Source organism: Myxocyprinus asiaticus, chromosome 50, assembly GCF_019703515.2.
Source record: "Myxocyprinus asiaticus isolate MX2 ecotype Aquarium Trade chromosome 50, UBuf_Myxa_2, whole genome shotgun sequence".
NCBI classification, from domain to species: Eukaryota; Metazoa; Chordata; class Actinopteri; order Cypriniformes; family Catostomidae; genus Myxocyprinus; species Myxocyprinus asiaticus.
In genome coordinates, this window is record NC_059393.1 from 2,952,631 (window position 1) to 3,529,346 (window position 576,716).

The window sequence follows — 576,716 nt, forward strand, 5'->3', positions numbered from 1 at the left end:
GTAATCTTGTTTTTGTCACACACATTTGTTTTATTTTTTATTATATCAATATGTCAAATGTTAATATGAATAAGTTGTCTCTCTCCACATGGAATGTGAATGGGTTGGGGCACCCTATAAAAAGAAGGAAGGTTATTTATTTTCTTAAATGTAAGAAATATGATATTGTGATTCTTCAAGAAACACATCTTTCCCCACAGGAAACTGAAAAATTTGGTAAGATATGGGGTGGACATGTTTTCTTTAGTGCTGGTTCAAGTAAGAGCAGGGGAGTCATTACAATGATAAATAAGCATCTACAATTCAAATGTCTCAAACAGATTAAAGATAAATTAGGAAGAGTCATTATTGTTTTAGCTGAAATTCAAGGGCAAAAGTTGATTTTGGCTAATATTTACACACCTAACGTTGATGATCAGGGCTTTTTTATAGATCTTGATGGGATGTTGCAAGCTGCTGGCATCTCTCATGACATAATATTGGGAGGAAACTTTCATCTTTTGATGGACTCACTCCTTGATCATAGTGAAGCAAAAGTGTGTAAGTCCCCAAGAGCAACACTGATGCTTCACAGGATCTGTAAAAATCTTGGTCTTGCAGATATCTGGCAGATATTTTAGTCTCAGATCATGCCCTGGTGAACTTAGAGATCTTGCCACATACAGAGAAAAAGAAATCATATAGTTGGTGCTTTAATGTATCCCTTTTGCAGAATCCTGATTTCCAACAAATGTTGAAGACTGAGATCGGTGTTTATGTGGAGACCAACAGGTCCTCAGTATCCTCTGTGGGTGTGGCTTGGGAGGCACTTAAGGCGGTTCTTAGGGGTCGGATCATACAGTATGCCTCATTCACCAAAAAATCCAAAGCACGAGAACTCGTGGAGTTGGAAGGAAATATTAAAAGTGCCGAGGCAGAGCTGAAGTGCCGAATGTCGTCTGATGGTCTCAGAGAATTGACCTGATTGAAATATAGATATTATACTATTTTGTCGCATAAAGTGGAGTTTTGGTTATTCAGGGCAAGACAGTCATACTTTGAGTCAGGGGAAAAAGCAGGTAAGCTTTTGGCTAGATATATAAAGCATAGAGAGTCTTTTTCTACCATTCCTTCAGTGAAATCTGCTGGTGGTGAAATTTCTACCTCAGCCATTGATATTAATAATGCTTTTAAAGAATTCTATCTTGATCTCTATAGTTCCATGTCTTCGTCTACTGATGAAGATATTAGAAACTTTGTGGAACCATTAGAACAACCTAAACTGACGAATGAGCAAAAAAACTCTCTTGATTCTGAGATAACCCTGGAGGAACTTGACGAGGTAATTAAGTCCTTACTTACAGGCAAGGCTCAGACTCGGGCCAGATGGTTTTGCCACTGAATTTTTTAGATCCTATGCTACAGAACTGGCTCCACTTTTGTTAGACGTTTATACTGAATCATTAAAGAATAGAAAGCTTCCGCCAACCATGACACAAGCTCGGATCAGTCTGATTCTTAAAAAAGACAAAGATCCAAACAAGTGTAAAAGTTACCGTCCAATTTCCCTGATCCAGCTAGATGTAAAAATGTTGGCTAAAATTTTGGCTAACCGATTAAGTAAAGTTATGACATCTCTTATACATATAGATCAGGTGGGGTTTATTCAGGGTCATAGCATTCTGATAATATTAGGCGTCTCATCAATATCATGTTGTCAATGGTGAATGATCAGACTCCGGTCGCTGCCATCTCACTTGACGCCGAAAAGGCGTTTGATATGGTAGAATGGGATTATCTTTTTAAGATTTTGGAAATGTATGGGTTCGGGAGTATGTTTATTGGTTGGATCAAATTACTTTATAGACACCCTGTAGCAGCGGTACAGTCAAATGGATTAATTTCAGATTATTTTACTCTGGATAGGGGCACCCGTCAGGGTTGCCCTCTTTCCCCATTATTGTTCTGTCTTGCCCTGGAACCATTAGCAGCCGCGATAAGAATGGAGGATGATTTTCCAGGGGTGACGGCGGGAGGCGTGGCACATAAGCTTCTGCTTTATGCAAATTATATTTTATTATTCGTCTCTGACCCTACTAAATCTATGCCTTGCCTCCACAGAATTATTCATTCCTTTTCCAAATTCTCAGGATACAAAGTCAACTGGTCTAAATCCGAAGCTTTGGCTTTGACAGCGTACTGTCCAGTAATGGCTTTCCAGCCAGGCGCCTTCCAGTGGCCCAAACAGTGCATTAAGAATTTGGGCATTTTATTCCCAACAAATTTGTCTCATTTAGTCAGAGTTAATTCTGACCCTTTAATAAAATGGTTTTCGAGCGATGTAGACAGGTGGGCTTCATTACATTTATCGATGATTGGGAAGGTTAATGTTATTAAAATGAACTGTATTCCAAAATGTAACTACTTGCTACAGTCTCTCCCGGTAGATGTACCCCTGTCTTATTTCAAGCAATTTGAGAGCATAGCAAAGTCTTTCATTTGGAGTGGTTAGCGCCCCAGACTACATTTCAATAAGTTACATAGGCCTACCCAAGATTTTGTTTTATTATTATGCATTCGGTCTCAGACATTTGGCTCATTGGTCGCTTCCACCTGAAAGAGCCCCTCCCTGGTTCTGCATTGAACAAGAACTTCTTGCCCCTATTTGGCCATTGCAAAGCCTTTCCATCAAACTAAATAGAGAAGTTAAATCACACCCCGTTATTTCACATTTGCACTCAATATGGACAAAAGTGTCCAGAGTGTTTAATTCAGATATTTATCTAAATGTTGCCTCAAGCCTATGGCTAAACCCCAAACTATGCATTAATAAGTCCCCTTTTTGTTGGTCTGAGTGGATTGCGAGGTGATCTTTATGAGAACGGTGTGATGAGATCCTTTGAAAATCTGGTTCAATATTTTGGGATCGCCATATCTCAGTTTTTTAGGTATCTTCAGTTATGCCATTTGCTCTGTACTATTTTTGGGAATAGTATACACCCCCTTAAAACAGCAGATACTCTAGGATAGGTGATTTCTGCTTTTGGAAAGGGCCATGAGGCATCAGTGTATTATTCCTTATTAATTCAGAGTCTTGGGGACGGAGTCTCACCCACTCTCAAGAGAATATGGGAGAAAGATTTAAACCTGGAATTGGAGAGAGAATGGGCTAGGATTTTAAAAAACATAAATACTGCATCAAGAGATGCAAGGGTGCGCCTTATACAATTCAAGATTTTACATTGGTTCTATTGGACCCCCTCTAAATTGTATAGGCTTGGTCTTAAAGACACACCCACCTGCTGGCGATGCCAATCAGAGGATGGAGACATGGCCCATGTTTTTTGGTAGTGCGCTGAGATTCAGGAATTTTGGTTGAAGGTACAGAGTGTTCTGTGTGACATGTTGGGCATTCGGATTTCGTTTTGCCCCAGACTCTGTGTTTTGGGTGATGGGGCGGTCATCGACGTAGGTAACAAATACATAAACAACTGGGTCCTCACCAGTGCGATGATAGGCAGGCAGATTGTTTTAAGGGGTTGGAAGTCGGTGGGAGCACCCTCAATTCGGGAGTGGTGCGAGGAGATGGGAAGGGTGGCAGCCTTCAAAGAGGTAACATGTAGAAGGCTGGGGATATGGGATTCTTTTATTGGGAAATGGGGTAGATATTTGATGTTTTTGGGGGGCTTTCGGAGTGGGTCTGTGGAGAGAGAGGTATAGTTTAGAGTTGTATGTATGTATTTATGTATATGTGTATGTATGTATGTATGTGTGTGTGTATATATATATATATATATATATATATATATTATATATATATATATATATATATATATATATATATATATAATATATTTATTATTATTTTATTCTCTGTATGTGTGTGTACTTATGTAAGACCACTGGGATGTTCATTTGGGGTCGGGTGGGGTTCTTGATTGGGGAGGGGAAGTAGTGGGAGTTAATGCTGAGTCATTGTATATATGTTTTGTTTTTTTTTGTTTTGAAAAATTAATAAAAATGTTAATCACAAGAAGTGGAAAATTCTGGGATCACTTGATACCAAGCCAATGTCAGGTAGACCAAGAAAGATTTACCCACATCTGCCAGAAGAATTGTTCAGGATACAAAGAAAAACCCACAGGTAACTCAGGAGAAATACAGGCTGCTCTGGAAAAAGAGGGTGTGGTTGTTTCAAGGAGAACAATATGACGATACTTGAACAAAAATTTGCTGCATGGTCGAGTTGACAGAAAGAAGCCTTTACTGCGCCAATGCCACAAAAAAGCCCGGTTACAATATGCCCGACAACACTTTGACAAGCCTCACAGCTTCTGGCACACTGTAATTTGGAGTGACCAGACCAAAATAGAGCTTTATGGTCACAACCATAAGCGCTATGTTTGGAGAGGGATCAACAAGGCCTATAGTGAAAAGAATACTATCCACACTGTGAAGCATGGTGGTGGCTCACTGATGTTTTGGGGGTGTGCGAGCTCTAAAGGCATGGGAATCTTGTGAAAATTGATGGCAAGATGAATGCAGCATGTTATCAGAAAATACTGGCAGACAATTTGCATTCTTCTGCATGAAAGCTGCGCATGGGACGCCCTTGGACTTTCCAGCACGACAATGACCCTAAGCGCAAGGCCAAGTTGACCCTCCAGTGGTTACAGCAGAAAAAGGTGAAGGCTCTGGAGTGGCCATCACAGTCTCCTGACCTTAATATCATCGAGCCACTCTGGGGATATCTCAAACGTGCATTTCATGCAAGATGACAAAAGACTTTGCAATACCACCTGCAAGAATTTGGGGCCTCATAGACAGCTATTACAAAAGACTGCACGCTGTCATTGATACTAAAGGGGGCAATACACAGTATTAAGAACTAATGGTATGCAGACTTTTGAACAGGGGTCATTTCATTTTTTTATTTGTTGCCATTTTTTGTTTTATGATTGTGTCATTCTGTTATAACCTACAGTTGAATATGAATCCCATAAGAAATAAAAGAAATGTGTTTTGCCTGCTCACTCATGTTTTCTTTAAAAATGGTACATATATTACCAATTCTCCAAGGGTATGCAAACTTTTGAGCACAACTGTATATACACAGTGGCAGCAAAAAGTTTGGAATAATGTACAGATTTTGCTCTTACAGAAAGAAATTGTTATTTTTATTCACCAAAGTAACATTCAACTGATCACAATGTATAGTCAGGACATTAATAATGTGAAAATTACTATTACAATTTGAAAAACATGTTCAGAACGTTTTAAACTACTTCAAAGAGTTCTCATCAAAAAATCCTCCACATGCAGCAATGACAGCTTTGCAGATCCTTGGCATTCTAGCTGTCAGTTTGTCCAGATACTCAGGGGACATTTCACCCCATGCTTCCTGTAGCACTTGCCATAGATGTGGCTGTCACCTTACATTCTAGCTGATCCCACAAAAGCTCTTTTTTTAATGATCTGTTGTCCAATGTCTGTGTTTCTTTGCCCACTCTAACATTTTCTTTTTGTTTTTCTGTTTCAAAAGTGGCTTTTTCTTTGCAATTTATCCCATTAATTCAATGAAGCTGTCAGCTAAGGACATGTGAGGTGTCTATTTCTCAAACTAGAGACTCTGATGTTCTTATCCTCTTTTTTAGTTGTACATCTGGCCTTCCACATCTCTTTCTGTCCTTGCTAGAGCCAGTTGTCCTTTGTCTTCGAAGACTGTAGTGTATACCTTTGTATGAAATCTTCAGTTTTTTGGCAATTTCAAGCATTGTATAGCCTTCATTCCTCAAAACAATGATTGACTGATGAGTTTCTAGAGAAAGCTGTTTCTTTTTTGCCATTTTTGCCAGACAGGCTGGTTTGAGTATTTCTGTAAATGCTGATCTCTTGGGATTTTCACATACAACAGAGTCTCTAGAGTTTACTCAGAATGGTGCCAAAAACATCCAGTGAGCGGCAGTTCTGTGGACGGGAAATGCCTTGTTGATGTGAGAGGTCAACAGAGAATGGCCGGACTGGTGTAAGCTGACAAAGTCTATGGTAACTCAGATAACCGTCTGTACAATTGTGGTGAGAAAAATAGCATCTCAGAATACTATCCTGAGATGCGGTTTGGCACTGTTTATATATACACTACCAGTCAAAAGTTTTTAAACACTTACTCATTCTTTATTATAATTTTTTATTTTTTTTTTCACATTTTAGAATAATAGTAAAGTCATCAAAACTATGGAATAACATACATTTCCAATAACATAAATGGTCCATGTCATCAATTTCAAAACTTTAATTACATTTTAGTTTTATAATAAAATAAATTAATATGGTGGCACAATTATATTTTTGTCTACAAAACTAATTTCAAACATTTAAGCATACGCCTTCAGATAAAAAGATTTTTAAGATCATGAGAAACATTTCTGTCAAGTGATTCAAAATTTTTGACCGGTAGTGTGTATATATATATATATATATATATATATATATACACAGTGCATCCGGAAAGTATTCACAGTGCTTCACTTTTTCCACATTTTGTTATGTTACAGCCTTATTCCAAAATGGATTAAATTCATTATTTTCCTCAAAATTCTACAAACAATACCCCATAATGACAACGTGAAAGAAGTTTGTTTGAAATCTTTGCAAATTTATTAAAAATAAAAAAATAAAATAAATCACATGTACATAATTATTCACAGCCTTTGCTCAATACTTTGTTGAAGTACCTTTGGCACCAATTACAGCCTCAAGTCTTTTTGAGTATGATGCTACAAGCTTGGCACACATATTTTTGGGCAGTTTCTCCAATTCTTCTTTGCAGGACCTCTCAAACTCCATCAGGTTGGATGGGGAGCGTCGGTGCACACTCCTTTGTTATCTTGGCTGTGTGCTTAGGGTCGTTGTCCTGTTGGAAGATGAACCTTCGCCCCAGTCTGAGGTCCAGAGCGCTCTGGAGCAGGTTTTCATCAAGGATGTCTCTATACATTGCTGCATTCATCTTTCCCTCGATCCTGACTAGTCTCCCAGTTCCTGCCGCTGAAAAACATCCCCACAGCATGATGCTGCCACCTCCATGCTTCACTGTAGGTATGGTATTGGCCAGGTGATGAGCGGTGCCTGATTTCCTCCAGACATGACGCTTGCCATTCAGGCCAAAGAGTTCAATCTTTGTTTCTCATGGTCTGAGAGTCCTTCAGGTGCATTTTGGCAAACTCCAGGCGGGCTGACATGTGCCTTTTACTGAGGAGTGGCTTCCGTCTGGCCACTCTACCATACAGGCCTGTTTGGTGGAGTGCTGCAGAGATGGTTGTTCTTCTGGAAGGTTCTCCTCTCTCCACAGAGAAATGCTGGAGCTCTGTCAGAGTGACCATCGGGTTCTTGGTCACCTCCCTGACTAAGGCCCTTCTCCCCCGATCGCTCAGTTTGGCCGGGCAGCCAGCTCTAGGAAGAGTCCTGGTGGTTCCAAACTTCTTCCATTTATGGATGATGGAGGCCACTGTGCTCATTGGGACCTTCAATGCTGCAGAAATGTTTCTGTACCCTTCCCCAGATCTGTGCCTCGATACAATCTTGTCTCGGAGGTCTACAGGTAATTCCTTGGACTTCATGGCTTGGTTTGTGCTCTGACATGCACTGTTAACTGTGGGACCTTATATAGACAGGTGTGTGCCTTTCCAAATCATGTCCAATCAACTGAATTTACCACAGGTGGGCTCCAATCAAGTTGTAGAAACATCTCAAGGATGATCAGTGGAAACAGGATGCACCTGAGCTCAATTGTGAGTGTCATGGCAAAGGCTGTGAATACTTATGTACATGTGATTTTTTTCGTTTTTTATTTTTAATAAATTTGCAAAGATTTCAAACAAACTTCTTTCACGTTGTCATTATGGGGTATTGTTTGTAGAATTTTGAGGAAAATAATGAATTTAATCCATTTTGGAATAAGGCTGTAACATAACAAAATGTGGAAAAAGTGAAGCGCTGTGAATACTTTCCGGATGCACTGTATATGTGTGTGTGTGTGTGTGTGTGTGTGTGTGTGTGTGTGTGTTTGTGTGTGGCATGATGGAATTAGCCACAGAGAGGTAAAAGCCATTTTACCCCAGAGGGGATCGTTTATTTACAAAGTGAGTTAATCCAGGTGAATGTGGTGTGTCTCTGGGTGAATGGTTCAGTTGGAGTCCAGCTTCATCCGTTTCAGCAGTCTCATGAAGCTACTCCCTCCAATATGAGCACTTGTGGCTCATTGCTAAGGGCGATGCTGGTAAAGACATAGCTGGTTTATCATATATGTGAAGCTGCGGAGAGATAATAACGCAACTCCAGGACTGCCCACTTTATGGCAAGGGCTTCCCACTCCACAACAGCGTAGCTTGTTTCTGCTGGGGACTGCTTATGGCTTATAAAGGTCACTGGATGATCCTTACCTTGGAATTCCTGTGAAAGGACAGCCCCAATTGCTGTTTCTGATGCATCTGTTTGAAGGAGATATGGCTTGGTGAAGTCAGGTGCATAGAGAACTGGTTCGGACATCAGGTGATCTTTGAGTGTCCTGAAGGCCTCCTCAGATTCGTCTGACCTATGGGCCTTTTCAGGCTGTCCTTTCCTGGTCAGGTCTGAGAGGGGACAGACTAGAGAGGAGAAGTGGGGATGAAACATCAATAATAACCAGCCAACCCAAGAAAAGCACATACCAGGGACTTGCTGGTGGGTCTTGGAAAGTCCTTCACAGCATTTATCTTCCTCTCCTGTGGCATTATTAGACCCCGACCAATCTGGAATCCCAGGTACTGTGCTTCTGAAAGGCCTAAGTGGCACTTCCTTGGGTTGGCCTCCAGCCCTGCTGCTCTCAGTTCCGACAGCACCCTATGGAGATGGATCAGGTGGTCCTACCAACTCTCCGACTGGATGACAACATCATCGAGGTAGGCGGCAGTATAGGGTCGGTGATAGCGGAGCAGGAGGTCCATCATACTTCGGGAGGTCGCTGGGGCCCATGCAGGCCGAAGGGAAGGACCCAGAACTGCAAGTGCCCAGTAGGGTGCTGAAGGTATTTTTTTTCCTTAGCTACTGGAGTTAGGGGAACCTGTCAGTACCCCTTTATCTGATCGAGGGTGGAGATGAACTGAACCCTTCCCAACCTCTCTGAGTTCATCCACCTTGGGCATCTCATTTAGCTTTCAGATTTCATTTAAAAACATTAAGGTGCCGTCAGGTTTTGGGATGATGACTTTAGGGCTGCACCAAGGGCTAATGGATTCTTCAATCACTTCCATACTCAGCGTCTTCTGGATCTCTCCCTCAATAGCCTGTTGGCAAGTCTCCAGGACATGGTAGGGCCATTGCCTCACAACTACTTCTGAAGGGGTACGAATGTCACAGGAAAATATTTTTGTCCACCCCGGAGCCTCAGAAGACACGTCCGAAAACTCCTGAATGAGCTGCTGGAGATAAGCCTTTTGATTGGGGTCCAGCTGGTTGCCAAAATCTACGATTCGCTGTTGGGCACGCTGAGCCTCCAGGAGATTTTCCTTTACAACTGCCATTACTCTCTCAATCTTTTCCCGCATGTCCTGTACATGTTCAAGCAGCCCCCGAGGCTGGCGACCAAACAGGTACTTGAATGACGTGAATCCTGTTGATGCCTGGGGAACTTCCCTCACCCCAAACAGGACATACAGGATCATCAGGTCCCATTAGCGCCCATCCTCAGTGACCACCCGTCGGAATATCTGCTTGAGGGTTTGATTAAATCACTCAACAAGCCCATATATCTGGGAGTGATGCACTGAGGTGCGCAGATGGTGGATGCACAACAGCTTGCAGAGGTCCCCCATAAGCCGTGAGACGAATGGAGTTCCTTTGTCTGTAAGGATTTCTTTTGGTATGCTGACTTGTCTCATCAGGAAGAGCAGCTCTTTTGCGACATTCTTGGATGTGGCACAACGAACCAACTACCAACAGAATGTATTCATACCCTCGAGTGGATTTTGGCAACGGCCCCACAATATCCATGCTGATGCGTTCAAACGGAATCTTAATATCGGGCTGGGCAGAGGCCATTGGGGCGATGTACACTGACACACATCACAATGTTGACAGAATCTGTTCACCTCGCCACCTAACCCAGGCCAGTGGAACGATCTCTGATCCATTGTGTGGTGTTTTTGGCCCCCAGTTTTCCGGCAAGGGGGTGGGAGTATTCCAGAGTGATGATTGCCTCCATCTTTGTTTTGGGAGCCACCAACAGCTAATTCATTTCACCTCACCTGTCTGCTACACTGTACAGAATTCCATTTTCCATAGTGAAGTGAGGGGAAGGGAGAGGGCTTGATTGCTGGGTGACCCCTTCTATGACACGCACTTGGCTCCAACAGTGTTTAAGTCAGTCATCTTCTCTCTTTTCCTTTGCAAAGGATCCCCCGGCCATGACCTGTTGGAAAAGATCAGAGAACACAGTTGATCCGGCGGAGACTCATCTTCACTCCCACTGTCGGTTGCCAGTAGCACCATCCACACTACCATTTCCCTTTGGCACTTTTTGTTCCACTTCCTGGTGGCAGATGGTGCAGTGGTCCCCAAAAGGAGGTCAAACCCCATCCAATCTCGTCCCAGCAGCAGCGGAACTGGGAGGTCCTTCAGTTGGCTGATTTCCACAGTTCAGGACCCAGGCTTGTGGCAATATTGGCTGTGATGGCGGGAACATTTTTCGTATCATCATGCACACAAGTAATGGGAATATATGTCTTACCAGATTTTCTTCCAGGGAAGATATTGGGCTGAGTAAGACAGATAAAGCTGCCCGAATCCAACACGGCTTTAATGCACTGTCTATTGAACTGCACTTCCATGATGGGGCCCTGGAGGTGTGGTCTGGTGCATCACACATCCTGCAAACCAGGCAGGCACCTCTGGAGGAACAGGGTCCTACAGCATGGGTTCGTCACGTGGGGCCAGGAGCGTGGTACGGCGTTCTGCCCGTTGAGGTTTGTCCAGCAATCACCTCTCAGCTAAACACCCCCGGGGAAACTCAGGCACCCTCTCCCCCACATGCATAGCCTCTGCCAGCTCAGCTGCTTCCACCAAGTCCCCCAGGGTTGGACTAGTCATGCCAACAGCTTTCCGGTGTGGACGGGGTAACGCCTGTAGAAGTTCAACCATGACGACACTTTCGGCCACTTGGAGGGGGTCGGCATCTCCAGACAACAGCCACAGGTGAGACATACTGCATGAGAAAGGTGGGAAACCTGCACTTGGATGGGCACATGCGGCAAGTACACCCACTAACAGAACCACAGCCAAGACCTCGAATTTGTGAAGGAATGCCTCAACATAATCCTGCTCAGTGAGTTTCATCAGTATGGGTGGGGCAGACTGTCTCGGCTTGACCTGATGGACCCGGACTGCAGTTTCCTTGTGGAGCTGCACAAGCTCACGCTTAATCCTTTCCTGACTGGCAGCAAGCTTTTCCTGGCCACATGCCAACTGCTCTGTGATCATTTGTTGCCGTGTGGCCAGCTCTGCAAGGTGCCGATTGATGTCCTACATTTCGGGGTAAAGGGGATATTCTGTAACAGAAAGAGAAAAATATTTTATTATCTCATCTGGCCTCATCATGGTACCTGCATTCTCCACCACTGTGGCATGATGGAATGAGGCCAAAGAGGTAAGACGTGTTTTACCCCGGAGGAGAGTTTATTTACAAAGTGTGTTAAACCAGGTGAATGTGGAGTGTCTCTGGGTAAGGGGTTCCATTGGAGTCCGGACTTGGTGAGTGGGTGCAGGGGGAATTAGCAAGGTCTAGGCTCCAGTGAGGGTTGAGACACACGTGCTTGTGTGGTAAAAGGTGGTAGGCTGTAAGGGTGGCGAGGTAGACACAACTTCAGTCTGACATTAGGAGAGACAGAGAAAGACATATGAGTCTCAGGAGTCAGAGCTCAACTGGGCTCTGATGAAGCTGTGCTTTTGTACTCTGTTTAACGAGCTTGATCCGTTTCAGCTGTGACTCATGAAGCCACTCTCTACAATGTGAGCGCTTGTGGCTTGTTGCTAAGGGCGACACTGGTACAGACATGGCTGGCTCATCATAATATATACATGTACAGTTGAAGTCAGAAGTTTACATACACTTAGGCTGAAGTCATTAAAACTCATTTTTTTAACCACTCCACAGATTTAATATTAGCAAACTATAGTTTTGGCAAGTCATTTAGGACATCTCCTTTGTGCATGACACAAGTAGTTCCTCCAACAACTGTTTACAGACAGATTGTTTCACTTTTAATTTACTATATCACAATTCCAGTGGGTCAGAAGTTTACATACACTAACTTAACATACTTTTAAGCAGCTTGAAAAATTCCAGAAAATTATGTCAAGCCTTTAGACAATTAGCCAATAAGCTTCTGATAGGAGGTGTACAGAATTGGATGTATTTTAAGGCCTACCTTCAAACTCAGTGCCTCGTTGCTTGACTTAATGGGAAAATCAAAAGAAATCAGCCAAGACCTCAGAAAAAAAAATTGTGGACCTCCACAAGTCTGGTTCATCCTTGGGAGAAATTTCCAAACGCCTGAATGTACCACATTCATCTGTACAAACAATAGTACACAAGTATAAACACCATGGGACCACGCAGCCATCATACTGCTCAGGAAGGAGACGCATTCTGTCTCCTAGAGATGAATGTAGTTTAGTGCGAAAAGTGCAAATCAATGCCAGAACAACATCAAAGGACCTTGTGAAGATGCTGGAGGAAACAGGTAGACAAGTATCTACTGTATATCCACAGTAAAACAAGTCCTATATCGACATAACATGAAGGGCTGCTCAGCAAGAAGAAGCCAATGCTCCAAAACCACCATAAAAAAGCCAGACTACAGTTTGCAAGTGCACATGAAGACAAAGATCTTACTTTTTGGTCTGATGAAACAAAAATTGAACTTTTTGGCCATAATGACCATCGTTATGTTTGGAGGAAAAAGGGTGAGGCTTGCAAGCCGAAGAACACCATCCCAACCATGAAGCATAGGGGTGGCAGCATCATGTTGTGGGGGTGCTTTGCTGCAGGAGGGACTGGTGCACTTCTCAAAATAGATGGCATCATGAGGAAGGAAAATGATGTAGATATATTGAAGCAACATCTTGAGACATCAGCCAGCAAGTTAAAGTTCGGTCGAAAATGGGTCTTCCAAATGGACAATGACCCCAAGCGTACCTTCAAAGTTGTGGCAAAATGGCTTAAGGACAACAAAGTCAAGGTATTGGAGTAGCCATCACAAAGCTCTGACCTCAGTCTGATAGAAAATTTGTGGGCAGAACTGAAAAAGCATGTGCAAGCAAGGAGGCCTACAAACCTGACTCCGTTACACCAGTTCTGTCTGGAGGAATGGGCCAAAATTCCAGCAACTTATTGTGAGAAGCTTGTGGAAGGCTACCCAAAACGTTTGACCCAAGTTAAACAATTTAAAGGCAATGCTACCAAATATTAACAAATTGTATGTAAACTTCTGACCCACTGGGAATGTGATAAAAGTAATAAAAGCTGAAATAAATCATTCTCTTTACTATTATTCTGATATTTCACATTTTTAAAATAAAGTAGTGATCCTAACTGGCCTAAGACAGGGAATGTTTTCTACGATTAAATGTCAGGAATTGTGAAAAATTGAGTTGAAATGTATTTGGCTAAGGTGTATGTAAACTTCTGACTTCAACTGTATATAGTATGTATTTATTCCACGGGAAATGGTAGAATTCAAGTGATAATGCACCAATTACAACAAAGAATCTCCAGGGGCCAGTTGCACCAGCTACAGTGCATCTGGAAAGTATTCACAGTGCTTCACTTTTTTTCAAATTTTTTTATGTTACAGCCTTATTCCAAAATGGATTAAATTCATTATTTTCCTAAAAATTCTACTAACAATACCCCATAATGACAATGTGAAAGAAGTTTGTTTGAAATCTTTGCAAATTTATTAAAAATAAAAAAACGGAAAAAAAAAAAATCACGTCCATAAGTATTCACAGCCTTTGCCATGACACTCAAAATTGAGCTCAGGTGCATCCTATTTCCACTGATCATCCTTGAGATGTTTCTTCAACTTGAATGGAGTCCACCTGTGGTAAATTCAGTTGATTGGACATGATTTGGAAAGGCACACACCTGTCTATATAAGGTCCCACAGTTAACAGTGCATGTCAGAGCACAAACCAAGCCATGAAGTCCAAGGAATTGTCTGTAGATCTCCGAGACAGGATTGTATCGAGGCACAGATCTGGGGAAGGGTACAGAAAAATTTCTGCAGCATGGAAGGTCCCAATGAGCACAGTGGCCTACATCATCCGTAAATGGAAGAAGTTTGGAACCACCAGGACTCTTCCTAGAGCTGGCTGCCCGGCCAAACTGAGCGATCGGGGGAGAAGGGCCTTAGTCAGGGAGGTGACCAAGAACCCGATGGTCACTCTGACAGAGCTCCAGCATTTCTCTGTGGAGAGAGGAGAACCTTCCAAAAGAACAACCATCTCTGCAGCACTCCACCAATCAGGCCTGTATGGTAGAGTGGCCAGACGGAAGCCACTCCTCAGTAAAAGGCACATGACAGCCCGCCTGGAGTTTGCCAAAAGGCACCTGAAGGACTCTCAGACCATGAGAAACAAAGATTGAACTCTTTGGCCTGAATGGCAAGAGTCATGTCTGGAGGAAATCAGGCACCGCTCATCACCTGGCCAATACCATCCCTACAGTGAAGCATGGAGGTGGCAGCATCATGCTGTGGGGATGTTTTTCAGCGGCAGGAACTGGGAGACTAGTCAGGATCGAGGGAAAGATGAATGCAGCAATGTATAGAGACATCCTTGATGAAAACCTGCTCCAGAGCGCTCTGGACCTCAGACTGGGGCGAAGGTTCATCTTCCAACAGGACAACGACCCTAAGCACACAGCCAAGATAACAAAGGAGTGGCTCCGGGACAACTCTGTGAATGTCCTTGAGTGGCCCAGCCAGAGCCCAGACTTGAACCCGATTGAACATCTCTGGAGAGATCTGAAAATGGCTGTGCACCAACGCTCCCCATCCAACCTGATGGAGTTTGAGAGGTCCTGCAAAGAAGAATTGGAGAAACTGCCCAAAAATATGTGTGCCAAGCTTGTAGCATCATACTCAAAAAGAATTGAGGCTGTAATTGGTGCCAAAGGTACTTCAACGAAGTATTGAGCAAAGGCTGTGAATACTTATGTACATGTGATTTTTATTTATTTATTTTTTTTATTTTGTATTTTTTTTTTTTTTATAAATTTGCAAAGATTTCAAACAAACTTCTTTCACGTTGTCATTATGGGGTATTGTTTGTAGAATTTTGAGGAAAATAATGAATTTAATCCATTTTGGAATAAGGCTGTAACATAACAAAATGTGGAAAAAGTGAAGCGCTGTGAATACTTTCCGGATGCACTGTATACGTACGTTAGAACTTAGCCTAGTTGTGGCATAAATGGGCACTAAGTCACAATTTACGCACTAGTAAATATTTGAGCATTGCACCATTAAACTTAGGTAGGACGTAATCCTACGTATAAACTAAACATTTACGGAAGACTCCAACCAGGAGTAACTGATGGAATAAAAAAGCAGAATGATATTTAATGACATCAGTGAGCTCGTGTTTTGCATGACAGGCTTCAGTCCTTTCGACATATATGATGGTGTTGGCATTTACACTCGTTTACATTTACAAGAAAGAATTTTTTTTTTATTTTAACCGGCTCTTCAGTATGGAACCGATCCATGGTGCCGTTTTCAGGATGCGTCACCCGGTGTCAAGTTTCAACACATTCTAAATATATATAAGATATTAAAATGAATAAATGTCTATTTTTCCAGCCTGTTGTATTAGTATTTATTTATCACCCCTTATTTATTTTAGATAAGGTTCCTATATATTGTTATTTTCATAGGGCAAATATACTATTTATTAAATCTACTTTTATTACATATCCTATTTTAATGGGGATTTAAGTCATTACAGCTGACAGTTACATGAGCAAACAAGGTTTGAACATCAACCGTAGCGAGATAAACTGAAATGCATGGCTTTTTAGCACTTCTGTGTACACATTTGAAGGCTGCTTATTGGATCAATACAAGAAAACGTCATATTACGCGACTATGCATTACTTTACTGAGAGCTTACGACCTACTAGTTAAGTCATGCCTTAAGAACAAGTTGCAACCGAATTAAGCACTGACTCAGGGTACGTTTACACAACAACGATGTACTAAAAACGGAAAAGTTTTTCCTTTGCGTTTTTGAAAAGTTTCGCGTACAGACGACAACGTTGTCAAAACGATCCTCGTTAACACGAATCCGTGAAAACGACTGAAAACGCTGTATTACATTCCAGGCCAGTAGTTGGCGATGTCACTTTGTAAAGAAACACTACGCGCCTGCGCACATAAGCATTCTTCCACAGAGCGGGTGAATACAAACAATGAAGATGGCGATCGCTGGTCGTAGTTGTGATGCAGTAAATCTACACTTTGCTGGAGAAGCGTTAATAAACTCAAAATCTTGAGCAGCACAAACACAGTCCCGTAGTCTGCCATCGTAGTTTTGAATGTCTCGCGCGTTCTAACATTTCCTGTCCGTAAGTTTGCATTAAGTTATATTTACAAAGAAATCGAAAACAACACTTCGCTGCAACACTGGCGCACATAAGAGCCGCATTCCATCTGTTGACGTGCATAACAATTCCTTCCGCGAGGAAAGTTAGATCTCGAGACTTGATTTCCTTGTGGAAAAACAAGGGATAAAATAGCGATAAAAATGTAAATTTACATTGAACATTTGATGAAATTGCATATTAGATGCTGCTGATGTGAAGACGGGCGGAGGAGCTGAGGGAACATGAGTGTGATCCAGCGGAGGGTTACTTGAGTGCACAGCGGCGCAGTTGCGCAGAGTCACTAGAGAGAGCGACTCCACAGATCCTGCACTGCTTATACCTATCTTTTAATTTTTATTCCAAATAATCACACCAATCGCGATTATGCCGGGAATGATGGATAAAGGGTCGGAATATCTGGGGAAAGGTCGCTCAAATGGCACGAAAAGCCCGTCGAACGCCTCGAACGGACATTTTTCAGACGAGAGCGGCAGTGACGACGAGCACGGTATAGCCTCGAACACCCCTGCGGAGGTTTTTAACAAAGCTATGAAATATTATCAGATAAACAAGCTTTGATGGGAACACGTTTATTTTTATTTTTCAGATGTGGGCATGCGTGTGGGATCTGATTACCAAGCTAATATTCCAGAGTTTGATCCAGGTAGGAAATCGCGCTGTATGCCTGTTACAGTAACCTGACTGACTGTGGTAGCCTCGATACACCTATCGCGCCGATTTAACGCTACAAACCAAATGCAGTCGATATTATTATGTGTTTTTCAAATGTTTTGAGTGTCGGGTGATGTATATTATTAATTTAAATTGATCTCTAACATCACTGTATGTTTATTTAATCACGAAAATCGATTTGTGTAAAGCTATTAGCTTCTTCGCTTAGCCACCCATCAGCTAGTAAACAAACAACTTTATAACATGTAGTTTAAAGGAATATTACGGGTTCAATACAAGTTAAGCTCAATAGAAAGCATTTGTGGCATAATGTTGATTACCACAAAAGTTAATTTCGACTCGTCTCTCCTTTTATTAAAAAAAAAGCATAAATCGAGGTTACAATGAGACACTTTCAATGGAAGTGAATGGGGCCAATTTTTGGTTGGCTTAAACAGAAATGTGAAGCTTATAATTTTATAAAAGTACTTGCATTAATTCTTCTGTTAAAACTCATGTTTTATTTGAGCTGTAAAGTTGTTTAAATTGTAATTTTTACAGTCATTTTATGGTTTTAGGGTTTGTTGACATTACATCATCATGGTAACAAAGTTTTAAAATTAGCTATAACTTTACACTGATGCTGTGATAAGTGATTATATCACACTAAAATCATGTTTACGCGCATATCCTGTCTTGTGGCAATACTTTTGAAAGTGAGTATTTTAACGTTCAAAAATTGGCCCTGTTTCACTTCCATTGTAAGTGCCTCACTGGAAGCAAGTTTTTTGCTTTTTTTAAAGAAAAGGAGGGATGTGTCGAAATAAATTTGTCGTTATCAATATTATGTCACAAATGCTGCCGATTGAGCTTAACTTGTATTGAAAAGAATATTCTTTTAATATGAGAGACATTTTTTTGATATATGTTAATTTAGAAATACACAGTTTAATCGGGGAAAAAAAATACATAACGCATAAATGTTTTTCGGTTTACCAAAAAATTAAATATTTTTAACGACATTTTATGCAGCGTGTAATTAAAGTACTTTTGTCACTGTTGACCTTATTTGTCCACAAACAATGTCCAACAGTGAATATACATGCATCATTAGATAACTTCATCATTTTATCTGAGTCAAACATTTAAATTTCGCAACATAAGTTATGTAGTGTTTGATTAACGAATCGTGTGACATTAGATGCATGTATTTTGTCTTACGATGTAGCCTTTATAATAACTTGTAAATCTTTTTCTATTCTTGTTTTTATTGTATTGTGATTTTGCAGGTTCCGCAAAATACAGTGATAAAGACAGTGGTGGCATGCTCGTTTGGTCTCCACATCACACAATAGTTGACTCAAAATGTAAGTATGCAGTGACCAGTGTCATTTTTGTTTTTATTGTAAATATATCATGCTGTCTGTGTCACACTTATACTTAAAAAAAAAAAAAAAAAAATGTTTTTTTTTTTTTTAGTGGATGAGTACATTGCCATTGCAAAAGAAAAGCACGGGTACAATGTTGAACAGGTGAGTTGATGGAACATGCTCCTTAAAGATGCTTTTGCTGTTGGTAATCTCTGAATGGATGCCATCTTCCGTTCGGTGCTCAACAGGCTCTTGGCATGCTCTTCTGGCATAAACACAACATCGAGAAGTCCCTGGCTGATCTCCCAAACTTCACCCCTTTCCCTGATGAGTGGACGGTGGAGGACAAGGTGTTGTTTGAACAAGCGTTCAGTTTTCATGGAAAGAGCTTCCATAGGATCCAGCAGATGGTGAGTTCTTGCTGCCATAGTTTTTGCGGTAAAGCTCTATAATGACACATCTAGAAACTAAGAGGGTGAATGTTGTATAAAAAAGTCAGATTTCACCCCAATATCAAAACATAAAAATAGATTTAGCCTATTGAAGCCTGTTTTCTTCATTTTCTTCCTGCAAAATGTAATTTCTTAGTTAAAATATGAGAGTACTTTCAGCCCTGTGAATTTCTAGAGAGTAAAAACATTTTTCACACTCGCAAATGTTTTAAATTTATCTGCTAACAATGTCCAACAGTGTCTGTACATGCATCACAGGAGATTAATGTCTGTTTTTTGTTTTCTGAAAGTCATGGCAATTTGTACAACAGTAGACTTGCCACGATATCATAATTTTCACACCGGTGCGGTGTTCACGTTCAAACTGACTAAAACCGGTATTACCACTGGTTGGATGCTAAGTGGTACTATGGGGTGATTTTCATTAAGCAGTAGCCTACACAATAACGCAAGGCAGATTGACTTATTTATTTTAACTGTAAATTCAAATGAAACTGAAAAAATTAAGAGCAATTAAAATATGTTGTTCAACTTTTTGAAATATGGCTTTTCAACAGTTGTGAAGGGCAACATCTCTTTGGCAACTAACCTACTTCATTCGAGCATTCTCTCCATTATGGGCTGCCGGTCGGGTATTTCGTTGTCTGGGAAAATGCATCACTTTTTGGGTTGTTGCAGGTTTAATGTTGGTGTTTTATTACCTTTCATCCCAGGACCCAGTTTAGCCTCTTCCGGAGGGTAATGACTTTGAATGTGTGTGGATAAATTCATTTTGTTCCCTGCTAGGGCTGGGCGATATGCAAGAAATATGTTTATTAAAAAAAAAAACACTATCCAATTATACTATCAACCCCCCAGGTGATGAATCAGTGAATATTTTTCCTTTAGTGATTTTGCATTGAAAATGTAATTAATTTAAAACCAAAGACATTTCTAAATTCGAATTGCACTTCAAATGAAATGAAAAAGCAATTCAAATAACATTGTCAAAAAACAAAAACAAATCATATATAACCTTTCCATTTACCGTCATGCAAGTAAGACAACAGACTGAAAATGACTAATACAAATTAAGATCTAAAAACAAATATGAATGTAAACATAATAATTATAATGATGATAATAATCACTGAAATATAAATCATGGTTCAAGGTGAACATGTTTTTGTATTATTTTATGATTTAATCACAGACGTATAGTCTATATATAGAGTGACCCTGCAGAGTTGCGTTCACAATGAACTGCTCTATGGAAATAAAGAAAACTGAACTCAGAGAATCTCCTGAGCTGAGATGGTCTGAGGTCATTTGCATTATTCTCATAGACAATACTATTCTTGCAAAAGAATTTCAGAAGACTGAAACAAAGAAAGAGTGAGAACCCTTTACATATGCGTGTTCCACGGGACTGCGCGCCTCCCAACAAACAGCACATCAGACATGCATATTGATGGCTTTTCTGTCATCTGTTCTTAAAAATATAATAGTGTGTTTCTTCAAGCGCATGTCTGTGTGTCTAACTGCATTCCTTGTGTTATCCCGAATCCGAGACGTTTTACAGTTACCCACCATGCACATCATATTCACTACCTGCAATTAAACGTCTTCTGTCAGTGCGCATACTTTGCTGCCTGTGTAATTTGATATGTTGGTAAAGAACATCTGGCTTTCAATGCGTTATTTAGATTCATTTGTCATGGGTCGCTGCTGAGAGGTGGTGCAGGAAACACTGAGCCAGACATGTTCTTGACAGGTTTCGTGAGATTCACCTAGTTGAAGTCATCAGATTTGTCACTTCTTTGAAAGTGGCACACAGTAAATCATCATAATTTGCAGATTGTTTCTCAGCATTAATTACATAATTTGATCATTGATCGTAGTTGCCGGACAAATCCATATCCAGTCTTGTGAAGTACTACTACTCGTGGAAAAAAACGCGGTCCCGGACGAGCCTGATGGATCGGCAAGCACGAAAGCTGGCAAATCGGAGTAATCAAGATGAAAGGTAATTTATCCTTTCACAGGCTCTGGTATTAATCATTACTGAGCATTATTGATCATTACAGTCTGTATGTTTCTGTTGCTCACTATACTGTTGCATTTAATGTGTTAGTGAGGAGGAGATGGAAGAGGCCAACCCCATTGAGGCAAACGACAGCGATTATGACCCTACAAAAGAGGCAAAGAAGGAGGTAACGTGGTTTTACGTGCATTTAAGGGAAATGTGTACTTACATTTATGTAACTGACTCAACAGGGCTCCAGACTAAAAAAAATTACTTAGGAGCCATTGGCTCCTTAACTGAAACATTATGGAGCCAAATGGCTGTTTTTTAGTCACCAAATCATATAATTGCTTGAGAAACAAGATAGAAAGCAAAAGAAAAGGAAGACAGCTTATAACCCATTAATCAGAGGTTTAATAAACAGTATATATAGTTGAGAAGATACATTTATCAATGTTCACACCTCTTTCATAATTTACACAAATATAAGAGATAATTTTTATTTTATTTAGTACTGCCCTTCAGAATCTACATAAGCAGATATTTACATAAAGCATAGTATACATATAAGTTTGTTGCCTTCTTGAGCATCAGTGAATGTTTGCACCTTGTGTAATAGTTGTGTATGAGTCCCTCAATTGACCTAAGTGTCAAAAGCTGGATCTCATATAAATATAGATAGATATATACAGTATATACTGTATGGTGGAGCGGGACTTTTAATTATAAAGAAGCCCAAAATACACATGGGACTCTTATTTTGAAATGTCTGCACTCCCAGTTGTGAGCTCACTGACAACTGATTCGCTGAGAAAGTGACTCTGCTTCAAACTGCTAACCTGAGCTCCTGAGTTGAAACAAGCTCTTGTCGGGTGATTCATGAAACAGACCTGGTTCAAAGGAGTAATTTGTTCACGACTCTCTCGTGCTGGGTTTGTGTGCGGCGCAGTGAGCTCATCTCAACAGAATGGGTGAAAAGCAGCTCGAGACACACTGGTGCACCCTCAAAAGATGTATTCAGTAACTCACAAGATGATATCTGACGATACCGTATATGAACACAACCCGACTGTCGCCAGTGGTGACTAGATTTTAAATTATTGTCGCAATCAATTATTTTTGGTCGCATTTGCGACAATTTTAGTCACAGTCTGGAGCCCTGCGCAAGGGGTGTGGTGTCCATCTTCTGTAGCATGTTAAAGTCAACATGAAATGCCAATTGCAGTCTGTTTTACTTCATAATGTGACATATTTCTGCATAAAACAGAATTTTCAACGAGAACAAATGTAGGGCAGTATAATTGTATCCGTGGTGAACTGATTAGATGGCGAAAAGTGGTCTCTACACAAGGAGAGGGGTTGAAAAATAAGAGGGCTTGGTTTTAATTTCATGTTTCATGGTAAGCTACAAATTTTTTTTTTTTTTGATAGAGTCACACAGAGCCTCAGACAATGAGTTCCAAGATTGGAATGGGACGGCGAGACCATCAGACCCTACAGCACCGGCATCACTCCCAGCGGTCAAAGTGCCGCCCACCCAAAGGCATGTACCTCACACAGGAGGACGTGGTGGCCATCTCCTGCAGCTCCAGCGCAGCAAACACTGTCCTGCGTCAGCTAGACATGGAGCTGGTGTCTCTCAAACGGCAGGTATGCAATGTGAATTAATTGATTCTCAAAGTAAAGGTGCACACAGTCATTTTTCCCTTCATTAAAAAAAAAAAAAAAAAAAAAAAGAATGTTTTACCAGTATAGAAATGGTTAGTACTTCTCAAATTATGTGAATGTCCATAAGATAAGTGTTCTAGTCATATCAGTATTCTATGAAAAGCTGCTTTATTTTACATGGGCCCTCACGTTGAGATCACATGACCAGCCGAATACTACATGCTTCATCTCAGAAATCGCATTTAGGGATCGATGGCCGATATACACTATATTTCCAAAAGTATTCGCTCATCTGCCTTTATACGCATATGAACTTAAGTGACATCCCATTCTTAATCCATAGGGTTTAATATGACGTCGGCCCACCCTTTGCAGCTATAACAGCTTCAACTCTTCTGGGAAGGCTTTCCACAAGGTTTAGGAGTGTGTTTATGGGAATTTTTGACCATTCTTCCAGAAGCGCATTTGTGAGGTCAGACACTGATGTTGGACGAGAAGGCCTGGCTCGCAGTCTTAACTCTAATTCATCCCAAAGGTGCTCTATCGGGTTGAGGTCAGGACTCTGTGCAGGCCAGTCAAGTTCTTCCACACCAAACTCGCTCATCCATGTCTTTATGGACCTTGCTTTGTGCACTGGTGCGCAGTCATGTTGGAACAGGAAGGGGCCATCCCCAAACTGTTCCCACAAAGTTGGGAGCATGGAATTGTCCAAAATCTCTTGGTATGCTGAAGCATTCAGAGTTCCTTTCACTGGAACTAAGGGGCCAAGCCCAGCTCCTGAAAAACAACCCCACACCATAATCCCCCCTCCACCAAACTTCACAGTTGGCACACTGCAGTCAGACAAGTACCGTTCTCCTGGCAACCGCCAAACCCAGACTCGTCCATCAGATTGCCAGATGGAGAAGCGTGATTCGTCACTCCAGAGAACGCGTCTCCACTGCTCTAGAGTCCAGTGGCGGCGTGCTTTACACCACTACATCCGACGCTTTGCATTGCACTTGGTGATGTATGGCTTGGATGCAGCTGCTCGGCCATGGAAACCCATTCCACGAAGCTCTCTACGCACTGTTCTTGAGCTAATCTGAAGGCCACATTAACTTTGGAGGTCTGTAGCGATTGACTCTGCAGAAAGTTGGCGACCTCTGCGCACTATGCGCCTCAGCATCCGCTGACCCCGCTCTGTCATTTTACGTGGCCTACCACTTCGTGGCTGAGTTGTTGTAATTCCCAATCGCTTCCACTTTGTTATAATACCACTGACAGTTGACTGTGGAATATTTAGTAGCGAGGAAATTTCACGACTGGACTTGTTGCACAGGTGGCATCCTATCACAGTACCACGCTGGAATTCACTGAGCTCCTGAGAGCGGCCCATTCTTTCATAAATGTTTGTAGAAGCAGTCTGCATGCCTAGGTTCTTCATTTTATACACCTGTGGCCATGGAAGTGATTGGAACACCTGAATTCAATTATTTGGATGGGTGAGCGAATACTTTTGTCAATATAGTGTATTATTGGCCATTATCTGGGGAAATTAAAATATTATTAATGCACCGATAGTGGAATTACCACTGATATATGGGCCAATGACGTGATGCTAATTTCTTTGTTCACTTCCATTAAGTTGTTATACATTATAAAATACATTACAAATGCAATTTACACAAAGTTTAAAGTCATTTTGATATATATTTTTTTTTTCTGGGGCTTAAATTAAAACGTCATGTGGTGTAACCGTCCAGAGACGTTAAAAAAAAAAAAAATCTTGTCTCAGTAAAATCTGAAATTCAAATCAAAGTCATGACTTGTAACCAACATGTAGGTAGCTATTTTGTTGTCTTGTGAAAAAAAAACAAACAAAAAAAACAGATGGGTCCCCTGTGGACACTCAAGACTGTGATCACGTTTACATGCACTTAAGAAAATGGTTTATTTCAGGGGTTTTGCAGAAAGTGGCATTCTGAAACATCATGTAAATTAGAACACTGATTTCCTTGCACTGTTTAAGGGATTAAGAGAAAGCGGTTTAACACACCTAGGTTTCTCTCGGAGAACGCAGTTTAATGTGGCCATGTAAACGCATAAGCAGCATTCTGATGGGTGTTTGAAGAGTGCACGTGCGTGGAACAGAACGGGATTACAAACTTACATAGGATGAAGCCCAACAACATGTCAACACAGCGGAAAGAACTGAACACTTCTGCGAGTCCAGTGGAAAAAACACGCTGTAAACTATACCCTTTTATACACACCAATGTTAATGTCATTTGGTGTAACCCTAAGAAAACATTTTGATATTCTTGGCTCAAAAATCCATGATATATGTGAAGAAGAAAAAAAATTACCTTGAATAATATTTTTGAGAACGATTAAGTTGCGTATACTTGTGTATTCAAGGTGCAAGTATTTTAATACAAAAAAATAAAATAGTGTCATATTACGTTTTAAATTTGTGTAATCAGATTACAGTTCCTAACTTTCAAATACTGTAAGTGATAGTCCCCTTGAAGTGCCTTGAAAAACAGTTTTCTTTGGCCTTTTGATGTATTTCCTACTGAAACATGAAGTTTGGCCGGGACTTGTTGAACAGCCCATGCCGCCTCCTTTTTTTTTTTTTTTTCAGAATAGCATCTCAGAATGTACAACACGTCGAACCTTGAGGCGGATGGGCTACACCAGTAGAAGACCACGTCGGGTTACACTTCTATCAGCCAAGAACAGAAAGCTGAGGCTGCAGTGAGCACATGTCAAAAAACTGGACAGTTAAAGACTGGAAAAACAGAGCCTGGTCTGATGAATCTCGATTTCTGCTGCGACATGCAGATGGTAGACCCACTGCAGCCTCAGCTTTCTGTTTTTGGCTGACAGAAGTGCAACCCGACATGGTCTTCTACTGTTGTAGCCCATCTGCCTCAAGGTTTGACATGTTGTGCATTCTGAGATGCTAATCTGCTCACTACAATTGTACAGAGGTTTTATCTGAGTTACCGTAGCCTTTCCAGGGCTCTACAGTGCAACCATTTTGCCATTTTAAAAAATGTTGAAAAAATATTTAGGCGCACCGGTGCGAGTGACCCGATTGAAGTTGGGGTGGGAGAAAAAATCTATTCTCCGATGAATCGATTCTGAGAACGCAGCAGTGCAGTGGTGCTTTTGCACGCGCCAGAGACAGATGTTAGAAACGCACATATCCTAAAATCAAGTGCATCCTACAAAACTGATTGCAGACTGGATGTATCAACCACACACCATTCGTCTCATGAAACTACGATCCCAAAATTAATTCACAAACTCGCGCACATGGCAACAGGAGAGTTGATTTCGTGATGACATGTCAGCAGAGAACATGAAATACGAGCTTGCGCTCTTTATTGCACTAATTTGCACAACAAGGGAAAAAAAAAAACACCTGAAAATAATGATGAGACAGTGGTTCGGGAGATGTCGGTGATGTTTTTATTAGGGGCCAAACACCGAAGGTGCTGTGGCACCTATTGTTTTCATATTATTATTCTTCCCCAATGGGAGTCTATGGCAGCCACATGGGGAAATTATGAAATTTGGCATATTGATAGGGGTGGGCATAAATAGCCCCATACCAAATTTGGTGTCTTTAGGACGTACTCTATAGCGCCACCCCCATGTCAAATTCACTTTTCTTTTGGGCGTATCTTTTGAACCGTTTGTGCTGGAGAAATAATTCTTTTTTTGTCTGATTACTGTCCTCCTGATGATGCGAATGGAGCCCTTACATTAAAACTCTGCCTATTACAGTGGCTGCCATGTTGGATTATGATGTTTACAGTTTAAGCTTTTCACACCCTTCAAACTTGGTCTGATTTTCCCAAACAATGGCTCAAAATAATGTCCAGACTGAGCCACACAGAAATGAATGTTCAGAATTTAGATTTTCGCTTTTGTTTAAAAGTTAAAGCATCACAATTGTAACAACATCGATGTGAAAATTGATTTGAGCCTATATCTTGGCAACCCTTTGTCCTATCGAAACTAAACTTGGTACACTTAATGAAAACCATGGTCTGAGGGCACATGCAGAGTTTTGCGACAGCACCACCTATGGGTCAAAAGATCTGAAAAATTGCTATTTTTGCCTGTAACTCTTGAACCATATGTCCAAAAATCATTAGGTTGGTGTCTGTGGATTCTGTGGGTCATGAGGATTTACCAAATTTTCCCCTATCAACTATACTGTCCCTCCACCATTTTGAAATGTAAAAAAAAATTATATATCTTTTAAATACATTGCCGGATTTCAAAGAATATTGGTATGCATCATCAACATCATGTCTTGATGATACTTGAGCAGTTTGGAGACAGCGCCACCTATAGTTAAAAAGATAACCTACACTTGAGTACTGACTCTAACCTCAGGAAGTATCTTTGCCACTCAATGGACATGTCAACTGTGTGACTCAGTGTGTTAAAGCACTGATTTATAGTTTGAAAAGTCATGGGTTTGATTCCTAGGGCGACCAGTGTTAGAGTTGATGTTGTATTGTGTTTACCGAATAGTTGCAGGTTTTATCACAGATCATTTCTGTTTGCAGGTATACTTCTTGTTCTTTGTCTTAGTGTTGGTCTTCTGAGATATATGGGAGTGAAATAATTTGAAAGGATTGAGTAGTTTTGAGACAGCATCACATGTAGTTCAAAAGAACATGGTCTGTTTAGCATGGTTATCATGTTACATGCTATGATAGCTTAGTATGCTAATTGGTTAGCATGCTAACTGTTGGGTTTTCTGTCTTTTAAGGCTATTTGATCACAATGCTGTGCGTAGGTTAACATTAGCTTAGCATGCTAATCAGTTAGCATGCTAACCAACACATTTTTAAGGCTCTTTGATCATTATGCTATCCGTAGGCAACATTAGTTTAAAATGCTAATAAGCTAGCATGCTAATCAGTTAAATACATCATGACTGGTCTGTTCTTTCTTTCTACAATGTTTGATATTAGCCATTATGGCTCTCTTCCATTTTAAATACTTTTTATTTTTTATTAAAAACTTGCTGATTCTTAGCTTGGTATATTTCTTCAGCAACTGTAAAATATGTGGTCTAGTGGTATGGTGCACTATACTGGTGTGCTGTGGAGATCGAAAGGTTGTTGTTTTGAGACCAGTTTGGGTACGACAGGAAAAACTTGGATTGCAAAATGCCTTATCTATTTGTTCTTTCTTTCTGCTGTGTTTGATATCAGACATATCAGCACTCCATCCTTTTGAATACTTTTTACATTTAAATAAATACTGACCTGTAAAATCTGTGGCAATGTGGCCCAGCCCTCAGTGCACCATGCCTTTGTGCTCTGGAGATCAAAAGTTTGCCGGTTCAAGACCAGCTTGGGGCAACTTGAAAAATTATGAGTAATTGCAAAATACATAATGACTGGTTTGTTCTTTCTTTCTGTTGTGTTTGATATCAGCCATATAAGCACACCACCATTTAAAATGGATGTTTTGTTCAAAACCTGCTTGGTATGTCTCTTTAGCACCTGTGAAACCTTTCTGATTCTGTCACTTTTTTGGTGACTTGTGAAATAGTGTGGGCTTGCTTTGTATGTCATATTCATGCAATGTGTTCATACAAATGTGCTTACTATGGTGTAATGCTTGCCATATAGGAGATTTTTGAATTCTGTTTACTGAATGGTTGCTGGGCTTTTCCCCAAGCAAATTTATATTTTCCCATTTGTTGAAAAGTTACTTGAATATAAAGTTGATCATGGTAACAGCTGTGAAGCTTGTTATGTCCCTTTGTTGACTGGCAAATCTGTGGCTGTGTAGTGTAGTGGAAAGCACACTGAACTCTAGATCAAAAAGTAATGGGTTCAAATCCGTCCTAGGGCGATGTGATCTGTGTTTGTTCTGTGAGATCTTTGGGTTGTGTTTAGTGTTGTGCAGTGGTTGCCATGTTGGTGCTTGGCCCCGTAATGGCTGCTTGCAGGTATATTTTTTTCTTGTATTCCATTCAAATCGGATGTGGGATATTCCTACTTGATATCTCCGATCTCCAACCGTAAAGGCACTCCATTGCCAGATGATCGAAAGATGACGTTTAAGGAAATAAAACGGCAATGCTCCCGTTAGCTAAGCAGGTGTTCGACTGTCACCAGAGACGTCTCTTAGCAACCCAACTGATAAACAATGCTAGCATTTGTGCTGCAGGTATACGATTATCAAAAGGGAGTATAATATATCATGTTTTATACACTTATTTCTGCAGGCATTTGTTAAACAAACTTTAATATCATGTAATGTAGGAACTTTGACTCATTAATTAATGTTACTTAATAAAAGTGAATGTTTATCATTTACTACAGTGGTGTGAAAAATTGTTTGCCCCCTTCCTGATTTCTTATTTTTTTGCATGTTTGTCACACTTAAATGTTTCAGATCATCAAACAAGTTTAAATATTAGTCAAAGATAACACAAGTAAACACAAAATGCAGTTTTCAAATGAAGGTTGTTATTATTAAGGGAAAACAAAATCCAAACCTACATGGCCCTGTGTGAAAAAGTGATTGCCCCCTAAACCTAATAACTGGTTGGGCCACCCTTAGCAGCAACAACTGCAAACAGGCGTTTGCAATAACTTGCAATGAGTCTTTTACAGCGCTGTGGAGGAATTTTGGCCCACTCATCTTTGCAGAATTGTTGTAATTCAGCCACATTGGAGGGTTTTCGAGCATGAACTGCCTTTTTAAGGTCATGCCACAGCATCTCAATAGGATTCAGGTCAGGACTTTGACTAGGCCACTCCAAAGTCTTCATTTTGTTTTTCTTCAGCCATTCAGAAGTGGACTTACTGGTGTGTTTTGGATCATTGTCCTGTTGCAGAACCCAAGTTCGCTTCAGCTTGAGGTCACGAACAGATGGCCGGACATTCTCCTTCAGGATTGTTTGGTAGACAGCAGAATTCATGGTTCCATTTATCACAGCAAGTCTTCCAGGTCCTGACGCAGCAAAACAGCCCCAGACCATCACACTACCACCACCATATTTTACTGTTGGTATGATGTTCTTTTTCTGAAATGCGGTGTTACTTTTACGCCAGATGTAATGGGACACACACCTTCCAAAAAGTTCAACTTTTGTCTCGTCAGTCCACAGAGTATTTTCCCAAAAGTCTTGGGTATCATCAAGATGTTTTCTGGCAAAAATGAGATGAGCCTTAATGTTCTTTTTGCTCAGCAGTGGTTTTCGTCTTGGAACTCTGCCATGCAGGCCATTTTTGCCCAGTCTCTTTCTTATGGTGGAGTCATGAACACTGACCTTAACTGAGGCAAGTGAGGCCTGCAGTTCTTTGGATGTTGTTGTGGGGACTTTTGTGACCTCTTGGATGAGTCGTCGCTGCGCTCTTGGGGTAATTTTGGTCGGCCGGCCACTCCTGGGAAGGTTCACCACTGTTCCATGTTTTTGCCATTTGTGGATAATGGCTCTCACTGTGGTTCTCTGGAGTCCCAAAGCTTTAGAAATGGCTTTATAACTTTTCCAGACTGATAGATCTCAATTACTTTCTTTCTCATTTGTTCCTGAATTTCTTTGGATCTCGGCATGATGTCTAGCTTTTGAAGATCTTTTGGTCTACTTTGTCAGGCAGGTCCTATTTAAGTGATTTCTTGATTGAGAACAGGTGTGGCAGTAATCAGGCCTGGGTGTGGCTAGAGAAATTGAACTCCGGTGTGATAAACCACAGTTATGTTTTAACAGGTGGGGCAAACACTTTTTCACACAGGGCCATGTAGGTTTGGATTTAGTTTTCCCTTAATAATAACAACCTTCATTTAAAAACTACATTTTGTGTTTACTTGTGTTATCTTTGAATAATATTTAAACTTGTTTGATGATCTGAAACATTTGTGTGACAAACATGCAAAAAAATAAGAAATCAGGAAGGGGGCAAACACTTTTTCACACCACTGTATGTATATCTCCCTGAGTGCCAACATGTTTTTCTGTCATCATGCACCTGCATATTGGAGAAACCAGAGTTTCAAATTTCCGCACGATTTTCCCAGTTGGAATTCCAGCTTCAAGTGGGGTTCCATTGCACTTTTCCTAGTAGGAAGTTGGAAAATCCGACTTTACGAGTTGAACGGAACAGAGCATTACTTCTCTTGCGTTCTTTCATTTGCTCTTACACATTGCCGGTCTCTCGCTCATCGGGAAGAGTACACACACCTGACGGCTCTTTAGACAAAAGTTATACAGTTGAGACTTCTCACAGAGCAAACAGGTGGAACAGCGCATATGAGATACTTGATAGATTTTCTAAATAATAATCCCGCTATTTGTGCCGCTTTATCACCTGTGGTGAGGAAAGGAGAAGCTGACATCTGCACTTTCGCAGAAGCAGATATCTCATGTAATCAACCTGGAGCACCAACCTGTAGTTATAATTAAAATAAAAAATTTAAAGGTCTCGGATAGATTTATTCTATTTAAAAATGTAATACTATTAAATAAAAATTAACAATTGATTGATTAACAATGCTTTAAACACAAGTTATTTAACATAATCAATTGAATTATTTAATTTAATAATATTTTGTTTTGAAAACCAATATTTATTTTCTTTAATTTATTTTCTTGTGTAAAGACTTCTGTTGATCACTTTATGTTGACAATACTGCCATGCAAAGGCTGCACAGTACACCAACAAAACAGTTATTGATTTGAGTGTGGATTTTGTAGTTACTGCAATTTTCTCAAAGCCTGGTTATAGTTGAGCGAGACCTGTCTGTCACAGGGCAACTTACAGTCTGTGAACCCCAATTTTGGTCAAAATGTGAAGTTACTGTGCTTTGCATTTGCACAGCAGAATAATCAATAAGAACAAAATGTAGAGTATCAGGAATTGTTTTGAAATTGGATAGTGACTCCCAGAATTGGAATTGGATCGAATCATTAGGTGCCTAAAGATTCCCGACCCTAGATTGAAGCTAATGAAGTGTTGTATAGTACAATCGGAATAAAAATAACAACTCCCAAATGCATCTACACTGCACAATAGTTATGTTTCACACTGCGTTTGGCTGCTTTTCATCCCTTCAGTCAACCGAGCAAGTGCAAAAAAGTTGTGTGAGATGTTTTTAGTCAGCTTGAATGAAAAGTATCAAATTTTACTTTAAAAGTTAAAATTTTACAAAGCCTGTGCAGCATCTGATTGTTGTACATTGTGTGACGGGAACATTAATTGTGTTCTGCAGTGCATATGTCAATTTAGAGTTCTTAAGAGTTCAGGATGGCGCCGCGGATGGCAGTCTCGGTGTGGAGCTCTCCAGTTCTTTTGTTGTTTTTATTTGTTTGTTCTGTGTTTAGTAATTTTTTTTTCCCCAATTAGTTTTACCAGAGACGAACTGCTGAACATTCGGCAGCACATACCAGACAATCTTTTCCCAGTTTTGGCTTATTCGGATGCTTTGCTGGACATTTTAGTCAGAGGCGCAGCTGTGTTGTTCAAGCGTGCCTTGAAATGCAAGCAAGGGAAACGAGCCGGCGCGCTTGTCAAGCTCCATCAGTGCGGTTTTCAAACAGCGCTGCCGAGTATTCATCTAGCGAATCTCCACTCTCTCCCTAACAAAACGGACGAACTACATCTCTCCCATACAAACAAGGACTTTCAAACACTGCTGCCTTGTGCTTCACAGAAACATGGCTGAGTGAAGCCATTCTGGACAGCGCGTTACATCTGCCGGGCTTCAGCTGTTCAGAGCAGATCGCATTTTGGAGTTAATGGGGAAAACGAGGAACATGCTTTTATATCAGTGAAAGTTGGTGTACAGATGTAACAACGTTAAAGATGTGCTGTCCAAATCTGGAAGCACTCTATCAACTGTAAGCCTTTCTACTCGCCATGGGAGTTTTCCTAATTTATTCTGATGAGTGTTTATATTCCTCCACATGTGTACATGAATGCGGTGCTGCAACAGCTGGCTGATCACATCACAGACATGGAGCAACAACACCCGGACTCACTTATTATTATTCTGGGGGATTTTAATAAAGTTAACCTCACCTGTGAACTACCAAAATACAGACAGCACATTACATGCCCCACCAGAGTCAGAAATATACTGGATCACTGCTACACAACAATAAAGGATGCATATTGCCCTGTCCCTAGAGTAGCTTTGGGACTCTCTGATTACAGTCTGGTTCATCATCTTCCAACCTACAGGCAGAATCTAAAATCAGCTACACCTGTAGTAAAGACTGTAAAGAGATGGACCAATGAAGCAGAGCTGGAACTACAAGCCTGCTTTGACTGCACCAACTGGTGTGTATTTGAGGCAGCAGAAACCAATCTGGACGAGCTCACAGATACTGTTACATCATATATCAATTTCGGTTAAGACGTGCATTGCTACTAGGACTTTTATTTAACATACAACAATGACAAACCATGGTTTACAGCAAAACTCAGGCAGCTTCATCAGGCAAAAGAGGATGTTTACAGAAGTGGGGATAAAATCTTGTACAATCAGGCCAGGAACACAATAAGGAAATCAGAGTGGCTACAAGAAGCTACTCTGATAAGCTGAAAAACAAGTTTTCAGCTAACGAACCTGTATCAGTGTGGAGTGGCCTGAAATAATTTACTAACTTCAAGACCAACAACTGGCTGAAGACTTGAATGTGTTTTACTGTAGATTTGGAAAGCCCTGTCTCACCCTCTCTGACCTTCACTTCACACAAACATCAACACACTCCCCCCTCCTGCTACTCAACATGCACTTATGATCTGTGAAGAGGAGGTGTGCCGTGGCTTCCAGAAACAAAAGACAAGGAAAGCACAGAGCCCAGAAGGTGTTTCACCCACTTGTCTAAAATCCTGTGCCAACCAACTGGCCCCCATATTCACACTGATCTTCAATAGATCACTGGAGCAGTGTGAAGTTCCTTTTTTTTTTTTTTTTTTTTTTTTTTTTGGCATAATACCCTGCAACATCTGGACAGACCAGGGACATATGCAAGTATCCTTTTTGTGGACTTCAGTTTGGCTTTCAACACCATCACTCCAGCTATTCTCCGGACTAAATTACACCAACTGTCTGTTCCCACGTCTATCTGTCAGTGGATCACCGGCTTTCTGACGGACAGGCAGCGGCTAATGAGAAGGAAAATTCACTTCCAGGATATGCACAATCAGCACTGGGATGTGTGCTCTCCCCACTACTCTTCTCCCTGTATACCAATGACTGCACCGCCAAAGACTCCTCTGTCAAGCTCCTGAAGTTTGCAGACAACACTACTGTCATCGGCTTCATCCAAGATGACGATGAGTCTGTATACAGAAGGGAGGTTGAACGGCTGGCTCACTGGTGCAGTCAAAACAACCTGGAGCTTAACACACTCAAAACGGTGCAGATGGTTGTGGACTTTAGGAGGAACACCCCAACACTGACCCCCACTCACCATTCTAAACAGCACTGTGGCAGCAGTAGAGTCATTCAGGTTCCTGGGCACTACCATCTCACAGGACCTGAAGTGGGAGACCCACATTGACTCCAGCTGAGGAAGTTCAACCTGCCACAGGCACTGCTGATACAGTTCTACTCAGCAGTCATTGAGTCTGTCCTCTGCACTTCAGTAACTGTCTGGTTGGTGCAGCTATGAAATCGGACATCGGAAGACTACAAAGGACAGTTCGGGCTGCTGAGAGGATTATTGGTTGCCCCCTGCCCTCCCTTCAAGAACTGTACACTTGTGAGGAAAAGGGCTGGAAAAATCACTCTGGACCCCACTCACCCAGCCCAATGCCTTTTTGAACTGTTGCCTTCTGGACAGCGCTACAGAGCACTGAGCACCAGAACTGTCAAGCACAGGAACAGTTTTTTTTTTTTCCCTCAGGCTATCCATTTCATGAACAGTTAAAACTGCCCCATTGAGCAATAATTACAGTGCATCTGGAAAGTATTCACAGTGCTTCACTTTTTCCACATTTTGTTATGTTACAGCCTTATTCCAAAATGGATTAAATTCATTATTTTCCTCAAAATTCTACAAACAATACCCCATAATGACAACGTGAAAGAAGTTTGTTTGAAATCTGTGAATACTTTCTGGATGCACTGTATGTGCAATACACAGATTAGTCTATTTATATTTATCCAACATACCTTACCTCTTCTGCCATACATTCTCTTGCGTCTGTATATAACAGATTTGTATTTTTATATTGTAAATGCATATATATATTTGTCGTCTTGTGTATTTCTATAAATGCTTATATTTTCTATTCACTTTTTATTCTATTTTTGTATTATTATCTCTGTCCTGTTGCTGTATTGTTTGTACACTGGAAGTTTCTGTCACCAAGACAAATTCCTTGTATGTGTAAGCATACTTGACAATAAAGCTGATTCTGATTTAAAAACATTTAAGAGGACCACACTTCAAAGACTGAACATTGTGTTTTTATATATTTATTTTCACAAGGTGAAACAGGTTAACATAAGCTGCTGCTGTTGCTTTTTTACAAACAGCCTGCCAAATTATCTGAAAATATGAAATTTTGTTTATGAATTTAAACTCCTTTGTCATGACTCACACTTCTGAATTCTGAATTTTGTCATAATTGATGAGCTCAGTAAAAAAAAAAAAAAACATTCAAGCATAGAGCCCTGCTTTCTGTCAGCTTGATCCAGTCTGGTGATTCTCCGTTGACCTCTCTCATCAACAAGGCATTTTCATCCGCAGAACTGCCACTCACTGGATGTTTTTTGTTTTTCGCATCATTCTCTATACACTTTAGAGACTGTTGCATGTGAAAATCCCAGGAGATCAGCAGTTACAGAAGTCAAACCAGCCCATCTGGCAGCAACAATCATGCCACGGTCCAAATCACTGAGATCACATTTTATTTCCCCATTCTGATGGTTGATGTGAACATTAACTGAAGCTCCTGACCCGTATCCGCATGATTTTATGCACTGCTGCCAAATGATTGGCTGATTATATAATTGCATGGATGATTGTTGGTGCCAGACGGGCTGGTTTGAGTATTTCTGTAACTGCTGATCTCCTGGGATTTTCACACACAACAGTCTCTAGAATTTACTCAGAATGGTGCCAGAAAAAAAAAAAAACATCAAGTGAGGGGCAGTTCTGCAGATGAAATGCCTTGTTGATGAGAGAGGTCAACAGAGAATGGGCAGACAGGTTCGGACTGACGAAATCTACAGTAACTCAGATAACCACTCTGTACAGTTGTGGTGAGAAGGTTGGCACTGTTTTGGCGGAACTAGGGGGACCTACACAATATTAGGCAGGTGCTTTTAATGTTGTGGCTGATCGGTGTAGATCAGTGGTTCCCAAACTGGGTGCCGCCAGGACTGGCTAGGGGTGCTGCGAAATTTCTGCTCAGTTTAATATTTAAACAGCCACCAGTTAAAATACTGTCAAATCCGTACCCGCGCAGTATTTATCTACAGCCGGAAGCTTTTTAAACACACACATGCTTATGTGCGTGCACACTCTTTTCTCGTGGTGAACGCAGCTGTGTGCATGAACATTTAAATGCGCTTCTTGATGCGATATGAATGTAAACACAGACGTTAATGTATTACAGGATTGTTAACAGACGGGACAAAAATCTGCACCGTCTTGACGCGATATTAATGTAAGCTAATAATGTATTGCTGTATGTGATGTAAACAGGACAAATATCTCTAAATATACAATCTGTGCGATGTGTAAATTCAACCTAATAGACGTGCTGCAGCTGTTGTAAGCCTATCGTTAATATAAATTAAACAACAATATTGACAAGAAAAAGAGGAAAGCACATGCCGTCCTTGGCTGGATAACTTCAGAAGCTTTAAGCCCAATACATATCAATAAGTCAGCTTTTCAGTCAAACTCTGACTGTATTGAGTTTTTATTAATGTATATCTACACTTAAACACTTAGTAAATTTGTTCTATTTTTCATTGATTTACTTTTTAGTGTTTTTATATCACAATTTTTAAATGATTAATTGCTGCTGTTCCTAAAAAAAAACTTTAAGCACTGTTGATTCTGTTCTCTATTTTATTACTCTATTGCTAGATCTTGAATAAATACTTTAAAAACTTGAAGAAATGTTTAGGAGAAACACTTGATGGCTACATTATTTTAATAAAAAATTTTCAGATTTATACCAATATTAAACTTTTTAAATAAAGGGGTGTTTTCAATCGCATATTTGTTTATTTATTTTTTTTTAATGCCATGAAGGAAAAAAACACTACAAAGTGGTGCCACAGTTTAAAAAAGTTTGGGAACCACTGAAATAGATCACTAGGTGGCAGCACAACATACTTAGTGTAGCTTTAATGAATGACATAAGACAAGGCAATAAGCCTACAAAGAGGATTTTCAATGTTTTCTTCCCTTTTACCTTTTTACCTGGTCTTCTTTTAGGTTCAAAATGCCAAGCAGTTAAATAGTGGACTTAAACAGACAATTGAAGATGGAGTTGATGAATTCCGGCTGCCTGAGGTGAAGCAGAATTTTATCTGAAATTTCTTCATTTCTCTTCACATATTGCTGTCAGCTTTTTGTCAACTGTTTTGTTTTTGTTCCAGTGTACCCAAAAAATTAACGCCCGCTGGACAACGGATGAGCAGCTCCTGGCAGTACAAGGTAAATAGTAGACCACAGGTATTTCGCAACTGTTCATAACATTTAATTCAAATACACTACCAGGCAAAATTTTCAACACACCTGACTGAACACTTTATTTTATAATGCCTGTAAAACATATTACATGTTACTATTATTAATTCCTATAGTAGTAACAATAAAAATATGTGGGGCCCTATGAAATCCATTTTATTTTTCACAAATTCAGTTTTATTTTTTCACAAATTCTGTGTTCTGAATTCCGTGTTTTAAAGTTAAATAAAAATTGTATCATATAAAACTGTCTAATCGAGTACATTCATAGAACTTAAATCAAATGAAAACAAAACAATCTCTTTTCAACATACCATTGCACTATTTTTATCAAATGAAGTGCTTGCAGTTCTTCACAGCACAATCCAAAACACAACAATGGGACATTGTTTTTTTTTTTTTTATGTCTTCAAATACAATTCACAATAAAATCACAGTATTGACGAAAACATTGATGAACATTTTTATTCGGTTCAGCAGCACTCTTGCTTGTGAGATATTGCTTATATACAGTGTAATGTAATTAATGTTAATTCTCTTAATTTTATTATTACTACTATTATTTATTAATACTACATTATATTATTTTACTATACCATAGTAATATTTCTTACACAATTTATTCAATTTCACACTTGTAAAATTGAGCTTTTATTTTGGCAGCAAGCTGAATGAAGGACTTTTAGTTCGTATGTTTTGTTGTATGACTTCCCACTTCTGAAAAGCAGTTCACAATATGGCTTAATGTACTTATTAAACCGCTAAAGACTGCAATATAATTATATAAATAAATAGTCTGCATGTGCAGTGTGCTTTACAGTAAATGAGTGCTCTGCTGTTTGTCATCTATTACACACACGAGCATGTGATGATATTCAATGAATGAACGGCTGGCTTCACGCATTCATTTTGAAGCACGCACCACATGTAGACTTTATCTCAGCCTTATGTTCTTTAATCATTGTACTTGGGCATATCATGGTTTAACTTTAATTGTGCATTCAAACACTCATTTTATCCCAAATATTTAAAATCCTGTGAAATTCTGCATTTTATCATTAATTCGGATTTTGTAAATGGATTCCACGATTCCGTCCATATTTTCCACGTTGTGGAAATCTTATATCATAATATATAAGTACAAGCAGCTTTACTAATAATTACGCAATAATTTGTGTAAATGCATTTCTTTACAATCCTTGCCAAAAGTTGGAATGGATAGAGAGAAAAAAAAGCGGTCAACGAGGGTCCAGCATACATGGGAACTTCTTCAATAATGTTTAACCCTTGTTTGACCTTCGGGACATTTTATCTTTTTTATTTTAGTTTTTTCGATCATTTTGGCTGTGTTAATGCCAACGGCATAAAGTTTGCCGAAGGTGTGTATTTTTGGTGGAATTTTGATATTTCATCCTCAGTTCCTATAATACATCTATAATACACTGTGTACACAAAATAGTTACACTCGGGACCTTCTGGACAAAAACGTCCCTATTTAAACCTGTTAAAACTGCAATATTTGATCCCAGTGCCATTAAAGCATAAAATCATGAATTCTATGATATTATGCTTTCATTCCGGAGCCCTGGCTTCAAAATGTAAATTTTTTTATATTTTCCACCGGATGGCGGCATTTTCCTCATGTTTAGCCTATGGAGCAAATACATGGTTTTTTCCTATTTTCTGTTTGCTGTATTATAGAGCACTGCAGGCCAATTGAATAAATGATGCAGCTAAAATTGTGCGGGTGTGTTGGTATGGATGTCAGAGTCTGTTTTGTATGTGTGTATTGAGAAATATGTGTGTGTAAAAAAACAACAGTTACATTATGTAAGCAAACTGGCGTTTAAAGGGTTAAAATTCTGAAAACGAATGAATATTTGGTAGATATGATCAGGACTGATGTTGGTTAAAAAAAATCTAAGTCAGTGAAAGTGGAAAATAATATTAATATATAATATTTTTATGGCAGTTTTTTTACGTGGATATTTTTGTCTTCTAAGGTCCTTAGTGTGAGTTTTTTTTTTTTTTTTTCTGACACTGCACAAGAATAATAAATCATCAAAATCACTTGTTGTTGTTAATCATTTACATATCCCAGTCTGTGACAATCCCAAAAAAAAAAATCCCCTTAGCATTTAGTATATGGAAAATAATAAATGTTTTTTGTTTTTCAGGATTAAAACCCTGAAAATGAATGAATATTTGGTAGTTTTGATCAGGACTGATGTTGGTTAAAGTCAGCGAAAGTGGAAAATAATATTAATATGTAATATTATGGCAGTTTTTTGATACTGACATTTTTGTCCTCTAAGGACCTCTGAGTAACTTTGTTTTATTGACACACAAGGATTAAAAAAGCATCTCAGCTATCAGCTGATGTTGAATATATCCTTAAGGATGCTCATTTCTGTATATTTTCATATACAGATCATTTAGATTAGACAGTGCTGAACTCCAGATGATTAACTGAATGTTGTTGTTTTTTTTATTAAATACTGATGAATGATTTTCAAGTTCCGCAGAAATCTGTGGAACGCGTAAGTCAGATTCCTTGTAGTTCTAGCAATTGTTTTGGTCCCTTTCATTTAGGTGTACGGAAATACGGGAAGGATTTCCAGGCCATCGCTGATGTCATCGGGAATAAAACAGTAGGACAGGTGAAAAATTTTTTCGTGAACTATCGGCGGCGCTTTAACCTGGATGAGGTGCTTCAGGAGTGGGAGGCGGAACAGGGAACTCGAGCCCCCAATGGAGACGGTGCCAACTCTGGTGAGGACGGAAAGAACAGCAACACCTCCTCAGGAAAGAGCACGGATGAGGAAGAGGAGGAGGTAAGGAAAAAAGGTTCAAACTCACCAATGCTCCTCACAACATAAGATAACAGCAATACTTACATCAGAAGTGGGTAGTAACATGCTACATTTACTCCGTTACATTTACTTGAGTAACTTCTTGGAAAAATGTACTTTTATGAGTATGTTTTATGGTGGGTACTTGTCACGCTTACTCAAGTAAATTTCTGATGAAAAAAATGTACTTTTACTTCGTTACAATGGGCAGTGTTCCTGTTGTTACATTACTGGTTTTAATTTAATAAGTGTTACGACAGCAGAACTTCACAGCTGCATGCTGTCACTCGAGTCGCGTTTAACATTACAGCAGCAAGCATACAAAACAAACATTTCTTCACTCCACAAAATGCCTTCATTTTACACCAAGACAAGGATATATTTCAAGATTAAAACTGCAGCTCCAACTTAAGAAAACACATTGAGGTTACTTTTAGAGATTGTAATAATGTGGGCTTGTCTGTGGCATGGTGATATTCATTTTCAGCGTGAATCTGTAACTGGGGGCGCTTATGACCTCAGTTTCTAAGTTTGCATTTTTAGATCAGCGCTGCAACATATCAGTGCCTACTGTATAAATCCTTGTAAACTTCTGCGTTAAGTGCAAATGTTTTGCCCTGCCTATCACGATTGTGAGCATTTCTGTACATGAAAGGTTGGCGTGTGCACAGCGTTTGACAGATGTGGGCAGCTTTGTCTTATGGACAGCAAGCTTTCAGACACAGAGATAAAGTGCAATTTACCATTTAGACACTGAAAATTTTGGAACTACACTGAACTAAATTCACGCAGGACGTAAAAAGCTGTGAAATAACGACAGACGGCATGAATAAAGCATGATCTTGCTTCAGTGTATAATTAAACATTATATATAACTTTGGACTGTGTGACACTGTTCATGTTTTTTACCGTAATAATGACTAGAAAAAGGTTTACAAACTTCTGTTGTAATTGACAGATTCGCCCAATTCTGAGAAGCATCCTTAAAGTGATAGTTCAGACTTTAATATTATATCATAATTTCCCTGTCCTCGTGTTCTTCCAACCCCATGAAACTTTCTGTATTCTGTGGAACCCAAAAGATGGTAGACAGAATGTTAGGGAGTGACAGTCTCAGTCACCATTCCTTTTCAAAATATGGAGAAAAAAAAAAAACATGCAGTGAAAGTAAATGATGATTAATGTTAGGATTCTGTCTGACATCTCCTTAAAGGAATAATTTTTCCAAAATTGAAAATTCTCACATCATTTTCTCACCCTCATACCATCCCAGATGTTTTTTTTCTTCTTCTGCTAAACACAGATTTTTAGAAGAATATCTCAGCTTTGTTAGTTTATACTAGAATGCAAGTGAATTGGTACCAAAACTTTGAAGCTCAAAGCACATAAAGGCAGCATTAAATGAATTCAAATGACACTGGTTCAATCCAAGTCTTCAGAAGAGATCTGATAAGTGTGTGTGAGAAACAGATCAATATTTAAAACTTTTTTACTAATAAATCTCCACTTTCACGTTCTTGTGTTTTTGATGATTCAGTTCTTTGTGCATATCGCCACCTACTGGGCAGGGAGGAGAATTAATAGGGGGAAAAAAAGGACTTTATATATTAGAAAGTTATATATATTTATCTGTTTCTCACCCACACCCTATCCAGAGTAAAATAATCTGAAATTAATCCATTTGTTTGTACTGCCACTACCAGGTGTCTATAAAGTAACTTAATCCATCCAATAAAAGTATTCCCCCCGAACCCGTATATATTTCCTAAACCTTAAAAAGATATCCCATTCTACCATATCGAACACCTTTCGGCGTCAAGTGAGATGGCAGCGACCGGATTCTGATCATTCGCCACTGACCAAGTGATATTGATGAAAAGCCTAATGTTATCAGAAGAGCTACGGCCCCGAATAAACCCCACCTGATCTATATGTATAAGAGATGTCATAACTTTACTTAATCGGATAGACAACATTTTTGACAATATTTTTACGTCTAGCTGGATCAGGGAAATTGAACGGTAACTCTTAGACTCGCTTAAATCTTTGTCCTTTTTAAGAATCAGATTGATCCGGGCTTGTGTCATGGTTGGCAGAAGTTTTCCATTCTTTAATGATTCCGTATAAACTTCTAACAAAAGTGGAGCCAGTTCTGTAGCATAAGATCTAAAAAATTCAGTGGCAAAGCCATTTGGCCCCAGAGCCTTGCCTGTAGGCATGGCCTTAATTACCTCGCCAAGCTCCTCCAAGGTTATCTCAGAATCAAGATCATTTTTTTGCTCAGTTGTCAGTTTAGGGAGATCTGATGGTTCCACAAAATTTCTAATATCTTCATCAGTAGATGAAGATGTGGAACTTTAGAGATCAAGATAGAATTATTTAAAAGCATTATTAATATCAATGACAGAGGTATATATTTTACCACCAGCAGATTTCACTGAGGGAATTGTAGAAAAATACTCAATCTATTTTATGTATCTAACCAATAGCTTCCCTGCCTTGTCCCCTGACTGTCTTGCCCTGAATAGCCAAAACTCCACCTTCCGTGACAAAATAGTATTATATCTGTATTTCAGTCGGTTCAATTCTCTGAGGCAATCAGACAACATTCGGCACTTCAGCTCTGCCTCGGCACGTTTAATATTCCCTTCCGGTTCCACGAGTTCTCGTGCTTTTAATTTTTGGTGAATGAGGCATACTGTATGATCCGACCCCGAAGAACTGCCTTAAGTGCCTCCCAATCCACGCCCACAGAGGATACTGAGGACCAATTGGTTTCCATATAAACATTGGTTTCATCCTTTAACATTTGTTGGAATTCAGGGTTTTGTAAAAGGGATACATTAAAGCGGCAACTATATGATTTCTTTTTCTCCGTATGTGGCAACGAATCTAAACTCAACGGGGCGTGATCTGAGACAAAGATGTTTCAAATTGAGCAATCAACAACATGAAATGAGGGACTTAGATTAAAAAAAAAAAAAAAATCTGTTCTAGAATAAATCTTAAGAAATGATGAAAAAAAAATGTATAGTCCCTACCAGATGGTTTAAAAAGTCTCCAAATATCTGTAAGACCAAGATTTTTACACATCCTGTGAAGCGTCAGTGTTGCTCTAGGGGGCTTACACACATTTGCTTCACTATGATCAAGGACTGAGTCCATCAAAAGATGAAAGTCTCCTCCCAATATTACATCATGAGGGGTGCTAACAGCTTGCAACGTCCCTTCAAGATCTATAAAAAAGCCCTGATCTTCAACGTTAGGTGCGTAAATATTAGCCAAAATAAACCTTTGCCCCTGAATTTCTGCTAAAACAATAATGACTCTTCCTAATTTATCGTTAATCAGTTTGAGACATTTGAATTGTAGATGTTTACTTATCAATGTAACGTCTCCCCTGCCCTTACTTGAGCCAGCACTAAAAAAAACAGGTCCACCCCATATCTTCCCAAATTTTTCAGCTTCCTTAGAGGAAAGATGCATTTCTTAAAGAAACCCAATATCCTATTTCTTACGTTTAAGAAAAGAAATATCCTTCCTTTTTATGGGGTGCCTCAACCCATTCGCATTCCACGTGGAGAGAGACAATCTACTCATATTAATATTTGACATTTTGACATATTAGAAAAATAGATTGTGTGTCAAAAATAAAATAATAATGACCACATTCTAACATTAATGCAACAGTCACACCTCAGCTTCCCCCCGAACAAAAAACACAGAAAAAATAAAAACGTGTGCATTAACCCCACGCACGATGGCGCCAACCGGTGTCCATCCCTCTAAACTCAAATGGTCCATGTACGCCTACGAGAACACCCGCGACTATTTTGCCGTCGGATTGCTCAAGTCCAGTGCTTCTATACAAATTTTGTGAGACAGAATTACATAACAGAAAATAATCTATAAAACAAACCCAGCCAATAGGAGGCATAAGCACAAAGAACATGTGGATTCATCCACATAACTGTTCCGAAGGTGTGTTCCTCCACAAAACAGACTCCAGCCGCTAGGCTGAACCAGCACAAAAAGAAACAAAAAATGTGCCCAGTTTCCTCGGACAGTCAAGTGAGTCAGACCCACTCGGCTGCATAGAGAGTATCACACAATGACTTACTCGTTCCATTGACTTTATGAAGGACATCGCTTGCTGTGGGCATGTAAATATTTTGCGGCCATCCTTAGTATCTACTCTCAATTTGACTGGGAACATCAGTGCGAAAGCGACTTTCCATTGATGTAAGGGTTTCTTGCATTCCTTGAATCGATCACGTTTCTCTCTTGTCGAATTCGCAAAGTCTGGGAACAAGAAAATGTTGTGGTTCTTCCAAGAAAGCCTTCCTTTACTCCTTGCCTCGCGTAACGAGATCTTTATCGGATTATCTCTGAAATTTGGCCAGAATTGATTGGTCTCTCTCCGTGGATCTCTGAGCCGGAACTCTGTGAGCTCGCTCTATTTCCAGCTTATGGCCTGTTATGTCGAGCAGACTCGGGAAGAGCCCGTCTAGGAATTTCACCATATCTCGGCCTCCTTTGTCCTCAGGAATTCCAACAATTCGGACGTTGTTTCGCTTGTTACAATTCTCAAGGTCTTCCAACTTTTCCCAAACGTACGTCAAGTCTGTCTTGGTCACTAGCGGATTATCAGCTATTCCCTCTCTGATGACTCCAGATAATCAATCTGTTTCTCAACATCCGACAGTCTTGTAACCATCTCAGTGAATTTCGTCTCCATGGCAGTGATATATCAATGTATTACAGCAAGGTCCTCCAAGTCAACAGCGACCTTCGTCAGCATCACCGACATGCTCTATAGTTGATGCTGAAGCTCTTTCACCATACTGGCCAAATTGAGTCCCGGGCTTTCGGCCTGTTACTCAGGGGCTTCAGCTTGAGCACGTAAGTGTCTTTTTTAATGTCTCCCAGAGCCCGAGGATTTTGAATTCTTTGACATATTGTCTTCCTAGAACAGTGAAGAATCAGAGCGTATTGAATCTCATCAGTTTATGAGATAAAAATGATTAAAATTAGCGAACTGCGCAGAGCTCGCCGTTCAGACGTCCGACTATTTCCGTTATTAATAATATTAATAGTATTATTATTATTATTATTATTATTATTAATCATTCTGTAATGCATGTTAAATGTGTATCATGTACTGGAATATAGGAGAGTAAACATCCATTAAGTTATACATGAAAGTAACTAGTTACTCACTACTTGTGTTCTTTTTATTGGATTCTTTCTCTGAGTCATTTTTAACATTATTACTTTTACTACTTCTTGAGTAGTTTTTTTGGCTACTCTACCCACCTCTGACTTGCATTTATTTCTAATTTTATCTCAAAGGGTCAGGTGACTCCAGCGTCTGGACCATCTCCTGTAGCCACGTCATCAGCTTTAACACCTGCCACCAGCTCCACCTCTTTCAACCAGCCCCCGCCTCTTCTGCGCCCCTCCCTGCCTGCCACCCCTGCCCTACACCGCCAACCGCCACCACTGCAGCAACAAGCCCGCTTCCTCCAGCCGCGTCCCACCCTAAACCAGCCGCCGCCGCTCATTCGACCCTCTAACCCCCTCCCTCCGCGCCTCAACCCAAGGCCCACGGCGCTTGTCGCCAGCTCCGGCCCCACAGCCCCGGCCCAGCAGCCGCCCACTCTTGTGGGCATCCAGTCTGAAGCTGCATCCTTGTCTTCTCTGCACTGACAGCTTTATATTTGAAATCAGTTTGGTCATTGTGAATACTAGAATAAATAATAGTCTATTGTTACATTTTAAACTGTACATATTAGATATGTAACTGTTTCTATTTATTTGAAATACTTACAACAGATTTGTTTAACTTTACAATTTGTAATCATGTTTTAACTTTAAAGTCTTGAAAAACTGAAAAACAATATTGTGTGCTGTATTTCTGCACTTTTACCTGGTTGTTGTTTGACTCCAATGCATTTAAAGTACAGTGTACCATTATACCTCTTTGAAAAAGGGTTTGCTTGTTGTTTTGTTGATCTTGTGTGTTATCTGTGGTTGTTCACTTGTCCTGGTTACTCTGTGCTTATCACAAGCCCTTTTGACATTTAATCATGTGCGGGAAATGAATTGCAGATAGTAAATCAATTTTTACTTGTTAAAATGTTCATTCTTGATATCAGCGATGGAATTACTGATAGTGAAAATGCCAATTTTTTTATATTAAGAATTAACTTTTTTACTAGTCCAAATGTAATTGCTAATATGAAATGGCGCCATTGCTCACGTAAATACCCATTCTTCATATAAAAAATACAAAAGTAATTTGAGATATTTGTAACTGCATTTTCACTAGTAGAATTTCACAGTGATCTGTAATTTTCGCCTGTTCAAAATTTTAAAAAAATGACTTCTATAATTTCTTACTAGTTGATATTCCAATTACACATAGAAGCTATGCAGTTCTTACTAGTAAACAAATGTTTATATATATGTATGTATGTGTATATATATATATATATATATCAATAATTTCGTTGTTATTAATGCAAATGTCCATTCCCGATTTGAAAATTGTACTGGTAAAAATGTTAAATTATATCTAATTTGGTTTTCACTTGTGGCAGTGTTAATTTCGGATAACTGTAATATAATTGTAACTAGTAAGAAAGCCTGTTACGATGTCTTTAATTACTCTTTGATTTACTGATATCTGAAATTAACATTTCCATGGGTGAAAACAACATTACAGAAATCGAAAATTAGCATTTTCACTTGTAATTCAATTGTTGATATCAGGAATGGACATTTGCAGTAGTAATGAAATTATTGATACCAAAAGTATATGTTGAAATTTTTATTTGGAATTTGAACAATACATTAATTACAGATTTCTGTAAATACATTTTGAACAGGAATGGATAAGAGATCATTGTAAAATTTTGCAAGTGAAAATGTAATGTCACATATTTCAACTGATATGAAAAATTAAAATTTTTATATCAAGAATTAGCATATATTCCTTATATCAAGAATTAGCATTTGCATTAGTGTAAATTCAACTGTAGTTATCTATAATTCATATTCTACATGTGATTAAATGAGATGCTGTTCTTTTATATTTTGAATCTTGGTGCTATGAACTGACAGTAAACAAATGCCTGTCCAAATTCTCTTGCCATCAAAGTGCTCTTAACAAATAAGAGAAAATTATCTCAAATTTTACAATTACTTTTGAAAATCAAAGAACAAATCTTGGTTTGGTGTCATACATGGGTTGTTAAACTCATTTAATCAATTCTTTTTCCACTCAAAAATAATGTAAAAAAAAAAAAAAAAACATTATTAAAAACATTTTTAAATTATTATTATTCATGTATTATTTTATTTTTTTCTGACTGGTTACAGACACAAAATCTATTTGGTCCCTTTCACATATAAAACACTCATTTCATCCTCATTTTATTTTATTATTTATTTGGGTCCATTTAAGAATCTCTTTGAAGTTTAAAAGGTCCGGATTTTTTCAACCAGACATTAAGCTGTTGATGTGTTTCCACACTGAATTGTGGAATTCTGCAAAACTCATCTGCAGATGGAGATTTGAGTTGGAGATCACTGTGAACTTCAGTTGTCAGCTTGTACAGTTTTCTCATGACTCAATTTTCTCTTTTTTTAAAGTGTTTAATGACCTGATAATTTGTGATATTTCTTTTTAATCTTTCAGTTTTTGTGTAAATGTGCATATGTTTCTAATGTCTTTTTTGCTTGTGTGTAAATATTGGTTCTTAAAAACAATTTTAAGGCAAAAAATAAAGATTTCTGCTTATAACTTTTGTTTTTATTGTGCTGTTTGAATGCAGATTGGAAAGTGCTTGAAATGTCTCAAACAATATGAAACCGTTCAGTTGGACTATGTTAAGCATTATAGGTTTATCTTATGATGGATATTCCTGCTTTTGTTGTATTCCACTTAAAGTTTAGATTTTATTTAAACGGTATATGCTATAAGAGGTGTGGCGGTATTATAGTCTATGTGTACAGTAATGAAAAGTCTCTGAAGTTGTGTCTAAAGCATGATCATATGTAAAGTGTAATGTTGTCATGTGCTCGTCATATGGAAGTATTAAACACTTCCACTTTGATCACAGACTAGTTTCGCTTAATTCTGCATTTCATAAACGTTTAAAAATTTAAATCGGAGAGGAAACTTTTAAGATGCACTAAAATGTGTCTCGACCTCTTTTAAGCGTACTATGTTTCCGATTTGTTTTACTTGTTCAGTTAATAGAAACTTCCTTCAGTTCACTTTCCGTTCGCAAAACGAACAAACGTACTACAGCGAAGACTGCGCTCATGAATATTTATTAGGAGCGTCCTTCCTTTCAAGTTCTGTCATTAATATTCATGAGCCTAGTCTTTGCCTTTGCATGATTGGGCATGTGGTTTTCCGTTCTCAAAATTAGAGTGACGTAGGGAGTGCATCAGCAGTGCGCATTTAATAAGAGTGTTACAGAGCTGTCAAATCATGTTTCTCTGGATTAAATGCATTTATCGCTGAACCACTTGGATTGAAGTACATGAAATAAACCATTCGCGCCACCATCCATCAGGTATGCAGCTCCATGCATTTGAAAATAATATTTGTAGATATTATTGTTCACAGTGTAAAACGAAAGCAAATGTTATGATGGAATGCATAGATAATTGAGTTGTGAACTGTGTTTACACGATAATTCAACGCAAGTGTGGCGCAGGCGTCACGAATACACTGTAATAGTAAAATAGAATAGAAGCATGTAATAGTTCACTTGTTTAAGTATAAAGTGTCATATGTTCTTGAACTCGGGAATCCCCATGTTCTGCACACACACACACACACACACACACACACACGTGTTGTTGCGGCTATCCTTATGAGGACTCTCCATATGCATAATGATTTTTATACTATAGAATCTATCCCCTAATCCTACCCCTAAACCTAACCCTCACAAAAAAAAAACAAAAAAAAAAAAAACAATTCTGTATTTTTACATTTTCAAAAATCAGCATGTAATATGTTTTTTAAGCAATTTGAACTATGGGGACACTAGTAATGTCCTCATAAACCACATTTATAGCATAATACCCTTGTAATTATGACAACGTAAGTGTGGCGCAGGCGTCAGGAATGCACTGTAACAGTAAAATAGAATGGAAGCATGTAATAGTACTCTAGTTTAGGTATAAAGTGTCATATGCTCTTGAACTGGGGAATCCCCATGTTCTGCGCGCACACACACACACACACACACACACACACACACAGGAACAGCTCAGTATACATGCTCTCTCTTTACAATGCTGCTTCACGATCGTATTATTGTTCTTCTTAATTCATTTATTTATTTATTTACATTCATGTTTTAAAAAATGTACCAGCCACAAATAGCGCTGCATAATTTCGTCAAAAATCATGTAGCTATTATTTTAGAAAATATTGTTAGTTGAATCTGATTACTAGATATCAAGGATTAAAAATCAAATGCAATTGAACGATAAAACTACTGTATATATCTGTAACTGCAATTTTACTAGCAGAATTTCACAAAGATTTGTCTTTTAATCCTGTTCAAAACGATATACGGGATAATCTTTTTTAATAGTTTACATTCCTGTTACTAAAATAAAGAAATAAAATTAAAATAAACACACACACACACTTGTACAAATGTCCTTTCCTGATATCAACCACTGAATTACATGTAAAATGCTCATACAGCTAGTAAAATTGCTAATTTTTGACATCTGTGTTTTGGTTTTCACTAGTGGCAATGTTAATTTCATATATAAAATGTTATTGTAAGTAGTTAGAAAGCCTTTTAAGATATCTTTAATTATTCTTCAATTTATTGATATCTAAAATCCATTTCCGGATATCTGAAATAGCCTACCAAATCTAATATGTTGAAAAGTCAAAAATGTGCAGTTTCGCTAGTTGTAATTCAATCACAATTACTTGCATGCTATAATTTACCTTATTCAGCCCCGCCCCTTTTCCGCGCTATGCTCTTCCGAATTTTGTAATTTAACTTCCTGTTTGTATTGAAGCTACCGAGAAGAGTCGATCAAAATGGATTATGTGTGTGAGCACAGAAATTTTTTTTCACCAAGAGTTGATGGTGTGAGTCAACAGCACCCCTTTACTACGTGAAAATGCTAGTGAGGTGTTTTTTCTGTCACTCTTAAATGTTCGTTTTTCAACAACCGCGGAGGTAAATTGGACCTGCAGATCACATTCAGACAGATATAACACACAGCACTTTTTCATAATACAAGCGTTTAATTGTTATACGTGTAATTCTGTTTAATTTTTAGGTTTCAACTTGTCAATAATTTGTGTTAAAATGTGTAGTTGATCTGAAATTTCCAACAGTGACCGCTCATATTATTACACATGCAAGTTCAACATTAAAGAAAATTACAATTGTACTTTTTAAAATTAATTTGTCACCCTACATTTTTTAGAGGTTTAAATCTGATTAAAATAGTTGTAAATGGAATATAAAATAAAACATACACTTTCACGTGTGTGTGTGTGTGTGTGTGTGTGTGTGTGTGTGTGTGTGTGTGTGTGTTTGTGTGTTTGTGTGAATATAGTGTCACCCCTCCCCCATCCTAAGACTAAAAAAATCTGCTTACCTTAACTTTAACGCCATGGGTGAATGACATGATGGTCAGAGATGTCTTACCAGAGGCGCAAAAACCATAATGCAATGCATAGGGGCACCATGAAAAGGGAGGTGCCAGCGGCTCACTAAAGGTGGCGCAATCGGCCTCCTCAACCCCTCCAACATCCACCCCCCCACCCCCCGGTCAACGCTTATAATGGATGATGCCAAGATGACCCAAGATGCAGGAAGGCAATGAAAAGGTCCAGGGAAGAACCGGCGAACGGACCAGAATGGTGCCAGCAGGATGGGCCAGGGTCACGCCGGCGGGATGGACCAAGGTGGTGCCAACGGGACTGACCAGGGTATAGTAGCTTGATGGAGTTTGGTTGCTGGACTTGGCTTGGCTGCTGTAGTAGACTTGGCTGTTGGACTTGACTTGGCTGCTGGACTTGACTTGACCAGGTGGCTTGACTAGACTGGATGACTTGACTTGACATTGCAGCTTGACTAGGTGTGTCGGTTTGACTAGGCATGATGGCTTGTCTAGACTTGGCTGCTTGACTTGGTTTGGTGGCTTAACTTGGCTTGACAGTTTGAATTGATGAGATGACTTGGCATGGCAGTTTGACTTGGTGTGGTGACTTGATTAGGTGTGATGGTTTGGCTTGGTGTAATGCCTTGGCTTGCCTTGGCTTGATTATTTGACTAGGCTTGGCGACTTTACTTGGCTTGATAGTCTGAATATAGGTGAGATGACTTGACTTGGCATGACAGTGACAACTTGACTTGAAATGATGACTTGACTTGGTGGCATGACTTGACGTGTCGGTTTGACTTGACGTGGTGGCTTGATTTGGTGTGATGGTTTGGCTTGATGTAATGGCTTGGCTTGGTGGCTTGACTTGGCTTGATGACTTGATTAAACTTGGCTGCTTGACTTGGTTTGGCAGCTTGATTAGGTGTGATGTTTGATTGGAAGTGTCATCTTTACTGGAAGGGATGGCTTGACTGGACATGATGACTTGACTTGATGGGCCAGCTCGACTTGACAAGAGGACTTGACTGGAAACGGGGGCTTGAACAGGCTCAGTGACGGCCACAGGGAATAGAACAGGCTCATCAATGGCCTCAGGGAACTGGACAGACTCGTCGATAGCCACAGGGACCTGGACAGGCTCGTCAACAGTCTCAGGGAACTGGACAGACTCTTCGACAGTCTCAGGGAACTGAACAGACTCAGGGAACTGGGTGGACTCATCGACAGCCACAGGTAACTGGACAGGCGGCTCCAAGACGGGAGTGAGGACAGGCGGCTCCATGACGGGAGCAAGGACAGGCGGCTCCAAGACGGGAGCAAGGACAGGCGGCTCCAAGACGGGAGCAAGGACAGGCGGCTCCAAGACGGGAGCTAGGACAGGCGGATCCAAGATGGGAGTGAGGACAGGCAGCTCCAGGATGGGATCGAGGACAGACTTGATGACCACAGGGAACTGGACAGACTTTTCAACAGCCAAAGGGAACTGGACAGGCTGTACAGCAACCACTGTGGTTGAGAGCACTGGCTATGCTTATAGCTTGAGGACGGTCTCATCAATACCCCGCCCGGAGAGCGCTACGGAGCGAACTCCTCAGCATAAATTTTGATGGGGCGACTGTGCTGAAAGCAGACCTGGGGGTCAGGCAACCGGACGAGGTTCTGAGAGACCAATTCCCTTAGTGACTGGAGCTGAGTACATTAAAACAATCATCATGCCTCTGCTGGGTCCACAGTTGGCCAGATCGTTCTGTCACGGTTTTAGAGGAAGGGCCCAAGATGCAGGAAGGGAATGAAAAAGGTTTTATTGAAATAACAAAACACATAAAACAAAATACAAACAAAAACTCTCACAAGGGGGAAAACAAGTATAACAAGACAACAATAAAACTGAAAACAAACTGATTGGCAATGCTGACTGCGCTGCTGAGCAGCACCTGTGAGAAACACGAGGGAAAGAGAGAAACAAACAGCACTTGGGACAACCTGAGAGATGGGTGGAGGAAACTGTCACAATGCCACCAACACAAGAATAAAACAAGACCGAAGAGGCAGGATCATGACAGAAAGTGCTTCTCTTTAGGGTCTCAATCCACTTTTCATTCACACTGTTATTTTGGAACCTGGTCAACTTGAACATTATATTGTAATTTAACACTGATTTATTATTGCTGTTGTTGAATATATATTGACTAATATTCATTTAAAATAGCTATAAAAAATTATATATATAATATATTATTATTAGGACTGTCAATCCTAATCTAATATTGTAATATGTAATATATCAGATTAAAAAATATATTTTTAGAAGTCAATATATTGTTTGTTTTATTCCCATATCATTGAACATAAAGTCTATAGTTGATAGCAATACATTTAGCATCAAACTGGTCAATCTGTCCTGTTCTCGCAGCACGCGTTCTTGTGTTTCATCTGCGCTATTTGGTCTGTGTACATATCCGTCAGTCAAACATTTCAGCGTCGTAAACGGCATGTTTTTAGGACACTGTGTCAAGTTTAAAGTTGAAGTTTAACTGGAGCACTTTCAGAATGCATGTCGTAAGTGAACGCAACTCAGACTTAAAGCAAATTAAATTCAGACCCCCTGCAGGAAGTTCACAAAGCCCTCGGCTGCGTTTCCCAAAAGCATTGTACACCTAAGTAGATTGTAGAAACCATTGGCACCAATGGTCTCTATGATCAACTTAAGCTTGCAATGCTTTTGGGAAACGCAGCCCTGGTTAGTAATGATGGTCCTGTAGTTCAACTTGTAAAGCACTAGCAACACCAAGGTCATGGGTTCTATTCCCAGGATCACACATATTGATTAAATATATTCCTTGAATGCGCTGTAGGTCATTTTGGATAAAAGCGTCTGCCAAATGCAAAAAAAAAAAAAAAAAAAAAAAAAAACAATGGTGTGGGCAATTCAGAATAAAAACATCAAACAGCATTAAATTTGTCAATGTAATTTTCTTACATTCAATCTTACCTTGCAGTTATTTTGCCAGGTTTTCATGGCCACAGAGGAGAACAAGTGTCCTGGGTTCATTCGTCAGAACTCTGAGCCTGAGAGGTCATGGGAGCTGGAGTCAGTTCTGACCAATCGTAAGCTGCGCTTTGTGGCGAAGTTAGAGCAACAGTTTGTTTGTCCGTCATGCAGTGGGATTGTCCTAAACCCACACCAGACTGGCTGCGGGCACATCTTCTGTGCCCACTGCATCAGAGCATACATGTAAGAAAAATAATAAATTCAGTAATTCAATTAATTAAACAATTCTCAAACAACATCAGCAGAGATCAGCATGTTTTTCTGAGGTCATGAGAAAGTGCATTACATGTAAACATTTGTATATCTTTTCAGTGACAAGGGGGGAATTTCAAAATGTCCATTAGACAGCATTTCTATAAAACCAGAGGAGGTGAGATTATAAATATATTTTAAATGACTATTTATCTGCAGTTTTTAGCTCTATTTTCAATGTGATCTCATTAGTATTCAGGCGATTCTTACGAAACCTGTCAAGAAAATGCCTTGGTCATATTTAACCCTAAATCAAAACAAGTAAATATTACATTATGTTTTGCAAAAAAATGTACGTTTACTTCACATATGAATAGCCATGAATGACATGAATACATCTGCTATTTTCCATTATGTTCTACTGCTTGCAGATATTTCAAGACAACTGCTGTAAAAGGGAACTGTTAAACTTAGAGGTCTACTGCACCAACGCCCCAGACTGCACGCAGAAGGTTACTTTATGCAATCTGCAGGTAAGGAGAAAAATTTTACGCAATATGCTGTAAACTGAAACCAAGCATTAGAGAACAGTGATGATGATAAACTATACTAGCAGTCTATTTCCATTTTTTTTAGAGCTGGGTAATATCAGCACTCTCTCTCTCGCTCTGTTTTTCTCAGGATCATCTCAAAGCTTGTCAGTATGAACAACTTATATGTTCTAACTCAGGGTGTATTGAGATCTTATTACGCAAAAACCTTTCGGAACATCAGAGGAATGTCTGTTCTTTCAGACTGGAATCTTGCCAACACTGCAGGCAGTCCTATACCGTATCTCAACTACTGGTCAGGAACTTTCCGTAATATTCTCAATAGCGCATAAAGTAATCTGAAGTGTATTTAACTTAAATGTTCCTTGTAAACTGTAACAGGACCATCAGAAGACCTCATGCCCAGAAGTTGAAGTCCCATGTTCAAACAAGTGTCAGCAGATGATCAAAAGGCACAAGGTACTGCATGACTAAACACTTTCCTCCAGGGGTGTAGCAGCCATTATAACCTCCACACTTCCAGAAATGTTGAATTTCAGAGGCCTCTGCCAACCTGTCATGTCTAGATGGTAAAACTTGTTCTGTAAAACTCTCTCAAAATCCACAATTACTACTACCAAAATAAGGTTCGGGGTAGGGTAGGTTAGGATTGGTGTAGTGTTAGGAGTAGCACTGAGGTAGGGTTAGGGGTAATGTTGGGGTAGGGTTAAGGAAAGGATTGGCATAGGGCTGGGATAACGTATGGGGTATTGTTGGTGTAGGGTTTGTATTGGGTAAGGTTTAGGAGTAGGGTTGGGGCAGGGTTATGAGTAGGATTGGCATAGTATTAGGACTAGGGTTGAGGTAGGGGTGGAGGGGTGAGGTCCGACAGTAAGAGGCCCCACACATTTGTCATCGCCATTCATTTGAAAATACCATCTAAATTTTTCGACAGGTAAAATTCAGCCTGTTCTATTTCGCTTAACAAAATTCACTTCCTCAAATTCAGTGGTTCAAATTCAGTTGGAAATTCAACCTTCCACATCAGGAAACTGCAGGAAAAGCAGCGGAGTATTGATGCACAATCTCCATCTGATGCTATTCATTCTCACCAGTAGGTGGTGCAATGCAATCGGGTGTTGACTGCTGAAGACCAACGCTACAGGTAGAGAGAACAGCCATGTACGTTTTGGTCATTTGTTTTTCAGAATTGTTCATGGGTAGAAAATAGATATATATTTGATTTGAACATGTGGAACACACCTTTCCACTGATTGGTCAACCCGCGTCATCATCAGTTCCTCAATGCCATGCAACAGAATAATTATCCACCGCTGCTCAACTTTTATTGCATCTACATATTATCTCTCTCTCATTAAGCAACTGGACTAAGGAATGCCTGTGACATAAACCGTACTAGTCAGGGAAGGGTCTATAGACAGGGCTTCGTGCCAACTTTCTTCCGCGTAGGCATGGGTTCTGCAACCTACGTGTGCCAGAGAAATATCAGTTGTCTGTTTTAGAAATAGCCTATTGATGTCCTTCGCATCTGCACGCAAAATTACTTAGCCTACTTCTTAGATACACAGCCTGTTTTATTTAGCTGTCAGCTATCAAAATCTCTGTCAGAAGGTTTGGCGAAGCTGCTCACAGTGCGACCCACTGGACCGCGCATAGCGGATTCATTTATGTTGTAGTGAAGCGCAGACCAGTATGTGGAATGCATTGGCTTTTAAAAATATTTATAAAAAGATTGCCAATACATTGTCCAGGTTATTACATAACTTAGATGTTTGAAGAGCTGATTGTTGTGTAGGTAGGCATTACGTATAATGTAGTAGGATGACCAGTCCCTTTTTTGTCTCATTTAATTTATTTGTCCATGGCTGGGTTTCCAGAGGCACTAAGTAGAATATTAGCATCAAAGTAGTAAAGTAAAAACTTTAAAAAACTCTAAAGTCATAAGTGCAACTTAAATGTATCTTTCTCACATTTTTCACAGTTTATCAGAGTATAAGGAATGTTTAATAACTTGTACTGATATATATGGATCATTGGAAAGCCATAGCCAGAAACAAGACTTTGGGTGTGCCAAGGGAAAACTGTGTTCAAGAACTGAGCACAAAAAAGTGCCATTTTTTGTAATTTTAACAACAATTGCCATTCACAAATGTAGCAATTTCTTAGCGCTAAAGTTATTTTCTTAGCGCATTACATTATAATGAATTTATTAGCCTAAACAAATTAATGACACTTCTATCAATGGAGTTGGTAGGCCTGTTAATATATCCAAATAGTAGGCTTAATATTTAGTCATAAAATGTGATTACATTTTTAGAATGTTACATAATTATTTTCCAAAATCCAGAAGACAAATGCACAGGTAAATGAAGGGGCAATCTACACTAACTGACAAAAAGTACTACACCAGGTTTTACATTCACTGATTCAAAAACTTCATTTAGGAAAAGAAATAAATATGTGATGTATTTTATGAAATAGAAAAATTACAATATCAAATCAAATCAAATCACTTTATTGTGATATTGTGACACAATACCATGTGTTTTTAGTTTCCAGCAATAGAAACAAACTTTCGGCAACATTAGAGACCCTTATTATGATTCACATACATGCATTAATATCATTAATCTCTTTAAAGTTGAGCATCAATCTGAAACCCCATCTTACTAAAGTCATCATTATTTATTTAATTAAATGCTGTGATCGTCATTAACTTTCGGCGTCTCAACAAAGTTACATATCATTTCCATGCTTGTCGGTATTTCCACATTATTGTCATGTTGAGAAGACAAACTCCTGAACATATTGGGCAAGGTTTCAGCGTTGGACAGGACAGCTCTGTAACGAAGCTGCTTTGAAACGATGTGTGCTGTGAAAAGCGCTATACAAATAAAAATGACTTGACTTGACGAAGCATTTAAGTTCTACTTTATAACGAGCAATCTAAGGGCTGTTTTGGGAAATAGGCATTCTCTATTTAAAATAACGAGTGGCATTAATTAGGATGATCATAAAAGTTTAAGTTGCAGCCTATTATATATATATATATATATATATATATATATATATATATAATTATTTTTTTTAACTACACATTAATTTATTCCCACTTATCTTATATAAGGTCGCAAAGGTACTGGAGCCTGTCCCAGGAACATGTTTTTTTTTTTTTTTCATCTAACATTAGAAAAGCTGAAAGCTGAGCTTTGACTTTTACAAATGAAGATAGGCAGATATGTCTCTGCTAGAAATTAATATACTGTTAGCCTAGGAAAGATTATAATGTTTATAAAAACAATTGTGTCTGTCAATTACATTTCTGATTTTTAAAATCCTCGACTGTGTAGAAGTCCTTGGTTTTTGGAATTATTTACTTCAGCACTGGACATTAATACACAGATATTGATGTAGTTCAGGAAACAAAAATAAATAAAAAAACAAGGCTCAGTTTTCACCATGGTACAATGTTAAATAAAAAAATACATGTTCCAGCAAATCATATTATTGGAATAATTGTATCTTACATATTAATTTAATAAACTGTGGTCACCCTACTTCATTATGCCTATGTCTAACTACACAGCAATCAGTGATTCAGGGCCGGTTCATTGGAAGGCCCTAGGCAAAATTTATTTTGGAGGCACCCCGAATGTTTTTTGTTTGTTTGTTTTTTTACTTATTTTGAATGTGGCATGACATATAACAAAGTGGTAGCTCATTCAAATAATCACTTTAATAATTAACTGCTTTTTTTTCTTTCTTTCTTTTTTTTGCAAGCTTTGGCATATCTGATCAAAAGTCAATTATTTTTCGACTATAGTTCTTCCACAGAGGTGCTCATTGTTGTAGCCTGGTAACTTCTAAAAAACATTTTGCTATCTGATAAAGTGATAAAAATCTGTGCACCTCATAAGAGCTGCCAGCCAATCAGAATGGATTTTCTGACAGCTCTTGCAATTTATGCTGCAATTTAACTCATGCTTGCTGTGAATGGTCTGTGGCCATTTCCTGCTGACTGAGACTGAGACTAACCCTTAGCTTTGACCAAATTAAATTCACCTAAAAACATTCTTGACTTAATTGTTTAGTGTTTTACAAGTACAGAAACTAAAATATAGAGAGTGCAAAATAATCAATCCCATATCCATTCCACATTTTGAAATAATAATGACATACTTGTGTTACTATTAATATTCATGTTCAGATAAATTCTAGCCATTTCTGAAACTCCAACACATCAAAGAATATGCATTTTCCTATTTCCTGCTTTGTAGTAAATACTGCAAGAATAAATACAACCAGTTTAATAAATATTTTTATTAACATTCATTATACATCATATTCATTATAATGTTATTATATGAATTATAAATTTTATACTTTTACTAATATGAATAGTCTATTAGAGGAACACATGGCATGGTGTTTCTACAAGAAACATGTTGAATTCAGTGTTACTGTGTCAAAGTTCAACATCTTTAAGCTTGTTCTCTTCAAGTCACGCATCTAGATAAAGGACTCACATGCATGACTTGTTGGGTAAACAGAATAATATTTTGCATTTTATTTGATCACCTCTCAATTTCTCCTGCTCTTGGTTTTGCGTACAGCTCATTAAATGGTGGATTGCATCTCTTGAGCGCAGTTAATACAGCGCAGAGGGAACATTACCTCCACCCAGAAGACGCGTCCGAGATTTTGCTATTGCAAATTAGGCATCAGACGCATTTTACAAGTTTTTTTGTTGCAACGCTGTCAATATGCTACATTTGTGGATTTTCCAAGATAGAAAGAAAGCTTATCGCTCACATGTGAATGGGTTCAAATTTCTAATCGCAAGTTTTTAATTGCAGATGTGAGCGCACTGCGCAGCTCTGGGCCTCATTTCACAAAAGCATCGTAAGCCTAGATCGTAGAATACATCTTACAATTTATCGTAGTTTTGCTTCCTGTTTCCCAAAACCGTCATAACTTAAGTAGGACTTGAAAATGCTCATAGATTTACGAGTGATCTGGAGTAATCCTACAGATAAGAGCATCTTAATAGACAAGGGCTGGGTTTCCCGATACTTACCAAACTTAAGCTTTAACGATCATCTTAACTGATGTTGTTCGTTATTTTACAATAGAGTAATGCCTGTTTCCCAAACCAGCATGTAGATCGCTTGTTATAAAGTTGAACTTAAGTACTTCGTTACAGGAGCTGTCCAGTCCAAAGGAGCTGATCACTTTGGCCAGTATGTCCAGTTGTTTGTCTTCTCACTATGAAAATAAGGTGGAAATACTGACAAACATGGATGTTGTTTGTAACCTTGTCTAGGCGGCAAAATTTATTACTTAACTATTACAGAATTTAATTAAAGAAATTAGGCATCATTATGCATCATGCAATTTATTACTGTCTTGTAAAAAGACTATAGGCGAGCTGTTTTGAACCAGCCATTGGAGGAAGAAGAGGAGGAGGAAGAGAGAGAGGGAATTTCTCATTGCACACTCTCACTCTAATTTCCTTAACCATATTTTAATTATTTTTGTAATTAACATTTTTTATTGATTCCTTCAAAACATATATACAAGAGCAAAAATATATATATATATATAAAGATATATATCAGAATCAGAATGAGCTTTATTGCCAAGTATGCTTACACATACAAGGAATTTGTCTTGGTGACGGGAGCTTCCAGTACACAATACAAAAACAGCAAAAAAATAATTAAAATTGAATTAAAAATAGATAAATATTGAAAAGAAAAAAGTATATATAGAATACACAATAGACAATATATAGATATATATATATACATACATATATACATAGACACATACATATACACATACATATATATACACACACATACATATACATACATATACACATATATGAATATATATACATACATATACATACATACATACACACATACACATACGTAGTGCAAATCTAAATACAAATCGGTTATGTACAGTGCAAGGGAATGTAATGGCAGAAGAGGTAGGATGTGTTGGATATTATAAAAAGACTAAGCTGACTTCTGATGTCTGATTTCGTAGCTGAACCAAAACAGACCGTTATTGAAGTGCAGAGGACAGACTCAATGACCGCTGAGTTGAACTGTATCAGCAGTGACTGTGGCAGGTTAAATTTCCTCAACTGGTGAAGGAAGTACAACCTCTGCTTGGCCTTTTTCGCAATGGAGTCAATGTGGGTCTCCCACTTCAGGTCCTGTGAGATGGTAGTGCCCAGGAACCTGAATGACTCCACTGCTGCCACAGTGCTGTTTAGAATGGTGAGGGGGGGTACAGTGTTGGGGGGTTCTTCCTAAACTCCACAATCATTTCCACCGTTTTGAGCGTGTTCAGCTCAAGGTTGTTTTGACTGCACCAGACAGCCAGCTGTTCAACCTCCCTTCTGTATATGCAGACTCATCGTCATCTCGGATGAGGCCGATGACAGTGGTGTCATCTGCAAACTTCAGGAGCTTGACAGAGGGGTCCTTGGTGATGCAGTCATTGGTGTAGAGGGAGAAGAGTAGTGGGGAGAGCACACATCCCTGGAGGGCACCAGTGCTGATTGTACAGGTGCTGGAAGTGAATTTCCCCTGTCTCACAAACTGCTGCCTGTCTGTCAGAAAGCTGGTAATCCACTGACAGATAGACGTGGGAACAGAGAGTTGGTGTAATTTTGTCCGGAGGATAGCTGGGATGATGGTGTTGAAAGCCGAACTGAAGTCCACAAAAAAGATAATTGCATATGTCCCTGGTCTGCAGATGTTGCAGGATATGATGCAATCCCATGTTGACTGCATCATCCACAGACCTGTTTGCTCGATAAGCAAATTGAAGGGGATCTAGAAAGGGTCCAGTGATGTCCTTCAGGTGGGCCAACACCAGTCTCTCAAATGACTTCATGACCACAGACGTAAGGGCGACAGGTCTGTAGTCATTAAGTCCTGTGATTTTTGGTTTCTTTGGTATGGGGATGATAGTGGAACGTTTGAAGCAGCATGGGACTTCACACTGCTCCAGTGATTTATAGAAGATCTGTGTGAAGATGGGGGCCAGCTGGTTAGCACAGGATCTAAGACATGCAGGTGAAACGCCATCTGGGCCCTGTGCTTTCCTTATCCTTTGTTTTCGAAAGACTCACGGCTCACATCATCTTCATAGATCTTAAGTGCAGGTTGAGTAGTAGGAGGGGGGAGGAGGGGGGTTGCAGGAGGTGATGGTGTTTGTGTGAAGTGAAGGTCAGAGTGGGTGTGGGGTGTGAGATTGGGACTTTCAAATCTACAGTAGAACACATTCAGGTCGTCAGCCAGTTGTTGGTCCACCACAGGGTTGGGGGTAGGAGTCCTGTAATTCATAAGTTGTTTCATGCCACTCCACACTGATGCAGAGTCGTTAGCTGAAAACTTGTTTTTCAGCTTCTCAGAGTATCTTCTTTTAACCACTCTGATTCCCTTATTCAGTGTGTTCATGGCCTGATTGTACAAGACTTTATCCCCAACTCTGTAAGCATCCTCTTTGGCCTGATGAAGCTGCACGAGTTCCGCTGTAAACCATGGTTTGTCATTGCTAAATGTTAAATAAGTCCTAGTAGGAATGCACATATCCTCACAGAAACTGATATATGATGTAACAGTATCTGTGAGCTTGTCCAGGTCTGTGGCTGCAGCCTCAAAAACACTCCAATCAGTGCAGTCAAAGCAGGCTTATAAATATGGATCATTCAAACATTTAAACCCCACAACCACCCCTCCCAATCCCCAACCCCACTCTGACCCCCAACAAACATCCCTGTGGTCACATAAAATATATACACATGATTATAGACACACATAAAAAAAAAGATTAAAAAAAAAAAGAAAAAATATATATAATAATAACATGTCAAATAATGTCAGGTATTCGCCCCATGTCTCTATAAACAAATTCAATTTTTCTAGCCTTCTAAATGACCCTTCTACAAAGGCCGCCACCCTCCCTATCTCTGAGCAACACTCATGAAATGAGGGCACTCTAGCTGACCGCCAACCTCTTAAAAGGATCTGTCTGGCGTTCAAGATGCTAGTTAGGACCCAACTCATTATGTGCCTATTCTCAACGTCAATGACCACCCCATCGCCCCCAAAATACAGAGTCTGGGGAAAAATGAAAGCCAAGTGCCCAATACATCACATACAAGATTCTGAACCTTCAAACAAAGCTCCTGGATCTTAACAACCCCACCCAAAAGACATGTGTTATGTCTCCATCCTCTGATTGGCATTGCCAGCAGGTGAGTGTGTCTTTAAGACCAAGCCTATACAATCTAGAGGGGGTCCAATAAAATCGATGTAAAATCTTGAATTGCATAAGGCGCACCCTTGCATCCCTAGATGCAGACTTGATGTTTTTTAGAATCCTAGCCCACTCTCCCTCCTCTAATACCAAGTTTAAATCTTTCTCCCATAATCTCTTGAGAGAGGTTGAAGCTCTGTCCCCCAGTAATACATCAAAAGCAGTAATCACCACTCCCAGAGCATCTGCAACTTTAGGGGGGGTGTATGCTACTCCCAAAAACAGTACAGAGCAGGTGTCGCAACTGTAAATATCTAAAGAACTGAGATCTGGGAATCCCAAAATGTTGAACCAGATTTTCAAAGGATCTCAACACTCCACTCTCTTATAGGTCACCGAGTGTAGTAACCCCCCTCACAAGCCACTCTGACCAGCAAAAAGGGGACTTATTAATACATAATCTGGGGTTAAGCCATAAACTTGAGGCAACATTTAAATAAATGTCTGAATTAAACACTCTGAACACTTTTGTCCATACCGAGTGTAAATGCAAGATAATGGGGTGTAACTTAACTTCTCCGATTAGTTTGATAGAAAGGCTTTGCAATGGCAAAATAGGGGCAAGAACTTCCTGTTCAATACAAAACCAGGGAGGGGCTGTCTCAGGTGGAAGCAACCAATGAGCCAGATGTCTGAGGCCGAACGCATAATAATAAAACAAAATCTTGGGTAGGCCTAGCCCACCTTTATCAATCGGCCTATGCAGTTTACTGAAATGTAATCTGGGACGTATTCCATTCCAAATGAAGGACTTTGCTATGCTATTAAATTGCTTGAAATAAGAGAGGGGGACATCTATAGGGAGTGACTGTAGCAGGTAGTTGATTTTTGGAATACAATTCATTTTAATATCATTAACCTTCACAATCATCGATAAATGTAATGAGGCCCACCTATCCACACAGCTCGAAAACCTTTTTATTAATGGATCAAAATTAACTCTAACTAAATCGCACAAATTTGCTGAAAATAAAATACCCAAATATGTAATGCCCTGTTTGGGCCACTGGAAGGCACCTGGCTGAAAAGCCGTTATCGGGCAGTATGCTGTCAGAGCCAAAGCTTCAGATTTAGACCAATTAACTCTTTATCCCGAGAAATTAGAAAATGAATTAATAATTCTATAGAGGCAAGGCATAGATCTAGTAAGGTCAGAGACAAATAATAAAATATCATCTGCATAAAGCAGAAGCGCCACACCTCCCGCCATCACCCCTGGAAAATCATCCTCCTTACTTATCATGCTGCTAATAGTTCCAGGGCAAGACAGAACAATAATGGGGAAAGAGGGCAACCCTGCCGGGTGCCCCTGTCCAGAGTAAAATAATCTGAAATTAATCCATTTGTTTGTACCGCTACTACCGGGTGTCTATAAAGGAACTTAATCCATCCAATAAACGTACTCCCAAACCCGTACATTTCCAAAATCTTAAAAATGATAATCCCATTCTACCATATCAAACACATTTTCAGCATCAAATGAGATGGCCGCAACCGGAGTCTGATCATTCGCCACTGATCACAAGATATTGATTAAACGCCTAATATTTTCAGAAGAGCTGCGGCCCAGAATAAACCCCACCTGATCTGTATGTATAAGAGATGTCATAACTTTACTTAAGCGGTTAGCCAGAATTTTTCACAATATTTTTACATCTAGATGGATCAGGGAAATTGGACAGTAACTCTTACACACATGAATCTTTGTTCTTTTTAAGAATCAGACTAATCCAGGCTTGTGTCATGGTTGGCGGAAGCTTTCCATTCTTTAATGATTCCGTATAATCTTCTAACAAAAGTGGGGCCAGTTCTTTTTTTTTGTTTTGGATTTTTCCCCTTTTTCACCCAATTTGGAATGCCCAATTCCCTATGCACTTTTAAGTCCTCATGGTTGCGTAGTGATTCGCCTCAATCTGGGTGGTGGAGGACGAATCCCAGCTGCCTCCGCGTCTGAGACCACCAACCCACACATCTTATCACGTGGCTTGTTGAGCGCGTTGCCACGGAGACATAGCACGTGTGGAGGCTTGACGCCATCCACCGCGGCGTCCATGCTCAACTCGCCACGTGCCAGTGGGGCCAGTTCTGTAGCATAAGATCTAAAAAATTCAGCGGCAAAGCATTCTAGCTCCGGAGTCTTGCCTGTAGGCAAGGCCTTAATTACCTCGTCAAGCTCCTCCAAGGTTATCTCAGAATCAAGAGAATGTTTTTACTCAGTCGTCAGCTTAGGGAGTTTTAATGATTCCACAAAGTTTCTAATATCCTCATCGGTAGACGAAGATGTGGAACTTTAAATATCAAGATAGAATTCTTTAAAAGCATTATTAATATCAATGGCTGAGGTAAATATTTCACCACCAGCAGATTTCACTGTGGTAATGGTAGAAAAAGACTCTCTCTGTTTTATACATCTAGCCAAAAGCTTCCCTGCTTTATCCCCCAACTCAAAGTATGACTGCCTTGCCCTGAATAGCCAAAACTCCACCTTCCTCAATAAAATAGTATTATATCTGTATTTCATTCAGGTCAATTCTCTGAGGCCATCAGACAACATTCGGTGATCCAGCTCTGCCTCTGCACTTTCAATATTCCCTTCCAACTCCACGAGTTCTCGTGCTTTGGATTTTTTTATGAATGAAGCATATTGTATGATCTGGCCCCTAAGAACCGCCTTAAGTGCCTCCCAAGCTACGCCCACAGTGGATACTGAGGACCAGTTGGTCTCCATATAAACATTGATTTCAGCCTTTAACATTTGTTGGAAATCAGGATTTTGCAAAAGGGATACATTAAAGTGCTAACTATATGATTTCTTTTTCTCTGTATGTGGCAACACCTCTAAACTCACCAGGGCATGATCTGAGACTAAGATGTTTCCAATTGAGCAATCAACCACAGATGAAATGTGGGACTTAGATATTAAAAAAAAAAAATCTATTCTGGAATAAATCTTATGGACTGATGAAAAAAATGTTTAGTCCCTCCCAGATGGGTTTAAAAGTCTCCAAATATCTGTAAGACCAAGATTTTTAAACATCCTGTGAAGCATCAATGTTGCTCTAGGGGGCTTACACACTTTTGCTTCACTATGATCAAGGAGTGAGTTCTTCAAAAGATTAAAGTCTCCTTCCATTATTATATCATGAGGGGTGCCAGCAGCTTGCAACATCCATTCAAGATCTATAAAAAAACCCAATCATCAGTGTTAGGTGCGTAAATATTAGCCAAAATCAACCATTGCCTCTGAATTTCTGCTAAAACAATAATGACTCTTCCTAATTTATCTTTAATCTGTTTGAGACATTTGAATTGTAGATGTTTACTTATCAGTATAATGGCTCCCCTGCTCTTACTTGAGCCAGCACTAAAGAAAACATGCCCACCCCATATCTTCCCAAATTTTTCAGCTTCCTGCGGGGAAAGATGCGTTTCTTGAAGAAACAATATATCATATTTCTTATGTTTAAGAAAAGAAATAACCTTCCTTATTTTTGTGGGCTGCCCCAACCCATTTACATTCCATGTGGAGAGAGATAGTACACTCATATTAACATTTGACATTTTGACATGTTAGAAAAAATAGATTGTGTGTCAAAAATAAAATTATAAAGACCACATTCCACATTAGTGCAACAATCAAACCCCGAACTTCACCCCGAACTGAACAAACAGAAAAAAGAAAAACGTGCGCATTAACCCGGCGCGTGACAGTGCCAACCGGCGTCCATCCTTCTAAACTCAAACAGTCCATGTATGCCTACGAGAGTCCCTGCGACAACTTTGCCGTCGGATTGCTCAAGTTCGGTGTTTCTATACAAATTTTGTGAGACAGAATTACATAACAGAAAATAATCTATAAAACAAACTCCAGCCAATAGGCAGAATAAACACAAAAAACACAAAACTGTATTGAAGATGTGTTCCTCCACAAATCAAACTCCAGCCGCTAGCGGAACCAGCACGAAAAAAACAAAAACAAAAACGAACGTACAGTTTCCTCGGACAGTCAAACAAATGTTCAGTGAGCTGGCTGTTCATGAGTGCAGCAGATGACCTAATCCTTCCAATGTCCTGCAAAAAATACTCCACAAAACAAACCAGTCAATAGGAGGCATAAGCACAAAGAACGAGCAGATTCATCCTCAACTGTCCCGAAGAAGTGTTATTCCACAAAACCAACTCCAGCTGCTAGGCAGAACCAGCACAAAAAGGAACAAGGAAGGTGCCCAGCTTTCTCAGATGGTCAAGTGTATGTTCAGTGAGACAAGCTCACTTGGGAGCAACGTGAGAAACACACCATGACTTCCTCAGTCCATTGATTTTATGAAAGACATCGCTTGTTATGGGCATGTAAATACTTTGTGGCCATCCTTGGTATCTATTCTCAATTTGGCCGGAAACATCAGTGCAAAAGCGATCCTCAGACGATGCAAGAGTTTATTGAAGGAGTGTTACTACACAAAACAAACTCCAGCTGCTAGGTGGAACCAACACAAAAAGAAACAAAATGGCACCCAGCTTCCTCAGACAGTCAAGTGTATGCAAGCAGCGATGACGGGCCCAAGCACTACGGTGCCATTGCCACCTGGTGGCTCTAGGAAAACAAAGCATGGTGGGCTCATGCACTTGAGAGGGTAAATATAAGAGGACTATTTCAAAGTCATTTGAACATTGAAATATGTATCAATTTTGTTGACTGTAGGTGAAAATGGGGGTGCTACAGAGGACGTCTTACACACCCATTTTAAACCTGTTAATTATAGTGTGGCTATAAATCCTTTGTTTTATATCAAAAATGTCATCAATGTTCACAAACTTGGTATCAAATTAAAGCTTAAACACTCAACTTTCATCTTCTGCAGTGAAAACATATTTTAAATGTTAAAAGAGTGCATTTTTAAAACATGCAACATGTGAACGACAGTACTTATGTTTCATGTTCTGTGCTTATGATCCGATCCAATGACTGAAGAAAAAAAACGGCATGCATTTCATTGTGAGGGTCCACTGATGGAAATGCAAAAACCACATCAGATTGGTTAAGTAACATTATTACCTTCTAGTTGAAGTTCTATAATCTGGGATTATTTGGCAGCTTTAATCACCTGAAATGTCCACTAACATTATGCCAAATGTTTTTAACGGAAGTGTATTATACAGGATAAGCTTTTATGTATGTAAATATGTTTGATGCTATTTGTTCAAATAAATGTATACATAATATAATATAAATGTGAATCTATCTATCTATCTATCTATCTATCTATTTATATATATATATATATATATATATATATATATATATATATATATATATATATATATATATATATATATATACACTATATTGCCAAAAGTATTCGCTCACCCATCCAAATAATTGAATTCAGGTGTTCCAATCCCTTCCATGGCCACAGGTGTATAAAATGAAGCACCTAGGCATGCAGACTGCTTCTACAAACATTTGTGAAAGAATGGGCCGCTCTCAGGAGCTCAGTGAATTCCAGAATGGTACTGTGATAGGATGCCACCTGTGCAACAAGTCCAGTCGTGAAATTTCCTCGCTACTAAATATTCCACAGTCAACTGTCAGTGGTATTATAACAAAGTGGAAGCGATTGGGAATGACAGCAACTCAGCCACGAAGTGGTAGGCCACGTAAAATGACAGAGCGGGGTCAGCGGATGCTGAGGACAATAGTGCGCAGAGGTCGCCAACTTTCTGCAGAGTCAATCGCTACAGACCTCCAAAGTTCATGTGGCCTTCAGATTAGCTCAAGAACAGTGCGTAGAGAGCTTCATGGAATGGGTTTCCATGGCCGAGCAGCTGCATCCAAGCCATACATCACCAAGTGCAATGCAAAGCGTCAGATGCAGTGGTGTAAAGCACACCGCCACTGGACTCTAGAGCAGTGGAGACGCGTTCTCTGGAGTGACGAATCACGCTTCTCCATCTGGCAATCTGATGGACGAGTCTGGGTTTGGCGGTTGCCAGGAGAACGGTACTTGTCTGACTGCATTGTGCCAACTGTGAAGTTTGGTGGAGGGGGATTATGGTGTGGGGTTGTTTTTCAGGAGCTGGCCTTGGCCCCTTAGTTCCAGTGAAAGGAACTCTGAATGCTTCAGCATACCAAGAGATTTTGGACAATTCCATGCTCCCAACTTTGTGGGAACAGTTTGGGGATGGCCCCTTCCTGTTCCAACATGACTGCGCACCAGTGCACAAAGCAAGGTCCATAAAGACATGGATGAACGAGTTTGGTGTGGAAGAACTTGACTGGCCTGCACAGAGTCCTGACCTCAACCCGATAGAGCACCTTTGGGATGAATTAGAGTGAAGACTGTGAGCCAGGCCTTCTCGTCCAACATCAGTGTCTGACCTCACAAATGCGCTTCTGGAAGAATGGTCAAAAATTCCCATAAACACACTCCTAAACCTTGTGGAAAGCCTTCCCAGAAGAGTTGAAGCTGTTATAGCTGCAAAGGGTGGGCTGACGTCATATTAAACCCTATGGATTAAGAATGGGATGTCACTTAAGTTCATATGCGTCTAAAGGCAGATGAGTGAATACTTTTGGCAGTATAGTGTATATATATATATTGTGGTGAGCAGGGCGTGGCCGAGCGGCATCGGGGCACAGCGAGGCTGGAAAGATAAATGGTAAACGAGTTTCTCCTGCGCGCCACGCTGGTTTCACGTTCCAGGGAGGAGTGGCGGGAGTATATAAGGAGAGAAGACAGCGGCAGACGGGGAGAGAGAGAGAGAGAGATGCACGGAGCTGTGTGTGTGACTGTCACAGTGACTGCTGAAAAGCAAGGCTGTTGAGTGTTTGTATTTATGTACACTGAAAAGTGTGGCATTAAAATCTTAAATGGATTTTTCTCCCGGCTCTCGCTTCCTCCTTCATAGGAAAGGCAGAGGTCTGCCACATTTGGTGCCAAAACCCGGGATCTGGAGGAGGAAGGCGCTGTCATGGAGTCCTCGCCGCTGGCTGAAGATTGTGACACCAAGCAGAATCTGATCTGGTGGTGCTGGAGCAGTACAGCAGCCGGTGACCGAAAGGGATGGCTGAAGGGGGTCCAGTACCTTTGCCTGGCGTTACTGACGGAGGCAGTGCAGCTGGCTGAGGACTGTTTGGCAGCGTGTTCAGGGGCCGGCGTACCCATCTCTGTCCCCTCTCTCTCCTCTCTCTTTCTCCCTCTCCTCACTCCCCCTCTCCTTCCCCTCGTCCTGTTCTTATTCCCTGAAGCTATTCTGCAGCATGGTGGCCGAGGCACTGCACCAACACTCCCTCTCAAGAAATGGGGGAGGGGGGAGTCACAGGCCCGGGGACTCCCCAGCCTGAGTTTGGCAATGGGGGTATGTGGCGAGCATGCCGTGGCCAAGCGTCGTCGGAGCGAGGCCGGAGAGATAAATGGTAAACGAGTTCCACCTGTGCGCCACACCGGTCTCGCATTCCAGGGAGGAGTGGCGGGAGTATTTAAGTCAAGTCAAGTCATTATTTGTATAGTGCCTTTCACAACACACATCGTTTCAAAGCAGCTTTACAGAAGATCAGGCATTAACAGAAGATAAAACTGTAATATCTATAATGTCTTAGAGTCATCATTGTGTAGTTTGATAAAATACGATTGTGTATTGTTTAAAAATAAGTAATTAAATAATAATTGTATTTATAACCCCAGTGAGCCAGCCGAAGGCAGCTGTGGCAAGGAACACAAAACTCCATAAGATTTTGGTTAATGGAGAAAAATAACCTTGGGCGAAACCAGACTCACTGTGGGGGCCAGTTCCCCTCTGGCTAACATCATGAATATAATGCCAATATTTCTTATGTATAGTGCAAGTCATGGTTTAAAATTATTGAACTAAGTAAGTGTTAAGGGTCAGTGTTTAAAACAAAGATTTTGTAAGAACTGTATGATTAATGACTAATGTTTTTGAAGTTCATCCTGGATTAACTGCAGGAGTTCACATAGATGCAATTGCCCTTGTTAGTTGGCTGATGAAGGGTTTTGTTGGCAATTAAATGATAGTCTATGTATTCCATTTCAAGAGTGTAGTCCATCATTGCATATGAAGTATCCCATGTCTTATGGTTGGAGTTGGCATCAGTTCATCCTCTGAAGTCCATCATAATAGACTGAAGTGATGTTTGGCTGGCACCGGCTGCTATTAGTCATCATCACACAGCGACACGTAGCAGTGGAGTCCAACACCAAGCAGGAACGGAGCTGGATCTGGCCGGTTCTGGTGACCTCAGGATAGGAGTCCCGAGTTTGAGACAGGGAAACAAATAAAATAATATTAGCATAGATGCCATTCAATTTATTGCAGAGTTATAGATCATGATCATTGTTTCTGGTTCTGGCAGACCTAACTAAAGTAGCCTAATTGTGATTTGAAGGATAAATTAGGTGTATGCCTGGCTAAATAGACGAGTCTTTAGTCTAGACTTAAACTGAGTGAGTGTGTCTGCATCTCAAACAGTGTTAGGGAGACTGTTCCATAGTTTAGGAGCCAAATATGAAAAGGATCTACCTCCTTTTGTAGATTTGATATTCTAGAAACTATTAACAGGCCAGAATTTTGCGATCGTAATGAACGTTTTGGAATATAGCGTGGTAGAAGGTCACTTAAGTACTGCGGAGCTAGACCATTCAAAGCTTTGTATGTAGTTAAGAGAATTTTAAAATTAATACAAAATTTAACAGGTAGCCAATTTAACGATGATAAAAATGGGACTAATATGATCATATTTCTTGGTTCTAGTCAGCACTCTGGCTGCTGCATTTGGAACCAATTGAACTTTATTTATTGATCTTGCTGGACATCCTCCCAGTAATGCATTACAATAATCTAATCTTGAGATCATGAATGCTTGAATTAGTTTTTCGGCATCAGCAACAGAGAGCATGTGTCATAATTTAGCAATATTTCTTAGGTGGAAGAATGCTGTTCTACAAACATTTGTAATTTGATTTTCAAAGGACAGATTGGTATGAAATATAACACCTAAGTTCTTCGCTGTTGATGATGATATAACAGTACATCCATTGAGAGTCAAATTATATTTTAGCGGCTTATTTTTAGAGGTTTTTGGTCCAATAATTTGTACTACTGTTTTGTCGGAATTGAGTAGAAGGAAATTTCTGGCCATCCAATCTTTTATTTCATTGATACTCTGTGCTAATTTGGAGAATTGTGAAATCTCATCAGGTTTTGAAGAAATATATAGTTGGGTATCGTCGGCATAACAGTGGAAACTTACTCCACAATCCCTGATAATATCTCCCAGGGGAAGCATATACCAGGAGAAAATCAAAGGCCCTAAAACTGATCCCTGTGGCTCTCCATACTTTACTTTTGTTTGGTTTGACAATTCCTCATTTACATAGACAAAGTGGTAGCGGTCTGCTAAATAGGACCTAATCCATGCTAATGCAACTCCACAAATGCCAACATAATTCTCCAGCCTATTCAAGAGAATGTTGTGATCTATTATGTCGAATGCAGCACTAAGATCTAAAAGCACTAGAAGTGAAATGCAGCTGCGGTCAGATGATGAGCAAGTCATTTGTAACTCTGATAAGTGCAGTCTCTGTACTGTGATGAGGCCTAAATCCAGACTGAAATTGTTCATATATACTATTTCTCTGTAGAAGTGAACATATTTGGGAGGATACTACATTTTCTAGTATTTTCGACATAAATGGGAGATTTGAAATCAGTCTATAATTAGCCAGTTCTCCAGGATCAAGTTGTGGCTTCTTAATAAGCGGTTTGATAACTGCCATTTTAAAGTTTCTTGGGACATGTCCTAAGGATAGAGAGGAGTTAATAATATTAAGAAGAGGTTCTGAGATCACTGGGAATACTTCTTTTAAGAGCTTGGTTGGTATTTGATCTAACAAACATGTTGTGGCTTTTGATGTTTTGATAAGTTTTGTTAGCTCTTCATGACCTATGACAGCGAAAGATTGAAGTTGGAAAGAAAATTATGAGACACTGTTTTCTGAGGTACTGTGACAGATGATTGCATAATTCCAATTTTATTTCTGATTATTTCAATTTTATCAGTAAAGAAATTCATGAAGTCATTACTATTGTGCTGTGATGGAATATCTGGTTCAGTCGATGCTTTATTCCTAACCAATTTAGCCACAGTACTGAATAAACACCTAGGATTGTTGTGGTTATTTTCTATGAGTTTGCTCAAATATGCTGACCTGGCAGCTTTTAGTGCCTGTCTGTAGCTACAGACACTGTCCTTCCATGCACTGCGAAATACCTCTAATTTTGTACTCTTCCACTTGCGCTCCATTTTCCGAGCATGAGTGTGATCATTGTACCATGGTGCGGGGCTTTTTTCTTTAATTTTCTTTAATCGAAGGGGGGCAACCATATCAAGAGTGCTAGAGATGGCTGTATGTATATTTTCTGTTATTTCATCAAGTTCTTCTAGGCTTTGGGGTTTACTGAGTGTATGAGATAGATCTGGAAGATTATTAGTGAAGCTATCTTTAGTGGTCGAAAGAATAGTTCTACCTGAACGATAGCGTGGTGTAGATTGAGTAACATTAGCTGATCGCAGCATACAAGAGACGAGGTAATGATCCAAGATGTCATCGCTCTGCGGCAGAATTTCTATATTATCAATATCATTTCCATATGACAGAATTAAATCTAGCATATGATTATGGCAATGAGTTGGTCCTGTTACATTTTGTCTGACTCCAAGAGAGTTGAGAATATTGATCAATGTTAATCCCAATGTGTCATTTTCATTATCTATGTTAATGTTGAAGTCACCAACAATTAAAGCTCTATCTACAGTGACTACAAGATCTGATTAAAAAATTTGCAAATTCACCAAGGACATCAGAATAAGGCCCGGGTGATCTATATACTGTAGCAAGGTTTTTTTATTTATGTATATCTATATCTGATGGTGTCACATTAAGCATTATTAGTTCAAAAGAATTACATTTATATCCTGTCCACTGAGTAACACAAATACTTCACTGTAAATTGTAGCAACACCTTCTCCTCGACCCTTCTGACGAGGCTCATGTTTATAACAATAACCTGGGGGAGAAGATTCATTTAAACTAATATATTCATCCGGTTTAAGCCAGGTTTCACTCAAACAGAGCACATCCAAACAATGATCTGTAATAATTTCATTTACAATTAGCTTTGGCAGAAAGAGATCTAATGTTTAGTAGCCCTATATTTATATGGTGTTTATCTTTAATTTGTTTGTTTTGTTCAAGTTTGACCTTAATCAAATTTTTTCTAAATGATTTAATGAGAGTTTTGTGTTTGGTAGTTCGGGGAACAGACACAGTCTCTATGTGATATCTAGGTGATACAGTCTCTATGTGTTGTAGTTTATGTGACCTGTGTGACTTCTCAAGGCAGCTAGCAGACATTCGGATTTGCCAGTTTGTCTGCTTTTAAGGAGAGAAGACAGCGACAAAAGGGGAGAGAGACGCACAGAGCTGAAAAGCAAGGCTGTTGAGTGCTAAAAAGCATATTTATGTTTTGATGTACACTGAAAAGTGTGGCATTAAAGTCTTACAGGGATTGTTCACCCAGCTCCCGCTTCCTCCTTCATAGGATAGGTCTGCCACACACACACACACACACACACACACACACACACACACATATATATATTCATTTTACATTTTTAATTTTATTGCTAACTGATTCATTTTAAATTTTTGCAATAATTTAATATAATGATCTGAAGATTGTATTGTAATGAAGTCATTTACCATTTGTATATATTCTTAAACTTGCTTTAAATTAACAAATGTAATTCAATGCATTACAGTAGGTGTTAAGTTGGTCTAAGTAGAGTTTCATTGCAATTATGTGGCAATAGGTCTCAATTTATTTTATTGTTGCATTTTTTCTCTGTTCTCTTTCAAAATAAATGAATGACATTAACTTTTAGTCTGCATTGGTCATTCAAACGCACAACTGTTTAAATAGCCTTTAAATTATGTTGGGAAAAGAAGAACGTAAATTACGTTAGACTACTGCGTGTCCGCCTATAGAATAATCATTAAAAGCAAAAATTGCCAACTGGTAACCAGCAAACAACTATTGTTCATCGACGTTGCCACAACATCATCATGACGAACTGGCACCGTTCCAAAGTTACGTTGCGGCTACTTATCCAGGAATTTCACTTTTCCAGTTGTCACAAGGTAATCAGTTACGTTGCCATGACGAAAGTTTGGTAATCAAATTACGGTGCAGTTTGGTAATGCAAGAAAACGTACCTAAGGTTAAAATAGACGTAAAATAAATCTGTAAACTAAAAACACAAATGAGGATTAAATAATTAGGCCTGTTGCAATTATTACATTGTCTGATATTTAAATCTAGTATTTGGCCATATACGAACAAATACAATTAGAGTTCATATATTTGAACATTTATGTACACATTTAAATTCCACAAATGTTTAAAAAATGTTACATAAATGAAAATTTCCATTTTTGTCATATTGACATATACAGGTGCATCTCAATAAATTAGAATGTCGTGGAAAAGTTCATTTATTTCAGTAATTCAACTCAAATTGTGAAACTCGTGTATTCAATAAATTCAGTGCACACAGACTGAAGTAGTTTAAGTCTTTGGTTCTTTTAATTGTGATGATTTTGGTTCACATTTAACAAAAACCCACCAATTTACTATCTCAAAAAATTAGAATACATCATAAGACCAATAAAAAAAAACATTTTTAGTGAATTGTTGGCCTTCTGGAAAGTATGTTCATTTACTGTATATGTACTCAATACTTGGTAGGGGCTCCTTTTGCTTTAATTACTGCCTCAATTCGGCGTGGCATGGAGGTGATCAGTTTGTGGCACTGCCGAGGTGGTATGGAAGCCCAGGTTTCTTTGACAGTGGCCTTCAGCTCATCTGCATTTTTTGGTCTCTTGTTTCTCATTTTCCTCTTGACAATACCCCATAGATTCTCTATGGGGTTCAGGTCTGGTGAGTTTGCTGGCCAGTCAAGCACACCAACACCATGGTCATTTAACCAACTTTTGGTGCTTTTGGCAGTGTGGGCAGGTGCCAAATCCTGCTGGAAAATGAAATCAGCATCTTTAAAAAGCTGGTCAGCAGAAGGAAGCATGAAGTGCTCCAAAATGTCTTGGTAAACGGGTGCAGTGACTTTGGTTTTCAAAAAACACAATGGACCAACACCAGCAGATGACATTGCACCCCAAATCATCACAGACTGTGGAAACTTAACACTGGACTTCAAGCAACTTGGGCTATGAGCTTCTCCACCCTTCCTCCAGACTCTAGGACCTTGGTTTCCAAATGAAATACAAAACTTGCTCTCATCTGAAAAGAGGACTTTGGACCACTGGGCAACAGTCCAGTTCTTCTTCTCCTTAGCCCAGGTAAGACGCTTCTGACGTTGTCTGTGGTTCAGGAGTGGCTTAACAAGAGGAATACGACAACTGTAGCCAAATTCTTTGACATGTCTGTGTGTGGTGGCTCTTGATGCCTTGACCCCAGCCTCAGTCCATTCCTTGTGAAGTTCACCCAAATTCTTGAATCGATTTTGCTTGACAATCCTCATAAGGCTGCGGTTCTCTCGGTTGGTTGTGCATCTTTTTCTTCCACACTTTTTCCTTCCACTCAACTTTCTGTTAACATGCTTGGATACAGCACTCTGTGAACAGCCAGCTTCTTTGGCAATGAATGTTTGTGGCTTACCCTCCTTGTGAAGGGTGTCAATGATTGTCTTCTGGACAACTGTCAGATCAGCAGTCTTCCCCATGATTGTGTAGCCTAGTGAACCAAACTGAGAGACCATTTTGAAGGCTCAGGAAACCTTTGCAGGTGTTTTGAGTTGATTAGCTGATTGGCATGTCACCATATTCTAATTTTTTGAGATAGTAAATTGGTGGGTTTTTGTTAAATGTGAGCCAAAATCATCACAATTAAAAGAACCAAAGACTTAAACTACTTCAGTCTGTGTGCATTGAATTTATTTAATACACGAGTTTCACAATTTGAGTTGAATTACTGAAATAAATGAACTTTTCCATGACATTCTAATTTATTGAGATGCACCTGTACAGTACATTGCATATATCTATATAAGTGACCTTTTTATATCAGTAAAAACATTTACTTTCAACATACAAGTGTTCAGCATATATTGCCATTTTCAGATTCATAGCCTACTGTATTAATAGCACTTCAAATTCTAATCACATTTTATTGCACAACTGATGGGGGTTTTAAGTGAATGATAGGGATTCTTTGTATAAACGCAGGGTTTTGTGTCTCATTCGCAGCATGCAGGGTGAAGATTAAATGCTAGCTGTGATGTATGTGTGCTGTCTGCGGTCCCGTGAAAGTTTAAAAGGATTTTGATAGTGAATGCACAACATGGAGGAGGCGCTTACACTGTTACTATGGAGATGATATAATAGCTGCTGTGCATTTGGATATGTGGCAACTGCTTCAGGCTTTTCAAGCATTTGTTTTGCCGCTGTCAAACATGAAGGAAAGTGATGGGATTCCCTCAGATTTGCATTTTTTGCGGAAAATTTGCAGGAATTATTAAAAATGGCAAGCTACCACAAATAATGCGGAGATTGGTTGAATTTGCAAGATCGTAAAATCTGTCATGCCTAGAAGGAATCCCTCTCATCAACTTCTCGCACATGTGCAGTCTGTTATGTATAGTCTAAGTGTGTGTTACTGTGTTCATCAGTTAACTGTGTTTATCAAAAGAACAACATATAAAGTTAAAGATCAGTTTAAGATGGCTAGCAAAATAACGTCATGCTCATGAAACACCGTGTTTGAAGTTGCACAGCAACGATGAGCACTAGTAAAATATTATTTTAAATGGTCTGCTTTGATAAAAAGTAATTCTTGATGATCAATTCAAGCTCTAAAATAAATATTTAACATAATAAATTTGTTAACTTCATCTCTATGTGTGCTATTGTCACGGGGGTGGATTGGGAAGAAAATTCGGCTGGGATTTTACATAGAAACTGGGGGGGGGGGGGGCTGTCCTTTTCTGCATATCGCTGCCCCCTTCCGCATATTGCGGCACAGTTTTGTGGCGCGTTCTGCATAACACGGCGGCACATGCGGCCCCATTTCGCGTCCAGCCCACCGGGAAAAGTCCCGGTTCTCCCAATGGCCAGTCCACGCCTGCTATTGTCGGCCATGAGATATTGTAAGTCAGTGGAAAAGTACATCAATCAGCTCCAGTAAAAGGAGTCTGACTGGGTGGTCTAGTGATAATTAATTTGCTCATTTCATAAGAGATTAAAGGTTCTAATCCGCCCATATGAAACTATATATTTTAATTAACAAAGATTGCATCCGCACCTCAGTGGATGGATATCTTGAGTGGGGACACGTTTTTTTACATTTTTCTGTGGGATTTGATTGGAAAAGAGCGCAAACAGCAGAACTCGCAGCAACGAGGAGCACTCACCGCCCATTCTTGATTCCTCAAGTACATCACTGCGGCACATATGTTGCTATCTCCTTAATACTGTATAATTAATGCTTATGTTGTTTAAAATAAAAGGCAGTTCATGAGCATACCTTTGTTATTTTGCTAGTCATCTTAAACGGGTCTTTAACTTTATATGTTGTTCTTTTGATAAACATAATTATCTGATGAACGTAGTTACACAAACCAGACTGAACATAATGTACGAAAGAGGGATCCCTTCTAGACACGACCCACAAAATCCTGGAGGGACTGAGATGTGGATTTTGGGAATCATTAAACAATGGATCTTCTATTGGACATTTCTGGTACTGCGTTTGAGCAAGTTAATTGCCACTCAGAACTGGGTTAAACATATGGCTTTGATTTTCTAGTATTTTCACATTTCAGTTTATATTTTTATTATTTTTTATTTATATTTCATTACAATAAACTTAAACTTCAATAGCTTTTTTTATTTCACTTTAAAAACTGCTTTCCCTTGCACAATTAACTGCCATGGCAACAGTATTTAAGATATCAAATATACCTTTACAATTTTACATCAGCAGTGTCTTGACATTATTCTAAATAATTTTTAAGCAATTCACGTAAACACGAGGGCTATTTCAAAGTCTGTTAAAATTGCCTTACTTCCTGCTGCCAGTTGGTGGCGCCATGACCATGACCCATAATAGCCACAGAAGTGTGATCAGCCCCCAGTACAAAACATACAGCTGAATTTTCATCAAGATCATACAGTGCACACAGAAGTTATAAGGAACTTACTGTTTCACATTTTTGCCCTTAATTTATTGCATCGCCATGGCAACACCGTTCAAAATATTTATTCACATTTTAGCATCTTCAATGTCTTGGCATAATATTGCCTAAGTTTGGTGTTACTCACATGAATCCCCTAGGAAGAGTATTCAAAAGTTCAGGGCCTGCAATTAAAAGAAAAATGCACATTCAATCCAAAATAGCCTACTTCCTGTTGGGTGGAGCTAATGAGTGTAATTTTGAAAGTTGTCCGGCTTGATGAAAACAATATATGTAGCAAGTTTGGTGACCATAGAAGAAACTGACCCCACCACTTTTGTCAAAAGGTGGCACTGCAGAGCTCTCCAGCCATGCCCATGTGTTAACTTTTGACCAGGCCTAATGGCCGACAACTCTGATGTGTGTGCAAAATATCATGAAAATTCAAGCATGCCAAGTACCTCAAAAACATGTGAATATACATAAAAAGGAATGACATTTAATGCATTGCTATGGCAACACTATTTAAAATATCAAGAATCCCTTCAGACTTTTAAATCTGCACTGTCTTGACATTATTCAAAACAATTGTAAGCAATTCTGGTAAACATAAGAGTGATATTTCAAAGTCAGTTAAAAGTGCCACACTTCCCCGTGACCCACAATAGCCACATCAATGTGATCAGCCTGCAAGGCCAAACATTTGGCTCAATTTTGATGTAAATCACACAATGCACGCAGAAGATGAGACACTTCCTTTTTCCTATTTTTTACTTTACTTTCTCGCCTCGCCATGGCAACATCATTCGGTATATCAAAAATCTGTTCGTAATTTAGCATCGTCAATGTCTTGGCATGATGTTGACCACAATTGGTACCTGTAACATGAAATCCCTATGAGGAGTATTTCAAATTCCAGAGCATGCATTTTTCAAACAATCCAAATGGCCGACTTCCTGTTGGGTGGAGCTTATGACTGTTAGCATGATAGTTGTCCAGCTTGATGAGATCTATATGTTTACAAAGTTTGGTGACTGTAGCTCAAAAGGGATGTGCTACAGAGCCCACCAAACATACCCATCTTCTAGGTGGGGCTACAGAGCCCCCACTGCACTGAATCCGTTGCCATGACAACACTATTAAAGCTATCAAGTATCCCTTCAAAATTTTCCATCAGCAGTGTCTAAACAATTTTGAAGCGATTTAGGTAAATGTAAGAGGATTATTTCAAAGTCTGTTGTAAGTGCCACACTTCCTTCTGCCAGTTGGTGGCACTATGACCATAACCCACAATAGCCACATCCATGTGATTAGCCCCCAAGAAAAAACATACAACTCAATTTTGATCTAAATGCACATAGAAGATAGGAGACACTTCCTGTTTCCCTATTTTTGCCATTAGTTTAGATCCGTATTGTTCTGGTTGGAACGATGTCCTCTACGCACTTTCTGATGAAACACGTTATGCTATCAGCGTAAAGCTCGATGTCGTCATCAGAGGCGGACCGGAACATCTCCCAGTCCACGTGATCAAAACAGTCTTGTAGTGTAGAGTCTGATTGGTCCGACCAGCACTGGATCGTTCTGAGGGTGGGTGCTTCCTGTTTCAGTTTCTGCCTGTAAGTGGGCAGAAGCAGAATGGAAGAGTGGTCCGATTTGCCAAATGGTGGGCGGGGGAGGCACTTTTAAGTGCTTTTTTGCTGTCCATTGTGAAGTGCTGAAATCTGACCTTATAGTGTCGCTCATTCATAGATTTGTGTATAACTTTATAAATTCTTGTAATTTACCTCGCTGAGAAATGTTCAAAGTTATTTTCTTAAATAATCAAACTAATTAACTACATAAATACTTCGTTTTGTAATTATATTTGTACTGAAGGCTATGCTCTACTATTTTTACACAATCACTGCTTTGTTCATCAAATGTGCGTTTTCATCTGTGGGTCAACCATCGGGGTGCAAGCTTCTTGGGTCTGTGAAGACTGCATTAAAAATATAAAGAGGTTAACGTGTTGGCAGGCCTATTTCATGTGCACAATAGGGCGGTGGAAGCACTTACATAGGGTAAATGTACAAACGTATTAAGCAGAGATCTGAGCTTTGCACCCAAACTGATCATCAGTGCATAACAATGTGTGCATAGATGAGAGTTTGTAAAGAAAAGGAATGTGGTAAGACGCGCCAAGATAGACAATTTCCCCGTAGATATTAGACAGTATAACATCGACATCATTCCTTTTGAATTTAATACTATATCATGCGCCACTTTGTACCAACTCATGCACAAATGTAGGCCTATTGTTTATTGATTTAGGTCTAATTAATTTTTCATTCATTTATTATTTTTATTGTAATATATTATTTTATTTAATTTTCTCGTTTTCTTGTTTCTGCTCATTTCTTTTCAAATTGAAAAACAATCTATCAAAACTGTACACAGCTGTTCTCTCTACCTGTAGCGTTGGTCTTCAGCAGTCAACACCCGATTGCATTGCACCACCTACTGGTGAGAATGAATAGCATCAGATGGAGATTGTGCATCGGTACTCTGCAGCTTTTCCTGCAGTTCCCGGATGTGGAAGTTTGAATTTCCAACTGAATTTGTAGAAGCGAATTTTGTTAAGCCAAATAGAATGGGCTAAATTTTGCCTGTCGAAAAATCTAGATTGTATTTTCTTTTTTCTTTTTTTTTTCCTCCTCTTTTCTCCCCAGTTTAGCATGCCCAATTCCCAATTCGCTCCAAGTGCTCGTGGTGGCGTAGTGACTCACCTCAATCCGGGTGGTGGAGGATGAATCTCAGTTGCCTCCGTGTCTGAGACCATCAATCCATGCATTTTATCACGTGGCTTGTTGAGCATGTTACCGTGGAGACCTAGTGCACGTGGAGGCTTCATGCTATTCTCTGCGGCATCAACACACAAATCACAACGCGCCCCACCAAGAGCGAACCACATTATAGTGACCACAAGGAGGTTAACCCAACATGACCCTACCCACCCTAGCAACCGGGCAAATTGGTTGCTTAGGAAGCCTGACTGGAGTCACTCAACACGCCCTGGATTTGAACTTGCTACTCCAGGTGTGGTAGTCAGCATCTTTACTTGCTGAGCTACACAGGCCCCCCCCTCTAGATGGTATTTTCAAATAAACTGAATATTTTGGAAATGAACTTTGGAAAGTGAATATTTATTGTTGAATTTTTAATAATGAAATTCGTTGTGAAATGTTTCCAAATGAAATATTCAATGCTTAAAAATACAACCATGTTAAATTTCAGCCTCCTAAGATGCAAGCTCTGTAAATTCAACACATTTAAATGCAAGCACTGATAATACAATGTATTTATTTCTTCGATTAGAGCAATTCAACATGCTCTTATGCTTCAAAGACTTTAGTCATGAATTTACCTCCATACACCCTCATGATATCCCAGGTGTGTATAACTTTGTATGACTCTTCACCAGAACACATTTGAAGAAAAATAGAAAAATATCTTAGCTCAGTAGGCCCTTAAAATGCAAGTTAATGGTGATTTCTCTTTTGAAGGTCCAAAAATCACAGACAGTCAGCATAAACATCATCGATACGACTCCAGCGGTTAAATGTGTCTTCTAAAGCAATACGATTGCTTTTGGTGTGAAAAGAGAAATATTTAAACACTTTTTAACTATAATCCAATGCTTCAGGAGAGGGTGGAGTCCAAGCAGTCTCTCGTGTGATGTATTTGTGTTGCCATGGATACCGAGGTAATCTCACATTCTCCAATCAGTTGAGACATCCAGGATAAGCACACAAACGCACTATTGTGAGTAAAGAAACAGATAAATACAGATCTAAACTAAAACCAACCAAGCTACTGCACAACGTTCCTCCTCCTCAATTGGAAACAGTGCTGCTTTCCTGGCTGTGACGCACGTGCATCAGTTCTCGCGTGTTTCAAATGTCAATGTGATTATGTCGCACGTGCGTACTGCTGCTGACCGTAAACATGATTTAGAGTTAAAAAAATTATTAATTATTTATTCTTTTCACAACAAAAGCGATCGTGTTGCTTTAGAAAACATTAACAGCAGGTGTCATATGGATGAACTTTATACTGACTGTGATTTTTGGAGCTTCAAAAAAGAAATCAGTATTCACTTGCGTTTTAAGGACCTAGTGAGCTAGGACATTTTTATATTGTTCTGGTGAAAAAAGAAAGTCATACACACCTGGGATATCAAGAGGGTGAGTAAATAATGAGATAATTTTTATAAGGCACGGCAGCCCCTCAGCGCACCAGAGAAGGAGGTGGAAAAAAACATTGGTTATGGTTTATCAGGCGCTAAAATTTTGCTGGGTGCAGAACAATCTGGAATCATGTGTAGCAGTTACATCTTCAAAACTTATTCAAATATTAAAATCTCTGTAACACCTGCACTAAATAAAACTAGATGCAGCATTTGAAGTTGAAGAATTGAAGTTCTTTTTAACTTAACACGCTGTCTAAAAAATATGGGTGTTCTGTCCCATTTATATTTAAACTAATTACAAATCCAAACCTGACCCGAACGCAAAGTCATACCAAATCCGGACCGAAACCCGGCAGACCTTTACTCCAAAAAACGGTGAATAACTGTTGCGTGTAAATCTTGCAAGACTTTTTGCAGAGTGATGGTTACCAGAAGAAACCTTGGTATATAGATCAGTAAAACAAAATATATATTATCACCTAATTAATACCTAATTATTATCTAATTAATATTCATGAGCCAAACTGAAGGTTTCAGATGATTCCTACACCCCTGCTTTCCTTCTTTGATTATTTCATACCCTATTACAATAATGTTTATGCATTAAAAGCTGATGATCAGGCTTAAGATACTGTCATGTGCTCATTGCATGCATGCTGTTCCCCTGCAGCTGCAGGTGCATGCTGACGAGTGTTCTGAAGTGGAGACAGACTGCATTTATAAAAACTATGGCTGCACTGTCAGAGTAAGAAGTTTTACAAGCTTGATGTTAAAATTAAGTAAATTAAGTAAATGTGCACGTTTTGGAGATTTTACTCTTTGAACTCCTTCTCCAGGACAAACGATGGAAGGTTCTAGTTCATGAAAACACAGAGTTCAGTTCCCACGTAAGGCTTGTTCTGGAAAGTAACTCCAAACTTGAGAAACAGGTATAAAGCTGTTTAAATCAGTGACACTATATCATTGAAATTAAATTATATCAATGAAAAAGCATTTTGTGTAATTTAAACTGGTTTGTTTTGTAGGTGGAGCAGTTGCAGCAGGACATGCTGATCCAGCAGGGGGCGCTGAAGGACAAGAGTCTTTTGGTCAACAGTTTGGACAGAGACGTCACCTTGTGTGACAGCACACTTACCACCTTACAGGTGAATTTAGCCCCTGTCATTACTAAAAAAGTACAGAACACAAAAGGAGATTGCTTTAAAGAATGTTGACAGTGCTCATTTCCATTGTCATATATGGCAGTGATTCTCAACCAGGGGGCCAGGACCCACTAGGGGGCCTCAGCACACTTCCAAGGGAGCCTCAAGTTGACTTAAAATTAATTTAAAATAAGAAATATTAAAATAATTAAACTTAAATAAAATGCTAAAAAATACTTTAAGATCTATGCCTACAAATAATAAACAGACTCTTTCTGAAACTTCTAGAATAAAAAATTATCCATGATTAATTCATTTAATCAGACACATCTAGTTTAGGGCAAGGGTGTCTTCAAATATTGTCTTGCACGGGGGGGCCCTTGGAGTCAAAAAGGTTGAGAACCACTGATATATGGGACATTCCCTGGCATCCAATAGAGGGTGCTAGATTTATTGTGTCTTTTTTTGTAATTAAAATGTTTCACTAATTCAAATGTACACAAAATACATAATAAAACTAAACTTCTCTCTCCCCATCCCCTCCCCGAGAGTCCCCCAAAAACACTAAATAATTACCCCATTTCCTGACAAACAAGTCCCCAAACCCCAACCTTCTATTTGCCACCTCCTCGAAAGCTGTCACCCTCCCCATCTCTGCACACCACTCCGGAAATGATGGCACTCCATCCGACTTCCAACCCCTTAAAATAATTTGTCTGCCAATCATGATACTGGTCAGAACCCAATTATTTACATGTTTATCCCCCAAATTTATGACCACCCCATCGCCCAAAATACAAAGTCTGGGGCAAAGTAAAAATTTGAGTGTCCAAAACGTCACACAAACAACTCTGAACCTTTAACCAAAATTCTTGGATCTTAACACCCCCCAAAAGACAGGCTGTGTCTCCAACTTCTGATTGGCATCACCAGCAGAAAGGATGTGTCTTTAAGACCAAGCCTATACAATCTAGAGGGGGTCCAATAGAATCTATGTAAAATCTTGAATTGCAAAAGGTGCACCCTTGCATCTCTAGATGCAGACTTGATGTTATTTAGAATCCTAGCCCACACCCCCTCCTCCAGTACCAAATTTTAATATTTCTCCCATAATCTCTTGAGAGAAGTTGAAGCGCCGTCCCCCAGACTCTGAATTAGCAGGGAGTAATACACTGATGCCTCATGACCTTTTCCGCTTTAGGGGGGTGTGTGCTACTCCCAAAAACAATACAGAGCAGGTGGTGCAGCTGTAAATACCTATAAAACTGAGATCTGGGAATCCCAAAATGTTGAACCAAATTCTCAAAAGATGTCAACACCACTCTCATACAGGTCACCGAGTGTAGTAACCCCCTCACAATCCACTCTGACCAGCAGAAAGGGGACTTATTAATACATAATTGAGAGTTCAGCCATATGCTTGAGGCAACATTTAAATAAATGTCCGAATTAAACATTCTGGACACTTTTGTCCATACCGAGTGCAAATGCGAGATAACGGGGTGTGACTTAACTTCTCCGGTTAGTATAATAGAAAGACTTTGCAATGGCAAAATAGGGGCAAGAACTTCCTGTTCAATACAAAACCAGGGAGGGGCTCTCTCAGGTGGAAGCGACCAATGAGCCAAAAGTCTGAGACTGAATGCATAATAATAAAACAAAATCTTGTGTACACCTAGCCCACCTTTGTCAATCAGCCTATGTAACTTATTAAAATGCAATCTAGGACGCTTACCATTCAAAATGAAGGACTTCGCTATGCTAACAAATTGCTTAAAATAAAAGAGGGGGACATCAACAGGGAGAGACTGTAGCAGGTAGTTGAATTTTGGAATACAATTCATTTTAATAACATTAACCTTCCCAATCATTGATAAATGTAATGAAGCCCACCTGCCCACATCACTCAGAAACCTTTTTATTAAGGGGTCAAAATGAACTCTAACTAAATCACACAAATTTGATGGGAATAAAATGCCCAAATACTTAATGCCCTGTTTGGGTCACTGGAAGGCACCCAGCTGGAAAGCCTTTACTTGGCAGTACGCTGTCAGAGCCAAAGCTTCGGATTTAGACCAATTGACTCTGTATCCCGTGAACTTAGAAAAGGAATTAATAATTCTATGGAGGCAAGGCATAGATCTAGTGGGGTCGGAGACAAATAATAAAATATAATCTGCGTAAAGCAAAAGCTTATGTGCCATACCTCCCGCCACTACCCCTGGAAAATCATCTTCCCTTCTTATTGCGGCTGCTAATGGTTCCAGGGCAAGACAAAACAATAATGGGGAAAGATATCTGGATGGATACCCTATCCAGAGTAAAATAATCTGAAATTAATCCATTTGTTTGTACCGCTGCTACCGGGTGTCTATAAAGTAACTTAATCCATCCAATAAAAGTATTCCCGAACCCGTATATTTCCAAAATCTTAAAAAGATAATCCCATTCTACCATATCAAATGCCTTTTCGGCGTCAAGTGAGATGACCGCGACCGGATTCTGATCATTCGTCACTGACCACATGATATTGATGAAACACCTAATGTTATCAGAAGAGCTATGGCCCCAAATAAACCCCACCTGATCTATATGTATAAGAGATGTCATAACTTAATCGGTTAGCCAAAATTTTTGACAATATTTTAATATCTAGCTGGATCAGGGAAATTGGACGACAACTCTTACACTTGCTTGGATCTTTGTCTTTTTTAAGGATCAGACTGATCTGGGCTTGTGTCATGGTTGGAGGAAGCTTTCCATTCTTTAATGATTCTGTATAAACTTCTAACAAAAGTGGAGCCACTTCTGTAGCATAAGATCTAAAAAACTCAGCGGCAAAGCCATCTGGCCCCGGAGCCTTGCCTGTAGGCAAGGCCTTAATTACATTGCCAAGCTCCTCCAAGGTAATTTGTTTGCTCAGTCATCAGTTTAGGGAGTTCTGATGGTCCCACAAAGTTTCTAATATCTTCATCAGTAGATGAAGACATGGAACTATAGAGATCAAGATAGAATTCTTTAAAAGCATTATTAATATCAATGGCCGAGGTAAATATTTCACCACCAGCAGATTTCACTGAGGGAATGGTAGAAAAAGACTCTCTCTGCTTTATATATCTAGCCAAAAGCTTCCCTGCTTTGTCCCCCGACTCAAAGTATGACTGTCTTGCCCTGAATTACCAAAACTCCAACTTCCATGACAAAATAGTATTATATCTGTATTTCAATCGAGTCAATTCTCTGAGGCCATCAGACGACATTCGACACTTCAACTCTGCCTCTGCACTTTTAATTTTCCCTTCCAACTCCACGAGTTCTCGTGCTTTGGATTTTTTGATGAATGAGGCATACTGTATGATCCGACCCCTAAGAATTGCCTTAAGTGCCTCCCAAGCCACGCCCACAGTGGATACTGAGGACCAGTTGGTCTCCATATAAACATTGATTTCAGCCTTTAACATTTGTTGGAAATCAGGATTTTACAAAAGGGATACATTAAAGTACCAACTATATGATTTTGTTTTCTCCATATGAGGCAACACCTCTAAACTCACCAGGCGTGATCTGAGACTAAGTTGTTTCCAATTGAAAAATCAACAACAGGTGAAATGAAGGACTTAGATATCAAAACAAAAATCTATTCTAGAATAAATCTTATGGACTGATGAAAAAAATTTATAGTCCTTACCAGATGGGTTTAAAAGTCTCCAAATATCTGTAAGACCAAGATTTTTTACAAATCCTGTGAAGCGTCACTGTTGCTCTAGGGGGCTTACACGCTTTTGCTTCACTATGATCAAGGACTGAGTCCATCAAAAGATTAAAGTCTCCTCCCAATATTATATCATGAGTGGTGCCAACGGCTTGCAACATCCCTTCAAGATCTATAAAAAAGCCATGATCATCAGTGTTAGGTGCGTAAATATTAGCCAAAATCAACCTTTGCCCCTGAATTTCTGCTAAAACAATAATGACTCTTCCTAATTTATCTTTAATCTGTTTGAGATATTTGAATTGTAGATGTTTACTTATCAATGTAATGACCCCCCTGCTCTTACTTGAGCCAGCACTAAAGAAAGCATGTCCACCCCATATCTTCCCAAATTTTTCAGCTTCCTGCGGGGAAAGATGCGTTTCTTGAAGAAACACTATATCATATTTCTTACGTTTTAAGAAAATAAATAATCGTCCTTCTTTTTATGGGGTGCCCCAACCCATTCACATTCCACATGGAGAGAGATAATCCACTCATATTAACATTTGACATATGAGAAAAAATAGATTGTGTGTCAAAAAAAAAATTATAAAGACCACATTCCAACATTAGTGCAACAGTCAAACTCTGAACTTCCCCCTGAACCAAACAGAAAAAAGAAAAACGTGCGCATTAACCCTGCGCACGACAGCGCCCGGTGTCCATCCCTCTAAACTCAAACAGTCCATGTACACCTACGAGAGCCCCCGTGACAACTCTGCCACCGGCTTGCTCAAGTCCGGTGTTTCTATACAAATTTTCTGAGACAGAATGACATAACAGAAGAAAATCTGTTCAGTTTCCTCGGACAGTCAAACGAATGTTCAGTGAGCCTGCTGTTTATGAGTGCAGCAGATGACCTAATCCTTCCAATGTCCTGCAAAAAATACTCCACAAAACAAACTCCAGCCAATAGGAAGCATAAACACAAGGCACATGCAGATTCATCCACAACTGTCCCGAAGGAGTGTTATTCCACAAAACAAACTCCAGCGGCTAGGCAGAACCAGCACAAAAAAAAACTAAACAGGTACCCCATTTCCTTGGACGGTCAAGCGTATGTTCAGTGAGACAAGCTCACTTGGGAGCAACGTGAGAAACACACCATGATTTCCTCAGTCCATTGATTTTATGAAAGACATCGCTTGTTGTGGGCATGTAAATATTTTGTGGCCATCCTTAGGATCTATTCTCAATTTGGCTGGGTACACCAGTGCAAAAGCGACCTTCCATTGATGTAAGAGTTTCTTGAAGGTGTGTTATTCCACAAAACAAACTCCAGCCACTAGGCGGAACCAACACAAAAAAAAAAAAAAAAAAGGCACCCAGCTTCCTCAGACAGTCAAGTGTATGTTCAGTGAGTCAAGCTCACTTGGGAGCAACATGAAAATCACCAAATGGCTTACTCACCCGATTGTCTCTATAAAGGACAATGCTTGCTGTGGGCATGTAAATATTTTATGGCCATCCTTAGTATCCATTCTAAATTTAGCAGGAAACATCAGTGCAAAAGTGAACTTCCGTTGATGTAAGAGTTTCTTGCATTCCTTGAATCTACCACGTTTTGCTCTTGTTGAATTCGCAATGTCTGGGAACTAGAAAATGTTGGGGTTCTTCCAAGAAAGCCTTCCTTTACTCCTCACCTCGCGTAACACGAGATCTTTATCGGATAATCTCAGAAATTTTGCCAGAATTGATCAGGGCATGTCTCCTTCCACGGATCTCCGAGCCAGCTCTCAAGGTCTTCCAACGTTTCCCAAACACGTTCCAAATCTACTTTGGTCGCTAGTGGGTTAGCAGCTAATTCCCTCTCCGATGACTCCAGATAATTGATCTGTTTCTCAACGTCCCCGATTCTTGTAACCAACTCAGAGAATTTCGTCTCCATGGAAGTTATCGATCGACTTATTACCGCAAGATCCTCCAAGTCCACCACAACCTTCGTCAACATCACCGACATGTTGGACAGTTGACGCTGAATTTGACTCTCTCCTATTGTGTGTCTTTTATTTTGAAATTCTACCCTAACTCTAGTCTTGTTACTATTCTTATTAACCTTGTAAGTTTTTGTGTAAATATTGCCCTCTTGTTCTCTGTGTCTTGGTCAGTTCTTGTCCTTTTAAGGCTGTTATGTTGAAATGTTCTGTATTTGTGGTTTCTAGTTTCTTGTGTTTATTTGGCCTTTTATTAAAGCTGCACTTGGATCCGCATCTTGCTTGTCCAGACTCCATGCATTGCATCCATACAATGAAAGCATAGTTCATCCAAAAATGAAAAATCTCTCATTATTTACTCACCCTTAGATATCCCAGGCATGTATGACTTTCTTTCTTCACACATTTGAAGAAAAAATTTAAAATATCTAAGCTCAGTAGATCCTTAAAATGCAAGTAGATGGTGATCAGACTTTTGAAGCACCAAAAATCACAGACAGTCAGCATAAACGTCATCCATAGGATTCCAGCTGTTAAATTAATGTCTTCTAAAGTGACACGGTTGTTTTTTGGTGCAAAAAAGATAAATATTTAAATACTTTTTTTTAACTGTAAATCATGGTTCCAGTCAGCAGCAGTATGTGCGTGTGACATAATCGCATTGGCATTTGAAACATGCGAGAGCTGACGCATGTGCGTCACAGCCGGAAGATCAGTGCTGTTTACAACTTAGGAGGAGGAACGCTGTACAGAAGCTTCATTGGTTTGGGTTTAGATCTGTTATTTTCTGTTTCTTTACTCACAATGGTGCATTTGTGTGCTCATCCTGGATGTCTCAACCGAGTGGAGAACGTGAGATTACATCTGTATCATGGCAACGCAAATACGTCATACGAGAGACCGTGTAATCTTCACCCTCTCATGAAGTCTAATTGAAGGGATGATTTATAGTTAAACAGTACTTAAATATTCATATTTTTTCATATCAAAAGTGATCGTGTCACTTTAGAAGACATTAATTTAACCACTGGAGTCATATGGATGACGTTTATGCTGACTGTCTATGATTTTTGGAGCTTCAAAAGAGAAAGCTCCATTCACTTGCATTTTAAGGACATACTGAGCTAAGAAATTTTTCTATTTTTCTTCAAATATGTTCTGGTGAAGAAAGAAAGTCATAAACACCTGGGATATCATGAGGATGAGTAAATAATGAGAGAATTTTCATTTTAGGGTGAACTATCCCTTTAAATGTTTCTCTTTATGTTTCCAGTTAGCATGCTAAAATGCTAACGAATAGTCTGCTACACTAACATTCCATCATGCAGTCCTACAGTTCGATTATCCTACTAAGGTAACATATTCAGCACTAGTACTTCAAATATTTGTATCTATACATTCAATTTAGTTTTATATGGTAAATGGATATGGTAATACTGTGCTAACAGATCGTTTTTACGTTATCAACTGCAACAGGTATTGGGACACTACAACAGAAAAAAGGACTCTATTGAACAGGCGTTACAAGTAACCACCCTAGGGGCACACTATTATATGGGGGGACTCAATTCTTTAAGACACTGGCCACAAAAAAATGCAATTTGCAACACATCTGGTGGTGTGGCCCGGCCCAACCGGCCCCTATGAAGAGACTCCATTGGTGTTTTTGGTAAATGTGTCTTATCGCATCTTATTGTTTGGTGTATGGTCTGTGTTTGTGTGTCAGAGGTCTGTGGAGGAGCAGAGAGTGCACATCAGCAGTGTGCAGCGTGAACTGCGTGATCTCCGGGATGTTTTAGGGTCTGAGCTGAATGAAGAGCTCCCGAGTCTCCGAGCATCACTGGACTCACTCAGACAACAGGTGGCCGTCGCTGAAAGCCTCAGGGAACACCTGGGTGAGTCACTCCTTATTGAACACATGAAAGCTCATTTAGTACTCCCAGAAGTAGCTATTGGACAAGACAGGACATACTCCACACATGTATGTTAACGGTAAATGAAAATGTATCTAGCTACACAAGCTAGATTTCTGGATTTCGATTCTGAATTAAGTCAAAGAACAATTCATAACACGATGCAAGTATATTACATTCTCACTGTTGCTTCAAGGTGCGCAATAGTGGGTATTAGCATAAACTTGTTTTAGCATAAACAAAGTTTTCTTCTATGGGCAGTTTTCTCTTTCAGGTCAACTACTGCATGGCGAAGCAAAAGTTTAAACAGAATCTTACTGAGCAAAGTTGTAGGGCTGTCAATCAATTAAAAAGTTTAATTGAAATAATTACATGATATGCTGGTTATTTAATTAAATGTGTCGATCAATGCAATCAAGCACATAATTTGTTGAAAAAAGCCCCCAAATGAAAAAAATTCCAAGACATGCCAGACAAAAACAATGAATAGACAAAATTTGGCTTTAGAAGTCAATATATTGTGTTTTATTGCAATGTAATCAGTATTGGATAAGGTACTCGGGAAGTAATCCACTAGAAATTACTCATTACTTTGCTACAATTGTAATCAGATTACTTCACTGATTATGTCATTGGAAAAAATAATCCCATTACTAATTACTTTACTCTTTAGCAGGGGTGTTTCTAGACTTGTTTCATTACTGGTGCACAGGCCCCCCAAGAATTCTGATAGTGTCAACTTATTTTGTAGGTGGGCACAGGAGAATGCTATTTTACTTTATTTATTTATTCAAAAAAACAGCACCACTGTGTTCAATTATGGGGACTTAGTGAGCATCTTTTAAAAAAAAAAAAAAATTTTTGTTATACTATTGTGTAGCATTATTTTAACTATGGGCTACAAATGATTTCACTAGCTCAATATTACAGCTGCATTTACAATAAAGGGCCAAATGGTTACTGTTTAATTGATGGCAATGACAAACTCCATATTTGTATACAGTTGTGCTCAAAAGTTTGCATACCCTGGGAGAAATTGTGAAATTTTGGCATTGATTTTGAAAATATGATTGATCATGCAAAAAAAAAACTGTCTTTTATTTAAGGATAGTGATCATATGAAGCCATTTATTATCACATAGTTGTTTGGCTCCTTTTTAAATCATAATGATAACAGAAATCACCCAAATGGCCCTGATCAAAAGTTTACATACCCTTGAATGTTTGGCCTTGTTACAGACACACAAGGTGACACACACAGGTTTAAATGGCAATTAAAGGTTAATTTCCCACACCTGTGGCTTTTTAAATTGCAATTAGTGTCTGTGTATAAATAGTCAATGAGTTTGTTAGCTCTCACATGGATGCACTGAGCAGGCTAGATACTGAGCCATGGGGAGTAGAAAAGAACTTTCAAAAGACCTGCGTAACAAGGTAACAGAACTTTATAAAGATGGAAAAGGATATAAAAAGATATCCAAAGCCTTGAAAATGCCAGTCAGTACTGTTCAATCACTTATTAAGAAGTGGAAAATTCAGGGATCTCTTGATACCAAGCCAAGGTCAGGTAGACCAAGAAAGATTTCAGCCACAACTGCCAGAAGAATTGTTCGGGATACAAAGAAAAACCCACAGATAACCTCAGGAGAAATACTGGCTGCTCTGGAAAAAGATGGTGTGGTTGTTTCTAGAAGCACAATACGACGATACTTGAACAAAAATGAGCTGCAAGGTCGAGTTGCCAGAAAGAAGCCTTTACTGCGCCAATGCCACAAAAAAGCCCGGTTACAATATGCCCGACAACACCTTGACATGCCTCACAGCTTCTGGCACACTGTAATTTGGAGTGACGAGACCAAAATAGAGCTTTATGGTCACAACCATAAGCGCTATGTTTGGAAAGAGGCCAACAAGGCCTGTAGTGAAAAGAATACCATCCACACTGTGAAGCATGGTGGTGGCTCACTGATGTTTTGGGGGTGTGTGAGCTCTAAAGGCACGGGGAATCTTGCGAAAATTGATGGCAAGATGAATGCAGCATGTTATCAGAAAATACTGCCAGGCAATTTGCATTCTTCTGCACAAAAGCTGCGCATGGGACATTCTTGGACTTTCCTGCATGACAGTGACTCTAAGCACAAGGCTAAGTTGACCCTCCAGTGGTTACAGCAGAAGAAGGTGAAGGTTCTGGAGTGGGCATCACAGTCTTCTGACCTTAATATCATCGAGCCACTCTGGGGAGATCTCAAACGTGTGGTTCATGCAAGACGACCAAAGACTTTGCATGACCTGGAGGCATTTTGCCAAGACGAATGGGCAGCTATACCACCTGCAAGAATTTGGGGCCTCATAGACAACTATTACAAAAGACTGCACGCTGTCATTGATGCTAAAGGGGGCAATACACAGTATTAAGAACTAAGGGTATGCAGACTTTTGAACAGGGGTCATTTAATTTTTGCTTTGTTGCCATGTTTTGTTTTATGATTGTGCCATTCTGTTATAACCTACAGTTGAATATGAATCCCATAAGAAATAAAAGAAATGTGTTTTGCCTGCTCACTCATGTTTTCTTTAAAAATGGTACATATATTACCAATTCTCCAAGGGTATGCAAACTTTTGAGCACAACTGTACCTTGGAACTTACAAACAATAACAAGTCATGTTAAAGGCAATCGAATGGGACACTCTTCCTCAACGAATTGTAGTTGTCTTGCCACAATCATTACCTTGAATCTCCTCTCTGCTCTTTCCTTTATAATGTTCACCCTGTTCTTCTCCTTCTCTTTTTACTGACAAATATGAAACATTTCAGAATTCTCCTGATTTGCTAACACATTACATTTTTTATTTAATTAATAATTTCCTTATTTCTTTATATTTTCTGACAATTAATTTTGCCAATGTTTAGAAGTACACTATGGTAGATGACCTTAAAGCTTGTAGATATGGACTAAAACCAGCAAAGCTTTCATTTTGATATTCTGGGGTCATTAAATACATACCACATTCCACCCCATCTGCCAAATCTATTTTTAGCAACATACTCATTACTCCCACATCTTAAATTTTCCTCAAACTTTCTGTTAGGAATAGTGTAACATGCCAAAATTGAAAAGGAAATAAAATTTCCAACTGCTTAAAAACATATACTGTAAGTAGACTAATGACCTTTGCACTTATATTTAATTGCAAAATATTTACACTTAAATATAAAGTTTGTTATCACAGCATATCTTGTGGTTTGCTTATTACTTTATTATTCTTAGTTTTTATAAGGTTATATAGGTTGCATCAAATTTATACAAGTTAGTAGGGGAGAGCAGGAAAAATTCTGTTTTTATTTATTTTTTTTTGCTTATTTATATTTAGAAAATATGAAGCCTAAACATAAAGCATATTAAACATACATATTTGACATGTCAGCAGTTAATACATGTGTGAATTAAATTTAAACCCAATTGAGTTAGTAACAATTAAGCTAAAAGTGCATGATGTGCATGATTCATTACTCCTTGGCTGTATAACAATGCAACAGTGTTATTCAATATAAAACAACTCAAGTCAAAATCAAACACTAGAAATCCTCAGATTATGAAGGATGGGCTGTAGGCAAGGCAAGGCAAGTTTATTCATGGAGCACATGTCATACACAATGGTAATCCAAAGTGCTTTTCATAAAAATGATAAAGAAAATACAAGATACATAAAAATCAATTTTAAAACCAATTAAGAATGAGAAATAAGAAAACAGAAATAAAACTCTACAGTGCAATCGTGCAGCACAGTGCTCAGTCAGTAAATGCACAGCTAAACAGATGTGTTTTCAGTTTTCAGTTTCAAATATGACCTCTTCTGGAATCTGGTTCCAGCTGCTGGTGGCATAATAGCTAAATGCTGTTTCACCTTGTTTTGAGTGAACCCTTCGTATCTCTAACTGACTTGATCCTAATCATCTGAGAGATCTGTTAGGTTTATATAACAAGCATATCTGCAATGTATTTAGGTCCTAGGCCATTGAGTGATTTATAAACATTTAATAGTACCTTAAAATCAATTAAAACCTAAATATTTCTATTTGCAGGTATTCTTATTGTTCTTCTTCCTTTTTCTCCCCAATGAGAGTTTAAGGCAGCACCAGGAAGCATACGTAGTAAAATTATCATATTTGGCACACTGATAGGGGTTGTTATGAATAGCCCCCAGACTAGGTTTGGGGTGTTCTGATTATATTCCTCATGGTGATTTTAATGCGTCACTTACAAAATATTTTCGAACTACTAGACCATTGGTCCAATTTGCACAAAACGCCGCATCTAGAGACCCTCATTGACAAGTTATTAAAATAATTTGTCAAATCGTTTAGACGATATAAGCCAATAAAGTTTTTGGCTGTGGCCCAATTCACTTATCAACCTACAATATATCTTCTGAACAATTTGACTTTTGATTCAAGCCAATACAGTTGCAAAGATATTACCGAAAAATGTAAAAGTGTCAGATGGGGGTGTGTGTACACCTGTATGGAGGAGGGGATTTGGGACCACTCTGCCAAATTTGACATCTCTAGGACTTACGGTTTTTGCTGCCTAGATGCCTAGACACAGGAATTTATGTCTGCATTTGCATACTTGAAGAGAGTATGTTTCAGGCCACAAAATTTCTACTAGCCCCACACAATAATATACAAAAATGTTCCTTGTAGAAACACTTCTGAAACAGTGTTTGTGTGTTTGTGTCTCTCAGGTGTGCTAGAACAAACGTGTCAGCGGCATACGCGTTTGTTGGACATCCACGTGGAACAGCTGCAATGTAACGAGCAGCGTTTTCGGCAACTCGAATCCACCTCCTACAACGGCAAGCTCATTTGGAAAGTGCGCGACTACTGGCGGCGTAAAGAAGCCGCCGCTCCACTCAACTCTACCCCCTTCTACACCAGCCACAGCGGCTACAAGCTCAGTGTGCGGGCGTACCTCGGTGGCGACAGCTCTGGGAGAGGCACCCACCTGTCGCTCTATGTCACAATAATGCGTGGAGACTTCGACTCCCTCTTACCATGGCCATTCCGTCAGAACATCACGCTAACATTGCTGGATCAGAGCGGATCGCGGAACCACGTGACCAGTGCTTTCTCCCCTGACGCCGGCAGTGATAGCTTTCGCCGCCCAACGTCTGATACTAATGTGGCCACTGGTTTCCCGCGATTCATCTCTCACAGTGACTTGGAGACACCTCGGAATGCTGTTTATGTGAGAGACGACACACTGTTCATCAAAGTGAAGGTGGACACAACAGGATTGGATGACTTGTAGTTTTACGCGCACTGAATTTTCACATTAGGAAAAATCCAAAAATCTGAATGGCTTGAAATGATAGCCTGAGTCATGATTCCGCATTTGATTTGTAAACTTGGTGTGACTCCATTTAGTGTCATATCAATACTGGCTGAAGATTTTTCAAACATTATAGAAGTCATTCATATTGTGCAGTATCTTTTTAGCACTGTAACTTAAATTCTTATGTTTTAATTTAAGGATTTCTTTATATATATATATATATATATATATATATATATATATATATATATATATATATATATATATATATATATATATAAAGGCAAACTTTCAGAAATATGCCCTGGTCAAGCTCAGGCATTTCAGTTTTATTAATTATAAATTGATTATTTACACAATTGCAAGATAATTACCAAGATGCCTAACTGGATGGAAATAGATTAACAGGATGTAAAATAACCAGATGAAAATAATTAGCTAAAGTTAGCCATTGCTCAGTAATGGGTAAAGAGTTAGCTTAGTAAGAGTTAGAATAGTAAAAGTAAAACATCTGGACGTGTTACGGTAATGAGAGTTTAGGGGTAAAATGTGATAAAAATGTCCTGAAAATGTTGTCACAATGCTAAAAATCTTAATGTTCCTAAATGTAGGCTTTATTTTATTTATGCAAAAAATAATTACATTTTTCTATATATTGATTTGGGAAAAAATATGACTAGGACATTTTCTTGACAGGTTTCATGAGAATCACCCAAGTAACTAATATAACTTCCATTTTTAATATTTTATTGAATACATTAAGACTTCTGTAATATGGGGATATTAAATTGTATTGCATAATAGGAATGATCCAAAGAGTGCTGAATATAATTGTTGTAGTAACAATGGCTGTTTAGATGCACAGATTTTCGTCAAGCCAAATCAATTCAATTTTGTGAATGTATTTCTGAATGAAATTTGTACCCTAAATTCTGCAATGCAATGAGAAAATCCATTTTAAAATGTACCACATATATTCTGAAAAGCATTTCTGTACATTGAAAGACTCGAAACGTACTCTGCGCAAGTACATGAATGCGAATGCTGCTAGCCATCCAAGCTCGATTTTGTGCATCATTTCATTTCTGAAACGTGTCTACGTGTAACGCAATGCAAGTACGCACTGCAATCTCTGCATTGCCACAAGAGGCACTATAGTGGAGATTTGCATGTCTTATATGGTCATTTCTTTCAGTCGTGTTAATTGTGATAATCTTTATCTCAAGTTAGTTCAATTTACAAGGTATCTTTGAATCAGTTTGTGAAGGCAGCTGGATTGAAAGATTTAAATTAAAATTACTCTTATATTTAACTGTTTACTTAAGATCTGCACCACTTTTTGCAATCAAAATATACATTTCATTTGAATACATTTTTAGACATTTCTATTTTTTATTGAGGTATTACGTGAAGGTATTTTATTCTGAGCTGTCAGTTGGATCATTGATGGATTATTTGCTTGCAAGATGCTTACCTTGGGTGGTCTTGTGAAAATGTTTTGCAAGTAAAGACAACAACTGAAGCTAAGACATGCTAAATGAGGAACGCTTATAACAACGCTGATTACATTTAAGCCCTGTAATGAGTTGTTTTTTTAGCAACAGTTTATGTATGAAATGTCATTCAGAAGACCATTTAGGTCATAAGTACTGTACTGTATGTCTGGTAGAGTTTAGTCAAACTGGACTTTGTTGACGACATCTTGCCACTCATCCTAGGGTCCTCATCAGTTGTCTGATGATGGGGATTGCTTATTGTTTCAAGTTGTTATACAGTTAGCTTGATGGTTGGGTTAAAAATACAGGAGAATCTAACAAATGGAAAGTCTTAGCTTTTTTTTTTTTTTTTTTTACAAAATAATTTCAGGCAGTTTGTTGATGAAAGGTGTGCTGCTACTTTTCTAAGCAATCGGACATACAATTTTTACCTGGCGGATGATAAAACGGGCCAAACATTTCACAGATTTATAAGAGGATCACAGAGACTTGGAGGTGAGCTCTTTTGAGCCAGTAAGCAACCACCTAGAAATTCCATAGCAACCACCTAGAACACCCTAGCAACTGCATATACATGTGTTAAAAACCTCTTAAAACACCTTTGCATGCCATAGTGATCCCTGGCACTGGAGCCGGACCCAGAATCACAACTACTACTACTACTGCCCAGTTCGCCACTACTAGCGAACACTTCTATGGCACACTTGTGGCAAAAACGAAGAGTTTGCCGCAAAGCTCATTTGGATTTGAAAATGATAAGTGGCAAATTTGCCACAGGGGGATGCCAGAACTTTTTCTGTTCTGACAGATTTTTGTAAGGGTTGAGCCAATAAGCAACCACCCAGAACACCCATGCAACTGCATAGAAATGTGCTAAAAACTACTCGTAAAACCTGAGCAATCATATAAATGCTTGCAGCCACTTAGAAATGCACTGAAACACTTAGAACACCTTAGCAACCTCATATCAACACCCTGGCAATGTAAAAATCTGGTTCACTGGTATCACTTTTTCTCTAGTGGTAAAAAAACATGGAAATCTTGGACTTTCCTTAAATAAAAGATACTGTGTGTTTGTGTGCACTGATCGTTTTAGTCTTAAACAATAGAATAATAAATTAACTTCCGTTTTTTTTTTCATAGAATAAATGTTATTGTTTACACATTTCTATTTCAATTCACATTTCTGTTTTTCTATGGAGAGATCTCTGTACAATGATGCCGTTTTGGTGATCAAATGATTGAAGAAGCTTTTGTAATAAAGAGCAAGTTGATTTTACATTTGTCTGAAAATGAAAAGTCTCAGTGCCGGAAACCCCTGCATTCACAACTAGACCACACACACACACACACAGAAACATGACCAAAACGCATTTCTGTGTAAAAAATATAATTTTATAAAACAGGATCACTTTTCTGTGTGCGTGAGGTTTGATTTCCCCACACCATTTATTAACCTAAAAATAAAATAAAAAAAACTTAAATTTTAAAAGACATTATGAAGGGGAGAAAGTGACATTATTTGAAAGGGGCCATGTTCAAAAGTTGTCAAGATCTGCCATAGATACTGTATACACAAGTAGCTACCTCATTAGCAACTGCCATTGGCCACAATACGTTGCTGTGTCCGCCATATTGAAAAGGTCAAGAGCCATCTGTCAACACGAAAGATAATTGACTTTTACATTAACCATTTTTCATGCGGTTCATGTAAATGAACTAGTTCAAATAAGTGATTCACTGATTCACTTGTGCTCTGCGTAGCCTTAAAGGGACTTTTGTCTTCTTTTTGAAGCGAAATATTTAGGCTAGTTCATTGCTGCTGTTTATCACTATATTTCGATTCAGTTATAGAAAATAGGGTTTTCTAGTTTATTGGTGTATACTAGAATAAATTAATTTTCAATTTAATGTTATCACCCTATTTGTTTAACCCTCACAAAAATGAAGCATGGATTTACTATAGTAATATTGAAGTAACCTTGGTTATTGTTGTAGTTACTATGGTTTTACCAAAAACATCATGATTAAACTATGATTACTTTAGTAAAACTATGGTTCATTTCTGATAGGGGAATGTCACCCTAATTAAATATATAACTATCTGGTGAGATTATTGAATTCAACCATCAGAACTGATTGTAGAATTAAATATCATCCTATTGTTATATGTCTAAAAATATTTTCTTCTTTAAATAGCTTCAGTGTAGCTTCATTGTAACTACAATGTGGTACAAATTTAGTTTTTAAAAGAGTAGCTTGACTGTAGTTTAACTACTTTAAATTTGAGTAGCTTGTAGCTTGGGAAACTTCAGTTTCAAAGTGCTTCTCCAACACTTATGCAAATGCATTATTGTCCTATTATTTTCACACAAAGAACATCCAGAGATTTATTCCTTCTTCAGATTTATTTCCTCTGCAAGATCCCACCATTTTCCTCTCTACTTGTACCAAAATACAAATTGCAGACCAATAGATAGTGTTTGCGCCCATGAGCTTCACATGAAGTATGACATTGACACAACCATATAAATAGACACATTATTACAGGCAACTTGATACTGGCATGGCCGCTCGTCCTTTGTGTGTTGTGGTGATGGGAAAATAGATGATCATATGACTATATGGCTATTCATAGAGTATTTGTCCACAGTTAAGTCTAGCTGGAGTGTCTCTGCATTTGTGCACAGGGCGTTTCAGGCAAATACACACATAATTGAAGCTGCAAAGATGTGGAAGAGAGAGAAAATGTGGATGATCAAGTGTAAGTGTTGCATCTTGCATGCATGCTACAAAGGTATTGCACGTGTTGGAGAAGTACTGATCACGGAACTACAAAAGCAAGTGTTGAGTTGGTCCCCATTAACCCCTAAAATTAATTATGAAAACACTAAACACATTCCAAGAATGGTAGGAAAAGTCAAGTTTGTCTTTCTCTGCAGAAGTAAAAATAAACACAGTTAAGACAACTGTAGACATAGAGCACAGAGTTATATCCTTAATATGGACAACATAGCTCTAGATAATTTGTTTTGGAAGACTTTGATGAGACATTTTCATATTGAAACTCTTTTGATTGCTGACTTTGGTGTCTTGGCAAATCTGAGCCCAGTTTGAGACATTATAACAAAGTCTCCATTTGTTCTCCATTCAATCTCATTGAGAAACAACTTAGATATTAATGAGACCGCATTCGTGATTTTTCTTTCCTTTGGGTATTTTTCTTTCATCGCCTTCTGAGCACCCAAAGGAGTTAAAATACAGGCCAGTGCTAGAGGTATTCCCCTTAAAACACACCAAACCCATTTACACCCAGCAAGAGCGGAAAGTCCCGTACTTTCATCTAGTTGAGGAAGAAAAAAGAAAAGAAAAAAACTGTGCCACCAGGCAGTTGCAATGTTCATGTTTCAATGATCTTGACTAGATCACCATGTTCTCTCCAACATAGTCTCATGACAACTTGTAATAATTTGTACGATATGGTGAAATTTTAAGATATCGTACGACTTGGCTTGATCAAAAAGGTACAACTTTTAGACGATCAACAAACAGTATTCAAAATCAATACAATACAGGCATCAAATTGTTGCTAGCCTCCTATCCAAAACTTTATATGAAGAAAAGAATTGTCTGTGAACTAATTTGGTTACTCGTTCCATATTTTTTTAAGCAATACAAATGACTGATGTATGTCAATAACCATTGGCATGCTTCCCTCGACTCGTTCCAAAGCCCGAAGTTTTCTTTCTTCTGTGATACACAAAAGTTATTTTCCTCCTAAAATCATGGTTAGGTTTTGGTTAGGGGTTAAACTTAGGAAAAATTGTGATAGCATTGTTTGTTGGTATATTTTCTCTATGGGATTAAAAGTTGTTTATGTACGAGCCAACTCGAATGACATTTTAGGGTTTTGCCACCTCAAATTAATTATTATGACTTGTCATGAGAGTTGGTCAGTCTGTGGCAGGTTTGGGAACTAGTTAAGTATTTAGTTAGCATAATGCCCTAGCTAATTTTTGCCTTTGAATGAAAGTGAATGGTGACCAGGGGATGTCAAGCTCCAAAATGTTCACACAACACATGTGCTATATTCCAAGTCTTTCTGAATTCATACAATCGTTTTGTATGAGGAACAAACCAAAATCTACTAAAAAATGTTTAATGTCAATGGCGCCCAAATGCTTTTCGAATGCCTCGTAACTAAAGGTGAAATGCAGAAGCGTGATTGAGATTTAAGAGCAAATAACTACATAAATTTCAGTCTGTTCCTCACACACACCTATCAAAAGACTTCAAATGAGTCATTTGGACTACTTTTATGATACTTTCATGTAACCTTTATGGTGTTTTTTGACACCAGAGCAGTATTAGCATTTTTCTAAATGAAGTTGCAAACGTAGGTTCGGGAGGAGCTTGTTCATCTAGGCCTGCCAACCATTTCCCCAGGATACATAAGCAACTGCTTCCTCCACTAGTGACGACTCTTCCAGCATCCCTCCACCTCCCCATCTCCACATTTTCCACATTTAATAACTCCTAATGTATACCAATTATTATGGTTGCAGTTTATTTTACAGTATGTGTACTTTCAATATACTTACAGTGTACTTACCCAAGAAAGTACTGAGTAATATCAGGTAACTACATGTACTTGTGTATGGTTTAAGGTTAGGGTTGGGGTTAGGTTTAGGGTTAGTACCTAGTAATTACTGTAGTTGTTGTAATTATATAGTATGTAAATATAGAACAGTACTGTAAAGTAAAGTGCTACCATTATTATTTCAAAATCGTCTTTCTATTCCTTGCTCTAGTCAGATTGTCCAGGGGGGGGGATCTCAGACCTCAAGCCCTGTCCCGTGCTCGAGCCCCTCCGTCATGGACAGCACGAACATCTGTGAACATCTATATTTCACGAAGAAAGTCATTCGGCTTTAGAACAACAGAAGTAGTGAGACATTTTTGACAATTTTTTTATTTTTGACATCTTTTGACATCTCTCAGTCTCATGTGGTTTTCTCCTCAAGAGTTTGCTCCCTCATGACCCCATGAGCAGTTTCAATCTGAAGAGACAATCCTCTAAAGATTAGTTCCCAAACCTAGACAGGAACTACATGGTCATGAGCCAAATCCTCGACCTGCACATGTACACTCGTCAGTTCAACAGGGCCACTGAGAGCAGGGTCATTTTTGATGACATCATACGTCCTGGCCTTGAGGATCCGGGTGAGAGATTTAAAGTTGTATGAATATTTTCAGTTGAAAGAGACTGTATAGAAATGTCAGAGATCATGTGCTGCCTGATGTTTTTAATCACTCAGGATTTGGCAGCATGACATGTCAAAGTTACATGTATCACACCAAACTGTAACTCAATTCATAGTATGACACAATCTCCACTGAACTGTTAAACAGACACAGATTACAGAGAAATGAAACTAGAAGCATTTATTTTTCTCATGCGACCTCTGACTCAAATCAAAAATAAGTGGGCATGAATCAAACAATGGGGTAGAAATAGACTTAATGAACTATTATAGCACACCTGTATATAGACATGCATACAGTGGCCACAAATCTTTCAATTGACTTTTGCTGTTTTTAAATTAAGCTCATTATATATGCTCTGCCCTAACCCCACACCTTGACCATAAACCTTAACCTTACAAACTTTTTTAGATTTTAATGAAGACATTATTTTCTGTTTATCCAGCTTTTTTCTCCCACAAACTTTGGTTCCCACAATGACAGCTAAATCTGACCTACACAGACACACAAACACATTACCACAGGAAGCTCATATCAAAAGAGGTTCAGGCAAATTTCAGCCCCTGGTTTCTCTTTTTTTAATGCTAAACATATCTCAAAACAATCTTTTCAAGTTCCCCATTTCTACCATACACTTCCGCACCACTCTGACAAAGCAGAACACTGTTGTGAATGAACTAGGTGAACTGAACCTTTAGCCCAAACCCCAATGAGCTAAATTATTTACAAAATTTTGTTTCGCATACACGCTCAGAATGGGTAGCTGCGCCCCTCAGTATTTGACATTGTCATGATGTGCACAAAACGGGGTATCCTCTCAAAGACACAGAGAAAATGATGAGGAGCAAGGGCAATTTAACAGAAATCACATTTATTTGTATAGCACTTTTCAAGATACACATCATTCCAAAGCTTTACAGAAAAGTTGTATACCTTAACCTCGGAACCTCATGCTTTGGAAATATTCAGACTCACTGCGAGATATGACCCAAGCATTAAAAACAGACTAAAGATCTCCTGTTTTGTGCACATCATAACAATGTCCAGTACCAATTTGACTTATTCTGTTATCCAGTCATCTTTTTAAAAAATAAATAAAATAACTCAAAACTATCGTTTACTTTGCCTGTTTGCCATGCTCGCATTGTCACTTACCAACAGACTACCGTGCTGGTGCGCTGATGACATCTCTAGAGCAGTTGACTGACAGCGAAAAAGCCAATTAGATCACATTGCCATTTATTTATTAATTTATTTTAGTCAATCTCACAAATTTGTTTCGAATTGTTTGACATCAGACTTTCAAGAATCAATTTACGTTTCCTATACATTAAATAAATATATATTTGAAGTCAGAGAATACAGTAATTTCTAATATTCTGGGTGGGGCTGTGTTCAGTGTGGGTGGCCCCCGGCCCACCTGTGGCTATGCCCTTGACTTGATAGCAATATTTGACACATTAGCATCACTGATGACCATCAGGAGAGTTAAGATATGCCTGACAATATTTTACATTTGTAAACTCTCTCTGTAAAGGACACTATTGATGTAATATTGGTTTCATTTATTTTATTTTTTGTGACTCAGGGCAGCCAACTGGACCAAAAGCAGTGGGCTGTTTAGCGGGCGATGTTCAATCCTACATCCTCTTCTGTGACTTCTTTGACCAGATTATTGAGTTTTACCAAGGCTACAAAATCACCAGTAACGTTGTTCAAGAGAGCGACTTAGCAGCAAAAATGTTCCTCTGGGTAAATTAATCAGCATATAGCCATGGGAGGTGTAGACTGTTGCTAAATCAGGAATACTTGCATGCTGTGTATGTGTGAGTTGATGTGTTTTTAGGGAGGTGATGACTTTGACCGAGCATATTTTTTTGAGTGTGAGGTGACTGCAGGCCGCAGCATTGACGATTACCGTTTCCCCACACTCTGCAGCCGAGGAGAGTGCAGACAGCGCCACACACTGGCCAAAATCAGTACTGCACTCACACAATTACATTACAATGAGTCCATCATTATGAATGTAGTTTTCGAATTATTGGTTATTGAATGTGTGTCAGAAAATATGCTATTGTAAGCACTTGTTTCTTGTTTTTGTAGTTCTGGTTGAACTGGGTGAGGATCTTTCAGGCAAGTATAATTATATTGCTGAGCTCAGTCATCAGAGTGAAGATCGAAGGGTTGTTATGGATTCTCCACCATCTTCTCTCATAAAGATCGTGTGGCTTGGGACTGGCCTGATGCTAGGGCTCTGTGGTTGGTTTAAGAGAATAATAGCTCTGCTTAACAACACATAACTATATATACAATTATTTGAATGTTTTAAAAAAAAAATTAAAAGCATTTTGCTTAATCTTTTTATTATTATTATTATTAATATTATTATTATGCATATATAACTATATAAAATAGTTGCAATGGTATCAATTATAATATATAAATATTAAATGTGTAATAATACATTTTATTGTTATATTTATAATAATAAATATATACAAATTGATAATAATAAAGAAAAGTAGTTTTATATAATAAAAAATGTGTAGTTGACATTAAATCATTTTGGGAAGTTGTCCAACAGTGTGAAACACTATACTCATCTAATTCTATTTTTAAAAGCATTTTGATAATTCTTTTATTATTATTATTATTATATAACTCTATATAAAACAATACAACTGTTGTAAAATAAACTGTGTAATTCACTACATGAAATAATTAAATAGTAAATTGATAATAATACATTTTACTGCTAAATTTATAATAATAAATATATAAAAAGTAAATAATACTACTAATAAAAATTGTTCATCATCAACTAAAATAAATAGATAGCTGGCATAAAATAATTTTGGGAAGTTGTGTAGAGTGTGAATACTTTACTCATCTAATACTATTTTCAAAAGCATTTTGATAATTTTGGGAAAAAAATTATTATTATTATTATTATTGCTATTATTAGTAGTAGTAGTAGTAGTAGTAGTAGTAGTAGTATAATTCATGCCACTTTTATGAGCTCATAATAACTGAGAGACTACATGGAACATTTGTACTTTTAAAAATCACTTTGTCACACCACAGGACCATTTATAATGAACCAGTGAAGACAGAAAGATGATTAAAATGGTGACCAGTTGCAGTCAACTTTTGACATATACATTTTTATCAAAAATATTGATGTTGATTAAAAAAATGTCTGTGAAAAAAAGGAAAGTCTTTAAATAATTTGGAGTGGTTTGGAGTTGAAAATAGTTTAAATGTTCAATGTATGTATCTATAAACACATTTATTTTCTAAAATAAACCAAATCAGAGAAATACACACAGGAGTAAAAAGTGTGACTAGCAGGTTTAGAAGCAAAACCCTTTGGTGTCAGCTGTGGTCTTGTATCTATTGACTGTGTTATAGCCATTTTGATATTTACTGTATTTATTTGTCTAACTGTTAGGTTGAGTAAGGATGGGACCCTGACTGTCTGGGTGAACATGGAAGACCATCTTAAACTGGTGTCCTTCAGAAGTGATGATAACCTACAGGAGGCATTTAAAAAACTATCTGTATTAATCTGCTAAAGGTTTCATTCAATTGACTACCTCGTGCCATGCCATGAAAACTTTCTGGCTCTGTTCTAAAACTTAGTGTCCTGCCTATGTAGTCAGGATTTTAGGTGTCGTAAAATGTCACTCCAGATGTGACAGCAGCAACATTATGCCGCTTTCTAAGATACTGTACATCTTTTGTCCAAATTCCAAGGCAGCATCACACTTATTATAACAGAGAAGGTAACACAATTAACTGCAACAAGCTCAATGAAAAAAATCCACCAATGATGGTGCATGAGTCGAGAGAAATATCAACTAAATAACACGTTTTATTAAATACTGAAAAATAGATATAAAACTAGTTCAATCTAATCAAAATGTGTACATAGTATTTGTGTGTGTTATGTGTTATGTTATGAATCTAATTGGAGTTGAGTCTCGTGTGTTTTAAGGAGCATTAATGCTTTAATGTTTTAACATTTCAGTTAAGATGGTACATTAATAGGCAGCTGCTCGTTTACATAGTAGCCAGGTAGTTCACTAGCATTTGGAACAGAGCTCTGACTGACTATTTATTCTGGAAAAATTCAAATAAAAAGGTCCTAATACTGAACCTTGTTGCATGCCATAAATATATTTGATTAAAGTCTACACTGACCTCACCAAATCTAAGCCAATTTAAAACTTGACTTTTTAGATGGAGGTGCTATAAGAAACTGAGGCATCCATTTATATGGAAGCTTCACCTGGGCTGGGTGGTCGGCTCAACTGCGGAGGTGGGCACAGGTCTGAAGGCAAGCATCACAGTTGAACTTCTACACCTCGCCGAGAACAAACACCTGGATGATGTCCTGGACAGACTACGACTTCGAATGGAAGCAATTAGTACGGAAAACTCACTAATGTAAAACCATGCATAACCATGCGAGCCATTATATTAGGCGACTCAACGCTCCAACTTCTAACATGTAAATATATGGTTAAATGTCTGGAAATGAAAACATTTCTGGTGGAAATTTTAGGGCAGTTCTTTCACTCACCAGCTACAGGCCAAATGTTCGAATATGCTTTTGCGAGGACTGTCGATTTAACACATTAATTTTAGTGCGATTAATTATGCATAAAATATTGCGGTTAATTAATCATACCTCCTGACCCATATATAAATTCTGTAATAAAATTATGAAGTTTCCTACTGTACCATCGGAGCAATTTAAGCTTGGTGTACATGTAATTTTGTGTTTTTACGAGCTGTGTCAGCAGGGGTCAGTCAGCGCGCCAAACAAACAAACCACATTAGCAACACAGCCATTGAATGAGAGCTGGCCACACAGGCCTTCTTGATTGCTGGACGAAGCACAACAGAATGCAGGGACCTCAAGATGTGGTTTTCAGGGTTTCAACTACTTTTAGCTTGACACAGTGTCCTAAAAATGTGGCATTAATGATGCTAAAAGCCAGTGAGATTCTCTAAAAGCGTCTGTCTGATGAAAATGTACAGTACATATTGTTGAACAATTAAAATAGTGTTCACGTCCTGTGAAAACAGGACAGATTGATGAACTCAATTGCATAATGGATTGTGGTTGATTGTATCTTACGTTCAGTGATATGGGAATAAAACAATCAATATACTGACTTCTAAAGCCACTTTACTCATCTGCCACAATAATGCAATACAGTGTATTTCAATCTTGAATAATTATGTCAGATTCATATTTAATGATCTTTGTTTGGGGGCTTTTCTCAGCAAATATTGATATATTAATTGTGATTGATTTGATTAATTAATCAGCATGTCATTATTTAGTAAAAAAAAAATCAGTTGACAGCCTTAGCTTTTGTTAATAACTTTTTTTTTCTCCAGTTCTTGAGCCAAAAGTTCCAGATTTTTTGGCTATTGGCATGGTCACTGCACTTTGTTGTAGTTTCCGCCTGATTTTTTTTTTAATTTTACTATGATACGTTTTTTTTTTTTTTTTTGGCTACTACAACTACAAATTCATCTTCACCAAATTCTGCTTGAGTGATATTCAGTCTCTCACACCAAACCTATTGGAAACTTGGGAACATGAGGGTCCTTGAGAATGGGCTGGCATTTTTCAGACTGCACCCCCTAGTGGATTTTTTATTTTTATTTATTTATTTATTTATTTTACTTTTGGTTACAATTTTCTCATAAACATCAGATTTTTCAGATCGTGTTTATATTAGAATGTGCCTAATTTTCCACTGCAGTGCTTGGCCCCTATATTTATCTAATCTGATGATTTACAGGTCTCAAAAATGTGAGCACTTTATGCCTCTACCTGACAACAACCGCCTCCTGTTTTTCAATACAGTATGTTATGTTTGCCTTTGGGTTTTTGTAATTGTTCTCTTGGTTTATTTAATTTTCAGGCTGCCCGGGTGTTTACAAAATTAGCAACCTTCGGACCATTGGTTTAAATAAAGTCAGGCTGACGCAGCTAGTGCTGGATGGGGTGGAGCTTCTTATTCGAATGGAGAAGTGGTTGGAAAACAACAGCGGTATTGATAACCTGGTGCCTGCTCAGAAATAAAACAGCCACCACCAAGGGGAGGTTCACAGAAATTACCAAAATCACTGTTTCTTTAATGAGACAACTCTGGAGACAAGCCAACAGAAGGAACTTTGCAACACTTTTTGTTTTATGATTGTAAATTGTTTGATATCACAGATATTTCAGTGGTTTATTCAGCTTATATTTCACCTTAAAAGACCACATTTAAGAAATTATAGTCTTTATATTTATCTTTAAATTGCTTAAAGAAAATTAAGCCTGTTTAGGACCATGAAGATTGTTTTTTTTTTGTCACCCTGTTTTTGTCCTGGCTGACATTTCTGAGCGTTCTCTGTGTTTATTGCATTACCTGTGTATGTTCCTGGACTGTTCACCCTGTTTTTAACCTGTTGCTGCCTGCCTACTATTACTGCCTTGTTTACCTGGAAATAACCTGTGATTGTCTACCGCCTGCCCCGACCTCTTGCCTGTTTATTGTCTACCTCTCTGGATTACCTTGGATATTACTGTTGCTGGTGATTGACCCCTGCCTGTCTGTATTACTACGTTTATTGTTATTAAAAGCTGCATATGGATCTCAACTCCGCTGACTCATCATTGCACACACATTGCTATTTTAGTTTATTAGATTAAATAAATTCACAGGTAGCTAGTCTAAGTCACTAGTTAAATAATCTATGGACTTTCCTGGTCCAAGTACACTTTATGAGTTGGGTCACTAGAGTTTAATCTAGTTTGATGATTGTTTGTAATGTCTTTTTGTGCAGAAGCATGTCATACATGCTCGATGCATCATGTCCTGCATTTTGTCTAATTGTGAAGCAATTATGTGTGTATTTATTAGCAGTAGCAGCAGCAGTGTTAGCAGATCTAGTCCACCAAGACCAATATCCTATCAAAATGTCATTCCCACATCAACATGCTAAACCTTTCCTAGAGTTTCAGCTTTTCAACTCTATGTGGTGCAAGCTAATAGGTTCTTTGAGCTTGTTATCTGTTAGCCAATCGGCTCGCTCATGTGTCATGCTAAGCCAATCGGCTCGCATGGTGTAAGCTGATTGGTCCTTTGACATGTAATCGGGTAGCCAATCAACTTTCATCTCTTTGTTTGTCTAACATTTACATTGCTCAGTTTTGCAGATAAGCCAGTTTAACTGCAGCGAGTATATGTTTTTTTCTCTGAAACCCACCTGCACCCCAGCTCCATTTGTCTAGATCTGCAACAAGGGATTTATTTTTAATGTATATTTCTGCAGCAGTGTGTCCTACATGCTTGATGCAACATGTCTTGCATTTTGTCTAAAGCCGCCTTTTCACTATCTCCGTCATTCGCATACGACTGTCGTATTTCTCCCCTTAGTGGCAGTCGTGATGAATTGTCATTTTGCTCGCAATGGATTTTGCTTACTGAAGGTGAGGCAACCAGAGGTTTACCTCATAATGACATTACTGAGTGTGATTTTGTTGATCAGATGAATTAATTAAATAAAATTCAGGATTAATATTCACTCAGTATTTTTTATTATTAATAGTATTATTTATCATTATTTCTGTTTTTATATATTATGATAATTAACAGCAACAACAACCCTAATTCAGCAAATATGAATCAGAAATTCATAGATGTAATTTTAAATATGTAGGTTTTGCATGTGCAGAAATAAATGACACGTGTACACATTTAATCACACATTTACTTTAATTCCAAAAGCTGTTTGTGATATTTGCAAAGTAAACAATAATTTCTGACTTCTACAGGCGTTTAGAAAATATTTTAGGACAAACTCTATTGATATTTCTCAATTTGTGCTGATAGTTTTGCATGAATACATCACTTCTGGTCGGGCGGTCGCATATGGTCTAGTCGAAATATTTTATCACAGCCGAGGCTCAAGTCGGATCCGAAAATGTTGCATCCGCACACGGTCGGAACCTCATGCAGTCCCAATGCAACTCTCCATTGGAAATGAATGACATCCAGTCTATTGTATGCAGTGAAAGGCAGCTTAATTGTGCAGCAGCAGTATTTCCACATGCTTAACTCTGTATGTGTATGTTCTAGCAGAAGCAAGTCTCCATACTTGTTCTGCAGCAGCAGCATATTCAAGTCATTTTTATTTGTATAGCGCATTTCACAACACACATCGTTTCAAAGCAGCTTTACAGAAAATCATGCTTTAACAGAAAATGATACCGTAATATCTATAAAGTCTTAGAGTCATCATTGTATAGTTTGATTAAATATGATTGTAAATTGTGCACAAAAATAAATAATTAAATAGTTATATAATAATTGTATTTAGAACCCCAGTGAGCATGCCAGAGGTGACCGTGGCAAGGAACACAAACCTCCATAAGATGTTAATGGAGAAAAATAACCTTGTGGGAAACCAGGCTCACTGTGGGGCCAGTTCTCCTCTGGCTAAACAACATGAATATAATGCCAATATTAGTTATTTATGTGCAGTTTAAGTCATGGTTTAAAATTAGTAAACTAAGTAAGTGTTAAAGGCCATTGTTTAAACAAAGATTTTGTATGAACTGTAAGATTAATGACTAATGACTTTGAAGTTCAGCCTAGATTAACTGCAGAAGTTCACATAGATCCATTGTCCTTTGTTAGTTTGCTGATGAAGGCTTTTGTTGGCAATTAATTGACAGTCTATGTATTCTATTTCAAGAGTGTAGTACATCAATAAACAAAGGTGATGCAGGCAGAGATCAATGAGGTGCATCGCAGTTCAACCGGCAGGTCATTTTGGTGATTTTCGGTGGGGTCCATCCTAAGTCCAAGGTTCAGGCAGTGGCATATTAAGTATCCAGTGTCTTACAGTGTTGGCATCAGTTCATCCTCTGAAGTCCATTGTAAAAGACTGAAGTGATATCTGGCTAGCACCAGCTGTAGTTTGTCGTCATCACTCAGCGACACATAGCAGTGGAGTCTGACTCCAAGCAGGAACGGAGCTGGATCTGGCCGACTATGAATCCCAAGGTTGAGACAGGGAAACAAATAGAATAATATTAGCATAGACGCCATTCAATTTATTGCAGAGTTACAGATAATGATAAATATTTCTGAGTAACGTTTCTGGTTCCGTCAGACCTAACTAAAGCAGCCTAATTGTGAATTGATGGATAAATTAGCTGTATGCCTGGCTAAATAGATGAGTCTTTAGTCTAGACTTAAACTGAGTGAGTGTGTGTGCAACCCTAACAGTGTTAGGGAGACTATTCCATAGTTTTGGAGCCAAACAGGAAGAGGATCTACCTCCTTTTGTGGATTTTGATATTCTAGGAATTATTAACAGACCAGAATTTTGAACATGATGGAATATAGCATGGTAGAAGGCCACTTAAGTACTGTGGAGCTAGACCATTCAAAGCTTTGTATGTAGTTAACAGAATTTTAAAATTAATACGAAATTTAACAGGTAGCCAATGTAACGATGATAAAATTGGTCTAATATGGTCATATTTCTTGGTTCTAGTCAGCACTCTGGCAGCTGCATTTTGAACCAATTGAAGTTTATTTATTTAACTTACAATACATCCTCCCAGTAATGCATTACAATAATCTAGTCTTGAGGTCATGAAAGCATGAATTAGTTTTTCGGCATCAGCAAAGAGAGCATGTGTCATAACTTGGCAATATTTCTGAGGTGGAAGAATACTGTTCTACAAACATTGGAAATTTGATTTTCAAAGGACAGATTGGTATCAAATATAACACCTAAATTCTTCGCTGTAGAAGACAATGTAACAGTACATCCATCAAGGGTCAAATTATATTTTAGTGGCTTATTTTTAGAGGTTTTTGGTCCAATAATTAGTACCTCTGTTTTGTCGGAATTGAGTAGAAGGACATTTCTGTCCATCTAATCTTTGATTTCATTGATACACTCTGCTAATTTGGAGAATTGTGAAATTTTGTCGGGTTTAGAAGAAATATAAAGTTGGGTATTGTTGGCATAACAGTGGAAACTTATTCCACAATTTCTGATAATATCTCCCAGGGGAAGCATATATAACGAGAAAAGCAGAGGCCCTAAAACTGATCCCTGTGGCACTCCATACTTTTGTTTGATTTGACAATTCTTAGTTTACACATACTAAGTGGTAGCGGTCTGATAAATAGGACCTGAGCAATGCTAATGCAACTCCACTAATGCCAACATAATTCTCCAGCCTATTCAAGAGAATGTTGTGATCTATGGTGTTGAAGGCAGCACTAAAATCTAAAAGCACTAGAAGAGAAATGCAGCCGCGATCAGATTATAAGAGCAAGTCATTTGTAACTCTGATAAGTGCAGTCTCTGTACTGTGATGGGGCCTAAATCCTGACTGAAATTGTTCATATATACTGTACAATTTTTCTGTAGAAATGAACATAATTGGGAGGACACTACCTTTTCTAGTATTTTCGACATAAATGGGAGATTTGAAATCGGTCTATAATTAGCCAATTTGCCAGGATCAAGCTGTGGCTTCTTAATAAGTGGTTTGATAACTGCCATTTTAAAGTTTCTTGGGACATGTCCTAAGGATAGCGAGGAGTTAATAATATTAAGAAGAGGTTCTGAGATTACAGGGAATACCTCTTTTAAGAGCTTAGTTGGTATTGGATCTAACATACATGTTGTGGCTTTTGATTTTTTGATGTTTGTTAGCTCTTCATGACCTATGACAGTGAAGGATTGAAGTTGCTTGTGAAGAAATTTATGAGACACTGTTTTATGAGGTACTGTGACAGATAATTGAATAATTCCAAGAAATCGTCAATAAAGAAATTCATGAAGTCATTACTATTGTGCTGCGACCAGAATATCTGGTTCAGTTGAAGCTTTGTTCCTAACCAATTTAGCCACAGTACTGAGTAAACACCTTTGTTGTGATTATGTTCAATGATTTTGCTAAAATATGCTGACCTTACAGCTTTTAGTGCCTGTCTGTAGCTACTGACACTATCCTTCCATGCACCGCGAAATACCTTTAATTTTGTATTCTTCCTCTTGTGCTCCATTTTCCAAGCTGCTCTCTTGAGAGCATGAGTGTGATCATTGTACCATGGTACGGGGCTTTTTTCTTTAATTTTCTTTAATCGAAGGGGGGCGACACTATCAAGGGTGTTAGAGAAGACTTTATATTTTCTGTTATTACATCAAGTTCTTCCAGACTTTTTGGCTTACTGAGTATGTGAGACAATTCGGGAAGATTGTTAGTGAAGCTATCTTTAGTTGTCGAAAGAATAATTCTACCTGAATGATAGTGTGGTGTAGATTGAGTGACATTAGCTAATCACAGCAAACAAGAGACGAGGCGATGATCTGAAACGTCATCTCTCTGAAGTAGAATTTCTATAGTATCAACATCAACTCCATATGACAGAATTAAATCTAGCATATGATTATGGCAATGAGTTGGTCCTGTCACATTTTGTCTGACTCCAAGAGAGTTGAGAATATCGATAAATGCTAATCCCAATGTGTCCTTTTCATTGTCTATGTGAATGTTAAAGTCACAAATAATTAAAGCTCTATCTACAGTTACTACGATATCTGATAGAAAATGTGCAAATTCTCCAAGGAAATCAGAATACAGCCCAGGTGATCTATATACAGTAGCAAGGGCAAAAGACAACAGATATTTTATTTATATCTGATGGTTTCACATTAAGCATTATTAATTCAAATGACTTAAACTTATATCCTGTCCTCTTGAGTAACACCACAAACTTCACTGTAAATTGTAGCAACACCTCCTCTACCCTTCAGACAAGGCTCATGTTTATAACAATAACCTGGGAGAGTAGATTCATTTAAACAAATATATTCATCTGGTTTAAGCCAGGTTTTAGTCAAACAGGGTGCATCCAAACCATGATCTGTAATAATTTAATTTGCAATTAGTGCTTTGTTTGAAAGAGATCTAATGTTTAGTAGTCCCACCTTTACAGCTTTTTTTCAAGTTTGACCTTAATCAAATTTGATATCTAGGTGATACAGTCTCTATGTGTTGTAGTTTATGTGACCTGCGTGATGTCTCAAGGCAGCTAGCAGATGTTCGGATTTACCAGTTTGATGCTTCCTGACCTGGGCCCCAGTTAGTCAAATACTATCACTATTAAGACTATGAGCCAAATTACTAGAGAGGAGAGCAGCACCTTCCCTGGAGGGATGGAGTCCGTCTCTCTTTATCAGGTCAGGTCTACCCCAAAAACTCGTCTGATTGTCTTTAAATCCTATGCTATTCTCTGGACACCACTCAGACATCCAGCCATTCAGTGACACTAATCTACTATAAACCTCGTCACCACGACAAGCAGGGAGGGGGCCAGACCATATTACAGTGTCTGACATCGTTTTTGCAAGTTCACACACCTCTTTAACATTATCTTTAGTGATCTCCGACTGACGAAGCCAGACATCGTTAGTGCCGACATGAATAACAATTTTAGAAAATCTACGTTTAGCATTAGCCAGCACTTGTAAATTTGATCTGATGTCAGACGCCCGAGCCCCCGAAATGCATTTAACAATAGTGGCTGGAGTCTCTATTTCCATGTTCCTTACAGAAGAATCACCTATTACTAAGGCTCTTTCAACATGATTCTCAGTGGGTGCATCACTGAGTCACTAACAGGAATGGGAAAGTGGTGTCGCTTTGCTGAGCAACTTCTCCATCTTGCTTGCACTCGAGTCAACGCACTATCTCACACTCACTGCCTGGGGATGACGCAAGTTCCTCTGTCTTCACTCTCATTGGTAGTCACTCACTAATGTCGTTTGTCATTTGCATAAAGTTGAAATTCTCAACTTTGTCTTGTCGGTCGCCAGGGCGATCTCTGTCACCAAAGGTCACTACAGCTTGTGTCGCCTGAAGTTGCTCTGCTCTCATTGAAAATGAATGGGATCGAGTCACTTGATGCTGCTGGTGGTGTGAATGAGGCTTAAGAATAAACTTTTTTCTGCAATACAGTAATGAATTTTTTTTATTACAGTGGGCTACTGTATATGTGCTGTAATTATATAGAATTACACAATATATAATTATTCTGTTTGCATTACAGTGCTTACATTTAATGAGAATTAGATATTTTCACATTAGGGTAATGACAATTAATTTTATTTCACACTACGGTAAAAAAAAATGTCACATTACAGTAAGGAAATATAGATATGTATTTTTTTTCTTCAAATTACGGTAAGCTGGGGGAGGGGCAAATGTGTTTGTTTAAAGGTTCTAACAATAGGTTTCATAGTCTTTATTCAAAATATTATTTTCTTATTTCTTTATTTTCATTTAGTGGTGAAATTGTATCCAGTCATGTTCTTGATATTTTTTGTGAGATTCACCCACAAAGTTTCAACAAATTTTGGCAATTTTGTAGCATTTGAATTTACAGGCTTACATTACAGCCAGTAATATGTACCACTGGTTGCTACAAACTAAATGTAATGTACAATGTAGTGTAGTGTAGAAAATGCAAAAAAACAACAAAAAAAAAAAACAATTATATAATATAAAAAATTAAAAGGACTAAATATTACAATGATTAAATATTTAATATAATTTAAAAAAAGGACACAAAACATTGTAGATGAAAGACTAATTTCAAGTAAGCTTTAATGTGCTCCAGTGGGACTGAACCACAGTGACCCAAGGGATTTTACTGCAGAAATGTACAGTACTATGTCAAGGGAATAAACAGGAAGGGTGTGCAGGATAAAATGTGTTGAAGAGTCAATTGCATTTTTTGGAGAACCTCTGCCATCTTTTGCTTTCCAACTGAACAGTTTTATCTGTACAGCCTTAAATAAAAGAAAAAGAAAAAAAGAAATCTGTCCTGGAAATGTACCGTCAAAAAATGGAACATCACAGTCAACATTCGACGCCTCTATGAATTTGTCACAGCTTTGCCCTTTTAAATTTGTTTTGCCACAATTCTCTCTTCAACTAAGGAATCTCGTCTTCCCTTAAAAGTGTGCAGTCGCGACCTCTTTTATCAGCATTACAGTAATACAACATAGACAGCATTGCACATTTAACCTCAGTACAAAAGGACTAGTAGAAATGTCCCAGTTTGAGTGGTCTTAATCCATCATCATCATCATAACCACTAATTACAAAACAAGTTACATTTGAACAACAACAAATAAAGTCATGCATGCTCTGGGTGACCATCTACAGTTAATAAAACAAGTTAAAAGGCATAAAATGGCTAAATAAATACATTTCTTAGAGTTGCAGTTCAAGCCGATTATCGATTTGAAAGGAAAGTATGGCTCTGAACTGACCCATTCTTGCTCCAAATTACAGCATGAAAAATCACCTATAATAATGTTAGTCTTAGTGTGTAGTCTGTAGTATGGAATGACCGTTAATCCAGATGCTCATGAACTAATGCCTACAATCCAACAAACTGATTTGACCATCCAGACCATCTGACTTTGGAATATACACTGCCTGCATTACAAAACACTTAATTCCTCAATGTTATGTTCTAATTCTCACTCAATAGCAAAAAAGCAATAGTTAAACCAAAAAGGTTTTAAAATTCTGTCAATATTTACTAGGCCGTTTCCAATCTATGATGTTATTTTTTCGAAGATTTGTCATTTTAAGTGACACTGTAGCTTCGTTTGAGGAACAGACTGAAATTGAAGTCATTGTTTTTTGCCAAAGCTTGCGTCTAGCCCACATTTGTGTCCACTTCACATTACATTACTACACACACACACGAGAACCAATGCCACTTTGGCGTCAATGATGTTTGTGCTCCACTTTTGGAGGTTGGTCAAAGAATTTGGGGATTAAAAGTGAATAATTTAAATTTCGGTCAGATTAAAATTTTTGGGTGAACTGTCCCTTTAAAACAAGAGGAGATTGTGAGGTTACAAAAGAACAGTTAAAACAGTTTCTGCAAAACAATCTAAAAAAGAATTGGGGAAGAAACTAAACAAACGAAAACTAAAACAATTACAGTATGACACATTTAACATAATTTGTTCTGTACACAGCTCAAAAGTGACTATACAACACCTCCACATGAGTAGGCTGTAAAGTATTTTATTATACAACACTATGATCAATTTAATACAACAAAAAACATTCCATACTTGAACTGTACATGTGGAAAAAGTCGGTTTGAAGTCGAAATTTCATTCAACTTTGTCCTGCCGACCCTGAAAGAGTTAGCTATTATTGCAAGATGGTCGTTTAAACCAGGCGTATATGCAAGAGGTCATGAAGGCTGGGCGAGGGCGTTTTATCTCGTTTCATCTTTAGCATTCGTTATTTTTTTTCTCCACTAAACATTACAGCAGTAGCTTATAGAAGCAGTAACATAAAATGGTGCTCAAACTTCCCGGTGAACTTGTTCCCTATAGTTTAGTATCTCCTTTTCAAATCTTTTGCTTATAGCTTGAGCTCGTTGGCAATTTTCGAAGCAATGTTTTTGAACGCGATGGACGTCCCCGAGATGCGTTTGAAGCGTACGCCGTTGAGCGAGAGGCGGGGCAGTTTGCACACCTCCATCTCCCATTGGACGAGGCTGTCCTGGCGGGCGTCGCCGTGAACACAGAACAGCAGGAATCGCTCGCGCTGCTCGTAGTCGCAGTTGTTGGCGTCCAGCACCTTGCGGATTTCTCTCATCATGTCACCGGGCTCCATGGACGAGGTAGTCTTCATACTCCACGTGAAACGAAGTGATCTTGGCTTAGAGTCGCGACCCTCTTCCCTCGGTTCACCAGATCCGCTCCTGACAACAAACACAACAACGTCAGAACATCAGATTGATTCTAAAATCTGATTCTGATAGTATACATACATTTTCTGCTGTCGTTTTTGTATAACTGCTTGGAAGGACTACCAATCCCCCCTAAACAACAAGTAAAAACAAAATCTGTTGATCACTTTACATGTCGTTCAGATAATCTCTTCATGTCTAAGTTCGCAGTCCAGAATGAGCTGCAATGTGGACCAGACTTTATGCTGATAGTCAAAGATTTGGCTATGCAAGGCTAAATCTCTGATACCAAACCCTTTGCTGTTTGGAGATGTTACATTTCAATTAGGAGGACAGAAAGAGCAGATCTGGGCATAAAAACACAGCTCTCACTTGAAAACATGCAAAAACAGTCTACAGAATACTAAACAATGATAAAAATGACATCACACACATATAGACTTCACTGCAGTCATATAATGTACAGTTGTCATCTGAATCATTTTAAACAACACATGACTCGACTGGGCTGCAGGGGTAACAACAAATCACTCCAAAGCAACAATTTGACATAAACTAAACAAATCACAGAGGATCTACTTAAACCTCACCTCAAGCTGTACGCCCGACCGTGGGCCTCTCCTTCAATGGGTAACCTTGGAAAATATCAGAGTTCATATTCAGAAACAAAATCAAACAAACACTTAAACCACAGCTAAATACAACTCAGCATTACCAAAATAAAATGGGCAAAGTATATAATTACTAGGGCTGTCAGTGGTTCAAAATAATTAGGATTAATCTCATGATTTTTGTCGTTTACACAATCAAAAAAATTAAGATTTCCTGAAATTTGCCTCTATACACTTGTTTCTTTTAAAAACTTCTATTCGTTAATGCATTTTGGAAATATTTTTGGTAACACAAACCGAATAGTTCTGACTCTACATTTTGATTGGATAAGCTGTGTTTGAAGTTGTAAAGTGCCAATAAACACACACCTATACATTCTATATTTATGCGCCAAGTTGTTACATTTCTTTGCAACCGAATAGAGCTTACAGTTAGTAAATTGCACTATATTACTTGGCAAAAGAATTGTTTATTAGGGACCAAGCATCGAAGGTATCTTAACTTTCTTCTTCCCCCACTGAAGTCTATGGTGGCCCATGGAACGGTTCAGAGAAAAGTTATCAAATTTGGCACACTTACAGAGGACAGTCTGAACTTATACCATGACAAATTTGGGGTCTCCATCTCTAACCCTCTAACGCCACCAACAGTTCAAATTTGCATTTGTTTATGCAAAGAACTTTTTAACCACAAGGCCTCGAAACAAGATTTTTCACCATTTTGAAAACCTTTTGCTAGGCTGTTTATTTGAATGGCACAAAATTTGGCAGGTATCATCTACGGACACGGAAGACAAAAAGCTATCAAAAGCTTTTCAATAGTCCAAACTGTTCTCATATAATGCTTCAATGAATTTGACGGCGAGCATGCCAAAGAGGTTGCAAAGCTACTGTAAATCTTGTCAATGCTTTGGTGTATTGAAACAAAACTTGGTATATATCATAGCCATCATGCCCTAAGGGTTACTGAGAAGTTTGAGGACAGTGCCACCTACTGGTCAAGAAATATGAAAAATATATTTTTTTTATTGCAAACGTTTTGACAGACCAAACCATTCTTGTATAATGCATCACTGAATTTGAATGCAAGATGTCAACAGGATCTGAGATTGTATCTCAGTGATGTTTAACATATTGACATGAAACTTTGCAGGTGTCATTATGACCATGCCCTGACAATGCCACATACATTTGGTGATAGCTTCACCTATTGGTCAAAATTTATAAGCAGTCTTATTTACATTTTAAGAGGGGTTGTCAGTCGATTCAAATTTTTAATCGAATGAATTACATCATAGATTAATCAAATTAATCTCAATTAATATCATATATAAATATTTGCCAAGAAGGGCCCCCAAATAACAATAATTCAATATATAATTATCAAACAATTATACATAATTATATTTAAATAATTATAATTTATTTTGTACATAATTAATTTAGACAAATTATATGCATTACATTATTGTGGCAGATGAGTAAAGCATTGATAAGACAATAAAAAATTGGCTATAGAAGGCAATATATTGTTTATTTCCATATTATTGAACATACCGTAAGCCTATCATTGGCCTGCAGTCCACAGCAATCCATTTTGCAATTGAATTCGTCAATCTGTCCAAGATACATTTATTTTAAGGGCTTTTCTAAGGACTCGTCAATAAACACCTGCGTCAGACGGATGCTTTTTTTAGCATCTTTGGTTGCGTTGCATAATAAACAGCGTTTTTAGGTTGCTGTGTCAAGTTAAACATAGTTTAAAATTGAGAAAATACATGTCTCGAGAACTCTGCATTCAGAATTAAGCTCCGTCCAGCTATGTTTGATTGCAAGAACAAGCCCTTATCTTGTGCTGTCGCTAGCATCAAGCAGACCTGAGTGCTGTTTGATCTCTGTACAGCTGCGCATTGCCAATACAGCTGGAGTTTACTGCCCCCTGCTGAAAACAGGTGTTACTTTAAGCCTGAATTTCTCTGATGGTAACTTTATTTAAACATTACGATTCGGGGACATGATTAATTGATTAATTTTCATAACGCTTTATTTTTTTATATAATTAATTGCAATGAATTAACTTGTTAAATCTACAGCATTAGTTTTAAGTAATTCTACTGGCTTTTAATCCACATTAATTATACCATATCTGGTTATCATTTTAGGCAATCAAATAATATTGCCATTGTTGCAGTTCCATGCTTGGCCATGTTATTGCTGCTTGTAGGTATATTTCAGATTATTATTATTAATAAATGTAACTGTTCATTGAAGATTGGTGTTTTTGTCATATTGCTGTTGCCACCATTGTATAAAAGCAATAAGCCATTCAAAGTTGTGAGTTACAGTGACTTTGCCACAGTTAAGGGGGTGACCTGCTTCGAGTCATGCCTAGGGACACGCTTTACTTGTGTTACCTTTTTTGTCAAATTGTTCAAATATGTTACATTTAACAACATAAAACATATTTAATTTCTCAAAAGTTAACATGACAGTAACTTTGGCAGCCTCAATAATTATGTTTGTCATTCTTCCTGTATAAAAGAAGTGAACAAATTTGCATTGCCTTCCTCTTTAATGTGATTTTGATAGACAGACAAAGGTAGAAACAGGGAACTTTCTTTTGACCTGAAAGACGAATGAAGGGTATGGGTGCAGGACCACTACAGGCCATCAGCATTCACACATTCAACACAACTACACCTGGAGTCATTCAGTTTTAAATAAACAACTCTGACGACACATAGAGGCAGACAGTGATCATATCATCAAGAGGAAGTCAGTCTGCAGACCGTGCAAGCATTTACAGAGGTGACAGATGTACAGATCATTTGTTTAAGACACACAGGGGCCCTTGACAAGTCAATCTCTGAGAACTCTGTGTGTGAGGAGACACATTTTTATATGGAAATCTGAGGGGGAAAGGGTCAAACTATTCTCCTACACTGATGCTCTGATAGACCGAGTTCTACAACACAAACAAAGCATATATGCTCAAAATCTGGATGAACATGGTCCTGATCCAATGCCCAAAGACATCTCAAACTCTCTGTTGATGTTTACAGAGAAAATCATCAACCACATTCATGTACTATGGAAGTGTCATTTATCCATATTGAGCCTCATTCAGAAGCGATGAGCAGAACAAGTTTCTGTGTAAATAATTTCTAAAATCTTTCTTATGTATATTAATGCATTTAACTGAATGCAACAGTTTACATAAAAATGGGTTTACATACTTTTTTGTTGACTTATCCCTCAATGTGTAAAAAAAGAATAGGAAATGCATTTACAGTGACTGTATAAATAATTGAAAGCAAAAATAAACATTTAAATTATTAAATTAATAAAATTTACCCCATTTTAAAATTATAACTGTAACACAAACATGTGTTACAAGTGTTAATATGAGACTAGTGTGACAGAATCAAGTACCAGGGATGCATTGATAACTGATATTTCACAGCTCATTGTGGCTGATACGATAACTAATATTTCATAGATAATTGTGGCCGATAAAAATAATTACCGATAATTCACAGCTCATTGTGACTGATGCAATAATAACCAATAATTCACAGCACATTGTGGCCGATAACAATAATAACTGATAATTTACAGCTCATTGTGACCAATGTCCAGTAATTCACAGCTTATTGTGGCTGAAACGATACCTGATACTTCATAGCTCATTGTGGCCGATACCAATAATAACAGATAATTCACAGCTTTTTGTGGCTGATACCGATACTAATAATGAATAATTCACAGCTCATTGTGGCCAATACCATAATAACCGATAATTCACAGCTCACTGTGACAGATACCAGTAATAACAGTTAATTCACAGCTCATTGTGGCTGATACCAATAATAACGATAATTCACAGCTCATTGTGGCTGATACCAATAATAACCGATAATTCACAGCTCATTGTGGCCGATACCAAAAATAACCGATAATTTACAGCTCATTGTGGCCGATACTAATAATAACCGATAATTTGCAGCTCATTGTGAGCAATGCCTAATAATTCACAGCTTATTGTGGCTGATACGATAAATCACAGCTCGTTGTGGCCAATATTAATAATAACCGATAATTCACAGCTCATTGTGAGCAATGCCTTAAAATTCACAGCTCATTGTGGCCGATACCAAAAATAACCGATAAATTACAGCTCATTGTGGCAGATACAGATAACATTAATCCACAGCTCGTTGCAGCCAACAAAAATATCCAACAACAACTTTTTGCATTTTAACTCTTTAAACTGGAGTTGCCAGCTAATTAATTACAAATGTATCAGTTGAAACAAAATAGGTGTTGTTTCCAAGTTTGGACTCCGGATTTCACAATCTGAGCAACTCTTTACTGCTTTTATTGAAAGTTTGGTGGATGCAATGTGAATCAGAAGTTTGACAATATTATGGATGTATGCTGATTTGAATAAGAAATAAAAATGTGTATACATGCATGTACTCCGTATCATTCACAGACGCTTGTTTCAGCGCTCATCTGTGACCGTTCCATTTTTTTATTTAATATGATCAAATTAATCAAAATGCAAATAGGTTAAAACATCAAACAGATCAGATATTCATGTGTCATTAGAGGTGTGACGATACACTTAGCTCACAGTAGCTCACAATACACTTAGGTGGGGGCAGTGGTAGCTCAGCGGTTAAGGCTCTGGGTTATTGATCAGAAGGTCGGGGGTTCAAGCCCCATCACTGCCAAGATGCCACTGTTGGGCCCTTGAGCAAGGCCCTTGAACCTATCTGCTCCAGGGGCGCCGTATCATGGCTGACCCTGCACTCTGACCCCAGCCTAGCTGGGATATGTGAAAAAGAAGAATTTCACTGTATATGTGCAAATGTATAATGTGTGATAAATAAAGAAAATTATAATTATTATAATTAATTATTATTAATTATTATTAGCTCACGAGACGAGACGATACATGATACTGGGTTCACGAGAATGAGACGAGATGATATTTTAAGACTATATACACTACCGGTCAAAAGTTTTGAAACACTTACTCATTCTTTATTATAATTTTTTATATAAATCATCAAGTCATCAAAATTATGGAATAACATATATGAAACTATGGGAATTATGTTGTGACTAAACAAAATCCAAAATAAATCAAAACTGTGTTATATTTTAGCATCTTCAAAGTAGTCACCCTTTGCCTAGAATTTTCAGAAATGTACTCTTGACATTTTCTCAACCAACTTCTTGAGGTATCACTCTGGGATGCTTTTTAAACAGTATTGAAGGAGTTTCCATCTATGTTGGGCACTTATTGGCTGCTTTTCTTTATTATTTGGTCCAAGTCATCAATTTCAAAAACTTTTTTTTTTTAATAAATTTTAGTTTTATAATGAAATAAATTAATATGCTGGCACAATTATATTTTTGTCTACAAAACTAATTTCAAACATTTAAGCATACGCCTTCAGATCAAAAGATTTTTAAGATCATGAGAAACATTTCAGGCAAGTGTTTCAAAACTTTTGACCGGTAGTGTATATGACTGGAAAAAAGTCACAAAATGCAAAACAATGCAGGTGCATTTTGAAATGTTTTAACTAATCATCTTGTAATGAATGTCACTTTAGTTCTACTTTCTGAGTATGATTATCATATGCAGTAAAAGACAGAACAACATGCAAGCACTGTAAAAGGTTTTGCCACAAACTCAACTGACTGGCTTCTCTCCTGTATGATTTCACATGAGTCTCTTCAGACCTGGTTGATTTTAGTTGAGAGCTGTGGTGGTTCTGTAGGTGTCTTTGCATAGTGCTTGTGTTAGCCACGGTGTACGGCACTATTTTCTTACAGTGCTTACATATTGGCTGTGTCTCGTTTGGAAGGCTGCGTCCTCCGGAGGTCACATTTGTCGGCCGCATACGTCATCGAGGCTGTCTCGTTTCATTGGTTTTTTTTGTTTCGTTTTTTTATTGGGAATGCAAAAAAGGTTAACAATTGTATAAATGTAAGTGCATATACATAAAAGGCATTGACAATAGATAAAAAATAAGAAAAAAAAGATAAAAAAATTTAAACGAGACAGCCTCAATGACGTATGCGGCCGATAAATGCGACCTCCGGAGGACGCAGCCTTCCAAACGAGACACAGCCTTTGTTCATGTCTTGTCTGTCACTCTGTCGCCGTTTATTGTTTCCACCGGGTACCTAAAATGCTGCCACACAAACAATTTAAAAGTGGCGGGGGCAACTTCTATGCTAATTTCACCCTCACACTCCGTCATGCTGATATCGTGAGACAGCTTTTCACTTCAATGAGAAATATCGTCACATTTTAATATCGCAAGATCTGGTGGCACGAGATCCTGTCACACCCCTATGTGTCATAATGGAAAAGTCTCAACTCAAAATACAACAACCACATTAGTTTCACTCAAAAACCCTTAAAGGGGATCATCTGATGTAAGCAACTATATTTTGCCATTTTTATGTTTTTGTCGCCTTTTCGCTTATGACTTCATGAAACATACACAGAATATGGGAAATGGAATATTGATACTTACAGCAGATGATCCCAAATAAAACAAGTTCCAAAACAATGTAACACGGTGCAGAGATCTTGAAATAATCATCAGAGATTGACAGAGCGACATGACATACCAGCTTAGTTTTAAACACTATTTTTCCTGGTTACATACCATGTACAGGTGCATCTCAATAAATTAGAATGCCGTGGAAAAGTTCATTTATTTCAGTAATTCAACTCAAATTGTGAAACTCGTGTATTAAATAAATTCAATGCACACAGACTGAAGTAGTTTAAGTCTTTGGTTCTTTTTATTGTGATGATTTTGGCTCACATTTAACAAAAACCCACCAATTCACTATCTCAGCAAATTAGAATACATCATAAGACCAATAAAAAAAACATTTTTAGTGAATTGTTGGCCTTCTGGAAAGTATGTTCATTTACTGTATATGTACTCAATACTTGGTAGGGGCTCCTTTTGCTTTAATTACTGCCTCAATTCGGCGTGGCATGGAGGTGATCAGTTTGTGGCACTGCTGTGGTGGTGTGGAAGCCCAGGTTTCTTTGACAGTGGCCTTCAGCTCATCTGCATTTTTTGGTCTCTTGTTTCTCATTTTCCTCTTGACAATACCCCATAGATTCTCTATGGGGTTCAGGTCTGGTGAGTTTACTGGCCAGTCAAGCACACCAACACCATGGTCATTTAACCAACTTTTGGTGCTTTTGGCAGTGTGGGCAGGTGCCAAATCCTGCTGGAAAATGAAATCAGCATCTTTAAAAAGCTGGTCAGCAGAAGGAAGCATGAAGTGCTCCAAAATTTCTTGGTAAACGGGTGCAGTGACTTTGGTTTTCAAAAAACACAATGGACCAACACCAGCAGATGACATTGCACCCCAAATCATCACAGACTGTGGAAACTTAACAGTGGACTTCAAGCAACTTGGGCTATGAGCTTCTCCACCCTTCCTCCAGACTCTAGGACCTTGGTTTCCAAATGAAATACAAAACTTGCTCTCATCTGAAAAGAGGACTTTGGACCACTGGGCAACAGTCCAGTTCTTCTTCTCCTTAGCCCAGGTAAGATGCCTCTGACGTTGTCTGTGGTTCAGGAGTGGCTTAACAAGAGGAATACAACAACTGTAGCCAAATTCCTTGACATGTCTGTGTGTGGTGGCTCTTGATGCCTTGACCCCAGCCTCAGTCCATTCCTTGTGAAGTTCACCCAAATTCTTGAATCGATTTTGCTGGGCAATCATAAGGCTGCGGTTCTCTCGGTTGGTTGTGCATCTTTTTCTTCCACACTTTTTCCTTCCACTCAACTTTCTGTTAACATGCTTGGATACAGCACTCTGTGAACAGCCAGCTTCTTTGGCAATGAATGTTTGTGGCTTACCCTCCTTGTGAAGGGTGTCCATGATTGTCTTCTGGACAACTGTCAGATCAGCAGTCTTCCCCATGATTGTGTAGCCTAGTGAACCAAACTGAGAGACCATTTTGAAGGCTCAGGAAACCTTTGCAGGTGTTTTGAGTTGATTAGCTGATTGGCATGTCAAAATATTCAAATTTTTTGAGATAGTGAATTGGTGGGTTTTTGTTAAATGTGAGCCAAAATCATCACAATTAAAAGAACCAAAGACTTAAACTACTTCAGTCTGTGTGCATTGAATTTATTTAATACACGAGTTTCACAATTTGAGTTGAATTACTGAAATAAATGAACTTTTCCACGACATTCTAATTTATTGAGATGCACCTGTATGTGTATGTACTAGTGCTGTCAAATTAAAATTTGAATAGCCTATCAAATTTGAATAGCCATTTTAGAATGCTAAAACTGTTCATTTGAATTTTGGTTGTGTGCCAAGCACTGACGATGACTTCAGAATGATTGCATTCTTGCGCTATAAAAGGCTAGACGCAGCGCAACAAATACAGAAAGTAGGTGTCTCGAGATGCGTTTTAAAGGTTAAGTTCTTTTTAACTTGACACTGCATCTAAAAAACACATTTATTTATTTTATATACTATGCTCTTTTTTAACAGCATGGAATGTTCTTTGCAATAATTTAACGTGGTGCTGTATGGTTTATATGTATTCAATGTGCCCTCTTGTGGTCTACGGAAACAATGTCGATTTAAAAATCTACTGACTTTAAAATTTTAATTTAATTTTAATTTTGGCAATATTTAAGGTAAACATTCGAATTTAGTCTCTCAGGCCAGTTGACAGCCCTAGTATGTACACATACACTGATGCTTGAGACTGCCTGTCTGAAGGAGAAAAGCCACAAGCAGTCTGAGCATTTTCTGGCACAAGCGAATAAACCATAACACATTATCTGTGAAAATATTGGAAATAATTCCACTATCGGTGCAATAATGATATTTTGATTTTCCCAGTTGTTTGCAAAATATATATCGGCCGCCAATATATTGGGCACCTCTATTATATATCAATCCTGTCTGTGTTAAGTTACATCCAATCTTTCAACACGTGTCATGACCAGCTAGAAAAGTAAACCTAGTTGCAAATTCCACCCACAGGAACTACTTCGGTATCACATAAGAAATTCCACGAAAGGTAGTCCTACCACAAAAGGATGATTTGAACTTTACAGCTTAACACACATTTGTACTCAATATTTATGTAAGTGCTATAAAGACGTTTATTGTAAGGCCATTACTGTAAAAGTGTTTCCTGTAAAATTTAAACTGAGGGATGAGTCAAAATTATTTTCTGTGGTAACTAACAGCATGCCACAAATACTGTTCATTGACATTAAGTTACTAAAAACCCAGTTTGTTGTTACAAGAACTTTTCAGTTGTGTTAGAGTAATCAGACAGTAGTGGGCAGGTATGAGAGTGATGTTAATCAATGAGACACAGTCTGCTAGCTGGTAAAGATCAAGCTCACTTTACTGTGTCCTTCACTGACTGCAGCACACTCACAGACACTGCATACTCACAGCACAGTGTGTGTAAAGGCCACCTGGCACTCTTTCTCACACATACACACACTGCAGTGTGAGATCTAGGTGTTAAATATAGATTTCTTATGGTCATGGTCAACTGTAAACCCTTTTACACACCGTCAAAGAACACAAATTATAAATATAATAAAACAAATATGAAATGTTACACTTTACACCAGACATGGGCAACTTACGGCCCGCAGGCTGGATATGGCCCTTCACATGGTTTAATCTGGCCCGTGGCTCATTTATCCTAAAAGCGTTTTTTTATTTTTTTTACGTTTTTTTATTGGCTATTTCATTAAACTTGCATTGGGACCTAATGTGCCTCCACAAGTGTTTAACATGCTCAGGGTTGTCAGATAAGAGAAAGCCCTCAATTAGAAATGTATATTTGCGCAAATTGGAAATATTCCGCCTAATGTTATACTTATTTTGTGCAATCTGGCAACCATGCATGAGAGTGCACTCTTTTTGCTCTCGCTTTCCTCTTTGAACAAACTTAGCGATCTCTAGTGCGATAGACTTCTGCATCATGTATCATAAAAGGAGTATGATGTGGCCCCCTATGCACTACTTAGAGCCCGATGTGGCCCCTGTACAAAAATAGTTGCCCGCCCCTGCTTTACACTGTCCTAACCAAGCGTGATGCCATTGCGATAAAGAAACAAGCAATAAAAGCAATTTCTTTCATATTAGTCAAGGTTTTTGTCTTAACCAGCTGTGACCGTGACGAGCAACAAGACGTTTTGTTGGTCGCTTGGTTTCAATTACTGTGGCGATGCACTGGGTAGCCCCCCAATGCCCCATACTGTATGTCACCACAAAATCTTGATAAAAAATGATAACTTCTTTACTGAAGTACTTTTGAGGATGAAATATTTGGAAATTCTTATTGGATTTACTGCCCTTAACAGTCTGTTACAAAATTATGAGATGACTTCATATTTTAACAGAACAGATTCTTGCAAAAGATGAAGATATATTATTAATTAGTTGTTTTTTTATACTATAAAAAAAAAAAAAAAAAAAATATTTAATATACAAAATTAAATACACATTTTCATTTCAACAACAATTCAGTAATTATTCTCTACACATAACAGTTCTTGGCTCATTTTGAGTAGGATGAAATTAATGACTAGCAGTTCAGTACGTTTTTCATTTCCTAAAAAGAATTAACTGATAAGAGCTATTCGTTTGGGAGGTAACTGTACATTTTGCAGTGTAGATTAAAAAAAACTGACTCATAATTTAGTCATAATTTCTTCAGGAATCAGACTACACTGGTCATGGCGTATGTTTCATCCTGTAGATTCAAAAGAACCAGTTCATAAGAGTCATTTGTTTAGGAATCGGACTACACTGGTCGTGGTGTTTGTTTCGCACTATAGATTCAAAAGAACCGGCTCATAAAAGTAATTTGATTGGGATTCGGACTACACTGGTCATGCTGAATGTTTCATGTTGTAGATTCAAAAGAACCAGTTCATAAGAGTCATTTGTTCAGGAATCAGATTACACTTTTCGTGTGTATGTTTCACGCTGTAGATTCAAAAGAACCAGTTCATAAGAGTCATTTGTTCGGGCTGTAAACTGACATCAATTATGTTATTGCATGTTTGTTATTACAATTATGTTATTACATGTTATTACTTGTTTGGACTTTTTTTAACGGTTTGACCTTTTACTGCACTGCAGATCTGCTCAGCCGTAAAGTTGATTTGTGACCTGAAAGGACTTCCATACAAACCTCAGTACAAACGGCACGCATGGGTGGCCATGCAGAGAGGTGATTTTACATGATAGATCTACAGACTGACCTCCGCACAAACTTGGAGGTGAGCTTGCTGATAAATCCAGAGGAGGTGCCTCTGCGGGCTTGAGCGAGAGCGCCCGTGTCATGGGAGAGCGTGGGCGAGGCGGGCGGGCCGTTGTAGGTGGCACTGCGGCGGTCTCTGAGCTGCGCCCCGTGAAAGGTGCTGCGGCTGGTGGTGCCGCGAGGAAAACGGGTTCGATCCGGAGTCATACTGCTGATACTGTGAGCTGACGGAGACGTGGATGGAGCCCTGGAGCTTGAGCTACACACAGACAGAGACAGACAGATGGAGAGAGACAGAAAATAAGACTAAGAACCAGTACTTATTCAGAATTGGCTGTATTTTAAAAACAAAGGAACCAAATGATTTTCATCACATTTGGTTCCATTAACAGTTCTTGAACATCTGGGTCATTCCCACTACAATTTTTGCCCAATAAATTTCCATAACTTTTTCAGTCGTAATTAATGGATACAGATAAAAAATAAAATAATAATCATTTAGATTAATACTGATACGCGGATCAGTGTTTGGTAAATTACTTAAATTAAGCAATCCACAATAAATGACTTATTTCTTCTCTAAAATTGTAATTTCTTTATGGATTGCTTCACCGAAAAAGTAATCACATTACTAATTACTTAACATAAGTTACTTTCTAAAACACTTAACAGAAAACTATTTTTCTGCTCAGCAAATTCATAATAATGTCTTTATTTCCTCCTTGTTCATTGTCACACATAAGTCATACATTCAATTGTCCCATACAATGACTCGTTAGGGGGCTCCTTATATTTCTCTATATTTTTTCAAAAAGAAATTATATTGCTGTAACTAATTACTTTGTAATCAGATTACACCCAATACTGTTGATGATTCATTCAGACTGATTTGATCAGGAAAGTCCTTATAATAAAAACAAATTCAATTGCTAAATGGATTGTTGTGGATGGTAGGCCAATGATAGGCTTATGTTTAATTTTATGTAAATAAACAAAATATTGGATTTTTGTATTGTCTTATCAATGCTTTACTAGTCTGCCACAAAAATGTAATGTCTTTTAATTATCTTTTTTTTTTTTATAATATACCGTATATATTTTATTTATAATTATTTTAATACAACTGCTTATAATCATTATATATTGAATTATTGTTATTTGAGGGGCTTTCTCAGCAAATATTTATATATACACACATGTATATAATGTCAGTATATTAGGTAAAATATTAAACACAATATAAAAGCTGGAAATCATATTAGTTAGTTTTCTTTGTTCACAATATCACAAGTACTGTAAGTAAACATAGGGGTGAATTTAAATAATTTCACTATGGTACTTTGGTTTGAGCATATTTGTTTCATTTTTGTCATATTCCTGGGAATATCAGAAAATATTTTAGCCAATTTGTATGATTAACACATTTCAATAAAAAAAAATTACATCAAATTTAATTGTGTAATTTTAATTTAATAACAAAATTAAATTAATAAAATGTAAAAAAAAAAATTTAAGATTACTTAATTCAATTTGATGGAATTTTGTTGTTGCATAAATAAATAAAAAATGTGTGCACTTCTAAAAAAAAAAGAAAAGAAAAAAAAGTAATTTTTTTAAGTAATTTTCTAAGTATTTCTTTACTTTTTTTAATTTTTATTTTTTTATTTTTTGATAAAATGTTCAATATGTTTTCAAGGGAATATTGTTTTAAATGTTAAACAGTCTATATGTTTCTACTATGTCCTCAATTTCACTTTCCATCCTGTAACTCTTTTGTAACATTCCTTTAACTACCAAAAAACTTTAAATTTCATGTTTTCTGATATTTTGAGGTATTAATTGGTTCTTCTTGCTTATAAACATTCCATATAGTTTGATAAAATTACAGAAAATGCTATGATATACATTTTTTAATGAAAATTAAATAAATAAATAATTTAACTTTAAGTTGACACCCTTACATAAGCTAACTGTCAATAGAGAAAGACTGTATGCAGAGAAATAAAGACTCACAAACTCAAACTCATGAGTTACCAGTTTAAATTGATTCTAAATTGGAATCCAGTCACTCACTGAATGAATTTTTCAAAGCGATTCTTAAGTCAATACTTATGTTTTGTATCCTAAAGACTCCTGAGATCACTGTAATTACTGACTGATTGTTCATATTAATAGTATTGTTAAGGAACCCAAACTTTTAAGCTGAATCACAATCAGAACAAGAGCCGTTAAATTCCTTATGTTTCCCTGTGAATCTAATTAAAACTATTTAAACATCCTGATTAGTTTTCCCATTTGAAAAACTAGAGATCAGTGTGTTTCTTCACCCCTTGTATTCAGTGTTGTCCTCAATGGGCGGTAGTGGAGATTTGGTGGGGTGTCCTGAGGCGGACATGGACTTGACGTGACGTGGTCGAGTGGACGCCAGTGCAGACGATGCTCCTGGAGACACTGAGGATGAACCGCTCGCAGATCCCGACATCTCCGTCAAACTGACCAAGAGGGAGACAGAATACAAGTAAGCGACAGAGATGAGACATAAATTACACAATATAGACAGAAAAGACATAAAAAATAGAGAAGATGTCAGTGTTAAGAGGTCAAATGCCTCTAAATGGTTTGTTATTACTGCATATTAAGCTGTTGTGAGGACAGAACAAATATAAAATGTGTAGATACAGTGGTCATGAGACTCAAAAGGGAGAGGGAATAAGGCCTTTACACCAAGAGAGTAAATAAAACAATGCAAATCACAAACAAAATTCATTTAAAAAAAGTTTTCAAACGTACAGTATTTTTTAAGTTATGTTTTCTTAAGGTTACTCCATTTGACATGAACAAAATGTACCTTTTCTCTAAAAATTTTAAAATATCAGACTTCTTAAAAAAGTCACATACAGTCATGAGGTTCTGAAGGGTTCCTCTTGTGTTTTGTTGTTTTGTGGTCACATTGCATCAAAATGTCTACATGCAAGTTGGTTACACTGCCTAACATTTATACTTTAAGGTGTTAGTTCACCCAAAAATGACAATTCTCTCATCATTTACACTTACCCTCATACCATTCCAGATGTGAATTACTTTCTTTCTTCTGCAGAACACAAATTAATATTTTTAGAAGAATATTTCAGCTCTGTTGGTCCTCACAATGCAAGTGAATGGTGACTGGATCTTTGAAGCTACAAAAATTCCATAAAGGCAGCATAAAAGTAATCTAATTTACTTTAGTAGTTAAATCCATGTCTCTGAAGCAATATGATAGATATGGGTGAGGAACAGATCAATATTTACTATAAATATCCATTTTTACTTTCACTTTCCTCTTTTTTGTATATCGCCAGCTCCAAAGCAAGGAGGTTAATTTTGAGTAAAAAAGGACTTAAATATTGATCTGTATCTCTTCCGAAGATATGGATTTAAACGCTGGAGTATTATGGATTACTTTTATCCTTTATGTCCTTTTGGACATTCAAAGTTCTGGTCACATTCACTTGCATTGTATGGACCTACAGTGCTGAGATATTCTAAAATTCTTCATTTGTGCTCTGCAGAAGAAAGAAAGTCATACACATCTGGAATGGCATGAGGGTGAGTAAATGATGAGAGAATTTTAATTTTTGGGTGAACTATTCCTTTAAGAAAAAGGTATTAAAATACTATAGTTGCACCTTGAACACAAGTGAGTGTACACAACTTAATCATCAATACAAAATTAATTTCCAAAAAGCTTTGTCATTTTTTTCCAGGTAAGTTTTCTTTGGTGAACAACTGTTTGTCAAATATCAATAACATTTTAAAACCAAATTGCTTCATTGCTTATTTATTTAAAGAAATAATCATGAAAGATTATTCCAAACCAGTAATGCCAACATCTCTTTTTTTATGAACTTCAGCTTTCAGTAAGACTTGAACTTTTTTACTGTCACTGAACAGTTACACCACATGATACTTTTGACATTATCCCCCAGAAAAAATATCAAAATGACTTTAAACTAAAATAAGTTCATCATAGAAGAGATGTATTCAAGTCATTGTTTTGTGTGAATTGCATTTGTAATGTAGTTTTTAATAAATTAAAAGATCCAGACAAAAATATAGCTGCAAGCAGCGATAACGGGCCCAAGCACAACTGGTCCATTTCCACCTGGTGGCTTTCGGGAAAACAATGCAAGGTGGACACATGCATTTGTCATTATTCTAAACAGTTTGAAGCAATCTGAGTAAATATAAGAGGACTGTTTTAAAGTCTGTTGTAAGAGCCACATTTCCTGCTGCCAGGTGGTGGCGCTATGTATGTCAAATTCATGTGATTAGCCCCCAAGGCTAAACATACATCTCAATTTCGATCTAAATAACACACTGCACACAGAAGATATATGAGACACTTCCTGTTTCCCATTTTCCAGCATTAATGCCTCGCCATGGCAACACCTTTCGATATATCAAAATCTGTTCACAATTTAGCATCTTCAATGTCTTGGCAATATGCTGTCTAAATGTGGTGGCAGTCTCATGAATTACCTAGGAGGAGTATTTAAAAGTTTAGAGACTGCAATATTAAAAAAATCCAAAATGGCTGACTTCCTGTTGGGTGGACCTAATGACTATAATTTTGAAAGTTGTCTGGCTTGATGAGAACTATATATGTACCAATTTTGGTGACTGTAAGTGAAAATGGGGGTGCTAGAGAGGCTATCCTACACAACCATTTTAAAGGGGGAGCTACAGAGCCCCCCTACACCCCCATGCGTGAACATGTGCCCAGACCTAATGGCCAACAACTCTTATATGTGTGCAAAATTTCATGAAATTTTAAGCATGCCAAGTGCCTCAAAAACACCCAGGAGGAAAGGAATAATAACAATTAATACATTGCCATGGCAACAGTATTTAAGATATCAAATATCCCTATACAATTTTACATCAGCAGTGTCTTGACATTATTCTAAAGAATTCTGAAGCAATTCATGTAAACACAAGAGGGTTATTTCAAAGTCTGATAAAATTGCCTTACTTCCTGGTGCCAGTTGGTGGCGCTATGACCGTGACCCATAATGGCCACATAAATGTGATCAGCCCCCATTACAAAACATACAGCTGAATTCATACAATGCACACAGAAGTTATAAGGAACTTCCTATTTCAAATTTTTGCCCTTAATTTATTGCATCGCCATGGCAACACTGTTCAAAATATAAAAAATCTGTTCGCAATTTAGCATTTTCAATGTCTTGGCATAATATTGCCTAAGTTTGGTACCACTAACATGAATCCCCTAGGAGGAGCATTCAAAAGTTCAGGGCCTGCTATTTAAAAAAAATGCACATTCAATCCAAAATAGCCAACTTCCCGTTGGGTGAAGCTAATGACTGTAATTTTGAAAGTTGTCAGGCTTGATGAGAACAATATATGAGGCAAGTTTGGTGACTGTAGAAGAAACTTACCCCACCACTTTTGTCAAAAGGTGGCACTACAGAGCTCCTCAGCCACGCCCATGTGTTAACTTTTGCCCCGGCCTAATGGCCGACAACTCTGATGTGTGTGCATATTATCATGAAAATTCAAGCATGCTAAGTACCTCAAAAACATGTGAATATACATAAAAAGGAATAGTGGCATTTAATGCATGGCCATGGCAACACTGTGTAAGATATCAAGAATCTTTTTTGGTTTTTTATCCCCTTTTTCCTCCCAATTTGGAATGCCCAATTCCCACTACTTAGTAGGTCCTCGTGGTGGCACGGTTACTCACCTCAATCCAAGTGGCGGAGGACAAGTCTCAGTTGCCTCCGCTTCTGAGACCGTCAATCCACGCATTTTATCACATGGCTCATTGTGCGTGACACCGCGGAGACTCCGCATGTGGAGGCTCATGCTACTCTCTGCAATCCACGCACAACTTACCACGCGCCCCATGAGCGAGAACCACTAATCACGACCACAAGGACGTTACCCCATGTGACTCTACCCTCCTTAGCAACCGAGCCAATTTGGTTGCTTAGGAGAGCTGGCTGGAGTCACTCAGCACACCCTGGATTCGAATTCGCGACTCCAGGGGTGGTGGTCAGCGTCAATACTCCCTGAGCTACCCAGGCCTCGACATTATTTAAAAAAAATTTGAAGCAATTCAGGTAAACATAATAGGGATATTTCAGTCTGTTAAATGTGCCACACTTCTTTCCGCCAGTTGGTGGTGCTACAACCATGAATCACAATAGCCACATCAATGTAATCAACCCACAAGGCCAAACATTTGGCTCAATTTTGATGTAAATCACACTATGCATGCAGAAGATATGAGACACTTCCTTTTCCCCATTTTCTGATGTTAATTTATCGCATTGCCATGACAACACCATATATCAAAAATCTGTTCACAATTTAGTATCATCAATGTATTGGCATGATGTCGCCCACATTAGGGACCTGTATCATGAAATCCCTAGGAGTAGTTCAAATTCCAGAGCATACATTTTTCAAACAATCCAAAATGGCCGACTTCCCGTTGGGTGAGCTAATGACTAAGTATGAAAGTTGTTCGGCTTGATGAGAACAATATATGTACCAAGTTTGGTGACTCTAGGTGAAAATGGGGGTGCTACAGAGACCCCGTTACATGCTCATTTTAAAAGGGGGCGCTACAGAGCCCCCCTGCACGCCCTTGTGTGAACTTTTGCCCAGTCCTAATGGCCGATGACTCTGATGTGTGTGCAAAATTTCATGAAATTTGAATCATGCCAAGTGCCTCAAAAACACACAAATACAGGAAGAAAGGAATTATAACAATTAATGCGTTGTCATGGCAACAGTATTTAAGACATCAAATATTCTTTTACAATTTTACATCAGCAGTGTCTTGACTGTTACACACCCAAGCAACTTTGCCCAGCCCTAATGGCCGATGACGCCGATGTGTGTGCAAAATTTCATTTTCACCAATGTTAAGTACCCCAAAAGTACCGAAAACTTGAAAATAATAATAATAATAATAATAATAATAATAATAATAATCCTTAGAAGAACAATAGAGCCTCCACATTTTCAGTGCTTGGACCCTAATAATCCTTAGAAGAACAATAGGGCCTCCGCACTTTTAGTGCTTGGGCCCTAAAAATAAGCATCGTGTCATTGACCTTGTTATATGTTCCTTGTACTCAGAAACCACCAATCTCAACTGCTCAATGTCTATTTGGATTTTAGACACATGACTTGAAGGCTCATATCTTATTTTTATACTCTGTGTAAAAGGGACTATAGGGATGCATATTGTAGTTTTGTTTAAAAATCTTATTGAGCTGACAATCCACAGTTAGTGAGTATTTAGGCCTGTAGTTTTGTGAGTGTGGTCACCTGCTGTCTTTGCCGTTGGGTATGGCTGAGTATCGGTCTGTACTGGAGCTCTCACACACGTATGTATTTCTCCTCGTCATGCCACCAGCAGAACTATTCTGTTTATACCAATGCAAACACACATAAACAACACTAGTTCACACACTGTCTATATTTAGTCATATCTAAATTCAGTCCTGCAGCTGTGGCACATGATGTAATGTTTCCTGTGACTTCTCACCCCTGAAGCTGTGGAGGACTTCCTGCGTTCCTGTGCGACGAGTGGCGAAGCGGCCATGTCACCTTTAGAGCTGGAAGAGGGCAACTTACGGGACGCATCCCACTCTTCCTTCTTCTCTCCCTCCACACTGTTGGCCTGAGCACGTTTGGTGTAAGATACGGCAGGAGGAATCGACGGCGCAACTGAGATCAAAAGTAAAAGACACAATTTGTACATCAATGCTTTTCTTACCTAAAGCAGGGTTTCCAACCCTTTGAGGCAAATTAATTTCCATGACTTTTCCATGACCCTTCCAGGCGTTTGTGATTACTGGATACAGATTTTAAAAAATAAATTTGATTCAGACAATCGATTTGTTAGCAAATCATTTACACCAATTTGTGACCTGTTTAGACTAAAAGCCCCCAGCACACTCACAGCGAAGTGCTTCTTCATTCTACGCTCATAGCCAAAAAGAAGTTCAAAACAGTTGAGCAACGACATACTGTTTGCAAACATTCAGACAACTGTCACACTGCTGTGGGAGGCATTTAGAGGAGCATTTAAATATGAGATTGCTCAAAACTACATGTAAAACATCAACTGATAAGACATTCATGCCTCATTCTATGAGATCAGTAAAAGAAGCTGTTTTAACCACTCGATGATGATTTAAAGCAATATATATATATATTGCTTTAAATCATCATCGAGTGGTTAAAACAGCTTCAAATTACACATCAAATTAGCATATATATATATATATGCTGTAGATGTGTAATTTGTCATGTTTACATTTTGCATTCATGGCGTTAATGCACTAATATATTATACGCGGCCATAATATGTGCAGATTACACTCTGCTATTGTCATTTATGATGACACTGATACTACTGCAAAGGCGGGTGTATAAAAGAGTGTTAATGGATGGAATACAGACAAAACAATGATGATAGGCATACAAGGTTGCTACCGAGTTTTTAAAATCAAATTTAAGACTTTTTAAGACATTTTTCAAGACATGAACAGATCAAATTAATACTATATCCCTATATCAAAACAAACTCACTAAAATCACAATCTAGTTTAAAATACATGTTTTCCACATATATATCACATTAAAATTGGTATATGTACCATTATATAAATAAATAAAAATTAGAGGTCGACCAATATTGGATTATGCTGATATGATAATGTGTTGAAAGGCAATTAATCTGCCAATAGTTTTTTAAAATTGGTAGCCTATATTAAATGTTCTTTGTCTTTCCTTCCTGTGATAGGGTGGGCCAGACAGAGGCTACAAGATTCCAAATTGAATTGAATTCCATATGCAGTTTATGGTGCAACCAAAATACCATTAACCAGGGGGAAAATATATATATTTGACTTATAGAGCGGAACTTTTAACTTTAAAGGCTGAAATACACTGGGGACTCTTATTTTGAAATGCAAGTGCTTCCCTGTTTCCAGTTGCTCATTCAGACAGATAAGGGAAATAAAATGTGCACTCATACAACAATCTAAAACGTATTACAATACAAACAATTAAAAGTAAGTATTGTCATATTTCATCAACACTATATCATCATCAACAGGTGATCTTTAGTGATCGCTTGTCGTAAATTTCCGATATGGCCTAATGATTGTGAACTGCTCTGCAACAGCTGGAAACACCCACGTGTGCTTGAATTAAATACAACAGTGCCACGTTTTCACTTTGAAATGACGCAGTGCATGCATTTATTTAATTGAATCGTATTCTAATTGAAGTTTGATACTCACATTAGGTCATATCACGATTCCTGTCTTTCCGCCCCCAAATTTAAAACCTCTTTAAATGATAATTAGTTGCCTTTTATCCATTCTAACACTCAACTCTGTTACAAACATAATCGGTGTAAATGGGTATTAATTTCAAAGTTTTCTTTGTTTATTTCATAAACATGACAGTATTGATCTTGACAGTGGCATTTAATTCCTAAATTAGCATCTTTCATTGAGAAATTGCTAATACTAGCACGAGTGTGCAACCCTGTTACCATTTTTTGAGTAACAGGGTTGCACCCTCTTCAGTTTCCTTTAGATTTTTAGAGACATTTAAATGAGGTGTTTATATAAATAAATGTTTTATATTATCAATATTATACCAGTATTAAAGTACAGTACACTTTTAAAGTAATAGGTAATAGAGCAGCTGGTGGGAACACAATGAATGTTGGAATTATTAAAGTTGCTCAGACTCAGTTCCTACTTGCATGAAAATGGAATTATTCACAGTGTTACAACTGTACTCGGTCTACCCTATCTCAAAAAAAGGGAGATGTGGAGGTGATATGTAGAAGCAGGAAAGATAAGAACAATAAAGGATCTGAGTGAGAGAGAGAATATAAGGGCCACTATTGTAAGGCATGAAAATGAAATATGACTTCCCATTTTGTGGACAAGAAATTATTTTCTTGTTTTGTGCTTTGCACAGCTGTAAGGACGACCAGCAAAAGTAATGTGTCCATGCAACCCTGTTACACTGCGTTCAGCTCTGTTATTGTATAATTTTTTTATGTTTCAAAAAATATGTTTTCTGCTCAGGTATGTTTACGTGTTATCCTTTTAATGATTTGAATGTATACTGTAGAGCCGAGGGGGGCGGGGCCGGGCTGGAATGTCAAGCCGGTTCTCGCCTCCTCCTTTCCACTGAACCCCCTTACACTGGTGCCGAAACCCGGGAAGGAGGAGGGATTCCCGTCGCAGGGTCCTCGACACTGCCGTCCACCCAGGGGAGTGCCGCTGCCGTCCGACAGGGGACGGAGTAGCCCGACCATCCGGACGCGGGGAACAGCCGCCGTCCGCGAGGCGAGTGGGGACGGGACTCCCCGACCGCCTGGAGCGAGGGAGCCGCTGCCGGGGGCGGAGGAGTGCCCTGCCATCCCCCGGAAACGCGGAGGGGTCGAGGGAAGACCGCTGTCCGCGGGGGGAGGAGGGAAGCGACTCCCCGACTGCCTGGAGTGGTAGGGCCGCTGCCAGGTGCGGAGTAGTGTAAGGGGGTTCAGTGGAAAGGAGGAGGCGAGAACCGGCTTGACAACTTAAATAATAATTTAATAAATAACTTAAACAAAACACACAACTATAAACACACAGTACAGCTATCTGTCATTCTCTCTCTCTCGAACCGTCGTCCCCGGCCGCCTTTATCCCTTGTGCGCCCCATCAGGCTGATTGTGGACCGGGTGTGTCTCATTCCAGCCCGGCCCCGCCCTCCTCGGCTCTACATATACATACAAAATATATGTGAACAAACAACTGCAATTGAATACTGAAATGGGAAAAAATGTGTCTCATTTTATGATGACTGACAAATTACATTGCAAAAGTTGCTCTAAATAAAAAACGTCATGGTTACTTGCGTAACCTCCGTTCCCTGATGGAGGGAACGAGATGTTGTGTTGATGTAGTGACACTAGGGGTCACTTTTGGGAGTCCGAGACACCTCTGGTCTTTGATAAAAGGCCAATGAAAATTGGTGAGTGGTATTTGCATGCCACTCCCCCGGACATACGGGTGTAAAAGGAGCTGCCGTGCAACCACTCATTCAGGTTTTATGCTGAGGAGCCAAGACAAGGTCCGGCCGTTTCAGCGGGTAGTTCAGCGTTGTGGCAGGAGAGACACAACGTCTCATTCCCTCCATCAGGGAACGGAGGTTACACAAGTAACCATGATGTTCCCTATCTATCACTCACTCGATGTTGTGTCGATGTAGTGATACTAGGGGTGCCTATACAAAACGCCACAACTGGCTGAACTGTGTTACATGAACTGGCGGTGTGTGATGAGCAGACAACTGTGTGCCTCGTAGCCAGCGCACCAGGCCAACACATAACCTCCCCCAACATAGTTATAAGTGTCGAACGGCACTTTGGGGACAAGTTGACTACCCAAAAGATAGAGATAGGCTAGCCCAGTCGTGGCCTCTTTTCCCCTTCTTTTTTTCCCACTCCCTAAAAAAAAGGGGGAATATCTGACTGGGCCAGCCAGGTCTAGTCGGGAGGTGTCCCTCCCAAGGGGAGGACACCGCGGAGACCACACCTCGCCCAGAGAGAGGGGGGGGGGGTATTTAAGTGGAAAATACATCACATGGCCTTGCCGAACTATGTCGGAAGTATGTCATGTGGAGAAGTCTCATGGTAGATCCTACCCAACGGGGGAGGAGTTACTACAAACATGGAGACTGTGGCAGAGGGGGCTCTGCCCAAGGAAGACGCAGTTTGCCAAAAGGGAAATGAATTAGCGGAAGATATACATCGCATGGGGTTACCTTACAGGGAACCGCCACATGCGGAGCACCTACCCCAGAACAGGGCTCTTAGTTAGCATGTGTACTGGGCCGGCAGTGAGTCTCTTCGAAAACTCGACTGCCACAGGGCTCGGAGGAAGTCAACCAGGGAACATAGTTTGTGAACACTACTGGGAATTAATGGCGCACGTCTTCAGCTCAGAGGAGGTGAAAGGCGCTATGTGCAAGCGATACATCTGGTCGGCTATCCTGGACTTAACCGCTTGTATTGCGTGCCACTACCCGGAACAAAACCAGTTCCACCCAGAGGTTGTAGAACCTGGCAAAGGTGTTGGGTGTTGCCCAGCACGCTGCTCTGCAAATGTCTGTTAGAGAGGCAACCCTGGCCAGGGCCCAGGAGGCCGCTACACCCCTGGTAGAATGGGCTCGTAGCCCTACCGGGGGCGGCACGTCCTGGGCATGATATGCCATAGCTATGGCGTCAATGAGCCAGTGGGTGATCCTCTGCTTGGAGACAGTGCTTCCTTTCCGCTGTGCACCAGCGGAAAGATCCTAAAGCTCTGCGTGCGATCCAAATAGATGTGTAAAGCGCGCACTGGACACAGCAATGACAGGGCTGGGTCTGCCTCCTCCTGGGGCAGCGCTCGCAGGTTCACCACCTGGTCACTAAAAGGGGTTGTGGGAACCTTGGGCACATAGCCTGATCGGGGTCTCAAGATCACTTGAGAGTAGCCCGGACCGAACTCCAGGCACATTTTGCTGACAGAGAACACTTGCAGGTCTCCTTCCCTCTTGATAGAAGTGAGCGCAGTCAGGAGGGCAGTCTTCAAGGAGAATGCCTTAAGCTCAGCTGACTGCAAAGGCTCAAAGGGGGCTCTCTGTAGACCCTGGAGAACTACAGAGAGGTCCCATGAGGGAACGAGGCGCGGTCTAGAGGGGTTCAGCCTCCTGGCACCTCTCAGGAACCTGATGATCAGGTCGTGCTTCCCTAAGGACTTACCGTCCACTGTGTCATGGTGTGCTGCTATAGCAGCAACGTACACCTTCAAGGTGGAAGGGGACAGCCGCCCTTCCAACCTCTCCTGCAGGAAGGAAAGCACAGATCTGACTGTGCACCACTTAGTGAACAGATGCTACTTAAAGGCATACAGGCCCCACATAGAGGGGGCCCTAGCCTGAGTGATCGTGTCTACCACCCCGCTTAGGTCTTCCGCATCCCATCCAGGGGCCAGACATGGAGATTCCAGAGGTCTGGTCATGGATGCCAGATGGTGCCCCGTCCTTGAGAAAGAAGGTCCTTCCTCAGGGGAATTCACCGGGGGGGGGGTGGCTGTCACGAGGAGCATGAGGTCTGAGAATCACGTCTGGGTGGGCCAGTAGGGCGCTACCAGGACGACCTGCTCCTTGTTCTCCCTGACCTTGCACAGAGTCTATGCAAGCAGGCTCACTGGGGGAAACGCATATTTGTGCAGGCCAGGGGGCCAGCGCGTCTATGCCGAGAGGTGCCTCAGTCAGGACGTACCAGAGCGGGCAGTGGGGAGGATTCTTGGGAGGCGAACAGGTCTACGTGTGCCTGTCCGAATCGACTCCAGATCAGCTGGACCACCTGAGGGTGGAGTCTCCACTCTCCCCTGAGGGTAACCTGCCGTGACAGCGCGTCCACTGCAGTGTTGAGGTCGCCCGGGATGTGAGTGGCTCGCAGCGACTTGAGGTGCTGCTGACTCCAGAGGAGGAGACGGCGGGCGAGTTGTGACATACAATGAGAGCGCAGACTGCCTTGGCGGTTGACATATGCTACCGTTGCCGTGTTGTCTGTCTGAACTAACACGTGCTTGCCCTGGATCAACGGCTGGAACCTCCGCAAGGCGAGCAGAATTGCCAGCAACTCGAGGCAGTTGATGTGCCAACGCAGCCGCAGGCCCGTCCATAAGCCGGCGGCTGCGTGCCCATTGCAAACAGCGCCCCAGCCTGTTTTGGAGGTGTCTGTCGTGACCACGACGTGCCTGGAGACCTGCTGTAGGGGAACGCCTGCCCGTAGAAACGTGAGGTTGGTCCAAGGGCTGAAGAGACGGTGACAGACCGGCGTGATAACCACGCGATGTGTCCCGCGGCGCCATGCCCATCTCGGGACTCGAGTCTGAAGCAAGTGCTGAAGCGGTCTCATATGCATCAACCCGAGCGGGGTGGCCACTGTTGAGGATGCCATATGCCCCAGGAGCCTCTGAAAGAGTTTCAGTGGAACCACTGTTTTCTGTTTGAACGCCTTCAAACAGGTCAGCACCGACTGTGTGCGCTTGTTCGTAAGGCGCGCTGTCAATGAGACTGAGTCCAACTCCAAACCGAGAAAAGAGATGCTCTGAACCGGGAGGAGCTCGCTCTTTTCCCAGTTGACCCGAAGCAAGAGTAGGTGCGAGAGTACCAAGTCCCTGTGTGCACAACATGTCCCGAGAGTGAGCTAGGATTAACCAATCGTCGAGATAGTTGAGAATGCTAATGCCCACCTCCCTTAACGGGACAAGAGCTGCCTCTGCGACCTTCGTGAAGACGCAAGGGGACAAGAACAGACCGAAAGGGAGAACACTGTACTGATACGCCCGACCCTCAAATGAAAACCGGAGGAGGGGTCTGTGTCGAGGTAGAAACAAGACGTGAAAGTACACGAACCAATCTAGATGCCGGACGCTCGCCAGAATGCATTTTTGCATCAACATCTTGAACGGGAGTCTGTGTAAAGCTGGTTCAGTACTCGCAGGTCCAAGATTGGCCGCAACCCACCGCCTTTTTTCGGTACGATGAAGTAGGGGCTGTAAAACCCCTTCTTCGTCTCGGCTGGAGGGACAGGTTCTATCACACCCTTCTGTAGGAGGGTGGCGATCTCCGCGCACAAGGTAGCAGTGTTTTCGTCCTTCACCAAGGTGAAGTGGATACCGCTGAGCCTGGGCAGATGCCTGGCAAACTGAATCGCGTAGCCGAGTCAGACGGTCCGGACCAGCCATCGCGACGGATTGGAAAGCACAAGCCATGTATTCAAGTTCTGCGTGAGGGGGACCAAAGGGATAACCTCGTTGGACGTATCGGCAGGTGGGGCCTTGTGGCGGTGGTGCCACACCATGTCGTGGCCGTGCTGAGTCTAGGGACATCGAAGCACTTACCTGGCTCCTTGTGACCACCCCCAGAACAGCCTGGGACGGGGGAGGAAGAGGCCTGTCCTCGCAACCCGTGGAGACTGTCACATCGGGGGCGGATGTGTGCCACAGCTGGGCGCGCAGGGGCGGGGAGACCGCCGCTGGAGCGCCAATCCTGCAAGGGTAAAAAGGTGGTCATGATGACGACAGTGCACACCGGGAATGTGACCCAGGGAAGGAGGAAACCGCTCTTTTGCTGAACAGTTGGGTACAGCAGCCACTTGGGCATGCGGCGAAATCAAATGAAAAGGCAACAAAAGATTCTCCACCCGGCCCTCCACCGGCGGATGGAGTGGTCTTACTACCAGCTCCAATGCAGTGGGTTTCGCCGACCCTGGGTCGCCCGTCTCAGGGGCGCTTTGAAGCCCTTTGCGGGTTCTTGGCGGCCGGCCGTGAGATGGGTGGCGTCTGCTTCCTCGGTGGGCTGCACGCCGGGGCCGGGCTGAAGGGGCGGGCTGCGGTGGAGCTGGTGCAGTCACTGCAGGGGGACGCCCTTGGCGACGAGCAGACGGGGTGCGGGATCTTGAGCCGCGCCGGGGCAGGATATGCCAGATAGCCTCCATCTGCTGCTTCACCGTCGAGAACTGCTGGGCAAAGTCCTCAACGGTGTTGCCGAATAGGCCAGCTTGGGAGATAGGGGCAGCAAGGAACTGTGTCTTGTCGGCCTCACCCATCTCGACCAGGTTGAGCCAAAGCTGGCACTCCTGGACCACTAATGTGGACATCGTCCGCCCGAGAGACCGCGCCGTGACCTTCGTTGCCCGGAGAGTGAGGTTGGTCGCCGAGCGCAGTTCCCACATCAGATCTGGGGCGGAACTACCCTTGTGCAGTTCTTTTAGCGCCTTGGCTTGGTGGACCTGCAGGAGAGCCATGGCGTGCAGGGCAGAGGCGGCTTGTCCAGCAGCACTGTGGGCGTTGGCCGTCAGGGACGACGTGAACCTACAGGGCTTGGATGGGAGCTTTGGGCGTCCGCGCCAGGTGGCGGTACTCTGCAGGCATAGGTGCCTTATCCACCGGAGGAATCACCATATAGCCCCTGGCCGCCCCGCCATCGAGGGTAGTGAGGACCGGGGAACTGAGAAATCGGGTCCGGGCAGTAAAAGGTGCCTCCAACAATTTTGTCAGCTCCTCGTGCACTTCCGGAAAGAAAGGCACTAGAGCAGGGCGTGGCTGCTTTGAGCGGCGCCACGAGCCCAGGAACCAATCATCGAGCTGCGAGGGTTCGGGGGTGAGTGGAGGGTTCCACTCTAGCCGGACACTCGCGGCTGCCCGGGAAAGCATGTCTGTCATTTCCGCATCAGCCTGTGACTGGGCAATTGTCCCCGAAGGGGGGAGCCCAGCTGAGGCTCCTGCGTCCGAATGGACAAGCCCGCTCTCCGATGCTGCGCTCCAGAGATCATCAGCTTTGCGGGCTCCGAAAAAGAGGTCGAACTCGCCGTGAGACGAGCCGGCAGACTCATCCGGAAGCCCAATCGGGGCAGACGAGCGTGCTGGGGAATGGGAGGTCCGTGGGGGGATACCCGGTGGAGGCGGTCCCATTGGGGTCCCCAAATTCTTATGAAAGCAAGCCACGACCGCAACGTTGCCATGGTCATGCTCTCGCAGTGAGAACATGAACCATCCACGAACGCTGCCTCCGTGTGGGTCACGCCCAGACACAAAAGACAGCAATCATGACCATCCGAAGTTGAGAGGTAATGACCACAACCAGGAATAACACACAAACAGAAAGGCATCTTTAAAAAGATGTGTCTTTAAAAAGACGTTCCATGTGTGCCGCTCTTTTAGAGAAATATACTCTTTCAGGAAAATTTTCTGCCGAAGCGCCCAGGGGCGTTCTCTGCAGTGCACCAGTGCAGAGGAGGGAGAAGCCGCTGAAATGTGCCATCAGATCCAGCAGAGGTGAATGAAAGGTCAGCTCAGTAAACATCGACCGTTCGGCTCCGAAGAGAAAATCTGAATGAGTGGTTGCACGCCAGCTCCTTTTATACCCGTATGTCCGGGGGAATGGCATGCAAATACCACTCGCCAAATTTCACTGGCCTTTTATCAAAGACCAGAGGTGTCTCGGGCTCCCAAGAGTGACCCCTAGTGTCACTACATTGACACAACGTCGAGTGAGTGACAGATAGGGAAACAAACTTTAATCAGATATTAAGGGAGTATTTCATGTAAATATGATTATATTTTTAATCCTTGATAATGACTTTAATTGAAACAAGATCTCAATTACTGTATATTTTTTCAGGTTCTCCAATTTTGGTAAATAAATAACAGATAAAACATCTCATAAAAAATGTATCTCTGACGCCTAAGCTGAACGCATACAGTTATCTGAAGGTTTATTACCTCTTTTCTTAAAATACATAACAGAAAATGTTAATTACAATTCAAATTTTAAAGAGTATTGATGCCTATATAGTCCTCACATTCTGGAATGTCCCATCTCGCTAATAATTCTGCAGGTCGGTGTGTTCATGTTGACTGATCTTTACTGACTGAATGGGAATTAGCTGTCGGCCTCAAAGTAGGTGGAGCTCCAGGTCACACCTACTGATGACGTGGACCAATGGCAGTAAGAAGTTTAGCAGCCAGTAAGAAGTTATCCTGAATTTTTGCCCTGGCAAGCTGTTATGAATCACCAAAACAAACTCAAAAACTCCTTTTTGGCCAAATTTTGTTCCAAATGACATCACATCCATTCGTTCTTTAAATTTCATTTAAAGTAGGGGCATTCATTCATTAAAAAGAACTGACTAACAAGAATGATTCAAATCATACATCACTATGGCGTGCACGTTTTTCTCTACACAAGAGCAATATCTAATCCAGCTCATGAAATATTTTAGAGCAGAGAAAAGCTGAAAAATATATTTTCACTCTAGACTTCCATGACTTTTGAGATAATTCTTTTTTTAAATTTTAATAAATTTTCCAGGCATGGAAAACACAATTTTTAAAATTCCCTGATTCCATGATTGTGGGAACCCTGTTAAAGTCAAACTGTGTTGGATTAGAAACAAACAGCCTGGATAAATTGATCTTTACAATTGTAGTAACGTACCAAAATTTAAATTCTTGGCTGGAAACGAAATGCTGAACACATTGACACGAAAACTCTTTTTTTGGTGTCATAATATACAGTAGTGGTTTTAACCACCACGCAAACCACACAATTGCGTGGGGCCCCGGACATTGGAAGGAAAGCTTGGCAAAAACCACATGAGGGGTGACATGTTGTTCTCTGTACATGCGTGAATACACTGTTGTCAGCGCTCTCAGAGCGGTTCACGTTTGAGGTCCGCCGGGTTTTTAAGTCAGTTTTACAAGTAGAATTTTGTGTTCGGGTTTGTAATTTATGAAAAAACATACAGTCCTTCCGAACTTGTTTCGCCCACGCGCTCTCACTCACATATGCACGAATGGATGTGATAGGGTTCGTTCACACGAACATGTTTTTGTGTGCGTCTGCTCTGTTTTTCCATTGTTTTCCTTTGTAAACATGCACTGGACGAACGTCCATATGTACTGCACCACGTCTCACTATTTCTTCAGTGTCTCACGCAGGACCGGCACATATTTCCACACTGTTTCAAGTTAAAAAGAACATCAGGTCTCAAAAATGCATGTTGAGACACCTGCGTTCTGTTTCATTCGTTGTGCTGTGTCTTGATATTTAGCGCAGGTGTCACAAAGATTTAACATTCTGAAGAAGTTCATGTTGCAAAGAGGTGACTGTTACAATGTTTAACATTATTCCAGATTGTTCTGCACCAAGCAAATTTCAGCACTTGAAAACGGCAATGTTTTTTTCCACCTTCAGCTCTAGTGTGTTGAGGGGCCGCCGTGCCTTGTATGTTTACTGTTACAATACAGTTACGGATGTTGCCTACGATGCTTACATAAAATACTGCCTTTTGCAACATGGTGAACAATACACTGCAGCCTCCAGGTGAAAGTAAATAAGACAGAAATGGCTGATAGGATGAATTTAAAATTATGATTTAAAATAAATTTTATGTAATTTAAGCAAATATTTTAGAAATTGGGGCCTCAGGCTGGTGAGTTGCTTGGGGCAATATATATATATATATATATATATATATATATATATATATATATATATATATATATATATATATATATATATAAATATGTTAGTGCTGTCGAAGTTAACACAAAATGAGTTTAATGCCACTAATTGTTTGATGCCGTTAACACGTAATATAACCCTTTTAATAAACCGTAGTTCATGAGAGCGAGTCAATTAACGCAAACACCAATAATGTCACATGCATTGACCGTAGGGGAAACAGATGGTGGGAGACATTAAGCCGATACCTGCACCAAGCATTTGATCAATGTAGCACAGCAGTAGAACATACCCGCAAAGCACAGATAGAGCTCAGAACTTTGTAACATGATTGCAGCTGCAAGACAGCTGCCATTTGAACACCTGCCTTGCACTGTGAGGCGTGGGATGAAAGTTGCGAGGTGCAGTGCGAGCGCGAAGTGAAAGTGTGAGCACGAGGCGATCATCTGTGTTCTGTGACTGCTACCGGGTCCTCGAATGAAGTATAATGTGCCAGTAAAGGCAGCCGGTGGAGTTTCTGGTCCCCCCCTAGGGAGTTGGTGCCTTACGCAGACTGTGTAATATGCATATAGGGAGCAGCGGTACTGATTATCGGCTAACGGAAACACTGCTGCTGTCTCCAAGGTTCTGTCACAGTGTCTCTGTTTGATAGTGCACTAGCCAATGCAGAAGCTGGAGAAATTGCCGGAACCCTGAAGGTAATCTACACTGTCATTAACCCATTTAATCTCACCGGTTGCAATTGTGTCTAGGGTCTAAAAGGAGTTTTTTATGTATTTTGCACAGAGTTGTCAATTGTAAATGACAGTGCAGACTTTTTTGCATGAGTGGTGCAAATAGTCACATGACCAGAGCTATTTAATTCCACTGTTCTCCTGGAAAGAAAATGTCTGTCAAAACTCCATAAAAAGAAGCAAATAAAATCCTGTCATAATACACTTACAACTACCATACATAATTTGAATTGAGCTGTGTTGTGTTCATTTTCTGTTGTTCATCTCTGTTGGTGGGGTAGGTTTTGGGTGGATGAATGAAAAATACATCTGAATGAAGCATATTTTGTCCACTCAAGTTTATAAAGAATACTACAAAAAATTATGTGATTAAATATTTTAATAGTTTGACAGCCCTAATATATTTAAATATATATATATATATATATATATATATATATATATATAGTTGAAGTCAGAAGTTTACATACACTTAGGATGAAGTCATTAAAACTCATTTTTTTACCACTCCACAGATTTAATATTAGCAAATTATAGTTTTGGCAAGTCGTTTAGGACATCTACTTTGTGCATAACATGAGTAATTTTTCCAACAATTGTTTACAGACAGATTGTTTCACTTTTAATTGACTATATCACAATTCCAGTGGGTCAGAAGTTTACATGCACTAAGTTAACTGTGACTTTAAGCAGCTTGGAAAATTCCAGAAAATGATGTCAAGCCTTTAGACAATTAGCTTCTGATAGGAGGTGTACTGAATTGGAGGTGTACCTGTGGATGTATTATAAAGCCTACCTTCAAACTCAGTTCCTCTTTGCTTGACATCATGGGAAAATCAAAAGAAATCAGCCAAGACCTCAGAAAAAAAAATTGTGGATCTCCACAGGTCTGGTTCATCCTTTCCAAATGCCTGAAGGTACCACATTCATCTGTACAAACAATAGTACGCAAGTATAAGCATCATGGGACCACGCAGCCATCATACCGCTCAGGAAGGAGACGCATTCTGTCTCCTAGAGATGAATGTAGTTTGGTGTGAAAAGTGCAAATCAATCCAAGAACAACAGCAAAGGACCTTATGAAGATGCTGGAGGAAATTTGGTAGACGAGTATCTATATCCACAGTAAAACGAGTCCTATATCGACATAACCTGAAAGGCTTCTCAGCAAGGAAGAATCCACTGCTCCAAAACCGCCATAAAAAAGCCAGACTACAGTTTGCACATGGGGACAAAGATCTTATTTTTTATAGAAATGTCCTCTGGTCGGGGGCCTGGGTAGCTCAGTGGTAAAATACGCTGGCTACCACCCCTGGAGTTCGCTAGTTCGAATCCCAGGGCGTGCTGAGTGACTCCAGCCAGGTCTCCTAAGCAACCAAATTGTCCCGGTTGCTAGGGAGGGTAGAGTCACATGGGGTAACCTCCTCGTGGTCGCTATAATGTGGTTTGTTCTTGGTGGGGCGCATGGTGAATTGAGCGTGGTTGCCGCGGTGGATGGCGTGAAGCCTCCACACGCGCTATGTCTCCGTGGCAACGCGCTCAACAAGCCACGTGATAAGATGTGTGGGTTGACTGTCTCAGACGCGGAGGCAACTGGGATTCGTCCTCTGCCACCCGGACTGAGGCGAATCACTACGCCACCACGAGGACTTAGAGCGCATTGGGAATTGGGCATTCCAAATTGGGAGAAAAAGGGGAAAATTCCCCCCCCCCCCCCAAAAAAAAAAAAAAAAAATGTCCTCTGGTCTAATGAAACAAAAATTTAACTGTTTGGCCATAATGACCATCATTATGTTTGGAGGAAAAAGGGTGAGGCTTGCAAGCTGAACAACATCATCCCAACCGTGAAGCATGGGGGTGGCAGCATCATGTTGTGGGTGTGCTTTGCTGCAGGAGGGACTGGTACACTCGCAAATGGGTCTTCCAAATGGACAGTGACCCCAAGCATACCTCCCAAGTTGTGGCAAAATGGCTTAAGGACAACAAAGTCAAGGTATTGGAGTGACCATCACAAAGCCCTGATCTCAATCTGATTGAAACAGAACTGAAAAAGCATGTTCGAGCAAGGAGGCCAACAAACCTGAATCAGTTACACCAGTTCTGTCTGGAGGAATGGGCCAAAATTCCAGCAACTTATTGTGAGAAGCTTGTGGAAGGCTACCCAAAATGTTTTGACCCAAGTTAAACAATTTAAAGGCAATGCTACCAAATACTAACAAACTGTATGTAAACTTCTGACCCACTGGGAATGTGATGAAAGAAATAAAAACTGAAATAAATCATTCTCTCTGCTATTATTCTGACATTTCACATTCTTAAAATAAAGTAGTGATCCTAACTGACCTAAACAGGGAATGTTTTCTATGATTAAATGTCAGGAATTGTGAAATATATTTTGGCTAAGGTGTATGTAAACTTCTGAATTCAACTGTATAAAGTAATTTATTATTTTGAATAAAGCTGCCAAAATTAACCGAAATGAAAAGTCTGAACACACTGGCTTGAAAAGTCTTTTTTGGTGTAATTATATAAATTCTTTTAATATTAAAAGTTTTTTTAAATTATTTTTAATAGAGCTGTCGAAATTAATGTGTCACTGAACACCAGCAGAGGACTTCGTAAAGGTCAGCGCCAACTTTACACATGATTGCATCCATAAATTGAAGGAAAAGTGGTTTTATAACTGCAGATTTAATTAGTTTGGTTTTACCACAGTTACGTGGTGTTCTTTGGCATTTCCACTTAGCCGTGTATCACCCCTGTATTATTTAATGACACTTTGCTTTTGCTTTTTTTCCACAACAGAGCTTCTGTTTACAGCAAATTATTGTGCTGTTTCTGTTATAGTAACATTTCTGGTAACTGAGGTTAACATTCTGCCTAACATCTCCTTTTTCTGTTGCAGGGAAGACAAAGTCATACAGCTTTGAAATAACATAAGGGTGAATAAATGACAACAGTTTTGAATGAAAATGGCCATCATGGAATGTTATTGGGATGCATTGAAATTTTGGTAAAAATGCCACAAAATGACTTTTTTTGTTTTGTTTAGTTTTTTTGTTAAAAGAGAAAATAGGCCAAAATGTTGATTTTCATTTTTGGGTGAACTTTTCCTTTAATATTATCCCATTTGCATGGCATAACATTTAGAGACAAACGCTGTACTTACAGCTTCAAACATATATGGTCAATTTGATATTTCCTACACAATAAGTTCAGTGTAGTTTATATTTTGAATCTGATAATTTAGCCACATAGAAACATGGTTATCCTGAATTACATGTTAACAAAATTCAGTAAATATTCGTGTTATTCTGTCTGTGTTCACCATGATCGCTGAATCGTCGCTGTTTCTGCGTGGCTGAGATGCTGCGTTGGACTTTGGAGTGTGCAGGTGACTGTGTGGAACTGTTGTTCAGGTCGCTACTGGGTCGTGACCTTTGACACAGGTTTGTGCTGGACAGCGATTCGCTCCCTTCAAACTGCAATGAGCAAACAACGACACAGGGTGAATATAAAGTCGGTGTGAAGTAATATTCCAGTAGATACTGTCTAACGCCCATGATTACTTGCCTCAGCGGGTTTCCTGCCCAGCAGCAGATACGTGGCCATGACCTCATCATACTTCTGCCCCTTTAATGCTTCTGTGATCTCATCTTTAGGGAAACCCATAGTGATCATCAACTCTGAAAGAGGAACAGAGATGCCTGATGATACATACTGAACACTTTTACAGTCTTCTTAAAATGCATCAAGGGTTTTTCTTTATTAAAAATTAATTTTTGAGAGATTGGGTGAGAAATAGACAGAGCTAAAATAAGTTGACACAGGATGCAATCTTTTAACTTCTTTTATACAACAGTTCATTCCGGTCCTCGAATTTGATTGGACGAGTGACGGCAGAGTGCTGATTCACAGTCCAACTGCACTGGGACGCTTTACTTTTTTTTACCACTCCGTTTGTGTTCAGGGCTTTCCAAATAGTGGTGGGAATTTCAAATCATTGTTCATTTTGATTTCTTTCCCTGATTCGTTCAGTGTCCATTGTTGGAAATTGCATATTAACTCCAGTAGGTGTCGACAAATGAGCGTCTTTTATGTTATGTGTGAGTCATTCAAGCATTGCCTCAACTGATTTATAAAAAAACACATTGTTCACCACTGAAACAATGGAACTGATGAGAATGATTTGTTCACTTAAAAACACTGATTCGTTTACAAACGGAACACCACTAGTTCAAAACTAAAATGTGAGAACGAAATTATGGTTGATACTTTGGCTTCTTTTAGAACTATTTATGCTGGCAGAGAAGAAATGCACAAACAGCCCGACTACAGCTGAATCGCAGCCATGCAGATTCAGTAACAGAATAATACTGTGTATTATAGTTTATATCTAACAACAGCAGTCTTGCTTGTATGATTTTGCTTGCTTAACTTTCACTTGAATGCACTTTGTCTTGAAAATGTGTTGCTCATGGCGTGAGACACTAAAAAAAGCAGCAAGATGTGTTGCAACGGTCAAAGATGTCTGTCCATCGCATATTTACTTAGAAAATTCAATTATAAAACAGTTCGGATGGGTGCAATGACGTGTCCTCTGTGAACGATCCCTAAGTCACAATCTCGTTAAACATGTCAAAAACATTTCAAGGGGCCTCATGTACAAAACTTTCCATATGTTTCATCTTAAATGTATGCGTACGCACAAATGTCGGATTTTGCGCATGTACAAAAGTTTTCAGATTTGTACAACCGCAAGTATGTCAGATCCTGAGATATCTTAATAAATCTGGAAGAGTGGAAGGTTTTGCATGCATGCATAAACTCCCTGAAGCTTACAACTAGAGGTCGACCGATAGTGGATTTTGCGATACCGATAACTAAGGTGGTGGAAAAGGCAGAAAACCGAGTTTTAAAATCGATATATAGCATGTTAAAAAAAATTATATTCTTTCCTTACTCCTTACAGACAGGCAACAAGAGTCCGAAATGTATAAAATCCAGATGCAGTTTATTGTTCAACCCAAATCCTATTAATAACCAGACAAAAATACGATTTTGGTGCATAATGCGGGGCTTTTAACTTTAAACAAGCCCGAAACACACTGGGGACTCTTATTTTGAAATTACATAGATATGGCTCCATTACAATGCTCTACATTAAGTATTAACCAAATTAAGTCTTTTATAGCCTATATATAATTATCAGATGGAGGGTTTCGTATACGGTATATATACAATATATTTTACCAGATATGTTTCTTATTTATTATTCACAAGATATGAAGTTTGACAGGACACATTTCCATATAGTCACATATTTCTTCGCATGCCCTCGCTTCAATTTAGAACACTTGATTATCTAGTCAAAATAACAAAATATGCATTGAAGTTAAGATAAAAATATGAATGGATATTGTCAATATTGAAGGATTTAGATACAACAAATCCGCACAAGGTGTCAGTGATTGTTTCTATTTAACTTATTCTACTGTTATACTGTAGAACCAAGCAGTTCTAACTGTAGAATCCTTCGGTGGTGGTCACAGAGGAACACGGAGGAATAAAAAAAAACTATCACCAATTATCTGCCATGAATTTTGTTGATAACCGACTGTTCCAAAAAGCAACTTTCAGCACTGATTAATCGGTATAACCAATACATTGGTCGACCATATATTTTCCATATGCATGCATTTTTGAAAAATATTTGTGCACATTTCTTAAGCGGGTTTATTAAACTTTTTTTTTTTTAAATAGGCTTCATATACTTTAAGCAAAATATTTTATTTTTGTCTTTTTATTTTTGTCTTTTATCATGCTTTTATGAGATTCAGCTCATTATGAAATCAAAAAGCTCATGAAATAAAGCAAGGATAGAGACACAGATAAAGCAGGATACAGACCGATGCGTTTAGTGTCATTGAAGTCCGATTCTGGTTCTGTGTAAGGTTGGAGTTCCTCCTCCTCATGTGCCACGTTTATCCAGCGATCCTTCATGATTTGCTGATGGAGAGAATCAGATATTAAATCGCACATTCACATCATATTTAAACCATTTTTATTTAGAGCAGAACACTTACTACTGACATATTTGTTAAAGTAATGCTAATGTCCGAAGAGTACACAATAAACAATACAAATGTCCATTGACAAATCATTTTAAATTCAAATCAATTATGGATAATATCTCTGTTTGTTGTTAATGTGTAATCAAGCTACTAAAATCAGACATATTAGTTACAGTACGTAAAGGAATACCCAAAAATGTCCGTTTGTGACTCGCCAGGCTTGAACATACACAAGCACAAATTATTTGAGAGCTGCGGCAGTGGAGATGATTTTCAGTGAATAACGACTTGCATTTCGGTCTGTTTCTCATACAAAGCTATCTTATAACTTTAAAAGACATGCAATAAAGCATACAAGACTTATGGACTATTTTAATGGTACTTTTATGGTGCTTTTTGTCATTTTTGGAGCTTGACAGCCCCTGGTCACTATATGCTTTCACTGTATGTAAGAGGGCAGAATGAACATTCTGCGTAACATCTCCTTTTGTGTTTTATGGATGAAACAACAAATAACATATGGTTTGGAACAACATGAGGGTGTGTAAATGATGACAGAATTTTCCTTTTTGGGCAAACAATCCCTGTACATTCATGAGGCCTTCCCTCCTTCATTTATAAGTCACATGCCCATGTAATTCAGTCATGATGGTGTAACACTAACACTACAGTGAGATGAGTGTGTGAAGTGTGTCTGACCTCTAGACTGCTGCGTTTGCCTGGATTCAGCACCAGCAGTTTCTTCAGCAGGTTTTCACAGTCTGTGGACATGTAGAATGGAATTCGGTACTTCCCTCGCAACACTCTCTCTCTTAGCTCCTGTGGGAACAACCGCAGCATTGTTCAGTGTCAAAACACAACAATTTTTCATTCAAGTAAACCTGATAAACAATGTGTTTATGAGAAGCCGCAAGACGTATTCGCATGAAATAATTTTCTGGATTTGTCATGTTTTTTTCCAGCATCTTGCAACATGAGCGGCGCATTTTTTGACAGCATGTCAAGTTAAAAAAATCTTTCAAGTTCAAAATGGTCTCACAGTACCTTAAATACCAGATATATACCAAACACCCTTCTGGCGCATTTGTAATACACCTAGGACAACCTTTTTTTATATATATATATATTTAGGAGCTCATTTGATTACATTCAGGGCCAAATTTTATTACATTTAGGGTCTTTGCTTCATTTACGACCAATTTTGTATTACATTTAGAACCAAGTTTTATTATATTTAGGGCCAAATTTTATTACATTTAGGGCCTTTCTTACATTTAGAACCACATTTATATTACATTTAGGGCCTTCATAACATTTAGGACTACATTTTTTTATTACATTTAGGGTCTTCATAACTTTTAGGACTACATTTTTTTATTACATTTAGGGCCTTCATAACATTTAGGACCAAATTGTTATGATATTTAGTGTCTTTGTTACATTTAGGACCACATTTGTATTACATTTAGGGCCTTTCTTACATTTACAGTGCATCCGGAAAGTATTCACAATGCTTCACTTTTTCCACATTTTGTTATGTTACAGCCTTATTCCAAAATGGATTAAATTCATTATTTTCCTCAAAATTCTACAAACAATACCCCATAATGACAATGTGAAAGAAGTTTGTTTGAAATCTTTGCAAATTTATTAAAAATAAAAAACAAAAAAATCACATGTACATAAGTATTCACAGCCTTTGCCATGACACTCAAAATTGAGCTCAGGTGCATCCTGTTTCCACTGATCATCCTTGAGATGTTTCTACAACTTGATTGGAGTCCACCTGTGGTAAATTCAGTTGATTGGACATGATTTGGAAAGGCACACACCTGTCTATATAAGGTCCCACAGTTAACAGTGCATGTCAGAGCACAAACCAAGCTATGAAGTCCAAGGAATTGCCTGTAGACCTCCGAGACAGGATTGTATCAAGGCACAGATCTGGGGAAGGGTACAGAAAAATTTCTGCAGCATTGAAGGTCCCAATGAGCACAGTGGCCACCATCATCCATAAATGGAAGAAGTTTGGAACCACCAGGACTCTTCCTAGAGCTGGCCGCCTGGCCAAACTGAGCGATCGGGGGAGAAGGGCCTTAGTCAGGGAGGTGACCAAGAACCCGATGGTCACTCTGACAGAGCTCCAGCGTTTCTCTGTGGAGAGAGGAGAACCTTCCAGAAGAACAACCATCTCTACAGCACTCCACCAATCAGGCCTGTATGGTAGAGTGGCCAGACGGAAGCCACTCCTCAGTAAAAGGCACATGACAGCCTGCCTGGAGTTTGCCAAAAGGCACCTGAAGGACTCTCAGACCATGAGAAACAAAGATTGAACTCTTTGGCCTGAATGGCAAGCGTCATGCCTAGAGGAAACCAGGCACCGCTCATCACCTGGCCAATACCATCCCTACAGTGAAGCATGGTGGTGGCAGCATCATGCTGTGGGGATGTTTTTCAGCAGCAGGAACTGGGAGACTAGTCAGGATCGAGGGAAAGATGAATGCAGCAATGTACAGAGACATCCTTGATGAAAACCTGCTCCAGAGCGCTCTGGACCTCAGAATGGGGCGAAGGTTCATCTTCCAACAGGACAACGACCCTAAGCACACAACCAAGATAACAAAGGAGTGGCTCCGGGACAACTCTGTGAACCCAGCCAGAGTCCAGACTTTAACCCGATTGAACATCTCTGGAGAGATCTGAAAATGGCTGTGCACCGACGCTCCCCATCCAACCTGATGGAGCTTGAGAGGTCCTGCAAAGAAGAATGGGAGAAACTGCCCAAAAATAGGTGTGCCAAGCTTGTAGCATCATACTCAAAAAGACTTGAGACTGCAATTGGTGCCAAAGGTTATTCAACAAAGTATTGAGCAAAGGCTGTGAATACTTATGTACATGTGATTTTTTTTTTTATTTTATTTATTTATTTTTTAATAAATTTGCAAAGATTTCAAACAAACTTCTTTCACGTTGTCATTATGGGGTATTGTTTGTAGAATTGAGGAAAATAATGAATTTAATCCATTTTGGAATAAGGCTGTAACATAACAAAATGTGGAAAAAGTGAAGCGCTGTGAATACTTTCTGGATGCACTGAAGGACCACATTTTGTATTACATTTAGGGCCTTCAAAACATTAAGGACAAAATTGTTATGATATTTAGTGTCTTTGTTACATTTAGGACAACACTTTTATTAAATTTATGACAAAATTTGTTTACATTTAGGATCTTTTTTTTTTTTTAATAACATTTACAGCCTTTATTACATTTAGGACCCAATTTTATTACATTTTGGGCTTCTGTTGTATTTAGGACCAAATATTTTATTACATTTAGGGTCTTTATCATATTTAGGAGCACATTTTATTATATTTAGGGCCAAATTTGATTACATTTAGAGACTTTGCTACAATTAGAAGCACATTTGATTACATTTAGGGCCTTTGCTTGCTTGACGACCAATTTTTATTACATTTAGAACCAAGTTTTACTACATTTAGGGCCAAATTTAATTACATTTAGGGACTTTATTACATATTGGACAACATTTTTATGAAATTTAGGGCCTTTGTTACTCCAAGTACCAAATTTCTATTACATTTAGGGCCTTTTTTATATTATTACAGGAAATGACCTTCAAATTCTGCCCGTCAAAGGGAAGTGACCCGCTGACGAGTGTGTAGAGTATGACCCCCAGACTCCAGACGTCCACCTCCGGCCCATCATACTTCTTTCCCTGGAAGAGTTCGGGAGCAGCGTACGGAGGACTGCCACAGAACGTGTCCAACTTACTGCCGATAGTGAACTCATTACTGAAGCCAAAGTCAGCAATCTTTATATTCATGTCGCCATCTAGCAGCAAGTTCTCAGCCTTAAAGAGACATAGACAGAGAGAAATGTGAGACAGAATGTTCATTTTTGGGTAAACTATTATTTTAATCAGATCAATGATCAGATCAATGCTACAGGCTTAGACTGTGTGCAAACCTCACATGACCTCAGTGTGTGTCTCACCTTGAGATCCCTGTGGACTATTCTCTTCTGATGGCAATATTGCACTGCAGACACAATCTAGAGGTCACACACACACACACACACACACAAAAAAAATCACACTTACATGACAATGTATAGCTTATTCCAAGGAGCAGTCCTTTCACAATAACTGCAAGTAAAAGCTGAGAAGGATGCCACATTACAGACTGTCAGGGGCTGTTCACACAGGACACGTTCTTGCATTCAATCTGTACTATATAGTGGTGTTTAGATTCAATCATATAAATCTGGTGTGAACAGCCTCTAAGAGAGACACATGTATGGCACTGGCAAGTACAGAAAGAGAAGAATTTGTTCTAACAGGCCTTTATGTCACAATAGTAGAGAGAGAGAGATAGAACGAGCAAGAGACTATGGTGTAATATTCGTACTAATCACCTCCTGCAGCGTCAGACTAAATGAGCTCCACTGCAGCGTAAAAAAAAAAACAGTGACTGAAGCCCGGATGTGTTATTTACCTTCATTAGCAAAGCACAACGAAAAATGGCAAATTAATGATTGCACAACACCAGGGGTTTATTTACACACACCCCAATGATATCAAACTAATATCTATTCAATTACCGTTTTCAAACACTGAAAACACTGCATTTACACCATACCCACTAGGGGTAAGTAAACCTATGGCAAGCCGTATTAATTTCTAGTACTTAATTTAAGTTGCTAATATCTATTCATTAGATTATAGTTCTGATTTATAAGAATCTAGCACCAATTCCAATAGTGACTGTTATCTGTTAATTTTTTTATTCTTGTATTCTTATTCATAAGATAATAGTACTGTTGCAACTTTTCACCATTCCAAAACTAGACTAGTAAAATTTCCATTGTTACTAGTAACAAATTGCAAATTTTTGCAGGATCCATTGGGATCAAGGATACGGATATTTACTTCTGACAAGTATTCCAATTTTTGCAAGTACCATTCCAGTTTTACTAGTAACTATTAATTATGTACACTTATATGTATTTACTATTGCAATACTGAGTAGTGTCTGTTTAATTAATTACTGGTTACTATTCATTAGATATTAGTATTGTCTTTGCATCTATTCCAAAAGTGACTAGTAACTGTTCCACTGTTACTGGTAACAACAAAAAGCAATTTTTGCTATTGAATTTCATTGGGATCCAGGATACAGAAATTTAATTCTGCCAAGTATGTATTCATATTTTTACTAGTACCCATTCCAGTTTTACAAACTATTAATTAGGTGCACTTACTTGTAGGTACTATTCCATTAGTGACTAGTATCTGTTAAATCAGTTACTATTACTTATAAATATTACATATTAGTACTGTTTTGCAACTAGTTAGTATTCCAAAAGTGACTAGTAATTGTTCCAATGTAACTGGAAACAAATAGCAAATTTTTGCTGCTGAATTCCATTGGGGTCCGGGACACATTTATTTACTTCAGACTAATATTCCCATTTTTACTCATTTCCATTCCAGTTTTACTATTAACTATTAATCAGATACTGATTTGTAGCTTCTATTCCAATAGTGACTAGTATCTATTCAATTATTTATTAGTACTTATTCATTAGATCAGTGGTTCCCAACCCTTTTCCTGGAGGCCCCCCAACACAACACATTTTGGATATCTAATCAAATACTCCTAATTCAACTCATTAGCTCGTTAGTAGAGACTCCACGACCTGAATTGGGTGTGTCAGATAAGGGAGATATACAAAATGTGCAGTGTTGGGGGGCCTCCAGGAACAGGGTTGGGAACCACTGCATTAGATATTAGTAGGGATGGGAATCATAAAGAATTGAACAATTCCGGTTACAATTCTGATTCCTTCTAACAATTCCAGTTCCTTAACGGTTCCAGTAACGATTACAGTAATTATTTTAGTACCTTTTCTAAAAAGAATGATTTGGAAATGAGAAATGCAATTCTTTTTGTATTTACTACCATCTGCTGTCTGTTACCAAATGATGAGATCAATTCAGCCTTCTACAGAGCAGATATAACAAATCAGAAATAAACTGAATACAATTCTTGTTAAAGGTATGTTTGCAGACTTTTCAGAGACATAATTACAATCCAGTAATAGCTCCTCACTAGGGCTGGGTGATATGTCTTAAAAAATTATATCGCTATATTTTTTAGTCTATTGACAATATTCGATATATATCTCGATAATTATGTATTTGCTCTAGAATGGCTCAAACGTGTTTTGTTGTTTTATCAGAGGAACCATCATTTCTTCCAAACAGCCATTGTAGCCAAGTAGATTAAATATTTTAAAGACTAATTTGTTTTTCATTAAATAAACACAAGGGAGAATGAAATTCAATCATTTTCATTGACAAGCACTTTTTTTATATTAATATTTCATACACAATGATACATAGTAGCTTAATAAAAAGCATTATTTACCTTTAAATGTTTTTACTGTACAAAGCTACTTCACTAACCTATTTTTGAAACCCCAGTTGAACATTTCATAATACAAAATTATTACTGTGGGACACATCAGGTTGATTATTATAATATACTGCTGAATTCAAATTATTATTCTGATTATTAGATTTGCGTTATACAAAAGTAATATATCTGTCCTGTTTACTTCATCTTCACCTGGGGCTTTTATTTTGACACTGAAAGTGCTGCAGTTTTTACTTCAACTTCACAAGGAGCTTTTATTTAGACACAGAAAAGGCAATAGTCCTTTTTCACACTCTGGGCTTTGGAACGTGGAAGTAAACGTTTGCAGGGTAAACTTCGACAGTGGTGAATGGGAGTGAATGGGAGATCCACAGCAGATATTATTTTCACTTACCCATTTGCTCCAAGAACCAAATGAAAAAATCCACTATTACATTTGAATGACTTTCCAGAAGAAAAAAATTAAATAGAGAGCAGTGGATTAAGTCTGTCAGATGGGAGGAGATGCCAAATTTACAGTCACTCTCTCAGCAGCTGTAATAGAAACCCCCTCACAGCTGTAGTAATTCAATTTTTGAAACTGATTCCAGGGTAATATAACACAAAGCGTAATATCATAAACTTACACTCAATATTTAAAAAAATTATAATATAAAAAAGTTTGCTAGATTTACGCTGCTAAATAAGGTGGAAACGCGGCATCACAGTCTGTGAAAAAGGTCTATGTGAATTTGACAGTTTACAATGTTCTGCATTTCATAAAACCCTGTAATCTTTTCTGTTATTCTGTGCCACATTTGTAGATTTGTATAATAACTTGTAACTGTTACTAATGTTTGGAATTACGCGAATGCTCGAACCTGCATTACTTTGATTTCACAATGCACATGAACTGATCTGAGAGCGCCGCCATGCACATGCAGACAGATCAGCGCGTCACACACCCTGTTTATCTGTCTTTAAATCACAGCCTTTTGTGGATTAATAATCACATAGGACCAACTCGCCATTTTGATGTAATTTTGATTAATTGTGCAGCCCTGATGAAATTAGTCTACTGATGCGCTCTTTATGAAACTTAATGGCCAAATGATATCACATTCAAATCATCGCGATATTCACACTACTGGTCAATTTTACATCATCAGCAAAATGATCTTGATTGTATCGTTAATATTCAATATATCGCCAAGCCCTACTCCTAACTATATTTTAAATAAACAAATCTAAACAAACAAGAAATGTGATGGCATATTTCATTAATTATTTTATAAAATTGTACTTATTACAACAAAACTTGTGTATCTTTAATTATAAAGTGTCATATGAACAACCAGTCAGTAACTGCACTGCTTGATTAAATAAAGAGTAACAGTTCCAGAGACAGTTTAGACTGTGTTATGTAGCCTAATGTTGTACTTCAGGCTTGTGAGACTTCAACAGTTCTTATTTAATTTCATGTTGGACACTCATAACTTGCACATCAGTATAAGATTACTTGTATACTGGACTATACTGAAAGCGATGTTTGTTTCGCGCTGTAGATTAAAAAGGACCGGCTCATTAGAATCATTCTTTGGGATCGGACTATTCCGGAAGCAGCGTATGTTTTGTGCTGTAGATTCAAAAGAACCAGCTCCTTTGAATAATTCTTTCAGGACTCGAACTATACCGAAAGTGCATATGTTTCCCCTTGTAGATTCAAAAGAGCCGGCTCGAGACTCCTTCGATTGGGAATCAAATACACTGGTAGAGCTGTGTGTTTTACACTGTAGAGTCAGTAGAGGGCAGCGCTGCTGCAGAGATGTGCTGCTGGAAACACTGTTAAGAGTATTTCAGGATGGTGTTCCAGCCGCATCGACGAAAAATTGCACGCAGAATCCTTAAAGGAACCGAAAGTCAAAAAGATTATACGATTCCAGTATTTTTTTAAAGACTGGAACCGGTTCTGAACAAGAATCAGTACTCAGTTCCCATCCATAGATATTAGTATTGTCTTTGCAACTTGTCACTATTCCAAAAGTGACTAGTAAAATTTTTTACTGGTAACAAATTGCACATTGTTTGCTTCTGAATTTCATTGGGATCCAGAGTACAGATATCTACTTCTGACTAGTACAATATGTATTCCAGCTTTTACAAGTACCCATTCAAGTTTTACTAACTATTAATTAGGTGCACTTATTTGTAGGTACTATTCCAATAGTGACTAGTATCTGTTCAAGCAGTTACTAGTACTTACAATTATTACATAGTAGTACTGTTTTGGAACTAGTTACTATTCCAAAAGTAATAGTAGTAATTAGGTTTACTTATTTTTAATTACTATTCCAATAGTTACTATACCATTTTTATCAGTACTTTTTAATTTTTTTCCCAACTAGTCACTATTCCACTAGAGAATACTTATTATAAAATGCTTGCTATTTAAATCTATTGGTATCTTGTTGTTCAACAATTTACTTCAGACCATGTATTCCAATAGTTTGTAGTACTTATTCCAGTTATATTAACGACTATTCGTTAGTTACTAGTACTTACTTTGTAGCTACTACTTTAGTTACCCATACAATAGTTTGTAAGTATCTATTCCATTTTCATTTGTACTTATTAGATAGAAGTGCCTATTTATTAGACAATTACAATTGCTTTTACTCACTATTTGTACAAGTCAAAGTGCATAATTTATAGTTCAATAAAAAAATGTAACTATATAAAAAAAAGATTTACTAAAATTTTAATTGATTCTGGTTCCTGGTATGAGGAGTGTATCTTACCTGGCGAAACTTGGCCCTAGCTTCTTTCTCCTTCATTCTCCCATGTGCAACTAAGTAGTCAAACACCTCACCTGACACACACAAACACACAGACATTCAGAGATCTGTGACAGAACATGACATGCACTAATATTGATATTAAATATGCATTTCACCCTGAGAGCATCCATCAAACTCACCTCCACTTGCATACTCCATTATTAAATAAAGTGTCTTTTCTGTTTCTATGACTTCAAATAACTTAACTGAAGGAAAGAGAGAGAGAGACATTAGGGATAGCTTTTGAATTGACAACACATTTGCAGTACACAGTTAGTTTTTTCACAGATCACAATGTATCTACAAACATGTAAAAGTTTGACAATGAACTGAATTTTGATTTTGATTTTTTTACACAATCATTAAATGAACAGTATGTTTAACTAGTAAATTATAGTGATCTTGATATAAGCTGCTAACAGAGGCTCTCATGTCAAACCCTAGTGAGCTGCCTAGCTGTCTACTGTGTACATAGTCAGCATCCTTCTAAGTCTGCATGCTAACTGACATGGAACCTCATGAGATACAGATCTGAAACACTACATAGGCAGCAACTCCACAGCAACTTTGGTGTGTGTATTTGTGTTGTACAAAGGGAATCTGCAGGCACAGAGTAAGTTGACAGGGATGGGTGGGTAATAGTAGTTTTCAGTCTGATTAATCTAAAATCCATCTCAGCCTCAGCCAATCAGCACCCAGCGCTGACACGCATGCGGCCCTGTATGCCAGTCAGAAACAGCCAGTCATGCTAATCGATACAGAAGTGAAAAGGGAGTATTTTGTAGGTAAGAGAGATGCAGAAAAGAGCTGAGCTGGGCAGACGTCAGTCTAAACAGCTAATCGTGCTAAAACAGCCCGTCTTAATGACTCTCTGGTGATTCCCTTCCATTAGCAATATAAATAACCCTGTTACAATACCATAAAAACTGTGTGTGTGTGAGAGAGAGAGAGAGAGACAGAGAAGAATTAGAGAGAGAAAACTTATTCTCTTACTCAGTACTTTTGCCTTGTTTTCCTTTTGAAAGTATCTAAACACACTTAAAACAAGACAATTTGTTAACACTTTACAGTAAGTTTGTACTTGTTAACATTGGTTAATATTAGTTAACATGAACTATCAGTAAACGGTAATTTTACAGCACTTGGATGATTATAACGAAACATGTTAAGAAAATATCCTGGCTTGGGGGTGCCTGGGTAGCTCAGTGAGTAAAGACGCTGACTACCACCCCTGGAGTCGCGAGTTCGAATCCAGGGCCTGCTGAGTGACTCCAGCCAGGTCTCCTAAGCAACCAAATTGGCCCGGTTGCTAGGGAGGGTAGAGTCACATGGGGTAACCTCCTCGTGATCGCTATAATGTGGTTCTCGCTCTTGGTGGGGCACGTGGTGAGTCGTGCATGGATGCCACGGAGAATAGCGTGAAGTCTCCACACGCACTAGGTCTCCGTGGTAATGCACTCAACAAGCCACATGATAAGATGTGCGGATTGATGGTCTCAGACATGGAGGAAACTGAGATTTGTCCTCCACCACCCGGATTGAGGCGAGTCACTACGCCACCACGAGGACCAAAATGGGGAGAAAAGAAAAATATCCTGGCCTTATTTAAGCCTTCTTTAATTTAGAATTAAATTATAAATATAACATATTTACTTATTTGTGTCTTTGGAGTAAAACAGGACCTTTTTCCTAGGACAAATTATTGGCGGGTTTTGTGATAATCACCCAGTTATTAATCTTTGTTAATGTAAGTTTTGACTTATTCTAATGTTTTAATTTAAAAGTTGTATACACTAACAGTTAATGTATTATGAACTAACATATGAACAATGAACAATTGTATTTGTATACATTTACATTAATCAGCATTGATAAATGTTGTAATAAAAACTATTGCTGTTAGTTCATGATACCTAGTGCATTAACTAATGTTAACAAATTTAATCTTATTATAAAGTGTTACTGATATATTTACCTGTGAAGCAAAATGATATAATATAGGACTTTATTCCTACCTATAGGATTCTTGTTTTCAAAGAACTCTAATAAAAAATTGTGAGGTTTATGCTTCAAACAAGACTATTTACCAATGAGATAGATAAATATAAGATTAACATAATCTTAATTCCAATGGAAAACAATAAGGCTGGGTACAAATATAGATTTTCAGATTAATTGCGATCCTTCATTGGAACAATCTTGATATCGATTCTTAAATCCAAAGATTTTTACTCTATGCTCAATTATCTACAATGCGAGAAAAAAGAATATAAAATGTGATCAAAATGAAGGAAAACTAATGATAAAATACAATTAATAAAATGAATACTTTCGTATTGTTCCAAGTTAGAAGGTCCACTGAATCATAAACTACATTCGCTGGGAGAGAATGTTTTTCACATGTAAACAAAATGGACATGGAGGGCCCTATTTTAAGAGCGCTAGCGCAGCGCTATGCTTTAAGTCATAAGTAGTGTTGTCAAAAGTACCGGTACTTTGGTACCAAGTCGAAAATGAAATAAAAAAGGTGTAACGATACCAGTGCCTCTGTAGTACAGGTAGTACCGAGCACCAACTCAATCCAGTACCCGCACACTGCCTGACACACGACCGCTTTCAAATGCTCACACACAAATCTGAGTGTGTGCTCTGTTACTCCCTTTACACTGAAATGCACAATTAATAACATTAAAATTGTGAAATTCTGCAATCTTAGTCTGTATAAGATGCGTGCTTTATATGAATGTGAGAAGCCGACTGCTTATACACTGGAAAATCCAGACATTGAGAATCATTTGCGTTTTATGAGATGACAACCACTGTGAAGCGCACAGCCCATGTAAACTATATATTTATATAATTACATTTATATTTATATAATTATAATCACAGCATGAGCGCTTTCATTATTACACACAATGGTGCAATGATGACTAAGACATTACAGCTTTATTTTCTGTTATAGCATAATTTCCTGTAAAGCTGCTTTGAACCAATGTCTGTTGTGAAAAGCGCTACACAAATAAAAACTTGATCACACTCAGCCATGTAGAGAACTGTTTATCCAGAGAAGTGAGACTTCTGCCAAAAACACACATCAAAATAAAAGCATGATTCAAAATAATTCAGCTAGACGCCTGAAATTGAAGAAACTGCAACAGAAATCAATTGTATAGTTAAATATAATATTCACTGCAGTAATAATAATAATAATAATAATAATAATAATTAAGCGCTATATCACAAGCACTGTACTGAATAAAAGTTTGTTTAAAAAAAGCAATGGTATGTTGAAAAATAATTGTTCTATTCTCACCTGTTAAAAAGAATTAGGAATTAATTTGATTAGGCACCATTTTGATTATGAAATTAAATGAAACTTTAAAACATGGAATTCTGGGAAAAAAAAATTGAAAACAGATTTCAGTAGGACCCTACTTAAAAACACTTAAGCACTGCATATTTAATTGAGAAACGCTTGAAGAAAACATGCATTTCTTTTGATTTATTATCTACATTGAAATTTTACTTTAAATAGACTAAAGGAGTGTGTTAGTCACACATTACCATATCAGCATATTTTTGTTGTGGTATCGAAATTGGTATTGAGAACCTTGAAATTTCACTGGTATCGATACCGACTACTGAAATTTTGGTATCGTGACAACACTAGTCATAAGCGCAGAGTTGAAGGGCACGGCCATGGAGTTTTGGTATTTTCATGCAAGCATGTGCAAAGTCTAGGCGCAAGTGGGTTTGGCGAAATTGCAGGCGCAAAGCGCTAATGGGCTGGATCAAGTGCAATTTAATTCAGAGGTTCTTCTCTGGTTATTGCACCATGTGCACCCTATTAAATAGTCCATTCCCTGTCAAACACCAGCTAAATAAATAAATACAGCACATGCATAAGAAGTTGGCAGTGTAAATGGACTGTATGCAAATGAATTAGAAGAATAGAAATATGGACTTACGTTTTTTTGTGCACTAACTGCATCCTTGTTGAATGTCAGGCATATTTCAAGAGACACACTCCTTAATAAGCATGGAAAATGTGGTTCAGGATTTGATTGTATGCTCCGTTAAATTAAAAATAATGTAAGTATTATTAATAATTTTCATCTACTGACACACAAATCATGGCCAGTATTAATTGTGATTGTATCAGCACGCACTACGCTTCTACCGGTCGATTTTGAAAAATGTAATTCATTTACTGAAACGAGAGTCCCCCAGCCACTGAGGGTTGCGTCAGGAAGGGCATCCGGCGTAAAACCTATGCCAAGTCAAATATATGGATCACGGATGGTCCGCTGTGGCGACCCCTAACTGGAGCAGCCGAAAGAAAAAGAAATGTATTTATTGAAACACGAAAAAAATAAACAAAAAAATATTTCTTAATTCAAATTACACTTCAAATTAAAAGAAAATATAATCAAAATAACGAAGGGGTCAAAAAAATCATAACAAATCCAAACATTTTACCCTCTCCAATTACTTCCACAGGCCCATTTTTCAGTTACTTAAAAATCACTCTATGACAACAGGTGAAATAATATTAATACAAATTAAATCATAAATACAATTGTAAATATAAACATAATAATAATAATTGAAAAAATAAACTATGACCTATAGATAGTTTAACACAAATCTAAAAACAAAATGTGTTTCATAAAATGCCATAATTTGATGTTCCACTGTATTTTCAAAGTTTGGATATGAACTTAATTACCACCTGCTGGTGGAATCTCCAAACTGCAAATAAGGGAAATGAATTCAGACACTGCACCGAAACCAGACCTGCTTTTGAAACGTCTTAGCACAATCACGCATTTCTTAGTAAAATAGCAAATTGTGCTATGCGCCACTTCATTTACATACAATACACCCACAGTTTGCGCGCATACACCCACAGATAGCACAAACACTCCCACCCACGCACGCTTGCTCTGGCACAAAAATTGCGCATAGAATTAGCGCACTCACGAAAATTAGATAAGATGTTGGACACGTCTTTGCGCATTGCGCTTGACTAAGGCACTCACGAAAATAAAGTTCTATAGCTGAAATATTCCCATGTGAAGTAAAATAGCCACAAAACAGTAACAGTAGATCTGTATATATAGAATATTAGTGCATATGCTTTTTTTGTCTTATTGTGTATTTCTCTAAATATTTTTATTCACTTATTTTATTATTGTTATTATCTGTGTATTGTTGTACACAAATTCCTTGTGTGTGTAAGCATAACTGGCAACAAAACTCTTTCTGATTCAGAATTGAATCAGGAATACTGTATAAATACCCAGCCCTAGAAAACACTTTTTCATATAAAGCCATAAACCTCAGTAATCTTTTATACAAGAAAACAAGACTTATTATCTTATTTTGCTTCTCAATTAAATTTATGTTTAAATAAAATAAAAATACTTGGTAAGAAAATGTTTTTAGCAGTGTGTGTCTGTGAGTGTGTGTGTGTGTGTGTGTGTGTGTGTGTGGAGAGAGAGAGAGAGAGAGAGAGAGAGAGAGAGAGAGAAAGTGCAATGTCATGGATGAAACTGAGCTGTAAGTAAAGAGAGAGGCATAGAGAGATGTTAGCGTGACAGCATTTCCAGATCATGGTCTTTGTAGCCCCAGAGGTCACAGGCAGATCTTCATCATAGTTTGTGAGGGTCATTTTGGGGCCAAACAAAGAGCTGCAGCGACATGATGCACCACGACACAAGAAACAATGTTTTACCCTAGGTGTGAATTTGCAGTCTGAATTAAATGTGATAAAATAAAAGTCTGGGTGCTGCACAATAGAACGAAGACAATAAAAAGAAAACATGTCTTTCTATTACATTAGTTTTGCTGACTACTCGCATATGTAGCACCAGTTTAGACGAATCATCAGCAAATGACTAATGAAACTGTTCTTTCAGTGACTCCAATCTGATCTTATAGAAATATGTTACTATACCTACATTTTTTCAAACTGATTTTTACGTGGCATGTTGTATGGATAGCGGCAGTTCCCTATCTGTCACTCACTCGACTTGTGTCGATGTAGTGACACTAGGGGTCGCCCTTGGGAGCCCCAAACACCTCTGATCTTTGAGAAAAGGCCAATGGAAATTGGCGTGCCACTCCCCTGGACATACAGGTATAAAAGGAGCTGGCTCGCAACCACTCATTCAGATTTTCTCTTCGGAGCCGAGCAGTTGTGTTTCAGTGAGCTGAATTCCTCCGCCGATCCATCCACCTCTGCAAAGCTGTTGGATTTGCCTTGCATTACAGCAGCTTCTCCCCCTCTTGTACCGGTGGAGTGCAGAGAATGCCCCTGGGAGCTTCAGCAGACTAAAAGTGTATATTCTTCCTCTGAAAGAGTATATTATCCTTCTAAAAGAGTGGCATTCACAGAGAGCATCTTTTTAAAGATGCCTTTCCGTTTGTGTATAATTCCTGGTTGCGGTCGTTACCTCTCCGCTTCCGACGGCCACAATCGCTGTCTTACGTGCTTGGGCGCTGCCCTCGTGGAGACAGCATTCGTGGACGAGTCATGTCTTCACTGCGAGAACATGACCATGGCAACGTTGCGGTCGCGGCTTTCTTTCGTCGGAGGGAAAGCCACCCCAGTGGCTCCCCGCCTTGGTCCTTCTACCTATCGGGTATGAGGCTGTGTCGGTTAGCACTGGGGGCAATTTGGGGACCCCAATGGGAGCCGCTCCACCGGGTAACCCCCCACGGACTTCCTATTCCCCAGCACGCTCGTTCGTCCCGGTCGAGTTCTAGGATGAGACCGCCGGCTCATCTCAGGGCGAGTTTGCGGTCTCATTCGGGGCTCGCGAAGAGGATGAGCTGTCAATCGCAGCATCGGAGAGCGGGTTCGTCCAGTCTGATGCTGAGGACTCGGCTGGGCTCCCACCTTCAGGTGTGGTCGCCCAGTCGCAGGCCAACGTGGAGCTGGCAGCCATGCTTGGCTGGGTGGCTGCAAGCGTTGGGCTGGATTGGAACCCTTCACTCCCCCCTTAACCCTCGCGGCTTGATGATTGGTGCCTGGGCCCAGAGCGCCGCTCACGGCCGTGACCCACCCCGGTCCCTTTCTTCCCGAAGGTGCATGAGGAGCTTACGAGGTTGTGGCGGGCACCTCTCGATGCCCAGACCCGGTATCTCAGCTCCTCCGCTCTCATTACCCTCGGTGGTGAGGCTGCCAAGGGGGTACTTGGCGATTCCCCAGGTGGATAAGGTGGTTGCGGTGCACCTGTGCCCGCAGAACGCTGCCACCTGGCGGAACCGCCTGAGACTCCCGTCCAGGGCCTGTAGGTTTCTGTTGTCTCTGGTGGCTAAGGCCTACGGTGCCGCTGGACAGGCAGCCTCCGCCCTGCACGCTATGGCTCTCCTGCAAGTGCACCAAGCCAAGGCACTAAAAGAACTGCACGAGGGTAGTTCTGACCCAGAAGTGATGCAGGAGCTTCGCTCGGCGACCGATCTCACCCTCCGGGCGACCAAGGTCACGGCGCGGACTCTCGAGCAGGCAATATTCACCCTCGTGGTCCAGGAACACCACCTTTGGCTCAGCCTGGTCGAGATTAGGGAGGCTGACAAGGCACGGTTCTTTGACACCCCCATCTCCCAGGTTGGCCTATCCGGCGACACCGTCGAGGACTTTTCCCAGCAGTTCTCGGCAGTTAAGAAGCAGACAGAGGCTATTCAGCACATCCTGCCCTGGCATGGATCAAGATACCGCACCCCGTCTGCTCGTCGCCAAGGGCGTCCCCCTACGGCAACAACACCGGCTCCGCCACAGCCCACCCCGGCATGGAGCCACCCGCCGGAAGCAGACGCCCCTCGTCTCACGGCCCGCTGCCAAGAACCCGAGGAAGGCTTCGAAGCACCCCTAAGACAGGCGACCCAGGGATGTGGAGACCCGCTGCACTGGAGGTGGTAGACAGACCACTCCATCCCCCGGGAGGAAAATTTCCTTTTCTGTTAATTTTGCCACATGCCCAGAGGGCTGTGGTACCCACATTGTCAACAAAAGTTTCCGGTTTCCTCATTTCCTGGGTCACACACCTGATGTTCACGACCCACGTTATCATGACCGGCGGACACCGCACCTTTACGGCAGACATGGCCCTCCGGAGGCAGGCCCCCCGACCCGGCGCGCCCAGCTGTGGCACAAACATACCCACACATGGATGGTTCTGACGGACTATGGGGACGATTTCCCTCCTCCCCCATCCTTGACCGGTCCTATGGTGGGTATCCGGAGCCAGGTAAGTGCTTCGACGTCCCCAGACTCAGCACGGCCACGAGTTCGGGGCTCGAGCCTCCTCAACGTGGCGCCGAAGTTTGGAGTTTGGAGGCATGGCATGCGCTCTCCAACCCATCGCAATGCCTGACCAGGACCGTCCGACTCGGCTTTGCGATTCAGTTCGCCAGACGTCCACCCAGGTTCAACGGCATCCGTTTCACCTCAGTGAAGGGCAAGAACGCCGCTGCCCTGCGTGCGGAGATCACGACCCTTCTGCGGAAAGACACGATAGAGCCTGTCCCTCCAGCCGAGATGAAGAAGGGATTTTACAGCCCTTACTTCGTCATACCGAAGAAAGGCTGTGGGTTGCGGCCAATCTTGGACCTGCGAGTGCTGAACCGGGCCTTGCACAGACTTCCGTTCAAGATGCTGATGCAGAAATGCATTTTAGCAAGCATTCGGCGGTATAAACGACACAGGCCCTTCCTGCGGTTTGCTTTCGAAGGCCAGGCATACCAGCACAAGGTCCGTCTGTCCCTGTCGCCTCACATCTTCACGAAAATCGCAGAGGCAGCCCTTTCCCCACTAAGGGAAGTGGGCATCCGCATCCTCGACTGGCTAATCCTAGCTCACTCTCGGGATTTGTTGTGTGCACACAGGGACCTGGTGCTCAGGCACCTCAGCCGGCTGGGGCTTCGGGTCAACTGGGAAAAGAGCAAGCTCTCCCCGGTTCAGAGCATCTCTTTTCTCGGGTTGGAGTTAGACTTAGTCTCGATGATGGCGCACCTCATGAACAAGCACGTGCAGTCTGTGCTGAACTGCCTGAAATCGTTCAAGCAGAGAACGGTGGTCCCACTGAAGCAATTTCAAAGGCTCCTGGGGCATATGGCGTCCTTGGCGGCAGTCACGCTGCTCGGGTTAATGCATATGAGACCGCTTCACCACTGGCTTCAGACTCATGTCCCGAGATGGGCATGGTGCCGCAGGGCACATCATGTGGGCATTACGCCGATCTGTTGCAGCTTGTTCAGCTCTTGGACAGACCTGGCATTTCTACGGGCAGGGGTTCCCCTAGAGCAGGTCTCCAGGTGAGTAGTCGTCACGACAGATGCCTCAAGTCAGGCTGGGGCGCCGTGTGCAATGGGCACGCAGCCGCCGGCTTCTGGATGGGGCCGCGACTGCATTGGCACATCAACTGCCTTGAGTTGCTGGCAGTGTTGCTCGCACTGCGGAGGCTTCAGCCATTGATCCAGGGCAAGCATGTGTTGGTCCGGATGGACAGCACAGCGACGGTAGCATACATCAACCGCCATGGTGGCATACGCTCCCGTCGCATGTCGCAACTCGCTCGCTGTCTCCTCCTCTGGAGTCAGCAGCGACTCAAGTCGTTGCAAGCCACTCACATCCCGGGCGACCTCAACAGCACTGCGGACGCGCTATCATGGCAGGTCACGCTCAGGGGAGAGTGGAGACTCCACCCCCAAGTGGTCCAGCTGATTTGGAGTCGAATCGGTCAAGCGCAGGTAGACCTGTTCGCTTCCCAGGAATCCTCCCACTGCCCGCTCTGGTACACCCTGACCAAGGCTCCACTATGCACAGATGCGCTGGCACACAGCTGGTCCCGGGGGCTACGCAAATATGCATTCCCCCCAGTGAGCCTACTTGCACAGACCCTGTGCAAGGTCAAGGAGGATGAGGAGCAGGTCATCCTAGTAGCACCCTACTGGCCCACCCAGACTTGGTTCTCGGACCTCACACTCCCACGACCAGACCTCTGGAATCTCCACATCTGGCCCTTGGACGGGACATGGAAGACCTAAGTGGCCTACCACCCGCAGTGGTAGACACGATCACTCAGGCTAGGGCTCCCTCTACGAGGCGCCTGTATGCCTTGGAGTGGCGTCTGTTCACTACGTGGTGTTCTTCCCGATGTGAAGGAATGCCTTCCTTCCTGCAGGAGAGGCTGGAGGGGCGGCTGTCCCCCTCCACCTTGAAGGTGTATGTGGCCGCTATAGCGGTGCACCATGACGCAGTTGACGGTAAGTCTCTCGGGAAGCATGACCTGATCATTAGGTTCCTTAGAGGCAAGAGGAGGCTGAACCCTCCCAGACCGCACCTCGTTCCCTTGTGGGATCTCTCTGTGGTCCTACGGGGCATATGGGGAGCCCCGTTTGAGCCCCTGGAGTCAGTTGAGCTAAAGGCACTCTCCTTGAAGACTGCCCTCCTGACTGCACTCACGTCTATCAAGAGGGTTGGGGACATCCAGGGTCCAAGTGTTCTCTGTCAGCGACATGTGCCTGGAGTTCGGTCTGGGATACTCTCACGTGGTCCTGAGACCCTGACCGGGCTATGTGCCCAAGGTTCCCATGACCCCATTTCGGAATCAGGTGGTGAACCTGCAAGCATTGCCCCAGGAGGAGGCAGACCCAGCCTTATCGTTGCTGTGTCCAGTGTGTGCCTTGCACATCTATTTGGACCACACACAGAGCTTTAGACACTCTGAGCAGCTCTTTGTCTGCTTTGGAGGACAGCGGAAAGGGAGCGCTGTCTCCAAACAGAGGATCGCCCACTAGGTCACTGACACCATCACCTTGGCATATCATGCCCAGGACGTGCCGCCCCCCTTGGGGCTACGAGCACACTCTACCAGGAGTGTGGCAACCTCCTGGGCCCTGACCAATGGCGCCTCTTTAGCAGACATCTGCAGAGCAGCGGGCTGGGCAAAACCCAATACCTTCGTGAGGTTCTACAATTTCTGGGTGGAGCTGGTTTTGTCCCGTGTATTATCAGGTAGAAACAGGTAAGTGTACGGGACAACTGGCCGGGTGTAACGCTTGCGCATAGCGCCTTTCCCCTCCTGGAGGGGAAGACATGTGCTTTTACTCCCCAGTCGTGTTCACGAGACCATGGACCCTGGATGTCCTTCCTCCTTAGCCCTGTGGCAGGCGAGTTCGCAGAGAAACTTGATGCTGGCCCAGTACATGTGCTAAAATGCCCTGTACTGGGGTAGGTGCTCCACATGCGCTGGTTACCGGTCTGTAACCCTGTGTGATGTATCTTCTGCGAGATGGTTTCCCCGTTGGTAAACCAGGTGTCTTCCTTGGGCAGAGTCGCCGTGTTTGTAGAGCTCCGTCCCCTCTGTGTAGGACCTACCACGGGGACTTCTCCACGTGCGACACTACCGACAATCTTGGTAAGACCACGTGACGTATTTCCACACAATTACCTCCCCTTCGGGTAGGGTGTGGTCTCTGCAGTGTCTTCCCCTTGGGAAGGGACATCTCACCTATGCGGACACTTAATGGCCCCCAGCTGAACAAGATTTCCATTCTTTTTGGGGAGAAAAAAAGAGAAGAGGCCACGGATGGGGCAGCCTCTCCCCATTTTTTGGCCAGTCGACTTGTCCCCGAGGTGCAGGGGACCGTACGACGCTCGTAGGAGCATTGGGGGAGGTTACGTGATGTAATTATCTCGACGATTGGTTGGTGTTAGCCCACTCGGAGACTTTGGCTGCCCAACATCGAGATGTAGATCTCAGCCATTTGAGCAATCTAGGGCTGCATGTAAACCTAGACAAGAGTGTTCTGTCCAGCTCCTGTTTTTGTCATTACGCCAGTGTCTAGTGATGTTCAGAGTGGGACGCGTTCTCCCTGTGAGAACATTTCACAGGCTTTTGGGGCTCATGATCATGGCTTCTGCTGTCATTCCCATGGGCATGTTGCATGCGAGACCTTTTCAGTGCTGGATGAACTCCGCAAAGGGACTTCAACCACTGATGCATGTGTTCCATCTCTTCAAAGTCACGCGTGGATGTTACCAAACTCTGTTAATTCTGGTGAACGACATGGTGAACCCTCCATGGGTTGGGGCGCTGTATACCAGAGTCGTTCAGCCTATGGGGTTTGGACGGGCCAGCTGCAATATTGGCACATAATCTGTCTGGGGATGTTCACAGTGCTACTGATGTTAAAGTTTTTCCTTCCGGAGATTCAGGACAGCCATTTCCTCATCCGGTCGGACAACAGAACAATGGTGTCCTACATCAGTTGCCAAGGAGGAGTGCGCTGTCATGCCATGCTGAGGCTGGCATGTTGCATTCTTCTGTGAGAACAGTTGTCAGAACAGTTGTTTGTGTGCTTTGGTGGCCACAACAGTGGTGTTTCGGTGTCAAAGTAAAGACTGTCTCATTGGTTTATTGATGCAATTTCAAGTGCTGTCGAAACACGTGGTTTACCTTCGCCTTCGGGTATTCGAGATCATTCTACGAGGAGCATGGCATCCTCGTGAGCTCTGGCTAGAAGTGAGTCCTTGGAGGATATTTGTATGGCAGCAGGGTGGTCCTTTCCGCATACATTTGTTAGATTTTATAATCTAAATGAGGGTTTGACTCCTGCTTCCCAGATTTTCTCTGTTGGAACAGGAGTAAACTCATAAATCCTTCTTTTTATTCAGACGCTTTAGCTCGCTTGTGTGCTGCTATATGCTTTCCACACAGGCTTAGATAGTTGGTAGCTACTGGTTTGCATGGCATGAATGTATATTGTTCCCATATCGAATATGCAGCTCGAGTTCCTACGAAAGGGAATGTCTTGGTTATTTAGAACGTAACCCTGGTTCCCTGAGTGGGAATGAGACACTGCGTAGCTGGCCATACTCTCTAGCAGCTGTATAGGCTTGAGCCTTCCTGCGGAAAACCTGACTCAATGGTGCGACGCGAGCGCCTTTATGGAGCCCATGATGTAGCTCCCTAAGGGCATCACTTAAGCGCCATCAGCCAATAAATTGGTGATTGTATAAGGGCTTAAGACCACCTGACACTTGGACGGTGTCCCATAGCGAATACACAGCATCTCGTTCCCACTCAGGGAACCAGGGTTAACCAAGATGTTTTCTACACTGATTTATATATATATATATATAATTGTTATTTTATTTTTTATTTTTTTATTAATATTTATTTAAACATGGAAAAAACTGGTTAAATGGAGCTGAGAGAACTAAACTTTCATTGGTAATTCAAAGCATTATCAAATTATCAAATTATCCAAAACATCAGAACTGTTCCAATTCTGTGGAAATCTGCAGAAATTTGTAGTTGTCGCACAGAAGGTAGTACATGTAATCTGGATAACATAATTACATAAAAAAATCAAGTACTTTTAATTCGATTAATTCGCATTTGTAAACAGTAACTTTTTATGAATTACATGATTACATGTGGATTACATTATTGCAAATTGGTACTTAATACACTTATATTTAGACTAATCAAAACATGCAATAAATAAACCAAAACTAATCCAAAATAATCTGATTACATTACCTAAAAGTGTAAAAAAAAAAAAGTGTGTGTGTGTGTGTGTGGGGGGGGGGGGGGGGGGCTTAGAGATCAAGCCCAATCCTGTGCCCCTTGATTATCAACAACACAACAAATTCGTTTTCCTTCATTCGCTCCAGGACTATACGAATCAGTGAACTCTTGAAAAGATTTATGGCACATAAAATGGCTGTGTGTTCATATATTCAGTGATGAAGATGACTTACCTATATTAGGATGATTTAAAACCTTCATAATCCTCACTTCACGAAAGAGCTGAGAGAGAAAAGGGTAAAAAATCTGTGTTAGAGGAAATGAGAATGTCAGATATTATTATGTGTGTTCTCTGCTACAAGAAGTGTAAACAACTTCTTGAACCACTGACTTCACTGAAATTTTCTAGTTATTTTACCATTCATCAACCTGGTCAAACCTTGTCATGTCATAAAAAGCTCAAATAATCATTGAATTTTAATTCAGAAATTGAAAACATGTTAAGAAGTGCGCTCAAATCATTGTCTGTATGAAATGTATTTAAAAAAACTTTTTAAAAAACTAACTTTTTTGTGTCACAGCAGACTGAAGGGTAAAAAAGAGGTTGAATGGTAAATTCTACCTCCTGTTCTTCCCCCAATGTCTCTTTATCCTTCTCTGCTTGCTCTCTAAAGCTGCCATACAGATTCACAGATTCTCTTTATAAAGGCAAAACAACAGAAGGCAGCGTTTTTGTGAATGAGTGCTACATGAATGAACGAGCGCGTACAGCCCTACAGCGCGTCGTCAGATGAACTGAGAACTCTGACACGTGATTGGCTCAGTATGGGCAACATATGTGATCTCACAAACCCTTATGAGTAAGAATTTACTGAAATACACTGCACGCATACAAATGAGAAAACAACAACAAATAGAAAAGAACAACAAAAAAAATGTAACAATATAAAAAAGTCACCATGCAATTTCCAAGAAGAGGGAACAAAACGGGGCTTGTTTAATTTGGATTAAACTCTTGTTAAAAGGGCAAGTGAAAGGAGATGATCTCAGGTGGACACACTAAATATTATTTGTGCTGTTTTTTAATGATTTTTTATTTTTTTTTTACATTTAGTTTGAAATTTTACAAGCCTGTTATCAAAATGTAGATATGGCTGAATACATTTTAAAACCCTGGTTTGCGTTATTTCAATATTTTCTAGTAAAATATTAATAAACACAAAAATTTAAATAATAAAATAATAATGACACCAGAATGGGTAACATATAAAAGTAAAAAGGTTGCAGATGTAGCCTAAATGAACGCAGCTGGTTTGGGACCAAATGCTTGTTTGTAGTTATTGATAAACATATTTCCCATATATTAAAAAAAATATTTGGTTGATTATTTTTTTCTTACAATAATTTTTGTAACAGGGTTGAATGATTGAGCTTGACGAATGCAGTAAATTGATTTGAAAACCTGTGATAACAGTAGTGCTGTAACTAGCAATTATTTTGATTGTCGATTAATTGACGATTATTTCTTCGATTAATCAATTCGAATAATTTTATGTTTATGTTGTGCAGGAACACAAACATTCCTTCCAGAACACAGTAACACACTTCTGTAGCCAGATGTATATTTTCTATAAATATGTAGGAATCTTTGTTATAGGCTTATCTCATTACAGTTACTGGTCTTGTAAAATAGACCATAATTTCTTGCACTGTATGTCAATAAATTACAGTTATTTGAACCTACATGTGCTCTTCAACAACAAATATGTTACCATTTATTAAGGGAAATACGTGCATGACTTTACCTTTAATAAAATGTTTACATTATAAAACATAGAAAATATCAATAAAATGTACAAGGACTCTGTCAACACACCTGACGCAGTAACAGGCCCAAATTAAACTTAATAATTATGATTTTCTTTGAAGTGTTAAACATAATTGTTCCCATGTATTAGACAACTTGGGTTGTGCCTTTTTTCCCCTGCTACAACTCATCAAAGCTATTTTTCAAATTAGTTTTATCATTCACCATACACATCACACATACAGTATGTGACTAACTGATAATGAAATTCGTTTTCAATTATTTTCATTATCAAATTATTAGCGATTATTTTTGTTGCAGCACTAGGTAACAGGGTTGCACACAAAATGTAGGACAGTTAATATAACTTTTTAGATCATTTAAATAAGTTAATGATTAAATTGTCCTTTTATACAATGAATTTAACATCGGTTAAACAGACTATGCCACAATTATGACAGTGCTGTATGATTTTAATAGTTGGGTACAGTTGAGAAGGACAAGGTTTGATGTGTTGTCTTCTAGAAAACCAGCGACTTTTCATACTAAATTAATAAAGTAATGCGATACTTACTTTGGACCGTATTAACAGAAAGTGCCAAATGTCAAATCAATAATAAAAAACAACACAAATTTTACATTTCGGCATTAGACTGAAGTTCGTAAACAACTTGTGTCATAAACAGTCAAAATGTCACATTGGGAGAGAAAATGATGAGCGGCCGTCTGATAACCTCCACCAATCAACAGTGCAGAGCAAGGAAAAACTGAAGAAAAGGGGGAGTGATTCGTCAACTGCATCAACGACGGCCCAGAAAGATCAAACAATACACACTGACAGATCCATTTATCTTACAAAAAAGACGTCCAACAATGCCTTTGTTCTGCGCTGCACCTCTGCAGGAATGAGGAGTTTTTTGGGATCACAAACAGATCTATGTGGGAATGTCACTCCAGACAATGTTTTCTTGAACTACATCACAAATGCAAAAAAAAAAAAAAATCGTCAAAGTAAACACTTGACTCTTAAAAAACAAGCAAATATTTTTAAATCTCTGGTAGCCAAATATTTGCACAAGTTAAAACTCTTACAGCTGTGGGATATAAAAGATAGCTTACATCATATTAACGAGAGTTTTCTTTCTTTTTTTTTTTTTTTTATAAGGCGGCATTTTAATATTAGTATTTGGCACTTTCCATGTATAGGGTATACTTTGTAATCCCATAATTTTTTAAAAAGCATTAGAGGCACAAATCCAAGGTTTTTTTTTTTTTTTCTTTTATTATAGTGAGAATTATATACTGTACAGTATTGGATAAACTATTATTCATTAAAATCAGTATATCATGAAAGGTAGTTAATTTTAAACAAATCAAATGTCTGTATTTATTGTATAATTTTCACCCTTTCTACAGCATGGTTGGAAGACTAGTAAATAATCCCATTCCATTCCATTTTTTAAGTTATTGTATTTACTACATTCATCAATCTCCACCATTTAACCAGGTTACCAAAGTTGTTGTAAAAAAATATCAAAGAAAAAAGATTCTTTCATTTATGGCAAATACATTTTTTTAGCAGTCCAGAAAATCTAAAACAAAATGATGATAGAATTAATAGTGGAACTAATAAAATATTTAATAGAGAAAATCATGTCACTTTCTGATGTCACATATCTTATTCTAGGCTTTATTTACAACTACTTTTGCATTTGATGTAGTTTTGATTATATAAGTTATAACAGTTATAATTGTTCAGACTGAGAATTTATTTCATTTAATTGATTCTTTTGAATCTATTCTATTTGACATTATTGAATGACATGCTGTTTGTTTGTTTAAAAAAAATGTGTCCTATCATATGACCCCTGAACTGTGAAATCTTTCCTCCCTGTCCAATGAGAAGAGAAGTGAAAAACAGTGATGGGTGAGAACCATTAGTGACATTAGGGCAAATACTATTCCCTATTTGAAACAAAGGTGTCTTCCTCAAGGGAGCGTTTACCAGCCTGACAAGCCGAATCCTCCACTGGGTCACATTCAATGTTTTTAGTCTGACTGGGGACATTTGTACACAAACATGATGATTGTTTAAATCTATTAATTTCAAAGATTGGTACCTAAGAAACACATGGACATCTACCCCTGCAATCTCTAGAACATTGAATAAAATAACCTATCCTTAAAAACAACTATGATTGGTCCATCCGGTCTGAGAAATGTGACATGTTAACATGACCATGCACTTAAACACATTTGTTTAAGCTGTGGTCTGAATGACAAAACCTTACACCGATGAAGTTTCAAAGTGTAAAGTTAATATGAAACATGCTCTTTCCGATCGTTGACGTCACATGAAAGAACACCTCATCGCAACTGATCAAACAGAAAAATCCTCCTGGCTGTGGCAGAAGATCCCCTTGTTTCATGCTAAGTGCCATTATACAGCTCTTTCCAATTTCCATGTGGAGAACACAAGCACAGGGGAAAAAAAGAAAAACACTGTTTTCTTGGCAGTGTGTTGTGTGAAATAATCAGCAGAGGAACCAAGTCTTCTATTTCCAGAGAAATATTTCTAAAATTAGCCACAGCAAAATTCCACTCTGACTCTGACGAAAATGTCACTTCCAGTAGTGGGTTGTACAGTGCAGTTGTGTGTGTGTGTGTGTGTGTGTGTGTGTATCCCCCTGATTCATACAGATGTGTTTTTTGTTTTGCTAGTGCTGTCTCATGAAGTGAATTCCGTTGGAAAGTGAGCAATCAATGGGTGATTCTTATGAAAACTGTCAAGAAAAAATCCTAGTTATTTTTAACCTTAATTTAATGCAAAATATTAAATAATATTTTGCCTAAATAAAATGGGCCATAAAATAACAATATTTTTTTTTTTTTTTTGGCATTTTCACATTATTTCAGCATACTCAAGCACATTTTAACCCAAATTCTCATTATTGTAATGCATGCAGATGTTTTACTTTTACTCTTTCTATTGTTTTTAATAATGATTCTCATTACTGTTGTGATAGAGAGCCTATGAGTCAGTCTCCATCATGGGATTTTAATGTGTCTAAAGGATTTATCTCTTGGTTTACTCACCATTTTTCAATATTTATTGGAGTTTTATTGTGCAAATATATGTAAAATACTCATTTATTTATCTCTTGTTCTAATTTTTTGAATGTGAAGGTGAGGGTTAATTTTATGTTAGACAAAATTGACTTTTTTTACTGTGTGGTAACGAGAATATCATACCATCTTTTATCACATTTCGGTAATGAGAATATCATAACAAACCATTTTATTCACACTGCGGTAATAAGACTATCATAACAAACATCCTTTTTTTGCATTGCGGTAATAAGAATATCATAGTAACCATCTTTTTTCACATTGTGGTAATGAGAATATCATAATGAGCATCTTTTTAATATTGCGGTAATGAGAATATCATATGACTATCTTTTTTCACATTGCGGTAATGAGAATATGATAATGATCATCTTTTTTCACATTAGGGTAATGAGAATATTGTAATGATAATCTTTTTCACATTGCAGTAATGAGAATATCATACTGACCATTTTTTGTTCACATTGTGGTAATGAGAATATCATTAAGACCATGTTTTTTAACATTGTGATAATGTGAATATCATAATGACCATCTTTTTCACATTGCAGTAATAAGATTATCAAGATGTTCATCTTTTTTCACATTGCGGTAATGAGAATACTGTAATGACCATCTTTTTCAATTGTGGTAATAAGAATATCATACTGACCATCTTTTTTCACATTGCCGTTATGTAATATCATACCAACCATCTTTTTTACACTGTGGTAATGAGAATATCATAATATCATAATGACAGTCTTTTTCACATTGCGGTAATGAGAATATCATAACAAAAATTCACATTGTGGTAATGAGAATATCATAACAAACATCTTTTTTCGCATTGCAGTAATGAGAATATCATAATGAGCATATTTTTTACATTGTGGTAATGAGAATATCATAATGATCATCTTTTTCACATTGCGGTAATGAGAATATCATAATGACCATCTTTTTCACATTGCGGTAATGATAATATCATAATTATCTTTTTTCACATTGCAGTAATGAAAATATAATAATGATAATCTTTTCTCACATTGCAGTAACAAGCATATCATAATGACCAGCTTTTTCACATTGCGGTAATGAGAACATCATAATGATGATCTTTTTTCACATTGCGGTAATGAGAATATCATAATGATAATCTTTTTTCACATTGTGGTAATGAGAATATCATACTGATAATCTTATTTTCACATTGCAGTAATGAAAATATCATAATGATCATCTTTTTCACATTGCGGTAATGAGAATATCATACTGATAATCTTTTTTCACATTGCAGTAATGAGAATATCATAAGGACCATCTTTTTCACCTTGCGGTAATGAGAAAATCATAATGATAATTTTTTTCACATTGTGGTAATGATAATATCATAATGATAATCTTTTTCACATTGTGGTAATAAGAATATCATAATGATAATCTTATTTTCATATTGCAGTAATGAAAATATCATAATGATCATCTTTTTCACATTGCGGTAATGAGAATATCATACTGATAATTTTTTTTCACATTGCAGTTATGAGAATATCATAATACAATCTTTTTTCACATTGTGGTAATGAGAATATCATAATGATCATCTTTTTTCACATTGCGGTAATGAGAATATAATGATAATCTTTTATCACATTGTGGTAATGAGAATTTCATAACCATTTTTTTCACTTTGCGGTAATGAGAATATTGCAATGAAAATCTTTTTCACATTCTGGTAATGAGAATATCATAACAAACAATTTTGCGCATTGCGGTAATGAGAATATCATAATGACCATCTTTTTCACATTGCGGTAATGAGAATATCATAACCATCTTTTTTCACTCTGCTGTAATGAGAATATTGTAATGACCATCTTTTTCACATTACGGTAATGAGAATATCATTAAGACCATGTTTTTTACATTGTGGTAATGAGAATATCATAATGAACAATTTTGTCACATTGCGGTAATGAGAATATCATAATGACCATCTTTTCACATTTTGGTAATGAGAATATTATAATTATCATCTTTTTTCACATTGTGGTAATGAGAATATTGTTATGACCATCTTTTTCACATTGCGGTAATGAGAATATTATAATTACCATCTTTTTTCACATTGCGGTAATGAGAATATCATTTTGACCATCTTTTTTCATATTACGATAATGAGAATTTCTCAATGAACATATTTTTTCGCATTTCATTAATGAGAATATCATAACCATATTTTTTCACATTGCGATAGTAAAATTTAGGGTTAAAAATGTACAGTATGTGTGGCGAGGAGGAGGGCGGGGCCGGGCCGTGACTACACATGCCCGGCTCCCAATTGGGCTAATCAGCTAAGGAGAGGGATAAGTGCAGCGGGATGCAGCAGTTCGAGAGAGAGAGCCACATGCAGCTGCCATTTGTGCGTTTGTGTTGTGTGTCTTTTTGTTTCATTAAATATTATTTTGACCGTTTGACCGTATGTTACTGTCATGAAAGAAATATAACAATTAAAAAATCTTAGGCTATGTTCAGACTGCAGACAAATCTTATTTTTTCTCAAATCAGATCTTTTCAGGCAGACTGTCCGCACTATTAATTGCAAGTGATCAAATCAGATTTGCATGTTCAGACATAACCAGCCTATCTGCATGGGTTGCTTTAGTAATGACGTAGGCGTACCCACGTGACGATGCTTTCAAAACAGATGTGGGAAAAATGGAGGTGCATCAACTCGCTCTCCAAATAAGCACCCTGTCCAGTCGTGGTGCAGAACTCCTCCGTCGCACAAGAAAAAACCCAGCAATGGAGGAGACTGGTAAATATTTCGATGTTCCGTGCTGCAGTCACGGCCGGCTTATGAATACTTCCGGCATTTCCGTCACCGATTTTTGACGTCATCATTGTGTTGCGTTAAGAGTGACGCAAAAGACCAACTGAAATCCAATTTGAGCAGCCAGAGCGTCCGGTCCGAGACCCATCTGAAAAAATCAGATTTAAATCGCATTTGAAACCACCTCCCGATGTGGTTTGAATCACATTCTGAAAAATCAGATTTCATGTGGTTTTTTTGCTGTCCAGACTATCAAAACTCATCTGGATACAATCTGGATATGCAAAAAATTAGATTTTTAGTGGCAGCCTGAACATAGCCTTAATGGCCCAAAAACGGGTTAATTATTTTAAATGTAAACTGTATTTTTATTTGTTTTGGAGTTTGGAGTAAACATCTTTTGTGAGAATCACCCCACTATGCCCTGCTAACTCCACAAAGGCAGAGCACTTATGTGTGTCCATTATGAACACCTTACATGAAGACACACATCACTCCTTATTTATTTTGAATGGGAATGTTACTTTTGATAATATAGCAACAAAATTAATGCTTGCAGCGTTTTAGATTGTTGTATCAAATAAACTTTTTAATTAAACATAGCCTCTTTGTGTATTTAATTAAACTGATACATTTATTTGAACTTGTGTACTCTACTTGAGCCTCATTCATGAAACACGAGCAGAATAAATTTTTGTGTAAATCGTTCGTAAAGACGGTCTGACGTAAATTTTCGGATTCATAAAAGTTTTAGTATTTTCAAAACATTAGTCAGTACGAACAAAATTTACACCTGCTCCCGACCATATGTAAATTGTGTGTAAGACATCCGAACGTATTATGTTCTTTCAAACAAAGTGCCATGACTACATTTTGATAAAAGTAAAATTAAACAAGTAATTAAAAATTAACTAATATTTAAATGAGTGAAATTAGCCTTAAAAAAAGGGAAAAAAAAGCTTTTATTTACAAACGTTTCTTTGCTGCTTGCATTTACTTTTTCAAAGTATAGTTTTTTCCCAACTCTGTTGTGAAAGGTTCAAAGGCGCAGTTTGCATTTGATTTTCTCGGAAAAAATAAAATAAATAATCCCCTCTAACATGACTGATACATACAGGTATATATGTACTCTATGATTTAGGTTCATAATTTAATATCGGCATCTGTAAATCACGTTCAGTAGATAACATGGTCAATGGGAATGCTGTTAAACCCATAAGCACATCGCGAGCAGTTGCGAACACAATACAATGGGGGAACAAAAAAAAAAGAAAACGCCCGCACAATGCCTAATATCTTTCGGTCAAAGACTTTCTTCAGGCATTCTATCAATTTCTTTTAAGATTTTTCCTGTTGCAAGGGAGGTATATCACTGTACATTCTTGGATTTACTCAAGAAGTTTCACCAATGACGCTGGTGATGCCCTCAACCGAACCAGAGAACCACATCTCATAATGGTGGTTGACATCCAAACTGAAATTGTTTTACACTAAAGCTACATGTCAAACCATTTTTGTTGACCTTTTGGACTGTTTAATTCACAAAAGAATCTCTGATGACAGCAAAAGCATGCAATAGATGTAAGTTCCTCTCTTACTTTTAGAACGAACACGCAAGTGTTTACTAAATCAATATTTTACGAAGTGAATGCACGCCATTAAAATAATAAATAATAATAATAATAATTATATATATATATATATTACTGTACACATAGATATTAAAAGCTTCCTATTCTCATGTACTAGCAAGTCTGAAGCCTTCCTTAAATGTCGTTTTCATGGGCGTGGATTATGATAATTGTGAATGAACATGCACGCGTGCTCTATTTACAAACGTTTTGAATTCACTAACATACACACATTTTACCAACAAATCTGGGGAATAAGAAGCATTCGTGAATCCGGCGGAAAGTTTTCATGTAAATTACTCCCAATATTTACGTGTATTTACGAAATTATCATGAATGAGTTCCCTTGTGTGCTCTTTGGTAAAGACAAACATTAAAGTATGTAAATACTGTATATTAAGAATATTTCCCATTGGGTTTAAAGATGCAGCCTTTATGTAATATTATTATATTAATAATAATATATTTTTGTTTATGTCCACTGACACTGAGCAGGGTCTGTCTGGGCTTTTAATCGTCAAAATGCAGATTAAATGAGCATCCATTTGAGACAAACCAAAAACATTGGTGAAGAGAGTATAGGCCCACAGCCTCATAAATGCAGAATGATGTACAGATGGTGGAATGTTCTCAGATGCGCTGAGGTTAACCAGCATGAATTAATTGCTTCCAGAGGTTACCACAACTAAGTAAAACCCCTGATCGCTCTGTGTTAAGTAACATTCCAGCTAAACCAGCATGCCGATCATAGTTGTGTCATTTTCATAACTGAATATTGATTCTGCTTGAATATAGGGAGAGGATATGAATTCATTCATGACCTCAGGCATTTAAGAATATGAAAAAGTAACTGGATGATAACTGTTGGGGGAGGGGACTGACCAACCATATTTCCAGAAAACGCTGGTGTCTTGTGTGTGTGTGTGTGTGTGTGTGTGTGTGCGCACTTCGCTGTCATTAATCTTGCTGACGTAAGGCAGGAGAGATCAGTGTGGATTTCACTAGCAACCTCACTGTCTGTTCAAACACTGCTAATGCACATCAATAAAACATAGACCTAAATCAGGGTGACAGTATGGGAATAAAATAATTACATTACAGTAATACATTTTATCAGTTCATGCACTCCCTTTGAATCAAACCCATGGCCTTGCCGTTGCTAGCGCAATGCGCTACCATTCAACAATGATGCATTCTCAAAGAGGCCTTATTGCTTTTCACTTTTATAAAGTCATATCGTTCTGTTTTATCCAACCACTGTCTTATGTTCTGTATTGTGATATTAAGATTTGTTAACTAGGCAACATACACAATCAATGCTAGATTTGAAGGACTGTTGTTGAGGGTAAACATGGTATGCATATTTTCAAGAATCTTGTTTAGTTAAGTTGACTTGAATAATATTTTATTTGCACTACCTTGAGGGTTTTTGTTTTTTAATAAAACATGTTCTGTGAAATATTTTGGCCTTCAAATTATTAAAAAATTATGTGTTGTGCATTAATGACACTGGTCCATTATGGATACATTTCATATGAAAATACCCCATTTTCATGCAACATGTTACCCTTTATAGTCAAATGTCATAAAAGACAAAAAAATCAAACACACTTCATAAATTGATTTGGGGATATAGTTGATGTGGTCCATAGGGGGTAAAAATAAAATAAAATAAAAAACCCAAACCCAGAACAACCCAGAGGTACATATGACTGTGCATGTTTATATATACACACATCGACAGACACAGTCTCAGGTATGAAAAGGACCAATCTGAGAGATGTTAAGGAAGGTCTTCACAGAGTTTACATGCACAGATTTTCAATTCAACAAGATGGCGGATTCCGAATGTATTGTTTATATGAACCCTAAACTCCTCTGCAGCTTTTAGTTTAAATGTTAGCATAGCACTGATTAACCAGCTTAAGAATGCTGACAATGCTCCTATCAGTGCTCCTGTCAGTTTTTGCCTTTTTAAACATACCTAACACTATGGCACGGAAATGTTCTTCTTATGTTGCTAAATGGTTCTAAGTTCAGCCATTAAACCGTACATGGCGAAAGCTTATCGGTTCTTTGAACATGGAATCTGTTCAGCCAATTGGCTCGCATGTTGCAGCTGATGGGCCAGTTGACATGTAATCTGTTAGCCAATCAGCTAGCAAACACTTTATTTGAGTAGCATTTAAATTGCTTCAATTGTTTGCAGGTAAGCCGGTTTCACTGCAGCATGCTACAAGAGTTTATTTGCACTGAAACCATCCTCCTCCCCAGTATCACATGTCTAGATCATCTTGTGCAGCAGCAGCACGTAAGCACCATCTCTTTCAATCAGATAGAAATTTTGTTTGGATCAAGCTCAGTTGGATAATTTTTTCCAACTGAAGTGTTTAAAGTTTTACATTTTGGTAAAAATGTATAATAAGGTTGTATTTGTTAACATTAGTTAATGCATTAGGTATCATAAATTAACAAAGGAGATTGAGCCCATGCATCTTATCTTTACATGAGAAAATTAAGTTATTCTTGATAACACAAATGGTTTGCAGTTTCTTTGTTCATCCATCCATGCATCTTCTATAGCCACTTGTCCTATGTAGGGTCACAGGTAATGGAGCCTATTCCAGCTGTCTCAGACCAAAGGCAGGGAAACACCCTGGACAGGTGGCCAGTCCATCACAGGGCAACACAAACAGTCATACATACTCACTCACACCTATGGGCAATTTAGGGTCTCCAGTTAACTTAACCTGCATGTCTTTTGGACTGTGGGGGAAACCAGAGCATCTGGAGAACATGCAAACTCCACAAAGAAAGGCCCAGTTGAGCCAGGACTCGAACCCGGGACCTTCTTGCTGTGAGGAGGCAGTGCCTACTGAGCCATTGTGCCGCTGTTACATATTTGTCTCAAAATAAACCTGTAATGGTTGAAATCTGCCTCTGGTGGCCGCAAGGGCAAAAGTCTCAGGTGTTACATAGCCCCCCATTTAAGGAGCGACAGATCAGTCGGACGGCCAGGAGACCAGGGCGGATCATGCAGATGGCCAGGAGACCAGGGCGGATCAAGCGGACGGCCAGGAGACCAGGGCGGTTCAGGCGGACGGCCAGGAGACCAGGGCAGATCAGATGGATGGCCAGGAGACCAAGGAGGTCAAGGTAGAACAGGCAGACAGCCAGGAGACCAGGGCAGAACAAGTGGACGGCCAGGAGACCAAGGAGGCCAGGGAAGAACAGGCGGATGTCCAGGAGACAAAGGAGGCCAGGGCAGATCAGGCGGACGGCCAGGAGATCAAGGAGGCCAGGGCAAATCAGGTGGACGGCCAGGAGACCAGGGCATATCAGGCAGAGACGCAGAAGGTGGAGGCTTGGGTTGCGAAGCCATGGAAGACTCAGGGGGCAGAGTCACTGGACAGGGGTCAGCAGTCTGGACAGGGATAATACTGGACGTGGGTGGCTGCTGGACACTGAACAGGCTTAGTGAATACCGAGAACTGAACAGACTCTGGGAGCCAGACAAGTTCTGGGAACTGGACGGACTCAGGAAAAATCACCAGGCTCGGGGAACTGGACAAGCTTGTCGACAGCCTCGGGGAACTGGACAGGCTCAGGAAACTCGCCAGGCCTGAGGAACTGGTCAGGCTCGTCAACAGCCCGGGGAACTGGTCAAGCTCTGGGAAATTTTCAGCCTCGGGGAACTGGACAGGCTCATCGGTAGGCTCGGGGAACTGGCTAGGCTCGGGGAACTGGCTAGGCTAGGGGAACTCGACAGCCTCGGGGAACTCAACAGGCTCATTGACAGCCTCGGGGAACTGGACAGCCTCGGGGAACTGGAAAGACTCGGGGAACTTGACAGCCTCTGGGAACTCAACAGCCTCGGGGAACTGAATAGGCTCGTCGGCAGCCTCAGGGAACTGGACAGGCTTGTCAGCAGGCTTGGGGAACTGGTCAGGCTTGGGGAACTCAACAGGCTTGTTGGCAGCCTCAGGGAACTGGACAGCCTCGGGGAACTGGACAGCCTCGTTGACAGGCTCAGGGAACTGGACAGGCTCAGGGAACTGGTCAGGCTCGGGGAACTCATCAGGCTCGTCGGCAGCCTCAGGAAACTGGACAGCCTCAGGGAACTGGACAGCCTCGTTGACAGGCTCGGAGAACTGGACAGGATCAGGGAACTGGTCAGCCTCAGGGAACTGGACAGCCTCGGGGAACTTGAAAGCCTTGTCGATAGGCTCGGGGAACTGGTCAGTCTCGGGGAACTGGTCAGGCTTGGGGAACTCAACAGACTTGGGGAAATGGACAGGCTCGTCGGTAGCCTCGAGGAACTGGACAGCCTCGGGGAACTGGACAGCCTCGTCGACAGGCTTGGGGAACTGGACAAGCTCAGGGAACTGGACAGCCTTGGGGAACTGGAAAGGCCCATCGACAGCCTCGGGGAACTGGACAGGCTCGTCGATGGCCGCCATGGTCAGAAGCGCTGGCAGCGACTGGGAAATGGCCTCCATGGCTGGGAGTGCTGGCAGCAACTGGGGAATGGCCTCCATGGCCGTGAACACTGGCAGTGACAGGGGAATGACCTCCGTGGTCATGAGCACAGGCAGTGACAGGGAAACGGCCTCCGTGGCCGTGAACACTGGCAGTGACAGGGGAACGGCCTCCGTGGCCGTGAACACTGACAGTGACTGGAACGACCTCCTTGGTCATGAGCACAGGCAGTGACAGGGGAACGACCTCCGTGGTCGTGAGCACAGTCAGTGACAGGGGAACGACCTCCGTGGTCGTGAGCACAGGCAGTGACAGGGGAACGACCTCTGTGGCGTGAGCGCTGGCAATGACAGGGGAACGGCCTCCATGGCCGTGAACATTGGCAGTGACAGGGGAACGACCTCCATGGCCGTGAACACTGACAGTGACTGGAACGACCTCCGTGGTCATGAGCACAGGCAGTGACAGGGGAACGACCTCCGTGGTCGTGAGCACAGTCAGTGACAGGGGAACAACCTCCGTGGTTGTGAGTGCAGGCAGTGACAGGGGAACGACCTCTGTGGCGTGAGCGCTGGCAGTGACAGGGGAACGACCTCTGTGGTTGTGAGCACCGACAGTGACTGGGGAGTAGGAGCCCTCCTCCTCCTCTTCCGGATGGCCGTGAGCACTGCTATGGGAACAGCCTCTGTGGCCGAGGACACTGGCATTGGGATAGACGAGGCTTCTGGTACTGGCTCTGGGACTTTCGAGGCTACAGGCGCTAGCTCTGGGACGGTCGAGGCTACAGGCGCTAGCTCTGGGACGGTCAAGCCTACAGGCGCTAGCTCTGGGACGGTCGAGCCCACAGGCGCTAGCTCTGGGACGGTCGAGCCTACAGGCGCTAGCTCTAGGACGGTCGAGCCTACAGGCACTAGCTCTGGGACGGTCGAGCCTACAGGAACTGGCTCGTTGACCGTGGCAGGCGTGGGTGCTCGCAGCGGCACGGGGTTCCCACCATACCCCACAGTGTAAGGGGAGAATGTGAGCCTCAAAGCATATTCAATAACTTGCCTCTAGGCAGGCAGGACTTCACCGGGTCATTGAGTCCAAAATGACAGATGTCATTGAAACAAATATCTCCCCAATTAATATCCTGGGCGAGACTGCAGAAATGCTCAGTATACTACTCGATGGTTAAGTCTCCTTGTTTTAGAGACAACAGTTGCAAAGCCGCTAGATCCATAGTTGCGTGGTCAGTTGTTCTGACACAAGGACATTATATACACTGGGGCAAACAATGTAAACGAGAAACAGCTGGGAACAATCAGGGCAGGAAATCCTGAACAGAGACACAAGAAGGTAAACACCAAACTTCAAACTAAAAGTCACCAAACTCCTAGCAACCTCTGGTGGCTGCTAGGCCAAAAGTCTCAGGTGTTATAAAACCAAGTTATGTTGTAAAGGTTTGTTGTGAGACTTAAATCAGTGTAATAACCGACAGGTTCTTCATACAGTATGACAACATATAGTTAAAAAAATCATTAAGAAACCAAAATCATTACGTGAAATGTAAGCGCAGTGTAGTTCTAGTGGGAAGACTAGCAGCTGTACATCATCGCACCATTAGCTAAGTAACTCCTAGCCAATCACATGTAAGCCATTGCTTTATAAGTCTGCTCACAATCTATCACATTGCTGTTTCAGTATGCTAATACGGCAACCTCCACCACCCCACCGCCACCAGTTGAGTCCCGTCCTGCACGGGGGTAGGCTCCTCGCCCCTGCCTCCTATCTCCGACAGGATCTGATGGTTCCGAGTACAACTTCTTAGGACCGCCAGATGGGGCTTACTCCAAAGAGAGACATTACATTCCTGTTTTATATTCATCAAATAAATGTAATCTAAAACTTTACTCATAGAGTAAATGATTCCTGATAGAAATAAAAATCAGAACCAGAATATTTACATTCATTACGATTCTCATTCTGATATACAGTATAAGAAACAAAAGGACATTAATATTGCATGTAAATGGTCAAAGGACTCTGATGCTGAGGTTTTCCCTGCTGCAGACCTTAAAGAGCTGCGTCACACTCTTTAAGGTCATCTCTGCTTACAAAGTTAAGAAATGGAGGAGATGACATTTTCTGCTCAAAGACAAAAAGAGAAGCCCTTTTTTCACCATTATTATTGTCATTTCAGTCCATAGTAAGTCTGTGCTGCCACTGGGATGTGCAGCTTTGTCTTAGGTTTTATTCTACCTGAAATTATGAATTATTAATATTTGATGCATTAAACCACAATACAAGAAAATAAAACAGGCTTTTTAATCTAGATGCTCCATCAAGAAAGTCTAAAAGGCATCCTGTGATGTTTACATTAGTTATATTTTTAGAGGTGAGATTAAATTGTATACAAATGTATGGTGTTTTTTTTTCAATCGAGTATCCTGAGTCCTCTATTGATACAGAATCTTATGCAAGTATCAATATTATTTTTAATTTAAAGCTGATGTGTGTTTTTTTCTCACCTTCTGTAGACTTGTGGGGTTCAGTTGTGTTTTATCAATGATCTTCACCGCTACCTGCAACACAAACACAGTGTTACCATTAAATGTGTATATTTATAGATTCACCTAAGATCCCTGTGGCCTGTAGATGTTATAAATGATTATCTCAAGGTTCCAGGGTGTCTATGTCATCATCTCTCAAGCGTCACAGCAGAACGGCTCTGTATCTTATGTAATGTGGAGTCTCTGGTGGTTCTGAGAGGGAGTTCTGACATTCAGGCCGTAAATAATGCAGGCTGTTTCTAGTTCGAGGTAAGTGCCTGCTTTCACACATCCTAGAAGCTTTTAGGTTTGTATCGGGATAACCGGATGAACCTTCTTCATCTGAGATGAAAACATTACCAGGATACTAAACACACATCTGGAGGCAAAGCAATATCTTTCAATATCCAAGGTGAATCAAGGAGTTTAGATGGGAAAAATCAATCGAGTATACAGTACAAATAACAAATTTCACTTTCAAAACTAGTTTGTTACCTCAGTGGATTTTTTACTAATTTACAGCCTTTCTAACTAAATGCGAATTTGCTGCACAATGATGAATTTGAATAGACACAATGGATTCCTTTGGAGACTTTCATAGCGGAAGCGAACATTTTCACATCAACAAAGCAAGTTTTTTTTCTACGGTGAGTGTGCCGATTTTTTTCCCTCTCCTTGTGATGAAACCCGACCAATAAAATTTGAGCTTTGGATCACATGTCAGGAGCCACTGCAGTTACCAAAACCAGCACAATTGGTGGCGCAAAAGCACAGAAAGCTGTTTAGCCCACTGACATTAAACGCTGGAGTAACTTAAGGAAGTAATCCTTAACCGCCAGTTAGGATGTGTATTTTATTTGCATCAAAAACAATAACATCTTTTCTTATATGGGTTCTCTTGATATTGCATCACCTTTTAAAAAAACATTGTCTGATCTTACACCACTTACTCTACTAGAGTAAAGTGATAAAAGGTTATTTAAAATCGTACTTTCTTCGGTCAAGAACTATTTTCCACATTGCAATTAAGAGTTGTTTTATGTGAAAGCAAACTTACAGTATTCAGGCCTAAAAATATTGATCATACATGTGGGTGAATTGCTAATGTATAAAACTAAGTAAATTATTTGGTTAAAGATTAGCCATGAATCACACTATGTAACAAAATTTTTGTTCCTGGGTAGTAAGTGTTATTTCCTAATTGCTTATGCCTCAAAAGTATAGAAAATGGCTATTATTCCCCACAAACTGCTTTTGTGACCAGGACAGTGATATTTTGAAATTTACCTATTTCCAATGACAAAATGGAAACAACATATGAATCCAAAGTCCTTCTTTATCTGTGGTCCGACGAAGACACCGGCTTTGACCTTTGCCTCAGACAGCTCAGGGAAGAAGTCTTGTAGGTACTTGAAGGCTGCCGACTCCTTATCTAGAGCTCTGACAAATTGTTTCATAAGGCCCAATTTGATGTGCAGTGGTGTCTTCAGCGCCTTCTGGGGGTCCAACAGTGGCTCCCATTTGATGTTGTTCATCCCCACAGAGAACTCGGTCCACTGTGGCCAGTCCCGCCTGTGGTAGTGCGCCTTGGTGTCCCTGCTGTCCCAAAGCAAAGATAGCAGGGAAACTTGGTAAAACCGCCTTGGAGACCCATCAGGAATGCCACCATTTTGAAGTCTCCTATGACCTCCCAGCCATACTCATCATACTTCAAGGCGTCCAGCAAGGTCTTGATGCTGTTGTAATCCTCTTTGAGGTGCACCCAGTGAGCCAGGGGAAGAGACGGGTACTTGTTACCATTATGGACCAGCATGGCTTTGAATATTACTTTAGTATAAATACATGTTAATTTGGATTCATATGTTGATTTTTCTGACTTTGTGTGAACGAAAAGTCACAAATTCGCCCGTTTTCTCAATGGAAATAGGTACATTTCAAAATATCACTGTCCTGGTCACAAAAGCAAAGTTTGTGGGGAATAATAGCCATTTTCTATACTTTTGAGGCATAAGCAATTAGGAAATAACACTTACTACCCAGGAAAAAAATAAAATAAAAATTGTTACACAGTGATCATTAAATTAAGCATGTTTTCCAAAAAGAAAAGAAAGTAGCTGTAGGATAAAGTGTGTCTGATTTGAAGTAAGCTGTGCCACTGGCTCAACTGATATTGATAGTATGCTTTTCCCACAAATAAGGATACACGTTCATGAAAAATATCATTATTGTCGATTAATTCCCTTGATATTTTAATTGCAATAATTATTTTGATTAATAGAATTAACATTAAAATACTTATTTTGTGTGGGGCATCTTCTTGCCACATTTCTCCACATCCAGAACAAGCTGAGAACTGTGATCCTGAATTACTTTATTGCATGAAAAAAAAAAAGTGTTATTTAAAATACTTCAATACTAGGTTGTTGTTACTGATATATAGAAAAAATAGAAAATTAGTTAATTGCAGCAGCAGAAATTGTAATGCCAATTTTTATTTTTATTTTATTAATTGTGCAGCCCTACCTACAAATGCAGCAACTACAATTCCAAATACTATTACAAAATTTTGAAAATGGTTTTACTACATTCAAGTATACTGAATATTAATCCGTTTCTTGGCTTATGAAAATGTGAATAATGTGCTGTAAAATAAGACTTTGGAATTATACAATTTTGTGCATTATTAAATTGTTTTTCATAACTTTCATAATATTAATAATTTTACTCCTAACACTGGGTGAGTTTTTAAGATCCACCACTGTCTTTTATGTCTTTAATCAAACAACAATCACAAGAAAACCACTCACTGCTGCGCTTGACTGGATAACTTATTTGTTTTAATACTTTTAAAGCTGCTAAAGTATTTAAAAGAAGACCAGTTTTTTAAGTAGCTTTATGTTACATTTAATTACTTGTTTCAATTTTTGAATGCTTAATACTTGTATCTTTGTTTTATTGTTTGTATTTGTTATATTGCCTGTAATTTGTTTCTTTGTTCTTACTTTATTACTGACTTTTTACTTGTTTTAAATAATTACTTAATCATTTGATCAGTGTTTATTCAAGTTAGTTAGTATTATGTTGTGGTATCGAAATTGGTATTGAACATTTTTAATTGCTTTTATATGTAAGCAAAATTGACATTATAACTGAAATATATCCAAATTAATGGGAATTCATATCAAATCAAATAGAAATCAGAATCGAATCAAATCAAACCAGGAAATCATTATAGGTCTCTTTCTGTGTAAGTGGGCGGTTCTTCACCAGAATAAGCTGTAAATTGGACCAGACTACATGGTTAGTCAAATTCTAGCTATGCAAGACCACTTTAGGTGTTAGACCTATATTTTACCCCCAAAACATTTTCAGTGTAAATCAATTTAAAACTAAGTTGGCTAAAATAACAATTTCAAATGCCAAAATCCTTTTTTCAATTTCAAATACCCTATAACGGAGAGTGTTGGAACTAGTCAATATCATGTAGTAATTGTGTTAGCATTTCTATCATATAAAAAACCATTAATATGTGTCAGTAAATTTAAAATCAAATGAGGAAGAACCACTATTAACAATTCATGATCATTAACAAACTAAAGAATTTCATAAAACAACATAAAACTAAAATATAACATGCCAGACATTATTTTGACCCTGAACTTGAAATATGACTACTAACTGTGCTAGAAAGAAAGAAACCACTGTACTCTACTAATCATCAACATGTGACATAATTAACTGCACCAGTTTTTAATGATACAGCCACATCCCGGAAAAACACATTTCCGGTAAAGTGCAGGACAAGCAAACTATTGACATTAGCAGACCAGCAAAACAGACTGTTTGTCAGATATTTTAAGTAGGGTCCTTCACCTCTCGTCCTGTTAAGACATGGCGGGCAAGTTTGACTTTTGCAAAGTTGCCTTTGCCGATGGTTTTGAGCAGTCTGTAGTTGCCGATGTGAGGCTGTTCGTCTGTGATGGATGCCACAGAGTTTCGACAGCGCGGGAGACTCTGGCGACTTGCTGATTTTGTGGGTGGTGCTGGTGTATCCGTGAAGCCATCGACAGATGTGTGCTGAAAAACAAAAGTAAAGGGTTTTAAAAATGAAGTTTTGCATACAATCAGAGAACTTGGAGCGGGTTTTCCAAATGGATCTAGAAATTACGACTACCAACTGTAAATTATTAGTTTCACTTCATCACAACAAACAAAATATGACGAAATCGACCTCATTCAGGTGAAGTGATATAACCCAGCAGACATTTTTGCATCAATTAAAACACATTTTACTCTGGCGCTACTGATAACGTGTAGCGTGAGCAGCCTCCGAGACATGGGTTCTGGCTGTGTGGAAACCAGGAAGTAATCATGTTCACACAAACAATGACGAGTGCTATTCAGAGATTGCATTTTCACTCAAAAACGACATTTTTACTCCACTGACGGTTAGGTTTATGTAATATGCATTCCTCTTCACTGTATTACATCACTTACAACTGAAAATACAACTCGCTTTTGGCGCCACTCTGTTAACATTTCACCCCAAAACTGCAGCTTACACGTGACCATACGTTCAACAACACTTCCAGCTTCAGCCACTGGGGACAGTGATTTGAATTTCAGCAAGCAAAGTCCGATTTTAGCAGCAAAACTTTTGCCGAATTCAGTGTGATTAGTCTGCATTACGTCACATCTTGCTGTTTTGTCAGCGTCTCGTGCCATGAGTGTTACGTTTTTAAAATTATATGCTTAGCAAAAAATAGTTTTTAAACTTTTTAAAATGCATTCTGATCCATTATGTTTCACTTCATCCACCTTTTTATGGATGCAAAACATCACTCCTTAAGAACATCGTTGACTGGTGTCTGGTGGGCGTGAACCTAAACCAGCATTCAAAGGCCTTCCTTAAAGGGATAGTCCACCCAAAAATTAAAATTCTGTCAATATTTGCTCACCTCCATGTCGTTCCAAGCCTGTTTTACTTTCTATCTTCCAAGAAACCCTTAACATGTCATTTTTTACATATAATGAAAGTGAATAATAACTCTAGGTTGTCAAATATGTACCAAAATGCAAATGAAATTGATAAAAGAGATGATTACATTTTCAATTTCATTTTTACAGTAACATTGCATTGTCCCATTTTGATGATTTGACAATCCATTTGCTCTGCAAATTCAAGGCAAGATTGTAATTATTAAAATGAATAGGCATCATTGTATTAATTTATTAAATATTGGCAGAAAAAAAAAAAAATCCATAGTCAAGGTCCCTAAAGGACAAAAACCACCATAAACCCACAGTCAAAGTACTAACTGGTTCTTGTGTCATGACGTCATGAAGTTTGGTCATGAGACATACAAGAACCGATGAGGTTTCTTTTTTGTTGTTGTTGTGATCAACATGTTTTATTGATTCCCAAATAAATACAAAATAAAGCACAAATTAGCATAAATTAACAGAATCAGAACCGATGAGGTTTGACATTACTGTCCTGTCGCCATATTTGATTTGTGCTCTCTTTATAGGAGTTGAACAATGATTTGATTTGAGAGTAAATAATGACATCAATTTAAGTCTATTAATCACACAAAGTCATTGTTTTGCTTCAGAAGACTTGTACAATTGTGCACGAGTCAGATTGACTACTTTTACTGTGGTTTTATGGTCTTTTTTCTTTGGAGCTTGACATCCCAGAGTCACTATTCACTTTCATTATATGGCAAAAGTCTGTGTGAAGATTTTTTTAAATGTTTCCTTTTCTGGAAGAAAGAACATACAAGATTCTGCTCATCCCTAACCTGCTTTACGACTCTTGCTCAATCAGACAATCAAATGAATGTGGTGTAATAAACACAGGCACCAGTAACCTCAGCTCATCTGCAGTGTTATTGCAGTGGTCGGTGTACAGAAGCTACAGGAGAGACCTTCAGTCTAAACCACAGAGAGCACTTACAGCAGAATGCATTACAGCAGAGCGCTGGGACCAGAAGACTGAGGCTTCATTTCCCTGAGCCTGTGGATATCTGAGATGTTTCGGCCATCATAAAAAGCTCTTTTTGAAACAGAGAGCCCTCTGGACATAACATCATAAAATAATATGAAGGTTTTCAGCAATACAAAAATGGAAAAGCTTTGCATTACTTCTTTCCTCTAAAAAAAAAAAGAAAAAAAAAAAGAAGTAAAATACGAATAAAGATTTAGAAGAAAACAATTAGACCTCACTGGCTGTTTTTAACACAATATTAAGTGAGTAGAGACAGATGGCTGATTTATTGGCCATGGGTTAAATTATGGGTGTAAACATGCAAACAAGGCAAGCCTCTCAAAAAATGCATTTTAATAAATTGTAACTAAAAATTAACTCCAATGAAATGGTACTAGAAGGCTGCGAACGTGTCTCTTAAAATTGCACAAGTTTTAGCCTTGACAATCCTGTAGGGGTTTATGTCCTTGTACATTGAAATATAATTTTTTTTTAAAGTGTGCACAGAATAAAAAAAAGAAAAAAAAAAGAACTTTCAGGATGGGAGATGCACAAATAATGTACAAGTGCCAATAATGTTCACCGTTCTTTTTACATCCATTGAACATTTTTATTTTAAGTATCAAATTCGGGGGGCCTGTGTAGCTCAGCGAGTAAAGACGCTGACTACCACCCCTGGAGTTCGCAAGTTTGAATCCAGGGTGTGCTGAGTGACTCCAGCCAGGTCTCCTAATCAACCAAATTGGCCCGGTTGCTAGGGAGGGTAGAGTCACATGGGGTAACCTCCTCGTGGTCACTATAATGTGGTTCTCACTCTCGATAGGGCGCGTGGTGAGTTGAGCGTGGATGCCGCGGTGGATGGCGTGAAGCCTCCACATGTGCTATGTCTCCGCGGTAACGCGCTCAACAAGCCACGTGATAAGATGCGCGAACTGACGGTCTCAGACGTGGAGGCAACTGAGATTTGTCCTCCACCACCCAGATTGAGGCGAGTCACTACACCACCACGAGGACTTAGAGCGCATTGGGAACTGGGCCTTCCATATTGGGGAGAAAAAGGGGAGAACAAAAAAAATTTATCAAATTCGGATTGTTCAAATGAAGATAACCGTTAATCACAATATCAATATTTTTACTACTGTGTGCATTGTTGTTATTTCCTTCTTTTATTAACATTTTTCATCTTTTTTAAGATTTTTTTTTTTTTGTGTGTGAGAAAATATAATGCTAAAAAAATGTAAATGTAATTTTTTGCAGTTTTATGTGAAAGTCCTTTATTATACTATTAAATTGCGTGGCATCATACAGATATATATCGGCCACTTACGGCATCGTGCATTAACAATAACCATATCCATCGATCACTAAAGAAAACTGTGCTCGTCGTGTGATTTCATGGGGTCTTTAATGCCTCACAAAAAACACAATGTTAAAACTATTCAAAACTAAACAAAGGACAGACATAAAAGAAGTTGTGGCCAGAATTCATTGAATAGAACAGTTTATTGTCAATCACTGCTGAGTCACTTGTACAGTAACATGCTGCAATTTTCCTGAACCGAGAATGACCTGCACTATAACACAATAAAACTCAACTAGAACAATGTCTATGTCATTGACATGTCATGCCAATCTAATGCCTTTACTTTCTACTGTTCCTCATGGCACATAACGGCATTAAGGTAACCCAATAAACATCTCATCCATCAACCCCGGTCAATATGCTGATGTTACTGCATAACAATAAAGGTTAGGTTTAGAGCAAGAGTGTTCTGGTTTCAATACAAGATAAGCTATTGACAGAATTTGTGGCAACAACAAAACAGCCTAATTTCAATGCACGTATGAATTTCACTCCCATAGAGAAAAATAAACAAACCCGGTCACATGATTTTTAGTTTTAAAATAGTACAAGATGCTGAAATCGTAAGAAATCATACGAGCTGGTTCGTCCAAAAACATTAAACTTTTACTCACATAGAAAAAAATAAACCAATCCGATCACATGGCAAGTGGTAATAATAGTGTGGGATGGTGAAATTGTAAGAAATTGTATGAGTTGGCTTGTAAATTTTTTTTTCGACTTTTATGCCAATAGAGAAAAATAAACCCAACCCGGTCATTATCAAAGATAAGATGGTGAAATCATATGAAATCATACAAGTTGGCTCGTCCAAAAACATGCAACTTTTACTCATATAGAGAAAAATAAAACAATCCGGTCTCATGACAAGTCATAATAATAGTTCTAGATGGCAAATCGTAAGAAATCATGCGAGCTGGATCATATAAAAACATATGACCTTTACTCCAATAGGAAAATAAAACCCGGTCTCAGGACAAGTCATAAAGATAGTACAAGATGGCAAAATCGTAAGAAATTGTGCAAGTTGGATCGTACAAAAAACGTTTTACTTTTACTCCTATGGAACCCCCTGTTCACAATGTAAAGCGCTTTGAGTTTGAGCTATATACAGTAAGTGTAATGTTTGTTCATTCATAAAGAAAAAGAAACAAACTAATAAAGTCTAACCTCTTACGCAAACCCTAAACCTTACCATGATTTTAATAGGAAAATAACTATTGAGTACACTTAAAGAAAGAAAACATCAGACATTTGTATTGCATAAATAATGACTGAGTAACCAAGAAGTTCACAGACATTTCCTTTCTTAAAATAAAGTGTTGGATAGGAGGCTAGATAAAATGATATGCCTGTATTGTATCAATTAAAAATTCTGTTTGTTGATTGGTTGGTCTAAAAGTCATTCCCCTTCATATGAGCCAATATCTTATGATTACGCAATCTTGTACGAATTATTAGTAGTTCTCATTAGATGTCTCATGTTGAGCTGTCTAAATAGCCCTTGAGTTGGGACTACTTTTCTAGGTGAACGACTATATGTTACGGACGTCCTTCGTTACGCACCAACCCTTTGGATTTAACTGCATTTCAGCATAAATTGGTCATAAAATTTTATCTGATCTTCAAGTCTGCCTTAATGAACATCACACAAACAATGACACTTTCATGTCTTTATTAAACACACTATGCAAACATTCACAGTGCAGGGAGGAAAAAACAAGCCTTGGATCTAATCAAATCTCTCAAATCAAATATGGTGACTACGGTGCAGGTCTGACGTCACGACATTTAGTCGTAAGACACTCGAGTTGAGGTTACTGATGTCAACTCAATAGTCATTAAGAGTATTTGCATAAAGTATTGAAACATCGAAAAAAATATGAACATCTCCTACAAGGCTAGAGAGGGCCAGGACTCAGCTGCAAGAAACCCCTTAAGTTAAGAAAAACCTTAGTTGCAACTGAATGGCTTTCTTAACTTAAGGGGTTTCGTGCAACTGGATCCAGTTCGCCTGGTGTAAAAACTCTATCACAGTGAGATTCAATGTTGTTTTATAGACGTAAGCCTATAAAGTCTAGTTGAATAATTTGGCTCATTTTCTTGTTTAATAAATTAAGGTCATGCATCCCTTAAACAAGGACAATTGGCAAGTTCTGACCAGTGAAGGGCTTGCCTTGGACAGCAAACTCTTTCTGATATCAATGCATGCAGAATCTCACAAGCAAAATGCTGGCATTCTGTTAGAGCAAGAAACCTATTGGAACGAGCTTGCAGAGCTTTGAAGAAACACAAGCCCACACCAGGGAGAAATCTGGCAGCTTCACTAAAACCAAAATATCTGCAATGATGACTTCTCAGAACTCACAGAAAGCATCCTGCTGGAAAAACACCTTGAACTAGCCTAAGTTGGTTGGTTGGTCTCCCACCCTGGCCAAGATGGTCAGGCTGGTCTGTTTTCATGGATTTAGAGGGGTTTTGGGCACTTGTCAGCTGGTCTGGCTGGAAGATAACCTGGTTGACCAGCTAAACTAGTTAAACGCCAGTTTGGCCAGGTTATGAGACCAGCTTAAACCAGACCAGCATGCCACCGTAGACTGATTTAAGCCAGTGTTCTTAAATATTTACATTAGGTTTTATTTCTATTTTATTTTCAATTTGTCCTTCCAATTTAGTTTGGTTTTCATTCGTTTTCAATCTGTACTTGTTAGTTTTCCTTTAGGTTTATTTTCTTCAGTGTTTTTCAGTTTCAGTTTAGTTTGTACACATATGACTGAGAAAGATTTAACACATAATCTAGTGCTATTTTCATGTAGGCTGTTAAGTTTGATAACATATCTGACAATTTACTGTAAATCAAAAACTAAAATATTAAATAAAATAAAAATGTAAATAAAAATAAAAACTAGCATAATTGAAAAACTGAAACTACACTACAATACATTTTCATGACTTATTTCATTTATTACGTTAACGATAATAGTTTCATTTCATTTTAGTTTTCGTTAACCAAAATAACGCCACAGAGAGTCGGTGTCGTTAAATTCCTCATCTTGGGGCATGGCGACATGTTGATTGCCGCTCTTCGCAGACGTGCAATATCATTAATGATACTGGACTCTACACTGTCACTTTTGCAACCTGACTTTGCACTGATCTCTCCAAACTTATCACTTGCACTGTCACCTTATTGTTTGATAATTATTTTGGTTGTATATTGTTATCTTTGTAGATATGTATATTTTGTAGTAGTACTAGCTATTGTATCCTGTCTTGTCTATAGTCTGTGGAGAAGCATTCAAGCAAGAATTTCATTGTACCTTGTGCACGGTACTTGTACATATGACAGTAAACATTGAACTAAACTGAAAATCAGCATTTCAGGCAAACTTGGCTGGATTTCTCCACCTAGTCTCCACACCAGTATTAGGACCGTGAGGTTTACTCAATAAGTCACTCCTCATGCCCTAAGAAACGAAACTGGGATCCACATTATCTTGTGTTTTGGGCACAATGGCAAAAAGCCCAATCCAGGCCTTGACCATCTGCATTTAGAGTAACTGGTGACTCAGCAAAGTATTGAATGATTCAAACACATGATACCAAATGCTGCCCAGGACTTTCAGAGAGCTAATATACAGGCCTAACTGAGTACTGTAAAATACTGCACTTAAATTATCAGTGGTGTTTGCTAAGGCAAGCATCAGCAGGTTGAAAGTTTTGCTGCTGAATTCGGTCTTTGCTTGCCGAAATTCGAATCATTGCCCCGAGTGGCTGAAGTTGGAAGTGTTGTTGAACGAATGGGCATGTGTGAGCTCCGGTTTCCGGGTGAAATGTCCACAGAGTGGCGCCAAACACGAGTTGTATTTTTAGTTGTAAATGATGTAATACAGTGAAGAGGAACGCCTATTTTATTAACTCTGCACCCCTAGCCTAAAACCCAAACTCAATCCTAAACCTAACCTTCAGTGGAGTAAAAATTGTATTTTTGAGTGAAAATGCAACCTAAAATGCAAGTGACCACAATTATTTCCATTGTTTCCATGGGACCAGAGACCATGTTTGGGAGGTTGCTCAAGCAATACGCTATCAGTAGTGCTAGAGTAAAATATGTTAAAACGTAATGCACTAATTAATGCAAAAATGTCTGATGGGGATGGCGCTTGTCAATAATTAGTCTGAACGAGGTTGATTCCAAGCTACATGAACTTTTGGAAGCAACGTGTCGATTTTCCATATGATTGTCATGTTGCACAGATTGCGACAAGTTCGGTGAAAAAAATCCAGGCGGGAGAAATGTTGATTATAAATGTGCATTCAAAACCAAAAAATATAAATGAACTTATTCTAATTCAAATTGATTATTTTACTTACTATTTGTGTTTGCTATACATTTTTATTTTTAAAGTATTGCATTATTAGCTTAGTACAAAACATGCAATAAACAGCATTGCTGCACATGTAAGGTGTTCCCAATCGGACACATCCACACTAATCCATTTTTGTTGAAAACTGAGTTTTCAATTTCCCAATGCAACTGTTGTTTGAATTTCCCAATTCAAAGTCTGCAGTGATGGAGAGAAACCAGCTATGGCCTAAATATAGCGAAATTAATACTTTTTCAAACAAAAAATGTATTAGGCCACATCCACACTAATACGTTTTTGTTTTAAATCTCAGCTTTTCAATTTGTTCATGTCATCATTTTCCAAAGCAAGCGGTAACAGAGAGAACATTTTCGAAATACTCTGTTTTCAGAGACAAATGGTATTCAAGTGTAAATGAGATTCCTAAATGTAGTGAAATTAACACATTTTCGTTTGAAAACTCAGTTTTCATATTCCTACAGGCATCATTTCCAAAAATATGCAGTAATGGAGAGCATTGTCGAAACACCATTTTCATCGGAGGAAAACGCTGTTCTAGTGTGGATAAGAGCTGCAAACGTAGGGAAATCAATGCTTTTTCAAAGTTCAAACAAAAACGTATTAGTGTCGACATGGCTTTAGAAGGCAGCTACCTATGTAGGCAGTACAAAGCAAGGCAGATCACTAGGTTTGGAAACAGAACTGAAGTCTGAACAAGAGCCACAGAAAGAGTGAATACTGAAAGCAAGATAGATGAAACACACCAGCGGCAGTTTAACAGGCTTTCATGACACAGTGCTGGCATTTCAGTGTTAGCATGACAATGAACACACTGCCTGGACACGACATTCCGAGAAAGTACAATCTCCTCACACACATCCCCCTCTCCTCACACACACACACACACACACACACACACACACACACACACACACACACACACACACACACGCTGGTCTCTTAAAAAACACTCCTTCCCTCACAGCCTTTCCACTGTTATGTAACTGTTGTAAAAGTAAAAGTCTTCCAGTGAGCGTCTGTGAGCTCTCTAAAGCGCTCTCTCTTATACTTTTACTCTCTATCTGTGGACATCTAAACTGCTTTTGCGTCAGGACCGACATTTTACACTGGATATCAAGTGGTGACCAAACTCAGAACCAAAATTGTCTGATTAAATGATTAAACATTATAAATAGTTATATTTAAATTATTTTAATTATGATATCATAAATATAATAATTCAGATAATTAAAATGCATTACATTATTGTGGCAGACAAGTAAAGCACTGATAAGTCAAAAATATATGATTTATTTCCATATTATTGAACAGCCTATCATTGGCCTACAGTTCACAACAATCCATTTTGCAAATGAATTCGTCCGAGACAGATTTATTATAAGGGATTTTCCATTTTGTTTTTAGTTAGTTTGAAACTTCGAAAAACACGTCTATACTGTATATTGCCTATACAGCTGGAGTTTCACTTACTGCCCCCTGCTGAAAACAGTTGCTACTTCAAGACCGAATTGCTCTGATGTTAGGAATAATTATTATTACGCTCCTGGGACGTCATAAATTGCGTAATGTTTTTTTTTAACACATTATATTTTTACAAAATTAATCACACTGAATTAACTTGTTAAATCGACAGCCTTACTTTAAAATCAAACAATAGGGCTATGTAAAAAATATTGATTTTCCAATTAATCACTGATTGTTCTTTTACTTAAATGCTTACTCCAGTTTTGAAACATTTTAATTGTAATGGCTGCTACTAGGGCTGGGTAAAAATTTACATTTTCTGATTAATCACGATCTTCATTTGAACGATCCCAATATCGATTCTTAAAATCCTAAAACAGATCTTTTACTTTAATATAAAGTTTACTTCAATTCTGGGTGTGGAGATTATTATATATTTTAAATAAAAAGCAACTGAACTGGATAGTTTGGACCCTGCATTTTGTAAAAAAAATTTAAATAGACTTGTTAATGTACCAAGTTAGGTTCCCTATATAATTTATAGCATTAGCAGGGAGATTTTTTTTTTCCATATGTACGATAACTTAAATTGCATACATGAAATATACACAAATTAAAAAGAAACTAATCAAAAACGTATCAGAATCGAACTGAGAGCTTGTGAATCAAAATCAAATCAAATTGGGAAATCAATATTGACATTAATATGCAAAATTATTAACCTGACATAAAAATTCAGAGTTGAACAATTGACAATTTTGGTTTCTAAATGTGAAGTTCGATGGATTCGATAACAATTATCCAGAGCACACAACGCACTGTCGGCACAAAAAGGTTTTATTCTTGTTGCGAGTGAACCAGTATTACAATGTAATTCTTTTTTTTATTTTATTTTTTTGGTATTGTATTGTTCATGGTTTTTGAGGAACCTGTCCACATTGGCATCCATCAAATTTGACTTTTAACAATTGATGGATAAATTGATGCACAAAAAGAGGAACTGCATTGGTCTAAAATCCCACTCCAGCTAAATAATAAGAATCAAATATGTTTTGATTTTGTTGCATCATGCATAATTTTTGTTTTTATTGTGGACAGACAAATTGCTTATCACTGGAAACCTATCTTGTAACAGCTGGTTAGGACATGGTGTATGGCTCCTGGTCGCGCGTGGCTCATTAATCTAGTAGTCAACAGTTAGAATAGTTATAGAATAATTAGTTCATGACTTGCAACCTACAGTAAAAGGTTGCAGCAGTAGCAGGATGTGGCCTTTTGATTAGTTTTTTTTTTCTTCTTTTTTTCCCCTTTTTCTCCCAATTTGGAATGCCCAATTCCCAATGTGCTTTTAAGTCCCTGTGGTGGTGTAGTGATTCGCCTCAGTCCGTGTGGCGGAGGGCGACTCCCAGTTGCCTCCGCGTCTGAGACTGTCAACCCACGCATCTTATCACGTGGCTTGTTGAGCGCGTTGCCACGGAGACATAGCGTGTGTGGAGGCTTCATGCCATCCACTGCGGCAACCACACTCAACTCACCACATGCCCCACCGAGAACTAACCACATTTTAGCGACCACAAGGAGTTTACCCCATGTGACTCTACCCTCCCTAGCAACCGGTCCAATTTGGTTGCTTAGGAGACCTGACTGGAGCATGCCCTGGGATTCGAACTAGCGAGCTAGCGATCTCCAGGGGTGGTAGCCAGCATCTTTTACCACTGAGCTACCCAGGCCCCCCCTTTTAATTAGTTCTTAAGCCAACAGTGAAAGTCGATAAAGCCGAAAAGAATACTGGACAATGTCAACAAAAAATAAAATGTCAACAAATATTTTCATTGTCAAATAGTCGTTTGAGCTCACAGGACTTGACATACAAATCACTTTAACCACAAATGATGCTTGACGTGTTTTAACCAGAGGAGCGCTGCAGCCGAAAAGGAAGAGGGCGACGCAGTCCAAATGCACACCAAAGACAAGCCAAAACGATTTAGCTAGATATACCAACATTTTATAAAATGTATTTTGCTTTTTACTTAAGTGTTACATAATGTGAATGATCATGTGTTACATGATGTGTTTTTGCACTGATGCCAGACTTATCATTTATTTGTTATGAAGTATCGAATCTATGGTTTGTGTTCATTGAGTTCCAAATAAAGAGAAAACAATCAAATAAGATGAAGCACCTTTCATTCGTAAAGTTTTAAATACTGTAACCATGATATAAAATTATGTAATGTAAGATATAAGATATAAGATATGTAATAACATGAATATTATAAATGGTATTAAAAAACTTGACTGGGTACCACAGTAACAATTCAGTATAATAATATTCAACATGGTTGAAACGTTTTGCACACCCTGTTCATTCACAAAAAAGAAAGAAAAAACCTTATACATAATAATGCTTAAAAATACAGTACATGTAGGAAAACACTGTTTTGTTTTTTTTTAAACACTGTTTTTAAACTGATACGGGATTCTTAATGGCTGATGCTGATACCAATATCTAAAGACCAGGAATGCCAATGACCAATATAAATACTGATACATAAAACAATTAAACAGCAAATCAGATGTTCACAAAATTTTGGAAGTGAAAAAAAACCCAACATTTATTTTATGCAATTGGTAATGAGTTCAAATTCACTCAAATTCACTTTTGACAAAGTAAAGGTAATACTTCTGTTAATCAGCCAAGCAAACAGTTATCGGCCGTTGCTGATTATCACAAAATGGCCAATCAGCCTGACCGATAAATGTTCTATCACTAATTTTAAGAACTATGTATTGTTTTATATTGGTGCACATAAATAAAAATTAAATATCAGCCGATTAATCAATATGGCCGATATATCAGTCTATCACAAATTTTTTGTTCTATGTATTGTTGTATATTGGTGCATATAAATAAAAATTAAATATTAGCCGATTAATCAATATGGCCAATATATCGGTCTATCACAATTGTTTTACTATGTATTGTTTTATATTGGTGCATATAAATAAAAATGAATATCAGCCGATTAAACAATATGGGCAATATATCAGTCTATAAATAATTTTTGATACTATGTATTGTTGTATATTGGTGCATATAAATAAAAATGCAATATCAGCTGATTAATCAATATGGCCAATATAATGGTCTATCACAAATTTTTTGCACTATGTATTGTTGTGTATTAGTGCATATAAATAAGAATGAAATATTAGCCGATTAATCAATATGGACAATATATTGGTCTATTACTAATTTTTTACATTTCAGAACAAATACATTATTATTAAGATATACATTTAATTTTATCAATAGACTGAAAAATATGAAATATATATTTTTGTAGCCATATGGACCATTCCTATTCTTTGATTTTAGGGAGAGTCTGTATTTTTGAAGACTGTTCACACTTCCTGTGCTGTGTTCTCCAATTTACGCAGAGAGAGTAAGTATGCATCCTAATTAGAGGATTTTTGTATATTTACTGGCTATTTGTCCCCTACTGTTTCATGAATACTGATGATCACACCTATTTGATGTGGCAACTGCTTTTGGCATACTACATAATAGAGAAGCAGACATACTCAGACACGGGGTAAGACAGTTTGTCAGCTTCACTGATGATAACAGAGAAGCACACAGATATACAAAACCCCTTTGACCTCTGCCAGGACACACTGCAGTAAACACACAGCGCTTTACAAAGCACGCACTCCTATTATCTACATATATGCCCGTCTGTAACTTTAAACAAAATGAATACAGACAAGAGTGAATGCACACTAAGCAATATAACAGAATCAATATCTAAAGACTATCTAAAACTTCTTCCACTTACTGCTGTTGTCCAGTGTCAGATTTCTCAACATGAGCTTACTATACACAACATGAGAAGTCAACAGTGCACATCACACATTATGAACTTCAATGACATGCTGAGATGGTACGCATGGTACGTTGCACACCAAAGGCGATATGATAATGAGAGATGAATCACCGACGAATGGCCCTTTCACATTAAAAGCGAGGCAATTGATTGCGATTAACACATTCAAGCCTTCACAATAGGTGGCATTAATCAACAAGCAATTTTACCCCAGTACGGTAGGTGGCTCAAAGAAAACAACTTGACAAACAGATGCCACAACATATATATTGTATTAGAGATATAAGAGAACTCAAGTAAGATTAAATGCAAAGGCAAAATATGGTTTTTAAAGGGGATGCAGCAATATAATTTACATGTTAAGGGAACCCATGAAAAACATTTTTTTTCTCATTTGATGCAAATGAACTACACAACCTCACTGCTGGTTTAGGATTTCTTCCTCAATTTTCTTCAGTGTTTAATGTCGGTGGTCAAAACAGCTTTCTGGGGGCCTGGGTAGCTCAGCAAGTAAAGATGCTGACTACCACACCTGAAGTCACGAGTTCGAATCCAGGGCATGCTGAGTGACTCCAGTCAGGCTTCCTAAGCAACCAACTGGCCCAGTTGATAGGGTGGGTAGAGTCACGTTGGGTTAACCTCCTCGTGGTCACTATAATGTGAGTTCTCGCTCTCGGTGGGGCACTTTGTAAGTTGTGTGTGGATGCCGCGGAGAATAGTGTGAGCCTCCACATGCACTAGGTCTCCGTGGTAACACGCTCAACAAGCCACCTGATAAGATGCGCGGATGGACTGTCTCAGACGCGGAGGCAACTGAGATTCGTCCTCTGCCACCTGGATTGAGGTGAGTCACTACACCACCACAAGGACTTAGAGCGCATTGGGAATTGGGCATACCGAATTGGGGAGAAAAGGGGAGAAAATCCAAAAAACAAAACAAAAAACAGCTTTCTGTGCTTTAGCTCAGTGCCGGTCCTTCCTATACGCAATATACGCAAGTTGCGTCCCACGATGTCAAAGGTGTTATAAGCAGCCAAGTACTAGTATTTGTTGCCATGCAAACAGGAACAGGAGGGCTGCATCCGTAAACTGGAAAATGCTGCTTTTGGAGGCTGTATGAAGGTCGGATGAAAATAAGGTGCTTTTTTAAACTGTACCGAGACCAGTTTCCTTAAACTGTTCCATTCATTCAAAAACTGTGTCGGTGGGGCCTGGGTAGCTCAGTGGTAAAAGACACTGGCTACCACCCCTGGAGATTGCTAGTTCGCTAGCTCGAATCCCAGGGTGTGCTGAGTGACTCCAGCCAGGTCTCCTAAGCAACCAAATTGGCCCGGTTGCTAGGGAGGGTAGAGTCACATGGGGTAACCTCCTTGTGATCACTATAATGTGGTTCGTTCTCGGTGGGGCACGTGGTGAGTTGAGCGTGGATGCTGCGGTGGATGGCGTGAAGCCTCCACACGCACTAACTCACTAACACGCTCAACAAGCCACGTGATAAGATGCGCGGGTTGACGGTCTCAGATGCAGAGGCAGAGGCAGCTGGGATTCTTCGTCCGCCTGCCGGATTGAGGCAAATCACTACGCGACCACGAGGACTTAAAAGCGCATTGGGAATTGGGCATTCCAAATTGGGTGAAAAAGGGGAAAAAATCTACACAAAAAAAAAAACTGTGTCAGTTAAGCCGTTAATTGATTAATGATCATGACACGTGATCCAGAGCTCATATTTTATTGGTCAGGGCATTTCATTACTGGGTGAAGAAAAAAAAATTACACACTCACCGTAAAAAAGAAGATTTGCTTTGTCGGTGTGTGAATGTTCGCTCCAGGTTTGTCCTGGGTGGGAGGAGAGAAAGTATGTAATAGTCTATAGAGTTATCCATTTGAATAGAAGTTTGTAGAAGCACTTGCTTCATGGTTATCAGAGCTGTATGGCGAGGTGAGCTCGAATGCTGCGAGGAGGCGAGACACGTTTGCGGAATGATTCATGAACGAGTTCGCTTGCGGCGTCAAATTCAGCTTGGGTCTGTTCAGACAGAAGCTGTATACAGCCGTAGTGAGCTGTAGCATGGTCAGAGCAGATGCTGCTGCGGCAACGAGCTCACGCTAAAATGTCTGCACTGGTTACGTCTTATGGCTACACTTTTGAAACTGGCAATTTTAGCATTTAAGAACTGGCCCCATTCACTTCCATTGAAAGTGCTTCACTGTAACTGTGATTTTTTGCTTTTTGTTAAATAAAGGAGAGATGTGTCCAAATTCTTTTTTTGTGGAAATCAACAATGTCACAAATGCTGTTAATTGACCTTAATGTCTATTAACCCCGGAATGTTCCTTTAAGCATGATTGGTGTAAGAATGTCCATGTAAGCACGCTTAATGACTAATGCATATTTTCTATTTTCAAATATTTTTGAGTAAAATAAATTATTTTGTGTAAAACAGACGTTTGTTTCAACCATTTTGTTCACATATTATGCCATGTACACACTAATAATTTTTTGTTTAAAAACAAATTAATTTCACTATGTTTATGCCTCTAATCCACAGCAGAACAGCATTTTCCTCCACAGAAAACTGAGCATTTTTTAAAACACTCTCCATTACCGCATACTTTGAAAAAAAAAACTGATAACGGAGTTTTCAACCTAAGGCGAATTAGTGTACAAGTGGCCTTATTTGCAATTATTAAAACTGTATTATTTACTACCTATATTATTTGTTATCTATTGGTCATCAGCCACCCTAAATCTCTAGATATCAATAATATTGATAGACTGATATATCAGCCAGAAGTATTAACTTTCCCTTGGTGTCAGCTGCAAAATCTACCAATAGATTTTTCAATGTATAGCCAACCATTTATTTTTTCAAGGTTGTTTATTTTTTATTTTTTATTTTTTTCAATTAATTTGAATAAATATTGTATAAAATAAGTGTTTGTTTCACTTTAGAAATTTTGTGTGCATCTGATTCGCTTTTGTTAAACTGTATTATGTATATCGGCCATCGGCCATCCTGCTCTCTATACATATATATCGGTATCAGCATCAGCAATTGAAAAACCCGTATTGGTCAGTCAACAATAATGGCCATTAAAACACCCATATCTGTCTATTAAGGTGTCCTTTCCAATCAAACAATGGCCACGCAAGTAACTACTATTAGTTCCTGTAGTGTGGACACATTTATGTCCATTACAATGTCAACAACATAAGACGATATGTGTTGAAGCTGTTAAAAACAGAATAAATGACAGTAATCTCTAGATGTTTCCTCCACTGATTCAGAATAAATGGCTGTCATTGAAGCTCAAATTAATGAGCCTCAGAGCATTTCTGTGCTTTTTATTAATCACAGCTGTAATTATATGATTGTATCAACAGCCCCGCTGTGCCCATTATCAGACAGTCATAAAGAGTCTCACACAGGCCGCAGACCTCTGACTGACTGATAAGTCTCACTGCATCACTGCAGGATTTGAACACAATAAGAGTGAAGGGATCCTTTACATAATCTCATATCAGAGCTGTTCAGGCCTATAACCTGAGATGGCATTAACCCCAAACAAACAGAAGACATGCTAATGACTTTTGTACAGCCTGTTTATTCAGTTGTTCAGTGGTCGATATCGATATCTAGACAGCAGGTTAGCTGAAATGTACAGTATGTAGTAATGCAATTCAATGACTGCAGAAGTTGCACTAATTTATAGAGTATTTACTCAAAATTCACTAAACAAATTCTGAAAATAGAATTTGTTTTTTATCCATTGACAATGCTGTCGGTAGATTTTAAAACTGACCAGTAACTGCCACGTAAATTAATTGGCCAGCTGATGCTGATACTCTCAAATTTCCAAATATCATTGAAATGTGTTGAAATAATCCTCATCAGCAAATAAGCCAACAAATTTACCCTAATAAAAAGAAACAGATAGAAATATATATATATATTTCATAAATAAAATGATGCATATTTTTAGGGCCATTAATATTTTTTTTTTTTACATTGTGACATAATTTTCGTGACAGTTACGCATATTTTACTACACAATTCTCATTACCGCAATGCAAAAAGATTGTCATTATGATATTCTCATTACCGCAATGTGAAAAAGATGGTCATTATGATATTCTCATTACCGCAATGTGAAAAAGATGGTCATTATGATATTCTCATTACCGCAATGTGAAAAAAGATGGTCATTATGATATTCTCATTACTGCAATGCGAAAAAGATGGTCATTATGATATTCTCATTACCGGAATGTGAAAAAGATGGTCAATATGATATTTTCATTATCGCAACGCGAAAAAGATGGTCATTATGATATTCTTATTACCACAATGTGAAAAAGATGGTCATTACAATATTCTTATTACCACAATGTGAAAAAGATGGTCATTATGATATTCTCATTACCGGAATGTGAAAAAGATGGTCAATATGATATTTTCATTATCGCAACGCGAAAAAGATGGTCATTATGATATTCTTATTACCACAATGTGAAAAAGATGGTCATTACAATATTCTTATTACCACAATGTGAAAAAGATGGTCATTATGATATTCTCATTACCGGAATGTGAAAAAGATGGTCAATATGATATTTTCATTATCGCAACGCGAAAAAGATGGTCATTATGATATTCTTATTACCACAATGTGAAAAAGATGGTCATTACAATATTCTTATTACCACAATGTGAAAAAGATGGTCATTATGATATTCTCATTACCGGAATGTGAAAAAGATGGTCAATATGATATTTTCATTATCGCAATGCGAAAAAGATGGTCATTATGATATTCTTATTACCACAATGTGAAAAAGATGGTCATTATGATATTCTCATTACCAGTGTTGTAGTACTCGAGTCCAGAACTCGAACTCGAGTCCGACTCGAGATCACATGCATATCATGTCATGTACCGGTTGCGCAAGCGCGAATCTCTGCGCTTGCACACAGATTTCCTTTGCTTTTACTCAAAACTGGACGCGCATTCTCAAATCTCTCTGCTCTCATTCAGAGAGTGTGTGTGCCACTCAAAACATGTCATGTGCACTCGCAAATCTATTATAATGCAAAATAACTCTGCCTCTGTTTATTCATACAAATATTCTGCCTCTGTAGACGTGGTATAGCGAGGGAGAATACCAGAGTTTGAGGAATCAACTCGCCATTTGGTCGGTGGTGCATAATATATGGTTAAAATCATACTGTAAGATTGATATTCTGATGCTCACTGACAATGTAAGAGACATGAGCAAATCAAATGTTAGAAACCATTAACAAAGAACACGTTGCGACTCAAGTCCTCTCAAAACTTTCACCTCAGTAGAAAACGTACCAGCACAAGTTTGTCTATAAAGGATTTTTCAGAATCCATGTGGTGGCAAATACGTAGAAACTTAGAGAATATGTGGAACAAAATCGTAAATCATTATTACGAGTTATAATTATAATGGGAACATAAGATCGTTGATGTGTGTTCATGCATTTATGACAGGTGCAGTTTTACATAGAGACGGAGACTGACTCATGTGATGCGAGTTTATCACAATTGTAGGCTAAAACAGTTAAGGAATCCCATTGTTAAAAGGACAAACATCCATCCATCCATCCATCCATCCATGAGAAATCATGTGAATTGCTCCAACGCCTGAATTATAATGAATTTTGATCATATAAAACTAGAGGACAATACCTAATAAATAAATAAAAATAAACTTCAAATAAATGGCAAGAAGGCACTGTTGTTTACGCATATTTTACTACACAATTCTCATTACCGCAATGCAAAAAGATTGTCATTATGATATTCTCATTACCGCAATGTGAAAAAGATGGTCATTATGATATTCTCATTACCACAATGTGAAAAAGATGCTCATCAGGATATTCTCAATACCACAATGTGAAAAAAGATGGTCATTATGATAAATCATTGTTCAACAGCATCTTTTTTACTATAATCCAGTAAAAACATACCTGTGTAATGGTAATGATAATCACCATTGAAAACAATGGAAATTGTAAAAGTAAAACGTCCAGAAACATTACTGTTATGAGAATTGGGAGGTAAAATGTGCTTAAGTGTCCTAAAAATGTAATCATGTAAGTATGTAAATATTTTGGCAAGATTTGTTATTGAACACCTCATAATGGTTGACCACTATTTGACACTATTTCAACTTTAAATGTTGAGCTTATTACACAGCGATTACAATGCAATTACATGTTAACAGTATTAAAATTGGTGCTGGGACATTGAAGCATGAGGTGGGACAGCTTGCAGTGGGTCTGATGATGATGGGATAACAGTCTGACATGATGATTAGTGTTTTGAACAGGATAACGTAGGACAGAGATGCAAATATGCACCGGAACCAATGTGTATCGTACAGCCTCATCAATATTACAACATTCAAGCAAAGAAACTCGATTTATAGATTTAAATAAACACTAGACACGATTGTCAAACCTCCAAGAGAAAATACAAGAATATAAACAACCAGTCGGACACATTAAATCAGTAACAGCTTCTGTAAAGCGGCGATTCAAAGGCATTGTAATCATGAATATTCATGCGGAATGATACACTGAATCATTCACTCACATTCTCGGCGTCGCGCTCGTTCACGGTGGGCAATGGCGTTCTGGTCGACATCTTGTGTTTACAGGCCGCTCGCTGCAGCACCGGCGCTCGGTACGGCAGAGCAGTGGGCCCGGGCTCAGGCGAGATAACGCGGAAGATACGAGTATCCGATCCCCCTTCACGCCGGCATTCCTCCCGGCCTTTCAGCGACGATACGGCGGCGGATTTGCGACTATAACGCGCACATATCCAGGAGCGGCCCGCGTCAGCCGCGGGTGAGATGGAGAGAGAGCGAGCGCAACGCTGCGGATGCGCGGACAGGACGAGTGTGTGTGTGTGTGTGTGTGTGTGTGTGTGTGTGCGTGGAGGGGGAGGAAGATTATGCAGGGTTTCTGTTATGAAATGATCAATCCTTTAGTTTTACAGTGATGTGTTAAACGCGTCTCATTTGCTATTTGAAAGATAAACAGATATATAATCAATTACAGATCACTGGAAATTAATCTAAATTAATGCTTGGTAATGTTAAGCCCACAAATGCCTCAATCTGTAAATATATCGTGTGTAAAAAAAAAAAAAAAAAAAGGAAAAAAAGTAAAAAAAAAAAATAAAAAAATGAATGTATAGTATAAAACTACAGTAACACTACTTTTCAAGTGAATATACCACAAGAAACCTAATTATACTGTGTTATTATAGTATAAAGAACTCTTTTAGAAAAGCATACATTTAACCCTAAAGTGTAAAGTTCCTCACTCACTATAAAATCCACATTAGATCCACATCACCATCTATCGGCTTTAAAACAGTATTGCGTTTATAACGTCATCTCATGGTCTCAGTCATTTTTGATATATATATATATAAATATGTATATAATACTGTATGTAGACAACTATTTCACCAAAAAATTAGTATTCTGTCATCATTTATTCACCTATTTATGCCATTTCAAACACACATGATTTTCTTTCTTCCGTGGAACATAGATGGAAATATTTTGCAGAATGTTCAAACTGCTCTTTTCCATAAAACATTAGCAGACAGAGAACAGTGGCTGTCAAGCTACGAAGACAAAATAACCACAATAAAAGTTGTGTATAGCCTACAACTCATACACTATATTTCAAGTCTTATGAAGCAATACGATAACTTAATGTGAGCAACAGACTTAATAATAATTATATTAATAATAATAATAACCCAAATAATCTGCTGAACATTTTCCCCTCCACTGTAGCACTCAAGCATACATTCAAACGTGCATCGCAATCCATCACAAGACATACGAGAAGCATATACGCTTTATGTCAAATCTGATGTGAAATGGGTGAGGCACAATTGTGGTTGTAATTTGAGAGTCAGTCTGCACATCCATTCCCAGTACGAACAGGCCACAAAAAAAAAAAAAAAAAAAAAAAAACATATCTGGATTAAATCAAGGCAGATAAAGATTATATCACTTAATGTTTAGCCCGTTCATTGCTACGATTTAAAACAGCATCCCATAACTGTTGTTCAAGTAATACAGAACATTACTGAGATGAACCAGAGAGCTCTGGATAATTACCTTTTTCCTGCCAGTTGTCCAAACAATAAAATGTATGTTCTGTCAAACCTCAGAGGTTCATACCAGAGACGGTGTAGGCTAAGAGATGGTGGGCCATGAAATTCCCAGCACAGTGTCATTTCCAGCACATCTCAAATTCTGTATTGTGTGTAGTAGAATTCTGTTCTGGAAATGACGCTGGTGGAAATGACTTTTTTTTCCCTCCCATTTTCTCCCCAATTTGGAATGCCCAATTCCCAATGCGCTCTAAGTCCTCGTGGTGGTGTAGTGACTCGCCTCAGTCTGGGTGGCGGAGGATGAATCTCAGTTGCCTCCGCGTTTGAGACCGTCAATCCATGCATCTGATCACGTGGCTTGTTGAGGGCGTTACCGTGGAGACGTAGCGCGTGTGGAGGCTTCACGCTATTCTCCACGGCATCCACGCACAACGTACCACAGGCCCCACCAAGAGCGAGAACCACATTATAGCAACCACGAGGAGGTTACCCCATGTGACTCTACCCTACCTAGCAACCGGGCCAATTTGGTTGCTTAGGAGACCTGGCTGGAGTCACTCAGCACACCCTGGATTCGAACTCACGACTCTAGGTGTGGTAGTCAGCATCAATACTCGCTGAGCTACACAGGCCCTGGAAATGACATTTTTTAAAATTTTCAAATAAAACATCCAACTCCTTTGTCTTGATAAGGCTAATTTCATAGCTAACATTTTATGTATTTTAAATACACATAATTAAATAATATTTTCACTTATTGCGAATTTTTACAAAAATACAAAACACTTTATTAGGGGTAAAATTGTGTGGAATTGACTGGGGCAGTCATAGTTTTCTTTTTTTTAAATAAATAAATAAATAATAGAAATCATTTTCACACATTCTGTATATTGAAATGTTTTATGTTTATTTCACTCTTTGTGTAGATGATCATACTTTTAAACATTTATCATTTGTATGGTCCCCTTTTATATCAACTACTATGTACAAACAATAAATGACATACAACACATTACAATGTATATATTCAGGGTTCCCACTCTTTTCAAGGCACAATTTCCCAGGACATTTTATGTGCCCAACGGGTGTAATATTTAAGCAAAAACACACAAATGGTCCTGATGTACATTGTGGTTATTGAATGGTTATTTTTTCTGGATTTTGTATTTGAGAGTTTAATCAAATGTTATTATTAAAATGGTGTCTAATGAATTGAATTCAATAAAACTTAAATCAAATTAATATTGTTAATTTATATACAGTTAATTACATTTTTTCAACATAACATTGCATTATTTTTTTATCGAATAAAGTGTATTTATTATTACAAAATCCTCACAGCACAATCCAAAACACTAATAAAACTAAACAGTAGTAATATACAGTAGGTAACTTTATTTTACAGTGTCTATGTTACACATAGTACATGTCACTATTATTAATTACTATAGTAATAACAATAACAATATGTATGTACAAGCAGCTCTATAAAATAATTAGGCTACACAGTAAATACATATAGTTCATTATTATTACTCTGTAATTACCTATTTAAATACACAGCAACATGAACACTAAAATAAAGTGTGACCGTAATATATCGTTGTCTTCTCCTCAGTTCACGTGTCCATTTAAATCAAGCTTTTATTTTGGCATTTCTATGTGTTTTTGGCAGTAGTATCTCACCTCCGGATAAGCAGTTCGCTACATGTCAAGTGTGATTATTAAACTCCAAAAGCTACACACACACACACACACACACACACACACACACACACACACACACACACACACACACATACACACACACACACACAGCATGATGATCATGATGAGGTGTTTTCAGTGTATGAACGTTCGGCTTCACATATTCACTTTGAAGCGCCCAGCACATGAAGATTATACATATATTGAATTCAATCGCAGCCTTTTGCTGTTTTATTATCATCCTAGGACATATCGCAATTTTAATATAATTCATTGTGCATTCAAACATCAATCATTTTCATCTCAAATATGTTATATTCCATGATGTTCTGCACTTTACCTAATGACAAGTTTCACATTTGTTGCCACTGAGGTTGAGGTACGGGTACAGGTTTAGGAGTAGGATTAGGGGTAAGGTTAACAGTGTAACTAAAGATGTAATTAAATGCAGGTACTTTAAATGCAAGTACGATACAACACATACAGTGTGTACATGATAAGTACACTCTATTAAATACTTAAGTAGAGAGTAGTTAAATACCCCTAATATAAAGTGACCAATCATATTTTTATAATACATTTTCATAATTAAATATTAAAAGTCTGGTTCTGCGACAAAGCTAAAACAGTAAAACCTACATTTGAAAAGCACCAAAAATAAATGACGAAGGCCTGGTAAAAAGTTTCTAAGTCAGTTTTTATGTGATCTTCATATAACAAACAAAAAATTTGAAGTCTGTTAGTAAAAATTTGTAAAAATAAAATAGTGACAACCTTGAACTACATTTACATATATATATACAGGTGCATCTCAATAAATTAGAATGTCGTGGAAAAGTTCATTTATTTCAGTAATTCAACTCAAATTGTGAAACTCGTGTATTAAATAAATTCAATGCACACAGACTGAAGTAGTTTAAGTCTTTGGTTCTTTTAATTGTGATGATTTTGGCTCACATTTAACAAAAACCCACCAATTCACTATCTCAAAAAATTAGAATACATCATAAGACCAATAAAAAAAACATTTTTAGTGAATTGTTGGCCTTCTGGAAAGTATGTTCATTTACTGTATATGTACTCAATACTTGGTAGGGGCTCCTTTTGCTTTAATTACTGCCTCAATTCGGCGTGGCATGGAGGTGATCAGTTTGTGGCACTGCTGAGGTGTCCAGAAGTACCTAGGAGAATTGGTGCTGTTTTAAAGGCAAAGGTGGTCACACCAAATATTGATTTAACTTTAAGTTTACTGGACTTTGTGTGACATTAAGTGATAAATGAAAACTATTTATGGCATTATTTTTGAAGACATCCTCACATGCAACATTTTTCACAAGTGCCTAGTTCAATTCTAAAAAAGAATATGTTTCCCTTGTAAGGTAACTTAGCGCACCATTTAAAAAATTTTTTACGGTAGCATAAAAAAAATTAAAAAAAAGAAAAAACACGGTTTAAAATCAAGCAAAATCAGACAAGATTTGTCAAAAGTAACATTTTATTGCAACAGCAGAGTATGCAACAGAAGTTTTGTTTACAATTTTGTTCTTCAGAGTCGCGAATACCTCTGAATTTTTATATAAACCAATATGCAACGTGTTGGTAGCAATTACAAGATAAAACACTGAGCTCTTCCTACAAAATAAAACACTATAAACGTATAAAATAAAATAAAACATTCAAGGCATTTCCAAAGTCATAACATACAGCATACTAAAATCAAGACATCCTTCATTTTACAGGCACTTGAAACTCAGTGACAACAGTCATCTTATAAGCTTTTCCTCAACAGTTGGTTTCTACGAGTACTTCTGAATTATATAAAATAGGCTTAATGCATAAACATCATAAAAAAGTCATATAAACAGTACCTTTCTGTACATAGAAAACAGGACCTTTTAAATAAATTAAGAGGATCCCGGGACAATCCTTCTAAAATAGAGAACTACTCAGTGCATGGTTTGATGCACTGTTACAAACACACTACATCTTCGCATGACGCTTTGCAATCTCTTCGTTTTGAGTGGGCCAACTCAAAGAAAGAAATGATAGGGCACCCTTTTTACAAACCCCATTAAAGGAATAAGTTCTTTCATCATGAACTAAATTGCTTTTACCTCTCCGGCTATTTTTAAGGAATCTTCAAATCTTCAGAGCACTTTATTAAACATATATATTAAAGACAGAGAGGGATGAAATTAAAACCAATTATACTCAAGTCTTTTGTTTTTGTTTATAAGGCCAGACATCTGAACATGAATGTTCAGGGTTAAGGGGTTTATATCATGGCTTGGAGGCATCACACTTTGCTCTCGGAGGGCAGGTCGCTGAGGGCAGAGACTATGTCGCTGAAGGAAAGTCTGTCTTTAGGGCTTCCGGCCCAACAGCGCACCATCAGCTTGAAGACACGTGATGGACAGCCCTGAGGAGGACACAGCTTCAGCTTCCCTTCCTGCAGAGCTACAGAGACAAATAAAGACAGTTTACATCAAATCAAAACCTTAAAATGTCCCGTCTGTACTGACTGATCACCCAGAACAAGTTGATGTTGCTGTTTAAAAAAAAAAAAAAAAATGCCACCTAACACTTCACAGCAGACACGCTGGACAACAGATTGTATATTATCAAACTTATAATGTCATTTTAGTATGTTTAAAATGATTGATTTTGATAGATAAGAAGCGATCGCGATTCCCACTATGTGCGCCCTTCCACTTGTCAAAAACAAAGTGATGAGAACGAGTGACGGATGGAACGGAAGAAGACTCAAGTGGACTAACTAGTATATACATCAGAAAACATCACCGCATCGCTGCATCAAAACAGCCAGCTTGGATGGCTTTAAACTTTTATTTTGTTTGTTACGCCTCTGAGCCCAGCTTAGTGTAATCACACCGGTTTGATTGTGTGCGTAAACTGCACTTGTAAAGCCATTTCATAGGGTCTTCAAAGTCAACATGAAACAACATTTGCAACCCATTTTCCTTCCGCAATGTGGAGCATTTCTAATTTTTATGCAAAACAGAAATACAAAATAATTGTTATTATTTATTCTCATTACCACAATGCAATTTTTTATTATTATTTACTGTCATTACCGCAATGCAAAAAAGGACATTATGAAATTCTCATTACCGCAATGTGATTTAAAAAAAATTATTTTCATTACCGCAATGTGAAAAAAGGACATTATGATATTCTCATAACCACAATGCGAAAAAAGGACATTATGATATACTCATTACCACAATGTGATAAAAGGACATTATGATATTCTCATTACCACAATGCGAAAAAAAGACATTATGATATTATCATTACCACAATGCGAAAAAAGGACATTATGATATACTTATTACCACAATGTGATAAAAGGACATTATGATATTCTCATTACCACAACATGAATAAAATTATTTAAATTGATAAATATTTATACATAAATGGTAGTTCCCCCTAGGTACTGCCTTACATTTTCACTGATTTTAATTAAGACAATCATTGTACAACAGCATCTTTTTTGGTGAAATACAGTAAAAACATAACTGTGTTGCGGTAATGAGAATCATCAATGAATACAATGGGAATAGTAAAAGTAAAGTGTCTGGAAGCTTTGCGGTAATGAGAACTGGGGGGTAAATGTGCTTAGATGTCCTGAAAATATAGTAACAATGCAAAAAATCGTAATGGTCCTAAATGTGGTTTTCTTTTTTATGCAAAATATAATTACTTGATTTATGATTTACGGTTAAAAATCACAAGGACACTTTCTTGTCAGATTTTGTAAGAATCACCCATGTATCTCAATGGTAAAAATTCTTTCAAATCCAACTTTATTTGCTATTATTGCCATAAAATTTACTTAAATAATGTTACCCGGCATTAAATTACTGTTTTAACAATTGATAAGATTTTACAAAGGCTGCATTACCTACAACAGCTGCCTAAAACAATGCCTAAATAGCTATTTGGCCATTGGGTAGCATTATTTCTTGCCATCTTGACATTAGCCGAAAAGGAAAGTTGTCTCAGAAGTGGAGCAAGTTGCAACATTTTAATGCAAACATTGGAAGACTAACATTTGTTTCTTGTTTAGAATATAAAGTGTTCCGATGAATTATGAACAATAAGACCAGAAATGTGTATTAAGAAAGTAAATAGGGTCAATTTTAAACAGTGAAAGCCTGGGGAGACAACCATTTGAAATGTTTTGTGCGATGATCTCAATCTTGTACCTTCTAGGACTTTGTCATCAGCGAGCTCTGCATACGGCAGCTCCCCGAGGCCGAACACCTCCCACATGAGCACTCCAAACGACCACACGTCTGTCTTAGTGGAGAAATCATCTTCAAACACAGCTTCAGATGGGAGCCAGCGCAGAGGAATCCATGACTGCCGGTAGTGATAGTACTCACTGGGTGTGCAAACACAGACACAATGACAACTGTGTTGCCACAAGGTGGAAGCACTGTGCAATGTAATACATCAAGACCATTCAAAATAAAACAAATTCAGTCACTTCTGGAAGCATTCTGCATTAAGATGCATGACTCTCTTGGGTTTCAACATTCTTCTCCCAAGTAAATCCTGATTTTATAAAACTGACTGTTATAGAAATACAACAGTATGTATCATACATGCATTTACCTGTTGTACACGTCTTTGCTGAGGCCGAGGGCAGACACTTTGATCTGTCGTTTGGATGAAATGAGACAGTTGCGAGCAGCAAGGTCTTTGTGAACAAAGCGCTGATTGGACAGATGCTCCATCCCATGAGCCACCTGCAAACACACTGACACCTGCAGAAAGACAGTGTGTGAGCTTCTGTCCTTGTGTGTGTGTGTGTGTGTGTGTGTGTGTAAGACTACAGACAGTCCTGAATTACCTTCTGTTTGGTGCTGAGTGGCTGAACTTTGACCTTCTCATCTTTGCTCTTGGACACTCTCAGGTACTGCTTCAAATCACCCTTGAAATTATATACAGCAAACCAGAGTATAATTATTGATAATAGTAGTATACATCCTAGTATAGTACATAAAGAAGACATTGTTACTGTTTCATTCTGTTCTGTGAGACTTCTGAAGACTGGTCACACTATGTTCAATACAGAAAATGAAAAAGTAATACCTTCTAAATGGGTAATTTATATATAAGTAAAATCTATATAGGATTATTAACGAAAAGTCTTTGTTATTTGTATGGTGGAATTATCAAGGAAGCTCACCTACAAGCAAAACACACTGTTAATGGTTTTAACATTTAATTATAAGACCGCCAGAGGACTTTTGCGACATCAACAAAACATCTTAGACACATAATTTGTTTTCTCTTCTTAAAAGAGGACCTGAATTCAATATACATATAGAGGCAAATTTAAAAAAGTTCAAGATTAATTACTTATAATTCATCACATAATTATTTTAATTTAAAATAATTATAAACAATTTGTATTATTTTGTTTATATTAATAATAATTATTTTTTGTTGAATTTTAATATATATAAAATATATCATATAATATCATACCTTACAAAATCATCCTAAACAAATATACATTATTTGTATGTTTATAATATAATAATATAATATATAAATAGTCAGAGTACCGAATCCAATATAATTTTAGAGGTAAATTTCAACATGTTCAAGATTCATTGCTTATAACTCTTGCAATTTTTTTTAAAAATGATTTACATTTAAATAATTTCAATAAGTACTGTATATAAATGATTATTTTATATATATATGTTTTTTATTATTAATATATATTCAATCAATATATACTGCATTATTGCTCTCAGTTGATTACAATATTTAATCGCTATTAATCGCTTGATTTTTCAGATAATCGTGATTAATCACAGATTTTGAAAGTGCTTAAATTTGTCTCCAAATAAACCTTTTTTCCTGTCAAAATGCATTTAATTCCTTCATAGAAAAGAAAATGTAAATATGTTTTTTTTTATTTATTTTTTTACATTTTCCAAATTATGTTTTCAATATTATAAAGATATAAATACACTAAAACAGCAACAATTCAAGTAACATTTTCAAGAGTCTAAGTTTATCCAATTTTCTATTTACAGTATATTTATAATTATCATATATTATCCTAATATCATCTTAACTACAATATAACATACAAATAGTATACACACATACATTACCATGCATTTCTGAATTTATGTTTCATATGATCTTGAAAACTTTTTGATCTAAAGGCTTATGCTTAAATGTGTAATTAGCATGGTAGACAAATTGTTCTCGTCTATGAATTTTTTACAAAACTAAAATACATGTTTTATTGGATAAGTTGGAGTGAATGGTGAAGGAAAAGCAGCCCACAAGTGTTCAGCATATATAGGAACTCCTTTAATATTGTTTAAAAAGCATCCCAGGATGCTTATACAGTATATGGAAATGTATTGGATGGGAACTAAAATCCTAACCATATTATGAGGCAACATTTCAAAGCAACTAGGCGAAAAGAAACCGGTTTGGCAGGACACTGGGCAACCTTTCTAGGCAAACTCATAAAACTCTTCTACTGACTTCAGTGGAAGTGGAGGAGAACAGAAATTGGTGTAATGATCAGAAGGTACCATGTCAGTGTACTCCAGTATCATGTAATGCGGCTCCACTTCTCTGCACACGCCCAGCAGACGAGCGACATTAGCATGACTGAGCTTGGCAAACATGTCACACTCGCGGCGGAAATCCAGCTGTACGTGTTCATCGCGCGTCTGCAGACTCTTAACCAGCACAACAGTCTCCTCTTCATCAGCAGCCTGTGTTTTAGCCAGCAACACTTCACCAAACTCCCCTTTACCTACAACCAGCATAAAAACAGTCTTACATTTTTGGAAGCATTTTTGAAAACAATTTATTAAAAACAAATTTACAATTAAATGAGGTATAATTGCGGCAAACTGAAAAAGTTTCCTATAAAGGTTTGCAAATCTACAGCGTGAAACATACAGCGTGACCAGTGTAGTCCAATTCCAGAACAAATGACTCTTATGAACTGGTTCTTTTGAATCTACAGCGCAAAACATTCAGCGCAACCAGTATAGTCTGATTCCTGAACAAATTACACTTATGAGCCGGTTCTTTTGAATGTACAGCACAAAACACATCATGACCAAATTAGTCTGATTCCCGAACAAATGGCACTTATGAGCCAGTTCTTTTGAATCTTCAGTTCGAAACATACAGTGTGACCAGAGTAGTCTGATTCCCGAACAAATGACTCTTATGAACTGGTTCTTTTGAATCTATAGCACGCAACACAAAGTGTGATCAGTCTAGTTCAATTCCTGAACAAATTACTCTTATGCACTGGTTCTTTTGAATCTACAGTTCAAAACATATAGCGTGACTGGCGTAGTCTGATTCCTGAACGAATGACTCTTATAAACTGGTACTTTTGAATCTTCAGTGCGAAACATCCAGCACGACCAGTAATGTCAAACCTGCCGTGATATTTTTGTGTTCCACAAAAAGTTTCAGTGTGGATTTGTGTGGTGTTTTGTATAGTTCATGTGCTGTACCCAGTGTGGTGATTGCGTGCAGGTTGTTTCGGAGGAATTGAAGCTTGTCGTGACTGCTGTGGCGTTTGTTGTTGCCAGTGGCAGCCATGTTGGTCAGCGCCACCTCCTCCTGTATCTCTGCAGTGGTGTGACCGTTCTGATGTACACCGCCACCTACAGGTTAATCAGAGAACTGCATGAGGACACTGCATCTCCAAAACTTATGTTTAATGTATGATAAATGTTTACAGCACACACCATTAAGACATTCGACCTCTCGCTCATCTCCGTCCTCTGTCTTCTGCAGTCTCTTGTTGCGTCTCTGCTTGCAGTAAAACATGAGTCCCAGCACAACAATGATGTAAGCGACGGCCGCCCCAACCGACAGACCGATAGTCTGGATCATTTTATAAGGGGTCTTTTCATCATCTGACAATGAGTGCTGCACTGGCTTTTCTGTTTAATCCAACACATTAAATAAATACATTAGACAACAGGAGCCAAATGAACAATTGATGAAATTGCTCCCTTATAATTATGAGTGTGAATTTGAATTGATTTGGACACGCCCCCACAGGACGCTGAATTGGAACAGGAAGAAGAATGCACAGCAGAGGAATTTAGTAGTAGGGTAGTTGTAGAATAACATGCCCATGACTTTTCTTTTTCTTTTGTTTTTTTTTTTGGAAACATCAAGATTTTAGGTTACAGTTAATATGAATGTACAATGAAAATTGTATACTTAATGTCCTGTATCAGGTTGCCCCTTTTACATTTTTCATCATTTGTTTTTTGCCTTCACCATTTCATTTTAAATGTCCTTCAGTGTAACTAATGAATTATTAACAGTAAATATTCCATGTAGTCTCTCAATTTATATGAGCTCCTTGTATAAAATGTATGAAGTCATTAGAAAAATACAGTTTAAAATGTTTGGTGGAGAATAGCCACTTTTGAAACAGAAAATCAAAAAGAAAAGGTTAGAGTGGGCAAAGAAACACAGACATTGGACAACAGATAATTGGAAAAGAGTGTTATGGATCTTAACCCCATTGAGCTTTTGTGGGATCAGCTAGACTGTAAGGTGCGTGAGAAGTGACCGACAAGACAGCCACATCTATGGCAAGTGCTACAGGAAGTGTGGGGTGAAATGTCACCTGAGTATCTGGACAAACTGACATCTAGAATGTCATTCTGGGTGGTGGAGGACGAATCTCAGTTGCCTCCACGTCTGAGACCGTCAATCCGTGCATCTTATCACATGGCTTGAGCACGTTACCATGGAGATCTAGTGCATGTGGAGGCTTCACGCTATTCTCCACGGCATCCATGCAAAACTCACCACGCACCCCACTGTGAGCGAGAATGTGACTCTACCCACCCTAGCAACCAGGCCAATTGGTTGCTTAGGAAGCCTGACTGGAGTCACTCAGCACGCCCTGAATTCGAACTTTTGACTCTAGGTGTGGTAGTCAGCGTCTTTACTTGCTGAGCTACCCAGGCCCTCCTCTGAATTGCATTTTTAATGTATTTTTGAATAATTTAACATATCTGGACAAATAAATGAGTGTCATGTCATTGACCCATAACCAAAACATATTAAAAAAATAAAACAATTGTGAAATTTTTTTATTTATTTGTGTTTAATCATTGTTCTGAAGGGGGCCTGGGTAGCTCAGTGAGAACTGATGATGATACCACGCCTGGAGTCACGAGTTCGAATCCAGGGCATGCCGAGTGACTCCAGCCAGGTCTCCTAAGCAACCAAATTGTCCTGGTTGCTAGGGAGGGTAGAGTCACATGGGGTAACCTCCTCATGGTTGTGATTAGTGGTTCTCGCTCTCAATGGGGTACGTGGTAAGTTGTGCGTGGAACGCGGAGAGCAGCATGAGCCTCCACATGCTGTGAGTCTCCGCGGTGTCATGCACAACGAGCCACGTGATAAAATGCGCGGATTGACGGTCTCAGAAGCTCAGGTTGTCCTCCTCCATGAGGACCTACTAAGAAGTGGGAATTGGGCATTCCAAAATAAAAATAATAATAATAAAAAAAATAATTATTCTGGAGCAGGTCCTGAACAATTCTCAATAAAATCTGAGCAGCTGTATTTTGAAAAATAATGCATTTATTCTTACATTTTTAAATAATCAATTTATCTCATTACAGAAACACATCAACAAAATTCACACCTACTTTTAAAAATATATTTCAGATTAAATAAAAACAGTTTTTTAATAACTATATGTCTAATGGTTGATGTAAGGATAAATGTAATAATTGTGAACATTTTCTTGTGTGTCTAAATTCTTAAAGTTTTGGTACATGTTTCAGTAAGGATAAGAAAGTTGTGGTAATGAGAATTATTACAGGAATCAAGTGACACTGGCATGAACATTCAATTAGGATGTGACAGTGCTGAACACACTTTCATGTGCCTCTCTGAGGTCAGTGAAGGCCACTGCACTCAAAGCATCTCTAATTCAACTTAATTAAATTGAGCTGGTATCACAAAAAACTACAACATGAGATGGGCTGAAGTTAGTTTGGGGTGGCAAATGAATGCAGCTCAATGTTGAAAGTGTTTCTCTGTATTTGATTTGCATTACATATAAGCAGTATACCGTAGTACCAATCCTGGTTAAAAAGTGAAAAGTGGGTGTTCCATACCAAAACAAAGCCAGGTGGTTGGAGGGGTTAAAAAATAAGAGGCTTGATACCATAATTTGAAAAAGAAAGGTCATTTCACAGGTGGACTTAATACATTTGAATCAAAGATTACAAAGACAAAAATTTTTCTTGCAATGTAACAGTGCTGAAGATGACAAACTCACCCACGACGTAGAGCTCGGCTGAGGTGTCTGCGATGTTACAGCTGTTTCCTGCAATGCAGGTGTAACTTCCTGTGTCCTCTGTACTGACGTCATGAATGATCAGAGAGCCATTGGGCATCTTCTGAAACCTGAATCAGAAACAACCCAGAGAGTCCGTTTCACTGCAAACTACCAGTATTCCAGTATTGTTGTCCAGTAAAAACATGTTTACTTCCTTAAAATAAGGTACATTTACTAAAAAAAGAAGAAAAAAAAAGAACTGTTTTTAGAGAATACATAATCAATAAAAAGTTTTCACCTCATTGACAAACTTATTTCTTGTTTTAAGCTAAATCTAATTAAATTTAGTCAGGTTTATATATACATAATGTTTCGTGAGTGTGGCCAGGAGTGTGTAAAAAGTTTGTGCTTTAAATGTAAAAGTCCCTATAAAATAGTCATATGTGATACCATTTCAAAGCATAGAAACTGAAGTATTTTTTACTGAAACATCACATTTGAATTTATGTTATATAAAATAAGACCTGAAAAACTCTGCATCACCAATGAGCCCCACCCTGAAGATCTGTAGGAATGTGAAAGTTTCTCAAAATAGCACTAAGTACACGTGATATATCAAATCAAAGCTCTCGTTCTCAGAAATGCGACCATGTATTTTTTTTTCCGTTGTTGCTATAAACCACAGTTTGAATGATTTTAAAAGAATCACAAAGTGAAATATGATCTCTGTAAGACAACAAAGATAAACGTCTCATATCTGCTTCAATCACTCTTGTAAGTCCAAAGTAGCCACAAACTCTATATCAACTCTTACCTTAGGCTCATTTCTTCAAAATGAGCCATTTTCTACTTGTATGTGAGCTTGCTTGAGTAAATAATCATGTATTATGTTTCAGATGTCCAGAACAAAATATGCAGTAAAGCAGAAAAAGCTTTATAAACAAATCATCTATAAAATATGTTCTTGACTATCAATGATGAAATATTATACAACTTCGCAAAGCTGAAAATCAACTATCCAATGACCCCTAGATTAAGCTTCTAGTCCACTCAGAGGCCAAGATATTCGAAAAAACAGTGGGGAAGATGTGTTGATCACGAAATAGACTGGATGTCTATGGACAAGCAAGTGCTCAGTTGCGTTAGAGCGCCACCTGCATTTCAGATCTGTCTAATGTGAAGAAAGACGATAGAGAAAAATCTCTCTTACACTGTACTTTCTGCTGTCTAGTGGAATAAACTAATACTTTTGCAGGGACACAGAGCAAACAGAGCCTGAATTACAGACTTTCAAAGACAGAATAAAAAACATGCGTGTTCATCATAAGACTGCATACATTCGCAACATTATTAATGAAATATTGGATACTTTTTGACACTTGGGGGGGTTTTCTGTAAATTGAGACCAATATTTTGCAATTAGTAGACTGTATGTGTATAAGGAGAGCTTTTAAATTTGGGTGTGAAAAACTGCAAGCTGCAGACAAAATATGCAACAGAACTGAAGAGGTTAAAACAGGGAAAAACTCTTTGTCAGTGGGGAAAGAAAACTAATTTCTTTAGCAATTTTGCTTGTAAAGCACATGCTTCTTGTTTAAAGGGTGTTTGGATATTTTTACTGCAAAACTAGAAAATTATTTCAGCGTAATTCTTTAGAGCAAACTAAAAATATTTCCAAACAAACCCACTGTAGTTATGATCATTTTAACCAAAGAGAACTGAAATCAGTTCCATTTTCGTGATATTTTGGCTTTACCTGCTCGAGCCCGCCTCCAAAAATGTGTCTTTTTTCTTCCATTGGATAAAGGGAGGAGGATCTCCAGTGGCCTGACAATGCAGTACTGCGTTGTGGCCCTGATATACTGTGGTATTCTCTGGCTTCAGTTTAAACCCCACGTAAACTAAAGAACAGGATAGAGACCGAAAAAGAGAAAAACAAGACAAAGACACAGAAATGTTTAATACAATCTATGCAAACAAATATATTTAAAGTTGACACCTTTAAATATTTGCTTTTTGTACCTGCGACAGTGAGCTGTACGACGGCTCTGATCTCGCCCTGCTGACTGTTGGATGCGAGACAGGTGTAGTTGCCCGCGTCTGCCCGCGTCACTGTAGTAAAGTGCAGGGTGCTCCCGTGCTGCTCCACCCATGCTGGGATATCACTGCCATCTGCAGGGGGCGCCATAGAGACACAGCGCACACATATCAACTACAACATGATAAAGACTCTTTTTATTTATTTTTTTCAAAATATTTAAGATTGCCTAACAGGTACAGTGGCCCCACAAAGTATTTAGATACTTAAAAAATGTCTGCCTGTAACTGTATAACATAACAAAATATCAAAGAAAGTGGCATCTGCAAACAAATGATACTAGAACTACCTTAGCAGAGTAACCACAGGTGTATCACATTAACTACCGTTCATCCGTTCATCACATTAACACCTTAACATGTTCCACTAACATTTGACAACCACAATATTGGTCAAGATACTGCAAATCAAATTCAAAAAGTGTCACAAAATTTCAACTCAAAATGTCTTAATAAATGTCAATATATAATTGTTGAAAATGTAACTCTTTACAATGAAGTTGTATCTGCTAACATGCATTAACTGCATTAGTTAACCTGTCATTAACAACTAATGATTTGCATAAATACTTTTTCATTACTTACAACAATACTTCTTAACTTTTACAACATTTATACATTTTGAAAATGAAAAGTTAGTTTACACTAACATTAGTCAGCATTTATTAGTCATGTAGAACTATTAACAATAATTTTACAGCATTTATTAATCTTGGTTAATGTAAGTTTCTACGTAAATTTTTAATACATTTTTACATGAAAAGCGGTATAAGTTGACATTTGTTAACATAATTAGTCATGTTGAACTAACAAACATTATACAATAGTATTATCATACTGTAAATTATTAATAACTAAGAGTAAGAAATGATGTAAAAATTCATGCTAGTTCATGATACCTAATGAATAAACTAAAGTTACACCAGTGTTTCTAATGTAGTAATAGCTAATGTTACTATTATACCATGGCACTGTTGAATGCTTGATTTTGGTTGTTTGGTTGACAGACATTCTAAGTTGTTGATTATATTCATTAATAAATAAAACCTTATAGTTAAATGTTACCTTTTTGTTTAAAGGGGTCATGACATGAGGAATTAAATGTTCCTTGATCTATTGACCTGTAAGAGTTCACTGTACAATAAAAACATACATACTGTTTCCGAACTCAAAATGTCCTCCGCACTACAAAGAGCATTTTTTGAAACCAGGCTGCCAAAACGACTCGTTCTCTACTTCCTCCACATTGTGATGTCACACTGTGGTAGACACTTGCATATGACCGCCTCCACCAGTGGCACCTGCAGCTGTACGGCCGTATGCACCGTGCGTACCATGAGCGCTCCGAATGACATGAGAAATATTTACTCTCAGAATATTTCACCAATCATGAAATGTGTCCCGTATTTCTGTTGGCTGTTTAAAAGAATGAATTTGCGAATGAATAATTCTTTTGAGTCGTTTCTTCTCAGTGAATTGGCCAAACGGGCTTGAAAACGGTCTGAATCGATTTGCGATTCAGTACAATTCGTTCAGAGCGCTCTCTCACTGAATCATTTGGAGCGGTTTCTCACACAGTAAAACAGTATCAGGATATTTACGAATACAGTGTTGGATACAGTGTAAATTTACTTACAATCAACTGAAACAAAAATCTGTCTTTTTGAGAGGTAACTTTGAGAAACTTCAGCTCGTGCTGTGTCATACACTATATTGCCAAAAGTATTCGCTCACCCATCCAAATAATTGAATTCAGGTGTTCCAATCACTTCCATGGCCACAGGTGTATAAAATGAAGCACCTAGGCATGCAGACTGCTTCTACAAACATTTGTGAAAGAATGGGCCGCTCTCAGGAGCTCAGTGAATTCCAGCGTGGTACTGTGATAGGATGCCACCTGTGCAACAAGTCCAGTCGTGACATTTCCTCGCTACTAAATATTCCACAGTCAACTGTCAGTGGTATTATAACAAAGTGGAAGCGATTGGGAATGACAGCAACTCAGCCACGAAGTGGTAGGCCACGTAAAATGACAGAGCGGGGTCAGCGGATGCTGAGGCGCATAGTGCGCAGAGGTCGCCAACTTTCTGCAGAGTCAATCGCTACAGACCTCCAAAGTTCATGTGGCCTTCAGATTAGCTCAAGAACAGTGCATAGAGAGCTTCATGGAATGGGTTTCCATGGCCGAGCAGCTGCATCCAAGCCATACATCACCAACTGCAATGCAAAGCATCGGATACAGTGGTGTAAAGCACGCTGCCACTGGACTCTAGAGCAGTGGAGACGCGTTCTCTGGAGCGACGAATCACGCTTCTCCATCTGGCAATCTGATGGACGAGTCTGGGTTTGGCGGTTGCCAGGAGAACGGTACTTGTCTGACTGCATTGTGCCAACTGTGAAGTTTGGCGGAGGGGGGATTATGGTGTGGGGTTGTTTTTCAGGAGCTGGGCTTGGCCCCTTAGTTCCAGTGAAAGGAACTCTGAATGCTTCAGCATACCAAGAGATTTTGGACAATTCCATGCTCCCAACTTTGTGGGAACAGTTTGGGGATGGCCCCTTCCTGTTCCAACATGACTGCACACCAGTGCACAAAGCAAGGTCCATAAAGACATGGATGAGCGAGTTTGGTGTGGAAGAACTTGACTGGCCTGCACAGAGTCCTGACCTCAACCCGATAGAGCACCTTTGGGATGAATTAGAGCGAAGACTGCGAGCCAGGCCTTCTCGTCCAACATCAGTGTCTGACCTCACAAATGTGCTTCTGGAAGAATGGTCAAAAATTCCCATAAACACACTCCTAAACCTTGTGGAAAGCCTTCCCAGAAGAGTTGAAGCTGTTATAGTGCAAAGGGTGGGCCGACGTCATATTAAACCCTATGGATTAAGAATGGGATGTCACTTAAGTTCATATGCGTCTAAAGGCAGATGAGCGAATACTTTTGGCAATATAGTGTATGAACAAGGGGCTGTTCAAACTGAACCTGTTTTTGCGTCATCTCGCGCTGCTTTTCAATCGTTTTCCATATAAACATTCGCTAGATGTTTGTCTTTTGACAACTGCGTCACACTTCACGCTGTTTTTAGCATCTCTCACAGGATCGCTGCATTTTTAGATGCTGTGTCAAGTTAAAAAGAACTTCTTCGACTGACAAAAACGCATCTCGAGACACCTGCGTTCTGCTCTATTCGTTGTGGTGCGTTTTGCTTTTGTAGCGCGAAAATGCGTCTGTCTGAACGGTTACTGGAAGAAATGCTTTAGCCAATAGTTACATGAATGCTAATCATACTCGAGTAAATAAATAAATGCTTATCTCAAAGGTCACCAGAACTGAACACTTGGTGGTGTTTTTTGCAAAAACAAATCTCACGGGGGAGCATAAGTTTTATTAGGCAGATTTAGAGGTCTGCAACCTGACCTGGGCCCGACGGGACCCGAGAACCCGACAGGTTTCAGGTCGGGTTCAGGTTTGCGATTAATGAAAAAATAAACAGGCCTACCGATCTTTTTCGCGCACACGCTCTCACTCACAGACATGCGCGAACGGACGAGTTAGGGGCCATTCACACCGCAAGTGTTTTTGCGCACGTCTGTTCTGTTTTCCCTTTGTTTAAACACTTGCTGGACGAATGTCTTTGACATTTTCACCACATCTCGCTTTTTCTTCTGCATCTCGTGCAGGACCGGCACTGTTTAAACACCATGTCAAGTTAAAAAGGACTTCAGATTTTCAAAAACGCATGTCGAGACACCTGTGCTCCGTTTCATTCTTACCGCTGCGTCTAGATTGTTTTTAGTGCATTTGTCACAAAGATTCAACAATCTGAACAAGTTCAGGCTGCATAGAGGGGACAGTTGCATTGTTTCATATTATTCAAGATTGTTCTGCACCAAGTGATGTTTCAGCGCATAAACGGTAAGTCAATGCTTTTTTCCCTTCTGCTCAGTGTACTAAGGGGCTGCCATGCCTTGTTAAAATCGTGTATGTTTACTGTTTCAGTACTGTTAAGAATGTTGCCTATATGCTTACATAAAATACAGCTATACTAGGAGAAGATACTAGAAGAAATTCTGATAGCAAGCGATTTCAGGTTCGGGCTTAAAATCTGACGTATCGTTCGGGCCGGGAAGGGTTGCATTTTATGGCCCGTGCAGACCTCTAGTTAGATTTCTGTGCATACCCTCAGATTAAATCCTGCAGACACCCATGGCCTCCACAACAACAATCAATGCCTACTTAACCTTATCACCTCCGTAGCCCCGTCAAGAGTAGAGAGCCAATCAGAACAATGGGCATTTACTGTAAGGTTTTAAAGGAGCAGCAGCACAAAAACCGAGCGTTTCTGACAGATGGTCAGAATGAGGGTGAAAAATGATCATGTTTTACAAATACATGACTGTTTTTTGTGCAAACAACTAAGCTAATATTATAAGTGAACCTCAATGAACACTTTAAAATAATAAAAAAAGGTATGTCATGACCCCTTTAAAAAAACAAAAAACTTTGTGAAATGTTTTACTAGAAAAAAGTGTGTTTGTGCCATCTTTTTTTAAAATAAATGTTAGTTGCTTTGACATTATGATATCTAATGCAATGACATTCAGACAATTTTAAGTCTGGCTTCAGTGTCCAAACACTATAGAAAGACAAACTTTTTTTTATAAAGGCAGATATTTGGGATTTAATTTTCACATTGTTTCTCTTTATGCACACCTGTTCTGATCCAGCTTATGGTGGGGGTCGGTCGGCCTTTAGCAGAGCACTGCAGGTTTCCCTCTTTATTGAGCTCCAGACACTGATATGCCTGCGGTGTCGGCGTGAACTTCAGACGCTCTGAAACATACCACAAGGGTTGGGTTAAGTTACTCAAAAGTAATCCACTACCAATGGCTAATTACATCTCTGAAATTGTAACCGGATTACTGACTTTACTTTTTCAATGAAGTAATCACATTACTAAGTTACTTTCTAAAATACACACTTTTGTTTTACCTCTTAACTAATTCAAAATAATGTCTATATTTCCTCCTCGTTCATTGTCGCACGCAGGTCATACACTCAGCACTACGCGTTTTTCCTTTACAATGACTTGGAATATGAACATAATTCATGTTTTAAATGTATTCTATATTCATTTTATTATTTTAGAAAAAGACCTACATGCAACCCAAGGATTTTACTTAAAAGTAATTAATTTAGAGTCAGTAACTTGTAATCTGATTACAAGAATTTAAAATGCAATGTGATACTTTTTTAGTGTAAAAAGTAGTGTAAGTAGATTACAGTAATTACATTGTAATCAGATTAAACCAAACATTGCACAACAGCAAACTCTCGAAAACCACTGGACTAAAGAGCAACTGCTAGGCCAGTTTTGAGGTCAACAAATGCAGTAGCTAAATTAAAAACAAAAATGGCACACAACAAACGTTCCTCACCTAGTACATAGACTCGTGCCTGTGCGCGAAGTTTTCCTGCCTCTGTTCTGCTCTCGCAGATGTACAGCTGACTGTCATAAACCTCCACGTTATTTATACGCAGAGTTCCATTGGAGAAGAGCTTGAAGCGAACATCCTTTCAAAAAAACAAAGAGAGTTTAGTGCATTCATTCATGATATCAGTTTATATAGTCTAGTCTTTCAAGTTGAAGTGTGTATTTTTTGAACCACAAAGGTCACCAAATGGAATTGCGAAAATAATGACTGTTTTCGAATTGGTTTCCCGAACACTCGCCGTCTTCTACTGGCTGGACAAACAGACAGTCTCGCCCCAACAACAAAAAAGAAATTCGAGATTGACAATTTATGTGAATAAAGGTACATTTCTAGTTCCAACATTATTTTGTACTTCAGACCTTTGTTTTACTGGACAAGAAAAAAATGTTTTATCCCGTGTGAACCACATTTGGTTTTCGACCATTGAAAATGGGTAAAATTTAACAATTTACAAATGGAGCCACATTCAGAGTCCCATATAGAGTCGCATATACTTCATTCTGAATTATAATCTACAGGGATATTAAGATATATTTAATACCTCTGGTGTTATAGGCACTCAAACTTTGGAAACACACAAAAGTGTTTCTTCCCCCAATTTTTGGATTTTGGAAAATGGTCTTCGGTGGTGGCTGATGTTCATGGTCAGCACATATGTGATGCAGTTTCATCGTTTTTTGTTTGTTTCACATGATTGCAATTAATATTTAAGATTTGTTGTTGCATTTCATGTTTGTAATGAATATTATTTATTTTTGATAATCTGAGCATCTAGAAACTTCTGAATTCAACAGTTTTTGTACTTCAAGGTTCTGTGAGAAATCAAACTAACTTATTTTCACTTTATTTAATATTCATGAGTTTTATCAGTCTCTTAATGATTTGGGAAAAATTTTGACTCTAAGAACATCTGAAGCCAAACCAGGCCAGTTTGTTTCCTAATCTCAAACATCATCAAGAAATATATTACACATTACTTTGTTCAAAATTTATAAAAGTCCAGACTTTTATTCTACATTGTACTTGCTGTTATGTTTACCATAGTTCTTTTATCAGAATCAGATTTTTTGCCAAGTATGCTTACACATACAAGGAATTTGTCTTGGCGACAGAAGCTTCCAGTGCACACACAATACAACAAGACAGAGATAATAAAAAAATAGAATAAAAATAAAAAGTGAATAGAGAATATAAGTATATACAGAAATACAAAATAAGAGAAAACAAATCTATATATTCGTATTTACAAATACAAATCTGTTATATAAAGATAGTGCAAGGGAATGTATGGCAGAAGAGGTTGGATATGTTAGATAAATATATATAGACTAAGCTGTGTACTGCACATAATTATTGCTCAATGGGGCAGTTTTAACTGTTCATGAGATGGATAGCCTGAGGGAAAAAAACTGTTCCTGTGCCTGACAATTCTGGTGCTCAGTGCTCTGTAGTTTTCTGATGTCCGATTTCATAGCTGAACCAAACCAGACAGTTATTGAAGTGCAAAGAACAGACTCAATGACAGCTGAGAAGAACTCAACTGGCGAAGGAAGTACAACCTCTGCTGGGCCTTTCACAATGGAGTCAATGTGGGTCTCCCACTTCAGGTCCTGTGAGATGGTAGTGCCCAGGAACCTGAATGACTCCACTGCTGCCACAGTGCTGTTTAGAATAGTGAGCGGGGTCAATGTTGGGGTGTTCCTCCTGAAGTCCACAGTCATTTCCACTGTTTTGAGCGTGTTCAGCTCCAAGTGGTTTTGACTGCACCAGACAACCAGCTGTTCAACCTCCCTTATGTATACAGACTCATCGTAATCCCGGATGAGGCCAATGACAGTAGTGCTGTCTGCAAACTTCAGGAGCTTGACAGAGGGATCCTTGGTGGTGCAGTCATTGGTATACAGGGAGAAGAGTAGTGGGGAGAGCACACATCCCTGTCTGTCAGAAAGCTGGTGATCCACTGACAGATAGAGGTGGGAACAAAGAGTTGGTTTAATTTAGTCTGGAGAATAGATGGGATGATGGTTTTGAAAGCCGAACTGAAGTCCACAAAAAGGATCCTTGCATATGTCCCTGGTCTGTCCACATGCTGCAGGATATGATGCAATCCCATGTTGACTGCATCATCCACAGACCTGTTTGCTTGATAAGCAAATTGAAGGGGATCCAGAAAGGGTCAAGTGATGTGCTTCAGGTGGGCCAACACCAGTCTCTCAAATGACTTCATGACTACAGACGTCACAGCGACTCCTCTGTTGTCATTAAGTCCTGTGATTTTGGGTTTCTTTGGGACAGGGATGATGGTGGAGCATTTGAAGCAGCAGGAAACTTCACACTGCTCCAGTGATCTGTTGAAGATCTGTGTGAAGATGGATTTTAGACAAGTGGGTCAAACACAGCCTTTTGTTTCCGGAAGACCCGGCACACGTATTATTCACAGATTTTAAGTGCAGGTTGAATAGCAGGAGGGGGGAAGAGGGTGATTGCAGGAGGTGTTGATGTTTGTGTGAAGTGAAGGTCAGAGTGGGTATGGGGTGTGAGACTGGGCTTTTCAAATCTACAGTAAAACACATTCAGGTCGTCAGCCAGTTGTTGATTCCCTACAGTGTTGGGGGATGGTGTCTTGTAGTTAGTAATGTCTTTCAGGCCTCTCCACACTGATGCAGGGTCGTTAGCTGAAAACTTATTTTTCTGCTTCTCAGAGTAGCTTCTTTTAGCCACCTTTGTCAGTGTGTTTCTGGCCTGATTGTACAAGATTTTATCCCACTTCTGTAAGCATCCTCTTTGGCCTGACGAAGCTGCCCGAGTTTTTCTGTAAACCATGGTTTGTCATTACTGAACCTTAAATAAGTCCTAATAGGAATGCACATACCCTCACAGAAACCGATATATGTTGTCACAGTATCTGTGAGCTTGTTCAGACAGGTGTCTGCAGCTTCAAATACACTCCAATCGGTGCAATTAAAGCAGGCCTGTAGTTCCAGCTCTGCTTCATTGGCCCATCTTTTTACAATCTTTAATACAGGTTTAGCTGATTTAAGTTTCTGCCTGCAGGTTGGAAGATGATGAACCAGACAGTGATCTGAGAGTCCCAAAACTACTCTAGGGACAGAGCAATATGCATCCTTCATTGTTGTGTAGTAGTGATCCAGTATACTTCTGTCTCTGGTGGGGCATGTAATGTGTTGTTTGTATTTTGGCAGTTCACAGGTGAGATTGGCTCTGTTAAAATCACTGAGAATAATAATAAGTGAGTCCAGGTACTGTTGTTCCGTGTCTGTGATCTGATCAGCCAGCTGTTGCAGCACTGCGCTCACACACGCTTGTGGAGGAATGTAAACACTCACCAGAATAAATTTTTGTTTAACAGTTGCATTTGTAATGCCATAATCACAAGAAACACCATGTCTGGCTCCTCATTACAGTGGTAGTTAGGCAGTTAGTCTTTCTTAAAAATAAACAGTTTATTTGTTATGAAAAAATTATAGCCTAAACACATTTTAAAATCATATTTCTTTCTAATACAACTACCAGAGTTCTAATGAAAAATTCTGTTACAGTTTACTGTGATAAATGTTAGTGTTGATGAGCAGATGTGAAAAGTCTTATAATTGACCCTTTGCTAAGCCCCTCCTTAAAATCGTTTCTGACCAATCCTATCTTAGCAACTGTTGCCGGGCCACCAATACTCTGACAGGCGTTTGCCATTTTCAAATGAGATTCCATGGAAATAATGTGTGTTTGAGTACTTTTACGTGGGATTTTATCAAAATTATCCAAAAAATTAAAAAAACTTTGTTGCTGGGTCACTTGTAATAGTGACATGAGTTACCTAAAGAGGATAGATGAAGTGTTTTTTTTTTAATTAAAAGAAAAAAAACAAAATCTTTAAATAAATGTAGAGAAGAGCATCCTATACTGTGTCATTCCTCATTCCCAAATGAACATGAATAACATCAGCTAGGACACCTACATTTGCTCTAAGGTAAATCAAAGCTAATAACTGAACCTTAATTAATTTATGAATTGATTCAAGACATGGTAAAAGCAATAGTAAATAAAGAGTTCACAGCATCAAAATGAGTGTGTGTTGTATAAGATGTTATAAGCAGTTCTGTTCACCTACATTAATGCTATCAGGTGTGTAATTGCCATCAAATTACACTTTTCTCTTTTCAAGTGACTGTGATAATCAATTGCCTCAATTTTGATTCACAGTCTCCACATTTTTCAATCAAATTACTGGGTAAATTTACAATTTCTTTTACAAAAAAATGTCAGATAAATATGCCTTATTATGTCACTCTTCATTCCTGCTCACTTAAGAATATTATCCATTCTGTTTATGAGAATATTTTGCCAAAAACCACACTGTTCACGGCAGTCTCCCATTCATTTCTATGGGGAGTTCTGCAGAGCTTGTCAGAGTGAGTGACAGTAACCAGGGGGTGGCGGAGCTTAGCAAAGGGTCCATTGATGCTGGTTCAGGGCAGGTGTTTTCTCTTTCCCTCGTAAGTACTGTTCAGAATATCGGAGCTGTCTTGGCGTTTGAAATGGCTCAATTGCTCCATGGTGCTTTAAAATAGTACATTCTCAAATGGGTCATATATGTTTTGTCGTCTGTGGTATCGAGGGAATTCCAGTTTAACTACGCATGTGATCCGCTCTGCGCTGCCCTGTTACCAGAGCTGACATGTCGAGAGAAACCCGGTCGACACGCGTGCACCTGCATGCTCCAGAGATACAGGAGGACAAAGCAGAGAGCATCACTTGTGCGAATGATTCTCAATGGATTGCGCAACACGCACGTGAAACCAATCTTCAAATCACACACGCATTCGTGTTCCACATGAGAAGCCTATTTAGTGCTTATAAAGTGGCAAAGCAAGATGAATATCATAAAATTTGCTTCGGCGGCTGCCAAAGCTAAATTACGGGCCTCCGAATCTAATTTTAGAATATTCATCTTGCTTTTGATGCAGATGAATTTTCAATCATGAAAAACCCATTGCATTGCCATGTAATGCAATAAGTGCTGCTGAAGTCAACTGATTTTAGTAATTGAAATACCATACCTATGTTTTAAAATAAAATAATGATGCTGCCACATATCTTAGGTTATGTTTTTTTAAATGTAGTTTTGCTTCAGAATCATAGGCGAAAACTTTCACTTTGACTCCACTTTACAAAACAGTTTACAGTTTTATTTATCTCGGTCTATCCATCTCATGAACAGTTAAAACTGCCCCATTGAGTATTACTTATGTGCAATATCCAGCTTAGTCTTTTTATATTTACAGTTGTGCTCAAAAGTTTGCACACCCTGGCAGAAATTGTGAAATTTTGGCATTGATTTTGAAAATATGACTTGATCATGCAAAAAACAAAAAAAAAAAAAAAAAAAACTGTCTTTTATTTAAGGATAGTGATCATATGAAGCCATTTATTATCACATAGTTGTTTGGCTCCTTTTTAAATCATAATGATAACAGAAATCATCCAAATGGCCCTGATCAAAAGTTTACACACCCTTGAATGTTTGGCCTTGTTACAGACACACAAGATGGCACATACAGGTTTAAATGGCAATTAAAGGTTAATTTCCCACACCTGTGGCTTTTTAAATTGCAATTAGTGTCTGTGTATAAATAGTCAATGAGTTTGTTAGCTCTCACATGGATGCACTGAGCAGGCTAGATACTGAGCCATAGGGAGCAGAAAAGAACTGTCAAAAGACCTGTGTAACAAGGTAATGTAATAAAGATGGAAAAGGATATAAAAAGATATCCAAAGCCTTGAAAATGCCAGTCAGTACTGTTCTATCAGTTATTAAGAAGTGGAAAATTCAGGGATCTCTTGATACCAAGCCAAGGTCAGGTAGACCAAGAAAGATTTCAGCCACAACTGTCAGAAGAATTGTTCGGGATACAAAGAAAAACCCACAGGTAACCTCAGGAGAAATACAGGCTGCTCTGGAAAAAGACAGTGTAGTTGTTTCAAGGAGCACAATACTTGTTGACCCCTCTCCAAACATAGCGCTTATGGTTGTGACCATAAAGCTCTATTTTGGTCTCGTCACTCCAAATTACAGTGTGTCAGAAGCTGTGAGGCGTGTCAAGGTGTTGTCAGGTATATTGTAACCGGGCTTTTTTGTGGCACTGGCTTCTTTCTGGCAACTCGACCATGCAGCTAATTTTTGTTCAAGTATTGTCGTATTGTGCATTTCTGCAAGGGTATGCAAACTTTTGTGCACAACTGTGTATATACATTATATATACAGGTGCATCTCAATAAATTAGAATGTCGTGGAAAAGTTCATTTATTTCAGTAATTCAACTCAAATTGTGAAACTCGTGTATTAAATAAATTCAATGCACACAGACTGAAGTAGTTTAAGTCTTTGGTTCTTTTAATTGTGATGATTTTGGCTCACATTTAACAAAAACCCACCAATTCACTATCTCAAAAAATTAGAATACATCATAAGACCAATAAAAAAAACATTTTTAGTGAATTGTTGGCCTTCTGGAAAGTATGTTCATTTACTGTATATGTACTCAATACTTGGTAGGGGCTCCTTTTGCTTTAATTACTGCCTCAATTCGGCGTGGCATGGAGGTGATCAGTTTGTGGCACTGCTGAGGTGGTATGGAAGCCCAGGTTTCTTTGACAGTGGCCTTCAGCTCATCTGCATTTTTTGGTCTCTTGTTTCTCATTTTCCTCTTGACAATACCCCATAGATTCTCTATGGGGTTCAGGTCTGGTGAGTTTGCTGGCCAGTCAAGCACACCAACACCATGGTCATTTAACCAACTTTTGGTGCTTTTGGCAGTGTGGTCAGGTGCCAAATCCTGCTGGAAAATGAAATCAGCATCTTTAAAAAGCTGGTCAGCAGAAGGAAGCATGAAGTGCTCCAAAATTTCTTGGTAAACGGGTGCAGTGACTTTGGTTTTCAAAAAACACAATGGACCAACACCAGCAGATGACATTGCACCCCAAATCATCACAGACTGTGGAAACTTAACACTGGACTTCAAGCAACTTGGGCTATGAGTTTCTCCACCCTTCCTCCAGACTCTAGGACCTTGGTTTCCAAATGAAATACAAAACTTGCTCTCATCTGAAAAGAGGACTGGGCAACAGTCCAGTTCTTCTTCTCCTTAGCCCAGGTAAGACGCCTCTGACGTTGTCTGTGGTTCAGGAGTGGCTTATCAAGAGGAATACGACAACTGTAGCCAAATTCCTTGACACGTCTGTGTGTGGTGGCTCTTGATGCCTTGACCCCAGCCTCAGTCCATTCCTTGTGAAGTTCACCCAAATTCTTGAATCGATTTTGCTTGACAATCATAAGGCTGCGGTTCTCTCGGTTGGTTGTGCATCTTTTTCTTCCACACTTTTTCCTTCCACTCAACTTTCTGTTAACATGCTTGGATACAGCACTCTGTGAACAGCCAGCTTCTTTGGCAATGAATGTTTGTGGCTTACCCTCCTTGTGAAGGGTGTCAATGATTGTCTTCTGGACAACTGTCAGATCAGCAGTCTTCCCCATGATTGTGTAGCTTAGTGAACCAAACTGAGAGACCATTTTGAAGGCTCAGGAAACCTTTGCAGGTGTTTTGAGCTGATTAGCATGTCACCATATTCTAATTTTTTGAGATAGTGAATTGGTGGGTTTTTGTTAAATGTGAGCCAAAATCATCACAATTAAAAGAACCAAAGACTTAAACTACTTCAGTCTGTGTGCATTGAATTTATTTAATACACGAGTTTCACAATTTGAGTTGAATTACTGAAATAAATGAACTTTTCCACGACATTCTAATTTATTGAGATGCACCTGTATATATATATATATATATATATATATATATATATATATATATATATATATTATATATATACACATACATACATACACACACACACACACACACACACACACACACACACACACACACACACACACACACACTGTATAATAAATGTAATATTGTTTAAAAATAATTTTATGTCTTTCTTTACTGTTACCGGATGGCCCCAGACACAGAGACTGCAAGAAAGCAAACTGAATAAAATCCCAGATGCTGTTTATTGTGCAACTCCAATCCCAATCAATAACTACCAGAAGAAAAAAAAAAGATTTGGTACATAACACGGGACTTTTACTTCTAAAGAAGCCCGAAATACACATGGGACTCTTATTTTGAAATGTCTGCACTCCCAGCTGCAACTCACCGATGGCTGATTCGCTGAGAAAGTGAATCTGATTCAAACTGCTTACTTGAGCTACAGAGTTCAAACCCTCAGTTCTTCTCAGGTGATTAATTGAAAAGACCTGGTTCAAAAGAGTCCATTTTTCACGAATCGGACATCATGGCTCGTGCTGTGTTTGTTGTTACACGCTGGAAGCTCATCTCAACAGAAAGGGTGAAAAGCGACGCGAGACACACGGGTGTACACTCTAAAGATTTATTCAATACAAAAGATGATATCTGATGAAATGCAAACAACCTGACTGTCGACAATGCAAACTAGATTTTAAACGACCTTCGCAATAATTTATTTTCACATTCTCAAGCCCTGTATATTTTGGCTTTCATCATCATTTATGTTTAGCCTTATTTTAAGCATAAATAAAATGAAATTTGTTGGATTGGACATGGAATAACCCTATAGTCATTATGAATATTAAGCTGAAGTATTTTAATGCTGAAAAATAAAAATACACACTTCAGCTTTAAAATAAAGCATAGATGCATTCACATATACTGTACATTTGCACAGTGACACATTATAGGTAAAATATCATTTTCCCCAACAGAAAATAACACATCTTCATTCAGACACATCAAAAGGTTTCATTTCCTCAGGACACAGTTAAGGATTGTATTACGCCACATGATAACAGCATGACATCATTGTCCCGCTCACCTCTGCATTGATTGGCTGCATGTTACGGTACCATGTGACCTCAGGTTCGGGCGTGGCGCGAGCATGACAGTGCAGGTACCCGGCACGGCCCTCCTCTAAATGACTGTCCACCGGCTTCTGGATCCACTCTGGTTTAGCTGTTCATGCATAGAAGATGTTTAAGAGGACAATCTCATACTGATATCAGTGTGAAAATGTAGAAATAATATTAGTGTGTAATTTTCTGTCTTGACTTCAATACAAATATCTAAAAATCCCTAAAACAAGAAAAATAGGGGTCCATTAACCTTTTCTTTTTCTTCCCTAAAAGTGTCTGGGCAGCAAAAAGTCCTAGAGACCTCAAATTTGGCAGAGTGGTCCCAAATACCCCCCCACCCAAAGTTGCATACACACCCCAATCCAACCCCAGGTGGCGCTTTAATAAACATTTTTACGTTTTCGCTAATAACTTGGCAACCATATGGGCAAGATGCAAAATACATTTTCCAGTCAAGTGAAAATCTCTAATTTTGATAACTTTTTTGTCATGAGGGGTCTCTAGGTGATACAAGCAATCGAACCAACAAGTCTAGGAAGAGTTTGAAAAAGTAGGGTTTTATGAAAACTCAATATGGCGGACAGAAATAAAATCGGAGATATACGTTTTATTTCGCTAATCCTTGTAAGTCTGCAAACATCATACCAACCAAGTAACTAGAGTACTTAGTAATGAAATTACTTTGACCCTGAGAGAACTGTTCTTTCAAATCTGGTAATTTTGGTAATTTGATCCACTTTTCAAAACTGCTTTGACCCCGATAATTGCCGCTTGAGGCTACATTTTTACTTTGTTTTCAGAGAATACGTTTATTATTCTAACCGCATTTGCAATTTGTTTTTTTCTTGTTTTAAGCATAAAACTTGCTACATTTAATATGTTTAATTACAGAAGTGTTTAGAGAAAGTTAATTAATTACAGTCTTGTAATTCCATTTGGTGCCACTAGAGGCACATAGATTAAACACTTCATCTTTAATTTGTAAGACAATACTGGTCGTAGGAAAATTTGATGGCTGTGAGATATTCAGCAGCTAAAAGTAAGGCAAGAAACATACACTACGCAAGTACATGACATATGCTTGATTTTTAATGCATTGTGTTCGAGCAAATGTGTCCATTCTCAGCATTGTGGCACAACAGTGCATATTAGCATAAATGATCTTATTTAAGGTCAGTGCTCTTCTTCAGGTCAACTGCTGCTACATTTTAACGTAACTCTATTGACCCATTAAATACCATCACAGTAATGCAAGAATGTAAAGTGTGTACAACAGGGGCTGTGAGTTTGCAATGTATAAGCAAAGCATTCGTATCTGCATTTGTGTAATTGCGTAGAATGTTTTTGGTGGAAAACTTACTGGCTACAGTGACTGTCAACTCCTGTTTTCTCTGGCCTGCCTTGTTTTGTGCAAAACACGTGTAGGTTCCCGAGTCTTCACTGCGGGTGGGACTGAAAATCAGGTCCAGCCCGTCCTGGTACACCCTGCCTTCGGCAGGAACTCGCTGTCCCGCATGTTCCCACCAAACCTCTGGCTCCGGGTGCCCATGAGGCGGGCGGCACGTGACTCGCGCCAGAGAATCTGCTGTGAACTGTCTCGACTGTTTGGCAATCATGTCCTCGATTTCTGATGGGAAACAGTGACAAGAAAGAAATACAAGTTGACAAATAGACAAGAATTTGTCTTCAAATTTTAGGTTAAAGTTTATATATTTGTAGATGGGAAAGTGTATGTTTTTGAGCATTTAGAAACGCTCTCCATTACAAAAGGAGTAGAGTGGATGTGAGTCTACTGGGGTGTTCTTTGGGAAACTTAATGGCCAAAATAAGTGAATTAAAAACATCACGGTAATCACAATGTTACTCAATAATCATAACGCTGCTTAATCGCCAGCAAATTTTGGCGAAAGCACAGCAAAAACAAAATTTTTTGAGTGTTTAAATCTGTTGAATGAAGAGTCCTGTATACTTAAACTGTATATGTATCTATTCAAGAGTAAGTGTGAGTGTGTTACCTGCTAGTCGCAGAAAGGCCTCGAGAGACACAGGGGGGCCCCGGGGCCCCTGAGCCACACATTTATACAGGCCTGTGTTCCGCTGCTTCACTTGAGTAATGACGAGAGAGCCATTGCTCAGAATAAACACACTGGCCAGAAGAGAAAGATACAGTCAAAAACATCCACTCAATATACTCATGGACAAAGACACAAGAACATTTCTTTATAGAGCTCAACAGTGACCGTCTACTTTTCAAGCAGCAGTCTTGGTTCTGGAAGCAATTTTCTCATTAATTTTCTCCATAGGCATTTAAAAAAAAAAAAAAAACTTCAGTAAAGAGATCTAAGCCTTGAACAAACCAGCCAGCTCCAAGATGAATAACAACATTACAGAAGTATTTAAAAAACAGTATGAGACTCGGTACTTCAATACTTTTATGAGGGAATGAACTACAATCACATAAAGCATTGCAAATAATGTAGTCGAAACAAAAATGCCATTACAATATAAAACTACTGATCTATAGTAATATATATATATATATTTGAAGATTATTGAAAATATTAAGAGTTGACGGTCGCTGCTGAACTCTTTAAAACTAGTTATATTTCCATGATAACATCAAGTTCTCTGATTGGTCGATCTCTCTTCAGAATTATGGGTAGTGTAGTACTTCACCAGGAACTTGATTTTAAACACTATAAGTAAAATATGAAGTTGAAATGACACTCTCTTGTGGTTTTTACACAAGAAAATATCATCATGTATCAATCTCAGAGCTCATGGTATTTCTGTCTTGAAAAGTTTATACATTATCATTAAAAAACTATTTCTCTATGGAGAAAATCCTTTTTTTTCCCCCGAATGTCAAATAATGCTAATGTCACTTTTAATTTGATTTATAATATTTAAATTCATCAAGCACATCACTTTTCAAATTATAAAAATAAAGCAGTACACAAATTTGTTCTCATTGCAAACAAGTTAAATTATAGTGCACTACCGGCTCTTGTTTGAAACCAGCTCATTGTCATGGTACCACTCGACAGTGGGCTGCGGTTCGGCCGTGAACTGACAGTGGAAGAGAGCTTCCTCATTCCTCAAGACCACTAAATCCTCTGGCTTCACCACCGGCTTAGGGTAACTCTTATCTACAGACAGATACAGATCATTCAATACAAAATGGTACTGAATATTTACATTAAATTCACGTATTAGATGGGGGGTTTTTTTCTCCCCAATTTGGAATGCCCAATTCCCAATGCGCTCTAAGTCCTCGTGGTGGTGTAGTGACTCGCCTCAATCCGGGTGGTGACGAATCTCAGTTGCCTCCGTGTCTGAGACCGTCAATCCGTGCATCTTATCACGTGGCTTGTTGAGTGCATTACCACGGAGACCTAGCGCGTGTGGAGGCTTCACGCTATTCTCCGCAGCATCCACACACAATACGCCACGCGCCCACCGAGAGTGAGAACCACATTATAGTGACCACGAGGAGGTTACCCCATGTGACTCTACCCACCCTAGCAACCAGGCCAATTTGGTTGCTTAGGAGACCTGACTGGAGTCACTCAGCACGCCCTGGATTCGAACTCGCGACTCCAGGGGTGGTAGTCATCGTCTTTACTCGCTGAGCTACCCAGGCCCCCTAGATGTTTTTTAAGATGAATAATAAAAACATTTATGATGAATAGTTGAAAATTCGGATGAAATAAGAGTGTTAAGTACATGTATACTGCAGTACACACTACGTCAAATACATACCTATTATGTTAAGTGTGAAGTTGTCATTGCTGCACACTTGGCCCACAGCATTCTTGGCGCAGCAGTAGTAGAGACCGTTGTCGTCAGGGCTCGCATTTAACAGCGCAAGTGTTCGGTCTTTGTTGTTTATTTTGTAGCTCTTCTCTGTTAGTGCCGTTCCATCTCTAAACCACCGATTCATTGGCCTGTAGATTCAGGGTTATTGGTTTAAATAGTTTTATATTTTTCCAAAATATAAAGATTCCTGAATGAATGACTCTTATGAGCAGGTTCTTTCGAATCTACAACGTGAAACACACAGTGCAACCAGCAGAGCTCGATTTCCGAATGTATGACTCCTTTGAGCAGGTTCTTTGGAAACTTTAGTGTGAACAATGTGGACCGATTTCCGAACGAATTACTCACGTGCATTTTTTTTTTTAACCTAAAGCGCAAAACATACAGCATGACCACTGAAGCCCAAATCCTGAATGAACGACTCTTATGAACTGGTTGTTTTGAATCTACAATGTTAAACACAGCGCGGCCAGTGCAGTCCAATTCCCGAACAAATAGCTGGTATTTTTGAATCTACAGCATGAAACACACAGTGTGTCCAGTGTAGACTCATTCCCAAACAAATGACTCTTACGAACTGGTTCTATTGAATCTACAGTGCGAAACATACAGCGCGACCGGTGTAGTCCGATTCCCAAACAAATTACTCTTATGAACTGGTTCTTTTGAATCTACAGCGTGAAACACACAACGTGATCAGTGTAGCCTGATTCCCAAATGAATCATTCTTATAAGATGGTTATTTTACCATGTCCAGCTCGAAATGAACCATGAACTGTCACTGTGTTATGTAATACTGTTTGTCTGACACAGTGTCCAAGGAGCTTAACATATAAGGTTTGTTCTAGGAGCGATTCCTCACCGTGGGTGTCCATCGATATTGCACCGTAGTATCACTTGTGAGGAGCTCTCAATTTCTGCCTCTGATTCTGGACTCTTCAGGATCACTGCACCACTTTCTAACCCTGTAAGAAAGAAATGTTCAAGACTAAAAACAACAGACAGTTTATCAGGTGATGGATGAAACCCTTATTGAAACTCTCATTATCAAAAACAAACTCCCCCATTCACACCATCTGGTCATGCTTTGCACCCGCCGCAAAAACAGGCGACTCTATTCAGTTGACCTTACTTGTTATCTGACACAAGCGGCCGGGCACTGCATTTCATCCAATTAATCTTGGCATAGGACATAAAGGGGTGCTTTGTCTGGTTTCCACTTGCTGGCTCAAAATAACTTTCATGCAAGTGTTGTTTAGCTTTCTGTCGTTGCAAAGGGAGTGAAGTGGGCCAGCCAGGAAGGGCCAATGGCTCACATGTGTTTTTACATACCAGGAGAAGCATTTTCAAGAGGCCGCACAGACATGGAACTTTACATAGTTCTTAAGAAAAGGAATGTGCAAAACAGTCAGTGGGATGCCTGAACGTCTAGCTGACTAATCATCTGAAGGAAGCCCTGTATAATAAGACTGGTTACAGGTACTCCCGACTCTGATCCAATGCATAAAGGGCGTTAAAATAAGATTTTTGAGTTCAAAAACAGATAGATATATCGGAAAAGCAATCAGATTACTAATTACTTGACTTGAGTTACTTTCTAAAACACTTTTCCTAGAAAACTTTTTCGTTTTTTTGCTCAACGAATTTAAAACCTCCATATTTCCTACTTGTTCATTGTCACAAGCACTTCATAAACTCAGCACAAAACATTTCTTCTTACAACGACTTATCAGGGGGTGTACACCCTTCAGCTGTCACAGACATACATAGAACATTTACATATGAACATAATAAATTTTTTTAATTCGACATAATACTATTTTAGAAATATGTAACCCAAATAATGAATTTAAAAGTAATTAACTTAACTGAAAAGTCAGTTACTGTAATTTGATTACTAGATTTTAAAATGTAATTCATTAAACTACTTTTAGTCTACTGTTACTAATTACTAAGGTGTAACGATTAGCTCTGACAACGATTCGATTACAATTCTTTACCTAACGATTATGATGCATTGAGAAATCAGATTTTTGGTCACGATTCGATTTCGATTATTTTGGAACGATTAATAATTATTTTCAAAAATATGCCGAAAAAAGATTCAAAGTTTTTACTGAACATTCCTAATTTAGACAGCACAGAAATGCACCAGACTTTAGCACTAGCGTCACAGATGCATTTACGACCAAGGAGGATTGGCTTGTGTGTGTGGCTGCATATATTAACCAAAAAATGCATTACATGATATGCATTATAGATATGAATATGTTACATATGGACATAATGTGGTACATATAGATGTTACATGTATAATATATATATCCCATATGAATAAAGGATAACAATGTCTGATGCAACAATGACTTGATGCAAACACACACAAAAGACGGTAAACGGTGACAAAAGCGTGACAGATGTGCATATCATGTAACGTTAAGATTTATTGCACCATGGGGCCTGGGTAGCTCAGTGGTAAAAAATGCTGGCTACCACCCCTGGGGTTCGCTAGTTCGCTAGTTCGAATCCCAGGGTGTGCTGAGTGACTCCAGCCAGGTCTCCTATGCAACCAAATTGGCCCGACTGCTAGGGAGGGTAGAGTCACATGGTGTAACCTCCTCGTGGTCCCTATAATGTGGTTCGATCTCGGTGGGGCGCGTGGTGAGTTGAGCGTGGATGCTGCGTTGGATGGCGTGAAGCCTCCACACGCGCTATGTCTCCGTGGCAACACGCTCAACAAGCTACGTGTTAAGATGCACGGGATGACGGTCTCAGACGTGGAGGCAGCTGGGATTCGTCCTCCGCCGTCAGGATTGAGGCGAATAACTACACGACCATGAGGACTTAAAAGCGCATTGGGAATTGGGCATTCCAAATTGGGTGAAAAAGGTAATTTACCATTAGCTTTGGTTTGATTTTTTGCACAAACTTTGCATCTTTTCATTTTCATGATTACAGTTATCGGCATGTGACTCAACGCAAGTGGGTGTTACCTTTCAAAATTGATTTCTAGCAGCCATTCAGGCCACAACCACACTGATATGTTTTTTTTTTTAATCTGAAAACGCATTGATTTCGCTACATTGATACCTCAACCGGCGTTTTCCTCCACCAAAAATTGCGCGTTTCAAAAACGCTCTCCATTCCGCAAGTTTTATAACAATGACATTAGGAAACGAAAACAAACACTAATTAGTATGAATGTGGCCTCACACAGGACATGTTTTTGCATCCATCTGCGCTGTTTTGAACATAAAAAAAATCCCATACAAACATCTTTGATGTCCGCTGCAATGCGTTGCACAAATTTTTCAGCATCTCATTCCATGAGCCCTGAGTTTTAAAGATGTCATGTCAAGTTAAAAGAACTTAAACTTTTTAAAACGCATCTTGAGACACCTGCATGCTGTGCCATTCGTTGTGTCGCATCTAGCTTTTTTAACTCAAGAACTCTTTCTGTGTGAACGAAGCCTTAGTGAGTCAAATTAGGAAAATGAAAAAGTAAAGCTTGTGCATAAATGAAAATTAACCCAAAGCTAAAGGAAAGTAAAAAATGCATTAAAAGATAGAATTTTAAATGATTTTAATAGGATTTATTTAAATATTTAACAATTTAATGATTTAATTTAGAGATATGTGGCCCTCCACAGCTGAGGAGTGCTAACGTGAAGCTGCCCGTTTAGGCACAGTTTTGATTTCCTGATGTATAAAACAGCAATAAAGTAATTCAGGAACACATTCCTCAGCTTGTTTAGGATGTGTAGCCTATATAAAGACTGCACAAAAATGTCTCGCACAAAATTAGTATTTTAATACTTTAATATTTTTTTTCTTCCCCTTTTTCTCCCCAATTTGGAATACCCAATTCCCAATGCGCTCTAAGTCCTCGTGGTGGCGCGGTTACTCACCTCAATCCGGGTGGTGGAGGACGAATCTCAGTTGCCTCCACGTCTGAAACCTTCAATCCGCACATCTTATCATGAGGAGGCTTCACGCTATTCTCCGCGGCATCCATGCACAACTCACCACGCACCCCACCGAGAGCAAGAAACACATTATAGCGACCACGAGGAGGTTACCCCATGTAACTCTACTCTCTCTAGCAACCGGGGCCAATTTGGTTGCTTAGGAGACCTAGCTGGAGTCACTCAGCACACCCTAGATTCGAACTTGCGACTCCAGGTGTGGTAGTCAGCGTCCTTACTCACTGAACTACCAAGGCCTGCACAATTAGTATTTTAATGTAAATTAAAATAGTCAAAATTATTAATCGCACTTACAATATAAAGGTAAATAATCGTCAATTATGATTTCTGTCACTATCATGCCGCTCTATGCAACACTCACACTTGATGTTGATGGAGGCCTCGCTGGTGCGTTCCTCTTCACCTGTGCTGTTTTTCGAGGCAATGCACTGAAAGTTTCCAGAGTCCAGTAATCTGTCAATAGCTGTGATTTTCAGGTTGCCTCCTTCCAGAAAGCGTCGCTCTGTGTTGTTGACTGTCTCGCCATTGTGTGTCCAAGTGTAGATCACACCTTGAGGATCACTCACCTCGCACCGCAGCATGGCACTGCGCCCGTGTAGGGCATCCTGGGATTTCGGCTCCTTGGTGAAATAGAAAGACGCTGACTGCACGTAGATCACTTTTAAGAGAAGACAAACCACAGGTATGATTAGGGCAGGGAGAGAAATATACTGAGATTTCATAGTCTTTTGACGATATTCAATATATATCTAAATATTTACATTTGAAGTCAGAAGTTTACATACACTTAGGTTGAAGTCATTAAAACTCATTTTTTTAACCACTACACAGATTTAATATTAGCAAACTATAGTTTTGGCAAGTTGTTTAGGACATCTACTTTGTGCATGACACAAGTAATTTTTCCAACAACTGTTTACAGACAGATTGTTTCACTTTTAATTGACTATATCACAATTCCAGTGGGTCAGAAGTTTACATACACTAAGTTAACTGTGCCTTTAAGCAGCTTGGAAAATTCCAGAAAATGATGTCAAGCCTTTAGACAATTAGTCAATTAGCTTCTGATAGGTGGTGTACTGAACTGGAGGTGTACCTGTGGATGTATTTTAAGGCCTAATTTCAAACTCAGTGCCTCTTCGCTTGACATCATGGGGAAATCAAAACAAATCAGCCAAGACCTCAGAAAAAATAATTGTGGACCTACACAAGTCTGGTTCATCCTTGGGAGCAATTTCCAAATGTCTGAAGGTACCACGTTCATCTTTACAAACAATAGTACTCAAGTATAGGCACCACGAGACCACACAGCGATCATACGAGATGACCGTAGTTTGGTGCGAAAAGTGCAAATCAATCCAAGTACAACAGCAAAGGACCTTGTGAAGATGCTGGAGGAAACAGGTAAACAAGTATCTATATCCACAGTAAAATGTGTCCTGTATCAACATAACCTGAAAGGCTGCTCAGCAAGGAAGAAGTCACTGCTCCAAAACCACCGTAAAAAAGCCAGACTACAGTCTGCAAGTGCACATGGGGACAAAGATCTTACTTTTTGGAGAAATGTTCTCTGGTCTGATGAAACAAAAATTGAACTGTTTGGCCATAAATGACCATCGTTATGTGTGGAGGAAAAAGTGAGGCTTGAAAGCCAAAGAACACCATCCCAACCGTGAAGCATGGGGGTGGCAGCATCATGTTGTGAGGGTGCTTTTCTGCAGGAGGGACTGGTGCACTTCTCAAAATAGATGGCATCATGGAGGAAGGAAAATTATGTGGATACATTGAAGCAACATCTCAAGACTTTAGACAGGAAGTTTTTTTTTTTTTTTACAATTTGTTTATTGAAATGTAACAAATTATGCCAGTGTATTACAACAATATTATAAATTAAAAATAGTTAGATCTCTTTTACATAATAGTAATAATAATAATAATAAAGGAAAAACAACAACTAGTAAAACATACATTAAGAAGAGTTGGAAATAGTCATGCATACAAGAGAAGCAAATCATGATATAAAAAGGGGTAATTTAGGAAAAACAGTAAATGATTAAATGACTAATGGTTTAGTAGTAATAAAATGTGGGTGAAAATAAGTTGAGAATCAAGCTATTTTATCCCTTTCTGCCTCATTCATTATATTACTAAAATCAGAGTTTGAAATAAAGGATATGAAGGGTTTCCAAATATTCTCAAAAAAGGACAGCTTACCTTTCAAAATATATGTATTCTTTTCCATCGACAAACAAAAGGACATATTATTGATCCACTGTACGATAGATGGCCTTTCCACTTTCTTCCAATACATAGTTATTAGACACTTTGCTTGAAGTATACACGTCAATGAGTTTACGAGTGCTGCTACAGTATACAATACTCTCAGGAAAAATTCCCAAAATAAAAATTTCTGGTTTCATTGGGAGATTAAGAGATACCATCTGAAAACGGAGTAAATCTACCTCTTTCCAAAACTCCTGCACCTTAGGACAATTCCACATGCAGTCCAAAAGTGTGCCTTTATCAGCTGAGCATTTGATGCATGTGTCTGGAGTGTTCTGACAAATTTTGTTTAACCTAACTGAGTAAAATATGTTCTCATAATCCAGTTGTACTGTATTAATTTGAGATTACTGTTAATAGTTTGCGATTGAGCTTTCATACATACTTTTTCCCATATAGCTAAGGAAATATTCATTTTTAAATCTTCTCTCCAGGAGATCGATTTGGATTCTTAAGATTGTTTAGAGTATGACTCTTACACTTTAAAAAACATCGATATTAAGCCTTTAGATTTGGATGACTTTGATAGTAAAATTTCAATAAGAGTCTTAATAGGTTTTGTAAGCCTTGTACCTTGGTAAGAAGAAACATAACTCCTAAATTGAAGGAATTTAAAGAAATGTTTTTTGGGAATATCAAACTGTGCTACAATCTCTGCAAATGACATTAAGTCATTTCCTTTATAAAAATCCTCAATTTTTTGCAGCCCTTTATTATACCATAGCTCAAATCTGGAGTCTGATCTGGCTGGTTTGAAACTCTCATTTCCCCATATTGAGGTAAAACATGATAAAGTATTTGACTGATCTAAATAATTATGCACATCGCACCAGACTTTAATTGTATTAATGAGAAAAGGGTTAAGAGATACAATATCTTTACCTTTTCTGAGAGTTTTGATATCTGTCGAATAAAGATAAAGATTAAGGGGTAATTTTGACTTTATAAAGAAAGATTCAATGTCCAACCAAGATGGCCGGGCTTCAGAAGAGAAATAGTATAAAGTAGATCGCAGTTGTGCTGCCCAATAGTTCCACTGTAGATTAGGAAATTGAAGACCACCCCTATTATATGGCAAGTATAATAATGGCAGACGAACTCAAGCTCGTTTATTATTCCATATGAAATCAGTGAATAGTTTCCGAAGTGATGTAAAAAAAAGAGGGTGGAGGGCACAGAGGAATATTTTGAAAGAGGTATAGTATTTTAGGTAGTACACTCATTTTTATTGCATTTATACATCCAATTAGCGATATGGGTAGACTTTTCCATCTGTCAATGAATTTGGAGATGTTATCTAAAAAGGGTTGATAATTTGCAGAGGATATATAATCTACATTAGCAGTGATTTTAATTCCTAAATAAGTGGAGTCAACTACATTAAAGTGAGTAACAGCTGATAGTTGACTATCATCCTTATTCAATAAAAGAATACATGATTTAGATTGGTTGATTGTATAACCAGAGAAGTTACCAAAAATTGAAAGAAGTTGTATTAGGGAAGGAATGGAGTGAGTCAAACCTGTTAGATATCAAATGACATCGTCTGCGTACAAAGAAATACTTATATCTGTGGTGTTTAATCTGATGCCTAGTATGTTACAATGAGACCTTACTGCTATGGCAAGTAGCTCGATTGCTAAGACAAAAAGAAGAGGTGATAGGGGGCACCCTTGACGAGTGCCCCTTTGAATATTAAAAACCCTAGAAACTATACTATTAGTAAGTACTTCAGCCATAGGATGCATGAAAGTATCTTAATCCATTTATGAAAAATGTCTCCAAACCCAAATCTTTTCAGAACCTCAAATAGATAGGGCCATTCCACCCTGTCGAAGGCCTTTTCAGCATCCAGGGACAGAATGGCCGTATCAGAAGCTCCTTTTTTAAGATATAAAATGTTAAGCAAAGTTCTAAAATTATGGAGACCATGCCTGCCCTTAATAAATCTGTTTTGGTCTCAATATATTATATCGGGTAAAAATGCCTCCAACCTCCTTGCCAGAATTTTACTCAATATCTTAACATCTGTATTAAGTAATGAAATTGGCCGAAATGATTCGCATTTGGTATTTATTTTATTAGGCTTAGGAAGTAACGTAATGAGAGCGTTTCTTAAAGAGTTTGGGAGCACACCATTTTCAAAGGATTCTTTAAACATATCTAAAATTGGTGAGAAGTTTTCTTTTAAATTTCTTGTAAAAGTCTACGTTAAGACCATCTAGCTGGTGTTCGTCCTGCTGTTAAGCTATCAATAGCCTCTATAATTGCTTCTCCCGTTATATCTATGTCCAAGGACAATTTTGCCTCTTCAGAAAGAATAGGTATGGATAGACTATACAGAAAGGTTGTTTGTGCAGCATTGTTTAAATATTCAGAGGTGTATAAAGTCTCGAAAAAGCATTTAAAAGTATCGTTTATTTTAACTGGGTCACTTGTGATATTGCCATTATTATCTTCAATAGAATTTATTATTCTTTCAGATTGATTTTGTTTAATTCTCCAAGCTAACAATTTCCCAGCTTTTTCACCTTGATCATAATAATTTTGCCTTAACATCATAAGACTGGCGGCTGCTTTTTGGGCAGATAATTCATTGTATTTAGTTCTAAGAGTTAACAATTCTTGATGAATGATTAAATCATCTTTATATGATAAGTTGTTTTCAAGAAGTTAAATTTTTGTATCAAGTGCAGTCATTTCTTTTTTGTAGCCTTTTGATTTACTGCTTGTGATGCTTATAAGAACACCTCTAATGAAAACTTTAAAAGCTTCCCATCTGATACAAGCTGAGGTTTGTGTTGTATTAATATCAAAATACATTTCTATCTGTTGTGTAATATAGTCGCCTAGGAGCCATTTAGGGTGAAATCTCCATTTTGGAGGATTACCTAATAACCTAGGGTCAGTGTAAGTGAATAATATAGGGGCGTGATCTGAAATTACTATTGTATCATAAAAGCAATCAGTAATATATGACATAAGTGTTGCTGAAATAAGAAAATAATCAATTCTGGAATAAGACTGGCATGTTCTAGAAAAGCAAGATTACTGAATATCCTTAGAATGTAATTGTCTTCATATTTCTAATAAGTTTATGACCTTTATAAAATAATGAAGTATCTTTCTGGTCTGTCTATGTGACTGATCAAGGCCAGAAGAACAATCTCTAATTGGGTCCAGTGTATAATTGAAATCCCCTCCAATTACATAAAACCCAGAAAGGCTGGATAAAGTTAGAAAGAAGTTACTATAGAATTTTGGGATGTCCTCATTAGGGTCATAAATATTGACAAGAATCAGTGAGTTAGACAGTAAAGTCCCTAGAACAATTAAATATCTACCTGAAGGAACCTGTATTGTCTTAGCTATTTGAAATGGGATTGATTTATGGATCATTGTAATAACCCCTCTTGCTTGAGAACTAAATGAAGCTGAAAACACTTGACCAGGCCATCTATTACGTATTCTACAAATATCTTTGGACATTAAGTGTGTTTCCTGGAGAAAAACAATTTTAGATTGTAGCTGCTTTATCCTAGTCATCACTTGTTTGATTTTAGTAAGAGTATGCAGCCCCCTACAGTTCCAAGAAATAAACTTAACCCCAATAATCTCTGCCATATCTTATAGTATGAGATAATCCAATACTTTCCCTAGTTTTGAAACAGAAAATCACCTGTACCATGTGACAATGAAAAGTAAAACTAAAACAACACAATTAGAAACATTTTAACACCACAACTGTGAGTTGCCGAGAACCACCAGCAAATCCACACAGTACTTCTAACTTCCCCCATCTAAATGGTACGATGAATCATATCGTGATTCATCGTACCACTTAAAATACTTAAATACTTAATACTTAAAATAAAGTAGTGATCCTAACTGACCTAAGACAGGGAATGTTTTCTACGATTAAATGTCAAGAATTGTGAAAAACTGAGTTCAAATGTATTTGGCTAAGGTGTATGTAAACTTCTGACTTCAACTGTAAATGTGGCTCTGTACCTCTTCAGAAAACTTGGAATATAGTGTAAATGACTACTTTTATTACTTAGATTTTTAGCTTTTTAAGAAGAGAGATATTATATATTAGATTTTGTGTTCCAGTACGTACATGATGACAGAATTGGCATTTTTGGGTGAACTATTCCTTCAAGGGGGTAAAGGGCTGCACCTGTCTGGAGTGAGATAACCTCTCTTTAATTTACACTGACATGTCAACACGACATCAGCCCGCGCTGCTCCAGCAGAAAATGGAATGCAGCGAAACACTGTTTCTCTACAGGTATCTGTTGAGATCTTATGCATCTTTAATCTACAAATGCACCTGCGTTTAAGTATACTAGACAGCTCTTTGACATTCTGGTCTCTAGATATGGCTCAGGTCACCTCATCAGTGTGAATGTCTATGGGTTTTCTTCATTCGTTTTCTATTTACTGTTAAGAAAAATAAGTATGAGCAATAGTAATAGTGATAGTGATGCTTGACTTAGCAAAAATGACCAATCTTCTTGTGATTTGTAAAATACAATTTCACAATCAGCAAAGAAACACTGAAAAAAACATTTCTAGTCTAGTCTAGAAGCACCAGCCATTATCTTTGTATTCTCTGTGTTCTATGAAATCCACAATCATGTCTTAACAAGCAGGTATCCAGGATACAAGATCTTCATCCATGAACCAGACCATGTGAGATGTCTCCAAAGCCAACAAACACTTTGTGACATTTCAACTTCTCTATTATGTAGATTTTGAGAGCTGTCTGGGGCAAATCATGACAAGTCCTTAAACAATAGTGGAAACAAGCTCTGTTATTTTCTACTTAAAGTCTAATGTTCTGTAGTGTTGCTGGTATTGTGAAGCACATACTAACATTCACTGAGGCGTTAAAGGAATCTTCTTGGTTCAATTCAACTTAGTCTATTGAAGGCATCTTACAGTACACAATTTTGACTCATCCCTCAGTTTATTAAAACAAACAAAAAACATGTTTACAGTAATGAACTTACAATGGACGTCTATGGGGCAAGTGTACTAGAAGCTTTCAAAGTAGAAATGTGATGCTTGTATTTTCAAACACTTCCATTAATTCTTCATTCTGCGTTATTTGAGCTGCAAAGTTGCCTAAACTATCCTTTAGATGCGGATGAATTTTTGGTTATGTGTAACTACTGTAATTCCTGTGGATGGAGTTTTCTTCATGTAAAGAGTGCTTTGCTGATAGTAAAAATCATATCTCTTTCTGGTACCTGCAGCCTACATTTGAAAGGTATATTGGTCAACTTCGGGCACTTTCATGTCCCAGGAGTTTATTTTTATCAAAACAAAACAGATTTCAGCTTTTTAATCATTAAAACTGAATTGAAAACTTTTTACCAGGCCTTCATCATTTATTTTTGGTACTTTTTACATGCCTTTTATGCGTAGATTTCACTCATCCCAGACCCAGACTTTCAATATTAAGTTCTATTATGCAAATTATTACATGTTTAAAACTATGAACACCTAAAGTAAGAGTAAAAATTATTTCTATCAACTTTTCAAAAATTACGACTGTCAAACATACAATTACGGTACATGATACATTACAGCAAACATTAAAAAATCATCATAAACAGGGTTTTTCCTGCATTGAACATTTTTGCTGAAGCAAATTTAATGATATTCATCTTGCTTTTGCCACTTTAAGCGCTAAAAATGCTTCTCATGTTGAACATGAATGCATGTGTGGTGACTGAAGACCGGATTCAGTTATGTGTGTTGCGTGATCCACCGAGAATCACTCGCACAAGTGATGCTCTCTACTCTTATCTTGTATTTCTGGAGCACACAGGTGCGCATCAACCGGGCTTCCCTCGATAAGCGAGATCCAGGATAGCACAGAGCGGATCACACTCTCGATTAAACTGAGCTTCCCTTGATACAGTGGCGCAAAACAAACCTCATGTGACCCATTTGAATTTTACATGAGAATTCACTATTTTAAAGCACTATAGAGCAATTCAACCATTTGAAGCGGCTACAGCACTGATATTCTGAACAGCACTGGCAAAGGAGTGAGAAAACACCTGCACCAGCATCAGTTACAAGACTTTTCACATCTAAACATAAACAACACCCTTACTAACATTTATCACAGTAAGCTGTAACAGAATTTTTCATTAGAACTGTGGTAGTTGTATTAGAAAAAAAATATGATTTTTAAATGTGTTTAGGCTATTATTTTTCATAACAAATAAACTGTTTATTTTTTAAGAAAGACTAACTACCTAACTATCACTGTAATGAGGAGCCAGACATGGTGTTTCTTGTGATTATGACATTACAAATGCAACTGTTAAACAATAAAAGAACTATGGTAAACATAACAGCAAGTACAATGTAGAATAAAAGTCTGGACTTTTATACATTTTGAACAAAGTAATGTGAAATATTGTAATATATTTCTTGATGATGTTTGAGATTAGGAAACAAACTGGCCTGGTTTGGCTTCAGATGTTCCTAGAGTCAAAATGATTCCCAAATCTTTAAGAGTCTGATAAAACGGGGGCCTGGGTAGCTCAGCGAGTATTGACGCTGACTACCACCCCTGGAGTCGCAAGATCGAACCTAGGGTGTGCCGAGTGACTCCAGCCAGGTCTCCTAAGCAACCATATTGGCCCGGTTGCTAGGGAGGGTAGAGTCACATGGGGTAACCTCCTCATGGTCATGATTAGTGGTTCTTGCTCTCAATGGGGCGTGTGGTGAGTTGTGCATGGATCGCGGAGAGTAGCATGAGCCTCCACATGCTGGGAGTCTCTGCGGTGTCATGCACAATGAGCCACGTGATAAGATGCGTGGAATGACGGTCTCAGAAGCGGAGGTAACCGAGACATGTCCTCCACCACCTGGATTGAGGTAACCGCGCCACCACGAGGATCTAGTAAGTAGTGGGAATTGGGCATTCCAAATTGGGGAGAAAAGGGGAGAAAAATAAATAAATAAATAAATAAATAAGAGAGTCTGATAAAACTCTTGAATATTACATTTAGGCCTATAGAAATAAGGTGTTAAGTTAGTTTGATTTCCCACAGAACCATGAAGTACAAAAACTGTTGAATTCAGAAGTTTCTAGATGCTCAGATGATCAAAAATATATAATATTCAATACAAACATGAAATGCAACACAAATCTTAAATATTGATTGCAATAATGTAAAAAAAGAAAAAAAAAAGAAGAAAAAAAATGCATCACAATGTGCTGACCATGAACATCAGCCACCAACGAAGACTATTTTTGAGCCGGGAAAAACCCTGATAAATATATTTACTTAATACTTTGTCTGGAAGAAATAGGTTAGTCATCATTTATTTTAATTATTTAAAAATGAACGTTAAAATGTTTTTTTCTTTTTTGCGGACAGAGTTAATTAGGCACATTTTTACGTGTATTAATCTTTTATACGTGTATACATGCAATAAAATCAGTGGACATGTAATTACAATTTGGGCAAAATCTTCTGCCGTTTTCCAGTGGACTTCTGTTAAATAATACGATCAAATGGGCAGATTCAATTCATATCAAACTTTATTAGCAAGAGAACCTTAAGTGTACACTGCCAATGTCTCTGTCTCATTCAGTGTATACTTTGCCCGATGTTCCATTATGCCCCTCCACTTGGTCTGAGTTCAAGCCTATTGATTTGGTCTTATATAGGGAAACTGTTGGTCACCTAAAGCCAACCATATGTCCCCAGGATGTTATTCTGCCTTTTTTTCTTACAAATCATTGACACGGTCGGTCATGGCCTGTTACTGGTCATTAACAAATGCTTATCTACTGGTTCCTTCCCAAACTGCCTTAAATATGCTGTGGTGTCACCATATCTTAAAAAACCAAACCTTGATCCTTCTTCTCTGTCCAATTTTCATCCTATTTCTAATCTACCATTTATTTCAAAAATTTTCGAGAAAGTTGTACTGATTCAATTACAATCTTACTTGACAGTAAACTATCCATGAAATATTTCAATCAGGTTTTAAAGCTTTACACAGTACCAAATCTGCTCTTTTAAGAGTCTCAATTGATATCTTAATTGAGACTGATTCTGGGAAATCCATGGCTTTAGTCTTATTAGATCTGAGTACTGTGTTTGATTTGGTCAACCATGAGGTCCTGTTGACCCGTCTGGAGATATCATTGGGCCTTCGTGGCACAGTATTACAGTGGTTCCGCTCCTATTTGACTAACAGGTGGTTCACTGCTCGCATTGGTCATCACTCCTCCTCTAGCGTACCTCTCAATTGCGGAGTCCCACAGGGATCAATCTTTGGTCCGGTGTTGTTTTCCCTGTATATACTCCCTCTGGCTTCTATTTTTATAAGTACGGAGTGTCTTTTCATTTATACGCTGATGATACTCAAATCTATCTTCCCTTAAAACAATGATAAATACGCCTTACAACCACTGATGGCCTGTTTAAAAGAACTCAAGTTATGGCTTTCAAATAACTTCCTAAACCTAAATGAAAATAAAAATGAAATTATTTTATTTGGGCCTGAATGAGGTGATTGCACCTTTGTGATCGCCAGTCCGAAACTCTGCAATGGTCTACCTCTCCATATCAGATTAGCCCCTTCTATTTCAGCCTTCAAGTCTGCTCTAAAGACATACTTATTCTCTCTGGCCTTCAATATTCCTTGATCATTGTGAACTGTTTTCTTTTATCATAGTATGTGTTATTTACTTTGTTGTCCGTTTTATCTCCTGAAGTTATTATTTTTCTTTTTGTACAGCACTTTGGTCAACTTTGGTTGTTTTTATATGTGCTTTATAAATAAATATTTAATTGAATGCATAATTAGACACTATACATACAGATATAAAAAATATTGAATGCTGAAGTTTAAATTGTTGAAGTTTAAAATCTCAAAACTATTATTTTCTCTGGCTGCCGTTCAGTCTCTACAAGTATACCTGACTGCCGTTTGCCGAACGGCCGGATCCTTCTGTCTCTATCACACACAGCGGTATCACTCGGGCGGTTTTGCTTTTGAAATGGGTTAAGATGAAAGTGAGTGACCGTTTTCGGGCGATGCGCAGAGATTAGGGGTGGGAATCACAAGGTAACTGGCGATACGATATTATATCGATATTTAGGTCACAATACTATATTATTGCGATTCTTTATTTCTGGTGTATAGTGATTCAAAACTATGATATATTGTAATATTTCACTCAATGTTTCTCATTTGTCTTCATTGGACTTAAGAGAAAAGTTTCCAAACCACGAAATGCATTGTTAAATTAATATAAAGGTGCCAGTTTACAAAACAAGGCCATTTTGTTTCCTAATATTTATGTTCAATGCAAAGTCATAAGCATATAAGACCATAATGGCTCCTTATTTCTGTGGTTAGGTCAATGTAGTGAGTCTTTCAAAAATAATTTATAGTGTTTTTGAATAGAATAGTAGCCTAAACACTTTAAAAATATTATTACAGGGGGCCTCGGTAGCTCAGTTGTAAAGACGCTGGCTACCACCCCTGGAGTTCGCTAGTTCGAATCCCAGGGCGTGCTGAGTTACTCCAGCCAGGTCTCCTAAGCAACCAAATTGGCCCGGTTGCTAGGGAGGGTAGAGTCACACGGGGTAACCTCCTCGTGGTCGCTATAATGTGGTTCGTTCTCGGTGGGCCCGTGGTGAGTTGAGCGTGGTTGCCGCGGTGGATGGCATGAGGCATATGGGATTCATCCTCCGCCACCTGAGGCGAATCACTACGCCACCACAAGGACTTAAAAGCACATTGGGAATTGGGCATTCCAAATTGGGAGAAAAAGGGGAAAAATCCAAAATATATATATATATTCAATTATTACAATACATTTTCAATACACAAAAGTGTAATAGATTTCACCTAAAAGGTTAGCCTATTTTATATGATACTAACATTTCTGTCAAAATACCTCAGTTAATGTTACTAGAGTAAAATTGTAATACATTTTAGTAAGGCATGGTAACTGCATCTTCAAAGTTCAATTCCTAGATCGATTTGGCAAAGCTATCTCGCACGCCTGATTCACCGCTTGTGGGTGAAGTCTTCATTCTCAGTAATCTGTAGAAGTGTCTGGGTTTGTTCCTGGCAGGCAGCAGATGCCCTAACCCCACCCACACCCTAATCAGAGCCTGTAAGGCTAAGTAGCCTGCCAGGAACAACTCAGGACACCTTTCTCTTATTGCTTGAAGTTTCAAGAAGTTAAAAAAAAAAAAAAAAAAACTGATACTGCATTAATTACGTTAATTTGTTTACGCATTACACAAATCACAGAAATTATATTATAACATGTTAATTCAGAGCGATGTTTTTATATAAAAAAAATGATGCATAAAAATAAAAATAAAATTTACGCAATTAATCTTGTCCCTAGACTGTAATAATGAATATTCCTACCATCAGAGCAATTCAAGCTTGAAGTAGCACCTGTTTTCAACCTGTAAGCGCCACTCCAGCTGTTCAGGCAACATGCAGCTGTACAGAGAACAAACCACACTCAGGCTTGCTTGACACTAGCGACAGCACAAGTTGATATCCGAACAAGTTCCTGCATTAAAACACATCTGGATGGAGTGAAATTCCGAATGCAGGGATCTCAAGACATTTTTTCTCTAAGTTTGAAACTACATTTAATTTGACAGAGCATCCTAAAAATAGGTTTATGTTCATGACGCAACCAAAATGAGATCCCACACCATCCATAGTGGGATGAAGAAACCTAACTACAAATACTCACCAAGATACACAACACAGACAAAATAACCACAAACACAGTTCCACAAACAAACCCATGGATATTTTCTCTCTGATACACACAGTGGTGTCAGGCAAACTTGCATTTTTCCATCTAAGGCTTCATCAGGAAAACAAATATAGTCCTGTATCTGCTGCTCTACATGACCAGAAGACCTTATGTGTTTGCTCCCATTAGAAATAACTCACCACTCAACAGGAAGCACACAGCTGCTCTGACTATTACTACATGTGCTACACAATCCAACCGAACACAATTAAAAGCTTAAATATCGCAGGGGAAGAGACTTGATGACCCCAAATGTAGCTGAAGAGAAAGTGGTTGGTTAAAATGAATTACTTTAAAATGAAAATTATTTTCTGTGGTATTTGACAGTGCATAACAATACAACTTCACCCAGTTTCTAATTCTATTATTATTATAACTTTAAACATGAATTGTTGCAAAAACATTCTTATAAAAATTTTTGCAGTATGTTGTACATTTACAGTAATGCGCTTACAATGGAAATCTAGGGGTCAAGGGTACTGTAGGCTTTAAAATCAGAAATGTGGAGCTTATATTTTCGAAAAAGCACTTGCATTAAATCTTCAGTAGAAAATTGTGTTATTTGAGCTGTAAAGTTGTCTAAATTGTAACGGCGGGACTACATTTCAAGGCAGATGAATGTTACCAGAGACCGTTTAGACCAAGACGGACCACTTGTGTTAAAATGAATGGAAGACACTGGAAAGCCTAATATGGTGGGTGTAAAAAATAAACCCACCTTAGGTAAAAGAGCCAATCACCTTTTAGGTACAGACATCGCCTGTCAATCAATTCAAGAATGTGCATGTGCATAAGCTGGACCAGCCTGAAAAAGTGTTTTTTTTAGCTTGATCTGTGCAAAAGAAGCACAATTTCTGATACCATTGTTGTCATATTGTACTGCTGATTTGAAATATCTTCTTTAATCACAATCTTGACCAACTGTTTGGATATAGCAGCTGTACTTTTGTACTGCTTGTATGCATAGAAAATAGCTGCCCGTGAGTGTGCTGGCCACCAAGTGGACTGACTTGCCTTGAAAGGGACTTTGGCGTTACCAACGTAATTCCTGTGGATGGCCTTTTCTCCATGTAAACAGTGCTTTACAGGTAGATATATCACAAATCTATCTGGTACCCATCTGTGGACATCATACAACAATTTAAAGTGTTTACTGGATTTTGAAGCCTACATTTAAAACATATATTGGGTGTTTCCTCAACTTAAGGCACTTTCATTTCCCAGGAGTTTAATGTACCCAAGGAAGGTTATTCAAATATTTTTAATGTCACTGGGTTACTTTCGTTGAATTGTATAGTGAGGAAGGCTTTTTCTTAATTGTGCTGAACTTGTGGAAAACCATGTAGACATTTAATGTAAAACAATTAACGTAGACATGTTAAACAGAACTGAGAGTACTACACCACAGCTACTATCGGTAGCTGAAAGCATTATCAAATCAGCAATATATTTATATGAACAGGCAAGAGGCATCTAGAGAAATCTATAGAAAGACTCCAAATAGGTCTGAACAAGGGTAGGTTGAACATGGGTAGCTACTGAACTGCTTGAAAGTGCTAATCTGAAAAACATGGCCTTCCATATATATTTCAGTTCCTTGATAAGGGCTTAAAGAAGTACATGAAAAGTAAATTAGGTTTTGATGTGAATTAAATAGTAAGAGAACTGACATCACAAAGACTTTGTTCAGCTTGTAGGAATCACTAAACGTTGAAATGGCACCCATTTTTAAAATGTTTGAAAGCATCCATTTATGTTGTTTATATGTTGAATGGTAGTCCTCAAAAGCAGTTGATATCTGGCCAGCTTTCACTTGCTCTGACAAGAGTTGGACGCTTTCATGTAAGAGCACAAACCTAAGTAAAGTTACAAAAAAATCTTTCCTGGATTCCTGTAGAGGAATTTGAAGTTTTTGGGACAAAGATGCCATTCATGCACCTCTACAACTAACAAGCCAGGGGAAGAACCAGGAAAGGAACCTGATTGGCTAAAATATCTTAAACACATATAAACTTTATGTGCAAACTAGGCATGGTCACAAAACCTCACCAGAGAGCACAGGTTGCATTCTAACATCATCATAAGGTGTCAAAATTGGTGCCTTTCAACATCCTGGGTGGACCAAACTGGTTGAACTGTCAAGACGGTCATCACAAAACTATTCTGACAGAGCTCGGCATAAACTAACATACACAACTTTAAAAAACCAAGATGAGACAAAACCACAAGAACAAATTTAGATGTTTAAGCTGTCTCTACAAGCTTGCATGCTTCCTTTGCACACAACTTGGTCACCATCCAAACAACGGGTGGCTTTGATGCCAGGCGGTCACCCCTGAGCAGAACTTTATAAAGGCACGTCTGCGGTCAAACTCCAATCCACCTCTGGAAAATCTAATAACTTGCTCCGGGAAGGAAGACTTGAACCACTAATCAACCTCTGTCAGAGTCATACCCAATTTTTCATTAGACAAGTAAGGGATAATGTACAGTCAGATGGTCTTTAGTGCAAAATAAAGCCTGACAGGATTAAGGACTATATTATTGTATCGTGACCCTGACATATTGCCGGGTCCCTGCTGATTTCCATTATAAACTCCATATTTTAGACAGCAATTCTCTTTTCAAAACGTTTTTAGCATTACACATTTTTAAGGTGCAACATGAACCACATTTAGCTAAACGGCATTCTGGGGAGGATGCTTAAGTAACTGGAAGGAGTAGTTTTTATGGTTCCATGCCATTTAGGTCATATGAAAAGAGGATCATGGTAAACTTTCAAAATGACAATTGTGGGCGTGCAGTGCTGTAATTTCAGAGCTACTCCACATATTGTGCAGCCCACAGAAGTTGAGACAGTTGAGGAGAGTGAAGGCAAGGATGCATGAACATCCCCTCATCATTCAGTGCTGATAAACTCCACCTGTCCTCTTAAAACACAAGCCTTTTAATTGGGCTGTTAAACTGGACCAAGGCCATGAGAAAGGTGCACTGGGTAATGTGAGCACTGAGCCGTTGACCCATCGGTGATGAGATCACTTTTTAGGATATTTTATCTAACACTTCTGTTAACATGTCAAGCTGGCAGACTACATGGCCAATGCCAATAATCTCAAAATGTCAAAATTTGTATCTGATTAAATAGCCTGTGGATATATATCGGTAAACCACTACTTAGAACACAAGAGTACAGTTTTGGAAATCCTAAGAAAAGACCATATATATCAGTCTCACGCTCATGGTTGTTTACATGCACAATCTTATATCGATAATACTTAAAAAGCCAACAACGTATTAGGTCATGTAATATCAAACGGTTTAAGCAAAAACCATTCGGCACATGTATGTTTTTGCCTATTATCCTGATTTCGCTCTGCATGTAAACACCTTTACCAACATTATTACCAGTTTATCCAATATGTGCAAGTGTTTATGTTTTGATGTCAAAAACAGAGAATAACCCATTAACTTTAAGTCATGTAAATGTGGTTTTCTTGTGTTGTTCTTGAATTGTTTGAATAAGCGGATTTTTGGCATAACGTTATCAGCGTATTGGTGCGCATGAAAATGCACTCAATTGCTAAAGTAATTTCTACTCAAAGACAAGGAAACTTGATCCAAAAAAGGGCTGTGTAGCCATGAGCATTTACAGACATAATTGGTGTCTAGCTGTTTCTCTCCCAAAGGGAAACCAGATATCAATGGCTGTTGGCCCTAAACTGCCTGGTCCAAAACAGGGAGATCTGCAAGGTGCTCCATCACCCATTAAATAGCTAGGATATTCATTTCATGCTGGAAGCAAGCTGTTTTTGCAGCTGTTCTCCAAATCAAAGTCGTCATATTCTGCTTGGATATGGCCCAACAGGTGTCGCTCCATCCATGAGAAGCAGCTTTCATTTTGCAGCATGTCTTGATGCATGCATGGGCACTGCAGTATGGGGTGGGGTTAATGAAATAGTCAGACGGGACCACAGTAAATACAGTCTGTTTAGGGTTGGGTTAGCTGGTGGAGGTGCCAGGCGCCAAGATGGAATTATTTACAGAACATTAGCGCCCACTGTGCTGATTTGGTATTCAGGGCGTATTGCAACGGGACATTATTTATGTACAATTATTTGCAGTTATTGCTGGATGTAGTATATTAAGAGACAAGAATTATAAACAGACTAGAGTGGGACAACAACATTAAGTTAAAACAAATGTGGCAAAATATACAGTCACAGTGAGGCAAATTTATCATCAAAATCCTGAAACAGTGGCTTTATGATTGCATTTGTGTTATTGCAATTAGGCTGCCTACACACTAGAGAAAGTTCTGAATTCTGATGGAGTGTTTGACAAAGGAATGCATAAGATCTCTTTTCAGTTTATGGAAAGAGCCGGGTCAGTTTGAAATCAAGCAGAAATTCAAACTGACCTCCAAATCTACCCTTTCTGCATGGATTGTTGGGCAATAGTCTGCTGTGAAGACTGTACCAGTGCAGGCTCTGCAAAAAGCCACACTGAGCGTGCTAATGAGCACCCACCTGAATCTCCTCAACCCTCCTGAACTTCACATCAAGGCTGCCATTTAGATCAGGACCATCAGAGTACATTTCAGCTTCGGTTGCACTTTCCAAAGCCTTTTCCTCTACATCCTTGCAATGTACCGTCCCTATTGAAATCGATAAATTGACAGCATTCTCTGAGGTAGGCTATAGTAGGCCTAAACCTATTTTGTAGATGTCTTTGCCCATAAGTTCAATGTGTTTTTCTGTTGGTCTTGACCTGCAGACCTACTGGATCATTGTTTCCCAATTCTGGTCATGAAGTATCCTTACTGTCAGAAAAAAATAGCAAAATTGTACCTTGACAAAAACTTGTCCCTGAGGCAGTACCCTATAAGGTACATCCATTTAGCCATATGCGACTGTACCCTTAAAATGTCAGCCAAAGGGTACATATTAGCACCATCCGGTGTAAAGAAAGTACAGTGGGAGTACCTTTGAGGGTTATGCCCCAATTGCAAGCTGTTGTAGCCCTAATGGTCCAATGTTTGCACATTTTCAGTCAAGTAAGGGAGACATCCAAAATGTGCAGTCTTGCAGGATCTCCAAGAGCAAGATTTTGTAACACTGATCTAGGTCTTCAAACATGTTCAGAAAACATCCTACTGTCTTGAGTGTCTTAAGATAGATTCACCCCAAAATGATCCTTGATTGTTTTGTCCGATGTAGCCCTCGGCAATCATCGAGTGGTGAAACCCAAACACAGTGTCACTGTGCTCCATTCACTGTTCACTGCTATTCATGAGAAGGAATGAAAGATACTGAGCCTGCACACTTGTGGAAACCCAACACCTTACATCATTAGCAGGACGAGTGGCCTTACATGCAGAAGAAAAGCACAGTGTTTATATGAGCGATGATGGGTGGTGGGATAGAGGGGGTATCGCTGGGGTCTAATGCAGCAGAGCCCTGAGAATAACAAGAGGCATGTTTATAGACATTATGCAGGCAGCCACAAGGGCGGCTCAGTTCTTACAACATTTAAGGGATACATTTTGTCTCTCTAAGGTAAAACCCTCAAGCTTCTGCAAGCTGTAATCAATATATGATGAACTGCTCAGAAAGCTGTTTCAGAAAGCTCTTATCAGGCGAAAGGTAAGTGGGGGTCAACTTTAAATATTTTTACCTTCCAAGTAAAGTATAATTCAACTGGGGGTGGTTAACGATAGTCAACTTGTCATCCAACACGTTAGTTACGGCAAGGGATGACCCCATACAGATACTGGTATCAGGTCCTATACCACGTTCACATACTGGTACTCGTACTTGTTCTCGTAAAAATGCTCCGATACCAAAAACCGATCCTATCTGACATACGAATGTCATTACGTAAACATTCAGCCCACAAATTAAAATCATGTCCTTGTGAGATTATTTAACTGCAAAAGCTGTGATATAATGAGATAAATATATAGTTTGCATGTAATTCAAATGTGAGCGCTTGTTAATGTGTGGAGACAGTGTTGTGCTGACGCCGGAAGCTCATACAGGGAAAACACTGTCATGAGCATCACACGCTCTGTTTGTAGCAGATGACAGTAAACGGAGTGCAAATTCACATTGTAGCGTGAGGCACATACAGAGTACATACTTATTTAATTAAATAGCAGCCTTTGACAGAGATCTTATAGTACAGAGATAACAACCTTCGTGGTTCTATCATTGGAAAGAGTGTAACGGCTGTAACACTCAACTAGCATTTTATGACAGTTTTGCTGATGCTATATAAGTGAATGGAGAGAGTCAAACTAACACCTTCCAGTCGCAAAATAAATAAATTATAAAACCGCAATTTTATCATAGTAAACTCCACATATAGTTCACTTCAAAAGGATTGTTTAGTGTAAAATATGTTAAAGATTAGTGGACATGCGGTCAATTCATTAAATGATGAGCTGTTTCCTCACAAAAGCAATTTATTCAGCGTTGTGAAGCATCTCCTCCACAGACATCCATTCAAAAAGAACGACCTCTTGTCTCTTCGCCAGTGTACCATTGAATGTTTATGGAACAGACACGTTACGATAATCTATGCTAACCTTGTAGGCTTCCCTATCAGAAAGGCTTTGCTTTTGTGGTTTAATAATCACTTTGAGTCACGTAGCGACTAGGGATGCACCGATACCACTTTTTCTCTTCCGATACCTGAAATCTCAGTATCGGCCGACACCGATCCGATACCAGTGTTGGTTTTTTGGCATAATCAGTTTAGAATATCTTTACATTATTGTGTGGAACTAATTGAGGGTACTCTTTTATATGGAAAGAAACACAAACCTCTAACTACACATTATTTCAGTATAAATGTATAGCTTATTAAGAAAAACTTTGTTAACTAGTCTACTGGATAATGCAAAGCAAAATTAACAGTAATTCCAGTATAAGTTTTCTTTGCAAACATTTTTTCAACTTGTATCTGGACTTTAAAGGATTCAGATCTCTTTTTTTGTTCCATTTAGTTTTAAGATATCAGTTCACTTTCATTCACACAGTTATTTTTTGGAAGCCATTTAACTTAAATTAAGTGCTGTGAAAAAGTATTTGCCCCCATACTGATTTCCTCTGTTTTTGAGTTATTAAATTGTTTCAAAACTTCAAACTAAATCTAACATAAAACAAAGGCAATCTGAGTAAACACAAAATACAGTTTTTAAATGATAATGTTATTTATTGAAGAAAAAAGTTATCCAATACCTACTGTGCATGTGTGAAAAAGTATTAAAGTTACTAAATCCCCAAATCTATGAAACTGCATTCATAATGGGGTTCAGCTGGACTAGACACACCCAGACCTGATTACTGCCAGCCCTGTTCAATCAAATGAACACCTAAATAATACTTTTTCAAGTTGGTTAAAGGTCTCACCCAGTAGCACACAAGGTTGAAAGAAATTCCAGAAATGATGAGGAAAAAGGTGATTGAAATACATCAGTCTGGGAAGGGCTACAAAGCTATTTCAAAGGCTCTGGGACTCCAAAGAACCACAATGAGAGCCATTATCTCCAAATGGAGAACACTTAGCACAGTAGTGAACCTTCCCAAAAGTGGCCGACCTTCCAAAATTCCTCCAAGAACACAGCGATGCCTCATCCATGAAGTCACGAAAAAGCCAAGGACAACATCCGAGGAACTGCATGTCTCTCTCGCATCAATAAAGGTCACTGTTCATGACTTCACTATCAGAAAGACATTGGCCAAAAATGCCATCCATGGAAGAGTGGCGAGGTGAAAACCACTGCTAACCCAGAAGAACATTAAGGCTTGTCTGAACTTTGCCAAAACACACCTTGATGATCCTCAAAGCTTTTGGGAGAATGTTCTGTGGTCTTATGAGTCAAAAGTGGAACTGTTTGGAAGACAGGGGTCTCGTTACATCTGGTGTAAATCAAACACAGAATTCCACAAAAGGAACATCATACCTACAGTCATGCATGGTGGTGGTAGTGTGATGGTGTTGGGATGCTTTGCTGCCTCAGGGCCAGCGCGACTTGCAATAATTGAGGGAAACATGAATTCTGCTCTCTACCAGAAAATCGTAAAGGAGAACGTCCGGTCATCAGTCCGTGAGTTGAAGCTCAAGTGCAACTGGATTATGCAGCAAGACAATGATCCAAAGCATAGGAGTAAGTCCACCTCTGAATGGCTCAAAAGAAGCTAAATTAAAGTTTTGGAGTGGCCTAGTCAAAGTCCTGACTTGAACCCAATTGAGATGCTCTGGCAGGACCTTAAACTGGCAGTTCATGCTCGAAAACCCTCCAATGTGGCTGAACTAAAGCAGTTCTGCAAAAAAGAGTGGGCCAAAAATCCACCACAGCGTTGTGAAAGACTGATCTCCAGTTCTCAGAAGCATTTGGTTGCAGTTGTTGCTGCTAAAGCTGGCACAACCAGCTATTAAGTTTAAGGGGGGCAGTTATTTTTCACATAGTTTACCAAAAATTACATAAAAGAACTGTAAAAACACCATTAAAGTAGTCCATATGACTCGTGCATTTTATTCAAAGCCACTTGAAGACATGCAATAGCTCTGTGAATTGCAAAAGGGTGTGTTTAATAAGTAAATACAGTATGCAAGCGTAGCGCCAGCGCGTTAGTGAATGGCGTTGCTCTGTTGACACACAAACATAAGCACGTGCAGCCTGGTGCACTCGCGGCTATTTACAGCATTCACGTGGTGCACAATATTTGAGCGCTACTTACAAACAACATCTCAGATGTAGATGCTCAATAGTTCGGTTCACTTATAATATGCATTTAGAACAGCACCGGAGGTGCATTTTACCAGAATTTGAATAAGAAGCGAATTAAACTACTGTGAACTTGCATACAAACAGACACATACAGGACTTCCTGGAGAGTTCAGAATGTCAGAATAAAAGCGTGAGGTTTAAAAGTTAAAGGTGCATAATTGAAATATATTACTGTTGTATTTTAAAACTCTAAAAGTCAATAATAATAGTAATAACAATAATTTATTATTAGTTTACAAATAATAATATTTAAGTTGAATGTGTTCCAAAAAATACCTGTGTGAATTAAAAGTGAACAAACTAAACTGAACAAAAAGAGATCTGAATCCAGATACAAGTTGAAAAAATTTTGCAAAGCAAAAAGTCTGGTAATTGTATTACACCGAACCATGCTCAAGTGGAAATGCAACTACAATTGCAATATTTACTAACTATGCTCAGAACAGTTCGACTTGGTGGGAATTCTTTTTGTGCAACCTCTCCAGGAGGTCCCCAAACAATACAATTTTGGATGTCTTCGTAATCAAACCCAGCTGATTCAACTCATCATCTCATTAGAAGAGTGTAGTAGAGACTGTACTGTTGGGGGTCCCCCAAGACATGTTTGTACAATATGTATTGCAAAAACACTATACAAATAAAATTTAACTAAACTGAACAATAGTTAATCCAGTTAATGAATGATGGGGGCAGCACCAACTAGGCTAATTGCACGTGACAAACAAATAAATGCCAATACTCAATTCACATGAAAAGACGTTATACTCAAAATAGAAGTGTTAAAGTAGCAAAAACAATCTGTTTACTTGTAAGCCTCGGCCACTTCTAGTTGCAACTGACTTTTGACAAACATTACATTTCACATTTACATTTTAAGTTTGTTCAACATTTGACCTCTCAAATCCAAGCCATTTCCAAATAACTGAGGAAATATTACAGCCTTTTACACAAGGTCGTCCTGATGTGAAGAGCCTTCAGTCTCCACGTTGTTAACCTATTTTACAGTCATTTGGAGCACACACATGTGGGCAACTGATCAGATTTGTGGTGGCATCAAGCAGGGGGTCTGAAAATGTTTTACCATTGGCGATTTGACATTGTGTCTAACTATAGTGTTTGCGAATATTCTTATGCAAACCCTCAAATCCCTTAATTAAAAAAATGAAAATGGTGTCAAAACATTCATTCAAATTAATAGACAAAAAAACAAAAACAAATGGGGGGGGTCAGGACACACTAAATTATGATTGTTTTTGGTGCATGCAACCTTGACTCTTCTGTTATAATAGTACTTCAGGGATACATTTTGGGTTGTCCTTAACCCAAAGGTTCGAAGGACTAGCGTTCCCCGAGATTAGGTAAATTTGTGTTTTACAGACCTTAACCCTATTCGGACGGTAAATGTTTCTCAGGGTAACGTCTGTAAAGGAAAATTTCCCTGGCTCCTTTGTGATAAAACTCAAGCATCCGAATGCCAGTTAATTCACTGTGGAGGAGAGTTCTGCAATCGTACGATATCTGGAATTTGTTTCTCACATGGTCAGTCGCATGTAATGTTTGTAATAGGGGTTGCACCATTTATTTGACCAACTGGCTAGTTCTGCCACAAGTCAACACGTTGCATCCTTGCCTACCAGTCGTGGATGACATGATTTCAGTTGTGTTTGTTCCATATGACGACAGCAGAGGAACATTCCTCAGTCTACAAACTGCATCCTGTGTATTTTGAGCAAATACATTTTCAAATATAGGTTATGCAAAATTGCAAATTTATTTGGAATTAAGCTAAGGTGCAAAGAGAGTCAACATGGAGCGCTTTGCTCATGCTTTTGCGCTTCATCTCAGTTGTGCTCTCTCTCTTTCTTCCACACTCACTCAAACACTCACACACAAGGACATATAGGCAGAGAGAGAAGCCGCACATATACCAAGTACAATAAAAAAAAATTTTTTTAAAAAGTGTGAAAAATATTGGACAAAAATGTTAGGTCAACACAACAACTTTTTTCACTTTTTCTTCAATGTAAGAACCCTCTCTCACGGCGACGTAACTTTATTAACGTGAATACTTTCCAACATGTCTCTGATACATGCCTCCATTGAATACACACATTTCAGTGCATCCTGTCAAATAGTAACCGTATGGCTTTTGGATTGATTCCTGCTTTTTAAACTCTTTATTAATTACCACACGACCTTCCCCCCCAAAAAAATAAATACATAGGTAATTCTACTGGGAATTTTCTCGCTGGTAGTGAGAGAAAAACACATACAGTTTGGATTCGAACTACAATAAAAATCACTCATTACCTCCTGTAAAAGCTGGAATTACCTCACGTCCCCATGCAAAACAATTACCATCCAAATAGGGCTATACTTTGTGCTTTTAATCCTGTCCTGATCAAACATGTCTGTGTTTTTCTCGCACAACCTCGGTAAAAATGACCAAGCAGACAGTATTGTCTGATTTGCGGTACATATTATTTATTTTGATCTTCTTCTTTTTGCGATGCTTAACTAAAGCTAAATTTCTCATTGGGCGGCCTTTTATTTTGGACGTGGACCTTTTCGCCATCTTTCCCAATCCCGCCCTAATGAGTACATAAAATCACAGAGGCCTTTTAGAAAACTAATCCGATCCGAATAAGGCTCACAACAATAAATAGGACAAGAAGAGACATTTGGCAAACAGCTGTTTAATTAAGTCCAAGGGCAAACATGACTCACTAAAAACTCACTGTGGGAATGTGGTACAGTCCTGGGGGTCGTGGCTCACTACAGAGAGTCTACAGGAAGTCTAGCAGCCTCCCGTAACCATCCACGTGTTTACAGTATGAGACGTGGAATTTGATGCAATTAACCATTCCCCATTACAACAGGATCATTCGTGGTGGAATACGGTGCAATATTCACACACATGCAGTGCTGCACTCAAACTCTAAACAGTGAGATCATCTGATGAGTGTTTCCGAGACAGAATGGAGCCCTAATACAAACACATCATCCAGAATAAAACAAGGGACACAATGCAACTAACAGCATACACAATCAAACAAAAATCTCAAACTACTGTTAGGATTAAACAAAACTTCTTCCCTTGAGAATGTCAAACTAAACATGAACTTTTTCATTAAATATGAACAAAATAATGCTTAGGTGCCATTCATTAATTGTTCAAAGACTGACTTGTGTATTAGAGGGTAGAAACTAGTGTAAAGTACAAAAGTACCACCGGAGAAATCCACACACATTTGTTTCATTAAATATCATCTGGTTGGCTTCGTGGTGGAGGAGGGAGATGCTAAATTCAGAACGGGGGGAGGGCACCAGTGAAGGTAATGTAAAGCATATGCACTTCAATGTAATCACTCTCGTTCTCGTATCAAAACTAAAGAACCACTCGAAACTGTACAACTCAACTACACACAGGCTCAAACCCCTCAGCTGAACTTCTCCCCTATAAACGACTTACTGGTATCATGCATTTTATGGATCTTTGACTGGCACAAAGCATATTGCGCTGCATTGTGCTATTTTTCTCTGAATCTGGAACGAGTGTCATGTTTTTAAAACATCTGTCAATCCTCCATTATTCAAAATGCTGGCCATCATTTTGACAAACAGAAACAAGAAACTCCGCTTAAACCATCTTTACAAGGTATATCTGGTAGAGCCCGACCGATATGGGATTTTTGAGACCGATACCGATTGTAGAGAGGGAAAATTAACCGATTACCGATATGGTGGCTGATATAGTTAATTTTTGAGCTGGAATGAAAACAGACCTTTTCTATGTATATTGTTCACTGATTTTGCACCGATACGACTATGTAAAGGTACTCAGAAGACCGATTTCTTAAATATTTTTATCAAAGAATATTTGACATTATTATTATACACTGTCAACAAATTCTAGAAATGAACACTGAGAAAATAAAGAATAAATAAAAATAAAATAAATAGCTAAATAAACATCATTACTGTTTAGTATCAGTCAAATGCTGACCATTAAAATAAAGAATAAATACAAATAAAATAAATAGCTAAATAAACATCAGTACTGTTTAGTATCAGTCAAATGCTGACTATATTAATAGTGTCGAGTCAAGAGATAAACAGTGGCTGCAATGTTACACCGTATTCTGCTATACAAGTTCAGGGGAAACTTTCAATGGTGGAAAACCAGACTTTAAAATATTACATTTTATAAATGCAACGACTGGAACTGTTCGGTTGAAGGGGGTACCAAACTGCGAATCCTGAACAAAACTGTTTGGTAAATACAAGTTTACACATTAGCTTCCACTCAGCTAACAGCAATAGCCTAGTTTCCATCCACTTTTCGCGCTATTTTGTTTTCGACAAAGTGAAAATGCGTAAAATAAAATTTGCGGAATTTGCCGTCTTCTGCCAGTTTCCATTCAAATGGCCTTTTATTGATAAAAATGGTGTGTGTGATGATGTAATGCCTAAAAAAAACACTTTGTCGCATAAGTTTTGGTTTATCGCAAAAGAAATCTGCCCTGAAACCGTTTCCATACAGAAATGTGTGTTTATCGCTAATTCGTCTCCCAGATGTCCCTAATTTTTTCCCCATGAAGTTTTGGTCAAATGGGGAGAGTATTGAGACAATTCATTGAAATTAGCCGGCTTACTGTCATTTTAATTTCACAAATAAATGCAATCAGAAGACGAAGAATTGCAATCAAAAGGGAACAGTTGCCCTTCTGGTAGGACTGTAATATTGGTCCTGATGTTGTGCCTATTGCAGGTTGCCACCGATTCGGACCAGAAAGCGAATCGTCATGGCCCTTTTCAAGCTAGCAACCTGCACCAAGTAGTGGGGGAAACTTTCGGTCTTAGTATAAGGACCATCCATCGATGTGTATATGCTGTGTGCACAGCTATTAAAGACAAATTGATGCAGTGTAATATCAGGGTGTACATATGACACATTCCTGATATTCAATAGACTATTTTGAACAATCATCTAAAACACTGCCATCACAACTGAATTACGTCCCGTATATTTCTCCAGCAACTTTTAATGACCAGCTGAACTTGATTGTCATCTAAAATTAATTTTAGCGTCATAATGCAATTTACATTTTCTGAAGAAGCTCAGCAAATGCGATCAGAAGTAAAGAGGGTTAGATTTAAAATATGTAAAAGGTTCAAAAGCTTGTTTTCTGAAAGTCAACTCAGACAAATAGTTCTGATAGTTTATAGTCTTGAAGTGTGGAAATGTCATTCAGCCGACTTTATTCGTCTACAGAACAGGGTAAAGCTAAGTTTGTGTAAAGAAAAGGCATATATAGGTCTAAACATTTTGTAATACATTTGTTTAATTTAATGCGTTTTTCGTTTGGTAATTTATTTAATTTAATACATGGAATTTTGCCGGCATTTTTTCAAAAGTAAACTAAACAGTAATTTAATAGAATTGGGCTATATTAGTGTTCCAAAAAAGCACACTGAAGCTTTTCTTCTAGTATTGTGTATTTATTTTTAATTTAAAACATCTTTGTGCACAGAAATGATGTTTTTTGTATTGTGGACTAATTCCATGACTGCCGTCTATTATTTTGAATGGTGTGTAAAAGCAAATTTAATAAATAAACGGATGTCTTCTTCGATTAAATTAATCACAAACAGTGGCCATTCATTTGTTCTCCGTGCACTCATGTTTGCAGTGATTGGATCTTTATGCCGTTCAGATCAATCCATAATCACATACAATAAATTGGCTTTCAAGGATGTATACCTTGTCATCATGATTAACACAGGCTAACGATTGGGGTAAATTCTGTCATGTGACACTACATTTTTGCGTTAATAGCAATTTCTCGACAAAAAGTGTTTCCAGACCAGTTTTTCGCGACATCTGATGTATCGACATAGTTTATGCGCTAGAGTTAAACGGAAAAATATTGTCGACACTTGTGAAATTTTAGCAATAATTTGTGTTTCCATCAGCTTTATTTTGATGCGCTAAAACGTAGTTACTGAAAGTAGCTACATGATTAGCTAGTTAGCTATAAGCTCGTTGTCACGGAGAGTAAAAGACGGACGTTGTTTATTTTACGTTCCAGCATTGTGTCTCACCAACTACGTAACAACATAGCATGAAATCAACACTCAACAGACACAATCCACCACCGCACCGTTGTCTGCTGAGCTGCAAATAGATGCTCTGATGTTTACCTTTCAATCTGCTACATTACTAACTGCACTGACAAACTATAGCTGGATAACATAGCAAACAGATGTGAGCCTGAGCGTGCTCTGCTGAACAAACTACGCTATGACACCAATTCTAAAGCGTTGTTTTCTGCATCATATGTTCTGAAAAAAAATTTTCATATAGGCGCATACCGGTAAAATATACGCCAATACCGATATATCGGTGAAAGTCTAATATCGGCCTGCCAATATATCGGTCGGGCACTAAAATCTGGTTATGCAGCTTCATTCTCTCTCAGTCTCTATGTGAGAGAGAGAGAGAAAGAAAGAGAGAGAGGGGAGAGCGCTCACAGCCAGTGTAAAACAAATGGTGCTTTTAATGCAAAATGATCTAACGTGCCTCTTTTTAAAGTACTTTGCATATGTGATAAGATGCATTAGGGAGTTTTTAAGTTCATAAGTTCGGATGTTAGATCAGCTGTCACTCGCACATAATTTTTACTCGCAAATGCTTATACTGTGGAGCCCTGCATCTACAAAGAATGGTGTTTTTAAAGCAAAATGCATTATTTTCACACTTCATTAGTATCACAAATAGCAACATTTAAAAGGTATCCCATGAAGAAATGTCCCATTGTAAAACATCTTAATGCTGGCCAATAAATTGACCAATATTGTGAATATCGCGATGATTTGAATGTGATATCATTTGGCCATTAAGTTTCATAAAGAGCGCATCAGTAGACTAATTTCATCAGGGCTGCACAATTAATCAAAATTACATCAAAATGGCGAGTTGGTCCTATGTGATTATTAATCCACAAAAGGCTGTGATTTAAAGACAGATAAACAGGGTCTGTGACGCGCTGATCTGTCTGCATGTGCATGGCGGCACTCTCAGATCAGTTCACGTGCATTGTGAAATCAAAGTAATGCAGGTTCGAGCATTCGCGTAATTCCAAACATTAGTAACAGTTACAAGTTATTATACAAATCTACAAATGTGGCACAGAATAACAGAAAAGATTACAGGGTTTTATGAAATGAAGAACATTGTAAACTGTCAAACACGTTGCCTTTTCTGTGTCGAAATAAAAGCTCCTTGTGAAGTTGAAGTAAATACTGCAGCACTTTCAGTGTCAAAATAAAAGCCCCAGGTGAAGATGAAGTAAACAGGACAGATATATTACTTTTGTATAACGCAAATCTAATCAAAGACGTGGAATCACTGCTCTCTACTAGTTCAAACCTTACAGTCTCAAAAACAAAATAATCTGCACTCCTTTTTTCTGAATTTCTTTACATTTAATTTGTCACGGCTTTTCTCTGTGTCTATAACACAAATCTAATAATCAGAATAATAATGATAATTCAGCATTATAATAATCAACCTGACGTGTCACACAGTAATAATTCTGTATTATGAAATGTTCAACTGGAGTTTAAAAACAAAAGTCAGTGAAGGTATAAATAAAACATATGAAGGTAAATAATGCTTTTTATTGCGCTACTATGTATCATTGTTTATGAAATATAAATATAAGTGCGCATTTCAATGAAAATGATTGAAGTTCATTCTCACTTGTGTTTATTTAATGGAAAACGAATTATTTTTGAATAGATTTTCATTTATTGTCTTTAAAATACTGAATCTACTTGGCTACAATGGCTTTTTGGATGAAATGCCAAAAAAAAAAAAAAAAAAAAAAAAAAAAACCAGCCATTTCAGAGAAAATATATAATTATCGAGATATATATCGAAAATCGTCAATAGGCTGAAAAATATCGAGATATATTTTAAGACATATCGCCCAACCCTAATCTTAATGGACCCAAAAATCTGCTTCATTGTCTTTATGCAAAATATAATCGCTTATTTTTTCCTTTGCTTTTGGGGTGAAATATGACCCGGCATGATTTTGTTTTGGTGAGATTTGCCCAAAAATCAACCATAACTCATTAAATACTACTAACAAAGAACAGTTAATTATGGTTTATGGTTTAGTAAAAAAAAAAAAAAAAAATCTCTTTGTGGTATCACATGCAATTTATAGGAAACTTTCACATATGCTGTATGTATCATGAGCACATAATAATTGCATTTGGTCAAACAAATTTTCCTGATGATGGAATTATGGTTTTGGATTGAACCAATGGCTTGCGACAGGCCACTGGAGAATCCTTGTAAGATTTGGCAAAACCTCGCAGCGTGTTAGTCCATGAACTGAATGATTTACAGTAAAACATGAAAGAGCAGACAGCTGGTTCTTCTGCTTCACTGGGTTTCAGTGGATGAGTGGGAACAACATAAGGACAACAGGTAAAGTACTGTGAAAACAAAGGTGAAGTGTATAATTTCTGCAGCAAAGAGAACTGCAATCTGTTTGTTTGAGCGCCCGACTGGGCCTACATAACGACACTGGCTCAAACAATGGGGTAAGTTTAGGATGGGACTATAAGTTTGAGGTTGCACTATACAAATAATCATTATATTGCTTTTAGCCATCAATAGTTACTTTTAAGCTGTTTTTGCATTAAAATGTGCCTAAATCTCACAGTCTTGGATGAAAGCGCTTTCATTATACTTTCATTATTTACTTTTAAGTAACTTTAATACATTTTCAGTTTTTGAGTCACATTTTTCAATTCAATTGTGTTGGGACTATATGAATAATATTTGTTGCATTAATCTATCTCTGAAACCGGGCAGGGGATTTACATTTCCCAGCATGCTTTGCCCTGGACTGATTCGAGGAAGTAGATTTTGAAATTAAGTGTTGTTTTAATGTATTTCAATGCTAAATGAAAAAAGTAAGAGGCTTGTTAGTGTTTAATGTTGTTATGTTGGGATATAGAGGAGTTTCTGTCATGTTGTATTTTTTAGGAGGTTACCATTGTGGAGAAGAGTGGAGCTAATGGTTAGGCTGCTGATAGGAAAATTGCTGCTGACAGAGTGTATTGCTCTAATCATGAGGTACATACTGAAAGATCAGTAAACAGTCAGAAGCACCATACATGTCATCTGTACAAAAAGAGATAAATATGCTACGGTGTATTGATTCTATGGAGTTATTTGGACAGATCACATTTAAGTGAGGTTAACTCAATTCGTTTAGGTTTTCGCTACACAAAAGCATTTGAGTGGAGCCTACATTTTAATTTCATATTAAGCAAACAAATTTTAATTGTGTGGAACCAATGTCCACAATTGAATTAAAGCAACAACAACTAAAAAAAAAAAATAATTATATATATATATATATATATATATATATATATATATATATAAATAAAGAAAAGTGCTAAATTTTAATTCTTGTAATCAGTTACAGACTTTCAATTTAGTTAATTACTTTTAAGTACATTATTTGGTTTACACATACTTCTGAAATAATATTATTTATTTAGAATAGATTTAAAACATGAAACATCTGTGAAAACATGTGTTTCTGTGACAACAACAATGGACAAGTAGGAAAATAGACATTATTTGTAATTCACTGAGCAGAAAAACAAACCTCTCTTTAAAGTGTTTTAGAAAGTAACTTAAAAGTAAAGTAACTAGAAATGTGATTGTAATGGGTAAAGGATGGGCAAGGAGGCGGGAACCGGCAGAACAGTCAACATAACTTAAATTACATAAACAAACTTAAACATAACATAAAACACAGACATACACACACAGCAGCCACGTGTGTCTCTCTCTCTCTCTCTCGAACTGGCGCCTCCGGCTAATCTTTATCCCCCTCCCGGCTAATTAGGTGATCAGCGCTGGCCATGCACCCTCACGGCCCGGCCATGCCCTCCTCCTCATCACAGTGATTACTTTTCCCATTAAGTAATCAGAAAAGTAATCTGCTTATAATTTTAGATAATTTGTAGTGGATTACTATTTTCTGTATCTTACATCTCTGTGATATATACACTATATTGCCAAAAGTATTCGCTCATCTGCCTTTAGACGCATATGAACTTAAGTGACATCCCATTCTTAATCCATAGGGTTTAATATGACGTCGGCCCACCCTTTGCAGCTATAACAGCTTCAACTCTTCTGGGAAGATTTTCCACAAGGTTTAGGAGTGTGTTTATGGGAATTTTTGACCATTCTTCCAGAAGCGCATTTGTGAGGTCAGACACTGATGTTGGACGAGAAGGCCTGGCTCGCAGTCTTCGCTCTAATTCATCCCAAAGGTGCTCTATCGGGTTGAGGTCAGGACTCTGTGCAGGCCAGTCAAGTTCTTCCACACCAAACTTGCTCATCCATGTCTTTATGGGCCTTGCTTTGTGCACTGGTGCACAGTCATGTTGGAACAGGAAGGGGCCATCCCCAAACTGTTCCCACAAAGTTGGGAGCATGGAATTGTCCAAAATCTCTTGGTATGCTGAAGCATTCAGAGTTCCTTTCACTGGAACTAAGGGGCCAAGCCCAGCTCCTGAAAAACAACCCCACACCATAATCCCCCCTCCGCCAAACTTCACAGTTGGCACAATGCAGTCAGACAAGTACTGTTCTCCTGGCAACCGCCAAACCCAGACTCGTCCATCAGATTGCCAGATGGAGAAACGTGATTCGTCACTCCAGAGAACACGTCTCCACTGCTCTAGAGTCCAGTGGCGGCGTGCTTTACACCACTGCATCCAACGCTTTGCATTGCACTTGGTGATGTATGGCTTGGATGCAGCTGCTCGGCCATGGAAACCCATTCCATGAAGCTCTCTATGCACTGTTCTTGAGCTAATCTGAAGGCCACATGAACTTTGGAGGTCTGTAGCGATTGACTCTGCAGAAAGTTGGTGACCTCTGCGCACTATGCGCCTCAGCATCCGCTGACCCCGCTCTGTCATTTTACGTGGCCTACCGCTTCGTGGCTTTGTTGCTGTCATTCCCAATCGCTTCCACTTTGTTATAATACCACTGACAGTTGACTGTGGAATATTTAGTAGCGAGGAAATTTCACGACTGGACTTGTTGCACAGGTGGCATCCTATCACAGTACCACGCTGGAATTCACTGAGCTCCTGAGAGCGGCCCATTCTTTCACAAATGTTTGTAGAAGCAGTCTGCATGCCTAGGTGCTTAATTTTATACACCTGTGGCCATGGAAGTGATTGGAACACCTGAATTCAATTATTTGGATGGGTGAGCGAATACTTTTGGCAATATAGTGTATATCATTATCGACCAAAAATTAAAAGAATATCACAAATATATATATATTATTATATCGTCCACCCCCATTCCTCCATATAAAATGTTCACTTTTGAGCTACAAAAATGCCTAAATTTTCAATTTTGTGGTTGGACTACTTTTCTAGGCGGACGAACTTATTACTTAGTTATTTGTCGCTGAAACTGACAAAGTCCATCTTTTGTATCCTTTACCAGGTTTACTGGTTTTACATAGTCATGACAGGATATAACTGTACACAGAAAAGGTCAGTAAGCAATTTAATCACATCATAGTTAACAGTATTATAATGTTATTTTCACACTGTTATAAAGTCTTGTATAAACACTATTTTATTGTTCATCGTGTTGCCCTGTTTTTTTTTGTTTTTTTTTTCCATTATAAGTCAATTCCGGTAACCACAAATGTATTTATTTTTTAAACTGAGAGAGGAGTCAAAATTATTTTCTGCTATCGCCCTGAATTTATGCTATCGTTACAGCTTGTATTGAACTTGTGCTGAACCCAGAACACTCCATTAACTTTGAGTTCCACTATTTTGGATGGATTCATTCAGATCTTAAACATGTTCCTTTTAGATCTTTCATGTCTAAATGAACTCTGATAAAGTCTTGCATTTTAACTGCAAGCTAATGACCATATGAGCAGAGCATTATCATAAAACCAGCCAAGCTCACATTTCTGGAAAGGACTCCAACATAAACGCGCCTCCACTTTTATGCCAAGTCCACTGCATTTCATCACCACCATTCAGAGTGGCAGAATGCAGCAGAAAATGTGACGGTAAGACATCACAGCGGCTGTCGTTACAGGAGTTAATTAAGGAAGAGATCAAACAAGCTGCTGTCAGCTGCCATCCCCCCCCCCCCCCATTTTCATGTGGCCGTGTGCCAAACATGGAGAAGTTTAATCAGCCTCAAAGCCTGTTGAGACATGCTTTGACACGGCCTTCACTGAGTTTATTCAAGGTGATCGAGGCAGCATTTCATATTTCTTTTGGGCTGAAATGAATGTTTTAATGAGATTCACATCACTTGCAAACAAAGGGTCAATGAGTGACATTACAAAGGGCTCTAACTCTGTAAACTTCCTGGAAAACCATATGTGATCTCAACAACAGGGAGGATTTTAAATTCAAGACATGCTTTGAGACACCGTTCTGTGATTGTTCTGTGTCACATGTGGCCACATGTGTAAGCAGCTGTACTGTCCATCAACACGTCTCCAGTGGAGCTGACCTTCTCTCTCTCTCTCTCTCTCAAATGAAAGATTTTAAAATATAACCCGCAACAACAGGTGGCTATGCCATGACTGAGAAAAGGGCATTCATGACGACCAGACCTCTTAAATATTATTTATGACCTCAGTGCACTTGAAGTATCTGGATGACAAGCTTTAACATGATAACTAGAACCATTAGGGGGAAAAAACAACAACAGTTCACCGTGGATGGTAGAGGTCGACCAATACCGGATTTTGCCGATACCGATAACTACACTGGTGAAAAGACCAATTACTGATTAATCAGCCGATAGTTTTTAAAATGGCTTTACTGGATATAAAATAAAATCAAAACTATCAGCAACTATCGCCGTGGATTTTTGCAGATAACCGACAATTCCGAAAAGCAATTATCGGCACCGATTAATCGGTTAAACCAATATATCAGTAGACATCTAGTGGATGGGTCACATATAGTGGTGGCTGATAGGCCTATACTAAATGGATCAATCTCATAAAAGCAGTCCTGAACATTGTCTGGGTCATATTTCACCCAAAAAACTAAACAGAGAAATTATATTTTGCATAAAGAAAATGAAGCCTATGTTTGGGACCATTAAGGTTATTTGGATTGTGGAGCTATTTTCTTGACAATCACATTTAAAACCCTCCTTCTCCATGAAATAAATGCAAATTCAAAATCCACTGCTTAATGCAAATAAACTGCCAAACATCAAATCAAATATACTAAAACAAAGCACAAGGTAAAATACATGTAAACCATACCCTAATATACAAATAGTCATGAGATGACCACCAAGTCACACCTCAGCGTTGCATTGTGGGGGATATGTCTTCCCCAGTGTCCGTGATTAGCATAATAAAGACAGGAGATAGCTCCCCTACGTCCTCGACATCAAGCAGGGCCCTCAAGTACCTGTGAAATGTTTCTGTATGACAGCCTTTTATCTTTGAAGTCTTCATGCAAATGCCGCAGTATCTTCAATGGACCCTGAGGCCGTCGCTCACTCAAACAATGACCACTGTTATCTCAAATGCAATCCTAACACATCCAGTTGGGAATTTTTCTTATAAGATGTCTAACTTTATGGACCACAACAGAGAAACTTCAGGTCTAACATTCAACAATACCTCCTCAACACTCCCTGCAAATAAACCACAACTTTCATACATGCGTGTTTCATTACAGGTCACATAGACGTGATTGTTCGGGACACCCAGAGAAGGCCATAGAGCAGGGGTTCTCCCGTTTTCTCCCCAATCTGGCATGCCTAATTCCCAATTCGCTCCAAGTGCTCGTGGTGGCGCAGTGGCTCGCCTCAATCTGGGTGGTGGAGGACGAATCTCAGTTGCCCCCCGTCTGAGACAGTCAATCTTATCACATGGCTTGTTGAGCGCGTTACTGTGGAGACCTAGTGCGTGTGGTGGCTTCATGCTATTCTCCGTGGCATCCACGCACAACTCACCATGTGCCCCACCGAGAGCGAGAACCACATTATAGCGACCACGAGAAGGTTAACCCAACGTGACTCTACCCACCCTAGCAACCGGGCCAATTGGTTGCTTAGGAAGCCTGACTGGAGTCACTCAGGACGCCCTGGATTCCAACTCGCCACTCCAGGTGTGGTAGTCAGCGTCTTTAATTGCTGAGCTACCCAGGCCCCCACAAATATTGAGTTTTGTGTTTTATGTTTTTTTCTTTTGGTAACAAAAGTCTCCGCTTTCAGCTGGGGTAAGGGAATGAAGTAGGGGGGCGTTTATCAAAAAAAGGTTGAGAACCACTGCCATAGAGGAACATGTATGCTTAAATCAAGTAAAAACACTTCAATTGAGGACTGAGGGCTTCTCACACATGAACCTTTTATACACATTTAAGCTATTCCTTAGCTAGCTCTCTGCGTTTATCTTCATTTTCTTTCTCTGGAGCTTGCAGAATTAACATTTCATTGCCAGAAATGACTGTAACATGCTGTATTATTGTGTGTTTCATGAATAAACTTGGACTCAAGCAAAGTCCAATTAATATTCAAGGAGTTTGGCTTCATGTAATTGATATTCAGGTCATGTTTTACCTCAGTTCTTCATGAAGTTCACTCATGTTCACAACAAGTTTATACATAATTTATATATTTGCATACAGCCTATTTCTTTGATCTTGTGTTCCTTTTACAAACTATCATGTCAATTTCAAAGGCCTCCACAGCGTTTACTGTACTTCAGTTTGAGTCAGTGTGTTGAATTAATCATTCATTCACCGACAAACACGAGTCTTCAGGAGTTTGGTTGTAACAATGTTGAAGATTCACTTTCAAAACGGAAAAATAAAGCTGCCACCTAAAACAATGAGGGGTTTTCTAGCCTGATACCATTGGAGAACCTCTAAAAGTTCCTCAAATAATTTTTATTCTCAAGAACATTTATTGAAAAAACAAAAACGAATAGATTCATGCAGCCAAGTCAAGAACCGTGTACAGCCAAAAACGATTCTTTATCAGAAAAGGTTTCTTCAAGGTGCTTGAGGGTTCGCTCAACTTAATAATAACTAAAGATCTTTTATTTTGATGAATGTATGCTTTGAAACGGAAAGCTTCGGTGAAGCTCATGCAAGTCTCGAGATACTAGTCGTAAAGGAGCTTTGATAGTCGCGTGCACATCCACGTATAAACGCTTAATGCGTTTGGAAAACACGGACAACAATGCGAATATCAAATTTCCGATCCGTGCTAAAACTACAAACATATTTCATGTGTTGCATTGAATCAAATATGGCACTTAAAGCAGCACTCATGGAGGGATGAATCCATTCTTCTTACCTTCACACATGAGAGTACACACTAGGAAAACGGTGTTTATAAGTTCGCATTCGTGTTTTCTGGTCCATAAAGCCATGTTTGATGAAGAAAACTCGATGGTTGTAAAATTAAAGGCTGGAAAGTTCAACTATGTGCAAAGACTGAAATTAAGGTTTGTTGTGTACGCCTTAAAATCCAATTATCTTCAGGATTTCTCATTCGTTTGGCTGTGGATGTGTCAAGTTCTCCATACTGAATTCATCAGAAAACTCCTCGAAATAGAGACAAAGAGCCCCGCTGCCTCTGTGCTGTATGCCCTGAGCTGGGGGTTTGTATGAGGGAGCAGGAGTCGAGTTTCTCCCTCCAGTGGGAGTGGATGGATGGGTGGGCTCTACTGGGGGGAAAAGGTGAGTTGAGTCGCTTTGATGAACGTGGTTTCACTCAGTTTAAATCAAAGTCTCTAACTCGTTTTCATTTCTATCCCTTTTTAGCGCTTTAAATAGCTGCATAGGTAAACACAATTGTTCAAAATTAGCAACTGATCTCTAATATCATGATTTATTATACTCTACGACAGCCCTCTATTGGCCATGGCCAGACTTTTCGACTTTTCCAACAGTCTGGCTGCAGTAGATGGTACTGAGCCGCACTTACAAAAGTAAATAAAAAAACAGCTCCTTTCAATGATAGTAATGCTATTATAAATACACTTTGAAGTAACAACTTTTGAATTGCAACTTTGAAATCTCAATTTTAGAATCACATCTTTCAACTCAACCAAAGACCTTCTAGCAAGTCAGTCCACTGTCGGGCATCTTTGGAACGCTCTCGGGAGGTTATTTCCAGTCATGCCAGTGCAGCTCCTATCTACTTGAATGGGGAAAGACCGAAATCTCAAAAACGGTTGGTCAAGATTACAATCAAAGAACATATTTCAAATCAGCAATACAATTTGATAATATTGAAATCATAAATTGTGTTTCTTTATCTCACCTTACACTAAAACACGCAATTTTCCCGGCGTGTATAGCTAATGCGCATGCGCGTTAGTGAGTTGATTGACAGGCGATGTCTGTCTCTAAAATGTGTTTGACTCTTTTATTTGTAAGGCAGGACTTGCTTTCTACATCCGTTGACCGGCACTAGAGCTTCTTGGTTGGGCGTTCCAATTTCTTCCATTCATTTAAACAGAAGTGGCCCATATCTGCTAAATGATCTCTGACTCAACTAAAATCACAACTTTGGAATCGCCCCTCTGGAATCAGAATCACAATTTTGGAATCACAACTTTGGAATTAGTATCCTAATTTTGGAATGACACATTTGGAATCAACTTTGGAATCGCACCTCTGGAATCAGAATCACAATTCTGGAATTGAACCTTTGGAAACAACTTAGGAATCGCAACTTTGGAATTAGTATCCTAATTTTGGAATGACACATTTGGAATCACAACTTTGGAATAGCCCCTCTGCAATCAGAATCACAATTTTGGAATCGCATCTTTGGAAACAACTTAGGAATCGCAACTTTGGAATTAGTATCCTAATTTTGGAATGACACATTTGGAATCACAACTTTGGAATCGCACCTCTGGAATCAGAATCACAATTTTGGAATCACAACTTTGGAATTAGTATCCTAAGTTTGGAATGACACATTTGGAATCACAACTTTGGAATAGCCCCTCTGCGATAAGAATCACAATTTTGGAATTGCATCTTTGGAAACAACTTAGGAATCACAACTTTGGAATTAGTATCCTAATTTTGGAATGACACATTTGGAATCACAACTTTGGAATCGCACCTCTGGAATCAGAATCACAATTTTGGAATCACAACTTTGGAATTAGTATCCTAATTTTGGAATGACACATTTGGAATCACACCTCTGGAATCAGAATCACAATTCTGGAATTGCACCTTTGGAAACAACTTAGGAATCGCAACTTTGGAATTAGTATCCTAATTTTGGAATGACACATTTGGAATCACAACTTTGGAATAGCCCCTCTGCAGTCAGAATCACAATTTTGGAATCACAACTTTGGAATTAGTATCCTAATTTTGGAATGACACATTTGGAATCACAACTTTGGAATCACACCTCTGGAATCAGAATCACAATTTTGGAATCGCATCTTTGGAAACAACTTAGGAATCGCAACTTTGGAATTAGTATCCTAATTTTGGAATGACACACTTGGAATCAACTTTGGAATCACAATTCTGGAATTGCACCTTTGGACACAACTTAGGAATCGCAACTCTGGAATTATTATCCTAATTTTGGAATGACACATTTGGAATCACAACTTTGGAATCGCATCTCTGGAATCAGAATCACAATTCTGGAACTGCACCTTTGGAAAAAACTTAGGAATCTCAATTTTGGAATTAGTATCCTAATTTTGGAATGACACACTTGGAATCAACTTTGGAATCACAATTTTGGAATTGCATCTTTGGAAACAACTTAGGAATCACAACTTTGGAATTATTATCCTAATTTTGGAATGACACCTCTGGAATCAGAATCACAATTCTGGAACTGCACCTTTGGAAAAAACTTAGGAATCTCAATTTTGGAATTAGTATCCTAACTTTGGAATGACACATTTGGAATCACAACTCTGGAATCACAATTCTGGAACTGCACCTTTGGAAAAAACTTAGGAATCTCAATTTTGGAATTAGTATCCTAATTTTGGAATGACACACTTGGAATCAACTTTGGAATCACAATTTTGGAATTGCATCTTTGGAAACAACTTAGGAATCACAACTTTGGAATTATTATCCTAATTTTGGAATGACACCTCTGGAATCAGAATCACAATTCTGGAACTGCACCTTTGGAAAAAACTTAGGAATCGCAACTTTGGAATTAGAATCCTAATTTTGGAATGACACACTTGGAATCAACTTTGGAATCACAATTTTGGAATTGCATCTTTGGAAACAACTTAGGAATCACAACTTTGGAATTATTATCCTAATTTTGGAATGACACCTCTGGAATCAGAATCACAATTCTGGAACTGCACCTTTGGAAAAAACTTAGGAATCTCAATTTTGGAATTAGTATCCTAACTTTGGAATGACACATTTGGAATCACAACTCTGGAATCACACCTCTGGAATCAGAATCACAATTCTGGAATTGCACCTTTGGAAACAACTTAGGAATCGAATTAGAATCCTAATTTTGAAATGACACATTTGGAATCACAATTTTTGAATCACACCTTTGAAAATGCAACTTTGGAATCACCACTTCGGAATCTTAACTTTGGAATCAGAATCATAATTTTGAAAATGCAACTTTGAAATCACAAGTATATAATCACAATTTTAAAAACACAATTTTGGAATTGTAACTTTCTAAATTGCAACTTAGGAGCAAGGAATCAAACTAGGTCCTTTGAAATTGAAATTGCACCTTTGGAAACAACTTTGGAAACAAAACTTCAGAATCACAACTTTGAAATCACAACAGTGAAAAACCAGACTTCACACATTTGAAAACAGTAATACAGCATTATTTTAATACATTGATAAAAATGAAAACAAAGGGAGAAAAAAACTAAAGTGTGTAAATTAATGTAAAATCTTTAATCTCTTTATTGATGATCTACGTACTATACAATAGTTAGTTCTGGTCCTAGAATCTGGTTGGAAGAGCACTGGGACACCTCACTATTTGTATCACTCCGCTTCTCCATGTCTTTCAAATAGTGGTGGGGATTTTGATTCATTGTACATTTTGATTTCAATCACTGATTTGTTCAGTGACCATTTCAGAAGATTGCATCTTTAATTTATGCCAGTAAGTGGTGATCAATGAGCGTCTTTTACGTAATGAGTCATTCAATCATTGACTCAAATTATTTGTTAAAAACATGTGTTCACCACCTAAATGATGAAAGTGAATGAAAATTATTTGTTCACTTAAAATCAGATTAATCTAATTATGTAATTTACATAGATTACTTATCAGATTACAAAAATCAAATACTTATTAGATCAGATTACTTTTTTATGGATTACATGATTACATATTTATCAGGAAACAGCAGTAAATTCCCCATAATTCTCCTATTAAATTTTTCACTCTTGATCAGCCTACAATTGATATACATTAGACCATGCCTTCTCAGGATGAATAATAATGCAAGCTGCTAAACTCTGATGATGAAATACTATGTCTACATTATATCCAATGACCATCACTAATTATTGATTCTTAAAGTCCGAAAAAAAAAAAAAAAAATCAAACATAAAGAAAACCCTCTATATATCAATTAAAATGGCTTTTTGTGTTTCATGACCCCTTAAGTGCCTCTTATTATTTCAATCAGTGACAGACAAATAGCGAGTAGAACACAAAAAGCATATCAATTATATTTTGATTCATTAAGTGTTCTTAAATGCATTTAAGCAGCATTATGTCCAAATGGTATAGATTATCCAACTCAAATGTATGTGGTATCAAATAAAGGTCAGAGCTTGTTAAGGTAATCCAAAAATAATCAGATTATATAACCTAAAATGTAATCCAAGAGATTACAATACTGATTGCAATTTTAGTAATGTAATTTGTAATCAATACCCAGCACTGCTTAAATTCAGAAGTTCACCATTAGTTCAAAAACAGAGTATACTGTAAGTGAAGTGCAGAGTGAGTTGCTTGATGCTTTAGCTTCTTTTGGCAGTATTTTGGCTGGCAGAAAAAAATGCATTTGGATTTGATTCAATTCTGATATGATTTTGGTTCATTTTGTTACAATGTCAATTTTGCTTCCATAAGAGATTCTGTCTTAGCTTGCATGCTGTAATTATACAGTGAACCCCCAAAGTTGGTACATTATGAAATAATGAAAAAAAATTTTTGAGACATTTTCCCCTATCCCAGCATAATATGCAGAGACAACTGCAAGTAAGGGAGTATTCAGGAAACCTGTTTGAAAAAATTTTTTGCAATACATTCTGCAATATTTTGCAAATTACATACTTCAGCTTTAACCTTTATTTTTATTTCTGTAAAGCAAGCTAATCTACTACAATGCAGAGTGCTCTAAAAATAAAGTTTATAATTTTTTTTATTAACAGCAGTACTGTTATTTTAGAAAGCGGGAGTATGTTTAAAATGATAAATGTACTTGTGCAAATGAATCCACAAAATTACAATCCAAGCTTCTAATTTGACAAAACACAAAGGAAACATGTAAAAGTATGTTAAATCAGTACTTTCAATAGTTATGCTGTTTAAAAAAAAATACTTACCTCAGATGTTTCAAAATCTTTTCAGACAATATTGGATAAAACACAACAACAAAAAACATTGATAAAAGTTAATGCAGTTGCGTCCAATAGACCAATACTGTAGTAATTCAATCAGATACAATATCGATGCAAAGAGAAGTTTATCCCGATCAACTGAAGCCAGGACCAAGGGCTTTTTCATCTCTCAGATAATATCAGATATAATCAAGTGGTCCCAATCATTTGAAAATGTCTAAATACAGTTAAATTTGTAAATGCAACAACATCAACAGCATACCCGTAAGAAACCATGCTGTGTAACTATTGTCCTCACTGCTTTAAACTTTAATACGCTACCAAAATCTAACAAATAATAATTTAACTGGTCCATATGATAAAAACATATTTGTTTCTGACTTAAGAGAAACTACAAAAATCTATACAGTATGAGTTACAAATGGTTTGGTGGCCTGTTAAATGCAGCAAAAAATATATCTCACAAGTCTTCCAAATCACAATTTAAATGACAAACTTTAAAATGTATATCAAATATGGAGACATTTTTCCATGTTACCCAACTGTAAAACAAACAATGCAAAAAAATAATCGGTATTTCTGACTTTTTAAACAATGTGTAAAATAAATTTACACAAAACAAAACTGCAAAAGATATTAAATCCTTGTTTTCAGAGAATGTCTAGAATCAAGTTAATTTACCCCATTTGCAAATAGATTTTTCTTGTTTTAGGTGTAAATCTAAATAGCTTGACAGAAGCAGTTAGTCTGTCAATACACATTGGCTTTTTCATGTTTATGGCCTAATAAAATAATTGGGCCATAAACAATTATTTTATGGCCCAACTATTTTATATTACTGGAGAGTGAGAGCCTTGCGTGCATTTCCCCCATAAATAAAAACTATTTTCCAATTGCAAAAGAAAAATTGAGGTAATTCAAACAGATCATCTCTGAAAACAAAACAATTTTGTTTCTCGAGCAAATGTTTCTTGTTTTAAATTCGTTTAGATATTTTAACATAAAAAAAAAAAAATCTGATAAAGAAAATGTGATTTTGTTGAAATAGCATGAATTCCTGTTTTCAGACTTAAATTCGAGCCATTTTCATCAACATATACTGCAAATATCATGCTATAACAGACATTGAGGGATTTTTACAGTTCAGTCGTGCAAATATTACATGGAGTAATTGGACAATGCCATATTAGAAGAAAATGGAAAACCTAGAAATGGTATTATCTAAAAAAAGAAAGAAAATAACAGTCAATTCAAGTAGTGTAGAACCCATTTAAATCAAGAATAAAACATAGGAAGCATCACCCCCACAAGCGCAAATATTTCTTTTTTACTATCCTTGCTAAAAACAATTCCAGACTGAAGTTACTCCACTAATATTTCTTATGAAAACCTGTCAATCCATGTGTTCACCTTGAAATCAACAGCAGGCTATATACAGTGTGTATTTAAATGGTATAATCTGTATATATAGTCTATTTCGAAATGAAGTTTCTCTATTCATTGATCAAAACAAAAGCTTTGCATAACAGAACACACAACGATAAAAAGGATAAAGCGGGGTTTGATTGTAACTGGCCCCTCCCCTTCATTTGGAGGCATTCAGCAACTCATAAACAGGCATGTTCTGAAACGTTCTTATGGGCCGCGACGAATGAACCAGATCTCATTTCGCCGTTGGGGCACGCCAGGATTCTCATAAACGGCCACCATGTAGCGGTCGTGGTGAACATCCTCAGAGTTCCCAAGAAGCTCCCAAAGGATGCTGATCTGGTGAGAGATGGTCTCCTCTGTTGTGGTTCCATAAAAAACCCTAGAAAGAAACAAAGCAAAGGTTAATTATAACCAACATTTAGAAAGTGAATAGGTCTATAAATTACAGGACCAGCGAATTAAAAATTATTGAGCATCGTGAGGTTAAAGGCAGAGAAATATTTTATTTAGGGGCCACATATGCCCCCTGGAATTAATTTTCAGGGGTAATTTATCAACCTCGTTGCACGTTTCCCGGTAAAACTAACACTAGAGGTAATACAAAAACAATGACTTAATCACTTTCGCACAAATAACAAATTCAACGGCAGATTATCAGTTCTTGAACACTTTCTTTTCGCCTTGTTCTTTTTTTTTTTTTGTTGATTTTTCTCCCCTTTTCTCCCCAATTTGGAATGCCCAATTCCCAATGTGCTCTAAGTCCTCGTGGTGGTGTAGTGACTCGCCTCAATCTGGGTGGCGGAGGACGAATCTCAGTTGCCTCAGCGTCTGAGACCATCAATCCGCGCATCTCATCACATGGCTTGTTGAGCGCATTACCGCGGAGATGTAGCGTGTGTGGAGGCTTCACGCTTTTCTCTGTGGCATCCACGCACCCCACCGAGAGCGAGAACCACATTATAGCGACCACGAGGAGGTTACCCCATGTGACTCTACCCACCCTAGCAACCGGGCCAATTTGGTTGCTTAGGAGACCTGGCTGGAGTTTCTCAGCACACCCTGGATTAGAACTCGCGACTCCAGGTGTGGTAGTCAGCCTCAATACTCTCTGAGCTACCCCCTCTCGCCCTGTTCTTTTCGCAGTGCTATCATTTTAACATTTGTATTAAATCACCAACTACATTTATAATCTTATTCAATTAATTGAAATAAATTCACATTTTGAATAATTATACGAAATCAGCTACTATCAGAAGTCTTGACAGGTGGGGTACTTGTATACCTGGCAATGACTCTGATGGTGTCCCGGTGGATGATAGTGATATCTGGATCGGTGGGTTCTGGTGGATTGGCTTGGAACTCAGCAGGCAGATAATACGCTGTCACCACATCCTTCATAAATTTACTGCCATCCTCCGAGATCTTAATCTCATTCACAACGGGCACAGACATGCCCAAGTACCGTCCTGCAGAAACGGAGCCAGAAAAAGGACAAAACAATCATATTGTAATTATATTTACAAATATTTCTATTTGAACTGTGATGTGATATACATTTCACATCTAATATTGGTGTTGCTTAGAGGCAAAAAAAAAAAAAAAATGACAATGAAACAGCTCATGTTCATGGAAAGTTAAGCTCAATCAACAGCATTTGTGGCATAATATTGATAACCACAAAAATGTATTTCGACTCATCCCTCATTTTCTTTAAAAATCAAAAAACAAAAATCAAGGTGACAGTGTCACTACAATGGAAGTGAACGGGGCCAATTTTTGAACATTTAAATACTGACTGTTTCAAAAGTATAGCCACATGACAAAGGATATGCATGTAAACATGATTTTAGTGTGATAAAATCACTTAACCTTTTCAGTGTAAAGTTATAGCCAATTTTACAACTTCGTTACCATGACCATGTAATGTCAACAACCTGTAAAACTATAAATTGACTGTAAAAATTACAATTTAAACAACTTTACAGCTCAAATAATACATGAGTTTTAACAGAAGAATTAATGAAAGTGCTTTTATAAATTTATAAGATTCACATTTGTGTTTAAACCCTCCAAAAATTGGCCCCATTCAGTTTCATTGTAAGTGCCTCACTGTAACCTCCATTTTTGCTTTTTTTGAAGGATGAACCAGTCAAAATTGATGTTAGTGGTAATCAACATTATCTCACAAATGCTATCGATTGAGCTTAACTTGCATTGAACCTGGAATATTCCAGTTTTCTTAAAGAGACAGTATCGGTTTTTAGCATGTGTTCAACAAATTAATGTAAATACTTATAAATAGTATAATGTATGCATTACACAATAAGCATGTAACAACATATGATATATACAATATAATATCTGATTTATTAATGGAATTCATTGTTTTTTTCAAAGTTAAAATGTGACCAAAATGATGAAAAACAAATAAAATCTAATTTGTAAAATGTATTTTCATAATGTACATGTAAATGTCTGGAACGCGTTACAGTATTGAGAACTGGTGGTCCCGAAAATAATCTCACAATGCAAAATATCCGAAATGTAGGATTCATTTTCTTTATGCAAACTATAATTTCATCTTTTTTGGCATTGATTTGGGGTTAAATATGACCAAGACATTTTCTTGATAGGTTTCATGAGAATCACCCTTTAAATGATTGATTGTGCAGCCTAATGTGAGTGAAAACACATCTTAAACTCAACCTGTGAATTAAATACATTTGTAACAAAAGCAAAATCCTGAAACTAAAGCACTCCAGCCTAGTCCAAACCAAGACAAAATGTCAAACAACTTGATTATTAAATTACAACATCTAGAATTTGTTAAAACAGGTTTGCAATGTCTTGTAAGCGAGCTGTAGGTGTGTATGTGCGTTTACCTGTTGAATTCTCTTTGCAGATGAAGCGCATGAGTTTCATGAAGCTATTGGAGATGCTCTGCTCATACAGCACCTCGCCTTTACTGACACATGCCCATTTTCCTGGAGGATACATTCGCTCCTCGTACAACACCTCACCGAGCTACACAAACACACAATCATTCTCAAACTCAAATGTAAGCTGGTTGTAATTTGAACATTCAGGGACCACAATTGAGATCGAATTGAGATAATTCACATTTTGGACCCAGTGTCCAACTTTAAGCAGGCATGGACTAATTGTACCTTCTCATGTATGGAGACGGTGACGGAGGGCACTTGCTCTCGTTCGGTGTTCCTTCTCGTCATCTCTTGAATTGGTCCTCTCATCTCTACGATGTACAACAACAAAAATCAATTCACTACTGATCTGAAACTGGCTGTTTACGGGCATTGTCCGTGCATTTATTTTAGTAGTGATGTGAATTGTGCATTGAACATGGATTATGCATTTACAGGTATACCTCTTGGAACAGACACATGATGTGTCCTTCCGACCGCCTGCCAATGGGCATACATCCTGTCCTGCTGCTCGTCATCCATTGGCTCAGAGCTGTCAGTGATGTCATCATCCACCTGCTCATCGCTCAAGCCGTCAAGATCCTCAATAGAGATGAGAGCCATTGTGCCAGATGTCACCGTGACCAGCAGCCGTCAATCAGGAATCTCTAAAAGTCAACAAGTCAGATTTTAAAATTAAACCATACATCATAAACTTATCATTCCTACTATGCAGTACATTCATGTCCCCATTAAATCTTAATACATTAGTGGTAGGGCTGGTGATTAGACTCATTCATTTGGTGCAATTAATTATATGAAAAAAAAGAAAAGAGAAAAAAATAAATGCAATTAATTATGCCCCTGACCCGTAAGTAAATTCCATAATAATGAACGTTCCTACCATTGGAGCAATTCAAGCATGATTTACTACATTGATGTTGTCACAAATATGTGGCAGTAGGGGGCAGTCAGTGCAACTCCAGCTGTACAGGCAACCCATTAAACAAAGGTGCCCTAACCCCGCCCCCATCCCTAATCCTAACCATATGGAGCCTGTAAGGTTGAGTAGCCTGCCAGAAACAATTTCAGGCACCTTTTGCCATGGTGTCAACCCAACAACAGCAGCACAGTCTTCCACAGATGACGCACTCTTGCACTCAAAGACGGCTGCACAGAGCACAATAGAATCCTTATATGTACAGTTGAAGTCAGAAATGTACATACACCTTAGCCAAATACATTTAAACTTTCACAATTCCTGACATTTAATCGTAGAAAACATTCCCTGTCTTAGGTCAGATAGGATCACTGCTTTATTTTAAGAATGTAAAAATGTCAGAATAATAGTAGAGAAAATGATTTATTTCAGCTTTTATTACTTTCATCACATTCCCAGTGGGTCAGAAGTTTACATACACTTCTTTGTTAGTATTTGGTAGCATTGCCTTTAAACTGTTTAACTTGAGTCAAACATTTTGGGTACTTTTCCACAAGCTTCTCACAATAAGTTGCTGGAATTTTGGCCCATTCCTCCAGACATAACTGGTGTAACTGAGACAGGTTTGTTGGCCTCCTTGCTCGCACACGCTTTTTCAGTTCTGCCCACAAATTTTCTATCGGATTGAGGTCAGGGCTTTGTGATGGCCACTCCAATACCTTGACTTTGTTATCCTTAAGCCATTTTGCCACAACTTTGGAGGTATGTTATTGTCCATTTGGAAGACCCATTTGAAACCGAGCTTTAACTTCCTGGCTGAAGTCTTGAGATGTTGCTTCAATATATCCACATAATTTTCCTTCCTTATGATGCCATCTATTTTGTGAAGTGCACTAGTCCCTCCTTCAGCAAAGCACCCCCCCCCACCCCCCAACATGATGCTGCCACTCCCATGCTTCACGGTTGGGATGGTGTTCTTCGGCTTGCAAGCCTCACCTTTTTTCCTCAAAACATAACGATGGTCATAATAGCCAAACAGTTCAATTTTTGTTTCATCAGACCAGAGAACATTTCTCCAAAAAGGGACAAGATCTTTGTCCCCATGTCCACTTGCAAACTGTAGTCTGGCTTTTTTATGGTGATTTTGGAGCAGTGACTTCTTCCTTGCTGAGTAGCCTTTCAGGTTATGTCGATATAGGACTCATTTACTGTGGATATAGATACTTGTCTACCTGTTTCCTCCAGTATCTTCACAGGGTCCTTTGCTGTTGTACTGGGATTGATTTGCACTTTTCGCACCAAACTACGTTCATCTCTAGGAGACAGAATGCGTCTCCTTCCTGAGTGGTATGATGGCTGCGTGGTCCCATGGTGTTTATACTTGTATACTATTGTTTGTACAGATGAACGTAGTACCTTCAAGCGTTTGGAAATTGCTCCCAAGGATGAACCAGACTTGTGGAGGTCTACAATTTTTTTTTCTGAGGTCTTGGCTGATTTCTTTTGATTTTCACATGATGTCAAGCAAAGAGGCACTGAGCCTTAAAATACATCCACAAGTACACCTCCAATTCAGTACACCTCCTATCAGAAGCTAATTGGATAATTGTCTAAAGGCTTGATAGCATTTTCTGGAATTTTCCAAGCTGCTTAAAGGCACAGTTAACTTAGTGTATGTAAACTTCTGACCCACTGGAATTGTGACATAGTCACTTAAAAGTGAAACAATCTGTCTGTAAACAATTGTTGGAAAAATTACTCTGCACAAAGTAGATGTTCTAAAAGACTTGCCAAATCTATAGTTTGCTAATATGAAATCTGTGGAGTGGTTAAAAAATGAGATTTAATGAATTCAACCTAAGTGTATGTAAATGTCTGACTTCAACTGTACATGTACAATAATAATAAAATAGAAATCATATTAGTTATCATATTAGGGACAGTTAGCCCCTGTTGGTAAATGGCATAACACCTAATACATCAGTGTACAAAAAGACTAAGTTCAAAAGAAAAAACAAACAAAAAAAGAACCAACCATCCTGAGCCAATAAGGCCCAAGCATACTCTACGCAAGTACGTGAACTGACGCACCTTGCTACGCAAGCTCGATTTCACGCATCGTTGTGTTGTGAAATGTGTCAGCGCTCAATTCATAACACAACGCAAGTACACGCTGCATTCTCAACGTTGGCGCAAGGGGTGCTAGTGCGGATTTTCTTCTTTCAATCAACACCTGTCATGCTGGACTTGGGCAGCAATTTGAGTTGAAATTTTCGAAAAATATATCCGACTTTTTGTCCCCAGTCCATTCAAACGAACTTGTTTTTCTCCGTGTTTCTCCCCATTCCTCAACTATTGACTGATCTACCACATCCGGGCTGCATCCGAAAACACAGGCAGCTAACTTGCTGCCTAATAAGTTAATGGCTTAACTGACAGCTGTTTTGAATGAATGGAACTCTTAAGGAAACTGGTCTCCGAACAGTTTGAAAAGCACCTTATTTTCATCCTGCCTCTGTATACAGCCTCCGAAGGCAGCGTTTTCCTGGTTTCGGACGCAGCACCGGTTTCATGGTCATGCCTAAAAAAAAAAACTATTGCCCTCTTGTGGTCTGAGGTTTGTATTGTCAGAGCAACGCAAGAGTGCACGTAATGTATGTTCAACGGGACCACGCGTTGGCCAAGCGCTCGCATCTGCGTTTGCGCACTTGTGTGAAGTATATTTCGGCCTATAACTCATGGTCAGAACAATCCAAATAAGCAAAAACTGGTCAGTTTCCTTACTAAAAAATAAAAATACGTCTAGTGCCAGGGCAACAACCAACCGTTTACACCAATATAATAATATTATATATATGTAAATATATATAGCAAATATTACATTATATTTTCTTTATTTATACATGTACAACAAATATTAAACTACTTTATATTGCATTTCTATAAAATCCAGATCCCACCATGTAATAAAAAAATAAGAGGTAATTCTGACTTCTCACAATTGTGAGATTCAGTGCAATCAGAATGTATTCAGACCCCTTCATTTTTTTTTATGTTGCAGCCTCATGCTAAAATGATTTTAAATAATTTTATATTTTCCACATCAATCTACACTCCATACCCCATAATGACAAAGCAAAAACCAGATTTTTGATAACTTTGCAAATTTATTAAAAAGGAAAACTGAAATATCACATTGACATAAGTATTCAGGCCCTTAACTCAGTACTTAGTTGAAGCACCTTTGGCAGTGACTGCAGCCTCAAGTCTGTTTGGGTATGATGCGACAAGCTTTGCACACCTGGATTTGGGGATTTTCTGCCATTCTTCTCTGCAGATCCTCTCAAGCTCTGTCAGGTTAGATGGGGACCATTGGTGGACAGCCATTTTCAGGTCTCTCCAGAGATGTTCGATTGGGTTCAAGTCTGGGCTCTGGCTGGGCCACTTAGGAACACACACAGATTTGTCCCTAACCACTCTTGCATTGTCTTGGCTGTGTGCTTAGGGTCATTGTCCTGTTGGAAAGTGAACCTTCGGCCCAGTCTGAGGTCCTGAGTGCTCTGGACCAGGTTTTCATTAAGGGTCTCTCTGTATTTTGCTGCATTCAGCTTTCCTTCAACCCTGACCAGTCCTTCAGTCCCTGCCGCTGAAAAACACCCCCACAGCATGATGCTACCACCACCATGCTTCACCGCTGGAATGGTATTGCGCAGGTGATGAGCGACGATTGGATTTGAGGCCAAACAGTTCAATCTTCATTTCATCAGACCAGAGAATCTTGTTTCTCACAGACAGAGTCCTTTAGGTGCTTTTTTGCTAACTCCAAGCAGGCATGTATCTTGCACGGAGGAGAGGCTTCCGTCTGGCCACTCTGCCATAAAGCCCAGATCAGTGGAGTTTTGAAGTGATGGTTGTCCTTCTGCAAGTTTCTCCCATCTCCACACATGATCTCTGGAGCTCAACCAGAGTGACCATCGGGTTCTTAGTCACCTCTCTTACCAAGGCCCTTCTCCCCTGATTGCTCAGTTTGGCCTGGTGGCCAGCTCTAGGAAGAGTCCTGGTTGTTCCAAACTTGAAGAATTTGAGGCCACTGTGCTCTTGGGAACCTTCAATGCAGCCTATATTTTTTGTAGCCTTCTCCACATCTGTGCCTCCACACAATCCTGTCTCTGAGCTCTGCAGGCAGTTCCTTTGACCTCATGGCTTGCTCTGATATGCATTTTCAGCTGTAAGACCTTATATAGACAGGTGTATTCCTTTCCAAATCATGTCCAATCAAATGAATTTGCCACAGGTGGACTCCAATAAAAGGGAATGGGATGACCCTGAGCTAAATTTCAAGTGTCATAGCAAAGGTCAATGTGATTTTTCAGTTTTTCTTCTTTTTAATACATTTGTAAGTCTGTTTTTTTCTTTGTCATTGTGGGGTATGGAGTGTAGATTGATGTGAAAAAAATAATAAAGCATTTTAGCATGAGGCTGCAATATACCAAAATGTGGAAAAAAAATGAAGGGGTCTGAATACTTTCTGAATGCACTGTATAAAGTCACAATTTCAAGAAATAAACTCGCAATTGCAAGATATATAGTCACAATTGCATGATATAAACAGGCAACTGCATGATAAAAACTTTATTTCTTGCAATTTCTTGCAAGTTTTTTATCACGCAATTGCCAGTTATAAAGTCAAAACTATTTCTTTCAATTTCGACTTTAGAATTTGCAAAATAAAATCGCAGTTGTGAGTTTTTGTCACGCAGTTGCGAGTTTTTAGCACGAAATTGCGACTTTACTTTTACATTTGTGGCATTTCTCGTCATTGTGCCATGTTCTCTGAATGTATATCATTAGCACAGTTAAGTTAAAGAGTATATAACCATAATATACGGGCATAAAACATCTGAATTAAAACAGTCAACTTTTTTGTAGCTACACAATAAAGCTGCGTTCACACTGCCAGCGACATCACGCGAGACAGCAACATGATCCTATTCATTTTCAATGAGAGCACAGTGACTTACGGCGACACGAGCTGCCGCGGCCGTTGGCGACAGAGATCACCTTGGAGAGCGACAAGTTGAGAAAATGTAAACTATGCAAATGACGAGCGACATTCACGAGCGACTGCCAGTGAGAGCGAAGACAGCAGAGCTCACGTCATCTGTCTCCTGGCAGACTGGGGACGAGTGCATGCAAGACAGAGAAGTTTCAGCATCGTGAGGGATTTTTACTGTTCTATATAATTTGTCTGTAACCACATGCATAGATATAATAAAACAATGATGCGTGGAAAAGCGTGTCAGAAACGGTCTGCATTCCAAGTGAGTTTGATTCATTCATTCATGATAGATTGATTGTCTTATTAATGATTTAATACACTGAACACTGCTGCACATTTGATAAAACACTACACTGCAGAATGTACAATTTTAGAGACAAGAGAACTGATTCCTTGTCAAACTGTAATGATATCTTAATTTAACCAGTATTAGGTCTCATCCGTGATCAAATTTTTAAATGTTATTGCCAGACGTGCAGTCCTCCAATAACGTTACAACGACAAACAGTAGGAACGCCCACTAGCGACACAGATCACAAAGTCTAGCGACACCAAGCCACAGAGTCGCTGGCAGTGTGAACGCAGCTTAAGGCCAGCAAACTCTCGGATGCACTTTCATTGCCTGTCGTGTGTAAGGGACCATCTGAAAATTTCACCCACTGCACTAAAATATTGGCCATGTCCAAGCATTCAATCAACTGACTTATGCTAATTACATTTAAATTATATATTAATAAAACTGTGAAAATACATTTCAAGACTCTGAAGGTTGTAGTCGGCTGCTAGTGGACAGACTGACTTGCTTCATGTCATATTTTTCCAAAATGTTAGTGCAGTGGGTGGAATTTTAAGACGGTCCCTTATGTACGACAGACAATGAAAGCACATCCGTTCTCTGGCTTTATTCTGTTGCTACAACAAACGTTGACTCTTTTAATTGAAACGTTTTTTGCCCGTATAGTATGGTTATATACTCTTTATCTTCATTGTTCTAATGATATATTTGTAAGATTGTCGCATTGAGAGAACGCAACACGATGACGAGAAATGCCACTGCAAATGCAAAAACAGTCGCAATTTTGTGATATAAACTCGCCATTGCGTGACAAAAACTCATAATTGCGACTTTATATTGAGAGAAATAGTCGCAATTGTGAGTTTTTAATCACGCAATTGTGAGTCATAAAGTCAAAATTGCGAGAAATGAAGTCACAATTCCGAGTTTTATCACGCAGTTGCACATTATTGTGAGATAAAAAGTCAGAAATACCTCTTATTTTTTTATTAAGTGTCAGGATTCAGCTTCCATACATTTCCTCGCTAATTGAAGCACAAACATTCAATGCAACGTGCTAAGTGATTCACAAATGAATTGCTCGACTGATGCAGTTCTTTTAGGGTGTTTTCACACCTAGTTCATGTGAGCACTCCAAACGGTCTCAGAGCGACATAACGTGTATATATGAACAACCACAATAATCTCAGACCCCACTAAAAGTTCCTATAAACGAATTGTACACAGACCACCTCAGGAGCATGCCGATTGCAGAGGTTTGCAGCAGGGGCGTAGTTTCCAGGGGGATGGGGGGAGGTAACCCCCTCCCCAATAATAAAACAAGCAAGTACAACCCCCCCAATATTTATACCATGATCAATGGAAACATGTAGATGCTTCACGTTGCAACCCCCCAATACTCAAGCCAAATCTACGCCCTTGGTTCGCCGCAATCTCCCGCAGAAATACAAGTGAGGATTTTGATAGTGAACGCAAAGTGCTCCATTTTACTTTAATTTAACATTCACGTGATGGCAAATGTTTTGGGTTCATTCAGACAAGCAGTATTTTTTTTTCTCTCCCCTTTTTTTCTCCTCAATTTTGGAATGCCCAATGCGCTCTAAGTCCTCCTGGTGGCGTAGTGACTCGCCCCAATCCAGATGGCGGAGGACGAATCTCAGTTGCCTCTGCGTTTGAGACCATCAATCCACGCATCTTATCACGTGGCTTGTTGAGCGCGTTACCGCGGAGATGTAACGCGTGTGGAGGCTTCACGCTATTCTCTGCGGCATCCACACACAACTCACCACGCACCCCACCAAGAGTGAGAACCACACATTATAGCGACCACGAGGAGGTTACCCCATGTAACTCTACCCTCCCTAGGAACCGGGCCAATTTGGTTGCTTAGGAGACCTGGCTGGAGTCACTCCACATGCCCTGGATTCGGACTCATGACTCCAGGAGTGGTAGTCAGCATCAATACTTGCTAAGGTCCCCCATACATGCAGTATTAATGACATGCAGGAGACGACGGCCACTTATTTTATTCCTGTGGAGATGATACAACGAAATATATTTTCAAATACACATAGAATCTCAAATTGTTTCCTTCATGCGAAATAAGAGAGAGCTTTAACATAACATGTGAAAGTGAAGAATTTACAGAAATATGTTCCTGTAATATATTAATATTGCATAATACAATAAAATAGATTAGAATATAATAGAATAGAAAATGCCGTTATATTTCAGGTGTGCATTATTTTTCAATAATTCAAAGGGACGGAGTCACTTATTCTGCTTATACCACTCGTTCAGGGTTTTATCTCAAGACATTTTCTGGTTTTCGTCCCTAAAACGCTCTTATGTGTGGAACTACTTTCTTCAGCCACGGATTCAGCGCCTTGCTCTGACACAGCCCAAGCCTTCATTGCTAGTAATAAAAGCATTTTTTTTTTTTAAAAAAAACAAAGCTGATTTTAAAAACTTACTGGAGTAACAAGGTAGTGCGTGTGTGTTTGAGTTGTTTACGAGGACATTTTTTTTAGATAAACTGGTAATTACAAGGGTATTATGCTATAAATTAGGGCTGTGCGATTAATCGACATTGCAATAAAATCACGATGTGAGCATGGGCGATTTCTAAACCGCAGAAAGCGCGATTCTACCCCCCCTCCCCCCTCAGTGTGCAAAAGATTTTCACCAATCAGAATGCAGCATGCCTAAAAGATCTGGCGTGAGAACAGAACAGAGCGGGCTATGCAGGAAAGCACAGAAACAGGGAAGATGAATTCAGGACAGAATAATGACTTGGTGCTGGAAAACAAATCGACATCCATGGTTTGGCAATATTTTGGATACAGGAGAGAAGATGTGTTACAGACCCAGGTAATGTGCAAGACCTGTCAAACTATTGTTGCGACAAAACAGAGTAACACCACAAATCTGTTCCAACAACTGAGACAGCGGCAAAAAGAACTATATGAGCAATGCATGGCCACAAAGTCCCTCGACATGATCAAAAGCACATCCCAAACTCATTCCGGACCATGTGAACAAAAATCAACAACACAGGCATTTGCTATCTGCACACCATATGTGAGAAGCTCAAAAAGGCATAAAGAAATAACCGACGCAGTAACATTTCATTTATGCAAAGATATCGTGCCCACATACATCGTCAGTAAAGCCAGCTTCCAAAAAATTATACAGGTACTTGATAAGAGATATCAACTGCCATCGCAAAGTTATTTTTCACGAAATGCAAGGTCGGTGTTGAATATGAGCTAAAACAAGTGAAATACTATGCAACCTCTCCAGATATGTGGTCAAGCAGATCAGAGCCTTATATAAGTTTAACGGTGCACTTTATCGGTGATGATTTTGAAATGAAAAGTCGATGCTTGCAAACGGCATACTTTCCCGAAGACCACACTGGAGAAAATCTGTCTCAGTGTTTGAGAGATGCTTTGGCTTTCTGGGGACTTTGTGAGGAGCAGCAAATGTCAATCACCACAGATAATGGATCAAACACAGTGAAGGCTGTCACTTTGAACAAATGGACAAGATTACAATGCTTTGGACACAAACTGCATCTTGCAATTGGTAAGTTTTTTTCTTTCTTATCTTCATTTAAAGGTACATTAGGTATTTGTAAGTGAATATTGTAGCAATAATTAATTTATTCCATTTTGATCATTTAATTCCAGTTTCCTTAAAAATATTGCAAAATGAACCCAAATAGTGTAAACAGTCTTTTCTCACGGCGAATGATTTCTTTTGCGGTGACTGTATATTATCCTGCTTATTACAAAGCTACCTGTAATTGAATTAATCTAAAAAATGGACATTGATATAGTGGACAATAGTGACTGAATTAGGATAGATGACGCCAGATGTGCAGTAGTTAAGAAATAGACCACTAGGTAATGCTATTGACCAATCAGAATAGAGTATTCTAGAAAGCCCTGTAAAAATTGCCCTTAATAATCATATTATTATTAATAAGAAACAGAAAAAGGGTGACTTCTAAATATAAACATTAATTTCAAAACTTTACAGTTTTATCTTGTTTAAAGGTTTGAAGACCCATGACACTTTTAAATGTACAATGTCTTATTTATTAGAAAACACAGTTAAGGATGAACCTCACATTTCCCGAGCCACAGCTTGTGCAAAAGGTTGGTGGGGCATTTTTCTCATAGTTGGAAGAAAAAGGTGGCATTAACTGAAGCCCAGGAATAACTTCCCAACAAGGTGGTGCTCAAGGCAACGGATGATAGGAAGGGTTTTGGAGCAACAGAGGGCACTGTCTCAGGTCCTCTCAGCTGACCATAAAACAAGACACCTGGTGCCACAATGGCAGGACACAGACATCCTTGAATCTGTGAGTAAAGCACCGAGTCCACTTCAGGAGTTCACATATGCCCTGTCCAGCGAGGACTATGTCAGTGTGTCAAATCTGAAACCAGTTCTTCATCTACTCAACACAAAGATACTGGCTATGGAGGATGAGGATTCTGACCTGACCAAGACAATAAAATCCAAAATTCTTGACTATATCAATAAAAACTATGATGATGAAGATACCCAAGAACTGCTGGATATGGCATCATTCCTGGATCCAAGATTCAAGACAAGCTACATTGCTGTTGATAAACTTCCAAACATCAAGGCCAGGGTGATGTCTGATAAATTGAGTGGGAGATTCATGCCTTAATACTAGATAAACAGTGTAATATGTCTTTTCTATTATCTGTTCTCATAGGATGCAATGAATTCTGAGGGCACTACAGGCAGGGAGAATATAGACACAGATCTACCTTCATCAGCAAAAAAAAGCAAAGAAGTCTTTGGGAAGCTTCTTCAAGACTGTCTCAGCCATGCCAGCATCTCTGCAACTTGAAGGTGAACAGCTACCTGCTTACTCCCTCCATTGACAGTGAGGAAGATCCTCTGCATTGGTCGAAACTGCATCAGATAAATTGAGCAGGCTTGCACAAATGTATCTGTGTATTCCTGCTACAAGCTCACCATCAGAGAGGGTGTTTAGCACAGGAGGAAATGTGGTGACATGTCAGCGTTCATGCTTGAAGCCAGAAATGGTACAAATGCTGATTTTCTTAGCAAAAAAGCGTTAAACCAGTAAAGCAGCTAGTTTATGTCATTGATCTAGTTTCTGTTCTAGTTTTCTAGTTTGAGAGATTGTTCAGTCTGGGTTATTTTTTTGTTTTGGTGGTTGATTACCCATATTTTTTAGGGTTTTTTTGTTGATTTTCTCCCCAATTTGGAATGCCCAATTCCCAATGTGCTCTAAGTCCTCGTGGTGGCGTTGTGACTCGCCTCAATCCGGGTGGCGGGGGACGAATCTCAGTTGCCTCCGTGTCTGAGACCATCAATCCGTGCATCTTATCACGTGGCTTGTTGAGCGTGTTACCGCGGAGATGTAGCATGTGTGGAGGCTTCACGCTATTCTCCGCAGCATCCACGCACAACTCACCACGCACCCCACCGAGAGCGAACCACATTATAGCAACCACGAGGAGGTTACCCCATGTGACTCTATCTTCCCTAGCAACCGGGCCAATTTGGTTGCTTAGGAGACCTGACTGGAGTCACTCAGCACACCCTGGATTCGAACTTGCGACTCCAGGTGTGGTAGTCAGCATCAATACTCGCTGAGCTACCCAGGCCCGATTACCCATATTCTTATTTATTTTGCCTTATGTCTGTTCTAGAGACATAATGTGACACCGAAATGTATTTATGAATGTAAAATGTGCAAGGAGATATTTTGCCAAAATCACGCTTAAAATCGAAATCGCAATATCTGTCAGAAAATCGTGATAATATTTTTTTTGTCCATATCGCACAGCCCTACTATAAATGTGGTTTGAGAACATTTCTAGTGTCCCCATAATGCAAATCGCTTAAAAAAAAAAAAAAAATAAAAATAAAATACATTTTTTTTTTTTTTAATGTAAAAACATTGTAAAAAAAAAAAAAAGTTTTTTTGGTGAGGGTTAGGCTTAGGGGTAAGGTTAGGGTATTGAATCTAAAGTTCGTACAGTATAAAAATCATTGTCTATGGCGAGTCCTCATAAGGATAGCTGCACCAACACGTGTGTGTGTTGTGTGTGTGTGTGTGAGCGATAGAAAGAGAGAAACTGAGAGAGATCGCGTGTGGGATTACCTCTTCTTGTGCGACTTTTTAAAGCAACATACATTAAAGATAGAATTCGTGAGCAGTGTTGCCAACTCGCTAGATTTTAGAGACTTTTAAGGTTTTTTTAAAACTTTTTTTTTTTTTTATTTACTTTTTTCAAAAAAGCGCCTAGCGACAAATCTAGCGACTTTTTGGACAAACCTTAGCTACCTTCTGTAGAAGTCGCCAGTACTGCCCCGCGAGCGCGTGGTCTCGCTTTCCCGGCAGGACTCGGAGGCGCACATCTCTACACGTCTACTCTGTTCAGTGAGACTGACAGAGAGAGAGAGGTGAGAAAGCGGAGCAGCACAATCAGTTGACCGCACGGCAGCTAACATAGACGTGAATGAGCTGCGCATGTGCAAACAGCGTTGTTAAGGACTAATCACGAATCTGTATTGTTTGTTTTTTGTAAATATGCACATAGTGGTTTGTTATGGCTGAGCGCTGTGTGAGAGAAAAGATAAGTTTCTGTCGCTTCTAACTTTCTCTCTGAGTGATTGGTAGATATAGGGAATTAATAGGATATTACAGTATGTACGGTAAGCACAGAGAAGCAAACACATGTTTGCAGACACTATGCAAAATTCAAATGAGACGCGATGACGTCGAATATGCTAATTAGCGTATGACGTCATCTAGCGACATTTAGCAACTTTTCGAGCAGGCTTTAGCTACTTTCTATTGAAACTAGTTGGCAACACTGTTCGTGAGATTAGTGAAACTAAATCAGTTCTATTACTGACTGGTTATTCACGACAACATCAGTTCAGAGTTTTGTTTTAATACATGGTGTTTTTATAAAAATAAAACCCTAATATGTTGGTGGAAAATTAAGCGTTGTTAATGTTTTGCAAGTTATATGCCAAATTCGGTGCCGCGAGACAGAACAAAATCCCGTAGGAAACACTGAGACAGTTTCATCGGTGCCAACTAGGTTTGTGTTGCATTGACTGTGAGTATATACACACAGTGTGCAAGTTCACCTCCCTGAAGATATGAGATCTGGTTCACTCGGCCAGTAAGAAGTACATTAACGCATTAGCATGCACGCAATGTTTTACAAACCTTAAACTATCCAGAACCAGGAAGCATATGAGAAATTGTAAGCAGGCCCACATGAAATCATTGACATAATTCTGCTATTGAACAAAGATTCAATACGAACAGCCATTGCATGTACTAACAAGGACAAAAAGCACGAATGTAAAGAATACATCAGAACTACAGAAGTCAAATCTGGGCGAGGCGTAAGCAACAAACAAACAAACAAACACACACACACACACACACACAGAGAGAGAGACTGGGGCTTGCACGCGACCCCATCAATACAACCACATGCAATTATTAAATACACTTTAGTTTACGTGTAGCGGTAAGTGGAAACAATTAAAGTAAATATTTTGCATTCAGCGCAAATTAAATCACTTACAGCCTTCGCACGCTTACAATATATCAAACCGACCATTCGTGCGATAAAACAACATGAATAAATCCAAAGTTTGATGAATATAAATGATGACCTACTTACCTCGCAGACACAACAGAAGCAGATTCGATTGGGATTTGAGAGAGTCACACTGCGCATGCTCGAAGGAGGGATCGGTCATGTGCTGCTCCATATGTTTACAAACACCATTTCACAGAGGCAGTTTTTACAAGGGTCATCAATAAAGAACTGCTTCCATTTTCTTTTAAATACTGAATGATTTTCATGATGACACTTTACGTTAACGGTCCTTACTAGAATAGAGTATACTAGCAGAAAGCTGCCTAAAAAATCTCTTCTATCGGGCAAATTAAATTCATACAAGGATGACAATGTACTGTTCCCAGATAGCACATCTCCAAGTTGTCTGTTTAAGAGTGTTTCATCTGGAAAGTATCGCATCCCAAATAACATCTGCTAAACATCTTTAAAAGATCAGATTTACAAACATTCTAAATCATAAACATCTCAAAGACATCTGCGGAATGTCTTATTGACATCCAAGGCATACTTATTGACATGCATCTTATAGAGGTATTGGAGATGAGCAAACAGTGTGAAAAATATGTCTTCCAGATGTAAACACACACATCAAATAGACATATGCGAACAAAGAAATTGGCCTGTCCCATATGGAATTTATGAATTATTGTAGGCCTACTGCAGCTCCTCCTGTGAACGAATGATTCATACGAGCCGAATCTTTTAATCGTTCAAAAGAATAATTCAAGTAATTGTTTAGTGATTTCACTAAACAATTTGAATGATTTTGAATCAAATCAGACAACCAAGTGTCCAAGATAGCACATGTACATTTCTGAGATGTCAGTTTCAAAGTTTCAGTTTCATCTGGAAAGCACCACATTCTAATTAACATCTGATAAACATCTTAAAACAATCAGATTTACAACCCTGATAGCACACGTACATCACCTGGACTGGAAGACATATTTTTTAGGTTGTTTGCTCATCTGCAATCTGTAAGACGTTTCCTCTCAGTTGTCAGTAAGACATTCAGCAGATGTCTTTGAGATGTTTATGATTTTGAATGTAAATCTGATCTTTTTAAGATGTTTTGCAGATATTAATTTTGGAATGCGATGCTTTTCAGATGAATCACTCTTAAACAGACTCCTCGGAGATGTACTGTAAGTATATGTGTTATTTGGTAAGCATTCAAAATCAGAAACATCTCAAAGACATCTGCTGAATGTCTTAATGACATCTGAGAGGAAACATCTTATAGAAATATTCACGGGCATAGATTTGGCTTGAACTTTGAGGGGGTTGCAACGTGAAGCATTTACATGTTTCCACTGATCATGGTATAAATATTGGGGGGGGGGGGTGGTTGTTGTACTTGCTTGTTTTGATTATTGGGGGGAGATCTACACCCCTGGATGTATTACAGATGAGCAAACAAACTAAAAAAATATGTCTTCCAGATGTAAACACACACATCAAATAGAGATACAGCTTTTGCACAGCAAGTGATTTTAATTTGCCAAAAAGTTGCTCTCATATCCAGAAACAAACATATATACATTTGAGCAGTCTATGGACACTGGAGCATGAGATGATTACTAAAAACTCTAGACAGGATCATTTGCTTTTCCTTGAACATAAATCAAGTTATTTTTAACAATGAAACTGGTTCTCAATCATTATAGATAAACAAAACATTGAAATCATATACTGTGGAAAATGCAAAGCTCACAAATGGCTTTTGAAGTAAAAAAAAAAAAACAAAACAACACAAGTGCATTCCATATATTCAGATTCCAAATTGTAATGTGTAATATACTGTAAATTTGCAATGAAAAAGTACAAGAAAAAAAAAGGCTTACATAGAGTATCTGCAGTTACAGATGAACTATCTTGGGGGCAACATCTATAAAATAGGTAATTCGAAACAAAATAAGTAAGCAACTGAAATAAAAAAAAGAATTTCCCAAAGACTTGCATTAACATGACACCTCTCCAGAGCTCTGCTCAATAACACTTCTCCGCTTGCTTTCTTTTGGGTTGTAGGTCATATGAGGTAAAATTTCACTGCTAAGCATGTGTCAATGGGATATTTAATACCTGAGAGAATGAGGCAGGTGGATTTCTGGTCTTTCTACTACTTAAATGGGTTAGGTTTAGGGTTGCAGTGTGGGCTAGCGGGTAGAGTTAATAAAATCATTTTTGATCACTGCATTACATCGTTTATCATATAACATCATTTACAACTAGCTTTTGGTGGCACCCTGTGAACATTTCACCTCATCAACACTTCCAGCTTTGGCCACTGGGGGCAGTGATTCAAATTTTGGTAAGCACAGATCAATTTTAGAAGCACTCTCGCCAAATTCACAGTGCGATTAATCTGCCAGTCATCACAACTTTAGCTCCAGCTTCAGCCACTACACTGGTTGCGCTGAATGTTTTGTGGTGTAGAATCAAAAGAACCGACTCATAAGACTCATTCATTCGGGAATCAGACTAGACTGGTCGTGCTGTATGTTTCATGGTGTAGATTCAAAAGAACTGGCTCATAATAGTCATTAGTTCAAGAATCTCAACCCTGATGAGGACCAATGGTGTTGGAGCAATTGTGTAGCACACAAGTCATAAAGACTACTTCAGTGATACTTTTTGTCCAGTTGGAGTTGTATGGAGTAGAACAGTGTGAAAATTCTGCTCAATTTCTTCTGTGTTCCATAGAAGAAAGAAAGTCGCATGTGTTTGGAACAATTTAATGGTGAATAAATGATGACAGAATTTTCATTTTTGGCTAAACTATTAAGAAAGAGAAACATGCATGATTTATATGAGTGAGACAGAATGCAAAACTGTGTAAAGCACGCAAACGAAAGCTTCCAATATGTACAACTCTGTTAAAGTTTCCACAAGGAAATGTGTTTGGTGTGTTGTTTTCATTGGTCTGTGTTCTTGTAAAGCTCCACTGTGCTTGAGCTAAGAGGTCTGCTGTTTCTCAAAGTCCTGCTTGTCGCCGAATCCTGTGACAAGACAAGCAAAGCCGTATTAATCAATCCTCTTTAAAACAAATTCAATTAATTCCAGAACTCGTACGTCAATCCCCCCAGATCATCCCACCTGAAATGAGTCGTCATCTCCATTACTGTTCAGATAGCCGAGTGATGCAGCTCGCTTCATGCTGTGAGGAATTAATAATAAATATGTCATTACATTTGCATAAAACAACAAACCTTTATGAGCTTCAGGTCACTCAGACAATGAGTGCTCAGTGCGCTTACAGACCCCATAAAATCTAAAGTTTTGGATTTTGTGGCTTTTAGGCCATGACTGTTAGCACTGTGGTCAGCTACATGCTACTGTAGAAGCTGACAAAACCAACATTAAACAGATATACACATAAATTCTACAGTCTTCAGGGAAAAAATCAAATACTCTCTAGAACGAGAGAAAGTAGCAAATCATGGTTCACGGCTATGACGTTATTAAAGCCTATTTACTATTTATAATCTGTACAATGTGTTTGTGCACCTTAGAGGACAGGGAGGGAATTTATTTTCTGAATTAAAAAAGTTTTGCGATCCTTTGCGATAGTTTAGTGTTCCCTCACAATAAATGAACTATGTTTTACCACAGTACTACAGTATTTGTAGTTAAATCATTGTAACCTCAAAATTTACCATGGTCGTACTATAATAGCCATATTTTTTACCATGATATTCTTGAGTTTAAAGTACACTTCGATTCTGACACGAAAGCTCAACGTCTGTTGCATACAGTCAATCACGAGCCTGTCAAAGTATACTCCATCTGACGGTGTGCACATACACAGGCGTTTGGCACACACATGCTACGACAACTATGAGATACTGGACTATTTCTCTTCAGGAGTTTAGACCCATAAAGGTGTCTTCATATTCCTTCAGACTTGAGTTATACAATTGCAGGTATCTCCTGACCTCATACACACGCTCTTGTCATACAGATCCACTGTTGATGTTGTTGGCGGCAATTATATCTACTTCTAGCATATCTAGAAGAAGATGTAATTGCCGCTAAACAATGGCTGTAATTAATACCAGTAATAATTCCTGTAAAAATTCTGCGCGTTCAAAGCAGGGGCGTAAGTCCATGACTTAAAAATGACCACCCTACCTGTTGAATAATAATTATATTAAGCACAACACTGACACAGGTTCAGAACTTTAATAAACGGAACTCAATAAATGGATCAAACACGTTTTTATTGACATTGCAGAGGGTCAAAGCGAGAATTACAACTTGTCGGCTCATTGTTCATAGTGCAGAAATTAACGCTAACAATAAAATCAAAGTAATTTAACAATTTAAATGTGCAATTGTCATTTATCATAATATTTTGAGAATAAAGTAAAAATAACGAGTCAAAGCATTATGAGTTTAAAGTCGTAATATTTTGAGAATAAATCGACAGGAAAATGATGTGGTGGACAACAGCAAAGTGGAGCATCTGGGTCTTTACATACAACATCACTAACCAGGAAGTTAACTGTCAGCAACCAAGCTGAATTTGTGGGAAGTTTTTGCGAGCTCTCTGTTCATGAATGAGGTGTGCATTAGTACAGGAGTATTCAACATGTGGGCGTCTGTCAAGGGAGGCGCGAGATATAGGCTCGCACACAAGTGAAGCGAAAACTAATTGAAACTGCTGTGAATTATATAAGTCCATATCAAGATATTGTATGTGGTAACATCCCCTCAGTTACAGTATTGTTTAGAAAGGAAAACCCAACAACACCGAGCAGGATGCTCGAATCTGTATGGTTCTTTCTCTTGAATAAATTAAATTTCCTACATAACCGCTGCAGTGTCCAGATACTAATAACTCTGTGCTGATGCGCCAAAAGACCAAGGATTTCTTTATTGCTAAATCCTATCATAAAGTATGATTTAACTACATCCTCCACAGCCATCTCTTGCATTAACAAAGCTGCTGGTTCAGTGTCCGTTCTATCGTTATGATAATGACGCTCTGTTTAGCCTAATATTGAATTTTTTTCTCTAATATTTCTACTTTATTGACACAATATACTACTTTATTTTCACAATGCTAAGACTTTATTCTGATAATTTTGACTTTATTCTCATACAAAATTTTATCTCATAATGCTACAACTTTATTCTCATAATTTTTACTTTATTTACAAAATATTACAACTTTATAATCGAAATCTTAATAATATATATATATATATATATATATATATATATATATATATATATATATATATATATATATATACATACATGTTGCAATAAAAAGCCATCATGGGATCACAGAGTAAAGTTAAAAATAACTGTAATTTTTATAAACGCATCTCGAAACACCTGCGTTGGGTTTCATGATTGCTATTAAACATGATTACCGGTTGTTTTTAACAAAGCAAAGTTTCAACGCTTGATAAACGGTAAGAAAGTGTTTTTTTCCCCTTTTGCTCTGGTGTGCAGATTAAGTACAATAATTAGAGAAGTTCAATGTCATTTGATTTAAACCATTTAAAAATCAAGGAACCCCAAAGAGGCTATTTAAACACAGCAGTGAAACTCCACGCACATGACATTGATATGTGAACCAGCATGGGCAGTGCGCATATACAGGCAGTCATTTTTATTTGACTTTAATGTGAGATTTTATCATTTTAAGACCTATGTATTGTGCTACTTAGGCTTATAGCTCACTGTGCTGCTATTTTGAGTTGCGTTTGAGGAAATAAACATTCTTTATTCCCATGTACCGATTCCAGAATAAACCCGAATAACCGAACAAGATTACTGGTGCATACATTAAAATCTACTTGGTGTGTGGATTGTTAAATCAAATAAAGATTAGAAATGAGTCTTATAGGGGGGCCTGGGTAGCTCAGCGAGCAAAGACGCAAAGATGCCAGCCAGGTCTCCTAAGCAACCAAATTGGCCCGGTTGCTAGGGAGGGTAAAGTCACATGGGTTAACCTCCTCGTGGTCATTATAATGTGGTTCAATCTTGGTGGGGCGCGTGGTGAGTTGTGCGTGGATGCCGCAGAGAATAGCGTGAAGCCTCCACACGCTCTATGTCTCCGCGGTACAAGCCACGTGATAAGATGCGCGGATTGACGGTCTCAGACGCGGAGGCAACTGAGATTGGTCCTCTGCCAACCGGATTGAGGCGAGTCACTATGCCACCACGAGGACTTAGAGCACATTGGGAATTGGGCATTCCAAATTGGGGAGAAAAAAAAAATTAAAAAAAATAAATGAGGCTTATAGATTATATATATAGAAATAAGGCTTGCGTAATAAAACCGCAGTGCCTCTGATACAGAAAAGCTGCACCCTGTGAGAAAAAATAGAAAGCTCCCACACAAGGCGTTTGTAACGATTTGTCTGATGAACCTGAGCATGAACAGCAGGTAAAAGACAAAGTGCGAACTGTGAATTAATGCAAGTGGGGCTCACTGATCGGAATTTACATTTGAAACCAGAATTGGAGCCTGCCTTATTGCTTTTGTACTCTGATATATTTAACATTAAGCCTTAATTTTTTTTTTTCTGTCATCACAAAAAAAACATTCGGGGCTATTAACAAAAGATCCAGGGCTTCACCCTTATCAGCCAGGGTCTAGCTACGCCGCTAGTTCAAAGATGTGCAGCAAGAAAAATCGGGCTGCAAGTGTTTAATGCTTGCGTACTCTGCTGATGACAAAATTTGCGTCACATGTCCTGTACGCAGACACTCAGCATTCACGTCTGACCGAAGTATACTTTGGGCTTTAGTGAAACCACAGTAGTACAGTAAAATGAAAAGTATGGCAATAAAAATCACAATTTTGAGGTTGCTATAGTTTTACTATAAATGCATTCAACTTTAATTCTAGCAGTAAAACCATGGTTAAGTCTTTTGAAAATTAAACATGGTTTATCTACAATAACCATAGTTTGATCATGGCATATGTAGTAAAACCATGGTAATCACAACCATAGTTACTATAGTCATGGTAGAAATAATGTTACTATAGTACAACTATAGTTACTATATGGATACTACAGTATTACTGCAGTAAAACCAAGGTTATCTGTATCCAAACCATGTTTTTCACCAAAAAATATCTAGGTTACTCTCATAACCTTGTTTACCTGAAAGCAGGGAAAGAAACTGATGCTTTGGGAGCACCTCCCAAGGGCAGTGACCTTGAAGCCCTATACCACCACGCCAATTTAATTGGCTAGTGACGCTTGGTACTCCGCCTATGCTGACGTCATCATGGGCATAACAGCCGGAGCCCAGTGCCACACCTTAAGGATTTTCCAAATGAAGGGAAGGAGAGCATATCTCTCGTCCCATGAAAAATCAGTAGCTGCAGAAAAACCACGCAGCGTCTCGTTCCCTCCTTCCAGCAAACCAAGTTTACAAGAGTAACCGAGAAGTTCCCTTTCAAAAAAGGTATCTTCGATGCAGCATCAGGAGGTGACGCTAGCATTACAAAAATCGACAGTTCATGGCAAATTCGCCACGGATTATTTTTACATGCTTTGTGGCAAACTTGCAGCATATTGTACATTGTTGCCAAAGGTTTGCTGCAGGTTCACCACTACTGGTGAAGAGCTGCAAACTTCTGGCAAACATCTGCAGTGAATCACAAACCAATCAAATTCCCATGATGGTATAGGGTTTCAAGTGCTCCCATAGCGACAGCTTCTGACCCAGCATTGAAGTTACCTTCTTGAAGGGTAACAATGATTACTACAGTCATGGTTACTACAATATTACTATAGTAAAACCATGGTTAATTGTATTCAAACTATGCTTTCTGACACACACACACAAACATGGTTACTACTGTCTACTATATAACTATATTAAATCCATGGTTAATTTATTGTGAGGGGACCCAACATAATTGCGAGGGAATGCAAAACTATTTCATAAAATAAATTCCCTCCTTTTACATTAAAGGATTACGTTTTTGTGTGTGTGTGTGTCTCACTTGGTGTTGCAAGGTTCTGGTGGCATTGTTCCTTGGATTTTCTTCACCAGCAACTCACTGCTTCTGCGCAGAACTTCCCTGAGTTTTCCAAAAGAGCCGCTTCTCCTGAGTGTTCCATCCTGAACACAAACACACTCTGCATTAAAACTGAAGCATTACGGGCTAAACTGCTGTTGTATGTTGTATGCAAACTATTGGTCGACCGATACGGGTTTTTCAACAGCAGGGTGGCCGATATCGAATATAATGCTGATATATGATACCAGTCAAAAGTTTGGACACACAACTGAATTTACATAAAACCTTCTGTTCTAAAGTTTTAGGCCAGAAACATACTTTATGCAAGTATGCGAACGCAGACCCAAGTGGCTGGATAACGCATTGCCAATGTACGTTCCGGTTGAACATACTAAAAGCCGATGCACACTCACACAAAAAGTCTTACACAGATGATTTCAGCCACTCAAGCTCAATTTCATGCGTTGTTGTGTACTTGCGGTCTAAAATGTGTCAGCCAGCAATTCATAATAATGTAATTTTGTGTTGCATTCTCAATGTTGCCACAAGGGGCAGTATAAGGAAATTAGTTTGAACTGTCTGCTTCTACAGTGAGTTTTCTTTTTTAAGTCAACTACTTTCATGGTGGAGTAACAGTCTGAAAAGAATTTTGCTGAGCAAGTAAGTTAAAGTCAAAATATTAATAGCAAATTTCCTGAATAATAACACATCTGGTTTTATGGCACACATTTTTGAAGGTAACTTTATCACCCCCTTCAATACTGAGGATTGTTACTGCCAAGGGCATAGTTTCCAGGGGGGATGGAGGGGGAGGTAACCCAATAATCAAAACAAGCAAGTTTCTCTGCCCTAACAGTAGTTGTCTTGAAAGAGAAAATTTGGGAACAGTGGAAGCACACAGTTCACACTAATGTCCACTAAAGCGCCCCTTGTGGCAACGTTGAGAATGTAACGCACTGATTCTTCAGATAAGGGGCAAAACATGTCTTACAAACAAAAGTCATATTTATTTTAAAAATCAAGAAATTCATAACAATAAAAATACTGGAAAAGTTCAATCTAAAGGAAATGTGTATACTCAGGGCATTTGTTTTTACTTGTATTTTAAAATAATTTCATTAGAATTTTTTTTTTAATGCATGCTCTATACGTGGAAGCACAAGTAACTTAACCTGTCCTCAGCAAGAGGTCACAATGTTAAACTGCTAAACAAAGTGTTTAAAAATGCAACAAATTCATAAATATAAACATCAAATGAAAGGTAGGGATCTGTAAGATATCAAACAATACATTAAGAAAACTTTAAATAATATTTTCCATAAAAAACTGCCTAAAGTTGTGTCCTCACTTTGCGTCAACTCCGTCAGATTTAAAAAAAAAAAAAATCCTGAATAAATCAGACAATGTCATGGTCAGCTATAACTCTGAGTACCTCTTTCACACTTCCTGCTCATGGTGGATGCAACAGTAGGACACACGGTCTGGTAAGGATTACATTTTTTCATATTTTAAACAAACAATGTTGAAGTCTCTGTGGGCACAGCTTCAACATGTCAACTCCTTCATTCCCATTATGATAATTTCTGTTAGAATTGTGGAATAATTTTGGCATTTTAGTTTAGGTTACAGAGGCAGCTTTAACTGAGGAAAAAACAAAATGGCTCCAGAGTACAACACATGGTGAAGATGGAAAAATATAAATTTTTGTCAACACAGAATTTTCAGAATAGTGTGAAAACAGAAATAAAAAATGTATAGAATGTTTTTGATCACTTAACTCCTTTACTGAACACCATTATTAGATAATTAATGATTTTACACTTGTTGGATGAATCCAACTAAAATATCCTGACGGAGTTGCCACAAATGACAGTAAGATGCAATTTATGAAGTGAATAAATATACATTTTCAGAAAAAAAAAAAAAAAGCATTTTTATAAAAACCTGTTCCCTTACATCATTCGTTAGCTGAGACCTTTATCTACAAATATATCCATTTCAAATTAATTTAGTATTAAAAATAAAAACTCTTTTAAACATGTTTTGTCTCTTATCTCAAGAATCAGTGAATGAATACTTATGTTATGAATTGCCATCGGACACATTTTGGAATGCAAAAACTAACTAAAGCTTGAGCTTGCGTAGCTAGAAACGACTGTGTTCACATACTTGCGTAGAGTATGTTTTCATTTGTAGAAAAAAACAATTGTACAGTAGATAAATATAAATTGTCTTTGCATGAATTTCTTAACTAAGAAAAAATGTATTATTTTATTTATTCTTTTTCTTAATTAACTAAATAATTCGGCTTCATAACTCCCATACTTCCATTTGTGTTATTTCATAGTTTTTAATGACTTTATTACTATTATTCTAAAATGATGAAAATAGTAATAATAAAGAATGAGTAAGTGTGTCCAAACTTTGGCTGGTAGTTCATATATAATAATTTAATGTCAGCAAATGAGGCGTACATAAAATTGCATGAAAACGTTTTACACAATACTTAATCTAACAGTTGAAAAATTGAAAATTTGGCAGATAATAAAATGGTAGCAACGGCATAAGTGAGGTGATTAATAATCAGAATAAACAATTCTTCTTCAAAGTAATATAGTTAATTATTTTATTATTCTATTCTATTAATTATTCTAACTAATATGGAAGGATAATCATGACAAAAGTCCAAAGACAAAAAGCACATTGAATTAATGCTTAAACTGTCTGGGGCTGCAATTTAACATGGTTGCATATTGCAGTGAATATTGAACTGAAAACATTTTCAACAAAATGTTATCATTAAAATTCACCCTCATGTCATTCGAAAATCATATGGAACAAAAAAGGAGATTAAGTTAAAACAGGCTCTGTCACCATTCACATTCATTGTATGAAAAAAAAAGATGCAAAGATAAATGACAGAATAAAAAGTAAATGACAGAATTATAATTTTTGGGTCAACGATCGCTTTAAACAATGTTTGTGGCAAATAGCACCTTAAATCAAAACACAATAACTTGAGTACTGCAGTGTCGCTGTGGCCAGTAGAGGGCAGTATGTGTTTGCAGACACATCACGTCATGCACCACTTTATGGTGTGGTACAAGACTGATTCATTGTTTATCTGCTGAACAAATGTGCCATACTTTCATGCATGAGATGTTTACTAGGGTAACTAGCAAAATCTAAAGCAAATCCAATACATTGTATTAAATCCAACAATCAGTTACTGTTGTGCTCAAAAGTTTGCATACCCTGGAAGAAATTGTAAAATTTTGGCATTGATTTTGAAAATATGACTGATCATGCAAAAAAACTGTCTTTTATTTAAGGATAGTGATCATATGAAGCCATTTATTACCACATAGTTGTTTGGCTCCTTTTTAAATCATAATGATAAAAGAAATCACCCAAATGGCCCTGATCAAAAGTTTATACACCCTTGAATGTTTGGCCTTGTTACAGACACACAAGGTGACACACACAGGTTTAAATGACAATTAAAGGTTAATTTCCCACACATGTGGCTTTTTAAATTGCAATTAGTATCTGTGTATAAATAGTCAATGAGTTTGTTAGCTCTCACGTGGATGCACTGAGCAGGCTAGATACTGAGCCATGGGGAGCAGAAAAGAACTGTCAAAAGACCTGCATACCAAGGTAATGGAACTTTATAAAGATGGAAAAGGATAGAAAAAGATATCCAAAGCCTTGAAAATGCCAGTCAATACTGTTCAATCACTTATTAAGAAGTGGAAAATTCTGGGATCTCTTGATACCAAGCCTAGGTCAGGTAGACCAAGAAAGATTTCAGCCACAACTGCCAGAAGAATTGTTCGGGATACAAAGAATAACCCACAGGTAACCTCAGGAGAAATACAGGCTGCTCTGGAAAAAGATGGTGTGGTTGTTTCAAGGAGCACAATATGACGATACTTGAACAAAAATTAGCTGCATGGTCGAGTTGCCAGAAAGAAGCCTTTACTGCGCCAATGCCACAAAAAAGCCCGGTTATAATATGCCCGACAACACCTTGACACGCCTCACAGCTTCTGGCACACTGTAATTTGGAGTGACGAGACCAAAATAGAGCTTTATGGTCACAACCATAAGCGCTATGTTTGTAGAGGGGTCAACAAGGCCTATAGTGAAAAGAATACCATCCCCACTGTGAAGCATGGTGGTGGCTCACTGATGTTTTGGGGGTGTGTGAGCTTTAAAGGCACGGGGAATCATGTGAAAATTGATGGAAAGATGAATGCAGCATGTTATCAGAAAATACTGGCAGACAATTTGTATTCTTCTGCACAAAAGCTGCGCATGGGACGCTCTTGGACTTTCCAGCACGACAGTGACCCTAAGCACAAGGCTAAGTTGACTCCAGTGGTTACAGCACAAAAAGGTGAAGGTTCTGGAGTGGGCATCACAGTCTCCTGACCTTAATATCATCAAGCCACTCTGGGGAGATCTCAAATGTGCAGTTCATGCAAGACGACCAAAGACTTTTCATGACCTGGAGGCATTTTGGCAAGACGAATGGGCAGCTATACCACCTGCAAGAATTTGGGGCCTCATAGACAACTATTACAAAAGACTGCACGCTGTCATTGATGCTAAAGGGGGCAATACACAGTATTAAGAACTAAGGGTATGCAGACTTTTGAACAGGGGTCATTTCATTTTTTTCTTTGTTGCCATGTTTTGTTTTATGATTGTGCCATTCTGTTATAACCTACAGTTGAATATGAATCCCATAAGAAATAAAAGAAATGTGTTTTGCCTGCTCACTCATGTTTTCTTTACAAATGGTACATATATTACCATTTCTCCAAGGGTATGCAAACTTTTGAGCACAACTGTACATCAGTTTTCCAGTTGATCCATGTAACTTCATGACTATAAATTCAGTTCTACTCAGTAGTAAATAGCTATTCAGACAGTTAACAAACAAAATATCATGATCAGTGATATAATAAAATCAATTCAATAAATAACCCTTGAGTTTTTCCTTTCCGATAGATAAAGAGAGAGCCCAGGCTACAACTTTTTGGCTTAAATGTCATATGATGTTAATGAAGATATACATCACTGTGCAGGAGGCTACACACACATACACACACACACACACACACAATGTAACTCTATGAGATTTTTTCTGCTATTATATTGTCCAGCAGGCGAAACTGAAAATTGTGTTGAATTGCTGCTGTACTGTTGGCATCTTGAGCCAGTTTTGGCTGAACTGTTGCCGTTTCACAATCACGTGTCTTACTCTTAAAAAGAGCTGCTTTGGCAACAAAAAAGCCTGTCTCACTGCCTCTGGATGGCTAAAGGCAAAGCTGATATTTGAAAAGCCACTGGAACCTTTATGTGCCATACTGCAAATGAGCCGAGCCAAATAACCCAATAAACACACTTTCCTAACTAAACATGAATACTGTTTATGTCACATCATCTGCTGCCTCTGTGTTCCCCATTTGGATTTGTTTGCCTTGCTGGACTGTTTCTGGTTTTGACCTTTTTGCCTGCTTGTTCACTCTATTAAACCTGCATATGGATCCTACGTCTGCCTCTCAGTCTGGTTCATTACAGAAGACTTCGCCTCCAATGGATCCAGCAGATCTGTCTTCTTTACATTAAGTCATTCAATGATCAGTCAGAACTACTCACCTCCCACCACCATCGGTTAGAACAACTCTCTACTGCTATGGAAGATGTATTAAGTTATCTACGGGCTGCTTCTCCCAGTAGGCCTTCAGGGCAGAGTGATACTGCTGCACCGGCGACTCCACAACCTGTACACTTGCCGCTCAGAGTGGTTGGCCAGATGCACCTTTAAAGACTATATACCATAATGGATTATCTTTCCAACTACTGACCGAAATGGCCAATGAGATAATAACCTCTCCCTGGATCAATTTATCTCACTCTCCATTAAGATTGATAATTTACTGCGAAGTCGCAGTACCCTCTGTTAAGACAACCCCTTCAACCATGACTTCACCAGAACCCATGCAATTGGGCCATTCACGGCTGACTAGAGAGGAGTGACAGCGACGTATTAATGATGGCCTGTGTCTGTACTGTGGAGAGCCAGGCCATTTCCTCTCCTCCTCTCCGATTCGCCCTAAACATTCGGTGAGTGAAGATGCTGTGTTCCCTCTAGAAAACAGAAGTTTATGTGTTGAAGTTCAAATTAGTTCCAGTGCTAACTCTATTTCAGTCAGGGCTCTCATTGACTCAGGAGCTGCTGGAAATTTAACTGATTCTCACATTTGTGAACTACTCTCTATAGTGACAATTCCTTGTGCATCTTCAGTGTCTGTTACAGTGCTAGATGGACGACCACTGTACACGGGCACCACTCAACTCTTAACACAACCTGTCTCTCTACAAGTAGAAAGCTTATATCAAGAACAGCTTAAATTTTTGGTCACCAACACCCCCTCCAATCCTATCGATCTGGGTTACCCTTGGTTAGCTAAACATGATCCACAAATTTCCTGGGTTAATGGAGAAATGGGGAGCATCCTGTTTTTCCTCATGCCTCAGAACCATCCTACCTGTAGAACTCAACATCACTAAAGTCACCCCAGTACCTGTACCAGAACCCTCATCCATTCCTGCATGCTACCACGATCTTCTCTCTGTGTTCAGCAAGACCAAAGCCACCCAATTACCACCTCATCGCTTTGACTGTGCGATTGACCTCCTTCCAGGCACCATGCCACCTAAAAGCCGAATATACCCCCTATCCAACCCTGAGACCAAGGCCATGGAGGAGTATATAGAGGAAGCTCTTCGCTGTGGGTATATTCGTCCTTCCACTTCTCCCACTGCAGTGGATTTCTTCTTCATGGAGAAAAAAGATGGAGGTCTTCGTCCTTGCATTGATTACCATGGACTAAATGCAATCACCATTAATTTCCCCTATCCTCTTCCTCTGCTTCCCGCCGCCCTAGAACAACTACGAGAGGCTAAAGTATTCACCAAATTGGACTTGCGTCATGCCTATAACCTCATTTGTATCAAAGAGGGGGATGAATGGAAGACTGCCCCCATCACACACTCCCGGTCACTATGAATATTGTGTCATGCCTTATGGCCTATCTAACTCGCCATCGGTATTTCAAGCTTTTATGAATGAAATCTTCAAAGACCTGTTGAATCACTGTGTCATTGTTTACATTGATGATATCCTAATCTATTCCCCCTCTCTGGAAGTCCATAAGAAAGACGTCCAGGAAGTCTTGCTTTGCCTCAAGAACAATCACTTGTTCATCAAAGCTGAGAAATGTGAGTTTCATGTCTCCACAACTACATTCCTGGGGTACGTGATCAGTCCGGAAGGAGCACATATGGTCAATGCCAATGTTGAAGCTGTAAGGAACTGGCCCCGTCCCAACATAGTTAAGGAACTCCAAAGGTTTATGGGCTTTGCAAAAAGTTCTGGTGGCCTACCGTGATCCACGATGCCACACAATATGTAAAAGATTGCTCTGTCTGTGCACAAACCAAGTCTTCTAGGCTTCTCCCCGCAGAACTTCTTCACCCTCTGCCTGTCCCTCAACGACTCTGGTCACACATAGCAATTGACTTCCTCACGGATTTACCTCCCTCACAAGGTAACACCACCATTATGGTGATAGTGGACCGGTTCTCAAAGGCATGCCGCCTCATTCCTCATTGCTCTAGAGAAGGCAGAGGCTCTCTTTCATCATGTATTCAAACTCTATGGCCTGCCTGAAGACATTGTTTCTGACCGGGGTCCACAGTTTACATCAAGGTTGTGGAGAGAATTCTGCAGACTCCTCAATGTCAACATCAACCTCACTTCCGGATATCATCCTCAATCTAATGGCCAGACAGAGCACCTTAATCAGGAGGTGAGCCGCTTCCTTCGCACTTTCTGTCTCATTAACCAGTACGATTGGTGTCGGTTTCTCCCCTGGGCCGAATATGCTCAGAACTCCTTATGTAATTCCTCAACTGGTATGACTCATTTTCAGTGCATCCTAGGCTATCAACCACCCCTCTTCCCTTGGTCAGGAGAACCCACAGAATTGCCCTCTGTCCAACATTGGATGCAGCGAAGTGACCAGGTTTGGGAATCAGTTCATGTTCACATTCCGAGGGTGGTACGTCGGCAGAAACTACAAGCAGACCGACACCGTAGACCTTTTCCCACTCTCCGACTAGGCCAACGTGTGTGGTTATCTACTTGGGACCTCCACCTACGCCTTCCTTGCAAGAAGCTTTCACCCAGGTATGTTGGTCCGTTCGAAGTTATCAAACAAATTAACCCAATCTGTTACAAGCTCCAACTACCACCTGACTATATCACTGATCGTATTTCTCCCAATTTCCATGTCTCCCTCCTCAAACCCCTGGTTGAGTCACCTGGAAATCTCTCCAATAATCCTCCACCACCACCTCTGGACCTTGATGGAGACACTGCATATCGAGTAAATACTCTCCTTAATTCTCGGCGGCGTGGGGGTCAACTGCAGTACTTGGTGGACTGGGAGGGCTATGGGCCCGAGGAACGTTCCTGGGTATCTGCAGAGGACATTTTGGACCCTTCTCTCATTGCGGATTATTACCTAGCTCATCCTAATCGTCCCGCTCCCAGACCTAGAGGCCAACCCCTGGCATGCCCTAAGAGGGGCCCTACAGGGGGGGGGGGGGGGAGGTACTGTCACATCATCTGCTGTCTCTTCTCCTAGCCAGTTCACACAATCCTCATCCCCTGAATACTAATCCCTCACTGGACTACAACCCCCATCATGCATTGCCTCCCGCCATTATCTCTCACACCTGTTCATTATTGCTCATTATCTGTGTATTTAAGCCCTGGGGTTCTAACATTCTGTGCAAAGTCTTGCCAGTTCTTACTTAGTCTGCAATTTTGAGCATTTATTCCTGTTTGCCTGTCTTGGATTTTTGACCTGTGCCTGTTTATTGTGGATTTTGCCTCTGTGTTCCCCATTTCGGATTTGTCTGCCTCGCTGGACTGTTTTCTAGTTTTGAACTTTTTGCCTGCTTGTTCACTCTATTAAACCTGCATATGGATCCTACGCCTGCCGCTCAGTCTGGTTCGTTACAGTTTAAGATTTCAGTGGCAAATAATATACTTAGTGTAATTAAATATTTATAATACAAGTGATTGCAAGTGCAGATTTGTTTTAATATAAAAAAATCCTCATGTCTTAAATATGCAAATGTATATGCATAAGGTAGGCTATAAACACATTGCTATCATGGGACCAAATGGAAATTTGTTACAATAAAAAATAAAAGTTAATAACTGGGAGTGTTATTTTACAACAAATTATTGACACCTGGGTCTTTATGAACAAAAACAATATTTGCTAAATTAAAGGAAATTAAAGGTGTCGTGTGTTAATAATCTCTTAATTGCAAAGATTTCATCTGAATGTATTTTAATTTAAATAGTGTGGTAATATATTTTATATAATATTCTCGTGCAACCCCGCGTCCTCCTGCGTGGATATTGTATTTTGTGTATGCTGTATGCTATGAATAATTTTATTTCATTTAAACTGACTGATCTCAGTTCAGGACACTCTGGGCTGTCATTAAAGGGTTAAACTTTCGACGCACTGAGTCATGTGACAAAACAACATGGCACCGATCACAGCAGAGTTTGAATTTGGGAGAAACTCCAACGAAACTACATCTGGTAAGAAACCTCATTAAATTTTTACACTGAGTCAAAAGAGTCTCTAGTTTCATACAATATGCCATTTTGACAATTTGAGATATTTATCGCAAAACGGCACTCTGTTAAACACAATGACCACTACAGTGGACAATAGTGCTAGAAATCCTTTATTTACTGTGCGTTATCACATAGATAATCAATGGGTTCATCCAAAAGCTGAAAAATTTTGCTTTCAGAGGCTTTATATGGAGTTAGGATGAGAATAAGGTACATTTCAAACTGTTCTGAGACCAGTGAAGACAGACAGAACACTGGATGTTAAGTCATACACTAAATAGGAAGTAAGGGAGCATCCTATAGCTTTCATATGCAGCTAAGTGCATTCACTCCAAAAATCTGATCAAAAGTTCAGTTTCAGGCTACAGATGATGTTTGGACCACTCAACATGTTTAGCAGACATGGGACAATGATAATAATCAGTACATAGATTCAGAATTTATGATGCTAAATTTAATTTTAACATGGTTGGCAGTGATAGGACAATGCTGGCCATTACTTTGAATCAGAATTGTTTATGCTAATTTCTGATTGGTAAAATGTTTCAGCACTGGCTAACTTGTTTGTTTGACAGTGCATTGATATTTTGTTGCAAAAGTAGGAAAAAAAACCCCATTGCAACATTAAAGTCAAATCATTTTTTATTTGTATAGTTGTTTCTTTGTTCTTTTCCCAATAAACACTGATCCAAATCAGCTTTATAGAAAATCAGCTGTAATGTCTGTAATGTCTCAAAATCATGAATGACCAACACTCCTGGACACATAATAAACATTTTGACCAGAAAAAAAAATAAAAAAATCAGACTTTCTATAGCTTGGTATTATTTAAAAACTCACAATTTTGTGGACATAAATCTTGCTCTTCAAAAAAAATAATATTTTGCTTGTTTGTTAGGGGGCTACTACTGACAAATCAAAAAGGGAAATGAAAAATGCACAGCAGTCACGCTCGGGTCACAGGAGGATATAGATGAGGCAAAAGATGTCTGTAAAACGGTATGATAAAATGATGTTGGGTGAATCTCAAAAAAACATGTCCAGGTCATATTTCACAAGAAAATAAGCCTATTAAAAAATGAGGACCATTTAGATTGGTTGCATTGCGACATTACTTTCATGACAATTAGATATATTCTCATTTGATCTCATTGCCGTAATGCAAAAAATGAAATAAAAGTCTGTTAAAAAGGAGTACCATTAAGATTCTTTTGCATTATTTTCGTGACATTTAAATACATTTTCATTATTTCTGATTACCGAAATACAATAAATAAATAAATTAATATATAAATAAAATAAAAATCATTCTTATTACTGTAACGCAAAATAAAATCTTATTTAAATGTAAAATATTATTTAAATTATAAAGAATGTATAAATCATGGTATCACGGAAGAAAGAAAACATGGGGGTTTGGAACGAGACGAGGGCAGCGTATTACAGGTTATTGATGTACATCTGTCATTTCTATTGCATAAATAAATATGGAATAATAACCAAATGTATTCACTGATGTTCCCTTTCATAAAATAGTGTTGGATAGGAAGGAGGCTAGCTAAAATTTGAGTTGTGATGAAAATATGTTGAATACTCGCTAGATTTGCATATTGCAGATCATTTATGTTATCTTTGATCTGTGACTGTACTTTTATGATTTCAGTATATACACAATTTATACAGTGAAAATTTAGACAAACACAGATAATGCAGCAGACAAGAAGGAATGAGAAAATGAGTACAGCGATTCCATAGAAGAATCATAAACAAGAGAGATACAGAGACAGACAATATACAGGAAATGTAAGATGATATCCCATCATTAAAGCGCCTTCTCTCTCCTCATTCCACACAGCAGAGGAATCTAAACAGCATCCATTCGATCAGACGTAATTTGATTTGTTGTAGAAGCAGAGAGAAGTGGAAGATGATGAGAGCTTAAGCCTAATGCAGAGAGAGACAGACAGAGAGAAAGACAGAGAGAGACAGGACACAAAAGCACAAAAGAGACAGCCACATCAAGTGCAAATCAATGAAATGTTTCACTAAGCAAGTAAAGCCACAGCATCTGTCGATAAAGGCATATGAAGATAATCACATTTAATAGTATCTTGAAGAGGAGTGAGCCAGCAATACAATAAAGCAATAAGGCAGTGTGTTACAGTGTTTTTACCACTGTTAAAGGGTGCTCTTAGGTATAACACAAAGCAGAGTGCCGATAAATGTTATAAGTCTGATGTAGTTTGAATACTTTGGACAGACATGAGACAGATGGAAAGACAGACTGACAGATGGATAGACTGAAGGGCGGTTGGACAGACAGACAGATGATGGATGGATGGATGGATGGATGGATGGACAGACAGACAGATGATGGCTGGATGAATAAATGAATGGATGGATGGACAGACAAACAGACAGATGATGGATGGATGGACAGACGGATGGACAGACAGACAGGCAGATGATGAATGGATGGATGGACAGACAGACAGACAGAGGACGGATGGACAAACAGACAGAGGATGGACGGACAGACAGACAGTAAGACAGACAGACAGACGATGGATGGATAGATAGGTGGACGGACGGATAGACAGACCGAGGGTCCGAGAGACAGACGATGGATGGATAGATTGACGGGTGGATGGACAGACAGACAGATGATGGATGGATGATGGACGGAAGGACGGACAGACAGACAGATGATGAAAGGATGGACAGATGGATGGACGAACAGACAGACAAACAGACAGATGGATGGACGGAAGGAAGGACAGACAGACAGAGGACGTACAGACGGACGGATGGATAGATGGACGGATGGACAGACAGATGATGGATGGATGGACAGACAGACAGACAGAGGACGGACGGACGGATGGACAAACAGACAGAGGATGGATAGACAGGCAGACAGACAGATGATAGATGGATGGATGGATAAATGGATGGATGGATGGATGGATGGACAGACAGATGATGGATGGATGGATGGATGAATGAATGAATGGATGGACGGACAGACAAACAGATGATGGATGGGCAGACGGATGGATGGACAGACAGACAGACGATAGATGGATAGATAGATGGACGGATAGACAGATCGAGGGACCGAGAGACAAACAATGGATGGATGGACGGACGGACAGACAGAGACAGACAGAGGACGGACTGTCGGACAGACAGATGATGGATGGATGGACAGACAGACAGAGGGACCAAGAGACAGACGATGGATGGATGGACGGAGGGACGGACAGGCAGAGACAGACAGACGGACGGAAAGATGATGGATGGATGGATGGGCAGACGGATGGATGGACAGACAGACAGATGATGGATGGATGGATGATTGGTGAGGTTAATTTCAATGATGCCATCTACACTTGATGTGATCTTTGCACTGTGTCCCGTTCTATTTCTGACATGGCACATGTGCTTAGCCCTACAGCTGATTTTCTGTGCATGTCATCATTTTGGAACGTTCGCTTCTACAAGCTGTCTGTCTGCATGTCTGTCTGTCTGTCTATTCTATTTTATGATATTGTTGCTAAAACTGCATATACATTTGATTAGGAACAAAAGAGGATTTAAATTAGTAGACACAAAAGTTATTTAAATAAATATAACGAATAAAATTAACGGCAAAAAGGGTCACACATATAATATCTGGTAAGTAAAATCATTTAATTTCAGACGGACGGCATAATAAAGCGGCTGCAGTCTCTCTGCAGCATGTCAGCTTCCAGTGTAGACAGCGTCATTGATTATAAAGGTAGCGATTTGCTTTTTACGTGACACAACACTTGTGTCCGGTGTAGACAGGGTGTAAATCTATGGGATTTTTGGCCACTTTGAAAGTCCGGTACAGGGAAACCATAAGTCTGATCACTTATGCTATGTTCAGACTGTCAGTCCAAATCAGATTTTTATGCATATCTGATTGGAATCCAATCATATTTAGCGAGTTTGAACGGCAAACAAATCTACACTATATTGCCAAAAGTATTCGCTCACCCATCCAAATAATTGAATTCAAGTGTTCCAATCACTTCCATGGCCACAGGTGTATAAAATGAAGCACCTAAGCATGCAGACTGCTTCTACAAACATTTGTGAAAGAATGGGCCGCTCTCAGGAGCTCAGTGAATTCCAGCGTGGTACTGTGATAGGATGCCACCTGTGCAACAAGTCCAGTCGTGAAATTTCCTCGCTACTAAATATTCCACAGTCAACTGTCAGTGGTATTATAACAAAGTGGAAGCGATTGGGAATGACAGCAACTCAGCCACGAAGTGGTAGGCCACGTAAAATGACAGAGCGGGGTCAGCGGATGCTGAGGCGCATAGTGTGCAGAGGTCGCCAACTTTCTGCAGAGTCAATCGCTACAGACCTCCAAAGTTCATGTGGCCTTCAGATTAGCTCAAGAACAGTGCGTAGAGAGCTTCATGGAATGGGTTTCCATGGCCGAGCAGCTGCATCCAAGCCATACATCACCAAGTGCAATGCAAAGCGTCGGATGCAGTGGTGTAAAGCACGCCGCCACTGGACTCTAGAGCAGTGGAGACGCGTTCTCTGGAGTGACGAATCACGTTTCTCCATCTGGCAATCTGATGGACGAGTCTGGGTTTGGCGGTTGCCAGGAGGAAAAAAAAGCAAAGCAAGGTCCATAAAGACATGGATGAGTGAGTTTGGTGTGGAAGAACTTGACTGGCCTGCACAGAGTCCTGACCTCAACCCGATAGAGCACCTTTGGGATGAATTAGAGCGAAGACTGCGAGCCAGGCCTTCTCGTCCAACATCAGTGTCTGACCTCACAAATGCGCTTCTGAAAGAATGGTCAAAAATTCCCATAAACACACTCCTAAACCTTGTGGAAAGCCTTCCCAGAAGAGTTGAAGCTGTTATAGCTGCAAAGGGTGGGCCAACGTCATATTAAACCCTATGGATTAAGAATGGGATGTCACTTAAGTTCATATGCGTCTAAAGGCAGATGAGCGAATACTTTTGGCAATATAGTGTATATTCATTTGTGGTTTGAAATCCTATTCAAAACGCATTTCTGGAAAACTGTTTCAGTCTGACCGCTCTGATCAGATCTCAAGTGGCATTTTGCCATATGCACTTTTTCACGCTACATAAAATCACGTTAGATGTCACACATTGTTGCAGGAAACATGCTGGCAGTGGTGGCGGAAATAAACTGTGTGGTGGCGGAGTCTAGCTTAGAATATTATTAATGAAATCTTCCCGAGTGCATTCTGAAGTTCGACAGCCACATCATTTCATCAGTGGTGGCTACCACACGAGTTCACCAGTCACTGCTAGTCTGTCTGGACCACACACTGCTTTGAACTATGATACCGGCGGAGAAATAAAGCGCCAGCCTCCTCCGTCTCTGCCGCTCCCTTATAAGGCCTAGTCCAGTGCTGCAGCTACTCATTGTCATGTTATAAGCTAAAATCTCTATTCCATTCCCCTCCATGTTGTTTTTTTTTTTTTTGCATAATGATGCAACATCATTGCTATAGCAACCAATGCACATAGGAACACACAAATCGAATCTGATCAGCTGTGATACACAGTGTGGACAGTCAATCATGAAAACTGGATTCCGATCGGATGCACAAAAAAATCTGATTTTTTTGCAATTCCGTTTGGTGACGCCATGTTTTACCACATTGTATGGGCCAATCTGCATAGTGAGACAGATGTTTAAATCACACGGTTAAGAAGTAATAACAGGTTGACTGAAGAGCTTTGCAGTCATTGCTAATTATAGTTGCATCGCAACAGCACTGATGTTATTAGTGTGTCAGTGATGGAGGTTTTTTTGTGGGACTGCTGCTGTTGAATCAGATACCACTAATGTTACTCAGGATATGACATCAACAGTAGCACTGTGGCCCTTTTGGCCAACTGAACAGGCTGCAATGCAGCACTGACTACCACAGCCTCTCTCTCTTTCTCTCTCTTTTTCTCTCTCTCTCTCTCTCTCTCTGTCTGTTTTTCATTCTGTGACTCACACAAACAGCTAACACAGCATCATTACTTCATCCATGGCTGCATAATCGTATAGTTTATATAAAAATGTAAGTATAATCTGTGAATGTATTAAGCCTTTTTCAAATAATAAATTTTTAAGTAAGCTTTGCAAAATTTGCTGCCAGCTTTCCCAGTACTGACTTGTTTTGAGTGTTCTCACTGGTGTTGCAAGGGTGTTGTGTGTATTAAGAAAGTAAATAGGGTCAAATCTGATTTTATGCTGACTTTAGGCATATGATGTGTGTTCTGTGCAGGTAATGTGTAGTTTCAGTGTGAAAGAGTTTGGAGATCGACTCACCCCATTCCACTCCACACTGCCTTCATCTCTGGCGTCACTGCCGCAGTCGTGCTTACCACTGGACAAGGATGCAATGCTCCTCCGCCTTTCTCCATCTCTCTGGGGGTCCACTGATGCTCCCTGACACAAGCGTAATATTTTTTACATACATAAATCAGTGTATGTATGATGGTTATATATGGAGGAACAAAGCTACCTAAATTTAAATAAAAATAATAAATAAATATATTTGCAAAGAAATGTAAAAAATGAAAAAGTTTACACAGAAATAAATAAATCAATTTTAAATCTGACATAATATATAATAATATATATATTAGTATTATTTATTAGTAGTATATATTATTTATTTGTATTATTTATTATAATTTTTCATCACCTTATTTTTATTTATTTATAAGATTTGAAAATGTATTTATTTCTATGTACAAATTGTACACAAAAATATTGGCACCCTTGGTAAATATGAGCAAAGAAGGCTGTGAAAAAAATGTCTTTATTGTCTATCCTTTTGATCTTTCATTCAAAATATTCACAAAAATATATCCTCTAATGGATATCAAACAATTGCAAACATAACACAAGTTTTAACAAAAAATAAATAAATAATTTAGTCAAATATATGTGACACAATTATTGTCACCCTTTTATTCAATACTTTTTGTAACCTCTCTTTGCCAAGATAACAGCTCTGAGTCTTCTCCTATAATGCCTAATGAGGTTGGAGAACATCTGGCAAGGGATCTGAGACCATTCCTCCATACAGTATCTCTCCAGATCCTTCAAATTCAGAGGTCCATGTTGGTGGACTCTCCTCTTTAGTTCACCCCACAGGTTTTCTATGAGGTTCAGGTCAGGGGACTGGGATGGCCATGGCAGAACCTTGATTTTGTGGTCAGTGAACCATTTTTGTGTTGATTTTGATGTTTGTTTTGAATCATTGTCTTGCTGGAAGATCCAACCATGGCCCATTGTAAGCTTTCTGGCAGAGGCAGCCAGGTTTAGATTTTTTATCTGTTGGTATTTGATAGAGTCCATGATGCCATGTATCCGAACAAGATGTCCAGGACCTTTGGCATAAAAACAGCCCCAAAATGTTAAAGATCCACCACCATATTTAACCGTGGCCATGAGGTACTTTTCTGTATGGCTACCTCTCTGTGTGCGCCAAACCCATATCTGGTGTTTGCTGCCAAAAAGCTCTATTTTTGTTTTATCTGACCACAGAACCTGGTCGCATTTGAAGTTCCAGTATTGTTTGGCAAACTGAAGATGCTTGAATTGTTGTTGGATGAGAGCAGAGGCTTTTTTCTTGTAACCCTCCCAAAAAACTTGTGATGTTGGTGACATCTGATTGTAGTTTTTGGAGACTATCTGACCCCAAGACCCAACTAATTTCTGCAATTCTCCAGCTGTGATCCTTGGATATTCTTTGGCCACTTGAACCATCCTCGTCACTGTGTGTGGAGACAATACAGACACACATACTCTTCCAGGTCGATTCTTAAGATCTTCAGTTGATTGGAACTTAATTACTTAATTGTTGCCCTGATGGTGAAAATGGGCATTTGCAATGCTTTAGCTATTTTCTTATAGCCATCTTCCATTTTGTGAAGCTCAACAACCTTTTGCTGCACATCATAACTTTATTCTTTGGTCTTACCCACTGTGACTGATGACTAAGGGAATTTGGCTTGTGTGTTACCTCATATTTATACCCCTCTGAAACAGGGAGTCATGGCTGAACAGTTTCATGTTCCTAGTCACCCTGGTGTACTAAAAAATGTAAAATATGAATGGGAATATACTTCAGATATATTTTACTCAGAATTTCTAGGGGTGCCAATAATTGTGCCACACATAAATTTGACAAAAATATTTGTTTTTTGATAAATCTTGTGTTCTGTTTGCAATTGTTTGATATCCTTTAGAGGATATATTTTTGTGAATATTTCGAATATTTTTGGCCACCACTATATATATATATATATATATATATATATATATATATATAATATTTATCTTCTTCTTCTTCTTCTTTCGGCTGCTCCCGTTAGGGGTCGCCACAGCGGACCATCCGTGATCCGCATATTTTACTTGGCACAGGTTTTACGCCGGATAAATTCATTTATATATTTTATATTTATTTATAACATATATTTACGTTGACATATTTGTTATTTATTTTTAATTTAGGCAGCTGTGGTCCTCCATAGTTAAAGGGCAGTCTCCATGAATACGCTAAACGTTTTTAAAATTAGTATTAGAGGCACAAATCCCATGTTTTTATACTCAGAACAAGTAGATATATTAGACAAACAAAAATAAAATCTAGCATGAAAATTAGCTAGTTTCAAATACATCAAATGACATTTTTGAATGTATTATAATTATAATCATTTATTATAAAATCTATATTATTATATTATAATTTATACTATTTCTAATAAAAAGTAATTCGATTTTTAAAATACATTTTAGATATTTAATTTTGATATTGATTTAATATTTATTGCACAGAATATCACAGAAATCAGGGTTTAAAACTGTATTTAGACAGTCTAAAATTTTGGTAACAGGGTTGCAAACATTGCAAATCTATTAAAAAATTATTGTAAAATAAACACCATGTATAATATTAAGTTTGAGCTCCGGAGCATAATGATCAACATTTTCTGAAGGTTAAGCACCTCTGTTTACTGACCATTTGGTGAAAAACAACCAAAAATTAATAAGAGTTTCGGGCCCTATTTTGTACCCTACTTGTGGAAAGTGCTGTGTATGACAGTTACAGATGTTATCAGACCTGTCTGCGAGATCTCATGGCACAATCCTCTAGAGTCTCGGCCGCCTCCAGTTTCCCCTGCTTACGGTACAGGGCGGCCAAATTCTTCAGTGTGGTGTTTACTGTGGGACTGTGTATAAACACACACATACACAACAGATTCACTCTGATACAAGTCAGAATGCCAACAGATTTCACATTCACTAAATTTGCATTTCCTGGAGGCAATACCAGTCCTTGCAAGGCAGCAAAGAATAGTGTTTAAATTTAAGGAAAGCTTAGGTTTGGGGCCCGGGCAGCTCAGTGAGTATTGACGCTGACTACCAACCCTGGAGTCACGAGTTTGAATCCAGGGCGTGCTGAGTGACTCCAGCCAGGTCTCCTAAGCAACCAAATTGGCCCTGTTGCTAGGGAGGGTAGAGTCACATAGGGTAACCTCCTCTTGGTTGCGATTAGTGATTCTCGCTCTCAGTGGGGCGTGTGGTAAATTGTGCGTGGATCGCGGAGAGTAGCATGAGCCTCCACATGCAGAGTCAACTAGCCACGTGATAAGATGCACGGATTAAGGGTCTCAGAAGCAGAGGCAACTGAGACTTGTCCTCCGCCACCCGGACTGAGGTGAGTAACCGCGCCACCACGAAGACCTACTAAGTAGTGGGAATTGGGCATTCCAAATTGGGAGAACATTTTGGGTTTCATTTCTGCGTAAATTAAATGCTGCATCAGAGCCACTTTGCCATTTTCATGATACAAGAATCAACAAATAATATAAGAATGTCTTTACGGTATAAAAAACAGTTAAATGGATGAATGAGGGAAAAGACCAAATCACAACCACACCTACAATTGCAAAACAAAATTAAGGACCTTATTACACATTTGGCTGCAGTTTCCCAGTGAAATGTCCAGCGGGGGGCGCCAAAAGCGAGTGAAATGGTGTCGTAATCAGACAAGTTTTTAAGATGAGTATTAGGATGGAGGTTTTAATGAATAAAACGTACCTTACTAACCTAAACCTAACCAATAGTGTCCTAAAATCAAATGAGAGGTAGAAACGAAACAGACATCTTTACCCTCAACCAATGCCTAAACCCAACCGATAGCATCCAAAAACAAAAAGAGAAATGAAAAGCAGATTTTCTGAAGCAACCACGTCATCTCGTGTCGCTTCTATGACACTTTGTTTCACATGCCAGCTTGCATGCTTGACTGGTCTCGAATTGCGGTCTACCAAGTCCAAACTCCATCACTCTATCAGGTGAGCTATCGCAGAAGCTAATCACACTGGAATAAGTGTGTAAATGTAGGTGAGTCTGTAATATATGCGTTAAAATGTATAGTTTTTCAAATGATGCGTTATAGTAAAAGCGTTTGAGTAATAGTGCGAAAAATAAGCATTTATAAAGTCATAATCAGCCGTTGTACCTGTGATTTTTGTTTAAGTGAATAAAACGCACAGTTGTAGTGCCTCTAGTGTTCATTTCTCCAGGAAACTGCGGCGAAATGTAGAATTCCACACGTAAAAGTCAGTTTGCAAAAAGTAGTAATGTTAACTTTATGAGACTAGGGTGAAAAAAATAATTGGTGGGTTTTCTTATGAAATATTTTTTTTAATAATTATTATTATTTTATTTTTTTGCATAATAAAGACAGTAATAACTCTCAAGTTTATTTTCTCACCTGTTCACCTTACAGGCTTTATACCAGCCGCCATATTCTCCATAATGATTGCCCTCTGACAACTTTCCCTGTGAGAGAGTGAGAGACAAGAGAGAGTGAGACAGACAGAGAGACAGTGAAGAGAGTACACAAGGGAACAAAATCCTCTTCGCTGTCAATTATTCAGTTTGCAGTAGTGACCACAGAGGAAATGGAGTTTGCTGTAAATACATCTATTAGCCTCTAAAATGAGCATCTACAGGTCACATGACTGTTTCTTTCTCTCTCACACACACGTTGGTGCGGCTATCATTATAAGGACTCTCCATAGACACAATGATTTTTTTATTCTGTACGAACTTTAGATTCTATCCCCTAACCCTCACACAAAACTTCCTGCATTTTTACATTTCACACACACACACAGTGACAAACCTACTTTGCTCTCTTCTCTCTCTTCAGCGTGCATCCAGATGGGTTTATTCTCAGCTGTAGACACACACACACACACAGTCTTCTGTTTAGACTTGTCTTGATTTACTGATGTATGAAACAGCAATAAAGTCATTTAGAAACACAGTTCTGCTTGTTTTGGTAGTTTTAACTGTTTTGGATCTCTTTCAAACAGCAAATCTGAATCTTTGACATTAAAGTATGTTTTGATAGTGGTGGACAATACCAAGTTACCAGAGTTTTGCATGAGTAACAATAACTAGTAACTATGGGATTGCCAATATGAAACAATTTTGATTCCCTTTTGTCAAATCTGTATCATTTTTGTTAGAATGTACAACAATGCACACCATGTTCATAAAACTGACAAGCTCACAAAATAAAGGCAGCATGAAAGGGTGAATCTCACAAACAGGACACATCTGGGTCATATTTCATTTCAAAAGGTAAATAAATAAATTCTACTTTACAGAAAGAAAATGAAGTCTATTTCTAGGACCATCAAAATGTTTTGCATTGTGACATTATTTTCAACATATGACAATTAAACACATTAAACGCCCCCTCCCACCACCACCAAGTGTCAGTACTCTATAATGTGAATGATCATGCAGGAAAACCTCATTTTATTACTGTAATAGAAAAAAAAAATGATATCATTAAATGTTAAAGTACATTGTAAAGTACAATTGTAAGTATGCATCATGGAAGTATCATACTGAATTTATTTCTTAATCTTATTTCTAACTTTTGATTTGAGTGAATATAGTACAAATAATAATAATTCAACAGAAATATAGAGGAAAAACAATCAATCTCATGTTGATTTATTGAAATGAAGTGTGCAAAAATCAACAAAAATGATTTACAAAATCATTATTTAAAACAGTCTGATCCAAAGAGATATATCAATTTAAAAAAGAAAAAAAAAAAAAGGAATATGGCAACACATTTGATATAGAAAAGGAAATGAAACCACAAATGATGGTTAACATATTAAAATAACAGAATCGTTTGAGGTGTAAAATCAAACAGTGAGAGTTATAGACCAAGTAAAAAAAGCACAGATACAAACCATCTGTTCATGTATTCATACACTCAAGTTCTTCTGCTTTCACATTCATTTCTGAGACACTGCACATACAAGCAGCTCACTATCCTCATTCTGTTTCCATATTTGAAAGACAACATGTGTCATCTCCACAGCAAAAGTACATAAAACTTATATACATACTGTACATGGCTAGATAAATAATTGTAACATTAACACTTTACATTAAGACTGTATTTGTTGACATCAGTTAAAGCAAAAGTTAACATGAAAGCATAATGAACAATATTTTACAGCATTTATTAATATTGGTTAATGTTTGGTTAATTTCTACATATACTAATACATTTTTACATTAAAAGTTGTATTTGTTGAATGTTAACATCAGTTTATGCAATAGTTAACTAAACAAAGAATAAACAATACCTTTACAACATTTATCAATTTTGGGTAATGATAATTTCTACATATACTAACATATATATGTGTGTATGTATATATATATATATATATATATATATATATATATATATATATATATATATATAATAAAAGAAGTTTGTTATATGTTAACATCAGTTAACATGACTGAACAATGAACAATACCTTAATAGCATTAATTAATCTTGGTTAAGGTAGATTTTGTCATATACTTATGTATTTTTTACATTTAAAGTTGTATATGTTTAATGTTAACATCGTTTAATGCAATATTGAACATGAACGAACAATGAACAATACCTTTATAGCATTTATTAATCTTGGTTAATGTTATTTTCTATATTTACTAATAAATTATTGACATTAAAAGTTGTATATATAACAATGAACAAAAGTTTTATAAATTATCATCAACCAATTTTAATAAATGCTATAAAAAAAATAAAAAAAAATGAAATCATTATTAATTCATGATATGTAATGCATTAACTAATGTTATTGAATACAACCTTATTGTAAAGTGTTACCGTAACATTGAGTTCCAAAACACTAACGTCTTTTCTGGTAAGTGTGAATTAATCCGATATTTTCATTGTTACTTAAAAGATGTTTTACTGGTTGTGATTTTATTGTTGATGTCTATGTTTGCTCCATGGCCGGCGCTGTTTGGTTGTAAACCAGAGGTCAGGTGTGCGGAGGGGTCGTGATATCAAAGGTTAGGGATCGGCTGGTGAGGTCACAATAGTTCGGTTTTGCAACATCGCAGAGTGAGAGAAAAAAAAAAGTTTTTTTGTAAGAATGCAGCATGCAGTCTGTCAGCTAACCGTAAAGTGGCATAATCAAGAAACGATCGTACCATCAACAGATCCAAACTCTTTCTCATGGGCTCGTGTCAAGATCTCTTTGTACAGGATCTCTGCTTCCTTGTACTTGCCCTGTTTCAGATAGCACGACGCCTGCAGGAAGACAAATACAAATAAATCTTTTAATTTCCGGTTGCATTAGGCTCGGGGCAAAAATGCTTCTGAAAGTGACAAAAATGCCCCCGAAATTGACAAAAAAACACCCCAAATATTTAAAATATGGGGCAAAAAAAAAACAACAACATTTGTTGTATTATATGATATTCTATACAGACTGTAGTGACTATTTCAATTAATTAATTCAACTGAAATACTTGACATAAATGGACGAAACTCTGTGTTTTATAGTAGAAAAGCTATGTCTTCATAATGCTAAAGAATACCCCTGAATATCATTCCCAGAATAATTTATTGAATATATTCACCAAGTTGTTCTTGGTCTTTGCGACATTGGGGTCGTCAGGTCCGAGTCTTTTCTCATAGATATCTAGAGCTCTGCAGTAATAATACTCCACCTCCTCATACTTCCCCTGATTCTGACACAGCAGCGCCAGATTATTCAGCTGCTTCGCCACATCTGGATGGTCCCGCCCCAACACCTGACCATTGAAGGCGAGACAGGTGAGAAAACAGTCAAAGGGATGGTTATAGAGACAAAAAAAGTCAAATGTGTATTCAAATATTACGCTAATCAAACGACAAAAAAAAGGATTTTGTATAATACTTTTATACTCTGATACAAAGTTTGGAAAACAAGCATTTGATAAATTCTGGAAATGCAAATTAGGGCAGTTGACATGACATATGTCCACTGTAATCTCATTAAAAAATTATACAAATATTTTGAAATAGAATATTTTACACATAAAATATTTAAAATATTTATTTAAAATATAAAATGAGGCCTGTCAATCGATTGCACGGCAATCCATTTAGCAAGTTCATCAATCTGTCCGAGACTGATTTATTACAAGAGCTTTTCTAAGGATGCATCAGTGTACACATGGAGTGTCTCACTTTGGTTGCACCGCGTCATAAACAGCGTTTTTAGGTTGCTATATCAAGTTAAATGTAGTTTGAAACTGGAAAACAAGTCTTGAGAATTCTCAATTCAGAATTGTGCTCTGTCCAGTTATGTTCAAAAGCAAGAGCACGTCTTCATCTTGCGCTGTCGTTAGTGTCACGCAAGCCTGAGTGCTGTTTGTTCTCTGTACATCTGAGCATTGCCAATACAGCTGGAGTTTCACTTACTGCCCCCTGCTGAAAACAGGTGCTACTTCAAGCATTAATTGCTCTGATGCTTGGAAATATTCCATTTTAAAGTCCGGAGGCGTGATTAATCGTGTTATTTATTATATAATTAATCACACTGAATAAACACGTTAAATCAACAGCCCTAATAAAAATACATAAAAATAAGAGCTAGTACCATTTTAACTTGATCATTAAGGCATGATATTTACTATTTTGTGGCGTGACACTCTTATTTTGTTGATTTTTACAGTCGTTTCCATATATGGAATTTCTGTAGATAATACAAATTTGAAGGAAACATCAAGGTAAACTGTTAATTGTTAGCTTTAAAGGGATAGTTCATGCAAAAATGAAAATTATCTCATCATTTTCTAACCCTCATGCCATCCCAGATATTTAAGTCATTTTTTTTACTATCAATCTCCACTTTCACTTCAACACTATTCTAATTTTGTTTTTGGCGATTCGCATTCTTCGTGCATATCGCCATCTACTGGGCATGGAGGAGAATTTATAGTAAAAAAAGGACTTAAATATTGATCCGTTTCTCACCCACACCTATCATATCACTTCAGAAGATATGGATTTTACCACTGGAGTCGTATGGATTACTTTTATGCTAACTTTGTGCAGAAGAAAGAAAGTCAGACACATCTGGGATGGCATGAGAGAATTTTCATTTTTGGGTGAACTAACCCTTTAAAGCTATGAAATGTCCACTCAATTTAAACCGTCCTGCATTGTGACATGTTAAACTCTGTGTTGGCAAAAGTAATCACAATCCTAATTACTTAACTTTTAGTTACTTTCTAAAACACTTTTCACAGAAAAGTTTTATTTTGTTCCACTCAAGGAACTGACCCTTCGGCTGTCACAGAAACACAGATGTACAACCCCAATTCCGAAAAAAGTTGGGACAGTATGATAAATGCTAATAAAAACAAAAAGTAGTGATCTGTAAATTATATTCACCCTTTGCTCTATTGAAAGCACTACAACTAAACATTATCGGGCTGAAGTGGAACCCTCCACCCTGCCCTGAGCGTTCGCGGCTGGATGATTGGTTTCTGGGCTCGGAGCATGACTCACGGCCACACCCCGGTACATTTCTTCCCGGAAATGCACGAGGAGCTAAAGAAGTCATGGAAGGCACCTTTTTCTGCCCATTCACGCTTCGCGGGCTCGTTTATCGTGCCAAAGCGAGGAGGAGGGTCGCGCCCGATCTTGGATCTGCGTGCTTTGAACAAAGCCTTTCACAGGCTTCTGTTCAAGATGTTAACGCAGAAGCGCATCCTGACGTCAGTACGACATCAGGATTGGTTCGCGGCCATCGACCTGAAGGTCCCGTTCGCATGCGCTTGCATCACATGTCGCATCCCGCCCGCCACCTCCTCCTCTGGAGTCAGCAGACGTAGAAGTCGCTGCGAGCCACTCACTTTCCGGGCGTCCTCAACCGTGCAGCGGACGTGCTCTCACAGCAGGTAATGCTCTGTGGGGAGTGGGGACTCCACCCCACATAGTCCAGCTGATTTGGGAGAGATTCGAGGAGGCGCAGGTAGACCTGTTCACCTCCCAAAAGTTCTCTCACTGCCCCCTTTGGTACTCCCTGTCCGAGGGTCTCCTCGGAACGGGTGCATTGGCGCACAGCTGGCCAAGTATACGTCTCCTCCAGTGAGCCTCATTGCACAGACTCTGTACAAAGTCAGGGAGCATGAGCAGCAAGTCCTGTTTGTTGCGCCATACTGGCCCAACCGGACTTGGTTCTCGGATCTGATGCTCCTGGTAGTAGCACCTCCCTGGCGCATTCCCCTGAGGCAGGACCTTCTCACTCAGTGGCAGGGCATGCTCCAGCACCCGGGGCCGGACCTCTGGAATCTCCACGTCTGGCTCCTAGACAGGACGCAGAAGACCTAGTGGGTTTCCGCCAGCAGTGGTACTCATGATCACTGGTTTTCTTCCCGTGGGGAAGACCCACAGAGATGCGCCATCAGGTCTGTGCTGTCTTCCCTTCAGGAAGGGTTGGAGAGACGGCTGTCTCCCTCAACCCTGAAAGTGTACATGGCTGCCATAGCAGCTTACCTCGACACACTGGACAGTTGGCCCTCACGACAGCGCGACCTGATCAACAGGTTCCTCAAGGGTGCGAGGAGGTTGAATCCTTCTAGACTGCGCCTGATCCCCTCTTGGATCTCTCTGCGGTCCTACCTGCCCTACAGAGAGCCCCCTTTGAGCCCCTGGTGCAGGCCGAGCTCAGTACTTTGTCTCTGAAGATGGCCCTCCTGCTGGCGCACTTCCATCGAAAGGGTGGGGGACCTGCAGGCGCTCTCTGTTACCAGCAAATGCCTGGAGTTTGGGCCGGCACACTCTCACGTGATCTTGAGACTCCGGCCCGGTTACGTGCCCAAAGTTCCCACCACTCCTTTTCGGGACCAGGTGGTAAACCTACAAGCACTCCCTTCAGAGGAGGAAGACCCGGCCTTGCCGTTGCTGTGTCCAGTTCGCGCCCTGCGAATCTATCTGGACCGCACGCAGAGCTTTATACACTAGGAGCAGCTCTTTGTCTGTTTTGGAGGACAGCAGAAGGGGAAAGCTGTCTCCAAGCAGAGGCTAGCCCATTGGATTGTGGATGCCATTTCACTTGCATACCAATCTCAGGACTTGCCGTGCCCCTTGGGAGTCTGGGCGCAGCAAGGTGTTGCATCCTCCTGGGCACTGGCAAGGGGGATCTCTCTAGCAGGCACATGCAGAGCTGTGGGTTGGGCTACACCCAATACCTTTGCAAGCTTTTATAACCTACGCATAGACCCGGTTTCGACCCAGTGTTACGCGGTAACAGCAGGTAGACCAGGCGGCCGGTTGGGTGTACCGCTTGCATTGCACCTTTCCCCTTTTTCAAAGGTGATAATGTGCACCTTTTTGTCCACAACAGTTTCCCGTATCCAGTGAACCCCGGAGGCCTCTTTAATTCTTAAGCACTGTTCGGTGACGAACTCGGCGGAGGAGTTCAAATTTAAAAAAATTCAAATTTTGGAGCAACATATACTGCCATCCAGCACTGTCTTTTCCAGAGACCTCCCTGCATTTTCCAGCAAGACAACTTCAAACCACCTACTGCCCACAATTGAGAATGTGTGGTGCATTATTAAGCACACCATCCAGCAATGAAGACCCCATACAATTGTGCAGCTAAAGACCTACATAATGGATGATTGGGGGAAAATTCCACTTTCTAAACTTAACAAACTTGTGTCTTCAGTGCCAAAATGCTTAATAAGTGTTATTGGAAGAAATGGTGATGTTTCACAGTGGTAAACACTCGACTGTCCCAACTTTTCTGGAGCATGCTGCAATCATCTGATTTGAAATTACTGTACATTTTCAAAGGTAAAACATCATATACTGTGTAGTTGTAGTGCTTTCAATATAGCAAAGGGTGAATATAATTTACAAATCACTCCTTTTTGTTATTAGCATTTTTCATTCTGTCCCAACTTTTTCAGAATTGGGGTTGTACATATGAACACAATTCAGGATTTAAATGTATAATATTATGTTAGAAATATGTGTAACCCAAGTAATGTTCTTAAAAGTAATTAACTTAAAGGTGCTGTAAGCAATTTTAACGTTCTGAAAATTTCATGTGACTAAGGTTGAATTAGCCACGCCCCTCATTCCAAAACCCCGCCCTCCAGAGATAATTTTGTGACCAAAACCAAGCAAAAGAGCAGCATTGTTTGTTCCTGTGGCTGTCAAATTCAACAGTGGCACAATAGCGCCCTCAACTGACAAACATTATAAATCATAGCCTCAATCATCCGCTTCAAATAAGAACGAGCAAAATGATTGACAGGTGCAAATCGTCAATGTGCACGGTCCGCGGACACATTTTTGTTTGCTGTTTACAAAGTCTACGGCTGTCACAGCGACTGGTGAGATATCTCAGGACACTTATTTCATTAAAATCTTTAAGGGAGTAGGAACATTTTTTGTATACTTTTCCATGAAAGAATTGCTTACAGCACCCATAATGTCAGTAACTATAATATGATTACACAAATGTAAAATATAATGTATTACACTACTTTTTAACTTAAATAGTAATTAGATTACAGTGCCAGTAATTAGTTACTGTATATGGAAGAACATGGCTTTGTAATCAGACTGCATCCAACACAGGCTAAACTCCATCTAAAACTACTTTTAACAGCATTTTCAAATTGTATTTTAATAACTGAGACCCCGTTTCCACCTGGTATTAAGATGCGTCTTGGGTGATCCGATCACATGTGGTCAGGTGAGACACATTGCGGTTTACACTTGGTCGTTTAAATGCGTCTTCTGTGACCACTTGTGATCGGATTTGGAGGGGAGAGTCTCTGATATCATGATAACATACATCAATCACTCTGTCTGTGTGTTCCTGCATGATAATAAACCACGAAAAAGACAAAAGACAAAGAAAGCGTGGGAAAAATTTTTTTCTTCACACAAACAACATTTCGAGCAGAACTGTCCGTTATTTTAGTGTATTAACCTGAGCTACATATGTTCGTGCTTCTCATAAATGTCCCTGCATGTTGATTTCAGACACAATGAAGAAGATCCGTGAAGTTCTCACACTTGTGTATATTTCCGCTTTTTTTATTTTTCTGATCGGACGGTTATTTAATTTTAAAGCCGCTCATAACCGGCAAAGGTGAGGGGGTGGCGCTTCGCTGCTGCCGGGACGCATACAGGACGGATTAGCATTTACACCTCAAATGGGATGTGATCACATGCAATCTGATCACAAAACATTTTAGACCTAGTTTAGACCTGTATTTAGCACTGGCCACATGTGATCGGATCACCAAAAACACATCTTAATACCAGGTGGAAACGGGGTCTGTGTGTGCAGTTTTCATGATTTCATTTTAATTGTTAGACTACAGTACTGTACATGGAATATTTGTACAGTATGGACTAGTGAAGGCAAATAGGACAGTAAAATTTGTGGCTAGTTACATAATCTAAAAACATACTTACACAAATATATATTGACAAAAAGTTAAATGTCTGTGTCCTTTGCTCAACTACCCATTAACTAATAGAACCCAATATGCTGAATATAAAGTAGCTTGCTGTATTAGCAAGTGTTTATTTTAGGGTGAGTTTTTATGATCCAATACCGTCTCTCTGATCTCCAGCGCTCTCTTACACAGCGGTTCTGCTTCTTTGTATTTTCCTCGTTTTCCATACAGCACTGCCAGGTTGTTGAGGGTGGCTGCCACCTGCATTATTCAGGAAATATGGATGTGTGTAATTACAGTGCACTGCAGACAGAAGATTAACCAGAGAAATGCTGTGCTCGTGTGGACTGAAGTCTCACGAGAATTAAACAATACTTCCAGGGACTGTGCACGGATCATCTTAAAGGGACAGTTCACCCAAAAATGAAAACTCTCTGATCATTTACTCACCCTCATGCAATCCCTGATATGTGTGACTTTCTTTCTTTTGCAGAACACAAATTAAGATTTTTCACTGATCAAGTGAATGGTGATCAGACCTTTGTAGCTCCAAAAATCAAATTAAGGCAGCATAAAAGTAATCCATATGACTTCAGTGGCTAAATCCATATCTTCAGAAGCAATATGATAGATCAATATTTAAGTACTTTATTTTTTTTTACTATATATTCTTCTCCCTGCTTAGCCAGTCTCCACTTTAATTTTCACATTCTTCTTCTTGTGTTTTTGGTGATTTGTATTCTTCGTGCATATCGCCCCCTACTGGGAAGGGAGAACAATTTCTAGCAAAAAAAGGACTTCAATATTGTTTTGTTTCTCACCCACACCTATCATATCACTTCAGAAGATATGGATTTAAACACTGGAGTCAGAGGGATTACTTTTATGTTTCCTTTATGTGGTTTTTGGACCTTCAAAGGTCTGATCATCATTCACTTGCATTGTATGGACCTACAGAAGTAAAATATTCCTCTAAAAATCTTTGTTTGTGTTCTGCAGAAGAAAGAAAGTCACACAAATATGGGATGTCATGAGGGTGAGTAAATGATGAGAGAATTTTCATTTTTGGGTGAGCTATCCCTTTAATGGTCAAATAAGAAGCACATTAAAATCATTGTAAAATGATGCTCGGATATTTTATGTCGCCAGCAAAATCATCACAAATATATCAATATATCGACCAGCCTTAGTCTCCAGAGGTTTATCGTGTTTCAGACGAGAGTGGTTTTGTGTTACTTACAGCTGGGTGATCATTGCCCAGGGTCTTTTCTCTGATTGACAGGGCATCATTAAGGAGATGAGCCGCTTCCTTGTATTTATTCTGGTCCCTGAAAGAAAGGAACATCGCATAGTCTTATTTCAGTCTTGGTAATTTTAGTGGGTCTCCCACAGTAATTTTCATGTAATATGCTATACTCTCTTTGATTAAACATGCAATTATTCCACATCAAATGACAGAGAATTTGTTTTCCACTTCTTGAAACAACAAAATTGTCAGTTTCTTGTGGCATAAACAGGGCCGGTTGCATCAACAATGCCATTATCTTAAGACTTCGTTTAAAACTTAGCTAAAGACGCTATAGAAAGCCTGTTGCATAAAACAAGCTCATAGTTGTCTTTAGGAAGACAGTCTAATTTGCATTGCATTGCGGGAAAAGACACTAGGTGTGTCCCAAACCGCACACTTCCGCACTATTTTACGTCATTTTGAAGTGTAAGTAGTGCGAGTAGTATGTTTACACTGAAAATGCAACAAAAAGAAGTGTACTACGAGTACCCGGATGATGCACTTTTTCAACCGTCAAAACGGAGTGTGAAATGTTGGACATTTCATGCCCTCAGTGCATGCAGTTTGCTGTACTTAGCGGAAGGGGCGGAGTTACCGGCAGTGATGTTGATCTGGCAAAACAATTGTAAATAATGGAGAATATGACAGCTAGCGGAACTTCTGTGAAGACAGCACCTTACAAAAGTGAGTTAAATGCTTTACCATCATAGCATGCTGTGTGAATATGTATATAATTGAGATATAAGTGTTGAACTGGATAGCATGCTAAAGCTAGCGGCAACACAATGCTTGGGTCTGAAATGTCACTTCCAACCACTGTTAAACGGCGAACGCTTCCGTGTAGTAAAAAATCGTTAAGTGTTCCAATTGGGATGATATTACACTTTGAAAATTCATAAACTACATGGCTAAGTGCATAGTACATTAAGTGCATAGTGTGTTATTTAGGACACAGCTACTGAACAGCTTAAAAATAAAATGGCCGACAGGGCGCTTAAAGGTGCAGTATGTAAGATTCAGAAACCCTTGTTATTAATGACACCTGTGGCCTTTAAGTGAACTGCAGCCAGCTACCTGTTGCTCGTGCTCGCGCACACACTCATAGGGATGTGAGCGAGCAAGCATCGACCAAAACAATGACGTAACATACAAAGAGGCTGAACGTGATTCACAGACATCATGCTTACAGATGAGGTAGCATAATTAAAATTACACAGTTATGATTGTTTTACTACAAACTTTGAGACTAAACTAAAACTACTTATCAGCTAACATAGCATACAGATACACATATACAGCTACATACTACCGAACTACACCAGACAGTTTACTGTTGCACTGCAGTTATGTTGCACTATTGTATGTTTTGTATGTCATATGTTGTACTATGAATAAGAAACCAGCGTATTTGCTTGAATTTATCCTGTACACCTGACTTATAGTATAAAGAGAAGATCGTTTAAATTATTTGAAAGTTACGAAGCAAGGTAGCTTGTAATTCATCAGCGTTAGCAGGCAAGATCAAGTTAGCTAAAATTACACAGACCAATCTTTATGGCACTATATTTCACATGCTTTGCGGTTATGTAAGCTTACCTGTCCAATAACAAGAACACCAATTCAGGGTCAGTTTTGATCCCCAAAACCGAACGAAGGTCCCTCCAAGAATCAAATGCCCTGCCGATGTTCACTCTAGTTTTCGCTCGACCACGATCACGTTCCCGCTTAGCCAAATGGGATTCAGTAGATAAATGTTTTTTTATTTTATAAATTTTTTGGCTTACTCTGAGTTTGTGTAGGAGTCGGTGTTGTGCTGGGAGCCGGACATTTGCTGGATTCCATCTCTAAGATAACGTTACATAGTGTTGCAGTTTGTTGTCACTGTTGAATAGTGGAAGAGAAGCACTGAGGCAAGACTCTTGGGAGTGCGCATAAACGTCACATCCTTTGGATTTTCCCGGCAAAAGCGACCCGCTCCCTTTGCATGAAAATCAGTCTACAGGCTTTAACCCTAACCCTAACCCTAACCTAGGAAGTCCGGGAAGGGCTCATTTTTTAAGTTGCGTTACAAGCCATTCACACATTGGCAAAAAATGGCGAATATTACATGAAAATTGTTACATACTGCACCTTTAACATAGTTTTCCTTGTGGAACATATTTGCCTGTTAGAAGAATGCAATGCTTCAAAATCAATTGTAATGAACAAATGTAGTGATTTTGGGGGGCCTGGGTAGCTCATTGGTAAAAGATGCTGGCTACCACCCCTGGAGTTCGCTAGTTCGAATCCCAGGGCGTGCTGAGTGACTCCAGCCAGGTCTCCTAAGCAACCAAATTGGCCTGGTTGCTAGGGAGGGTAGAGTCACATGGGGTAACCTCCTCATGGTCGCTATGATGTGGTTCGTTCTCGGTGGGGCACGTGGTGAGTTGAGCGTGGATGCCGCAGTGGAGGGTGTGGGGCCTCCACACGTGCCATGTCTCCGTGGCAACGTGCTCAACAAGCCACGTGATAAGATGCGCAGGTTGCAGACTTGGGGGTTGGGGGCAGCTTGGATTCATCCTCCGCCACCCAGATTGAGGCGAATCACTACGCCACCACGAGGACTTAAAAGTGCATTGGGAATTGGGCATTTCAAATTGGGTGAAAAAGGGGAAAAATCCAAAATATTTAGTGATTTTAACCAAAATAATAATAATAAAAACTAAAATAAAAACATAAGGAATTGTGTTACCATCGTAGAAGTCAGTTTTCTACAAAGTCTCAACTTTTAGCCCTCAACTGAAACCCCCACTGGCTCAGCTGACAGTTATTTTCCATGGCAACATAGAATGTAAACAAAGTTAGCCTAGGGGTCTGCTGTCTTGGTATTAAATTAGAACAATCTAAGTTTTTATGCAACTGACTGAAAAAGTTAGGACCAAAACTTTAGACAACTAACTTGTAACTTGGTTTAGAATGTTGTGTCAGGTTAAACCTAGTTTAAAACTTTACTCACGATAAGTCTGCACAGTTGCTCTGACTGCCCCACACTGACTGCTACTTGCAAAAACGCTTGCAAAAAAAGTTATTCAAGGTAGAATTGCTCCGATGGTGGGAAAATTCCTTAGCAGGAAATTTATGCAGTCAGGGGGCATGATTATTAATTTATTTATAAATTATTTTTTATACAATTATTACCATTGCATTAACGCATCTGTAACAAGTGTAGAGATGAGGTTCTAACCGCAGCATCTTTGATATGAACTCAAAGTAATTATAGGCATTATATACACAAAGACTAACAAGGTGAAAGAGACACAGCTGGAAAACAATCAGGGAGGGAACCAGGAACAAAAACAAGACAAGAACACAAAACAACATTTTAAACTTAAAGTCCCAAACCTACTAGCGACCTCTAGTGGCCGCTAGGGGAATGTTCCATATATGTTACAGCATTAAATAAACAGCCCTAAAGTACATTTGATGACCAGGCTCAGACAGATCATTTCTGTGCTCATTTTTTGGGGGAAACGGCACAATCCTGTAAAATGTATTTAACCATGGTAAAATGTGTTCAGTGGAGCCGAGAGTACTACACTGTAATTGGCAGCTAAAAGCATTGTCAAATTTGTCAAAATATTTCATAAATAAACACAAAAAGGGCAGGGGATGTGTACGATTTTGCAAATGACGGGCGTTCCAATTAAGTTGAAACCTGCAGAGCTTTCTGCCGAATACACATAAGCAAACACAGACAGCGCATATTCACACACACACACACACACACACACACACACACACACACACACACACACACACACACACACACACACACACACACACACACACACACCTGTAGACCAGGGCCAGGATGTTGAGCATGGTGGCTACATCCGGATGGTCGTGTCCGGAGGTTTTCTCCAGATCATCCAGTGCCTGTTTGCACAGTGGCACGGCCACCTCATAGCGGCCCTGAGACGCATACTGGATCACCAGGTTGTGGAGCGTTCGCAGGCGGGCGGGGATCTCGTACCCGCCCTGCTGTGCGGCCGCAACTGCAGCGCTGTTGTGCTGGTGCGGGCCTTAAGGAGGCGACACAGAAACATTGTAACAGTGGAAAACATGGATTGCATGGTGTATCTAATGGAGTCAGATTAAAAAAATAGGGTACACTTTGGTATCACATTAATTTTTATAAAGCATTAAAGCTATTAGATGTATGAAATAAACGATACTATTCTCTAACATCAAATGAACCTGGCATGAAAAGTAGTTTCACACCAAATGTACTGTATTAAAACAATTTGTAATTAGTAACTAATTTTAAAAACAAAAACGTAATATTAGCGATGTCCCATATTTTGTGTTTAACCTTAGTCCCTACTGAGGGATGGACAACAGTTTTGTTTAATTGTATTTTTTTTTTTATTCTATATATTTTTGCTTTATTTATTAAAAAATGATATATATAAATAATGTATATAATTTCAGGGTTTTTATGTTTATTGCTAGAAAATAATTAAACTGTTTTCAAAACTGCTCCACATTTTGCAAAAAGGGTTGAAGAAAACATTATGTATCAAATACTAACACCAGCATGCAAACTAGGAATGGGCATTTTGGTCATTTTGTCTACTTGAGTACTCGAGGGGCAATGACATGTACATAACTGTATATATAATAACATGTCTGACAAATGTCTTCGGCTGCTGCATTGCATCTTGTTGTTGCAGTGTATCGTCTATTCATTTTTATAGGCTGTTATAAAATAATCTGTTAGAAAATGTACAAAAGATTGCATAATCAAAATATAATGCATCATATTTTGTCATTACATGAAGATTCACTGCACAACTCAATGAAAGTATGTGCACAACACACGTCTGTCTGTTCTTCCTTCAGGTTACCGTAGTAATCTTAGTAAGCGCGCACCGGTTTTTTTAGTGACTGTCTGAACCGTCTATTTTCAAATCGCGGTTGGCTTAACAGGAGACGCCATAACCATCGTGTTTTTTATATGCGTGTTAAGTTGAAGTTCAGTTTTGAAGACGCTGCATTCTGTCCCATTTAGCTGCACTCTGTCTCTAGCTGTTTGAAACACTCGCACTGCTTCAGCGAGTCCACTGCCACACGCCTGGTGTGTGTTTGTGTGTGTGCGTGTATCCAAGTGTTCGCTCCTGTGGGGAAAGCCGCGATGCTCCGTATTGTTGTTGCTATGATGATTCATGAAGTGTTCCATTCAACTCAGAGAGTCGGAATTTCCATCTTTCAACTGGGCAAAGTGCAATGGAATGACACATTATGTTGGACTTCTAACTTGGAAACTTGTGTGGAAATCTTCAACTCCCATTTCGTGGAGATGCAGGTATGCAAACATGTCTGCGCCCAGGGCGGGGAGGTTTACAGTCAGTGACAAACATTCACTTTTATTAAATAGTTTAAAAAAATTAAAGTATCAAAGTTCTTACATTAAATAATAAAGTGTTTAGCAAATGTTTTGCAGAGACAGATTTTCAAAATTAATTACACTCTCTTTTGATTATTGTAATGATAGCACTGCAGCATCGTATATCAGTTTGGTTGCTATGAGATGTCTCTGACAATCAATGTACTCCTCATAATCACAATGAAATCAATCTTAAAATTAAAAATAAGCAGCCTCTTTGACATGTTTGTATTTAGTTGTCAGGTAATTGTACTGAATTTCGAATGAAGAGAAAAGTCACATCATGCATGATCACCATCGGTCATCGTTTTCATGATCGATCATTGCTGCCACATCCGAGTACCCGAGTACTCGTGCCCATCCCTAATGCACACATTATTATGCAAACCTGTAATATAATAGTACCATTAAGTACATTTGAAGTCAGAAGTTTACATACACTTAGGTTGAAGTCATTAAAACTCATTTTTTTAACCACTCCACAGATTTAATATTAGCAAACTATAGTTTTGGCAAGTTGTTTAGGACATCTACTTTGTGCATAACATGAGTAATTTTTCCAACAATTGTTTACAGACAGATTGTTTCACTTTTAATTGACTATATCACAATTCCAGTGGGTCAGAAGTTTACATACACTAAGTTAACTGTGCCCTTAAGCAGCTTGGAAAATTCCAGAAAATGATGTCAAGCCTTCAGACAATTAGCCAATTAGCTTCTGATAGGCTAATTGGAGTCATTTGGAGGTGTACCTGTAGATGTATTTTAAGGCCTACCTTCAAACTCAGTGCCTCTTTGCTTGACATCATGGGAAAATCAAAAAGAAATCAGCCAAGACCTCAGAAAAAAAAAATTGTAGACCTTCACAAGTCTGGTTCATCTTTGGGAGCAATTTCCAAATGCCTGAAGGTACCACGTTCATCTTTACAAACAATAGTACACAAGTATAAACATCATGGGTCCATGCAGCCATCATACCGCTCAGGAAGGAGATGCATTCTGTCTCCTAGAGATGAATGTATTTTGGTGCGAAAAGTGCAAATTCACCCAGGAAAAAGGGTGAAGCTTGCAAGCCGAAGAACACCATCCCAAATGTGAAGCATGGGAGTGGTAGCATCATGTTGTGGGGGTGGGGGGGGGGGTGCTTTGCTGCAGGAGGGACTGGTGCACTTCACAAAATAGATGGCATCATGATGAAGGACAATTATGTGGATATATTGAAGCAACATCTCAAGACATCAGCCAGGAAGTTAAAGCTCGGTCGCAATTGGGTCTTCCAAATGGACAATGACCCCAAGCATACCTCCAAAGTTGTGGCAAAATGGCTTAAGGACAACAAAGTCAAGGTATTGAAGTGGCCATCATAAAGCCCTGACCTCAATCCGATAGAAAATTTGTGGGCAGAACTGAAAAAGCGTGTGCGAGCAAGGAGGCCTACAAACCTGACTCAGTTACACCAGTTCTGTCTGGAGGAATGGACCAAAAGTTTGACCCAAGTTAAACAATTTAAAGGCAATGCTACCAAATACTAACAAATTGTATGTAAACTTCTGACCCACTGGGAATGTGATGAAAGAAATAAAAGCTGAAATAATCATATTATTCTGACATTTCACATTCTTAAAATAAAGTAGTGATCCTAACTGACCTAAGACAGGGAATGTTTTCTATGATTAAATGTCAGGAATTGTGAAAAACTGAGTTAAAATGTATTTGGCTAAGGTGTATGTAAACTTCTGACTTCAACTGTACCTCTTTCAAAGGCTCCCACCCTTTCTGACCAATTTGCAAACTAATCATTTAGACTGATTTGTCTGTTTCGACTAATTAATTGAAAAGGACTCTAAATAATGAATCACTGAGGATATCCGACATCACTATGACTTGCAAAGTTTTACTCAACACATGAGCAATAGCTAGATCCTGAAATATTTTGAGCTGTTAAAAACTCTAAAAATAAATATTCACTATAGAAAGTTTTAAAAGTTTTTTGAAATTGTATTAATTCCATGATTTTCACAAGGCCTGTAATACACACTTTTAAAATATCCTGATATTTTCAGTTTTTCCATGACCATGGGAACCCTGCTCTTTTCACTTACATAAAATAAAATAAAAATGAAGAGTTAATATCAACTGAATTAAGATGAAGACTTACCCTGGTAGTCTTCATCATTGGGAAACAGATCATCCAGAGAATCTTTTGGAGTTTCTCCATTTTTTTCTTCCTAAATCAAAACCAAAGAAAATTAAAACAATTAAATTTTGTATAGTTTTTTAATAATAATAATTAATATTTCACAGCAGTTGAAAACTGTAATTTCACTCTGTAGCACCTCTGTGCAGTCATGACTGTCTTTAAATGTTAATGGCTCCAATAATTCAGGAAATAACTACATAAAAACAGCCCTTCATGAAACATATATGACAAGCTGGAGGGAACTACCATTTTAACTTATTCACTGTCATAAAATCCGCCAACCGCAGAAGGATAATAATGAAAACAAAATGGTCTGAGGCAAAAGAGAGGAAATTCTGTCTGCCAGGGAATATAAAAGTAATTCATCACAAAGTAACGATGAGCCAAGTCTCCTCTATAACATCTCCATCCAACCAATCACAATCATCTGTTATGAATTTTGAGGAATGGACCCAAACACAGAGAGGCTACAAAACAGGGCTTTATTAAAGAAAACAAAATTACAACTAAAAAGCTCATGATGGAGAACCAAAAAATCTGCAAACAAAACAAATAAGAAAAGTGACTAAGAAACTGGAGAAGACTGGAACCAACCGACAGGGTAACACACACAAAACAATCTGGCACAGGACTGAACACGAGAGGAGCTTATATAGGGGAGAAAACAAGGAGGGTAACCAGGAAGGCAGGTGCAACTAATGAACTAATAACAAGCCAAAATTTGCTAAATTATGGTATTGAACCATTCAAAATATTTAGTATCTCAGTACCTTTTTTTGTACCACAATACTGCGCAACCCTAACATTCATACGAGACTCACCACTGGCGAGACGCCATCGTCATATTTCTTAAGCTGGTTCATGAACTCCAGATGTTTCTTCTCCTCTTCCAGCTGTGCAACGTTCTGCTCACTCTTCTGCAGTTTCTGCTGTGTGTTTGCCAGCTCGTCTCGCAGCCACTGGTTCTCCTGACACAGCCGTCGTACCTGAGCACGCAACTTCTGTTTCTCAGACTCCACCGCATTCAGGTGGTTAGACAGAGCCATCATCACCTGAATCAACACGTTAAACACATTATCAGTATTAAAGATGATGTGTGTCATTTTTTCAATCTTTAAATACTTTCTCTTATTCCAGCTTAATATGCAATCAACTGTAAGTAAGCCAATAATAGGTTCATTCCCTCAAAAAGTGCAAACACTGTGGCTCTGCAAAGCTTTCAAAATATTGCTCTGTTAGTTTGAATGTATATTATATATTATATAAGAATATATTAGTAATTTATGCAAACAACACATTAAATAAGTAAGTTGAACACTGTGAACATCATTGTTTCCTGTTGAAGGCACAGTGTTGTAATGGTGTTGTTTCGTGCTATTCTTTACAGACCCACCAAATTGTACTATTTGTCTGTAGACCTGATTTTATACACATTAAGAAGAAAAGTGTGAATATCGGTGAAAGAAAATATTGGCCAGGGCTGCGTTTCCCAAAAGCTTTGCAAGTTTAAGTTGATCGTAGAGACCATTGGCGCCAGTGGTTTCTACGATCTACTTAGGCTTACTATGCTGCTGGGAAACGCAGCCCTGACCGATATATTTCCTGCTGAATGCACATGTTAAAATGGTGTTGTTGGGTGCTCTTTTTTACAGACCTACCAAATGGTGGCATTTACTGTATCATTAGACACTATATTAAAGAGATTAAGTTAAAAAGTGTGAATATCAGTAACAATTTCGGTCAGACCTATATGTTTCCTGTTGAACGCACATGTTGTAAAGGTGTTGTTAGGTGCTATTCTTTACAGACATACCAAATGGTTGCATTTACCAGTAGACCACATATTTAAAAAATTAAGTAGAAAATTGTGAATATCTGTAAAAATATCGGTCAGACCGATATGCTTCTTGTTGAATGTACTTGTTGAAAAGGTGTTGTTGGGTGCCATTCTTTACAGACCAACAAATTATGCCATTCATCAGTAGACCCTATATTAATGAGATTAAGTAGAAAAGTGTAAAGGTGTTATTAGGTGCTATTCTTTACAGACTCACCAAATTGTGCAATGTAACAGTACACCCATTATTAATAAGATTAAGTAGAAAGGTGTGAATATCTGTAAAAATATCAGTCAGACCGATATGCTTCCTGTTGAACGCACATGTTGTAATGGTGTTGTTGGGTGCTATTCTTTTTTCTTTTCTTTTTTTATCTCCTTTTCTCCCCAATTTGGAATGCCCAATTCCCACAACTTAGTAGGTCCTCGTGGTGGCGCGGTTACTCACCTCAATCCGGGTGGTGGAAGACAAGCCTCAGCTGCTTCCGCTTCTGAGACAGTCAATCCACGTATCTTATCACGTGGCTCATTGTTCATGACACCTCAGAGACTCATGTGGAGGATCACGCTACTCTCCGCGATCCACGCACAACTTACACGTGCCCCATTGAGAGCGAGAACCACTAATCACGACCACGAGGAGGTTACCCCATATGACTCTACCCTCCCAAGCAACCGGGCCAATTTGGTTGCTTAGGAGACCTGGCTGGAGTCACTCAGCACACCCTGGATTCGAACTCGCGACTACAGGGGTGGTAGTCAGCGTCAATACTCGTTGAGCTACCCAGGCCCCTGGGTGTTATTCTTTACAGACCTATCTAATGGTGCCATTTATCAGTAGACCCATAGATAATAAATAGATTAAGTAGAAAAGTGTGAATATCTGTAAAAAATACTGTTCAAACTGATTATTGGCCTATCTCTACTTTAAACTCACCTGTGCCTCGCCCAGTCCCAGCTCGATCATCTCCACAGACTTGCGGAGGAGGTTGGACTTTTCATGAACTGAGCTGGCCTCCTCATCCTTCTTCAAGCACTGAATGGTTTCCACCAGACTTTGCAAGATGGAGTTGTGCTCACTCTTCAGAGCTTCCAGACCCTGGATGACAAGTTTAGTGCTGGAAATGATCTCCTCCTGTGTCAGCTTCTCTAGTCTCTCCCCATGAGGGTACACCATGGTGGACATGCTCTGCTTGAGCTCAGGAAGCCTGTGGAGATAAGGTGTATAGCTGTGGACATCTAAACTTTGTGATGAGAGTTGAAGCCTTTGAGCCCATCAACAGCTTGACCAGTTCACCAATACTCAGCTCTTCCATCATTATTATGTACTAAAAACTAAGTGAGTGCTGCTGAAATGAGAGAGTACTTTCTGTCAAACACTTAATTGGAGCTTTACCCAAAAATAGCCACTTTAAGCTCTGACATCTGGCATAAATAATCAGGCTGTAAAGCTTAGCAGCAAGTCTTTCCTGAGGCTGTCGGCCTTATAGTAGTGCTGTTACACCCCCTTATTCAGCCTCTCGTAGACAGTCAAAAACAACAGTCAAAATGATTTACTCTAAGATCAGCCCATCCCCACTTTAGGCCAGCAACAACGAAATAGTTGTAATTATCAGTTCTGTCCAATAATAGCTAACCAAACAACTGTAATAATGCATTACCCCCAAGACTGACCAATCGCAAAAGGGATAAAAGTCTATTTGTTCTTAAAATAACCCGTAATTAAAGAACAATAATGAATAATGTTCTATAATCAAAAGGATTTAATTCAGCAGTCTGATGAAATTACAGAACACATTCATGCCATTGGTTGGCATGAAAATGCCTGTCACCTGTTCATATCCACTATGTTATGAGAGTCAATGAAAATCATTTACTTAAAGTTAAACCTTGCTCTTCTAGTATTCTTGTAATGAGTAACCACGTAAGAACAACTAAGAAGGGTCCCAGCTATGGAAAAGGATCAAAGTAAGAAATAAAAATTCTGCCTGTTGAGTTACTTGCCAAGAAATTAAGACATTTACATGAAAAAGTAATATTTCATATTTTAAATCTCATCATACCTAATGATTCTGTAACGATACTCTAAATCCAAGAATCTATATTTTTAGTAAATTTTTTCACATTACCTTAGAGGGGGGAAAGTGATTGAGCACCACTCAAATTATAAACACATTAGATTAATAATGGATTGGGAACAAAAAGAATTTAATGATTCCTCTTAACAATTTCAGTTCCTCGTTTCCATTAATAAGTGTTTTAGTATTTTTGAGAAAGAAACATTTGAAAATAAAAAAAAGCAATTCGTATTGGATTTACTGCACTCAGCAACCAGATGTTGAGATCATTTCAGATTTTAACAGATCGAATTCTTGCAAAATTGCAAGATTCATTTGCTTAGAAATCATACTACAGTGGTCGCACTGTGTGTTTCACACTACTGATTCAATAGTGGTGTTGAACAGTGCTTCATTCAAATCATCAGAAGAATACACGTTCAAGGACTGTTAACGACCGTTAATCAAAAGTCATGAAAATCGTTCTGGTGTTTAAAAAAAAAAAAAATAGAACAGACTGAATTAGCCCTTTTCCACCGACATGGTTCTGGGGCGGGTTCCTGGGCCGGTGCAAATTCTTGAGCTGTTCTGCATGTTTCCACCGCCGAAAAGGCTGTTCCGGGGCAGAAAAACTGGTTCTGCACCAGCCCCAAAAGCTTGATGGTCTCTACGCAGGAACCGTTTACGTCAGGGGGCAGAGGGCGACATAATGTTTTGTCACCAGGTAAAGTGCTAAGCTAAACAACAATATCCACAAAAATTTCAGACAATCTAATGTGTTCAGGAAACGCGGAGGAAACAAGCATTGTACTTGCGATATGGTCTTCTGCGGAGATAACTAAAAAGATTGCAAAGGGGGGAAAATAGTTTACGAGGAGATATGGCAAGAAATGATGCATACTGGCTTCAATCGGACAATTAACCAAATCATAAACTAATGGTAAAAAAATTAAAAATAAAGAATTAGAGTACAGAGACCATAAGAAGGACCTAAGCAAAAGTGGCAGTGGATGGAGCAACAGTCCAACGGTCTAACAACAACTCAGAATACCCTAGCAACCACCCAGAACGCCCTAGCAACCACACATTACACCCTTGTAATAACAACCTTGTAACCACCAGTAATCCCCTAGCAACCACCCAGAGCACCCAAGCAAACACCGATAACATCCTAAACCACCAAGAAAACCGTAGCAACCACCGCAAACACTCTAGCATCATGACAATGACATCTGGATGGGTGTGTTGTTCGTCCAAGTAACGCAATCCGTTTTTCACACGGCCCATATAGAATGCTACTGAAGCTGTGCTTCCACTGTCGGGCCAAAGGAAGGCATGCTAGTGCGTGCCAAGGCCAGTTGCGTTCCCACTGTCACTTCCAGGGCTTAATCATGCCTCCTCTGGGCTTATTCGGGGCCAATGGCCAATGGCCTTTGGACCGCCGATTATCCTTGGGTCAAAGAAGGCCAACTGGGGATTGAGGTGCGGTTAATGTCAAAGGTGGAGTTTAGCAAGACACTCCGTTAAGATGCACAAATCGATGCCCAAAGGAAGAACTTTCCATAGTTTGAGATCATGGACGGTGTGCTGGGACATCGTCCTGCTGTTAGTGGAGAGACCACTCGGGACACCATGGCAGTTGTCAACATTAATTTATCTTGCTAGCTAGCTAACATTTCCATACAGTATAAACTTGATATTCTATATAAATAGATAACATGTGTGTTTGTTTTGGCTTGTGAAATAGGCGGGGTGTGTGACATTTGCACCAGGGAGGCGTATTAAAGGGGGGTTTTAGGGCAACGCTGCAGGCTTTTGGCCCGATGGCGGGAATGCAGAGCAATTTTGGTCTCGCGGCTCGAGGTCGGAGGCTATTGACCCCGGTGGACCAGTTTATGGCCCTGGCTCACACTGGCCCGATAGTGGAAAAGCGGCTACAGGGAGTCTATGGCAGTCACCTGTACCATTCAAGTCAATGGTGCAAAAGATCGCTGTGCTTCTCTGCAAGTTTACGGGAGCTTCATGAGCGCTACAAAGCGCCACAGTGTCCGCCCATTTTTCAGGTGTCTTGGTTTCAGAAGTATTTTTCCCATTCATTTCTTCCATAGGGATTTCATAAAATCCTTCTTAAAAGAGTTCTAAGCCGTGAACCAAGCTAACCAGCTTTGAGGTAAATCAAAATATTACAAACTTTGATTCAAAAAATCTGATAGAAAACAAAAGGTACAAGACTGAGGGAATGAACTACAATCCCATGAAGCATTGTAACTGACTGAATTTACTTAAAAACAATGGAAAAATATAAAACTATTGATTTAAAGTTGTTGATTATAAGTATAGAAACAATATATTTACATTTTTATTGCAAAATATTCAGATATATACAAATATATAAGTGGTTTGAGAGTGTAAGAAGGCAGACTCAATTGCATCATTAACAGTGCGTCATAGGCGGTCGCTGCAGAGCTCTTTTGGCACGCTTTGTTCAATGTGATTTTCTGATTTGTGGACCATTTCTCTTCAGGATCAGGTGTATGTCTTCACCACAAATCCCACTATTAAACATTATTAAAAAAACAATGAAGTTGAAATATACTAACGAGGACTGATGGTTTCAACAGAAGCATATACCTTCGATTAACATCCACTGAGCTCACGGTAGGTCTGTCAAAAATATCTAAAAGTTATTGTTAAATATCAATTTAACAATGGAAAATCATGAATGGGATTTTTACTTCCAGGACCTGACTGTTCAGCTTTATTTGCATTGGGATATCCATTTGATTGCCTATTTGACACTGGGATCAATGAATGTATTTTTGTCCCACCTGGAATCCTGGCTTCTCTATATGATGATCATCGAGCTCTCTAATGGCGGGACTTCGCAACAAATGGCTAAAAATGTAAGTGATTTACCGACAGCGTAAGAAATGTAAAACCAACCCTGTCGAGCTCATTATTTTGTTGAGCAATTTCACTGTTTGAGTCGTAGTTTGAGCAGCTTTTGGGAGCTACATTTTGTTTAGTGTTGGGTAACTCTCATCTAGACTAGATATTGACATGCATTGTTTGCTAAAGTGAGGAGTAGCTGGATCTCTGGTCCTCTTCCTCCTCATCAGTAATAAATGCAGCATGTCGATAGGGATGTTAGATCAAACACAGGTCTAAAAGACTCTGACATGAAATACATTTATATTTCAGCTAATGTCCTAAACTCTATATAAAATTCTTCCAACAGAACAAATGGCCTGTTAAAAAAAAAAGACAGAAAAAAAAAAAGACTTTTTCCCCCCTTATTAATATGTCTTAACCTTGAAGACTTAACCTAGGTATTCGTTTAAAGTCAAAATATAATATTTGTTGTTGGTTGAGGAGCATTAATTACACACAGGCAGCTGAAACATGTGCTCGGATGATGATATAATAAGACATTATGTCTGTGTATAGGGTGTTGTCAGAGACAGTAGACAATACATATCACTACTGTAATACTCTACTGAGTGTTTACATGTACAGTGCCATTCAAAAGTCCACATTGAAAATATGGGAATCAAAATCTAATTGAAACCTGGAATAAGGTTATAAGTGTGTGTATAGGGGTGTTGTCCTGATGAGTATACATCTGGTGTCTGCTCCTTATCTGACGATGCTCAATGAGTTTATGACACTGCCATTAAAACACAAGCTTATCTTTGCAAAGTCATCACACAACACACACACCAGATATATTCACGAGACAGCAACAGATAAAAATATGATCATAACAAATCTGTATACATTCACTTACACTTAAACCTACTCTTCATAAATGCATTATAAATACATTATACATAAGGTTATAAGACACCGTCGGCTCATAAACACAATCTACGTGCAGATTACTCATGATCTTTATTGCAAAGACACCATCTAATGCTCATTAACTTAATATAACATACCTGTTACGATCACAACTCCGATCAAAGCACTGATGTACGGTACCGTATTAAATCAAGCCCAAAATCAGAGGAAATACATGACATTTTCAGAACAGCACCAGCAGAGGACAACGTCACCGAGCTCTTGACCAGTCCTGCGCACTTACTGCGGTTGCGCTACACGAATCCTACTGTGGCGAGGATTTGACTCATGAATATGAATTACGTGACGTGACCCAGAAGGCCTAAATTGATTGGCTGTAAGGTACTTCGTGGGCGGTACGAACCGAACAGAACGCAGGTGTCTCGAGACGCTTTTTTGAAAGTTGAAGTTATTTTAAAGAGAGAGAGGAAAAAAGTAAAATATCGTTCTCAAGCAAGTATTGACAACTGTCAAAAACTGGCCAATTTTAACCCCCACCGTTTACACTCACAGTACTGTCACAGAGACAACTGTACACCTATTTCATCGATATCTTTCAGGGAATTTGGACATTTATGGCGTCATTTACGTCGAAAAACAGCCCGGGAGGTTGCGAGAACGAGTTCGGTGTCGTGGTAATGAATATTAATTACGTACTATGACATTTTCTCACTAAGCCTTACTGATTGGCTGACAGGCAGAAAGTGGTCGGCACTTTGATAAACTGTCTGTAGGCATTTGGCGAATAAACGAATCATACTATGGAAAAGACTTGGCTCATCAACACTGTTATTAATATTCATGAGCTAGGCATTTGACGTGGTAACTTCATTATAATTTACTTAAGGCAAAATGTCTGAGCTCATTCCCATAGTCTGAGTATGAAGATAGAATTATGCCAGTTTGATGTTTTTATATGTAGACCTATTCAGTTTATTTGAGAAAATAAAGACATTTGTTTGTTTGCGTGTACAGACATGCCACATAATAAACTTCTTCTAATGGCCTTTATAGCCTCCCACTTACTTTTATTTATTTATTTGTTTATTTATGGTTGTGTCCGAAATTAATAGATAGAAAGGTATTCAAATGTACGTAAACAGAATAAAACTAGCATCATAAAATGCTCTTATTGTAACTGATGTGTCATGAGCTAATAGGCCACCTTGACTTTAGTACCATCTGCTGGCAGACCAGTTTACTGCTGCAAACAACACAAAAGTATTTTTATTTGTGTTACTTGTCATTTATATGCACAATTCTCCAATAAGTATTTATCTAATACTGAAAAGAAAAAGGATTTGTCAGGGCACTCAACAAGCCCGTAGACTTCTTTATGTTCATGAAAACCTTGTTTCAAAGAGATCAACTCCTTTAAAAAAGAGAGAGAGAAAAAAAACAGTACTTCTAAATGTTAAAAAAATCACAACGCAGCCATGGTTAAAATCATTTTAGTATTTGTTTGACAATTAAAACCAGTATAAAGATATGAAATGGCAGTATATGTTTATGTACACACGTTACAGGGCATCGAAGAAGAAAAGCTTTCCTCAAGTGGTTCATTCAGAATCAATACTGTCAAACTTAGAAAGAAGGTTGGCACAAATGTCAGCATTTCTATTTAGAACAGACAGGTCAAATATTAGTGTTTAAATTAGAGAATAAAACATCTGACATTGCCCTAAAAGTAGTGCTTAAAAACAACCCAAAATGGCCCAAAATGTTTGAAAAAACCTCAGCAGCCCAACTCAATCTAAGAAACAACACCCCCCCCCAAAAAAAGCCACAAAATCAGTACAAAAAAACCCACCAAAAAACAAGAGCTATGCCATATAATACAAAGAATAGTAACAGTTCTGCTCATGACAGAACTACTTTTCCAGAAATGTAACCATAGTTCATTTTTCACTTGCCTTAAATGAACAGTTCACCCCAAAATAAAAAGTCTGTCATCAGGTAGTAAATAATACGGGTTTGGAATGACATGAGGTTGAGTAAATGATGACAGAATTTTAATATTTGTGTGAAACCACCACTTGTAACAGCAAATTCACGTTCCAAAATTAATACGGAGGACCTCAAACTGTCGCAAGTAACCAAAATCTTTCATACACAAACACACAATCAAACACACAGAAAAAAACACAGCTAGAGCAACTATTTTAACTCTCTCCCTCACTTTTTTTATACAGGTGATATTTGTAAAGGGACTCAGAAGAAAACAGAATGAGATCCAACACTAAAATAGCTAAAAGTTGGAAAGGATGTCCTGTTATAATCCTAACAATCTTTTCTTTTTTTCTGCTATAAGCCCTTACTGGCTGGCAGTAAATGTACCCTGTATCCATCACACACACAGCATTCCAATATCACTCGGAAAACTTGTAACGGTCACCATAAGAGATTCCGAGATAGGTAAAAGTGGTAGAAGAGTAAAAAATAGAAATTATCTGGTTGTATCCCCACACAGATGGGCTAAAACTTTTTAAAGGGCTTTTAAAAGCGTATATTACTTTTCAAATTAATATAAGTTGGCTGTCACTTCCCTTTAGAATTAACCCAGATAAGCTGCATTTTTCATACAACATCCAAAGCACCTCACTATAGTCCAAATGTGCTTTCCTACCCAATACAACTTTGAAATTCATCCAGGTAGTGGCACTAGTCAGAAAAAGATATCTTTTCTTAACCTAAAAATTTGCATATTGCTAAAAATTAAATGATGTGCCCTTTAAATTTCACAGCTAACCTAAAATCTTTCAACAACTCAATTCCACTCAAATGTTCCTTAACTCCTCCCACTTGTATTTAACCCCTCCCATCTGTGCATTAACCTGCCGCCCAACTTGGAAATATTTACATATCACTCACAGGGCATCATCAAACAACACCTCCCACACACAAACAGACAAAACTTTCGAATACAATTTAAATTGACCTCCCTTAATAATCCCACCTATAATATTGTACACAGAACAAATATCGACACAGAAAATTTCACAGAAATAATAATGAACTATAACCCAACAAAGTGCAAACGCAAGCTGCCGTATGAGCCTGAACAATTCCTACAACAACATGTACTGTTTATCTTAAAATAAAAGACAATGCTTGTTTCAAACACGTCATTGTTTCTTTCGCTGTCAGAGTGACAAAAATGACTAGTGACATTACTAACAACATTTCTGTCATTGACACAGACTTCCAAATTGACCATTTCCACAGGAAAATCCATTTGTCTGTTTAATCCCCCTTGTTTCTCAGGCAGTCATCCGCTTTCTGTGAGGTCTGAGCCAGAGAAGGTTCCGGAATTGGTGGGTTACAGGGGCTTGCTATAGCCGAAAATTCCCACAGGAAAGTGCTTGACGTGAGTCGGCCACTGTGCAGCCAGCTGGAAAAACTTCACATCGTGCCACTCTACACCATCAATGGACACTGCAGAGGAAAAATACAACATAAACAACAGCTTTTTGAAATAAAACAAAATAATCAACTTCTAATATTAAATATGTATTTATCTCATAAATCTCTTTGGACATTTTTGCTTGGCTATTTTAAAAAGATCTTGATATGTTCCAACCCAACTTCCTGTTTCAATAGAAAACATGTCAACACAGCCAAGATAAAAGTGTTTGTCAAACCATTTCATGGGGTCTTCAAATTTGAGCACTGACCATAAAATCACAGGGTAGCAGTAGAGTACAATGACCAAACTACTAATTTGCAATGAATGTGCCTCATTTAGGCTCCCTGTGCACTGTAATTTGTAATTGTTTGTTTATCATTGATCAAGGTGTGTTGTTGTATGTACAGTGCATCTGGAAAGTATTCACAGAGCTTCACTTTTTCCACATTTTGTTATGTTACAGTCTTATTCCAAAATTGATTAAATTCATTATTTTCCTCAAAATTCTACAAACAATACCCCATAATGACAACGTGAAAGAAGTTTGTATGAAATCTTTGCAAATTTATTAAAAATAAAAAACAAAACAAATCACATGTACATAAGTATTCACAGCCTTTGCCATGACACTCAAAATTGAGCTCAGGTGCATCCTGTTTCCACTGATCATCCTTGAGATGTTTCTACAACTTGATTGGAGTCCACCTGTGATAAATTCAGTTGACTGGACTTGATTTGGAAAGGCACACACCTGTCTATATAAGGTCCCACAGTTAACAGTGCATGTCAGAGCACAAACCAAGCCATGAAGTCCAAGGAATTGTCTGTAGACCTCCGAGACAGGATTGTATCGAGGCACAGATCTGGGGAAGGGTACAGAAAAATTTCTGCAGCATTGAAGGTCCCAATGAGCACAGTGGCCTCCATCATCCATAAATGGAAGAAGTTTGGAACCACCAGGACTCTTCCTAGAGCTGGCCGCCTGGCCAAACTGAGTGATCGGGGGAGAAGGGCCTTAGTCAGGGAGGTGACCAAGAACCCGATGGTCACTCTATCAGAGCTCCAGCGTTTCTCTGTGGAGAGAGGAGAACCTTCCAGAAGAACAACCATCTCTGCAGCACTCCACCAATCAGGCCTGAATGGTAGAGTGTCCAGACGGAAGCCACTCCTCAGTAAAAGGCACATGACAGCCCGCCTGGAGTTTGCCAAAAGGCACCTGAAGGACTCTCAGACCATGAGAAACAAAGACTGAACTCTTTGGCCTGAATGGCAAGCGTCATGTCTGGAGGAAACCAGGCACCGCTCATCACCTGGCCAATACCATCCCTACAGTGAAGCATGGTGGTGGCAGCATCATGCTGTGGGGATATTTTTCAGAGGCAGGAACTGGGAGACTAGTCAGGATCCAGGGAAAGATGAATGCAGCAATGTACAGAGACATCCTTGATGAAAACCTGCTCCAGAGCACTCTGGACCTCAGACTGGGGTGAAGGTTCATCTTCCAACAGGACAACGACCCTAAGCACACAGCCAAGATAACAAAGGAGTGGCTACGGGACAACTCTGTGAATGCCCTTGAGTGGCCCAGCCAGAGCCCAGACTTGAACCCAATTGAACATCTCTGGAGAGATCTGAAAATAGCTGTGCACCGACGCTCCCCATCCAACCTGATGGAGCTTGAGAGGTCCTGCAAAGAAGAATGGGAGAAACTGCCCAAAAATAGGTGTGCCAAGCTTGTAGCATCATACTCAAAAAGACTTGAGGCTGTAATTGGTGCCAAAGGTGCTTCAACAAAGTATTGAGCAAAGGCTGTGAATACTTATGTACATGTGATTTTTTTTCCGTTTTAAATTTTTAATACATTTGCAAAGATTTCAAACAAACTTCTTTCACGTTGTCATTATGGGGTATTGTTTGTAGAATTTTGAGGAAAATAATGAATTTAATCCATTTTGGAATAAGGCTGTAACATAACAAAATGTGGAAAAAGTGAAGCGCTGTGAATACTTTCCGGATGCACTGTATGTGATGGTGTTTACCCTTGAGCATGGTGTGCTGTTGTATGTAATGGTGTTTACCCTTGATCACGGTGTGCTGTTGTATGTATGTGATGTGTTTATCCTTGAGCATGGTGTGCTGGTGTTTGTGTGTGATTGTGTTTATCCTTGAGCATAATGTTCTGATGTTTGTGTTGTTTAACCTTGAGCATGCTGTGCTGGTGTTTGTGTGTAATGGTGTTTACCCTTGAGCATGGTGTGCTGGTGTTTATGTGTGCTGGTGTTTACCCCTGAGCATGGTGTGGCGGTGTTTGTGTGATGGTGTTTACCCTTGAGCATGGTGTGCTGGTGTTTATGTGTGCTGGTGTTTACCCCTGAGCATGGTGTGCTGGTGTTTATGTGTGCTGGTGTTTACCCCTGAGCATGGTGTGGCGGTGTTTGTGTGATGGTGTTTACCCCTGAGCATGGTGTGCTGGTGCTTCTGTGTGATGGTGTTTACCCCTGAGCATGGTGTGCTGGTGCTTCTGTGTGCTGGTGTTTACCCCTGAGCATGGTGTGCTGGTGTTTATGTGTGCTGGTGTTTACCCCTGAGCATGGTGTGGTGGTGTTTGTGTGTGATGGTGTTTACCCTTGTGCATGGTGTGCTGGTGTTTCTGTGTGTTGGTGTTTACCCCTGAGCATGATGTGCTGATTTTTGTGGTGTTTACCCTTGAGCATGGTAAGCTGGTGTTTGTGTGTGTGATGGTGTTTACCCTTGAGCATGGTGTGCTGGTGTTTGTGTGATAGTGTTTATCCTTATGCATGGTGTGCTGGTGTATGTATGTAAAGGTGTTTATCCTTAAACATGGTGTGCTGGTGTTTGTGTGATAGTGTTTATTCTTAAGCATGGTGTGCTGGTGTTTTGTTGAGCATGGTGTGCTGGTGTTAGTGTGTGATGGTGTTTACCCTTGTATGGTGTGCTGGTGTTTGTGTTCGATGGTGTTTACACAGGAGCATGGTGTGCTGGTTTTTATCCTTGAGCATTGTGTGTTTGTGTATGATGGTGTTTAACCTTGAGCATGGTGTCCTGGTGTATGTGTTTGGTGGTATTTACACTTGAGCATGGTGTACTGGTGTTTCTGTGATGGTGTTTATCCTTGAGCATGGTAAGCTAGTGTTTGTATGTGTGATGGTGTTTATCCTTGAGCACAGTGAGCTGGAGTTTGTGTGTGATTGTGTTTACCCTTGAGCATGGTGTGCTTGTGTTTGATAGTGTTTACCATTGAGCTTGGTGTGCTGGTGTATGTTTGATGGTGTTTAAACTTGAGCATGGTATGCCGGTGTTTGTATGATAGTGTTTACCCTTGAGCATGGTAAGCTGGTGTTTGTGTGTGTGATGGTGTTTACCCTTGAGCATGGTGTGCTGGTGTTAGGGCATGATGGTGTTTACCCTTGAGAATGGTGTGCTGGTGTTAGGGTGTGATGGTGTTTACCCTTGAGCATGGTGTGCTGGTGTTTGTTTGTGTGGGTGTTTACCCTTGAGCATAGTGTGCTGGTGTTTGTGTGATGTTGTTTACCCTTGAGCATGGTGTGCTGATGTTTGTGGTGTTGACCCTTCAGCATGGTGTGCTGGTGTTTGTGTGTGCGGGTGTTTACCCTTGAGCATGGTGTGCTGATGTTTGTGGTGTTGACCCTTGAGCATGGTGTGCTGGTGTTTGTGTGTGATTATGTTTACCCTTGAGTGTGGTGTGCTGGTGTTTGTTTGTAATGGTGTTTAGCCTTAAGCATGGTGTGCTGGTGTTTGATGGTGTTTACCCTTGAGCATGAAGTGTTGATGTTTGTGTTATTTACCCTTGAGCATTGTGTGCTGGTGTTTGTGTGTGATGGTGTTTACCCTTGAGAATGGTGTTCTGGTGTTTGTGTGTGTGATGGTGTTTACCATTGAACATGGTGTGCTGGTGTTTGTGTGTGTGATGGTGTTTACCCTTGAGCATGGTGTGCTGGTGCTTGGCCGTGCAAATGAGTCGGCTGATGCTGTCGATCACCTGACTCTTAGAGTCCACGTCCTTTTCTTTTTGCTTCTTACTCAGGAAAATCACTGCGAAGAAAGAAACCAAAATTAAGACAGCAATAACAACACAAGATCCAAACCAGCCACAGGAGCTGACTTACACCCCTCTCCTGAAGTCGTATCCCTATTTCCTACTACCTGTATTGTAGTTCTCTTGTGTGAAGTCAGTATGACATCACACAAAACAAACAGAAAGTGTGCCCCAATTTGTTACCCTAAAAGCTACTGGGATTCACAATATCAGTGCACTGTTACCCAAAGCAATTTGCGATTCAAAATGACAACAAATGTGTATGTATGTGTGTCACCTTTCTTGTTCTTCTCCTTCATGACAACGGTCATCGCCATGCCTGGAGGAGGGGCTGCTTCTCCCCCACTGGGAATTCTGGACACCTGCATGGAGCGGAAGTTACTCTTCAGGGTATTTTTAATGCCCACGTCTCTCTTCTCGCTCTCTTTTTTCTTCTCTGAGCCCTGAAGAGTCCAGTAATCTACCTGGAGACCCATCACCTCACCACCTGTACCTGGAGAACTACACACAAACACGTTTACTTAACTAAATAAACGATTGACAGACAATACCACATTGTACCTGTTTCATGAGTTAGCTTAATGTTTTGGGTTTCTGAAATCAAAACGAGTCATTTATTTCCGCTCAGTTAAATATATATATATATCTATCTATATATATCTATCTATATATATATATATATATATATATATATATATATATATATATATATATATATATATAAACATTTTAAGACTGGGAAGGTAGTTTTGAATTCTGAGAATTATAGTATGATTTCAAAGTACAATAAACTACCTTATCTGAAAAGAACACAGCAAATTTGATTATTCATTATATGACCCCTTTACAGAGCCCCTTAGAGTACATGGAGAGAATTAGTTTTCTGAAATAGTTTTGCTTTTCCTTGCAATAATTTGGTGTCCCCACACAATGATTTTGTGTTTCCTCTCAAATAGTTTTGTTCCCTTGCAATACGTTTATATTCCCATGCAATCAGGGTTTGAAATTAACACCCGACAACCCACCAAATGTGGGTAAAAATCGGCTTCAGCATGCTCCAGAGATAAGACCGGCAGAACTTTGGGACATCACAAAGCCAAATTTGCGTGATTAATTTGGGCTTCACTCGATATCGTGGCAGCCGGTAGAGACCATAAAGGCCAATTCACACTGCCCCAAGGTTATGTTGGGGCAGTGTGTTCACTCTGTTGGTGTTTGTTTGGGAAGTTTGACAATGACAGTTATGTTTCTCAACATTCTAAATCCAACAGCCATCTTTAGAATGTTGGTGTTTGTTAAGAGTTTGCTGGGGCAGTGTGAATTGCGTACTGTGTGACCAATTTGAATTCTACAGAGAACATTGTAGTATAAAGTGCTATACAGAGGATGTCAAACCTCTCAAACTGATAGACAGCCCCTACATTATAAACAGCACTGACGAGGTAAAGAGGAGACAAATACACAACATCAGTTTTTAAAATGCACTTCATCATCCTTACATTTTTTTTTTTTTTACTGCAGTAACACTAACAGGCAACTGTAATAGTTTCATTTAAATCTATTAGGGGAATCTATTAGACTGTATTTTTATTACAACTGTGAAAGTTGTAGTTAAAAGTCTGAATATGTTTAGGCTATCAGTTTTTTTTTTTTTTTTTTTTTTAAACAAATACTATAGTTTATTTTGTTATTTATTTATTTTTTAGAAAAAGACTATAACGACAGTAATGAGGAGCATCCATGCTCTTACCTGTGGTAAGGACCTTATCATTACAAATGCCACTGTTAAACAATGGTAGAACAATGGCGAACTTCCATATCGGCAAATACATTTTAAAATCAAGCGGTTTAAACTTCCGTTAATTATGGACAAATTACTGACAAGTTATTCTCCTGTTCTGTCTTACTCCTGTTCTAACTGGCCATGTTTACCTTCAGATATTCTAAAGGTGATTAAATCATTAGGCTTGTATCTAAACTAATGATATTCAAACAAAATGTCCAATCAAATGCATGCAGTTACAGTCTCCAGTTACCTTTACCAGTTTTTGTGGGGCAGGGGATTTTGGCAAGTGACCTAGGAACACTACTAGCCACAGTGGCCGGTGAGCCAAAAAGTTCATTTCAAACCGTGCACGCAATGTGTTTTGAGTTTCCTCGCAATACCTTTATCCATTCCTCAGGAAAATGTAACTATTGTATTTGTAGCAAAATCATAGTAATCACACAGTTACTTTGTGGTATAAGTTTTTTTCTAAAACAATGGTTTCCACAAATAAAACATGCCCTAATGAAGATTAACCATGGTGTTCCTATTGTTAAACTAACCATGTTCTTTTTTGGCAGAATGATTACATTTTGTATTGCCATAGTTGGTAATACCTGGTTTGATAGCTGGTTTTCCTATTTCAGAAATCTATACCAGAAAATAAATGTCCTCCTTGTCCTCTAAGGGGCTCTGTACCCAAAGTTTAAAACCCTTGTTTTTCTCTAATGATTGTGTGCAAGGATCGTAGTAGGTCTTTTGTTTCCTGGGATTCATCAGGATGCATTTGCGTTTACACTACAAATGAAATGTGGTCACATGCGGCCCTGACAACATTATTTCACAAGAGTAGGACCATTGTCAATGTGTGTGTGTGTGTGTGTGTGAGTTTGTGTGAGAGAGAGTGTACCCTGCTCCAGAAAGACTGGCAGAAACAGAAGGAGATGATGGAGGAGTGGAGGTCATGTCTTTGCCGTATGGCGTTCCTGTCTGTGCTGGAGGTGAAGATAGCATGTTGACACTGCCCACCATTACTGCATCATCAGAGTCCACTGACAGACGACACACACACACACACACACACATCAGTGTTAATCCACTGCTGTTATTGTCGTTCTTGTGCATAACGTGTGTGTTTGTGTAAATGAAAATCCTACCTGATGCTGACAAGTTGTGCTCCACGATTCCCACTTTCACCAACTGTAGGAAGACACATGAATTAATATCTGCAAACTAAAATCCTTCACATGATCAACAGAAACAGAACTTTGCTACATGAAAGCATTTTTTGAATTTGCAAGACACTCTCGATGAATGGACAAAAAAAGGTCCTGAAACTCTTCAAAAATGATCAGTTAGAATATTTAAATATTTGTACTTTTTCAACAAATGGTTGCTAAAAGGAGGTGCTTAACTATTTAGAAAATGTTGACTGTCAACCTCGGGAGGTCAAACTAAGATCTGTTTTATTTTACATTTATCTCATACACTGCAAAAATCATTTTTTCCTATTGAGTACTCTTGTCTTGTTTAAATATCTAAACATTCTTAAAACAAGAAAAAAAAATCTATTTGTCAACAGGGTAAAGAAAAAAAAAATGAATTCAAAAGGAAAACAAGTTTATTTTTCTTACCCCGCATTGGCAAACAGTTTTTCTCTTCTTTTAAGCATAAACCCACCAAATTATGTTAGATTTTTCTGAAAACAAGACTCAATATCGTATGTAATTCTGCTTCTCAAGTCATTTTTTCTTGCTTTAAGGATGTTTAGACAAAAATACTCATTAAGAAACTTTTTTTGTTTGTTTTTTTTGCAATGTATGAGGTTTGCAATTTTTGCTACCATTACGTACATTTTGGAACATGTCTGAATATAGTTTAAAATCTTGATTTACAGTATATACTGCAATTTTATTTTGTACCAATAAACAAGAATAAAACCTACAATGGATAACACGACTGCAAGTAATAAGAGTTGCTTGTGTATCGACTGCAAGAGTTGCAAATGTATCCTAACAGACGCTAGTTGCTAACTAGTTTGGAACCAAATGTTATTTTGTAGTTGATGAACTTAAATAAAACAAGTATTTCTCACCCCAATGAATGGCACAAACTTCTGACACGAGTCTTCGTCAGGGCTGTCAGGGTCAAACAGAAGGGAAACGTTAGCGCACAGTTCATTTGACAAGTGTAACATAATAGGAATATTCCAGATTCAATTGACAGCATTTGTAGCATAATGTTGATTACCACAGAAAATTATTTTGACTCGTCCCTCGTTTATTTGTTATTATTATTTTTTTTCTCTCCCCTTTTCTCCCCAATTTGGAATTCCCAATGCGCTCTAAGTCCTCATGGTGGCGTAGTGACTCGTCTCAATCTGGGTGGCGGAGGACAAATCTCAGTTGCCTCCGCGTCCGAGACAGTCAATCCGCACATCTTATCACATGGCTTGTTGAGTGCGTTACTGTAGAGACCTAGTGCGTGTGGAGGCTTCACGCTATTCTCCACGGCATCCACATACAACTCACCACGCCCCCACCGAAAGCGAGAACCACATTATAGCGACCACGAGGAGGTTAACCCAACGTGACTCTACACTCCCTAGCAACCGGGTCAATTTGGTTGCTTAGGAGACCTGGCTGGAGTCACTCGGCACACCCTGGATTCGAACTCGCGACTCCAGGGGTGGTAGTCAGCGTCAATACTCGCTGAGCCCCCTTCATCCCTCGTTTATTTAAAAAATCTGGGTAACAGCAAGGTACTTGCAACAGAAGTGAATGGGGCCAATCAGTAAACATTAAAATACACACCGTTTCAAAATCAGAGTCACAAAACGTAAACAATATGCATGTTAACATAATTATAGTTCGAAAAAATCACTTACAGGGTTTACCCGCATTGTGTCTTCATGGGAAGTAATACTGAATTTAAATTTACCTTGATAAGGTCAGTTAAGTGATTTTACCACACTAAAATCAATGTAATGTTTACATCTTGTGAATAGTTTTGAAACTATAACTATAGTTTTTTTTTTTTACATTTACGGATCGGCCCCCATTCACATAATTTACTGTAACTTTTTTTTTTTGTAACGGGGACAATCAACAATTTTTGTGGTAATCAACAATATGCCGCTGATTGAGCTTAAATTATATTTAACCAGGAATATTCCTTTAATCTGCCAGTGAGGGCGGGATGGTCTGTGAGATGTGCGTGAGGTCATCAGGGTGTGTGTGGGGGTGAGCGTGGGGGTCAGGCAGAGAATGGGAGGTGTCAGATCTGATAGTGTGACACATGGTGGCGCTCTCTAGTGCAGTGAGAGCGTAGTGAGTGTGAGGGCTCATGCCATGAGAGGATGCTGGGATAGCTTCTTACATCCTCCACCAATCAGGGGCGGTGTAAGGCCGGAGACACTGTGTGAGCTTTGTTAATATTCTTCTGTTATATAATCGTTAAATCTGTTGTAGCACTTCCCAAACATCATCTACAACTGATAGAAATATTGAACTCCTTTCCCAGACTCAGGAAATAACAGGGACTTTCAAAATTCTGAAAATAATCAAAACATTGTAGCTGACAAAAGCAGAGTTGGTGCAAATGTAGTGTAATGAAAGCATAAGCAGACTTTTGACTATCTACATAAAATCTGGTACACGTAGCAGCTTATTCAGGCCAAGAACCGCCCACTTAGGCCCTGATTACACCTGGTACTAAGATGCGTTTTGGGTGATCTGATCGAAAGTGGACAGATGAGGCTCATCACCATTTAAACCCTGTCTTAACATATGTCTCTTGACCACTTGTGCTTGGATTTCGAGGGGAGGGTCTCTGATTTCATGATGACATACATCACTCACTACACCACGTTTCTCTCAACTGTACAAGCGCCTTTTCACATTTTCCCATCAGATGGTTATTTCCTTTTAAAGCTATATTCCGGGTTCAAGACAAGTAAAGCTCAACTGACCCTTTGCTAAGCTCCGCCCCCCCCCTTGGCTACCGTTGCTCGCTCAGACAATCTTTCCAGAACTTCAGTTAAAAAAAACTAAATCTTTTTGCACTCTAATCTCTGTCTTGACCAGTACTATTCTGATGCAATTTAAACTTTGTAATGCAGCACTGTTCCTGCTACTCTATCCTTAAGATGAATCAATTTTGTTGTATCCTTCCTTATTTTGTAAGTCGCTTTGGATAAAAGTGTCCGCTAAATGAATAAATGTAAATGTTCCCATAGGAATGAAAGGGAGATTGCCATGAACGGAGTGGTTTTTGGCTAAATATTCTCATTAACGGAATTGACAATATTCTTTCATGGACTGGAATGAAAAGTGACATTGCAAAACATATTTATCCGATTTTGACATATTATGACATATGACATATTAATTAAAATTGAGGCAAATGATCATCAAGGTCTCTTGAAAAGAGAAAAGCGTAATTTGATGGCGATAACACACCTGATAACAATAATGTAAGTGAACAGAACTGCTTATAACGTCTCATATAACACTCACTTTGATGCTGTGAACACTATTTACTATCACATTTACTATGACTTGAATCAAAACATAAATTAATTAACGTTCAGTTAATAGTTTTAATTTAACTTGGAGCAAATGAAGGTGACGTTGCAGATGTTATATGTTCATTTGGGAACGAGGAATGACAGTTTAATCCACAGCATGCTCTTCTCCAGATTTATTTAAAGAACGAAACAAAAATCACTGTGTGTGTATCCTCTCTAGGTACCTTGTGACACTATAATAAGAGACCCAGCAACAATGTTTTTTGTTTTTTACATTTTGTGGATAATTTCTTTAAAATTCCGCTTAAAATGACTCAAACACATTACTCCCATAGACTCTCATTGAAAAAAGCGAACTCTTAGAGAAATGGCGCACGGCAACAATTGCTAGGATAGGATTGGTCAGAAACGCTTTTAAGGCGGGGCTAAGCGAAGGGTCGATTTACAGCATTTGTGGCATAATGTTGATTACTACAAAAATGATTTTCGACTCGTACCTCCTTTTCTTTAAATAAAAGTGAAAATCTGGGTTACAGTGAGGCACTTAAAATGGAAGTGCATGGGGCCAATCTATAAACGTTAAAATACTCACCGTTTCAAAAGTATAGACACAAGACAGAAAGGATATGTGTGTGAACATGATTTTAGTGTGATAAAATCACTTACTAAACTTTTCTGTGTAACGTTATTTCTAAATTTACAACTTTGTTGCCATGACGACATAACACTGTAAACCCTAAAATGAATGTAAAAACAAGGATTTAAACTTTATAGCTCAAATAACAGAAGAATTAATGTAAGTGCTTTTATAAAATTATAATCTTCACATTTCTGCCTTTAAACCCTCCAAAAATTGGCCAAATTCAATTCCATTGTAAGTGACTCACTGTAACCTCCATTTTGTTTGTTTTTTGTTTTTTAAGAAAAGGAGGGAGGAGTCAAAATAAATGTTTGTGGTGATCAACATTATGCCACAAATGCTGTTGATTGAGTTTAACTTGTACTGAACTCATAAATTCAAAATAAAAAAAGTACAAGTAAATAGCTTTAAATTAATTGTTAAGCCAATTGTTTCAGGTTAAATGAGTTTTGTAAATGTTAGACATATTCATGAACGTATCGGGTCATTATTGTTTCATACACACTATACCTTGGTTAAATGTAAATTATAACAGCATTTTATTGACTCACAAACGGCTAAATATTACACATATGAACAGTTGTCGAGGGAAGACTTCAACAAATCTTATCACACATAACTTCATCAGTATTTGATGAAGTTCATCATGTTTATACCACAAATGTAGCAATTAATAGCCAAAAACATGTATAGCTATTCTCTTCTATTTAGATTCTGAAGTGGAGACACAACACATGATCACCAGGGTTCCCCTCGTGATTTTGTTTCAGATTCACGAATTGATTTGCTAACAAATAGTTCAGTCTGCTTTTTGAACCGTTTTGACTGATTCAAAAGCATCAAATTGATCAAAAGGTTAAACTCAAATGATCCCCGATCCTCATGCAGTTTACATTCGCAGCTGTGTTATTTTTTGTGGTGTTCACCCTTACAAAAGTTTATGGCAAATTTGCCGCAAACTTCCCGCAAATTCACCACTGATAATTTTCACATGCAAATGAGCTTTGCTATAAACTTGCGGCAATTTGTCCATTGTTGCCAAAAGTTTGCCGGAGGTTCACCAATAGTGGTGAAGACATGCAAACTTCTGTCAAACATTTGCGGCGAATCACAAGCTCATTTGCATGTGAAAATAATGAGCGGTAAACGTGTGGCAAATTTGCGGCAAATTTTGTTTTTTTGTAAGGGCAGTCGCAAAAGTAACGAAACGGTCTGGTGAAATGTATCGCCGTAAAAGTATTAATTTTCTCTTCAAAATGTAGTAAAGTAAAAGTGAGCATCTACAGAAATATTTATTTTTGAGTAAAGTATAAATATATAAAGTACAGTACATTAACAAAGTATATTTCCGGTCATTATTCTTAGAGTAAAGCGGAATATACAGTTGTGCTTGAAGATATCTTGTTAACTTGCAGATAAGCATCTTAAACAACGCCGTCTTCATACAATAATCTTTCCTTAAACGTATCTTAACATATAAGATAACATAGACTTAACATATCTTGCTCCGCCTCTGAAACAACTGTGCCCCTTACAAAAATCTACAGTTCACTGCAAACTTTTGGCAAATTCGCCATTGATCATTTTCACATGCAAATGACCTTTGTGGCAAACCTTTGGCAAATTGTCCAGTGTTGCCAAAGGTTTGCTGCAGGTTCACCACTACCAGTGAAGAGCTGCAAACATTTGTGGCGAATCACAAGCTCATTTGCATGGGAAAATAATGAGTGGCAAATTTGCGGCTAATTTGCCAGAACTCTACTTTTTTCCAACCTTTCCCCTCCAAACATTTGTCAAAAAGACACCATCCAATCAACTCCCAATGGATAAAATCAAATCTTGCCTTGAAAATCCTGTTTCACCCTGTAAATACATCACATTACAAATGGGTAAAAAGTCAAATGCGTTGCGAACAGCAGTTCACGTTTCACATTTTAAGTGTCTAGAACTGTTTTTGTGATTTGTACAGTAAAATGACAGTGAGGAAGGGCTGGAAAGGTTGTTGATATTCTAATGTGGTCAGATGAGACATCTGTGCACTGGCTGAGATCCAAAAACACATTCATTCCTGTGTTTTTCTTTCTCTACCTCTCTAATTTCAATATGCTTCATTTTTTAGGGGACAAGCACCAAAGGTGTATGCATCAAAATGAACATAAATCATTACGGCTTTGGAATAACTTGGCCTAAACTTGTGCTTCTTTGCTCCACAGTTCTTTGATTAACAATTTTTCCAAGTCTACCTTGTGCCCTTCCACCATTTTGAATGGATTCACATCCTGTTTCTTGCTATCCAAAATTGGCTCATCTCCATTCCAAGCCTCAAAAATGTATTTTTTAAACATTCAACACCATTCTCTAGAAAAAAAAAAAATGCAACGGATTTGCCGACAAAGATGTAAAACAGGAATTGAGTCTTTATCTCAGAATCACTTTTGCGTGCTAATGCTCAAATCAATATCATTAGTCATGATTCCATCCAAGTTACAAATTAAATTTATGCGAAAAATTGGATAATTGCAAAAACAATAAGCAAATTAAGCAGCGTTTCCATCCCATGTGTTTAAAAGAACAAAATCGCCACTTCTGGAGAAATTGGCGCGAAACCGAAGTGAAAATGGAAGTTGAAGCCACGGTGGCTCTTTTATTAAATGTAATTAATTACTTGCAGTTTAGAGCGTGCAGACAAAACGCTCTGACAAACTTCATGTTTGCTAGCTTTCAGCCGCAGATGTCTTGTGTCTGGGATCGAAAGCATATCAGACAGTTCTGGGACGTAACAGTAGACCATCATTCTGATGACAGGCTTTGGCCTTTCAGAACAACCAGAGCAACATTTCAGATGTTATATGATGATACTGGTTGAAAGGTTAGTCCAGTTTTGAGTAAATTATTCAGCCACATGTCCTGTTGTGGCAAATTCATATGACGTTTTTTGATGTGCATCTAGGAATTTATTTGGTAAATCTGTTTCCATCGAAGTTTAGCCCATGTCTTCTTACCAAATAGAAAATTAATCCACCTCAAGCGAGCGAACACGTTTTTTATGCATATTCTGAAGATTTTATTTGCATCCTGGTGATTCCATCCAGCATTTTATAATGCAATTTCCCCAAATTTGCATAAAAAAATGTGGATGGAAACCCAGCTACAGATACGCTGCCCTTATACTATGTAAATGTAGTTTAAGCACCACCTACTGTTTAAAAGTAAAGTGGTAAATAATCATAAATCTACTTCGAACAAGTTTTCATAAATTACTAACAGGGGTGCTATGACCAAACTAATCTACTCAACCTTGATTTGTGCCATTAAGAGCTCCATAATTGTTGCTGGCAGCTGTATTTTCTCGTTGTAGTCTCTCTGCTGGTCTTCAGTCACACTCTTGGCACCAGTCTATATTTGTCCCTTCCCATCTCTCTCTCTCTCTCTTATTCTGTTACATTTAAAGTGATTATTGGCTGTGTGACCTGTGTGAGATTTATAATGTTTGCAAGAATGCACTGTACTGATATTCATCAAACATTCTCATTAGGGTTTGTTCTAAACCCCTTACTTTTAATAATTGTTTTTTTTTTCCCCCTCCACATTTCTCCCCAATTTGGAATTCTCAATGTGCTCTAAGTCCTCATGGTGGCGTAGTGACTCGCCTCAATCCGGGTGGCGGAGGACGAATCTCAGTTGCCTTCGCATCTGAGACCGTCAATCTGCGCATCTTATCACGTGGCTTGTTGAGCACGTTACCGCGGAGATGTAGCGCGTGTGGAGGCTCCACGCTATTCTCTGCAGCATCCACGCACAACTCACCATGCGCCCCACCGAGAGCGGACCACATTATAGTGACCACGAGGAGGTTACCCCATGTGACTCTACCCTCCCTAGTAACCGGGCCAATTTGGTTGCTTAGGAGACCTGGCTGGAGTCACTCAGTACGCCCTGGATTTGAACTCGTGACTCCAGGGGTGGTAGTCAGCATCAATACTCGCTGAGCTACCCAGGCCCCAACTTTAAATTATTAATAATTAATTTCTGCAAGTAAATGTGAAGTTTTAATATTTGAGGTGCTTTCTGCCACAATCATTTTGCATGGGAGGCAGAAAGAATGAGGTAGTTGAAGTGGATCATACAAGTTTGATGCTATATTGAGCTTCAAAAGCAACTGTCATTTGTTATTTTTTTGTGCGAGAATGCTATTTTGTTACCGTTACATTTGACAACTTTAACAGTGCTTGCTAGGTTTCCATCCATGTATTTTTATGCAAATTTTGGGATATTGCAACAAAACTGTGGATGGAAACGGCATGATGCAAACAAAAAATCTCCTAAATTCGCATAAAATATGTTTACGCTTGCTTGAGGTGATTACGTTTTTTATTCTATAGAAAGAAATGTGCATAAACTACCATCGAAACATATTTACCTAATATATTCCTATAGAATTTATATAGGAATATAGATGCGCTCATGGAATATCATCAACTTCATCACACATAGCATCTCAAATGTTGCCACAGTGGCTCCAACTTCCATTTTCATTCTGTTTGCGCCAATTTTCCCAAAAGTGACAATTGTTTTCTCTTAGATGAAAACGCTACTTTACGATATATTCCAATATTTCACGTAAATTCAATTTGTAACTTCAATTAAAACATCACTACAGAGATGTCTGATTATGAAGCTGTCATTGGTGCAGCTGTGTTTATAAAGGCGGAGTTTTGGAAAAAGGGGGCATGTCTAATTCAGTCTGGCAGAAGTTCCAGAACGGCTAACAACATCATTGCTAACAAGTGTTTTGCTAAAGGACAGGAGAGTGTCTACCTGACAACGCAAATAAAAACATGTTTATGTAAGGTTTTCAAACAATCCATTTTTTTTCTCCTGCCTTGACGTCAAATAGATTCACTAAACAGTTGTATCACATTTGCACATGGTATTTACGTTTTATTTGCTAACCACCCACTCTCCAGTTTAACCAGGCGCTAAATGCATTGAAATTGTGTTGTGCTGCGATTTATTAAAATCAATATCATTCTTTTCAGCGCAAAAGTTTGCATAGCGCAATTAAAACTGCGCTCTTACCATCCATGAAAAGTAGGCGGTAATCTTAATTTTGTTTAATAGAGATGTTTGTGTGTTGATCTTCTTGTAATTCATCAAGTGGAGTGTTACAGTATAACCTGGCATACATCCAGACACGAGGCACGGTCAAGTTCATGTTCTGAATTTTAAAGAGCAAAATTAAATGTTTTCGGAGTAAAATCCTGCATGTAAATGCACACAGAATGTTCACTGATAAACATTTGCAAGGTTTAAAGCTACAAGGTTTGAGATACCAGCTCAATTACTAACCAAATCTTGTTTCCAAACCTGTTAAAACTCTGTTAAAACCAAACCGAACTGAAACAGTTAAAGACACAAAACACTGGATTATGAAAACACGCACACAGTGATCAAAAACTAGTACTGACGCAGACAGGTGTGTGAGATTAACTACATACTGAGAGCATGAGTGAATTACATTGATGTCAACCCAAACACATGGTTAGGTACCTGATGTAAAAATCAAAATACAAACTTCTCTTCCTTGAAGGCAAAAACAAAAGAAAAGGAAGAAAAACCCAAAAGTACAAAAGTTACTGCTCCGTCCTCAACACATGACCACTTTTCAATTACAAAATAAAACAAGATTAAACAAACTAATGTAAGAAAACTTATTATAAGGGGTTTTGTTTGATCATTTTTATGGACTAATTGACCATGATGATCATACCTGTAATAACTTATTGGGTAAATCTCAGGAAAACATGTCAACAGGGCAACATTTGACCCCAAAAGCAAAATATTTTTATTTTACATAAACAAAATTATTCCTATTTTAGGACGATTAGGGATACTTCTCCCAAAAATCCTAATTCTATCATCAATGCATTTTGTTGCATTTCTTTCCTAACAATGCTAGTGAATGATTATTTTTGCATTGTATAATCTTCATAAAATAATTCTCATTACCATACTGCAAAATTGTTGATTCTCATAAGATTCTAATTATTCTAATGCAGTATTTTTACAGTAAATTAAATTATAATATTGTTTTATAAAAATATATAAAAAAAATGTATCTGCATATTTTACATAGAAATATGTTTTACAAGAAATACCACCATGATGCACAAAGATTTTTCTATTTAAATAATACAACTCTAACATATAATCTAAACAATAATATTACTATAACATTATAGTTATATGATTTTTATTTTAATTTAATTTTTTACATTACATAAATAAGAATTTGACCAGGTCTTGTTCTTGACAGGTTTTGTGAAATTCACCCTATTATACAATATGGAGGTAAGCTTGGGACTTTTTAAATGTCCATAAGGCATAATTTGTCAACTTAAAGTCAGATGGTGAACAAACATACAGTACATATATAAATTCTTGACACATGCAATCACCTATGTACATAATCAGTTATTTATTCTTACACACAAACAAATACAAGACAATACCTTTTCTGTTTATAGGTGAGCATGGCCTCTGAAATAGGGAACTGATGAGAGAGATTTGCTCCGGCCAGATACTGCGAGACGCGTCCGGCCACATCGATGTTATCTGTGGGCATTTGCAAACAACATACATATTGGGGACCAACATCCAATCAGGTACCAGTTCTAATAAATTACATTAAGTTCTACAAAACTGTTCCACATATTATTCACTGATTCTCAAGACATGGAAATAAACAAGTTCCTCAATTTGACATCACATTCATTTTGAAAATAGCAACATTTCCACTGAGTTTAATGATTTTAAATAAGATTATCAACTAGGAACTTCTAAACACAAATGTACAACTGCATTTGATTTTCTTTTATGCTATCAAAATTCTGACATTACATTATCACTCACTACCAGCACTGGGAAAGTTACTCAACAAAGTAATCCCCAACAAATTACTAATTACTTCCCTGAAACTGTAATCATATTACTTCACAAATCACAATACTATTTTTATCTTACTTTCTAAAACACTTTCCGCTCAACATATTTAAAATACGGTCTATATTTCCTCCTTGTTGTACACAAGTCATACTCTCAACAGCACACGTTTCTCACGTCACATAATTATTGATTAGTCACTCTTACTAGTGACAGAAATGCAAACAGACGTAGATATGAAAATAATTAATGTTTTAAATGTTCTACATAAGTATTACTTTAGAAATATGTGTAACCCACATAATGTACTTAAAAGTAATTAATCTGATAACATGTATTTAAAATCTAATATGTTACCGTACTTTTTTGACATGAAGAGCTCTCTTTTCATGACCACGCTAGGCGCAGCACTACGTGCAATGACCGTGCGCTGCTTCTTATCCATTTTTCGTGAGAGCACTAATTCTAAGTGCAATTAAAGTGCAGGTGGGTGTTGGTGGGAGTGTTTGCGCTATCTGTGGGTGTATGTGCGCAAACTATGGGCGAATTGTATGTTAATGAAGTAGCGCAAAGCACAATTTGCTGTTTTCCTGAGAAATAGGTCATTGCGCTAAGACATTTAAGAAGCATGTATGTTTTCAGCGCAAAGTCTAAATTCAGTTCCTACATTTGCAGTTTTGGTATTCCACCAGCAGATTATATCAAAGAGCTATTGATCATTTTTAATACTAGCCATGATTTGTGTGTCAGTAGATCAATATGATTAATAATAATACATTTATTTTGTATAGCGTCTTTATAAAGCTCAAGGATGTTTTGCAGAAATTAAACATAAAACATTAAACAGTGAAAACATATAAAAAATATACATTACAAAACCATGAACAATGGGAGAGAAGCAAAGCATATTTCAAGCATGTGAGACACGGTCGAGCAGGATGGGAGCCAACAATCTCAGAGAGACCAATAGAGAACATACCACACATACATCACGGTCCAGAGCAGTGCAGGCAACACACAGACCAGGGGATGCATTGCATAAAGCCCATTTACACTACCAAATTCTTATTAATGTACTTTCTTCATTTATATCAACATTGCTTGACAGAAAATTTTAAATATAATAGGACGGTGGCGGTGCAATAACCGGAGAAGAACCTCAGAATTAAATTGCACTTGACCCAGCCCATTAGCGCTTTGCGTGAGCAATTTCACCAACCCAATTGTGCCTAGACTTAGTGCATACTTGCACGAAAATATAAAAAGTTCAAGGCCATGCCCATTGACTTTGCAAATATGACGTATCATATAGCGCTGCACTTAAGGCATAGTGCTCTTAAAATAGAGCCTGAAAAGTAACTAGATTACAGTAACTACTTTGAAATTGGATTACACCCAACACTGCTCACTACACCTAAAACCACCTGTGCTCAGACCATAACACAACACTTTTTCAAGTTAAAACTACAGTACTGTGCAAAAGGTTTAAGCACTTGTGAAAAATGTTGCATGTGAGGATGTCTTCAAAAATAATGACATAAATAGTTTTCATTTATCACTTAATGTCACACAAAGTCCAGTAAACATAAAAAAAAGCTAAATCAATATTTAAAACAGCACCAATTCTCCTAGGGACACCTGGACACAGTTTTTCTTGGTTTTTGGCAGATAGGATGTTCCAAGCTTCTTGGAGAATTCACCACAGTTCTTCTATCTATTTCGGCCGTCTCAATTGCTTCTGTCTCTTTATGTAATCTCAGACTGACTCGATGTTCAGTGGGGGGTCTCTGTGGGGGCCATGACATCTGTTGCAGGGCTCCCTGTTCTTCTATTCTAATCTTTTCTATTTGCAAAAGTAATGTTTGGGAGTCTAACATTTATATTTCCTATTGACACACTAAAGATGAAGATATAAATAACCATCTTAAGACAAATGCTTTTGTGAAACATCTTATGTGCCTAAGACTTTTGCACAGTACCGTATATATTTAATGAACACAAAAAACAAACTAATATATTACGATCCTGTAGTCTCAATTCATTCATTCATTAAAGTGAATGCCAGATTTTCTATAATTGGGTGTTTTATCAACCTTGGGCAACTTCAGGTCCCAGGGGTTGATTTTTACTAAAATGAACAGATTTCAACTTTTTTTATTTTGTTATATGCAGGTCACATTAAAACTGAATTGGAAACTTTTTACTTGGCCTTCATCATTTATTTTTGGTACTTTTCAAATGCCTTTTATTTACAGATTGTACCGTTTTAGTCTTGTCCCTGACATAGACTTTCAATATAAAATTATTACATGTTTAATTTATAAAGTAAAATAAACTTAAACCATTTCAATATTTATTGTGTGAAAATTATTTCTATCATTTTTTTAAAAGTACGACCAAAGGAGTAGGACATTTTACTTGAAAACGGTTAAAAATGTCATTTCCATCACCGTTCCAGGACAGATTCGATTAAACACAATAGAAAATTTAAGATTTGCTGGAAATGACACTGTGGTGTGAATTTTCATGACTTTCAGAAAAAAGAAATCTCCTGTGATGCATGTACAGACACTGTTGGACATTGTTAGCAGACAAATAAAATAAACTAGCGAGAGTGACAGGGCTGAAAATGCTCGAAGTTGAAGAAACACCCATATCGAATAAATATTTGACACATTATTTTTGTTTCTGACAGTGTGGACACATAGAGAGTTATAGGAAAGCAAAGCACACATTTTGCGAGAAAATGAAAGAAGCTGGACATTGCAAACAAACAAAGGTAAACACCTCAGTCCAGCAGCCTCTAGTTTTGTCCCATGTTTTAAGAATCAGTGTATTATTTGTTACTGTAGTTCAATTGAGCCGGTGCACTATGAGTGAATGTGCGGCTTTGTTTGTTTGTTTGTTTGTCATATTTGAAGAACTAGTATTATCAGAATGTGTGCCAGTGTGAGACTCTGACCTGAAGGGGGCACCTCTAACCTTGAAAACACATCCCTCCATCCCGCGTCCATAAAGATGTTATTGAACTTACTGTCAAACGTTGACATGTACTTGGCCAGTGGATGACAACCTGAGCAGGAATAAAGCAAATTTTGAAATACGAAATAATAACACAATAAAATAGTTGTTTCACTAGGGTGCACAATATTCAGATACAAACATAAAAGTAGTTTGAAAGTCAATTCACAGTGTGTCATGCTAGAGGGGCGGTCGCTGTTTCTCTGATTGGTGGATTCTTCTCTTCAGGATCATGAGTAGTGTCATTCTTCACCAGAAATTACACTTTCAAACATGACTTTTGATAATGTAGACTGATTTTCTTCTTACCCACAGGAATGACCAGGAAACGGATGTAGCTCAACCAATCAGGCGTTTTGTTAGCGAGCTGCTCCACGAAGCAGCGGAGGACCGTACTGAGGTAACTCTGATCGCCCGCAACGGCAACTTTAATGGTGGGCGGCGTCTGTGCATTACAGTTACAACTGCCAGACAACGACAAACACAGAATGAGAGATCCAAAAGAGCATTAAAGACATTTTAGTAAGTTCTCACTAAGAAAATACACTCAAACAGATATTGGAATCATTCAATTCCACACTTATAACATGAGCTAGTTTATTCGGTGTGCATTTCAATACGGAGTCTTACAATCGTTGAATCCTGGTGACGATGGTGTTGAATGCGGCCTGAACGTCTGCGGGGGAAACAGTGGACACAATGGGCTGCTTGTGCTCCTGAAGAATCTCATTCAAATACTGTGAGAGAGACAGAGTTCACGAGTCAAACAACAGCATGAGAAGATGGACTGATGTGGCACTATGCAATTTATTAAAACTTAACAATACTCTCTGTCTGATTGAATGTTTAAAATCTTTAAATTTTAAAGATTTTCAAAATGCAAAAAGGCACCTGTCAGAATGACCCTAAAATAGAAAGACAGACACACCTGTCCCTGCCAGTCTGTAGTATTGATGAGAATGATACTCTCTGGCAACTGTTCATCAGAGTTCAGGATCTGATTGAGCTGATCATACACCGACTTCCTCGGCACCTGTGACCGGAAGGACGTCAGATAATGAAATGAGCACTCACAACAATCTGTGTCACAAACATTTTTGGGGACTAGTTCACCCAAAAATGAAAATTCTGTCAGAATTTACTCACATACTGTAATTTATGTAGTTCCAAACCTGCATGCCTTTCTTTCTTCTGTGGAACACAAAAGGAGATGTTTTGAGACTGGTCGCTCTTGCGTGCAATTACAATAATCTGAAACTGAAATGTTCAAGCTTTGAAAAGAATGCAAAAGAAGAAGACAAAAACATAACAGTATCATAAAAACAGCAGTCCATAAAAGTTTCTGAAGACATACAATAGCTTTGTAAGAGGAACAGACCGAAAATTAACTCGAGAACCAGATTAGTCTGATTTGTGAATGAACTGCTGCAGACTGGTTTTGTGAACTGGATCAATCGATTCGCCGAAAACATCAATGAATAATTACTTATATTTCGGTCTGTTCCTCAAACAAAGCTATCATGTCAGAAGACTTGGAATATAGAGAATGTGTATGGACCATATTTATGATACTTTTATGGTGCTTTTGCATCCTTTTATTAAGTTTGAAAGCTCCAGTTCCACAGTCATTGTAACTGCATGAAAATATGCGACCACAGAATTACTCGAGTTGCACGGAAGAAAGAAGAAAGGAACGACATAAAAAGGAAATGATGACAGAATTTTCATTTTTGGGTAAACTATCCCTTTAACAATTAGTTTTTATTTTCTAATACTGACAGGCAAAAATAAAATAAAAAAGGTAATTCTGACTTAATATTTCATAATTCTGACTTTATTTCTTGCCACTGTGACTTTATAACTCGCAATTTCGAGGTGTATCTCATAATTGTGATGAGCTTAAATCTCGCAATTGCAACTTCATATTTCACAATTGCGCCTTTATTTTTCACAATTATAAGACACAAACTCATACTCGTGAGTGTAATGATGAGTCAGTGGAGGTGAGATCCATGTGCAGCTTTTAATAACCATAAACGTAGTAATACAGACAAGCAGGGGTCAATCACCAGCAACAGGCAAGAGGTCGGGGCAGGCGGCAAACAATCACAGGTTATATCCAGGTAAACAAGGCAGTAATAGTAGGCAGGCAGCAATGGATCAAAAATGGTAAACAGTCCAGGATAATACACAGATAATTAAATAAACTCAGAAAACGCTCAGAAATGTCAGCCAGGGCAAAACAAGACTTTGCAATGACAGTGAGTGAGAGTGAGACTTAAATAGCTGAATAGATTGGAAACAGGTGAACAAGTAATCATTGCCAGGTACGGGGATTATGGGAAATGGAGTCCAGAGAGTTAAAGTCAATCCCCAGGTGATGGAGCCCTCTGGTGGTGAGCAGGAGGAACTACAAAGGCAAGATTCATGACAGAGCCCCCCCCCCCCCAGGAGACCAAAGGAGCCAGAGCAGACCAGGCGGACGGCCATGAGACCAGGGATACCAGAGCAGGTCAGGTGGATGGCTAGGAGACCCAGAAGACCAGAGCGGATCAGGCGAACGGCCATGCGACCAAGGAGACCACAGCAGATCAGGTGGTTGGCCAGGAGACCCAGGAGGCCACCTCAGGGTAGGGACTGGATCAGGAGGCCTGGTTGATGACCACAGAGCTGAAACAGGGTCAGGAGGCCTGAGTGGTGACCCCAGACTAGAGACTGGATCCATGGAAGACTCTGAGGGTGGAGCCTTGGTAGGCGGCGCTGTAGAAGGCTCGAGGGGCGAAGCCATGGAAGGCTGAGCCGTGGAATGCGGAGCCGTAGGAGGCTCGAGGGGCGAAGCCGTAGAAGGCGGAGCCGTGGCAGGTCTGAGGCTAAGAGTCCAGGATGACTGGGAAATGACCTCATTGGTCGCGAACATGAGCAGAGTCTCGGGAGTGACCTCTGTGGTCGTGGGCATGGACAGAGACTCGGGAATGACCTCTGTGGTCGTGGATATGGACAGAGATTCAAGAACGACCTCCATGGTCATGGACAGAGACTTGGGAACTACCTCCATGGTTGTGGATATGGACAGAGACTCGGGAACGACCTCCGTGGTCGAGAACATGGGCAGAGACTTGGAAACGACCTCTGTGGTCGTGAACATAGGCTGAGACTCGGAGACGACCTCTGTGGTCGTGAACATAGGCTGAGACTCGGAGATGACCTCTGTAGTTATGAACATGGGCAGAGACTTGGAAACGACCTCTGTGGTCGTGAACATAGCCTGAGACTCGGAGATGACCTCTGTGGTCGTGAACATAGGCTGAGACTCGGAGATGACCTCTGTGGTTATGAACATGGGCAGAGACTAGGAAACGACCTCTGTGGTCGTGAACATAGGCTGAGACTCGGAGATGACCTCTGTGGCCGTGAACCTGGGCAGAGACTCGGAAACGACCTCTGTGGTCGTGAACTTCGGCAGAGACTTGGAAACGACCTCTGTGGTCGTGGATATGGACAGAGACTCGGGAACAACCTCCATGGTCAAGAACATGGGCAGAGACTTGGAAACGACCTCTGTGGTCGTGAACATAGGCTGAGACTCGGAAACGACCTCTGTGGTCGTGAACATAAGCTGAGACTCGGAGATGACCTCTGTGGTTATGAACACGGACAGAGACTTGGAAACGACCTCTGTGGTTGTGAACATAGGCTGAGACTCGGAGACGACCTCTGAGGCTTGAGGGGCGAAGCCATGAAAGGCAGATCCATGGTGGGCTCGAGAGGCGAAGCCGTAGAAGGTGGAGCCATGGCAGGTCTGAGGCTAAGAGTCCAGGATGACTGGGAAATTACCTCATTGGTCGCGAACATGAGCAGAGTCTCGGGAGTGACCTCTGTGGTCGTGGGCATGGACAGAGACTCAAGAACGACCTCCATGGTCATGGGCATGGACAGAGACTGGGGAACTACCTCCATGGTTGTGGATATGGACAGAGACTCGGGAACGACCTCCGTGGTCGAGAACATGGGCAGAGACTTGGAAACGACCTCTGTGGTCGTGAACATAGGCTGAGACTCGGAGATGACCTCTGTGGTCGTGAACATAGGCTGAGACTCGGAGATGACCTCTGTGGTCGTGAACTTGGGCAGAGACTTGGAAACGACCTCTGTGGTCGTGAACATAGACTGAGACTCGGAAGCGACCTCTGTGGTCGTGAACTTGGGCAGAGACTTGGAAACGACCTCTGTGGTCGTGAACATAGGCTGAGACTCGGAGACGACCTCTGTGGTTATGAACATGGGCAGAGACTTGGAAACTACCTCTGTGGTCGTGAACATAGACTGAGACTCGGAAGCGACCTCTGTGGTCGTGAACTTGGGCAGAGACTTGGAAACGACCACTGTGGTCGTGAACATAGGCTGAGACTCGGAGACGACCTCTGTGGTCGTGAACCTGAGCAGAGACTCGGAAACGACCTCTGTGGTCGTAAACATGGGCAGAGACTTGGACAAAGAGTGCGCGCCAAGCGTATGACGTCATTGCCATGGTATCCAGATACACTTCAGCAGATTTGCAGAAAGACTAGAATGAAAGTATCGTCAAATCAACGTGCAACTCCTCAAAATTGCTTCTCTTCTCTTCAAACCATACCAAAGACAATAGCGAGAAGGAAAATGAGTACATCAAATGTAAGTAGAAAAAAATCAGTGAGCCTACCAGCTGAAACCAGGACATAATTACAATGTTTAGAGAATTGTCGGGACACCGGGACACACCTCTTCAAAACGGGACGTCTGGTCACCCTACTTAAACGTAACAAGAAAACCATACCCCAATGAGAAAACAATCCCTCATAAAACATTTAATGCCATGACCTTATGAATTAAAGACTTGTTGCTCCGATTTAAGACCTTTTTAAAGCCTTATTTTGCGGAAGGGTGAATTAAGATTTTTTTAAGACCTTTTTAAGACCCGCGGAATCCCTGTCTTGTAATTGTGACTTTAGATCTAGCAATTATGAGTTTATTTCTCAGAAGTGTGACTTCATGAATCAGATACAACTGTGAGAAATAAAGGCACAATTGTGAGCTTAAATCTTGCAATTGCAACTTCATATTTCGCAATTGCGCCTTTATTTTCCGCAATTACAAGATACTAACTCGCACTCGTGAGTTTGTCTTACTCTTGTAATTGTGACTTTAGATCTAGCAATTATGAGTTTATTTCTCAGAACTGCAACTTCATAAATCAGATACAACTGTGAGAAATAAAGGCGCAATTGTGAGCTTAAATCTTCCAATTGCAACTTTATATTTTGCATTTGCATAATACTTCTCGCAATTATGAAAAACTTGCACTCGTGAGTTTATGTTTTGTAATTGTGACTTTAGATCTGTTTTAGAACTGTGAGAAATAAAGTCGCAATTGTGAGATTAAATCTTGCAATTGCAACTTTATATTTAGCAATTGCGACTATTTCTCAGACTTGACTTCTCAGAATAGACTTCATAATCAGATACAACTGTGAGAAATAAAGTCGCAATTGTGAGATTAAATCTTGCAATTGCAACTTTGTAGTTCGCAGTTGAGACTTTATTTTTTGCAATTATGATATATAAACTTGTACTTGTTAGTTTATATCTCACAATTGTGACTTTATATCTCGCAATTGCGACTTTTTATCACGCAATTACGAGCTTGTATCACGCAATTGCGACTTCATACATCATATATACTTATTGTGAGAAATAAAGTCAAAATAGCAAGAATATATCAATAAATTGTGAGCTTATATCACCAAATGGCAACAACACATTACACAATATTGAAGTTTATATCACATAGTTGCAAGTTTATATCACTCGCAACTGCAACTTTATATCTCGGAATTGCGAGTTATAAAGTCGCAAATGTGAGAAATAAAGTCAGAATTACCTCTTTTGCTTTTTTCAATCCGTAGCAGGATCCGGCTTTCATACACCAACTGACACACTCACACACACACTTACACAAACCTGTGTGATGAGCCTGGAGTCTGGCGAAGTTTCACTCTCGATGCTGCTGGTTCGATCACTCTGAGCTTTTGAGTTCTGTCGATCCTTCATAGATGTGCTATGCGTACGACGCTGCAGTTTACTGTCTGTTTTACTGACAAGACAAAGAAAATACAGACATTAAAATGGCTGGAATGAGAATGAAGCCTTTTCTGGCCAACATTTGTGATAATACAAACCTAACTGTGATTCAGATAACTCGGATGGAAGTGTTTTAGAACATGGTTTCTAGGTGGCCCAAGCTGGTCTTTAATTGATCCAGCCTTGTTTAGGTGGTTGACCAGCTGGTGGGGACCTGGCTAAGCTGGCAGACCATCTTCTTGCTGAAAAGACAAGGTCTTACCAGCTTAACCATGGTCTTTCAGGTTTAAGAGAATGAAATTTAATTAATTTAATTTAATTAATGTTATTTCTTAACATTAAGAAATTTTAATGCCAACTTTAAACATAATTTAAGACCATTTATGTACAAACAAAATAAATAATAAATAAAAATAAAAAAATAAAACAAAGAATAAAACACATTTTTTTGTCATTAAATAGTGAGGTCAATGCGAATGAATGAATGAATGGTGATTAGGTCTGGGATAGGTAAATACTGATGATATCCGTTACTCTCAAATGGCCTAAAAGGGTGAATTTTACCCTCAGAAGAACCATAATTTGGACCAAACATCAATGGTTTACGTGAACCATCAGAACAAGCCAATTCACTAGAATGATTCAGACTTTGGCTTTTCAGTGCAGCACAATGTATTATGTGCTTAAAGCTGATTATTGTTCCTCATGCATATATAAGCCGACAAAACAAGCCTGATTGACAATAACACAGTTAAAGATGACTGATGGGATTTTATTTACATTCATGCGGCTCTTCATCTTTACTTCAAAGCTGCCAAAATGTCTCTTGTTTTCTGCCAACAAATTTAAGACTTCAGCGAAAAACATTTAAGACCTTTTCTATGTTATTTAAGATATGCAAGACTTCTGAGGGCCATAAATCATTAAAAAAAAGTGAATCTAAGTGTGTGTCTCAATTAGGGTTGCAAAATTCCGGGAATTTTCAAAGTTGGAAACTTTCCATGGGAATTTGAGCCCAAGGACTACATCCAGTCAAGTAAGTTTTGATGATATTACTAGGGTAAATATATTTGATCTATGGTATTAAAGTTTAACTAGCAAATACTAAACTAAAATGTGTTTATACAGTAGCTAGCTAGCCAGTAAATCAGATATGCTAAATGTAAGCTAGCTAACACAATTTTATTGACAATTTAAGAGGCTAGCTATCATGGTGCTAGCTAGCTCAACTGTGATGCTGTTTCTTCTGCCTTCTGCTAGCCAGTTTTCTGTTATCATACAAGAAAGTAGGTTATAGTTTGATTTAGCATGCTGATTGAGGAGTGTTCATCTATTCATCTAGCCTATTCCTATTCATTTGTCCAGCATCAATTGTAAAATATTTTTACCTTTCCAGAATATTCCAATTGTTTAGCTAACTATTTATATATCTGTGCATGGCAATGCATTAGTGTTTTTTACAAGCTTTTTTCTAATCTTATTCTACAGAACAATGCCACGTGCACTATCTGATGTGTGGATACATTTCACCTCAGCCAATATAGAAGGAAAGGTTGTGTACATTTGCAAATTCTGTGCAAAGACCTATGTTAAGAATGCCACAAAGATGCAGCAGCATATAGCCAAAGTTTTTTCCAATATTTCCAAAATTCCCCAGCTTAACTTCCCATGGAAAGTTTCCGGAAATTTACCGGAAATTTTCCGCCCCCTTGCAACCCTAGTCTCAATCAGCTCCCCAGTTCAGTAGTCAGGGCACTGATCAGGGAGTCGGCCGTTTCTAGGGCTGTCTCAATCACAAACATTCGCTCCCTAAAAAATCCCAGGATGAGCACAAGTGTAAATATTTGGTGCCAAAGCCTTATTTTCTCTTTAAAGAGAATTACCTTTCATCCATGATGTTCATGAAAGGGGAACAATCTTTTAAATAAGATCAGATCCACGGATCCTTAAAGAACGCATTTGATATGTCGTGACGGGACTAAATAAGATTGCTACCATAACAATCAATGAAGCTGTCTGCACTGCAAGCTAATGATGTGTTGCGCCACATCGCATTGCGTTGCGCACTCAGTATACATGCTCTGTGGAGTGAAACATCCAATTTTGTAGCATAAGGCTCAACTATTTCAGTAGACATTTATCGTTGTCAAAAATCAAAAGTGGATGGAAGAAAGACTAACGCTGCGTCAAGATTTCCCCCCCCCAAAATACTGTAATTTCAGGTAGTTTCTCAATAAAACTAGGGAATTGAAGCTGGAGTTGCATAAACTACTTTTAATGATACTTTTGAACCTTTTTTTAAGCTTTAAAGTGAGGCTCTATCCACCCTCATCAGCCAGCTCACCACCATCTGGTCAGCCAGCTAAATCAGCTACCGGGTGATTCTCACGAAACAGGACGAGAACATTTCCTGGTCCTATTTTACTCCAAAATCAAAGAAGCAAATAGGAAATTACAGTTTGCACATTTAAAATGAAGCCTTTTTAGGGCCATTCATTTTTTTATTTTACATTGTGATATTATTTTCATGACAGTTATGCACATTTTATACCCCAATTCTCATTACGGCAATGTGAAAAAAGATGGTCATTATGATCATTAAAATTTAAATACTATAATTTTTTCATGTTACAGTAATGTTTTTATACATCATAATAGTACTCTCTAGGAACTGCCTTTTCTAAATTTTATTTAGAAAAAAAATATTGTAAATTAAAAATTACATTAATAAGTATGACTGTGTTATGGTAATGAGAATCATAACTGAAAATAATGGGAATAGTAAAAGTAAAACATCCGGATGCGCTACGATATTGAGACTTGAGTGGTAAAATGTGGCCGCCCTGATACAGAGTAAAGCCCGACTGAATCCCGCAAGTTTCGCTCTGGAGTACGCTGACCGTCTGTGTCCACTGCTTTCAATTGCGATGAGAATCCACTTCGCGAGTGTGGCTTCACTTTGTTTACCACACGCCAGCGGACACCCAGAATGGTGTGCGCTGTGGCGGTTAGTGCGAAAGCATGCTTCATTCGCCCCGCACAGATGCGCGTGTAAGTTATTCGAGGCATGAATACCATTAAATTTGCTTCGCCAGCAACTCAGAGTCGGCTGACATTCATAGAATTTTAAATGCAGGAAAAACCCTGAAAAGGTCACCCACTAAAGTGGCTGGTAAGAGTGACGGAGTTACCCGCCATTGCAGATTTTTACCTGCATTTGACGGGTTGGAGGGTGGTAATTTCAAACCCTGATTGTAAGTACCTCGACTTTTGCTTTTTTTTTTCTCCCCAATTTGGAATGCCCAATTCCCAATGTGCTCTAAGTCCTCGTGGTGGTGTAGTGACTCGCCTCAATCTGGGTGGTGGAGGACGAATCTCAGTTGCCTCCGCGTCTGAGACCGTCAATCCGCACATCTTATCATGTGGCTTGTTGAGTGCATGACCGTGGAGACGTAGACGTGTGTGGAGGCTCACGCTGTTCTCCACGGCATCCACGCACAACTCACCACACGTCCCACCAAGAGCGAGAACCACATTATAGCAACCACAAGGAGGTTGCCCCATGTGACTCTACCCTCCCTAGCAGCTGGGCCAATTTGGTTGCTTAGGAGACCTGGCTGGAGTCACTCAGCACACCTTGGATTTGAACTCGTGACTCCAGGTGTGGTAGTCGGCATCAGTACTTGCTGAGCTACCCAGGCCGCTTCGACTTTTGCTTTTTTAAAGAAAAGCAGGGACACTTCAAAATGAATTTTTGTGCTTATCAACATTCATGCCACAAAAGCTGTCAAACTATCTTAAATTGTATTGAACATGTTGTGTTGATATTCTTTTAAGCTGGTTTTGACTGGATGTTCAAGCAGGGCACAAATGTAGATATTGTAGGCTTCAAAGACTACATAAAGGACACTTGCTGTTGTCATTTCAGTTCAAACTCATATCAGTAGCACAGTAATACTGTAGATTGTGCGTCATAATTTGTGGCATCTTTTCCCTCCTGAGCAAAAACAGTCAGATCAGTGATGCGCTGTTGTGGTCCACATTCACTAAAGGGTCTGTAAGACGCTCGCTTGGGGAACGGGTCTTAATGAGCTCATTAGACAATGCAAACACACACATAAGCTGTCCTGCTATAGCAACTAGCACAAGACATGAAGGGACTTGACGTTATGCACAACAAGAGAAATATACAGTAACAGATGGATGCTTCTTTAACTATGGGCCCTGTGGACTTTTAAAAAAGAAACTCTCTTAACCCCTTAAACTCTGGTGCATTTTTGGGCTGCTGTTTTAAATTGAAGTCCAACAGAAATCATATTTCACTTAGTGATTATTTTGAAAATCTTTCGAACTGTGGTATTAGGGCAACAAAATGTAGAGTATAGTCACAAATTGTACAGTCACATTCCTGAGAATGAGTGCTTTCATTTGATATGTGACTTGTATATTTAAGTGCTGTGTGAAGGAAGGAATTTTATATTAATGTTACCTCTAGGGGGCGCTAATTTGCTATGCAAATGTTTTCAGGCCCTATTTTGTTATTTTATGTAACATAAATGCATAAAAGATGGTATTATCTGTAAAGTTCAGAATCTAAGCTTTCAAATGACCCCACATATGCCTGACGTATGTATCAGGGGACTTTAACGTTTTAAGCGTAAACTTTTTTCGCAATATAGCGAGTTCAAGGGGACACTTTTCACACTCTTACTAGTTTATTTCAATTGTCCACAAACAGTTAATATATATGTATCAAAGAAGAATTGTTTCACAACAGAAAAATTCTTAAAATGAAAATTTTCACACTTTTTGCAATTGACGTACAATAGAAATATTCTGTTTATAAGTAATATTTACCTTGATTTTTCTGTTATCTTCACTCATCACACATATTTATCAAGCATGCTCTCCACTGACACTGTTGTCTCCTTGATAAACAAGTACATTTGAAAACTTTACTAATGACAATATAGTTGTGGTGGAAATGGCACCACAGCATAATCTGTGTACAAATTAATAAATAATTTTAACACAATAAATATCAAAGTATCAAAAGTGTATTTCATTTATTGTTATCATAGTGTTCAAAACATTATTCATATTTTTTATATTCTATTTTTGTGTTGTGTGAGGATTTAAGAATTTTCATATTTTAAGACACACGGGTAAAACAAAAAAAAAACAATCCGTTAATGGCATTAATTAATTGTACTTATTGTTTACATTATCATAGTGTTCAAAATATAATAATTAATATAATAATTTGTTATTTTCATGTTTGAGGATTTGAAGATTCTCATATTATAAGACCATTGATGGTTTTCAAATTTTTCCACAGTTTTTTATTGTAGTCAAATTTTTGTCTTTAAATTTAAGTCTGTATTTTGTTAATTTTATTATATTTCACTCTGACTAAAATGGCATATAATTATTCAACAAAAACAACATATTTTAGTTGATGATAATGTGCAAAATAACAAAAATATGTAGCAAAATGTAACAGACTGAAATTTAACCAAACATTAAAATATTTAGAAAAATGTATAAACTACTAGAAAATTAAACATGCATCAAAATATTAAAGATTAATATGTTTATTATGTAAGATTGACAAACATGAGAAAACGGTCCTGAAAACCTGTGCTTCTGAAATAACAGCATGTCATGAATATACAGAATTATTGGCTACTTTTAAGCTACACTGTTGTGAATTCCACACAGTTTAGGATATTGTGTTATGCGTATTCACGTTTATTCACAACATACACTGGCGGCCAAAAGTTTGGAACAATGTACAGATTTTGCTGTTTCGGAAGGAAATTGGTACTCTAATTCACCAAAGTGGCATTCAACTGATCACAAAGTATAGTCAGGACATTACTGATGTAAAAAACAGCACCATCACTATTTGAAAAAAGTCATTTTTGATCAAATCTAGACAGGCCCCATTTCCAGCAGCCATCACTCCAACACCTTATCCTTGTGTAATCATGCTAAACTGCTAATTTGGAACTAGAAAATTACTTGCCATTATATCAAACACTGCTGAAAGCTATTTGATTCGTTAAATGAAGCTTAACATTGTCTTTGTGTTTGTTTTTGAGTTGCCACAGTATGCAATAGACTGGCATGTCTTAAGGTCAATATTGGGTCAAAAATGGCAAAAAAGAGAAACAGCTTTCTCTAGAAACTCATCAGTCAATCATTGTTTTGAGGAATGAAGGCTATACAATGCTTGAAATTGCCAAAAAAACCGAAGATTTCACACAAAGGTGTACACTACAGTCTTCAAAGACAAAGGACAACTGGCTCTAACAAGGACAGAAGAGATGTGGAAGGCCAGATGTACAACTAAATAAGAGGATAAGTACATCAGAGTCTCTAGTTTGAGAAATAGATGCCTCACATGTCCTCAGCTGACAGCTTCATTGAATTCTACCCGCTCAACACCAGTTTCATGTACAACAGTAAAGAGAAGACTCAGGGGTGCAGGCCTTATGGGAAGAATTGCAAAGAAAAAGCCACTTTTGAAATAGAAAAACAAAAAGAAAAGGTTAGAGTGAGCAAAGAAACACAGACATTGGACAACAGATAATTGGAAAAGAGTGTTATGGATCTTAACCCCATTGAGCTTTTGTGGGATCAGCTAGACTGTAAGGTGCGTGAGAAGTGCCCAACAAGACAGTCACATCTATGGCAAGTGCTACAGGAAGTGTGGGGTGAAATGTCACCTGAGTATCTGGACAAACTGACAGCTAGAATGTCAAGGATCTGCAAAGCTGTCATTGCTGCACGTGGAGGATTTTTGATGAGAACTCTTTGAAGTAGTCTTTGAATTTATTTTTCAAATTGTAATAGTAATTTTTCATGTTATTAATGTCCTGACTATACATTGTGATCAGTTGAATGCCACTGTGGTGAATAAAAGTACCAATTTCCTTCCATAAGAGCAAAATCTGAACATTATTCCAAACTTTTGGCCGCCAGTGTAAGTTACACATTACTGACTAGCATGTAACAAGTTCAAGTTCACCTGTCCATTGGCTTCATTGTCTGTGGAGATGTAAGTTGTAATATTAGGTTTATGTTGTAGATATAGCTGATTACTGTCACATATATAGGATGTGTTTAAGTGAGGTAATTAATCTGGTAGTAAAATTCATTGTACACGTGTTCAGCTCTTGCAGCTCAAGCGAAGAAATCCCCAACATACTAAGACATAGATTGTACTGGGACAAAGGCAAAACAATAAAATAAATACAGAAATGGCATTTGGCAAGTAGCAAAAATATACTGCATGATGAAAGCATGGTAAAAGCTTCCATGTTTTTAAGTGTTATGTATAAAAAATATATATATATTTTTAGTTCTAAAAACAAATCAAACTGAGACATTAAAGTGCCCATAGTTGTAGAAACACTCAAATGGGGCAAATTTGGGGCGAACTTTATTCAATGAAACAGGTATTGAGTGAGAACAAGATTTTTGAGGAATTTTCAGGCAGAAATAACAAAAAAATTACTTTGAAAAAGTGATGAGAGAGAGAGGCAGTGGTTGAGAATAGACAAAACAGACAAAGAGTTAGGCAGGAATAGAAGGTAAGATATGTTACCTAGGTGACATGAAAGTCTGTGATTCAGTCTTGCAGAGTTTGCCCACCGTTCCCGCTAATTTCTCGGCACTCATGTCCCAACTTATGTTAGTGTCACATGTGGCCCCGCCCCCACCCGCTTCATCCTCCGTCGGTTCCTGTGCAGACAAATAAACATCAGGCAGGGAACATGCCATGCTCGCTTCAAGAGCTCGTGTGGCCGTGAAAATCGTCAGGTTGCCATGACGACGGCCACTTAGCCACAAAGCAGAATTGCGACGTGGAGGTGTTGATGTGTTTGAAAGAGTGTGTGACATTAGATACTGTTATAAGTGATTAAGTGTGAGGACACAATGACTGTGGCCATGAATAATCTGCAATCACTGCTCAACAACAGAAAAAACAGGACGACCCTTACAAAACATGTGAAGCATTTATTTTTCTTTATAATTAACTAGACATCTCTGAAGAAAAGATGATGCTAGGGTATTGTGAAGAGTTAAACCAATGTATAGAATTCTCATTTTTTAGCTTTTTGAGCTTCAATTTCATTTCATTCTATTCCTTTAAATGCAATTCTTAATGTCTTTATGTAAAATCCAGCTCGCCTATTTCCTCCTCTCTTTCTCTCTTTCTCTTCAGTCTCTATGAAAGTGCCTCAATAAGGCTGTTATTGCAGTGATGCTGGGTAGTAAACACATTTACACACATACACATTGAGCTAACCAGCTGGATAACAAGCAGATGTGAACTGATGTGTGATACACAGAGAAAAGGCAGACACAACAAGAAAGACTAACAGAGAGATGGTCATTCTATATTAATCATGTACACTAAATGTCTAATACAGATGTCATCACTGACCCCAGCTGTAGAGTCCACCACTGTTGGGTCATCTGCGAATCGCCCGCTGGGTGCTCTGTTCTTATCCACTGTTAACAGATCTACACCCTTCAAAAACACACAAAAACACTGCAATTACAGACTATGACCCTCAAACAATGCAGCAAACTTTTGCAAAAAAGTTTTGCATTTACGTACAGTGGAGGGCTGCTCTCTCGGTTGACTTTTCTGGCTGTGTAAACTGCCGATTTCCGTCTGCGAGCTGGAGTGAGACATTCCCTCGAAGAATGGCCTTGAGCAGAGATGCACATGAATGTTTAGCACTTAAAAAATTGTACTAAAGCACAACAGTTTGGTTATATGGTCAGCTAAGCAGTTGTCACACATATCGCAATAGTGTATTGAATATTTTGGCATTAACCGAAATGTGACCGCAATCTGACATTTGACCGACATGTAAAATTCATGCATTCGGTTAGTAGCAAGTAAATCTGAAATTGGTACCACCATGAGAGCAGTGCTGAATATACAATTGTATAGAAAAATATTTGCTACTAATAAAAGTTTTATGTCATTAACATTACCAACTTTTCAAATCCAGTGTCTAGCTCTTCCTTAAAATCCTGGGAAACTTGACTCAAGCAAATTGGGGTGTTTCTAGATGTTAACACTCGTTTTATGCAAAACACTTTGTGAGATTTACATGCTTTGTTCATATATTGTATTTTTTAAATAAATTGTGGTTATTTGCAGTAACGCAGCAATGTGAATCCTAACCAAAACTAACATTTTCCTTAACCCAATCCTACCACTACCATAGCCTCAAAATACAGTCAAACCTACACTAACCAAACCCTATCGCGTACTGTACTCAACACTACCACAACCATACTCCAAAATCTACACTGCCCGAACCCTACTGCCAAATCTACCCCAACCCTATTCCAACTCTACCCAACCCTACCCTACCTCAACCCTACCATACACCAACCCTATCTGTAACTCTACCCTGCCCAACCCTACCATTACTCTACCCTACCTTACCCCAACACTACCTTCAACTCTACCCCAACCCTGTCCTCACTCTATCCTACCCTAACCCCAACTCTACCCAACCATCTCTACCCTAACCAACCCCACCCCTACCCCCAACCGAACCCTACTCAACACTATCCTACCCTACCCTATCCCTAACTTTATTCTACCATAACCCAACCCTGCTCTAACCCTACCCCAACTCTTACTTGAGTTTGGGTTTGGGAGTGCTGAGAAGACTCTCGTTGTCCTCCATCTCTGGGCCGCTGTCACTCTGGTTATACACCTCCAAACTGTCATACAAAAGATCCAGATCTTCAGCTTCCTGCGTCTGATCCACCGGGTCAGAGTCCAACACCTGACACAACACAACACAACTCAATACTGAAGATTCCTTCAGAAAAGGTGCCTCTTTAAGGCAATACATGAAAAAATGGTACAATATGTAGAACAACCATAAAAACAAGATTTCTGACATACATTATCACTTAAAACATTATTTGTGTACTTTTTCAAATCATATTAATGGAAATTGTATTGTTATACATATGATTATACAAGTTTATCAGACCACACACCACAATATTAAATTTGACTTAAGGGCAACACAGGCACAGGCAGTAGCTACAAGGAAAACTCAAGAAATAATATTTCTTTTCTGTCTGCTGCCTTTGACATCACAGATAAGGATAGTCGCTAGTCAAGGGCTTGGGACTGTGCACATTGTTGTGGTGCCATCAGCCAATCAGAGTTATCAGGACATAATTGTCCTGTAGCTTCAGAGTGAATTATTACACAAAATGTACAATTCATGATTGGCTAAAAATTATATCTATAACTGAGTGCCCATAAGCAAAGATGGTAGCATGCAGGTTGCGAAATTATGGGTGGTCATGTACCAGCTGAGCAATTGCCATTGAGGTAAATGGAAAGCTAACAGTATGTTCAATCTGTATATGTGTTATTTTAAACCAATTAGTGTAACATTCTCACTGAGACTAAATTAAAACAGAGGGAATTGATGGTTCATAGATTATATTTTGGTTTTGGCAATAAAAAGTCGGTGAATGAAAATACAGTATATTATGTTAGTTGGGTTTGTGCAATTTTTCTCTTGCATTACATACAATTATTTCCTGCTCATGAGGAACAATCCTAAAATGTTGAATTAGAGCTAGAGCATCTTTTTTTTAGATAATTATTAATGAAGTCTTGGATCATCCAACACGTTAAATTTCCACATATCAGAAGGTAAATTATTACTGATTATCATCTCAATTTTACTGGAAAGCTGTGATTAAGCTGCTGATGGTGTTTGGAAAAAGCAACCTCCACAAGTTTGCCATCTTTTCAAATGCCAGTCATAGGTGTACATCACAGGGGTTTTGACATTATGCTACAGATTTAAGACACACCAAAAGTGAGGTATACTGGTTAAGGCAGGTTTATGCTTGTTTGGTGCTAGTGAATTGCAAAAACTGCTGATCAACGAGCATGGTCTTTTTGGTAAAGCTGCTTGACCAAGGAAGTCTTGCTGGTTCAGCTAGTTAAGAAGCCTGGTAGGGACATAAGCTCATCATCATCATCATCATCATCATCATTCCCATGACCTAGCTGGTCGTTGGGGAGGAACGATGGATATTGCAGCTGACATTATCCTCTACTTGCATCTGTTGGAGAATGTTGCCAGAAGCTCTGGCATGTCCATTGAAGTCCACTACTTGATGTTGTCCTTCCAAGTTTTTCTAGGTCTTCCACGTCTTCGACTCCTTCCCAACGCTCTTGAAGAATAGTCTTTGGAAGGTTGTCATGGCGGGTGACATAGCCAAACCATGCCAGCTTTCATCTCTTCACAGTGGCCAGAAGTGTTTGTTGCGGGCCAGCCAGAGTGTTTACTTTGTTCCGCACATATTCATTAGTCTTCCGGTCAAGGTAAGAGATGCGAAGTTTTCTCAGGTACTTGTTCTCAAAAGCCTGGAATTTTATTCAGTGTCTGCCAGGAGGGTTCATGTCTCACAACCATAAAGCAGGATGGAGACAACAAGTGACTCGAAGAGCTTGTATTTGGTAGAGAAGCTGATGGATTGCTTTTCCATAAGCTCACCAGCATCTACATAATAACCTAAGACAGCTGGCTGGTGGCAGGCAGGGTGACCAGCTGAAGATGAGTATGGCAAGGATGGGACCAGCAAGACCAGCTGAACACCAGGCTAGGAGACCAGATAGATCAGCCAGATGAGCATAAATCAGCTAAGACCAGCAAAGCACAATAGGCTGGTTTTTTTCCCAGCATGGTTAAATGGTATTCTGGAACATTCTAGCAATGCAATTGAACATGTCCTCGTCCTGAATCAGGAAGCTTCAGCACACATTTCCAGATATATCTGAATCACATCCTGTATGGCTCGGATCATTGAATGGGGTAGCCAAGGCCAAGAGGACAAGGAGGACAAACAGCCGACTAACAAGCTTAGATTCTTACAACAAGACTGAACACTATACAAACATGAATGACCCAGGTCACGTCCCCATATGTCCTCACAGAGCACAGCTATAAGCTTTGTTTTTACGAGATTTAAGAGGTTTACATCACATATTACACTGCAAAAATCAATACTATATGTCTATCTTACATTTCATTAACTACAGTTAGTTTAAATGTCCCAGTGTTTTTACAAAGGTTGAATTTAATGGCTGCAGTGATCTTGTGATTACAAAAGATAGGACAACAGTGGAGGGCTTGGTAATATATCAAATATTTCCAACACATGATGTTTTTTCTGGTGATATAAAATTTAGCAACCTTGTGTATTGCAATGATTTTAATGTGCTTTTTAATTGACCATTACATTTTCTAATTTTGAAATTCTTCAAATTTGAGAGCATTAAGTTCTGAAATAGTGCTTATTTAAACTTGATTAGCATAATGGCACCATTTGGTGAGTTTGATTAATTTATGTGAATCTCTTCAAACTGTCAATTTCAATGATTCAACAGTTTGCATCATCACTCAAATAATTTTCACAGATCCAATGTTCAAACTTTTGTATGGCATTTTATATATTAGAATTATTTTTAGTGAAAAAATATATGTAGGCAAATGTTGCTGCTTATTATTGCATAGGTTCATATTAATTAAAATGATTAAATATCACTTGCTCATTTAGAGAAACAGTGTGAAAAACATGAACCAATTATTTGCAGTAAAAATACATTACAGTAACTAGTATTTTACTACTTGCATTTACTTGGCTGCAATCGCTGTTTGGTTCTAATAATGGTTCCTGGTTTGCTTAAATAATGGACGGAAATAAAATCACCCTTTAAAGTAATTTTGCAGAACTTCAGACAAACATGTAATTTCTCCTGCAGTAACTTACAAAGACATAAAAAAATGCCTCACCTCATCAGATACTTTGAAGCGTTTCAGGAGAGCAACAAACTTCTGCTTGAAATTGGGTTGCTAAAGAGGAATTAAGAGTATATGTAGGTAAAGACAAGTACCTTACCAGGTACAATGTAATTCATCAGACTTTAGGGCTGCAAGTGCCCAATGCAATCAAGGTCAGTGTTACAAAAAGTACTGAGGTTGTACCCTGGAACAGTAATGGTATCAGACGGTAATACCATGGTACTGAATAACTGCCATACTCATGTGCCATGGTATTGACATTGAAATCTAAAGAATGGTACCAAAGAATGCCTTTAAAAAACATTATAATACCTTTCTGGTACTTTATGGTGCAGTTAGACAGCAAAAAGATTTGACAGTGTGCTTTAGAAAAGGAAATGTATGTGTGAACTGAGTGTGCTGTAAATAAGTGTTAGGAAATGTATTTTGGTGTTGCTCTAGTTTACGCACTGATCCTGTGTTAACATTTGTGTTCCTGGTGGTGAGCTTAGCTTAAGAGGATAGAACATCACCTTCCATGACCTTCTATGAACTAGATAAAACAGAACCGAACACCAAACACCACCTTTATAACACAAAGCTCATTTGTCTCTTTCTACTGGGTAGTTGCCGGAAGTGACTTGTATCCAGAGAATTTATCCATAATTAATATGACTAATGGCCAATGTCGAGACTAGAGAACAGGATGTACATGCTTATAATTTAATAATTGCAAATAATAAGTATACAAAATTGGTGAATTAAACAAATAACACATAACACTTATTTTATATAAGTGTTAATAATATTTATTTGTTAATTGAAAAAAAAAAAAATGTGAAAACTGAAAATATCTATTGACAAGGCTGTCTGTAGATTTTGGAACTGACACTAGGTGGAATGAACACTTCTGTAAATCGGCTAATCAGGCAGAGTTATCTCAAAATTACCAAATATCAGCTGATTAATTGACCTGGGCAGGGTTGCACCAGCTGTGCGTAAGTTCTCACGAAGTTAGGATGTAAAGTTCACACTAAGGGCTTAGTAACTACTAGTTAGTTTGTAACTAAGTCAGTGCTTAATTTGGTGGCACCACCTGTTCTTAAGGCAAGACTTAACTAGTAGGTCGTAAGCTCTCAGTAAAGTAATGCATAGTCGCATAATATGACTTTTACCTGTATTGATCCAATAAACAGCCTTCAAATGTGTACACAGAAGTATTAAAAAGCTGTGTATTTCAGTTTTATCTCATTATGGTTGATGTTCAAACCTTGTTTTCTCATGTAACTGTCAGCTGTAATAAATTAAATTCCCATTAAAATAGGATACGTAATAAATGACATTTGATAAATAGTATATTTGCCCTATGAAAATAACAATATATAGGAACCTTATCTAAAATAAATAAGGGGTGATAAATAAATACTAATATAATAGGCTGGAAAAATAGACATTTATTCATTTTAATATCTTATACATTTAGTATATGTTGACACTTGACACCGGGCGACGCACCCTGAAAACTGCACCTTTAGATCGGTTTCATACTGAAGAGCCGCTTAAAAGTACATTTTTTTTTCTCTCTCATAAATGTAAACGAGCGTAAAGGCTAACATCATCATATATGTCAAAAGGATTGAAGCCTGTCATGCAAAACATGAGCTCATTGATGTCTTCTTTTTTATTCCATCAGTTACTCCTGGTCGGAGGCTGCTGTAAATATTTAGTTTATATGTAGGGTTACATCCTACCTAAATTTAATGGTGCAATGCTCAAATAATTAGTAGTGCGTAAATTGTGACTTATTGGCCATTTACGCAACAACTAGGCTAAGTTGTAATGTACGTATAACTGGTGCAACCGGCCCCAGGTCAATATACAGTATTTATGTATATATATATATATATATATATATATATATATATATACATACAGTATATAGGTCTATCACTAGAATTGCAACAGGAACTCAGCAACAGGAACAGTAATGTGTTGTATACAGACTTGATTTGTATAAATGGTGTACCCCAGGGCTCGGTACTGGGTCCAGTTGTTTTCTACTAATGCTTCTCTCTTTGTCATTGGCCACCAAGGATGAGTGCAGGGAGAGTATACAGTATCTGTGCATACCCGCGTCATAGATGTGGTTCTAATCATTTTCCTACGAGATTTTTTTGGTTTCCGCTGAACATCATCATCCTCGTCATAAAGGTCCTACAACAGAGGAAGATTCATGAATTTTAGGACATTTCTAAATTCAACTACATGAACTTTTGGTAGATAAAGCCCATATTCTGTGAATTCACTAAACAGTTGCACATGGTATTTCAGCGTAAAAACCTTTCTTATTTACAACCCACCAACAATCTGTTTTAACTCGGCGCTATACGCGCTGCTACAGCTGCATCCTCTACAACCTACCTGTAGCATTCACAACTGACCTAGAATATGATTGCTTAATCCCTTTAGTAAAGTAAAGCAACTGTATGCTAACACCTACCAGACCAACAACACAGACTACATTCATTCTAGTAGCAACCAGTAACAATTTTTGCTCTTTTCCAAGATTCGGCAAAGCTTTCTTTTTAGAACATTGATAAAGAATGCCGTGTGCGAACATTCCCAACCTGGCCTTGAACAGCGTCATCACTGGCTTCTTGCTCTGATGAGTAACTGTCGTCATCATCTTCAGAATAGTTATCCATATCTGGAGAACGGTCTTAAAGAAAAAGAGACATTTCATGACCCCATGATTCTTGACATTTTATGCCAGCAAATGCAGACATACCATTTTACCAACAGAAAAAATCAAAGCATTAAAACAAACTTTTAAAAAATATATTGTAAAACAATTAGATATGTCACTAAATACTGATTGGATGAGCCATGTTCAAGGCTGTTGTAAAATGCAGAAAAATACATATTTGGCAATAATTAATATGTCACTACTGGAATACAGTTCTTTGTCAAACCTTTGGCAAATATACATTTCTGCCACTGCTGGCAAACTTCTTTGGCAAACCATTGGAAAATATTAATATCTACCACTACTGGCAAACAGTTCTTTGGCGAACCTTTTAAAAATATTTATATCTGCCACTACTATCTACCACTATTGGCAAACAGTTCTTTCACCAACCTTTGGCAAATATTAATATCTGCCACTTTAGCAAACAGTTTTTTTAAAAACCTTTGGGAAATAATAATATCTGCCACTACTGGCAAACAATTATTTGGCAAACCTTTGGAAAATATTAATATCTACCACTATTGGCAAACAGTTTCTTCACAAACCTATGGTGAATATTAATATCTCCCACTTTTGGAAAATAGTTATTTGTAAACCACTGGGAAATTTCAATATCTGCCACTAATGGCAAACAGTTCTTTGGCAAAACTCTGGCATATTTTAATATCTGCCACTACTGGTAAACAGTTCTTTGGCAAACCTTTGGGAAATATTAATATCTGACACTACTGCCAAACAGTTATTTGTAAACCATTGGGAAATATTAATATCTGCCACTACTGGTAAAAAGTTATTTGGCAAACCTCTGGCAAACAGTTCTTTAGCAAACCTTTAGAAAATATTAATATCTGCCACTACTGGCAAACAGTTCTTGGTAAACCTTTGGGAAATATTAATATCTGCCACCACTAGTAAAACATTCTTTGATGAAACTTTGGCAAATATTAATGCCGGTATGAACACCCCATACCATGACAAAAGCACTGTAACACACACCTTCTCATGGCTTATTGCAATAATTGACATTATTCTTTAGTATGTTATTGCTTTCCATTGAGAACACTTAAGATGCTGAAGCCACTTCCTCTTGTAATGTAGTACAGTATCAGTCACTCTCTGTTGGCATGTGGTCTGAGAAAGGATGAACAGGGGAATGTTTGGATAGACATTGTGTTTCCGAGGGGAACTCTTTATTGCTGTTTAATGCACTCAAACTGCCCAATAGGATCTGATAGTTAATGTAATAACTGTACATAAAACCACTCACTGATTACATACTCATTATGTTTTTGCTATAGCTTTTAGGTAAGTGAACACAATAGAACCACACTATAATAATGATGGACATGTTCAACAGCTTTTTTGTTGCCAAGAATTTAAGATATGTGCCTACACAGTAGTTGACTTCAAAAACAAACCTACCCTGAGAAAAAAAAGTATGATAACTAGCACCTGCCTCCCCTGTATATTTATTTTTTTACTATGTTTTTTCTCAGCTAAAGTTAAGATTTAAATATTATATATTTAAAGAGTGAAATAAAAAAACTATTTTCTTAATTAGTATTTTTGTATGGTTTTTCAGTAAAAAAAAAGAAAAGAAAAAGAAAAATGTATTTAAAGCAAAAACAATATACCTGAGCAGCAAAAAATATTAAGACTTGTTTTCAGAGAATATATCTTGAATCAAGTATTTTTTTCTAAACCAATTGGCTTTTTTTTTTTTCTTGTTTTAAGCTTAAATCTAAGAAGTGAGGTTTATGTAATATTTAGTGAGGTTTATGTAATCAGTAATGTTCTGTACAGTACTGTATTCCATGGTGTTGTATGTTTAACATATTAATGTACCATGCTTTTTAAATGGTTCTCCAAGTACTTTAAACAATACCATGTCCAAAATACCATAATCCTACCAAGTTATATATTCCCAAACTCTTTCCCTTTAAAGTCTCATTCTAGTCTTTGTAATGCTTTGATACAATATGAGAGTCACCTGAAGCTTTGGCCTTTGTCTCTGGCTGTCCGCTGCCATCTTCAGGATCAATAGGTTGACTGGACAGTGAATACACGCTTAATTCTGCAGCACGCACTGACGCTTCCTTCACATTACTGTGGAGACCTAGAATCTGACCTCCATCAGTCGGGTGCTGCATCACCTTTAAACATAAAAACACAGAAATAAATGACAAACACAGACAAAAGTGTCTGGCCTTCCTGTTCATGTTTTGCAGTTTCAACTGCATCTATGTGCTACATCTCTGAACTCATGTCTTCCTAACAACCTCTGACAGCCTCAGTTTGTGTCTTTTTCTCTCTACGTCAAGGTTGCATTCAATTACCCATCATCAACTGGGGCAATTGGGACTCTTGGGGCTTGAGTCTCTATTGAATATGGTGATGGTGGAGAGGAAATTGGAACTTGAGGGGGCGAAACTGTCGTGATTAATTGCAGCCATTTTCCGAAAGTTCAGGAAGCTTCAAAGTTGAATAAAAAGTACTAGCAGACCTATGCTCATGTGAAGGCAAGAGCACATACTGTACATAAAATACACACATTCTCCTAAATGCTAAACCTTTTCAAGAACATTAGAGAAATTAGTCAGCGTCGAGTGAGGCACTATTCTAATGATTATTAACTTTGAGTGGGCCCCAAATGGAGACAATTTTGGAAATACAAAAGAGAAAAGATAACATTCTTTCCTTTCCTCTGAAAGAATATCCACTATATTATTCTGAAAACTCAATCATGTTTGAGCTCTGATAAGTCATTGAATACTTTCTCACCTCTTGCAAAAACTATTTGCAGCAAATATGCAGTTAACTTGTGGTAAATCTGTGCCAAATAAATAAAATAATAATAAAAAATAAAAAAATGTCACAAAAGTTTGCAGCATTTCACTGGTAGTGGTGAACTTGCAGCAAATCTTGGCAAGAATGGTCAGTTTGACAAACAGTTCTTCAGCGAGCTTCCTGCAAATATCAGCCACTGCTGGCAGATACATTTTGGCAAACCTATGGAAAATATAAAAAATATGCCACTACTGGCAACGGTTCTTTGGCGAACCATTGGCAAATATACAGTCAATTTCCACCACTGGCAAAAAGTTATTTAGCAAACCTTTGGCAAATATCCAGTAAATATCTGCAACTACTGGCAAACAGTTCTGTGGTGAACATTTGGCAAATATACAATAAATATCCACCACTATTGGCAAACAGTTCTTTGGCGAACCTTTGGCAAATAAACAGTTAATATCTGACACTACTGGCAAACAGTTCTTTGGCGAACCTTTAGCAAATAAACAGTTAATATCTGCCACTATTGGCAAACAGTTCTTTGGCGAACCTTTAGCAAATAAACAGTTAATATCTGCCACTACTGCCAAACAGTTCTTTGGCAAACCTTTGGCAAATAAACAGTTAATATCTGCCACTATTGGCAAACAGTTCTTTGGCGAACCTTTGGTAAATATACAATAAATATCTGCCACTATTGGAAAATAGTTCTTTGGTGAACCTTTGGCAAATAAACAGTTAATATCTGACACTACTGGCAAACAGTTCTTTGGCGAACCTTTGGCAAATATACAATAAATATCTGCCACTATTGGCAAACAGTTATTTTGCGAACCTTTGGCAAATTTACAATAAATATCTGCCACTATTGGCAAACAGTTTTTTGGCGAACCTTTGGCAAATAAACAGTTAATATCTGACACTATTGGCAAACAGTTCTGTGGCAAACCTTTGGCAAATTTACAACAAATATCTGCCACTATTGGCAAACAGTTCTCTGGCGAATTTTTGGCAAATAAACAGTAAATATCTGACACTATTGGCAAACAGTTCTTTTGTGAACATTTGGCAAATTTACAATAAATATCTGACACTATTGGCGAATAGTTCTTTGGTGAACCTTTGGCAAATAAACAGTAAATATCTGACACTATTGGCAGACAGTTCTTTGGCGAACCTTTGACAAATATACAATAAATATCTTTGGCGAACCTTTGGCAAATAAACAGTAAATATCTGACACAATTGGCAGACATTTCTTTAGCGAACCTTTAGCAAATGTACAGTAAATATCTGACACTATTGGTAAACAGTTCTTTGGCAAATATACAGTTAATATCTGCAACTCTTGGCAGACAGTTCTTTGGCGAAACTTTGGTAAATATACAGTTAATATCTGCAACTCTTGGCAAACAGTTCTTTGGCTAACCTTTGGCAAATACACAATAAATATCTGCCACTATTGGCAAACAGTTATTTGGCGAACCTTTGGCAAATATACAGTAAATATCTGCCACAACTGGCAAACATTTCTATGGCGAACCATTGGCAAAATCTACCACTGGCAAACAGTTCTTTAGCAAACCTTTGGCAAATATACCATAAATATCTGTCACTATTGTCAAAGAGTTCTTTGGTGAACCTTTGGCAAATATACAGTTAATATCTGCAACTCTTGGCAAACAGTTCTTTGGTGAACCTTAGGTAAATATACAGTAAATATCTGACACTATTGGCAAACAGTTCTTTGGTGAACCTTTGGCAAACATACAGTAAATATCTGACACAATTTGCAAACAGTTCTGTGGCAAACCTTTGGCAAATATGCAGTAAATATCTGACACTATTGGCTAACAGTTCTTTGGCGAACCTTTGGCTAATATACAGTAAATATCTTACACTACTGGCAAACAGTTCTTTGGCGAACCTTTGGCAAATATACAGTAAATATCTGCCATAATTGACAAACATTTCTATGGCGAACCATTGGAAAATATCTACCACTGGCAAACAGTTCTTTAGCAAACCTTTGGCAAATATACAGTAAATATCTGTCACAATGTTCAAACTATTCTTTGGCGAACCTTTGGGAAATATATAATAATATTAGACATCAGTCTGGCTTTAAAAAAGGAAACTCAACAGAGATTGCCCTCTTGTCAGTAACTGTAACCCTGTGACTGGTGTGAGCTAAATCCAAATCATCTGTCCTCATCCTCCTTGACCTGTCTGCTGCTTTCGACACAGTGAACCACCAGATCCTCCTGTCCACCCTTTCTGACCTGGGAATCACAGGAACTGTGCTTGGATGGTTGAAGTCATACCTAACAGGCAGATCCTTCAAAGACTCTATCTTCTGCGCAACCTTCTATACTACTCCAGCTACTCTGAGAACTTGGCAGTGTGATACTGCAAATAAAGTATTGTTGACTGTTGTATGACAAATTGCTAGCTAAGTTCCTCATTTGCAAGTCGCTTTGGATAAAAGGGTCAACTAAATAATGTAAATGTAAAATGTAAATATCTACCACTATTGGCAAACAGTTGTTTGGAGAACCATTGGCAAATATCGCATGGCAAGTTAAAAACGTTATGGCAAACTTGTGGCAACAATGAGCAATCCACCACAAATAAGATATCAATGCATGTGGCTCCTTTAAAGTGCATTTGAAACTATGAAATATGTAGATACACTCCAAAAAATAAACAAAAAAACATCTAATTATTTCTGAGTATTGACAAGCATTGTTCTAAAGACTCTTAAAGAGGCCATAGACCTTATTCACGCAAGCGCCATCTTTGATTTTTAATGGGAATGACAATGAGGCTGTGAGGGATAGACTTACAGTCTCTTCAAAGGCACGAAAGGTATAAAGCTGTTTAAAGCTCCAAGATCACATCTGATTTTCCACAACTCATGTCCTCTAGAATTCTTTGTATACTGAATGTTCTTGGACATATTTTATCAATGTTTTGTCTGTGGAACTATCCAAAAACACTTTAAACTGCAGTACAGCCCATTGAAGAGACTGTGCGTCAATCTCTCACAGCCTTGTTATCATTCCCATTAAAAATCAAAGATGACGCTAGCTTGAATAAGGTCTATGGCCTGTCTGAAAGAGATCTGACAGATCCGGACTCTGGTTTGATCAAAGTGTGCATGTGATTGAATAATTTTTACCTCAGCCATATTAATGACTCCTACAGCCAGCGTCTTGTAGCCCAGAATCGTTCTGTTTTTATAGCGTTTCCTCCTCTGAAGCATGATCTGCAGCCGGTTGGCATCTCTTTTCAGGAAGTGTGGGTACTTCAGTGAGAGTGTAAGACATTACATTATTTCAGCGTATTGTTCCTTGAGATTACATCATTTTCATCAGCAACAAAGGAGCATGCTGTGTTGTTGCGAGAAACGCTAGCACATGCGCGCACACACACACACACATACACACACACACACACACACACACACACACTTTATTTGATGATATTTTGTACTTCCTCTCAAAACCAACTCAAAACCAACTCCAAGAAGTGTCTATGATATCCGACCGAGGAAGAACATAGAGTCTTAGAAGAAACAAAGGAAAAGTGAAAATGAAGTAAACACTTCATGCTAACACTTTTGGATGCTCAAAATCTTTAACATGAAAGCATTCAGTTATATTGCATTTTTTCTGGATGTGTCCATGGGAAAAAGCCATTAACTCTTCTAATAGAGAGTTTTTGTTTTTTGGGCAGCTTTACTTTGCCTGTTTTTTGGCAGATTTTTTCTCTTTGTTTTATTTTTTTATTATTATTTTTGTCTCATTCCATTATTTTGGTTTTATATGCCTCCAGGTGTGTATTATTTTCAGTTATAAATATGGCGACATATGGTTCTTGATAAGAAGAAGGTTCTTTGCTGGTCCAAAGGTGATGAACCTTTATTTCTAAGAGTGTATATCCAGATCTACATTTGTATAATTGGTCACAGGTTTAAACAGGTGTACCTGTGTCAATGACAAATAAGAATGTCTCAGATGATGAAAAGAAATAACTTTTAGAAATCTAGATTAAAATGTGCAGAGTTCTCAGAAATATAATCTTGCTGCATGTTGGTTATACTACTCTGACTTTAATTTGGCTGAAAAAAAAGACAATTAATAATACAATTGTTAAACATAACTGCTTGACTACAACTATTTTTTTATTTATTTTTTATTTATTTATTTTTTTACTGCTTTTATATTATTATTTTATTTATTTATTATTTTTTTAAAGAATTTCAGCCTTTGAATGAGACTTTCCTACTTAGTAGGTCCTTATGGTGGCGCGGTTACTCACCTCAATCCAGGTGGTGGAGGACAAGTCTCAGTTGCCTCCGCTTCTGAGACCGCCAATCTGCGCATCTTATCACGTGGCTCGTTGTGCATGACACTGCGGAGACTCACAGTATGTGGAGGCTCATGCTACTCTCTGCGATCCACGCACAATTTACCACGTGCCCCATTGAGAGCAAGAACCACTTAATCGCGACCACGAGGAGGTTACCCCATGTGACTCTACCCTCCCTAGCAACCGGGCCAATTTGGTTGCTTAGGAGACCTGGCTGGGGTCACTCAGCACACCCAGGATTCGAACTCGCGACTCCAGGGGTGGTAGTCAGCGTCAGTACTCGCTGAGCTACCCAGGCCCCTATGAATGCATTTCTTAATTATTCATTCATGTATTATTTTTATATTTTAAAAGAGTGGTTTCCACAAAAATTAACATTTTGTCATTATTTAATCATCATATTTTCCCATATGATTTTTCTTGATGCATTTTTGAAGAATACCCTTGCAACTTTTCCCCATATAAACAAAACTGAATGAGGATTGAGAGTGTGACTGAAGAAAAAAAAAATTTCAATGAAAGAATCATAAAAGTTGTCTATACAGCTTGTCTGCTATGTTCCAAGTCTTCTAGAGTCAAATGATAGCTTTGTGTGAGGAAAAGACAGAAATTTTTTTAACCATATGGGTTAAAAACAAAATGAGGATGAGTAAATATTTTTACTAAGTAAAATAATCCTTAAATAGGTCCACATCACTGACCTACCTGTAGAGAGAAGGTGAGCTCCAGGTCTGTTTCCATGAGGCCGCTAGGTGGGAGCATGTATTCATTAGACCTCAGTATGCGCTTTGAGCCCTGACAACATAAACAGACAACAGTGTTTTATCTCATCTTGTCTCTTAGAAACCCACATTAATTACAAATCACCACAGACAACTTCTCAAGCAAATCAACTGAATCTTGGCGAGATTTTAAAGCAAACATCAGAAATAAGCCCACACAGTCCCAGGGCTCGGTGTAAAGTAAAAATCAATATGCAATGTTATGATGTCAATGAATACTGTCTGATAGTCATTAATTGAAAAGTCGCCTGTATGGCTTGCAAATTACAAGATGAAATAAGACAGAAAATGTCTCAAGAACTCAGTTACATTTAGTGCTTTTCCATCATCAGGGAGAATGGTTCTGATCCCAGGGAGTTACGATAACAGTAGTAGGCCTATTTCCAATAGAACACATATTGGTATGGTTCGATCACAAACAAAAATAAGGAATTTGACTACTCCAGTGGTGATTCCTCTTAATGATTCAGGTTCCTTAACAGTTCAATTAACAAATCTTTTAATAATTTGATTTAAGGTTTTCATTCACTAAAAATAACCAGCAGTAAGAGTCTTTTATTCTGGAGTTCATTTATTCTGGAATCGGGCTACACTGATCACACTGTTTTGCACACTAGTTTCAAAATAACCAACTCATAAGAGTCATTTGTTGGGAATCGGACTACACTGGTCGTACTGTATGTTTTGCACTGTAGATTCAAAAGAACCGGCTCATAAGAGTCATTTGTTCAGGAATCGGACTACACTGGTCGTACTGTATGTTTTGTGCCTTGAATCAAAAGAACTGGCTCATAAGAGTAATTTGTTTGGAAATTGGACTACACAGGTCACACTGTATGTGTCACGCTGAAGATTCAGTAATGATGTTGCAATGCCACTGAATGGAGCACAGGGAAGACTGTCTCGAGAATAGTAGGATGGTCGGTTCACATTGGCAGAAAACTGCATTTTCAAGAACCGTTACTGGAACAGTAAGTCATGAAAATAATTTGGTTTTGGCATTTATTATTTTAGGAATAAAAACCAGTTCTCAGTTTCCAACCCTAGAAATTGGTAAGACTTATTATTATTTGTATATAAATACAGCTGAGTAAAATTTGAAAAAATTAAACAGTAGTATCTCTATCAGTGTGTTTATTTCTGAAAGTCAATCTGAATTTCTGTATTGACACAAATTTTAAGAATCTTTAACAATTATGACAAACAAGTATTTTAAGGCTATGTCCACACAAATCTTTTTTTTTTTTTTTTTGGTTTCCTAACCTCAACCTCATCCTAACCTCATTTTGAAATATGCAGTAATGGAGAGCATTTTCAAAACACTCAAAAATGCCATTCTAGTGTGGATAAGAGGCGTAAACATAGCGAAATCAATGTGTTTTTAAATGAAAACGTGTTAGTATGGATGTGGCCAAATTTTAATAGCACAACCAATTTATGCTGATTTATGTTAATAAGATGCAATCTATACTAATCTCTAATTAGATTATATATAAATTATTTTTAATCCCTATTACACTCAAATCCACTATTTGATCATCTTTTGAGGAATTATCAATGCAATGTCATTTTAAAATTTGAATATTTGTCAAATTTGTGATAAAAATGCACATTTGAATGCTAAAACTGTGCATCCGAATTTTAGATGTGTGCCAAGCACTGATGATGGAGGTCTTTGGCAATTGTGTCTTGCTCTATTATCAGCATCTCACAGCATAAACAATGCATTTTAAAACACTGTGTAAGGCCACGTCCACACTAATAAATTTTTGTTTGAAAATGCATCTTTTTCTCTACGTTTTAGCATTCCGTCCACACTGAGACTGTGTTTTTGTCAGCGAAAACTGAGCTTTTTGAAAACGCTCTCCCAAGTGGATACATTTGAAAACGCCGTCTTCACGTTGTAGTGTGGTCTGGGAAAATGGATATACAGTTTCTGAAAATTATGGTGTATTTGTTGTCATGTGACACAGTCATGTGATCCATTCAACCAAAACAATCCAGATGGCGGCCTGTGTTATAGCAGTGTTGTTGTGCCTGATATTCACTATGATAGCGTTGTTAAATATAAATGATACTCTGTACAACATTCACATTGCATTCCTTCAAAGGCAATGAGAAGTTTACTCGAATTGGTGTCCGGCGAAGGAACACGAGGACAATTGCGTTTCAGACCATACATGCAACACCGATTTTTCGCATGCGCAGTAAGAGGAATTTAAGCATTTTCATCCATTTCAGTGTGGACGAGCAACTTTTGGAAAACGCTTGAAAACGGCAGTGTGGACGGAGAGTGTTTTCGAAAATGAAAAAGCCATTTTCAAATGTATTTGGATTAATGTAGACATAGCCTAAGTTAAGGAGTTTAATTTCGAGAAGAACGTCTTGATATCCCTGTGTTCTGTTACATTCTGTTGAGCTCCGTCTAGTGTCCTATAGATTGCAACAGTGCCCGCAAAGTTTTTCAGGTGTCTTGGTTCCAAAAGTATTTTTCCTATTTATTGTCACCATAGGGATTTCATAAAAAATCTTTATAAAAAGTTCTAAGCTAAGAACAAACCAACAAGCCCCCAAGTAAATCACAATATTACAAACTGTGATTTGAACCAATAAGGTATTTGAACTTCAGAGAAAAAGACAAAGGACCAAGACTGTGCATCTAACATCTTTAAACTACAATCCCAAATAGCTTGCACGTAGAAGTAGTTTGAGAGTGTAGGAAGACTCGGCTGCATCATTCACAGTGTGTCATTGGAGTGTGAGGCTGCTTCAGAGCTCTTTTGCCGCACTTTGTTGACCGTGATTTTCTGATTGGTGGATCTTTCTCTTCAGGATTCTATTCAAAAGCAAATTCAACTCTTCTGGTTCTTGAGTTCAAAACAAAGAGAGAAAGACGGTGAATGAAAATGTCTCACTCCACTAACAAGTTCTGAGAAGCGGAAGAACTCTGAATGGACCATTCGGCTGGTCTTCAAAGAGTTGACTCAAGTGGACACTTCAATGAGCAAGAGCAGAGATAATGAGATATCTGTCTGTCTGTGTGAATAGCTAAGGTGCAGCTTTAGTTGTATAGCAAAACTTTTATTTCCACCGTCTGATAAAAACACTGTGAACCAGATAAAATCTTTCCTGATGTATCTGGAAGCTTTGATGGGTGGATGAAACCGGAGCAGTTGATGTGCCTAATGTTGACAGAATGATGACAAACTCATTTCCTAGTTGGAATGTAATATGAATGTGTATGAAAAAGATGTATAAGAGTATCCAATCGCTGATCTTCACCCACAGATCACTTTAAACATCACTGACACACACTGATAGCTCCTCTTTTACTCCAACACTAACACAAAAGTACCATGGTAATATCATGTCTTTTTGAACATGTACCATGGTATTAGCATGTTTTCGGCATAGCATCATTGCAATACCATAGTCTTTTGGACAGGTACATGTATTTATTGTATTATCATGCTTTGGGCATATTTCCTTCATAATAATATAGTTCTTGTACATGTAATATGGTAATCATGTACTGTTTTAAATCTACCATGGTAATACCATGTTTTCTGAACATGTACTATGGTAATACCATAGATTGAACATATATCTATGGTAATATTATGGGTTTTTGGAGATGTACAATTGTTTTATTATGTTTTTTTGGAGGCATATTACCATCGTAATACCATTGTTTTTGGACATGTAATATGTTAATTATATATATATATATATATATATATATATATGTACCATGGAAATACCATGTTTTTGGAACATGTGCTATGGTAATACCATGTTAATATCATGTGTTTTTGGACAGATGGTAACTAAATGGCATTATATTAAATGTCATTTAAGCCATTTTTGGACATGTACAATGGTAACCATGGTTTCTAGACATGATTACCAAAGATGACGAGGACTTGATGAGATTTTTTTATAATTTATTTTTTTACATATAGTATTACCATGGTAATTCTGAGTTTTTTAAACATATAACATGGTAATATTGTGTGTTTTAGGACAGGTACCATGATATTACCATGTTTTTTTATGCTTGTTTATGGACAATGGCAATAGTTTGGACATTCCCATAGTAATGTCATATTTCTTGGATATGAACTATAGTGGTAACATTTTATGAATTAGGGCTGGGTATTGCCAGCCACCTCACGATACGATACTGTACTTATTACAATACATAGGTCATGATGCGATATATTGCGATACATCACGATATCATGGTTCGATATCCTTATGATTCACATGCTCTCAGTTTCATTCCAGTAAATATTGGTATATTTCAGTTATGTCCATTTTGCTTACAAATAAAAGAAAATCACTTTGGTCACATTTTAGCTTTCAAAAATATACAAATTTCATGTATTCCATCAATAAGTATGATGTAAAAATATTGCATGTGTGTGTGTGTGTGTTTATTGTTTAGATGCCTAATTTCTCCTTTTTACAAGTATTTACATCAATATGTAGAACACGTGCAAAAACCCGGTACTACCTCTTTAAGGACAGGGACTTGTGAATTTATTTTTGTTGACATCTAACTGTAAAGACCAAAGAGGGAATTATAAGAGACATTATCAGTGGCAAATGGATTAAGTGGATCTCATCTTTGGACACACACTACAAGGCAAAACAAACTTTTACTCTCAACGTGCAGTGAAAGGATGCTGAACTCTGTGCTGAACTGGTGAGTGAAATCTGAAATATTACCAGGTAGTGGCTAATTAAAGACATTTTAAGTTGTGTATGTGAGTGTTACACTCTCATTGAAAAGAGCTGCGCATAGAGTAAAAGACTGGTTTGGGGATTTTAAGAATCAATATTGAAAAATCTATATTTTTGCACGTCCCTGATGTTAAATGTGTGAGAGAGGACCAGTGTGTCCGCGGGAGAAACGGGCTCAGTTTCAGTCTCTCTCACGCCTCATAGAAGCATCTCTGACTGCACTGAGTGTGCAATTATTTAGACGACCTGCTTCGTCTTTATTGAACTGTTGGACATGATGTGAATACAGAAATAGTTGAATACAAATATAGATACAGGGATCTATCGATACAACATCGTGAGGAAAAGTATTGCAATTTATCAATATTTGATAGTATTGGCACATACCTTGGAGTATCACATAAATACAACAGTATAAAAATATGGTGATAATTCAGTACCATAGGGCTTTTCAAACCCCAGGGGGCTGCAGATATTTTTTAAAAAGTTAAATGACAAAGTCGAGCCATGAAACTCTATGTGGCGCAAGCTGATATGTTCTTTGACTTGTTATCTGTTAGACATTTGGCTCACTCACATGTGACATGTTAAGCCAGTTTGTTCACATGGTGTAAGCTGATTGGGCCTTTTACATGTAATTGGGTAGCCAGTCAACTTGCATCTCTCTCTGTCTAACATTTAAATTGCTCAGTTTTGCAGATGAGCTGGTATCACTGCAGTGCGCTGCTAGAGTTTTTCTCTGAAACCCACCTCCACCCCAGCTCCACTTGTCTAGATCTGCTACATGGAGATTGAATATGTCTAATTGTGAAGCAGCATGTCAAACATGTTCGATCCATCATGTCTTGCGTTTTGTCTCATTGTGCAGCAGTAGCAGCATATCCTCATGCTTAACTCAGTATGTATGTGTTTTACAACTTAAAGAATAAAAAAATTATAAAAGTAATGATGATTCATCATCATTCTGAACATGATTGGTTGTAAGGCAATATATCCTGTAAAGCTGCTTTGGAACAAAATTCTTGGTGAAATGTGAAGAGTTTTCTCTTCACCTAATATTTCTCTAATAGTTGGTAGAAAATATAATATTTTAATGTTTTTTTTTTTTTGTCTTACAATGACAATTTATCCAATAAAATTTTATATAAAAAATATATATATTAATAATTTAATACATTTTGCAAACAACATGTCTTTATAATTGTTTTTATTACACAGTAAAATGTGTCTTTATGTCAGAATATACATTTGCATATTTGGGGGTCATTGGCTTGATTGTGGTTTGAACACATCTGCCACAGTATAAATACCAAAGTACCATGATATTACCATCTTATATCATCACTGTCCCATGGTACCACCTCTGTACTTCTTCTTAAAGGCAGACAACAAATTAGGATAAGGAAAAGAAAATTTAGACCAACACTTACGACATATGACATCAAAAAGTATCGTAACTTAATAATGAATTCATTATATAATCAATATATTTCAATATATTTCTCTTAAGGGAAAGTTAAAGCCTTACAAAAGTACAAAACACATTCACACTGAGTGTGACTAAAGTGGCGCGTGAGGAATGCTGAGGGCCTCAAGTGCTCTGAATTTACCCCTCATTATTTCCCACAATGCACTGCTTCAGCCCCCCCCACACAAGCCATCTTATTGCAGTCAATCCCATCTTTCCACTGAGTAAAGCTGTTGTCTTGGCAACAGCTCAGTTACCATGGTGTGTTGTGTAAAGCGACACAGTAACGCTCCAGCACACCTCAATCACAGCACAACACAAACACAGAACTACCATAGTAACAGTACTCTTTTACCTGGATCTTGACAGCGATCACCACAGAACTGAGCTCGCGATCCAACTCTTTCAGAACGATTAACTTCTTCAGCGTCAGACTACACAACCTGAGAGACAGACACAAAGAGAGAGACAGGATTATTAGGTGCCATTTACAAGTTGTCTAAATCAGTGGTTCAAAACTGGTTTCGCTTCAGCACACAGAGTTTGTGGTGACCCAACACAGTAACAAAACAAAATCATGTATCAGTCCTAAAGTAGAATTTTATTTGTCATATTTATTTGCTTATTGGAATAAATTTCATAGGTCAATAAAATAAGTACATATTGTTTAACTTTTCGAAGCTGGTGTTCCCAGCATGCACTGAGCTTGAATAATGAGCTTGCATGGTTTCACTGTTTGCAAGTGTATTTAGACCACTTGTATTGTGGATATTATTGTTACATTTGGTAACTTCCTGTTTTGTTAAGTCTGAAGTTAATTTTCTACTCCAAATTACCCATTCTTGATCAAAAACATTATCTGTTGAATGTTATCAAGTGTTTTGTGATCTGCGTGCACAGCTCTGGATCTTGTTTCTAACGCCATTAAAGCAAGATAGTCTACGATACGTCTATGTCTTATAGTTTGTGAAAGGCTTCCGTGTGTCATGTGGTACATGACTAAGTACATCAAAAAAGCATTAAAATGCAAGAAAACTTTTAAAAGCATGGCTCCAAAATATCAAAACAAAGAGTGAGTAAAATTTACTTGAAAAAGAGTATTGTAAAGTAAATTTTACTAGAGAATCTACCAAGAATTAAAGCTACCAAAAATGTTTACTTGAAAATATTGGGCATTATTTTCATGTGTGCAAAGTTCAGCGCTACATGCAATGACCTTGGCTTACGTTTTATCCAATTTCCGTGAGCACGCAAATTCTAAGTGCAATTTCCGTGCCATCACAAAGCGCAAGTGGGTGTGGGTTGGAGTGTTTGGGCTATCTGTGGGTGTATGCGCGCAAACTGTGGGTGAAGTGGCACATAGCGCAAATCACTATTTTCCTGAGAAATAGGTCATTCCGCTTAGACGTTTTAATACCACATCTGTTTTCAGTGCAAAGTCTAAACTCAGTTGCTGCACTTGCAGTTTGGAGATTTCACCAGAAGGTGGCAATAAAGTTCATGTCCAAACTCTGAAAATATATTGAAACATCAATTTATGTCCCTGATGATCAGAGTTGTACTTGTAGCCGTCTTCTGAAACAAAAAAATTCATGAGATTTGCATTAAACTATCTATAGGTCATAGTTTATTTTTCAATTATTATTATGTTTATATTTACAATTGCATTTATACTTATTTGTATTGGTATTTTTCCACCTGTTGTCGAGGAGTGATTTTTAAGTTACTGCAAAAGGTGCCTGTGAAAGAAGTTGGAGAGGTTAAAATGTTTGTATTGGTTTATGAATTTGTTTTTACCATTTCGTAATTTTTATTATATTTTAGTTTCGTTTGAAGCATAATTTGAATGTAGAAATATTTTTGGTTCATTTTTTTTTTTCATGTTTCAATAAATTAATTTATTTGTTCAATATCTAAATCGACCAGTAGAAGTGAAATGCATGCAGATACAATCACTGTTAATACAAGCCATGATTTGTATCAGTAGATGAAAATGATTAATAATACTAACATTCCCTTTAATTTTACGGAGCGTACATCCAATTCCTTATGAGAAAAACATTTTCTAAGCATGTAAAAGGAGCATGTCCATCTTTTTTATTCTTCTAATTAATTGAATACAGTCCACTTACACTGCCGACTCCTTATGAATGTGCTGTCTTTGTTTACATCGCTGATGCTTGACAGGGAATTTACTATATAATAAAGGATTTAGATGCTGCAATAACCGGGTAAAAATCTCAGAATTAAATTGCACTTGACCCAGCCCATTAGCACTTAGTGTGTGTAATTAGGCCAAACCCACTTGCGCCTAGACTTAGCGCATGCTTGCATGAAAATATCAAAAATGTCATGGCCATGCCCATTGACTTTGTGCTTATGACTCATAGCACATAGCACTGCACTTAGCGCTAGCGCTCTTAAAATAGGGCCCATGATATGTTAAATTTACTAGTAATTTCTGCATGAAAATTGTTTCCTAGTTTTTTTTTTTCAAGTAAACCCCACTCCATTTTTTCTGTGGGACTCCAAATAAACACAATAAACACAACATGTGACCATGGCATGCAAATCTTGCGAGACTTTCGGCAACTGGAGGGTTACCTTCTGGACACGACCATTAATGATAATACAGAATGATGATCCAAAATAGGTCTTATATGTGTTCTAAGGAACACATTTGTGGTTTGGTGTTGATAATGGGGTACTGGGGATTTACTGATGTGCCAGTGAGAGTATAAGGGCATTTTTCAGACCTGTAGACCGTTTGTTTTGTTCCGAAACGGGGACTAAATTGTAACAATGTTGCATTTTCTTATTGGTTCGGTTCGCTTTCACAAGGTAACATTTCAAAACAGACCAAAACTATGTCCATAAAATTCACATGTGAGCAAGCTATCCCCTTATTGGTCACTATGTTTGTTCGCTGTTCCATGATTAAGCTCATCCATTGATATACCAGTTAAAATTATATGCCTGTGAAAAATCCAAAAGGTGTCAGAATCCAAATCAGAATGAGCTTTATTGCCAAGTATGTTTACACATATACAAGTAATTTGTCTTGGTGACAGAAGCTTCCAGTGCACAAACAATACAACAAGACAGAGATAATAATACAAAAATAGAATAAAAATAAAAAGTTAATAGAAAATATAAATATATATAGAAATACACAATAAGACAAAAAATCTATATATTTGTATGTACAAATACAAATCTGTTATATATGAGGGAATGTATGGAAGAAGAGGTATGGTATGTTGGATAAATATAAATAGACTAAGCTGTGTATTGCACATTAATTATTGCTCAAAGGGGCAGTTTTAACTGTTCAAGAGATGGATAGCCTGAGAGAAAAAACTGTTCCTATGCCTGACGGTTCTGTTGCTCAGTGCTCTGTAGCGCCGTCCAGAAGGCAACAGTTCAAAAATGTAGTGGGTTGGGTGAGTGGGGTCCAGAGTGATTTTTCCCGCCATTTTCCTCACTCTGGAAGTGTATAGTTCTTGAAGGGAGGGCAGGAGGCAACCAATAATTAAGCAGTCCGAACTGTCCTTTAAGTCTTCTGATGTCCAATTTCGTAGCTGCACCAAAACAGACAGTTACTGAAGTGCAGAGGACAGACTCAATGACTGCTGAGTAGAACTGTATCAGCAGCGCATGTGGCAGGTTGAACTTCCTCAACTGGCAAAGGAAGTACAACCTCTGCTGGGCCTTTTTCACAATGGAGTCAATGTGGGTCTCCCACTTCAGGTCCTGTGAGATGATAGTGCCCAGGAACCTGAATGACTCCACTGCATCGGTTTCGGACTGATTGTTTTGGTGTGGATCCAAGTGCAATTGCCGTGTTCAATGCCTAAATGAACCGAACCAAGGGAGAAAATGCACCAGGTTCTGAAACAAACACTCCAAACAAGCCAGGTGTGAAAACGCCCTAAGACAAATAAGTTGGGAAACTGACCTATCGCATACGTTACTGTTTGGAAATGTGTTTCTATCCTGTAGGAAATGAAAATGCCATGAAAATGAAGAATTTTAACTTTGAATAGCCAGCCGACACTTTCATCTGTGACTGTGATTTCTTCATCTTCATGTTCCAGAAACTAAGAATTAGTCTGTCTCACACACACACACACACACACACACACACACACACACACACACACACACACACACACACACCTCTATTTCTCTGAGCTGTATGACTCATCTTCTCTGAAGGCTGGAATATCTCGCTTTTTTTTTCTCAGTCTTTTTGTTTTTTTCTCTCTTTGCAACAATTCTCTGGTCTCTATCTTTAGCAAAGACACAGCACACATACAAGCTTGCAAACACACTTGCTGAACCCTACATTACACATACTTTGACACAATTTGGCTATGTTCCACAACCTAGTGAGCTCCCTTCCTAGACAGCATTTTAAAGTGTCATAGGCATTTTCCATCATGAAGGCAGTTCCAAAGTGTAGGCAGCAAAATGATAAAGTCTACTAATGTTAATGGTCCTGCTACCACTCTCTGTGATGAGGAACAGGCAGGAACATTTGTGCTTGCTAAGCTCAAAACACAAGCACCCGACTGAAGCTATTCAGTTCTGGCCATTGAAAGACCCTGCAGCATGAAAAGGCCCTGGAACAGCCCGTACATTCCATGGGAAAAACACACAAACAGAGGCTCATTCAGGATCCAGTGTCAGTCTTACATAAAACCCTGACCACTGCTGATCTAGCATCTCTTCAGCACAATATCCCAGTCAGAATCCGCCCAGTCACGCCACCATTTCACATATCCACAAAAACTATGCAAATTAATCAACTTTAACACCCAAAAGTGACCATTTCCATCCCCTGACAGAGCACGTCCATCACCCAGATGTCTATTTGATGTGTGGGTTTACATCTGGAAGGCGTATTTCTAAGGTTGTTTGCTCATCTGCAATACGTCTATAAGATGCAAATGTGTCCAAAGCTACTATGGTGCCTTCACGTACGTTTGGAATTATCGTAAATACGACTTTCCTACTCGGACGTTGCACATAAACGACCCCTTAAGTTGTAATTACGACTGGGAAACTGAGATCATTTTGATAAAGGATGTTAGGTTTTATTCATTTTTCTGCAAATAGATAATTGTTAGTGACTTCCGTTTTGTTCGTATGCATTTATGTCTATCAGCAACAATTTGATGCATTTTGTATATTTTGACACAGAGAAAATAGCATGTATTTAACCAAAATGCCATTATTGTCAGCATGCTGACTGAGTAACATGCATTACAGTGTCATAATAAGAGTTCCCCAATAAATATGCAAGAATGGACCTGATGTTGTCCATGTTTCCTGTTGACAACAAAGCGCTTAAACTTGACGTACTTGTAATTACCACTTCTGGGAAGTGGGATAATTCCGACAGCACTCGAAGGGAACATTAAGGCCCGGGTATACTTTGTTTTTCTGCGTTCCGTATCTGGAGTAAACTCTTCTGACCGCGAGCGAATACAAACGCGTTCGACACATGCCCACTACAGCTGGTTTGTGATACTCATTTAGTACACTCAATGGCCGGCGCATGCGCAGATGATGCGCACAGACGAGGACCGCGGGTTGAGAAAATCTGGTACGTGCAGACTTTACTGATGCAGAAATCTGTGTCATGCATACTGTGCGCAGAGCTTTCAGCAATGCGGACAACTGTAGTATACTCAGGCCTTTAGTCCAATAGCAACCAGGAAATAATCGCGGTCACATAAACACTGGTGAGTACAATTCTAAGATTTCATTTTCGCTCTAAGATAACATTTTAATTCCACTGATGGTGAGGTTTTGGGTTGGGGTTTGGGCTAGGTGGGGATGGGTTGATAAAATATGCATTCTTGTTGACTTTCTAAAATCATTACAACTAAAAATGCAACTCGCTTTTGGCACCACTCTGTGGACATGTCACCTGGTAACTGGAGCTCACACGTGCTCGTGTGTTCAACAACACTTCCAGCTTCGGCCACTGGGGGCAGTGATTCTAATTTTAGTAAGCACAGACCGTTTTCAGCAGCAAAACTTTCGACCTACTGTCGCCAAATGTACCGTGCGCTTAGTCTGGGCACAGAGCAACATTAACTCTTCAGTGTAAAGATGCCTGTAGCGCGCAGTCTGGCTCATATATTCTGTCCTAATCTCTGATCAGACTCTTGGCATGAGAGGAAACAGGTTGCTTCCTGATGATTCTCTGACTGTAAGGAGTTTAACAGAGACAGAGTTGTCCTCAGCACACAGGGCCAGACAGCACAAACTGCCTCTGCTACCTTAAAAGACCCTCAAACACACACACACACACACACAGCCACATATAGCATAATACTATGAAAAGAACTTGCATATTCTCAAAGTGAAGAGAAAGGGAGGATGTTGTGATGTAATTTTGCCATTAACAAGCTAAGCCTAAACTGTCTGTAATCTGAACACACGAGTCACTCGACACAGATGACTGAGAATTACAGTACCTGCCCTACAATCTGTTCAGCAAACTACAAACAAGGGGAGGAGTGTACATATTAGCTACAGTTTTGGGATACAATAAATACAACTTTTTTCCCAACTCAACTGGAAAACCATTTCATGCATTTTCTAAAATAGTGAATATTTTTCTTTTAGGGTCAAAGTTAGGGTAAGTCTATAGTAATTATTTTAAGCTTTATATAGAAACACTATAATTACATTGCTTGTGCCCATTTAGTTAAGTAAACTTCATGTGCTTACTAAGCTATTTATTGTAGATTTTTCTTCATTTAAATGTAATAAATTGACATGTTTTTTTGGAAATAAAGTAAATAATGCAAAAAAACATTTCGTTTATTTTTCTACATTTGTGTATGTGTACATAACTATAGTTTGGGTATAACAAGCCCTTTTGACATTAAATCACATGCAGGATATGATTTATAGATATCTATAATTCAACTTTCCAGCAAATTGATAATTCTTGATATCAGTAATTTGGTTTGCACTTGTAAAAATTTTAATTCTTGACAATTTCTATTCTTTCACTGATTCTTGAGATAAGGGACAGAACATGTCTTACATACAAAAGTCATCTTTATGTTAAAAATCAAGAAATTCATAATAATAAAAAGACTGGAAAAGTTAAATCTAAAGGAAATGTGTATCCTCAGGGCATTCATTACTTATATTTTTAAATAATTGAATGAGATTTTAAAAAATGCATGCTCTATACACATGTAACTTAATCTGTCCTCAACAAGAAGTCACAATGTTAAACTGTCAAACAAAGTGTTTGAAAATGCAACAAATTCATAAATATTAATATCAAATGAAAGGTAGGGATCTGTAAGATATTATACAATACATAAAGTTACTTTATAGACATGAACGTAATGGATTAATTTGGATTATTTTACTCTGGATAGGGGCACCCGGTAGGGTTGCCCTCTTTCCCACTTATTGTTCTGTCTTTCCCTGGAACCATTAGCAGCCGAGATAAGAAGGGATGGTGGCGGGTGGTGTGGCGCATAAGCTTTTGCTTTACGCAGATGATATTTTATTATTCGTCTCTGACCCCACTGGATATATGCCTTGCCTCCATAGACTTATTGATTCCTTTTCTAAGTTCTCAGGATACAAAGTCAAATTGTCTATATCCGAAGCTTTGGCTCTGACAGCATACTGTCCAGTAATGGCTTTTCAGCTGGGCACCTTCCAGTGACCCAAACAAGGCATTAAGTATTTGGGGATTTTATTCCAAGCAAATTTGTCTGATTTAGTCAGAGTTAATTTTGACCATTTAATAAAAAGGTTTTTGAGCGATGTAGACAGGTGGGCTTCATTACATTTATCAATGATTGGGAAAGTTAATGTTATTAAAATGAACTGTATTCCAAAATTCAACTACCTACTACAGTCTCTCCCTGTAGATGTCCCTCTCTCTTATTTCAAGCAATTTGATAGCACAGCAAAGACTTTTATTTGGAATGGTAAACGTCCAAGATTGCAATTGGCCGATTGACAAAGGTGGGCTAGGCCTACCCAAGATTTTGTTTTATTATTATGCATTCATTCTCAGACATCTGGCTCATTGGTCGCTTCCACCTGAGAGAGCCCCTCCCTGGTTTTGTACTGAACAGGAAGTTATTGCCCCTATTTCGCCATTGCAAAGCCTTTCTATTAAACTAACTGGAGAAGTTAAATCACACACCGTTATCTCGCATTATCACTCGGTATGGACAAAAGTGTCCAGAGTGTTTAATTCAGACATTTATTTAAATGTTGCCACGAGCATATTGCTGAACCCAAAATTATGTATTAATAAGTTCCCTTTCTGCTGGTCAGAGTGGATTGTGAGGGAGGTTAATACACTTGGTGACCTGTATGAGAGTGGAGTGTTGAGATCTTTTGAAAATATGGTTCAACATTTTAGGATTCCCATATCTCAGTTCTTTAGGTATTTACAGCTGCGCCACCTGCTCTGTACTACATTTGGGAGTAGCATACACCCCCCTAAAACAGCAGATACTCTGGAAGTGGTGATTACTGCTTTTGGAAAAGGTCGAGAGGCATCAGTGTATTACTCCCTGTTAATTCAGAGTCTGGGGGACGGAGCTTCAACTTCTCTCAAGAGATTATGGAAGAAAGATTTAAACTTGGTATTGGAGGAGGGAGTGTGGGCTAGGATTCTAAAAAACATTAAGTCTACATCTTGAGATGCAAGGGTGCGTCTGATGCAATTTAAGATTTCACATCGATTTTATTAGACCCCCTCTAGATTGTATAGGCTTGATCTTAAAGACACACCCACCAGCTGGCGATGCCAATCAGAAGATGGGGACACAACGCATGTTTTTTGGTGGTGTGTTAAGATCCAAGAATTCTGGTTGAGGGTTCAGAGTTTTATATGTGACATATTGGGCACTCAAATTTCATTTTGCCCCAGACTCTGTATTTTAGGTGATGGGGCGGTCATTAATATTGGGGATAAATACATAAGAAATTGGGTCCTAGCCGGTGTTATGATCGGCAGACAGATTATTCTTAAGGGATGGAGGTCAGCTGGAGCGCCCTCATTTCGGGAGTGGTGCACGGAGATGGGCAGGGTGGCGGGATTTGAAGAAATGTCAGATAGAAGGCTAGGCAACCTGGAGGTATTTAATAGGAAGTGGGGCAGCTATTTGAACTTTTTGGAAGGCTCTCGGGGAGGGGCAGTGGAGAGGGATTTATAGTTTTAAATGTGTGTGATTATAATTATATATATATATATATATATATATATATATATATATATATATATATATATATATATATATATATATATATATATATATATACGTATATACACACTTTTTTTTCTTTCTTTGTTTGTGTAATTTAGCTTTGACCACAGGGATGTTTGTTGGGGGTCAGGGTGGGGTTGGGGATTGGGAGGGGAATAATGGGGGTTAAAAGTTGATTCTGTACATAAATGTTCTGTTTTTCTGTTTCATTTGTTGGAATCAATAAAAAGTGTTAATCGGAAAAACAATACATAAAGTAAACTTTAAATTATATTTTCCATAAATAAAAACTGTCTATCAATGTTGTGTCCTCACTTTACGTCAACTCTGTCAGATTGTTTAATAGGTCATGGTCAGCTATAACTCTGAGTACCTCTTTCACACTTCCTGCTCATGGTGGATGCAACAGTAGGACACACGGTCTGGTAAGGATTATATTTGTTCATATTTTAAACAAACAATGTTGAAGTCTCTGTGGGCACAGCTTCAACATGTCAACTCCTTCATTCCCATTATGATAATTTCTGTTAGAATTGTGGAATAATTTTGGCATTTTAGTTTAGATTACAGAGGCAGCTTTAACTGAGGAAAAAACAAAATGGCTCCAGAGTACAACACATGGTGAAGATGGAAAAATATAAAATTTTGTCAACACAGAATTTTCAGAATAGTGTGAAAACAGAAATAAAAATTGTATAGAATGTTTTTGATCACTTAACTCCTTTACTGAACACCATTATTAGATAATTAATGACTTTACACTCTCGTTGGATGGAACAAATTACAATAATGCTTTTTAGTGTGTCTGATTGAGTTGACACAAATTACAGTAAGATGCAAGTTATCACTTACATGGTTCGTTAGCTGACACTTTTGTCTACAAATAAATCCATTTCAAATTAATTTAGTATTACATTTTAAAACCTGTTTTGTCCCTTATCTCAAGAATCAGTGAATTCTTTCTGGACAACATTACTCACAGAAATAGCCATTATTGATATGAAAAATTTAATTTCAACTAGTAAAAAACTTTTGAATTTTTTATTTATTTATTTTTTATCTGAAACTGCATTTTCACTAGTAGATTTTCACAATGATCTGTCATTCACTTCTGTTCAAAACACAATTCTGTAATTTCTATCATTTTTTACTTATCGGAATTACAAATACACATATCATCCATGTACTTCTTAATTTTTAATATCAATAATGACACTGTCCTAAATCAACGGTCCATTCCTGATATCCACTAGTTAAAATGGTACATTTTTATTTCTGTAATTTGGTTTTCACTAGTAGCAATGTTAATTCCAGATATCTGTAATGTGATTTCCAGATATATAAAATGACCATTGCCACTAGTAAAAAAAAAAAAAAAAAAAAATATATACATATATATAACAATATAATTGTTGATATAAAGAAAATATTATTTTTACTATTAAGAAGAACAACAGTGGCTAATATGTGTATTTGGAATTACAACCAGTAAGAAACTAATTATAGATATCTGTAATTGTGTTTTGAATAGGAGTAAATGACAGATCATTGTAAAAATTCTACAAGTGACACTGCATTTACAGATATAAAAAATTAAAAATACAATTTTTTATATTAAGAATTAACTTTTTCTAGTGCAAACATGAATTCTGATGTCAAAAATGAGCATTTTCACTAGTAGTAATTCCATTGCGGATATCAAGAATGAGCATTTTAGCTTGTGAAAATGTAATTATAGATTTCTATAATTCATATGCTGTTCTTGATTAAATGGCGAAAGGGCTTTTGATAGTTTGGGAAGAAATTGTCCTGAGAAGTGAACTAAATCTGACAAACCCTCCCTTTGGGGACATTCAGGGATGTTCTCAATTGGAAAATCGATTAATAAATAAAGCAAATACTGTTGTTTTTTTTAATTATTATTATTCCAAAAAAGTTTTCATTTCGAGGTAGGGTTTAGTAGGCTTGGTCTGTTGTCATTATACAGTAATAAGCTTTAAAAACCTACGTCCTCATTAAGATGCATGTGTGTGTGTGTGTGTGTTTTGCTCTGACTCTGATTATGAACGTAATCTCACCACACCTAAAGGTCACGCATGTGACACCACTCACCGATTGACATAATGCACGGCTGCAAACACACTCAGTGCTCTGTTCATCTATAACTGCTGAGTGTGATGACACAGGATGTGAATTATGCAATGATCTGCTCATATCCACTGCGTCACAGCAGATCTAGCATGACAATATCAGCATTGTTCCTCTAGAGAAGTGGCTTTGAAATCTCCAAGGCATTAGTTTTAAAGACACCTGGCTTTTATTTATGAAACACAAGCAGAACTTATTTCTAAATCGCTCATAAAACTGCTCTCGGGTGTTTATTTAACTTCGGGCACTTTTATTTGCCTGGGGTTGATTTTTATTAAAAGTAACAGATATCAAATTTTCTTTTTTTTAGATGAAGGTAACATTAAAACACTCTTAGAGACTATTTACCAGGCAGTTGTAATTTATTTTTGAAACTTTTCAGAGCATTCAACATTCACACCAGCACTGACCTTGTTTGAAACAGTTGTTCAAGGTCATTGTCTTTTCCCAAAACGAGTGAATGTTCGTAATGAACAGTGATTTTCATTGCAGCACAGCCCCAGGCTCTGACACTAAAGATGTCCCATTAGCACACGAGTCAACACTGATTACGACTCCGGCCAATCAATGAGCTCCATTAGAACCTGATGCTGGCATGTACCGAATTCTCAATCATCCCATTTATAGACCAATAACAACTTAAATTCTGTTGTGTCTTTGGAGCAAACCCCAAAATCAAAAGAAACATATAGCATTAAGAAAATTAAGCTTATTAGGACCATTAATATATTTTGCATCGTGAGATTATTTTCATGACAATTCTCATCACTATAATACAGTAAAAAAGTTGGATTATGGTAATGAGAATCTAAAGAGAATCATCATTGAGAATATTGAGAATTACCCACTGAGTCAAGTTTAAAAGACAGTTTAGATCAAGAACGGCTACGCACAGCAAAGCAAATTGCAGACTGTGACTATTGCCCCAAAACTATTTACACAGAGCATGATGCAAAATTTCATTGGGCTCTGTGAAGAAAACAGCTTGTGTGGTCATGAAAACGCATAAGCAGCGTTGTTACAGGTTTCTGAGGAGTGCGCACGTGTGTGAACAGAACTAATAACTAACGTTAGGATGGAGCCCAAAAACAAGCCAACACAGCAGAAAGAATTCAACATTTTTGGTGTACGAGATAGCAAAATTGTCCGAAGTCGTATGAGATGGTGAAATCATAAGAAATCATACAAGATGGCGGAATTGTATGAAATTGTACGAAATAGTGGAATCGAAAGAAATCGTACGAGATGGAGAAATTATAAGAAATAGCGAAATCGTAAGAAATCATAAGATGGCAAAATCATTCAAGATAATGGAATCATAAGAAATCTTACAAGATCGTGAAATCGTAAAAAAATCATATAAGATGAGGAGATTGTAAGATATTGTGCGAATTGGCGAAACTGTAAGAAATCGTACAAGATTGCAAAGTAGTTCATGATGGCGAAAACGTTAGAAATCGTACAAAACAGCAAAATCGTACAAAATTGTACAAGATGGCAAAATCTGCAAAATCGTAACAAAACCATACGAGATGGCGAAAATGTCAAAAAATCATACAGGACGGCTGTATGATAATGAAATTTTACTAAAGTGTATGAAATGGAAAACTCGAAAGAAATGTCAAAATCGTAAGAAATGTCAAAATCGTAAGAAATTGTATGAGATGGTGAAATCGCACAAGTTGGCTCAAACAAAAGTGTAAGACTTTTACTCCCATCGAGAAAATTGAATGAACTGAGGACAGAGAGTAAACCGATTCTTCCTAAGTTCCTAATGCCTAACCCAAACCTAAACCTAACCAAAAATACGAAAATTACTTTTTTGAACGACGATAGAAAATTGCCTTTACAAAAAGTGAGAGTTCACTGCACATTTGCCACAAACTTGCCGTAAAATTCACCACAGATAATTTTCACATGCAAATAAGCTTTGCAGAAAATTGTCCGTTGTTGCCAAAGGTTTGCTGGAGGTTCACCATGACCGGAAAAGGGCTGCAAACTTCTGGCAAACATTTGCGGGAATCACAAGCTCATTTGCATGTGAAAATAATGAGCGCCAAATTTGCATTTGTGGCTAGTTTAGATTTTTTGTAAGGGTGGGGTTTGGAACATTCAAGGGAACGTATTACAGGTTATTGGGATGCATCTGTCATTTGTATGAGTAACAAAATTTCATGATACATTTCCTTTCTTAAAATTTGATACATGAATTGTATTGATTTGAAATTCAAATTGAAATGATCTCTATCAGCTGTTCTGTGTTACAGTGAGAACTGGAGAGGGATAAAAAGGGTGTCCAGACTGCCGGAGGAGAGAGAGAGAGACACACACGCAGCGGAGTGTTCTGTGTGTTCATTCATGTTATGCTGTAAAGCAAATTGTTGTGTGATGCTGGAAAGTGTAAAAATAAAGACTCAATTGGATTGTTACCCGGCTCCCGCTTCCTCCTTCAGAGAGAACTAGAGATATGTCACACTATAATACTACTAATTTGTGTATAAAGGAAGCATGTTAGCATTGCTGAGAAAACAGTGAGAGCATTTATATGTACACCAGTTGTTGGATTATTAAGCATAATTGGTTTAAGAACGTGCATGAAAATGCGTTCAATAACTTAATTTCAGTTGTGGCGCAGCACAATTTAAATGCACTAAGCACCTGGTTAAAATGTTTTGTGGGTTGTTAGTGAATAGGACACAGGTTTTAGCACTGAAATACCATCCGAAAAAGTGGCACAACTGTTTAGTGAATTTGGTGACATCAGACAGCGAAATGCAGTCCTAGTAGTTTCTGTGTTAGCAGTAGAACACCGGCTGCCCTGCTCTACATTTCTGAACTGACACACATTGGTTGACTCAGCAGACTGTGTTGCATTATTCTGCATTAACTTTGAATGAGGCAAGTATATGCCACATTCTCCGCGACTGATGCCGCAGGTTTGTCACCCTGCAGGCATCTAACATAAACAGGAAATAACATGCACTTTCTTGTGTGTGCAACTCAACACTCATTGTTCATGGGAAAATTAACAAACCTTACCAGTAATTATAACATACTGTACATTATGTGTCATCACAAACTCAAAGTTTCGAAATATAAATCACTGTCCTATTCACACTCAAGTCAGAAGAAATGTTGAACCACATTTTGTCTTCACAATACATGAGCATTGCGCAATAATTTTGCAATATAAAATGTTTCATGTCTAACATGAACGGTCTACCATTACTTTGAACATTATTTTAAATAAAAAAGAAATTCTGTTATTATTTCATACATTTTTAAATCACTTAAACATCGACCAAAAAATGTATGAATATCGTGATATAAAATTTTGCGTATATTGTCCACCCCAATGCACTTTTGATTTGAACATTCAGTTAGGCCATAAGACAAATTTTGCGATCTTTCCTTGTTTCGTGACTTGCAAGAGTTGGCAATAGGCCTGTTGTGATTTTTAAATAATCATCTGATTGCTGTTATTTGATCTAACCTTATAATTTGAGATAACCACGATTATTCTGCACTTCAAATTCCAATCACAATTTAGTGTCAAATAAGGGAATTTTAAGTGAATATACAAATTCCATGAAAGTAAAGAATTTCATACAGAAATATTTTATTATAATATAATATAATAGCTAAGTTATGGGCCACGACAAAAGTTGACCAAAAAGAGAGACATATTTTAAAATATATTTTAAGTAATTCATAATTTTTTAAAGCTTTAAATGAAATCATATATCCCTATTTTATTATACGAAATTAAATATGAATAAGTGGCTTCTTGAAGCACACATAATGTACACCTTGACAATTGTATGACAATTAATCCTCATAATCGCAATTATTTGTTTCATGATTACTTGTCACTAATCGTGACAACCCTATTTGGCAAGGTAGATTCACTTCAGCGAATCCGTTTAAAATGTCCATTTCAAATGATTCTCAGTTCTATACACAAAATCAAATATTCGTTTGTCATCACTTAATCATGTATTAAAATGCTTTAGTAAAAATAGATTCACACAAATATAAATATGTTGTTTATCTCTATATACTGCTTTTATAAATGTGCATATAATTGAAAATGATTACATATTCTTTGATTATTTTTAACTAGATTTTTACTTCATACATTAAACAGTTTGAATTTACCAGGCAACAATGGTGGTTTGGTTGAAATGGTTCATCTGAAAAAAGCTATTTCAGAGCAAATGCATCGTAAATATCAAAATGTTCCAGTCAAAAGACTGAAAAATGGAGCAATCAGATTTTGATTCCAAAACTAAAGTTTTACAACACCTACAACAGACTCTTAGTGCCTTTCTTCATATTTGACCACATACTGCAAGTCTTAAGTGGATTTAATTATTCTTGCATATCCATTTCTTCAAAGTGTTTGTTTGCATGTGACTCAGTTGTCTGGGTTTGTGATTCACAATTTTATCTGCCCTGTCCTTCCCATCACCCAACATCACCTCCCTCCATTGACTGACAGCTCTATAAGAAGCTACACACTGCAGATGCAAATGACCATAGCCTTGTAAAATAACTTCACATAATACGCATAATGTTCACTAATGAAACAACAGCAATCTCCTGGAATGAACGAGGGGGACAAAACAACAGTCCTGTTAAATCTTCTATTGACCAACAGGACCATTGTCATTGTGTGTGTGTGTGTTTAATGCACACTCTGCTTGCTCAGAACAATGGCACGTATTGAGTGCCTGCACTTACATACTTTAAATCTGTGAGTCTGTCCCAATTAGTGACACGAAAATCCCATAACCATACAGCTTCCTCTTCAGTTTGATTAAAAATCCTCTTCAGTCTGCAACCATGACACTGCATGTCAGTACGACTGCAAAAGTGGCCATTCAGACCAAATGTGTTCTTGCGCTACAAAAGGTAGACGCAACGCAATGAATACAACAGATGGCAGAATGCGTTTTTAACAGTTGAAGTTCTTTTTAACTCGACACGCTGTCAAAAAAACCGCGGCGGTCCTGCGAGATGCTGAAAAAACAGTGAGGCGCAGCGCAACAGTGAACGATGTCAGTTTAGCACGTGTTTACATTGAAAATTATGTTAAAAAAGCCCCTAAGACGGTGTCTCTCTCTCGTATATATATATATGTATATTGTGACACAGATAGTGTTGACTCACCTCATGTATCCTTGAGTGTGTGTGTCTTTGTCTCTATCTATGTCGCTTGCAGATAAACTGAAATTCCTTTAACACTGTCATCTCCTGGGGCCTGGGTAGCTAAGCAATTATTGACGCTGACTACCACCCTTGGAGTCACGAGTTCGAATCCAGGGTGTGCTGAGTGACTCAGCCAGGTCTCCCAAGCAACCAAATTGGCCCAGTTGCTAGGGAGGGTAGAGTCACACGGGGTAACCTCCTCATGGTCACGATTAAGTGGTTCTCGCTCTCAATGGGGCGTGTGGTGAGTTGTGCATGGATCACGGAGAGTAGCATGAGCCTCCACATGCTGCGAGTCCCCGCGGTGTCATGCACAACGAGCCATGTGATAAGATGTGCAGATTGATGGTCTCAGAAGCGGAGGCAACTGAGACTTGTCCTCCGCCACACGGACTGAGGTAACCGCACCACCTCAAGGACCTACTAAGTAATGGGAATTGGGCATTCCAAATTTGGAGAATAGGGGATAATAAATAAATAAATAAATAAATAAATAAACACTCCTTTTATGAGATACTGTGTGGTGTTTTTAGATTTGTATAATAACTTGTAGTGGTTATGAATGTTTGCACAGAAATGTCAAAAAAAGAGTCCCCAGTGTATTGCGGGCTTGTTCATAGTTAAAAGTTCCGTGTTATGCACCAAATTTTCTGGTTATTATTGGGATTTTGGTTGCACAATAAACAACATACGGGATTTTATTCATTTTTTACTTTTGTTGCCGCAATGTCTGCGTCCGTCACAGTGAGGAAAGTTTTTTTTTTTTACATTCAATAAATCGATTTGAAAAAACTATCAGCCGATTAATCGGTTATCGACTTTTTCCACCAGCTTAGATATCGTAAAATCCACTATCGGTCGATCTCTACTAGAAATCACTCAGAACACATTAGTAACAACACACAGCAATGCCTTGGCAACCACATATAACACCCAAGCATAATGGCAATTTTTTGAGTTTTTAGCTGGTGTAAGCTAGTTTTAGACCATCTTACACCAGCTAAGACCAACTTAGTCTGGTTTAAGTTTTTTATTATTATTATTATTGTATATATATATATATATATATATATATATATATATATATATATGTATATATTTTTTTTTTTTTTTTTTGCAATGGATTACATACAGTTATTCTTCTTTTCAATGCTAAATCTGACAGATTTAAACTACTAAAAGTGATGTTAATTATTGTGTGTTAATAAACAGATTAACTAAATAAAACTGGTATGGATGGAAGAGTCACAGGAAGTGGCTGCATGGAGCTCTTTCCCGAACAGGAAATGCTTCACATGGAAAGTGAAATACCACTCCTACACACACACACACACACACACACACAAAGTGAGTTAATGATGATAGCACATGTTAAAAATACTCTAAAAGTGTTCATTAAGAGCACATATATGACAGAATGGCCAGAATCACAAGGTATTATTCATTATACACAACATCTGTCTTGTTTGAGAAAACATATTTGGACAGGAATTACGTATTTAGTCAAGAACTATCAACATTATTATAACATTTTATATTATTAGTGCCGTTTTTGTGGTGAGCATCACTACTAATTCTTATTACTGATGAGACTCTAGTTTAAAGTGTTTTCATGGTAAATTAATGTCTCTGCAGTAGACCGATGTCTTACTTTTGCCTGTACAGCAAATTATCAATGTTGAGTTCAGGACGTTCACGCTCACTGCACTGATAATTAGTCGTCTGAACTCTCAGCAATGCCCTGTGGTGTAAAGGGTAATTTTCCACTTGCGGAGGAGTGTGATAGAGAAACCTGTGCTGTCCTAAAAGAGAGTGATGTTGATGGAGAGAGAGAGATGAAAGTAAATATCTCTTTTGTCACTCTTATCGATATCTACAGTGAAACTCCTGCTAGAATTAGGGATGTCTATATCAACTAGTCTTGAACGACTAATCGGCCTCAAGGAAACCCTGTATAATTAGGCTGTTTTCAGGCTAACCTGACCCCAATCAGAAAAAACGCGGTCACACAACACTTCGTTGTCCATTCACTTCCATTCAAACGCATCCGAACGCAGAAGGCCTTAAACTTTTATGGATGTTTTTACACTTAAGTATTCTTTAAATCTGTGCTTGCTTGTAACTTATTTTCCTGCCGAGAGGGCTTTTTCAAGTGCAGGATAATTGCCTCAGGTGAGTCAAGACCCATCTTTCACTGGACCATGTTGAGATTAGGGCTGAAACAATTAGTCGACGTTATCAACAATGTCGGCAATAAAAAAAATGGCAACAAAAATTTCGAATAGTCATTTGATCTCTTCTAATGCAACATGAGATCATTTGAAACGCTAATGATGATGCAGGAAAGCAGCACTTCAGATCATGCCTGACTGAGGAGAGGCAGAAAGAACAGCTCACAGTCCAGACGCACTCCAAAATTTCCAAACAGATTAAGGTGATGTAGATTGCGAAGTATGAGGGAATTCTAATACAAAAATGTTATATGTTGCTTCTCAAGTAAATGTATCTTGTTTTAAGGATTTTTAGATCATTTTAAATGGAAAACAAGACAAAAACACTTGATAACAATAGGATTTTTTGCAGTGAATTTTTTAATGATTAAACAATAAAAGAAACTACCGAATAGTCGAATAATCGTTCTAATAATCGTTAGATTAGTCGATTATCAAAATAATCGTTAGTTGCAGCCCTAGTTGATGTTAATTTTGTTAATCAAAAATGTATGCTTTTGAGTAAGTAGCCTAGAAAATGACTGTTTTAGGCTAGGTATGCCATTTTTTTTACCCTGCTGATCAACAAGGCTAATTTCAACGACATGCTGACTGCTTAATGGTTAAAATATCTTCTATTCTGTGTGCACGTCATGTTTAGAACAATACATTACGTTTATTGTCCATTTCTCTCAGGCCTATTTGTTTCTGTCCTATAGCTATTTTTTTTACACCCTAACTGTTATTGATTAACATTCTTTACCGAACAGCAATCATATTACTTGGGATGTCCAGGTCCGATACCGCGCTCAAGTACTGGTACTCGTCCTTGTAAAAACGCTCCGATACCAAAAACCGATATCATCTGATGTACGAATGTCATTTCGTAAACATTCAGCCCACAAATTGTCCAAAATGTCCTTGTGAGATTATTTAACTGCAAAAGCTGTGATTTAATGAGATAGATATATAGTTTGCATGTAATTCAAATGTGAGCGCTTGTTAATGTGTGGAGACAGTGTTGTGCTGACACCAGCTGCTCATATATTTTAACAGGGCTCCAGACTAAAAAAAAATTACTTAGGAGCCATTAGCTCCTAAACTGAAACATTAAGGAGCCCAATGGCTGTTTTTAGTCGCAAAATCACAGATTTGCTCGATTTAGATTGCTGTTCAGAAACAAGATAGAAAGCCGAAGAAAAGGAAGACAACTGATAATTAATCGAAGGTTTAATAAACAGTATATATAGCTGAGAAGATAAGTTTGCATTCCCTTATGTCTCATAAATGTTGACACCCCTTTCATAATTTATACAAATATAAGAGATAAGATTTTTTATTTAGTATTGCTCTTCAGAACAGATATTTACATAAAGTATAGTATGCATGTAGTAGTGTGTTGTCTTCTTGAGCATCAATGCATATTTGCAACTTGTGTAATAGTTGTGTACAAGTCCCTCAACTGTCCTAAGTGTCAAAAGTTTTATATTAATATATATATAATTTAAATTGTTTTAAAATATTGCCTTAGTCTTTCTTTACTGTTACCAGATGGCCCAGACACAGAGACTTCAAGAGTGCAAATTGAATGAAATCCCAGATGCAGTTTATTGTGCTACTCCAATCCCAATCAATAATTACCAGGAGAAAAAAAAAGTGGTACACAATATGGGACTTTTAATTATAAAGAAGCCAAAATACATGCAGGACTCTCATTTTGAAATGTCTTCACTCCCAGTTGTGAGCTCACTGACGGCTGATTCGCTGAGAAAGTGAATCTGATTCAAACTGCTAACCTGAGCTTCTTTTTCAGGTGATTCATGAAAACGATCTGGTTCAAAAGAATCATTTGGTCACGACTCTCTCGCGCTGGGTTTGTTGTTGCGTGCGGTGCAGTGAGCTCGTCAGAAACAGAACGGGTGAAAAGCGGCGCGAGACACAATGGTGGTGCGTGCTCTAAAGATGTATGACGAAACCGCATATGAACGCACAAAACCCGACTGTTGCCAATGGCGACTAGATTTTAAATTATTGTCACAATCAATTATGTTTGGTCGCATTTGTGACCATTTTAGTCGCTGTCTGGAGCCCTGTTTTAAGGCTCCTCCAAGTCTCATACAGGGAAAACACTGTCATGAGCATAACGTGCTCTGTTTGTAGCTGATGACAGTAAACGGAGTGCAAATTCACATTGTAGCGGGAGGCACATACAGAGCACATACTTGTTTAATTAAATAGCAGCCTTTTGCGGTTTAATAATCACTTTGAGTCATGTAGTGACCAGCTTTTCCAGAGTGGGAATCTGCCATCATAACATCAGAACTCCTTGGTCAAAACAACACAGAAACACTTCAAAATAAAAGCTCTATCATAATTAAAGTTAAATTTATAGGAAAAAAGTATGACTGAAATATATCACTACTGTAAAGTTATGTAATATTCACTGTAATACTACTACTACTACTACTACTACTAGTAATAATAATAATAATAAATCAGTGGTAATTGTATTTCACTTAAGTAGTATCTAACATCTGTGATGCTCTGTTATGCAGCACTTTATTTGACAAAATATTACACCAATGTTGTATTTTGGATTGTGTTGGTACTCGTACTTGTTCTCAAACACATGATATCGGGACATCCCTACATATTACAGAGGATCATAGGCTAATGCACGTCGTGAAATACATGAAACTTTTCAGCGTATTTTTCTCTCGTAGATTTAGCTTACCTGTTAATTATTTTCAACAACGTCCTGACTGTTTTAGTATGTTAAGCAAATTTTACTTGGTGAATTCCATTTAGAACAGGACATTAGGGTTGCTTTCTTTCTTTTTAGACTAGTCAACTAAGTCGACTCCAAAATTTTCGCTTAAATGTTAGTGAAATTAGTTGTTTCGCCTATGTGTAGATGGTGCTTCATAAACAGCTACACTGAATAGTCACAATGGACGAGGATATCATTTTAGCGTTGAGTTTCTTCTTAACTTAAGACTCATTGAGTATAAAGTGCAGCATTAAAAAAGACTACTCGACAATTATATTTTTGCTGGTTTCCCATGCGCTCAGCGTCCGCCCTTGCCGTTTTCGCCCACGGAATTTCGCCGTGAGAAGGTATGTGTGACCGCGCCTTTTAATCTCAGTTCGAAGAAATTTTGCATTCTGCTGCGCACCAAAGGTCAAGCTTGGTGAACTCTCACCAATAAAATTTGAATGGCAAGAACACGTGTTCCCAGAGATCAAATTGTCTTACATGGCCTCCTAACCAGACACGAGTCTGTGTGTCTGTGAGTAAGTGAGTTAAACCGCCCTCTCTTAATCCCTTAAGTGGCGTAAGCAAAACGGCTTTCAAGTTTACAAGACGCTTCAGAATGCCACTTTCTGCAAAAACCCTGGAATAAACAATTTTCTTAAGTGCATGTAAACAGGTATGTAAAAGACGTCCCAAACAGAAATTGGCTAATTCTGACACATTTACATACGTGAGATGTTTGATTAATGTGTACTGTCCCTAACAAATAAATAAATAAATGAAATGAAAGACTAAATTGTTAAAAATACATTTGTAACAATTTACTTATTTACTTTCAAAACGATCAATTATCAGCTGTCTTTCTTTTCTTCGGCTTTTATCTTGTTTCCGAACAACCATTTAAATTTATAATTTGGCAACTAAAAGCAGATATTTGGCTCCTAAATGTTTCAGTTTATGAGCCAATAGCTCTGCAGTCATTTTTTTAGTTTGTCTCCCTGCACGTCACACATATCAGACTGATCTATAATTAAAATACATTATTATTATCGATTAGTTGTTGCAACACTAGTTATATTAGCATATTGCGTATGCATAGTAGATTGGATTTATTCCCAGTTTGCTGTGACACATTTATGTGACAAAGTGTAAATAAAGTGATTATGTGTACATACCCCCTTTGATATGTACCCCTTTTTACGTTTTTCCACATAATTTGAGCAGATCTGTATCTGATTACACTTGAGACACACTGGAATGCAAGGTATAAATGCAATCCAGCTAAAGTATATCTAGACACAATCCAGATCTGAATTGTAAGTTAATGCCAGGTGTAAAGGGGGCCAGACTGACATCACACATCCAGGTCATTTCCAGGAACAAATGCTATTTAACTTTGTTTTTCAAATCCAGGGCAGAATATGCCAGGAAGAAAATTAATCAGCGACATGGGATACCACAAAGTATTTTCACTTTCCCACATCTCAAGAACATACTGACATGCCCAATACAAAACATCTGTGATACGCACAGTGAAACCAGACGACAATACCCTCTACTAGCCCCAAAAATTCAACATTTACGTTTGAATTCAACAGTCACGTTTTAACACAAAAGAAGAATTTATAAAGAATCATCACACAACTGATTTTTGGGTGAACTGTTCCTCTAACCAGATTTACACCCACTGTTTTTGCCAATTAAAAGCATCAGTTTTCCAACAGGGGGTGAAATTTTCTTTTCAAGACTCCCATAAGCCAGCCTAGCATTGATTAGAGAATTCACCACCATTCAGTGACACCTGCTCTATAGTGGTCTGAGCTCAGTGAAGGCAAGAGAACTGCAAAACAACACAGCCAGGGATTCTAAAATTAATTAAAATGCCTCCTCCTGAGCCAACAGACACTAAAGATGACCTAAAAAAAAACATACTGTGAAAAAGACCTCAATTCGTCCAACAGCTAACTTCTGAAACTGATGGCTCAAATTGAAAGTCAATTCATCCATCTGCTGAAATTCCAGATCTCACAGAATCCTCCGCCTATACCATCCTAATCACCTCCACACATTTACTGATGCTCTGAGGCAGGGGCGTGCCCAGATGGGTGGCCTGGGATGGCCCTGGCCACCCCTAGAATTTGATTGGCCACCCCAGGTGCCACCCAAAATACTAAACCATGAATGGTCATTTTTGGAGGCAGGCCTTCAATAAAACCAGGTAGAACCTCGTTAGTTTAAATCAAAGCAGGAAGCAGTGTCAAGAAATGACAGTTAATTGAGGGGACTTGGGAAAACACTTCCTACAGTCATCCAAAATAAAATAAGGCTTGAATGCGCACTGTAGATCGCGCTGCATGTCACATCCGCGAGACTGGGACACTGAAGTCCACCCATGAAGCGGGCTTAACGCACCATAGATCATCCATCCTGTTACCAGTGCTTGAATTGAACAGGCCAGTACTCTCTTCTATCACTTTTTTGCCCTGTCAACAAGACAAAAACTGTAATGCTGTAATCTTACTCTGGCCAAGAACCGTTCTTTCAGATATGAAATGTCTGACTGACATGTTAATCTATTCATTTATGATCACATGGACATAAAACAATATTGCAAATTTCAAAATATTGAGTTTTAGCTCTATATAGTTCATAATTTTTTTGGTCTATATATATAGAAATTTGATATATCATTCCATCCTTAATCAACAGGCCTATCAATTTTTTTAATTTTCCGAAATTTGCTTATATTTATTTTACCTATATTTATTTCCCTTCATAATGTAATGCATTCAGTCTTAATTCATCTAGCCTAGTAGGTCTCTTAAAGGTGCACTAAGTAACTTTTTGCTCGTGTCATCTTGGACTTACAGTGACACCTAGTGGTGTGGAGGCAGCATCATTCAAAATCAGTAGTTTTCAGTTACAGATGTCATTGTAGAAATTCATTATTCACAATCAGCCATGATTAATTTAATCCAAGAGTGAAAGTGTCCAATAACAAGACGGTTACTACTGGTAAGTGTGTAGTATTCAGCTGGTCATGTGATTCTAAAATGGCAGCCCCCATGAGGCGCCCCTCCCCTATGTAGAATAAAACAGCTTTTATAAGGTTACTGACATGGTTAGAGTCCTTATCTCATGTGAGTGCTCATGATTTTAAACATGTTTCAAAATTACAATTCATTTCTTAAGGAGTAAGACTTTTTTCATGGGGAAAAAATTACTGAGTGCACCTTTAAGAAAAGAAGCAAAATTACACTACACATCTCAAAATAAAACAATTGCCTTCTTGATAGTATTACTGTATCACTCCACGGTAGCTTCATCTCTCCAAAACTCCACAAAACTGCACAGAATTACCGTGTACTCAACGTTACATGAATAAAACCAGTTAAGTCAGATGTTACCGCTTGAAGCACATTTTTAAGGTTACATTTTTTTTTTCAGAGTTCACTGTAAAAAAATAATAATTGTCAGGTAACCTTAAAAACAGTATGTTCTTCACATGGTAACATGAACTGTTTTTTTTCTTCCAAGTCAAAAACATTATTTAATTTGACTAAATTAATCTGACAAATTAGGTTACACCAATGAAAGTCATTTTTATGGGAAATATCAAGCAGAAAAAGATCCTTGAGGTAACAATTGCTGTATTATGTTTCAATTATTCATGTACAGTATTTCCATCACATGGAACTCTGGGAAAGAACTCAAAGTGCAACATCATGCACCCAGTCAACATCAGCTGGCGTTTCATCAGAAATAATGACCCTACACTGACTCCCACACCAATTAAGATCCAATGAACAAGCATGAATAATTGACATGCTATCGGCTGGATAAACTGATTGGAGCCGCATGTTTAATTACTGCAGGGTGATCTATGCTTGGGTGCGTTTACACTCATTTGTCTGTACAAAGAGGCCAGAATGGAGGAAGACAAGACCTATAAATCACTGCAAGCGGACTATCATCATTTATCCACATATGGAGTCCCTCAAAATGGACAAGGGAAGGGTATCGCAAATTATATCACAATATGGATCACTGTGCTATACATGTCTCTTTTCAATACATTGCAATATCATAATTGGATCTCAATTGAAACTGCTGCTAATGTGCAAGAGAGACCCATCATGTATGCACGAGAGTCAGTTTGAATCTCTCTTGTGCGGTTCACTTCACTTTTGTTCCAGTACGGGGCCTTTGACCGTACTGAGAATTGCCACTTTGAGATGAGAAAGTTTTTGTTAAAATACTGATTTTCAGATTAACTGTGATCTTCTTTAGAACGATTCTGTTATCGATTCTTAAAATCCCAAGATCAGTCTTTTACTCTATGTGCGACACTCTACAATGCAAGCAAATCACTTGCAATTCCTAATTCCGTGCAATGCGTAATTGATGAAAAACTAATGTTAAAATAGCATTTGTAAAATAAACATTTTTATATGTACAAAGTTAGAAGGTCCACTGTATAATTAGGTCCACTGTAGCATTAGCTGAGAGAGAATTTCTATCACATGTAAGGAAAATTGACATTACAACTAAAATATACCAAAATGAATTGGAATCTAACTGAATCGCAATTTAATCAAATTAAGGGCTTGTGGATTGAAATTTTATGGATTTGGGAAATTTGTAGAGTAGAGTAGAGACTGACCAACATTGCTTCCTTATGACTTGACAACCGAAAATTAATAAAGTAAAAAAATTGAAAATCGGCCAAAAAATTACCCAAATCTCGAGTTATTACGCAAACAGTAAATTAAATAACTTTACCTGTGAACTAGTGATAGACCGATATATCGGTCAGGCCTTTTAATCTGGCCATTTTAATCTGTGATTATTGATAACCGTGCTCGCTTAGCCAATTTATTTATTACGTTTGGCATTTATATCGGCCATCCTGCTCTCTAGATATCGGTATCGTCATCGGCCATTGAAAAACCCATATTGGTTGACCACTACTGTGAACACCATTCTTTTCTGTTGAACACACAGTTAAAGACCCACAAAATGGTGGCATTTATCAGTAGTCCCAATTTTAGGGAACAGAAAATCAATTCACTTGAAAAGTGTGAATATCGGGGCCTGGGTAGCTCAGTGGTAAAATACGCTGGCTACCACCCCTGGAGTTCACTAGTTTGCTAGTTCGAATCCCAGGGCGTGCTGAGTGACTCCAGCCAGGTCTCCTAAGCAACCAAATTGGCCCGGTTGCTAGGGAGGGTAGAGTCACATGGGGTAACCTCCTCGTGGTTGCTATAATGTGGTTTGTTCTCGGTGGGGCGCATGGTGAATTGAGCGTGGTTGCCGCAGTGGATGGCGTGAAGCCTCCACATGCGCTATGTCTCCGTGGCAACGCGCTCAACAAGCCACGTGATAAGATGCGTGGGTTGACTGTCTCAGACGCAGAGGCAACTGAGATTCGTCCTCTGCCACCCGGACTGAGGCGAATCACTATGCGACCACGAGGACTTAGAGCGCATCGGGAATTGGGCATTCCAAATTGGGAGAAAAAGGGGAAAAATTCAAAAAATAAAATAAAACAAATTAATAATGATAATGAAAAGTGTGAATATCGGTAAAAAGAAAATTACTCAAATGTCGAGTTATTATGCAAACAGTAAATTAAATAACTTTACCTGTGAACTAGTGACAGACTGATATATCGGTCAGGCTGTTTAATCAGCCGATATCTGGCCAATTTGTGATTATCGATAACCGTGCTCGCTTGGCCTATTTATTTATTTCACTTGGCATTTATATCGGCCATCGGCCATCCTGCTCTCTAGATATTGGTATCGGCCATTGAAAAGAGTTATTACGAAAACAGTACATTAAATAAGTTCCTTTACCTGTGAGCACCATTGTTTTACTGAACGCATAGTTAAAGACCCACCAAATGTTGCCATTTTCCTGTAGTGCCGATATTAGAGAAGTAGTAAAGTGTGACTATTGGTAAATCACTTAAATGTCAAATTTTGCCAACAGTACATTCAATGGATTACTTTACCTGTGAACACCATTGTTTTGTTGAATGCACAGTTAAAGACCCACCTAATGGTGGCATTTATCTGGAGTGCTGATTTTATACAACCAAAAATCAATTAAGTAGAAAAGTGTGAATATCGGCAAAACTAATTATCACTCTATATATATATTTCAGAGTTTGAGCTTATTTAGATGACCAGCTTCTTCGTTAATTTAACTGTGGGAAATTACATGAATACATACATAAATTAATGAAAAAAATACTGATGCAAAATTGGGAGAAAAAGAACTGCGATACATTGATACCTGATTGTATCAGACCTAACAGGGACTCAGTCAGTAGAGATCAACTAGCAATAGTCCTTCAAGACTTCCGAATGAGCAGATCTGGTTATGAGCCACTTTCGTACCATTCAACGAAAGAAACAAATAGAACTAGAAATAGAATGGAAAGAGTGAACAGCTTTGGCATTTCAGTGAAATTCACATTTGCCCTTTCTTTGAGACGACTTGAGGGTGGACAGCTACATTAGATCTTGAGCTCTGAACCATGAAAGTACAGGGACTTGAGGGACACCCTGAGTCTCCATGCAGGAAGCAGACCTGCTCTTCTGAAGCCAGTGAGACACATCTGGGCCGTGCTGATTAATCTTGTCCCATGAGTCCCTGCTGCTCCCTCTGGAGCTGAATGTGCCACCACGTTTGCTTTTATTTCCACAATTGCTCACTGTGCTCTGCTTATCTTGCAAAATAACAAGATACAAATAACAGAGAGGCGGCACACATCACGCTGTCAACTTTAAGTCGGTTTTATCATCACATACAGTTTTCATTAAATTTATCGAATTTTATTTTCAATAAAATTAGGGCTGTCAATTAATTAAAATGTTTAACTGAATTAATTACATGCATTTATTACAGATTTTTTTTAGCATTATTTTTAATGAAATTATTCACATTAAAATTAACAGCCCTAATTAAAACTCTAAAATTCTGCGAGAGGATATAGTTCTTGACATGTAAATTACAGTTAGTAGTTGGACTGAATGGGTGCTGTTCAGTGATACACTGGTAAACAAGTGTTTCACACAATACTGAATAATTTAGCATTGCTGGAACATTGTTTTGAGCAATTAGCATCCAGGTTTTAACTTGTTGTCTTAAAGTTCCCTACAGAGTGCAACAGTGCTGTCTTGGTTCCTGAGGCCTTGTCCACACTAATACGTTTTCGTTTGAAAACGCATCTTTTTCTCTCCGTTTTGGCCTTCCGTCCACACTGAGACAGTGTTTTTTTCAGCGAAAACTGAGCTTTCTGAAAATGCACTCCAAAGTGGATACATTTGAAAATGGCATTTTCGCGTAGTAGTGTGGACTGTGAAAATGGATGCTTTCGAAAACGATGACGCATTTTTAGTCATGTGACCCATTCAGTCCAAAACAAGATGGTGGACGACGTTGTAACGCAGTTGTTTTGGCCACTCTCCAGTTTGATTGCGTTGTTAAAGATTAATGTCAGTTTGTACATACAGTACTTCAGCTTACATGTCTTCAAAGGAGACGGGATGTTTACTCGCAGTGGTTGTTCAGCGGCGGAACGCAAGGACAGTTAAGTTTCAGACCGTACTTTGCCGCGATGTTTCAAAGAGGCGGAAAGTAAATAAATGCCTGATGGAAATGACGCATGTCGAAGCATCTTACGTTTTACACATGCGCAGTACAGGGACGTAAGCGTTTTCAGACGTTTCAGTGTGGATGAGCAACTTTTGGAAAATGCTTGAAAACGCTAGTGTGGACGAAGAGCGTATTGAAACGAAAACGCCGTTTTCAAATCCGGATTAATATAGACGGAGCCTGAGGTATTTTTCCCATTCATTTTTTTTCTGTAAGGATTTCATAGAATCCTTCTTAAATTAGTTCTAAGCCATGAAATAAACCAACCAGCTTTGAAGTGAATCACAACATTACAAACTTTGATTTGAAGCAAAAACTTATTTGAAAACCAGACACGAAGACATCGGTACAAGACTGTGGACTTTTTCATGAAGAAGTTAATTACAATCCCATGAAGCATTGGGAATCATTTAATCAAATAAAAAACAAAAACAAAGGTAAAATATAAAACTATTTATTAAAAGTTGTTGATATAAGTAAAAACAATAGCATACACTTAAAGGTGCACTCACTATTTTTTTTCTCATTTAAAAAGTTTTACTTCTAAATAAATTAGTCGTAATTTTGAAACATACGTATAAAATAATGAGCACTCACATGAAGTGAAGACTCCAGTCATATCAGTAACCTTAGAAAAGCAATTTTATTCTACAAGGGGAGGGTCCCCTCATGGGGACAGCCATGTTAGAATCACATGACCAGCTGAATACTACTCAATTCATTTCAGAAACCGCCCTGTTATTGAACACTTTCACTCATGGATTAAATTAATCATGGCTGACTGTGAATAGAAATTTCTACATGGCATCTGTAACTGAAAACTATTGATTTTTAATGATGCTGCATCCACACCACTAGGTGTCACTGTAAGTCCAAGATGACACAAACAAAATGTTACTGAGTGCACCTTTAAAATAAACATAATGCAGGTTAGGGTTTGGGTCATTAGAAAAAAATCAACGTGTTTAACACTGGAACTCACTGAGCAAATCCAAAAGCGAATAATATACTGATTAGTCTTGTAAACATTTAGATGAAGCGTTCTCTTACAAACAAGCAGAGAACATTAAAAGTCACTGTAGAAAACCCTTAGCGAAACCCAGTCTGATCTCATGAACATTATGTGACAATAACAAAATTTTAGCAAAACGAAATTACGCGCGTCATTACGTTTCGTTGCAGTTTCCTAGTGAAATGTCCAGTGGGGGGCGCCAAAAGTGAGTTAAATGGTGTTGTAATCAAACAAGGCTTTAAGGGGAATATTAAATGGATGTTTTAATGAGTAAAACATACCTCCCTAACCTAAACCTTTAACCTAAACCTAACCAATAGTGTCCTAAAATCAAATGAGAGGTAGAAACGAAACAGACATCTTTACCCTTAACCAACGCCTAAACCCAACCGACAGTGTCCAAAAAAAAAAAAAAAAAATTCTGAAGCAACCACGTCACCTTGTGTCGCTTCTATGACACTTTCGCCTAATGTGTCAGCTTGTGTGCTTCACTGGTCTCAAATCGTGGTCTTCTGAGTCCATACTGCTTCACTCTACCAGTTAAGGATACCGTGTAGAAGATGCAAAACTGTTTAGTACTACTACAAAGTAATACAGCATTTATTACTGCTAATTAGACTTCTGTAATTGTATACACCTGACACACAGCTTTTAATTGTGAAGGACATTCTTAAAAGCCTGAATCAGCTTGTTGATGCAAACAAATGGTGTTCACAGCCATCACAACATGCTCAATTTGTATTGATTTGACTGTAATGAATACAAAAGGAGTTTTGAGAACCCCAATTGCTCCTTAATGAAAAAACATCCACAACACTCATTTTAAAACCAAAACAAGGTTTTTCATTAAATATATGCAAGGATGCACTTAAATAAATGTAATGCACTATAATGAGACAAAATTATGCAGTAATAGCATATAATAGAATACAATTGTTATTTAAATGAGTTGCTCATGCTTTCTTATGCAAAGATCAACTAAATTAAGCATCATGAAAATGTAGTGTTTATAATGAGACCCAAAACACATGCACTTAATAATGATGTGTGTGTGTGTGTGTGTGTGTGTATGTGTATACAGTATGTATAAACACATGAAAACATTATGTGTCAATTTATGCACTCTGACATATTACTTAATGCTTCCATGTTTCCAAAGGTTCATATATAAACAAAACTCTGCTGTCACCAGCATCACAACATTGCATGCATGAGTTAGTATGCACAACAATGCATCTTCATACAACATTGCATGTGTTTTGTTGTGAACTGTTAAGTCCATGTTGCATGCACAGTAAACCATGCAAACAAACAAATGCATCAGTATTTGATAAATACTGAGTCCTTTAGTGCACGTTTCTATATGGTCCCATGCCTTCCTATATGCACAAGCATGTATTGTGTTGTGACCTGCGCAAGCAAACATGCATACAAGTTAAGGAATGTTGCATGCACAGAAAAACATACAAATAAAACAAATGCATGTGGGTTTGATGAAATACTGATGCATGTTTTCATACACACACATGTATGATAGATTTGACGTACCTCGGAACACAGCTTGGAGATGAACGGTCTATTTCCCACGTTGCAAACAGATTCATGGGCACGGGCATGATTGGACCCGAACCCGCAGAACACGAGCCCAAACCCGCAGCTCCGGCCATGGCTGGTCCTCCGGGCGCAGCGGGAGCGGGTACGGGAGCGGGCGCACCGACACTCGGGTTCATGAAGGCGGCCCGGACCCCTCCTCTCTCCACAGCCGCGGCCATCGCCGAACAGACAGTCAAGCTGGTCTGGGATGGTTCTGGACTCTGCTGTTCAGGCACACGGTCAGGACGGCTTTCTGTCCCAGCTCATCTCTCACAGACACAGATTTGCGATGGTCAGAGGCGGAGCGTCGCTTCTAAAGACAATGTGGAGCGGATGCGATCTGCGGTACGGCCGAGAGTGGGCGCTAAATTGCAGGTCTCGTTTCCAGTTCAGTAGGCCACTCGCGAACGAGTCGTTGTTTTGAGTCGGTTCTTTAGAACGATTTGGTCAAACCGATTCGCGAACTGTTTATGAACAATTGCGCTATTGTTTGAATCAGTCCTTCAACTGCACTTTTACAGTATGTGTCAAGCAGCGTACTGTTTTTCTTTTTGTCATATGAACATTAAAGGTGGACTCAGTATTTTTTTTGTTTTGTTTTGTTTATGTCGTCTTAGACTTGCCCTGACACCTAGGGGGCCTGGATTCAGACGCAATACATTTCAGTTACTGATGCTGTTGTAGAAATTTACTATTCAAAGCGAGTCATGATTAATTTAGTCCAACAGTAAGGTGTCCAATAACAGGACAGTAACTGAGATTAAGTGAGAAGTGGTGGTCGTCATGTGATCCTAACATGGCAGCCCCCATGAGGGGACCCTCTCCATGTAGAAGAAAACAGCTTTTATATGGTTACTGATATGACTAAAGTCTTCATCTCATTTCATGTGGAAAAAATGACTGAGTGCACCTATAAATCTGTCTTCTTTGTATCACATGACGCACAAGACAAGTCGATCTTTAACTGTGAAAATCTGTGAAAATCCATCTTAAAAGAATGTGGCATAACCGTCTAGAGACCATAAAGAAAAGTCTAATTAAAAGCTGAAAATCTGTTAGCATAAGTAATTTGGATTCATCTTTTATTATTATTATTATTATTATTATTATTATTATATTCTGTTGACCTCTTTAGACCCTCATGACTGTCTGTGAAGTTTAAAAAAAATTTTTTTTTTGATATTTTGATGATTTTATGAAAAGGCATATTTTGTTCACATCAAATGTAGTTACCTCAAGAAAACTTTTAGATATTCATGACTTAAAAATATTAACGATATTTGTAAAATAAATAAATAAATAAATAGCTTGAAAAATATGTTTGAAAACTTTTTTTAAATTAATGATTAAGTTGTGTAGCGAGGCAAGTATTTTAATACCTTTTACTTGGTCACACCACTTGACATTTTGACAATTAATCAGTTAATTTCATGAAAGCAACATGGAAACAAAGATTAGATTTCTACGAACTTCACGCATGTGTTTTAAGCTAGATTTTTAAATGATTTCAAATTTGTATCTAATTTCTAATATTGAATTTTCAAATTTTTACATATATTATATTATATTATATATATATATATATATATATATATATATATATATATATATATATATATATATATATATATATACAGTACTGTGCAAAAGTTTTAGGCACTCAAAAATAATGACATAAATAGTTTTCATTTATCACTTAATGTCATACAAAAAATCCCTAAAAATATTGCTGTCAATCTAAAAAGTAAAGGACATCTTCATCTGGAATGTCATTCTCGCACTACTGATTTACTGCGGACATTTTCATCGTGTGGCCCCATCTGGAGGCTGAATTAGGACATACGCAGGATGAAACATTTTAAATTATTGTTTGAAAACTGATGTGTATGAAGTGCATTGAAATTTTGTAGAATTTAAATTTTAACAATCAACCTTGGCATGGTTACTTATTTAATTTTTTTTTAAATAAAAAACATTCTTTAAACCCTTTACAATAAAGATCTGTAAAGTTATTTGGATTTTTACAAAATTATCTTTAAAATACAGTGTCCTGAAAAAGGGACGTTTCTTTTTTTGCTGTTTATATCATCATTCAATGAAAAAAAAAAAAAAAAAAAAATGATAAGTTACAAAAAGTACACTAAAAAATACTGGTTTAAAAATGACCATTGCAGGGTTTTTTGACTGAGTGCTGGGTAACTACTGAACTCAACACATGCTGGGTTATTTTTGACTCAGCTTGCTTGGTTATATACATCAACCAGTGAGCTGGGTTGTTTTATGATACAATGCTGGGTCAAAACAACTACTTATTGGAGGTTCTTTATTTTAGATAATAATGATGATGATGATAATAATAATAATAATAATAATAATAATGAGCGTTTAATGCTTATTTATTTAAAAATACTAGGTTTCACAAAGTTCCAAATAAATAAAATTATACATAAAGGTTAAATGCAGCATGAATGCATTAATTAATCTAATTATAGTCCTCTGCAGATAAAAATAAATAAAATAATATTAATCATTTAAAAAAATCTTTGAATATTCTGAACCAGGCAGAAAATTAAGTATGTTTTTGGATTACAAAACATAATAGCAAATGGTGCTTTTCACAAAATACCAAATAAAATAAAACAAATACAAATCTATAACAATTTTGTGCTCAGCAGCATAAAATAATTCACACAAAAAAAAAACATCGTAAAAAATCATAACATTTCCTGAGACAGGCAGAAATGAACAAGGGCTCAGGGCAAAAATGCCTGTCTGAAGTGTCAAAATTGTCCTCAAAATGTAAAATGTGGGGGCAAAAAATGCCCCCCTAAAGAATTCCTTAATTTCTAAATTGTATTTCTTAAAATTCTATTCTAAACTCAGTATATCATATAAAATAATTTAATGTTCATTTAAATTCATAGGCAACAGCATATCTGATTGTTCAGTTTAAAAATGCATTTTGGGGGCCTGGGTAGCTCAGCGAGTATTGACGCTGACTACCACCCCTGGAGTCGCGAGTTCAAATCTAGGGCGTGCTGAGTGATTCCAGTCAGGTCTCCTAAGCTACCAATTTGGCCCGGTTGCTAGGGATAGTAGAGTCACATGGGGTAACCCCTTCGTGGTTGCTATAATTTCGTTCTCGCTCTCGGTGGACATGGTGAATTGTGCGTGGATGCAGCGGAGAATAGCGTGAAGCCTCCACACGCACTATGTCTCCGTGGTAACACGCTCAACTAGCCACGTGGTAAGATGCGCGGATTGACTGTCTCAGATGCGGAGGCAACTGAGATTCGTCCTCCGCCACCCGGATTGAGGCGAGACACTACATCACCACGAGGACTTAGAGCACATTGGGAATTGGTCATTCCAAATTGGGGAGAAAAAAAAAGCATTTTAATACATTCATTACATGGAAGTATGTGACAAAACAATGACATACTGGGCCCTATTTTAAGAGCGCTAGCACTAAGCACAGCACTATGTCATAAATCACTGGCTCAAAGTCAGTTTTGGTATTTTCATGCGCTAATAGGTGCAAGTGGGTTTGGCGAAATTGCACACGCACAAATGGATTGTATTAAGTGCAATTTAATTCTGAGGTTCTTCTCTGGTTATTGCACCATCTGTGTCCTATTATATAGTTTAATTCCCTCAAGCCCCAGCGATATAAACAAACACAGCACATTCATGAGAAGTTGGTAGTGTAAATGGACTGTATGCAATGAATTAGAAAAATTGAAAATTACGGTCTTTTGTCCATTAACTGCGTCCTTGATGATAGTCAGGCATATTTCTATGACAGTGACACTCTCCTTTACACGCATGGAAAATGTGATTCTCATCAGAAATTGGATGTACGCTCCATGAAATTATAGAGAATGTAAATATTATTAAACATTTCAGGTGGACGGTGGGGACAGGGACACTGTCTGGCCAACTGACTGCTCTCTTTTTAATTAGAAAAATGCTTTCTGCCATGTAATTCAGCGGTTTACTTCCTTTTGCTGTGTTTTGTAAATTAATATAAGTGAAGTTGTCCTAAACATTATTTAGGCTGATAAATGGATAGAATTGTATTCACTCAAACAAACAAAATTCCATCAAATTGAATTGATTACGTTTTATAGTCGCGAGTTAGAATACAGGGTGTGCTCAGTCACTCCAGCCAGGTCTTCTAAGCAACCAAATTTGCCTGTTTGCTAGGGAGGGTAGAGTTAAATGGGGTAACCTCCTCGTGGTCGCGATTAGTGGTTCTCGCTCTCAGTGGGGCGTGTGGTAAGTTGTGCATGGATCGCGGAGAGTAGCATGAGCCGCAGTGTCATGCACAACGAGCCACGTGATAAGGTCTCAGAAGCGGAGGCAACTGAGACTTGTCCTCTGCCACCCGGATTGAGGTGAGTAACCGCACCACCACGAGGACCTACCAAGTAGTGGGAACTGGGCATTTCAAATTGGGAGAAAAGGGGCTAAAAAAAAATAAAATAAAAAAATGTAGATTTTGCTTTTCGTACATTTTATTTATTTATTTCTTTTTTGGATTTTCTACCCTTTTCTCCCCGATTTGGAAAGCCCAACTCCCAATACGCTCTAAGTCCTCGTGGTGGCGTAGATGTCGGAGGACGAATCTTAGTTGCCCCCGTGTCTGAGACCGTCAATCCGCACATCTTATCACGTGGCTTGTTGAGCGCGTTACCGTGGAGACCTAACGCGTGTGGAGGCTTCACGCTATTCTCTGTGGCATCCACGCACAACTCACCACATGCCCCACCGAGATCGAGAACCACATTATAGCAACCACGAGGAGGTTAACCCAACGTGACTCTACCCACCCTAGCAACCGGGCCAATTGGTTGCTTAGGAAGCCTGACTGGAGTCACTCAGCACGCCCTGATTGCGAACTTGCGACTCCAGGTGTGGTAGTCAGAGTCTTTACTTGCTGAGCTACCCAGGCCCCCCCGCTTTTCGTTAATTTTGTATATTTTTTGCATATTTTAAAGTGCTGACATGCCACAATTTCAGACTCATGTACAGGCAAGGTATAAAGTAGCATTTTCTGGCTGCAGCCTCTGCTTCACAACAGTTACCAGGAAGTGACCATATATCATGCACTCTGCATTAGGAGGTGTTTAGGTTCGTGTGGTTTGCAAGCCCAGAGACACTTTAGCAGAGAGGGGTCACTTCTATTAAAATGAATGGGAGAAATTGGAACGCCCAACCGTCACCAACGGTCAACGGATGTAGAAAGGAAGTCCCGCCTTCAGGTAAAAGTGCCAATTACCTTTTAGATACAGACATTGCCTGTCAATCAACTCAAGAACGCACATGCGCATTAGCTATACAAGGCGGGAAAATTTCGTTTTTAGCGTAATCTGAGGTAAAGAAGCACAATTTATGATAATAGTGTAGTCAGATTTTACTGCTGATTTGAAATATGTTCTTTGATCGTAAACTTGACCAACCGTTTTGGAGATTTCGGTCTTTCCCCATTCAAGTAGATTAGAGCTGCACTGGAATGCCGCTTGTTTACATGGAAAATAGCTCCCCGGGAGCGTTACAAAGATGGCCACCGAGCCGTAATTTTCAGCAATGTAAAATTTTATGGTAAAGTTGCAAATCCGTGCCCCCTTCGAAATTTCAAATGCCCCTTTGGGTAAATAATCCTGGCTCCGACTCTGCTAAGAGTTTTGCTGTCACCACCTTATCTGTCAATGTAGACAGGCTTGTCAGTGAGGACTTCACTGAACTCTTGGGCTCAGCTGAGGGGCCAGAGGGTTCTTCTGCCTCAACTGGTGAGATAGGAATGGAGGCTGCCACACCTGGATCTGTTTGCAGGCCTGAGGTGGCTTAAAAATACCACAGCTATATTTTTGCTGCATAAATAACAATAGGAGTGTGATTTTCCAGCCTAACCCAAGGAAAGAAACACTGGGAGAGACAATTTTAGAATTAACCGTATTACCAAGTGACAATGAGTTGTTAAGCCTATTTATTTTATTATCCTAACTATGCATTCATATTTGTAGTTCTATTTTATTCTTTGCATTTAGCATTATTTATCTTGCTGTCTGTGACCCTTTCAGGACAGACCCATATTTGGGTCGTGACCCACCAGTTGAGAACCATTGGATAAGGTAATAAAGACATGTAAAAATGTTTACCATAGTAAATTACAAAAAAAATTATGTAATGTTTATGAAAATGTGCACAGCACTGCTCATAAAAGGGTGGAGTCAGGACAAAAACTTTCTTCCTGAGCGATTCTGTAATGACTCAAACTCAGTAAAACCTACATTACAAAATACCACTTTATAATTTTATACTGTTGTTACAATTATTTTTACTAATGTTTTATTTCATGCAATAAGAGAAAATAGCAGCAATTGTTGACAACAAAATATGAGCAAGTGCTGATATTTTTAGTGTTATTTTACATAAAAATATACTTCTTTGAACAGTATATGCATGTCAACTTTATTAATCCATTTAGACAATACATTGGCCACCAAACACATAAAACATTAACATTTAAAAGCAGTAACGGATTGTTATATTTCAGAATTTTATGTTAAAGTCTGTTTTTGTGCTTTTAACGCACAATGTTGTGTAAAACAATGTTTTAGAGTTGCATTGAGTTGCACGAGACTTAGTGACTTTTTGTCCATTTGATATCTGAACACACTCAAAAAAAATGTCTAAGTGGTAGGAAAAAAAAGTTACACTTGTATTGTTCCTGGTCCAAAGTGACCACCATAGGAAATTAATGGGAAACACTACAAATTATTATTTGTTTCATTATTTATTATGTAAAATCTAAAAAACAGCCACAATGCAGAGACAACACACACACACACGAAAGGGTGAGACTACCAAACATCAAGACAAAACACACACACAAAACTGAACTGGTCAGACTTGTTACAACCAGGGATAAATTAGGTTATTACTTGTTATTTTACTCATTTCAGGTATGCAAAAACTGACTAAATAACCTCAAGCAAATCAAACAAAATGCTAAACTTTGACAAAAACAGTCTTTGATAATGTTTAAATATATATCTAAATGCAGAACTTGTGACAAAATCTAGAAATCATCTTCTCTTCATCCAGGGATGAATAAGTAGCTCTGCAGCCATCTAGTGTTTCATCTGGTTTTTATTATTTTTTTAAAGGGATCGCACAGTTTGATTCTTGAGACTTTAAGCTTTCAAACGGTATATATTTTATGGGGATTGGTTCAGTATTTGAGAAAAAAAAAGTAAAAAAGTAAGAAAAAAAGAAAAAAAAAAGTCAATTTTCAAGCTCAAGTTTCAAGGTCATATAGGTAAATAAATTAGTAATTAAAAAGAAAAATAATGTCTGAATACCCAAAAACCCACCCTAAATGCCCAAGGTTAGTGCTTTTACATGATTTAATTTAGAGTTGTTACATTTCTTTCATAACAATTAAAAAAATTACACGTTTATTGCTTCCGGTCACTTTTGACCGGGAACAACTGGAATGTGATTCAGTGATGAACAGTGCATAACGGTTAAATATTGAACCAAATTACTGCATAATTACACATTGATTTGCAATTATTTTGTGCAGAATGATCTGTTTCTTTTACACAATCACTGCTTCGTTCATCAGGTGTGCCTTTGTAAGATTTTGTTTTCACAAATTCTTCTGTGGGTCGAGATGAAAGCTTCCAGGATCAGTGAAGACAGCGGAGGCCCTGTGTATGATCCTGCCAATGACAAGACTGATTGAATATTATTAGGTTCTCTGTGTTGTTGTGGAGCGCAAAATAAGGAGATGTGTGGAAGCTGCGCTTTCGGGACATTCACCATTCAAAAGAAGTAACAGCAATGCTACAAAGCGTGAGCGGTGCTACACAACATGTTGTGCAGATGAGAGCCCCTTTGGTTGTCAGAGAGGAAGACAAGAATGATGAGCCAATATACGGATGATTCTCATGCATGGCAGCAAGTCATTGACTGTTTTTTTCTTCTCCCTCTGATTTTGTTGTCTGTTATAATCACGCCACCACTTTGTTGTTGTCAACTAGGCCACCCAAATAACTAGTTTACTAATTAATATATTCATACATTTTTATAGACTGTTTTATGCATTTATTTATGTATTATTATTAGCCTTGTCTGTTAAAACAAAAATGAATAAAACATAGCTATCTTGATATTTAAGTCTCAGCATAAAGTGCCGCTATTGGGATTTAAATTGTAATACGTGTAATTCCGCGTTTGTCCTGTAGGTGTCTGCATAAGTCGATGCTCTTTGCGCTGTACAATTACTCCACAGCACTCGTTAATCTACGAGCATTTTCAAATACTAAAGTTACGATGGCTTTGGGAAACGGGCCGCAAAACTAAGATAAATTGTAAAGATGGATTCTACGATCTACCGCGATAGAAGAAAGGATTAGGGTGGAGTGCGGGGTTAGGGCATCTTCTGTCTGCCAGGAACAAACAGAGGCACCTTTGTACAATGGGCACGATCTACTTAGGCTTATGATTGTTTTCGGGAATGAGGCCCTGGTCCAGACAAAAAATAAATAAAATAAAACATATGTGAATAAATCTGATTGGCTGTGACACCATTTCAGCACCTGGGACTGCAGCAACAAAGCTTCAATTTAATTGGCTGGCAAATTCTTAACGTAAAAGATCATTTATATATTTACTAGGGCTATCAATTGATTAAAATGTTTAATCAAGTTAACTACATGATGTGCTGATTAATCACAATTTATCGCATATATCAATATTTGCTGAGAAAGGCCCCCAAATAAAAATAATACAATAAAAAATGATAAAATAATTTTATCAATATTTAATCATTTTAAATATAATATATATAATAAATCAGATACCGGTAATTAAAATGCATTACATTATTGTGGCAGATGAGTAAAGCTTTGATTAGGCAATACAAAAATTGGCCTACAGTCCATAGCAATCCATTTTGCGATTGAATTTATCAATCTGTCTGAGATACATTTATTATAAGGGCTTTTCTAAGGACGCTTCAGTGAACACATGTCAGACTGCCCCTACTTACAGAGACTCATTGAAACATGAAGGTGAACATTCCTTAATATGGTCTAGGGGCATGATTGAGTTTATATTTTTTAAAAGTGTTTTATTTTTATATGATTAATTGCACTGAATTAACACGTTAAATCGACAGCCCTAATATTGACCTTAAATTATCCTATAATATACATAAAGTTACTAAAAATGCATAGGAATTTATTAAATCAATAATATACAACTTAAAGGCACTTCAAATAAAAGAGACTTCTGACAGCTTTTATATATGGTAATTTTATTTAATTAGATAGGCAACTTATTACCAGTCAACTGCTTAGATTTTGATTCACGTCTTCCAAAAACATCACTTTTAATGCTTGCTTGAACTAAACTAAACTTAAAAAAAAAAAAAAAAAAAAAAATATGAATATGGTTTTTGTTTGACAAATCTAAATTAAGCAATTTTATTGCGTATGAGATGTGGGACGTCCTCTGAAATGAAATCATGAAATTTGATGCACAATACAATGACTTATCCGCAAACACATTTTCAGTATACAGTATAACTAGTTTGCATTAAAACAATTTGTATTAAAATACATAATGCATCTAAGGCAGACAGATATACAGTTTAGTCAAGTCTCGGAAATCATCTATACATTTAATTTAAAAAAATCTGAAGTGATTAAAACAACTATGTTTATATAAATTTGTGACAATTAAGACTTTAAAAGCATCTCTAGGACATTGTGAAGACATTACTGAAAAAAAAAAAAAAGGAACTCCTGAGTTTATTAAAGCAAACGCAACATGATCTTCCTTTCATGGGGTCTGCCCAGTCTTTGGTGTTATGGCGGATACATTATTTGATATGTGCGAAATCAGCACCATACTTAGAATCGCAAGGAAAAGCAGCTGTGTGAGAGATTGATTAAAAGAGAGAAGGAGTGAGTGCATCTACACTTCTCCGCTTAGAGGTGGCACGCTGGCGAGGGCGGGCACAAGTCTCTCGTACACTTGGATGCCCTTCAGGAACACCTGCTCATTTAGGTACTCATTGTGATCGTGAAGCAGGATGGGGGTGCAGTTCATAGGAGAGAAACCAATGGCAGGAAGACCCACCTACAACAAAAGAGAAATACACAGGCCAAGTCACATCACATTCACCAGAATGTTAATTAAAAGGAGCTCATCTATGGAGAAATATAACAATCCAAATAACTAATTAATAAATATACTAAATAATAAATAATAAAAATACAATGAAACATGAGAATAAATAATATATATATATATATATATATATATTTTTTTTTTTATGAAAATGACATAAAATGCTATATGAAAAACATCTTGAAATGTAATATATTTATTTAATTTTCTCTACTATATTACATTAGGACATAATTCAATTGCATTTCATGTAATTTTCATTTTACACAACTAAAATATTATTTATGCTCAAATTTTATTGTGTTTTTATCTATTGACTGCAACATTACAGTATATTTAATTATTGTATGATATATTTATTTAATTGTCTCAGCTGTATGTTGATATAATTAATCATGAAATGTTGCAATCAATAAATAAAATTACAATGAAATGAGATGAACTGTACTCAAACAGGCTAAATTAAAGGCTGCACAACTATACAGTATGCAGGCAGTATACAGTATGTTCTACAATTTGAACATATTTGTCTGCATTAATGGTGCCCTCACAGATGTGTAAGTTAGCCATGCCATGGTCACTGACACACCCCTGGCCCATACAGACACTGGCTTTTGGACCTGAAATATGTCCACTGTTCTATTTTCCATCTCAACTGAGAATGAGCCCAGAGAACTCTGCGGCACTTCTGGGCAGTGTTGATGTATGGCTTCTCCTTTACATAGTAAAGCCTTAACTTGCATCTGTGGATGCAGTGGTGAATGGTGTTGACTGACAAAGGTTTACCAAAGTATTCCCAAGTCCATGTGATGATGTACATGACAGACAAATTATGGTTTTTAAGACAGTGATGTCTGAGAGGTCGGAGATCACGCTCATTCGGAACTAGTTTTCCAGCAGGACAACACCAAACCACATACTGCCAGGATTACAAGTGCATGGCCGCGTAAGCAGAGAGTGTGGGTGCTAGATTGTCCTGTCTGCAGTCCTGATCTGTCTCCAATTGAGAATGTGTTGTGCATAAAAAAAAATAAATAAATAAATAAAAAAATCACCATTTTCTTTATAAATATATGGGCAACTTAACTTTTGGGATTCAATATTAAATATGTGTAGAATTTCTGTTATGTATGATTCAAAATTGGGGGCTAATCGTATATACACTGCAAAAAATTATTTTCAAGACAAGTATTTTTGTCTTGTTTTTCTGTAAAATTAACATTCTTAAAACATGATTTATTTACTTGTCAAGCAAAATGGGATAAGATATTAAGTCTTGTTTTAAGATAAATCTGATAAAATTTTTGAACTTTAGACTTAAAACAAGAAAAACAATCTACTAATGGGGTAAGCAAAATAAACTTAATTCAAAGGGAAAACAAGTTTATTTTGCTTACCCCACTGATAGATTTTATAATACTTGTCTTGAAAATCATTTTTTGCAGTGTATACATTGGCGGCCAAAAGTTTGGAATAATGTACAGATTTTGCTCTTATGGGAAGAATTTGGTACTTTTATTCTCCAAAGTGGCATTCAACTGATCACAATGTATAGTCAGAACATTAATAATGTGAAAAATTACTATTACAATTTGAAAACAAATGTTCAGAACTTCTTAAACTACTTCAACGAGTTCTCATCAAAAATCCTCCACATGCAGCAATGACAGCTTTGCAGATCTTTGGCATTCTAGCTGTCAGTTTGTCCAGATACTCAGGTGACATTTCACCCCACACTTCCTGTAGCACTTGACATAGATGTGGCTGTCTTGTCGGGCACTTCTCACGCACCTTACAGTCTAGCTGATCCCACAAAAGCTCAATGGGGTTAAGATCCATAACACTCTTTTCCAATTATCTGTTGTCCAATGTCTGTGTTTCTTTGCTCACTCTAACCTTTTCTTTTTGTTTTTCTATTACAAAAGTGGCTTTTTCTTTACAATTCTTCCCATAATGCCTGCACCCCTGAGTCTTCTCTTTACTGTTGTACATGAAACTGGTGTTGAGCAGGTAGAATTCAATGAAGCTGTCAGCTGAGGACATGTGAGGCGTCTATTTCTCAAACTAGAGACTCTGATGTACTTATCCTCTTGTTTAGTTGTACATCTGGCCTTCCACATCTCTTTCTGTCCTTGTTAGAGCCAGTTGTCCTTTGTCTCTGAAGACTGTAGTGTACACCTTTGTATGAAATCCTCCATTTTTTGGCTATTTCAAGCATTGTATAGCCTTCATTCCTCAAAACAATGACTGACTGATGAGTTTCATGAGAAAGCTGTTTCTCTTTTTTGCCATTTTTGTCCTAATATTGACCTTAAGACATGTCAGTCTATTTCATACTGTGGAAACTCAAAAACAAACACAAAGACAATGTTAAGCTTCATTTAATGAACCAAATAGCTTTCAGCAGTGTTTGATATAATGGCAAGTGATTTTCTAGTACCAACTTAGCAGTTTAGCATGATTACACAAGGATAAGGTGTTGGAGTGATGGCTGCTGGAAATGGGGTCTGTCTAGATTTGATCAAAAATGACTTTTTTCAAATAGTGATGGTGCTGTTTTTTTACATCAGTAATGTCCTGACTATACTTTGTGATCAGTTGAATGCCACTGGTGAAAGTACCAATTTCCTTCCAAAACAGCAAAAATCTGTACATTATTCCAAACTTTTGGCCACAAGTGTATACAAATTTACCTGTGGCTGCACATATACATGTTTTTACATTATCTGTCATACACACATGTAAAAATGCATACATAAAAAAAAAAAAAAAAAAAAGAATATTACAGAGCACAGCATTCATATATTTGAAGTATTTTCAGTTTCATAAGATTCTCTTTTAAATGTTGAGCTAGGCTGTTTGCTCTTTCGTACAGAAGTAAAATTCACTCACTTCCCTGATGAAGCGACTGTCGGTTGCGGCAGGGAAGATTTCCTTGGTCAGAGTCATATCCCTGTTACACAGACAAAGTCACATATCTGCTCAAGAACAACTGAAAATATGGGCTCACAAAATCCCAGAAACATGTCTTGCTGTACAATTCCTTACATGGCTTTGCAGGTAGAGCTGAACGCGTGCCACCAGGGGTCACTCTCCTCTGTGGACGTCATATTCTGATCCATGTGTTTCTAAGGAGCAGCAAAAAGCCACAAATTTGAAATCCAGCCATGTGTTTCATTATGTTGGTTTGTCAAATTTGGGACAGATGTTATGGATTTTATATCTGTATTCATCTGTGCCCATTTTGAATTTTTACATGTATAATGCTTAACTTTGGGTAATGTTAGAGGTAAATCAACTAATTAAGCCTCATGGCACATACATAAAATAAACAGACATATGGACAAGACAGTAAGAACTATATTTTATGTTGTTTGTAGATGTCAACTGAAACTAACCTGCGCAAACTGATACGTCACATCCTCACCAGCTTCTTTACACCAGGCTTTTATCTGCTCTTCAAACTCCTACAGAATGACATATTACAAAAATCTCTTACAATTCCAGCATTGGTGCATCCACATGGTTGTTTTACATCAAAGTTTGGTTCTCTTGGTTGTTGTGAAAACTATTTTCCAAACTCAGGCAGATCTTCTACTAGACTCCCAGTATGATTCACTATCTGGCCTTGCTAAAGTGACCCACTATTGACAATGTAGTATAATTTGTGTTTTATAAAGAGATGTCAAAATTAACACATTAATGCATGCAATTAATTAAAAAAGTTTAACAGGAAAAAAAATTCTTAACCGCGATTAACGCATAATAACGCATAATAAAATAACGCATCTCCAGAGTTGTTACCTAGCTACAGCAGTAACAGCTACCAATAATACTCGCTGCAGAATGTACTTTGATGGCGGTGTGGCGAGCAGGACATGGCCGAGCAGCGTCTGGGCAGAGTGAGGCTGGGAAGGGTTAGGGTGAATGAGTTCCACCTGTGTGTCACACTGGTCTCGCGTTCCAGTGAGGGGTGGTGGAAAATAAAAGGCCCAGTCCTCAGAGTGTGAGAGAGAGAGCGCCCAGCTGACAAGATGTTTGTGTGTGTTGGCCGATGCCGTTTTTGAAGATTTAAGTTATATGAAGCTATATTGTTGCGTGTTGAAACGAACGTATTATTTTGTCAATAACTGTGACATTCCCGAGTTGGTGTCTGAGCAGATCGAGGCCAGGAAGATAAGTAGTGAATAAGTTCCACCTGTGTGCCACACCGGTCTTGCGTTCCAGTGAGGGGTGGCGGGAGTATTTGAGGAGACAGCGGCAGACGAGAGAGAGAGACACACACAGACCTGTGTGCGTTTGTGTATTGAATGTAAAAGCCGACAATGTTTGTAACAGTGAAAAGTGTGTGTGTAAATAAATGTCTACGTGTTGTGTCAAGCCGGTCCCAGCTTCCTCCTTGCCCATGCATTCCTTGAATCCATACAGGCGGTAAGCATGTTGATGACACAAGCATACCGCGTTTTAAAACCAAATTTAAGAAAAAAGGAAGAGACTTGCGGGGACAGGAGGAAGGTATATAAAAATGTCTACAATATGTATGTGTGTATATATATATATATATATATATATATATATATATATATATATATATATATATATATATATATATATATACACTGTATATGAAATATAATAATTCAGATAATTAAAATACATTATTGTGGCAGACTAGTAAAACATTGATTCAAGAATAAGTGTGGATTGTTACAAGAAGCTCTAACAGTTTGTCGCCTGTACAGCTGGAGTTGCACTTACTGCCCCCTGCAGACTGGGACCCACAAAACAAGAAGGCGGTGCGTTAAGCTTGAACTGCTCCGATGGTAGGAATATTCCTTATTACGGTCCAGGGGGCATGATTAATTGCAATCATTTTTTTAACACATTATTTTTTATATAATTAATCGCACTGAATTAACAAGTTAAATCAACATCCCTAGAAATACAGCTGCTCGTGTAAGGAGCCGTTCACACAGGACACGTTACTGCATTAAAAATTGCGAGACAGAGCCCAACGAGAGTCACATTTTTAAAAGTTTAACTTCTTACTTGACATGGTGTCTAAAAAATTTGCCGCTTAATGGCACAAAATGCTGAAAAAACAGTGTGGTTTTACGACGGTCAAAAACGTCCATCTAAAGTATGTTTACAAGGAAAAACCAATGAAAAACGCAGCTCAGTAGGATGCGTGATGTTTCCCACATGAACAACCCTTAAAGTCCAGATACACACCTGTAGGTTGACAGTGGGCGGGATTCTCAAATCAAAGCTCACATCCATTTCTGCTGGAATGACATTGTAAGCCACGCCCCCTTTCACCATTGTCATGTTAACAGTGGTGACATCACCAAGTGTAAAACACTCACTGGTGTTCAGCCTGAAAGAGACACAGATAGGTGTCTGTTTTCCGTTGAACAGCATTCCTTCAAGCATCTGTTTAAAAGTGAACTTCTGAAAAAAGCAGGACTCACCGAAGTTTCTCTTTCTCTCTGAACTCCAGGAATGAGTTTATAACTCGTCGCTGTGAAAGCAACACAGACACATCACAAACAAACAGAAGAACTGGGTAGTTAACAATGAACATGGATTATGTTTTGCTTTCAACAACAAGACTTTATTTATTTTATGTTTTTAGATGCTGTAACTGGTCAACAGTTTTTCACCACTAATCAATTTCACTATTAATCAGCTTTTTGTAATCACTAGATCATTTTAAATAGCTCTGCTGTGTGTCAAATCAATTTTTAAAAGTATAAATGTGCCATGTTGTCTCTCAAGTAATATGAACACAAAAACTAGTTTGTGACTTTTTTTCTCTTCATTTTAAGGACAACAGGGTAATTCTTACAAAATCTGTCAAGAAATTGACTTAGTCATATATTTAACCCCCCCCCAACTAAAAAACAATAAAAACAAACAAATGAATTCATATTTTGCATAAAGAAATTGAAGCCTATATTTAGGCCCATTATGATTTTTGCATTGTGACATTATTTTCAGTGACAGTTATACACATTTTATGTCCAATTCTCATTATTGTAATGCATCTGGACATTTTACTTTTACTATTTCCATTGTTTTCAATAAAGATTCTCCTTACTGTATCAGTAATGTTTTACTGTATTACAGTCAAAAGGATGCTGCACAATGATTTTTAAAATTACAATCAGTGAAAATGAATAGCAGTACCGAGAGTCCTTCTTGTCTGGGTCCCGGGCCGTTCGGCTGCGCCCAACTGATGTGTCTGTGTATGTGTGTGTGTTCCGCTGCTTCTCGGCATTTCGCCACTTGAGTCTGTTTTGTGTGCGAGTTTGACAGTTGTCACGTGCCGACGCGCATGTGTTGCCTCCTCCGGTAATCAGCACGCCGGCTCGTTGGTGTGATTGTTCCCACCTGCTTGTCATTTTTCAACGTGTATATCTGCCTCCCTTGTGCAGTCACTTATCGCTGGATTTTCCCCTTCGACTTCCTAGTCTCTGCCTGTCGTGCTGCTCAGTAGCAGCATTGTTTTATGTGATAGTCCGCTCTCGTATTAATTAATCCCTCTCTCTCTCTTCTGCCAGTCCAGTTGTGTGCCTCCTCTGTTCCCCTCAGAACCTGTGGACCTGTTGGTGCTGGTTGTGCTTGGGATTGTCTTTTACAAAGTGCTGTACCATCCTGTCGAGATTTCTCTCAGTTTCCTACAGATTGTATTCGACACCCAACTTGAGGACCTTATGGGATGTTTTTCTGTTCAACTGAGTTTTTTATTTTTGTTCTTCAATAAACTGTATTACCTGCATCTGAGTCCTGTTTTCGATCCATGACAGAAAATCCAGCCAACATGGACTCAGCAGGTATAGATCCCATCCGCTCCATGCTTGACCAGCAGGGAGAACTACTGGAACGACATTCTGAGCTATTTGCGGGTTTACATGAGGCTTGTAGAACTGTTGTTTCTCAGATCTCCGATCTTCTCAGGTGAAGGATCTTTGTCTCTCCTCTCCCACTTCAATACCCGCCATCGCTCCTACTACCACCGTAGCAGCTGAATCACTCCCGGCACCTGTCAGAGAACCTCGCCTCAATCCTTCATTTTCAGGAGAACCAGAGGGGTGTTGTGCTTTCATTGCCCAATGCTACCTGGTGTTTCCCCTTCAACCTTCCTCGTTTCCTTCAGAGGTGTCCAGGGTTGCCTACGTCATCTTGCACCTGGCGGGGCAGGCATGGGACTGGGGAACGGCTGCCTGGGAGAACCATCTGCCTTGCTGCGAGTCATTCAAGAAGTTCTCTGCAGAGTTGAGCAAGGTATTTGATCGTGATGCTCACGGGAAGGAGGTGGCTCGGCATCTGACCGAACTTCAGCAGGGTGGTGGGTCGGTGTCCGAGTACTCCATCAAATTCCAGACACTGGCAGCCTCCAGTGGATGGAACAAGAAGGACCAGTGGGATATTTTCTTCGGAGGTCTGTCTGAGGCTGTGAAGAATGCCATCTATACGCAAGAGCTGCCCGACAACCTCGATGATCTCATCAGCTTGGCCATAAGAGTGGACCACCACCTGACACACTGCTGAAATCTTCGCTCCTCTTACCAACATCCTGTCCATGATCCCTCACCTTCGTTTGCTGCCGGAATGGAGTCGGAGCCCATGCGGCTTGGATGCACCCCGCTACCACAGCGAGAGAGGGAGTGGCGACGCCGCCTCAGGTTGTTTGCTTACTGTGGAGGAGTGAGCACCACAAAGTCTAGCTCGTCTCCTATGCTTCACGCCTCTCTGCCTGCCATCATCATTTGAGGCCAGACTTCCCGACGGGTGACAGCGCTAATTGATTCAGGGGTAGACGGTAACCTGTTGGATGTGGAGCTTGCTGACCGGTGGGGAATTACTGTGGTTCCTGTTGAGCCACCCATCAGCATCTGCTCGATCAATGGTTCCTCTCTGGGGCAGATTACTCAAGCCACGGTCCTGGTTAGTCTGAGGATTTCAGGCAACCATGAGGAGGAGATTGTGTTTTATCTGCTACGGATTGCTTCTAATCCTATCGTTTTGGGTCATCCGTGGCTGATAAAGCACAATCAGTGCATTAACTGGGCTGGTAATGTTGTTACGAGGGTCTTTCGTTCTTCTCATTGCTTGCATTCTGCACTGTCTCCTGTCTCTCCCTCTGTCTTTGTGTTTCAGGGGGAGGAGGTCGATCTGTCGGGGTCCCGACAGTGTATCATGATCTTAGGGCAGTCTTCAGTAAGTCCCAGGCCACTTCCCTGCCTCCGCATCACCTGAAGGACTGCGCAATTAATCTCCTCCCTGGCACTTCTCCTCCTCGCAGAAGACTCTACTCTCTCTCCGTACCTGAGTCTATGGAGAGATATATCAATGAGTTGCTGGCAGCCAGCCTCATCTGCCCTTCCTCGTCCCTGGCTGGGGCGGGATTCTACTTTGTGAGCAAGAAATATGGGTCTTTGCGACCATGCATCATCGGGGGTTGAATGACATCACCATTAAGAACAGGTTGCCTCTGATGTCTTCGGCCTTCAAGTCGTTGCGGGGGGTGACCATGTTCACAAAGTTGGATCTTTGCAGTGCTCGCCATCTTGTGAGGATCAGGATGAGGGATGAGTGGAAGATGGCATTCAATACACCCACTGGGTTTTTTGAGTATTTGGTGATGCCTTTTGGACTTACCAATACGCCCGCCTTCTTCTAGGCACTCGTCAACGACGTGCTGTGCGACATGATTAATCTGTTCATCTTTGTGTACCTGGATGACATCTTAATTTTTTTCTCCATCTCTCCAGGTACACACTGAGCACGTCAGGCGGGTGCTACAAAGGCTGCTGGAGAACCAACTCTCTGTGAAGGAAGAGAAGTGTGCATTCCATGTACAGTCGGTTCCGTTTTTGGGGTATATCTTGTCATCTGAAGGGGTGCGCATGGATTCGTCCAAGGTGAGAACCATCACCGATTGGCCAACCCCAGATTCCCACAGAGCTCTGCAGAGGTTTCTGGGGTTTGCCAATTTCTACCTGCGTTTTATCTGTAATTATAGCCAGATAGTCGCACCTCTCACGAGTCTGACCTCCACCAACGTCAAGTTTGTATGGTCAGACAAGGTACAGAGAGCTTTTGAGATTCTTAAAGCCAAATTTACTTCTGCCCCTATATTGAGTATGCCCAATCCGTCCTGTCAGTTTGTGGTGAAGGTCGACACGTCAGACGTGGGTGCGGTTCTCTCCCAGTGCTCTCCCAAAGATGGCAAGGTTCACCCCTGTGCCTTTTATTCGCACCGCCTCAGTCAGCAACCGTGAGCTGCTAGCCATCAAGCTCACCTTGGAGGAGTGGTGTCATTGGTTGGAGGCAGAGTTACCTTTTATGGTATGGACTGACCATTAGAATTTAGAATACATCAAGATGGCTATGAGATTAAATTCTCGCCAGGCTCGCTGGGATCTCTTTCTCATTAGGTTTAACTTTACCTTATCCTACAGGCTGGGATCTAAGAACGTCAAACCTGACTCACTCTCTCGTCTGTTTGAGACCTCTGCCCACTCGAATTCGTGGCCGCTGTGTCCTGGGAAGTCAAGTCGGAGGTACGGAGAATGCTTCGGAGAGTGACGTCCCGGAGGGAATACCAGTGTGTTGGTTGTTTGTGCCGCAGTCAGTTCACCCCTCCATTTTGCAGTGGGGTCATTCCTCCAGAGTCGCTTTTCATCCGGGGATGAGATGCACTGGGGCCGTCATTCGGCAGCAGTTCTGGTGACCTGCGATGGGGCGGGACGTACGACTTTTTGTGTTGGGTTGTTCCATCTGTGCTCGTGGGAAACATTCTAACCGGCCCCCTGGGATTTCTGGAGTCCCGTGGCAACACGGTCGAGCTGACGGTGGTGGACAGGTTCTGGAGGGCGGCTTCCAGGGCTTCCCTTGGCGCGTGAGACAGCGATCACTGTCGTGGACCATGTTTTCCAGATCCATGCCGTTCCTGTCAATGTGGACACCGACACGGGTCCCCAGTTCATGTCTCGGTTCTGGGGGAGTTCTGCCGGCAACTGGGTCTAAGGTTGGTCTGTCGTCTGGGTTCCATCCCCAGACAAATGGTCAGATGGAGCAGGCCAACCAAAGTCTAGAGGAGATACTCCATTGTGTGGCCACCAAGAGTCCCTCTTCCTGCAGCGAGCAGCTCACGTGGGTTGAGTATGCTTATAACTCACAGCCGGCATCATCTACGGGCCTCTCCCCCTTTCAGTGCTGCATCAGGTACCAGCCACCATTGTTTCCTGAGCTTGAACCCGATGAATCAGTTCCCTCGGTCCAGGCATTCCTTTCGCGTTGCCGTTGTACATGGAGACTGACTAGACGGGCACTTCTTGCTGCTGGGAGATGTATTAAGGCTCAGGTGGATCACCATCGGATGGCACCTCCCAAATACACTGTCGGTCAGAAGGTCTGGTTGGCCGCCAAAGACAATCTTCTCAGAGTCCCCTCCCGCAAACTTGCTCCCAGATTTATTGGCCCTTTCCCTATTGCGAAGGTGTTTAGTCCGGTGTCCGTCCGCCTGAACCTTCCTCACCCCATGCGTCACATACACCCAGTCTTTCACGTGTCCAAAATTAAACCCGCTTTTGGTCTCCTTTCCATGATTCCAGCACCCCACACCACCTCCTCCCAGAATTATTGGAGGAGGCCTGCTTATACGGTCAGGAGATTATTGGATGTCAGGCATCGTTTTTGGTCGTTTGGGAGGGCTATGGCCAAGAGGAGAGGAGTTGGGCAACGGGCCGCAACATTTTGGACCGTTCTCTAATCATGGAGTTTTGGCAGCGGCGCAGGACTGGTACTCTTGGAACGGCAGGTGACGCCTCCTAAGGGTGGGGGGGATCCCGGGTCGTTCGGCTGCACCCAACTGATGTGTGTGTGTGTGTTCTGCTGCCGCTCGGTGTTTCGCCATGTGAGTTTGTTTTGTGTGCGAGTTTGACAGTTGTCACGTGATGACGCGCATGTATTGCCTCTTCCTTGTGTTGCCTTATGAGAGTTTTTTTTTTTTTGTTCTTCAATAAACTGTATTACCTGCATCTGAGTCCTGCTTCCGATCCATGACACTTCTATGAGGTATAAATACTTTTTACAATTTAAAAAGGAATAAAAAAAAAATGTCATGTTGCGCTAATGAGAATATCATAATGACCATATTTTTTGTGTTGCGGTAATGAGAACTGAGTGGTAAAATATGTGTAGCTCTCATTAAAATAACGTAAAAATGTAAATAAAAAAATGTATTGGCCCTAAAAGTACAATTACTTTTCTATTTGCAAAATATAATTACGTATTTGTTTCTTTTGAGTTTGGGGTAAAATAAGACCAAGGGCCTGATGTATAAAAGTTAGCGTAGATTTCATACTAAAAGTGTGTGTACGCAAAAACGTCCAATCCAAATTGTATTTCTACAATATTTTCTATCCACATTTGCTAAAATATTAAAACAGATAGCTTCAGGGTTATTGACAAAATCTGCGTTCTTTGCTGTCCAGCCAAATGATGAAATATTAGAGAAAAAATTAACAGCCTGTTTCTTTGAGGACAGTAAAATTACACATCATATCAACTGCCCAACTACAGATTACAGTATGTTTATTCTAGTTTTTAGTGTGAAAACACTCACTAGTTTCTCTGCTGCGGTGTTCTCCACAAACCTGGAGCCATGACCTGGACTTCCTGGACAGCGAACTGTGATCCCTACAGGACAAAACAATAGGACCATTCACTTTCATTGTACGTAAAAAATTAAAAAGGCAATGTAAGTGAAAGGTGACTGAGGCTGTACTTCTTCCTAACATTTCCTTGTGTGTTCCATGGAAAGAAGTTTCAGTATATGGGTTTGGAAAAACATGAGGGTGAGTAAAAATTTGCTCTTCATTTACTCACCCTTATGCCGTCTCAAACTCGTTTGACTTTCTTTCCTCTGCAGAACACAAGGGAAGATTTTTTAATTGAGATATAAAGAGAGATACATCCATACAATGCAAGTCAATAGGGTCCACACTTCCAAGCTCCAAAAAGGACATAAAGGAAGCATGAAGGTAATCCATATGACTTGAATGGTTTAATTCATGTCTTCTGAAGCGATCCAATTGGTTTTGGGTAAAAACAGACCAAAAAGTAACCCTTTTTCACAATAAATCTTGTCATCAATAGTCTCCTAGGCACGATCATAATTTGAATCTAAATAACACTTCCTTGTGCTTGATGCATGCGCCGGAAGTCTAATTTAACACGCATAGTAAACATGACTACTAGGATTAACGATACTTACACCAGGGGTTTTTCTCTCCATAGAAGACAGTAAAGGCATTGGTGGGGTTTGCCAAACCTACAAGATGAAATAAAAAAGGAAAAGGTCTTATTATTGTTGGTGCTTATTTAAACTTAGTTTATTCATCAAGGATGAATTGCGGCGCTGATAGCATCATTTATTTGCATGTGCTATCTGCCTTGTTTTAGCATTCGATTCACTAAACGAATTAGGTATGCAAATCAGGTAATGCCGCAAACAAATCAAAGTCTGATTCTACAGGTTTGTTTACCTTCATCAAGGGCAAAACCGATGTTGAGCTTCTGAAATTCAGGGTGCTTCACAAATGTTTCCATTCCTTTTTGACCACCGACCTCCTCATCTGTAAAGAGTATAAAAAGACAAATTTGTTGGGAAAATAGCTTTTATTGCAGCACTGCAAAATTGACTAGTTTGTGTGGTTGTTACGAAAAGCACCAACGGACCTAGTCAGGGTAGACGACATAATTTAATTAGACACAAATGAAAGCGAGGATGCGAGGAACAGTCAGAATTCATTGTCAGAGTGATTAGAGTTAATCACTGTGTATCTTGCGGATGATCGTTCAGCCAATGAAACATTAAGTCCACCCAATATATTTTTGACATTTCAATCTTCTATTGGTAATAAGTCTTCTCATCATCTGATGAGTTCATCATGCTTGAACTTTCGTACATAGCACAATGCAAAGATGTCTTGTGTTTCCACTCTCTTGAACTAGCGTTTCCACTCTCCCACGCTTGGATGCATTGAAACAAATAAAACCATTCTTGAGTAAACTGTCGCATTCAATTTAAATTCAATTAAGTCAATTTAAAAATGGATTTATGAATGGATCTGTCCAACGGAACTAATTTTTGTGTAAATTGATCGCAAAACCACTTACGGAAAATCTCAATTTTCGTTAATCAATTTACAGTTGCAAGAATAACTTTGTACAATTCGACAGCTAATAACTTGCACAAAAAATTTGTTCTGCATGAGTTAAAAAAAACATACTGAAATTTGCTGCATTCAGTTCACTTTGACCACGCACATAATTTTCTTACGAACACAAGCAGAACAAATGGTTATATGAACAAATTACACAAATTCGTTTTGCTTGTGTTACATGAATGAGGCCTATTAAATTAAGTTATATTTTTGTGTAAATTGATCACAAAACCACCTACGTAAATTGGGAGTGACCATTTACATGAAAATAGATTAATTAATAATGTAAATAATTTTTTTCTACTTGTGCTCTTACGTACATTTTTGCATTCAATTTAATGCGACAATGTACCTAACACTGTTTTTGCAACCGATTTACACAGAATTTGACAAAAATTAGATAAAATATTGTATGACGTCTACTCTGACTAAAGTCCATGAGCATGATTGTCAGTTCTGACCTGGGACAAACGTTAAATGAATAGTGCGCGGAAACCTCTTCCCAGCTGCCTTCAGTCTCCGAATCGCTTCAATGTACCTGCAGGGACCAAATGTCAGCAAAGACGAGCAAGAATTTGATTTCTAATATAAAAAACTAATAATCATAAAAAGTTACATTTGTATCATCATTTTCAGACAAACATGAGTCAAGTGATAATTGGTTTCAAACTCACTGTATTGTCACACATTTCATATCCTGAGTTCCTCTAGCGTAGATGTTGCCATCCGAGTCTTTAACAGCAGCGAACGGATCATATTTCCAGTGTTCCTGAAGCAGACAGAAACACAGCACGGGTTTTGTTCAAGGTTTTGCACCATTCACAAGTAAATTGAGAATGACTTTAAATTCCAATTCATTTCCTGTATTTGAACGGAGGCTGAAAACAGGATGCAGAATTGTAATTTGTATTTACAAAAGTAGAATTCAAATGAAATTCTAAGAAAATCTGTAATAATACGTTTACAATTTCAGTATGAATCATCCATTAACGTTATCATGCACACAACATTCAGGGTTTTGCCAGCAACATTAGATGATATTAACCAATGTTTAAAAAGTCACCTTAGAAATGTGTATTTAATTTATATACTGTATCTTAAATATAAAAATATACATAAATTATATTTAATAAATTAACTGAACAATGGTGGAAAAACACTCATTTCTCAGAATGCTCCAATTTACCCCAAAGTCTTCCAAATGGAGCCAGGGAACATAAAGCAGCTTACAAGTTTTAATTATTTATGTGTTTAATTTTTTGGAATTGCAATTCAAAATCCTGTGGACAATTCAATTCAAATCCACACTTATGAATCGAAAGGGAGTCAATTCTTCAATTCTGAATATTGCCCAACCCTGTTTGATTGGTAGAGTAACGGATACCTCATACACTGGAACCACATCAGTGTGTGAGTTGAGCACAATGGACCTCAGCTCTGGCCTGGTGCCGACCCACGACATGATGGCAACAACACGACCGGGACACACCTGAGAGGAGTTGGTATGAGAGGTGTTCATCATTCATATAGTTTTTTTGTGTCTTTAACACTGTGTCCAAACCAGTTGAAACATGTAATTGACAGAGACAATTTAAGACATGCATCTGGCTGTTAGTAGACCCCAAAATCTTTACCTCCACTTTCTTGATGGGTAAACCCAGCTCCTCTGCAATCTGGTCCAGGAATCTTAAAGCAGCATCTGATTCATTAAATTAAATTAAGTAGAAACAATAATATATATGTTAATTAGAAACAACATGCTATTAGTTGTTACATCACATTTGTTTTACAAGTTGAATTAACTGATCCATTTGTGTATATCTAAAAAAGGCTTTTTAGTTATGCTGACATAAAATAACCATTCAAGCTGAATTTACTTTAAAAAAAAAATGTAGCATATTTGCATTATGCTTTTTAAAGGAATAGTTCACCCAAAAATTAAAATTCCCTCATTATTCACTTACCCTGATGCCATCCCAGATGTGTATGACTGTCTTTCTTCTGCAGAACACAAATAAAGATTTTTAGAAGAAGATAGAGCTCTGTCAGGTCCTTATAATGTACGTAAATGGGTGCCAGCACTTTAACAGTCCAAAAGTCACATTTAGGCAGCATAAAAGTAATCCATGTGACTCCAGTCAATCAATGAATGTCAGTCAAATTGCTGGCACCCGTTTACTTGCATTACAAGGACCTGACAGAGCTTCTAAAAATCTTAATTTGTGTTCTGCTGAAGAAAGACAGTCAAACACATCTGGGATGGCATCAGGGTAAGTGAATTATGAGAGAACTTTCATTTTTGGGTGAGCTATCAGTGGGCTTCTTTACGTTATTTACATGTGCAAACAACAAAACTTGAAGTAATGCAAAAATATAGAGCGGGACAGTAACAAGAACTGAAGGGCTGTTAAGTGAAGCAAGATTCAGTTGCTTTAAGTTGTTGACTTGTCGCATTTATCTAAAACAGTCATTACATATGATCATTAGGTGGCCAAGCAGCGAAACTGCTGGAACCTTATTGTAATTGTACTGATTTTCTTCTTTTTCTTCTTCTTTTTTTCCTGCCCTAAAAGTGTCTGGGTGTCAGAGACCGCAAGTCGTGGAGACACCAAACTTAGCAGGATGATCCCAAATCCCCCCCACTACTCAGGCGCACAAAACGCACACCCATCTGACCCTAGGTGGCGCTATAATAAACACTTTTACGTTTGTGCTCATATCTCTGCAACCGTAAGGGCTAGAATCGAAATTATTTTTTATGTACATCTCCAATTACATTTCCGTCTATAATTTTTTCCACCATTTTTATATATTTTTTAATAACATACTTTTTCTAACTCCTCCTTGACTGTTAGTCCAATCAGCATGCAATTTGGTATACATCATCTATAGACCCTCCTGACAAAAATTTATCAAAAGAATTTCGATACATCAAATCATTCCGAAGATATTAACAATACAATTCCTTCGGTTTAACGCGATTTGAGTAATTGATCAATATCTACTCATCGCAAACTCCAAATGTAACCAAACTTGGTGCACATAGTCAACAGGACAAAAGTTTTGCTTTTTGTCAGCAAAGTTTCGTAAAATTACGCCCCTAGGGGGAGCTACAACTGAAAAAAACTGTCATAAATTTGCAGCCGTTTGAGCGACAAAGTTCAAATGATCTTCTGCATCTTCTTTGCTTAAAATGCTAACATATTCTTAAAAAACTGATTCGACAAATTAATAAAAATGGCTGCCACTGGCCAATCAAATTTAAGAACTTTATAACTTGAATTGGGAATGGCCGAGGGTTATGGAAATGACTATACACAAGCAGGGTGTCAACTCAAAGCCGCATATAACATTTTGTGACAATTGGCCACACGGTGGCGGTATAATTAGCTAATTCGCGTTTGTGCTCAAAACTCTGGAACTGTATAGGCTACAATACAAATTTGTAGTTTCTCTGAATCCACCAGTGCCCCACAATGATATGGTCGCCTGAATTTCCATTTCTGGTAGAAACTTTTTTTACAATTTCAATTTATTTGAAAAACCAATTTTTTTGAACACGTCCTAGGCCATTTGCCCGATTCTCATAAAACTTGGTATATATCATCAACAGACTCTCCTGACAAAAATTTATCACAAGAATTTTGATGCGTTTAATTGTTCCAAAGATATAAGCAAATATGCTTTGGGCGTGGATTATAATGACTAATTAGCCTACATCTTGTGAGTGCAATTTTCAAACTTAACAATTTGAACACATGGACAAGAGAACTCTCTGAGGTAACAAGCCGAGTTTTATTAATTTTTGATGCTAGGGGGCACTTTAACTTAAGAAAATCCTATTTTTGCAACTGTGCTCAAAGCAGGTGAAATGTCATACCAAAATAGCTGTCCACAGCATCCACAGGATCTTTTCTGTCACATTTAATTATTTTGGTCATCTCCCCATATGTGCTTGGCCCCCGACAAGTCACTTGTGGCTATATTTTAATATATATATTTTTCATTATTATTATTAAATGTCTATGTTAATAATTTACCTCTACGTTAATTCAAAATTACTCAAAATGTGATACGATTTTTGTCATACCGCCCACCACTACCACGGTACTTTGATTTATACACAGGGTTTTCCTGGGTCAATAATGGTCTTCGGTGGTGGCCAACGTACACGTTCATCGCGACGCAATTTCTTTTCTTTTTTTTTATTATTATTTAAGATAAGTTGTTGCATTTCATGTTTGTAATGAATATTATTTATTTTTGTTTCTCTGAGCATCTAGAAACTTGCAGGTGCAGTGGGAAACTGAACTAACTTAACACCTTATATAGGCCTAAATATAATATTCATGAGTAAACCACTTTACTGATTTGGGACTGTGCTTCTATTGTAAAAATGTTTATTTCCTACTTCATAACAGATATCGTTTTTCTTTTATCAGACTCTTAATAATTTAGGAATCCAAACCTAGATTTCCTAATATCAAATATCATTAGAACAGGAAATATATTACAATATTACACATGACTTTCTTCATAATTTATATTCTACAATGTAGCCTACTTGCCCTTGTGTTTACCATAGTTAAGACCATGGATTGCTCCTCAGCTGTTAGTTAGGTAGTCTTTCTTATGTTCAAATGTTTGAATTGCTCCATTGTGCTTTAAAATAGTGAATTCTCATGTAAAATTCAAATTGGTCACATGAGGTTTGTTTTGCGCCATGATATTTAGGGAAGACCAGTTTAGTCACGCATGTGATCCGCTGTGTGCTATTTTGTCAACAGAGCTCACATTACAAGGAAAGCCTGGTTGACGCACATGCACGTGCTCCAGTATACAGTATTAGGTTCAGTGTTGCTAATTTAGCTACTTTGTCGCTAGATTTAGCTACTTTTTGACTCCTTAGCAAGTAAAAGAGACATTTAGTGACTAACGACAATTGTAGCGACTTTTGTAGTCTGCTTTAGTGACATTCTTCCACATCTGGCGACACAAAAGAACATCAGGTCTCATTTTTCTCGGTGTTCTAGCACCTCCATGTGTTTCAAGTAATATGATTGACCTGCATGCCATCAGCAGTTGGATTTATGTGCATACAGATGTTCTATAAATCGAATGACTGACGAGCTTTCGTGTTGTTGGCATTTGTTGTGACAATCTCAACCTCATTTCACATGCATGCTCTCAGTTTAGAGAAGAACAGTCAGCCTACAGCGACAGAAGTGCATTGAGAAATTCTCAAGCGGGTGAGAGAGAGAAAGAGAGAGATAATTGATATGAATCCCTGATCTATAATAAAGTATACAGATAAGTGATATCAACAGATGACGTGTCAACACTGGCATAAGTAATACGGTTCAGTGATGGTTCAGCATCACACAACAGATTTGTTCAAAAATAAGATATATTACATATTATCTCCAAAACAGCTCCAAGTGAGGCAATATTAGGCATATCGACCAGTTTAAAAATCAAATAATGGAAAAAAAACCCAAAACATCCCCAACACTACACCGCTGCCTACCCCTGGTTGCTATTGCTAGGATAGTTTTGGACTTTGTCATTGTTCAATAATATAGTTTAATTACAAAACAAAAGAAATAAAAAATAATAAATAGAAATCCCCCACTGTCTGAATGTTTGACAAGTTCAATTAGTGATAGCTAAATGCTAAGTAGTTAAATACTAATTGTTAAATCATTAGTTTTATTAAAAAACAAACAAACATATGGTTCTACACCTTTAAAGAACTGCCTTAGTTCTTTACGGCAATTCATTTACATATGTAAATTTGACATCTTAAGTAATAAATGACGTCATCACGTAATTTAGCTACATTTAGCGACATTCCGGCGAGCCTTTGGCGACTTCCCATGAGAAATAGTTGGCAACACTGATTAGGATAGAGGAGAACACGTCATTTGCACAAGAGATTCTCAGTGGATCGTGTGACATGCAAGTGATACCAGTCTTCAATCACCCCGTGCACATCCACGTACATGAGAAGCATATTTAGTGCTTATTTATCTTGCTTTTGGCACTTTATGTTATAAAATTTGCTTCGGCGGCCATACTGTAGTAACGTTTCTATGAGACCAGGTTGCAAAAATTGGTAATACCATTGTACTTAAATACAATACCATTACTTATCAAATAAGAAATTACTGTAGAGTCTGAACGACCCGTTTTCAGATGTGAAAGTGTTACTCTAGTTTATGTTGAGCTCAGCGTCTTAATCTATAATAATTACCCTCCTGCTAATTTATAGTCTTAAACAATCAGAGCTTTGACACAACGACTAACAGCTGGACTTTGCTGTTAAGTAGATCATTGATAGTCAGTCCACATTATCAGGACTTTGTGACAAATTTCAAACCTGGTTAGCTGCCTAGCTAGACAGCAGTTTTAGACATCATATGTGCATTGGATCCCTGGGCAAAGGTTAATCCTAGTTAAGAACTAAATTCCACCTCAATGGTGAAACGCTGTTAAACATCTTCTTGTTTCAGGACAAGTTTAAAGTCTGCAGATTGAAAGGTATCTCTGGTACCGTAGTCCGGTTCTGGGTGGACGGTCTTGAGTTGTAGATATTCTCTGAACAGAGTCACTGAAGGGTCTTCTTTTCCAGTGCTGTCCTGGACAACTCCACCTCCACTCGGTCCATCTTTATCAGGCAACATCTCAAATCGCTGTCCTGCAGGAAGACATTGTATTATTGACAAATACAGATTATATTACTCTTATTCACAAAAACACAGATATGTGTGAATCGCTAAAAAGAAGATTTCACCCCAAAATCAATGGAAAAAAAAATAGTAAGTTATATTTTGAATAAAGATATATATATTAAGCCTTTTTTTTTGGTAGGATTTTTTTATTTTATTTTAAAATTATATTTTTTGCATTGTGATATTATCTTCATAATAATTAAGCACACTTATGCTCCAAATACTCTCTCAAAAAATCTCATTCTCATTACCGTAATGTGTCGGGATGTTTTACTTCTCAATGATGATTCTCATTACTGTAGAACAGTAATGAAAATCATCCTGTCTAGACAAAATTAGTTTTTAAAATTAAAATCAACATAAATTCATACATTCACACAACATAGAGGCATAACAACAAATATCACCATAATGTATGAATACTCTATATAATATATTACTTCAATTGTTGTAGTTGTTATAATTCTTAATATTAATATCATTCTCGCATTACGGGTGATTCTCACAAAACCTGTCAAGAAAATGTCCTGGTCCTATTTTACTTCAAAATCAAAAGAAACAAATGAGAAATTATATTTTGCATATAGAAATGAAAAGCCTTTTAGGACTATTAAGATTCTTCTTATTTACCCAATTCTCATTACAGCAATGTGAAAAAAAATTATATATATTATTTGAATTAAGTATTTATACATATTAGCAGTACTTAAAAAAAAAATTAATGAAAAAGACAGTTGTACAAATACATCATTTTTACTTTATTAAAGTAAAAAAATATATATGTTACGGTAATGAGAATCATCATTGAAAACTATGGGAATAGTAAAAGTAAAATGGATTTCATTAATAAGAATTTTCCCCCTCTTTTCCACTCTTAATATTTGCTTTAATACTACTTAAAATAGTATACAAAAATGAACAGAAATGTTGATTTCATCACGGTAAATGTCGGGGAGTGCAGAGAAGAGTTTGATCCGGAGGCGGGGTGTGTCGATCACTTGTTCCCGCTGTTCAGCATCGCTTGTGTGTAGATTGCATCACTGTATTAATATTGTAGTAACTATGTTTTTTGGCAGAAACCATAGTTTAATGCAATTAACCATAATGTTACTACAGTAATATGATGGTAATATAATAACCATGGTTAATTTTGTGGTTACTGTAAATTTGCAAAAATGACCATGGTGAAACCATGGTTACTGTAGTAAAACCAAGGTTATTTTTTTCTAAGGTAAGGTTAAGGTTAGGTTTATGAGTAGGGGTTCATATAGTTTTTCTGTGGGACTCTAAATAAACAGTAAACACACTGCAGTGACGCCCATACTGTAAGTTAGTATTTAAATATGGGCGCAAATAGTATCTGACACTATGTGCACCAGGGTGCAGTTAGTATCTACCATTATTTGCACCAGGGTTGGGGTGCAAATAATATCTGTCACTATTTGCACAGGGGTGTAAATAGCATATACCATTATTTGCACCAGGGTGCAAATAGCATCTGCCAAAATAATTTCACAATGCAAAACTCTTAATGGCCCAGTGGAAATTTCTTATAGTAATAAATATAATTTCTTGTGTTTGATTTTGGGGAGTAATATGACCTGGGGCCTCATGTATAAAACTGGCCATAGATTTAATACTAAAAGTGTGCATACACAAAATCTGACTTTTGTGCACAAATGGTTTCAGATTTATAAAACTGTAAGTACGGCAGTACCTGTGCAAACTTCCCTTTAAAAAGCCCAATTAGCGGAATATTGTGCATACTTGCACATGATTTATTCCCCACCCCAGCTCCACCCCAAAATAACCATATATAGCGTACAACGGCTGTTTTTATATGCATAACCTCATTTGCATATAAATACCATATGCATATTGCCATACAGACATGTGATACTACCGTGTTAACTGTACAAGAAACTAATACACACACTGAAGCATACATGTTGCAAGTAAAAAAACGCTGTTGTTAAAAATAATTTCTTAATCTTTGTCTTGTTTTAGTGTAAAAATATCTAAACATTTGTAGGTCCTTGTGGTGGCGCGATTACTCACCTCAATCCGGGTGGCGGAGGACAAATCTCAGTTGCCTCCGCTTCTGAGACCATCAGTCCGCACATCTTATCACGTGGCTCGCTGTGCATGACACCGTGGAGACTCACGGCATGTGGAGGCTCATGCTACTCTCCACGATCCACGAACAACTTACCACACGCCCCATTGAGAGCAAGAACCCCTAATCGCGACCACAAGGAGGTTACCACATGTGACTCTACCCTCCCTAGCAACCAGGCCAATTTGGTTGCTTAGGAGACCTGGCTGGAGTCACTCAGCACACCCTGGATTCGAACTCGCGACTCCAGGGGTGGTAGTCAGCGTCAATACTCGCTGAGCTACCATGGCCCCTATTTTTATAGATCCATAAAAGTTAGATTCTTTTTTTAAGAACAATATTTTTGCAGTGTAAAACATATCTGACATTATCAGAATACAGCCTTTAAAAAACAAACAAACAAACAAAAAAAATACATATCTTTTTGTACGTTATTTTTCATAATGTTTTTCAGGACCACAAACGGGGTTGTCACTGCGTTTTATAATCCTCACTGTCATTAAAAGCACAGTGCCTCTGTATGATGCCACAGGAAAGTCTTCCAGAAAGCAGCACATGCATTACCAATATTTTCTTTATAGTTACAGTATATATTTTAATGCATTTTCAGATATTTATGTAAAATTAATATAGCCCAATATTGGTTGCATAAGAGTTACTTCTGATTCGAGTGCTCAACTACTTACTTTTTTATTCTAAATGTGGGTTACTATATAAAAAGCGAGTTTATAATCAGTCTATCCAGTTTATTATTTGTCCAGTTGGAGTTGCCAATTCACACACACCAGTAAAAGAGTGCATATGCACAGTCAAGAGTGTGCGGATGGTGCACGCATATTTCACCAAGTTTTTTTTTTTTTTATCCCAAAGTGTGCTTGGAAAATGTCAATGCCCATTTTGTGTGCATGCAAGGTTTATCCACCAGGCCCTTGTACATTTAGATATGCACCAAACTTTCTCACACCCCAACAGAACATTCAGATATTCTTTCCAATGTACACTTTATCAAAAACCCCCAAAATAAATTTAGCTTGTGTCGTAAGATATACTTTGGGTATTCTTTGCTTTTCTGCATTCCGGATTGCTTCACACCCGGTCGACCGCATTGCCTTTCAAAGTAAATTCCTCTGACCGCGAACGGATAGGAACGTGTTCGACGGCATGCGCAAAATGACTGCTTTGTAATCCTCTTTTAGTACAGTCAACTCTGTCAATGCGCACAGACAAGGACAGTTCACGTGTCAAGAAAATCTGAGCCGCGCGTGGACTGTGCTGATGATAAAATTTGCGTCACGCATACTGTGCGTGGAGCAATCAGCAACGCAGACAACTGAAGTTTACTTTGGCATTTAAGGCAGGGGTTTTCAAACTGGGGTCCAGGGACCCCCAAGGGGCCACAAGGGGGTGCCAGGAGGCCGGCAAAAAATTTCAGAGGAAAAAAAGGTGCAAGGCGGCAGGGGGCGTGGCGCTGGTGCTCCGTCTGCATAATTTAGATATGCAGCAAATTTGAACAGTTTTGTTCTCCGTTCTGCTCGCCCCCTCTCAAAAAAATAAGGAATTTGTGATCTTGTAGATTACGTTTTTGTGGCTTCACGTTCTTTATTTTACCTCCCGATCGCACATCGACCGCTATCTGTATACATCACTGACATAGGAGAAGCGGTCTGCCCACGGAAAAAGCTTTACTTGCTGAAAGTCAAACGCGGTGAAATACAGTAAAATGCAGCGCCCTACAGTACAGGTCAAGTCGTATGTGTCCAGTAACTCATATACATGCACTACTGTACATTTGCGATTGCGTGTCTTTCTTCGGTATTTGAACTTGAACCATTTCTCGCTGCCTGGCGGCATTCAGAATAGGCTAACAGCAGGCAGTCCTGTGATAACACTAGTAAAGTTCTGTGTTATTTTGGCGGTCCGTCACAGGTAGCAAGGACGGCTAAGTCTTAAAAACATATTTTCAAAATGATATAAAATTAAAAGTTGTTTTGATCGATTTTACTTCAAGTGTGCATAATACATATAGGCTAATGCATTTATTTTCTTTCATACGTGACAGTCCAGGCGAGTTTGAAAGGTGCTGCATAAATGCCAGACGAGGCTGACAGCTCGAGACAAGACTCTGCTTGGTAAACTGAACAATAATAAAAAAAATAAAAAAAAGTTTAGTTTCAAATGATGCAACGACAATTGTTTCCGCCTAAAATGTGGCCGAATGAGGTGAAATGATGTTTGCCTCCTTCCACACCTGGATTAAAATGCTCCCTTACTTGGGGTAAAAGACCCCTAGAGTGTTTAAAGTGATATCATGTAGATATAGGGGCAATAGTTTTAGGGCACAATTTGTCAACTAATGCGAATAATTTCAAGACAGCAAGATGCTTTTTTGAGTGATAAATTAAGTTCATACTTATTTAAAATAACTACTTCAGAAAACGTCAACCATTTCCTGCTAATTTCAAACACATTTGGCATTTTATTACATCTCAAGTATTCTATAAACAAACTAATCTCTATTATGATTGGATGAGTCAATGTGAGCCCACTTTGAACATTTTTCATATCAAATCTGTTCCTCCCACTTAAGAAAAACAATGTGTTTATAGGGGCCTTTAGCCCCTGCAACAGGGGGGCTTTTTACCCCAAATACTATCCTTTCACTTATTGAACAGTTATTGAAAAATGTTTGATTTAATGACCTTAAACAAAACTGAAAATGCTAAATAAGTATTTTGTCTCAAAAGAAATATGTCAATTTCAGGGATATTCATTAGCTACATAAATTTGCAACATTTTAAAAAATAATAAAAATGTGATCAAACTGCCTTCAGATCAACCTTTAGACACCACACACAAAGATCTCATGGGTCAGGAAAAATTTTGCAGTGTACAGTGTCAAACACGTGTTTAGGAAAGTCCTGTGGTAGTTTTTGTTACAAGTCAGAGCTTTGATGAAGCCTTTAGCCCTGTTGTAGCCCACTGTAAATAGTAATAGTATATCAAATTGTAAATAATAATAATAATAATAATAATAATAATAATAATAGTTTACTCAATTTAAGCTTAAATTTGTACTATTCTTACTATTTTTAAATTAAGTTACCATTACTCTCTAAATCCTAAAGTTGTCATTAATAAAAAACATATAAGTGGCACTATAAACAGTACTTGAAAAGTCAAATTTTGGAATCATAACTCAAATATTTACATTTTTAAACTTTGGCTTTGAGTACTTCTAACTCAAAATAATCAAGTACAAAATTGCGGCTGTGTGGAACACCCATAAGCCCTTGCTCTTGAATAATTTACGTATATTTGGTCCAAACAAGGGAACTTATGTAGAAAATACTTATGTATATATTTTAAAATGTACATAGTGATATATGAATTTGGAGCCTGTTACATTTAAGGCTAACCTAGAGTCCAGCCATACTTTCCTTTACACTGTATAAGACATGTTATAACCCAATTTAAATAATCAAATCAAAACAATGATATTTTAATCACAGATGAGTTAAGTTTACATGTAACTAGTCAACGTTACTTAAAAAATTACGTTTAGTTAACTTGAGCCAAATAAGTACATTGACTTACATTTTTCAAGCCAATCGGTTTGCATGCTTTTTCTAAGTAAGGTCAGCTAAATTAGATTTTACAGTGAATCATCAGTTGTTAAGGAAAGTCCGGTGGTAGTTTTTGATGCTATTTAGTGTTTTGGGAGAAAATAAAATAAAATGTGCTTTTTACCCCGAGGGCACTTTATAAGAAAAGAGACGCACCAACATAGGGCAACACTGCTTATCTACATCCCGGGTGCAGAATATTGTGCCTGGAGAGCTTGAAGTCGCTTCAAAAGTTTATTTTATGTGAACAGAGGTGTGCAACATGTAGGCCGTCTTTATGGCATCCCACGGGTTTTTCTTCTGCAACACTTTATTAAAGAAATTCAATGCCTGTCAGACAACACACGCCATAAAAATACTGTTCTTTAATTTGTCCACGACATCTCAGCAATAAACATGTGGACTATGCATAATAACAGGAACATAATTTGACTGGTCAATGCTTTAAATAGTGAGGATGAATAGAGATGCAACTTCTCAAAGTTTATCATGCTGAAAGTAACTACACGTTAATGCACAGCACGCTTAAATATTCCAAAAAATGACATCCCTTTAAAAGCACCACAGCTAAAAATAATCAACTCACTAGTTTGTTGCTGGAGGACTTGTGGAACATCCTGTCCCATTTGTAGGACGTGTACCTTTATGTGACTTATGTGACTGTCTGTATTACATCTTCAGTCGTCTTCAGTCAGTTATTCAAATGCTCCCAAATAGATGATTTAAGTCCCTTTTTATGGTCATGAGACTGGTACATCGAATGCCTTTCTTATATTTATAATATGCAATATGCAGTTTCACGTTCAGTCCGTAACCATAACAACAGCCTTTATATTATTAACGTGCAAATCCAACATTTCTTGTCTTAAATTAACCGTGCCGTTTTTAATCGCGGTTAATGACGACATCCCTAAACACCACCAGTGATTTTAGTCGCATAAATGCTCCCTTAAGCAATTCATCATCACTGACAGTTGCTCTTCTGCTTGACACATTCACTCACCTGCTTCGGTTCGAGCTCTCTGAATATTTGTCTCCTAAACCAGTGAAGAATCTTTATGCAAAGCTTGTCTTCATCTGTACTAGTGATCAAATGGTGATTTATAACTTACCTTTGCTCCTCAGTTGAACTCGGCCAGTCAGTTTTTCTGCTCGATCATGACCGTAGAATTAAAAGCGAGTGGAATGGCGATGAGCACAACAGAGCAGTCCAGCGATGAGCACAACAGAGCAGTCCAGCGATGGGCGGGATTAACAGCCTGGAGAGATATTTTTCTATGCTGACATACTCCTCCGCGTTTAACTGGCTACTAGCGTGTTACGACAGTAAGTTACCGTTTGCGTATACCATAAAAATGAATTGGGAGAGCCGTAAACTGACAGCTACCTGTCGCAAAACGATCTGTCGCTTCTCTTATAAAACAGGAATTTTATCGTAGTAAACTCCACATATAGTTAATTCCAAAGGATTTTTTTGTGTAAAACATGTTGAAGATTTGTTTACAGGCGGTACATTTACTAAGTGATGATCTGTTTCCTCACAAAAGCAGTTTATTCGGCACACTAAATCACTTTCTCCATAGACATCCATTTTTAAAAAACGGCCTCTTGTCTCCTCGCCAGTGTACCGCCAAGAGTGTCTATGGTACCGCCGTGTTATGCTATTTTATGCTTAGCAAATAGACTTACTGTAGAAGGGCTCTGGTTTCAGTGGTCTGGGTTCCGGTAGTATTTGTTTCCCATTCGTTTTTTCCCTAGGCTTTTTTTATAAAATCCTCCATAAAAGAGTTTTAAGCCATGAAGCAAACCAACCAGCTCTGAGGTGAATTGCAATGTTACAAACTTTGATTTGAAGGACAAACAAAAGTATTTGAGATGGACGATTACGGTAGCAGGGAGAACACTTTTGAGACAGAGAGAGAGAGTGAGAGCGCAGCAAATCGGTTTTGAAGATATAATAGACTTTTCTGTGTAAAATTCTATCCAATTTTACAACATCGTTGCCATGACGATGCTGTCAACTAACCCTAAAACCCTAAAATGACTGTAAAAATTACAATTTAAACAACTTTACAGCTCAAATAATACACACGTTTTAACAGAAGAACTGATGTAAGTGCTTTTATTCAATAAACTTCACATTTCTGCCTTTAAACCCTCCAAAAATTGGCCTCATTCACTTCCATTATAAGTGTCTCACTGTAACCTTGAGTTTTGCGGTGATCAGCATTATGCTATAAATGCTGCCAATTAAGCTTAACTTGTATTGAACCCAGAATATTCCTTTAAATCCATATCTTTAGAATCTATATAAAAGGTATGGGGGAGAAACAGATCAAAATTTAAGTCCTTTTTTACTCTACATCTCCACTTTCACTTTTATATCTCAAAGTCACATGTGGTGCCTGTTTAGTTTCACCTTCACTGAAAGTTAAAGTGGAGATTTAGAGTAAAAAATGAATTACATTTTGATCTGTTTCTCACCCTCACCTGTTATATAGCTTCTGAAGATTTGGATTTAATCACGGAGTCATATGGATTATTTCTATGGAAATGGATATGTCTCCTACATGTGATTTTTGGAGCTACAAAGGTCTGATCACCATTCACTTGCATTATATGGCCTCTAGAGCAGAGATATTTTTTCAAAAAATCTTAATTTGTGTTCTGCTGAAGAAAGTCATACACATCTGGGATGGCATGAGAGTGAGTAAATGATGAGAGAATTTTAAATTTGGGTGAAATATCCCTTTAAGAAAGTCGATCTAAAATAAAGTATTGAAAAAAGAGAAATATCCTCACTCACATGGTATGAATTAAAAAGCCTTTATTTAAAAGGCTACAACATCTAAAACATATATAATGGCCAATGTGTTTCGGCTAAGAAAGCCTTCATCAGGTTACGGATGAAGTAAATAAAGAAATAAAGTAATTCTAGATGACAAGATCATGAATAAAAAAAAATAAATAAAAAAAAAAATACAGTGACTGGACCAGAGATTCAAGGAGTGACTGAAGAATCGGGGGGGATGAGGGCGGTGGAGGTAGGATGGACACAAGTAGAGGGAGGGAGAGGTAATAAAGCATGAAAAGGAACAAAAAAAATTATGTCGGAGTGGTCGAAGAGGCCCCCCCCCCCCATTGGCGGCCCTGACTGTGACTGGTGTTCCACTGGGAGTTTTAATGGAAGAGTTAAAAAGGAATTTAGTGTAGTCACGTGGCGCCATGCGAGGGATGTGAACGGTGAGATGCGATACACTCTGATTCTTAACTGCTCTAGGAAGACAATATGTTCAAAATTCTTTGAAAAATGTTCAGAGAATTCAAAATCCTCGGGCTCTGGAGACATTAAAAGACACTTATGTGCTCAAGCTGAAGCCTCTGAGCAACAGGCTGAAAGCTCAGGACTCAATTTGGCCATTGCGGTAAAAGATATTCAGCATCAACTGTCAAGCATGTTGGTGATGCTGACGAAGGTCGCTGCTGACTTGGAGGATCTTGCTGTAATATGTCGATCAATCACTGCCATGGAGACGAAATTCACTGAGATGGTTACAAGAGTGTCGGATGTTGAGTAACAGATAGATTATCTGGAGTCATCGGAGAGGGAATTAGCTGCTAATCCGCTAGTGACCAAGACAGACTTGGAGCGCATTTGGGAAAAGTTGGAAGACCTTGAGAATTGTAACCGGGAAAACAACGTCTGTATTGTTGGAATTCCTGAGGACGAAGAAGGCCGAGATATGGTGAAATTCCTAGACGGGCTCTTCCCGAGTCTGCTCGACATAACAGGCCATAAGCTTGAAATTGAGTGAGCTCACAGAGTTCTGGCTTGGAGCTCCGCAGAGGGAGACAGGCCCCGATCAATTCTGCCCAAATTTCTGAGATCATCCGATAAAGATCTCGTGTTACGCAAGGCGAGGAGTAAAGGAAGGCTTTCTTGGAAGAACCACAACATTTTCTTGTTCCCAGACTTTGTGAATTCGACAAGAGGGAAAAGTGATCGATTCAAGGCATCCAAGAAACATCAACAGAAGGTCGCTTTTGCACTGATGTTCCCGGCCAAATTGAGAATAGATGATAAGGATGGCTGCAAAATATTTACATGCCAACAGCAAGCGATGTCCTTCATAAAGTCAATGGAATGAGTAAGTCATTGTGTCACTCAGCCGAGTGGGCCTGACTCACTGAACATTCACTTGACTGTCCGAGGAAACTGAGCACCTTCTTTGTTTCTTTTTGTGCTGGTTCTGCCTAGTGGCTGGAGTTTGTTTTGTAGGATAACACTCCTTTGGGACAATTTGTGGATGAATCTGCACGTTCTTTGTGCTTATGCCTCCTACTGGTTGGAGTTTGTTCTGTGGAATATTTCTTGCAAAGCATTGGAGTGATTAGGGCATCTGTTGCACTCATGTAACAGCCGAGTGGGCATGTTCTTTGTGCTTATGCCTCCTATTGGCTGGAGTTTGTTTTATAGATTATTTTCTGTTGTGTAATTCTGTCTCACAAAATTTGTATAGATGCACCAGACTTGAGCAATCCGACAGCAAAGTTGTCGTGGGGGCTCTCGTAGGCGTACATGGAAAGTTTGAGTGTAAAGGGATAGATGCTGTCATGCACGGGGTTAATGAGCACATTTGTCTTTTTTCTGTATTTTTGGTCGGGGGGAAGTTTGGGGTTTGACTGTTGCACTAATGTTGGAATGTGGTCGTTATAATTTTATTTTTAACACACAATCAATTTTTTCTAATATGTCAAAATGTCAAATATTAATATGAGTGGATTGTCTCTCTCCATGTGGAATGTGAATGGGTTGGGGCACCCCATAAAAAGAAGGAACTTAAATGTAAGAAATATGATATTGTGTTTCTTCAAGAAACGCATCTTTCCCCACAGGAAGCTGAAAAATTTGGGAAGATATGGGGTGGACATGTTTTCTTTAGTGTTGGCTCAAGTAAGGGCAGGGGAGTCATTACATTGATAAGTAAACATCTACAATTCAAATGTCTCAAACAGATTATGATAAATTAGGAAGAGTCATTATTTTTTTAGCAGAAATTCAGGGGCAAAGGTTGATTTTGGCTATTTATGCACCTAACACTGATGATCAGGGCTTTTTTATAGATCTTGAAGGGATGTTGCAAGCTGCTGGCACCCCTCATGATATAATATTGGGAGGAGACGTTAATCTTTTGATGGACTCAGTACTTAATCATAGTGAAGCAAAAGTGTATAAGCCCCCTAGAGCAACACTGACGCTTCACAGGATGTGTAAAAAGCTTGGTCTTATAGATATTTGGAGATGTTTGAACCCATCTGGTAGGGACTATAAATTTTTTTCATCAGTCCATATGATTTATTCTAGAATAGAACAAATTTCATCTGTTGTTGATTGCTCAGTTGGAAACATCTTAGTCTCAGATCACACCCTGGTGAGTTTAGAGGTGTTGCCACATATGGAGAAAAATAAATCATATAGTTGGTGCTTTAAAGTATCCCTTTTGCAAAATCTTGAATTCCAACAAATGTTAAAGGCTGAAATCAGCCGGTCTTTTTCAGAAATATAATGCAGAAAACAATGCTTTAGGATTGGTGTCATAGCGTAGTTTGTCCAGCAGAGCACGCTCCGACTCCATTGTTTACAGAGCTGAGCTGATGGTGGTTCTGCAGACAGTGTGCTGTTAAGCAGTGCGGAGTTAAGTGGTGTCTTCACGGTAAGTTATTAACTAGTTTGTGAAATACATACTGGAAAGTTAATAAACAATGACCCCATCATTTTCCCTTTTCAATATAACTAATATAACGTTAACCCTGTCCCTAACAACCATGTCACTCATGTTTATCACATCTGTTCGCTATGTTAGCCAGCTATAGTTTGTCAGTGCAGTCAGTATCATAGCAGATTGAAAAGTAAACATCAGAGCATCTTTTTGCAGCTCAGCAGACAACGGCGCGGTGGTGGATTGTCTGTTGAGTGTTGATTTCATGCTACGTTGTTACCTAGTTGGTGACATCCATCTTTTACTCTCCATGACAATGAGCTTATAGCTAACTAGCTAACCACGTAGCTACTTTCTTTGCTTGTCAGCTGAGTGGAAGCTAATGTGTAAACATGTATTCACCAAACTTTTTTGTTCAGGATTCGCAGTTTGGTACCCCCTTCAAGTGAACAATTCCAGTCATTGCATTTACAAAATGTAATATTTTAAAGTCTGGTTTTCCACCATTGAAAGTTTCCCCTGAACTTGTATAGCAGAATACGGTGTAACATTGCAGCCACTGTTTATCTCTTGACTCGGCAGGTGTAAATGCTTCTTGTTTTACAACCTTCCAATAATTGACTGGCAGTATTCAAATAGTCAGCATTTGACTGATACTAATGTAGGGCCTTGGCCCACTTAAAATGGCAGCAGAGACCGCATGGCCCTTTGTTCTATGGTCAAAAGGAGAGACATTGAACTCAGTTTCCCAAGGTCCTTCACAAATTCACAACTGGATGCGAAGTCCCGCCCATGGACCCAGGCTTAAACGCCATTGGTCGAGTGGCCTACGACCGATGACGTCATCTCGTCAACAAAACCCGCGGACAGATGAATTTCGCTCTCTCTGTGCTAAGCTCTGCCTGGCTCTAAAGGGACATCTGTACTGTGCACGTACTGAAGGAGTTTTCCCTCCGTTTGGACTGAGAACAAAGAGACCACGTTTTTCTAACCTCGCCATTTGGCCACGGTAGAGTAAGATTAACTTAGCTTTGTTCAAGTCTTATAGTATACTTATATCAACCGGTTCAGTTTCACTGTAAAGCAATAGTGAATTTATTTTGAAAAACGGAAAGGCGACCAGTTTCCCTTCTCCCTCTTTTTCATTCAACATTGACTATCTGCATTCTTCCCCACCGCTGGATCTGAAGAATAAAGCAGAGACGTGTCTTTCCGCTGACGAGCGTAAGACAAGGAACCATCCAGACCGTTTCTCCTGACCGCTCAATGCAATAGGAATTCCAACGGACAAACCTACTGAAATCACACAGGATTTCCCAAGTAAGGCTTGATATCTGGGCAGATTTAGTTTAGAAACTGTGACTTTTCTTGTGAATCTAAATCGTATTTTTGACTCTAAATGCTGATGTTTTGAATATATATATATTTGTATGTTAAACTCTGCTCGCTGTTTCAAGTGGGGATATTTGTTTTAGTTTCTTTTGGGGTTACGTTTGTTTTGTTGAGTGATTTGAACTAGTAATTCAGTCCCGCTGTTACGAGCGGTTACCCTTAACTAAACTGCATGCATTCTTCCTCGCTCCCGCTCGCTCTCACTGTCTCTCTCTCTCTCTCTCATTGATATTCATTGACTGAGCGGCGCCTCAGTTCGTGTTCGACTCAGGCTGGTGAACCAAATTCTCCCGCCTGTTTCGTCAGTTCCTTTGTGTGTCTGCTCATTTCCATTCGCACATGGGATCAGCTCCATTTTGGACTTAACCCTCCATTCTGAACCTGATCCTCCATTTTTTTATTCCTTTGTTACCACACCTGGACACACACACACACACACACACTATCATATAGCTCCACTGTTATCTTAGGATATCATTGATTTTATTTTTGGATTATATTCAGATAGTATTGGCTGTGTTCACTGGCTGGCCGCCAAATTCTCCCGCCTGTTCCGTCAGTCCCTTAGTGTGTCCGCTCATTTCCACCCGCACGTGGTATTAGCTCCATTTTGGATTTAACCCTCCATTTTGAACCTGATCCTCCATTTTGATTCCTTGGTTACCACACCGGGACACACACACACACACACACACAGACACACACACGCTAGCATATAGCTCCGCTGTTAGCTTAGGATATCATTGATTTTAACTGGATTATATTCGGATAGTATTGGCTGTGTTCACTACTGCTTGTGTATAATAAATCTTGTTATATTATAAGTACTCCTGTTTGTTTTTGTTTGAATGTTGTGTTGAAGCCAACCTCTGCCACGTAAAGAACTCCCAAGTTACCTCAGAGTACTGTTATGTTGTTGGTATTAGAAACTAACTGTAACTAGATTACTGTTGGATTTGTGTATCAAAATAATTGAACTATGTTTCCCCTTTGATTATTTTGATTAACAATTAAGATACTCAACCTACAGGGTAGATTTTATTCTATGAGACTCAGTCAGTAACTTGCTATCATTTTTCTCTTTTCAAAGAGTGGTGCCCCGAGAATAGAGTTTAATGAATTAAATTGTATTTAATTACTATTTAGCTATTTGATTATTCCATAATTAATAACAATTAATTATTGATCATTTCTGGAGAATAGTTTGTTAAATTCTATTTAGTTATTTAATTGTTATTTGATTATTCCATAATTAATAACAATTAATTATCGATTATTTCTGATAGTAGAACTGATTTAAACAACCAGTAGCACCTACACTAAATATTACTGATGTTTATTTAACTATTTATTTTATTTTAATTTATTCTTATTTAAATGTTCAGCAATTGATTGATACTAAACAGTACTAATGTTTATTTAGCTATTTATTTTTATTTGAATGTATTCTTTATTTAAATGGTCAGCAAATGACTTATACTAAACATACAGTACTGATTTTTATTTAGCTATTTATTGTATTTTTATTTATTCTTTATTAAAATGATCAGCAATTGACTGATACTAAATATACAGTACTGATTTTTATTTAGCTATTTATTGTATTTGAATGTATTCTTTATTTAAATGGTCAGCAACTGACTGATACTGAACATACAGTACTGATGTTTATTTAGCTATGTATTGTATTTTTATTTATTCTTTATTTTCTCAGTGTTCATTTTTAGAATTTGTTGACAATGTATAATAATAATGTAAAATATTCTTTGATAAAAATATTTGTTTAAGAAAGCAGCCTTCTGAGTACCTTTGCATAGTCATATCGATGCAAAATCGGTGCACAATTCACATAGAAAAGGTCTGTTTTCATTCCAGCTCAAAAATTAGCTATATCAGTAATCTGTGAATTTGCCCCCTCGGTATTGGTATCGGTCTCAAAAATCCCATATTGGTCGGGCTCTACAAAAACATTTTTTGGATTCTGAGATATCCTTGGAGGAGCTTGGCGAGGTAATTAAGGCCCTGCCTACAGTCAAGGCTCAGGGGCCAGATGGCTTTGCCGTTGAATTTTTTTAGATCTTATGCTACAGAACTGGCTCCACTTTTGTTAGAAGTTTATACCGAATCGTTAAAGAATGGAAAGCTTCCGCCAACCATGAAACAAGCCCATTTCAGTCTGATTCTTCAAAAGGACAAAGATCGAAGCGAGTATAAGAGTTACCGTCCAATTTCCCTGATCCAGCTAGACGTAAAAATATTGTCAAACATTTTGGCTAACCGATTAAGTAAAGTTATGACATCTCTTATATATAGAGAGCAGGTGGGATTTATTCAGGGCCGTAGCTCTTCTGATAACATTAGGCATTTCATCAATATCATGTGGTCAGTGGCAAATGATCAGACTCTGGTCGCTGCCATCTCACTTGACGGCGAAAAGGCGTTTGATATGGTAGAATGGGATTATCTTTTTAAGGTTTTGGAAATATACGGGTTCAGGAATACTTTTATTGAATGGATTAAGTTACTTTATAGACACCAGGTAGCAGTGGTACAAACGAATGGATTAATTTCAGATTATTTTTACTCTGGGTAGGGGCACCCGGCAACGTTGCCCTCTTTCCCCATTATTGTTCTGTCTTGCCCTGGAACCATTAGCAGCCGCAATAAGAAAGGAAGATGATTTTCCAGGAGTGGTGGTGGGAGGTATGGTGCATAAGCTTTTGCTTTACGCAGATTATATTTTATTATTTGTCTCCGACCCCACTGGATCTATGTCTTGCCTTCACAGAATTATGAATTCCTTTTCTAAGTTCTCAGGATACAGAGTCAATTTGTCCGAAGCTTTGGCTCTGACAGCATAATGCCCAGTAATGGCTTTTCGGCCGGGTGCCTTCCAGTTGCCCAAACAGGGCATTTAGTATTTGGGCATCTTATTCCCAGCAAATTTGTGTGATTTAGTTAGAATTAATTTTGACCCCTTAATAAAAAGGTTTTCGAGCGATGTGGGCCGGTGGACTTCATTACATTTATCTATAATTGGGAAGGTTAATGTGTTTGTATTGTGAATTGTATTCCAAAATTCAACTACCTGCTACAGTCTCTCCTTGTAGACGTCCCTTTCTCTTATTTCAAGCAATTTGATATTAGAGCAAAGTCCTTCATTTGGTATGGTAAGCATCCCATATTACATTTAAATAAGTTACATAGGCCAGTTAACAATGGTGGGCTAGGCCTACCCAAGAGTTTGTTTTATTATAATGCATTCGGTCTCAGACATTTGGCTCACTGGTCACTTCCACTTGAGAGAGCCCCTCCCTGGTTTTGTATCGAACAGGAAGTTCTTGCCCCTATTTTGCCATGGCAAAGCCTTTCTATTAAACTAACCGGAGAAGTTAAGTCACACCCCGTTATCTCACATTTGCACGCAGTATGGACAAAAGTGTCCAGAGTGTTTAATTCAGACATTTATTTAAATGTTGCCTCGAGCATATGGCTGAACCCAAAACTACGTATTAATAAGTCCCCTTTCTGCTGGTCAGAGTGGATTGTGAGGGAGGTTAGTATGCTCGGTGACCTGTATGAGAGTGGAGTGTTGAGATCATTTGAAAATATGGTTCAACGTTTTAGGATTCCCAGATCTCAGTTCTTTAGGTATTTACAGCTGCGCCACCTGCTCTGTACTATATTTGGGAGTAGCATCCACCCCCCTAAAGCGGCAGATACTCTGGAAGTGATGATTACTGCTTTTGGAAAAGGTCATGAGGCATCAGTTTATTACTCCCTGTCAATTCAGAGTCTGGGGGTCAGAGCTTCAACTTCTCTCAAGAGATTATGGGAGAAAGATTTTAACTTGGTATTGGAGAAGGGAGAGTTGGCTAGGATTCTAAAAATGTCAAGTCTGCATCTAGAGATGCAATGGTGCGTCTGCTGCAATTTAAGATTTTGTATTGATTCTATTGGACCCCCTCTAGATTGTATAGGCTTGGTCTTAAAGACACACCCGCCTGCTGGCGATGCCAATCAGGAGACGGGGACACAACACATGTTTTTTGGGGATGTGTTAAGATCCAAGAATTTTGGTTGAGGGTTCAGAGTTTCATGTGTGATGTAGTGGACACTCAATTTTCATTTTGACCCAGACTGTGTATTTTGGGTGATGGGGCAGTCCTGAATATGGGTGATGGATATATGGAGAGCTGGGTCCTGACCCGCGTGATAATTGGCAGGCAGGTAATCCTCAGGGGATGGAGGTCGACTGATGCGCCCTCATTTCGTGAGTGGTGCGTCGAGTTCGGTAGGGTGGCGGCGTTTGAGAAGATGGTATATAGAAGGCTAGGCAACCTGGATATATCCATCAGGAAATGGGGCAGCTATCTAGCCTTTTTAGAAGAGACTAGCATTTTTATTTTTATTTTTTTATGTTTCTAAATATTTCTGCTGTTTTATTGTCTATTTGTGTGTCTTTATCAGTTGGCTTTTGGCCACTGGAGTGCTTGTTTGTGTTGGGTGGGGGTGGGGGGGGGGGGAGCTGTGATTTCATGTGGTTTGATTTGGCATTTTCTGTTGTGTCTATCTGATTTGCTGCATGGAATCAATAAAAAATTGTTAATAAAAAAAAGCAAGTTGTTTGCAGATGAGCAGAGAAGGGAATACATTTGATAGCTTATTTGTATGGTTAAGGTTTGAAAGGGGGAGTCTGCCTGATCAGATAAAGTTAGCTATTACCTGTTGTCTAGTAAGAGCATATGAACGACCTCTTCTGAGATGTTATAATTGTCAGAAGTATGGGCACATTGCAACAGTATGCAAGTCAAAGAAGAGATGTGCATGTTGTGGAGGGGAGCACGACAGTGGGATGTGTGGTGAGGGCATTGGAGTTAAGTGCTGTAATTTTGGAGGAGCTCATAGTGTGGCATATGGGGGCTGAGAAATCAGAAAGATAGTGGTGGAGGTATAGCAAGAATGAGATAAGTATAATTTATCATATGCAGAAGCAGTGAAAGCAGTTGAAGGCAAAGGGGAGAGAAGTGAAGTCAAATGGTAAGGTAGAGTTAAGAAGTTCAGGATGTGGAGGGATAATGAGGATGCACTGATTATGAGCAAGAACAACTTTCTGGTGTTTATGGCAGAAGTAAAAAACTGCACATCTCAGACTAAAAGGAGGATGGAGAAGATTCAGATTATCTTCAAAATGGCTGAAAGATTTCTGGGTGTAGGAGGGCTGACATGGGAAACAGTGAGAGATGGACTAGAAGGTGATACTCAGCCTAGTCAAGAACTATGGTTTGGTTGATATTGGTGATGTTGGTAATCCTACAATGTAATGCTAGGAGTATTTTAGCGAATGGGAAAGAGTTTAAAGGAAACCTGAATCACATGGAAGTTAAGCCAGATGTAATTTGTGTCCAGGCCACATGGCTAAAACCCAGGCTGGATTATGTTTTAAGAGGTTATACAAGTGTGAGAAGGGATCGTATAGAGGGCAGTGGTGGTGGGTGTGCAGTGCTGGGTAGCAATGGATTACATTTAATCTGGATTACGTAATCAGATTTAAAAAAGCAAGTACTTGTAATTGGATTAAATGACTTTTTTAAATACTTGTAATCAGATTACAGTTACTTTTTATTGAATTAATGATTACATATTAACAAGGCAACAGTATTAAGTTATTAACAATTTATTGATCATCCTAATCATTCTCTTTTTTCAATCTTTTACATTTTTCATTCTAAATCAGCACACTGCTGATACACATTCATTAAGTCTTTGAGTGTTTTCAGAAGAGAAGGGGAGGGTTGGGTGTCTTGCACTCAGAACTGATATTCGCTACTAGCCAGTCAGGTGAAGATGGAACGGTCTACCTCAGCATTTAACCACTGGATCTATAGAGATAATTTCAGTTTAAGAATGAAATTACGCCAATGGTGTGCAGCTCACACATTGAAGTTAATTGCCTCAAAGGATCTAGTGGATGCCATTTCTAAGGGTCCTGCCTGCGGGGTACACAATAGTTAAACTGCAAAATGTGCAGCAATATGGAACAAAGCCCATCGCTCTACTGTTGCTGCTGATGCAGTGGAGTCCACTGCATGAAACTTGACATAAAACTTGACACAATTGTTCCTTGTGTTAATCGGTGTAACTCGGTGTAAATCGGTGTTTTAAAATATTCTGCCCTTTTAGAATATTTTTGCTGTTCAAAAGATAATATCTTGCACCCCAGCTTTGGAAGAGGTGATGGACCATCAGTAAGGGTTAAAAATGCTTCAGCGTTTAGATGAAAGCTTTGACCTAGCAACGTTGTTGTTGTTGATTTTATGGCTGTTGATGTTCGTAATGTTGCTATTGTTTAATGCACTTCAAATGAACTTGATGTATCAGTGTTTTGAATTATAAACTTTGACCATGCACTGTCATTGCTGTTAGATTGAATGTTTATTTCATTCATATAATATTTAATGCACTTTTTAAAAATGTCAAAAGGAGCTCTTTTTGTGAGGCTCTTTTTGTTAGTAATAATGAATGGAATACATTTTCTTCCTCTTTAAACTTTTTTGTTAAATTATTATCCTCCTCAAATGCATGTGACAAATGAAATTAGGTTTAAAGTAAACCAAAAGTAATCCAAAAGTAATCAGATTAGATTACCCCCAATGTAATCTACGAGATTACGTTACTGATTGCATTTTTTTGTCATGTAATTTGTAATCAGTACCTGATTACAATTCACATATAATCCGCCGAGCATTGTGAGCGTGTCACCTTTATAAAAACTGGAATGCCTTATTGAGTAGTGGGAAGAGGGGTGCAAATGGAGTATATAGTAGTTGAGGTTTGGGTAGAGATGAATAATAATCTAATAATAAATCTGTATAATCTGTGTCAAAAACTTGAATGATTTGGAAATGATAGAGGGTCAACGTGGTGAAAGGGTAATCTGGTTTGGAGATTTTAATGCACATAGCACGGTATGATGTGGAGCAATGACAGGTGTAAATGGACAGGTGATTGAGGATTTGATGGACATAAAGAATCTGACAGTCTAAATAATGGGAAATATACATGGGTGGATTTGGCTTCAGGATTAGAATCAGAGCTAGATTAAACATTGGTATCTGGTTCTGTAGGAGAGATAACTAAGTGGGAAGTGTTAAGTAAATGTACGCTTGGCAGTGATCATTATCCAATAGTGAGTTCAGTTATATCTGTTGCTGGGGAATGAATCAGGGTGAATCCGGGAGTGAGAAAACTAACTGGTGAGAATTTATGAGCACAACCACCGCAGGGCACAAGTTTGTCTGCCGCACCAACACAGGGCACAAATGAGCCCACTGCACCACCAGAGGGCACAAATGAGCCCACAGCACCACCAAAGGGTACAAATGTGTCTGTCGCACAAACTAAGGGCATAAATGAGCCCACAGCACCACCAGAGAGCACAATTGTTTTTTTCCTTTATTTAACCAGGAAATAAAACTCACTGAGATTAAGAATCTCTTTTACAGAAGTGTCCTGGCCAAGACAGGCAGCCGCAGATGTTTACAGTCTTAAATAACATATAACGATACAAATACAAATAAAAAATACATTCTCAAAGAAGTTAAAAGCAAATTGATACGTCTTTCTCAAATTCTCAAATATGGTATTTAAAAGTACACATTGACACCAAACATTGACATGAGCACGCCGCACCACCGGAGGGCACAAATTAGCCCACAGCACCACCAGAAGGCACAAATGCATCTGCTGCACCAACAGAGGGCACAAATGAGTCCGCTGCACCAACAGAGGGCACAAATGAGGCCGCTGCACCAACAGAGGGCACAAATGAGCCCTCAGTACCACCAGAGGACACAAATGAGTCTGCCTGCAGCACTACCAGAGGGCACAAATGAGCCCACAGCACCACCAGAGGGCACAAATGAGTCCGCTGCACTTACACAGGGCACAAATGAGCCCACCACACAACCAGAGGACACAAATAAGCCCACAGCACCATCTAAGGGCACAAATGAGCTGTTGATGTTGTTGTTTATTGTGACATTGTTGGAAATAAAGCATTCAAAAATTATATGGCATTGTTGGGTCATACATTTCACTGTCAGACAATTCCACAAATACCTTTTGAGCAATATCCCACACTTTGTACTCATTGATATGTCTCATCAGTGCTTCTGGTGTGAAGCGATCATACTTATGCCATACCCACACCTCACAATTAGAAGTTATGAATATATTCTTAGCAATAAACTCTGAAAAGCCCCCCTTAACGGGGACTTGCAATGGGCATCTGTCAACATCGGGGGGGGGGGGTCAATCTCTTGAAATAATCAGTAATCATGTAGAGCACGGCCATACCGGATAAAAGATGTCGGACAAGCCTCAGCAACAACTCGCATATTTCCGAGGCTCTCCTTGCAGAGCTCTATCGCCTTTTTCAGGTCATTCTGGCTCCTCTCCTGACGTGGATCCCCAATGCGAAGGTAAATATCACCCCCTTTACTGCAGTACTCATCGTTTTGAAGATCAGATCCCTTGGCCACCTCAAAGTGGCAATGACTGGACATCCATCGGATTATCTGAATATGTGACCTCGTAAATAATAATTTAGATTCAGGAGCGGATCTAGAAATGTTTTATGGAGTGGCATGCATACTATGAGGGGTGGCAACACCAAAGCAAGTGCCCATGCGTAGTTCTTATGGATTAAGGTACCATGCTTCATTGCAACAAGTACTAGTTCATCAATTTGAATAAGAGTCACTATCATATTACAAATGTCCATGAATTTGCGATACAGCTGCATTTCCACAGGAACCACATAGTAGCCATTTTGCAACATAAAAAAGCATATTTTGCATAATAAAAAAAAGTAACAAAATGTATATCAACAGAGCACCAAGACTATGTTCCTAAGCTTCACATATAGAACCGGCAATCTGGACTAAACATCACCACCTTATGCAGGCTAAATTTTTATTTTGTTAAGTGTACACATGGATTGAAAAAACATGCATATCCCATGATATTCTGCTAATAAAGTCCTGTAGGCCCATCACCTTTATAACAGCTGGAATAAGTCATTTGAAAGCGAAAACTAACACAAAGTTAGGTCTAAATAAAAATAAACTGTACAGAAAATTGTACTGTGGGGGGCAGTGCTGTGAAACTCATGAATGTTAATTATGTTATGCACAGTAAAAGATTCTTTTAAATTACCTGATTTGATCAACAATCATTCTTAATGACTGATTCAAGCACCCAAATATTTCACATAATATGGTTATTTCATCCCTACATCTGCCACTATCAGTCTTAGAATTTTGTTAGTCAGTACATGAATACATAGATCAGCACTTTGATTAAGAACATGACTGACTGATCTAGTGGTTTCATGTTCAACTTTTTGCCTTTAGTTTTTAAAGGTTTTGGATTCTAATTCGCTCAAATATAACTTTTTATTTTAATAAAACAAGATTGCATCTGTACGACAGTGGATGAGTGTTACACTTTAAAAATGCAATAACATTATTGACAGTTCTATATATGAAAAAACAACGAACTCCAAAATTCAGACAGCGACAACCACAAACTCTCCACACCAGCAGTGGAAACCCGGAAAAAAAGTCTATATGCGCCTGAGCGCCCGTGAACGAGATGACACAGCTCATGAACAACCGTCTCCCATCGCACAACCCAGCCATGAAATACTTAGTTTATGTAGGGAGGAAACACACTGCGCACCTGTGTGCCCCATCAACAATCAGCTCACCTGGATACCGCACACCTCAGAGCGATTAAGAGAGAGGGAGAAAAGAGAAAAAGACAGCACACACACACTCTCCACATACACACAAACAATATGGCCGAGAAGATCATAAAAATGCGGCACACGGAAAAGAGCGTGTGCTGCGGGAAATTTGCTGACACTAAACAACACTGATAACAGCCACAATGAACACTTATCATAAAATTCAAAAGAACTAATTCCAGCACCGGATTGCCAGTCAAAGCATACACAGATGAAATAGAAACTCCTAGACAAGAACTGCAGATGTTTCATCTGGATTATACACATACCTGAGGAAAGCTATTTCAAAAAGTGGTGAGGACACGTCTCATCCATCTCAACCCATAACTGACGTCAACGTATCTAATAATCAGTCAGTAAATACTTGAAAACAACTGAGAAATTCATCTTTTACCCCTTTTTTTCCATAATTTTGTCCATGTGGTCATTATTGTTGAAGAAATAAGCTCATCAACCTGCGAGAGCTCAAACACTGTACACGCGCTGCAATAGTAGGTAGGCAATTGGTCGATGCTGTGATTGGCTGCTGCAGCTGCTGTAAACAATCACGGGATTTGTCGCCGCTGTAATCAATCATGCTATGGCTCTGTAATCATTTGTGCGTTCGGTGAGAGTTTAGGCAATTTGACATGAATAAACCCCTACAAAATGTCAACATCAACTATAATATACTTACATTTATATTTAATACATTTGGATACTTATGTTGGCAGATGGGGTGGCAATGCTTTTTCTTAGGGTGGCATTTGCCATCCTATGCCACCCCGTTAGATCCGCCCCTCTTTAGTTTTATCACAGAGACTCAGATCGATATCAAGTGCAAAATAATTCACAGGTGTCGTTGTGTGGGCTCTTATTTTTTAAATCTTTTTTACAACAAACGTTTTTGTTTTGTCTACATCATTTCTGATGTTATTACTTCATCACTAGGGTGTGATATGTGAAAACATAAGGAGAGAGTACAGTACAAAGTCGAGACTGCAGACTAAAGAAACGCTTACAAAACATTCCATTGCCATCTTGCCTTTTATTTCATCAAGTCCATCCTACATTGAAACTGTTATTTAAGCTAGATTTACAGTATTTGTGTCCACATAAATTGTATCATCTTTGGAAAAACAATTAATAAAATATAAAAATTATTTGGGTGAAAATGATCTCAGATGGCCTGACAACAGACACCTTCCCAACAGGCTTCACAGTGCAAACTTTCATGAGGTCCATTAACTCTGCCCCTGAACTATGAATCCCTGTTTGATTCACCCAGGATTTCCCTGTAGCATTTCATGCTAATCTTTCCAACCAGTCTCTCCACCAATACATAAATGTTTTCCAATGGGAAATTTGGATCCTCCATCTGAGCTTCAGCACACCTCCTGCATTTCTGTTTGAAGCGTCGCACCTTAACGGTTCCACTTGTAGGACTGTTTGCTGTGTTCAGGTAGAAGTGGAACACCAGCTGCACTCTTTTAGACATCCAAGATCTGTTACAAAGAGAACATCTGAACCAACAAATAAAGATGCATAGTTTTTGTCTCTTCATACATATTTCTCTACACAACTTTGGAATGTCACCTGCATAGCATCAAGTACAGTCCTTTATTAAGTACAGTAAATGTTATATCACCCCCTTGTTGTCTCCCAAAGCCATTATATGCCAGACTACATTAAAAAAAGGCAAACTGCCAGTGAATTGGAAAGCAGAAAAATTAGGCTTCTAATTTAAATGTCTGCTAATGTTAATATATCAATGCCTCAAAAACTAATCGAGAAAATAACATGCTGATCAATAATAAATGTATCAATATTTTATGACATTCCAAGAAGAGATACTTTACTGTTGTGCCACCGGTCATCATTTCTCTTTCAATTTTTAACCATTATCTTCTCAATTGTATTTCATGTCAATGAACAATTTGACAGCAACACTAAAGATGTGATTCAAAAACTTTTAAAGTCATGTTGCTTAAAAACAGCACATTATTGGTTACTTTAAAAACTTTATTTCCAACAATGCATTGTGTTTTAGTTTTTTCTTTTTTTTCTGAAAGGTAAGAAAGTGAAAGAAAATAAATTGTTGCCATATGCCACAGGGTTATTTTGTCATTTCTTGAGCTTGACCCCCGTAAAAACAGTCATATGGGATGGAACAAATTGAGTAAGTGAATTATGACAGCATTTTCATTTTTAGGTGAACTATTCCTTAAAATGCAACTGAAAGTGATTCTTATTTTTTAGCAAAACCTACTGGACAACATGGTAAATCCAAGAGGTAGAGATGGTGTCAACTTTAAATGTTAAAACTTGCATTACTCTGTTGACTTTTTCATCTGATTTCAAGTATTTTATCCTAGATGTTAAAATCTCAATATGTTTCATTTCAATTTTAATACATTGTAATAAAAGCCTGCCTTAATGTTACACTCAGCATGCAGCCACGATGAGTACAGTTCATGAGAAATTAGTAACAGAACATCGATCTGCCTCCAGAGTACAATAAATGCTTAACTAGCACTTTCGCGGTTTTCTTCTTGATTGAACGGAAAAAAATTTCACTATAAACTGAAAGAAAGTGAAACTTGCATGTGGCCAAATAGGTCGTCCCACAGGTTTTAATAGGCCATATCACATCGCTCATTAGTTATTCTGCCTGTGTGGGCAGTGGAAATTCTGAAGTGTTCAACATAAGCAAGTTCTAGAGTCATATTTCACAAAGTGTTTGCATATTTTGCAGTCTGAAATGTTAGGTTTAGATGCTTGCTGAAATTCTTGAGAGAAAGAAGCCTTTGTCTCCAGCTCTAGGTGTAAGAAACGCAGTATTTCTACAACACTCCTACTCTAACTGCCATCACATGCAACCACATCTGCTGTAATCTTGGTGGCCATGCTCATGTGAAGCTTCAAACAGAAGTTAACACAAGCACACACGCGTGCACACACGCACACACTGCAGTATCAGGATTCTGATCTGCATCAGCAATAAGTTTCTTTTGGTGTTCAATCAGGATGTCAGAGTTCAAATAATGTCAATCTCTAGGGTGTTCACATTGAAAATCCGGAATTTTAACGTAATTTATCCTGGAAATAAAAAGAAAGTGTTAGGGTTTTAACAAAGAATTAAAGCAAATAAATTTGATGACATAAAATAAGAAATATTTAAGATTCTGCTCTATTTCTAGGTCACTAATTAAGCAAATACCCCCTCAATCGCATAACGAAAGTTCCAAGATAATACTAATATAGAAAAATGCTAAACTTAAGCATTTTGTGGACTTAAACCCACTGTATGTCACTGTATGCAATTTACACACATTTGTTCAGACTGCTTTTTTATTTAACTTTGTTGCTATACATTCATGTAACATAAATTATTCAAGTACTATCTCAAGCCTCCTGTATACTGAGTGCAATTAACATAGAAAATCTACATAACAACAAACTGAATGCTGTCACTTATATTTTAGGATTAATAGTGTTAGAATACACAGAAGCATTTAGTAGCACATAAGAAAAGCATAGCAAGACATTAACATACTTAACATATATATATATATATATATATATATAATGTTTTTTTTTTTTTCTGAAGAAAGTATGAGTGGTGCTTGCCAGTGCAAAACTCGTCTGTATGATATTCTGGTCTCTAGATGGCTCCGGCCTCTCCTTCAATTTAAATCTATAAGATTTATAATTTAATTATACACTAGGAAAATCATAAGCCCTCCTCAACAAGCATCACTAATATTGAGGTTTTATTTTTTTTTATTTTTTTGTGAGCCGAATACTAGTTGTACATAATTCACAAAACAGTAAAGCCATGTTAAAAGTTTTGGTAACACTTTTCAGTAATGTTCCCTTTTTTAAGGGTTTATAAAATTGTTCATTATTGATTAGTAACTAATTTACAAAGGCATTATAATTAATTGATGCAGTCATAACAACATGAATAAAAATGACCACTTTTACGCAATATTTGCCAAATAGTAAACCATTTTACTTGCCAAATAGTAAGCCATTAACAAAGGGAACATTAACACTTTCCATTAATGTTCCCTTTGTTAAGGGTTTTATAAAGTTGTTCATTAATGATTAATAACTCATTTACAAATGCATTATAAATCATTGATGCAATTATCACAACATGAATAAAAAGGGTGACTTTCATGCAATACTTGCCAAACAGTAAGCCATTTTACTTGCCAAATAGTAAGCCATTTTACCACACATGTTATAAATGTTTAATAAATATACATATGATACCCTTATATCAATCAAACACTAAAAATGCTCTAATTTATGGTTTATGTCAGCAAAAATAGACTATTATAGTGAGATCACTTTGTGTATATTACTGTAATGTTTTGACTCTCTTGTGTTGTCACGTTCCTTGTCATGTTGATGTCAAAAGAATGGTGCTACTCCAAGCGCTGTCCCAACTTACCTAGTCCTAGTTACTTAAGGTCCTCTGCAAAAACACTTTTCAGGTCTTCATGCTCATTCACAGCATACGTATATCATATAATAAGGCCTGATGACCGTACTGAACTTTTTGTACATAGGTTTCTAAAGTTTTCAACTCCTTAATAAATGCTTCATATGTTTCCATTTTACATTGAGGTAAATTTTCATAGGTTACTAATGTTGAATGAGTGCTATTAAGCATTTATAACATATGAGGTAAAATGGCTCACTATTTGGCAAGTTTTGCATGAAAGTCACTGTATTTAATTAATGTTGTTATAACTGTATATCAATTATTTAAAATACATTTGTAAATTAATTATTAGTCATTAATAACTCCCTTTATAAACCTTTTACAAAGGGAACATTAATGTAAAGTTTTATCAAAGTTTTGCTGTGAGACTGTTAAACTTAATAATGTCATTACCATATGTTATTCTGACATTTAAGACATTACAATATCAACATTTACTGTATTATTGCTGTATTAATTACAAGTAAATTCATGTGTTATTATTGTGAAAATCAATCGCTTAAGCAAGTAATAGTACACCTCTCTACAGAAAGCCACATCTTTTGAAGCATCACTTATGTCTGTAGCACAAACGGTGTGCAACGAGTTTTGCGCTGGTGTTTAATTCGTAGGGTTTTTAAAAACCATGAATCCTACATTTGCCTTGCAAGCACCACTAATAAAGCAACTACAGAGCAATATTCAAATACCATGGGTTTCTTCATGGGGGCTTCTGTGGTTAGCACCTCGCTAAGTGTTACTTGTTTATAGTCATTTTGAGCTAGTTGACAGTGAGTGCATTTACATGCACACCAGTAAGCTGATACCAAAAAATCCACTTTTTCAAAACATCCGACTAAGCAAGAAAACCGTGGTCACATGAGATTTAAAATAATCGGATTACTCTCTGCTTTTGATGTCAAAACATAAACAGTAACGCTCTCTTGTGCTAGTAAGAATGCCAGTAAATGTGTTTAATGTACATGCAGAGTGAAATCGGGTAATGGACAAAAATCTATGTGTGCTGAAACAGTTTACGTGACTACACATATGTTGGTTTATTAAGCATAATCGGTGTAAGATTGTGCATGTAAACACACTCAGTGTGAATGTGGCAGTTTGAGAAGAAAAAATGGTATGAGCATTATTTACTAACTGTACTGAATGAGATGAGCTGAATAATTACTACTACGACAGAACGACTAAACATTACTCCCACAGTAGTTTACAATGGCCCCAGAAAGTATTTAGACACTTAAGCTAGACTTCAAAAATATGCCTGTCACTGTATTTTGTATTTAGATTAATCAAACATAGGGTTGGCAACTTTTTCAACACAATCACACAGGATGTCGGCATGTTGTTTCCAATACTTCTGATAACCTAGGATTGAGCGCGATTCAGAGGTTGCATTTTTCCCTCTAACATTACATTTTTACTCCACTGATGGTTAGGTTTAGGTCTGGGGTTTGGGTTGGGGTGTTCAGTTTATAAAATATGTATTAATTTTAACTGCACTTATCACTTTGGCCACTGGGGGCAGTGTTTCACATTTTGAAAAGCACAGGCCAATTTTAGCTTGAAGGGATAGTTCACCCAAATAGGAAAATTCTCTCATCATTTACTCAACCTCATGCCGTCCCAAATGTGTATGACTTTATTTCTTCTGGAGAACACAAATGATGATTTTTAGAAGAATATCTCAGCTCTGTAGGTCCATACAATGCAAGTGAATGGGTGCCAAAATTTTTACGCTCCAAAAAGCACATAAAGGCATCATACAAGTAATCCGTACAACTCAAGTGGTTTAATCCATATTTTCAGAAGTGATATGAAACAGATCAATATTTAAGTCCTTTTTTGCTTGAAATTCTTCTCCCTGCCCAGTAGGGGGCAATACGCATGAAGAATGTGAATCAACAAAAACACAAGAAGAATGTAAAAGTGATCTGTTTCTCACCCACATCTGTCATATTGCATCTGAAGATACAGATTTAACCACTGGAGTCTTATGGATTACTTCTATACTGACTTATGTGATTTTTGGAACTTCAAAATTTTTAACCCATTCACTTACATTGTATAGACCTACAGAGTTGAGAAATTCTTCTAAAAATCTTCATTTGTGTTCTGCTGGAGAAAGAAAGTCATACACATCTGGGATGGCATGAGGGTGAGTAAATGATGAGAGAATTTTCATTTTTGGGTGAACTATTCCTTTAAGAAAAGACAACCTACTGTTTTCGATTTCACTGTGAGATCAGTCTGACTTTTTCGTCATGCAAATATGGGAGTCTTGAGCATTTTGAGTGCTGCAATACGGGATGGGGATGACCCTCAAGCATTTTGCCATCCAACCAGGCGTTTTGATCTCCATCGAGCGGCTCGCTGCTAGAATACGGAACAATAGGAGTCCTTGGACGTGTTCATATTGGACATCCTGGCTTATACGGGACGGTCAGAAACCCTAATCAAACCAACAATATATCAATTTAAGTGGCATCGGAAAACAAATGATGCTAGAGCTTTTCTCAGAATTAAATTAACTTTTTTGAGTCATTTTTGCTAAATTACTTTCAATCAACTTGTGTCGCTGTGATTTGTAGTGGATGTATGAAGTCCCTTCAGCACATTAACTATGGACATGTTTCAATAACATTTGACTAAGTGTCTAAATTCTTTTTGTCTTCATTTTTAACTGCATATTGTTTTTTCATTTAAAACCTAACAAACTTGCTTTTCTGCTTGTGCTATCTTTCTCTTAAAAAAAAAATGCAACTGATATATTTTTTTATATAATGCAATGATATTTATACATTGTTAAGCGTGGCTGAAGTTTCCAAATACTTTTTGGGGCCACTGTACATTAGGTGTACATGAGGAAATGAGAAAACGTAAAGCTAAAAAACAAAATGTTATGATTTTTTAGTGCTCAGTGCGTGGTATGTTTATAGTTTCATGCCTTCAACTATCTAATGGCAGCTACTTGCTGTACATCTCTCATCCTCCCACTTGGTGTCTGTTTTTGCTGAGGGAAAATTATAGCAGCATATTCCACTCCATCCTGGCCCTTTGATGTCAACTCTGCGGATTTTACTCTGTCATGTCTTTCAGGTCTGTTGTGAAAGTCTAACTCTCCATACTCCACACAGCTGACAGACAGAGTACTGGGTCTTCCACAATCGCCCTGCAAACAGACCAGTACATGAAGAAGATAAGTTGAAGACAACAAAGCTGAAATATAATAAATGTGAAAATGCTATTTTGTTAAGTGAGATAAAGAAGTTGAAAACATACTTGTTGTGATGTGCTGTTGTTCTGAACCAGAAGGTTATCTGCAGCAAAGAAACCATTTATCTCACATAAAATCACATAATCACATGAAGGGTTATGGGTTAAGGAAATGTTTAAATGAATGCATAAATATATAAATACTATTATGTATTACCTGATTTTCTTGGGCAGGTCCTATGGAACCAGCACAGCAAACTCACAAAGAGACATATACTACATATTATGAGTGATGCACTCAAGAAAATAAAAAATGGGATTTTTTCTGATGTCTCTGGTTGTGGGGAATCAGTCCCTGTTGTTTCATGCACAGATGAGGGCACCATTTCTGAAAGAAAAATCAATTACTTTAAATCTTATCACAAATACATTTCAGCAGGCTTCATCGTAATTTACTTGAAATGTTGAAAAGTTCAATACAATAGCAAAAAGACATAATATTAAACATGACTGGGAAAAGTCATTAAGAAGTATGCACACTGATAACGCAGTTTATTTACACATTCTGTCTCTTTTAAATTAAATTCAGTTTACTGTCTGCTTTCCGGGGGCGTTAATAGCATAACATTAATTGTGCAAAGCAAATTGCGTGAGTTTTGTGAATAAAGCACAATCTATAATAAACCTAATTTACATAGGTAGTAGAAGTCGTGTTTCAGTGTTGGAGAAGCTATAGTACTTTAAAACTGAAGCTTCCCAAGCTACAAGCTACTCAAACTTAAAGTAGTTAAACTACAGTCAAGCTACTCTTTTTAAAAAGTAGTAAGATACACTACAAACTACTAACAAAAAGTAGCTAACTACATTGAAGCTAGTCAAAGAAGAAAATAGGTATACTCTATAACAGTCAGATTATATGATTTAATTTGGAAATAATATCACCTGATAGTTATAGTTTTAATTACGGTGACATCCTGTTACAAAATAAACCATGGTTTTACTACACTAAATATAGTTTAACCACAGTATTTGTAGTAAAACCATAGTAACCACAAAATTAACCCTGTCTACTACAGTCATTATTATTATAGTAAAACCATGCTTAAGTTTCATAAGGGTTAAACAAATAGGATGATAACATTAAATTGAACATAAACATATAAATAATATGCACTAATAATACCAGACAACACTCTGTTTTCTATAACTGAATTGAAATATAGTGATAAACAGCAGCAATTAATTAGTCTAAATATTTTGCTTAAAAAAAGAAGGCAAAGTCCCTTTAAGGCTGCGTGGGGCTCAAGTGAATCACTTATGTGAATCACTCAAGCTTCTAGCCGGACTGTGATGCCCCTCACTGACTATTGCCTGCATCATCTTGGTCAAAGGATGAACTGCACTCTCTTAAAATGTAATACATAGACAATAAATGAATGCCAACTAAATCCATCATCAGCCAAATAACAAAGGACAATCCAAGTACGTGCACTTCCGCAGTTAATTCAAGATGGACTTCAAAGACTTTTAGTCACTAATCTTACAGTTCATACAAAATCTTTGTTTAAACACTAGCCCGTAACACTTACTTAGTTTAATAATTTAAATTATGACTTGTATAACACATAGATAACTAACATTTGCATTATATTCATGCTGTTTTGCCAGAGGGGAACTGGCCCCCACAGTGAGCCTGGTTCTCCCAAGGTTATTTTTCTCCATTAACCAACATCTTATGGAGTTTTGTGTTCCTTGCCACAGTCGACTTTGGCTTGCTCACTGGGGCCTAAAAACGAATAATATATGTTTATATATACTGTACATTCTATATATATTTATATATGTATTTTTTTATGTAAAGCTGCTTTGAAATAATGTGTGTTGTGAAAAGCGCTATACAAATAAAAATGACTTGACTTGTTTAAACTAGTTCATTTACATTTAAAGGGTTAATTTACATGAAATGTCCGAAAGAACTGATTCACTTACTGTTATTGATTTGGTTTTCCCAGCACTACATGAGAGAGAGAGGATGGTTTGGGTCAACATTAATTTTAATTTTGAAACATATGTATAAAATCGTGACCACCCACATGAGATGAGAACTCATAAGGTTACTTTATAAGGTTACTGATATAGTCATATCAGTAACCTTATAAAAGCTGTTTTATTCTAAATGGGGTGGGGGCTCCCTCTTGGGGGCATCCATTTTAGAATCACATGACCAGCTGAATAATACTCGCTTAATATCAGTAACCGTCTTGTTATTGGACATTTTCACTATTGGATTAAATTAATCATGGCTGATTGTGATTAGTGAATTTCTACAAAAGGATCTGTAACTGAAAACTCTTGATTTTGAATGATGATGCATCCACACCACTAGGTGTCACTGTAAGTCCAAGATGACACAAGCAAAAAGTTACTGAGTGCACCTTAATACAATGTGACAAAAGTAGATTTGGAAACACTTTACAATAAGGTTCTGTTTGTTAATATTAGTTAGCATCATTAGTTAACTTGAACTAACAATGAACAATACTTTTACAGGATTTATTAATCTTAGTTAATGTTAATTTCAACATATACTAATACATATTAAAAATCAAAAATTGTATTTGTTAACATTAGTTAATGCACTAGGAACTAACATGAACTAACAACGAACAATTGTATTTTTTTTTTAAATTAACATTAACAAAGATTAATAAATGCAGTAAAAATGTCTTGCTAATTGTTTGTTCATGATACCTAATTCATTAACTAATGTCAACAAATAGAAACTTTTTGTAAAGTGTTACCGTAGCATTTTATGATGCTACATTGCTACTCGTTGGAAAATGTAGCTTGTAACTGGAAAAGCTACACTATTCTGAAAATAGCTAAGCTACTATCACGCTGCTGAAAAATGCAGTTAAGTTACTTATTGTTGCTTAGTTAAGTCACTACTTATAGTTAACTACCCCCCAACACTGCTTGTTTGTGCTGAAAAACAATTACAATGACTTAATTTAAATATTTTTGATGCAAAGCTATTTTAGCACATCTAGCAATTAATTAAACTGGATTAAAGGTGGTTATACAACATGCTCACATGGGAAATTGGCATGTTGTTTCTGAGTTCCAGTACTCTGGGATGTGACTGGAAGCGTGTTGCGTCAGTAGTGCTGTGTGGGAGACCCGAGTTCAGATCCAGCGTTAAAAACAGGAAGTAATCACGTTTGCATAGTCAGTGACAATCGTGATTCAGAGTTGCATTTTTCCCTCTAAAATGACATTTTTACTCCACTGGGTAGGGTTGCACCAGCTTTCCGTAAGGTCTTATTTAATTTGGGACGTAAAGTCCAAACTAAGGGCTTAGTAACTACTAGCTAGTTTGTAACTAAATCAGTGCCTAATTTGGTTGCACCACACATTCTTAAGGCAAGACTTAACTAGTAGGTCATAAGCTGTCCCTAAAGTAACGTTTACTTTTATTGTTCCAATAAGCAGACTTCAAATTTGTACACAGAAGTGTTAAAAAGCCGTCAATTTCAGTTTGATCTTGTTACGGTTGATGTTCAAACTTTGTTTGCTCACATAACTGTCATTAAATTATATCCCTATTGAAATGTGACACGTAATAAAAGTAGATTTAATAAATAGTATATTTAGCCTATGTAAATAACATTATTCAGGATCTGTGTCTAAAATGAATAAGGGCAATAAATAAATAATAATACAACAGGCTGGAAGAATTTATATTTATTCATTTTAATATCTTATATATTTTGTACGTGATGAAACTTGACACACCATGTGCACCATTAGATTGGTTTCATGCTGAACAGCCACTAAGAAGCAAGTTTTTTTTTTTTTACCTAATGTTCTCTCTCGTAAATGTAAACGAGTGTAAATATCAACATCATCATATGTCTAAAGGATTATAGTCTGTCACGCAAAACATGAGCTCACTGATGCCATTAAATGAATCTGCTTTTTTATTCCAACCGTTATTCCTGGTCGGAGTCTTCTGTAAATATTTAGTTCATACGTAGTGTTATGTCATACCTAAGTTTAATGGTGTAACCCTCAAATATTCAGTAGTGCATAAATTGTGACTTAGTGCCCATTTACGCCACAACTAGGCTAAGTTGTAACTTATGTATGGCTGGTGCAACCGGCCCCAGATATTTAGGTTTAGGTTTGGGTTGGGGGGTTCAGTTTAAAAAAACATGCATTCCTCTTCACTGTATTACAGCTGAAAACAACTCGCTTCACAACTCGCTTTTAGCACACCTCCGTGGACAACACAAATGGCCAACAACACATGCCGCTTTGGCCATTGGGGGCAGTGTTTTGAATTTCGATAAGCACAGACCAATTTTAGCTAATGAAAAGTCAACCTTCTGTTTCCAATTTCTCTGAGAGATCAGTCTGGGTGATGTTTTTTGTTTTTGCGCAGAGATACCGTTCATAAAAGTGGTGCAACTGCTTAGTGAATTTGCCCCATTGTTATTTAAGTATTTAACTGAACAATCAATTTACAATGCCATAGTGTAATAGAAAACCTACCTGTTGTTTTATTGAAAATGTTGACTGTAAGATAAATGTTATTGCTTAAAATAAGAGGCTTTTCGCCTTCGTTATGCAACACAACATGATACATTCCTGTATCTTCTAGGGTGAGATTTGTAATGCACAGTGTAACGTTATTATTTGCAACATCCACATTATTGAACTCAATTTTTCCCAAACCGGCAGAGTTAGCCCCAATAATGTGACATTTTCCAATCTTGACTTCATTTTTGTGCAGACATATCTGTCCTTGGGGAAGACTGCTTTCACCAAGATCCTGAAAAGTGAATGTAACGTTGACATTTCCTCCAGTTGTACCATTAACTTGATTACATTCCGCTGAAAGAAAAATCACACTGTCACTTTAAGAGAGCAATACACCATTTAATGTAAATAATTACATCATTAAAAGCCATGAGTGCATGGTAATGGTAAAAAAAAATTGCATCCAGTGTTATATCAACATGATACATTGTAGAATGTCTGAGTTATCAGAGGAAAATCTGAAACACTTCAAAGTAGGAGCCGTTGTTTTGCACGTTTGTGTGATAAGTCACATTTTCCATGAGTCAAAGGAAATTCTACTTCTTGTACAATTCTATGTAACCTTTTATTGAAATGATATTTAAGCAAACAGTTGCATTTCCAACCTAACAAACTTCTTATTTTCAAATATTACTGAACTAAATATTGCTGCCTGAAAAGTGTTCTATCTTTCTTTAAAATAAACAACACTGGCTTTGATACATTATTATATAATGCAATAAGGATTTCCTTTAAAAAAAATCAGTGGTTTATTTATTATTATTATTATTATTATTATTTTTTTTTTTTTTGCCTTAATGTTAGAACAGCTTTTGCAAAGCTGGAATGGAAGTTCCATAAAGATCACCAGGTCAAAATGAGCAAAATTGAAGACAAAAAGCTAAACTGTGATGTCTTTTACTCACCTTTAAGAATGCAGTAGCAAATGAATGAAAAGAGGATGAGTTTCTTTTTGAGGTTACACTTCATATTGCACACGTAAGAGAGCAAATGGAGACAGGCATCCACCAGAGATGCAAACGCCTTCCTGTTTCTGCTGATCTACGCTTTGCACTATTGTACTCTTGTTTATGAAAAAACCTCTGGCACTGGAGGCACAGACAGGAACTAAGTGTCATCACATTCACTTACAGCAGCACGGTAGGCTTTTTGTTCTGTATTTTTACTTCCTTTTGCTAACTTTAAGATTGCCATCTCTTGAAACTAACAAAAGTAGATGACACAACTCAAAAAAAGAAAAAGAAAAGGAAAGGAAAAAAAAGAGAAATCTGGAAAAAAAAGGGCGACAATGATTCTGTATTTTCTAAAGAGGCCTATTTGCATACTGTTGTGATCCTGGTTTCACTGTAATATGAGGGGGATCTAACTCAAATCACTCATCACTCATGTGCTCATTCCCTCACAAACTGTCACCACAAGACCACCAGCAGACCACCTTGAGTTTCGCTAGCCCACAAAGTAAAATTTCAGAGAACTACGGAGGCTCTGAACCGCACGGTGAAAAAAATAAATAAAATGGTGAAAAAAAATAAATAAAATAAAAAATAGTGTCTCAGTTCCTTCCTGAGCCTAAGTCTTATATTTTTTTCTCTCTTCAAAAAAAATGTTTTTTTTCTCTCTTCAAATTTTTTTTTTCTCTTCAAAAAAATGCATGCGGTACCAACCTTGGCCACCAGGTGCCACTATCAGTAAACATGTAATCTTGTGCTTTTAATGCTTTCTCTGTTGCTATATAGCTGAATAATATATTTATTATTTATTTAAGGGTTTGCAAACCTTAAGTCAAAATCAGGTTACATATGTTTGATATGGCATTCGTTGTCGTGTAACAACTGGAGTTATTTTTTTGTTTGAAATTGTTGGTCTTTCTAAACCATCTATGCCGTTTGCTCAGTGTTACATGGTGGAAGTGAAGGAATGTATTGAGGAAAACATGGGGAAATTATTATTATGTCTGTTCTTTTGAAGTGTTAGGGGTACATCTGGTAATGTTAATATTGTTGTAAGTAATCTAATTTCTAAACGAAAAGATCATTTATAAATTAAATCCTCGCGACTGAATTTGGGACTTTTTTCATGGTGGAATTGAATTATAATAATATTTTATAATATCTAAAAAAGATTTTGTCTTGATTACGGTTTGCAAACCCTTAAATAAATAATAAATATATTATTCATCTACAGGTGCATCTCAATAAATTAGAATGTCATGGAAAAGTTCATTTATTTCAGTAATTCAACTCAAATTGTGAAACTCGTGTATTAAATAAATTCAATGCACACAGACTGAAGTAGTTTAAGTCTTTGGTTCTTTTAATTGTGATGATTTTGGCTCACATTTAACAAAAACCCACCAATTCACTATCTCAAAAAATTAGAACATCATAAGACCAATAAAAAAAAACATTTTTAGTGAATTGTTGGCCTTCTGGAAAGTATGTTCATTTACTGTATATGTACTCAATACTTGGTAGGGGCTCCTTTTGCTTTAATTACTGCCTCAATTCGGCGTGGCATGGAGGTGATCAGTTTGTGGCACTGCTGAGGTGGTATGGAAGCCCAGGTTTCTTTGACAGTGGCCTTCAGCTCATCTGCATTTTTTGGTCTCTTGTTTCTCATTTTCCTCTTGACAATACCCCATAGATTCTCTATGGGGTTCAGGTCTGGTGAGTTTGCTGGCCAGTCAAGCACACCAACACCATGGTCATTTAACCAACTTTTGGTGCTTTTGGCAGTGTGGGCAGGTGCCAAATCCTGCTGGAAAATGAAATCAGCATCTTTAAAAAGCTGGTCAGCAGAAGGAAGCATGAAGTGCTCCAAAATTTCTTGGTAAACGGGTGCAGTGACTTTGGTTTTCAAAAAACACAATGGACCAACACCAGCAGATGACATTGCACCCCAAATCATCACAGACTGTGGAAACTTAACACTGGACTTCAAGCAACTTGGGCTATGAGCTTCTCCACCCTTCCTCCAGACTCTAGGACCTTGGTTTCCAAATGAAATACAAAACTTGCTCTCATCTGAAAAGAGGAATATGGAACACTGGGCAACAGTCCAGTTCTTCTTCTCCTTAGACCAGGTAAGACGCCTCTGATGTTGTCTGTGGTTCAGGAGTGGCTTAACAAGAGGAATACGACAACTGTAGCCAAATTCCTTGACACGTCTGTGTGTGGTGGCTCTTGATGCCTTGACCCCAGCCTCAGTCCATTCCTTGTGAAGTTCACCCAAATTCTTGAATTGATTTTGCTTGACAATCCTCATAAAGCTGTGGTTCTCTCGGTTGGTTGTGCATCTTTTTCTTCCACACTTTTTCCTTCCACTCAACTTTTTGTTAACATGCTTGGATACAGCAATCTGTGAACAGCCAGCTTCTTTGGCAATGAATGTTTGTGGCTTACCCTCCTTGTGAAGGGTGTCAATGATTGTCTTCTGGACAACTGTCAGATCAGCAGTCTTCCCCATGATTGTGTAGCCTAGTGAACCAAACTGAGAGACCATTTTGAAGGCTCAGGAAACCTTTGCAGGTGTTTTGAGTTGATGAGCTGATTGGCATGTCACCATATTCTAATTTTTTGAGATAGTGAATTGGTGGGTTTTTGTTAAATGTGAGCCAAAATCATCACAATTAAAAGAACCAAAGACTTAAACTACTTCAGTCTGTGTGCATTGAATTTATTTAATACACGAGTTTCACAATTTGAGTTGAATTACTGAAATAAATGAACTTTTCCACGACATTCTAATTTATTGAGATGCACCTGTACATATATACACTACCGGTCAAAAGTTTTGAAACACTTGACTGAAATGTTTCTTATGATCTTAAAAATCTTTTGATCTGAAGGTGTATGCTTAAATGTTTGAAATTAGTTTTGTAGACAAAAATATAATTATGCCACCATACTAATTTATTTCATTATAAAACTAAAATTTTATAATAAAAAAAAGTTTTTGAAATTGATGACTTGGACCAAATAATAAAGAAAAGCAGCCAATAAGTGCCCAACATAGATGGGAACTCCTTCAATACTGTTGAAAAAGCATCCCAGGGTGATACCTCAAGAAGTTGGTTGAGAAAATGTCAAGAGTACATTTCTGAAAATTCTAGGCAAAGGGTGACTACTTTGATGATGCTAAAATATAACACAGTTTTGATTTATTTTTTGAATTTTGTTTAGTCACAACATAATTCCCATAGTTCCATTTATGTTATTCCATAGTTTTGATGACTTTACTATTATTCTAAAATGTGAGAAAAAAAATTATAATAAAGAAGTGTTTCAAAACTTTTGACCGGTAGTGTGTGTATATATATATATATATATATATATATATATATATATACATATATACAGGTGCTGGTCATATAATTAGAATATCATCAAAAAGTTGATTTATTTCACTAATTCCATTCAAAAAGTGAAACTTGTATATTATATTCATTCATTACACACAGACTGATATATTTCAAATGTTTATTTCTTTTAATTTTGATGATTATAACTGACAACTAAGGAAAATCCCAAATTCAGTATCTCAGAAAATTAGAATATTGTGAAAAGGTTCAATATTGAAGACACCTGGTGCCACACTCTAATCAGCTAATTAACTCCAAAGGCCTTTAAATGGTCTCTCAGTCTAGTTCTGTATGCTACACAATCATGGGGAAGACTGCTGACTTGACAGTTGTCCAAAAGACGACCATTGACACGTTGCACAAGGAGGGCAAGACACAAAAGGTCATTGCAAAAGAGGCTGGCTGTTCACAGAGCTCTGTGTCCAAGCACATTAATAGAGAGGCAAAGGGAAGGAAAAGATGTGGTAGAAAAAAGTGTACAAGCAATAGGGATAACCGCACCCTGGAGAGGATTGTGAAACAAAACCCATTCAAAAATGTGGGGGAGAACCACTACGCACAGACGTATGCAAGACATGGGTTTCAGCTGTCGCATTCCTTGTGTCAAGCCACTCTTGAACAACAGACAGCGTCTGAAGCGTCTCGCCTGGGCTAAAGACAAAAAGGACTGGACTGCTGCTGAGTGGTCCAAAGTTATGTTCTCTGATGAAAGTATATTTTGCATTTCCTTTGGAAATCAGGGTCCCAGAGTCTGGAGGAAGAGAGGAGAGGCACACAATCCACATTGCTTGAGGTCCAGTGTAAAGTTTCCACAGTCAGTGATGGTTTGGGGTGCCATGTCATCTGCTGGTGTTGGTCCACTGTGTTTTCTGAGGTCCAAGGTCAATGCAGCCATATACCAGGAAGTTTTAGAGCACTTCATGCTTCCTGCTGCTGACCAACTTTATGGAGATGCAGATTTCATTTTCCAACAGGACTTGGCACCTGCACACAGTGCCAAAGCAACCAGTATCTGGTTTAAGGACCATGGTATCCCTGTTCTTAATCGGCCAGCAAACTCACCTGACCTTAACCCCATAGAAAATCTATGGGGTATTGTGAAGAGGAAGATGCGATATTCCAGACCCAACAATGCAGAAGAGCTGAAGGCCACTATCAGAGCAACCTAGGCTCTCATAACACCTGAGCAGTGCCACAGACTGATCGACTCCATGCCACACCGCATTGCTGCAGTAATTCAGGCAAAAGGAGCCCCAACTAAGTATTGAGTGCTGTACATGCTCATACTTTTCATGTTCATACTTTTCAGTTGGCCAAGATTTCTAAAAATCCTTTTTGTATTGGTCTTAAGTAATATTCTAATTTTCTGAGATACTGAATTTGGGATTTTCCTTAGTTGTCAGTTATAATCATCAAAATTAAAAGAAATAAACATTTGAAATATATCAGTCTGTGTGTAATGAATGAATATAATATACAAGTTTCACTTTTTGAATGGAATTAGTGAAATAAATCAACTTTTTGATGATATTCTAATTATATGACCAGCACCTGTATATATTGTTCTGCCCCAATTTCATTGTTCCTAGAGTCTTAGTGAATGGGCTCCCCCTAGTGACCATGTCTGTCTACAGGAAGTCAATCAAGTCACGTTAGAAACAAGGAAGTGAATTCAGTGATGAGCACATTTTGTTAGTGGCACATTCTGTTCAGCAGCCATCCTTTGTTTTGCCTTTGTGAAAGCATTGTCTGTAAGTTTCAACTCTTTTATATAACACTTAATGACATATATTTAGGAGTATTGATGAAGATGATTATATATAAACCTACAATTAGTTCGTCATTGTGTTTGCCATGCATGTAAGCCAAGTTCTTTCCCTTTTAATGTACATTACAGCACATATGTCTGTATTAGTAATTTACAAGATAATTGCTGTATTTGCTCTAATATTTACACAAGCAAAAACATACTTAAGTGTGCAACTAAGTACAATCAAATTTGGGCATGTATGGCAGAACTATTTACATTTGTGGTTGTTTATTAATTCATAATTTCTGTTTATTCATTTTTATTTACAATTTCACTCCTAATTCATGATTGCATCTTGGCATCTCATTAAACAGATAAATGGAGATGAATCCTGACTCCTCTGCATTTCATGGATGGAGCTTGGTTGCCTGTAAATCTGTACATGCAATGAGAACAGTATATATATATATATATATATATATATATATATATATATAATATAATATAAAATTAAATAAATATCTCCACAGAATTGTTGAACTATTCTTCAAGACTAACAGTTGTATATCTATACTGAGAAAAGCCAATTTCACCAGCCTGTTATCTTTTTCCTGATATATTCTTCGGAGTGCACAGAAAGATAGAAGCTGCTCTCTGATCTGCATTAGGTTATTTATGCGGATGGAGAGTTAAATCAGTTGGATGAGAAATCTTTTTTCTTTTTTTGATGTTGAGTTGCATATTTCCATCTGCTTACTGCAGGCACAGTTTGACATTTCTGATTAGATTCAGCAGCTCAATTTTCTCAAGCTTTAAAATGTCATCTGGTTGTAACAGATCAGCTCTTTACATAGTAGCTCAGGATAAAGCTTTACCTTTCAACAAAGAGAAAACAAAATGAGTGATAGGAAGAAACAAACAAATATGGTCATATTTTTCTGACAAGTCTCTGAAATATGGCACTTTTGTAAAAGAGGGGACAGAGAGACAAGATAGACAGACAGATAGATAGATAGATAGAGTTATGGAATCAGGTAGAATAGTGAAATTCTTAGCTGAAAATGGGTGCACATATAATTCAAATAAAAATATATTATGAAAAAAAAGTTAATTTTAACAAAGAAAAACAATAAGGATCACTTTATCTTTAGACGTTTGACTTTATATATGGGTCGTTAGATCTAGACTGTTAGATCTTCTGCCTGTTCTAAATCGGACAAAGAGATAAAGTAGTGCAATAATATCACATTTATTTGAATGAATTAAAAAAGGTGGATGAATTGTTGGAAAAATGGACATGAGTTTTTGCAGACCAAACACTCTCTAAAAACTGTGAATTTAAATACTCAATCCAGAAATAATAATAACCACACAATGCACTCCTCTGAACATGTCATATTTAATTCCTATTCTTTATCATTTTCACATTAATGATTAAAAAAAAAAAAAAAAACAGGGTTGTGGACATGACATTTCTTTGTTACAGTTGTGACAGTTGTAGAAGTCTGACTTACTGTTCATGATGAAGGGAAAACCATCCAAAACACTCTACACCTGCAGACTTTGACCTCAGAAACATCCGTATGGTATCCATTAAAGCTTCACGATTAATTGAATTAAGAATGAAATTGCGATGTGGCCTCACATGTTTTATAAAACCGTCTCCATTCAGAGCTTCAGTCAGTGATGTGTGATCATGGGGCGCCCTCTAGCTGTTAGCTCTAGTGACACATGTTGCGCAGTGCAGCAATTTTAGATGATGTTTATAATATTACAATATAAATCTCCCTCTTCGTGCAAAACAGCTGAATTTCAAACCATACTTTCCTTACAAGTGCTTTGGGTGAGTAATACGGGGCTATTGAATACTGTTCTCTTTCCCGTGTATCCTGTAGCACTTCACAGTTGATTTAAAGACAGCATTGCATGACTTGATGATGTTGCTTTGTGATGTGATGTTTAATCCTGGCTCTGAGACTTGTCCTACTTGCTACACCTATTCATGTCCAGAGGTTGTTAAAACAGAGGCATAAAACTCTTGCAATGTCTCATTATGGAGGACAGCAGAGTAGGCACATTAATACACACTCACTGAGCACTTTATTAAGAAGGCCTTTACACCTATTTATTCATGTGATTATCTAATCAGCCAATTGTGTGGAAGGTCAGGAGCTTCAGTTAATGTTCACATCAACCATCAGAATGGGGAAAACATTTTATCTCAGTGACTTCGACTGTGGCATGATTTTTGGAATTTCAACAGGCTCCATTCACATCCATTGTAAGTGCCTCACTGTAACTCAAATTTTTGCTTTTTTAAAAGGAGGGACGAGTCAAATTTTTTTAATTTTTAATTTTTTAGTAATTGACATTATGCCACAAATATTGGGTGAAGAAAAAACAAATGTTAACCTTGGAAATATATTTGAAAACTAAATAGATACTGTAATGAACATATTTATTTACTTTCTAATTACATCACTTGACATTTTTAGTACATGTCTGACTCCGCACTTATTCGTTTTTGTTTGAAAATGCATTATATTAAAAATATTTATGCATCATCAATACTAGAGCAGTGTTTTCCTCTTAAAAGCGCTCTCTGTAACCGCATATGCAGAAAACGATGACATTAGGAAACGGAAACTTGAGCTTTCAAACTTTCAAGTAAAAAAAACAACAACATACAAACATGTAACCAACATGAATAAAAAGGTTACATTTCTAAAAATTCAACACAAGTGTTTTAAGCCCAAGTTACAGTTGTGCTCAAAAGTTTGCATACCCTTGGAAAATTGGTAATATATGTACCATTTTTAAAGAAAACATGAGTGAGCAGGCAAAACACATTTCTTTTATTTCTTATGGGATTCATATTCAACTGTAGGTTATAACAGAATGGCACAATCATAAAACAAAACATGGCAACAAAGAAAAAAAATGCAAAAGTCTGCATACCCTTAGTTCTTAATACTCTGTATTGCCCCCTTTAGCATCAATGACAGCGTGCAGTCTTTTGTAATAGTTGTCTATGAGGCCCCAAATTCTTGCAGGTGGTATAGCTGCCCATTCGTCTTGGCAAAATGCCTCCAGGTCATGCAAAGTCTTTGGTCATCTTGCATGAACCACATGTTTGAGATCTCCCCAGAGTGGCTCGATGATATTAAGGTCAGGAGACTGTGATGGCCACTCCAGAACCTTCACCTTTTTCTGCCGTAACCACTGGAGGGTCAACTTGGCCTTGTGCTTGGGGTCATCGTCGTGCTGGAAAGTCCAAGAGCGTCCCATGCGCAGCTTTCGTGCAGAAGAATGCAAATTGTCTGCCAGTATTTCCTGATAACATGCTGCATTCATCTTGCCATCAATTTTCACAAGATTCCCCGTGCCTTTAGAACTCACATACCCCCAAAATATCAGTGAGCCACCACCATGCTTCACAGTGGGGATGGTATTCTTTTCACTATAGGCCTTGTTGACCCCTCTCCAAACATAGTGCTTATGGTTGTGACCATAAAGCTCTATTTTGGTCTCGTCACTCCAAATTACAGTGTGCCAGAAGCTGTGAGGCATGTCAAGGTGTTGTCAGGCATATTGTAACCGGGCTTTTTTGTGGCATTGGCGCAGTAAAGGCTTCTTTCTGGCAACTTGACCATGCAGCTCATTTTTTTCAAGTATCATCGTATTGTGCTCCTTGAAACAACCACACCATCTTTTTCCAGAGCAGCCTGTATTTCGCCTGAGGTTACCTGTGGGTTTTTGTTTGTATCCCGAACAATTCTTCTGGCAGTTGTGGCTGAAATCTTTCTTGGTCTACCTGACCTTGGCTTGGTATCAAGAGATCCCTGAATTTTCCACTTCTTAATAAGTGATTGAACAGTACTGACTGGCATTTTCAAGGCTTTGGATATCTTTTTCTATCCTTTTCCATCTTTATAAAGTTCCATTACCTTGTTACGCAGGTCTTCTGACAGTTCTTTTCTGCTCCCCATGGCTCAGTATCTAGCCTGCTCAGTGCATCCATGTGAGAGCTAACAAACTCATTGACTATTTATACACATGCACAAATTGCAATTTAAAAAGCCACAGGTGTGGGAAATTAACCTTTTAATTGCCATTTAAACCTGTGTGTGTCACCTTGTGTGTCTGTAACAAGGCCAAACATTCAAGGGTATGTAAACTTTTGATCAGGGCCATTTGGGTGATTTCTGTTATCATTATGATTTAAAAAGGAGCCAAACAACTATATGATAATAAATGGCTTCATATGATCACTATCCTTTCAATAATTTTGCATGATCAGTCATATTTTCAAAATCAATGCCAAAGTTTCACAATTTCTGCCAGGGTATGCAAACTTTTGAGCACTACCGGTCAAAAGTTTTGAAACACTCGACTGAAATGTTTCACATGATCTTAAAACTCTTTTGATCTGAAGGCGTATGCTTAAATGTTTGAAATTAGTTTTTTAGACAAAAATATAATTGTGCCACCATATTAATTTATTTCATTATAAAACTAAAATTTATTTAAAAAAAAAAAGTTTTTGAAATTGATGACTTGGACCAAATAATAAAGAAAAGCAGCCAATAAGTGCCCAACATAGATGGGAACTCCTTCAATACTGTTGAAAAAGCATCCCAGGGTGATACCTCAAGAAGTTGGTTGAGAAAATGTCAAGAGTACATTTCTGAAAATTCTAGGCAAACGGTGACTACTTTGAAGATGCTAAAATATAACACAGTTTTTATTTATTTGGGATTTTGTTTAGTCACAACATAATTCCCATAGTTCCATTTATGTTATTCTATAGTTTTGATGACTTCACTATTATTCTTAATGTGAATTTTTATTTATTTATTTATTTTTTTTTAAAATAAAGAATGAGTAATGAGTGTTTCAAATCTTTTGATTGGTAGTGTGTATATATAGTCTTTCATATATTTATCCAACACATCTAACCTCTTCTGCCATTTCATTCCTCTGAAAAACAAAAAAAACAAAAAAAACTTTTGCACTGTACATAACAGATTGTATTAGATTTACACTACCCATGTGCATGTGTGTGTGTCTGTACGTATGTGTATAATTATTTTTTATTATTATCTATGTCTTGCTGCTGTTTTTGTATTGTTGTACACTGGAAGCTCCTGTCACCAAGACAAATTCCTTGAATGTGTAAACTTACTTGACAAAAAAGCTCATTCTGATTCTGATTCTTATATATATATATATATATATATATATATATATATATATATATATATATATATATATATATATACAGGTGCATCTCAATAAATTAGAATGTCGTGGAAAAGTTCATTTATTTCAGTAATTCAACTCAAATTGTGAAACTCGTGTATTAAATAAATTCAATGCACACAGACTGAAGTAGTTTAAGTCTTTGGTTCTTTTAATTGTGATGATTTTGGCTCACATTTAACAAAAACCCACCAATTCACTATCTCAAAAAATTAGAATATGGTGACATGCCAATCAGCTCATCAACTCAAAACACCTGCAAAGGTTTCCTGAGCCTTCAAAATGGTCTCTCAGTTTGGTTCACTAGGCTACACAATCATGGGGAAGACTGCTGATCTGACAGTTGTCCAGAAGACAATCACTGACACCCTTCACAAGGAGGGTAAGCCACAAACATTCATTGCCAAAGAAGCTGGCTGTTCACAGAGTGCTGTATCCAAGCATGTTAACAGAAAGTTGAGTGGAAGGAAAAAGTGTGGAGGAAAAAGATGCACAACCAACCGAGAGAACCGCAGCCTTATGAGGATTGTCAAGCAAAATCGATTCAATAATTTGGGTGTACTTCACAAGGAATGGACTGAGGTTGGGGTCAAGGCATCAAGAGCCACCACACACAGACGTGTCAAGGAATTTGGCTACAGTTGTTGTATTCCTCTTGTTAAGCAACTCCTGAACCACAGACAACGTCAGAGGCGTCTTACCTGGGCTAAGGAGAAGAAGAACTGGACTGTTGCCCAGTTGTCCAAAGTCCTCTTTTCAGATGAGAGCAAGTTTTGTATTTCATTTGGAAACCAAGGTCCTAGAGTCTGGAGGAAGGGTGGAGAAGCTCATAGCCCAAGTTGCTTGAAGTCCAGTGTTAAGTTTCCACAGTCTGTGATGATTTGGGGTGCAATGTCATCTGCTGGTGTTGGTCCATTGTGTTTTTTGAAAACCAAAGTCACTGCACCCGTTTACCAAGACATTTTGGAGCACTTCATGCTTCCTTCTGCTGACCAGCTTTTTAAAGATGCTGATTTCATTTTCCAGTAGGATTTGGCACCTGCCCACACTGCCAAAAGCACCAAAAGTTGGTTAAATGACCATGGTGTTGGTGTGCTTGACTGGCCAGCAAACTCACCAGACCTGAACCCCATAGAGAATCTATGGGGTATTGTCAAGAGGAAAATGAGAAACAAGAGACCAAAAAATGCAGATGAGCTGAAGGCCACTGTCAAAGAAACCTGGGCTTCCATACCACCTCAGCAGTGCCACAAACTGATCACCTCCATGCCACGCCGAATTGAGGCAGTAATTAAAGCAAAATGAGCCCCTACCAAGTATTGAGTACATATACAGTAAATGAACATACTTTCCAGAAGGCCAACAATTCACTAAAAAATGTTTTTTTTTATTGGTCTTATGATGTATTCTAATTTTTTGAGATAGTGAATTGGTGGGTTTTTGTTAAATGTGAGCCAAAATCATCACAATTAAAAGAACCAAAGACTTAAACTACTTCAGTCTGTGTGCATTGAATTTAATACACGAGTTTCACAATTTGAGTTGAATTACTGAAATAAATGAACTTTTCCACGACATTCTAATTTATTGAGATGCACCTGTATATATTTCTCCTTTTCAACTCTGCAAGGGTGGAACTATGATGTAAATTCATGACTAAAGTCTTTGAAGTATTAATATTCACCTTCCAAAATTCATTTCCAAAATATTCAGTTCATTTGAAAATACCATCTAGATTTTTCCACAGGAAAAATTCAGCCCGTTCTATTTCGCTTAACAAAATTCACTTCTTCAAATTCGGTTGGAAATTCAACCTTCCACATCCAGGAACTGCAGGAAAAGCAGCAGAGTACCGATGCACAATCTCCATCTGATGCTATTCATTCTCACCAGTAGGTGGTGCAATGCAATCGGGTGTTGACTGCTGAAGACCAACGCTACAGGTAGAGAGAACAGCCGTGTACAGTTTTGATAGTTTGTTTTTCAATTTGAAAAGAAATGAGCAGAAAAAATAAAATAATATATTACAATAGAAATAATAATTGAATGAATGAAAATGAATTAGGCCTAAATCAATAAACAATAGGCCTACCTTTGTGCACGAGTTGGTACAAAGTGGCGCATGATATAGTATTAAATTCAGAAGGAATGTTGTCGATGTTATACTGTATCTACGGGGAAATTGTCTATCTTGGCGCGTCTTCCCACATTCCTTTTCTTTACAAACTCTCATCTATGCACACATTGTTATGCACTGATGATCAGTTTGGGCGTAAAGCTCAGATCTCTGCTTAATAAGTTAATGTTTGTACATTTACCCTATGTAAGTGCTTCCACCGCCCTATTGTGCACATGAAATAGGCCTGCCAACACGTTAACCTCTTTATACTTTTAATGCAGTCTTCACAGACCCAAGAAGCTTGCACCCCGATGGTTGACCCACAGATGATAAATGAAACATTGCAAACGCACATTTGATGAACAAAGCAGTGATTGTGTAAAAACAGTAGATCGTAGCCTTCAGTACAAATATAATTACAAAACGAAGTATTTAATTATGTAGTTAATTAGTTTGATTATTTAAGAAAATATCTGAACATTTCTCAACGAGGTAAATTACAAGTATTTATAAAGTTATACACAAATCTATGAATGAGCGACACTATAAGGTCAGATTTCAGCACTTCACAATGGACAGCAAAGAAGCACTTAAAAGTGCGCCGCACGTTCGTGTTAAGTGCACGAGAAAAAAGGAAACGTTCACAATTTCGCATGTAGCGAACGCTCTTAAGAGCTAAGACCAATAGTTATCGGAAAAGCACGCAGCCTTTGTTTCTCATGATCAATTCAATTTCAGTTTTAAGTGCTTAGAAGCAATGGCAGCTTAGGAAGAAATGGCATGCAAAGAAAATAGTGCAAAACAACGTACATAAATTACGATAAATGTCAAGAGATATAAAGCTCTCGCTCCCTCATTGCACATGCGTTTTGTGCAGTGTAGGTGGTGCTCGTGTCACGGTTTCAGGGGCGGCCGTTGCAATATTTACAATGAACAAGAACTCCATTGTGCCAAGTCACATGCACAAACATATTTGTATTTACTAAAACCAACGTAATTAAACACAAATTTCGTTATCCAATGTCATTTAGGATCTGTTTTACCTTACCTCAAGGAGAAGTGCCATCAACACTCTTTAATTAAGATGCAGTTGACCACAGATTTTAAACTGAGCTCACTTTGTTTCTTTAACTGTTGCACTTCATATAGTAGTTAAATAAAATCAGCAGATAGTCATTTAAATAATAGAAATCAGTTGAATCATAATCGGATGTTATATGAGATAAACAAATGATAAAATAAAAACAGCACTTGTGTTTAATGTTGATTTGTCTGTCTTTGATTTGCCTATGAGAAAACCTGATGCAAATTTAGCGCAGCATTTATTTTTATTTGTTGTTTATAGTTCCATTAGAATTAATTGAAATATTTTTGGGTATGATTTATAATTAGCATTGACAACATCACCCATTGAAATCAGTTCATTTTAAAATTAGGTTTCATTTTGCAGTTTATTTTATCCTGGCAAATCTACTTGTGCACTCATATGCTCACAGGCCCTGGGTTTCAAATAATATCTCTTTATGAGGTTTTCGAAGGATCATGTATTTCAGGAATTTTAATGACATGTATCTTTCCTTCCATGTTTTTAGCAATCTGATATGAGATCAGTAAATTGTTGTATGATTGGCGGTGAATAATAAGCCTTTCAATGACTGCTACAGATAAAGATCTAATATTTTTACCTCTCGCGGCGCCTGTCATGAAGAGCCATGCACGTGAAAGCGGCAGGATATTGGGTGCATGAGCACCGCTTGTGCACCACCTCCGCGCTGCTGGCAAAACCGCCTGCGATTTGCTGCTTTCCGCATGCCTCTCATTGAAAATTAACTAGATACTCATAAAAGTGAACGTTCTAAAGACTTGCTAGTGTGTAACGGCCTTTAGAACATTCGCTTCGACACATCCAGTATGGATCAATCCATATCCAGTAGTTTGGGTATGATGACCCGATAAGCCACACACACATCTAGGCAGGTCACTTCTGAGTGATGCTGAGTGTTGGAGTGTACGCTGGAGTGTCTGACTGCCGCTGCTTTTAAATTAGTTCTGGTCTGTTCTTTGTTCAGTTTCACGCGGCATTTATATTATATTTCAGAGCAACCCTATTTGGAGGATCAGCTGCTAGTCGCGAGGAGCGCCTGAACTACCTGCCTGCCTTTCATCCACTAAAAACTCCAGCTCACATGGGGTGAGGTTCGGTACTCGCTTGCTTGTGTTTGATGGACTCGTGGCAGCCTAGGATCGACCGCTCTCAGCTGGATGATCAACTGCTAGTCTCGGGGAGCGCCTGAATGACCTGCCGCCTGCCTACCTGCCTGCCTTTCATCCACTAAAGCATTGGCTTACCTCGGGTAGGCTCGGCACTCGCTGCCTTGTGTTTGGATGGACTGGATATGTCCACCGAGGGTCTTGATGCATTTTCTGTAAAGGCGCAGATTTCGCTTCCTTGGTTAGCTATTACATTCCAGTAATTTCATCCCGTCGTTCCTCTTCAAAGTCGGGCGCAGAGTTACGGTCTGTAAATCCGTTAAATCTCTGTTCAATTAAGTTTTCATCTCCAAATGCTGAAAAAGCTGAGCCGCTGACGGTGAGCATGGCCTTGATAAATGCGAGGTCACTATCTAACAAATCATTCATTTTAAATGACTTTTTCATCACAAATTCGCTTCTCTTTTTATTTGTGACTGAAACATGGCTGAAACTGGATGAATTATCATCTCTTGGTGAACTTTCTCCACCGGATTGTGCTTTTTTTAGCACTCCAAGACTTTCTGGTCATGGTGGGAGTATTGCTACTGTTTTTAAAAACAATTTTAAAAACAAAAAATTACATACAGATCTGTATTCCAGTTTTGAGTCACAGTTAATGAGAATCGACATAGGGGGTCCTGTATTATGTGCACTGGTTTACAGGCCTCCGAAATTGAACAAGGACTTCATTCAACAATTCTCTGAGTTCCTCTCTAATATTGTGTCTCACTGTGATAGACTATTGATTCTAGGAGACTTTAATATTCACCTTTGCTGTCCGTCTAAACCTTTAGTGAAAGAGTTTTTATGCCTCATTGAATCTTTAAATCTGTCACAATTAGTTTTTAGTCCTACTCATAATTTGGTGCCCACATTGGATCTGGTGTTGTCTCATGGTTTTCCTGTAACAAATCTGAGAGTGATTGATGCTGCTATTTCAGACCATTTGCCAATTTTGTTTGAATCTGTCTGTGTTTCTCCCACCTCCACTTGTTCTCAGTCTGTAAGTTATTCTCATTTCATTCAACTTTCCACTACCAGTTTATTTTCAGAGTACTATCAAGCTAACTTTGCAGATGCTGTCTTCATTGACAAATTAAACACTGAAGAAATGGTGGAGGTTTTTACTAAATCCTGCTCCGTTTCTTTAGACTCTGTTGCTCTCCTTAAGCTCAGGAAAGCTAAGGGAAAGGGCAACGCTCAGCCTTGGTTAAATGATAACACATTCTCTCTTAGACAAGAGTGTCATAAAGCAGAGCGAAAGTGGAAAAGGTAAAAACTTCAAGTCTCAAATGAATGTTTAACTGCATGCTTAACTAGTTACCAAAAGTCAGTAAAAGAGGCTAAGTCTAAATTCCTCTCCAAACTCATCACTGAAAATGCTAACCGACCGAGAATGCTGTTTAAGGCAATTGATTCAGTGCTAAATCCCTTACCAGCCCTTTCTCTTGTTCCATCTAGGGAAACCTGTGAGAACCTTTTAAATTTTTTTGATAATAAAGTCTTGGAGATCAAGGCTTCCATTAAGCCATCAACATATTTTATTTGTTCACCAACAGATTCGCTAACTTGTTTTCATCCAGTTACCTCTGCTCAGCTAGCTGATATTGTTTCAAAGGCTAAATGCTCCAGCTGTGAGTCCGATGTCATTTCAACTCGTCTTTTCAAGGAAGTGTTTGTAACCTTGAGCCCGGCTGTAACAGCCATTATTAACAGTTCTCTAGCAAATGGAGTTGTACCTGCTAGTTTTAAACATGCTGTGGTTCACCCTCTGCTTAAGAAACCCCATCTTGACCCATCTATCCTTAGCAATTTCAGACCTATCTCCAAATTGCCTTTTATTTCAAAGCTCTTAGAGAGAGTTGTGTATCGTCAATTGAGTTCTTATATCAGTATGTCCAATATTTTAGATACTTTTCAGTCGGGGTTTTAGATCAATGCACAGTACGGAAACCGCACTGTTGAAGGTCAGCAATGACCTGTTGCAAGATACTGGTTCGTATGTGGTGCTTGTCTTGTTGGATTTAAGCGCTGCATTCGATACAGTCGATCATAGTATTCTGTTACATCGGTTGGAAAAGGTGGTGGGTATTCAGGGTGTTGCCCTGCAGTGGTTGGCCTCTTACCTCAAAGATAGAACCTTCTCAGTGAGCATTGGGAAGTTTTCTTCTTCGTCGGTTCCCCTATTATGCAGTGTGCCCCAAGGGTCCATTTTAGGCCCTCTTCTCTTTTCACTTTATATCCTCCCCTTGGGTGCCATTTTTAAGAAATATAAGATCGCCTACCACTGCTATGCTGACGATACAAAATTTTATCTACCAGCTAAAACTGACAGTAGTTATCCTTTGGACACGCTTTGCGACTGTTTTGAGGAGATCAAATGTTGGATGGCTAATAATTTTTTGCAATTAAACGAAAGCAAAAGCGAAATTCTGATTTTAGGCCCCTCCAGGTCTCCATCTGTTTTTAATTTAGGTTCTCTTTCTGCCAGTGTTCAACCTCATGTAAGAAATCTTGGGGTTACATTTGATTCGTCACTAAATTTTGAGAAACAAATCAGTACAGTGGTAAAGGCAGTTTCTTTCATCTGAGATCGGTTACGGAATTTAAACAATTTTCACATCCGAAAGATTTGGAGACTATAATCCACGCTCTCATAACATCACGTCTGGACTACTGTAATTCCCTATACTGTGGCCTGCCTCAAATTGCGATCTCTCACCTGCAAATTGTCCAAAATGCTGCAGCGGGAATTCTTACCTGAACAAAAAAGAGGGATCACATTTCTCCCATTTTAGCGACTTTACATTGGCTTCCTGTAAAGTTTAGAATTGATTTTAAAATTGCTGTTTTTGTGTACAAGGCTTTATCTGGTGCTGCACCAAAATACATTAGTGACCTTCTGATTCCTTACTCTCCCCAAAGAGCACTTAGGTCTGGCTGATTAGCTTCTCTTAACCATCCCACATTGTCGCTGTAAAACTAAGGAAACCTTCTCTGCTGCAGCACCTAAACTTTGGAACAGTCTGCCCGTAAATATGAGATTTGCTCCTTCACTAGCCAGTTTTAAATCAGCTCTTAAATCTTATTTGTTCTCTGTGGCTTTTGATTAAGATTAGTTTAAGGGTTTTATGTTGAAGTTTTCTGATTGTATTTTATTTAATGTGTTTATATTTTGTACGCTGCATGTTTTCCTTTAATGCTTTCTTTTTATATGTTCAATGTTTTATTGTACAGCACTTTGGCGCAACTCTGTTGCTTTTAAATGTGCTATATAAATACATTTTGACTTGACTTGACATTCAGTGTAGCATCAAGCCGTCATGGCACACTGCGCACCCGGTGTAGACAGCAACATTGATTATGCCAGACAATTGGCCAGAAGTCCGAAAATGGATGCGGTCAGGCTATTACTGCTCATGTGGCTGTTGTTTGTGTGTTGGATGTTAAGTAGCCTACTTCGATAGAGACAAAATGTGATCAATTATCTGCTGAAAGGAACAAACCGATTCGGTGAGAAGCGCGACACAACCCATTACAATTCAGTGGAGGCCGTATAGTCCTGCCAATGACATTAATTGAAAATAACTCACCTTGTTATTGCAGAGCGCCAAACAAGGAGACATGTGGAACCTGCGCTTTAGGGACATTCACCAATCGAGAGGTCTGCTCTTTACTCCTAGAGGTGATAACGGTGACAGAAATGTGATGCTGCACAACATGTGGTGTGGGTGAGAGCGCCCTTGGGTGTCAGAAATGCAGAGGAGACGATGAGAAAAGTCAATGACATTTTTCTTCTCTCTCTGATTTTATTTTATGTATTCATCCATTATATATCTATTTTATGCATTATTATTATTATTATTATTATTAACCTCAGCTGGGTTTCCCGAAGCACTAAGTAGGACGTTAGTTGCACTTAAGTAGTGCTTAATCTCTAAGTCATGTTTCCCAAAAGCATTGTTATCCAAGTAGTTCGTAAAACCATTCATAAATTAACACTCTTGAACTGTTCTTAAGTCCATTAAGTGCAACTTAAACATATATTTCCTGCATCTTTCACAGTTTATCAAAGACAATGGGACATTTAATAAATTGTATTAATATATTTTGATCATTGGAAAGCCATTGTAATCTATTTCAGAAGATAAAAAGTGTTGAAAAATCGCTATGAAATCAATAGGCAGTCTCTGCAGTCTGCACATGCGACGTGATAGGTCTAAATTTACAAGACACGTAATACTATAATACTATAATAATGTTATATTAGCCTTCTTTGATAAGCATAATTGTAATGGCAATAGAAAGATGACATGTTTTTATTTAACAGATTATTTAAGAAGGCGTGAGTAATGTGACCACACAATTTATGCCTTAATTAATAAATAAAACATGGTTAACAAAGGAGATTGGAGCAAGAGTGTGCAATGAGAGATTCCCTCTCTCTCTTCCTCCTCCTTTTCTTTCTTCCTCCAATGGCTGGTTCAAATCGGCTCGCCTATAGTCTTTTTACAAGGCAGTAACAAATTGCATGATGCATAATGATGCCTAATTTATTGAATTAAATTCTGTAATAGTTAGGTTATAAATTTTGGCGCCTCGACAAGGTTACAAACAACGTCCATATTTGTCAGTATTTCCACCTTATTTTCATACTGAGAAGACAAACAACTGGACATACTGGCCAAAGTGATCAGCTCCTTTGGACTGGACAGCTCCTGTAACAAAGTACTTAAGTTCAACTTTATAACAAGCGATCTACATGCTGGTTTGGAAACAGGCATTACTCTATTGTAAAATAACGAACAACATCAGTTAAGATGATCGTTAAAGCTTAAGTTTGGCAAGTATCGGGAAACCCAGCCCTTGTCTATTAAGATGCTCTTATCTGTAGGATTACTCCAGATCACTCGTAAATCTATGAGCATTTTCAAGTCCTACTTAAGTTATGACGGTTTTGGGAAACAGGAAGCAAAACTACGATGAATCGTAAGATTGTAAGATGATCTAGGCTTACGATGCTTTTGTGAAATGAGGCCCAGAGCTGCGCAGTGCGCTCACATCTGCAATTAAAAACTTGCGATTAGAAATTTGAACCCATTCACATGTGAGCGATAAGCTTTCTTTCTATCTTGGAAAATCCACAAATGTGGCATATTGACTGCGTTGCAACAAAAAAACTTGTAAAATGCGTCTGATGCCTAATTTGCAATAGCAAAATCTCGGACGCGTCTTCTGGGTGGAGGTAATGTTCCCTCTGCGCTGTATTAACTGCGCTCAAGAGATGCAATCCACCATTTAATGAGCTGTACGCAAAACCAAGAGCAGGAGAAATTGAGAGGTGATCAAATAAAATGCAAAATATTATTCTGTTTACCCAACAAGTCATGCATGTGAGTCCTTTATCTAGATGCGTGACTTGAAGAGAACAAGCTTAAAGATGTTGAACTTTGACACAGTAACACTGAATTCAACATGTTTCTTGTAGAAACACCATGCCATGTGTTCCTCTAATAGACTATTCATATTAGTAAAAGTAGAAAATTTATAATTCATATAATAACATTATAATGAATATGATGTATAATGAATGTTAATAAAAATATTTATTAAACTGGTTGTATTTATTCTTGCAGTATTTACTACAAAGCAGGAAATAGGAAAATGCATATTCTTTGATGTGTTGGAGTTTCAGAAATGGCTAGAATTTATCTGAACATGAATATTAATAGTAACACAAGTATGTCATTATTATTTCAAAATGTGGAATGGATATGGGATTGATTATTTTGCACTCTCTATATTTTAGTTTCTGTACTTGTAAAACACTAAACAATTAAGTCAAGAATGTTTTTAGGTGAATTTAATTTGGTCAAAGCTAAGGGTTAGTCTCAGTCTCAGTCAGCAGGAAATGGCCACAGACCATTCACAGCAAGCATGAGTTAAATTGCAGCATAAATTGCAAGAGCTGTCAGAAAATCCATTCTGATTGGCTGGCAGCTCTTATGAGGTGCACAGATTTTTATCACTTTATCAGATAGCAAAATATTGTTTATAATTTACCAGGCTACAACAGTTAATTGTTAAAGTGATTATTTGAATGAGCTACCAGTTTGTTGTATGTCATGCCACATTAAATAAAAAAAAAAATAAATAAATAATAATAAAAAAACAAAACATTTGGGGTGCCTTCAAAAGAAATTGCCTTGGGCCTCTCAATGTCAAGAACCGGCCCTGAATCACTGATTGCTGTGTAGTTAGACATAGGCATAATGAAGTAGGGTGACCACAGTTTATTAAATTAATATGTAAGATACAATTATTCCAATAATATGATTTGCTGGAACGTGTATTTTTTTATTTAACATTGTACCATGGTGAAAACTGAGCCTTGTTTTTTTATTTATTTTTGTTTCCTGAACTACATCAATATCTGTGTATTAATGTCCAGTGCTGAAGTAAATAATTCCAAAAAACCAAGGACTTCTACACAGTCGAGGATTTTAAAAATCAGAAATGTAATTGACAGACATACATTTTTTTATAAACATTCAAATTATCTTATCTAGGCTAAGAGTATATTAATTTCTAGCAGAGACATATCTGCCTATCTTCATTTGTAAAAGTCAAAGCTCAGCTTTCAGCTTTTCTAATGTTAGATGAAAAAAGAAATACATGTTCCTGGGACAGGCTCCAGTACCTGTCCCAGGTACTAAGTGGGAATAAATTAATGTGTATTTTTTACAATATATGTATAGGCTGCAACTTTAAACTTTTATGATCATCTTAATTAATGCCGTTATTTTACATAGAGAATGCCTAAAAACAGCCCTTACATTAGATTGCTCGTTATAAAGTAGAACTTAAATGCTTTGTTATGTGAGCTGTCCGGTCCAATGCTGAAACCTTGGTCAGTATGTTCAGGAGTTTGTCTTCTCAACATGACAATAATGTGGAAATACCAACAAGCATGGAAATGATATGTAACTTTGTTGAGACGCCGAAAGTTAATGACGATCACAGCATTTAATTAAATAAATAATGATGACTTTAGTAAGATGGGGTTTCAGATTGATGCTCAACTTTAAAGAGATTAATGATATTAATGCATGTATGTGAATCATAATAAGGGTCTCTAATGTTGCCAAAAGTTTGTTTCTATTGCTGGAAACTAAAAACACATGGTATTGTGTCACAATAAAGTGATTTGATTTGATTTGATATTGTCATTTTTCTATTTCATAAAATACATCACATATTTATTTCTTTTCCTAAATGAAGTTTTTGAATCAGTGAATGTAAAACCTGGTGTAGTACTTTTTGTCAGTTAGTGTAGATTGCCCCTTCATTTACCTGTGCATTTGTCTTCTGGATTTTGGAAAATAATTATGTAACATTCTAAAATAATTTAATCACATTTTAAGACTAAATATTAAGCCTACTATTTGGATATATTAACAGGCCTACCAACTCCATTGATAGAAGTGTCATTAATTTGTTTAGGCTAATAAATTCATTATAATGTAACGCGGGGCTAAATAGAAAATAAATTTAGCGCTAAAAAATCTTTACATTTGTGAATGGCAATTGTTGTTAAAGTTACAAAAAATATCACTTTTTTTGTGCTTCAGTTCTTGAACACAGTTTTCTCTTGGCACACCCAAAGTCTTGTTTCTGGCTATGGCTTTCCAATGATTCAGTTATATCAATACAAGTTATTAAATGTTCCTTATTCTCTGATAAATGTATCTTTCTTGCATTTTCACAGTTTAAGTTGCACTTATGACTTTAGAGTTTTTTTTTAAGTTTTTACTTTACTACTTTGATGCTAACGTTCTACTTAGTGCTTCTGGAAACCCAGCCATGGACAAATAAATGAAATGAGACAAAAAAGCTTCCAATTCGGGACTGGTCATCCTACTACATTATACGTAATGCCTACCTACACAACAATCAGCTCTTCAAACATCTAAGTTATGTAATAACTTGGACAATGTATTGGCAATCTTTTAATAAACATTTTTAAAAGCCAATGCATTCCACATACTGGTCTGCGCTTCACTACAGCGTAAATAAATCCGCTCCACGCGGTCCAGTGGGTCGCACTGTGAGCAGCTTCGCCAAACCTTCTGACAGAGATTTTGATAGCTGACAGCTAAATAAAACAGGCTGTGTATCTAAGAAGTAGGCTAAGGAATTTTATGTGCAGATGTGAGGGACATTAATAGGCTATTTCTAAAACAGACAACTAATATTTCTCTGGCACACGTAGGTTGCAGAACCCATGCCTACGCAGAAGAAAGTTGGCACGAAGCCCTGTCTATAGACCCTTCCCTGACTAGTACGGTTTATGTCACAGGCATTCCTTAGTCCAGTTGCTTAATGAGAGAGAGATAATATGTAGTTGCAATACAAGTTGAGCAGCGGTGGATATTTATTCTGTTGCATGGCATTGAGGAACTGATGATGACGCGGTTGACCAATCAGTGGAAAGGTGCATTTCATGCATCTATTTTCTGCCTATGAACAATTTTTAAAAACAAACTATCAAAACTGTACACAGCTGTTCTCTCTACCTGTAGCGTTGGTCTTCAGCAGTCAACACCCGATTGCATTGCACCACCTACTGGTGAGAATGAATAGCATCAGATGGAGATTGTGCATCGGTACTCCGCTGCTTTTCCTGCAGTTTCCTGATGTGGAAGGTTGAATTTCCAACTGAATTTGAACCACTGAATTTGAGGAAGTGAATTTTGTTAAGCAAAATAGAACAGGCTGAATTTTACCTGTGGAAAAATCTAGATGGCATTTTCAAATGAACTGAATATTTTGGAAATTAACTTTTTTTAATATTGTTGAATTTTTAATAATGAAATTAGCTGTGAAATGTTTCCAAATGAAATATTCAATGCTTAAAAATACAACCATGTTAAATTTCAGCCTCTCAAAATGCAAGCTCTGTAAATTCAACACATTTAAATGCAAGCACTGATAATACAATGTATTTATTTCTTCGATTAGAGCAATTCAACATGCTTTTATGCTTCAAAGACTTTAGTCATGAATTTACTTCCATATGGAATCGTCTATCCATGGGGGAAAACAGATCCTGGTGACCTTAGTTACACATTCATTACTCAAGGGAAAATACATTTTAAATACATTTGTATTTTAGAAGAAAAAAAAGGACATATTTGTCCTATATGATTGGAAACAATCTCTTTTTAAGAAAAACTGCCCCACAGGCTTTGATCAGCATACATTTACGAGGAGAACCCACACACTGCAAATCAGATTAAAGCGACTGTAAGAATTATGAATGCACCTTCTGAAACACAGTTATTATTATTGCTTTGTGGCTTTTAGCATCTCCTTAATAACATTTTGGAGGATAAATAAATGGTGTGATTGGGCTTCACAGACATTACCTGGAAAGACCTGTATCATCTCCTCTCCAGCTTGCACTAAGGACAATTTTGTACTTTCCTTGATAAAGAAGGCTGCCAACACATGTGTTTTGTGTCAGCAAATGTGTCAGTAAATGGTCTAAAAAGCATGCTGCTGTGGTTTTGATGGTTTTTATTTGTAAATCTTGTCACAAGAATAGAATAGCTAGTTTCAGGGTTAGAAATATAATACACTGATGCAAAACACGACAAAATGACCAAATGAAAAGAACTGTACATTAGATATAAAATATAAAACATAATTTGAAGTTAAATGCCACTTCATTATAAGTTGTAGATGTGCTTTACTAAGTCATTTGAGAGGTGAACTGTAAAGGTTGACTGTAAATGAAAATCTAATGGTGCCAGCAAGCGATTCACACTGTATTACGTAAATTCATTAAAAATAAATTAGACAACTTGTGCAAATACAACAAAAGCTATCACGAAAAGCTCTGATACTGTACATTACCTAGAAACAAAATTATACAATTTAATAATCTGATGTATTTTCAAGTGGATATTTAATGAAAAAGACTGGAGGATGGGATTACATTTTCTCTTTCTTTATATGTCAGGTTGTTGGAGGGGAGGAGTTGAAAAGTAAGATGGAAATTTATCTCAGAGGCGGAGCCGGTTATTGAGTGATTCTCGCAAAACCTGTCAAGAAAATGCCTGGTCCTATTATACTCCAGAATCAAAATAAACAAATAAGAAATTATATTTTGCATATAGAAAATGAACCTATTTTTAGTGACATCATTTTCATACAATTTTAGTTACTCAAATTTTACCACCAAATTATCATTACCACAATGCGAAAAAGTTGGTTGTTACAATATTCTCATTACCGCAATAATTAAAAATTACACATTTAAATAGACAAATATGGATGCTTTATAGTAGTACTCCCTTGGTACTGCCTTTCGTTGTCACTGATTTTAATAAAAAATCATTGAACAACAGAATTTTTCACTGTAATACAGTAATAATGACTGTTACGGTAATGAGAATCATCACTGAAACAAAAGAAATAGTAAAAGTCAAATGTTCAGATGCATTACAGTAATGAGATTCTTAAATGAACTGTAGGTTTCATTTTCTTTATGTAAAAAATTATTTCATATTTTCTTTGTAATGATTTGGGGTTAAATATGACCAGGACATTTCCTTGACAGGTTTTGTAAGAATCACCTTATTACATTTTGTTTTTTAATGATTATAGATGACGAAGACAAACATTTTTGAAATAACGTGCACAAATGAATCATGCAAAGTGAGACCAGGAACATGTATTAAGAAAATACTCAATGGAGTGCTGCCGCTGCTGCTACAAAAATCTTCCTGCTATGCAAGGACTCTCATGACTTATATGTTTTGAATTGACATTTTCCATATGTCAGGTGTACATGGATCAGGGCTTCAGTATATGCCCTTAGCCCTTAGTATGAATTTGCCTTTATGACACACGTCTCATTCATCTAACTGTAGTCTGTGAGAAAATGTAAATTCATCTTTTGTAAATGTCATATTTTAGGCCATATGCAATTACAGCACATGGATGCCAAATTAATTATTAACAAGGCTTGCAAACTAACGGCAGTAGAGCCAAAATACAAAATATTTTGTTCTTTTTTCTTTTTTTTTTCTTTTTTTTATTTCATAGATTGAATATGAAGCTGAATATTTCTTTTATATTTTGTTTATAAATGTATTTAATTTATAATTTGTATTAATGGCTTTATATGGATAAGAAACCGTAGAGTAAAAAAAAAAGAAGAAAAAAAAAAAAAGAAGGTGAAATGTCCACAGGGGGGTGGCGCCAAAAGCAAGGAGTGTTTTTACTTGTGAATGATCTGATACTGCAAACAGGAATGGATATTGTATTAATCTACCCCCTAACCAAAACCCCAACCCTAAACCTAACTTTTAGGGGAGTAAACATTTTATTTTCCAGACATTTTGTGAATATGCAGCCTCTGAATTGCGCTCACCATTGTTTAAGTGAACATGATTACTTCCTGGTTTCCACGGGACCAGAACCTGTTTCTTGGGTCAGTTGATATTATGGGATTTAGTCCAGACCTCTCTGGATACAAACTGTATGGGGCCATCATTGGATAAAATATTGGAACAAAATACACTTTATAATTAAAGTTTAAATGTTACTTTTTAAATCAGTAAGTTATCATTTAGATAACAAATCTTACCAAGTTTTGTGACGAGCATTTCTGATGCTATATTGACAGACAAGATGCTTTTGTGTCGCGAGTAAGTTGAAAAGCGCATTTCTGTTTAGATACTAAAGACATGACTATTTTAATGCATGTTTATCATGTTATGGATTCTGAATCTGAAAATATTTCTGTTTTTCCATGCATTCTACTCATGTTGGTCCTGCTGTTAAAAAATCACAGAAAGTTGCTAGCATCTCACTATATGTTTCATATCAACAATGAAGGAAACCTTGTTCTGCCACTGTTGGACTGAGATGCAAGGATGGACTAGCCATCGGGATTAAACCCAAAGTGCATCCGCCGGCCGCAGCGCGAGAGCAGAACGGGTTAACTACCGGTCTCTCACCAGAGCAGCGTAGTGCTGACTCGCTGATGTACAGTGGTAAACGAGTTGCGCAGGCCATTTGAATACAACACAGAATTAGCTGCTATACACCCAAGTGACAGACACCTTTCTGTCTTTCTTTAGCTATCATTTTGAGGATAATGAAGCACTGACTAAATGCAGCAACAAGGCTTGTGCACTGTTAATATATATAATACTGTAGGACATTTGTTAAAGAACTGGATGCCAGATCAGATGTGATTTTTATGTATTATTAAAGTTTTACTGTATTGTGCATTTAAACATTCAAAGATGATTCACTGTGAAAGATTTGTGTTTAGTCAACCCATTTGTACACATGTTGGTCAATAAATATTATTAATGACTTTTGTGTTTCTTGTGATTAATTGAAATAGATTTAGGTATGTGTAGTGAAAAAAATATACAATAATTATAATGGAAATAAATTGGAATAAAAAATACTTTTCAGGATAATTTGACCCAATATTAAGAAGTAAATTTAGCCTATTAATAAGGCAAATTGCACTAACTATCAAAGTTATAGTAGGTAGACTTTATCTGATATTCTTAACCTATATTTTGCATGCTAAAATGTAGAAAATGTACTCATAGAAAGCTGGTGCAATTGCTGCCTCATCTTTTGGGGGTAAAATCTATAGGTTGTTTTTTTCAGTATAGGTACGCTCATTTTTTTTTTTTTTGTCAGCTTTTATCACTACGTACTTAAAAACAGGATTTAAAAAACACTATTTTGACCCTATTGGCGTTCCGTACTTCAATGCACACATTGTGTACAATTGGCAGTTTTATAGACTTTTGTTGATTTGTCAGGTTTTTAAGTTAGTCTAGAAGATAGCAGGCTGTACATAGGCTTAAATAGTTGCCAGATTTGCCAAAGTTTGCGAGGTTCATGGCATCGTGTCTTCATAGGTTTTGCAAAAACTTCAATTGTCCCAGCTCATGACTTAAAGTTTGCAAATTCCTTGAGCGCATTTCTTTGCTTTCCGAACTTAAATATTTAGTACTTACTTTATCTGGATGGTTCAACTCAACACAGTTTCCAATCTCTCAAAGCCACAAAGACTATTTTGATTGTATCCACACTGCTGCAATCGTGAGTCTCGAGTTCTCTTCTTGCATATGTGCACAAACACATGAGTGCTTGAAAGCAGCCGCCAACAAGACAGCGTGTCGGTATTGAATTGATATATTATTTAATATTGAAATACTGTATATTTATATTTATCAACTTAATACCAAAGCACTGGTACTTTGTACACATTGTACACCTTACTACAAGATGTTAAAAACATTTAGGGCTTCACTAAAAACAATCGGTGCGTAAGCCGCAGTAGCCCACCCCTAGCGCAACCCAGATAGCAAAAATGTTATTGGCTCACAAAAATTGCTAGTGAATACTTTAGGGTGCTTTTATTTGGTGCGATTACATGGTCCGAGAACCCAAGTTTGATTCCTCCCTCCTCTCCTTGTCCCCGAAGGTTTCTGTTCACATTGTATTATCTGGGTCCAAATCATGTCATCTATGTCCTAGCGGAAACTTTTTAGACAGTAATTAGGTAATGATTCATGAGGAGAAGATGCCAGTTTCACTGTATTATCAAAGCATGTTTCTCTTCAGATTTAACACCAAAACTTTACATGCAAAAAACAGCGTTTGTGTTCGTAATGTGAAGAATCTCTTAAGGCGATTTTAGAAATGCAATAATACACAATAATTGTGACCGGGAACATGCAATAGTGGTTCACTTCCAAGATTTAGGATGGATTGCATTTTAAATTAGTCGCAGACCGTATCGGAATTCACATGAACCCCTGACCACCAGATAACAGTTTTCACACCAACCAAATGAACTGAACTTTGAAGTCAAACAAACTAGGATGCGCACAAAAAGTGCTAGTGTGAAACCACTCACTGAGTCATTGAGGCCACATTCACACTGAAAGTCTACATTTTTGAATGAGGAAAATGCTGTTCCAGTGTCGACGAGAGGTGTGAACGCAGCAAAATAAATGCAGTTTTTAAAATGAAAATGGATTAGTGTGTCTACACGGCCTCAGACTGAGTTGTGTCCACTGACAGTGACGTACATTTTCACAAGTTGTCTGCATTTTTTGAGAACAGGAACGATCCACTCTCAAATTTATTCTTCATTCCGCATATTCAAACTGTTGCACCACGTTTGTTTATGACATGTGAGAACCAATGCCATTTTGTCGTCATTGCTTTAGTGGCAGGAGAGATGTCAGCAGATTCCGTCTGGCCTTGCTCATATGGACTTTGTTTATAGTGCTTTTTTAGCCTTTTTAGAGCTTCACAAATGTGGTTACTAAACTTTTGGCAAATAGTTTTTTCTTGTTTTAAGCACAAACCTGTTGAGGGCCTTAATGTAATAAAAGCCCTAAATGTAATAACTTGTGGTCCTAAATGTAATAACACCCCTAAATGTAAAAACATTTGGTACTAAATACAATAAAGACCCAGAATGTAATCATTTTTGGTCCTAAATGTTATAAAGGCCCTCATTAATTCTTACATTTCACACCAATGGACCATTTATCAGTTAGTTATAAAATAAAGCTCCTACTCACCATTTATTAATGAGTGACTACCTTGTGCATTACATCAGTGTACTTAGTAAATGTGAACAATTTATCATGAGTTTAATTTTTGAAAATATACTGTATATCCCCATATATTTATCCCAATAAAAAATAATTTTGTATATAGATGAGAATGACCTAATGAAGACTGAACTGAACTACTGTATATGTCAAGTAAAGAAACATTCACCTTCATTAACTATACTTATGTCATTATATTAGCTGTGTGCATGAGTGCATAAACATTATAACATATATTACATATAGCACATACTGTATTAAATACATAAATGCAAGCTTCAACTAGTTTACATTAAATATACCAAACACCTGCCATATTTATCGAAAGGAAAAGCAAAAAAAATAAAAAAATAAATAAAACATGTTATAGACTTATTTTAGCAGTTGAGATCACACTTGGAGCAGCACTGTTCATTTGACACCTGTATGACATGTTTTGATCCTTTTTTATATTTAGAACCAAAAGTTGTAGCATTTATACACCCTAAATTATATTTAGGACCAAAAGTGTTTACATAAGGGCCTTTAGGAACAAATCTTATTAGGGCCTTTATTACATTTAGGTTTAAATGTAATTACATATGTGCCCTCTACAAACTGCTTGTGTCTGGTGTAGGCAGGGTGAGAGACTTAAAGCATTTTAATGGAATATTCTGTGTTCAACACAAGTTAAGCTCAGTCAACGGCATTTGTGGCATAATGTTGATTACCACAAAAAATGATTTCGACTCATCCCTCCATTTCTTAAAAAAGAAAAAAATCTGGGATACAGAGAGACACTTATAACAGAAGTGAATGGGGCCAATTTCTGGAGGGTTTAAAGACAGAAATGTGACGCTTATAATTTTATAAAAGCACTTACATTAATTCTTCTTTAAAAATTGTGTTTTATTTGAGCTGTGAAGTTGTTTAAATCGTTATTTTTACAGTCATTTTAGGGTTTACAGCATTGCATCGTCATGGCAACGATGTTGTAAAATTGAATATAACTTTACACAGAAAAGGTTAGTAAGTGATTTAATCACATTAAAATTATGTTAACACACATATTGTCTTGTGGCTATACCTTTGAAATAGTGAGTATTTACAGTTTACAGATTGGCCCCATTCACTTCCATTGTAAGTGTCTCACTGCAACAAAGATTTGTGCTTTTTTTTTTTTTTTATATAGAAAAGGAAAGACAAGTCAAAATACATTTTTGTGGTAATCAACATTATGCCACAAATGCCGACGATTGAGTTTAACTTGTATTGAACCTGGAATATTCCTTTAGAGGCGATTTGTGGGTTTGTATAGTGGAGTTTGAAAAGTCTAGGCCCGTTTGAACATTCCGTCAAAGTAAGTATATAGATACAGTTGTCACGGTCCTGTCACTATGTCAGTCTGGGTTTTTGTCTGACAGGACCGTGGCATTATCGTCCGATGTCTGTTGTGCATTTCCTGTCGGTCTTGTTTCATATCTGGAGCATGGTGTCTGGATCCTGATTGTTTGCCATATTGTTTTGGCGATGTGCACTCATGCCATTCGGGTGTTTTGTTGTCTTGTGAGAGCACGTGGCTTTGTTTTGTTTCTGTATTGCCACGTGAAGTTCTGTCTTACTTCATACCCGCCTCCTTGTTTGCTTATTATTCGTTTATTTACCTCAACTGTCCCCTGTTAACCCATTTGATTTCTCTCCCTATTATGATTTCTCTCCCTATTGTGTTTGCTGTCCAGGGCCAGTTCATCTTGTTTCCAGTCGGTGTGTTTGTTGGTTGGTTCATGTTGGTCCTGTCTTTGATACTCTCCACTTGGTCCAGTCGGTCTGGTTTCATTCATCCCTACCTCTGCCCCAGCCTGGATTACCTTTTCCCCCTATGGGGTACTATATGTTTGTTTTTTCCCCTTGTGGGAGTTTGTGTTGGTTTTTGCCTTTGTTTTTTTGTATTAATAAATTCCTTTATTTTTTAACTCTGCGCTTGGGTCCTGAGCCTCATCATTCTCTGCATTCCCAACAACAGTAAGCAAGGAGGCCTCGCCAAAGTCTTTCTAGCAAGTCAGCCTTCTGTCTGCCATCTTTGGAATGCTCTTGGGAGGCTATTTCCAGTCATGCCAGTGCAGCTCCTGTCTACTTAAATGGGGAAAGACCGAAATCTCAAAAACAGTTGGTCAAGATTATGACCAAAGAACATATTTCAAATCAGCAATAAAATCTGTCAATACTGGAATCATAAATGTGATTCTTTACTTCATTTTACGCTAAAAAATTCTATTTTCCCAGCTTGTATAGCTGATGCACATGCACATTCTAGAGTTGATTGACAGGCGATGTCTGTATCTAAAAGGTGATTGGCTCTTTTAACTGTAAGGTGTGACTTCCTTTCTACATCCGTTGACCATTGGGCGCTAGAGCTCCTTGGTTGAGCATTCCAATTTCTCCCATTCATTTTAATAGAAGTGACCCATCTCTGCTAAATAATCTCTGGGAAAAACTGGGTGAAATATCCGCTAGAGTTGGCTATTTTAACAACAACAAAAAGCCAAAAAACCCAGAACTGATTTTTTGCCGCCTTCCAACCAACAAATATAGAAGTCTAAAGAAGACCACTGTGGCTGCAAGCTGCTGAACTGCAGAGACATACAGCTCAGTGATCTCAGTACTGAAGTTTCCATTTACAATGTACACTTTAAAGTTTTTATATTTGATTGGTATCTAAAACATTTCAACTGCTTTGTTACTTGCTTTATCATCATCAACACTTATTTGTATCTTTTAATATGAGTATTAAAGTGTTTGATCCACACATTAATGATAATTTGAAATGATCGTACACAAAAAAGAAGTTGTAGTGGGCATGCGTCGAACGTGTTCGTATTCGCTCGCGGTCAGACCAGGCGCGAGCTGATCAGGAACCCGCAAAAACAAAGTATATTTGGGCCTTAAGTCAGGACAGGCTGAAGGTCTGTGTCAAATTTCTTGGATGTAGCATGAAAACTCTAGGAGGAGTTACAATCAGAAATTTTGGTCTCGGTTTAGGGAGTTTGAAAAAATCTTAACAACATAATAAAGCCAAAAAAGTAAAAACTGATTAGGAAATCTTTTACAGTGTGGCAAACAGTAGTACATTTTTCTGTCTCTCTCTTTCTCTCTCTCTCTCTAAAAACAAAACAGAAACAACAACAAAACAAACAAACAAAAACACCGACATCAAATACTGTATGATACAATACAATTCAAGTTTATGTTCTTTTTTTAGGAAAAGGCTGTCTTACTTTCCTGGCATTCGTACATATTATAATCATCTCCTTCAGCAGTAACAGTGCCATTACAGGGTGGAATCTCACTTACAGTACTACGCATAGTGACCCTTGTCATGCTCAAAGTGCGTTTCCTCGGGCTAGAATGCCATTTGTGGTGGCACATGACTTCTTTAAACATCTCCCTGAAGCGGGTGGACATGAGGTTGTAGAGAATGGGGTTAATGGCAGAGCTCAGGTAGAAGAAGACCCCAGAGATGACATGGACGTATTCATACACCTGAAAGATCTCCATGTGGTCGCTGCTCCTCTGGTCCATGAAGCTCCACATCAGGCGATCAGTGTGGAACGGAGCCCAGCAGATGCCAAACATCACCACTAGTACAACTGCAGAGATAGAGAGATTACTGTGGTACATATGTAATAATAAAATATCTTATTTGATCTGTAAATGTCATCACAGTGTCATTTAAGGTGACAGTTGTATGCATTTCACAATGACAAAAATATAAAAATTAAAATTCCAATATCAACATGTTATTGTAATGGCTGTTGGGTAAACAAGTGAAGACAAAACCACACTAGTAAATATTAAGGCATTTCTTAGACGTATTTACCCCCCACCACCCCATAGTTAAAAAAAAATAGACACAGTTGGCTTCAAACTGGCTGTTGCAAACCCTTTTACTTTAAACATCACTGAATATTTGCTTGTGCAATAAAACTCCAGCTAACAGTATGTGATTCAATACCAAAGTCTGAGAAATTGTACTTGGCACTGATTAAATGAACAAATCGTTTTAAGCCAACCAATAGCCATTCACTTTGAGGAGTGCAGCTGACCCACCCTGTTTAATTTCATTGACAAAACTAACTGGAATAAATGGCAAAGAATGCTTCAAGTAAAGTGATTGCCTTTTATTTAAGTTGCCCAAATCAAATTGTTTCTCAAATAAATTGTGTCTTCTAGTTTAACACCAAAGATAATTCTAGCCTCCAGAGTATGGAGGCCCAAATTACTCAAAATTAACTCTTATTAAAATATATCATAATTAAATTGTAACAACAACAACAACAACAACAAAATGAATACAATCATTAAAATAATAATTTAATCACTAAATGAATGAATAAATTTTCATTTTAGCATTATCTTTTCGCCCACTGTTGTTAAATGATGTGCTGATAACCGTAACCCTGAAAAACACAAGACACAAAGTTTAAATGAATCAACCCAAAGATAATGCTAAAATTTAAATGGTTGTAAACTATTGCTAATATGAAATACAAGGGACATTCGTTGATTTATTTAATCATGTATTTAATGACTTATATTTATTTAATTATTCAGTTTTGAGTAATTTGGCCCTCCATTCCAAAGCTCTATAATATGGTAGATTTTTTTTGTCTCAACAATCATCAAAAAAGATATGCAAATATTTAACGCCCGTAATTAATGTAATATCCTCAAATCCAAATATAGAAACAGTTCACCTAAAAATGATAATTATTTTGTCACTTACGAGACACACAAGAATTAATGTAACTTGGTGTCATTGACATCTGTTCTGCTTTGACACATTTTGACAAGTTTGCCTAAGGACAAGTTTGAATATTTGAGAGCCACGATGGAGGGCAAGATTTCAGTGAATAAGAACTTCAATTTCGGTCTGTTCAAATACATTCCAAAAAGACTTGGAACATAGCGCACACATTACATTGATTACTTTTATGGTACTTTTCTTTGTCCTTTTTTGAGCTTGACAACCCCTGGCAACAATATGTTTTTGTTGTATGGGAAACAGCAGCCTGGAGATTATTCAAAATATCATATTTTGTGTTTTACAAAAGAAAGAGAGTGATACAAGTTCAAGGGTGAGTTAAAGATGACAGAATTTTCATTTTTGGGTGAACTTTCATTGGTGTATCCTAATGAAGTTGATTAAAGGAATATTTCAGGTTCAATACAAGTTAAGCTCCAATCTCCCTCCTTTTCTTTAACAAAAGCAAAAATCGAGGATACAATGAAACACTTACAATGAAAGTGAAGGGGGCAAATGTTTGGAGGGTTTAAAGGCAGAAATGTGAAGCTTATAATTTTATAAAATCATCTACATTAATTCTTCTGTGTTATTTGAGCTATAACGTTGTTTAAATTGACATTTTTTTTACAGTCATTTTAGGGTTTATTGACATCGTCATGGCAACAAAGTTGTAAAATTGGATATAGGCTAACTTTACACAGAAAAGGTTAGTAAATGATTTTACCACACTAAAATAATTTTAACATGCATATTGTTTATGTCTTGTGGCTATACTTTTGAAACTGAGTATTTCAACATTCAACAAATCGGCCCCATTCACTTCCATTGTAAGTGCCTCACTGTAACATTGATTGTTGCTTATTTTAAAGGAAAGGAAGGACGAGTGAAAATTCACCCAAAAATGAAATTCTCTCATCATATACTCACCCTCATGATATCCCAGGTGTATATTTTTCACCCTCATGATATGCCAGGTGTGAATGACTTTCTTTCTTCACAAGAACACATTTGAAGAAAATAGAAAAATATTTCAGCTCAGTAGGTCCTTAAAATGCAAGTGAATGGAGATTTCTCTTTTGAATGTTCAAAAATCACAGACAGTCAGGATAAACATCATCGATATGACTGCAGCTGTTAAATTAATGTCTTAAAGTGATACGATCAATTTTGTTGCAAAAAAAAAAAAAAAAAAAAATCAATATTTAAGTACTTTTTAACTATAATCCAACACTTCCGGTAAACTTCAGGAGAGGGTGAAGATTACGCAGTCTCTCGTGTGACGTATTCGTGTTGCCATGGATACAGATGTAATCTCACATTCTCCACTCAGTTGAGACATCCAGGATGAGCACACAAATGCACCATTGTGAGTAAAGAAACAGATCTAAACAAAAACCAACCAAGCTACTGTACAGCGTTCCTCCTTCTCACTTGTAAACAGCACTGAACTTCCGACTATGACGCACGTGCGTCAGTTCTCGCATGTTTCAAATGTCAATGCGATTACGTCACACGTGCGTACTGCTGCTGACCATAAGCATAGTTTAGATTTTTTTTTAAATACTTAAATATTTATGTTTTTCACACCAAAAGTGATCGTATCCCTTTAGAAGACATTAATTTAACAGCTAGAGTTGTATGGATGAAGTTTATGCTGACTGTCTGTAATTTTGGAGCTTCAAAAGTGAAATTGCCATTCACTTGCATTTTAAGGACCTACTGAGCTGAGATATTTTTCTGTTTTTCTTCAAATGTGTTCTGGTGAATAAAGAAAGTCATTCACACCTGGGATATCATGAGGGTGAGTAAATAATGAAAGAATTTCCATTTTTGGGTGAACTAACCCTCTAACTTGTGTTAAACCCGGAATATTCCTTTAAGAGATATTAAACAATAATTTAGACTTGAATAAAACCAGTTAATAGAGATGTAACCAGACCTGGTTCAAGATCAAAATTACTGAGGGTGTTTCTGAATTTAGTGGGGGTGCTCTAGTAGTTATAGACGCAATAAAGTGAGGGTGCTTTAACGTCCATTTAGCACCCTCAAGCACCCCTAAATATCTAGGCCTGGATGTAACTAACTGAAGAAAACAAATTGGTAATGCTACAATAAAGTGCCATTTGTTAACATTAGTTAATGCATTAGGTATCATTAACTAACAATGAACAATATATTTATTACAGCATTTATTAAGCTTTGTAACTGTTAATAAAATGTAATAAAATTACAATTGTTCATTGTTAGTTCATGTTAGTTCATATTGCATTAATATTAACAAATACAACTTTTTTATTTTTAAATATGTATTAATATATGTTGAAATGAACATGAACTAAGATTAATAAATGCTGTAAAAGTATTGCTTATTGTTAGTTCATTTTAACTAATGTTGTTAACTAATGTTAACAAATGACACTTTATTGTAAAGTGTTACCAAAAACATGTAAGTTAACTGACAAAACCTTTTTAGTGTGTTTGAGATCTCATATACTAATTATATATTATAATATATCTAATATATCTTTATTTTAGTTTTCATTCTCAAACTTCCCAATTGTCTTATTGTATTGCCTTTAATTTACCACATCCCCATACAGAAAGGTCTAACAAATCTGAGACCACTAGCGAAAATTATTTTGCTTTGCATTTATCTAATTTAGTAATTTTTTTGTTATTACATTATATTGCTAGTCAACACACTCTCAAAATGGTAGTCATTAATTTGACGTCGCCATTGGTCTATAATTTAAATGTCACTCTGATGCCAACTAATTTCTTAGAATTTGTATTACTTTGACCAAGGCTACATTTTTAAATTATCATTTATTCATTGCTTTATCATTTAATTTTCAATTTGTTTGCTGTGGGACACAAAGGGAGTTTTCCAAATATCTAAGCTGCGGCTCAAAAAATAAGCACCATAAAAATGATCATAAAAATGTAATCACATATTCGTGCCCTGTATTCTGGAACAGATCTAAATTTAAATCTGTATCGTTCCTAGTTGCTATTACACTCAAATCCCGCACACATCTAAACTTTAAAAATTGACGCCTCAACAATATCCTTCAGAAACCTTCAGTTTCACTCTGGTTCTCAAACGGCAGGAACTATCGTGTGATTTTGGAGGTCTTCGAATGCAGCAGGAGTCATTTGGAAAACTGCAATAGTGCTTTTGAGTCATTTTTTAAAATAAATTATTGTGACTGTACTTGTATCTGCTTATTACATCTTTTATATTGTTGAGAAATGGTTAGGTTTAGGCGTAGGGGTGGGGTGTTAAAAACATATCTATAATATAGTGTAAATTCGGTGATGGGCAGTAGCTTTGCTACAAATTATGAAGCTATTAGCTTAACTACATTTCTCAATAGTGAGGTGGTAGCATCGCTAGTTTTTAAATAAAGAAGATTTTCATAGCCGAAGCTATATTTTTGATTAGGTAGAGGCATAATGTTGACAAAAGGTACACTGCTACATCATGCCATGTACTTGGTGTTTACTATTATCAGTTTTAAATCAGACCTAAAGATGCCTGATTCACAAATTAATAGCTTATTTGAGTCGGTTCTTTACAATGAATTGGTCACACGTGATGGCAAAGCAGTCTGAATCGGTTTGCAGTTCAATCTGAATGACTCAGAAAGCTCACGCTGAATCATTTGGAGCATCGCCAACACACTAATGGAATAATTTGCAACACGGGAAACAAAAATAATGCTGGTTGTGTGGATGTTTATCTACGATCAATGGAAACCAAACCTGCAAATGCGTACTATCGTTTGTTTGCCAGTTATAAAGAAGGTCTTTATTAAGTTCAACACGTGTGCAGCTTGTGAACGGCTTCTGCAGGTAAAGACATTTTCCAACCAAAAGAGTATCAACACGCTTAAACACATCAAGAAAGAACCATGGCATTACCATGTTTTTTGCACAATTACCATTAATTGGGAGCACCATGTAAACACAATGGTCTATGAATGTGGTAATTATACAGTATATCAAAGTACAATGGCAGTACAATGGCATTCAGCGAAGTACTATGAAGTATCATGTAAATACAGAATTGTACATAAATATGTCAATTGCATATCGAAGTGTCATGGTAACACCAATTGATACCATCAAATATTGAAGTGTTATTGCCCAGATGTACTCACACACAAGGAATATGGTCTCTGAACAGAAGCTTCCAGTACATACAGAAATACAACAGCTAGACACAGAATTATGTTTAAATTATGTTCAAATGTTTGTACAGGTAGTAGTATAAATATGCAAAATAAAATGAAAATTGTGGTTTTGCAAATTGAAAACAAGGGTTTGTTAAAGTGGCATGTGTATAAATATGAATTTACATGTTTATTTTTACATGCACACATTTTATATTGCACCATACTGTATACTTGCACTATAACTATACTATACTGTACCTTGGCTTTGATAAACATCATGTGAATAAATCTTTTAGATGCTTTGTCTATGACAGTATGCTCTGTGCATCTGGTTGAAAATAAATAAATAAAATAGAAGTAGCTTAAATGTTACAAGCTACTTTTGGGGTGTAGCTTGTAGTGTAACTTGCTACTTTCTCTCAATAGTAGTTTTTAGCTTAGCTTAAATAAATTTAGTAGTTGGTAGAGTAGCTTGTCCAACACTGTGTAAAGTAACAAAAATTACTGCAGCTACATTTACTTGCCTGTTACATGTTTTAACTTTTCATAAGTGGTTAGGTTTAGGGCTGGGGTTGGGTTAGGGGATCTAAAATATCGGTATAATAGTATAATGTAACAAAACTAGGGCTGCCAATTTAACAAGTTAAGTCAGTGCGATTAACGCTGCGTCTATGACACAATGCAATCAAAGTGAGACGCTACAAAAGCTAAATTGATCTCGGACAGATTGACGAATTCAATTGCAAAATGGATCGCTGTGGACTATATGCCAGTGATAGGCTTATGTTCAATAATATTGAAATATACTGTACAATATATTAACTTCTGAAGTGACCTTTTTGAATTGTCTTATCAATACTTATCTGCCACAGTAATTTAATGCATTTTAATTATTTAAATACTATAATATTACTGTATTATATACATTCTATTTATAATTATTTTTATTATAACTAATTATTTAATCATTATATATTTAATTATTTTTGTTTGAGGGACTTTCTCAGCAAATATTTTTTTATGTAATTAATTTGATTAAAATTTGTATCGATTGACAGCCCAAAACAAAACAAATATATTAGTAAGTATAATAAAATGGTTAAACACACACGATAAATACAAAGATTGCAGAGCCTATGACAACATCAAAGGGAAGCAAATAAATCTGACCTTTCTCTAAATAGTTAACATGGTCAGTGTCAAAACTTTACAATTGATTAGTGACCTAGAAATAGTGACCTAGAAATTATATATAGTAATGTGCCTACTTACACAGCATTTTAGTGACCTGCTGGCGGCGTGTCTTCTGCTGCTGACTGCGCACATTAGAGTAGCTGTCTTGTCCACGACTGGCCTTTGCCTCCAGGACATACAACATCTTCTCATGTTTCAGCTGCATGCTGATGAGCAGATACAACACACTGATCGTCAACATGGGCAGGAGGAAAAACAGCAACGTGGTAATTTGTATAATCAAGTTGTACATCCAACGTGGCTTGACCAGCATGCAGGTGGCGGAATTGGGCATGGACCCGACTCCTTTGCCCTTCGGCAGAGGTAGGGTGAAGATCCCATGGAGGCTGGTGTTGGGAATCGCACACAACACAGACATGCTCCATACACTGAAGATCACCCGCTTGGAGTGAGTGAGCGTCACTACGTATTTGGCCCTGAGCGGATGAACTACAGCTATGTAGCGCTCTACGCTTAGTGCTGTTACATTGAGGATTGAGGCAAAACAGACTGTCTCAAAGAGGAATGTCTTGAAGTAGCAACCCCCTTTGCCCAACAGGAATGGGTAGTTGCTCCACATTTCATAGAGTTCCAACGGCATTCCCAGGAGAAGCACTAAGAGGTCGGATACAGCCAGACTAAACAGGTAGAAGTTGGTGGGCGTCCTCATGACCTTGTTGCATGCAATAACAGTGCAGGTGAGAATGTTGCCCATCGCTCCCACCAAGAAGATGATCAGATAGGTGATGCAAATGGGCAAAAAGACTGGAGAACGTCGAGGTCCAAGGTATTTCTCCAGGTACTCATCCTGGTTGAGGCAGTACTCCTCGATCTCACTGAAGTTCAACACGACACTGGTGTTGCACAGGAGCTCTTGAACACACCTTGATGGTGAGGAATCTGTAGAGGAACAGTTGGGCTTGGCAATCATTTTGGACCTGATGACAGAACACGAGAGAGTTGGAGACAGAGAGAAATCAAATAAAGGTCTTATGAGTTCAGTGAGTTTTCAAAGACTATTGATTGTGTCATATTCATTAAAGAGTGAGGATATTGATCAAGGATTATTACAGTGCTTGCAAAGCAGCAGGGTACTGATATTTCTCAGACATTCTGTTTAGGGTTTGTTCAAAACCCCTATAAGCATTAAAGTTCTGCATTGAATTCAAACCGAACTGCTTAAAATACAGACTCCATTCCATATGTTTTGTAGACAATTTCAGCCTTGGGTTTGTTATGCATTTGTTATGGAGTTCTAGTACATGGCCAAGAGTAGGGGTAAAAGACCCTTTTGATTTGAATTTCTCCCAAATAAATAGCAACAAAATACTACCTCAGTACTTTCCTAAACACCACACAAATTTTCTGATCCACGAGGTCATTGCGTGCAATGTCTAAAGGTTGATTTTAAGGTAATTTGACCAAGCATTAAATAACTTTTATGTAATAATGAAAATGTATGTACCTAAGAGAATCTCTGAAATTATGACATTTATTTTGAGACAAAATATGTAAGTCATTTTCAGTTTTGTTAAAGTTATTAAAGTTTGAAATTTAAAGTTTGATCTTGTCTGTCCAGCATTCATTTACCAATTATAGCTGACTTTACACTTCACAGTGACTGTTGATTCTTGTGTGCATAATAATACGACTTGATTGAAAATCGCTTGGAATAGCAATCTGTTTGAGCAATCTGTCCAGCCATAACAACATGGCCAAACCAATCCTGTGAGTTTTGGGGGCATAACTACCTGTTTATCCAAAATGACCACACTGGAAGTCGACATGTTGATTAGAAATGTTCATGTACACTGAAATCACCCCCATTCTGCCAAATTACTACCAAGTGCCATCCCACATCAGTGATTTTTTGTACCAATTCAAATGTGAACACATTTCCCTCTAGCACTACTGATTGCATGAGCAACCTCTGAGACACAGGTTTTGGTCCCATGGAAACCATGAAGTAAATGCGTTCACATAATCAATAATAATTGTGAAACGGAAGGTGCAATTTTACTCTAATGGACATTGTTACTCAACTGATGATTAGGTTTAGGGTTGGGGTTTGGGTTAGGGCATAGGGTTAATAAAATATGCATTCCTGTTCACTGTATTATGTCATTTACAACAAAACATACAACTCACTTTTCATCTGGAAACTGAAGCTCAGATGTGCCCATAAGTTCAACAACACTTCCAGCTTCGGCCACTAGGGCAGTGACTTGAATTTTGGTAATCACAGACCGATTTCAGCAGTGGTGCAGCTATTATGCAGTTCACCTATAAGAGACCATATAGTAATAAATTGAATTGTAAATGGATGTAAAAGAAAGTTGCATAGATTTTGTAAGTCTAATTTGTGAGGCTAAAGGCTACCCTTTCCATTTATGGGCCATTCCGGGGATTCGGTAATGTTTCAACTTGGATTTTATTTCCAACTATATTTGATTAATTGTCTGAATACTCCACAATATTTAACATTGAACCTACAACAAATAATATTTTTCCACCTCAGGCATCAAAGCCCTTTTATTATTTATTTATTTTATTTTTTCTGATTTGGACTCCTTTTGTTATCAGCCCTGTCATAGACATAATGAAAGTGGTTTAAAAATGATTCTACACAATACTGGTTAGAAAATAAACATCTACCTACTGCTCATGTGTCCCTCATACAAATTTAATGACTACAAATATAACATTAATGATAGTTTTCTCATTTTTATGTGATGAAGCTACAAATGGGCAAATCGTGTGTCTGTGGTATAATTATTTATGTTAAAAAAAATGACTTTTTAACTTACACTCCAACTTTTGTGGAGTGATGTGCATTTAAATGGAGCTGAATTTTATATCAATATTTCAGTGTGGGTGGGGCTTCCCAGTTTTACACTATAAAATAGATACCAAGTGACCAGCACAATGTCCATATCAGTGAGCATAAACGTATCACTTGCCTAGAGTCCACAGCAAACCATTTTGCAATCAAACAATTTACATCAGCTTTAACCATTTCAAACTTGAATGTTTAGCTGCAGGCAGAGTGGAGCTGCAAAAGATAATAATGGACTGTGGGAGATTCTTTATTAAAACTATTTTTATGCTCAAACTAATAAAAATGGGCAGATGACACATGCGGTCGGCATGCGGCAACAATACAAAAGAGGCGACAAAACAACAATCACTGTTATTATTACAGAACTGATGAGCTGATGTGAAACATATTTGATCCATGTAGCTTCCAAAGGGAATGAAAAATCGTTAAACACAATGAAGGCTGCAGTTGTTTTGCAATGAAACAATCAAATTAATTTGGAGAGGAGAGAGGAAATATCCATATCCTTATCCATTAGAATCTGAGATACAAATGCATGTCGAAGGTTGCACAAACAAAAGGAGCTGTCTCAAGAAATATTTGATTTCTTGTAAGTTGCGACCGCGTGCAGGATTTTTCTTTTTTAATTTGTACTTTATTCATATATTTGGTATAATCATATGCACCTGCCTGCTTCCATTCAGGTGCACACAATTTGATAATTTGGTATCTAATATAAAGACATTCATGCATTTTTTGACTTTACACTTTTTTGGAGCCACTGTATGTGCTTTCTTAGAGAATCAGGATATAACAAATAAAAGCGGCCATCAAGACTGCTAAGGAAACAGGGGAGTGCCTCCTAAAACTGAAAAAATACCGGAATAAGCAATCAAATTGCAGCATTTCAACTCTTAGGAAACATGGAAGAAAATGGGTCTCCAATGGATGCTGGTTGATGAAGATGTGTGGAGTGGTAAGAGACGATGAATCGGCAGCTGCATGGAGATCGTTATAATGAAGGAAGGCAGAAAAAAAATATCTATGTTGATCACACATGTAGCCAAATTTCTTGGGTGTAAGCACACCCAAAAATAATAATAAAATTAAACTGATTTACTGGACTCTATTCAATAAACTTTAATGTTTGTGAATATTATTTGGAGACTTATTTTATAAATAACTTCCATTGTATAAGACTTGTAATGTATTGTATGTTACAAGTTTATGTAATGGCTGTTTATAAGAAGATATTACTTTTGTAACTTTACTTAAAGCAGGCAAAGAACACTTATAAAATGATCACGTCATAAAGCCTTTTGACTGTTTTCACTTTGCTGTTTTTGCATGACAGCACTTATACGATTAACTTTATTAGCTTCTGCTGCATTAAAAATGGATGTTGCTTTTGTTATAATGCATTATTCTCTTAAGTATAGCTATGAATAGGGGAAGTCTTATAATGTATTATAACTGTAGTTATAATTATTTATGAGATTTTATGACTATTATAAGGTGTATTATGAAACATTATGAATGCATTATAATGCATGTATAATGCCTTTACAATGCATTATAAATATGGGCTTAGTAAAATTGTTACCGGAAGTTCTTGAATATAGAGCAACAACAAGAATGTTGAAGTGTTTCCTAACCAGGCATGTCAAGTTTGCAGTGACAAGTAATTTGTTCGGC

The 576,716-nt window shown here is 38.2% G+C and overlaps 10 protein-coding genes and 1 pseudogene across 31 annotated transcripts; 3 read left to right on the forward strand and 8 right to left on the reverse strand.

The window, feature by feature from the left end:
- Positions 1-16,480: 16,480 nt before the first annotated feature.
- On the forward strand, positions 16,481-48,172 carry LOC127438704 (REST corepressor 3-like). Of its 3 annotated transcripts, none has more exons than XM_051694503.1 (12): positions 16,661-17,165; positions 17,265-17,321; positions 18,619-18,696; positions 18,809-18,861; positions 18,948-19,109; positions 21,032-21,156; positions 21,265-21,343; positions 22,588-22,806; positions 37,259-37,336; positions 37,423-37,480; positions 40,106-40,360; positions 45,718-46,072. In XM_051694503.1, the coding sequence occupies exons 1-12, from the start codon at positions 17,042-17,044 to the stop codon at positions 45,939-45,941; spliced, it is 1,512 nt and encodes a 503-aa protein (XP_051550463.1). In that variant the 5' UTR covers positions 16,661-17,041; the 3' UTR covers positions 45,942-46,072. The 3 variants fall into 3 exon arrangements, with proteins under 3 accessions (XP_051550464.1, XP_051550463.1, XP_051550461.1); XM_051694501.1 differs by having other exon boundaries at positions 16,664-17,165; positions 40,106-40,347; positions 45,718-48,172; XM_051694504.1 differs by lacking the exons at positions 16,661-17,165; positions 17,265-17,321 and adding an exon at positions 16,481-16,639 and having other exon boundaries at positions 40,106-40,347; positions 45,718-48,172.
- Positions 48,173-48,813: 641 nt separating this feature from the next.
- LOC127438701 (TNF receptor-associated factor 5-like) lies at positions 48,814-99,600 on the forward strand. 10 transcript variants are annotated; one of them, XM_051694487.1, is made up of 12 exons: positions 48,814-48,953; positions 51,064-51,358; positions 54,045-54,268; positions 54,398-54,455; positions 54,709-54,810; positions 54,959-55,123; positions 55,210-55,287; positions 84,340-84,414; positions 84,506-84,598; positions 84,695-84,814; positions 92,226-92,394; positions 97,161-99,600. In XM_051694487.1, exons 2-12 carry the CDS (start codon positions 51,236-51,238, stop codon positions 97,724-97,726), a joined length of 1,773 nt encoding a protein of 590 aa, XP_051550447.1. In that variant the 5' UTR covers positions 48,814-48,953; positions 51,064-51,235; the 3' UTR covers positions 97,727-99,600. The 10 variants fall into 10 exon arrangements, with proteins under 10 accessions (XP_051550447.1, XP_051550448.1, XP_051550449.1 ...); XM_051694486.1 differs by having other exon boundaries at positions 48,822-48,953; positions 50,983-51,358; XM_051694488.1 differs by lacking the exon at positions 51,064-51,358 and having other exon boundaries at positions 54,033-54,268.
- A 4,757-nt stretch (positions 99,601-104,357) lies between these two features.
- LOC127438868 (creatine kinase M-type-like) lies at positions 104,358-111,165 on the forward strand (annotated as a pseudogene).
- A 6,468-nt stretch (positions 111,166-117,633) lies between these two features.
- On the reverse strand, positions 117,634-221,432 carry LOC127438689 (serine/threonine-protein kinase MARK1-like). 3 transcript variants are annotated; one of them, XM_051694457.1, is made up of 18 exons: positions 221,136-221,432; positions 201,291-201,494; positions 197,397-197,450; positions 181,259-181,307; positions 167,619-167,684; positions 167,440-167,510; positions 162,219-162,275; positions 161,839-162,075; positions 158,902-159,021; positions 158,038-158,137; positions 155,702-155,814; positions 155,457-155,610; positions 139,846-140,027; positions 139,626-139,723; positions 134,603-134,767; positions 132,277-132,534; positions 120,935-120,979; positions 117,634-120,356 (listed from the first exon to the last, which is right to left on the reverse strand). In XM_051694457.1, exons 1-18 carry the CDS (start codon positions 221,184-221,186, stop codon positions 120,014-120,016), a joined length of 2,367 nt encoding a protein of 788 aa, XP_051550417.1. In that variant the 5' UTR covers positions 221,187-221,432; the 3' UTR covers positions 117,634-120,013. The 3 variants fall into 3 exon arrangements, with proteins under 3 accessions (XP_051550417.1, XP_051550418.1, XP_051550419.1); XM_051694458.1 differs by lacking the exon at positions 120,935-120,979; XM_051694459.1 differs by lacking the exons at positions 181,259-181,307; positions 197,397-197,450; positions 201,291-201,494; positions 221,136-221,432 and adding an exon at positions 171,450-171,647 and having other exon boundaries at positions 117,635-120,356.
- Positions 221,433-225,873: 4,441 nt separating this feature from the next.
- On the reverse strand, positions 225,874-296,736 carry LOC127438673 (inactive tyrosine-protein kinase 7-like). The gene is made up of 20 exons (XM_051694413.1): positions 296,456-296,736; positions 259,470-259,766; positions 255,985-256,087; positions 255,066-255,250; positions 254,305-254,452; positions 253,319-253,449; positions 252,664-252,930; positions 251,267-251,403; positions 242,279-242,414; positions 241,554-241,673; positions 236,767-236,916; positions 236,501-236,645; positions 234,745-234,872; positions 232,172-232,369; positions 231,935-232,087; positions 230,987-231,213; positions 229,270-229,350; positions 229,032-229,183; positions 228,620-228,798; positions 225,874-226,844 (listed from the first exon to the last, which is right to left on the reverse strand). Exons 1-20 carry the CDS (start codon positions 296,529-296,531, stop codon positions 226,684-226,686), a joined length of 3,174 nt encoding a protein of 1,057 aa, XP_051550373.1. The 5' UTR covers positions 296,532-296,736; the 3' UTR covers positions 225,874-226,683.
- Positions 296,737-299,960: 3,224 nt separating this feature from the next.
- On the reverse strand, positions 299,961-320,173 carry LOC127438730 (heme-binding protein 1-like). 3 transcript variants are annotated; one of them, XM_051694551.1, is made up of 7 exons: positions 320,105-320,143; positions 317,189-317,336; positions 306,554-306,757; positions 306,336-306,421; positions 306,051-306,192; positions 304,451-304,634; positions 299,961-303,547 (listed from the first exon to the last, which is right to left on the reverse strand). In XM_051694551.1, the coding sequence occupies exons 3-7, from the start codon at positions 306,711-306,713 to the stop codon at positions 303,373-303,375; spliced, it is 747 nt and encodes a 248-aa protein (XP_051550511.1). In that variant the 5' UTR covers positions 306,714-306,757; positions 317,189-317,336; positions 320,105-320,143; the 3' UTR covers positions 299,961-303,372. The 3 variants fall into 3 exon arrangements, with proteins under 3 accessions (XP_051550511.1, XP_051550514.1, XP_051550512.1); XM_051694554.1 differs by having other exon boundaries at positions 317,189-317,321; positions 320,105-320,120; XM_051694552.1 differs by lacking the exon at positions 317,189-317,336 and having other exon boundaries at positions 320,105-320,173.
- A 2,613-nt stretch (positions 320,174-322,786) lies between these two features.
- Positions 322,787-374,547, reverse strand: LOC127438700 (kinesin light chain 1-like). Of its 2 annotated transcripts, XM_051694484.1 has the most exons (16): positions 374,413-374,547; positions 369,355-369,625; positions 367,402-367,632; positions 366,539-366,608; positions 362,788-363,016; positions 358,908-358,995; positions 357,827-357,928; positions 351,830-352,003; positions 351,398-351,497; positions 349,036-349,085; positions 348,618-348,685; positions 346,959-347,067; positions 344,153-344,272; positions 328,044-328,162; positions 323,162-323,222; positions 322,787-323,064 (listed from the first exon to the last, which is right to left on the reverse strand). In XM_051694484.1, the coding sequence occupies exons 2-16, from the start codon at positions 369,601-369,603 to the stop codon at positions 322,981-322,983; spliced, it is 1,854 nt and encodes a 617-aa protein (XP_051550444.1). In that variant the 5' UTR covers positions 369,604-369,625; positions 374,413-374,547; the 3' UTR covers positions 322,787-322,980. The 2 variants fall into 2 exon arrangements, with proteins under 2 accessions (XP_051550444.1, XP_051550445.1); XM_051694485.1 differs by lacking the exons at positions 322,787-323,064; positions 323,162-323,222; positions 328,044-328,162 and adding an exon at positions 337,906-339,747.
- A 1,204-nt stretch (positions 374,548-375,751) lies between these two features.
- On the reverse strand, positions 375,752-466,760 carry LOC127438678 (phosphofurin acidic cluster sorting protein 2-like). Of its 4 annotated transcripts, none has more exons than XM_051694425.1 (25): positions 466,405-466,760; positions 434,939-435,026; positions 428,293-428,382; positions 426,395-426,520; positions 422,411-422,573; positions 420,299-420,390; positions 419,802-419,885; positions 417,684-417,743; positions 414,490-414,638; positions 413,444-413,537; positions 413,267-413,353; positions 412,424-412,560; positions 404,692-404,824; positions 399,623-399,727; positions 399,325-399,431; positions 399,004-399,158; positions 398,636-398,746; positions 395,244-395,346; positions 394,282-394,314; positions 385,659-385,701; positions 384,721-384,763; positions 384,474-384,615; positions 382,076-382,299; positions 381,681-381,794; positions 375,752-377,749 (listed from the first exon to the last, which is right to left on the reverse strand). In XM_051694425.1, the coding sequence occupies exons 1-25, from the start codon at positions 466,626-466,628 to the stop codon at positions 377,634-377,636; spliced, it is 2,823 nt and encodes a 940-aa protein (XP_051550385.1). In that variant the 5' UTR covers positions 466,629-466,760; the 3' UTR covers positions 375,752-377,633. The 4 variants fall into 4 exon arrangements, with proteins under 4 accessions (XP_051550385.1, XP_051550384.1, XP_051550387.1 ...); XM_051694424.1 differs by having other exon boundaries at positions 404,686-404,824; XM_051694427.1 differs by lacking the exon at positions 394,282-394,314.
- Positions 466,761-475,930: 9,170 nt separating this feature from the next.
- Positions 475,931-503,607, reverse strand: LOC127438712 (aminoacylase-1A-like). Of its 2 annotated transcripts, none has more exons than XM_051694524.1 (15): positions 503,476-503,607; positions 496,447-496,590; positions 491,528-491,592; positions 491,278-491,382; positions 490,568-490,662; positions 490,355-490,431; positions 489,213-489,302; positions 488,942-488,998; positions 488,291-488,364; positions 482,127-482,176; positions 481,888-482,032; positions 480,054-480,122; positions 479,704-479,783; positions 479,548-479,608; positions 475,931-476,604 (listed from the first exon to the last, which is right to left on the reverse strand). In XM_051694524.1, exons 2-15 carry the CDS (start codon positions 496,574-496,576, stop codon positions 476,440-476,442), a joined length of 1,263 nt encoding a protein of 420 aa, XP_051550484.1. In that variant the 5' UTR covers positions 496,577-496,590; positions 503,476-503,607; the 3' UTR covers positions 475,931-476,439. The 2 variants fall into 2 exon arrangements, with proteins under 2 accessions (XP_051550484.1, XP_051550485.1); XM_051694525.1 differs by having other exon boundaries at positions 503,367-503,504.
- A 16,920-nt stretch (positions 503,608-520,527) lies between these two features.
- LOC127438726 (uncharacterized) lies at positions 520,528-532,626 on the reverse strand. Of its 2 annotated transcripts, XM_051694546.1 has the most exons (6): positions 532,499-532,626; positions 531,546-531,887; positions 527,209-527,379; positions 527,058-527,095; positions 526,723-526,947; positions 520,528-520,770 (listed from the first exon to the last, which is right to left on the reverse strand). In XM_051694546.1, the coding sequence occupies exons 1-5, from the start codon at positions 532,560-532,562 to the stop codon at positions 526,729-526,731; spliced, it is 834 nt and encodes a 277-aa protein (XP_051550506.1). In that variant the 5' UTR covers positions 532,563-532,626; the 3' UTR covers positions 520,528-520,770; positions 526,723-526,728. The 2 variants fall into 2 exon arrangements, with proteins under 2 accessions (XP_051550506.1, XP_051550505.1); XM_051694545.1 differs by lacking the exon at positions 520,528-520,770 and having other exon boundaries at positions 525,968-526,947.
- Positions 532,627-565,243: 32,617 nt separating this feature from the next.
- LOC127438711 (neuromedin-U receptor 1-like) lies at positions 565,244-573,134 on the reverse strand. Its single transcript, XM_051694523.1, has 2 exons — positions 572,243-573,134; positions 565,244-565,635 (listed from the first exon to the last, which is right to left on the reverse strand). The coding sequence occupies exons 1-2, from the start codon at positions 573,132-573,134 to the stop codon at positions 565,244-565,246; spliced, it is 1,284 nt and encodes a 427-aa protein (XP_051550483.1).
- Positions 573,135-576,716: the final 3,582 nt, after the last annotated feature.

Coding starts and splice junctions, on each gene's coding strand:
- LOC127438704 (XM_051694501.1), top strand. CDS start 17,042: ATGCCGGGAATGATGGATAAAGGGTCGGAATATCTGGGGAAAGGTCGC. Junction 17,166..17,264: donor CGGCAGTGACGACGAGCACG/GTATAGCCTCGA, acceptor TTTATTTTTCAG/ATGTGGGCATGCGTGTGGGA. Junction 40,348..45,717: donor CGGATGAGGAAGAGGAGGAG/GTAAGGAAAAAA, acceptor TTTATCTCAAAG/GGTCAGGTGACTCCAGCGTC.
- LOC127438701 (XM_051694487.1), top strand. CDS start 51,236: ATGCAGGAAGGCAATGAAAAGGTCCAGGGAAGAACCGGCGAACGGACC. Junction 54,811..54,958: donor TTACTTTATGCAATCTGCAG/GTAAGGAGAAAA, acceptor TGTTTTTCTCAG/GATCATCTCAAAGCTTGTCA. Junction 92,395..97,160: donor AAGCCTCAGGGAACACCTGG/GTGAGTCACTCC, acceptor TGTGTCTCTCAG/GTGTGCTAGAACAAACGTGT.
- LOC127438689 (XM_051694457.1), bottom strand. CDS start 221,186: ATGTCGACCAGAACGCCATTGCCCACCGTGAACGAGCGCGACGCCGAG. Junction 139,724..139,845: donor AGTCCTCCACAGCTTCAGGG/GTGAGAAGTCAC, acceptor TGGTATAAACAG/AATAGTTCTGCTGGTGGCAT. Junction 132,535..134,602: donor GACAACACTGAATACAAGGG/GTGAAGAAACAC, acceptor GTCTGTGTGTAG/CTCAAGCTCCAGGGCTCCAT.
- LOC127438673 (XM_051694413.1), bottom strand. CDS start 296,531: ATGGCTTTATGGACCAGAAAACACGAATGCGAACTTATAAACACCGTT. Junction 259,767..296,455: donor GTGTACTCTCATGTGTGAAG/GTAAGAAGAATG, acceptor TTCTCTTAAAAG/TGATCTACGTGCAGTCAGCG. Junction 229,184..229,269: donor CACTCAGCACCAAACAGAAG/GTAATTCAGGAC, acceptor GTCTTTCTGCAG/GTGTCAGTGTGTTTGCAGGT.
- LOC127438730 (XM_051694552.1), bottom strand. CDS start 306,713: ATGGCTCTCATCTCTATTGAGGATCTTGACGGCTTGAGCGATGAGCAG. Junction 304,635..306,050: donor CTGCAAAGAGAATTCAACAG/GTAAACGCACAT, acceptor CCGTTTCTGCAG/GACGGTACTTGGGCATGTCT. Junction 303,548..304,450: donor ACCATCAGAGTCATTGCCAG/GTATACAAGTAC, acceptor GTTTCTTTCTAG/GGTTTTTTATGGAACCACAA.
- LOC127438700 (XM_051694484.1), bottom strand. CDS start 369,603: ATGTCCACCATGGTGTACCCTCATGGGGAGAGACTAGAGAAGCTGACA. Junction 367,633..369,354: donor TGGGACTGGGCGAGGCACAG/GTGAGTTTAAAG, acceptor GTGTTGATTCAG/GTGATGATGGCTCTGTCTAA. Junction 351,498..351,829: donor CAAAGACCAAGAACAACTTG/GTGAATATATTC, acceptor GTCTTCCTGCAG/GCGTCGTGCTATCTGAAACA.
- LOC127438678 (XM_051694424.1), bottom strand. CDS start 466,628: ATGGCCGCGGCTGTGGAGAGAGGAGGGGTCCGGGCCGCCTTCATGAAC. Junction 420,391..422,410: donor GACAAAGGCCAAAGCTTCAG/GTGACTCTCATA, acceptor TTTTTCTTTAAG/ACCGTTCTCCAGATATGGAT. Junction 413,538..414,489: donor ACTCCCAAACCCAAACTCAA/GTAAGAGTTGGG, acceptor TCTCTGCTCAAG/GCCATTCTTCGAGGGAATGT.
- LOC127438712 (XM_051694524.1), bottom strand. CDS start 496,576: ATGTTGCCTGATAAAGATGGACCGAGTGGAGGTGGAGTTGTCCAGGAC. Junction 488,365..488,941: donor TGGAGAGAAAAACCCCTGGT/GTAAGTATCGTT, acceptor TTTGTCCTGTAG/GGATCACAGTTCGCTGTCCA. Junction 482,177..488,290: donor ACACCGCAGCAGAGAAACTA/GTGAGTGTTTTC, acceptor TTGCTTTCACAG/CGACGAGTTATAAACTCATT.
- LOC127438726 (XM_051694546.1), bottom strand. CDS start 532,562: ATGAAGTGTAACCTCAAAAAGAAACTCATCCTCTTTTCATTCATTTGC. Junction 527,380..531,545: donor CATTTTCAATAAAACAACAG/GTAGGTTTTCTA, acceptor TTTTTCTTTCAG/AAATGGTGCCCTCATCTGTG. Junction 526,948..527,057: donor ACAACAGCACATCACAACAA/GTATGTTTTCAA, acceptor GTCTGTTTGCAG/GGCGATTGTGGAAGACCCAG.
- LOC127438711 (XM_051694523.1), bottom strand. CDS start 573,134: ATGATTGCCAAGCCCAACTGTTCCTCTACAGATTCCTCACCATCAAGG. Junction 565,636..572,242: donor GCAGGTCACTAAAATGCTGT/GTAAGTAGGCAC, acceptor CTATCTCTGCAG/TTGTACTAGTGGTGATGTTT.